This window comes from Rana temporaria, chromosome 8 (genome assembly GCF_905171775.1).
Source record: "Rana temporaria chromosome 8, aRanTem1.1, whole genome shotgun sequence".
Lineage (NCBI taxonomy): Eukaryota > Metazoa > Chordata > Amphibia > Anura > Ranidae > Rana > Rana temporaria.
In genome coordinates this window covers 145,707,280-146,194,866 of record NC_053496.1, presented here as the reverse complement: position 1 = coordinate 146,194,866, position 487,587 = coordinate 145,707,280, and the positions used below count along the sequence as shown (strand labels likewise).

At 45.8% G+C, this 487,587-nt stretch overlaps 4 protein-coding genes across 15 annotated transcripts; 2 read left to right on the top strand and 2 right to left on the bottom strand.

Moving 5' to 3' along the window:
• Positions 1-234: 234 nt before the first annotated feature.
• CDK2AP2 (cyclin dependent kinase 2 associated protein 2) lies at positions 235-12,897 on the top strand. Of its 6 annotated transcripts, none has more exons than XM_040320846.1 (4): positions 235-318; positions 12,182-12,282; positions 12,590-12,725; positions 12,806-12,897. In XM_040320846.1, exons 2-4 carry the CDS (start codon positions 12,268-12,270, stop codon positions 12,871-12,873), a joined length of 219 nt encoding a protein of 72 aa, XP_040176780.1. In that variant the 5' UTR covers positions 235-318; positions 12,182-12,267; the 3' UTR covers positions 12,874-12,897. The 6 variants fall into 6 exon arrangements, with proteins under 6 accessions (XP_040176780.1, XP_040176779.1, XP_040176778.1 ...); XM_040320845.1 differs by having other exon boundaries at positions 245-710; positions 12,130-12,282; XM_040320844.1 differs by having other exon boundaries at positions 247-710.
• A 103-nt stretch (positions 12,898-13,000) lies between these two features.
• Positions 13,001-83,362, bottom strand: LOC120909149 (aryl hydrocarbon receptor interacting protein). Its single transcript, XM_040320836.1, is given in 7 exon segments — positions 13,001-13,469; positions 28,892-29,033; positions 32,458-32,565; positions 32,567-32,635; positions 39,161-39,349; positions 76,353-76,532; positions 83,035-83,362. Coding segments are annotated over 7 exon segments (990 nt in total). The 5' UTR covers positions 83,134-83,362; the 3' UTR covers positions 13,001-13,266.
• Positions 83,363-83,499: 137 nt separating this feature from the next.
• Positions 83,500-193,320, top strand: TMEM134 (transmembrane protein 134). Of its 6 annotated transcripts, XR_005741227.1 has the most exons (9): positions 83,505-83,673; positions 160,441-160,584; positions 169,407-169,459; positions 178,091-178,180; positions 183,270-183,346; positions 183,455-183,499; positions 189,737-189,790; positions 192,604-192,729; positions 192,905-192,996. XR_005741227.1 is itself a non-coding variant. In XM_040320843.1 (8 exons), exons 2-7 carry the CDS (start codon positions 160,468-160,470, stop codon positions 189,779-189,781), a joined length of 444 nt encoding a protein of 147 aa, XP_040176777.1. In that variant the 5' UTR covers positions 83,504-83,673; positions 160,441-160,467; the 3' UTR covers positions 189,782-189,790; positions 192,905-192,926. The 6 variants fall into 6 exon arrangements, 4 of the variants coding, with proteins under 4 accessions (XP_040176777.1, XP_040176775.1, XP_040176773.1 ...); XR_005741228.1 differs by lacking the exon at positions 183,455-183,499 and having other exon boundaries at positions 83,500-83,673; XM_040320843.1 differs by lacking the exon at positions 192,604-192,729 and having other exon boundaries at positions 83,504-83,673; positions 189,720-189,790; positions 192,905-192,926.
• Positions 193,252-275,832, bottom strand: LOC120909150 (calcium-binding protein 2-like). 2 transcript variants are annotated; one of them, XM_040320837.1, is made up of 6 exons: positions 275,386-275,830; positions 262,345-262,375; positions 237,544-237,687; positions 216,103-216,212; positions 199,778-199,925; positions 193,252-193,416 (listed from the first exon to the last, which is right to left on the bottom strand). In XM_040320837.1, exons 1-6 carry the CDS (start codon positions 275,749-275,751, stop codon positions 193,388-193,390), a joined length of 828 nt encoding a protein of 275 aa, XP_040176771.1. In that variant the 5' UTR covers positions 275,752-275,830; the 3' UTR covers positions 193,252-193,387. The 2 variants fall into 2 exon arrangements, with proteins under 2 accessions (XP_040176771.1, XP_040176772.1); XM_040320838.1 differs by lacking the exon at positions 237,544-237,687 and having other exon boundaries at positions 275,386-275,832.
• Between the last annotated feature and the right edge of the window lie 211,755 nt (positions 275,833-487,587).

Here is a 487,587-nt window from a genome sequence, read left to right as displayed (position 1 = left end):
GTGAAGCTGGACACTGAAGCCATTATGGCTGAGAATGAATGTGCCAGTTTGTAGGTCATGAAGAATGAGCCAGTCTGTGAGTACCTGGCTGCAGCCCTCATTGTGGTAATGAAGACTACTCCTCATATAATCATTACAGTCTCATGCTGTGGAACACGCGCCGATGCCCGCCACTCTGTTTTTACTCGCCCACCTCTCACGATTGGGCGGGGCTACACGCTACTCTCATCTGTTTTGGGCGGAAGCTCCGGGTCTGAGCCGGTTGTGACGTCATGACGCCAGTGGTGCGTAGGGGCAGCTGGAGCCGGGTGAGCTAAGGTGAGGGGGGTTGTTAGCGGACCGGCGCCATTACCATCAGGACCGGGAGAGACCGAAGACCGGTGTGCACGCTCTGACTGGAGAAAGGGTCGGCGAAGGCGGTGGTTGAGGGCCGGGAGAGGTGTGTTGGTGGAAATCTGTCTGGGGAGGTCAGTGAAGGGGTGGAAGACAGCGGAGAGTCCGGCCATTGCTGCAACTGCAAAGCGGCGCGCGACACCCCCCGCTGACGAACAACCAATCAGTCTGGAGGAGAGGAGCGCGAGCTTCGCCTACTGTGTGACCCGCCAATCGCCATCCTCTTTATCACCGGACAGACGACATGTCGTACAAGCCAATCGCTCCGGCTCCGGCAGCGGGGAGCAGCAGCGCTCCGGGCACCCCAGTCACCCCCGGTAATTATCTGATTACATGCATCACTGTACAAGGGGGAGGTGAAGGCAGCTTTACCTAAGCCATGTACAGAGCAGTCTCTGGAGAAGGAGGATGTGTCTTGTGGGTCGGTGCTCAGGCTCGGAGAGCACAAATAGTCACAAACTGTTTTTTGATCAGCTGTAACAGACGCCAATTGTATGTAACCTGAACATATGTCAGACATCTCATGACCACCCATGGTTGTTGGTGAACTTTGTTCTGGTCATCGTCTATGATTATGTGTGACTAGCAGAAGGCTGCCCATAGATATGGGGGGGGGTTCACCTTTTTACATAAAAAAAGTAAACCTGAATACCGTACACCTACCTCCCCCTGCTGTCCAGGTATGCAGACAGTCCAGGGACCTGAAATTCTGCTCTTTGTACGCTTCTCTGTACAGGGCTTCAGTGATTGGTCAGTGCCTGTACAGAACATCACCTGATCTGTCCCAGAAGCACTGCACAGAGAAGAGGAAGAAGAGTGGGGATTTCAAATCCCTGACCCAGCTACATTGGCACTGCAGACAGCCTCGCACCCACAGATGGTAAGTATGTGGGGGCTCACAGTGTTTAACCTTTTTATTTATGTTCCCACTACAGATTTTTGTCTCTCGATTTAAGGGTTATCAATTCACCTGTACCAAAAATCACATTATGTTTACCCATATGTGTTAAGTAGTATAGTGGTGCTTAAAGTGGAGGTTCCATCTGAAAACATTTTTTCACCCAGAAATCTAAAAAAAAAAAAAATGGGAAAATAAATAAATAATTTACTTACCCTAAATAGCTGTTGCTATGCGGAAGTGCCGAATCTGCCTCTTCATCTCCGCGGCGGATTCTCTTCCTCTCCTACACTCGGTGTGAATGGGGCGCGCTGCATTCTGGGAACTGTGTGTCCCAGAAAGCAGTCGGGCCAATCACAAAGCGCTGCGCTGCTCGCGCATGCGCAGTTTGGAAACAGGCAGTGAAGCCGTACGGCTTCACTGCCTGTTTCCTTACTGTGGATGGGTGGCGATTGGAGCTGCCAGGAACGTCTCGGCAGGGGCCGACATCGGCTGTCGGCTAGGACAGGTAAGTGTCCTTATTAAAAGTCAGCAGCTCCAGTGTTAGTAGCTGCTGACTTTTCATTTTTTTTTTTTTTATGGAACCTCCCGCTTTAAACACTGCATCTCATTTTGGTGTTCTAGTTTTAAAAGTTTTACTTTTTTTTTTGCTAGAAAATTACTCTCCGCATAGACCACTTTTATGTGAAACCTGAACCGCGTGCTGAAGTGGATACCGGGGTTATGGCGGCTAGCTGCTGCCATAACGATGACCTTCCACTTCAAACAGGCCGGCGTATAACGAGGACGGCCGGCAAGCGGTTAAACTTTACCTTCCGTCCAGGGCTCCTTTATTCAGTTTAAACAATGAAGTACAAAACATGCATATATCCTCTGCAGCCAGTGAAGGCTCAATCCTGCATTATTGTAAGGACCGAACATCTGTTGGGACCAACACCCCCTAATGCCACAGTATGTAGCGCTGTCCTGTTCTTTCAAGTGCTCATGTGCAGTGTGTACACTCTCCTGTCACAGCTTCAAACTCATGGATAACAGTAGAAAGAGTACACACATGCATGTGAGATTTTCATTCATTTCCAGGTTGAGCTTTACCACTTAAGGACCAGAAGATTGCCCCCTTTAATGACCAGGCTTTTTTTGCAATATGGCACTGCGTTAATTTAACTGTCAATTGCGCAGTCCTGACCAGGGCCGAAACAACTAATCGATTATGAAAATTAATCGATTACAATTTCATAATCGATTAATCGGCCAGTAACATAATGGGGTTAAAACACTAAAATTAGCCCTTTATAGTACAAAAAAAAGCAAATCTCTACTGTAAATATTACTTTCACTGTCCCACAGTAAAAAATGAACCCCCTTACAGAAGCGATTATTTGCTCTTTTTGTGCTTATTTTGTTTTTATAACTCCCATTATGTTACTAAACATCTCAGGCCTGGGTTCACACCTGTTTTTGGTGCTTTTTGCAGAAACGCACTACAGTTCATTTACCACAGTTTCCTATGGGACACTTCACATCCATGAATTTTTTTCAGCTGCTGCATATTTGGAAAGGGCAAGGACTAACACAAAACTGTGCTATAGTTTTTGTGGTTCAATATACTTCAATGGAGAAGATGCAGAAAAGCATGTAATGTGTTTTTGCTGCAATTTGTGTTTTGTAATCTGCCCATATGTGCAGGAGGGGGGCGCCTCCTGCACATATACGTCGGCAGAATGGCATGGCTGGGCACAAGCACGGACCTGTACGTCCTCTTTAAGTGCCTAGCCGTGGGTCCACGACCCGGTTCGAAGCTCCGTGACCACGGACCCGATCGCCGCCGGAGTCCCGCGATCGGTCCTCGGAGCTGAAGAACGGGAGAGCTGTGTGTAAACACAGCTTCCCCGTTCTTCACTGTGGCGCTGTCATTGATTGTCTGTTTCCTGATATAGTGAAAGGCGATCAATGACGTTACACGTCCAGCCCCGCCCCCCCTACAGTTAAACGCATATGAGGTCACACTTAACCACTTCAGTGCCCCCTAGTGGTTAACTCCCAAACTGCAATTGTCATTTTCACAGTAAACCATGCATTTTTATAGCATTTTTTTGCTGTGAAAATGACAATGGTCTCAAAAATGTGTCAAAATTGTCCGATGTGTCCGCCATAATGTTGCTGTCACGAAAAAAATCGCTGACCGCTGCCATTAGTAGTAAAGAAATTTTTTTTTTTATAAAAATGCAATAAAACTATCCCTATTTTGTAAACGCTATAAATTTTGCGCAACCAATTGATAAACGCTTATTGCGTTTTTTTTTTTTTCCGCTCTATTTTTGTTTATAGCGCACAAAACAAAAACGGCAGAGGTGATCAAATACCACCAAAATAAAGCTCTATTTGTGGAAAAAAATAGACGCCAATTTTGTTTGGGAGCCACGTCGCACGACCGTGCAATTGTCAGTTAAAGCGATGCAGTGCCGAATCGCAAAAAGGGCCTGGTCCTTTACCTGCATTTTGGTCAGGGTCTGAAGTGGTTAAAGCAGGGCTCGACAAATCCCGGTCGCCATGGCGACTAGAAATAGGGTCCTAGCGACTTGGCTTGGAAGGGGGCGCCATCTGGTGGTGAGCCGTTGGTATTGCAAGTTATTACCACCAGATGTGTAAGCTGGCGCCATCTGGTGGTTGGTCGTTGGTATTACAAGTTAAGCATTACGAGTTAAACAGCATTTCTAATGTAATTTTTCACTATTTTCACTGCCATCTTCTTCCCTCTAATTAGAACCCCCAAACATTATATATATTTTTTATCCTAACACCTAGAGAATAAAAATGGCGATCGTTGCAAATACTTTCTGTCACGCCGTATTTGCGCAGCGGTCTTACAAGCGCACTTTTTGGGAACAAATTACACTTTTTTTAATAAAAAATAAGACAACAGTAAAGTTATCCCCATTTGTTTTAATATTAATGAAAGATAATGTTACGCCGAGTAAATGATACCCAACATGTCACGCTTCAAAATTACGTCCGCTCGTGAATGGCGACAAACTTTTACCCTTTAAAATCTCCATAGGCGTTATTTAAAAAATTCTACAGGTTGCATGTTTTGAGTTACAGAGGAGGTCTAGGGCTAGAATATTGCTCTCGCTCTACCAATCACGGCGATACCCTCACATGTGTGGTTTGAACACTGTTTATACATATGCGGCCGTCTGCTCACGTATGTGTTCGCTTCTGCGCGCAAGCTCGTCGGGGACGGGGGCGAGTTTTTTGGCTCCTAACTTTTTTAGCTGGCTCCTAGATTCCAAGCAAATTGTCAACCCCTGGGTTAAAGAGGAATTCCAGGTATTGGCTATTTTAATATATGGTTACATTAGTCCAGCTTAGACCAGTGTGACTATGTATATACCATACCTGACTGATGTCCCTGGAAACTCAATTTCTGGTTTTGCACTGAGCAGCTGCATTCTGAACAGAGGAGGTTGGTCCCCTTGGCATGGGAGCCATTCAGAGAATACAAAGTTCTCTGATTGGATAAGGTGGCGGAGTGTGATGTCACTGTCCCACAACTCCACCTCCAATTCGCAATACTTTGCATTTTATTCAGTAGTTGCAAGGCATTCTCGAAAGGCGCCTACGCTAAGGATCGACTTGTGCTTACAATACAGCAGGCCAGATGCTCGGCACGGGTTCTAGGAAGCCACTAGCGATCAACTGGAGTAGCGGCGTCTTATCGATCCAAGGGCATTGGCAAGGTATGGTGTATACACAGTTACACTGGTCCAAGCTGGACCAATGTAAATGTGTATAAAATATTCATATCTGGAATTCCTCTTTAAAGCGTTGTAAACCTTAATTTGCACTTTTACCTACAGGTAAGCCTATAACAAGGCTTACCTGTAGGTAAAAAGAATATCTCCTAAACCTGTACGGTTTAGGAGATATTCCCCTCGCAATGCGGGCGGCGCATGCGCAGGGGGGGATCCACGGCGGAAGATCCGGCAGCCGCCGGACCTTGCCGATTTTTTAAATCTCCCGCGCGCATGCGCGGGAGTGACGTCATCGCCGCTCCAGCCAATCACAGCGCTGGAGCGGCGCCGCTCCAGCCAATCACAGCGCTGGAGCGGCGATACCCGGAAGACACGCCGGAGCAAGATGACATCTCGCTCGGCGTGAACCAGGTAAGTGTTGTTTCACCTCGTTTTTTAGGCAAGTATTTCATAATCAGCTATTATGCGGTGCATACTAGCTGATTATGCATTTTGCCTTGCAGGTAAAAAAAAAAAAAAAAATTATATATGCGGTTTACAACCGCTTTAAATTTGGAATTTATTTTTTTGTAAAATATACCTTTTATAAAGGACAGCATTTTGTTTCTTTTAGTTGAGGATAGGGCAGTGAACGATTAAACCCCTGTCATGCTATTTTGTTGTCCTGCTGAGAGATGCAGTGTCATTTCTATCCTGGAGATGCTAACCAGGAAATCTGTTATCAAAATACTGTCTGCAACAAAGATGCATAAAAATCTTTAATAATCCCAAAAGCACAAGATATAAATTCACTTCTAGTGTAATAATGCATGCACCGTGAATGTTAAAACAGAGTAACCACTGTAATAGTAACAACGGTATCTGGTAGGGCTGAAAAGGCATACATGTAGTACACTTACAAACGGGTACCTGTGATAAAAAAAACACAGGCAATCTCTCCAAAAAAACTGCATTCCCGTCAAAGAGTTGTCAGGAACCACACAGTGATCTCCATTGGAGTATTTGCCCTCCCATCTTGCTCCAAAAGACGGCTCTAATATTTTGAATTTGCCATCACTTAGTGACCATAGTAACTAGGGTTGTCCCGATAGCACTTTAAGACCGAGTACAAGTACCGATACTTTTTTTAAGTACTCGTCGATACTGATACTTTTTTTTTTAATGTCATGTGACAGTTTGACAGATGGGGACTCATAGGCGGCACTTTTGGGCATTGACTGGTGGCTGGCACTGATAGGTGGCACTTGTGGGCACTGATAGGTGCAGGGTGGGCGGTGGTGCAGATGGATGCAAATGTCTTCCCTCTCCCAGCACAGACACCCACCCCCCCCCCCCCTTCCTGTACAATTGGCACACTTTAAAAACGCACTCCTCGGAACACAGACCTCAGATACAGCGTGGCTCAATCCAGTAAGAGAGCTGCGTCTCCTCCTCATGACCTTTAAGATACGTCAGAGCTGGGAAGGAGCTGCCTAGGAAAAGCTTTCCATACCCGGCTCTAGTGACAAGCGGCAGCGTGCAGGCGGGTGCCGAGAATCTGTCTGGACAGGAGCGCATTGCTGTGTCACTTCTAAATACAGAAGCCTGGCTTCCAGCCACTGACTCCTCCCGCCCTCTCCGGCCACAGACTCTACCCGCCAACCAGGTATCGGGTAAGGCATCGGGAGCATTTGTGCGAGTACAAGTACTCACGCAAATGCTCAGTATTGGTCCCGATACTAGTATCGGTACAACCCTAATAGTAACCAATACATATTAAAAGAGTATTTATTCAGTCGGGTCAGTAAAACTTGAGAACTGGTATAAGTTTTTATTTTGTCTAAAACTTTAAAAATAATTTCCTTTTACATACATTACATGTACATTATCTTACAGTAGAAAACATTGAGGCACAAAAGACGTTTTATATAAAAGAGCTGAGAAATTCTCCTAAACAGTTTCTGGCAGTGTCAGATTGCAGCAAGAATTCACTAAGTTGCATATTTTTTTTTTTTGGTTTTAAATACAGACTTAAAATGATATGCATCTTATAATGGACCTTCACTTAAAAATGAAAGTACTTCTTGGCTGTCTCCTCCTCTTGCTACAAGAATTGACACCTGATTGCTCTGACATCACCAACAGCCTGCTGGGATACGCAGTGGGAAGCTAGCTGTGAGACACCAGGAAGTCACAGCCAGCTCCTAAATCCAAGATGCCAGAGAGTGGAGGACCGCTGCAGAATTGATTGTGGGGAAGACCACGCTGGTGTCCATGGGCTGGGTAAGTATCTGTTTTATAGGATAGCAGCTGCAGACTTTTTTTTTTTTCGACCATGGTGAAGATCTTCTTTAAAGCCCCATTCCCACCTAGCGAATCAACAAGTTTTTCCCCGCAATTCCAAATCCTGCTAAAATCACAGAAAAGTGCACAGCATGCTTGGCATGACACTCCAAACGTGTGATTTTTGCCGTGATTGCTGTGCAATGTGCGTAAATCACTGCAAAACACGCAAAAAATCTCAGCTCATTGCCCAAAAAGGAGCGTGACAAACCGGCATAGGACAGCTTATTCATTTGTGCGACAAGCAGAAATGCATGTAAATCGCACCAAAAAACATTGTGCGTGGGAATGGGAGTTTGTGCTATGCGAGTATGAATAGGGCCCTAGAACACTCTGTATTTATGTGTAGCGTCATGATTTTGTGAGCATTTGCTTCTGGCCACAGTTCCAAACAATGGCAAATTTACTTGTATAGTACCAAGAGCAGATAGATACCGTAAGGACTGGTTCACACCATAACATGGTTGCAGGAAAGGTGTTTCCTGCACTGCTTAAAACGCACTGCCTTTGCGATCTGCTGCTGGTGCCAATACATTAACAGCACCCAAAACGCAGAACACAAACTTGTGCGTTTGTGGGCACCAGATCACGTGGTACCATGTTTTTCAAAATTAGAGCATGCTCTCCCTTTCGTGCATTCCGGTGTCAATTTGCAGCCCATTCAAATGAATGGGCTGCCAAATTGCACTGCAGGGGGATCGCACAGGAAAGTGGACTGTGTTCCTCTGCAATTCTGGTGTGAACCAGCCATAAGGATTGCAATCCTTAGCTAGATTTAAGTAGTGTGAAGGGATGATTCAACTGCAACTCTGGTGGGTGGGCATGGAGTGGGTACCTAGTTTTACTTGGGCAAGCCAAAGTTATCCCTCCCACTTTGCCCACACACTTTTAGGACACATCACAGGTCCCAGAAGGTGAGGGACCATTTACAAAGTGCAGTGGGAAGCCTGGTTTGAAGCTGCGAGAAGTCCACAGCCTGCTTCTCACACACTGGACACAGTGGCGCCAGGGACCCAAAGACCAGCAAAGAACCGGCCAAGGTGAGGACCCTGCTGGATCCCTGGACCGGTAAGTGTCATTTTATTAAAAGCCAGCAGCTACAGTATTTGTAGCTGCTTTAATATTTTTTTTGTGGGTACTGAATATCCTCCTCCTTCTCTTTTTTTTTTTTTTCCCTCTAAAGAGGAACTGAACTGTGGCCCAGAAAAAAGCAAGCGAGAGGGGGTCTAGTCGTCAGTATTGCTTGTGGTCTACCTGCAGCTGATCCTTACCCCATTACTAACTGGTTTTAATTGTTGGTCTATTTCAGAACTAATTAAATACAGTTTGGAATACCTATTTGTATCTGTCTGCCAAAGGATTTGTAATTATGGTCAGTCCCTCTGACACTGAAGTAACTTGGTTTAACATTTTGACCTCCTATGTCACATCTGTGTTGCCAGCTTAATGATTAAATAATAAATTTGTATGGTTGCCACTGTGCATTTAGCAGGAAGCTGACTCGGGAATATGCCATGTTCAACTGCAAAGTAGCAGACTGATAATCCTGACTAGCAGTGTTTTTGCAAGAATGGCTGGTCAAAATTACAAATTTGCTGGCAGGTAAACTGGTAAGCCTATATGTATATGACTGCATACAAAAGAAAAATACTGTGCTTGTGCAAAAAAGTCATACAAATGAAATTTAAACCATTACAGTGTAAATATTCAGCAGCACCAATAAAGTGAGAGATAATCACATTGCATAGCACGTACAAAAACAGTGTTGGGGCTAAACCTAAAATTCCGCAAAGTGTTTATGGGAAAATGGTTCAATTGTAGAAAAACACAAAAAACTACATCTGTGAAATTGCAGATGAATCCAAAAACCCTCCACCTCGTGCATATACCACCACTTCATGCAATATGGACTCTTACCAGAGAGCCTGGACCCTTTATTACAGAGGGTCAAGCGTGCTTGATGTAGTAATCTTTGCAGGGGCATCAGTTGGAAATGTGTCCTCCCAGAAGAAATTAATGAACTTTCACTGTATAATCAGACCAGGCTCCATTCACCCCACGACCAGTGTTAACCATGCAAATGAAGGAGATGCCAGATAGTGTAAAATCCCAAGAGTCATTAATAAAGGGTATTTATTGCACTTTACACATTTTCAGAAAAATGACCCCAGAAAAGATTAATACATCAAGCCTGTTTGATCCTCTGTAATAAAGGGTCCAGGCTCCTGGCGAGTCTATATTACTTGAGGTGGCAGTATATGCATGAGGTGGAGGGTCTTCTAAATTCATCTGCAATTTCATGGATTTGAGTTTTTCTACAGTTGGACCATTTTCCACCAACACTTTATGAGCAATTTTATGTTTAGCGCAACACTTTTTGTAGATAATATAGAATAATCTAGCTGTTTGCTTGGAGTTCCATTCTAAGTTTGAAGGTTGATGTTGGTGAGTTTCCTAATACTGTTGGAATTTGCTGTTAACCTAGAGCTGCAGCTATCTTTTATTTTCTGGCTGTTTGCAACTTCACTGAGAATTTACTATCGCTATGTTGTGCTGTTGACACAAGTAGTAAGATGGCTGCAGCGGACAATTAATAAAAGCAGCATCTTTGAGGTGGTTTGAAAGCAGTGTAAACGGCGTTCCCAAAAATGCCTTGCCCATTGCAGTGAATAGGTAGCGCTTCAACAGTGCCACAAAAAACGTGAATCTTTACCTTTTTGGGGAGGGGTAAAAAGCAACCCGCTAGCGGTTAAAAACACAGCTAAAACAACGCTATAAAAAAAAGTTATCCAAAAAAGTGGTGGTCTTTCCTTTAGGAAAAAGTTGTAAAAGTGGGTGGAACTCTGCCTTAGCCTAGGTTCACACTGCTGCGAATTCAAAATCGCGGTAAAATGCGCAATTTTCCCGCGATTTCCCCACGATTTCGGCCGCAATTTAATTTAAATCGCGGCCCGAAATCGCAAAAAGTAGTACAGGAAGTACTTTTTGAAATCGCAGATGCGGCGTCGCACTGATTAGGACAGTGCCATTGCCGCCGATTTGAGATGCGATTTGATATGTCAAATCGCATCTCAAATCGTTCCAAATCGTACCCAGTGTGAACCAGGGCTTAAGGAGACATTCAGTAAACATGATGAATGATCTTGACTAATATCTACACAATATAGAGCTGACGGCCTAAGTTATATGGGCTTAACAAAATCTAGACCAGGATAGTAGTAGTAGATCCTTTCAGTATCACCTTAGCCCATTCCCCTAAGGCCAACCATACACATGAAATTTGCTTGATTTCTCCCATCAACATGGACAATGTTGATGTGGGAATCCCTCCTGCCAGAAGAAGACCGTGATAATCACTAGTGGCTATAGCAGCCACTTGCAATAATCGCAAGCAAATCCGGAAGGCTAGTTGTACCAAGTTGATCGATCAACTTGGTACATTCAGCCTGCCCATTAATGGTTAGAATATTGGCCGGTTTAGCAGATTTGAACAGTGTATGGCCGGTCTAAGGTTTGACAGACTGACATTACAGCTGTGGCAGGCCTGCTAGAGAAAACAAAGGTTTGTCAATGGATCCTTAAACGTAGGTGCATCTTCAACAGGAATGGGCAGATGCAGTGAAAAGCTTCCAACTCTTCAAATGAGTACTGGTCTGTAAAAAGTTTCGGAGAAGTAAATTGTTTTGTAATCATTTGTACAGAAGAGGTTCAAGTAAGGCAGTAGGAGCTACAGGCTGCTCTTCTATTTTTGAGGTGGTGCACACTGTTATAAATCCAGTATGGTGTCTTTAAGCCTGAGAGTTGTAGCCACTGCCTGCATTTCCTTGGGAACAAAATCATCCAGTATGGACTTTTCATTAGACTAACCTCTGAAACCAGCCTCAGAGGCCTGTACATATGCAGATATGTCAGACAGATTCAGGAGGATAAGAAGTGTGGTTACAGTCTCAATAAGCATAGTTGCAATTTGGCCCTTAAACTCAAGCATGGCTGCTGAGAACTCTTCTCTAGAGATGTCAGAGGAGAGAGCCACACCTGAGAGCCAAGACACTGAGGAGTGCATTGATTCAAAAAGTGGACAATGATCAAAGTGGCTTGTGTTGGTTCTTGAAGAGACACCGCAGGCTGCCCCGCAGCTGTTAATGGATTGCGAGCTGGATAGGTCTGAGCTGCAGTGGGAATTCCTTCCTTGTGCTTGACATCCAATGTTGCACTGCTTAACAGAGACCACTTATTAAAGAACACCAGGTAAAAACCTTAAGTATTACCAAATCGGCTTCTAAAAACAGGAAAGGTTGAAAATGCGGGAGGTGACCAGGTCACTGTAGGGGGTAGCAGGGACTAAGTGAGGTTACATTTTGGATCTCTTGCAATGGACAGCAGCTACCTCATGCAAAAAGGCAGGAACAAAACAGAGTGCCCATGCGCATGAAGCAGCACTTAATTGTTCAATGTATTAACCTTGGTGATGGTTCCAACTATTGCAATAAAATGCAGTAGTTTGATGCCAGCCTACAAAAGAGATCACAGCAAGGTGTCTGCTGCTACTCAGGACCTGGAAGTGCCTGTGGCTAACACAGTACAGAGCTGAATCCAGTGCCTAAAGGTCACATTCCATACAGGCTTACTTGATTCTTAACTCATTATTAATGCTGTTAAAAGTAATCTATTTCACCTTTTTGTCACAAATCTCTTCATCCACATTTCCCGCCTGTTATGTGCATATTGTGGGCTTGCAATGTTATTATTGTGGATGGCTAGGTGTTGTGTGCAGTCATTAAGCATCTCATCCCTCATCTGATGTGGTTTGCAGTGCCAGGAGCTGCGGTTTCATCACCATCAGGAGCTGTGCCCGTCCCCTCCTTCCGACTTAACTTCAGTGACTTTGGACCCCCTTCTATGGGCTTCATACAGGTAAGAAACTTTCCCAGCTATAACTCTCCTATCTGTTTGGGATTCCTGCATACTTGGCCTGTGTAGTCTCAGAAACTTGTATTTATTGTCCACAGTAATTGCTAAAAACCAAAATACATTTGAGCAGCTGTTTAACTTGCAGCATATAAGGAGCGATACATGCAACGAGACTGTTTTGACCTCTTGTTTATTTGCGTACACAGACTTGCATGCAGTGCTATAAATATACAAAACAATACAAAATACTGGAATATTATGATCTTGTTGAGCCAAAAGGAAGTTGTCAGACTTTTTCCTTCTTATCCAGGGCGTGAAGCCAGCTGTGTCACAAGCGGTGTCTCAGGGGACCTACAGTGACCTGTTGTCTGTGATTGAGGAGATGGGCAGAGAGATCAGACCCACCTATGCTGGAAGCAAAAGTGCCATGGAGAGATTAAAAAGAGGTGGGGATTAAGAGTCATTAGCTGTAAGACTGTTTTCTCTCATTAATCTGTAGCTAAAATATTTCTTTTATACTTTCTAGGTATAATCCACGCTAGAGCTCTCGTGAGAGAGTGTCTCGCTGAAACAGAACGCAATGCTCGTACGTGACCTCATTCCAGCTCTGCACTTTCTATTTTTTTTCCTCCTCCCTTTTTTTTCTTTTTTTAATCTATAAAAAAAAAATAAAGTTGCTCTTTATTATGTTTTATATGTGATGCGAGGGTGGTTTGTCTTGCCTATACAGCGGTTGGTATGATGGACATGGTTTTTTAACATGACACAGATACTGTAATGTTGGTGTATTACAGGAAAATATATAGTTTCTTTCGGTCTGATAGTTGCACAGCGGTGTATTCAGTCATTATGCCTCAAACACTACCACTGACCTTATCTGTAACTTAGTTATAGCCAAAATTTATATATTGTGCCAGTCACCTGCCCATAACAAGTTACTGCCACATGAAATGGCACATTGACCTATGAATTTGCTGCTACTGAAAGTCATTTAAATATGCCTCGAAATCTTGCTTTGTCTTCACTTTCCTTCTCGTGTATCCGTGCCTCAAGCTGCTTCAATTCCTTTGCAACAAGGGGAGCAAGTGAAGGGTCCAGCTCAACAGCCCGTGAGAAGTCCTGCTCTGCTTCTGATGCATTCCACACTGCGGCATGGGCACGACCCCGCTTAAACAATGCCTTTACGTTATCTGAAACGGATGAAGAAAACAATGACTGTAGTAGCTTGAGGTTAGTCAGGACGTGTTGCAGACATCCCTTGCCAGAACTAGGTAATGTAGTTCTTCTCCTAAAGATTTGAGAAGCATTTCCTACCCTCCCTGCTTTTCTTAAAGTAGAACTATAGGCAAAAAATAGGATTTTTGTACTCGCCGTAAAATCTTTTCTCTGAAGTCCATTGATGGACACAGCACTTAAATCTTGACCTTCAGGAGAGGACTAGGCAAAACATGTATAAACTGCACAATACCGCCCAGGGGGTGGTCCTACTGGCTATAACCCCTCACACTGCACCAGTTCGTCAAAAAGCAGTACAAACAGAAAACGAGGGGTGGATGCCTGTGTCCGTCAATGAACTTCAGAGAAAAGGATTTTATGGTTTTACGATTTCGTTCATTGACGGACCCTGCTTCCTTATACTCTTGGACTTGTGGTTATGTTCTGTCTACTAGGAGAGGACTAGGCAGACATGTTAATGGTTGAAACAGCCCGCCCAGGGGGTGGTCCCTCTGGTCATAGCCCCTCACACTGCACTAAGCAGCCCAGTTTGTTTTCTGCCTAGTAGAGAAGGCTCTTTTGGGCCTGTGGTTCTACAGAAATGTTACTTTAATTTTGATCTTGAGATCAACTGCCAGCAAGGCGAGAGGCTGGATAATATAGATCCTTGTAGTCCCCCCCCCCACCCAGTCCAGCTATCGAGCGTGAGCAGGTCTTGGCTACGCGTTTGGTCGGCTACGACATACCCCTATTTGCTCCAGGGGTGGCCGGTGAGCGTTTTTTGCTCCCGGGCTCACATATGACCAGGCTGCTTGCTGTCTGTGTCACAGTGATCCGTGGCCAGCAGCTACTCCGTACTGCTTGGGTGTAGGTCTGTTAGGAAAGCGCCAGAAGTCCTCGCAGGGACAGGTAAGTACCTTTCCTCCTGTCTTGGCAGGATGGAACACAGCTGGGCCTTCCTGGGGGGGGGGGGGGGGGTCGATCTGGTGTTTCTAGTTCCTCCTGTGCCTTCCCTTGCATGGGTTTGCGGTGACTGACCTGTGAATTGTTTTCACTATCCTGTCTAGGGAGCTGCCCTGGGTCGTCTGTCCTTGGGGTGGGGGGGGGGTTGTTCCTCTGTGCTGGAGCCACTACATTTTCTGGCCTTCTCGTCCACCTCAGCGCCATTTTCTTGTGGCCGCACTGCCGCCATTAGAAAGCAGCTGGCGGCCATTTTCTTATAGCCGTGACGCAGGTGGCCATTTTCCAGGAAATCGCGCGCTTTGTATGAGGCAAGCCATTTTGGGGTGGTTTTTCCCAAAGACATCGGCCTCTAATGCTACAGTGTCCTTAAGAACGGCGCAGTGTACCTCTCAGACTCTCACTGTGTACTAATGGAGGGCGGACCGCAGCGCTGTGCAGCTCTCTTGGTCATGGTGGTGAGTTTCCCTGGGATACCCCTCTTGGTCAGTACAGCTAGGAGGGTGGGCCTCTCTTATTTGTGTACCTTGACTATAGTCCCTAGGGCAGTCAGCGTGAGTGGGTCAGCATGGCGTCAAAAGCTGGCCCTTCTTCCCCAGACATTCCAATGGTAACAACCAGTGCCCCTGTGGACACTTGGTCGGCGGTCCTGGAATCGTTTATTGCCAGGGTGGAAGCGGTGTGTGGGCGCAAGGGGGTAAAAATAAAATAAAATAAACCGCCGCCCACCATCTCCTGGGAATAGCTCTGACTTGGTTCTGAGGTATCAGAGGATGCCAACCTGAAACTTTTGGACAGTGAAGAAGACTCCAGGTTGGGGTCAGCGCAAGGCAAGGCACTAGTTGGAGCTCTTATCACTGCAGTGCGGGATACTCTTAAATTAGAGGATACTGCTGGTACTTCATGTTGATGGGTCAGTCTTATAAGGAGGGCCGCACTGCTAAGGTGTTTCCTTATGGACCCTTTTTGATAAGTTCATAGACAAGGAATGGGAACGCCGCAGAGGACCTTTGTGGTCCCTAAGCGCTTGGCGGTCCGTTACCCTTTTGAGGAGCCTTTAAAAAAAAAGTGGGCTTCTCCCCAACTGTGGACCCCCCTGGTGTAAAGGTTGAACAAGGCAACCATGATTCCGGTTGAAAAAACCCCTGCATTTAAGGACCCTGCTGACAGGAGGTCCGAAGCGGTGGGTCGGTCCCCGTTCTCTATCCTGGGTTCAGCATTGCGGCCTATTTTGGCTATGAGACTGGTGTCTCAGACACTTTTGGAATGGGCAAGACTATTGCACCAGAGCTGATAGGGAATCATGCTCCTCCAGGCTGCGTGGAACTGGCTGACCAGTTAGTGCATGGACTTACCGTATGTCTGCGATGCAGCTCCCTTGATCTCAAAAGCTTCAGTATCTGCGGTAGTTTGCGCCACCTTGATTTGGCTTAAAGTCTGGTTGCAGACCAGGCCTCCAAGAAAGCTCTGGCGGATGCCACTGGGTGTAAGAACACGTTCCTCGTAACGAGCCATGCGCAGATCAGGGCCCTTTTTTTCAGCAGAAGAGCGGTATTTTCATCAGTCGGTTTCCACAGGAAGGCACCCTCAGACCGACAAAGGGCCTGCTGGGGGTCAAAGTGTCCCTGTGTTTGCAAGCTCTGGACAAATCTGCGACAGCATGAAGGTTTGCCCGCCCAACTCTCAGGTGGAGGGGGGGGAATGTCCCATGATTGCCAGCCAATGGGTCTGCGAAGGTGGTTTCATCAGGGTACAAGATAGTTTCTCTCTCGTCACAAAACAGGTTCTTGCCTCAAACCTTACCCTCCTTTCCGGCTCGTCAGGACGCCCTATTTGGGGCAGTGCAGGACTTGTTAAACTGCGGGGGTAATTTTACCCGTGCCACTGAGGGAGAGGTATCTGGGTTTTCTACTCAAACCTGTTTGTGGTCCCCAAAGGGACGGGGTCCATCGGATCCTGGACCTCGAGGCTCTCAATGCCTTTGTAAGGGTTCGAAGTTCAGGATGGAATCAGTTCGCTCTGTGATCGCTGGCACTCAATCCGGGAATTTCTGGTGTCCTTGGACATCAGGGAAGCATACTTGCACGTCCCCATTTATGTCAGAGGTTCTTGCACTTTGCGGTCGGGGAAGACCACTACCAATTCGTGGCTCTTCCTTTGGTCTGGCATCTGCTCCAAGAGTTTTTACTAAGGTGCTGCTCCAATCTTGGCCCTGCTGAGACAGCAAGGAATTGCTATCGTGGGCTACTTGGACGATCTGCTTTCAAGCTTAGAATTGGATGGCGGTGAAGCTGCTGGGTGTCCTGCAGGTGGTCATCGCTGTGCTTTTGCATGCAAGTCCTGGGTCTCGTGGTAGCCTCCTTTGGAGGCAGTACGTATGCTCAATGCCACACTCAAGTCTTGCAGAAGGAGATCCTGTCAAAATGGGACAAATCTCTGTTGTTCCTGGATTGTCAAATCAGGGTAAGCCAACTAGTCAGGACTTCCCTGGTCTGGTGGCTGAGTATCCAGCTCTCCATGCTGGAAAATCCATCCCGTCCCTTCCACTGGACGGTGATCACGATGGACGCCAGCCTGACCGGTTGGGGGGGGGGGGGGAGTCTAGGGTGTTCAGTCGACACAGGAAGAATCTCGCCTGCCGATCAATGTACTGGAACTACAGGCGATCAGGCTGTGCCTCTCCACATGGTCGCAGAGCCTACAGGGGCATCCAGTCAGAAACTCCACGGGCGGTGGCGTATGTCAACCATCAAATAGGAACAAGACGCGTGGGGGCAGCTTCGAAGTCGCTTGCATCTTGAGGAGCGGCAGAGAGGAGTGTTCTGGCTCGCTTAGCCATATAAATTCTGGGCGTGGACAACTGGCAAGCGGACTATCTAAGATGCTGGACCTACACCCGGACGTTTTTCACCAACTTTGCCTAAGGTGGGGCGAGCAGACATGGATCTCCTAGCCACTCAAATCGAAAGGTGTCAAGATTTGTGGCCAGGTCCAAGGACCCTTGGGCAGAGCGCTTGGTGGCTCCATGGGGACAGTGTCGGCTGATATACTGCTTTTCCCCCACTGAAACTGCTTCCTCGTCTGCTCCACCAGAGTGGAATCGAGAGGATCCAATTGCCCCCAGATTGGCCTCTGTGTCCCTGGTACGCCGACGTGGTGAAACTGGTGGCGGATGCTCGCTGGCGACTGCCATTGCGGGAGGAATCTTTTGTCACAAGGTCCCATTCTTCATCCTGCTTTACAGTCTCTGGCTGTAAACGGCATGGCTGTTAAAGCCAGGTTCTGAGAAACCAGGCCTGTCAGTTTCGTCATTTCCACATGTTGAGAGCACAGAAATCGTCTAAGAAGATTTACCATCGCCCATGAAGGCCTACATCTCTATGCGTGAAGACATGAAGTGTAATCCTCGTACATGTTCTGTTTCTAGGATCCTGCTGTTTTCTGCAGCGTGGTGTGGATTAGAAGCTTGCCTTGGGCACCATTAGGGACAGATTTCAGCTTGGCTGTTTTCTTTGAACATCCTTTGGTGTCCCACTCACCTTGTAAGTACGTTCTCTCGTCTGCCACCATTTCCCGGTGGATCAGAGAGATCGTGATTCAGGCTTATGTCCTGAAGGGCGGGTGCCTCACTTTCCTGTCATGGCGCATTCGACCAGGGCAATTGGTGCTTCCTGAAGTTTCCGACTTTAAGCGGTCGTCTCCCAGGTGTGTAAGGTGGCGAACTTTTAAGGTTGATGCACGTGTGCTTTGGCCGCAATGTTTTTGCAGGCGGCAATTTTTAAAGTTACATCTCCGTTGAGGAGCTCTGGTGTGTTAGGTGAGTTTGGTTTTTGATTGCTGTTCCCAACCCTCGTTTTTCTGACACTGCTTGGGGACGTCACACAAGTCAAGAGTATAAGGAAGCTGTGTACATCCATGGACGAAAAAGAAGATAGGACTTTTTTGTACTCGCCATAAAATCCTTTCTCTGAAGTCCATGGACGGACCAAGCACCCACCCACCCACCCTCTTTTTTTTTTGAGTTTGATCTGCTTTTGACAAACTGAGCTGCTTAGAGCAGTGTGAGGGGTTATGACCAGAGGGACCGCCCCCCTGAGAGGGGCTGGTTCAGCTGTGGTAAGATTACATGTTTTAACCATTAACATGTTGCCTAGTAGACGGAACATAACCCACAAGTCAAGAGTATAAGGAAGCCGTGTCCGTCCATGGACTTCAGAGAAAAGCATTTTATGGCAAAAACAAAACTCATTTTTCTCTTTTGTTCATTGACAGACACGACACTTTAAATCTTGACCTTTAGGGACGTCCCCAAGCAGTGTTAAAAAAAAAAAAAAGCCTAGGAGGCACCAATTGCCCTGATCGGAATGTGCCTTTAAGGCATAAGTCTGGATCACGAATCTGTCTAATCCACAAGAAATGGTGGGCGATGAGACCGCCAGGCCCCTGCTTCAGACCAGTTACCGAGACAAACCGTAAATCCGACCTCCGGGAGACTTGCAAGACAAGGCACCAACTCAGAAAACCCTCCTGGCAGATGCAATAGCCACCACAAAGGCTACTTTCTGAGAGAGTGACAATAGTGGGGGGGGGTCTCCCTAATGTTTTCCAAAAGGGCGTTTCTAAAGTACAGAGAGCACCAGATTCAAATCCCATGGAGGCAGCGGTGGTAGAACCGGAGATGCCACATGTCGAACACCCTGCATAAACATACTCGCCAATGAATGAGCCGCCAAGGGACGCTGAAAAAAAAAAAAAAAAGACAGCCAAGGCTGAAATCTGCCCCTTAATGGTGCTTAAGGCAAGTTTCTGATCCACTCCCCACTGCAAAAAACAGCAGAACCCTGGAAAACAAATGTGGACACCACCCCATCTCACACAGAGATGTAGGCCTTCCATTTGCGATGATAAATCTTTCGAGAAGATGACTTCCGCACCCTCAGCATAGTAAAGATTACCAACTCCAAAAGACCTCGGTCCCTTAGCACCTGACTTTCAACAGCAAGGCCGTTAAAGCAAGCAACTGTAAAGCAGGATGAAGTATATAGGGCCTTGCGACAGAAGGTCCTCTCGCATCGGCAGTCGCCAAGGAACAGCCACTACCATTCATACTATGTCAGCGTACCAGGGGCACCAAGGCCAATCGAGGGGCAGTCGGAATCACGGAATCCCCTCGGTCATCCACTCTGCGAAGCAGACGAGGGAGAAGTTTTTATCAGGGGGGGGGGGGGCATAATCAGCTGATAATCCCCATGGAGCCACCAACGCATCCGCCCAGGGACCTTTGAACCTGGCCACAACCCAGTACCTTCCGCTTGAGTCGAGAAGCCAGGCGATCCACATCGGCGTGCACCCATCTCAGGCAAAGGAGTCGAAAAATCTCCGGATTGTAGCGACCATTCATTCCCCTTGGTCCAGCATCTGACGGCTTAGGTAATCTGACCTGCCAGTGTTCTTTCTACGCCTGGAATGTACATAGCCGATGGCGTCGGCACTCGCCGCTCTGCCCTCCTCAGGATGTGAGCCACCTCCAAAGCTGCAGCCGAGCTCTTGATGGTTGACATATGCCACCACGTGGCGTTGTGCGACTGGATCCTGACCGGGCAACCCTGCAGCCTCCGCAACCATGTGGAGAGGCACAGCCTGATCGCCCGAAGTTCCAGCACATTTGATCAGCAGGCAGGATTCTTCCTGCGTCCAGTGACCTTGTGCCCACTGTACGCCCCAAAACTCCCCCCCAACCGGTCAAGCTGGTGTCCATCGTGACCACCGTCCAATGTAAAGGGATGACTTCCTGGACCGAAGACCTCTGCCACCAGATTCAGGGATCCCTGACTGTCTGGTTCACCGAATTTGACAATCCAGAGACAACTAAGAATTTGTCCCATTCGGACAGGATCTCCTTTGCAAGACTCAGGTGTGGAATTGAGCATACGGTACCGCCTCAAAAGTGGCTACCATGAGACCCAGGACTCGCATGCAGAAGCGCAGCGACGACCACTTGCAGGCGCCCAACAGGTTCAGCGCAGCCCGAAGAGTCTGCAGTTTGTCCAAAGGGAGAAAAACTCATCTCTGAAGAGTCCCGAATCATGCCTAGGTACTCCAGGCGTTGAGTCGGTACAACACCGAGGTTCAGAACCCAACCGAACATCCTGAAGAGGTCTGACTTGGCAATCGTGAATCCTCCTCTAATTCTGAGGCGGAAGCTGCTCTCAGATGGTCATCCAGGTGGCCCACGATTGCGATTCCTTCTGTCTCAGCAAAGCCAGGAATCGGGGGGCGAGCACCTTGGTGAAAACCCTTGGTACCGATGTCAAGCCAAAGGGGAGGAGCGTACAAATTGGCAGTGGTCGTCCCCGACCACAAACCTCTGATGCCTGACGCATATGGGGACATGCAGAGTATGAGTCCTTGACATCCAGGGACGCCAGAATTCCAGCGTCTGGAATGCAGTGACCACAGAGCGAACTGATTCCGATGAACCTTTACACGTTTCACAAAGCTGTTGAGGGGCCTTGATGTCCAGGCTCGGCCGGATCCCTCCTTCTTGGGGACTATAAACAAATTTGAGTAGAAGCCCTGAAACCGTACCTGCAACAGCACCGGCACATCACTCCACGCAGCAGTAGGTCCTGCAATGCCGCAAACAAAGCTTCCCGACGAGCTTGAAGAAGATGAAGGCTTGGAGGGAAAAAACTTGTTTGGTGGACAAGAAAGAAACTCTATTGTAGCCTGATGAAACCACTTTTGCAGACCCACTGGTCTGAAAGCAGGGAGGTCCACCGAGCAAAACTCCCGAAGGCGACCCCCCACCCGAGAGTCGGCAAGGTGCAAACCTTTATGCCTGTCGTAGATTTGTTCGCAGGCTTGTTTGGCTTGCAAAAACCAGGACGCTTCTGTCCTCAGCGGACACTTGTCGGTCTGGGAACGCTTACCTGCCGACCCAGGTGGGAAAAAAAAAATGAAAAAACAGGGCCTTGGCCTTCGGCGTGGCTCCTTACCTTTCTTGGATTGTGGGAGCAACGTACTCTTACCCCCAGTAACATTTTTAATAATGTCATCCACAAGGCTCCAAGAGCCTCTCTCCCTGAAAGGCAAATCCGCCAGAGCCTTCTTAGATGCTTGGTCCGCAGACCATTATTTAGCCAAATCGGATGACGTAGCACCACAGCAGATACTGAGGCTCTAGAAAGGCAAGGGGCCATATCTAAAGCCGCATCGCAGACATACTTAAGCATGCACCAACTGGTCTGCCAGTTCCACGCAGGACCGGGGAGGCCTGTTTGCTTTTCCAACTCACGGTTGCAACCATTTTGCCCATTCAGTAAGCTTCTGGGACACCAGGGCCATAGCCAACACGGTCCGCAATGCTTACACCACCACCGTAAACATGGACCGTGGCAACCGCCTAGCGGCAGGGTCCTTAAAAGCAAGGGTCCCCTCCACCGGAATCGTGGTTACCTTATTTAACCTGGATACGGGGGGGGGTCCACAATTGAGGGAGATGTTCATTTTTTTCAGGAAATTCTCTTCAAAAAGGTTAACACACCACCATGTGTTTTGGGACCTACAAGGCCCGCTGCGGGCATTCCCATTCTTTGTAGATAAATTTATCAAAATAGGTCAGGTAGGGAAAACACCTTAGCCGTGCGGGCCGGCATGTGAAGACCCAAAGGGACAGACACCTCGGTAGATTCCCCCCGCCGTATCCTCCATTTTTAGGTTTTTTCCGCCCCACTGTGATAAGCGCTCCTACAAGCCTTTCTCCGCTGACCCAGACACGGAGTCATCCTCACTGTCTGGACCGCATCCTCTGAAACGTCAGAAAAGGGGCGGTTGCCAATAGCAAGGCCCGAGTCTGAATCAGAGCTTTCCCCAGAAGATGGTGGGGGGAGGGGGCGTTTTTACCTCCCTTGTGCCCGCACGCCTCTTCCACCCTGGCAACAAAAGACTCCAGGAAAGCAGACAAAGCGCCCATAGGCACCCGCAGGTACAGGGAAACCGGTTGTCACCAACAGGTATGTCTGGGGAAGAAGCGACAGCTTCTGATGCAATGCTGACCCACCACTTACCTGACACCCCTTAGGGACCGAAGGCAAGCCACTAAAAAGTCCACCCTCCTAGCTGCCACAGACTGAGGGGGGGGCCCCCCCGTAGGACTCACCACCCAGACAGGTACTGCGCTGTTTTGCCCGTCCACTCTCTCACAAGGTGCTCTGTGTGATTTGTGCCGTTCCAAAAGGAAATCCCCCAGTGCTAGAGGCAAAAAACAAGCGAGACTACTAGAAAATGGCAGCCTCAGCACACTTAAAGGGAGTTCCACCCACAATTTCACTTTTTAAATATAAATACCCCTGTATAACAAGCTTAATGTTTCTAGTAAAGTTAGTCTGTAAACTAAGGTCCGTTTTTGTTAGGTTGTTACAGCATTTAGTTTATAATCTAGAAATAGACCCGTGGCCATCTTATGTGTGGGCATCATGAAGCCAGACTGTAAGACTTCTGGATTTCAGCTTTGCATATTTCGCACCATGCTCAGTGCACAAGCAATGTAATAGGTTTTCAGTCAGGTTTGCAAGGACTACTGGGAAACATGATGCCTATCCCAGAACCCTTGCAAATAGCCTAGGCAAATAAGGAGGAGGAAGTATGAAGGACTACAAAATAAAGGTATTTACAAGCAACAAATTAATAAAAATTGTCCATCTGAACACTATGAGATTAGAGCATGCAGCACAGACAAACAAAAAAAAATGGGTGGAACTCCACTTTAAGGGCTCCGTCCAAATGGCCGCCAAACTTCCCTGAACTGAGGCTACAGGAAAATGGCCTCGGCGGTGTCCCACCAAATTGTACCTCAAACACCCCAAGGCCTGAGCGGACCCCATACACAGCACAGCCCCTGTCCGGACTCGGAGTGCCCCCCCTGTTCAGTCACACAGCGGACCCAAACATGGGGAGGAGGAAAAAGAGTGCGAGACCCCCTATTCAACCTCCCAGGGAATGCCCAGCTGCTCCATCTGCCGAGACAGCTGGAACCATACTTACCCTCCTGTGGGGGACTGCTGGACGCATTCCAGACAGACCCATAACCCGAGCAGTACAGGGTGGCTGTCGGCCCGGCACACTGACGCGGACATCAGTAGCCCGGTCACATGTGTGCCCCGGAGCATATAGCTCGCCGGCCACCCCAGGATCATAAGGGGCATGTTGTGGCTGACCAAGTGCGTAGCTAGGGCCTGTTCACGCTCGATGGCCAGGCTGGGGAGACTACCAGGATCGATATTATCCAGCCTGTCACCCAGCCCGGCTGTAAATAGATCACAGGAATAAAAAAATAGAAAAAATCTCCAGGACCAATGATCCCCACCGGGAGCCATGTCCTACTCCTACGCTAGCCGCTGGATGCAGTGTGAGGGGTTATAGGCAGTAGGATCGCCCCCTGGGCGGTACTGTGCAGTTTTTACATGCTCTGCCTAGTGCTCTCCTGGTGGTGATATAACCCTAAGGTCAAGATTTAAAGTGCTGTGTCCGTCACTGAACAAAAGAGAAATTAATTTTGTTTTTTCATTTTTGGATATTTTTTTGGTCAGTTTATTTGTTGCCATCTTTGTCCCATTGGGGAGATTTCCCTTAATTCCTGTCCCATAGCCAAAATAGTCCTGAGGGCGGGCGGCAGCGCTGTGCAGTCTCCTCCTGTGGTGGGTCCCCCCTGGACAGCGCAGCAGAGAGGGTGGGTCCAGCCTGTGGTCAGAAGTACAGCCTGTATAGAGCCCTAGGAGCTCTCGTTTTTTGAGTCAGTATCTGGGTTCTTCTTTCCAAACATGCCTGAGGGTGCAGCAGGTGTTAGCACCTAGGGATTCCCACAGACACATTATTCGTTAGTCCCTGGGCCACTTTTGTGCCAGGGTGGGGGGTGGAGTGAGGGGGTTAAAGTGCCACCGTCCCCCCGCTATCCCCTGGGGAATACTCTGTATAAGACTAGGGACCTAGCGATCCCCGTTTCCTGTATTGTATGGGCCATGGACCAGGTACCTGGACGTGCATGACAAGGCACTTGGTGGTGCGCTTCTCACGCTTTAAAGGGACTCCCTAATGTGAGTTAGGGCAGCTGGGCTTCCGCTGAGGGCATCCTGTCTTTTTGGATCACACAAATCAGACCGCTCTGTGGAGGTTTTTCCTGAGGTGCCCTTCTTTGATATATTTCATGATTGCGGAATGGGTAAAGCCGCAGAAGGCTTTTGTAGTCCCTCACCGCCTGGCGGTTCAGTACCCCTTTGAGGAAAGCCTCTGTTATAGACAAAAAAGGGGGGCTTCTCCTGTAGGGGTGGCCCCCCCGGTTCCCAGGGTGTATACCCACTCTCCCTATTGAGGGAACCCCCAACTTGTAATGGATCTAACTGATGGAGATCCGAAGACATTGATCCGTTTCATGTTTACCATGCTGCGGGGGGTCTGCCTTGCGGCCTATGTGGCCCCATATTCTGGGGTCTCAGTCACTCACTGAGTGAGCATTTTGAACCAGACTGTGGAGGAGCGTCGGCTCTCCTCTCCCGAAATTTTTAGGCTAGCTGCCCAGCTGTCCAGTGCCTTGTATAAGTCTGGGATTGCTTCACTGGATGCCGCGCCCTTCATATCTCGGGCTTCTGTTTCAGAGATGATTTATGCCGCTTCCTCTGGTTGGAATGCTGATCTGCTGACAAGGCCTCCAACATATGCCTTGGCGGTGCAAAAATACAAAGGGAACCTGGACAGCTACACTCCAAAAACTTTGCTTTTATTAAAATAGATCACAAAATGAACATGCCACAGCAAAAATTGGAACAAAAGTTAACGCGTTTCGCACTGTAGCTTCAGTGCTTAGTCATAGCTAGTACTAGCTATGACCAAGCACTGAAGCTACAGTGCAAAACGCATTAAATTTGTTCCAATTTTTGCTGTGGCATGTTCATTTTGTGATCTATTTTAATAAAAGGAACATTTTTGGAGTGCGGCTGTGTCCAAGTTCCCTTTGTATTATTGCATTGCCGGCACCCATGGTTTGGATTCAGTGAGGAGGTTCTCTGATTACAACTGAGCGGTTATCTTTCCTTTCCAATATGCCTTGGCGGATTTACCCTTCAGGGTAGGAGGCCCTTTGGGTCCTCGCTGGACGACATTATCAAGGATGTCACTGGAGGGAAGAGCTCAGTCCTCCAGGGGGAAGGATTCCTGCCGTCGGCCGGGTACTTCCTTTCCCACGCCAAAGTGTTTTTTTCGTCAGTCAGGGTACGCGGGCAAACCCTCCCAGGCCGACTAAGGCTCAGCTGGGGGACTAAAACGCCCCTGGGTGCGTAAGGCGATCATGCCAGCACCCAAACCCGCCAATGTATATAGCCTTCCTCCACCCGTCTCTGGGGTGGGAGGTCGGTTTTGCAGGTTCACAGCTTGGTGCACCTCCCTGCTCACCGACCAGTGGGTCTGCGAGGGGATCTCTTCGAAGTACTAGATAGGGTTCCTTCCTATCCACCGAACAGGTTTTTTCCCTTGTGAACGTTGGGTAGTTGCACATGGAATCCAGGTGGTAGCTCTGCTCCATTTGGGGGATTTTCCGGCGTTCCTCGGGCATCAAGGACGCATACATGCATTTCCCATTTTGTGCAAGTCAGAGTTTTCTGTGCTTTGCGATGGAGGACCACTGTCAGTTTGTGGCCCTTCCTTTTGATCGGGCGTCAGCACCAAGAGTTTTCACCAGGGAGCTTGCACTTATCCTAGCTTCGCTGGGCCTGCGATGCTTTGCCATTGTGGCTACTTAGTCAACCTTTTTCTGAGAGCAGTTTCCGGCTCAGAATTGGTGGATGTGTCTGTAGTCATTCAGACCCTCCGAGAATTTGGAAGGGTGTTAAAGTTTGGAGTCAGTCCTGGTTCCGACTCAGCATTTGGAGTACCTAGGGTTGACACGGACTCCTCGCTGGCGAAGGTTTTCTTCCCCTGAGGAAATTGCAGACTCTTCAGTCTGCAGTGAAGGCGTTGGCATCACGCAATCGGTCATCTCTCCATTTTGCATGCGAGTCCTGGGCCTGTTGGTAGCCTCCTTTGAGGCGGTGCCGTATGCCCAGCTCCACAGTTGTGCCTTCCTGAGGGAAATACTGTTCGAGTGGTACAAATCTTTGTCTCTGAATCAGACTCGGGTGCGCCACCTGGTCAGAGTCTTTTGAACTTTATACCTTTCCTCCATTGTAGTTGCTTCCTTGCTGCTCCAGAGTGGAGTTGGTACAACCCGCGACCTTCCCTTCTCCAAAGTGGGTTTTGGCCTTCGCCTGTATGAGGGCTTTTGTTCTCGACCATGCTTATGCTTGCTGGCGCATCATACAGAGGTTGCGTTTCATACTTTAGGCACGGTACGGCCCTTTCCGGGTATACTTGCCTGCTACGGCTCAGTTTCGGAGATCTGGCGCCTTCCTTTGTGTCGGTGGCAAGTCCACAAAGGGGGCCTGGCGGTCTAGTCAACCACATTTCTCGGTGATCAACAGACCGTCATTCAGGCCTATGCTCTTAGGGGGGCGGGCGCCCCATTTTCCGGTCACGGGCATTTCAACCAGGCAATGGGTGCTTCCTGGGTTTTCCGACATCATGCGTCTGTCTCACAGTGTGCGAGGCGGCGACTTGGTCGTCTATTCACACTTTTTTCCAAACTTTACAAGGTTGTTGTGAGTATATCTGCTGACGCTTTCTTTCGGGCCGCAAGGTTTTGCAGGCGGTTGTTTAACCACTTGCTTACTGGGCACATAAACCCCCTTCGTTCCCGAGGGCAAATCTCAGCGTCCGGCTCTGCGTCGCTTTAACTGACAATTGCGCGTCGTGCGACGTGGCTCCCAACAAAATTGGCGTCCTTTTTTCCCCACAAATAGAGCTTTCTTTGGTGGTATTTGATCACCTCTGCGGTTTTTATTTTCGCGCTATAAACAAAAAAAGAGCAACAATTTAAAAAAAATATATATTTTTTTACTTGTTGCTATAATAAATATCCCATATTTTTTTTTAAAAACTATTTTTTTCTCAGTTAAGGCCGATACTATTTTCGACGTATTTTTGTAAAAAAAAAAAAAAAAAAAAATCGCAAGTAAGCGACTGGTTTTGCGCAAAAGTTATAGCGCCTACATAATGGGGAACAGAATTATGATTTTTTTTATTATTTTTTTTTTACTTGTAATGGCGGCGATCTGCGATTTTTATTGGGACTGGGGATATTGCGGCGGACGTATCGGACACTTTTGACACAAATTTGGCGCCATTCACATTTATACAGCGATCAGTGCTATAAAAATGCACGAATTACTGTATAAATGTGACTGGCAGTGAAGGGGGTTAACACTAGGGGTGAGGAAGGGGTTAACTGTGTAGCCTGGGTGTGTTTATAACTGTATGGGGGGGAGGGGGGTGACTGGGGGAGGGGACCGATGCTGTGTCTCTATGTACAAGAGACACAGATCGGTCTCCTCTCTCCTGACAGGACGTGGAGCTCTGTGTTTACACACAGAGCTCCACGTCCCTGCTGTCACCCGACGATCGCGTGTACCCTGCGGACATCGCGGCCGCCAGGTTACACGCATCGGGTCTTCGGCGATGCGTCGGGACAGTTTTTACCCGCCGCGCGCCACCCAGTGGCGCGCGCGGGTAATGCACATAAAAGGCCGTGTTTAAACGGCCACTTGAGAGCCGCGCTGCGGACGTATTTCGTCTATAGCGCGGATCTCAAGTGGTTAAGGTTGCAACTCTTCTGTTGAGGAGCTATGCTTGTTTTTGGAGTGAAGTTAAATTGGTTTTACTGAGACTCTTCCCACCCCTGCTTGGGGACGTCCCACTTGTCAAGATTTAAAGGAGCTGTGTCCGTCCATGGACGAGAGAAAATAGGATTTTTGTACTCACCGTAAAATCCTTTTCTCTAAAGTCCATGGACGGACACAGCACCCTCCCCTCCTTTCTAGGTTTGTACTGCATGTTACGAACTGAGGCTGCATACTGCAGGGAGGAGGGTTATGTCTGGAGGGACCGCCCCCTGGCCAGGGCTGTTCAACTCTGTTAAAATAACATCTATTTAATTATCCAACATGTTTCTGCCTAGTCCTCTCCTGTAAACAGGGAACTGTGTCCATCAATGGACGTCCGAGAAAGGATTTTACGGGGAGTACAAAAAATTCTATTTTTTTTTACAGACTTGTACTGCTGCTTTTTTTTTTTTTTTACAAAGCTGAGACATGATTTAGTAGGGGGACAAAGTTATTCTGTGCTGGCCTGACTTTTTTGCTTCCTCTGCAATAGACCCCAAGAAGAGGATTTTACAGGGAGTACAAAAATCCTATTTTTATAGCAACAGTAGATGCACAAAGCACCACAAAATAGGTGAGCATAAGGAGACATAAATAAAGTCCCTAGAAAGGGAGAAAAAATCCATACACACCTGAATACTTGTTTAAAATGGACGAGCAATGCTCTAAAACTTGGTAATATTCTCCCTCCAGAAGCTTACACTGACAAAAATTCAGAAGCAATGGAGTGATCTTCAAATCCAGACTAATCCAGTCAGGAGATCCAGGTTGCTCCTAAACAGACACAAAATCATAATTATAATGAATTACCATATTTAAGAGAGACTGACTGCTGCCTTTGTAGTAAATAAAACAAATACATTTGATGCTTATCCATTAAAAAGGACCTGGCCTTTATAACAAATCACACTAAACAAAACAAGAGTCAGATGGGCTTTAAAGTGACACTAAACAGTATCTTTATTCTCTAAAACTAATCCATACACATCCTCTAATTAAAGCGATAGTAAACCTTAATTTTTGTTTTTTCTTAAAATAACAAACGTGATATACTTGCCTGCTTTGTTTAATAGTTTTGCACAGAGCAGCCCGATCCTCTTTTTCTGTGGTTCCCTTGTTGGCGCTCCAGGCCCTCCCTTTTCAGTAGGTACCCCCACAGAAATCTGCTTTCATGGGAGCACCTGTGCATGCTCGCTCAATTTACACAGACAACAGGACTCGTCCTGCCCCCATGTCACAGCATTTGATTGACAGAAGTGGGAGCCATTTAACCTGCCCTATGAGCAGGCGAGACAGCAGTGGAAGCCATTGCACTCAAGCACATCGCTGGATCGAATTGGACTCAGGTAAGAAAAAGCAAGGGGCCAGGGGAAGCTGCAGCACAGAAGGTTTTTCTAACCACATTTAATGCTCCATGTAATCTATTTTCATGAAATTGTCTCTCTGTAACTTGGTCCGCTGACAAAATATCTTAATTTCCCCCTCACATTTGTTTGAAACAAGCAGTGCACATTAGTTATGGTCATATCCACTGCTCTATACACACTAGGATTATCTATAGTCCATCTCAGGATCGAGCAAGAGAGGTTGGCCATACTACATACAGTGGACCCATGGAAAGCAAATGAGGAACCTGCTAACAGGAAGTCGGCAAAAAAATTAATAATCTGGAGATTTGGAGGAGGCAGACAGCAACAGAAGGTACTTTCTGAGATAAGAATACAGGCTTGAATAGATTTTCTTTTTAAACAAGTTTAATGTCACCAAGTATATGCACTTAAGGAAAAGGGAGACATAAGTAATCCAGTGTTACTGTCAATATCTCTATTTTCTTGATGCCACACCTTATTTGCCTCATACCTCTACGCGTGAGGTAATACCATTAACGTCAGATATGGCAGTAATTCTAGCACTAAACCTCCTCTGTAAATCTGATGTGGTAACCTGTAAAGGCTTTTAAAGTGTCTCCTATGGATAGCAAAATGTACATAATTTGTCGCTGTTGCGCAGGCATGTGCAATTTTTAAGTGAAATTTTTGGTATCCATTTTACTTAGCGTTACATCTTTTATGTTTTACCAAAAAATTGGGTTATGTATTGTGGTTTTTTTTGGCATTACATTTTTTTTTTAAAGTGTATATTTTCCCCAAAATTGCTGTTTCAAAACCGCAGCGAAAATAGCGTGCAACACAAAAAAAAAAAAAAAAAAATTTTTTCTCCAGGGGCCTCTGCTTTGAAAAATAATGTTTGGGGTTCTAAGTAATTATCTAGCAAAAAATACTGACAAATACATGTGAACAAAAAAAATGCCAGAAAATGCCCGTTTGAATTGTGACAGCTACCTGGGGGGTTGCTTTCATAACATGTTACACATGGGTGTAACATATTATGAAAGGTAAACTTAACCTTTAAATCTAATATAAATGACAACGCACTTTACACATACATACAGTGCATCTGGAAAGCTTCACAGCACTTCACTTTTTACACAGAGATGTTAAAGTTTGGGCTCTGGCTGGGCCACTTAAGGCGGAGGTTCACCCAAAAATCAACAGTATGCTGTTTTTTTGTTTTTGTACTTATCCTTTTATCAGCCGTTATCTGGCTCCGAGCGGGATTCCTTCCGGGTATAGGCGTTCCTAAGCCAAGCGGAGTTGATTGACGGGCTGCTAAAGTGCGTCACTCCTTCCGAAAATACCCGAAGTGACACTCGGGTGTTTAGGGCGCCTGCGCAGTCAGCTCTACACGGCAGGCGCTGTAAACACCCGAGTGTCACCTTGGGTATTTTCGGAAAGGCGTGACACGCTTTAGCAGCCCGTCAATCAAATCCGCTTGGCTTAGGAACGTCTATTCCCTGCAGAAATCCCCGCTCGGAGCCGGATAACAACCGCTGATAAAACGATAAGTAAAAAAAACAGCATACTGCAGATGTCAGCAGTATGCTGGATCTAATGGCAGAAAGTTGATTTTTGGGTGAACCTCCGCTTTAAGGAAATTCAGTTGTCATGTAGCCACTCCTTTTTTATCTTGGCTGTGTGCTTAGGGTCATTGTCCTGTTGGAAGATGAACCTTCGCCCCAATCTGAGGTCCACATCGCTGTGAAGCAGGTTTTCATCAAGGATGTCTCTGTACATTGCTGCATTCACCTTTCCCTTGATCCTGACTAGTTTCCCAGTTACTGCCACTGAAAAATATTCCCACAGCATGATGCTGCCACCACCATTTTATAATTTTTTTTTCTTCACACAAATATAGCTTTCTTTTGGTGGTATTTAATCATTTTTTTTTTGCTAAGAACAAGTTTCATAGTTTGTTATAAAATGTTGAAAACAGGTAATTTTTTTCTCCTTCATTGATGTGCGCTGATGAGGCTGCACTGATGATTACTGATGGGTGGCACTGATGATCACCGGTGGGCATTTATAGGTGGCACTGGTAAGCATTGATAGGTGGCACTGGTTGGCACAGATTAGGCAGCCGCTGACAGAAGCCAGTGATTTATTTTTTATTTTTTTGAGGGTGGGGAAGTATTACCGATCTTCTGGCCGACTGGCCGACAGCTTCTGGTTACTGGCTACCAGCTTCTGGTTACTGGCCGACAGCTGATCACGTGGTAAGGGGCCGGAAGTCTGACTCAGTGATCACAGAGCAGGGTGCAATTAGCTCATGCGCGGGAGGATGTCATGACGGCCTTCCAGCAAATTAAGGCCCACGCTGTACCCGTCATTCGGCTATAGTGTGGGTGGGAGGTGGTTAAAGCGGAGTTCCACCTAAAAATGAACTTCCGCTTAATCCACTCCTTCCCCCCTTACATGCCACATTTGGCATGCAATTTTTTTTTTGGGGGGGGGGGGTCAGAAGGAGTGGGACTTCCTGTCCCACTTCCTCCTTCTGCCGAGGGGCTGGTAAGGCGAATAGCTTAATCGCCTTAGTGCAGCCCCTCCTGTAGGCGAGCACATGCGCAGTGGGTGCCCGGCCGTGAAGCCGAAAGCTGTCACTGCCGGGTGCCCACACTAGGAATGAAGACGCCGGCCGGCGCATCGCTGGAACCGTGGAGCAGGTAAGTGTCTGTTTATTAAAAGCCAGCAGCTACACTTTTTGTAGCTGCTGACTTTTAATAAACTTAAAAAAGGCTGGAACACCCCTTTAATAAGAACATGCAGATTACAAAATAGGTGCTATGTGTGTGCAATTGTACCTTCATCTGTAAGGATTTAAGGCATGCAATAGCTTCATAATATTTGGCAGCTGCTTCAGCTGTTTTCCCCTCTTTGTACAGCTGGTTGCCTTCTTGGTGAAGGGTGGGGTACCACTTGCAGTTTTTCCTCGTCTGTCATAGCCCAAGCATCTTGCCTGTAGGTACCTGGCTCCTCGACCTGGAAGACAAAAACATTTATAGGTTACAAAACAAATAAAAAAACAAAAAGGAGTAAATTATTTTACTCATTTAGGGCTAGTTCACAGCACAAAAAATGTCCTTCAGATCTGTTCTGGATGCATGCATTTCTTCATGAGCCTTTTTTGATGCATTACAGTGCATCTTTTTATATGTTTTCGGGTGCATTCCAGATGCTTTATTTCCACTGTACTGGTTCCAGTGCATTTTTGATGTGTTTGTGCTGCATGTAGGTGCGTTCCAGTGGGTTTTTTTTATTTATTTTTTTTCCACCTCAGACTCAACCACAGCAAGAGACTTGCTCACGATTGTATTCATAATTCCGTCTCCACTTTTGGTTTTGCATCATTTGTGGTATTTCAAATGTTATTTTGTATATTTTTTTTTACATTATATTAGTTATTTTCATATTCTCTTTTAATTCAGTTAATATAAACCTTACCCAGCCTCTTCCACCCCCTACCCCTGATGGTTTGTCCCTTACTTTTTTTTTTTTTAAATCTTCTTCTTTAGCTGCTATCTACTGTGATTTTCTCCAGATATTGCTCCGTTAATTTAAAATCTTCCACGGCTTCCATCTCTTTTTATATGTATTACATTGGCCCTCATCACAGCTACATAGATGTTCCAGATTATTCTAGTTTTCCACCCTTTCGAACCATTCTTTTATGTCTGGTTTTCTGATACTTAACCAATTTTTTGGTATCAGTCCCTTTCGGCTTCGTGGACAGATAGGAACAACTACACACATATGGTGGACTGTCCCAATGATAAAGGAATATTGGCAGGAAATTCTTGAGTATATTGAAGTGATGACTGGGAAACAGGGAACCTAATACCATACAAGCTTGCCTGTTCATGAATCAAAAGAGTCAAATAGTAGCTATAAGAAAACATTAATCCCACCATTGATAAACGCCGCAAAAGGTTCAGTAGGGTTTTGATGCATTTTACTACTTTCCAGTACAGTTCTGTGCAGGAAAAATGAAGCATGTTCTACTTTTTTTTTTCCTGGAACTGTAAGTACTATTGTGAATTATGCCATTGAAAACAATGTAACCTACTTTATATGCATTTTGGATGAGGAAAAAAAAAAAAAAAGCACTGGAACACTGTGAAGCACTGTGATGTGAACTAGCCCTTACAGAGCACTGACATTTTGCTACGGTGCTTAAAAGGGCTGTAAGGTCTCATGGTTTTTCACCTTAATGCATTCTATGATATAGGATTTTTTGTGCTCACCGTAAAATCCTTTCTCTCCGTCGTCCATGGACTGACACAGCTCCTTAAATCTTGACATTTGTGTTATGTTCCTGTTCATAGGAAAGGACTAGTCAGAACATGTTAGTTATCTTAAAACATGCAACTTTAACAGGAGTTGAACAGCCCTGCCCAGGGGGCGATCCCTCCGGTCATAACACCTCACCCTGTAGCATGCAGCTCATTTCCTCAAAAAGCAGTACAGACTTAAAAAGGAGGGGTGGGTGCTGTGTCCGTCCATGGACGATAGAGAAAAGGATTTTACGGTAAGTACAACAAAAATACGATTTTCTCTTTTCGTCCATGGATGGACACAGCTCCTTAAATCTTGACATTTGGGATGTCCCCAAGCAGTGTCAGAAAAACAAGGGGTGGATACAGCAATCAAAAACCAACTTCACCCCAAACAAGCAGAGCTCCTCAACGGAGGAGTTGCAACTTTAAACAGCCGCCTGCAAAACCTTGCGGCCGAAGGAAGCATCTGAATATGCACTCACATCAACCTTGTAAAATTTGGAAAAGGTGAACAGACGATGCCTTACACACCTGTGAGACAGGCGCTTGATATCGGAAAGCCCAGGAGGCACCAATTGCCCTGGTCAAATGCACTGCAACAGGAAAGGGAGGCGCCCGCCCCTTAAGGGCAGAGGCCTGGATGACGATCTGTCTGATCCACCTGGAAATGATAGCAGACGAAACCGCCAGGCCCTTGTGTGGACCAGACACCGCCACAGTGAGTCTGACCTCCGGGAACGGAGCCATAGCAGACAGGTACACCCGTAGAGCACGTACCACGTCCAAAGTATGGAGCGCAGCCTCTTTGGGATGCAACGGTCGAGGTCACAAGGAAGGAAAAACAAAGTCCTCATTTAGGTGAAAAGCTGAAACTACCTTCGAAAAAAAAAAAAAGGAAGGTTGCGGGTGTAGCACTGCCTTATCCTTATGAAGGACCAAGTAAGGAGACTTGCAAAACAAGGCTGCCAACTCAGAAACACATCTGACAAATTTAATGGCCACTAGAAAGGCCACCTTCGAAGAAGCAACTTCAGTGGGGGAAAGGCATAAATTAGCCGATACTGACCCAACGGGGCCACCAACGCGTCTGCCCAGAGATCTCAGGACCTGGCCACGAACCTCGACACCTTGTGATTGAGTCGAAAAGCCAGGAGATCCACGTCCAGTGTGCCCCACCTCCGGCAAAGGAGTTGAAACACCTCCAGATGTCGTCCAGCATCTGGCGACATAAGTAGTCCGCCTGCCAGTTTGCTACGCCCGGAATGTAAATGGCTCGCTCCTTTCTGCCCACCGCAGGATGTGAGCGACCTCTGATGCCGCAGACAAGCTCCTTGTTCCCCCCTGATGGTTGACATAAGCCACCGCCGTGTCGCTGTCCGACTGGATCCTGATTGGACACCCTTGTAGCCACTGCAATCACTCGAAGTTCTATTACATTGATCGGCAGGAGGGATTCGTCCAGCGACCCTGGGCCGACTGGGCCCCCCAAACTCCCCCCCCCCCAACCTGTGAGGCTGGCGTCCGTTGTGATCACAGTCCAATGAAAGGGAAGGAACGACTTCCCAGACTGAAGAGCCGGGGGGTCTCAGCCAACAACTCAGGGAAGCCCTGACCAGGTGACTTATCTGAATCTGACGATCCAGAGACAACGAAGATTTGTTCCGTTTGGACAGAGGATCTCTTCTGCAGACTCAAGTGTGGAATTTGGCATACGGTACTGCCTTGAAAGAGTCCACATGAGGCCCAGAACTCGCATGCAAAAAACAGAAAGATGACCATTTGCGGGATGCTAACATTTCACCGCCGTCTGGAGTGTCTGCAACTTCTCCAAGGAAGGAAGACCTTCACCTCCAAGGATTTCAGAATTAATCCTAGGTACTCCAAACACCGAGTCAGTACCAAGACCGACTTCTGAATCCGGAGGTTCTGGCTGGCCATAGACACGTCCTCTAACGAGGTACCAAAAAGCCTCCCACCTTTGAAGGGCAAATCTGCTAGAGCTTTTTTGGATGCTTGGTCAGCGGACCAGCATTTCAGCCAAATCAGGCGGTGCAATACCACCGCCGATACAGGTGCTCTGGAGATCAAGGGAGCTGCATCCAGAGTGGCAATCGCAGACATACACAAGGCCCTGTACCAACTGGTCGGCCAACCTCATACACTCACGGGGAGCTGATGCTCCTCCATTGTCTGGCGCAAAATCTTTGCCCATTCAGTAAGCGTCTGAGACACCAAAGTTGCAGCCAAAATATGCCGCAACGCAGACCCCAGCATAGTAAACATGGAACGGTCACAGCTTCGGACCTCCTATCAGTACTGTCCTCAAAGACAGGGGTCCCCTCAACCTTGAGAGCGATTACGATATTTAGCCGACAGACCGGGCTGGTCCACGACCAGAGGAGAGGTAAATTTTTTCAAAAGCTCTCCTCAAAAGGATAACAGACCGCCATGCGCTGAGGGACCAAAAAGGACCACTGGCCGTTCCCATTCCTTATGTATGAACTTATTAAAGAAAGTAACATAAGGAAAAAACTTTCACAGAGCAGTTAGAATTGAGTGATCCAAAGGAGACAGATCCCTCTGTGGAAGTCCCAGCTGCATCCTCCAGCTTGACAGATTCCCTCACAGCATCAATTAGGGCACAAGTGCCCTGTTTTGCACTGACCCGGAAGAGGGATCCTCCTCACCAGGAAGGTCCTGGTCTAAATCCTCTGACATACCAGAACCAGGGTCCTGAGCCACAGCCAGGCCCGAATCAGAGTCAGAGCATTCCCCAGAAGATGGCGTGGAGGGGGGGCGCTTTTTACCCCCCCTTCCACCCGCATGCCGCTTCCACCCTAGCAACAAATGATTCCAGGACTGCCGACAGCGTATCCATGGGAACCCGCAGGGGCACCGGCTGCTGCCTCTGGCAATTTAGGGGAAGAAAGGTCAGATACTGACTCCATATTCACCCACTAACAGTCCTTAGGGACTAAGTGAAAAAATACTCAAGAAGTCCACCCTCCTTGCTGCACTGGCCGGGGGGGGGGGGGTTTACCCAGGGGACTCACCACCTAGAGGGAGATCGCTCAGCACCACTGCCCACCTTCCTTGTATACACAGCATGTGTGAGGAAAAAATCTGTGAGGGAAACAAACGGAGGTGAAAGAGCAGAAACCAAGTGCTAGAGGCCAAAACCCACACCAAAAATGGCCGCAGACCACAAGAAAATGGCTGCCTGCAATACCGACCTGCGCCACAGCGCGGCTACGAAGGCCTGCAGTGACTTCCCAGGAGACAGACGCCCCCCCTCACAGAAAGCCGACCCACAGCACCCCGCGGTCCCCCACAGGGACCAAAGCCCCCCCCACAGGTAACACCCCGGTCATAGCGGGCCCTAGGGCAGGAGGGGAAAGAGCGACAGAGAGCATGGAAAGGAGGACAGGAGAACCCCTTAATCCCGGGAATGCCCAGCTGTTACATCCTGCCGAGGCAGGAGGAACCGTACTTACCCGTCCTTGCGAGGACTTGCTGGCGCGTCCTTGACAGACCCACAACCGATGGTACGGAGTAGCTGTCGGTCCGGTCCACTGTGAGTGAGACAACAGCAGCCCAGTCATATGTGGACCCCAGAGCATATGCTCACCGGCCACCCCTGGAGCCATGGGGTATGTCGTGGCTGACCCAGCGCGTAGCTAAGGTCTGCTCACACTCGATGGCTGGACTGGGGGGACTAGAAGGATCTATAATACCAGCCTGTCACCCAGCCGGCAGTTGATAGAGGAATCTCAAAAATAAAATAAAAAAAAATACAAATTTATTCAGGACTCTGGGCCCAAAAGGGAGCCACGTCCTTCTCTGCTAGGCAGAAAAAAAACTGAGGCTGCATGCTGCAGGGAGAGGGGTTATGACCGGAGGGACCGGGGCTGTTCAACTCTGTTAAAGTTACATGTTTTAAGATAAAAAACATGTTCTGCCTAGTCCTCTCCTATGAACAGGAACATAACCCAAATGTCAAGATTTAAAGGGGCTGTGTCCGTCCATGGACGAAAAGATTTTTTTTTTTAAAGAACCCTTAAATTTTGCCTTTAAGCCTGGGTTCACCCTGATGCGGTTTGATGCATTTAGGAACACACAGATTTGCAGGTCATGTAAAAAGCATAGTATTCCATGGCTTCGATTCACATCTATGGATTGTGAATTTGTTGCAAGGAAAAAAGGGTCCCGTGCATGTTGACTGTGGGCGCAATGCAAATTCCTATGGTGCAGTGCAAATTTTATATTCATAGGCTTTAATTGAACATGCAGTAAACTCGCAGCACACAGTCACATCTCTGCGAATTCTCCTGAAATTTGCGGTAAAAATAGCTGTAAATTCGCACATGTCAATCTCAAAAACGCAAGGCAAATTTCCCACCTCACACAGAAAAGAAAAAAAAAAACGTTCAAATTCGCAGTACATCGCACACAGTGAACCTAGGCTCAAGCATTAAAAAAAAAATTATAACATTTTTTTTTTAGAGCTGGAATTGTGCAAATGAAATGCATATTCCCTGTGCTTTTTTTCTGCACATAATGCATGCACAGTGTTTTCCATGCAGTCAGTTTGCAATCAGTTTCTGCACCGGAAATGGACTGGAAACTGACTGCATGGTGCCACTAGAGCCATTGGAATACATGGAAAACACTGTGCATACATTTTAGTGCAGAAAAAATGCACACGAAACTGTACAGAATTGCGTCTGGTGTGAACTGGCCCTCAGAATACATTTTATTGAAATTTTCAAAATAGATATACAGAAGATGTGCTGGGTGGGATGCAGGCTCCCCTTTTAAGGGCCAGTTCACACCAGACGCAGTTCCGTTTGCATTTTTTCTGCACTAAAAATGCATGCAGTGTGTTTTCTATGTATTCCAATGACTCTAGTTTACACCATGCAGTCAGTTTCCGGTGCAGAAACTGACTGCATGGTGTTAACTAGAGCCATTGAAATACATAGAAAAAACACTGTGCATGCATTTTGTGCAGAAAAAAAAAAGCACACGGAACTGCGTCTGGTGTGAACTGGCCTTAAAAATTTTGACAAAACAGGTAGAATAATATAGAGTGTGCGTGTATATATATTATACACACACACACACACACACACACACACATACATACACACTTTCTTATTTGGTATAAGACGGTGTGATAGCTATTGTATGCAACTACTAAAAGATTTCTTGAAGGCAAGGAAACTACTACCTTTAAAAGAGTTATGACAAATATTAAGGGCTGAGGATCTTTTTGCAGTATGTCCAAATCCATGTATCCAAGAGAATGGTCATGAAGTTGTGCTATCCCTCCGCAGCAATGTCTCTGACCTTCACGAGGATCTTCTCCTGCTGCAATCCGACGCAGACTACGGGACACTTGTGGGTAATCAAGTACAAGCTGAAAGACAACCAACATTTATCACATGTATGAAAGTATTAAACCATCCTAACTCATTTGTATTTGCCACTTATTAACCACTACAGCATAAATATGTTAACGTGCACCTGCTTGGAGAAAGCTGTAAATGATTGCTGATGATTTAGGCCCAGTTCACACTTGTGCAATGCGAGAACATTGCAAATCCACTGCGGGTTCCCGCATCGCACCCGACATGCACGGCAGTTCACACTGCCATATGCAAACTGCTGGAAAGTGTCATATCTTAACGATACCCCCATTTCAGCTTGCGTATCGCAGTGCAAATTGACAGTTCGGACATGAATCGGATCGCACGTGTATGAACACACATTCGATCCGATTCTGGTCTGAAAAGAAAAAAGGGTCCTGTGCATTTTTGGACCGAATGCGTTGCGATATCAGCCATACTATATATATGGCTGGTATCGCACCGCACAGACATCGCATGTAATGTGAACAGCAGTGCACTGCGGATCACATCTGAATTGCATGCAATGTCTGGCATCACACAAGTGTGAACCGGGCCTAAAGGATTCAACATAGATCAAAAAAGTTTAAATTCTGGCATTCAATTATAGCAACCAACTTAAATGTGCCTATATAGTATTCAGTATTTGATACTTATTAGTTAGCTCCTCAGCTTATGACTTTCTAGTAGCCAAATGGCTGTGTGATATTCTTTACACACCTACCCATCTGTAAACTAATTGCTCCAATAATAAAAAAAAAAAAAATGAACAGCCCACCAAACTGACATTTAGCCTACGTTCACATTGATGTGATTTGGCATGTCAAATCGGCAGCCATTGACGGCAATAGCACCGTCAGAATTTGTGCTATGCCGACTTTGCAGCACCACACCGATTCACAAAAGTAGTTTCTGTAATTCTTTTTGTGATTTTGGCCCGTGATTTACATTGACATCTGTGCAGAAACCTGCACAGATGTCTCCAAATCGTGTCCGAAATTGGGACTGACCAATGGGAGAGAAATTGTGCGAGTTCAGCTGAACTTGCACAACTTAATTCCCGCAGCCCAGTGTGAACCTGGGCTAAATAGGAGTCAGTACACACCTGCCATCATTTTAAGTCCCTCTGATTAACCCTAAATAAAGTTCAGCTGTTCTAGTAGGTCTTTCCTGACATTATATTATTTGCATCTTACAGCAAAAGTCATTGTCCCTCAGAGAGCTTTCAAAACATCCAAGGGATCTCATTATTAAAAAGGTATCAGTCAAGGGGCGTGACCGGAAGCCAGCCTGGAAGGAAGCATCCCCTGAGAGCTCCTCTCCAGCCCCGCAGCATACAGGCAGAAAAACCGGGGGTATACGCCGACATCCATGGGCGGATCGCGGACCACCAGATCCACCAAAGCAAGGGGACCATCTCAAACCCCCGCCAGGCTCCGCTACGACCCTTAAAAATTACTTTAAGACCGCCCGACATGCCGCTGGGCGGAGGGGACAAGATGGCGCCGGACGCGGCCACCCTCAGAACGGGGACTTCTCCCCCTCGCACCTCCCCGCCTCACCATCCGGAGGCCATCCCTGACCCGACCGCGGACCTCCACTTCGTCCCCGAGCCCGGATGGCTCGCAGCTATGGGTGAGTGGATCTCAGCACCCCCACCCCCCCCGCAGCGGACCACGAGGCACAGGCCGCAGCCCTCCTCGCCTCCCCGGAGCGGGACACTCAGTGCACGGAGCCTACCCCCGCCTGCTACGCACAGCCCCGGACCCTGAGCAGCCAAAGCGGCTCCCAGCTCTCCCCCTCAACCACGTTTTGAGGACGATTTCCCGGCCCTGCAAGCCCCCACATGTTCCCCAGGCCTCCATGGATCTCCCGGAACGCAGCAGCTCCTCTGCTGGTACCAGACCAGGTTCCACCTCCCCCGCAGCCCAGGACAGATCCATCCGGCCATCCAACGGGGATCAGTTGGGGATCTCTCCCCCCTCATATGCCTCCATGGCCAGCACCAGGCTCCCTGGCACAAGAGGGCCCCCACTCCACTTGTGGATCAGGCTGAGGCCTGGTCCAACTCATGGACCCACCCCAGCAACCCCCCCTCGAGGCCAGACAGCACAGGGAACTAGCTTCCACCCGCCATCCATCCCCCACTGACCCACTACAGCCCACTTATGATGCCAGGGGACCCCCATACCACCCCCCCCACCATGGCAGTCTTACTTGCAGGCCATTCCCACGAAAGATGACTTTAAACAGCTTGTCGAGGACGTTAAGGCGACCTGCCGCGCTGAAATTCAAGTTCTCCAAACGGGCCTCAAACACTTAGCTGACAGAATGGAAATGGCAGAGGAGGAGATCCAAGAGACCAAACTGGCGGTGCATCGCACCCAGATTCAGGCATCAGACCACCGTCTCATGCTAAGAGACATGCAGCGGCATGTTGAAGACCTGGACAACAGGGGGCGCCGCAACAACATCCGCATACGCAGTCTCCCTGAAGCAGACGGGGCAGAAGACCTGCAGCTCACCCTTCAGAATTTATTTAATGAAATACTGGGTGAAACCAACAGACAAGACCATCGAGATGGACAGGGCCCATCGAGCCCTCAAGCCAAAGGGACCAGCCTCTAAACCACGGGACATCATATGCCCGTAAACTCCTACCCGCTGAAGGAAAACATAATGCGCAAAGCCCGTCCCATGCGCAACCTGGTCTTGACAACAACCCTCTACAGCTTTACCCGGATCTCTCTTGGGATCACATTGCAGAAACAACGTCTACTACAACCCTGCTCATGCACCTTACAGGACAAGGAGATTGTGTATCGATGGGGCGTCCCCTTTAGCCTTGTCCGCCAATCACACAGGGGACTTCCGCCACCCTACGCTACCCAGAGGATCTGGACGACTTCTGCAGAACTCTGGACATTCCTGTCCCCCAGTTGCCGGACTGGGACCTCGTGGCCACACCGCCCCCCCCCCCCAGTAGTCTGGCAGAGAGTCCCCCCGCCCAAACGTTCCAGAGGCCGGGACCCTGCCCGCAACTCCCCCAGGCACAAGCACACTTAAGATGGTCGCCCTGGCCACAAGAGCCGCCTTGAGCGCTGCATGAAGCCCTCCTGTTTTGTTTTGCTCTGTTTTGTTTTTCTCCTTTTTTTTTATTTTTTATTTGCTTTCACTCCATCACCTTACCCCCGGTTGCCCTAGCCTCACCCTTACGCCACACATCGGGCCTGTCCTCGGACGAGACGCCGAAGAGGCTGCCCTTCTGATCACGGACCCCCCATGGCTGATAGCCTGAGAGTTCCTTCTCCCCTAACCCCCACAGTGGAGTTTCTCCACACCACCCCCCTCGCCCCCCCCGACCCCCGTTTTTTGGACTTTCTGGTCGGGAGGTCTTTAAGGAACTGTTGGGACCTGAGGGCCCTTGGGCCACTTGGGCCCCCCATTGTTGATTGTTGATGTGTCTCCTTATGTTTCTTTTCTGCTCTTACCTTTTCTCTCTTTCCCAGATATCTCTCTCTCTCTCCTCTCCCGTGCAGGCAGGACCCGACAGCACGCCCTGGTGGCTGTCGGCTCGGCGGTCCCTCCACTCACCCTCCCAGAACCAGATGCAGCGTACCCGACTCCAGTTAAGTATGACCCACGATCTCTCCACCCACAGTATGGCTAAGTTGCTATCTTTAAATGTACACGGGCTTAACTCCAATAGGAAGCGTCATCTAGCACTAAGGGAATTCAGGCAATCAGGGGCGGAGATCATAATGGTACAGGAGTCGCACTTCTCCAGGGCGATTCCTTCACGTTCGCGTCCAGGTACTTTCCTTAATATACCAGGCCTTTAGTTCGCGGTAAACGGGGTGGGGGTCGCAATCCTGGTTAAACGGGGCACCCCTTTCACCTGCACAGACTCCTACGTTGACCCCCTGGGCCACTTTATCATCCTGAGGGGAACATGGCACTCACGAGATGTAACCCGATGTACCCTGTATGCTCCCAATGCACGTCAGCACAGATTTCTGAGCCGGGTTCTTGCTCGCCTGGCCAGATCCCCCACGACCTACTGGTGGTGGGGGGACTTTAACCTACCTCACTCGGTGACCTGGGATCGCTTGGTAGTGAATCCCCGGGCCTCTCAGACGAGGGCCCTGCGGGATTCTAAGCTCTTCCGTCAGCTGACAAGGAAGCACGCTCTATTCGACGCATGGGGGGCGCTTCACCCAGGGGATCGCCAGTTCACCTTTTATTCATCCCCCCACCACACGCACTCACGCATAGATTACTTTCTAGTCAATAATACTACGTTACGCGTTACTGACGCCGCACAGATTCTGCCCATCTCCTGGTCCGACCACTCCCCCATCACCCTGACCCTTGACCTCAACGCTCCCGCCCGCAGGCCCTATAACTGGCGTCTGGAATGACTTCCTCCTGAAGCACACACCCTCCAAAATGGAAATAGACTCCGCCTGCAGCTCTACTTTAGCGAAAATGACACGCAGGACATTTCCAACCACTACACTGTGGGCCGCCCACAAAGCGGTAATTAGGGGACGTTGTATGGCCATCCTCCTCGGCCCTCAAGAGGAATGCCGAGTCGGCTAGAAAGCAGGAGGAAGCGCAGCTCCGAGCCCTAGAAATCCGCCTACAGGCCTCCCCCTCCCTGACGCTCCTCAAACGTACTTGCCCTAGTACGGTCAACGCTCCGGGACCTCGCCCTTGGGTCGAGTTGAGAAAGCTCTAGTATGCCTCCGTCAGGTATATTATGACAAGGGTAACAAGGCACAAGCTCTTTTGGCGAGGAAACTAGCGGACCGCTCGCTCGCGTCACCCCACATCAGGTACAGGACAGTTCGGGCAATATTCTATCACACCCGCAGGGTATTGCGGATGCCTTCGCTGCATTTTACGCTGACTTGTATAACAAGCCGGAAATACCCCATGACCCCCCCCCCCCCCCCCCCGACCTGCTAGAGAGGATGACACAATTACCTGACCCGGGCGGGGCGTCCCCCGGCTACGACCGGATGACTTGGCCTCCCTTAACGTCCCCATTACAGGAGAAGAGCTGACCATGGCCATTAAGTCCCTACCCGCCCATAAATCCCCAGGCCCCGACGGGTTCCCATACGAATACTATAAGACTTTCCTCCCCACACTTCTCCCCCACATGACTAAGCTTTTTTAACGCCTTTCTACAGCAGACCCCCCATCCCGCAAGACATGCAGCGATCATTCATCACCCTCATCCCTAAACCAGACAAGGACCCTTCACTATGCGCGAGCTACAGGCCGATAGCTCTGCTGAACTCAGATCTTAAGATCTTCACGAAGGTCCTCTCCCTCCGCCTTAAATCTAGTTTTACCCTCCCTGGTCCATAAAGACCAGGTGGGCTTTGTCCCCCTCCGCCAAGCGGGGGACAACACGAGAAAGGTGATTGACCTAATTGACGTGGCGAGCAGGGAGGGCCCGGAGTCTCTGCTGCTGAGTCTGGACGCAGAAAAGGCGTTTGACCGCCTTGGCTGGCCCTTCATGCTCGCCACGTTAAGGCACATGGGATTCGGGGGACCTTTTCTTCAGGCGGTCCGACACCTCTATACCAATCCGATCTCACAGGTGAAAACACCTTTTGCCACCTCATCTACCTTCCCCGTTACTAATGGAACCCGTCAGGGGTGCCCCCTCTCCCCCCTCCTCTTCGCTCTCTGCGTCGAGCCCCTAGCAGCGACGATCCGAGGCAACCCGGACATTCGAGGTATCCCAGTAAGGGGGAGGGAATTTAAGATCTCCCTTTTTGCCGATGACATCATCCTGACATTGACACGCCCTCGCATCTCCCTGCCCAACCTACACAGGGAACTGGAATACTACGGGGCCCTCTCGGGATACAAGACTAATACGTCCAAGTCCATGGCCATGCCGATTAACATGCCCGAACCAGAGGCCCTACACTTGCAGTCTGTCTTCCCGTACCACTGGGAGCGAACCTCCCTGAAATACCTGGGAGTCCATCTGACCCCGAGCTTTGCATCCCTATACCAGACCAACTTCCCCCCCCTTTACAGTTCAATAAGGGCGCTGATCCATAAATGAAAGTCCCATCAGATATCCCTTTTGGGCCGGATAGCGGCAATAAAGATGGTTGTCCTCCCAAAACTGCTATATCTCTTCCAGACCCTCCCTATCCCGGTCCCGTGTGCTCATCTGCGTGCCCTACAAGCCGACCTCCTCCGGTACGTGTGGAATTATAAGCGCCACAGGATCCCACGTTCGGTTATGACGGCGTCACGAACTGAGGGAGGCCTGGCCTTCCCAGACCTGGTCAAAAACTACCAGGCCTCACAGCTCCGGGCAGTGGCATCATGGTTCCCCCAGAAGTCTTACAATAGATGGACGGAGGTGGAAAAGATCTGGTTGGCTCCAATACACCCCAACAATCTCCTGTGGAACGCGAATGCGGTAGTGGAGCCCGGACGTTTACTGGGCTCCATGCGGCAGCTTCAAAGTACCTGGAGGAGGCTAGCCCAAGACTGTCGACTTAAGTCCGATAGCTCCCTGCTGACCTCCTTTCCTCTATAACCCTAAATACCGACCAGTCTTACCCACCAGATGTCATGGCCCTGGGCCTCGCGTAACCTATTTCACTTTGGTCACTTAGTAGACCCCAGATCCCGCTCCCTACACTCCTTTACTGATCTCCAAACCAAACATGACATCCCACAACAAGCTTTTTTCAGCTACTTACAGATCAGGCACTATGCCCAAACAATAGCCCCCCGGCTCCTTTCCTCAAAACCAACCCCATTTGAGCGAATCATACTCGAGGGCACAGCCCGAAGGGGCCTCATATCAGATATATACCAAATCCTCAATGAATACCCCCTTACAAACCAAAGGTAAACATGCATATATGCTCCGATGGGAGAGGAAGTTGGGGGAGGTGCTCTCGGAGGACGAGTGGAGGGCGGTTTGGAGGCAGGCGGCCAAAGGTTCGATCTGCACCCTTTATAAGGAAATACGTATAAAGTGCTGTTCTTTTGGTACCTGACCCCGGACGTCCTCCACAAGATTACCCTTCCACCTCCTGACCGATGCTGGCGTTGCAACCAAGCCAAGGGCACATTGTTCCATCTCTACTGGACATTCCCCCTGATTGTCCCGTTCTGGACTCAAACACAAGAGCTCCTATCACGCCTCCTGGGGGCGCCCATACCCCTCTCCCCGAAGCTATTTTTGCTGGGCCTATCCCAACCTCGCATAGCTAAACCCTACAAGAAACTGCTGAGACACATAACCACTGCTGCGAGGTGCCTGATAGCGCTTCATTGGAAGAGACCAATCCCCCCATCCCAAGAAGCCATTTATGCTAGGGTCAAAGATGTAGAGCTTATGGAAAAAATGACGGCTAGGATCCGGGATAGGTTGGAGGACCATGACCTGGTTTGGGAGAGGTGGCATGTGGAGGAGGACCCGCCGTGAGTCGACGACAGGCCACCAATGTACATCACTTCCCCCGACATTCCTGCCTGCCCCCCCCCCCCCCTATTCCTGTCCTCTCCCCTCCTCTCCTTTTTCTTCTCGCCTCCCCTTCCTCCCTGTTTCCCTCCCCCACCCTATCCCCTCTTTATATCCCCCCTCTTCTTTGATCTTTAGTATTACACGTTACTGATAGCATAAATAAGTACGAAACCAGTGTGTAAGTCCAGATAGCTGGAATTTTGTACACCCTCTTTTCTAATGCACTTGAACTGCTGCTACGTTTTGTATTGACCTTTTATGAAAATAAAAAATTATTATTTGAAAAAAAAAAGGTATCAGTCAGGAGAAGGGTACAAAAGAGTTTCCAAGGCATTAGATATACCATGGAAGACAGTGAAGACAGTCATCAAGTGGAGAAAATATGGCACAACAATGACATCACCAAGAACTGGACATCCCTCCAAAAACGATGAAAAGACTAAAGCCCCTTTTACACTACCGCTACTTCAAAGCTACATTTTGCAAACACACATCTGAAGTCTCCCAAAAGCACATGGGAAAATGTGTTATGACTGATGAAACCAAGGTTGAACTTTTTGGCCACAATTCCAAAAGACAAGTTTGACACAAAAGCAACACTGCACATCACCAAAAGAACACCACAGTGAAGTATGGTGGTGGTACCATCATACTTTGGGGCTGTTTTTCTTCAGCTGGAACAGGGACCTTTAGTCAAGGTAGAGGGAATTATGAATAGTTCCAAATACCAGTCAATATTGGTACAAAACATTCAGGCTTCTGCTAGAAAGCTGAACATGAAGAGGAACTTTATCTTTCAGCATGACATTGACCCAAGGTATACATCCAAATCAACAAACGAATGGCTTCACCGGAAGAAAATCTAAGTTTTGGAATGACCCAGCCAGAGCCCAGACCTGAATCCCATTGAAAATCTCTGCGGTGTTCTGAAGAGGGCTGTGCACAGGAGATGCCCTTTCAATCCGTCAGATTTGGGGTGTAATTGCAAAGAAGAGTGGGCAAATATTGCCAAGTCAAGATGTGCCATGCTGAAAGACTGAGTGCTGTAATAAAATCAAAAGGTGCTTCAACAAAGTATTAGTTTAAGGGTGTGCACACTTATGCAAGCATATACATTTTATTTTACTTCCCTCCACCTCAAAGATTTCAGTTTGTTGCTCAACTGAGTTGACAAGATAATGCCAATACCCACTTTTTTCCTCCTCTCTATTTTGGGTATTTACCACATACATATGTAGCATACATAGATTATTTTCTGTTTCTCTAATATTTTTCCAATTACAATAATTCAGTTACCCATTAAAATATACTTACTAATTTTTATTTATTTATTTATTTTTATATATATATATATATATATATATATATATATATATATATATATATATATATATATATATATATATATATATATATATATATATATATATATATATATATATATATATATATATATATATATATATATATATATATATATATATATATATATATATATATATATATATATATATATATATATACACATACACACACACACACACACACACACACACACACACACACATATATATATATATGTATGTATGTATGTATGTATGTATGTATGTATGTATGTATGTATATATATCACACATATTGATATTGCATACACACCCATAGTCTAGATAGCCATCTCCCTGCCAATGAGAAAAAGCTCTTGCTTATTGCTGTCCAATTAGAATTACCACTGACCGATTGTTTCTCTGTAAAATGGTGTTCATGATTAGGGATGAGCTTCGTATTCGAGTCAAACTAATGTTCGACTCAAACATCGTATGTTCGATCGTTCGTCGAATTACGAACGTTTTGGGCCGTTCGCACCAAATTCGAGTGGCGTGTCACGGCCCAAAATTCACTGCGGCATCACAGTGCATTGCTGGCTGATGATTGGCCAAGCCAGGGTGGCTTTGGCCAATTATGGCTCAGGGGGTTTAGTACACGCCCCACACTATATAATGCTGCCTGGAAGTCGGCCTTCTGTAGTGTGTTGGTGGTTGACAGAGAGAAAGAATGTCATTTTTTGGAGTTAGATAGAGCAGGCAGGCAGGCTAGTCAGTTAGAGTTACAGTGTGAAGAGCAGAGGTCGTCAACCCCCGGTCTGCGGCCCAAAGGCGGGCCGTACCGCCTCTTTAGCCGGGCCACAACGCAAAAGGACTCTGTCCGGGCCGTACTGCCACTATATCCGGGCCACGAGGGAGACCGTCAGCAATGCAGCTGCCCGAGCAGAGAGACGACACCATCTCTCTGCGCTACGCAAAGGCGCGCTGCTGTCCCGCCCTAACATACGGGGCTGCAAAGCTACGCTACACAGAGGCACGGCCGCCAGATGAGAGGGAGAGAATGACGTCATCTCTCCGCCCACCCTCACTATGCATTCCCGCAATCTCCAACGGCTCCCCCTCACATTCCCATGCCGAGACTAAGTACAGTGGGCACTGCAGAGGGACTTGTATAGTTTTTTTTATACATTTAACCATTTTGTTATACTGGGACATTGATAATATTTTCATACTGGGACATTTAATAATATTTTTACACTGGGACATTTAGGGCCGGTTCACACTGCAGCGATGTCAGAGTTCGGATGTGTTTTGCACCGCACTGCGATCTCTGTGCGATGCGATTTTTTAGCCATACAAATTGTATGGCTGAATTCGCATCAAACTTGCACAGGACCCTTTTTTTGTCGGTAGCAGAAACGGATCGCATGAGTGTTCACACCCATTCGATCCGATTCCTGTCCGAGTTTGCAGATTGCACTGCGATATGCAAACTAATTTGGGGGTGTCGTTAACTTAACACTCCCAGCAGTTTGCATAGGGCAATGTGAACTGCTGCCGGAAAACATGCGATGCGGGAACCGCCGCAGTAGTGTGAACCGCCCCTTAATATTTTTGAGTGAGTGAAAAACTTGTAAAGCGCAACACATGCGAACTGAATCGCCTCTGGGCGCTGTTTCCATCACATGGGTAAGGAAAAACCCACTTGACCTCAGAAGAGATGGGTTTTAATCTTTCTCCTGAAGGCCAAGTGGTCTGACTCTAATCGGATGATAATTGGTAGCGCATTTTTATACTGGGACTTTTAATAAGGGCCGGTTCACACAGCTGCAATGCGAGAACCCTGCGAATCCACTTTCCTCCTACCGGGCGTTGGAAAAATATTCTTCCACAAAACCGGTCGTTCGTGCCAAAAAGGTTGGGGACCACTGTGTAGAGCGGGGATATGCAATTAGCGGACCTCCAGCTGTTGCTGAACTACGATTCCCATGAGGCATAGCAATACTCTGACAGCCACAAGCATGACACCCAGAGTCAGAGGCATGATGGGACTTGTAGTTTTGCAACAGCTGGAGGTCCGCTAATTGCATATCCCTGGTGTAGAGGATATATATGCATCCCAGGTGTTGTATATATATTTATACTTAAGGCGAGAGCCTGATCCACTCCCTGCTGTAAAAACAGCAGAACCCTGTACACCACGTATGTACGAGGGTGCCATTTCATCTCCTCACACGCAGAGATGTAGGCCTTCCACGTATGATGGTAAATCCTACGTGAGGTAGACTTCCGTGCAGGCAGCACGGTAGAGACCACCGAGCCCAATAGGCCTCGGTCCTTCAGCCCCTGGCTCTCAACAGCCACGCTGCTAAAGCCAGCGGCTGTAAAACAGGGTGGAAGATCGGACCCTGTAACAGAAGATCATCTCTCAGGGTAAGACGCTAGGGGGCGTCTGCCACCAGACGCACCAGGTCCGCGTACCAGGAGCGACGTGGCCAATCTGGGGCAATCAGGATCGATAGAATCCCATCGGCTTCCACTCTGCGCAGCAGGCGAGAAAGAAGCTTCCGAGGAGGAAAGGTGTACATTTTGGCGATAGTGACCCCAAGGAGCCACCAACGCACCTGACGCGTCCACCCACGGGCCCTTAAACCTGGCCACGAACCGTGGCACCTACCGATAGAGACGGGACGCTAGAAGGTCCACGTCCGGAGTGCCCCACTTTTTGGCACAGACCCTGAAAACACCTGCGGGTGGAGAGACCACTCTCCTTGGCCTAGTGTAGCGCGACTTAGGGAGTCTGCTTGCCATACTGTACCCCCGGAACGTACACGGCCGATAGAGCCGGAATGGACCTTTCGGCCCACCGAACGATGTGCGCGACCTCCGTCGCTGCAGCTGAACTCCGTGTGCCTCCCTGTTGATTGACGTACGCCAAGGCCGCGGCATTGTCGGACTTGATCCTGACCGGTCGGCCCTGTAGATCCAGGGACCACCTGGCAAGGCACAGCTTAAATGCTCGGAGCTCCAGAATATTGATCGGTAGGTGGGACTCCAGCACCCCTGGGCTGACTGGGTGCCCCCCCCCCCCCAACCGGAGAGGCTGGCATCCTTCGTGACCACTGTCCAGCGGCACGGCAGAAAACGACTTCCCGGCCCGAAGCACCGGAGACGCCAGTCACCACACCAGGGGAAAAATGCCCAGTTGACTCAATGCACCTGGTAATCCAGAGATGACGGAAGCTTGTCCCAACGTGACAGCAGTTCCCTCTGTAGCACCCTGGCGTGGAATTGGGCATACGGAACCGCCTCGAAAGAGGCCACCATCAGACCCAGAACCCTCATGCAGAATCGCAGAGATGACCACTTCTAGGTCGACAACTGCTGCCCAGTAGATTGCAGAGCCTGAATTTTTTTCGTTAGGAGAAAAAAAACTCCCGCCCCGGCGGAATCCAGGACTAGTCCCAGGAATTCCAGTCCCTGAGACGGAATCAACACTGACTTCTGGACAACACAGAAGCCAGCCAAACTCTTGGAGAGTCTGACACGTGAGACACGGCTCCACTAATTCAGAGCTCGAAGAAGCTCGTAGGAGAATGTCGTCCAGACATCCCACGATAACAAACCCCCGCTGTCACAGCCGGGCCAGTATCGGGACGAGCACCTCGGTGAAAACCCGTGGTGTCGACCCCAAGCCGAATGGGAGGGCCACAAAATGAAAATGGTCCTCCCTGACCGCAAAGCCCAGAATCTCTGGTGCTTTCAGCATATGGGGACATGCAGGTACGCGTTCATGACATCCAAGGACGTCAGAAAAACCCCATCCCGAAATTTTGCACTATGACAAAACAAACGAGGGCCTTGAGGCCCAGGATTTGACAGACCCCGTCCTCCTTGGGGACTACGAACAGATTGGAGTAATACTCCCGAGACCGTTCCATTGAGGGAACTGGCACAATCACTCCCCTGACCAGAAGATCCTGGGCAGCCCCTGACAGAGCCAACCGGCGAACCGGAGGAAGCCAGAGGCTGGAGGGAAAAAAATCCTGTTCGGTAGACAAGAGAGAAACTCTAACTCGTACTCCCGAGGAAACCACTTTGCAAACCCCACGGTCGGGGAGGAGAGACCTCCACTGAGCCGCGATTTCGCGAAGCCGGTCCCCACCCGAGACACGGGCAGACCTTCAGGCGGAAGCAGGTATGTCCGCAGGCTTGTTGGGCTTGCGGAACCAGGTGCGCTGCTGCCCCGCAGCGGGGGTCTTGGCACCTTGCAAACCTTCCCCCACCGCACAGGGTGGGCGAAAACAATGCTTGGGGGTAGTAAAGGAGGGTCCTTGCACGTGTCGAGGTCCCTAGCCCTTCCCAGACTGTGGGAACAGCACGCTCTTACCACTCGTGGCATCCTCAATGATGCCATTCAGGGAAGTCCCAAAAGGACCTGTTCACCCTGAAAGGCCATTCACCAAGGCCTACTTTGAGGACCAGTCCGCAGACCAGCACATCAGCCACACAAGGCGGCGCAGTACCAACAGATAGGCGGAAGCCCTGGAAAGCAAGAGCGTAACCAGGACAGACTCACGGACACATTTTAAGACCCCGAACTAATTGTTCAGCCAGGTCCTTGCAGGTCTCGGAAGCATCCAGCTCCTGCAGCAAAAACAAAACGTTGCCCATGCAGTCAGAGTCCGTGACACCAGAGCTCCGGCCAAAAACCGTCTCACAGCCGAACCCCCTACCGCGAAGATGGAGCGGGCCACAGCCTCCATTCTCCCATCAGCAGGGTCCTCAAAGGCAGGAGCCCCATCCACATGGTGGCTAGCTCACCTGGACACGGGAGGGTCCACGGACGGAGGAGAGACCCACTTACACAAGGAAAAAAATTGTCAGTGCGTGGCGGTTCGCGGGACCCACACGTCAGGTGCCCCCGCCCCATACTCAAGTACTGAGTATCACGCCTGCAAAAAAAATAGCTCCAACATTTCCAAACAGTAACCGACCCTGAAACAGAGTCGCTCTCACTGTGCGCGTGGGTTAAGCCCGCATCATCTGACATACAGTGTCAGAGATATCCCCAGAAGCAGGCCAGGGTGGGGGCGCTAATAACCCCCCCTATCCAGCCACTAGTCGCTTCAACCTGGCGAGAAAAAACCGCCACCGCTTTTGTCATAGCAGATGTGGTAGGGGGAGGGGCAGCAAGGATTAACTCAGGCTTACAAGGGAGGAGTACCTGTCCAGGCTCTACAATGCCCCCCCCCCCTGCTGTGTCACCAATCCTGCAATAGCAGAAAAAAAAAACACAGTCACCTCCCGGCCGTTTACAGAGCATGGGGGGCCCCCAGGGAAACTCACCATCCCTCCCGGTGCAGCGCGGTCTGAGAGAGCCTGTGCGTTGCCGAGAAGCCGGCTGTGCTGCGTCTGTCTCCCATACGCAGATTCGCGGTCTTTCTCCAGCACTAAAACGGCCACACGAGGCCAAACAAATCTTTAAGATGCCCGCCGAATAGCAAAAAAACAGCCTAGGACCACAAGAAAATGGCCGCCGAGCTATATAAGGCGCGACTCCGACAAAATGGCGGCCGTTGCGCATTTAAAAAGACAGTGACACAGCAAAACAGCACAGCACAAAAATCACATTCCAGCACACAAAAAGGCCCTGTAGTGAACACACACAGTCCCTGCAGTGAACACCCACAACCCCCGCTACGCACACAGGTCCAGGTGATAGGAGACCCCAGAAAAAAAAAAACCCTCACAGCCGTCACCCAAAAGGCAAGGAAGGGAGAGAGGAAAGCAGGGTAAACCCTCAGTCGACCTCCCAGGGGAAAATTCCAGCCAGACCACTTACCTGAGTAAGGGGCCACTACTTACCCGTCCTGCGACCACCGGCTGGAGGTATCCCAGACAGAACCAATGTCCGCTAAACGGCATGGCTGTCGGCCAGACACACTGTGACAAAGCCATAAAAGACCGGTCATATGTGCGCCCTAGAACCGAAGTTCCCCGGCCGCCCCTGGAGCAACGGGGCCTGTCGTGGAGGTCCCAAAGCTGAGCTAAGGGCCGGCACATGCTCGATGGCCGAACATGGGGGGACTACAAGAGTTGAGGACCCAGCTTGTCACCCAGTCGGCTGTTGATAGAAGAATCACAGGATTCAAAAATGCAGGAACAAAATAATAAAAGCGAAAAAAATTGCAAGAAAAAAACCTCCAGGACTCTAGAAGGGCCTGACCTCTCCTGACGTTAGGCAGGAAAAAACTGAGGCTATTAGAGCAGAGTGTGGGTTATACCCGGGGGGGGGGGGGATAAAAAACAATCATATAATGTACCTGCAGTTTAGTTTCGTTTTTGCTGTTGTTTGCTGGTTCTCTGATGTACACAGACAAAGAGCCAACAGAGGGCAGTGATGCTTTGTAAAACTGGATTGGTGCCGACACACAGTAATCACACCTCCTTGATTAGTCACCACAGTGAGAAATCTCCCAGTACTGTGGTGATCAGGAAACAGACAACCAGGAAGTGTCCAGAACAGAGAGGAATAACAGCAACATCAAAGCAAAAAAGAAAAATGAGGACATGAAACCCGTACTGCAGTAAGGTAAAGGAAGCCATTTATTTATTTGGCCAAATTTTCCTTTAGTGACCCTTTACCCTTTACATTAACAGAGTTGAACAGCCTCGCCCAGGGGGCGGTCCCTCCAGACATAACCCTTCTCACTGCAGCATGCAGGCTCAGTTCTTAACAATCAGTACAAACCTAAAAAGGAGGGGTGGGAGCTGTGTCCGTCCATAGACTCAGAGAAAACGATTTTACTGTGAGTACTAAAAATCCTATTTTCTCTTATCGTCCATGGACGGACACAGCTCCTTAACTACTTGCCGACCAGCCGCTGTCGTTTTACGGCGGCAGGTCGGCTCCCCTGCGCGCGAGCCCGCAGCTATACGTCGGCTCTCACGCAGGCCACTAGGGGTGCGTGCGTGCCGCTGGAGGCACGGGCCCTCACTCACCCCCCGACTCCCGTAACGCGATTGCTCGTTACAGAGCGGGAGAGAAATGCTGATCTTCTGTTCATACAATGTATGAACAGAAGATCAGTCATTTCCCCTAGTGAGGCCACCCCCCCTACAGTTAGAACACACCCAGGGAACATACGTAACCCCTTTCCCACCCCCTAGTGTTAACCCCTTCACTGCCGGTGGCATTTTTTTAGTAATCCAATGCATTTTTATAGCACTGATCGCTAAAAAATGTCAATAGACCCAAAAATGTGTCCGAAGTTTCCGCCATAATGTCGCAGTACCGAAGAAAAAAAAAAAAAAAAAAAAAAGCTGATCGCTGCCATTATTAGTAAAAAAAAAAAAAATATTAATAAAAATGCCATAAAAATACCCCCTATTTTGTAAACGCTAAACTTTTGCGCAAACCAAACGCTTATTGCAATTTTTTTTACGAAAAATTTGTAGAAGAATACGCATAGGCCTAAAACGGAGGAAAAAAAAAGTTTTTTTTATATATTTTTGGGGGATATTTATTATAGCAAAAAATATTTATTTTTTCAAAATGGTCTCTTTATTTTTGTTTATAGCGCAAAAACTAAAAACCGCAGAGGTGATCAAATACCACCAAAAGAAAGCTCTATTTGTGGGGGAAAAAAAGGACGCAAATTTTGTTTGGGAGCCACGTCGCACGAAGTGCCGAATCGCAAAAAGTGCTCTGGTCTTTGACCAGCAATATGGTCCGGGGGTTAAGTGGTTAAATCTTGACAAGTGGGATGTCCCCAAGCAGTGTCAAAAACGAGGGGTGGGAAATACATCAGTAAAACCAATTTTACTTTCACCCCAAAACAAGCAGAGCTCCTCAACGGAGGAGGTGCAACTTTAAACAGCCACCTGCAAAAACTAGCGGCCGAAAGAAGCACCAGAAGATGCACTCACAGCAACCATGTAAATTCTGGAAAAAACTTAAACGGATGACCAAATCGCCACCTCACATACCAGTGAGACCGACGCACGATGTCGAAAAAAAAAAAAAAACCCACAGGAAGCACCAATTTCCCTGGTCGAAAGTGCCGTGACCGGAAAGGGAGCCCGCCCCTTACGAGCATAGGCCTGTATGACAGCCTGCCCGATCCACCGAGAAATGTTGGTCAACGAGACCGCCAGGCCCTTTTGTGGACCAGACACCGACACAAAAGAGAGTCAGAACTCCGAAACTGAGCCGTAGCAGGCTGGTACACCCGCAAAGCGCTTACCATGCCTAAAATATGAAAGGCAACCTCCGTAGGATACGCCGGACGAGGACAGAAGTATGGAAGAACAATGTCCATATTCCGGCAAAAGGCCGAAACCACCTTCGGAAGAAGGGAAGATCGCGGGTGCACCACCACCTCATCCTTATGGAGGATCAAGCATGGCGGCTTGCAAGACAAGACCGCCAACTCAGAAACCCCTCTAACAGAGGTAAAGGCCACTAAAGGGGCCACCTTCTGAGATAGTGTCCAGAGAATCTCTCTGATGTTACCAAAAGGAAGGTTCCAGAAGAACCGAGAGCACTAGAGTCAAAACTCATGGGGGAAGAGATGGGCCAAGAGGGGAAAGTATATGAAAAACCCCCTGCACACAAAAAGGGGCCCACCAGGGAACGGGCCGCAAAAAGGCCACTAAAAAAACACATGAAATCAGCCCCCAAATGGTGCTTTAGGCAATTTTTAGATCCACTCCAAGCTGTAAAAACAGCAGGCCCCTGGGCACCGAGTACGTCCGTGGACGTCACTCCATCTCTTCGCACCAAGAGATGCAAGCCTGCCTGACGGTAGATCCTCTGGAAGAAGACTACCTTGCCCTCAGCATTGTTAAGATGACCGAGTCAGACAGAACCCGATCTCTTAAAGTCTAGCTTCCAATAGCCATGTTGAGCAAATCACTGACTGTACAACAGGATGAAACATGGGACCTCGAGACAGAGGTACCTTCCGCCCTGGCAACCACCAGGGTAGACGAACCAAGGACGCCAAGGCCAAGCTGGAGCGATTAGAATCATCGGGATCTCCTAAGCCTCCACTCTGTGGAACAGCCGAGGAAGCAACTACAATAGCGGAATGGCAAAAAATTGCCGATACAGACCCCACAGAGCCACCAGCACGACTGACGCGTCTGTACCAGATCACTAGACCTGGCCACTAGCTTTGACACCCTTGCGGTGTGGACGAGCAGCCAGGAGATCCATGCCCTGTGAGGCTCACCTGCAAAGGAGCCCAGCACAAAGACCAGACACCATGTTCCAGCATCTGGCGACTCCAGTAGCCCGCCTGCTGGTATACCTGAAGGCTGAAACCAGATCGGACGACCTTGCAACCTCCTTGACCACGAGGAGAAACATAGCCTGATCGCCTAAAATAGGACAAAGACCGCTAGACAGGGTCTACAGTACCCGGTGGTCCCAGGTGGTCACCCACCCAGGCACCAGCCAAAACCGACCCTGGGTAACTACCGAGACCAGACGAGAGCAGGCACATACAGGGAGGTGTGGCCGCAGATCCACGCAAGTGCAGCGACTCAGAGCTGATGGGACTCCCCAGGCCCACAACCCTTGAGGCTGGCATCCGTCATAAATACCGACCACTGGAAGGAAGAAACAACTTCCCGGACCGAAGAGTCGGGGATCTCTGTCACCAACTCAGAAAGACTGACTAGGTGGCGCACCGGAATCTGATGATTTCAGAGACAAATCGATTTTTAACACCTGGACAGTATTTCCCCGGGAAAACCAGAGTGTGGAACTGGGCATACAGTACCGCCTTGAAGGAGGCTACCCACAGGCCCCGGACCAGTAGGTTCCCGGAGAGAAGACCGATTTTGTGATGCTAATACCTTCACCGCAGACTGAAGAGTCCGCAATTTCTCTAGGGGAAGAAGTACCTTCGCCACTGAGGAGTCCGGATCAACCATAGATACTCCAACGCTACGTCGGAACCTAGCATGCTCAGGATTTGAACCTTGGGTCGCACACATGGAAGACAGGCTTGCTGCCACCGAGCTACACCTTCTGGCCTAAACGTTTAACACCCACCCGAATCTTCAGAGGGTCTGAATGGGAATAACACATCCACTAGGTCTGAGACAGAAGCTGCTCTCAGAAGAAAGTCGTCCAAGTAGCCAATAAGGCAAAGCCTCGCTGTCCCAACAAAGTTAGGATAAGTACGAGCTCCTAGCTGAAAACCAATGGTGCCGACGCCAGATCAAAAGGGATGGTAACAGGCTGACAGAGACCCTCTCTCATCACAAAGCACAGAAAAAACACTGACACGCGCAAAACGGGACATGCATGTATGCGTCCCTGATGTCCGAGGACGCCAGGACGTCCTCCGGATGGAGCGCAGCTACCACCGAACGAATGGTTTCCATGCACGACTACCCGACATTCACAAAGGTATTCAGGGCCTGAAGCCCATAGAAAACCCCAAACCTCTCGTCCTGCAGGAAAGGTAAAATTACCCCGCAGTTTAGCAAGTCCCACACTGCCCAAGGCAGACCGATGGGCCGGGAGAGGAAGACACGAGGAAAGAACTTTGTTCTGTGGATAGGAGGAAACCCTATCTAGTACTCCGAAGAGACCACCTTGCAGACCCACTGGTCGGAGAGCAGGGAAGTTTAACCCAATTGTGAACCTGCAAGCCGCACCTCCTACCTAGAGACAGGGAGGGAAGGCTACATACATTGGCAAGATTTGGGTGCCGGTGTGATCGGCTTACGCACCCAGGGACGGATTAGTCCCCCAGCTGGGCCTTTGACGGCCTGGGAGGGTTGCCCCCAATATACATACACACTATGGGCCAGATTCAGATAGGTTACGCGGATCTAAAGATCCACTGACCTATCTGATTTACGTTACGCCGCCGCAAGTTTTTGAGGCAAGTGCTTTATTCAGAAAGCACTTGCCTCTAAAGTTGCGGCGGCGTATCGTAAATCCCCCGGCGGAATTCAAATTCCGCGGCTAGGGGGCATCTACAATTTAAATCAGGCGCGTCCCCGCGCCGATCGAACAGCGCATGCGCCGTCCGCAAATGTTCCCAGCGTGCATTGCTCAAAATGACGTCGCAAGGACTTCATTGGTTTCGACGTTAACGTTAATTACGGCGGCGCGGGAACGACGGCCATACTTAACATAGGATACGCCGCACTTACCCCTCCTATAGCAGGGGTAACTTTCTGTCGGAAAAAGGCGAACGCAAACGACGTAAAAAAAAAGTGCCGGGCGGTCGTTCGTTTCTGAATCGGCGTAAATGCTCATTTGCATATTCGACGGGTAAAAGATACGGAAGCGCCACCTAGCGGCCGGCCTGGAATTGCAGCCTAAGATCCGACGGTGTAAGTCACTTACACCTGTCGGATCTTAGGCATATCTATGCGCAACCCGATTCTATGAATCAGGCGCATAGATACGACGGCCGGACTCAGAGATACGACGGTGTATCAGGAGATACGCCGTTGTATATTCTTTCTGAATCCGGCCCTATGTGTGTGTATTATTTATGTAGGTGTATGCACACATGCCTTGGAGGAAACCGGAGTACCCGGAGGAAACCACGCAGACACAGGGGGCGACAATGCAAGCTCCAGGCAGAATTGGCGTCAGTATCCGGATTCGAACCAATGACTCTCTTGCTGCCAAGTAATGGAGTTAACCACTACACCATTCTGAAACAGAAGTCCTGGATAACAAGGGCACAGCATTCAATGAAGCATCACAGACCTATATGAGGCCCTGGACCAGCTGGTCCGCTAGCCTAATAACTTTGGGAGAGAGTCGGGGCTCCTCCACTGTCTGGTGCAAAATGCTCACTCCGTGAGTGACCGACACCCCAGAGTAGTGGCCACAATAGGCCGCAAGTCGGACCCCAGCATGGTAAACATGGAACGGGTCAGTACTTCGGATCATCCATCAGTCAGATCCATACAAGCGGGGGTTCCTGCAATAGGGAGAGTGGTCACCTATACATGACACCCGGAGGGACAACTACCGGAGAAGAAGGCTCTCCTCAAAGGGGCACTGAACTGCCCGGCGGTGAGGGACTACAAAAGCCCTCAGCGGCTTTTCTCATTCCGCCTCTTAGAAATTATCAAAGAAGGGCACAGAAGGAAAAAACCTACACAGAGCGGTCTGATTTGTGATCCAAAAAAGACCAAGCCCTCAGCGGAAACCCAGCTGCACTATCCAGCTTAAGCCCAGGTTCACACTGGGTACGATTTGAGATGCGATTTCACTTGTGAAATCGCATCTCAAATCGGCAGCATTTGCCGGCAATGACACCGTCCTAATCGGTGCGACGCTGCATCTGCGGCGCTGCACCGATTTCAAAAAGTAGTTCCTGTACTACTTTTTGCGATTTAGGGCCGCGATTTACATAGAGATCTGTGCAGAAACCTGCACAGATGTTTCTTAAATCGCGGCCGAAATCGGAACTGCCAGCGGGAGTGAAATCGTGAGTTCAGCTGAACTCGCACGGCTTCACTCCCACAGCCCAGTGTGAACCAGGGCTAAGAGAGTCGCTTGCAGCAGTGAAATGCCTTATCCTGCTTTTTTTTTTTTTTTTAACTACCCAAGTACCTGGTCCATGGCTCCATAACAGAGCATTCCCCAGGGGATAACGGGGGAAGGGGGCACTCTTTTACCGCCCGTCCGCAGTCCACCCACCCTGGCACAAAAGTGTCCAGGACCAGCAATAAAGCCTCCCAGGTGCTAACACCTGCTGCCATCACCAACATGTTGCCATGATTAAGCACTAGCAAGAGTGTGAAACTAGTCGGCTGTCCTGGTTTATGGTTGTGGTGATTATGCATGTTCCTGCTTGAAAATAAGACAACTTTTTTGAAAAGTTATTTCAGAGTGCGGCTGTCCATCTCCTTCCTCCTATTGCTACAACATGTTGGGGAAGGATCCAGATACTGACCACCATTATGAGGAAAAAACTCCCAGGGCCCAGTTCATACCTGAACAAAAAAAAACACCACTCCTGCTACGCTGACCGGGGGGGGGGGGGGGGGTTACCCAGGGGACTCACCACACCCGAGGAGCCTGCTCAGAGCTGCTGCCCATTTCCAGCACACCGCTGAGTGTGAGGAGAAAAGCTCTGAGGTATCTGCGGTGGTGCTGTGTGAAACAAACGGCGCCGCACGCCGTAGGAACCAGCACTAGAGGCCGAGGACTCAGGCAAGATGGCTGCCGAGCGCAGCATATGGAGCCTGACGCGGCCACAAGAAAATGGCCGACCGCAATAATATGCTGCATCACAGCACGGCTACAACAAAATGGCCGCCAATGGGATTTTCAATAGGAATTGAAAATCACCCAAACAAATGGCGCCCGAATGGCGGCAAAACGCAGCAATTTAAATGGTGAAAACCTAAAAAGGCTGCACAGCACCACAAAACCTCCAGAAAAAAAGGACCACCAGCATTAAAAACACATAGGGAGGGACTGTACTTACCCGTCCATGCAACGACTTCGCTGACGCATTCCAGACAGGCGTACAACCGCAATGGAGGTAGCTGTCAGCCCGGTCCACTGCGAGTGAGGCAACACCACAGCCCAGTCATGTGCGGACCTCGGAGCAAAGCTCACTGGCCACCCCAGGAGTCATGGGGTATGTCGTGGCAGACCCAGTCTCTTTGCAAAGGTGTGCTCATGCTCGCTGGCCGGACTGAGAAGACTACAAGAATCTATAATATCCAGTCTCTCTCTCAGCCAACAGTTGACAGAAGTAAAAAAAAGACAAAAATAAAATAAAAAAACTTTTCCTCAGGGCGCTGGGCCCAAAAGGGAGCCATATGTCCTTCTCCTTTGCTAGGCAGAACAAAACTGAGGCTGCATGCTGCAGTGAGGAGGGTTATGTCTGGAGGGACCGCCCCCTGGGCGGGGCTGTTCAACTCTGTTAATGTAACATGTATTTAACTATTTAACATGTTTCTGCCTAGTCCTCTCCTGTAAACAGGGAACATAACCCACTTGTCAAGATTTAAGGAGCCGTGTCCGTCCATGGACAATAAGAGAAACCTTTTTACATTGATACATGTTCCCTGGGGCAAAACCTGGGTTCTCAAACCTGTTTTACGACAATAACTTGCATATTAGCCTTTAAAATTAGCACTTTTGAATTCGAACGTTCGAGGCCTATAGACTTCAATGGGGTTCTAAAAGTTCGCTCGAACGTTCGGTCCGTTCGAAGGTTCTGGTACGAACAGAACGGGGGGGGGGGGGGGGGGGTGTTCAGCTCATCCCTATTCATGATGTTATAATGTTTAACATGCCAATTTATTATATATGTTTTTATTAGCGTTCTTTGTGGTTTATCCATGCATCCATATTGTGCACTGTATTGTATGTATTTTTGTCTTTTATTGCATGTTCTTAGGCCAGCCACGCCATTAGCATAGTCTGTCCCCGTTTTACTGCCATCCCTGCTTTGCTTCTCAAGCTCCAGGCTGACGCAGAGTTCCTCCAGACGCCGGCTTTCACCTGATGGAGTGATACCAGCCCAGCGAGCGCCGCAGCAGCTGCTTCGATTCAGGTCGCAGAAGTGGTCACCCTGACTTAATTTGGATATTGATATGCTCGTTTTTACACACCTAAATGTGAGTGCATATACTATATGCCAATTAAAGTGTTTATCCAATGTCTACTCTTTGTCATGTTAAAACCAAAAACGTAAATGTATTTTATTGGGATTTCACCTAATAGACCAACACAAAGAAGCACATAATTGTGAAGTGAAAGGCAAACGATAAATGATTTCATTTTTTTTTAACAAATGAATACCTAAAAAGTGTGGCGTGCATTTGTATTCAGCCCCCCTTTAGAGTACTTTCACACTGGAGCAGTGCCTGTGTTAGCCCCGCTAATTTTAACCACTTCATTACCAGCCCATATTCATAGGACGTCCACAGATGGGATCGGCTGCATCGCATGAGGATCATAGAGATTACAGTCATCTCTACGACCGTCGGAGGCCCGGGCGCGACGTTATGATGTCACAGCCGGGTTCCCGGAAGTAAACAAAGTCGCGATTGCGGCCAGTAAGCACGAGATTGTGATTTATTTTTCCCGATCTCATGCTTTCCAGCCTGGAGGAGAGATGCAGGATCTTATTAACCCTGCATCTCTCCATAAAGAGGACCTGTCACACATCATTCCTTGTAATAGGAATAAAAGTTATAAAAAAAATCAAAATTAACAAACAAAATGTGAAAAAAATAATCCAAATAAAATGCGTTTGAAAAATGATTGCGCAAATCCCGTTCAAGATAAATGACCGTCATTTTAGTCCCTAGGGTGTCTGCTAATATATATATATATATATATATATATATATATATATATATATATATATATATATATATATATATATATATATATATATATATATATATATATATATATATATAATGTTTGGGGGTTCTGAGTAATTTTCTAGCAAAGGGCCTAGTTAGACTTACCGGTGACGGTATTTCTAAGAGCCTTTCAGGACAACCTTGGAGAGAGCGCAGCTCCGCCCACTTTTTAGGAAACACCTGTGTGACGGTATCGGTATGATATCCCCGTCAACGTTCCCTTCTTCCCATAACGAAAATCACCCCAATATTCCACGAGGAGGGATATCCCTGGAATCGCCCAGAAAGCCACACATGAGACCAGCTTACTGCTTGAACAACACAGACTTTAATGTTATAACACACAGCTTATATGTCATTTCCAAAACTGTTACAATGACAAATCTCCGCCCCCCTCACACTGGGGCTTCCATACAGATGAGTAGGTAGACACGACGGGGCCGATGCTGAAACACATTTTCTTTAGACAATGACATCAATGACGCTGAGCACTAGCTGTACTGAATACATCAACCAGACCGCTCGACCCCGCATATAGAGAGATAATTACCACAATGAAGCAATCAGAATAATTAACACAAGCCACTTAAACCCAGCTCTCCTTCACACAACACAATAGATCAATTAACCTTTAGAAATAGTGAGGGGACATTAGCACATCAATAACCTGGCTAGCAGGGAGCAGTAAACTGAGACATATAGGCAAATGTATCACAATGGCCCCCCTTTTGCTCCCTGCTCCGGCAAACCCGGTTGGACCTTCCCTGGTCCAGTAGGGTTGACGGGTTCAGAGCTATTAGTCAGAGGTTAACTCCGTTTGGCATGACTGACCTCCCTTGGCAACTGCTTCAGACTCAGGTATGTCACCGGGTCGTCAGATCACACGCCGGTCAGTCCCCAAGTCTTTGTGCGATCTGCAAAGTCACCAGAAGTCAGTGTGAAGACAGCGAATGGGTCTGTGCGCCGCCGTCTAGGTGTCCCGCTATGGGAGGGGGCAGGTTATGGCTCTGAAGTGACAATCCCAGGAGATTCATAAAAAGAAAAAGTTATATTTGTTGAAATGCTGTAGCACTGGTGCTCAGAGTCCGGGGGGGGGGGAGGGGAATCAGAGCCCCATAAGGTCAGCCACCCCTGCTCCCTCCGCAGCCGCCGGTTCTCCTCTTGGAGCTTCTCCAGCTCCATCTCCAGTTCATGCTGCTGTGACCTCAGGTGGTTGTTCTCCTCCTCCATGCGGCTTATGCACTCCTCCAGCTCTATGTACTCACGGATCAGCTCCTGCTTGCTCATGTCCTGCAGGCTCTCCACGTGGTCCTTCATCATCAGGAACTGGGTGGTGGTGTAAGGGGCCACCGGTGGGCCCTTGGCGAACATCTCGGCACGCATCTGGGACGCCCGCTGCGACTCCCTCTCCTCCAGTCGCTTCTTCTCCTCCCAGGTCAGCTTGTTATACGGCTTCCAGGACCTCTTCTTCTTGAAGGGTGGCCGGCGGTGCCTCTTTCTGCCCAGCTCCCTCCAGGGCCCCTCCGGCTCAGGGCTGTCGCCCATGACCAGCTGACAATGGTGTTCCCTGTTGTCCGTAATAACAGATTGTACCATGAGGGCTTCGTAAGGGGTGCCCAATGGTTCTTCCTGACCCAGCTCCTTTGGATCCCAAGCCGAGTCTACACAATGGGCTGCTGCTGGTGGGCGGTACCCAGGTTGAGACCAATTTGACCTGGTGTTGTCATCCATGGGGCAATTCTGCTTGAAGTGACCCAGCTGTTTGCACCGGAAGCAGCGTTGTTCATTGCCCTCCTGGCGATGATAGCGAGGGCTAGATGTCACCGGTCTGTTAGGAGGTTGGTATCTAGCGGCTGGTGGGTGTGAGGGCACCGTTTGTGGTGGAGGTTGTTCCTGTGGTGTGACCTGGTTCGTCTTGCGAGTATCTGCATATTCATCCGCCAACTTCGCGGCCTCTGGTAGAGTCATGGGCCTGCGATCTCTCACCCAATCTTTGACGTCCGTCTGGATGTGATTGTAAAATTGCTCCAGGAGCATTAGTTGCAAAATGTCCTCTGCGGTGGTGGCCTGGCTGCTGTTAGCCCAGTTAGAGGCCGACCGGGACAATTGGCATGCCCATTCCGCATAAGAGTCTTTCGTGGTTTTGCGTGAGTCCCTGAACTTCTGTCGGTGGGACTCTGGGGTTACTGCATAACGAGCCAGGAGCACTTCTTTAACCCGGGCGTAGCTATGAATATCCTGATCTGGCACGGTCCGGAAAGCATCAGAAGCTTTGCCTGACAGTTTGCCTGACAATATTGCAACCCAGTGTCCTCTAGCTATTCGGTGCAGGTTACATTGTCGCTCAAAATCCGCCAGGAAGTTATCAATCTCACAGTCCTTTTCATCAAAAGCTTTAAAAGCGCTAAACGGAATCTTCCTTGCGTCTGCTGTGCTGTACTCACTGTTTGGAGAATGTGCGGCTGCTTGTTGGACTGCTGCCAGTTTTAACTGTAGTTCTGCGTCCCTTATTTCTTTAGCCTCCTTCGCTAACAGGTCCATCACTTTCAGTACCACATCTGGCGTTGGGTTCGGGCCGAACCACGCTAGCTTCTCTCTCATTAGCTTGTTGGCTGGCGATTCCTCCTCCTGAATCACTGGTGTCTCCATCTCTTGTACTGCTGGCGTTGCTGCAATCCCGTCCTCCTGGTCTAGCTCCATTGATTCTGCTATGATGACCCGCTTGGTTTTGTTGCTAGCAATCCTTCCACGAACTTCCAGTAGTTCTTCCAGTGTCTGCTTGGAATCCGGGTGTGAAGGGGAATAGAAGGGAAAAATCCCACTGCTACCAACCAATTGTGACGGTATCGGTATGATATCCCCGTCAACGTTCCCTTCTTCCCATAACGAAAATCACCCCAATATTCCACGAGGAGGGATATCCCTGGAATCGCCCAGAAAGCCACACGAGACCAGCTTACTGCTTGAACAACACAGACTTTAATGTTATAACACACAGCTTATATGTCATTTCCAAAACTGTTACAATGACAAATCTCCGCCCCCCTCACACTGGGGCTTCCATACAGATGAGTAGGTAGACACGACGGGGCCGATGCTGAAACACATTTTCTTTAGACAATGACATCAATGACGCTGAGCACTAGCTGTACTGAATACATCAACCAGACCGCGCGACCCCGCATATAGAGAGATAATTACCACAATGAAGCAATCAGAATAATTAACACAAGCCACTTAAACCCAGCTCTCCTTCACACAACACAATAGATCAATTAACCTTTAGAAATAGTGAGGGGACATTAGCACATCAATAACCTGGCTAGCAGGGAGCAGTAAACTGAGACATATAGGCAAATGTATCACAACCTGATCCTTTAAGATCCCTCCTCTTCCACCATGGCCTCAGTTATTGTGGTCTCCGACAACTGGAAAACAAAGCACAGAAGAACCACAACAAACCATGATAGACATTTAAAACATACTCTTATTCAAATACCTAGGGAGGGAAAATAGCGGTTGTCCTGAAAGGCTCTTAGAAATACCGTCACCGGTAAGTCTAACTAGGCCTTTCTCATATCGCCTTTCAGGACAACCTTGGAGAGGATAACCGAGTAACTTACCCTAGGGTGGGACCACTGCTTGCAGAACCTTCCTGCCGAAGGCTTGCTCCGCAGCGGACAGCAAGTCTAGCCTGTAGTGCCGCAAAAATAGCTGGACCATGTAGCTGCCTTGCAGATCTGGTCAGGTGTAGCACCGGCTCTTTCGGCCCAGGAAACTGCCGTAGATCTTGTTGAATGGGCCGTGATTCCCGTAGGGGGCACCTCTCCTTTGGCTTGGTAACTCTCTACGATGGCTTGTTTGAGCCATCTACCCAACGTGCTTTTGGAAGCCTTTTCTCCTTTCCTTGCTCCTGAGAATATTATAAACAGGGCGTTCGACTTCCTGAATTCCTTGGTGACCAAGAGGTATTGAAGTACACATCTTCTTACGTCGAGAGTATGAAAGGTTTGTTCCCCTGCATTAGAGGGAGCTGAACAAAAAGTAGGAAGGATTATTTCCTGAGACCTGTGAAAGGTTGATGAGACCTTAGGAAGAAAGGCTGGATCTGTCTGAAGAATTATCCTATCCGGAAAAATTCTTAAATAAGGCTCTGTAACTGCCAAAGCTTGGATTTCGCTGACCCTTCTTGCGGTCGTGATGGCCACCAAAAAAATTGTTTTTAGTACTAAATTCTTTAAAGAAACATTCCCTAAGGGTTCAAACGGAGCTCCCGTGAGACCCTGTAAGACAATTGATAAATCCCAACTGGGAAAGGATTTAAAGGCTACCGGCCTACTTCGACCCAGTGCCTTAAAAAATCTTGAAACTAAATGTTCCTTAGATAAAGTTCTTTCTAAGTAAACCGAAAGAGCTGCTACTTGCGTCCTTAGGGTGCTAATTGCTAACCCTTTCTCCATACCTGCATGAAGGAATTCCACAACTGAAATGACGCTATTAACCTGGAGTTCTTTGGACGTACACCAAGAATTTAATTTTCTCCAGACCTTGAGGTAAATTGCTCTGGTTACACTTTTCCTGCTGTCTAGTAGTGTTTTTATCACTTTATCAGAGAGTCCCTTTGATCTTAAAAGGTCTTCTTCAAAAACCAGGCCGTCAACTGTAAACGTTCCACTTCCGGATGGTTCACAGGACCTTGAGACAGTAGGTCTTTCCTGAGTGGTAGCTTCCACAGTGGTTTTGTGGCTAAATTCTGAAGTGATGCAAACCACGGTCTTTTTGGCCAGTAGGGAGTGATTAAGATCAGACTGGCCCTTTCTTCCCTGAACTTTCTTAGGACTAGTGGTATTAGTGTGAAAGGGGGGAAGGCGTAGCACAGCTGGTAGTGCCACTGCTGGGCCAGGGCGTCTATGGCTGCTGCCTTGTCTTCTCTCTGAAGGGAGAAGAATCTCCGTACTTTCGCATTCTGTTGGTTGGCGAACAGATCCATCTGTGGCTGACCCCATTCCTGAGTGATTGCCATGAAAACCTCTGTGTTTAGGCTCCATTCTGCCTCCAGTATGCACCTCCTGCTCAGTAGGTCCGCTAACAGGTTTTGAGACCCTTTTAGGTGTACCGCTGACAGGGATGCTAGATTTAGCTCTGCCCAAGACAGCAGATGGTTGGCCAACTGCATAAGACCTCTGCTTCTGGTTCCCCCCTGCTTGAGGACGTACGCCACTGCTGTGGTGTTGTCCGATAGGACCTGCACATGGTAACCCTTCACTATCTGATGAAAGCCCTGGAGCCCCAGGAATATAGCTTTTAAAGCGGTAGTTCACCCTCTCGTACTTGATGTTACCATCGAGACAGGCATTGTAGCGCGAGCTACAGTATGCCTGTCCCGATTTTTTTAACCCCGTACTCACCTCGTAGTCGTCCATCGTAGATTTCGGCTCCCGCGGGGAATGGGCGTGCCTATGGAGAGGGAGGATGATTGACGGCCGGCCCTGGAACGTCACTCTTCCCGAAGACAGCCGGAGTAGGTCTCGGCTCTTCACGGCGCGTGCGCACAGGCTATGCGCACGCGTCGTGAAGACCAAGCCTATTTCGGCTATTTCCGGAGAAGCGTGACGCGCCAGAGCCGGCCGTCAATCATCCTCCGTCTCCAGAGGCACGCCCATTCCCCGGTATCTTCGATGGACGACTACAAGGTGAGTATGGGGGGAAAAAATTCGGGACAGGCATACTGTAGCTCGCGCTACAATGCCTGATTTAAAGGTAAAAGAATTTTTTTTTTTTTTTTTCCCGTCGATAGGGTGAACCCCCGCTTTAATTCTCTCCAGTTTGAAGACCTTCTGGCTTCTGGTTTGGACCAGGTGCCTTGAGCAGTCTGTCCCTCTAGATGGGCTCCCCAACCCCAGGAACTCGCGTCTGTTAGGCGCTTCTCTACCGGAAAGACCCAGGGAAGACCCTTGGTTAAATTGACGGGATTTCTCCACCACCTGAGTGCTCTTTTTACTTTTGATGTCAATCTGATACGTTTCTCTAGTGACTCCTGGTGTGACCAGGATTGAAGAATGCTCATCTGGAGAGGACGAGAGTGTAACCTCGCCCATGGAACTGCCGGGATTGAGGCTTTGAGTAGCCCTAGGACTGCCATTGCTGTCCTGACTGACACCTCTAGGTTTGTCTGGACCTGAGCTACAGCACCCAGAACCTTCTCTATCTTCTCCTGGGGTAAGAAGACTTTCTGAAGGATTGAATTTATGGTATACCCCAGAAACCTTGTCTCTTGGGAGGGTACCAGATTTGATTTCTCGCGGTTTAGTAACCAACCTAAACCTCCGAGATGAACCTGCGACACCAGAAGGTTCGTCGCAACTTGATCCCGAGAGTCCGCGAAGAACAGCAGGTCGTCCAAGTATGGGACGACCAAAATCCCTTTCAGCTTCAGTGGTTCCAAGGCCTCTGCCATGTTCTTCGTGAAGATCCTGGGGGAGGAGGAAAGCCCGAAGGGGAGGGCTCTGAATTGAAGATGCCATACCCTGGACCCCAGGTTCACTGCCACTCTGAGAAACTGCTGGGAAGCTTGGGCAATCGGGACGTGTAAATAGGCATCCCTGAGGTCCAGGGATGCCATGAAACAACCGGGGGTCAGCAATTTTGCTATGGAGTAAATGGTATCCATACGGAAATGTTTGTATCTGATCGACTTGTTTAAAACCTTCAAGTTTAGGATCAGGCGAAACTTTCCCGAGGGCTTCTTTACCAAGAAAATATGGGAATAGAAGCCATGGCCCTCCTGATGTTTTGGGACCTGAACTACAACTCCCTGACTCATCAGATCCTGAAGCAGGATCATCATTGCAGAAGCTTTTTCTTTGTCCCGGGGAAGGGCTGTGATATAGAACCTTCTCGGGGGACACTCTGAAAATTCCAGACTGTACCCTTCCGTGATGATGCTCTCCACAAAAGGGCTTACGGGCATCTGCTTCCACTGTGGGAGAAAGGCAGACAACCTTCCTCCTACCGGAAGCAGATCGTCATTTATTTTTGGTAGTCTGTTCTGAGGGGTTTTTGAAAAGGATACCTCCTCTACCTCTTTGGGACCCCCAAACTTTTATTTTCTTCCTTTTTCTTCTGGGATTGCTGAAAAGGACGAAAATTCTTTTTGGGGTTCTGACCCTTTTTAGGGGGAAAAGCCTTTTTCTTATCCGCCGTTCTGTCAAGTACCTTTTCCAGGTCTTGACCGAACAAAAGGTCCCCTGAGAAAGGTAAACCACAAAGTTTAACCTTAGAGGGTGTATCACCCGACCAGGTTTTTAACCATACCGCTCGCCTGACAGAGTTTACCAAGGCTGCTGACCTTGCAGCCATTTTAATGGACTCTGCAGATGCATCTGCCATATATTTGATGGCTTTCAAAATTAAGGGAAAGGACTCCAACAGATCCTTCCTTGGGGTGCCTGCCTCTACATGACTTTGTAATTTTTCAACCCAGCACTCCAGATTGCGGGCAACAACTGTGGCGGCCATAGCTGGCTTCAGGCTGGTTGAAGCGGAATCCCAGGCCTTCTTTAGGAGGGAATCAGCTCTCTTATCCATCGGGTCTTTTAAAACCCCCCATGTCCTCAAAAGCCAGATCTGTATGACGCGATACTTGCGAGAAAGCGGCGTGTACTTTAGGTTTTTTGTTCCATACTTCAGAATCACTTTCTTCAAATGGAAACCTTCTTTTAAGGGTCTTGGAAAAAAAAGGAGCCCGTTCAGGGTCTTTCCATTCTTTTTTGATTGTGTCCGAGAGGACTTTGTGGACCGGGAAAACCCGGTGTTTGGATTCGTCCAATCCTTGATACATTTTATCATGTATGGATAACTGGACCCTTTCTTCCTGGATATCCAGGGTAGTGTAAATTGCCTTAAGTAACTCATCAACGTCTTCTAAAGACAATTTAAATTTAGAAATTTTGCTACTATCTTCTTCCTCTTGTTCCTCCTCATCTGAATCCCTGAGGGAGGCGAGAGTACTGGTTCCTTCATCTGCCGAATCCCCATCTGTTTGCCTAGATAAGGGGACTTTCGGGCTAGGTGGTGGCTGCTGAGGTTCCCTTTGACTTGCGGAGCCTTGTGCAATCAGATCCTTAACTGAACCTAAAGAGCTTGCCAGTTCCTGAACTGAAGAAAATAGGTCCTTATACTGTTGTGAAGTTTCTTCTTCCACCAAATTTTTAATACAGGATCTGCACATGGGTTTTTGCCACAAATCCCTTAAAGGATTCCTGCAAGATGGGCATTTCCTTGGTGCATCCAAGTGTTTGGTTTTGCCTGCAGATTTTTCCTGCAATGAGATGACAAACCAAAAGTTACCATCCTTTTTTTTTTTTTTTTTAACACCCAGTGCTGCCACCACCAGAAACAAACAAGGGGCCTGGAAATAAGTGCCACTATCCCTTACGGCTATGCAGACCAAGGACATTAACTTGGTCTGGTAACCACAGGCTCCCTCAGGGAGGACGACAATAAAACACAAATAGGCCCACACAAAGTAAGAATAAAAGGCACCAGTGTACCCCTCTTACCTGGGCCTGACCGGTGCTTGCAGCGCCTGTTTCCGCTGGTGCTGTCTGTCTCTCCTCCATTGTAGAGCGCAGCGAGATAGTAGCTGGAAAGCTCCGTTTTTTATGTTTTCCCGGCGTCCCGCGTCATCATCGGGGGCCGGAAACGGAAGCGCCGGTCACCTGACCCGCCCTACAGACGCTGCGTTCCAGGCGTCGAGAACCACTGCGCCACGCCCCCACCAGGAAACAGCGTCACCGTGCGCGACGCACTCGCCGGCCGGGACCCGGAGCTGAAATGCGGAACAACGCCGACCTGCGGCGGTAACCGCTCGGCCACCAGGCCCTACCGCAGCACCCGGGCACACGCCGCCGCCTCCTGGGAAGCCGAACGCTCCACTGAGCCGGAGCGTCTGGGGACTCCTGAACGCCCCCTCCCCGTAGAGGGGGGCCGGGATGGTCACTGCACATAACAAAAAGGTAAGCCAAAACCCCTCCGCCTTGGAGAGAGCGCAGCTCCCTGGTTCCCTATGATGCTTCCACCATGGCGGAGGAAACACAATAACTGTGGCCATGGTGGAAGAGGAGGGATCTTAAAGGATCAGGTGTTTCCTAAAAAGTGGGCGGGGCTGCGCTCTCTCCAAGGTTGTCCTGAAAGGCGATATGAGAAAGAATGATGATTTGTACATGTAGGAGAGAAGTGCCAAGAATAGGTCCAGTATTGAGGTGGTTAGGAATATGAATTTATATTATATAGCAAAGGGATTGCTGCACTTATGAAATCATTTTATTTGTAGAAATTCGTCAAGAAGACATCAAGAAGACATCAAATACATAATTTGTATAGTCAGGCAGACATAGTAATAAATGTCTATTGTGGATTGCGCCCTTCCTCAGAGTGTAGGCATGATACTCTGAGGAAGGGTGCGATCCACAATAGCCCGAAAACATTTATTACAATGTCTGCCTGAGATGACAAACCAAAAGTTACCATCCTTTTTTTTTTTTTTTTTAACACCCAGTGCTGCCACCACCAGAAACAAACAAGGGGCCTGGAAATAAGTGCCACTATCCCTTACGGCTATGCAGACCAAGGACATTAACTTGGTCTGGTAACCACAGGCTCCCTCAGGGAGGACGACAATAAAACACAAATAGGCCCACACAAAGTAAGAATAAAAGGCACCAGTGTACCCCTCTTACCTGGGCCTGACCGGTGCTTGCAGCGCCTGTTTCCGCTGGTGCTGTCTGTCTCTCCTCCATTGTAGAGCGCAGCGAGATAGTAGCTGGAAAGCTCCGTTTTTTATGTTTTCCCGGCGTCCCGCGTCATCATCGGGGGCCGGAAACGGAAGCGCCGGTCACCTGACCCGCCCTACAGACGCTGCGTTCCAGGCGTCGAGAACCACTGCGCCACGCCCCCACCAGGAAACAGCGTCACCGTGCGCGACGCACTCGCCGGCCGGGACCCGGAGCTGAAATGCGGAACAACGCCGACCTGCGGCGGTAACCGCTCGGCCACCAGGCCCTACCGCAGCACCCGGGCACACGCCGCCGCCTCCTGGGAAGCCGAACGCTCCACTGAGCCGGAGCGTCTGGGGACTCCTGAACGCCCCCTCCCCGTAGAGGGGGGCCGGGATGGTCACTGCACATAACAAAAAGGTAAGCCAAAACCCCTCCGCCTTGGAGAGAGCGCAGCTCCCTGGTTCCCTATGATGCTTCCACCATGGCGGAGGAAACACAATAACTGTGGCCATGGTGGAAGAGGAGGGATCTTAAAGGATCAGGTGTTTCCTAAAAAGTGGGCGGGGCTGCGCTCTCTCCAAGGTTGTCCTGAAAGGCGATATGAGAAAGAATGATGATTTGTACATGTAGGAGAGAAGTGCCAAGAATAGGTCCAGTATTGAGGTGGTTAGGAATATGAATTTATATTATATAGCAAAGGGATTGCTGCACTTATGAAATCATTTTATTTGTAGAAATTCGTCAAGAAGACATCAAGAAGACATCAAATACATAATTTGTATAGTCAGGCAGACATAGTAATAAATGTCTATTGTGGATTGCGCCCTTCCTCAGAGTGTAGGCATGATACTCTGAGGAAGGGTGCGATCCACAATAGCCCGAAAACATTTATTACAATGTCTGCCTGAATATACAAATGATGTATTTGATGTCTTCTTGACGTATTTCTACAAATAAAATAATTTTTAAGTACAGCAATCCCTTTGCTATTTCTCTATATCCAAGCCTGTGGGAAGGCTTGATTGATAGCACTATCAGCTGGGACCGATTTGCACCTCACCCTGCAGTCTCTCTCTCATATATATTTATATATAAAAATATAAAATAACCCTGCAGGTTAATGTCATAGTTTGTTGGTATGCACCACATACTAGCACATTAAGACAGACTTACCTTTCAAACAAAACCCTCCAGTGTCATGCTGTCACCCAAACTTTCTTCTGTGTTGTCTTCATCAGTTATTGCCAATGAGAATATCTCCTAAACAGTGCATGTTTATAGATATTGTAAGTGCATGCTTAGGTATTTCCTCTATGTTGCATCACAAATGTGGGAGTGCTAATGTGATGAAAACATATCTCTTCCCTTTATTGCTCTTGTTTGTGCCTATTCCAAATCCAATTAGTAGTTTACCTACAAAATACTGGAATGAGAGACCCAGGGATTATGGGATAGTTGGTTTCTTCACAGGAAGCATCAGTTCTTAGACTACAGATAGAGATCTTGCATTAACCGGTGCAGTGCCATGCCTCAGGTTTGAACACAAACACAATATTCTGTAGCTTTTAAAGCCCAAGTTTAGGTAAAAAAAAAAAAAAGAAGAAGAAAATCAGAACAAAAAGGATGGTACTTACACTTGAGAAGTGTTTCTTGTGCTGGTGGCAGCAATGCTAGTTGAAATCTGAAGTTCTTTGCTCTCCATACCCCTGCAGCTGTAATCCTCTGGTGCTGTGCAGGTTATTACTAAGCACTGTCATAGGTAGATGTCAAGAGTGCCGACTATACCTATGCTTTTCACTCCATTAATAGAAGTACTATAGCTTCGATACAGCTTCTTGGCAAGTGCCTCTGACAGGCCAATGCATGTATTAACCCCCGCAGCACTGGAGGATTATGGCTACGGGTGTGTAGGGGGGTGAGGGTGGTTAGCAGAGGAGTTTAAACTTCAACTAAGAAAGCAAGCACCAGCACAATGGACCTGCCTCATTAAAATGTAAGGACCGTCTTTAGTGTTAATCATTTTTTATTTATTTTTTTAAGTTACCTAAAGAGAAGTTCGGAAATACAAAAAAAAAAAAAGAAGAAGTGCATCCATTCCCATTTTCAGTCACAACTGCACTGAAAGCTGAGCAATCAAACACTGCTTGATCACTCAGTTATCGATATTCAGGCTGCAGAAAGCCAGGGACTGTCAGTCACTGTTTTTTTGCTCTGCCCCTCCAGTGCTCACTGGAGTGCTGGGCTGTGGAGGGGGTGGGAGCAGCTGGCTCAGTCTCCCAGCAGCTCTCTGAAAAGCTCACCCAGCTGCTGGACCAGGCATTTTGGTGGATCCTAACTGTTGGGTTTTTCTAAGAGCCTAAACTGGCTGAGTGACGGGCTAAATACGCATCACAGTAGTGCAGGATGAACTGCACTCCTGTTATCCATAGGAGAAGTAGAGCCAAAATAGGTCTTGGCCCTTCTTATCCTTTAAGGTCACAGAGTTACAATACTCATTCTAGACATTAAAGGGGTTGTAAAGGCAGAAGGTTTTCTATCTTCACGCACTCTATGCATGAAGATAAAAAGCCTTCTGTGTGCACCAGCCCCCCCCCCCCCCCAGCACTTTCCTAAGGTTCATCTAGTTCCAGCAATGTCCATGAATGTCTCAGCTGTCCTTCCCGATTGGCTGTGAGACAGCAGCGGTGCCATTGGCTTTCGCTGCTGTCAAAGTCAGCTAGCCAATCAGAGGAGAGAGGGGGCAGGGCCGGGGCTCAGTGTCTGAATGGGCACAGGGAGCTGTGACTCAGATAGGGTGCCCCCATAGCAAGCTGCTTGCTGTGGGGGCACTAAACAGGAGGGAGGGGCCAGGATCACAGAAGAGGGACCCGCAAAGAGGAGGATTGGGGCTGCTCTGTGCAAATCCGCTGCAACAGAGCAGGCAAGTATAACATGTTTGTTATTATTATAGAAAAAAAAAAACGAACGAGACTTTACAATCACTTTAACTTATATAATTGATTTCACTCCATACCGTCATGTCACACAGGAATTCGGCAACTTCTCCTTCCCCCATGCTGCGAATGATGGTTTCCCACACAGGCAGCTTGAACTTCTTGCCTATAATCAGCTCCATTGGCTTGTCTCTGTTGGAGCTGTCATCGACCTCTGTACGCTGCTCATCACAAAGCAAGGTCTTGTAGTGGAAGGTGGCCTGTAAACACAAAACACGTGTCAGGATGTTTGCGGAGATCTCATGCATCCTTAAGATGTTACTAAACCAAGGACCCTGCATTTACTATATCTGGTATCCCACAGAACATGGAAATGCAATTAAAATATAAACTGCTAAATACCTTTTCTCATCAGCAGTATAGAACAGTCTTGTGACTTATATCAGTGTCTGGTTAAATCTTGTAGGAGGAGTTCTCCTCTGACTGTCCTATGAGGCTGCATGACTCCTGACCCTCTGTTTGGACCGTGCCGATTGACCCCGAGCTGATCACATGCACTTCCCCCCCCCCCCCCCCCAAAAAAAATTATAATCTAGCAATACACACCAAACAGAACATGTGCAGAGTACCCCTGAGTAAGGCTCTGTTCAGAAGATAGATTGGGGACAATAAAAGATGGGAAGGATCAGAGAAAACCGGATCAAACAGACTTTTTACACAATGCTGGAGGAAATAACCTCTTAGGTTCCACAGTTAGCATAACAAGCATGTTTTACTGCATATACTGACAGATTTTACTGTTGTGGGTTTCGTAACTCTATAAAAAAAAAAAAATGTAATGGCTTTCTATCTTATTTTTTAATAGCAGAGCTTCAGGCACACAGTCGAAATATGTATACTGAATACCCAATAGGAAGGGGCTGGACTGGGTGGCTACAGCTGCGCCAAAAAGGGAAATTTGTTGCGATTAATAAAATATTGCATATTCATATATTCTACATATTTTTTGCAAGCAGGTGGAACTGTATCCTCTTTTTCACGTCTTTAACCACTTGCCTACCAGTCCAATTCTGACAAATCTGTCATACATTTAAAAATCAGCATTTTTTTGCCAAACGCAATCGTTTTGAAAAACAGACACTTCAATGAATTTCAGCGCACACAAACACTATATAATATACATTTTTTTGTAAAATATAAAAGATATTATGCCAAGTAAATTGAAACCAGACAAAAAAATTAAATGCGCACACCCATGGAACAGCAACAAACTATGGTACAGTAAATTATGCATAGGTGACGCTTTAAAATCCTTCACAGGTTACCAATTGAGAGTTACACAGGAGGTCTAGAATTATTGCTCTCACTCTGATGTTTTTAGGGATACCTTACATGTGTGGTGCGATCGCTGTTTACATATGCGTGAAGGACTGTTGCATGCATTCACCTATGCACGTGAGCACAGGGAGACGAGGGTACTTTAACCGCTTAAGAACCGTGCTTACATACATTTACTGCGGCAGGACAGCCCTTACAGTGGAGGTCCACCCACTGCTGTAAAAATTTAAAGCCAGCAGCTGCACATACTGCAGCTGCCAACGTTAAATAATCGGACACTTACCTGTCCTGGAGTCCAGCGATGTCGGCACCGCAGCTGATGTGTTCATTAGCTGCCACCTCCATTGCGAGAAAGGGAATCCAGCAGTGTAGCCTTACGGCTTCACACTGAACCCTACTGTGCATGCGTAAGGCGCCACTCCTCTCTCCTACTGGCCCGGCGGCCGGGGAAGAGGGAGGGATGCACACAGTGACATCACTAACCAAGGCCGAGGCTCCGGAAGTGGGGACAGCATACAAAATTGGCGGAAGTTACACTTTTGGGTGGAACTCCGCTTTAAGCACAAAATCATGGTTCAAATCTCGGTCAGATTCTAATGAATCGGCCGAGATTACAACCGTCAATGTTACTCTTTAAAAGGTCTCCCAACTCTGGTAAGAAATCTTCAAGATATCTGGTGTGGGGGTAATGCTGACACTCAGGCTCATATGGTAACAATGTAACGGCGACGCTCAGGACTGTATGACAACAATGCAACACCGGCACTCAGGCTCGTATGACAACAATATAACAGCGACGCTCTGGCTCCTATGACAACAATGTAACAATAGCATTCAAAATTGTATCACAATGCAACACTAATACTCAGGCTTGTATGTCAACAATGAAACACCGACAATCAGGACCATATGACAACAATCTAGCACCGACACTCGGTGTTAAGCCCTGTACACACGTCCCAGAATCTCGTCAGGAAAAAAAAACAGTTTTTCTTGACAATATTCTTGGCAAGATTCTCTTGCCGGCCGAGTGTACACCGTTCTTTTGAATGGCACAAACACAGTGACGTCATCGACTACTTGTCACATTCGATGTAGGGCCGAAACAACTAATCAATTATTCGACAACTAATCGATTATGAAAATAATCTATTACAATTTTCATAATCAATTAATCGGCCAGTAACATAATGGGGTTAAAAAAACTAAAATTGGCCCTTTATAGTACAAAAAAACAAAATCGCTACTGTAAATATTACTTTCACTGTCCCACAGAGTAATGATTATTTGCTCTTTTTGTACTTATTTTAGTTTTTCTATAACCCCATTATGTTACTAAACATCTCAGGCGGGTTCACATCTCTGTTTTTTGGTGCTTTTTGCAGAAACACACTACAGTTCATTTACATGTTTTCCTATGGGACACGTTCACATCCATGATTTTTTTTCAGCTGCTGCCTATTTGGAAAGGTCAAGGACTTTTTAACGCAAAACTGTGCTATTTTGTTTTTCTTAGTTCAATATACTTCAATGGAGAAGCTGCAGAAAAGCATTTAATGCGTTTTTGCGGCAATTTGTGTTTTGTAATCTGCCCAACAACAAATTGGCCCAAAAAAATGTAAAAATGCAAATTTTTTTTTTTGTAAGACTATTATCCGAAACAATAATCGGCTAACTAATCGATTATGAAAATAATTGTTAGTTGCAGCCCTAATTCGATGCCGTCGTCGCCATCTTGCTTCACTCTACCTATGCCTTGGAAGCTACCACACATGCGTCAAAGTCATTTCGAGCATGCACGGGTTTCCATGGAGGAGAAGTAAGTATACACACGCTCAGGTTTCTCGGCAGGAAAACACTGCCGATAATCTCACGACGAGAAAATAGAGAACAGGTTCTCTATTTTTCTCTTCTAGATTCTGGGCAGTTTTCTTGACGAGAAACCTCAAAGCCTCGTACACACGCACGGTTTACGCGGCAAGAAAGCTCGGCCAGCAGTTTTTCTTGCTGGTTCTTGCCGAGAAAACCGTGCGTGTGTACGAGGCTTTAGATTGAACATGTCACCATTTTTCTAGGTAAATTTCTAAAAAGCTGCTATTGACATGAAATTGTCACCACATGTCGGTAACAACCTATTCATACATACAAAAACAAATACGTCATGAAATTAAGACCCCTTTCTGCAAAAGCAGCATTTTTGGGGCAGTGAAATGAATGGGCAGCGCTGGCAAAGTGCTTCAGCAGCGCCACAATACGGGCGCTATTAACCCTTTCTTCGGCTGCAAGTGGGGGTTAAAAGCGCCCGCAAGCGGCTGAATAGCACCGCTATAACAGCAGTAAAACTAGCGGCACTTTACCGCCAACGCCCGCACAGGGAAAAATTATTGAACACATGACGCAAGAGTGGTGCAAAAAAGGCATGGAAAGCCAAGACACCAGCGGAAATCCATCAGTAATTAGAAAGCAAATCATGCCCCATGGTCAGTGAAAATTAATATCAGCTGGTTCAGCCTCAACTGATGGCATATAAAAAGGTGTCCCATTACCAAGGTGTCACACTAGGAACATCTTGTGATATGTAAAAGCAAATAGTTCTCTCAAGACCGTCACAACCTTATTGTTACAAAACATACTGATGGCATTGTTTACAGTAAGATTTTTCTGAACTTCTGAATGTTCCAGTGAGCACTGTTGGGGCCATAATCCGGAAGTGGAAAGTATATCATTTCACCAAAAACTGGCCATGACCAGGTGCTCCATCCAAGATTTCTGATAGAGGAGTTTAAAAAATTATCAGAAGAGTTGTCCAAGACCCAAGGACCACTTGTGGAGAGCTTCAGAAAGACCTGGAATTAGCAGTTACAATTGACTCAAAGAAAACAAGAAGTAATGCACTCAACCGCCATTGGCCTGTATGCACGCTCACCACGCAAGACTCCATTGCTGAGAAAAAAATGTTGAATCTCATGCTGCACAACATTTAGACAAGCCTGTGAAATATTGGGAGACTATAGTCTGGTCAGATGAGACCAAAATTGAAGTCTTTAGATGGCATAATACACACCATGTTTGGAGGTGAAATGGTAGATCACCCCAAAAAACACCCCCATACCAACAGTGAAGTTTGGAGGTGGGAACATCATGGTGTGGGGCTGTTTTTCAGCATACGGTACTGGCAAACTTCCTATCATTGAAGGAAGGATGAATGGAAAAAACGTACCAAACATTCTTAAAGCGGGGGTTCACCCTGTTAAAAAAAAAAAAAAAGTTTTTTTTTATTAGACCATTAAATTCGGCATCGTAGCGCGAGCTACGGTATGCCGGTCTTACATTTTTTATGCCCGTACTCACTGTGCTATCGATGATTGAAGAATCCGGGGAATGGGCGTTCCTATGGTGAGAGAAGGTGATTGACGGCCGGCCCTGGCACGTCACGCTTCTCCGGAAATAGCCGAAATAGGCTTGGCTATTCACGGCGCCTGCGCATAGCCTGTGCGCAGGCGTCGTGAATAGCCGAGACCTACTCCGGCTGTCTTCGGGGAGCGTGACGTGCCAGAGCCGGCCGTCAATCATCCTCCCTCTCCATAGGCACGCCCATTCCCCGCGGGAGTCGGATTCTTCAATCATCGATACCACAGTGAGTACGGGGATTAAAAATTTAAGACCGGCATACCGTAGCTCGCGCTACGATGCCGAATTTAATGGTCTAATGATGGAAAGGAGGGTGAACTACCGCTTTAATAAAAATTTGCTGGGATCACTCTGTTATGGAAGGCTGGAAGTGAGGGGAGAACACTGTACACAGGGGTTATGTTCTGCCTATAGGGGATGATAAAGATGACGGTAGCGTTCTCCATACAGGAGGCATCTTGAAACGGTCATTACCAACAAAGGATTTGTTGTACAAAGTCGTAAATACATTTCAGTTAACGTGTTCAATACCTTTTCCGGTGTCATTCCATTTTATTACACATAACTTCATTTCTGAACAAATTTGTTTTGGTTTGCATGGGTTGTTGTTACTGACATGTGGTGAAAATTGTATGTCAATAGCGCCTTTACAAACAAAAAATGCAAAAAACGTAGCGCTGGATAATGATTAAAGGTTTAAAAACTATATATCTAGTGAAAAAAACTGAATATAAACCATGTATAGATCACCAAGGGAATGATGTGTTATCAAAAACTGAATCAATAAAAAGTCCAGAAATGTGTGAAAACTGAAAAAAGCTTGATTGATGTATACGACTAGGTAAATGATTCCTAGATCAGAAAAACCCATGCGATATTTTCACACTTGAACGTGATGCACACTTGAAGGAAACCGCCACCAATTATGCAGAGGCTTACCGGAAGTGATGAACCCTAAAAAACATACGCTCAAAGGGTCAACAAGGCTGAATGTACTCAATAGATGTATCAATGCAGGACCGGATCTTCTCAGAGCAAAAGACAGCAAATCCAGAAGAAGACGTGTAATGCTTGAAGATAATGACTCACGGACGGTCAAACCGTAAACCCGATAAGATAGAAAAGAGTGGAACAGAAGAAGCACATAGTGTAATACTGTAGGCAATAAGCGTTTAATAATAGTTGAAAACACTTACATGAAAGTGGAAGGAAAACACGTTGATCAAATGTGCGTGGCAGCAGTGGAGTCTCTCTACGCGTTTCGCAATATGTTGCTTCGTCTGGGGTATATGTGGATTAGCCTTTACAAATATATTTACCTAGAAAAATGGACTGGGTGGCAACAATGCAACACCGACAATCGGGACACTATGGCAACAATGCAACACCGACAATCGGGACACTATGGCAACACCAACAATCGGGACACTATGGCAACAATGCAACACCCGACAATCGGGACACTATGGCAACACCAACAATCGGGACACTATGGCAACAATGCAACACCCGACAATCGGGACACTATGGCAACAATGCAACACCGACAATGGGGACACTATGGCAACACCAACAATCGGGACACTATGGCAACAATGCAACACCGACAATCGGGACACTATGGCAACACCGACAATCGGGACACTATGGCAACAATGCAACACCGACAATCGGGACACTATGGCAACAATGCAACACTGACAATCGGGACTATATGACAACAATGCAACACTGCCAATCGGAACTGTATGACAGCAATGCAACGCCGACAATCAGGACTGTATGACAGCAATGCAACGCCGACAATCAGGACTGTATGACAGCAATGCAACGCCGACAATCAGGACTGTATGACAGCAACGTAACGCCGACAATCAGGACTGTATGACAGCAATGCAACGCCGACAATCAGGATTGTAGGACAACAATGTAACTCCCAAGGTAGAATTGCTTCAATCAGAGATGAACACTGGCACAGATCGGAGGACAGATGACTGTCGGTCTCTCACCCACCTTAGTGCCATCCTGATACTGTGACAGCTCGGCCTTGCTCGGGGTGACGATTCGTTTTCTGATCCCCTCTCCCAGAGCCACAACCCCCGCCATCTTCATCTGACCGACGTCACGTTTCCAGCGAGATCGGAGCAACCCCTCTGCGCATGTACAATCACCAGCGGACCCCAGCGCCTCTGCGCATGGGCAATCTCCCGATCAGCCCAAAGCGCATGTCGAGCATTGTAGTGGTCGCCGCATATGTGAGCAGCACTTATTATTAGGACCCGCACAGAAGGCCCAATAAATTAAACTTTACTAGAATATAACTATCCCTGCTGCTATTAACTGAAGCTAAACTGTCTCATGTTGTTTGCTTAAATAAAGGTGAATGAGAGCCTATTTACACCGGGCGAGGGTCACGTGAGGCGGGGTGGTGGCCGCGGACTGGAGGAGGCGTGGCAGTGAGAGGATGTGTGTCACCCGACAGGCTGAGAATTTTCTTTTGTGAAGTTGTGTCGGTGTGGGGGAGGAGTGATTTGAGGGGAGGAGATTGGAGGAAGGAAGGAAGGCGCTGGGATCACTCTGTTATGGAAGGCTGGAAGTGAGGGGAGAACACTGTACACAGGGGTTATGTTCTGCCTATAGGGGATTATACAGGTAGGTAGTCAGTACTTACCTATGATTAATGGTGGCGGTGGATGGACCTGTGTAGGCTCCAAGGGGTTGTTGTAATGTTTGTGTGCAAACAGTTATTTCCTCTGTTTGTTTATCTAACTTGATGTTTGTTGTTTAATCAGACTACTCTGATGGCATCAAATAGTTTACTATGCACAGTGATGGAGGAAGGGGAGTCCAGACATAACAGTGTACCCTGCTAGCATTGGATTGTTATATACTTCCAGGGAGGACAAGTGAAACAATGTTGCAAGTTTTCTGAACTCTATAGCGATTAGTTAACTGCTTGTTACCCAGAGCAATTTTGAAAGTGTTACATTTTACCATTTTTTTTTTTTTTTTAAAGTTTGTATTTTATTGCACACAATCGAACACCCAAAAACATGTTGCAGAATTTATTTTGGTCAAAATTCTATTTTTATTTATTCTTTTATTAGATATATTTTATAGCAGAAAGTGAATCACTGATTTTTATTTTTATTACATTTTTTCATTTATATTGCAAAAAATAAAAGCCCAGCGGTGATCAAATACCACGAAAAGAAAGCTTTATTTGTGTGAAAAAAAAATATATATTATAAATTTTGTTTGGGTACAGCATTGCACAACCGTTAAAGTAGCACAGTAGTAAGTAGCAAAAAATGCCCTGGTCATGAAGTAGGTAAAATCTTCTGGAGCTGAAGTTGTAAAAAAAAAAAAAAAAAAAAGCTTTACAATCACTTTAACTTCCCTGGCGGTATGATTCCTTCTGGTTTTAGGTGCTGGAAGCGGTACCATTATATTGCATGGAAATTTGGCGTTTTATATTTTAGGCCTGCAATTCTTAGGAATAACTCCCTTAAATCTGTCCAAACAAGAGTCTAGTAGACATCCGGGTATGATACAGTTTGAAACACAAAATCATAAATTATAATATAATAAATAATTATAACAAATAATAATGTAATTATAATAAAAATGATTCAATAATGTAATCAAATCAAAAACACTGAAATTTGCTCAGTTGATGACGAATTTCCCCACAAATCGCTATCGCTCAATTCTGCAAGTGATTCTAAAAAAAATTATTGGTCTACCATGCCATCCAACATAGTAGCGTCAGCTACAGTATGCCTTTATTTATTTTTTTTTGGCGCTGTACTTACAGTTTAATCCTTTAGTTTAGTTTCAGACTAGGCGTAGAGTAGGCGTTCCTATGAAGAGGGGAACATGATTGACGGCCGGCTATGGCACATCACGCGTTCCGAAAATAGCCGAAATAGGACTCTGATCTATACTGCGCCTGCGCAGTCAGCTCCTAGTCTGTGCGCAGGCGCGGTACAGCGCCGTGAAGAGCCGAGTCCTACTCCGGCTATTTTCGGAAAGCGTGACGCGCCATAGCCAGCCGTCAATCATGTTCCCCTCTTCATAGGAACGCCTATTCCCCGCGGGAGTCTGAAACGAAACTAAAGGATTAAACTGAAAGTACAGAGCCAAAAAAATAAATAAAGGCATACTGTAGCTGACGCTAGTATGCTGGATGGCATAGTAGATAGTTGTGTTTTAGGGTGAACCTCCGCTTAATTTATTATCGCTGTTTTCTAGGTGGTCTAAAAGCACTTTTGATGTAAAGGGACACTTTTTGGTTGCTATGGACAATCTCCAGTTTCCAGGCAGAACATTTTTATATATAAAACTGCATACAGGACACTGGGCAGACCACTAGGGACAAAGGGGGTGTGTAAATATTTGATACAGTACTGTAATCTGTAAGATTACAGCAGTGGCGGCTGGTTCTCCAAATTTTTGGGGGGACGCAAACAAACGAAAAAAAAAAAAAAATTTGCTGCCTCACTGTGCCCATCAAACGCAGCGACTGTGCCATGCCATCAAACGCAGCGAGTGTGCCATGCCATCAAACGCAGCGAGTGTGCCATGCCATCAAACGCAGCGAGTGTGCCATGCCATCAAACGCAGCGAGTGTGCCATGCCATCAAACGCAGCGAGTGTGCCATGCCATCAAACGCAGCGAGTGTGCCATGCCATCAAACGCAGCGACTGTGCCATGCCATCAAATGCAGCGACTGTGCCATGCCATCAATTGTCGCCACTGTGCCCATCAATTGCCGCCACTGTGCCCATTAATTATCGCCACTGTTCCCTGTAAAATGCTGCCACTGTGCCCTGTAAAATGCATGTCATCCACAAAGTCATTGTTTTCAATGATAGTCGTTCACATACATGCGTTGCCATTCCTCTACGAATGCGATTAAAAAAAAAAAGGGTCTGTGAGTTTACAGCGGTGCGTTGTGAATTTAGTCTCCATGGACATCAATGTAAATCGTTCTGGAATTGCATTGATGGTTCACATATGTGCGGATTCCACCACACTACTCTCCACAAAAAAACAGAAAATACACAGGACTTAACACTTATTTTTTTTTTTTTTTTTACATTATGATTCCATTGGCTAAAACATCAATTGCAGAATGTCCAATCTTCTGAAATTTGGGTAAAATTGTGGTAAATTCACACGTCACACAGGACAAAAAACCGAACAAATTCGCAGCGCAGCAGTGTGAACTGAGCCTTACTCTAAACTAGTTAACTATACATTTTTTTTTTTTTAAGCCAATCCGACCTGATCCCACGCTGAGCTGTCAGTTGCGGCCTTGCTGTGGAGGTGGGTGCAGAGGACACAGCCGACAAAGGAAGCCCCATAGTAACTCTATGGGTGACGTCACATTCCTTTAGTTTCATAGCCGTTGTCGACTGTATCTTCTGCAGAGCTTCCGCCGCTGGAGACCATACTGGATCGGTTTCAAAAAGGTATGTACAGTAAAAACTTGGATTGTGAGCATAATTCGTTCCAGAAACATGCTTGTAATCCAAAGCATTTGTATATCAAAGTGAATTTCCCCATAAGAAATAATGGAAACTCAACGACCATTTATTAATAGGTCTTTTTCAGTTTATAGTCCACATAAAAAGATTATAGCAATGTGATAGGTTGAGTAACCATAAAATGTCCATCCACAAATGGAAGCCTCCACAAGGGGATTAGAAGCAAAATCCAGCAGGAGTTAGAGTATAAAAGAAAAGAAGCGCCTCTAAGTGTAGCAATATGGTTACATTTAATGAAGGTACAACATTTGGCAACCCACATGGTTGATGATTAAAAGAGGCACATCTAAATATGCAGGCATTCGGGGTAAAGCTGTCCACACTGACCATCCCCCACACTGTTGGCACTCACCGCTGTCAATCTCCAATCGTGACCGGGAAGACTACCCCGCAGTAGAGCGATCTGAAAGTGAGGCTTGAAGACCTTGTGGAGTGCACCGTGGAAGAAAGGACGTCATCCCTTCCACCCTGTGCTCCACAAGTTCTTTAAGCCTCACTCTCAGTTTGCTCTACTACAGGGTAGTCGTCCCGGTCACGATTGTATATCAAGTCAAAATTTCAGAAAAAATCTTGCAAAACGCTCTCAAACCAAGTTTTTACTGTATACTGATTTCTTCTTTACAGGGTTAGGTTAGTGTTGGATCGTGGATGTCTAGATATTTTAGTGTTAGGGTGGACTTATCCTTTAAATTGTCAATAGGTGATGCATTGAAAGCCTTTATAGGTTACTAGTTTAGAATTAAAGTAATTTGTAAAGCTTTGTGTGTGGGTTTATTTTCCCTGTTCGTCTTTCAGGACAGCCACCGTAGAGAGACACAGGCTCCTCCCCTCTTAGGAAACACCGCCTTCCAATTAGAGATTTAAACCTCATCCTCCCTCCAGCTCCTCATTTCTTTGGTGTTTCCTCCGGCAGGGAGACACCGCTGAGGGACCAAGGGCCAAACAGCTGGGGAGGCTGAGGCTATGCATACCTGAGAGGGGAAGCAGGTCTTTCCGGATCTCAGGCCAGTAGGAAGCAGTCCGGTCAGCTAGGGAGCTGAACACAGAGGCAGGCTGCGGTTTATGCGTTCCTCTGCGTCTCTTGGGGAAAGAACACAGCTGAGGAGGTCCATTTCTCCCTTTGCCCAGGGGTGGCACTGCAGGCGGCGTGTCAGGCTCCCTGTATAGTACAGTCGGCCAGGAGCTAGACCGGACGACGGGTGATGTCAGTTCCGGTAGGGGCGGGCACTTCTGCCGGATGCGCGTATCTCGGTCCCAGGCGAGGCATTAGAAATAGGACCAGACACAGGGCTGGTGCGGCCCTTTGATTCGGTCGTACGGACGATGGTTTTGGGCGTTGTGACCACATATCCTCAGCGGAGATGTCGGAAGTAGAGACTTCACGTGCACCTCTGGAAGACAACCGCACCAGCCAGGGCCAGATTAAGAACATCATGGGCCTGGTGCTGAGGATTTTGGTGGGCCTTTTATAAATAATAAATATATAAAAAAAAAAATTGTTATGTAGCGCTACCCCCTCAGGAGCCGCTGGTTTGATTTGGGATCGGCGTAATTATGTTACCTCTATGATGTGTCTAGGGATGAGGATGATGAGAGTAGTGATGGAATGTCCAGACAACAGGGTGACATTTTCAATGCTTTTATTTGCGGCCCAACACGACCAACAATCAACTTGAGGTAGAGAGGATAGGTTGGTGAAAGGAGAGAACTTTGCAGATTCAGGCCTATGGATAGATTGAAGCAGTCCTGCTTCTAGTAGCGGCTTTTTCTTCGCCACCCCAGCCGGAGTGGGTATAGTGCCCCCCGAACAGGTCCCTCTCACAGGCCTGGCAGCCGGAGCGTCACTAGAACTTCTGGGAAGGAACAAGTCTCTGCCACAGACTTGGCTCTAGAAGGATTAGGATTTAGTGATGAGACCTCTGCCACAGGCCTAGTTCTTGAAAGTATGGATAGTAGAGCGAATCCTCCCAGTCTATAATTTGCATGAATCTCCCTCAGGTAGACTTCTTAGCTTTGTGGTCACCGACTGACAGTTTGCATCATACAACCTGTCAGTGTCCGGTCACCCAGATCCCTGATGGTTCGTCTAAGCCCTATTGGATCACCTGCCTCACCTCAGACCGACTCCCCACCGAACAGCACAACCCGCTAGGGATCTTCTTAATAAAGTTGGGGGACCCAGTAAGTCACTGGGGCCCCTTGGCAGCATCAGTTGCTCCGGGCCATGAGGGCCCAGAGTCGGGAACTCTGCGTGGCATGTGCGCCCCGGCCTGGTAGGCCATATCGCCGGGGCCCATGATGTGCGCACACCCTAAAGGTGGGTGCCGCACCTCGAACCAGGAACCCGCGAAGAACCCCAAAACATGGCGTCTGTCACAGAAATACCCTCCCCCAGCATGCCCCGCGAGGGAAAAACTCCTTTAATTGGCTGCTGGGGAAAAGCGGCTCCTCCTGGACCCCTCTGGCGCCACCTGCCATCCAGAGATAGAAATACATCTCCGGAGCACAGAATGACCCACAGGACAGTCCAGAACCGACAGAAATCCAATTTAGTAAAACAGCACGGATGAGAGCAAGGTAACTCTCATTCCCCATTAAATTTGACATAGCACCTGTACTGAAAAGTACACAGGCGCTACAGTTACAACAAATTAAATTAAAGAGAGAGAGAGGGAGGATGTGAGGGGGGTAAGGGAGGGAGGGAGGATGAGAGAGAAAGGGGGATGAGAGAGAGAGAGAGAGAGAGAGGATGCGCATGAGCATGTATAGGAATGACATCAACGTAGCCCAGCCAAGGCAAGTGACCGAAGGCACAGAGCCCAGAAGAAAAACCGGGTGAAGATGGAAGCGCCCGGGACCCACCGGATAGATCACAGATCTAAGCACTGAAGGGCTCAGTCTGACAATTTAAGTGTACCCTAATGTGCTAATATGCTGTGCATATTTGTACAATATGACATAACCTACCTCAGGGCCTCTAAAAAGTAGTAATCTTAGCGAAGTTTACTACCGCTTTATTATCACAGGAGCCTCTCATGGGGACCCCTACTGACCCGGTGGCCCTTGGGCAGTGCCTAAGTGCATAGTTGCCAACATTTCAAAAATATTTTTAAAGTTAGCACAATTTTTTTTGTATACTAAGCCAGCGGTCATCAACCCTGTCCTCAGGGCCCACCAACATGCCAGGTTTTATGTATTACCTTGGGGAGATGCAGACTAGAATACTGCAGTCACTGAGCAGCAAATGATATCACCTGTGATGTATTTCAGTTATCTTGCAAACCTGGCCTGTTAGTGGGCCCTGAGGACAGGGTTGATGACCACTGTCCTAAGTGATGTTTTAACTTTTTTTTACAGGTTACTTTTTTTAGAGTTACAGAGGAGGTCAGTTGCTAGAATTATTGCTCTCGCTCTAACGATCGTGGCGTATGTAACCTGTGTGTATCTGGCTCTGATACTAGCCAGGGCCTTCCCAGGGACTGACTAGTATCTCTCCCCAGCCTGTCCCCCACACACCCTCTCACCTGCTGACCTGTGTATGGGGGAATCACTTCTGCAGTGTTATTGTGTTCCGCCTGTATATACAATGATCAGTGTTGCTAACTATAGCTGGCAGCACTGATTGCTTTGGGAAAAGTCAAATAATAGATTGACTTGTGTAAAACCAGATAGCCCATACATAGATCGACCATGGCTGGTCTCTGCTTAATTGGCGTAATTTCAATATAGATATAGATTTCAATGTATGTACCGCTTAACCACTACGCATTTCCTAAACATCCTTCCACAAACCTTTACATTTTCTGTCCCCCGATTCCTTTATCCTCCTCACCTGTACATACTCTCCACACTTCTCTCCTGTACCTACTGCTCACTGTCATACCCTCCACACATCTCTCCTATACATAGTGCCCGCTGTCATACCCTACACACTCCTCTCTTGTACATAGTGCCCGCTGTCATACAAAACAAACAAAAGATGATTTTTACATGTAGGAGAAAAGTGTCAGAATTGACCTGGGTGGCGAGGGGTTAATTACCATAAGTAATTTACAAATATTTATTATAAGCCCTGTGATCTCATCCTCTCAGTCTGCTGCTGCAGAGTGTGTCAGCTTGTATTTAAACTGGTCGCTTTGTATGTAGCTTCTGACAGGCTGCGCAAGCAGCCCCGTATCTCTGGAACCATAAATGATAGCAGCCCCATATCTTGAACAGTTGTGGAGTGGGTCTTCAGGTACATACCCCCCAAATGTGTAGTCTGTGACCCCTAATCGCTGAGCTACAATCCTCAAAGTCGGTCTTTTTTTTGTGTTTTTTTTTTTTGGCAAATGGGCCTATCTTGAGGAAGGGGTCTGGAGCTGCAGCTCCATCAGCCCCTATGTTAATCTGGCACTGGCACCAGCCCATTCTAAGGTAAGGAACCCTAGGGGGGTGTTCCTTTACTATTCTCTGGTAGCTTCACTGGTGTAACTCCCTCCTAGTGGTCGGGGGGGATAAGGATGTGTATCTGGGACCCTGGTGCTGGTGGTCCTGGGGGGGGGGGGGGGCACTCCTGGTGGTGTTATGTTGCAATGCTGGTGGGTGCTCACTCATCCCTATTCTATGCTCTGTTCTGTATTTTTTGCACCACAGAGAAGTCAGCCCATAGTTCTAAGAAGAAATGTCCCTCCTGTAGAACTTCCTTAGGGGAACACTGGAATAAGGCTCTCTGCAAACGGTGCATAGATGGGTTAATTAAAGAGAGGGAAGCAGAGCAGGGGTCTGATTTGGCAGCTTCTATGAAAGAGCTTTCTAGCACCTTTCAGTCATTCAAAGACATCTTTACTACCTTTCAATTGCCCCAGAGCAGCCCTTCTCCAGCGCAACTGACGGTTCCATCTAGTCCAGTAGTAGTTCCCTTGGTAAGCAGAGAGAACCCAGAGGACTTTGGAGAGGATGCTGAGGAAGGGACAGACAGTGCCGCTTCTAACTCCCAAGGGGAGTCAGAGGGCGAAGGAGCAGAGGGGGAACCTTCCAGAACCTCCCGCTATAAACTCTCTCTCGAAGAGGTGGAGGATCTTCTAGGTGCAATCCACACTACTTTGGGGATACCTGAAGAGAAAAAGGCACTGTCGCTCCATGATCGGATGTACATGGGCTTAGGGGAACAGAAGAGAAGAGTATTCCCAGTCCATGAGGTCTTGATCAGTGCCATCAAAAAGGAATGGCAAGATCCAGAAAGGAAACCCTTCTTCTCAAACGTGCTGAAGCAAAGGTTTCCCTTTTCTGAGGAGTAGCTCTGGTTTGGAATAAAACTCCCAAACTGGATGCTGCCTTCTCGCAGGTGTCCAGACACACGGACCTGGCGTTTGAAGACATGGGGGTGCTTTCAGACCCCATGGACAGAAGTATGGATTCGCTTCTGAAGAAATCCTGGGATTCTTCACAAGGGAACCTAAAGCCTGCCATGGCAGCAACAGTGGTAGCTCGCAACATGGTGTAAAAATGATACTACAGCGCTAATTAAATATTTAAAAAAATGTCATTAACAAAATAACCAAATAATAAACGCAGCAATAAAGTGATGTAAGTCAAACAAATGGTGCAAAAAATTATATATAATATATTGCGCTGAATATTAACTAAGATAATGTGAAAACCCCAAAATATACGTGATTCAATATATACACAGATCCACAAACAAAGGAAAGACAATTAGTCCAGTGGATACACCAGAGTTTCTTCCGTGCACAACACCCTGTGTAATGATTGAGAGATGTTTGATCTAATCACACTATGCAGGCTTCTGTTTCATATGAAAAAGGAAATAATTGCGCTAAACCCAAATACAAACTTGTATTAAGCAAGTGTATGTGAAGACCATTGTATCTAAATGAATGATCCAATGGAATCAGGAAGTCAGGGTTTCCTACCCTGCTGATATTGATATATGTAAACCCAGTGATCAACAACATAAGCAGTGATAAACCATAACTTCAAATAATTGAATAAACAGTAACGATATTAGTGTTTAAAAAGTCCATAAAGTCCAAGACTAATTTTTAAATTAGATAGTAAGTCCATATAATGAATAAAACACCCGTGAAGATTCCAGAAATATTGCAATTTAATACACCAGACGTGAATCCTCCACCGATCATGCAGCTGCTTACCAGAAATCTGGGTCCTGCCGGACCACTATCCACATATCTCTCAACCAGAGATTTTGTAAGGCAGTAGTAACTCCTTCAATTGCACTAAACCACTCCGTGCTCAACGAGGGATATAGAAGACAACAAGACAGAGCTCCACATAGCATAAATCCGGGTAATTTATTTTTAAAAAAAACAGTAGTAAGCATATGTACATACAACTCACATTTGGGTTGAATAAACCAGCATTTGGCCTGTAACGCCGGCCGGACGTGTCCAGGAACAAAAAGAGGCCACTCGTTTGGAGGAATGAAGGGGATGGCGTCCACACGTCACTCAATCCACCCGACGCGTTTCGTGACAAGATCACTTCGTCTCCACAGATGAAGTGATCTTGTCACGAAACGCGTCGGGTGGATTGAGTGACGTGTGGACGCCATCCCCTTCATTCCTCCAAACGAGTGGCCTCTTTTTGTTCCTGGACACGTCCGGCCGGCGTTACAGGCCAAATGCTGGTTTATTCAACCCAAATGTGAGTTGTATGTACATATGCTTACTACTGTTTTTTTTAAAAATAAATTACCCGGATTTATGCTATGTGGAGCTCTGTCTTGTTGTCTTCTATATCCCTCGTTGAGCACGGAGTGGTTTAGTGCAATTGAAGGAGTTACTACTGCCTTACAAAATCTCTGGTTGAGAGATATGTGGATAGTGGTCCGGCAGGACCCAGATTTCTGGTAAGCAGCTGCATGATCGGTGGAGGATTCACGTCTGGTGTATTAAATTGCAATATTTCTGGAATCTTCACGGGTGTTTTATTCATTATATGGACTTACTATCTAATTTAAAAATTAGTCTTGGACTTTATGGACTTTTTAAACACTAATATCGTTACTGTTTATTCAATTATTTGAAGTTATGGTTTATCACTGCTTATGTTGTTGATCACTGGGTTTACATATATCAATATCAGCAGGGTAGGAAACCCTGACTTCCTGATTCCATTGGATCATTCATTTAGATACAATGGTCTTCACATACACTTGCTTAATACAAGTTTGTATTTGGGTTTAGCGCAATTATTTCCTTTTTCATTTGTTAATTTTGTTTATACACAACCTAATTGCTGCTTATTAATCCCGATCGCTCATCTTGGCGCAGTTGTTTCCAACTATTTTTCTGTTTCATATGTGCAGCACTTCCTCCACACTGATACAGCTCATAGAAGAAACAAGAGAAAAATCTTCATAGCGCAAATAGCATGAACAAATATAGGTAGAAAATTTCAGACTAGGTCTCACTCACGAATCCGCCGAGTTAAAAACAGCATTTAGGACAACCTGGCACCAATCCTTCAAATTTGGCCGCTCAGCGTCTCTGATGAACTCTCCTCATTCGGATCTGCGATCCGTCCCGCTCGTAACTCCTCCCCCACGCGTTACGTCACTAGACACGTGACTTAATCATGGGTAACTGCTTGCCAGGTCTCAGCTGATGTTATTTATAGTCAGCGAGATACACAGGCAACAACGGGATATGCAGTAATGGAGTGTTTCATCTTACATCATCGCAGGCTCATAAGGATTGGTAATATATTCATATGTATAATTTATAATTTTAATACAAGTACAATTTAAAATAGGTACAATTTAAAATTATTTAAAAACAATCATTATCATTCAACAACTGGGGATATGTCTAAACATAGCAGCCTCCAGTGGTTACAAATGGTACAACACTATAACCTCCAACCCATTATCAATTTATATGGACAACTGTGGGTATGAAACAGCCCCCACAGGTCAATAGTGGTACAACACTTGTGATTAAAATTTGTAATTTATAAAGGGGAACTCCAGCAACTTATCAATACCATATTTGCCGTACATAATAAAAATATTATATAAAATTATTATATAAAATATATATATACATAGAATATATTTAAAACATAATAGGTATGTTAAAATAAATTTAAATTTAATAAATTTAAAAAATTAAAAAATTAAAACCAGAGAGGAAATTGTCTCAAACATACACATAATTATAGAAATATAAATATGTGAAAAAAATGTTTAAAAATCAATAATCAGAGATGAAACAATTGAGATCAAATTCAATATTTAACCCATTCGGTGATAATGATCTCATTTCGTGTATCCATCTTGATTCAGTCTGACTCAATTGCCGTACCTTATGGCTCCCCCTCCAATGTGGATTATATTTGGCAATAGCCCAAAATTTGAGATCTTTGGGATTTTTTTGATGACACATGGAAAAATGCCGTGATACATTATGGTCAGGGAAGCCCTTTTCAATATTTTGAACATGCTCCCTCAGACGTTTCCACAAGGGCCTTTTGGTGCGGCCAATGTACTGAAGAGAGCATGGACATTGTAAGGCATAGACTACACCCTCAGTTCTGCATGTTATTAGATCTTTAATTTGGTATTCCGTTTGGGTAACATTAGATACAAAACTGGAGCATTTTTGTCCATTAAAATTAGTCTTTCTGCAGGCAAAACATCTTTTGCAAGGGAAGAAACCTTTTCCTTGGAAGAAAGTTAGTCTGTTGGACTTAGTAGGGGGATCCGGTACATTCTTAGCCACTAAATCCCTTAAAGTGGGTGCCCGTCTATAAATTATTCTTGGCATACTTGGCAATATACATTGTAATTGTTTGTCCGCCTGTAATATAGCCCAATGCCTTTTGAGAATGGTCTCCAGCTGTTTATGTTGGACGTTATAATTCAAAATAATTGGCACTTGATCATCCAAAACTGTTCTTTTGACCTTATCTTTTATTAGTGTTTCTCTAGGTATCTCTAGTACTTTTTGGATCTGTGTCTGTATAAAACCAGTATCATATCCTTTGTTCACGAACTTTTCGCCAATCATATTGGCTTGGTCTATAAATATTTGTGGGTCAGTACAGTTTCTACGAATCCTGACCAATTGTCCCTTCGGGATATTAATTAACCAAGGGTCATGATGGCAGCTGTCTACCGGTATGTAGCTATTTCGCTCAACCGGTTTGAAATAAGTTTTAGTGGTAATTCTTTGAGCTTCAAGTGTGATTTCTAGATCCAGAAATTGTATAGTTTTCTCATTAATCATGTGGGTGAGTATAATGTTTTTCTGGTTCATATTGAGTTTTTCAAAAAATTGGATCAAAGAACCCTCATCACCACTCCATATGAGAATACAGTCATCAATGAATCTTTTGTAGAGAACTAATTGCTCAGGTGGGTCTTCATAAATAGCAGTTTCCTCCCACTCCGCCATGAATACATTGGCAACACTTGGTGCATATTTTGCCCCCATGCCTATGCCATTCAATTGGCGATAGTATTTCTGTCTGTGCCAAAAATAATTGTGTTGTAGGCCGAATGCCAAACATCTCAACACAAACCTATTTTGTTTCGACACAAGTGACCCAAATTCATTCAATGCCCATTTTGATGCCTGAATCGCCTCTGCATGGTTAATAACCGTGTAGAGCGAAGACACATCCGCAGTGGCTAATAGATATTTCTTAGATCTATCGATCCTCACTGTATCCAGAATCTGAATCAGATGTTTCGTGTCCCTTAGATAGGCTCTTGTTTGCGGGACTAATGGCTGAATGAACTTATCAACATATTGTCCAAGTCTTGAGTTTATGGACTGAATTCCGTTAATAATGGGTCTGCCTGGGGGTCTGAGTGGGTCCTTATGAATTTTTGGTATTGTGTAGATTATAGGCACCCTGCAATTTTCTGGAACCAAATATTTTTGTTCTCTTTTATGAAGTATTCCTTTGTCCCTCCCTTTTTGGATCAAATCAATTAATTCTTCCTTATATTCACACGTAGGGTTTCCCCTAAGCTCAATATATGTATTTTGATCTTCCAGTTGACTTTCCAATTCTTCAAAATAGTATTCTTTAGATAATACCACTATAGCTCCTCCTTTATCCGCAGGTCTAATAATGACTTGTTTATTTTCCTCCAGTTCCTTAATTCCTTTGTGTATATTCTTGGGATCCGGGACTTTTTTAGTCTTTAGTTTCTCTAGGTCTCTCAGGACCATTTTGTTAAAAACTTGAACATGTTCATTATTATGGACCTGAGGATTGAATAATGACTTATTTCTTAATTGACTGTGCTGAACTCTCCCCAACAAGGTTTGATCCAATGCTCCCTTTATGGGTTGACTCATCATATATTTCTTGATATTTAATTTCCTGGTGTATTTTTGTATATCCACATATACGTCAAATTTGCTCAAATTTCTCGCAACATGGAGCATTGGCTCACACAGATTAAAGCACACATTGAGGCAGGGACACCCAAAGAAACAATTTTGGCTTCTTTTCCAACGCTACTAAATGGGGTGGCGTATCTAGCGGACGCATCTGCAGAGTCTGTACGTATGTCTGCACGTTCCGCAGCCTTGTCCAATTCGGCAAGGAGGGCCTTATGGCTCAAGACATGGCAAGGGGATAGCGCTTCTAAAGTCAAGTTGTGCGGAACCCCCCTTACAGGAGATCTGTTGTTTGGGCCAGGTTTGGAGGCTGTTCTAGACCGAACAGCTGACAAGAAAAAGGCCTTCCCCATTAAGAAAAAGTTTGGGGGGCAGATCAAAAGGAAATTTCAGTTTCGAAAGAAAGGGGAAGCCACAAAACCAGAAGGGAAGAAAACATTTTGGGGGCAGAAGGGCAAAGGTCGTGGAGGAGTGATTTTTCGTCCTCCTGAACAGCCCCAAAAGCCTCAGCGATGAAGTCAAAGTGGGAGGAAGGTTGGGGGCCTTTCTTCCACAATAGGACATGATCACCGGCAATCAGTTTGTGCTAGGGATCATAAGGTGAGTATACAAGTTGGAATTCTCAAACCCCCCCCCCCCCATTCAGACTTCTGGTCACCGAATTGCCAAAGTGCGAAGAAAGATCATCGGCTCTTCTTTCCTCCCTTCAGGAGTTGGAGGATCAATAGGTGGTTGTTCGGGTCCCAACAGAAGAGACAGGCAGGGGCTTTTACTCCCACATCTTTGTGGTCCGCAAATCCTCCGGGAAATTCAGACTTATGCTGAATTTGAAGCCCCTAAATGTCTGTCACATACAAAAGATTCCGGATGGACTCAATTTACTCTGTGAGGACACTTTTCCCTCCGAACTGTTTTATGGCATCAATGGACCTGAAGGATGCCTATCTACACATCCCCATAGCGGAGAACCATCAGAAGTTTCTCAGGCTGGCAATAAGATCCAAGGAAGGGACCTTTCGCCTACAGTTCAAAGCTTTTCCCTTTCGGGCTCTCCTCTTCCCCCTGCATCTTCACCAAAGTTATGGTGGAGGTCCTGACGTTCCTTCTTCTCAGGGGCATCTCAGTGGTGGCGTACCTGGACGACCTGTTGTTGTTTGCAGCCTCCCCGGAACAGCTATCCCAGGATCTCCAGGTAGCAAGGGATATCCTGGAGAACTTAGGATGGCTCTTGAATATGGAGAAATCCAGTCTGATGCCCTCACAAAGGGTCACCTTCCTGGGTTATGTCCTGGACTCAACCAGGCAGATGGTTTTTCTTCCAGCAGAGAAGGTCCATAAGGTGGACAGGACAATGTTGCTCCTTCAGATGAGCTCTCAGCTCTCAATAAGGAAAGTCATGTCAACCTTGGGTTTGCTGACGTCCACTCTTCCAGCAGTGCAGTGGGCAGGGATGCACTTTCGTCCCCTACAACTGTACATATTGAGTGTCTGGGACCACAACCCAGGGTCCTTGGACTCCCTAATATCGGTACCGGTTCAGGTCAAGAGGGCCCTCTGGTGGTGGAGGAAGGGAGCGAACCTGTTACAAGGTCTGGAATGGATCTTTCCAATATCCAGAACAGTAACAACGGACGCCAGTGGCACTGGGTGGGGAGCGCACCTAAAATTCCCATCTGGTACAGGGTACCTGGAAAAGAGAGGACTCAAAAAGATCCTCGAATTGGAGGGAACTGAAGGCAATAGATCTAGCCCTCAGAGCCTTTCAAAGGGAGCTTCAGGGTCAGCATGTATGGGTCCAGTCGGACAATTCCTCCGCGGTAGCCTATATCAACAAGCAGGGGGCACCAGGAGTGGATCCTTGTGGGTCCTGACAGAATCAATTCTCAAATGGGCGGAGGCCAATGTTCTGTCTTTCAGCGGTTCATCTGAAGGGGGAACAGAATCGGGTTGCGGACTTCCTCAGCAGGAAAAAGCTGAGAGAGGGCGACTGGGTGCTGAATTAAGAGTTTTCGAAAGGATCACTCGAAGGTGGAGGTAGATCTGTTCGCCTCAAGGGAAAACGCGAAGACACAGCTCTTCTCCCTGAACAGGTGGGACGAAGCTCTAGGGGTGGATGCTCTGGCTCAGACCTGGCAATTCTCCAGGTGTTATGCGTTTCCCCCCCCCCCCCTCCGGTCATGATTCCGGCAGTCTTGAGAAAGCTGCAGGGGGAGAATACAACACTTATCCTGGTTGCACCTCACTGGCCCAGAAGACCATGGTTTTCCATCCTGAAGGGCTTGTCAAGGGACCCTCCCTGGATTCTGCCAATCCGGGAAGATCTTGCTCAGGGTCCTCATTGTCCACAAGTAGAGAAGTGGAATCTGGCAGCTTGGCTTCTGAGGAGGAACTGCTAAGGGGCAAAGGCTTATCGGAAGGTTTAATAACAACTCTGTTAAGTTGCAGAAAGAATGAAAGGCACCTTCTACTTGAAGGTTTGGAAGCGCTTTAACAGCTGGTGATCGGAAAGCTCTTTCAATGTTCATAGCCCTGTGGCTGGGTCAGGTTTCAGCGTTGTGTCTTTTTAGAAAAGCAGTTAGCAACTGATCCATGGGAATCTAGGTTTTTTAAAGCCTTGAGTAGGCCGAGACCAGTTAGAGCCCCCACTTTCCCAGTATGGGATCTCTCCTTGGTCTTACAGGCCTTCACAGAAGAACCGTTTGAGCCGTTAGAAAGCTGTACATTAAAGGTGATCACACTTAAGACTGTGTTCCTAGTAGCGATCACCACAGCTAGAAGAGTAAGTGAACTCAAAGCCCTTTCTATTAGGGCACCTTTTTTTCAGGTTTTTTCAGATCGCGTAGTTTTCAAGACCGATCCGGCCTTCTTACTGAAGGTATCTTCTAATTTTCATAGAAGCCAAGAAATTACATTGCCTTTGTTTTTTGCTTGAATTCTGTGAGGGAACAGGAACGCAGCTTTCATGACTTAGACGTTAGGAGGTGTGTCCTCCAGTACTTAAGTAGCACAAGTCAGTTCAGGAAAACTGATTCCCTTTTTGTTTTAATTTCAGGGTCCAAGAAGGGGTCTAGAGCCTCTAAACGCACAATAGCCAGGTGGTTAAGATCAGCCATTGTTCAGGCCTATGCAGGCCCGGATTTACTCCCTTTGCCGCCCCAAGGCCTGGTCCTTCAATGCCGCCCCCCCCACACACACATACACACCATCACATAAGGGGGCTTCTGAGGCCCCCCCCCCATGTGATAGAATGCTCGCGCAGGGTGCACCACATCTTAAAGGGTGAACCACCGCTTTAAGATGTGACCAAAATTACGATATATGATATAATGTAATTGAATGGACTTTAAATGTTGGGTGATTATTACATTGGATATTGGCTAGTTGTAGGGGTTGGGGGAGGGGGGAGGGGGGGAAGATAGGAATGAGTTGGTACAATGATATAGTAATAATATTAATAATTCTAATAATTGGTAGGGGGAGGGCGGGGGTAGGCCACTAAGGGATAAATCACAGCACATTATGAATCACCCCTTTTTTTTTTTTCTTTTTTGGTTTGGTTGAGATTTGGGGATAAGAAATGGGAATATGTCCCTATTGGGAGATTTACCTCGAAATGGGAGGGTAGGGAGGGGCGGGGGGTGGGGGGTCTGGTAGGTGGGAGGGGGGAGATATACTATTGGGGGAGGGTGGGAGGGGGGCAATGATGTTATTGTACACTATCACAGGACACTGGACACAAGTGGGTACTAATGGGCGTAGAGGAGACCCCCCCACCTAGCTGGTAAGAGCGAGGGGGGAGGTACACGATAGATAGATAGATGAGGGGAGGGAGGAGTAGGGGATTGTGATGTTATTTGAACACGGACACTGGAAATAATTAGGTCACATGGGGGATTAGGGGGGACCCCTCTAACTGGCTAAATGTAAATGGTAAGATAGCCCTTTTTTTTTTTTTTTTTTTTTTTTTTTACACTGAGAGGAGATGGAGTCACAGGAATAGGAATAGTACTCAGAGGATGGTTAAGAAATATGGGTAATGAGAGATATGAGAGGCAGGTGGAGAGAGGAGGGGAAGGAGGAGAGGGGGAGGGGGGCGGAGGGTGATGAGAGGGGGGAAGGAGGAGAGGGGGGAGGGGAAATTAGGGGAGACGAGAGGAAAAGGAGGCGTATGATTTAATGAAGATATTGGGTCTTTTCCCCCTGAGGGGGTTTTTCTTTTTTTTTTTTTGTTTGTGGTTTGATGGGACAGAATGAATAATGCTATTAAATTGTTTATATATATATATATATATATATATATATATATATATATATATATATATATATAAATAGGTGGGCTACGGACGGAGAGTCCGCTCTGACTCAGCTGCTCTCTACCCTAACCCCTCAATAGGCCAACACTCAATTATAGGTTGGGAATTGAGTGTATAAAGCAAGAAGCTTTACTGACTTGTGCGGCCAAGTAGGGGTTGGTTGTCGAGTTATTAGGGGAATTTATTTTTTTCTAGGGTTTTTTTTTTTTTTTTTTTTTTTTTTTTTTTTTTTTGGGGGGGGGGGAGGGGTTGGTATTTTTTTTGGGGGGGGTTTCTCTCCCCCTTTTTTTTTTTTTTTCTCTCTTATTCTTCGTTTCCACTTTCTCTCCCTTCCCCTCAACGTCGGAGATGGAGGGATTAAAAATAACCTCCCTGAACGCAAAGGGACTTAATGTCCCAGAAAAACGCAGGATGTTGCTGAACGATTTGCGACATTCAGAGACAGATATTGCCTACATACAGGAGACTCACTTTAGGACGGGGGGGCTCCCACTATTGCAAAATAGGTTCTTCCCTTCGGCCTACCACGCAGGGAACCAGGAAGCAAAATCCAAGGGGGTCTCTATTTTGATTTCTAATAGGATCCCATGGACATTAGAAAATTGCTATCGAGACCCAAAAGGGAGATACCTTTTTTTAAAAGGGAAGATAGGAGAAACAAAAGTGACTTTAGCTACAGTGTATGTGCCTAATGTACATCAAGATACCTTTATGAGGAAGACTCTCAAAGAATTGATGGAGTTTTCAGAAGGCAAATTGATTTTCAGGGGGATATTAAAATCCCCCCTGAATCCAAAGATAGATACCTCAAGGGGAACTTCGTCTATCACAGAGGGGGTCAGACGGGAGGTCCTACGTAGACTGTACGAAATCCAGCTGGTGGATGCATGGAGGATGTTACATGGGGAAGAGAGGGACTACACCTTTTTCTCCAATCCCCACCAGGTGTACTCCAGGATAGATCTCTTCATGATACCTCACTATCTGATCTCCTCTGTGAAGGAGGTGTCCATTGGTAGTATTACATGGTCGGATCATGCCCCAGTTAGCCTGCGTATCTCACTATCTGGCATAGGGCTTGCACAGGAGAGAAGGTGGCGTCTAAATGAAAGCCTCTTGCAGAATAGGGAAGTGAGAGAAGATGTTGCTCGGGAAATTACAGAATATTTCCAAATGAATGCTACCCCCGGGAGTAATCTAGGGATGGTGTGGGAAGCGCACAAAGCGGTGATCAGGGGGGTCCTTATCAGACATGGATCGATTCTAAAAAGGAAGCGAGAACAGCAGGTTAAAAATTTACTAACAGAGATCCAGGAATTAGAACTACAACATAAAAAGACACATACCCCTCAAACAGGCAGAGAATTGAGCCACCTGAGAAGGCAGTTGACAGAGATCTTACGCTATAAGGCCAAAGCAATAATACAAAGGGGAAGGAAAATAAATTACGAATTTGGAGACAAGTGTAGTAAACTACTAGCTGGGAAATTGAAAGAGAAGAGTCAACAAACGTATGTCCCGCAAATCAAAGGGAAGGAGGGACAATTAAAACGTACGCCAAAGGAGATAGTGGAGGAGTTTGGGAGATATTATTCCTCTCTATATAATTTGGCACAGCTACCAGTAGCCCCACCCAAAATAGAAGAATATCTTTCAGCAATGGACTTAGCTAGGTTACCATCAATAGCTCAGGCCAGTTTAGACACCCCCATCTCGATAGAAGAAATAGAGGCAACGTTAAAAACTATGAAGGAAGGGAAAGCCCCGGGACCGGATGGCTATACGATAAGATACTATAAAGAATTTGTAACACTACTGAGAGGGCAGTTAGCAGAGTTTCTCAATGCAGTAGGCCAGATGGCTGGGTTCCCGCCGGACGCATTACTAGCTCAAATTATAGTCATTCCCAAAGATGGGAAAGATCCGGCGGAGTGCGGCAGCTATAGGCCGATTTCATTGTTAAACTCCGATTTAAAACTCTTTACGAAGTTACTAGCAAGACGGATCCAAGTATGGTTACCCAAGCTAGTCGATATGGATCAAGTCGGATTCGTACCTACACGGGAGGCAAGAGATGGTACAATAAGGGTTCTTAATCTGGTGCAGGAGGCCACTGACGGGGACATCCCTTGCGTGTTCCTAAATACTGATGCCGAGAAGGCTTTTGATAGAGTGAGCTGGAATTTCCTGTTCTCAGTACTGAGACACGTGGGCCTGGGGGAGAATATGTTAAGGTGGATAGGAAGTGTTTATACAGACCCACGGGCCTCAGTGAGAGTTAACGGGATGTTCTCTAAAACTTTCCAAATCACAAACGGAACGCGCCAGGGATGTCCCCTGTCACCGCTACTATTTGTGCTATCTTTGGAGCCCTTATTAAATAAAATACGCCAAAATCCGGATATACAGGGTATACAGATAGGGGGGAGAAGGCATAAAATAACCGCATTTGCAGATGACTTGCTGTTTACTATATCAAACCCCTCACGTATCTCTTCCCAATCTCGTCAAAGAAATCGCTAAATTCGGAGAGCTCTCCAACCTAAAAATAAACCAAGCAAAATCTGAAGCAATGAGTGTGTCAATGACACCCCAGAAACAGTCAATTATACAACAAAACTTTGGTTTTAAGTGGAAGACTGCGCTAAAATACTTGGGTACCCTGATTCCAGCAAACATAAAAGAAGTTTTTAAAATAAATTTTCCACCTCTTCTTACTTCAATAAGAATGCTACTAGAGAAATGGCAACATGGACTACATTCATGGTTCGGCAGAAATAATATAGTCAAGATGAGCATCTTGCCAAAGATTACGTATTTGTTTCAAACACTGCCGATATTGATACCATCGGCCTTCCTACGGCAAATTAGTGCCCTCCTGATGAAATTCATCTGGGCAGGGAAAAAGGCAAGAATTAAGAAAGAGGTGATGAGGTTACCCAAGTGTTTTGGGGGGATGGCAGTCCCGGATATTGCCAAATATTATCAAGCGGCACATTTGACGAGATTGATAGACTGGTGTAGAAACAGACACTATAAAAGGTGGGTTGAGGTAGAACAGCAGACCTGTCCAATAACACTAAGTAGAGCCCCTTGGTGTTATAAGTTATTGCCAAGTAAGATGAAGAAACATCCCATAATTGGCCCAACGTTGTCAATCGCAGCTAAAATATGTAAAAATCCAAAATTCTCATCGAAGTGTTCTCCCCTGTTCCCTATATTAGGGAACCCAGGCTTCATACCAGGTACAGCAGGAGCAGTTTTTAATAAATTAAAACAAAGGGGTAAAGTACAGGTATCACATTTTCTGCAAACTGGTATGTGGCCATCATTGGAGGCCCTAACAAAGAGAGGAGGGAATTATGAGTTATCCTTTTGGCAAGCATTTCAAATAAGCAACTTTTTAAGATCCCTGGGACAACCATCTAATTTTCGGCGACAACTAACAAAATTTGAACAATACTGCGACGAGGAGGAACCAATACAAAGAGTGAGCTCAAAGATGTATAGACTATTGAATTCCCCTCAGGAGGATTTTGAGTTGCCGGGACTGGGGAAATGGGAAAGAGATCTGGGGAGAAATTTCTCACAGACTCAACGTAAACACATAATTCACTTAGCACTAAACTCCTCAATATCTACGCGAATACAGGAATCCAATTATAAATTATTGTTCCAATGGTATTATACACCAGTAAGGTTACATAAATTTTTTAAAGGCTACTCAGAGTATTGTTGGAGATGTGGTGTGGAGCAGGGAACTTTGCTGCATATATTTTGGTCCTGTGCAAAAGTAAGAGATTACTGGAAGGAAGTCCAGAGAATTGTTCAAAAATTTACGGAGCACCAGATTCAGGAGGATCCAGCTTTTTTTCTGCTCCATTGCTCACAAATCCCAGTGCGAGAGTACAAAAAGATGGTGATATGTCACATGATAAATACTGCCAGAAATGGAATAACATTACAATGGAGAGACAGTAGATCACCCTCTATTGCGAGATGGCTCAATAGAGTGAGAGAGACTGGAGCTATAGAAGACCTGATCCTCTCAGCCCGGAACAAAAGGGAACAGTATGTAGAAACTTGGACAGGTTGGAATCAGTTTATGAGTACGGAAGAGGGGAAGAGATTACTGGTGGAATAGATAGGGGAGAGAAGATTCCTTTTTGGGTAGAAGTGAAAAGGGAGAGGCCGAAGGGTTGAAGTAAGGGAGGATCCGTCCGTCTCCGGCGAGGTAGGGGAGGGAGAGGAGAGGAGGGGAGGGGGTTGGCGGGGTTTTCTCTTTTTTTTTTTTTTTTTGGTTGTTGTTTTGTTGAGGATTATGTTGATTCTAGGTTTAAGGGGGGGTTAGGTGGGGTATAGGAATGGACAAGGGAACAGAGGGGAGGAAGAAGTGTGAGGTCAATACAGTGGTACTAGGAAACGGGAAAAGAAGTTACTGATAAAAGGCAGGCGGGCTTGGGAATAGAGCAAGAGGACCGGGGAGGTACTGCTTTTGGTTTATTCTTAAGTTTCTGAATCCCCACCTGTTTATTTGCTAGCCCATCATAAGTGTGTGGTGATAAGAACTATATGATTATGTATCCATTGTATAAGATATGTTAACCTTCTGTGAGCCTTACCATAAAAGAAAAAGAAAATAAAAGATTTAAATATGAAAAAAAAAAAAAAGAATGCTCGCGCAGAGCAATGGGAGGGAGGGTGTATTGCTGTTATCTCTTGCAAGGGGCAGATCTGCAAGGGGCGGGTTTATTACTGTTATATGGTGTACATCCATAATACGTGTTTAAATGCATCCCTTTTTTTTTTTTTTTTTTTCTTTGGGGGGGGGGGGGGAGGGGTTGGTATTTTTTTTGGGGGGGGTTTCTCTCCCCCTTTTTTTTTTTTTTCTCTCTTATTCTTCGTTTCCACTTTCTCTCCCTTCCCCTCAACGTCGGAGATGGAGGGATTAAAAATAACCTCCCTGAACGCAAAGGGACTTAATGTCCCAGAAAAACGCAGGATGTTGCTGAACGATTTGCGACATTCAGAGACAGATATTGCCTACATACAGGAGACTCACTTTAGGACGGGGGGGCTCCCACTATTGCAAAATAGGTTCTTCCCTTCGGCCTACCACGCAGGGAACCAGGAAGCAAAATCCAAGGGGGTCTCTATTTTGATTTCTAATAGGATCCCATGGACATTAGAAAATTGCTATCGAGACCCAAAAGGGAGATACCTTTTTTTAAAAGGGAAGATAGGAGAAACAAAAGTGACTTTAGCTACAGTGTATGTGCCTAATGTACATCAAGATACCTTTATGAGGAAGACTCTCAAAGAATTGATGGAGTTTTCAGAAGGCAAATTGATTTTGGGGGGGGATTTTAATATCCCCCTGAATCCAAAGATAGATACCTCAAGGGGAACTTCGTCTATCACAGAGGGGGTCAGACGGGAGGTCCTACGTAGACTGTACGAAATCCAGCTGGTGGATGCATGGAGGATGTTACATGGGGAAGAGAGGGACTACACCTTTTTCTCCAATCCCCACCAGGTGTACTCCAGGATAGATCTCTTCATGATACCTCACTATCTGATCTCCTCTGTGAAGGAGGTGTCCATTGGTAGTATTACATGGTCGGATCATGCCCCAGTTAGCCTGCGTATCTCACTATCTGGCATAGGGCTTGCACAGGAGAGAAGGTGGCGTCTAAATGAAAGCCTCTTGCAGAATAGGGAAGTGAGAGAAGATGTTGCTCGGGAAATTACAGAATATTTCCAAATGAATGCTACCCCCGGGAGTAATCTAGGGATGGTGTGGGAAGCGCACAAAGCGGTGATCAGGGGGGTCCTTATCAGACATGGATCGATTCTAAAAAGGAAGCGAGAACAGCAGGTTAAAAATTTACTAACAGAGATCCAGGAATTAGAACTACAACATAAAAAGACACATACCCCTCAAACAGGCAGAGAATTGAGCCACCTGAGAAGGCAGTTGACAGAGATCTTACGCTATAAGGCCAAAGCAATAATACAAAGGGGAAGGAAAATAAATTACGAATTTGGAGACAAGTGTAGTAAACTACTAGCTGGGAAATTGAAAGAGAAGAGTCAACAAACGTATGTCCCGCAAATCAAAGGGAAGGAGGGACAATTAAAACGTACGCCAAAGGAGATAGTGGAGGAGTTTGGGAGATATTATTCCTCTCTATATAATTTGGCACAGCTACCAGTAGCCCCACCCAAAATAGAAGAATATCTTTCAGCAATGGACTTAGCTAGGTTACCATCAATAGCTCAGGCCAGTTTAGACACCCCCATCTCGATAGAAGAAATAGAGGCAACGTTAAAAACTATGAAGGAAGGGAAAGCCCCGGGACCGGATGGCTATACGATAAGATACTATAAAGAATTTGTAACACTACTGAGAGGGCAGTTAGCAGAGTTTCTCAATGCAGTAGGCCAGATGGCTGGGTTCCCGCCGGACGCATTACTAGCTCAAATTATAGTCATTCCCAAAGATGGGAAAGATCCGGCGGAGTGCGGCAGCTATAGGCCGATTTCATTGTTAAACTCCGATTTAAAACTCTTTACGAAGTTACTAGCAAGACGGATCCAAGTATGGTTACCCAAGCTAGTCGATATGGATCAAGTCGGATTCGTACCTACACGGGAGGCAAGAGATGGTACAATAAGGGTTCTTAATCTGGTGCAGGAGGCCACTGACGGGGACATCCCTTGCGTGTTCCTAAATACTGATGCCGAGAAGGCTTTTGATAGAGTGAGCTGGAATTTCCTGTTCTCAGTACTGAGACACGTGGGCCTGGGGGAGAATATGTTAAGGTGGATAGGAAGTGTTTATACAGACCCACGGGCCTCAGTGAGAGTTAACGGGATGTTCTCTAAAACTTTCCAAATCACAAACGGAACGCGCCAGGGATGTCCCCTGTCACCGCTACTATTTGTGCTATCTTTGGAGCCCTTATTAAATAAAATACGCCAAAATCCGGATATACAGGGTATACAGATAGGGGGGAGAAGGCATAAAATAACCGCATTTGCAGATGACTTGCTGTTTACTATATCAAACCCCTCACGTATCTCTTCCCAATCTCGTCAAAGAAATCGCTAAATTCGGAGAGCTCTCCAACCTAAAAATAAACCAAGCAAAATCTGAAGCAATGAGTGTGTCAATGACACCCCAGAAACAGTCAATTATACAACAAAACTTTGGTTTTAAGTGGAAGACTGCGCTAAAATACTTGGGTACCCTGATTCCAGCAAACATAAAAGAAGTTTTTAAAATAAATTTTCCACCTCTTCTTACTTCAATAAGAATGCTACTAGAGAAATGGCAACATGGACTACATTCATGGTTCGGCAGAAATAATATAGTCAAGATGAGCATCTTGCCAAAGATTACGTATTTGTTTCAAACACTGCCGATATTGATACCATCGGCCTTCCTACGGCAAATTAGTGCCCTCCTGATGAAATTCATCTGGGCAGGGAAAAAGGCAAGAATTAAGAAAGAGGTGATGAGGTTACCCAAGTGTTTTGGGGGGATGGCAGTCCCGGATATTGCCAAATATTATCAAGCGGCACATTTGACGAGATTGATAGACTGGTGTAGAAACAGACACTATAAAAGGTGGGTTGAGGTAGAACAGCAGACCTGTCCAATAACACTAAGTAGAGCCCCTTGGTGTTATAAGTTATTGCCAAGTAAGATGAAGAAACATCCCATAATTGGCCCAACGTTGTCAATCGCAGCTAAAATATGTAAAAATCCAAAATTCTCATCGAAGTGTTCTCCCCTGTTCCCTATATTAGGGAACCCAGGCTTCATACCAGGTACAGCAGGAGCAGTTTTTAATAAATTAAAACAAAGGGGTAAAGTACAGGTATCACATTTTCTGCAAACTGGTATGTGGCCATCATTGGAGGCCCTAACAAAGAGAGGAGGGAATTATGAGTTATCCTTTTGGCAAGCATTTCAAATAAGCAACTTTTTAAGATCCCTGGGACAACCATCTAATTTTCGGCGACAACTAACAAAATTTGAACAATACTGCGACGAGGAGGAACCAATACAAAGAGTGAGCTCAAAGATGTATAGACTATTGAATTCCCCTCAGGAGGATTTTGAGTTGCCGGGACTGGGGAAATGGGAAAGAGATCTGGGGAGAAATTTCTCACAGACTCAACGTAAACACATAATTCACTTAGCACTAAACTCCTCAATATCTACGCGAATACAGGAATCCAATTATAAATTATTGTTCCAATGGTATTATACACCAGTAAGGTTACATAAATTTTTTAAAGGCTACTCAGAGTATTGTTGGAGATGTGGTGTGGAGCAGGGAACTTTGCTGCATATATTTTGGTCCTGTGCAAAAGTAAGAGATTACTGGAAGGAAGTCCAGAGAATTGTTCAAAAATTTACGGAGCACCAGATTCAGGAGGATCCAGCTTTTTTTCTGCTCCATTGCTCACAAATCCCAGTGCGAGAGTACAAAAAGATGGTGATATGTCACATGATAAATACTGCCAGAAATGGAATAACATTACAATGGAGAGACAGTAGATCACCCTCTATTGCGAGATGGCTCAATAGAGTGAGAGAGACTGGAGCTATAGAAGACCTGATCCTCTCAGCCCGGAACAAAAGGGAACAGTATGTAGAAACTTGGACAGGTTGGAATCAGTTTATGAGTACGGAAGAGGGGAAGAGATTACTGGTGGAATAGATAGGGGAGAGAAGATTCCTTTTTGGGTAGAAGTGAAAAGGGAGAGGCCGAAGGGTTGAAGTAAGGGAGGATCCGTCCGTCTCCGGCGAGGTAGGGGAGGGAGAGGAGAGGAGGGGAGGGGGTTGGCGGGGTTTTCTCTTTTTTTTTTTTTTTTGGTTGTTGTTTTGTTGAGGATTATGTTGATTCTAGGTTTAAGGGGGGGTTAGGTGGGGTATAGGAATGGACAAGGGAACAGAGGGGAGGAAGAAGTGTGAGGTCAATACAGTGGTACTAGGAAACGGGAAAAGAAGTTACTGATAAAAGGCAGGCGGGCTTGGGAATAGAGCAAGAGGACCGGGGAGGTACTGCTTTTGGTTTATTCTTAAGTTTCTGAATCCCCACCTGTTTATTTGCTAGCCCATCATAAGTGTGTGGTGATAAGAACTATATGATTATGTATCCATTGTATAAGATATGTTAACCTTCTGTGAACCTTACCATAAAAGAAAAAGAAAATAAAAGATTTAAATATGAAAAAAAAAAAAAAAAAAAAAAGAATGCTCGCGCAGAGCAATGGGAGGGTGTATTGCTGTTATCTCTTGCAAGGGGCAGATCTGCAAGGGGCGGGTTTATTACTGTTATATGGTGTACATCCATAATACGTGTTTAAATGCATCCCTGTAGCCATTCTGTGGTGAAGAAGTTAAGACATAAGCATAATAACAATATACTCTGACAAGTATTGAAAACGCCCATCAACATTTTTATCATCTCTGTCCATCATTTTAAAATTGGCCCTCTTCTGTAGCCATCAACCCCTTGCACGATATAACAGTAATACACCCGCCCTTTGCAGAGCCATCCGCACCATACGCCAGGGCTCAAAATTTCAAGTCCTGAGCTACTAGCCAGACCTCAAGAGTTACTCGCCACCAGTTGCCCCACATAATTCATACACTGCCCTGCGCCTAATTGCATCCGTAAACACGCCCTCATAGATTATCTCATGGAATGACACTGTTGAATGTTTTATGCAGAATCAAGTTACAAAATTAAATATTACCAACAACAACTTTAACAAAATGGGACAGGGCACTAGGGGCAGACCAGAGGGACAGGGCACTGGGGGCAGACCAGAGGGACAGGGCACTGGGGGCAGACCAGAGGGACAGGGCACTGGGGGCAGACCAGAGGGACAGGGCACTGGGGGCAGACCAGAGGGACAGGGCACTGGGGGCAGACCAGAGGGACAGGGCACTGGGGGCAGACCAGAGGGACAGGGCACTGGGGGCAGACCAGAGGGACAGGGCACTGGGGGCAGACCAGAGGGACAGGGCACTGGGGGCAGACCAGAGGGACAGGGCACTGGGGGCAGACCAGAGGGACAGGGCACTGGGGGCAGACAAGAGGGACAGGGCACTAGAACTGGGTCTCTTCCCCATTCTCTTGCTGTCTCCTCTGCAACTCCCATCCATCCTCTCTCTCTCTCCCATTCATCTCATCATCAGGAGCCTGTGTGTGCGGCTCCACGCTTGCATGTCCCCACTTACCCCTTTTATTCAGGCTGGCAGAGAGGAGAGGAGCTGCAGCACAGTGGGAGGGAGTACAATCCAGCACTGAGATCCACACAACTGCACAGCCATTGACACCATAGCACAGCGCACACTGACAGCACACAGCACACATTGAGACCAGTCTGTTCACAGTGCTCAGGCTAAACTGTTGGACACTTACATAGAGCACAAGGAGAAGAAAACTGCACAAACTAGAAGGCTGCCGCTCTCATGTCAGGGCAACTTTCAGTGAGCGCTGCACCGGAGTGGTAATTTTCGCAATCCTCCACCTCACTCATTACTTTCTGCTCTCCAGCTACATTGGTCGGGGCCCGGGGGAGGGGGGCAGGCTCAGAGAGGTCATACTGTTGGGTCCCATGGCTTAATGAGAATTGTAAGTTGAGTACCTGTGTACTGCTCTGCCTGTGCGCAGCTCACCAGACTACTTTTCCCGAGCATGCACCTTTCCTCTTCGGCCGCCAATCTCATCGGGACTCTAAGTGTAGGCATAGATTGAAGGGAGATTGGTCATGCAGCCCTGTCATCACTCGCCCCCAGCTTAAATCCACTCGCCAAATGCTAGTAGGCGAGTGGAAATTTTGAGGGCTGCCATACGCCATATAACAGTAATAAACCCGCCCCTTGCAGATCCACCCCTTGCAGGAGATAACAGTAATACACCCGCCCCTTGCTCTGCGTGAGCATAGGGAGCGTGCCGCTGCATCATGGTCATTACGCAGGCACCCTGAAACAGGTGACTCAGTTATTCATCTTCGGCTAACTTCGGAGGCTCCATTGTGGTTCGTATTGCGTAAGCGCTGTGCCTGCGCAGTACAGGGGGGTCATTATCCACCGGGGGATCTTTTTCGGCAGGATACTGGCCGGGACGACAGAATTTTTTTCACCCCCCTGTTGCCGCGGCACCACCCCTGCACCCACTGCCGCCCTGAGGCCTGGCCTTCGTGGCCTTGTCAGGAATCCGGCCCTGGTCCTATGTATCAAGGGGGGTGGAGCCGACAGAAGGTATCGGGGCACACTCCACCAGGGCAGTAGCGACTTCGCAAGCAGAGTGTGCTGGTGCTTCCCCGGAGCAGATCTGCAAAGCTGCAACGTGGTCTAGTTTCTCAACGTTCGTGAAACACTACAGACTGGACCTACTTTCAGCCAAAGATCAGGCCTTTTGGGCGCAAAGTACTGCAGGCAGTAGTCCCACCCTAGGGTAAGGTGCTTGCTTATCCTTTCTACGGTGGCTGTCCTGAAAGACGAACAGGGAAAATCAGGGTTACTTACCGGTAACATCCCTTTTCCAGGAGTCTTTCAGGACAGCACCAGTACCCACCCTTTTTTAGTGGATATCTCTGAAAACCCATCATACAAGGCCGTCAGGTAAGATGAAATATTGTTTTTTTTATGGCGTGTTCTTGTGTCTCCCTCCCCAGCTGGCCGGAGGTACTCTGGAAAAACTGAGGAGCTGGAGGGAGGATGAGGTTTAAATCTCTAATTGGAAGGCGGTGTTTCCTAAGAGGGGAGGAGCCTGTGTCTCTCTACGGTGGCTGCCCTGAAAGACTCCTGGAAAAGGGATGTTACCGGTAAGTAACCACGATTTTTATTTTATTTTGTTCAATCCCTTCAGCTCAACAAAATGTTACCCCCTTCACAACTTTCTATTTAGCACTGCACTACTTTAACTGGTAATTTAAACTTTAAAACGTGACTGCGGTAGTGTGGCGGTCAATCTGACTCTAGGGGAACTGACTAATTTCCACTGACTTTACCAGTCACATTAATACAGTGATATTATACATGGCCACATATGTGCCTAACTATGTGTAATGTGTACACAGTGTGCTGCTTTTTACTAATGATCTCCCAAGTTTCAGGGATTGTTTCCTGTGTACAGAGCTCTGTGTTGAATGTCAACACAAAGCTCTGGGCTATGAATTTACATGCATGTGTGCACCCTAAACACAGAAGTAGACCGCAACATACCAGTGCATCGATTTGCCTACAGCGGTCGCTTGCATGCAGTACATTATGGCTGGTTGGTCACGTGACCAGCCAGAAAATATCAGAGTGTAGGAAAGATTAATAGAACAGAGGAGTTGGCTGTAATTATTTCTTTACCTATACAACCACTTTAATTTCTGTCACAAGGGGTGAACAAGTTTTCTTTCCATGTCTAAGGACTATATATCCCATGGCACCTTTCTGGTTACAAGCAGTGATTCCTGTACTGACCCTGCCTCCTGAAACTCCTTTTCTTGTCACCTCTGTAGTTCAGAAGTCAGGCTCTGTGAAATGTGTACAACTTGTAGGGTTGCCACCGGTCTGGGATTCACCCGGACAGTCTGGTTTTTACATCCTCTGCCCGGGTTTCTCACTGCCTGTCACCCGGACACCAGAGCACCCCCCAAAAAAGTCTCCCAACACCCCCATAGCAACCCCATTAAAGCTTATTTCCAATCTTGCTTCCATAACATGTATCAAATGTTCACATATCTTCACATATTTGTAGTTATTTAGATAGAAACAGTCCTAATTACAAGGGACTTGTTTCTTTCTGTGGAGGGATACAGGACCTATTTGCCGATGCTTTGATTCTATTTCCGGCTACTGGAGCTCTCAGGACTGTTCACTCTGACAGTCCTACGTATTGGAGAGGAGCAGTAACTGTGTGTGTGGGCGGGCAGAGGAAGGAGCTGCACGGCTGTGAGTGAGGAAATAGGGGGACAGAGAGGGGAGGAGAAAAGCTAGCTGCCCAATACTAGACTACATATGTAAGTTTTCATCTCACAGTATGTTGTGGTTATGTCTAGTGTTTGTATTTATACCTGTTTGTGTGTATCTGAGTGTATGTATGTATCTCAGTGTGTAAATGTATGTGTGTTGTGTGCATGTATATAACTGAGCATGTGTACAGTGTATATCTAAGTGTGTGTGTGTGTGTGTGTATGTAATTGAGCATACTTATCTTTATGCATTTAAGTGTGTGTGTGTTTATGCATGTGATTAACTAAACAGATTTTATATATTAATACTTAATTTATTATCCTCCATTGATGTGAACATGTGATAATTCATACAATTAAAGCGGATGTGCCACTAAAACAATATATTAAAAGCTAGCAGCTACAAATACTGCAGCTGCTGACTTTTAATATAAGGACACTTACCTGTCCTGGAGTCCAGCGGTGATCGCAGCAGAGGATGAGCCGATCGCTCGTCACCCTGCTGCTCCCCCCTCCATCCACGGTGAGGGAACCAGGAAGTGAAGCGCTGCGGCTTCACTGCCCGGTTCCCTACGGCGCATGCGCGAGTCGCGCTGCGCCCGCCGATTGGCTCACACGCTGTGTGCTGGGAGCCGAGTGTTCCCAGCACACAACGGGCGACAGACGGGATGTGACGGAATGCCCGTCTTTCGCCCGTAGCGTGTGGCCGGAAGTGGGTGCAAATACCTGTCTTTAGACAGGTGTCTGCACCCCCCTCCCCCCTGAAAGGTGTCAAATGTGACACCGGAGGGGGGGAGGGTTCCGATCAGCGGGACTCCACTTTAGGGTGGAGGACCGCTTTAATGACTAATAATTTTCCTATACCTAAAAACATAACACTACCCGTATATACCCTACAATTATTTCATAAGTGTACATTCAATAAATTTCTATAAACACCAACTGTGCAAAAACTTTAGGGGTTAGTAAAGGATTTTTTTTTCCATTTAAAATAACAAACATGTTATACTTACCTCCGCTGTGCAGTTCGTTTTGCACAGAGTGGCCCCGAACCATATCTTCTGGGGTCCCTCGGCGGCTGTCTCTGGTCCTCCCCGCAAGTACTGACCACAGTCATGAGAGAGCTCGCATGGTGGTGAGTAATTGCGGGCGCGCTCCCGTGATACAGCGAGCGGCCATGGCCGCTCACTGTATCACTCGGCCCGCCCCTCGGCGCCGCGTGTCACTCCGTGTCATCCGCTCTAGCCAATTAGTGGCCAGGCTGAGCGGCGAAGAGGATCTCGGGACCGCGCGGGACTTTCGAGGGGTCAGGTAAGTATAACGGGGGCTAGGGGGGGGGGGGGGGGGGGGGGCGGCGGCAGCAGCATCCAATGTTTTTTCACCTTATTGCATAGATTGCATTAAGGTGAAAAAAACAACTCCTTTAAGTCCATTGATGTGACAAAATATTAAAGTTGATCAATTCTTCCATGCCTCACACCTAAAGACAGCGACGCCCCCATAATTTTGACACCCCAGATCAGAATGTAATACAGCGCTTCAGCATCTATCCATGGGACAACTGCCACACTAAGCATCACAGACAGTGCAAGCAGATCTCACACATAATCCATATAAGCACATCAAGGAGAAACAGAACTCACAATAGATAGTGAAATAACACTTTTTTTAAGCCGACTGACATAAAAGCAAACAGGCTGTCCCATCCTTCCCATCCCTCAGTCTGTTGGTGTCAATCTCACTACCCCATCCACTCCCCCAATTTCGTATTTCCGAATTTTCGTATTTCCGAATATTCGTATTTCGAAAACTGAAAAATTCGAAATTTAAAAATTTCGAAATTTCGAAAATACAAAATTTCGAAAATTTCGAAAATGGAAAAATTCGTAAATTTCCGAATTTCCGAAAATTATTTTTTTTTCGTTTCATTGTTCTTTTTCGTTTCATTCGTTTTTTTTTTTTTGTTTTTTGCTTTTTCGGAAATCCGAAAATTTCCCGAATTTACGAAAAAAGCAAAAAAACGAAAATAACAAACGAAAAAAACGATTTTTTTGGCAGTGCACATGTCTAGTCTTTTACAATCCTATTGTCTATAGTGTATAAAAAAAAAATGCTGTGCGCCAGTAAAGTGTACGGGTTTGGCTTGAAGAAAAGGTGGCAACCCTATGTACAAGCCATGTGTACATGGTTAGGTTTTTTAGTTGTCTGCTGAAAATAACAGATTCCTCCATCTACTTTCCCTGCAGGGACATTGTATTCTGGCAGGATACACTGATCAGTTGATGCAGCCACTGATTGAGGGAGGTTTTTCAACATGTCCTTGAACAGTCAAATGATCAAAATTCAGCTGATCAGTGTGTGGCCAGCTTAGTTTACAAACTTCAAGATAGTTCTGGTCAATAGGAGTAGGCTACAAATATTTATTAGAGTTGGGACGAACCGAAGGGCATGGTAAGGATTGGGGGGAGGGAACCCCATGCTGTTTTGTTTTTTTTCTATTGCCAGCAATTTTTTTTTTTCATTCAGCTGTCAGCGGGGGACCTACGTACCCACCTATGTAAGGGTTGGGAGGGGTCAAGGGTGTTCAAACCCCCACGACCCAAATGAAATGCATGGTTCCCTGCTCTGCAGCCACACATGGCACCAGTGACCGGCAGCACTGCAGTCAGTGGCACACAGAGTGTAATAACGGAGCTGCAGCAAGTGTAATATATCATTAGGCATACCTTGCACGCACATTGTGGTACACCGCCAGGCCGGTCTATAGGGCTTGGGCTGAAGGCTGACCGATCTATCGACAGGCAGCACAGTGGGGGCCACCGGTGCGTGTAGTCCTCCCCATTGCTCTCTACACCCTGTATTCCCATTGGCTTGCAGTGCCACTCCCACCTTGGGCTTGGAGAGGAGCTTTGCCTGGGCCCCGAAGCGCAGGGTGCTTGGAAAGTGCTGTGTAACGCCAGTCCCCCACATGGATGAACTTCCGCTGTCCTGTCCAAGCATGTCCCACTTTCTATTCTGGCCTAGTCTCAGAGAGTCTCAAGTATCCTCAAACTTACCACTGCTCAGACTGCTGTGCTGCTGCTGCCAAGAAAAGAAGAAAAAACGGAGGGCGCACCGACCTAGTGTGATACTGCTAAATGAATTTTATTAAAATTGTTAAAATCAATCATTATACTCACAATATGGAGTTTAAAATCAGGCCTTTAAAAGACAGTACAGCAGAAATCCAGCAACATCAGCAGAACACGATAATCGCTTGAATCTACGATCGATGTTAGGGCTGACGCGTTTCGGGGGCGTACCCCTTTCTTCAGAGCTTGGTGGTCTTGGTGGGTACGCCCCTGCTGATGTTGCTGGATTTCTGCTGTACTGTCTTTTAAAGGCCTGATTTTAAACTCCATATTGTGAGTATAATGATTGCGGTGTGCCCTCCGTTTTTTCTTCTTTTCTTAGTTTCATGAATTCCCACGATTTTGAGGAGGGCTGCAAGACTTTTGAAGATACCTTCTAATTGAACTATACCATCCCATAGCATTTTCCAAAAAGACCGGAGCGCAGGAGATTTGTCTTTGTTTGTGCTGCTGCTGCCGCCATTCTGCTGTTCATACTAGGTAATCGTGAGCCAGTGAGAGACTGGCTGTGATTCTGTGTGGCAACTGGCAAAGTTAGTGATTGATCCTGACTGGGTTAATCTTTGCATTGCTTTTGTTACTGACAGTTGACTGTGGCCAAGGCCCCATGTACACGAGACAGCCGGTGCAAACTCTGCTGAACACATGTTTTTAAAGGTTGAAACCGGTGTTTAGAAACGCCTGTTTTTTTCTGCGATTGCAGCCGCGTTTACCGCCCTAAAAACAGTATTATTTAACCATTTTGTGAGACCAGAGTGAGAAGCGGCAGCTGATAGAGCAGCAGTGTACTTGTATTTAGTGTATCACCTGTCACAAGTTGTGGATTGTCCACTTGCCACGTCACCTGTCACAAGTTGTGGATTGTCCACTTGCCACGTCACCTGTCACAAGTTGTGGATTGTCCACTTGCCACGTCACCTGCCACAAGTTGTGGATTGTCCACTTACCACGTCACCTGTCACAAGTTGTGGATTGTCCACAAGGCGATGCAAGCAATTTTTTTATTTTTTTATAATTTTTTTTAATAGTTTTTCATAATTTGCCATTATTTTTGAGATTTCTAATCTGAAAAAAAAGGTCACCTTTAATAACGCTTATAAAAACGCTTATAAACGTAAATGTGTTTTGCGACAGAAACGTGGAAAACGTTTGCGTCTGAAAAAAAACGAGGTTAAACGGCAATAAACGAGACTGTGTGCATGGACACATAGGATAACATTGAATGTGTTCAAAAAAGTGTCCAACTGCCTCTGAACACACTTTTAACAGTGTCTCGTGTGCATTGGGCCTAGGTTGAGTTTTCTATTGCTTGTGTTGCTGACAGTCAGTCCAGCCTGGCACTGGCAAGCTTGTTGTGTTTACCGGCTTACTGATTCAGCAGTTGGCACCATAACATGTCTGCCAATGTTGGAGCCAGGCTGGATTTGCTGCTGCCCTAGTTGCATGCCTTGGCTCTGTTTTACCCCTGGTTCATACATATGTGGTGCAGGAAACGCTGCGATCCCTGTGCGTTTCCCACACCGCATTGCAATCGCACTGTGTTTTTGATCTGCTGCAGGTGTCAATTCAAAGTTAACAACCCCCCAAAAGAAGGTAGCAAACCCAGTGTTTGAACCAGATTGCATGGTTGGTTTTCAAAAAAAGGTGCCTGGACTTCTTTGGTGCAATGTGGTGTGATTTGAGCCCATTCAGAATGAATGGGCTCAAATCGCACAACACAGAATCACATGTGAATTGCACAGGAATGCGGTCCAGTTCCTGTGTGGTTCACATGCAAACTATAGTGTGAAACCAGGCTTTGTGGTGCAATCTAGGCTCATTAATTTTGAATGGGCTCAAATCACACCAGCCATGCATGTAACAATTTTGGAACTGCACTGCAGCCGGTTCTCATGGTGGTTTTGTGAATGCGATTCGGTGCAGGCAAACACACTGTTTTGCAACCTTTGGTTGCGGTTGACGCCCACCGCAGATTGCAAGGGGGTTCGATTTGAATGCATGAGGTGCATGAAACGTGCTTGGATTTCAGGGCTTTACGCATTCTAGTGTTTCTCTGCGTATCTCCTAAGCAGCAGTGTGTCTTTCCTCTGCCAGTGCAGGAAGGTGTGCAGTTGCACACCTTCCCGTACCCACTCGGATATGAATCTAGTCTAAAGAAAAGTCAGTGTATTCCTGGCTGGTAATTTTTCAGTTGATTGTTTTTTTATTTATTCTGTGATTAATTGAAAATTAAGCACATGTGAACACTGAGTGTGCTGCCTTCCACAAGATGGTGCCCTTTGTACCTACCCAGTAAGATTGGTTGTTACAGTGCACCACCCTGGGCAGCCTTCATAAAAACTGGAAGAAGGAAAAAACTGAAAACAGGTTTGATTTTCTAAAGGACCTGATAGAATAGAATTAAAGGGTCACTAAAGGAAAAAAATGTTTTGCCTAAAATGAATGTCTGCAAGGTAGACAGACAGAATAGTGTAATGATTCTGTTAAAAAACAAGTAAAAACCTATTAAATTCCTTATCTATATCACCTCCAGCATTCTAGTTGCTGTTATCTCATTCACTTCCTGGTTTGCATCGCTCGTTCATGTAAGAACTACATTTCCCAGTATGCATTGTTGCACGCCCAGTAATTCAACATCACTTGAACTGGCTGAGGATATTGTACATCTGTTACCTCAAGTGTATTTGGCACTTCTTTCACATGTCCCTCTATATATAGTTTTCACCACATTGCTGTTAACCACTTAAAGGGGAGTTCCAGCCTTTTTTTAAGTTTATTAAAAGTCAGCAGCTACAAAAAGTGTAGCTGCTGGCTTTTAATTAACAGACACTTACCTGCTCCACGGCTCCAGCGCCGGCCGGGGCTCCGTTCCTCGCCTCCCCTCGCCGGCCGGCGTCTTCATTCCTAGTGTGGGCACCCGGCAGTGACAGCTTTCGGCTTCACGGCCGGGCACCCACTGCGCATGCGCGAGCGACATGGCGCCGTCCGATTGGACAGGCGCTCGCCTACAGGGAGGGGCTGCAATAAGGCGATTAAGTTAATCGCCTTACCAGCCCCTTGTGGGACAGGAAGTCCCCTTCTCCTGAAGCCGCCACTCCCCCCCCCCCCCCAAATGTGGCATGTAAGGGGGCGAGGAGTGGGTTAAGCGGAAATTCAATTTTTAGGTGGAACTCCGCTTTAAGACCCGGACCTTTAGGCAGCTAAAGAACCTGGCCAGTTTTTGCGATTCGGCACAATCGGATGCACCGGGTCTGTGTTACCTGTCACCTGATTGGCTGAAATGACAGGCGCTGTGATTGGATGCCTATCAGGCGTTCCAATCATAGCAGAGGAGGAGCAGGTGGGAGAAGATGTCTGGGAAGAAATGGACACAGCTTGCCGCCTGCCGATGTCACCCGAGACAAGGTAAGTGCCAGGCAGCGTTTGATGGGCACAGTGGCAGCGTTTGATGGGCACAATTGATGTTGTTGTTGTTTTTTGTTTTTTTTTTCAGAATTTTTTTGTTTCAATTTTTGAGCACCAGCCGCCACTGGTTCTGACCATTGCCATAGTTGGCAAGCTTGGACCAGTGCTTAATTACCACATGCATTTGTTTATTTCATTTTGTGAATCAACTTTAATGCCTTTTTTAACAAGTGTTTTTTCTTTTGTGCTAAATACTGCATACCTATACGAGCAATAGTGAATTTATCACATGTGTTAAGTGGTCACGTGACCATCATAACGCATGCGATAACCTATGTACTCTGAAGGAACGGTATACCCGTGCCGTGGCCGAGACTCCTGCTGACGCCAGTGGATGTTGGAGTGAATTGGAGTAATGCGTAAATAGCAGGTCACACTTGTTAGAAACCTATCTACAGAATATAAACTGGTTGCACATTATAATCTGGTGATGCTACAAGCAACACAATAATGCAGCCAGGACACTGCACATAAATGGATTGTTATGTTTAGGGGACTGAAGAGGAGCGCCCAAGGATTCTTCCATATACAATATAACTTTACATGCAGGAAAACCATATAAATGTGTACAATGAAAACGTATGCTTGTGTAAGATTTTTAACTGTATGAAAAGTGGCAGCCACTACAAAGCATTCTCCTAGTGACAGGCCAGGTCACAAAACCAAAGTACTCCTAATTATAGGGTGCTTTCTGAGTTTCTGTGTTCAACTTTGTTTTAAAGCAGGGCATAGTGTGCCATAAACAGGCCCAGATTTTGCATTTGATGCGAACTATATATTTAAAGTGAAAGAGGACGGATGCGCTAAGAAAATAAATCAATTGAATAATTAAATGAATAAATAAACAATAAATCGAAAAACCCTATCCAGCAAATCTAGATATAAATAATAAATAATGGTGGGATATTATACCATACAATAATATATGAAAAATAATAGTGATAATGTCCAACAGATGTGCAAGACTCCTAGTGATAGGAGATCAAACCAATATTGTGCATTAAATGGTCCAAATGACAGTGAAAGAGGTTTTGCAGGATGTGTCCATAAATCTGTGCAGACTTCCACCTCCACCAGAAAATAGAAAATAATCACTGCAAAAAAGTGCTCATGGATGGCACCTTACCACAAGATGTTGACCTCTTTAACCAAAAAGAGGTCAAATAAGGCATGGGTTAATCATAAACATCAAGTTCCATAAGACTCCATAGGAATCGATATTGGCAGATCCAGCAGTTCCAGCATCACATAAAGCAAGCCAAAAAAGAAATCGCCATAGTATAATAACGTTTATTTAAAACAATTAAAAGACAGGCAACGCCAATTGGCCCCTTACTTGAAAAGTGCCTTAATCCGGCACTGAGGCTGGTCTGCGTTCGATGATTATTAGGGAGAGAAGTCCCACGCTGCAGGATAACAACGGCGTGCGTTCCACCTCTCTACAAGCGAGGCCCAGCAGGACCGGAAGTCCGTCGGGATTTGCGTGACCAATGCGCCTCGACGTACGTTTCGAGATTGACTCGTCGTCGGGAAGCGATCCGATGCTTCCCAAAGACGAGTAAACCCTCAATAAACCTTATTTTTTTTATTCTAGTTTTTCATTTTGTTTAAATTAAAGAATAAGTTCCTCTTATCATTTTATTTTTTTCTTCAGAGTCTGTAAAGCATTGCAATGTCAGGCCCCTGTAGACTGTCAGTGCACCTCCGATATGGGCGAGCAGTTACTTTAGTCCAGTAAGATCAATGAACTACGATGATGCTCACAGCGCCCTCGCAGTTCATTGAGAACTACAAGTCGCCAGCCGCAAAGCCTGACAGTACATTCATTCACAGAACTCTGAATTGATTAAGCTGACAGCAGATGAAGGGAGAAGATCCCCAGGCTGCTGTCCCAGGGAGGAGGTGGGATTGGGGGCGGGAAAGAGTTGCAGGAGGGGAAACATGTCACATGTTCCATTCTAAAAATGAGGTGAACTTATCCTTTTTAACCACTTGGTAACCGGCCCATAGCCGAAAAACGGCTACAGGGCGCCAGGTCGCCATGGCGACTAGAAATGGCATCCTGGCGACTAGGCTTGGAAGGTGGGCAAAAAAAAAAAATGTTTTGTTTTTTTTTCTTTTGGTGAAGTCCCCAGCTCTTCCTTGTGTGAGCTGGTGCCATCTGGTGGTGGCCGTTGGTATTACAAGTTAAACAGCAATTCTAATGTCATTTTTCACTATTTTTACTGCCATCTTCTTCCCTCTAAATAGAACGCCCAAACAATATATATATTTTTTATTCTAACACCCTAGAGAATAAAATGGCGATTGTTGCAATACTTTCTGCCACGCCGTATTTGCGCAGCGGTCTTACAAGCGCACTTTTTTGGGAAAAAATTACACTTTTTTAAATTAAAAAATAAGACAACAGTAAAGTTATCCCCATTTTTTTTAATATTATGAAAGATAATGTTACGCCGAGTAAATTCATACCCAACATGTCACGCTTCAAAATTGCGTCCGCTCGTGGAATGCAGACAAACTTTTACTCTTTTAAAATCTTCATAGGCGACATTTAAAAAAATCTACAGGTTACATGTTTTTAGTTACAGAGGAGGTCTAGGGCTAGAATTATTGCTCTCGCTCTACCAATCGCGGCGATACCTCACGTGTGTGGTTTGAAAACTGTTTACATATGCGGGCGCTGCTCGCGTATGTGTTAGCTTCTGCGCGCAAGCTCGTCGGGACGGGGTGCGTTTTCTGGCTCCTAACTTTTTTAGTTGGCTCCTAGATTCCAAGCAAATTTGTCAAACCCTGCATTATATGATTGATTTTTATCTATTTTAACCGTTTTTAAAAGGAATCCGTTAACTATTATGTCTCTATACCCTGTAAACAGTAATTTCAGCAAAACATTTTTTTCCCTTTAGTGACCCTTTAACCCCTTTCACTGTAAAGAGGACCTGTCATGCCATATTGTAGAGGAAGGGAAGGGTGGGGGCAAAATAATAGTTGCTGAAGCTAGACTTGGTGGCATGCCCACCCAGTTTTTTGTGTGGACTATTTCGGTACTGATAAAGAATAATAAACAGTTAAATAAAAATGATTTATTACAGATAAAAATACAGAACAATCATACGATCAAAGATTGGACAAAATCTCTACTAGTTTCGCGGGTTTCCTGCTTCCTCAGGAGAGCCAATCTATAAGATACATAATGCATGTCATGCCATATTCCTATTTACAGGGATGTTTACATTCCTTGTAATAGGAATAAAAGTAATTAAAAAAAATGTATTTTTGGGGAAAAAACTTCAATCTAAAATAAAGTAAAATAAACAATAAAACATATATATATTTTTTTAAAGCGCCTCTGTCCCCGTGTGCTCGCATACAGAAGCGAACGCATACATAAGTCCCGCCCACATATGAAAACGGTGTTCGAACCACACATGTGAGGTAGCGCTCAAAACTTGTAACCAGTAAAAATATTTAAAGCGTCGCCTATGGGGATTTTTAAGTAGCGAAGTTTGGCACCATTCCACGAGCGTGTGCAATTTAGAAGGGTGACATGTTGGGTATCTATTTACTCGGCGTAACTTCATCTTTCACATTATGCAGAAACATTGGGCTAACTTTATTGTTTTTTTATTTATTTTAGTTTTTTTTAACCACTTAAGGACCCTCTACCGACGTCGGCAGAATGGTACGGCTGGGGACATCCACGTACATGTACGTGGCTCTTTAAGCCCAGCCATGGGGTCGCGCCGCGTGCACGCGACGCAGTCCGAAGCTCCGTGGAGCTGGAGTCCCGCGATCGGTCCCCAGAGCTGAAGAAAGGGGCGAGCTGTGTGTAAACACAGCTTCCCCGTTCTTCACTGTGGCGACGTCATCGATCGTGTGTTCCCTTTTATAGGGAATCGCAATCGATGACGTCACACCTACAGCCACACCCCCCTACAGTTGTAAACACACATGAGGTCACACATAACCCCTTGTGGTTAACTCCCAAACTGCAACTGTCATTTTTACAGTAAACAATGCATTTTAAATGCATTTTTTGCTGTGAAAATGACAATGGTTCCAAAAATGTGTCAAAATTGTCCGAAGTGTCCGCCATAATGTCGCAGTCACGAAAAAAAATCGCTGATCGCCATTAGTAGTAAAAAGAAATAAAAAATTTGCGCAAACCAATCGATAAACGCTTATTGCGATTTTCTTTTTTTTTTTTTTACCAAAAATAGGTAGAATACGTATCGGCCTAAACTGAGGAAAAAAAATGTTTTATATATTTTTGGGGGATATTTATTATAGAAAAAAATGTACGCTCTATTTTTGTTTATAGCGCAAAAAATAAAAACCGCAGAGGTGGTCAAATACCACCAAAAGAAATCTCTATTTGTGAGAAAAAAAGGACGCCAATTTTGTTTGGGAGCCACGTTGCATGACCGCGCAATTGTCAGTTAAAGCGATGCAGTGCCGAATCGCAAAAACTGGCCGGGTCCTTTAGCTGACTAAAGGTCCGGGTCTTAAGTGGTTAAAGCACATTATTTTTTCCAAAAATAAGGCATTCTGAAAATTGCTGCACAATGACCGCCATTGTATTCTCTTGGGTCTTTGCTAAAAAAAATGTAGGAGAGAAATGTCAGAATTGGCCTGGGTGCTCCAGAACGCCTGAAGATGCTCCCTGCATGTTGGGCCTCTGTATGTGACCACGCTGTGTAAAAGGCTCACACGTGGTATCACCATACTCTGGATTTATAGCAGAATGTGTTTTGGGGTGTAATTTGTGGTATGCATATGCTGTGTTTGAGAAATAACCTGCTAATATGACAATTTTGAGAAGAAAAAAAAATCCTGATTTTTGCAACGAATTGTGGGAAAAAATTACAGCTTTCAAAAAATCACCATGCCTCTTTCTAAATACCTTGGAATGTCTTCTTTCCAAAAAGGGATCATTTGGGGGGTATTTGTACTTTTCTGACACAAAGACCAAATATACACCAATTTGGGTTATTTTTACCAAACATATGTAGCAGTATAAATTTTGGCCAAAATTTATGAAGAGAAATTACAAATTTTGCTAAATTTTATAACGGATACAAAGAAAAATTCAAATTTTTTTATTTCTTTTTAACAGAATTTTCTAACTTTGTTTTTTTGCGCTAAAAAAAAAAAAAAAAACAATGGTGATTAAAATACCACCAAAAGAAAGCTCTATTTGTGTGAAATAAAAGGACAAAAATTTCATATGGGTACAGTGTTGCATAACTAATTGTCATTCAAAATGTGAGAGCATCGAAAGCTGGAAATTGGTCTGGTTGTTAAGGGGGTTTAAGTGCCCAGTTGTCAAGTGGTTAAAGAAGAGTTATGCTGGCCATACACAAACTGAATTTTATACAGTTTCTACTGAATTAGCTGGAATTTGTTCCGTGGGTAGCCCCAGTTTTTTTGTTAAAGGAACTGGGCTTAATTGTAAAACTAGCACTTACAGGTTGGCTACCCTCTATACTCTGATGCCCTAAATGTTTTTTGTTGCCAATTTTTATATTCAAAACTTCAGAGATGTAACCCAAACTAAAGGAGCAGAAACTGGTATTGCAGCCATATGTGAAAGGGGTGCCAGGCTGTGCACTGAGGGTATGTCCTATTTAGTTTTTCAGAGACTGTTACCAATATTTTTATTCTGTCATTGCGACAAGCTGCTGACATTAATATATTTCCTGAACCTAAAAAAAAACAGCAGATGTCTCATTGATGATCACCCAGTTGCTTTAACTCTGGAGATTATGAAGTGCTTCACGGCCTGTACTATCACCAGGGGTGGGCTGGGCCGGGGGGCAGGGTGGAAATCTCCCCAGGGCCACTCTGATTCCTGGGGAAAAGGCCACACTCAGGGCTGGTCGAGACACTATGTACAGCCGCGGCGGAGCAGACAGTGGGAATTTGTGTCAGCCGGGCAGGAACAGCAGTATAGCTGGATGTAGGGGCGGTAAAATCCATGCTGACAGTGATCCCGCAATGCTGGCTGCTATTGAACAACCCGCCGCACCGAGTAGATTGGAGCTGTATTGCGGGGTGATAAGCCAGATGATGAGCCGGGCGGGGATGAGGATTAAACAAGCATCGGCGGAGCAGGGGGCGGAGTCTGTGTGGGCAGCTGCGGGAGGAGCGTCCTCTCCCCCAGGCGCCAAGACTTGTACAGTGTGGAGATCAAGGATAGCTATTCCCTTCTAGCTCCGGCGCTCCACAGCCTCTGTCATCCTAGGCTGTCACAGTGACACAGTGTGAGAGCGGGGAAAGCCAGCTTGTGCAGGAGTCGGGCTGTGCTCTGTCTCCACTGTTCTCCTAACCCCTCCCATGCCGCCCTGCTTGTCTAATCCAATATTCCGCCTCCCATTTGTGCCCTCCCAGACACCAGCCACTTGCATGCCATGCACTGTACTGTGAGAGAAGTTCTGTGGGCAGCTGGGCAGCCGTTTTCGAACAATAGTTGCCACAGTCCTGGGGGAGACCAGCCTGAATGGGAAAGCATAATTGGTGAGTGAGACCCACAGAATAATTTCCCACCCTGATATATATATATATATATCACCCAACTTTAAATATTTAACATATTACTATTTTATTAAACCTTTTTAACCATACCTTGGTTGTAAGACCCCCTGACAACCCCTGATCACTCTTTTTGGGCCTGTGGTACCATTGTAGCTAACATGTCCCCAGTCGCAACCACCGCCTCGAGGACCCTAGATGACCACAGACCCACCCACTTCTCCCCTGGTGGTCCAGACTGACACCAGACCACCAAGGCAGACACCATCCCTGCAACTATGCCCCCCACAGTTTTACCGAACCACCGTCTATTTCTACAAAAACGTCAGGGGAACCCACCGCCACCCAATTACACCAACAAACCACTTACCTCCTACAATTAGGGCGGGAGGGTGGGACTTTCTCTCCTTGCTTCTTCCCCCGGACTGACGATGCCCCTCCTCCACCTTTGCCTAGCTATCCAGCCACTCCTCCCTCTTTTCTTACCTCCTCCAATCATTTAATTTCCAGGACTCTTAGCCACCCCCATAACTTTTAACCCCCTCTTATCTTAAGTTCCCTACACCCTGTCATGCTGTCCTCTGCCTCCATTACTCTACGGCTCCCAACTTGTCTGCCTGCCTGTATACCATCCTAACCTGCCTGTATACCTGTGGAACACAGCTGATGTGAGGAAGCGAGCCAGTGCCACCACTATGTCTTCAGGCCAGGTCTAGAGGTGCAGGTGCGGGCCTGCAGACCACGGCAGAAAAAATAGTGGAGAGGCACCGCAAACATCTCCCCCGCCACCTTCACCGTATACATGGGCATGACAAAGAGGGTGGTGTCAGGGGCGGAGCCATGGGGGCGACAATATTAGGTTTTGCCTAGGGCAGGAACCTCCAAACTACGGGCTCCAGCTGTTGTGGAACTTCATGAGGCATTGCAAAATTCTGACATGACCAGGAATGATGAGAATTGTAGTTCCTGAACAACTGGAGGGCCGTAGTTTGGAGACACCTGGCCTAGGGTGACAAAAATCCTTGCACCAGCCCTGAGTATAGAAAACACCAGCACCGCATGTCTCTGCGGTCAGCATACAGTGTCACCTCCCATGTACACTGTACAACTGGAGAGCGAGCAGCCGAGTAAGACTGGGCATGGCTTGTGGGGCGGAGCCAGATTGGGATATGGTTTAGGAAGCAGAGCGGAGCATGTTTCCTGGCGGGAAACAGCGGGCGCAAGTACCTGCTCATTATCAGTGCTGTAAGGTCGGAATAAGAGGCTCAGGAACGGTAAGCACCACTTTGCCAGCTCATAGGCTACACCGATGGAAACTGATAGACTGCGCAGGTAGACACTGATGAGATGACACTGATCGGCGGCACTGATGGGCACTGACAGGCTGCACTTATGAGGCCATACTGATGAGGTTGCATTGGTGGGCACTGATGAGGCTGCACTAATGAGCATTGATAAGGCAGCATTTAATTCTTGAAACCAGACGGCATAATGTCTTGGGCCAGCCCTGCATCCACTACTGTGGGTGGGTGGTTGGGTGAGCAAGCAGAGCCTGCTTTGTCTGATCTTACTGAAGTGGTCCATTTTTTTTTGGGGGGGGGGTTATTTAATCTACAATGCTATTTGGAATATGCAGCATAGATGGGGGGTTATTAATGTATTGCCACTGCTAACTGATGCATTAGTGACCGGTGGCAGTTAATTAACCCCTTTGTGCTGCAGTGGTGTCAGTGTTAACCCCTTCATGCTGCAACACAAAGTTGTTAATTAACTGCCACTGGTCACTAATGCATCAGTAACCAATGGCAATACATTAATAACCCCCCATCCATGCTGCATATTCCAAATAGCATTGTAGATTAAAGTGGTTGTAAATGTTCGTTGTGTTAGTGTTTTTTTTTTTTTTTTAATACCAAAAAAAAAAAAAGTTATACTTATCTGCTCTGTGTAATGGTTTTGCACAAAGCAGTGCAGATCCTCCTCCTTCTGGGGTCCCCCAACGACGCTCCAGGCCCCTTCTCTTCATCCTGTCGCCTTGAAATTATCACATAGGGAACTTTTTGTCCCCTATGTGATTAAAAAAAATAACTTGAGTAAAACAAATATATTTTTGGGCAAAAATAAAAAAGTTACACCCAAACACATAAACCCCCTCCAACCTCCACCCACGCCTACTCATGAAAACGTCAATTGCGGACTGAGAGCAACACAAGACCTCCTCCGTAACATTAAACCGATATCTATAAGGGGCTTTTGATGCATCGCCTATAGAAAATATAGGGTATCGAAGTTTGTCGCCATTTCACACAAAATTAAGGTTTGACATGTTGGATGTCTTCATCTTCATCTTTTATATATTGCCAACAATTTGGGTAGTTTTTATTGTGTGTGTTTGCCCAAAAATTCACTTTTTTTTTTTACCAAACTTTGGCGTTTCCTACACCTTTGCGGTAATACTGTGTGACATAAAAAATTACACAATCACCATTTTATTCTCTAGGCTGTCTGCTTTCAGAAAATATATAATGTTTGGGGGTTTTGTGTAATCTTCAGGCCTAAAATCATTTTTTAAACGTGTGCAAAAAAAACGAAACTGGCTCTGGCAATGAAAAGTTAAATTTACATGAGTGACGAAAGCGGGAGTTGGGAGGAGGCAGGGAAGCGGGAGAGTGGGGCAGAGTCACTCCACCATTATTCTCTCTGGGTTATACTTGTCCCTGGGACAAAAATTGACAGTCAGCCCCTGCCAGGGGCTCTGGAGGGACACATTGTCCTCCACCGCCCATTTGTGATCATGGAAAACCTTAGACTGTTTTCCCAGCTCCATCACTGTGCCACCACTGGCTTTATGGGCCACTTGACTGAACTTGCCCCCCAGGCCTAAGGCTGCCAGCCCTCCCCTGACATCACACATCAATGCCAGCATCCCTACTAATGTAATTAAATATCGGTTTGCTTGAGTGAACAGATTGATTGCATTGCATACATCCTTGACCTGTTTTGGGCACTTATGTTGGAATGTTAGAATGAAGGTTTTTTACCTAAATTCATTCTCTGTATTAAGGTAAAGACCCCTCTATACTTACCTGAGCCTGTTTTTGATCCAGAAATGTGCACAAGAGCAATTGCTCTCTTGCTCCTCATAGGCTCTGACAGCATTGGGAGCCATTGGCACCATTACCTCCATAGTAAGCGGCTTGCTTTGGTGGGCACTTGGCAGGAAAGGGGGGGAGGAGCCTGGAGCATCCACGAGAGACTCGCAATGACGAGCATCAGGGCTGCTGTGTGTAAAGCTATTGCAAATATGTTGTGTGTGTGGGGAAGTCTCCCTGCTGTCAGAACACAAAAGCACAGTGAAGTGATTTGTCAATCCACATACTCAAATCGAGAAAACATTTATTTATTTATTTTTTCTCTTAACCCTCTGAATAAAAAATAACTATGATCAGCTTAACAATGAACAAACTGTACGAATAGGGAAGCAACTCTATACAACCCAACTGTCTTTCTTTCCTCCTCAGTTGTCCCTCTTTTTGGTCTGATGTACAGAGATCTACCAAAAGTGAGATTCTGCTCTAAAACCTGCATTGTACCTAATTATCTTGTTTGCTGTTCTAAAATGCCAGTATAAAGGAAAAGCAGGTCCCAATTATTGAAGTTCAAAGATGATACCACTCAGCCTTATACATGACAATGATGAGACAGTTTTATAAGTTCAACATCTGGTCAGGGCCGGTGCTACCACAAGGAAAACTAGGCAGCCGCCTAGGGCGCCCGGCCACTGGTGTTCCTACTCTCTTCTCTCTGCCGCAAGCAACTTGGCATCAGCAGGCAGCCACCGCTCTGTTCACACATTGTGTCAGAGGCGCAGCGGTGGCGAGGGACTGTCTGTGTCCCGAATGAATGGAAACATGCAAACATTTGTTAATGGGCACTGGTAGGCTGCATTTGATGGGCGCTGGTGAGGCAGGCTGCATTTGATGGGCGCTGGTGAGGCAGCATTGATGGGCGCTGGTACGCTGAATTTGATGGGTGCAGCATTAAAAGGGTGGGGTGGGCAGGGAAAATGCAGTGGATAAAAATTAGGTTTTGCCTAGGGTGTCAAAAATCCTTGCACCAGCCCTGCATCTGGTCGAGTGGTGCACAGACCACAACCTGATGCTACGTGGACTTCAGGAGATCCTGGTCCCCATCCATTCCCCATCAAATTCTGCGGAGTTTATAGAACAGAGAAATTGTCATGGTCCCACAACACTTCCTATATGGTGAAGAATACAGAGCATGGGTGTCTGCATAGGCGGGTGCCCCCCTGGAGCAGAGTGTCTGCACACGCAGCCCTCAAAATTTGTGCTCACATTTGGCAAGTGCAAATTAGCCAGTGTGGAGCAGAGGCGAACTGGGCTGACATTTCTGGCTAATCACTCCTTCTGGCAGAAGCGCTGCAGCCTTCTGAGCGCACCGGAGAGGTAGAGGAGTCTGTTGCCCTGTACAAAAGGCTGCACTGCTACTGCCGGAAGCGATCAGCCAGGAGACTATCAGAAGGATTGGGCAGCCAGATGACAGCAGGCATCTCCTGAGACATGGCTTGTATATGAATAGCCGGCCACTGTCAGTCCCACCTCCTGGACCGGCATTGGACCAGTGTGCTGTCTATTAGATTGGCTGGTCTAGGAGGCCTGACTTTTTTTGACAGCGGCCCGCTTTTCATATACCAGCCGCATCTCAGCGGGAGATCCCTGCTCTGTATCACCGGCCTGCAGATTCTCCTGATTCCACCCTGATGCATTGCTGGGCACTGATGAGGCTGCACAAATGGGCTTTGGTAGGCTGTGCTGATGGTCACTGATATGCTTTATGTTAATATTGTTAAAGTTGTTAATATTTATTTTTGGAACTTAATTCTGCACAAAACCTTTAACAGTGTAATTTCATGAGATATTTTGCGAGGGTGTGTTTAGGGGTGGGGCAGGGTAGGGGTTAAAAACGGATTAGAAAGTGCTAATCGGACAATGGCAGCATGATCCTTCTATTAAGCTTTTGCATCAGGTTTGTCAAACCTTTGCATGCCTGCGCTTTATATGATGACTAAGCCCTTCCCCTTCATGACATTGTCACAAAGGGGGGGAGCATGGGTGACCTTAACATGATGCCTCCCCCTGAAAAGAGTTCTGCAGACACCCATGCAACAGAGCCTGGTCTTTCTTGGGAGACTTAAACATGCCAGACTGCCTTTAGGGCCCATTCACACCAGGTGCATTGGGACTACTTGGTCAGCTATTCCACCATATTGCGCACTAAAAAAAGGTAAAACTGGGCATTTTTTTTTTGCACGGTAACCGATATTACTTGGACCCCTTTCACACTGAAGCCTTTTTACAGCGTTTTAGCGTTAAAAATACCGCTATTAAAACGCTTTCCATGCATCTCAATGGACCCTTTCACACTGAGTCCTGCAAGCAGCATCTTTGGAGCAGCTTTTGGGCACTGAAAAAAATGCTCCGTGATCAGCGCTTCAGTCCTCTCACTGCCACACACCAGCCACTGCTGGTGTAAATAGCCCCTTTAGAGCTCTTTGTTTGTCACTGCACCGTAGAACAGGGCCGTCTTAATAGCATCATGGTCCCCTGGGCAAAGTATTGCTCTGGGGCCCCTACAATGATGACAGTGCAGGTAAACAGACATCAAGTAGGTAGGAGATAGACTGCCTCCCCTGTGTATCTATCACTCTCAGTGCCATCATGGGGCCCCCAATTTCGGGGCAGTGTGGGCTCAAGGACCAGCTGCTTTGGGGAAAGTGCAGGGGCCCCCCCATGCAGCTGGGGCCCCTGGGCAGTGCCCACGTGTGCCCTCTTATTAAGACAGCCCTGCCGTAGAATACAGTTTTCTATTTCTATTACTGTGCTACAGTGTGGTATCCTAGTGTGCAGAAGAAATCTGTCCCATGGAGTGCAAACAGCACAGTGGATTATAGATACTGGAATTCCAAACCTGGACACTGTGTATATTGGCAGATTAAAGAAAAGGGCTGGCAGCATCAGCAAATATCCAGCTCTTCCAGAATATATTAGGTTTATTCCTCTTCTGTTAAGTAAAAGATGCATACCATGTTTCCCTGAAAATAAAACCGGGTCTTGTATTCATTTTGGCTACAAAAACACACTAGGGCTTATTTTCAGGGGATGTCTTATTTATTTACAGTATGTACAATAATCTACATTTACATTTATTCAAATGCAGTCATGTCATCTTCTGGGGGGAAAAAAATCTATCTATTCTCCTGATCCTTAAAGGGGTTGTAAAGGTTCGTTTTTTATTTTCTAAATATGTTCCTTTAAGCTAGTGAATTGTTGGTTCACTTTCCTTTTCCTTCGATTTCCAATCTAAATGTTTTTTTTTCTTTGTTTTCTTTGTCTGAATTTCTCACTTCCTGTTCCTCCTCAGTAAGGTGTTCAGTAAGCTTTCCTTAATGACTTTCTCCCGCACGGATGATGGTGGAAAGCTTACTGAGGAGAAACAGGAAGTGAGAAATTCAAACAAAGAAAACACATTTTTAGAAGGGAAATCGAAGGAAAAGGTAAGTGAACCAACAATGCACTAGCTTAAAGGAACCTATATAGAAAATAAAAAACAAACCTTTACAACCCCTTTAAAGCATTATAGATAGCACAGTGCTTGTGCTGTGTCATTTTACCTCTCTCTTTTATAAAAAAAAAAAAAAACTGGAATAAAAGTATTTTTTTTTTTAAAGTTTACAGCGTTCTGAAATTCTGTAATCCCAAAACCTTTTCTTCAAGCCAAACCTGAACACTTTCGTTTTTTCTGTAGTACACGCTATAGAATTGTAAAAGACCCTGGGACACCTTTGAGTTGCGCTAAGGGAGAGCTGCGGCAGTGAACAGTGGCCAAATTGTGTTAACGGGGGGGGGGGGGGGTATTAAATAAAATAAAAAAAGCATTCATGAGCCCATAAAATATAATTTGAATAATTAAATAAATGTCACAGTTAAAACATGAACCTTAAAAGTGGATGGTGTCGGGCAGTGGACAGTTTTGGTAAGGCAGTGTACCTCCACCCAAAAACCGGAATTGGCTACTGAACCCAACCCTTCCAAACTGTTCACAAAATGGCACTGTGCATTCTACAACCCTTTTTTAAGCACCTTTTAATTACAAAAAAAAATCAAAGAAATCCATATGCACCCCACAAATGGAGAAGATATCAGATGAAGGCTACTGAGTGAGCATAGGACAATATATTAAATATGCCAGGATAGGACTGCAGGGGGAACTAGACTGAGATCTTCAATCAGCAGCCATGTTCCTGGAAAGACCAGCTTGACAAGTCGGGCACTGGAGAGCTTGTGGACTGTGAACTGCAGGAAAGCAAAGACTTATAAGGAGGAAAGGAAGGGCCCTCGACTCTGCACTTACCCAGCGATCGTGTCCCCTTAGCTCACACGGCAGGCTCTGTTTACCGCCTCTGTGTCTGTCTGTGCCGCCTGCACTCTGAACAGGTCACATGCTTGGCTTGAAGAGGGGAAGAGCCCGTGGCTGAGGTTTCTGCATTGATGCGCTTCTCCCACCTCACAGCCGCTTTGCAACGTGTCACACGGCACTGCAAAACTTACACAGTGCCAGAGACTCGGACAGTGCAGGCAGGAAAGGGAGACACCTGCACGGGAAACCCCATTACAGAGTCATAATAAGAGACTGTTCAGCCGGGTCTAAATACTGTGTCCGGGTTTCGGGCGGACTGAATCCCAGACACATGATTCAAAACCTGTACTGTTAGGGTGAATCCCTAGTTAGTCTTTGTAAAATTATGTAATTCATTCTGTAAAAAGATTATATAATGTATAGTGTGTCTCCTTGTGTAACTTGTGGAAAATACCATATTTACAGAGCCTCTGGGTGCTCAGGTGACCCGCCAGAGCTTCTTCTTCCCCCGCTCCGAATACTGCAATAGGAGGTGTCAAGATTCACGCTGATGTCGACCCCCCCCCCCCTGAGCACTGCAGAGGGAGGGGCTACTGACATCAGCTGGAAGGAGAGAAGATCTCCGGCAGTTCTTGTGAGTGCCCAGTGGCGCTGTAAAGAAGGTATTTTCCACAAAAAAGTTACACAAGGGGAGACACTTACTTACAAAATGGATTGCATGTTTTTACAAGGACTTTAACTAGAGCTTATTTTCTGGGTAGATATAGCTTATATTACAGCCATCTCTGAAAATCATGCTAGGTCCTTTTTGCACACATACTAGCACATTGACAGACTTGCCTGAAAACAAAGCCTTCCAGGGGCACGCTGTTAGGCACTTCCATCTTCACCCGATCATCCTTCTGGCTTTGCAAGCTTTGGCAGTATGAATGGCTGAGCCACAAAGGCTTCACTCCCGCTCATGTGAGCGGGAGTTACTGTTTACTGCACATTGCGCAGAAGGAACAGCGCGGGTATGCCGTTCCTTTAGCGAGCATGAGCCGGTGATGTCAGCGGCTGCATCGAAAGCAGAGGGTCTCAACCTGGAGGTTGGAACCCCCTCGTGGTTCGAATGATGATTTGCCAGGGGTCACTGAATCATGGCCTGTTCCTGAAGCCCTCACTGCTCTACCAGCCTTTTTGCGGCTGCCCAGCAGGACTATTCCTGGAGCCTGCGGCCACCCATTCAGGGGGCAGAGACTAGAGGTCGGCTGACTGGTGAGGAATGTGAAGTGGGAGGGGCTGGAGAAGACCCTATTTTCTGATTTCGGCATGGGTGTCACTGCTACGAGACACCACAAAGTGCCACTCAAAACCACCCCCCACCCGCCCCCCCACACCAAGGAGTAAGAGAAGGAATAAAAATAGAGAATACATGGAAGGGAGAGGAAAAGGGGGAGGAACAAAGTAAAAGGGAGAGCAAGAATAACAGAAAGAACAGAGATGGCTAGAAAGAGGGATGGTGGAAATAAACAGAGTGGTCCATCCTAAAATGTACCATAAGGGGGTTTTATTGCTGTACCAGTGGAAGGGACTTAGGGAGCGCTAAATGCACGTGGGTTACGGGCACAAATGACTTGTCTTGCCTTGGGTGCTGACAACCCACGCTACGAAAAGTAGCATTTTTAATAACCGCTTACCTGTAAAATCCTTTTCTTTGAGTACACCACGGGACACAGAGCCTTAATCATTACATATTTGGGTTGTATGGGTCACCAGAGGTGATTGGACACTGGCACAACCAATCAGAACAAGTTCCCTTCCATATAACCCCTCCAATACAGGAAGTATCTCAGTTTTTGTAGCAATGTAGTAAGGCTCCCGTAGAAGTGGGGACCTCTGTGTCCCATGGTGTACTCAAATAAAAGGATTTTTATAGGTAAGCTGTTATTAAAAAATACTACTTTATCATACACCACGGACACAGGGCCTTAATCATTACATATTGGGATGTCCCAAAGCAATGCTTAAAGCCCAGGTTCACCCAAATAACATTTATATCAGATCAACTTCTTTATACTTCTAACATGTACAGTCCGCAATTTTTTTTTTATTTTTTTTTTAGGCTGTACATACCTTCTAATCTATATTTGCAATCCGCTTTCCGGGTACTTCTCTCCGCGGGAGTAGGCGTTTCTATGCGGAGGAGGCATGTCATCTGGGAGGTTGCCCAGATGATTGACATTGTTTCAGAAAAAGTTCTCCCCGGATGATAAGGCCCCGCCCCCGTATTGCGTAGGCGCGTCACGAGTCACGGCTTTTCCGAAAGAAGCCGAACATGAAGAAGCTCTATACGGCGCCTGCGCAGTCAGCTCTACACGGCTCCGAGTCGGTGTGCAGGCTCCATATAGAGCGGAGTCGCAGCTCTGCATATTCGGCTTCTTTCGGAAACACCATGACTCGTGACGCGCCTATGCAATACAGAGGGCGGGGCCTTATCCGCCGGGGAGAACTTTTTCTGAAACAACGTCAATCATCTGGGTGACCTCCCAGATGACATGCCTCCTCAGCATAGAAATGCCTACTCCCGCGGAGAGAAATACCTGACAGCCGGATTGCAAATATAGATTAGAAGGTTTGTACAGCCTAAAAAAAAAATTGCGGACTGTACATGTTAGAAGTATAAAGAAGTTGGTCTGATATAAATGTTATTTGGGCAAACCTCCGCTTTAATATGAAGGGTAGGAGACACAGATCAATCAGGCCACCAACGGACAAGAAGCCTTAGAGCGCTGCCTGCAGCACACTACGCCCGAAGGCAGAATCCTCATGTCCTCTTGCATCTATTTGATATACATTGGTGAATGGACCCAAGACCAAGTTGCAGCTTTTACAGATCTGAGCCATCGAAGCCTGGTGATGCACTGCCCATGAAGCACTTATTGCCCTGGTCGAGTGCGCCTTGTTTCTTAAACCATAAGCTCGAACAATTACTTGTCAAATCCACCTAGCAATGATGGGATTTTGATGCCGGCTGGCCATTCTTGGGACCATCTGGCACAATAAATAAAACTTCTGTTTTACGTATATGAGCCGTTGCCTGCAGATAAACTTTTACTGCTCTCGCTACATCTAGAGGGTGCAATAACCTTTTCCCCCCGCTGTCCGCGGTTCAGGAAAAAGGGAAGACAAAACAATGTCTTGATTTAAATAAAACGCGGACACCACCTTTGGAAGAAAGGTAGGAGGGGGGCGTAGTACAAATTTGTCTTTGTGACAAATTAAATAAGGCTCTTTACAAAAAAGAGCTGCTAACTCCGATACTCTTCTGGCAGAAAACATAGCAATCAAAAAGGCCAATTTCCTGCTCAAAAGAATCGAAATATAAGCCATACCCCCGAAAATAAGACATAGTGATGGCGTGTCGAATCCCCGAAAATAAGACGTAGTGATGGCGTGTCGTATGCGTAGCGGCGCGGAGCGGTAAACAAGACGTGATAGGCGTACTGTACTGGTGCGGAGCTCAGGAGCTGTAAAGAAGTCGTGCAGCCCTTCTTATCTGCTCCACGGTATCTCTAAGTGACCGGAGAGGTGTCGGCAGCCCCATAAATACGGTAAGGTCGGCTCCCCCTGTCAGGTGAAAGTGAAAGTAAAAAGTCTCCTCAGTGAAGTGAGGAGAAGGACGCTCTGTACTCAGGGGAAGAAGTAAAGCTTCTCCCCAGCACTGACCAGCAACAGTCTCTCACCCCACACAAACACCAGGGGATAGTTGAATAAATGTAGATTGTTGTACCATACTGTTGTACCATACTTGCCGGTAATAAAAATAAGACATCCCCCGAAAATAAGCCATAGTGTGATTTCTTGAGGAAAAATAAATATAAGACGGTGTCTTATTTTCGGGGAAATACGGTAGGTGTAGAAAGAACTGGACCCGAGAGCCCTTATTTGTTCAAAATGTAGGTCTCGGTAGCCAGACTGTCAAATTTAGCTTCTGTAACGAAGGGTGGAACACTGGACCCTGTGAAAGCAGATCGAGACGTAGTGGAAGCACCCAAGGTCTTCCTACCACCATCTTTATGATCTCTGCGTACCAGGACCTCCTGGGCCAATTTGGGGCCGCTGTAAGTACTGGTATTCCCTCCCTCTTGATCCTGCCCAGCAATCTCTGTAAGAGAGGGATCAGGGGGAATGCATAGATCAGTGAAAACTGATTCCAAGGAATTGTCAGAGCATTGGTTTCGTAGGTCAGCGAATTGCTCATCCTGGACACAAAGTTGTCCAACTTCCTGTTGAGCCTGGAAGCTAGCAGATCTACATCCGGGGTCCCCCATCTCTGGCATGTTGCCCGAAAGACATCGGGGTGGAGAGACCACTCTCCTGGTGACAATTGCTGGCGACTTAGATTGTCCGCTTGCCAGTTTTCTACCCCTGGAATGAAGATTGCAGAAAGACAAGGAACATGTTTTTCTGCCCATGTCAAAATCCGATTCACCTCCTGAGTATCCTGACTCCGGGGGCCTCCTTGGTGATTGATATAAGCTACTGCAATAGAATTGTTGGATTAAATCCGAACAGGGTGGCCCTGTAACCTGTGTGCCCAGTTTCTGAGGGCTAAGTATACTGCCTGAATCTCCAGTATGTTGATGGACCCAGATAACCTGGGCTGAAGCTTCTTCTAATTCTGCTTCCCAGCCCAACAGGCTGGCATCTGTAGACACCACCTTCCAGGTGACTGGGAGAAAGGACCTTCCTTTCCGCAAGTTCTCGGTCTTTAACCACCAACTGAAGCTTTGGAGCACCTGTGGAGACAGGCGCATGGGTAAATCCAGAGCTTGGCTTCTCCTGTTCCAGGCAGCTAGAATACTGCCTTGCAGTAGTCTCTAATTAAACTGGGCGTAAGGAACAGCCTCGAAAGAGGCCACCATCTTCCCTAATGGCCTCATGTAAAGGCGAATCGATGGTCCCTTCTTTGCCCTGACCTTGTGGATTAATTCTCTTAGAGACTTGATCCTTGACTCTTGCAAGAATACCCTGCTTTCGGCTGTGTCTATGATCATGCTCAAATACTCTACCCTTCTTAGGGCTTGTAGAGAGGATTTCTGTAGGTTTATGATCCATCCTAAATGCTCCAGGTATCTTACTGTATTGAGCACCGCGTGATCTAATCCTGCCACTGACTGATCTATCACAAGTAGATCGTCTAGATAGGCTGTCACCGTTATGCCCTGTGCTCTCATGTTTGCCAACAGAGGGGCCAGAACTTTTGTAAATACCCGGGGTGCGGTGGCGATGTTCCACCGCGAACCTTAGGAACTTTTGGTGAGTGGGATAAATAGGCACATGTAGATAGGCGTCCTTGATGTCTAGACGCCAAATATTCCCTGCTTGTAGGGTGGCGACCACGTACCAAATGGTTTTCATTTGGAAATTGCGAATGTTCAGAAACTGGTTTAGAGCTTTTAGATCCAGAATGGGTCTGACGTCTCCATTTGGTTTTGGAACCACAAAGAGGTTTGAATAAAACCCTGCACCTTGCTCTTTTATGGGGACTTACTTGATTATCCCCCGAGATAGCAAATGATCCAATCCTCGGAAGAAGGATTTTCTCTTTACTGGATCTTTGGAGATCTTTGAACTTCGGAACTGAAAAGGTGGGGTCTCTTAAAATTCCAGCTTGTACCCTAGGGATACAGCAGAAACTACCCACTTGTCCTGGATCTCTGTCTGCCAAGCTGTTGAAAACTGCCAAAGCCGTCCCCCCCACTCGGCCAAACGGGGGTGCCCTTTATAAAGATTTGGGGCTTTGCTTGTTGGCTCTTTGCCCCCCCCCCCCCCCCCCCCGCTGCTTCTTGTTTTTCTGGGCCTGGCCTTGGTCTTTAGCCTTTAAGTCTGGCTGAGAATGCCGTTGCCACTGCCTGGAGGCAGATGTTCCGGGAACAGGGGAGAGAGAGAGAGAGCTTAAAACAAGGGCGCTTGTTTGTTTTTTTTTCTCCGGCAATAGAGTAGTCTTGCCGCTTGATATCTTTTGGATATACTTCTCCAAATGATCCCCAAAGAGGCGTTCACCATGGAAGGGGAAACTGGTCAAAAGCTTTTTGCATAGGGCTTCCGCTGACCAATACTTTAGCCAAAGAATTTTGCGTAAATGCACCAGCTAGAGCATAAGGCAAGATGCTTGTTAAATAAAATCCCTAATGGCATCTACTGCGAAACATAAGGTCTTAGGCATATTCTCCCAAAATTTGATCTCCTCCGGAGGCAGATCTTTCAGGCCCGGTTTCACGTGATCCTTTAAGACTTGACACATACCCACTGCCGCCACAGCAGGTTGGGTCACTGCGCCCGCCAGGAGAAAGAAAGACTTTAGTAAAGATTCCAACTTTTTCTCAGAAGGATCTTTAAATACCTGGGCATTGTCCACCGGACAGGTTAAGCTTTTACTTACACAAGAAATAGCCACATCCACTGAAGGCGGACTCCACTTCTTGGTAAACTTCTTCTCCATGAGATAAAGAACTTCAAACTTCATAGGAGAGAAATGCTTATCTGGTCTTTGTAAGTCAGATTCTCCAATAAAGGATGAATCGTAAAGGAACATGCAGCCTGTGGGGATTTTAATGAACCCAGGGAGGAGACGGGTGACTCGGTTAACTCTGAAGAAGGTAACTTGAATGCAGAGCGTACTGTTTCAGTATAATATTGCACCTGCAATTCAAGCACCTGGGAAGCAGAAAAAGGTTCTTCTGAAATCCCCAGATCCATCCGACTCCTCATCCTTTTTTGATGGTGCTACGTCCTCCTCATCCTCATCATGCTCAGATCTTTCTACAGCAGGGCCAGATTAAGAACATCATGGGCCTGGTGCTGAGGATTTTGGTGGGCCTTTTATAAACAATAAATAAATAAATATACAATTTTTTTGTTATAATAAATTTAACGAAAGGGAGGATGAGAGAGAGGAGATGAGAGAGAGAGAGAGAGAGAGAGAGAGAGAGAGGATGCGCTTGAGCATGCATGGGAATGACATCAACGCAGCCCAGCCAAGGCAAGTGACCGAAGGCACAGAGCCCAGAAGGAAGACCGGGTGAAGATGGAAGCGCCAGGGACCCGCCGGACTGATCACAGCGCAGCACTGGAGGGCTCAGCCTGACAATTTAAGTGTACCCTAATGTGCTAATATGCTGTGCACATTTTGGCATAACCTACCTCAGGGCCTCTAAAAAGTAGTAATGTTAGCAAAGTTTACTACCACTTTATTATCACAGTATCCCAGGAGCCTCTCATGCCCTTGGGCAGTGCCTAAGTACATAGTTGCCAACATTTCAAAAATATTTTTAAGGGACACTTTTTTTACAAGTGCTATATTTAGAGTAGCTGAGATCCCCTATGTTCCTCTATACATCACAGTAGTAATCACAAAATTAAATGAGTACTAATTGTAGTGCCCCCTTACTTTCTTTGTTTACAAAAGTTTTTTTATTGTAGAAAAATAATTCGTATACAAGCAATGTTAGCACATGTAAGTAAAAAAAACATCTCAGAAGTATATAAGAGAAGATACATAGAATGGGTAATCATATGGGTACTTTGTTGAGACAATGATTAACAAACCGGAACAATTATAGGACATAGTGATAACTATAGTAAGTACAGTACAATCAGAGAGTGACCAATATGCCCATTTAGCTTCAAAGATGTGACGGCTATCGTTAAGTGTGTGGTAGATTCTCTCAGAGAGCATCAGGAGATCCATCCTATCAAGTACCTGTGGCCACAATATAACATCAGATCTCCAATCAATTAAGTGCTATCATCCACTGTATAGAGCTACAGAGTGAATGGAAAAGCCTAGAACAAGGAAGAGGCACATCTGGGATATTGTCATAGAGAAGGCAAATCTGAGGTGTGAGAGGGAATCTATGTTTGGATGATTTTTCAAATCTGCTGGCTGCCTCTGACCATAATGGCGACAGCCGTGGACAGCTCCAGAACAGGTGGAGTAGTGTGCCCTCAGTCTGGCAACCCCTGAAGCAGTAGGGGGAGAGTAATGGGTAGAAGGTGTGAATCTTAGACGGGGTGAGGTACCATCTGGCAAATAACTTCATTGGGGTTTCTCTGAAGGAGATTGCTCTATTACTCTTCCGGAGATTCTCCGACATGGTGAGCCAGGTGTCCAGGGGGAAGGTAACATTCAGTTCGGCCTCCCACTGAAGCATAGGGTGGGATTTCTCAGAAATGGAGTGAGTATTGAGGTAATTATATAATCTAGAATTCATACCCCTGTCCCTGGAGGAGGACAGGCATATTCTCTCAAAAACGGTGACCGTGGGATTGGTGGAAAGTGAGAAGTGCTTCTGATAGAAGGACTTGATCAATAGGAATCTTTTGTGTTCAGAGGGGGGAAGGTTATGCTCCCTCTGTAGGGATTCAAAGGTTTTAAATTTCCACCTGGATTGCAGCGAACCTAAAGTGACGAGATCACATTTAATCCAGATGGAAAATGAGGGTTTATCTTGGTAAGCTGAGATAAGTCTGGGGTCACCCAGAAAGGAGGTGAGTGGGGAGATCTCTGAGGACAACAGGAAAGGATCTTTAGCGCTGAGCCAGAGTTGGTACAGATGGGCCACTATAATGTTGCGTTTAATAAGGTCACGGTATAGGACATATCTGGACCACAAAATCCCTTGAAGGTGTAGTGGGGTGATAGATGAGGTCTCAAATTTCATCCAGGGAATGTTCTTAGCTGGAGAGAACCACTGGGATAGTTGTGATAGTCTCGCAGCCAAGAAGTACTTCCAAATATTTGGGAGGCCCAAGCCACCATTAGATTGGGATCTATGTTGTAGGGCATAGCTGTATCTGGGTCTCTTGTCTGCCCATATAAATGTATTTATGAGACTTTGATTGGCTTCTAGCTTAGATTTTGAAACGTTGATTGGGAGCGTGCGAAAGTAATACAAGAGTTTAGGGAGAATGTTCATCTTTATAGCACACACTCTGCCCAGGAAAGATATATGATAGGGGGACCAGGTGTTCAAGAGTGTACTGATCCGTGTAAATAGAGAGGTGTAGTTGGCTTTAAATAAGTCTCGGTGATTAGGGGTGATATTAACCCCTAAGTATTTAATCGATGAAGTGATCCATGTGAAGGGGAAGTTAGATTGGAGTAGATTAAGGGTGTTTATGGGAATGTTAACAGGCATGGCGGAGCATTTATTCAAATTAATTTTAAGTCCTGATATCTTGTGGAATAGGTCAAGTTCTTTAAGAAGGACAGGAATGGAGGTGTGAGGGTTTGTGATGAAAACCAAGGCATCATCCGCATATAGGCTAATTTTATATTCATGGTTTTCCTTTAAGTATCCAGAAATGTCATGGTTTGATCTTTATAGCCTGTGCTAGGGGTTCTATGGCCAGAGCAAATAGGAGTGGGGATAGTGGGCATCCCTGTCTGGTACCCCTACCCAGAGAGAAAAATTCAGAGTTAATACCAGGAAGCCTAATGCGGGTTTGTGGGGAGCTATATAGTGCATTGAACCCCTGTAGGAACCTTCCCGAAATTCCAAACCTGGGCAAGATATGGTTTAGGTAGGACTAGCTGACGCTGTCGAAAGCCTTGTGTATGTCTAGGCTAAGAAGACAAGTTTGGTGTGAGTGAAGATTGGCGTCTTGGATAATATTAGTGACCAATCTAATGTTATCCGTAATCTGCCTATTGGGTATGAAGCCAGATTGGTCAATTTTGTATTAGGGGTGAGATGACTTTGGCAAGTCTATCAGCCAAGATGCGACCAAAGATCTTGAGGTCATTATTCAATACCGAAATAGGGCGGAAATTTTGAGGGAGTGAGTGGTCCTTATTGGGTTTGGGGATCAGTGACAGGTTGGCCAGAAGCATTTCTCTTGGGAAGGTGTTGCCCTCCAAGATATGGTTAAATAGATTTTTTAAGTGTGGGGCCAGGAGTGGGGCAAATTTTTTATAGTATAAAGAGGAATAACCATCGGGGCCAGGAGCTGTGGAAGTTTTCAGAGATTTAATTATTTGAGTGATTTCTTCTGTTGTGCAGTGTGCATTAAGAATGTCTAGTTGATTTGGGTTTAGGGATGGGAGATTAAGGCTCTCAAGCCATGACTCAGAGGCGGCCCCTGGTGGGATATTAGGATCTGACATGGGATTTTTATAGAAAGAATTAAATATCTCCATCACTTTCTGTGGGTGAGCCACTAAATTGCCTTTCTCATCTCTAAGCTTATATATGTGAGTGGGGTTACAATCTTGCTTTAGTTTCCTAGCGAACATTGCCGAGCGTGAATTACAATGGAGCATAAATTTAGCCTTGGAGAACCTGAGGGAGCGTTCAGCGTTGGCAGAAAGAATCAGGTCTAATGCTTTGCGTTTTGTCTTGTATTTGTCGGGTAATAATAGGATCAGTAGAATGGTGTAATTTGATGTACAAATGGTGTAATTCATTGGTGAGTCTTTTGATGTCTGCTTGTTTTTCTTTATTTTTAGCTGCTGCTATACTGATAACATGGCCCCTCAAAACCGCTTTGTGAGCAACCCATATAGTGGTGGGCAATGTATCTTCATTCACATTATCTGCAAAGTAATCTTCAATATGGGAAGAGATTGTGGACCTGTTAATTGTGTCCGTCAGGAGGGAGTCATTGAAACGCCAATTGTAAGGCGATGGGATGAGGCCTATGTAGGATGTGGAGAATGCGACAATATCATGGTCAGACCAAGGGCATGGGTAGATTTGAGCCTGAGTGGAATTGGCCAGTAGGATAGGTGTGGAGAATATATAGTCCAGTCTGGCGTAGCAGTCATGTGGGTGTGAATAGTGGGTGTAAGCCTTAATGCCTATGTTATGGGCTCTCCAGGTGTCTATCAGTTGTGATTTGTTGATAAGACGGTTGATGGGTTTGGAGAAGGATTTGGTATGAGGGGATATGTTGCTCCTGTCTAGCACTGGATGAGCAGCTAAATTAAAGTCACCACCTATCAGCATGTGTGGTGAGTGAAATTTATCTAGAGTTTCAAAGAACTTAGAAAAGAACGAGGTGTGGGTGTCATTAGGGGCATATACTGAGGCTATTGTGATGTCACGGTTGTTGATGTTACCCTTGAGTATAAGGTATCGACTATCGGGGTCTCTATATACATTTTGTATGTCAAAAACCATTGAGTTACGTATAAATATAGCAACACTCTGGTTTTATTGTCAAAAGTGGTAAAAGTAGGCCTGATTGTACGATTTGTTGAAGTATTTAGGGTGGTTGGATGAGGCAACGTGGGTTTCCTGTAGTAGGATAATGTCTGCACCCAATCTTTTATACTGTTGGAATGCCTTCTTTAGTTTTTGGGGAGAGTTGAAGGAGAGTTGAAGCCGTTTGTGTTATGTGACAGTATTTTATACCCCATTGCAACAGTTAAAGTGAGCTAACGTTAGAGTAACCATAAGTCTCAGATCAAAGTCCAGGTGGAACCTCAATTGGTGGTCGTCCACCACAAGCAGCCCAACATAAATGAGCGTGGAGAGCCACAACTCCAGCGAGGCTCCGACATAGGGTCTAATGTGTGATGTGTGTATAGCCCCAATGAAGTAGCGGCAAACAAATCCATATTGACCAAAGGTACCCAAAGTTATGAAAGTGCATAAGAGCTTGCATACAATAATAGTGTGACATATTCTAAACAGTTTAAGCAATAAGTTAAAGTAATTCACATAACTGGTTACTACCAGGAACCTTGGGACAGGTAAGTACCCATCAGACAGAACAAAAATAGAAAAAATGAGGGACCAAAAAAATAGGTCCATTTCCGGCATCAGTCTCAGGGGATGGTGGTCCAGATGAGTACCAAGGCAGGATGGGGGTCAATCCAGCAACGGCGGATGCACCCGGCCCTGTATAGAGAGCTACAATGAGAAAAAGGCAAAAATACCTGCGTTAATGCATGATAACATGGGGTTAAATGACAAAGACATATATGATATAAGTGCGTAAGAACTTTGATAAGGTTGCGGTCAGAAGGAAGCAGTGGCGAGGGAGGGTCTTTGAAAGAAAAATGTTGTTGCAGGGATAGACCAAAATAGCATGGTGTGGTAACATACCGGGGACCCAGACCCTCGCCATGGACCTATAGGTAGTATGGTCAAACATGAACTGACCTTAAAGCGTATGAAAAAAAAAAAAGGAAAAAAAAAAACCCTGAGGGCCCGAGAAAATATTCAGCAGCATGCTAGGAACACAAATGAAGTCACGTAACTGAGTGAACTAGTGGCCAAAAGGGCCAAACACAAATAAGATGGCAGTCAAGGCACAGAGGAGGCCTGTGCAGGGTCAGTAGTATGAAATCTTGAGGTGACCAGGAACAGATCATATCGGTTGGTTTTGAAATGGGTTAAACAGTCTCCTCTGATCTCTCTGGCTTCGCCTGTTAGAGGGGGTAGACCAAATTGGAGAGGGTCTAGGAGTGGCGGGGGGGCGAGCCTGGGGCTCATGTGGTAGGAGGCCTAGCTTGATCAGAAGTTCTTTCCCCTCAATCACGTTGAACACTGTGTACGTAGAGCCATTATGGGGGATTGTGAGTTTGAAGGGGAAGCCCCAGCGGTACCTTATCCTGGCAGACTGTAGCACTGAGGTGACCTCTTTCATCCTGCGCCTCCTATGCAGGGTGGCTGGGGAGATATCAGGATAAATTTGAATTCTTTTGCCCTCATAGGAGATATTAGGAGAGTTTCTGGATGCTCGCATGATGTCCTCCTTCACAAGATTGCACAGTGAGTATGGGGTTAAAAAAATACAGGCATACTGTAGCTCGTGCTACTATGCCTAATTTAATGCTAAAATGTTGGTAATGAGGGCTTGAACGAACCAATCGGGGATCTGGTGACCGGAATGCTGACAGGTACGCTTTGCTGTCATCCGGTGACCTATTCTAAAAAACTACTAGGAGGATTCGCTCCATTCATCCATCTAGCTCACTTAAAGTAATAGGCCTGTGGCAGAGGCCCTAGAGCCAGGTCTGTGAGAGAGATCTGTTCCTCCCAGCAATCCAAAGTGACACCTCGGCTGCCAGGCTTGTGAGAGGGGTCTGTCCGGGGGCACTTCACCCACTCAGAGTGGCGACGAATCACAATTTGATACTACTGAGAGCAGGACTGCTCGGTTCATATCTAGGCCTGATACCGCAAGGTTCTCCCTTTCTATTCATCACCCTTTTCTTCCCATTTGATGTTGGTGTTTGCCATGTTGGCCTGGAAATAAAGCATTGGAAAAACCCTTATTCACTGTCTGGACCTTCGCTCACTGCTTTGGTACAATATTTTTTATTAAAGTATTTTAGACAAATCGACAAATTCCCACGCAGGGGATGCGAAAACAAAGGTATACATAAAGCACATAGTAGAAAACATACTATTAAAGGAACTAATCACAAGTTACCACCGTCACCCCAGCCGGGGCCGGGGGGCAGTGCGATATGCCTGAGCCAAGAGGCCCAGGGGCCAAAGCAGATAAAAGGGAGAGGGAACGGAGTTATCCGCAAAACGGGGGAGAAAGAAAAAAAAACAAAAAAAACAAAACAAAACAAAAGAAAAAATAAAGATAAAAAAATAAAACAGCAACAAAAAAAAAATTAAAAAAAATAAAAAAAACACCCCTTGCACAATAGAGGAAAAAGGAAAGGAAGAAAAAGGTAGAACAGCGAGCAAAAGCTCGGAAACACAGAGAGAAAGAAAGAAGCCTCAGGCTGGAAAAAAGGACAAGTTAAATTTAGAGCCCCAGACTAGACAGGTGTAAACTAGGGAATGTATATGACCACCACGGGGCCCATACCTTGAGAAATTTAGCATGAGAGTCATGGAGGACGCTAGACATCTTTTCATGGATCATAAGAGTCGTCAGGGTATTCTTGACCTCTGGGAATGGAACAGAAGGTTTTTTCCAGGCCCTCGCTATTGTCCGCTTGGCAGCGATAAATAAGTATGTAGCTAACTTCTGTTGGTGAGAGAAGAGGCCTGGAATTGGGCAATGGAGTAATGCATGTCTAGCGTCCTTACGGAAGGGGACATGGAATAGGGAGGATAATAGGCCAAAGACCCTTGACCAGAATCTAACTAAACGGGGACAGGACCACCATATATGCAGCTCATCCCCTCGTTGACCACAACCCCGAAAGCACCCGTCAGTACACGCAGGGTTCGACTTGGCAATACGAGCTGGGACCCAGTACCAACGTAGAAGGACCTTATAGGCCGCCTCCAAAGTGGCAGTGTTGAAGGAGCATTTTGCTATGCTGGACCAGGCCCTACTCCAGTCTGCAAGATCAATAGGGGATAGATCACGCTCCCATTTAAGCACATAAGAAAGGGTAGTAGAAGAGCTACTGGAAGCAAGTAAAGAATAAATCGCAGAAATGGTGCCGCGAGCACCCGGGCAACGCTGACAGATGCGTTCAAAGGCAGTGATTTGATACGGGAAGGAGCCTAGGCGCCGAAGGGAGGTTATCCAGTGTCGCAACTGAATATAGCGGAAAAATTCGGTAGACGGAGCATCATGGGTCTCATGAATCGATGACCACAGGGGAAAGGCTCGGGTGCGAAGAAAGTGGTGAACCAATGAGAACCCATGAGCAGGCCACCAAGAAAAAACATGGGGTTGTTCTGAGCCAGGCGGGAACATAGGATTATTCAGGAGGGGAAGTAGAGGCAGGAATGGAGACATAAGTTTGCCCGAGTACCGAATCGAATCCCATAATTTCAGACTGTGAAGCATAAGCGGGCTAACAGAAGGAGGACGCAGTTTAGGGGGTAGCCATAACAAAGCCGAAATAGGAACCGGTGCACAATTGGGCACCTCCAGCAGAACCCAAAGGGGAACATCGGACGTTGCATGGAGCATAGTAAGTTGGGAAATTTGAGCCGCCCGATAATACTTTGCAACGTCTGGAACGCCCAGCCCGCCCTGCAATCTATGAGCATATAGGGTAGAACGAGAAACCCTAGGGTGTTTATATGCCCAGATAAAAGAGAGCAATCTGTTCTGGAGCGACCGTAAATAAAAAGCGGGGACCCGAACTGGGAGAGTCCGAAAAAAATAAAGAATCTTTGGGAGAATAGTCATCTTGACCGCGTGAATACGTCCAATCCAAGATAGAGTGGGGAACCGCCAAGATGTCATAAGAGCTGTGACAGTACGCAAAAGTGGGTAATAGTTAGCAGAGAAAAGGGAAATATAGGAGGAAGTCAGCTTGATACCCAAATAATCTAGCGAGGAATCGGCCCAACGGTAGGGAAAAAAGGATTGGAGATGCAAAACTTGGGGACTCGGAAGGGTAATATTCAAAGCAGTCGATTTATGTGGATTTATTCGAAGACCTGAGATAGTAGCGAAGCGGGCTAGAAGTGCCTGGAGATTCGGCAGGGTGGTGATAGGATTGGTGAGGGTCAAGAGGGCATCGTCCGCAAACATACTAAGTTTATATTCATCTCCTGCATAGGGGATGCCCGTGATGTTAGGATCTGTTCTAAGGGCAATAGCTAGCGGCTCGAGGGCAAGAACAAAAAGGACTGGGGATAAAGGGCATCCCTGCCTCGTTCCCCTAAAAATGGGGAAGGAGGGCGAGAGGCACCCGGCATAACGAACCGAGGCAGAAGGGGACGAATAAAGGGCCGTCAACCAAGACAATATCGAGTCTCCGAAACCCCAGCGATGCAATACATAACGCAAATAATCCCACGAAAGGGAATCAAAAGCTTTATAGATATCAAGTGAAAGAAGAAAGCCAGGAATTTTGCGCTGCTGTAACAGGGTAATTAGGTGTACAACTTTCCGGACATTGTCCCCTGCCTGGCGGCCAGGCACGAAGCCAACCTGATCCCTATGAACCAAGGAGCGCAAATATTTGTTAATACGAGAGCACAGAATTTTCCCCAGTAGTTTCACATCCTCGTTTAGTAACGAAATCGGGCGAAATGCCTGGGGTTCATGGGCCTCCTCGATGGTCTTAGGAATCATAGAGATGTGGGCGCGCAATGAATCAGGGGACGGCAGCGCACCCTGTTTCATACAATTAAAATAGGCCGCCAGGTGGGGAAGCAAGAGAGAGGAGAACTTGCGATAATATAGTCCGGTAAAGCCATCCGGCCCCGGGGCCTTCGACACACGGATGCCTTTAATGGCCTGAGCCACCTCAAACTCAGTAATGTCAGCGTTAAGAGACGCACAGGCCGCAGAAGAAAGAGGAGGAAGATGAAGATCACGGAAGAAATCGTCTGCAAGATCACTAGGGAAGGGGGAAGGTTGGCTATAAAGCGAGGCTAAAAAGTCGGCTAAAGCCGCAGAGACTTTGTTCGGATCCGAAGTGAGGTCTCCGTTGGCGGAACGAAGGCGAATAGGTTTATGGCCACGAGAAGTGGCATTGAGTTTTTTAGCAAGCATTGCACCCGGTTTATTCGCACAAGAATAAAATTTATGTTTAGTCCAACGCAGAGCTTTCTCTGCCTGGTCGGAGGCCAACAAATCCAATTCAGTGGCCAAAGTGTCCCTAATCTTCTTATTAGCCAGGGAGGGGCGGGACTTCCACTCTGCATCAGCAGAGGCCAAGAGGCCCGTAAGTTCCCGTATCCGCCCTTCCCTATTACGTTTACGAAAGGATGCTAGCTGTATACAATGGCCTCTCATGGTAACCTTATGGGCCTCCCAGAGAGAAATAGGCGAGGACACGGAGCCTACATTTTCCGTAAAAAAGGTCTGAAGATGAGTGTGAATCTCAAGAAAGGCATCTTGAGATGATAGGAGTGAATCATTCAATCGCCACTGAAAGGTAGGACGGGCCACACCTGAGAGAACAAACAGAAAAACAATAGGATCATGATCCGACCATGCGGAAGAGGGGATCGTAATCTTATGGATCTTAGAAATCAAGCGTAAAGGGATGAAAACATGGTCGATCCTACTAAAACTATCATGTGGACTTGAATAATACGTGAAGTCACGATCACGAGGATGGAGCTCCCGCCATGCATCCACCAGACCGTAGGACTGCACAAGGGATCTCATCTGCCCCTCCACAACCGGGTCATGAGAGGGGGAAGATCCAGCAGCATATTTCCTGTCCATTGAGGAATCCAAAGCCACATTCGAGTCACCCATAAGAATAAGGGACCCGGAGCTATGTTGAGAAACAACTTTAAGAAGGTGAGAAAAAAACTTATGTTGGAAACGATTGGGAGCATAGTACCCAACCAAAGTTACATCCTGACCATTCAAAGTGCCTTGAAGTAGTAAATATCTCCCGGTTGGGTCAGCTATTTCCTTGGAACATGAAAACAAGAGGTTGCGTCTAAAGGCAATTAGGACCCCCCTATGCTTTTCTGAGGCAGAAGCCAAATAAAAAGTGGGGAAATGAGAAGAAATAAATTTCGGAGCAGAAGAAGAGGAAAACCTGGTCTCTTGCAAGCACACTACATCAACACTGCTGGATTTCAGATAGTGGAATACCTTGGATCGCTTTACTGGAGAATTAAAGCCATGAATATTATGGGAATAAAACTTCAACGGAGATTGGGCCATTACGAGGAGATGACAACTAACTCACCTGATGGAGTCCAACAGCAACTTCCGAGTTCAGAAGAGACCCCGGTCAATGATCTCTGTAAATTTCCAGCCTGAGGGAATAAGAGGAGAAAAAGAAAGGAAAGAATACGAGAAGAAAGACAGAAAACAGCGCAAGGAAAAAACAAAATACAAAAAAAAAAAGGCAAAAAAAAATTAAAACGTACCGAGTACGCCACGCAAAGCGCGGACCACATCTTCAATAAGACGTGAAGGGCAGGGGGGGTTCAACCGCCGGACACATGGCCATTATAGGTCTTAAATATACACACATGTAGCAAGAAAAAAGGGGGTTATCTAGGAGGGGGAGGGGGGAGCCCCGATTGGGCGCCATAGACCAACCTGAAAACAGGGTACAGCAGGAAATTGCAAATCCAACTTTCAGCATAAAATTATCTTATAGCATAAAAGAAATAAAAAAAAATAAAAAAAAACAAAAAAAAATTCAATACGTCAAACAATCTTTAAAGATCAAAACATACAATTCGACCGGTTCCGAACCGGCCGGCTGGGGGGACCAGACTTAAAGACCGCCAGGAGATCTCCGGAAGCCAGCCACCCGGCCCAAACACCACCAGGAAGCGGGTCCCCGGGGAGCCCAGGCAGGTCAAAAAAAAAAAAAAGGGGAGGACATCAGACATAGACCATCAACCTGAAAATTGAATACAGCAAGTAAACAGAACATAAACATTAAGTGCAGCACTTTCTGGAAACATCAACGAACAAACCTGGCCTGAAGTACACAGTCAAATAAAAATAAAATAAAAAAAAAGAAACAAAAAATGAAAAAAAAAAGGGGTCCGCAGCAATCATTTAACATAAAAGTCCCATGCGGAGACCCTGAGTAGACAAATTAGGCAGCATTTGTCAAGGAATAAAAAAAAAAAAAAAAAATAAGGGGGGCGGGGGAGGGAAGGGGTGAAGGGGGAACAGGCGCCACACATCTGGGAACGGACTGAAAAGTTCAGAAATCCAGGAGCATCACATTTAAAACGGATACAGAGGTCAACCCGGAGCAGAACGTTGAGAGTCAGCTGCAGGCGAAGTGGAGGGAGGAGGACGATTCCGCCCCTTGACCTTCTCCCACGTCCGACCCGGGAGGTTACTGGAGGGTTGTGAAGAAGTGGATTTGGCTGGGCTTCGAGCGCTTACATTAGGTGGCAACAATTGGAGTGAGTCCAGGACGGACTGCGCTTCTTCCGGCGAGGTCAGAACATGGGTACGACCATTGTAAGTGAAAGAAAGCTTAAAGGGGAAGCCCCAGCGGTACCGAATTTGATGTGTCTGAAGAGCCGAGGTGAAGGGCTTCATCTGTCTCCTCTTCACAATAGTAGTCTGGGAAAGATCCGCAAAAACTTGGTAACGGTACCCTTGAAACGTAAGATCAGGACTATCCCTAGCCGCACGTAGGAGGGTCTCCTTGCTACGGTAGTAGGTAAATTTAATGATAACGTCGCGGGGTGGTCCCTCTGATTTTTTGGGGCCGAGTGCCCTATGGATGCGGTCAAACTCCAGTCTGTCAATTGGAATAGCTGGGGCAAGTTCCTGGAACAGAGCTGTCGTGGTGGAAGTGAGATCTATGACCGATTCAGGGATGCCCCGCAGGCGCAGATTACCCCTGCGGGCTCTGTTCTCAAAATCCTCCAGGCGCAAAAGGGCCAATTCCAGTTCCTTTTTTATGTCAGAAATGTCCTGCTCATGGTTCTCTAGGACAGTTGCTGCAGCGTCCATCTTATCCTCCAGGTCGTTGGTGCGGGAGCCAAGCTCCCTGATTTCTTTAGTGAGATGGGTGGCCAGCTTTGTGGTTGCTGCTGAGAGCTCTGCCTGCAGCATAGTTTTAAAACGGGAGAGGAGATCTGCATCCCGCAGGGACGGCTGCTGGATCAGGTCTGCGCTCTCAGCAGGAGACAACTCCAGGTCCTCAGCTGCAAGCTGCGAGAAGGGGTCCGGACTCGAGGCCGGGGCTTCAAACATGGCGTCGGGCGGGGAGGCCTCAAGCAATGTACGATCCGCGGCTCTCAAAGACGATGCTCGCGTGAGCATTACAACTCACTCTGTTAGATGCTCGGGGGCTGTGGGTGTCAGTGGGGCACAATTAGGAACAGGGATACCCTCTTTTAATGCTCGATCTACGGCCGATGTGTCCGGACGGCGAGGAGCGTGGCTAAGGTGCGACCGTCTCCATGCGCTGCTCACGAGCGCCCCCCGCTCACTGCTTTGATTCTACAACTGCACCCCTGGGCCACATCAAGGTAACTTAATATGCCGATCCCAATAACAAATCGGCGGCTCCTTCAGGGGTAGCGCTACATAATAATGGGCAGAACAAATATGAGGACTAAGAAGATTTCCTTTAGTTAAACTAACAAAAGTGTACCCATTCTAGAGCTGGTAACATTAAGGATATTCAGTATAATTTTAAAGAACTGTTTTTGTGAGTAAGAGGCGTAAAAGAAGAGTATGGACGGTATAAAACTGGGAAGTATGTGCAAGTGATGTAGAGGAATGTGGAGGGTCTAACAGTGGGCACTATGTACAGGAGAGGAGTGTGGAGGGTATGACGGTGGGCGGTATGTACAGGAGAGGAGTGTGGCGGGTATGACCGTGAGTGGTATGTACAGTAGAGGAGTGTGGAGGGTATGACAGTGGGCAGTATGTACAGGAGAGGAGTGTGGAGGGTATGATAGGGGCGGTATGTACAGGAGAGGAATGTGGAGAGAAAGATAGTTGGCAGTATGTCGAGTGTGAAGGGTAAGATTGGGTTACAGTATGTAAAGAAGAGGAGTGTGGAGGGCATCACAGTGGGCGGTATGTACAGGAGAGGAGTGTGGAGAGTATGACGGTGGGCACTATGTATAGGAGAGGAGTGTGGAGGGTATGACAGTGGGCACTATGTACAGGAGAGAAGTGTATGACAGCGGGTACTATGTATAGGAGATGATTGTGGAGGGTATGACAGTGAGCAGTATGTATAGGCGAGAAGTGTGGAGAGTATGTACAGGTGAGGAGGATGAAGGAATCTGGGAAGGAAAAATGTAAAGGTTTGTGGAAGGATGTTTAAGAAATGCGTAGTGGTTAAGCGGTACATACATGGATTGAAATTACGCCAATTAAGCAGAGAACAGCCATAGTCGATCTATGTATGGGCTAGCTGGTTTTACACAAGTCAATCTATTATCTGACTTGAGTACAACCAGCCTGTCAGGTTTTTCCCAAAACAATCAGTGCTGCCAGCTATAGTTGGCAACACTGATTATTGTATTCACAGGCAGAACAGAATAACACTGCAGGAGTGATTCCCCCATCCACAGGTCAGCAGGTGAGAGGGTGTGTGGGGACAGGCTGGGGAGAGATACTAATCAGTCCCTGGGAAGGCCCTGGCTAGTATCGGAGCCAGATACACACAGGTTACATACACCACGATTGTTAGAGCAAGAGTAATAATTCTAGCACTAGACCTCCTCTGTAACTCTAAACATGTAACCTGTAAAAAATAAATAAAGCATTGCTTAGGACAGTGGTCATCCACCCTGTCCTCAGGGCCCACTAACAGACCAGGTTTGCAAGATAACTGAAATACATCACAGGTGATATCATTTTCTGCTCAGTGATTGCAGTAAAAACCTGGCCTGTTAGTGGGCCCTGAGGACAGGGTTGACGACCACTGGCTTAGTATACCAAAAAAATCCTGCTAACTTTAGTGTTATATATATATATATATATATATATATATATATATATATATATATATATATATATATATATATATATATATATATATTAGTTTGAGGGTTCTGAGTAATTTTTCAGCAAAAAACAAATGATTTTTACATATAGGAGAGAAGTGTCAGAATCGGCCTGGGTGGCAAGGGGTTAATTACCATAAGTAATATATAAATAATTATTATAAGCCCTGTGATCTCATCCTCTCAGTCTGCTGCTGCAGAGTGTGTCAGCTTGTATTTACACTGGCTGCTCTGTATGTAGCTTCTGACAAGCTGCACAAGCAGCTCCCTATCTCTGGAACCATAAATGATAGGAGTCCCATATTTTGACCAGTGATGGGTTGGGTCTTCAACTACAGACCCCCCATGTGAGGTCTATGTGACCCCTGGTCGCCGAGCTACAATCCTCGGAGTCGATCTTTTTTTTTGGGGGGGGGGGGCAAATGGGCCTATCTTGAGGAAGGGGCCTGGAGCTGCATCTCCAATAGCCCCTATGTTAATCCGGCCCTGTTCTGAAGGGAGATCTGAAACAGAAGGAGCTCTTCATTTTTTGTCCTTTAGCAAGGATTTTGCGATTAACGTAGCGATTCTTCCTTCTGAATTGTTCAGGGCTACTGCCAAAGTATCCTCAGTGACATATGCAAGCCCAAGCACCATAAGAGAGGTTGCTACTCCTGATGGAGACAATGGCTCATCCTGTACAGGTGCATCATATATTACCAGAGAGGAAAGTACCAAACGGGCCTGGCTAGAGGCTCTCGTCTCAGGTGGTGATGCTTTTTTGTCTTTTTTAGTCTCTGAATTCCTCCTCTGGGAAGACATATTACTAAGCAAATAGCTAAGGTACTCTCAATGCATATACTCCTGTGCTAGTTAAGCAATATGCATACAGTATGCAACTAATAGCACAGTTTCATGCTAAGTGGGTGTCCTCTTTTGGGAGTGCTCAATAACCAACCGCATAGAGACCTTACGTGCCCGTAAGCTGCTGTGTCACAGATCAGGGGAGAGCTACAGGCTTGAGAGGCTTTATGACCACTTCCTGCCTGTCTGAGTGCCGTGGAATGATGTGCGACCTGCCCCTTCCTCTTTGCTGTGCCCCATAAAGGGCGCCTCCGACCTAGGGGAGTATGGCGGCAACCTGAGAGGAGGAAAGATCATCCTGCATCATGCTTGTGAGGGGGGACGTGGTTGCTTATCCATGGCAGAGCTCTGCAGCAGAAAGTGTGCTGTCTGAACAAGACCTGACACTGTACTGGAGCCTGGTGAGTTAAACTCGACTCTTTACTCCCTCTAGTGGCGGCAACGGAGAGGACACCACCTCAAAGGAAAAGTCTTTTAAGATGCATGTTTAGGCCTTTTTCCCTGCTTACCTTATCCCCGCCGCAGGTTTGCTGAAAATCTGAAAAAAACAATCTTCACCCATCACGGCGGGCATGTGTGCCAACGTTCAGGGATATGTGTTCCTACTTAAAGGATGCCTCTTCCCTGGGCCTTCTAAAAGACTCTGCCAGGACTTTTAGCATTTTTAAAAAGCAAAAATGCTGGACTCTGGAGCCCAGTCCTCTAAACAGAGACATTACAGGTGACGCCTTGTGCACGAGGCCCAGATACCATCCCGTTTTGGCGTAATAACTTAAGCATCTTGGATGGAAACGAAGTATAGCTCTTTTTCCCCAGGGGCATCTATGGCAGAGCTACTTGTGCTTCCTTGTGCCTAGCACATCCTAATCGCATCCAACATCTTAGACACTGGTGAAAAAACTGAGGTACCTCCGGTCTGGGAGGGGCTATATAGAGGGGAACTTGTTCTCATTGGTTGTGCCAGTGTCCAATCACCTCTGGTGACCCATACAACCCCAATATGTAATGATTAAGGCTCTGTGTCCCGTGGGGTACGATAATGAAATAATTTTACTGTTGGGGGGTCCCCACAACTTGAGAAATTTTATCAAGGGGTCACGGCACTAGAAGGTTAAGAACCACTGATCTAAAGTAAATATCTCCTAAACAGTGTATGTTTAGGAGATCTTCACTGTACCTATAGGCAAGCCTTATTCTAGGCTTGCGTATAGGCAAAGTTTACTGCCACTTTAAAGCCTAACTTTTAAGGTAAAAATAATACATGTACACATTTTTGCAGGAAAATAAAATGTGCTATTTATTTTTTCCCAAAGGAGCCTGTAAAGCAGGGATAAGCAATTAGCGGACCTCCAGCTGTTGCCAAACTACAAGTCCCATGAGGCATAGCAAGACTCTGACAGCATCAAGCATGACACCCAGAGGCAGAGGCATGATGGGACTTGTAGTTTGGCAACAGCTGGAGGTCCGCTAATTGCTTATCCCCGCTGTAAAGCATTGCCCCGCGATTGGAATGTCAGGCTTCTGCAGGCATGTCTTCCAGCTTTCTACATCCATTTGGCTATCAGTTAGAAAGCTGGAGGAAGTGTCAGTGAATTACAAGTGCGCTGATTGCCGCACTTGTAGTCCATTAGGGACTCCAAGCTGTCTGCCGCAGTGGCAGACGGGACTTGTAGTTTATTAATTCATAGCCCTCTGCACTGATTTTAAATGTGACAGCGGCTGAAAGGGAAAGGAGCCCCTGCACTCTGTCATGGGAAGTGGGTGCCTGGGAGTGTGTTACAGCATAAATACAGGTGTAACATGTTTCAAAAGTTGAACCTAACCTTTAACCCTAGGAGGAGACTGGAACAGTAGCGGCTGGTGCTCAAAATTTTTGGGGGGGCGCAAATGGAAAAAAAAATTGCAGCCTCACTGTGCCCATCAAATGCAGCCGCTGTGCCATCAATTGTCACCACTGTGCCATGCCATCAAACGCAGCCACTGTGCCATGCCATCAAATGCAGTCACTATGCCATGCCATCAAACACAGCCACTGTGTCATCAATTGTCACCACTGTGCCATGCCATCAAACACAGCCACTGTGCCATGCCATCATCAATTCGCACCACTGTGCCATGCCATCAAATGCAGCCACTGTGCCATGCCATAAAACGCAGCCACTGTGCCTATTGTCGCCACTGTGCCTATTGTCGCCACTGTGCCTATTGTCGCCACTGTGCCTATTGTCGCCACTGTGCCTATTGTCGCCACTGTGCCTATTGTCGCCACTGTGCCTATTGTCGCCACTGTGCCTATTGTCGCCACTGTGCCTATTGTCGCCACTGTGCCTATTGTCGCCACTGTGCCTATTGTCGCCACAGTGCCCATTGATGTCACTGTGCCAACCGGTCAACCTGATTAGCTGAGACGCCTGTCAGTCTTATCCAAGGAACGCACCCCCGTACGTTCCTTGGATAAGCATTCGGAAGGCTGAGGGCTGTACTCGGAAAGCCTATCGGAGCCGCTGGCTCTGATGGGCACTTCCGTACAGCCAACCATCTGCCGTTATTCAGGTGGTCGGCGCTCATGTCCGGCCATCTGAATAGACCAGCAGCGACAATAACATCGATTCATGCAATGCATTAATCAATGTTATTAGTCAGTGGTGTGTGCAGGAGCCAGAGGGGGCTGCGCTCCAGCACCCTCTATGGACGAACCGCCACTGGACTGGAGACTTTACCCTCTTCACATTTATAGGAATGAATATCTATACAGATTACGTTTAGTCTTATTGTAATTATTGACTTGCCATAAGTTGGTTTTCTTCAAAAAGTCAGCCCAGATAGTTCACCAGGCAAGCCAGTCAACTGCAAAGAATTTGACTGTATCATCTGTTGCTTCTCTTGGCTAATTCTGACCCCAATATAGTATGAGTTCTTGCACACTGGATGCTCCCTAGACTCCTGTCTCCTAGCAGCAAAAGGATGCTGGTAAATGTGTGTGTATTGTGTTTAGCAGTGTAAAGCACTTGGGTGTTCATTTTATTAGCCAGAATAATAATTTATTCTGGTCCTTGAAATAAATGAATGCTCAAGTGCTAAACACACGCTTAGAGGGGTTTACATGCATCAAGGGTTTTTCTGCCAGAACTCTCCTCTCCTGAATGCAATTCTTCCATGTTCAGGAGAGGAGCATTTACTTCCTCCTAAACTCTGGTAAAAGTCTGTGCATGGACAGATAGGCTTGTATTGAGTTGTGTTCAGGAACTTCGGCAAAAAATGCCAAAATCTCCATAAATGTGAGCTTAGAGCAGCAGTGTGCATAAGGTTTAAGGGTTTTGGATCAGAGTTAAAAAATGTGTCAAATTCATACATGGCTGATGTGGAATGTGTTGATTCTTACCAGATTTTCATTACATTATCTATTCATACTGTCTAGGCCAAACTACAGATTTCTACAAGATTGATGGGTAATTTCACTATTGATGATGCATTTGAGGTGTCGATTGAAGACACTGGACCAAGATTTGGGGCCCTGCATTTTGTCGGAGATGAGAGTCAGCAGAATCGGCATAAGTACAAGGCGAGTTCAAACATAAAATACTGTATTACAGAAGCTTGTTTTACATAAAGGTCTGTACTGAAATTCTTAAGATGACCTTACATTAAATTGAACTAGATTTTCTGTGAGATAATGCAGTTTAAATTAGAAATACAGTTTCCATAAAAGTCTGCTACAGAATTTATTATAAAAGTGCATCTGCATTTACAGTCTTCGCTTAATCCACCTGCAAAGTCCCACAAATACCTGATGGTGAATTCCACCAAATGCAGTTCCTGTGTGGCAACAATTTAGCATTTTTCTGAGTTCAGGGCAGTGTTTCCACTCTCTTGTAGACTGTGCCTGCTTATAGTAGTTCAACCAATAAAAAATGCAAATGGAAACCTCCATATACACAATCCTATACCCACAGTTGATCCAGAGTGTTGATGTGCTTGACTTATTTAAAAGTTATTTGTCATTCTATTGGATGGCAGGGGATTTTTTTTCAAGCGCAACTTTATGGTAGTATTTTGCTCTGGAGCCTGCAAAAGCTGTAAGAAGACGGCACCCATTTTTTTTTTCCCCATTACTATAATGCCATATGTGGCTCTCGTAATTGCTGTTAACACCTCTTTAACCATGCTCTTGCTAAGATTATAATCCATTAATGTAATAGAAGTTAATCAAGAAGGCATCAACATGCTTTTTTAGGTAGCACTCAAAAAACATAGCCCATCATCGGAAGAGGATGAGGTGACACCTGACTGGTGCTTTTCACAGGAGGCAGGAGACAATTTGGCTCAAAAATACAGTGCCTTGAAAAAGTATTATTTTTATTTTATTTTTTTACAAATATGTGAAAAGTGTGGTGTGCATTTGTATTCAGCCCCCTAAGTCAATACTTTGTAGAACCACGTTCCACTACAATTACAGCTGCAAGTCTCCCTTTCTCTATCGTACATCACGGGACACAGAGCTGGTTCAATAATTACTAAGTGGGTTATATAGTCTACCTTCAGATGATGGACACTGGCACTCTCAAACAGGAAGTTCCCTCCCTATATAACTCCCTCCCCTACAGGAAGTACCTCAGTTTTTTCACCAGTGTCTTAGGTGTTGGTCACGTTTGGATAGTCATGCTGTAAAAGTCCTTGGGGCCCAGGCAGGCTAGGAGCCGGATCCGTCCAAAGTGCTTCATAGCCAAAGTGGACGGTACCCGGGCCTCAGTGTGAAGAACGAGGTTTGGCCTATAATGCCTCTCTTCGGAGGGCTGGACCTTGGGTTCCAGAGCTTTTTGCCTTCTATGGACCAAATGTATTTCTGCTGCCATGGTGCTATATAGGTCCAGGGGAGTGGTGCTCCTATTCACAGGACCCCGGTCCCTGAAGGTCGTTGACAAAAACCCACGGTGAGGGGTGAAGGCTGGGCCTCTTGCTTTTTTGCAATACCCTGCGGCGTGGAAAGGTAAGCTTAGGAAGTACTTATGGAACTTGGTTCAAAGGTAAGGCTTCCTTTGTTGGGGTTGTATAAGTTTGCTTCTATGCATAAGGCATACGTGTCCACTATGTCTTTTTAGACAGGATGGTCTTTGTATCTACCCATACATTTATTCCCCTGGCCGGGTCCCAGTTCTCGGGTGGTATACTGGTAATCAGTATTTTATATTTGTGTTACCCTGCTGATGTACCTCTTATCCGTGTATCTATCGCAGCGGTTCATTCTGTCGCCACGGGACCGCTCCAGCTGCTCCTCGCCCTGAACGCTGTCCTCCCTCTGCTGTCTCCATCTTGGACGTAGCGTGCGCGCGCATGGCTCTCGATTTATACGTTTGGGAGGCGTGGCGGTTAGAGGGAGGAAGGGAATGGCGGCGTCCTCGCCCCAGCGTGGTGACGCGGTAGTTCACATAAAGGGCTGAGCTAACCCAGCAATCGGCTGGGACACAGAACGCTGGGTGGTCCACAGGTCTATTGAGCTCAGGAAACAGTGACAGGACAGACAGTGGCTCAGACGGATACAGCCGTTTTTTCTTCAGCTAGATTAGGCTGTTAAGCTAGACCCCGTACGGGACCAGGCCTGTTGGGCTACTTAACCTCTTAGTACCTGGAGCAGTATGGCACCTAAGGGGTCGGGAACTGCAAAGAATGCAAAAGCTGCTAAAAAACCTAGGGGTTCCCCATCTGGTTCAGAGGACCTTGGTAATCCCTCTGATACAGTTCTCCCCTGAGATGCCAGATATTACTGCCACAGGCGAGCCATCGGAGCCAGGTGCGGTGGCTAGCCCAACACTTCCCCCCCCCCCCGTCTGTCACTGAACAGGTGTTGGCTTCTACGCTTGGGGGGCTGGAGCAAAGGCTTACAGCCTTAATTGCGGCTTCCTTATCTGATAGGAAGCAGGATAGATCCCCCTCTCCCCGGGGCCAGTCTTTGGGCCCTATGAATTTTTCCTTAGAAGAAGAATTTTTGGGGGGTCAGCCTGATGAGGAACAGGAGGGGTCGGGCTCAGAGGAGTCAACCATTGAGGAACCTTTCTCTGCATCCCAGGCTGAAAAACTTTGGATTCAGTCTTTGACGGATATGGTTCGCTCAGCATTTAAGTTGCCTCTCCCAGAACCAGCGGTTAATGCTGTGTCCTCCTTGGGCTCCCTAAAGGCTCCACAGTCGTGGTTTTTCTTCCCAGTTCATCCTCTTCTCTCGGACTCGATTTATCACGACTGGGTTCGTCCTGACAGGATGTTTGTTCCTCCTAAGCGGTTTTCAGTTCTCTGCCCGACGCAGGAGAAGTTCACCAAGAAGTGGTCGATCACGGTTGTAGACGCAGCGGTGGCATGTGTGAATAAAACCTTGACCTGCCCTGTGGATAACATCCAGATGTTCAAAGATCCGGCCGATAAGCGATAGAGACTCTGCTGAAGGCATCTTTTACCACAGTAGGGGCTGTAGTTCAGCCTGCTACAGCAGCCATTGGGGTTTGCCAGGCCTTAAAGGACCAGGCAAAGCAGGTTCTGAAGGACCTACCTGATCAGCAGGCTCAGGATTTGGCGGATCTACCCAGAGCTTTATGCTTTGCGGTTGATGCCATGAAAGACTCCATTCAGCAGGCATCACGGCTATCATTATTTTTGGTACACATGAGACGCCTCCTGTGGTTGAAGAAGTGGTCAGCTGAAGCCCCCTGCAAAAAACTGCTAGCAGGATTTCCCTTTCACGGGGAAAGGTTATTCGCGAGGAGCTGGATAAATACATCCAGAGGATCTCTAGCGGAAAGAGTACCCTATTGCCAGTCAAAAAGAAGGTTCAGGGTCCTCCCCCCAAGCGGCCGGCAACCCCCACTTCGGGTCCTTCGGCCTTTAGGCAGTATCGACGGCAGTCCAGCCGTCCAAACATGCCCAGGAAACCTCAGGGTCAGGTGCAGGGCAACAGGAGGCCCTGGATCCGCAAGCCTGCCCCTAAGGCGTCCTTATGAAGCATTGCCCCCGCTCTCTCGGGTGGGCGGAAGGCTCCAAGGTTTTGCGCCTGCTTGGCAAAGGAAGGTATCCGACGAATGGGTCCTCTCAATCATCTCGCGGGGTTACCAGCTGGAGTTTCTGGGGTTTCCCCCTCCTCGCTTTCTGGTTTCAAATTTACCAGGGGACCCCAGAAAAAGAGGGTCTCTCTTGATGGCCCTGGATCGACTCTTGCTCCAAGGAGTGATTGTCGAGGTGCCAGCTCAGGAACAGGGACTAGGGTTCTACTCGAACCTCTTCATTGTTCCAAAGCCGAATGGCGATGTCAGGCCAATCTTAGATCGAAAGGGCCTAAACCAGTATCTAAGAGTTTGTTCATTTCAAATGGAGTCCATTCGTTCAGTAGCTGCCGCTTTACTTGCAGAAGATTTTTTAGCATCCATAGACATAAAGGATGCATACAGGTTTCTGCGATAGGCCCACGCCACTTTCAGTTCGTGGCTCTCCCCTTTGGGTTGGCCATGGCTCCTCAAGTCTTCACTAAGATTCTGGCACCCTTGTTAGCCAACCTAAGGGCCCGGGAGATTGCCATGACGATTTACTGTTAGTAGATCATTCAGCCCCAGGTTTGAGTCAGGGTGTGCGCCTCACGCTTCAGTACCTGGAGTCCTTCGGTTGGGTCATAAACAGGGACAAATCAGCCTTGGAGCCAACCAAGAGATTGGAGTATCTCGGCATGTTCCTCGATACCCACCTTCAGAGGGTGTTTTTGCCCCAAGCAAATATCTGCTCCATAAGAGAACTAATTTTATTAGTGCTAAGCAAGGAGAGACCATCGGTCCGCATCTGCATGCGACTGATGGGGAAGCTGGTGGCAACCTTCAAGGCCGTACCTTATGCGCAGTTCCATACAAGACAATTACAGGGGGCCATCTTGTCAGCCTGGAACAAAAGGTTGCAAGCATTGGATTACCCAATGGTTCTGTCCCCATCAGTTCGACGGGCTCTAGCTTGGTGGTTAGTCCCCCAGAATGTTCAGAGGGGGAAATCCTTCAGCCCAGTCTCCTGGAAAATAATTTCCACAGATGCCAGCCTGTCGGGCTGGGGGGCAGTCATGGGGGAACTTTCCCTGCAGGGGAGCTGGTCAAGAACAGAATGTTCGCTCCCCATCAACCTGTTGGAGATCCGGGCAGTTTATCTAGCCCTCAGGGCTTGGACAAGCGAGCTACAGGGATGCCCAGTCAGGGTGCAGTCTGACAATGTCACAGCGGTGGCATATATAAACCATCAGGGAGGCACCAGGAGTCGGGCTGTTTAAACGGAGGTAAACCAGGTCCTCACTTGGGCAGAAGCCCATGTTCCCTGCATCTCAGCAGTCTATATCCCGGGCATAGAAAATTGGCAAGCCGATTATCTCAGTCGGCAACAGCTTGTGCCAGGGGAATGGTGTCTCCATCCCGCAGTCTTTCAGGAGATTTGCCGAAGGTTGGGCACCCCAGATGTGGACCTTTTGGCATCAAGGTTCAACACAAGGTTGAGGAGATTTGTGTCTCGGACAAGGGATCCCTGGGTGTGCGAGACGGATGCGTTGGTATGCCCTTGGATGCAGTTCTCCCTTCTTTATGCATTCCCTCCTCTTCAGTTGTTGCCCCGGTTACTCCAGAGAATCCGGATGGAAAACAAGCCGGTAATTCTGGTGGCCCCAGCTTGGCCCCACAGGGCATGGTTTTCCCTCATTGTAAGGATGGCGGTAGGAGAACCTTGGTCGCTCCCGCTCCGGCCAGACCTACTTTCACAAGGGCCGATCTTCCACCCTTCTTTTCGGTCGCTAAATTTGACGGCCTGGCGATTGAATCCTATATCCTGAGTAAGAGGGGTCTTTCCAACCCAGTGGTCTCTACTCTAATCAATGCCAGGAAGCCGGTTTCTAGACTGATTTATTATAGGGTGTGGAAGTCTTACTTAGCCTACTGTGATGCCAGGGGTTGGCATCCGCGTAAATTTTTAATTGGCAGGGTCTTGGATTTTCTCCAGCAGGGTGTGCGGTTGAATTTGTCCGTCAGCACCATTAGGGGGCAGATCTCGGCCTTGTCCATTTTGTTTCAGAGGCCATTAGCTACCCACTCCCTTGTCAAGTCCTTTATGCAGGGGGTTTTACGCGTTAATACCCTGATCAGGCGCCCGTCATGCCCTTGGGACCTAAACCTGGTCCTTTCTGCATTACAAAGACAGCCGTTTGAACCCTTGAATCACATCCCGTTGATGTTATTAACCAGGAAGCTAGTGTTTCTGGTGGCCATGGTGTCCGCTAGAAAGGTTTCTGAGCTAGCTGCGCTTTCTTGTGAGGAACCATACTTGGTGCTTCATAAGGACAGGGTCGTGTTACGACCCCACCCATCCTTCCTTCCGAAGGTAGTGTCCGGGTTCCGCTTAAACCAGGATTTGATCCTTCCTTCCTTCTTTCCTAACCCGGTTTCCCAGATGAAAAGGTCGTTACATACCTTGGATTTGGTTAGGACTATTAGGGTCTATATCAGGGCTACTGCCCAGGTTAGAAAGACCGATGTCCTGTTTATCCTGCCAGACGGGCCCAGGAAGGGCCAGGCAGCCTCGAAGGCCACAATTTCTAGGTGGATTTGGCAGGCAATCTCTCAGGCCTACGGTCTAAAAGGGAAGGACCCCCAAGTTTCAGTGAGGGCTCATTTTACCAGGGCTGTGGGCACTTCTTGGGCAGTTCATCATCAGGTCCCCATGGCTCAGGTCTGTAAGGCGGCGACCTGGTCGTCTGTTCACACTTTCACAAAATTTTATCATTTGGATATTAGGGGACACACAGACATGGCCTTTGGGCATGCTGTACTGCAGGCTGCAGTATAGTTGTTTATGTCTGGTGGCTCCCATGTTTTTTTGCACTTGCATGTTCCCCCCCCCCCCCCCCCCTCACGTGGCATTGCTGTGGGACATCCCATTTAGTAATTATTGAACCAGCTCTGTGTCCCGTGATGTACGATAGAGAAATAGGGATTTTTATAACAGCTTACCTGTAAAATCCTTTTTTCGTAGTACATCACGGGACACAGAGCACCCGCCCCTCTTGGGGAATATTTGGAATACTTTGCTACAAAACTGAGGTACTTCCTGTAGGGGAGGGGGTTATAAAGGGAGGGAACTTCCTGTTTGAGAGTGCCAGTGTCCATCACCTGAAGGTAGACTATATAACCCACTTAGTAATTATTGAACCAGCTCTGTGTCCCGTGATGTACTACGAGAAAAGGATTTTACAGGTAAGCTGTTATAAAAATCCCTATTTTTTTTTTTTTTTATATGTAGCGCCCCCTTACTTTAAGTATGGGCAGTACGCTAAAGTTAGTGGGGAATGGGAGAGTTATTTTGCTCCCATTCACATTTTGTTAAATTGCCGGGCTGCTGTCCTTTCAAAACTGTCTTGTAGGTCAGTCTGCGTTTCAGGGGTGCGTTTCCACCTCTGGGGGGCAGTTGGCGCTAGAGGGGTTCTGGCAGAGTCACTTTTGCCCAGCAGTCAATTAGAGGAGATTTTCCCTCGCTGGGCATGCTGGGAAAGGGTATATCTGGGGCAGACGCCATTGATTCTAAGTCCTTTTCGCGGGGTCCGAGTTCCAGGTGCGGCATCCACCTTCAGGGTGCGCGCATCCATGGACCCTGCCACCATGGCCTACCTGGCCGGAGTTGCGCACCATGCGGAGCTCCATCCTGATGCGGAAAAGGGGCCCCAGCCACTTGCTGGGTCCCAACCTTTGCTGAGAGGATCCTAAGCTGAGAGCTGTGCGGTGGGGAATCGGCTCAGGGAGAACCCGGAAAGAGGTTGTCCAGGAGGCCTGAACGAACCATCGGGGATCTGGTCACCACGATAGTGACAGGTATATTGCAGCTGTCAACTGGTGGCTTTAACTGAATTTACTGGGAGGATTCGCTCAATCCAATTATTGCACCCTAAATCGCTAGGCCTGTGGCAGAGGCCCAGGCTGTTCTAAATCACTTCTCACTGCTCGGATGATGGTGGAAAGCTTACTGAGGAGAAACAGGAAGTGAGAAATTCAGACAAAGAAAAAAAACATTAAGAAGGGAAATCGAAGGAAAAGGCAAGTGAACCAACAATGCACTAGCTTAAAGGAACCTATTTAGAAAATAAAAGGCAAACCTTTACAACCCCTTTAACTGAAGCAACTTTACAGGAAGAGAAAAAAAAATCTCAGGCAAACCCCTCCCTCCTACAGAGCTGATAATTGTTTGATTGGCCACTGGAAAAGTCGCCTGTCCTGGAGGCGACTTGAAAGTCACGCTGAAGTCGTCTCGCAAAGTTGCGCTGGAAGTCATGTTGCCCTGTGTGAACCAGCACTCGGTGTGGAGTTTTTTTTTTTCGGAGTTTTTTTTTTTTTACGTAAAATCACATCATCCTGTTCGTCTTGTGTCCTGCTCTTGTATAAACAAAACCGATTTCCATCTTTTAGTGCAGGGGTGCCCAACCAGTGGCCCAGGGGCCACATGTGGCCTGCGACCTCCTGCTCTGGGATGGAATAGAATACTGTTGTTATTAAAAGTCAGTTTATTACTAAAATCACAGTGTATATCTGGGCATATCTTTTCTGCAGTGGTTACTGGGCTGCTTTCAAACTGATCTGCAGGTGCAAAGCAGTTTACCTGTGGGTTACCTGCACTGAGCCATTGACTTATGTTTATTACCTGCGAGGTTTGAGCTTTCTTAAAGTGCACCAAGCCTTCAAAATATAAATAAAAGTCTATTGCAAAGTGCAGGAAAGCCAAAGGTACACTGCGTTGCACCCGTGGTGTGAGCAAACCGCAATGCATCAGTGTGAAAGCAGCCTTGGGCCCCTTTCACACGGTTAGTCCGACAGTCCGGCCAATTGGACCTTCCATTCACCTCTAAGTAGTGGCAGACATAAACTGACTTGTTTTCTACCTCCAATATGATCCGCTAAAAAGTATCTTGGGCTGTGTCCGTGCCCGCTCTGCATATGCAGAGCAGACACGGACATGCCATCCACCCACTCCACTCATTGTAGCCCATGACCGTTTACCAATTCGCTTAAGTGGCCCTCGCTCTTTAAAAGGTTGGGCACCCCTGCTTTAGTGAGTCAACCTGACAGAATGATTTAAATGCCATGTCCGAAAAGTTAACTTGCACCTTGTAGGAGTCATACCACTCATCACCCCTCCACTGCTGAGTCATAATGCCTCCTTACTGAAAAGTGCATGTTCTCTGCATTTTTCTAATGATTAAAGCTGCAAATATGCACTAATTCTTGACCCATTTCTCACGAATTCCCTCCCTGCTTTCAACAAAAGAAACATTTTAGTTATGTTCTCTGCTGACGTATGTACTATTAACGTTTATTCATTTTTTATTTTTTTCCTTCCTAGAACTTGGAAAATGATGAAGAAACAGAACATGTTAAAATTAAAACTGTAGATAGGTAAGGCATACATGTTCGTTATATCCCTTGTGTTTTCCTTTTTACATGTATTTCTTACAAGAAAAAATAATTTGCTTGCTTGTCAATTCTACTGTCTTCGGATTGCTATTTGCAACCAGGGATGGACTGGCAATTGTGACTACAGGGAGTTTCCCGGTGGGCCGATGGCTCAGTGGGCCGGCTTCAGTGACAGCGGACCGCCGCCCCCCTCCGCTCCTCTGTCTCTCCCTTCCTGCAGCCCTCACCTCCTCTCCCTCCCCGCAGCGCTCACCTGGGGGGACAAAGAAGCAGGGGGAGGACCAGAGGAGCAGGGGGACCAACAAAAGAGCATGGGGGGAGGGGACAGACAGCTGACTCAACAACTATGGCCTGGGAGTTTCTCACTTCTGCCTAATCTTGTCCCATAAGGGGGGGGGGCACCGAACTGATTATTTTTCCCAGGTGAAATAATGTTTAGCTTCCCCACTGGTACTGCCTATAAGAGTACCAGTACCAGCCGTTCTACTCTAATAAAGTAGAACTGCTAGTGAAGGGGGAGAGAGGGATTGGGTGGCCGGGGGGGGGGGGGGTGCGGGAGTTGTCCGGTCGCCATGGGAGAGACATGTCAAAGTGGGCCAGTCTGGACTCTGGATGAAGTCCAGGGCCAAATTTTTGTCCCAGTCCAGCCCTGTTTGCTACCTGTTTGTTTTTCATCCATTTTGTAGAATTTTCAATAAGAACAATTGAAAGAGAAAGTTAGGCATTGGTTGAAATGAATCCTAGTCAAAAAGATAAGATCACTGTGACGAGATCCTTGCTCGCCCAGGTCCTGCTCTCCCGACACTCCTCTGCTACCAGTGAGTCAGCTTGCAGATTGCAGCGTCTGATGGTCCAGTCATCCAAGGTTCCGGGGTCCGAACTACAGCTATGTGCCATTCAGACCCATTAAGAACAAACACCAGGCAGGCTGTATGTAAGTTCAAGCAGGACTCTTTATTTTCAAGTACACAGCACACTTTTATACAGAATTTTGGAACATCCCACTCCCAACAACCGCTTTCCTATTGGTCAATTGTAAAGTATATCCAGTCTTCACTCAAGTCCTCCTTGACCATGCAAATGAGGACTTGAAATTGTCAACAGGGATTGGTCCAATAGCTTGGATAGAAAGACTTGTGTATTGAGACAGAAGCCCCAGGGGGTAATCAATGTACACAATAACCCGGTCTACTTAATTACTACCTCTGAGAGGTTACATTGCTTTAGACAATAGAATGCTAATTCAATACAGCTGACAGGAGGCTTCTGACCTTTAGAACAGTACAAAGGCACTTAGCATAAACACTTACATCTTCAGACGGGCTGTCTCCGACAGAAGACACCCACACCTGATAATCACAAAGGCTTTAAACAGGCTTATCACATAATGGAAATGTCTCAATATAGCTCAGTAACCACTCCATTACTCCAAGGTCCATGACAATCACTATTTAAAAGCCTTCTTTATACTCCCTGTACTGTGTACCCCCCCCAAAAAATGTGCATAAACAAATTACAGAAGTTCTCCATGTGTCCTTCTGGAATGGCCTAAATACCCCCAACCCCCCCCCCTTCCCAGATTTGTTTGAGAAAATGTGTAAACCGGTTGGTGGTCTAAATGGCACTCATTGAGATGTGCAGTGTGTCTAGAGTTGTATCAGAGTCCTAGTCTTTGATGAACCTGAAGTTACTGTATTGCACGAAAGATTCATTTCTTGGCTCAAACATGCCACTTCCTCAGTTTAAAGATGATACACAGATGTTCTATACATCCTGGTTGGTTCTTTGCTTCACCGGAGTGTGTCTGTGTGGGCACTCTCCAGTGAATAAAAGAATCGGGGGGGGGGGGGGGGGGGTACAGAACATCTGCGTATCATCTTTAAACACTTCAGCCCCGGAAGGTTTTTACCCCCTTCATTACCAGGCCATTTTTTGCAATACGGCACTGCGTTAGTTTAACCACTTTAGCCCTGGACCATTTTGCAGCTAAAGGACCAGGCCCCTTTTTGCGATTTGGCTTTAACTGACAATTGCGCAGTCGTGCAACGTGACTCCCAAACAAAATTGGCGTCCTTTTTTTCCCACAAATAGAGCTTTCTTTTGGTGGTATTTGATCACCTCTGCAGTATTTTTTGTGCTATAAACATAAATAGAGTGACAATTTAGAAAAAAAAATGCAATATTTTTTACTTTTTGCTAAAATAAAAATCCCCAAAAAATATATAAATTTTTTTTTTCCTCAGGTTAGGACGACACGTATTCTTCTTCTACATATTTTTGGTAAAAAAAAATCTCAATACGCGTTTATTGATTGGTTTACGCAAAAGTTATAGCGTTTACAAAATAGGGGATAGTTTTATGGCATTTTTATTAATTATTATTATTTTTTTTACTAGTAACGGCGGCGATCAGTGATTTTTTTTCGTGACTGCGGCATTATGTCGGACACTTGTGGCAAATTTTTGAGACCATTGTCATTTTCACAGCGATCAGTGCTATAAAAATGCACTGTTTTACTGTGAAAATGACACTGGCAGTGAAGGGGTTAACCACTAGGTGGCGCTGTAGGGGTTAAGTGTGACCTATTGAGTGTTTCTTAAAGGCGACGTACCTGTATGTGCCTTTGCCTGTCCGTGCCATTCTGCCAATGTGTATATATAAAGGGGCCGGTCCTTAAGTGGTTAAGTTACAATTGCGCATTTGTGCACCGCTGTGCCTAAATTAAATTATTGTCCTTTTTTCCCCCACAAATAGAGCTTTCTTTTGGTGGTATTTAATCACCTCTGCGTTTTTAACTTTTTTTTGCGCTATAAAACCCTATATATTTTTTCTTTAATACATAGCCAATAAAAAACAATCCCAATAAGTGTATATTGATTGGTTTACGCAAAAGCCATAGCATCTACAAATGATGGTATTTTTTATGTTTTGCGGACTAGTAATGGGGGCGATCAGCGATTTTTAGCGGGATTGCGGCAGACAAATAGGACCTAACTGACACTCTTTTGGGGACCAGTGACACTAATACAGTGATCAGTGCTAGAAATATGCACGGTTACTGTACTAATGACACTGGCAGGGAAGGGGTTAAGAACAGGGGCAATCAAAACGGTTAAGTGTCCCTAGGGGGTGCTTACTAGTTAGTGGGGGATTGCTCTGACTCTGAGAACACAGAGATCCATGTTCCTGCTTAGCAGGAACACAAGATCTCTGTTCTCCCCAGCCAAAACGGCGATCTGCCTTGTTTACATAGGCAGATTGCCGTTCTGCCTCTCTGGGGAACAATCATGGGTGGCCGACCCACTGAGTGGCTCGCCCTCTGTTTAAACAGGGCACGCCCCCAGAGGCTACTGCATGGAGCGACGTACAGGTACGTCTTTTTCACGCAGCCAGGCCGCCTTGTTGCAGTAAATGTGCGGAAGGCGGTCCAGAAGTGGTTAAATTGAGAATGTGGCAAGTATGAGTCACGAAGCACGTCTTTGGTGAAATAACGTAACTTGATGTTTGTCAAATACAATGACACCGATCCATCTCGAGACACTTCACACTGATCTCAATGGATGCCCCTGCTGTTTGAATAACAAACATTTTTTTACTTTTGCTCAAACAAGCATACAATATTATCCCTCCGATGGCCTCTTTGAGGACCTAGGTTAGGACTTGGATCCCCAGGGCATAGAGAGCAAACAACTCTGCCCTTTGTAGACAGGAGTATTTTTCACTTGTACCCTCAAAGTTGCCCCTCACCCAGTAGGGTTACTGAAACCTAGCCAAATACAAGTCACTATTATCAGTATTCTTATCTAAACTACTAAACTACTGTATTTTAGAAGCTATGTATGTGTGCAAGATGGGTCCTCTGTTCTTGGCCTAGACCTCCTCCAGGGGCTTAGCCCCTCTGGCACATACTGATTAGGGTAACCCCGGATTGTCCCGTAATGTACATATTTGTCCCCGGTCCCGGACACCTTCATTGCGGGACAATACAGTGTCCTGCAATGAAACTGACAGTCTGGGAACAGAGGCGGACCGAGCAGCCATAGCGCTGGCTCTGGCTCTGCCTCTACCTCTTCCATCTACTCCTGATCACTGGTTGCTATAGCCGCTTGGCGTCTGGCAACCAGTGACGCACTCCGCGCTAGTGCTGCTGGGGAGTCATGCTGGTTCTCTCACCTCCGCTCCAGTGACTGGCTTGCTGCTTGACTGTGGGGTGTTTCTGTTCCCACAGCTGCGAGGCATCTCTCCCTCTCACTTCCTCCCTAGAGTGACCATATTTCCAAACTACCATTCAGGGACACCCTCCCTTCCCAAAAATCAGCTTGTGCTGTAATGAATCACAGCACAGTGATTGGACACAAGAGGCGGGATTTATGATTTCTCCAATCACAAGCAGGGGGCAGGGATTGTGCTCCTCCAGGCATTCCCGGCCAGGACAAGTACTGTCAGTGAGTAAAGCGGTGATGTGGCGGCCTTTTTTGGGGGCATCAGATTGGCCCTGGGGGGTAGCTGTGTGTTTCATTTTGGGACACTATTGTCCTGGAATGAATGTGCCCGGGACAGACCTGCAAAATGTGAGACTGTCCCGGGCAATCCGGGACACGTGGTCACCCTATTCCTCCCCCCTCCTGCCCACCTCACACTAACACACAGACTTGGCTCGGATGTCACAGCAGGGGGAGGAGAATGGACACACAGCACTCAACAGGAGGACGGGACATGCTGATCTGAGGTTAGTACACAAAATATTAATGCTTGGCACTTGCAGGAGAAGGAGACACAGAGACAGGGGGGGGGGGGGGTAAGTTGTCCAAAAAAAATACTTGCAGTGATTTTGGGGATAAGAGCATGTTGTATGTGCTAGGGGGCACTTTAGGAGGGGAGATAAACTGTTTTTTATTCAACTCCCCCTTCCAGCACAATTTCTCTCCCCTCCCAAAGTGTGCCCCCCTAGCACATACAGCATGCTCTTATCCCCAAAATCACTGCCAGTATTCTTCTTTGACAACTTGCCCCCTTCCCCCTCTTCAAAGACAAGCTGTCTGCTATTGAGGGGACAATTGTACCATCTGAAAACTTTGCTAGACATTCAGGGCAATTGCTCAAGGTGCCAGTGCCCCCCCTGTCAGGCAAGTTAGTGAAGCCAAGTGTCTGACCTTTTTTCAGCAATGGTCTCCAAGACTCAGGACTGGTTCACAGCACAAATCACATAGGAACATGCTCTGCGTTCCTTTGCAATTCACATGCCTTCCAGGTGCTGTGCAATTTCAGCCCTTTTATTTGAATGGGCTGAAACCTTGTCAGTCTGCACCAAGAGCTGTGCGCTACTTTACAAAACGCACAGCAACTGGATCGCATGGTACTGCTGATCATACATTCTGGTGCAGACAAACACTGCATTTGCTACCTGCATTTGGGTAGTCATTAATCCCTTGGCACCGGCCACACACAAATATGTGGCTTCTCTGTGCCTGGGCCTTGGCACAGAGAGGTCACATATTTGAATGAATTGCGATCAGTAGCGATGTGCCGAGAGCGCACACCCTGAGCACCCCCTTCACAGTTACCGGCGTCTAAGCGAAAGCTTGCGATCGCTGCAAGCGATCAGGAGTTTTTGGATCGTGTGCCAGGAGGCAAAGTGTAAAGAGGTTAAGTTAACACCCACTACAGATCGCTATGGGAGTGCATTTTGAAATGCACACAAAACGCAAGATTCCCTCACAGCATTCTGGTATAAACAGACCCTTAGTCCGGATACACAGGATTTCATTTGTATCTCAGGAAGGTCCCACCAAAATCTTGCACACGGTCCCGCTGATTTCATATGCCCCTGCCCCAAAAGTCGGCAAAAAATATGTCAAAAATCATCTTTTGGGGGGGGGGGGGGGGGTCCCTGAATGGCAGTTTGGAAATGTGGTCACCCTAATACTGATTAGTGTAAAAGCAAGCAAACACAGAAAATACCTTTCAACCAATAATAGTACTGGCACTAGTCTCTTTAACGTGGTCACCAAAGCAGTTGGCAAAGGTTAACATAATGTATTATTACTGTTACTGTTATAAAGTTGATCCCCAAGCAAACACAAACAAGTTGCCAAATGTGATGACAGTTTGGCATATAGAATGAGTAAGAGCCGGTTCACACTCCCGCGGCACAACTTCGTCTTGAGGACGACTTCAGAGGCGACCAGCAAAACGACTTCTGTATAGAAGTCAATGCAGGTCGCCCCGAGCCTCCCCCGAAGTCGAGCAGGAACCTTTTTCTAAGTCTGAGCGACTTGCATTGAATGGCCACCTGACGATTCGCCCCAGTGTGAACAGACTCTTAGACCCCATTCACACCTTCGCGTTTTGTCGCATGTAGCGCGACGCGAACAAACGCCAGAGGGACGAAAAGCAATGAAAGTCAATGGGGATGGTTCACATCTGAACGCTGATGCGCCTGACGCGCATCGCCTGTAGTCAAAAGAAGTTCTGGACCCTTTTCTGTCGCGCAATACGCGCGATATGCGCGTATTTGAGCGTTTTTGGTTTTCCATTGAAATCAATGTAAAACGCCAGATACGCGCGTATTGCGCGACAACAAGCGTTTGCTACAGGCGTTTTGTCAATAGAACTTGTCGCCCATGCAGAAGATTTAAAAAATCTACCAACATAGCAACAAGTGATGAAAAGATGATAGTTTTTCCTATTGGCTAAAAAAAAACGTCTAAGTACAAAAACGTCGGACAACGCTGTATGCAAACGCGCATATTAGCATGAATACGCGCGAAAAAAACGCCTAAAAAAAACGCCGGAAAACGACGCTATTGCCTACGCCTAGGTGTGAATGCAGCCTAAGAGCTAAGCATAAATGACATGGAATGCCCAGCACAACAGAAACTGTAGCAGTGCCACTTAAAATGCAAATCCCATAAGGTCAATAAGGTTGCCAGTGCTGCTGGATCTCTGATTATGCTCAACCTCAGGCTCTTTAGGAGAGACTATCTCCTGATCATACAGATAGGTCTGTATGCGTGGATTCCTGCAATGCCAAGAAAGCTGGCTTTTCCCAGGCAACGTAATAAAGCGCTCCTTGAGGCTCCTCCTGCTCAGTCTATTGGGGCCTGTAGTTCAGGGAGTCATTTGTACCAACACATGGCTGCAGTCTCAGAATATACATCCCAGGATTCCAGGTGCTCTGAACTAAAATATAACTAATAGTTTTACATAATGCAGTAACTTCCACACACAGGACACTCAATGTTAGAGCGGATTTATACCTTATACTTATTGAAACCATATATACCTTTGCACACTGTTTCTGACTAGTATTTAAATGCTTCTCTGGTTTCTCTCCCTCACTCAGCTAATGAGACCCCCAGTGCTCATAAAGAGAAGCAGGGGAAGGACAAACAAGGATGCTGTGCAGGCGCCCACAGTCTTCCTTGTCAACCGATGACATTTTGTTTTTAGGACGCGGTACACAATAAAAACCTGTGGCTTTGTGGAAAAAAAGGCAAGCTTGATCTACCTGCTGGCTTGCATACCATTTTGGGCAATTTTTAGGCATTTTGCCAAAGTGACCGGAAGAAACTGGAAGTTGTAAAAGGCTGACTTGACCTGTCAGTGGTCATAAATTTATGGGCGATCAGTATGTGCATATATATGTGTGTGTGTGTGTGTGTGTATATATATATATATATATATATATATATATATATATATATATATATATATATATATATATATATATATATATATATATATATATATATATATAAATATAGTTTACTACGCAACAAGGGCTCTTATTTTTCCGATGGGCACCTCAGGTTGTTTCTTGGGTCCTCTCGGTAATACCCAGTTTGACCCCTGAGGGCTACCATCATACAAATACTAAACATATTAGACAGCACTGTGATGCAGACTAGCAGAACTTCCCTCACAATGGCCTGGCTTCACATTATGGGTCAATCCACTTAAGGTACAAGCCAGGGCCCCTCCTCCACATAAGCATTGGTAGTGCTAATTAATGTGTTCATCTTGTATGTTTTGGAATGTTCTGTATATTTGTCAGTAAGGTGTCCTCTGTTTCCTTCTAGGAGCTAGCAACAGCACAATGCAACCACCATATAATAATCTGGGGCACTGGGAAAATTTATTGGCATTTTTTTTTCCTCCAGAGTGAGCAGTGGGTGCCATTCCAAAATGCTAGTGTCCTCCTTCTCCTTCCAGATCACTGAGCTAGAACACATATTCATCTGTGAAGTCCCAACTCCTGATATGCATGCTTGTACCCGTAAAATAATGCATAGTACTAAAGACAAAGGATCCAATTATGTTTCTGTAAAAGACTGATGACAGTAAAAACCTGACATAAGCCACAAACCTTTCCCTCTATCTAAAGCAAAAAAATGTTTTGGCAGAAGTTGGGCTTTAAAGTTCGAGATCTGTAGAGAACAAAAATACTCTATACACTGCATGAAAATCCTCTCTAAACTTGGAAACCAGGGCTAAAAAAATCAGCTCAATGGTTTTAAGCCATTTTGTACATCCTTTATTGTACATCAACACCATTATGTTTTTTTTTTTTTTTTCATACTAAAGTTATAAAGTTGTCTTATTTTTTTGCAGGGGGTTGTCAACCCTTTCTTCTCACAGCTCTCAATGCTCATTCAGTACTATTAGTAACAGTACCCAGCTGTCCACCCAAGAGTGCTTCAGGTAATCACTTTACGCTCAGATTTTAAGCATCATTCTTGATACCACCTTTCAGTGTACGTATGCTATTCTGCTTTTTCAGCATCGCAAAAGCAGACTGTGAAGTTGCTTTAAAGGGGAGTTCCAGACAATATTTATGTTTATTAAAAGTCAGCAGCTACAAAAAGTGTAGCTGCTGGCTTTTAATAAACAGACACTTACCTGCTCCAGCGTTCCAGCGATGCGCCGGCCGGGGCTCCGCTCCTCTCCCCCCCTCCCCGGCCGGCGTCTTCATTGTCACTGTGGGCACCCGGCCGTGACAGCTTTCGGCTTCACGGCTGGGCACCCACTGCGAATGCGCGAGCCGGCGCGGCGCCGTCCGATTGGACAGGCGCTCGCCTACAGGGAGGGGCTGTGAAAAGGCGATTAAGCTAATCGTCTTTCCAGCCCCTCGGCGGAAGGAGGAAGTGGGACAGGAAGTCTCCTTCTCCTGAAGCCCCCACTCACCCCCAAAAAAATTACATGCCAAATGTGGCATGTAAGGGGGTGAGGAGTGGGATAAGCGGAAGTTCCATTTTTGGGTGGAACTCCGCTTTAAGTTTGTCTGTACAAAATCTAAAAAAAGTAAATGAAGAGAAGGGAAATTCAAATCAATATTTGGTGTATAATAAAAAAAAAATGTTTTTATTTCTTAGTCTTGTCTTGCCCAAAAATAAAATATGAACAATTACTGTACATTACCTTTAAAAACTCATCATTCTAGCATGGAGATGTTTCTTACTGCTTTGGGTACAAACCATATTCTACAAAGTCATATGGTGGGAAAGGAAAATATTGTCTTGTATTGTTTTAATAAAGGTTTCTGAGTTCTATAATGGATAATATCAAACTCTTCTCCCTTTTTATAATTTAAATGTCAACCAAAAATAGTTTTGGCTATTCTATAGGTAGAATTGGGTGATCAGAGTTAACTTTCCAATCTGCCTTGAAGACCCTAGCAGACTTTTCCTGCATTGTTCCCAGCTTTGTTCCTGGCTTCCTCTTGAATCTGTTGTTTCCTTCTGCTTCACTATTTCCTCCTCCTCGTCCTCGTCCTCCTCGTCCTCTTCTTTCTCCTCCTCCTCGTCCTCTTCTTTCTCCTCCTCCTCGTCCTCTTCTTTCTCCTCCTCCTCGTCCTCTTCTTTCTCCTCCCTCCTCTTCTTTCTCCTCCCTCCTCTTCTTTCTCCTCCCTCCTCTTCTTTCTTTCTCTTTCTCCCCTTTATTTTTTGTCTACAGTATGGGTGTGTGATGCATTTGCCTATATGTCTCATTCTCCCTGCTTGCCTGTGTGATTCTGTCCTCGGCTAGCTGGTTATTGACGTGCTAATACCCTCACTATTTCTAAAGGTTAATTGATCTATTGTGTTGTGTGAAGGAGATCTGTGTTTAAGTGGCTTGTGTTAATTATTCTGATTGCTCCAGTGTGGTAATTATCTCTCTATATGCAGGGTCGAGTTGTCTAGTTACTGTATTCAGTACAACTAGTACTCAGCGTCATTGATGTCATTGTCTAAAGAAAATGTGTTTTCAGACTCGGCTCCGTCGTGTCTGCCTATAATCTGTATGGAAGCCCCAGTGTGAGGGGGGCGGAGATTTGTCATTGTAACAGTTTTGGAAATGACATATAAGCTGTGTGATATAACATTAAAGTCTGTCTTGTTCTAGCAGTAAGCCTGGACTAATGTGTGGCTTAATGGGCGATCTCAGGAATATTCCTCCTCGTGGAATATTGGGGTGATGTTCTTATGGAAGAAGGGAATCTTTGACGGGGATATCATACCGATACCGTCACAATTGGTTGGTAGCAGTGGGATTTTCCCTTCTATTCCCCTTCACACCCGGATTCCAAGCAGACACTGGAAGAACTACTGGAAGTTCGTGGAAGGATTGCTAGCAACAAAACCAAGCGGGTCATCATAGCAGAATCAATGGAGATAGACCAGGAGAACGGGATTGCAGCAACGCCAGCGGTACAAGAGATGGAGACACCAGTGATTCAGGAGGAGGAATCGCCAGCCAACAAGCTAATGAGAGAGAAGCTAGCGTGGTTCGGCCCGAACCCAACGCCGGATGTGGTGCTGAAAGTGATGGACCTGTTAGCGGAGGAAAATAAACAAATAAGAGACGCAGAACTACAGAAGGCTAAAGAAATAAGAGACGCAGAACTACAGAAGGATAAACAAATGAGACGCAGAGCTACAGTTAAAACTGGCAGCAGTTCAACAAGCAGCCGCACATCCTCCAAACAGTGAGTACAGCACAGCAGACACAAGGAAGATCCCGTTTAGCGCTTTTAAAGCTTTTGATGAAAAGGACTGTGAGATTGATAACTACCTGGCGGATTTTGAGCGACAATGTAACCTGCACCGAATAGCTAGAGGAGAGTGGGTTGCAATATTGTCAGGCAAACTGTCAGGCAAAGCTTCTGATGCTTTCCGGACCGTGCCAGATCAGGATATCCATAGCTACGCCCGGGTTAAAGAAGCGCTCCTGGCTCGTTATGCAGTAACCCCAGAGTCCCACCGACAGAAGTTCAGGGACTCACGCAAAACCACGGAAGACTCTTACGCGGAATGGGCATGCCAGTTGTCCCTGTCGGCCTCTAACTGGGTTAACAGCAGCCAGGCCACCACCGCAGAGGACATTTTGCAACTAATGCTCCTGGAGCAATTTTACAATCACATCCAGACGGATGTCAAAGATTGGGTGAGAGATCGCAGGCCCATGACTCTACCAGAGGCCGCAAAGTTGGCAGATGAATATGCGGATACTCGCAAGACAAACCAGGTCACACCACGGGTACAACCTCCACGACCAACGGCGCCCTCACACCCACCAGCCGCTAGATACCAACCACCTAACAGACCGATGACATCTAGCCCTCGCTATCCACGCCAGGAGGACAATGAACAACGCTGCTTCCGGTGCAAACAGCTGGGTCACTTCAAGCAGAATTGCCCCATGAACGACAACACCAGGTCAAATTGGTCTCAACCTGGGTACCGCCCACCAGCAGCAGCCCATTGTGTAGACTCGGCTTGGGATCTCCAGGAGCTGGGTCCGGAAGAACCATTGGACACCATTTACGAAGTCCTCACGGTACAATCTGGTATTACGGACAACAGGGAACACCATTGTCAGCTGGTCATGGGCGACAGCCCTGAGCCGGAGGGGCCCTGGAGGGAGCGGGGCAGAAAGAGGCACCGCCGGCTACCCCCCAAGAAGAAGAGGTCCTGGAAGCCGTATAACAAGCTGACCTGGGAGGAGAAGAAGCGACTGGAGGAGAGGGAGTCGCAGCGGGCGTCGCAGATGCGGGCCGAGATGTTCGCCAAAGGCCCACCGGTGGCCCCTTACACCACCACCCAGTTCCTGATGATGAAGGACCACGTGGAGAGCCTGCAGGACATGAGCAAGCAGGAGCTGATCCGTGAGTACATGGAGCTGGAGGAGTGCATAAGCCGCATGGAGGAGGAGAACAACCACCTGAGGTCACAGCAGGCTGACCCCCCCAGGCTCTATGAACTGGAGATGGAGCTGGAGAAGCTCAAAGAGGAGAACTGGCGGCTGCGGAGGGAGCAGAGGGTGGCTGACCCTATGGGGCCCTGATTCCCCCCCCCCCCCGAACTCTGAGCACCGGTGCTACAACTTTTTCTTTTTATGAATCTCCTGTGACTGTCACTTCAGAGCCATAACCTGCCCCTCCCATAGCGGGACACCTAGATGGCGGCGCACAGACCCATTCGCCGTCTTCACACTGACTTCTGGTGACTTTGCAGATCGCACAAAGACTTGGGGACTGACCGGCGTGTGATCTGACGACCCGGTGGCATACCTGAGTCTGAAGCAGTTGCCAAGGGAGGTCAGTCACGCCAAACGGAGTTAACCTCGGACTAAAAGCTCTGAACCCGTCAACCCTACTGGACCAGGGAAGGTCCAACCGGGTTTGCCGTAGCAGGGAGAAAAAGGGGGGCCATTGTGATGCATTTGCCTATATGTCTCATTCTCCCTGCTTGCCTGTGTGATTCTGTCCTCGGCTAGCAGGTTATTGACGTGCTTATGTCCCCTCACTATTTCTAAAGGTTAATTGATCTATTGTGTTGTGTGAAGGAGATCTGTGTTTAAGTGGCTTGTGTTAATTATTCTGATTGCTCCAGTTTGGTAATTATCTCTCTATATGCGGGGTCGAGTTGTCTAGTTACTGTATTCAGTACAACTAGTACTCAGCGTCATTGATGTCATTGTCTAAAGAAAATGTGTTTTCAGACTCGGCTCCATCGTGTCTGCCTATAATCTGTATGGAAGCCCCAGTGTGAGGGGGGCGGAGATTTGTCATTGTAACAGTTTTGGAAATGACATATAAGCTGTGTGATATAACATTAAAGTCTGTCTTGTTCTAGCAGTAAGCCTGGACTAATGTGTGGCTTAATGGGCGATCTCAGGAATATTCCTCCTCGTGGAATATTGGGGTGATGTTCTTATGGAAGAAGGGAATCTTTGACGGGGATATCATACCGATACCGTCACAGGGTGTATACAATGTTTTTTTTACGTTGGTTTGTGTGATTTTTTTCATTTAGTTTAAGTTTTACACTTTTCAGTGAATAAACTGTAGTTGAGCTCAAATCAATTTATCAATGTAAAGTGACCCTGCCACATAGGTCACTTTTGAAAGCAAGGTGTATACCTCCTGAAAGAACAGTAAAAACACATGCATTTTCCTGTGCTCACATGAGTGGGACAATTTTTGAGTACACACGCTGTCCCATGTGAGGATGAGTGAGTCACTCACTTGCATAGAACAGAATAGGTACTTTTTATTGTCTTTATATAAACACAATGACATTTCACACAGCGTTATTTCTAACAGTTGTATAAGCATAGATAATTAACCTCCTCTCACTTAAAAACTCAAAACTCCTACCCACACAACCCTATGTTTCTATATCTGAAATTAAGTAATTTATTTGCTTTTGGTGGCTGAACTCAACCTCCATTAATTTTAAACCATGTCTTGCTTATCAACTAGACTGCAATTAGACCATAATTGTTTGTTTTTCTTTTTTCTTCTGAGCAGCTGGACAAGACATCCCCTTGTACAAAAGAACAAGAAAGTTGTTGTATCATCATTTCTTTTACTACTGTTGGGACTGGGTGAGTGCCAAATTCCATCTGTCCTTCTCAAGCATCCTTCACTCTCAGGTTAATGTATTCATTACATCTTATCATTTTTTTTTGTGTGTGTGGTTTTTTTTTTTTTAGTGTTCGTTTTTGTTGGAATAGGACTACAAGTGAGTCCGTCACCAGGTATGTACATTGCTTGGTTGTAGCTAAGCTTAGCCCCTGAATAACTAAGAGGTCTAACTCTTCTTCCTAGCTTTTAATGCATTTCTGCAAAGGGACATACGGTAGATTTGGGTCGCTCTTTTGTAACACTGTAAACTCCTGGAGAATGAGATCCTCCCTTATTTTAGACAATTCTACATGCACGTACTCCGGTAAATAAAAAACTGAAAACTGCTGATATTTGATCATGACTACTGGTATGAGCGGGCGAATTCACCTTCACCAAAAGTTTGTTGGAATATCCCTCTAAGCAAAATTTGCTTAAAAAGGAAAAGTTCTTTCTTTAAAGCAAGGGGTGTAAAGTGCTCCTAGGTTTGAGACACTGGCATTGCATGTTGCTTATACCCAAACACCTGTCGCATGTGTTGTGACTTCACAATCCTCAAAATAGAAAACCCCAATGTAAAAAGCAAAAGCAATGCTCATTGTCAACATGGCCACAGAAACATGATTCAAGGTTTCATATTTTGCTATTCTGCTAAGCCAGTTTAGATTGTTAGGATGGTTACATAGTTAATCTGGTTGAAAAACCCATCTAGTTCAACCAACACAGATAAACACACTCCATATGCACTATCCTATACCCACAGTTAATCTAGAGGAAGGCAAAAAAGACCCCCCAATAAAGCGTGATCCAAAAATTCCTTCCCAATTTTCCCAACAGGCAATCCCTGGATCAACTTTACCTATAGAATATTAGTATCTGGTTATATTATGTGCATCTAGGGAAGAATCCAAGCCTTTGTTTTAAAACAATCTACTGAGCTAGCCAGAAACAGCTCTTGAGGGTTTCTATTCTACATTTCCACGGCTCTTAAGCTTTGTACACACGATTGGATTTTCAGCAGACAAGGCCTCAGACTTTTGTGTGAAGGGCGTTGGCCAGGAATTTGTCTTGCATACAAATGGCAAAGAATTGTCGGCCAACAAGCACCAACGCAGTTATGTACTACGTGGTTTTTCAGCTCTTTAGCGCCACCCTTTGGGCACCCTCTGCTAATGTTGTGTTTGGTGAGCATCGCTTCAGAAAATGCGTGTTTGTACTTTGAACTTTTGTCCGAAAGACTTTTGTGAACACACGCTCGGAAAATTCAAAAACAGACAATTGTTCGCGGAGAATTTTAAAGTCTGCCATCCAACATTTGTTCGTGGAAGATCTGACAACAATTGTCCGATGGAGCAAACAGACGGTTGGATTTCTCTTTCGTTCATGGACAGACACGGCTCCAAATCTTGACAGTAGGGTTATGTTCCATCTTATCAGGAGAGGACTAGGCAGACAAGTTAAATGGTTAAACATGTAATACAGCAAAGCCGAACAGCACTGGCCAGGGGGTGGGCCCTCTGCTCATAAGCCCTCTGCCTAGCATAGAAGGACCTGGCTCCCTAGAGGCCCATTGGTCATGAAGAACTTTTTTATTTTTAAACTTTATTTTTTATTTTTGTTTGTTTTTTGATCCTGAGATGTACTATCAACTGCCTGCTGGGTGACAGGCTGGATAATTTAGATCCTTGTAGTCTCCCCAGTCCGGCCATCGAGCATGAACAGACCTTTAGCTACGGGCGGGGTCGACCACGGTATACCCCATTACTCCAGGGGTGGCCCGGTAAACTATATGCTCCGGGGCTCACTTATGACCAGGCTACTGCTGTCCGTTTCACGGTGGCCCATGGCTGACAGCCACTCCATACTGGTCGGCGGTGGGTCTGTCAGGAATGCTTCCAGCGGTCCCCACGAGACGGGTAAGTAAGTTCCTCTTGTCCTGGCAGAATGGAGCAGCTGGGTATTCCTGAGGCAGTCGTTTTAGGGGGTCTCTTGCCCCCCCTTTCCCTCCTTCCCATGCTTTGCTGGACCTGCTGTTTACCGGGGGTCTTTGGAGGGGGGGGGCTCCAGGTCCTGTACTGGGGGCTGTGTGGCAGTCCGCTATTGATGTGGGTGGTCTGCCATTATGGGGGCCTCTGTTCGGGGGCTCAGCATTTGCGGCCTTTCTTTTACCTCAGGGGATTCGCGCTGGCGGCGGTTTTTTGTAGCCGCACTGTATTTATTACAATGCAGCTGGCGGTCATTTTCTTGTAGCTCACGTTCTTTTTTTCATGAGGCGATCGGTGGCCATTTTGTTGTGGTTTTAACACTGGTTTTGGCCCCTAGCGCTGAAATGGCTCATTCTGAACGGCAGATCACACTGTTCTGGGTGTTAGAGCGCTGAACAGTACCCAGGTCGGGGCGGTGAGTTCCTCTGGGGTTAACTCCTCTCGGTCTGTGGCAGCAAGGAGGGTGGGCTTTTTTTCAGCACTTATCACCGTGGTGCGGGAAACCCTCAAATTGGAGAATGCAACTGGGACATCTGCTGAGGTGCGTGTCCGTTTTGGGTCCCGCAAGTCGACACGCACTGCAACGTTTTTTCCTTATGTAACTTATTTTGATAAGTTTTTTTTTTTATAGACAAGGAATGGGAACGGCCGCAGAGGACCTTTGCGGTCCCAAAACGCATGGCGGTCCGTTGCCCATTTTTTCAAAAGGCTTTCCTCAAAAGGGTATCTCCCCCGGTTGTGGACCCCCCGGTGTCTAGGTTGAACAAGTTCACCACAATTTCGGTAGAAGGGACTCCTGCATTCAAGGACCCTACTGACAGGAGGTCCGAAGCGGTGGCCCGGTCCATGTTCACTATGCTGGGGTCAGCATTGTGACCAGTATTGGCCACGGCCCTGGTGTCAGACTCTTACCGAGTGGGAAAAATTGTTGCACCGCGAGCTGGAGAAGCAACAGGCTTCCCCGGTCTGTGTGGAGTTGGTTGACCAGCTGATTCATGGCCTTGCGTACGTCTGTGATGCAGCTTTGGATATAGCTCCAGTGCTCCAGTGCTCTTCAGAGCCTGCCATGGTACTATGTCGCTGAAGCTTCTTCCTCGTCTGCTTCACAGGGTGGAGACCGAGGGGATCCCGGAGATCCTAATTGCTCCAGATTGGCCTCGGCTCCCTTAGTACGCTGACCTTGTATGCCTGGTGGCGGATGTCCCTTGGCGACTGCCAATGCGGGTGGATCTTCTGTCGCAAGGTTCTATTCTTCATCCTGCTTTACAGTCGCTGGCTTTAACGGCATGGCTGTTGAAAGTCAGGTACTGAGGGACCGGATTCTGTCTGTAATTTCCACCATACTGAGGGCACGGAAGTCTTCTTCTCGGAAGATCTATCATCGCACGTGGAAGGCCTACATCTCCATGTGTGAGGAGATGGAGTGGCGCCCACGGGCTTATTCGGTTTTCAGGATCCTGCTGTTTTTACAGCGTGGGGTGGATCAAAGTCTTGCCCTAAGCAACATAAAGGGGCCAATTTAAACCTTAGCTGTTTTCTTTCAACGACCTTTGGCGGGTCATCCACTGGTGAGAACGTTTGTGCAAGGGGTTCGACATGTGGCCCCTCCAGCTTGGCCACCACTGCCCCCGTGGGATTTGAATCTGGTGCTCTCAGCACTTCAGAAACCTACTTTTGAGAACATCAGAGATTCCCCTTTTGACACTCTCTCAGAAGGTGGTTTCTGGTGGCTATTACATCAGTCAGGAGGGTTTCTGAATTGGCGGCCTAGTGTTGCAAGTCCCCCCTACTTGATCCTCCACAAGGATAAGGCGGTGTTACACCCGCAGCCTTATTTTCTTCCTAAAGTTGTTTCGGCCTTTCATCTTAATGAGGACATCGTGTTTCTATCCCTGTGTCCTCGGCCGTCACATCCAAAAGAGGTTGCTCTACATTCCTTAGATGTTGTCCGAGCTCTGCGAGTATATCTCTCTGCTACGGCTCCATTCCAGAGGATTCACAGACTCACCATTTCTCGGCGGATCAGACAGATCGTGATTCAGGCCTATGCCTTACAGGGGCAGGTGCATCCCTTTTCTGTCACGGCACATTCGACCAGGGCAATAGGTGCTTCCTGGGCCTTCCGACATCAAGCGTCTGTCTCACAGGTGTGTAAGGCGGCGACCTGGTCGTCCGTTCACACCTTCACTCAATTTTACAAGGTTGATGTGCATGCATCTGCAGTTTGCAGGCAGCTGTTAAAGGTTGCAACTCCTCTGTTGAGGAGCACTGTTTTGTTTTTGGGTGGAAGTTGGTTTGCTTGCTGTGCCCATCCCTCATTTTTTTTTACACTGCTTGGGGACCTTCCTACTGTCAAGATTATTTGGAGCTGTGTCCGTTCATGAACGAAAGAGAAAATAGGATTTTTGTACTCACCGTAAAATCCTTTTCTCTCAAGTTCATAAATAGACACAGAACCCACCCCTCCTTTTTTTAAGTTTGTACTGCTTTTAGACAAACTGAGCTGCTGACTGCAGGGTGAGGGGTTATGACTAGAGGGCCCGCACCCTGGGCAGTGCTGTTTGGCTTTTCTGTATTTACATGTTTTTTAACCATTTAACATGTTTGCCTAGTCCTCTCCTGATAGATGGAAGATAACCCTACTGTCAAGATTATTTGGAGCTGTGTCCATCCTTGAACTTCAGAGAAAAGGATTTTACTGTGAGTACAAAAATCCTATTTTTCCACCAACAGCCTATCATCACACAATTCCCGTCGGAAAATCCGATCGTGTGTCCGAGGCTTAACTGTGAAGAAGCTCTTTAGTATTTGGAGATTAAATAATTTTTCCCCTTGTCCTCTGTGATGACCTAGGAGGGTAGCTCCATTTTCATGGGGGGAAAAAAATCAAATAACAAATATAGCGCATACAATTGCAACACAAGTCATATTGTAATTGAATGTTATTAAAAATTGCCGTTCCTTTTCAACCTGCACCTGCTGTAATTTTCTGTGGCTACCTGGAGGAGTTCCTTACACAGAATGTGTACTCCCCACTCCCCCAATTTCCTGCTTGTGTGATTTGACTCGCCAATTTTCCCAGAAGTCTGCCTAATGTACAAGTCATATTTTAGACATCCCCTGCAACAAAAAATGAAATTTTTGGTGAGATACTCCCAATAGGTATATGTCTAAAGGGATGCAGATTAAAAACAAAGCCATGCCAGATCCATTTGCTGTGTGACATGGCCCTATCAATAATGCCACGTAATCACTGTCGGAACTGACACAGTGATCAGATTACTTTGCTGATAATGCCATGTGATTATTTTGATTATCAGCAAAGTTTTGCATTTATCATGTCTGCAATGACCTGGAGACCGCATGTCTTTGTTACTCCCACTGTTGATCGACATGGATAAAGCCATATGATAACCATGCCAGTGTTGATATGACAGTCTTGTGACTTTGTTTATAAACAGAGAGGGCAAGGGTTGGCGTTGCCATTAGGATTACTGTTTAATGTAGCATCTTTTAGTACAGGACCAGGATAAATTAATTGACTCACAGGGTGCCTATAAAAGCATCCTTAAAAAAAACAAAGCCACTTGTCTTTCTCTTGGCACTGGCGAAATATGGTTGTCATAGAATTTTTAGCAAAGCGTAATATCCCAGTTTCGCTAAGCTGTAAGCAGATATATATATTGAGAGTATCTATCCCCTTTTTTTTTTTTTTTTTTTTTTTTTTTAAAAGCAGTCACCTCATAATTTTTTTCTAACTACCCAAATCTAGTCCTAATCACAGCTCAGTGTAAAGTGGCAGCCTCATCATAAAAGCAAAAGACAGGAAAGGGGTTTGTTTTTAAGTGGCAGTATCTGCTATGGTTTTACATCATCGGGCACAAAGTGCTACTAAACCCACAACAGTAAAATTGGTCTGTATGTGCAGGGCGGCGGCATGCGATTAGCACTGTCCAAACAGGATCAGAGGTTATGCAGTCTCGTAGGACAGTCAGATGTGAATGAAAACTCTGATGGAGGTCATAAGACTGCTGTATACTGCTTTACTAAAATAATTGCATTTCTGTGTACTGTGGGAGACCGGGTATAGTGAATGCAGGGTCCTGGGTTTAGTAACACTTTATATTTCTTATAATCAAGTACATGCCAAGTCAAATTCCCAGTCTAGAAAGTGCCTGAAAGGACTAGAGAGTAGGAGAATGAGTAACTCCTTTTGGATCAAAACATACCTGTGCAGCTTCCCACACAGTGGTTTGCCTGTCTTGGAATTAGCGCCACATCCTGTTATCGGGAGATGGAAGGCTTCAATGCTCTATGAAAGTTTCAGGTGTCATGTACATAAGCCAATCTGACAGGTTTCCCTTTTAAGATCTTCTTTCTTCACAGCTGTCTCCAGTGCCATCTTTTTTGTACCTGGATTTCTGCTGCTGATTCCAGGAGGTAAGAATTGTAATCTTTGGTTGCTTTATTTACGCCATGCTAGATGGATAAACTGTTTTGTTAAGATGAGTAAACAAAGTTGAACTGCATATATTGGAATATTCTTACCTCTCAAAGGGATTTGCATTTTTGTCATAAGACATACGCATTGCCATTGCTGAACAACTTTTGAGAAGGTTACTTTCCTGGCTATCATGCTTGTACATTGTTTTTGATGCTGTCCGAATCTGTGACTCGGAACAAGTATAGAGATGAGAAACTCTCACTCTTTCCTGATGCTCATTTACAGCATGATTGTTCTTGGTCTCTGGATCAAAAGTACTGCATTTTCAGGAGGCCTGCAATAGCAGCCCAGTACTTTTCATGGCAGAGTCCTTTAAAGTAACACAGCTAGGGCTGCTTCCTTACCTTTGTCTTGAGTTCAGCTTAATGAATAAAGTCTTTAATGACTTTGACACCCAAGATGCAGAGCTTATGTGGATCATATGACATGTCTGTTTCAGCTTATGTGATGTGGATCTGCAAATGTTGATCATTAAAAAGGAAATAAACCAAAAAACATTGTTTGCATCTTGAATCAAATACTTATACCAAATGTCCAAATAAGTCCTACAATTAAATGTGCTCCCTATGTGTCCCAAAAATCTAATTAAATACTTGCTCCACTCCACCATGTCAAAAAAGAACCATTCCACACTCACCATACTGAATTGACCTCTTGTGTTAAAGTCAAATATCGCTTGTTGATGTAAGGTACACTAATGGACCTTTTTTATATCGTCTCCAAAACTATACTAAAATTGCACTTGTGCCATAAAAATGAAAGTCAGTATTAGCAGAAATGAAACTGCAAATTTTGCTGGTTCCCCAGCGTGTATTTCACCAATGCACAAGTGATGTTACAAGAAGTCCCTCTTTATGCAATTTGTCATTTTACATGCAATGTTCTCTGGAGCAAGAAGTCCCAGTCATCACCTCTACCTCCACCCACTACACCCAAAAAGAATATTGGCCATCTTTACAATAAATCAGCGTTTTTAGTATTACAAAGAACTTATTTTGGTATATGTATTTTATTTGAATCAAGGTGCAAGCGCTGGTTTTTGGTTTATTTTGTTTTTAAACACATGGTTGTTCACAACAGCAGCTGTACACTTTATAATCCTTACATAGTTAGTCAGGTTGAAAAAAGACACAAGTCCACCCAGTCCAACCACAAAAAAATAAAAATAAACAAACAAACAAAATAAAAAACACAATACAATCCCATACACCCAACTCCATACCCACAGTTGATCCAGAGGAAGGCAAAAAACCCCAGCAGAGCATGATCCAATTTGCTACAGCAGGGAAAAATTCCTTCCTGATCCCCCGAGAGGCAATCGGATTTACCCTGGATCAACTTTACCTACAAATCTTAGTACTCAGTTATATTATGTACATTTAGGAAAGTATCCAATTCCAGACCTTTCTTAAAGGGGTTTTCCACCCATTTTTTAAGTTTATTAAAAGTCAGCAGCTACAAAAAGTGTAGCTGCTGGCTTTTAATAAACAGACACTTACCTGCTCCAGCGTTCCAGCGACGCGCCGGCCAGGGCTCCGCTCCTCCCCCCCCCCTCCCCGGCTGGTGTCTTCATTTCAACTGTGGGCACCCGGCCGTGACAGCTTTCGGCTTCACGGCCGGGCACCCACTGCGCATGCGCGAGCGGCGCGGCCTGGCGCTGCGCTGTCTGATTGGACAGGAGATCGCCTAGGACCTGTGACGTGTCCTAGGCGATCGCCTACAGCAGCCCCTTCCTGTAGGCGATTAAGCTTAATCGCCTACCCGGAAGGAGGACAGGAAGTCCCACTCCTCCTGAAGCCCCCACTCCCCCCAAGAAAATGACATGCCAAATGTGGCATGTAAGGGGGTGAGGAGTGGGATAAGCGGAAGTTCCAATTTTGGGTGGAACTCCGCTTTTTAAGCAATCTACTGAGCTGGCCAGAACCGCCTCTGGAGGGAGTCTGTTCCACATTTTCACAGCTCTTACTGTGAAGAAACCTTTCCATATTTGGAGATCCTTTGTTTATTTGTTTCACAATTCTTGTGAATAATCATGTTGATCATTGTTGTTGGTCCCCTACTTTGCTTTCGTAGTGGCTAGGTATCTTTAAGTGGACCTAAACTTGAATTTAAAAGTCTATAAAATTATTTGTTCACCAATGTTTTAATAATCTAGTTTGGGGAAATTATGTAATTTTTAAATGGTTATTTAAAGAGAATGTCTAGTTTTTATGAGCAGGGAAAAATACAGCTACAGCTGCAGCTTGGTTGTATACATTGCACAATGTCAGCAAAACTTAAATGCAGACTCCTACCAGCTCCTATTCTGTATATTGAACTAGGTCATGCCACTGCACTTGCAAAAAAATTACTGCTAAGTGGGAGGGCCTGCCTACTTTAAAAGAATATTCAGTCCCATTGTTGAAATAAGAAACACTGTACATCACGTGTAGTGCTGAAGATGCATGCACAGGCAGGAAAACAAGCATTTAACAGATCATAAGAACTTCCCTTTTTATACAGTATTTTTGCCATAGCTGGCTGTAGACTGAAATAGAATGGTCATTGATAAGTTACTTAAAGTGGAGTTCAACCCAAAAGTGGAACTTCTGCTTTAAGGACGCCTGACCACCTCACATGCCACATTTGGCATGTCATTTTGGGGGGGGGGGGGGCTAGCGGGTACCCAGCTTCCGCTCATGGTGCTGAGTGGAAGTTCTCCTCTCCCCCCTTCCCTTCCTGTAATCTTCTGGATGTCTACATGTCACAGGTCCCAGAAGATTGTCTGTCCATTCAGAACACGTAGTGAAGCCGTAAGCTGTCACAGCCCGGGTGCCCACACTGAAAAGGAGAAGAGTGAGGCTTCAGGTGGCCGCATCGCCGGACCGTGGGACAGGTGAGTGTCTGTCTGTTTGTTAAAAGTTAGCAGTGTAGCTGCTGACTTTTAATAAACACAGAAATGGGTGGAGCTCCACTTTAATATCTTCTGTAGCAGTTTTTTTTTTTGTATCATTCTTTTTAAACTGTTACTTTTACTTTTTTTAATATTACCTTCTCACCTAATTTTGCAGTGTACCACGTAATATTTATCTACTGTGCCGTGCGAGGGCGACATGGTTTCCAGTTCTTCTACCTCCCCTATTTTGATAAGTGAATTTCCGTCATGGATGTCTTATCGCACACTGAATGCCAAAAACACTATGGGAACCACTAAGGACTCTAAAGAATGACATGGGGGCAATCCACCAGGTGGCGATGTCTTGCTCTGGATCTTGCCTCTCTTGGGATCTCATTCACTAAGTGACTAAACTGAGAGCTGCAAGTGTTTTCCACCACTGTAGCTAATATGTCTGTGACTATATATTTTTGTTGTTGTTGTTGTTGTTGTTTTTTGTGTTTTCCGTTAAAAGATTTTGCCTTTTTAATTTAATTCTTTTTTTTATTTGTAACTGTTTAATTTAGTAAATAAGAGGTTTTATTACAAACATTGAGTGCTATTACGTGGTGAACATTCAGTGTCATTGGAAGCTTGACTTCTGTAACTTCAACCAGTGTTATCTTGATGACAGCATCATAACGAACTCTGAAAAAAGGAAACCATTGTCATTATCTGTGATATTGGGTAGGGACCTCACGTGGTTCATGCATTAGATGACAATTTATTAAAAGAGAAGTATGGGGTTTACAAAAAACGTATACTCACCTAGGTTTGATGCTTCAACCGCTGCCTTTGGACTGAGAACTGAGCAATAAAAGAATGCTGATAGCTCATTTCTCCCTTTCCGCTCTGAGCAGAGTGTGGTGGATGTCTGTCAATGGCTCTCTGCTCTTCCAGGACTCACTGGAGCACTGGGCTGTGCAAGGGGGCAGCAGACGTTGAGCCAGACTGAGTGATGTCAGCCGACAGAGGGCTTTAGCCTGCTGTCAGCTAAAAACAAGTCAGAGGAGTGCAGAACAAACTGCACTCTTGTGATCCATAGCAGTAGGGACAAAAAAGCTTTGGCCATACTTCTCCTTTATTCTGAATGTATCAGGCAAAAGCCCCATGACTATAGTACTGGCAGGAAGCCCACATCCAGTCTGAGAGGACCTATTAAACTGTTTTGTAAACTTTGTCACTCCTCCCCATGTGTTTTTTAGTGAAGGGCTATCATGATGATCTTGGTTTTGCTAACTAATCAGTCACTGACTAGGAACACATGTGCACATTGCAGGTCACTGCTTTTGCCTTTACATCTAAACTTAAAAACAAAAATGTAATGTACCAGTCCTTAAAGTGGTTGTTAAGCCACTGAGTGTTCGCGCTACAATCCCCTCTGTTATAGTAAATGCTGTGCCCTTTAAAAAAAAGACAGGAGAGCTGTGGATGTCGGAGACATATAAACTGACCAAAAACATCAGGGCTCAGCAGCTATAATAAACTGTGGTCAGTTTACAGGGGGGGCAGCAGGATCAACCAGGTATTTCAGGCGATAGAAAGGACCAAATTGCACAGCACATGCACTGTGCTGTCTAACATGCTTTATAGGAACAGGAACCAATTTGTTTATTTTTTGGGTTACAAACACTTTACCTGAGGTCGCTGCCTTCATTTTTATTTATCATTTTTTCCTTTTTCACCTGGTAATCCTGGGAATAGCATATTTGCTGTTTTTTAGGTAGCTACACTTGTATCTCCACTATATCTATAGAGGAAGTTATAGTAACCCCCCTGGCTGGCCAACAAATATTTCTGCAATAGGTAAATACAGTATGTAGGAGAGGGACACCACTATCTGTTACATTTCAAAGGTGATGGCCTGTTTACAAAACCTAGAAAAGGTCAAAGCCATTGATCAGACATTGCACCACCCTCCTCCATCAGGAGGATGTTATATCATGCCTGTACAGACTTCCTGAAGTACACAAGAAAGGTACGCAGGCTATTTTACGTACCTTGCAAGAAAAGGACATTCCTTACATGGGGATTCCCCTTCAGCCTGACTGACAGACATCAGGGGAAATCGGCTGCCCTACGCTACCCAGAAGATTTGAATTCCTTCTGTGACACCCTGGGTATCCCAATCCCCCAACTGCCTGAATAGGATCTGGTAGCCACCCCTCCTTCACCGGTGATCTGGCAAAAGGTTACGCCTACCAAACGCTCCAAGGGACAGGAGTCCTCCCGCAATTCAACCAAACACAAAACTGTCTGACTCCTCATCGGGTGCCCCCCCCGCTACCCAGTCGCATTCTCTGCACATCTCCGTTTGCCTGGCTGGGCCACATCAAGCTCTAAATCATGCCCATGAAAGATTACGTTTCATTGATTCCCCCCGAAGGCCCTTGCTTTATTTTTGTTTTTGCATCACAGGCTGCTCTGGATCGAGCCCCCGAACAGGTCGACTTTAAGGTTACAGACCCCCCCCCCCCCCATGGTTTACCACCCGATAGTTCCTTCCTGGACTTCGGGTCTCCCCAACCCAAACTTTTATGATCCCCCAGTTGGGGAGTCCAATTGGAACTGTATAGGCCCATTGACCCCTAGGTCTCTTTGTGCCTACTTGATAATGTTTGATGTGATAGCTGTTTATGTTCTTACCCTGACTTTTTTTTTCTTCTTTCTAGATTTTTCTGCTCTCTTTTTCAGCAGTCTGGCTCCCGGACCTCCTCATGTGGATGCCACGCTCCCTGACCTGGTTACATCGTCGGCTAAACCAGTTAACTTTATTTGTAGTCCACCCCCCATTGTACAATGGCTAAGATATTTTCACTAAACGTCCACGGCCTTAACTCCAACAAGAAAAGACATTTGGCGCTCAGAGTTTAGGCAGTCGGGGGCAGACATTATTATGGTGCAGGAAATGCACTTTAACAAAAAGGACTCCTTCACATTCACCTCCAGACAATTCCCCCAAGTCTATCAGGCCTTCGGCCTGCGTAAGAGGACGGGTGTCGCCATACTTTTTAAAAAGAGTACCCCCTTTACTTGTTCTACCATTTACCTTTATCCACAGGGCCACGTTTTCATTCTTTGGGGTCTCTGGCAGACGCAGGCCATTACCTTCTGTGTGCTATACGTACCGAATACATGCCAACACTGTTTCCTGGCCAGGGTCCATGCCCGCCTATCCCGGGAGTCCCATGATTTCCTAGTCATTGGGGGAGATTTCAACTTGGCCCACTCCACAACCTGTGACCGCCTTGTGGCGAGCCCCCAGGCATCACAGGCCAAAGCCCTCAGGGACTCTATTTCGCCAGCTCACCAGGAGACATGCTCTATTTGATGCCTGGTGGGCTCTCTACCCAGGTGACCGCCAATACACATTCTATTCAGCCCCCACCGCACTCACTCGCGCATAGATTATTTCTTTGTAAATAACAACACTCTGCGTATTATGGAGTCCGCACACATACTTCCCATATCTTGGTCCGACCATGCCCCTGTCACGCTCTTGTTCAACCAAGGCACCCCCCTCCGCTGACCCTACAACTGGAGGCTGAATAATTTCCTCCTGCAACACGTTCTTTCGAAAGAAGAATTAGAAGTCCACCCTACAACATTACTTTATGGAATATGACACCCCGGACATCTCCCCCTCCACACTGTGGTCTGCCCACAAGGCAGTCCTTAGAGGGCATTGTCTTGCACTCTCTTCAATTATGAAGAAGGATGCCAAGGCTGCCAAACTGTTAGCGGAAAAACAACTGAGGGCCCCTGAAACCCAGCTCCAGCAAGCAGCGTCCAATTTGCTCCTTAAATGAATTGTTCGAGTACGCATGACACTCTGGGAGCTTGCATTGGGTCAGGTCAGCACTGATCTGACTGAAACATCTTTTCTATGACAAAGGCAATAAGGCGCAATCGCTTCTGGCCAGTAAGCTGGCAGACCGGACCCTCGTCTCTACCCCACACCAGATTAAGAACAGAGGGGGTGACCTACTGACCCACCCTTAGGGCATAGCAAACACCTTTGCAGACTTTTATTCAGACCTATACAACAAAGTGGAGATCCCACACAACCCTCCATCACCCAACTTGGCTGACTGCATGACTCAATATCTTGAGCAGGCCAGACTGCCCCGACTTCGAGAGACTGATCTACAGGACCTGAATGTCCCCATCTCGGTGGAAGACCTGGCGGCGACTATAAAAGCCCTACCATCCTACATATCCCCTGACCCAGACGAGTACGGGTTGCCGTACGAGAATTATAAACCCCCCCCCCTCCTGAGTCCGCATATGACCAAATTATTCAATGCTTTTCTCCAACAGACCCCCATCCCGAGTGATATGCAGGGGTCCTTTTTGTCCCTAATCCTGAAACCGGATAAAGATCCCGCCTCTTGCACCAGTTAAAGGCCTATAGCCCTGCTAAACTCAGACCTAAAGATATTTACAAAATGATGTCGCTAACAGACAAATCAGAAGCCCTAATCCTGAGTTTAGACGCAGAAAAAGGCCTTTGACCGCCTAAGCTGGCCCTTCATGCTTGCCACACTGCGACACATGGGCTTCAGGGGACCCTTTCTGCGGGCGGTACAATACCTTTACTCATGTCCAACTTCCCAAGTTAAAACCCCCTTTGCCACGTCACCCTCCTTCCCGATAGCTTATGGTACACGCTAGGGCAGCCCGCTCTCACCCTTGCTTTTTGTCCTGTGTGTAGAGCCCCTGGCGGTGACCATTAGGGGGAATCTCGGTAAGGGGAAAGGAATTCAAAATGCTGAACTGGATAGATATGGGGCGCTTTTGAGGTATAAAACGAATGAGTCAAAGTCTACGGCCAGTTAACATCTTGGAAAACAAGGTTCACCACCTGCAGTCAAGCTTTCCCTATAAATTGGAGCTTTCTTCCCTTAAATACCTGGGGGTTCATCTTACCCCGTCTTTCGGCACCCTTTACCAAGCCAATTTTCCTCCTCTGTACCGGACAATTAGAGAGCTCCTCCAAAAGTGGAAGTTCCATCATATCTCCCTTCTGGGACAGATCACGTCTGTTTAAAATGGTCATCCTCCCTAAGCTCCTTTATTTATTTCAGACGTTGCCCGCCACCATCCCGTATGCCCATCTACGCAGACTCCAGAGCGACATGCTACATTATGTCTGGAACTATGCTCAGTCACAACGGTGTCATGCAGGGACGGGGCCTGGCATTTCCCAACTTTGTTAGGTATCATCAAGTGGCCCAGCTGTGCATGATGGTCTCATGGTTCCCCCAGAGGTTCTACTACAAATGGACAGAGATAGAAAAAAAAATGGTTAGCTCCTATACACCCAAACAGCCTCCTCTGGAATACAAATGTGGACCCAGGCCGTCTACTGGGATCAATGTCCCTGCTTCGCGGGCTATGGCGTAAGCTGTCCCGTGAAGGCGAGCTCAAGTCAGAATGTTCGTTGATAAACTCCTTCCTTTGCAACCCTAAAATACTGGATAACCTGACCCGCCAGATGTCCTGGCCCTGGGCCTCGTGGAACCCATTTCATTTCGGTCATTTATTGGACCCAAGATCCCGCAGGCTGCTAACATTCTCGGAGCTCCAAACAAAACACAAATTGCCGTGACAGGTGTTCTACAGTTACTTGCAGATCAGTTGGTAGTAATATCATAAAGTAGGCAAATTCAATGTATTCTGTATCTTGTAGGTTCCCCTGAAGCCAAGGCATCAGGTGAGAGGTGGCTATGTATTAAGCCATCTTTGATGGATTTAGATTTCCTGTATACAATTTTTAATTGCCCTCAACTGGAAGAAATCCACACCCCCATTCCAAGAGGCCCTGTATTCCAGGGTCAAGGATGTGGAACTAATGGAAAGTATGACGGACAGAATACAGGATAGGCTGGGCGATCACGATGGGGTCTGGAGGGAGTGGCATCGGCAGGAGGATTTGCCGTGAGCGGGCATGGGAGTAGACGCGGTAATCTAAAACTCTTTTCTGTCTTTTTCCTTCTCTCTCCCCTTTCTTTTCTTCTAGATTTGCAGACTACCTATGCAGAAATGTAAGTGACACTCATTTTTAAGATACTGTCTACTGTGTTCTGTTTGCTGCCACTGCCACTGGAGAAGTTGATTTTTTTGCACCGTTTTTGCCCAATGGCCCATACTCTCCCACAACTACTGCGTGTGTAATGCCAGTTATCTTTCTGCAGATGTCCTTTTTGACTCCTTTTGTATCTGTGTACTGTTACGATCTGTGAACTGCTTTATACAAATAAAAAAAAAAGTCAAAGTAAAATAAAATCCCAAATTTTGGGTTGTCCCCAGAAAAGTATTGAAGGGCAAATCTTTCAATGGGAAAACTAGTTCTGGTGACCTGGGTGTCCCTAAGAAATACCCTTAATTTGCAGGAATTTCCTCTCACTTCCTGTTTGGCTTCACATGGTTTGCCATTTTAACATCGATAATCAATGATTAGACATTTAACATCTTCTGCCATGTAAGATGATGGAATTACATGGCATATGCAGATTTATAGATCCCAAAGGATGGGACTATTTCCACTACTTTTACACCTTCCATTCCATTCGCCAACAAATATCATCTGACTTGACACATTCCATAGTGTGCGGATATAAATACTGGGGTTCTCAACTCTATTTAGAACTGAACAGATGAGGTGACTTCATAGAACATGTCCAGTTAAATGTCACTACTACTAGCTATCCTTTTCTTGACATTCAGGCTTTTGTGAAGATATAGATATGTTCTGGACTACTAAATTACCATTCAGCAGAGAGCAGGAACATCATAGGTGAGATTTACTACATGAAAATGACGGGAGAAACATGCAAATTGCAGTTAAGTGTGTAAATCTTGGTCTCTACTGTACATCCATTTCTATCAAAAACGTATGGGTTTATGTGTGCTGAATGTGTATGTCCCCTGTCCTTTTCAATTCCACTCATTATTTATTGAAAATTACAGCAGGTGTGTGGTGGTCACAGGGGTGTGGTTTGCTTACCATCAAAGTCAACTCTGCCATCTCCATTAAGGTCTACATCATGGATGATCTCCTGAACTTCACTGGGATTCAGCTGTTCTCCTAAGAAACTCTGTGCAGCATCACTGAGTTCTAGTCCACTAATATGGCCATCTCCATTCATATCAAACTGCAATAAAGAAATAACAGAAACATGGCTATGCTATATCTTTCATTATTACAGTAACACATGATTTTATAATTAGCCTTACTTCTCTAATAATTTATTATGATAGATTGAGATTTGTCTGTCATTTAAACAACGATATGTATTTAAACCCCCTTGTTGTTTTCTGCCTTTTTTGTGTGAATTTTAGTTTTTGGGTAGATTGTATATGGTCACACCATGCATTTTCCCTTTACATGTATAAGTTGGATGCCTATAGGGAGCGATCTTTGCAGTGGAGTTTCTAGCTCCACCCACCCTTTTCCACCATCATTGTAAAAGGGTTTCACTATTTATGTTAAATTACGACAAATTCAGATAGGTGTGAGAGCCAAGGACTTTGGAGGTTGAGCAAGTTTACAGATGGTGTTTGTTACAGCTCAAGAGTTTATTCAATTTAAAGTGTTTCTAAAGGATATTTTTTTCCTAAAATAAAAAACATGTTTTACTTATCTGCTTGGAGCAATGCACAGAGCAGCCCCTTCCCTCCTCTTATGGGATCCCTTGCAAGCGATCTCCGTTCTTCCGCTTCTTCGAGAGCGACTTACTTGCTATGGGGGGCACTCGTGCGAGCAGATTCCCAGGCCAAGCTGCATGAATCCATAGACACGCAGTGTGGTATTTTATTGACAAAAAAGTCAATTACCAATCGGGGTGAAAAAGAGATCACTACTAGATTTTAAAATCATCCTAACAAAGGAGACTGTTTCCATAGCACATAACGTGGTCATACAAGAAGGTAAAGGTCCAATTCTGAGTTTAACCTCTTGAGTGCAGGGTTTTTGGATCCACTGCAGCTCTATTTTCTTTAATAAAAGCTCACGATTCCTGCCCCTTCTGTTCTTTTGTATCCCATCGATCACCATGTGTGATGGACTCCGGACACCCTGACTATGTATCTATGCCAAGAAGCTGCTTCCCAAGATCTGGAACACGAAACCAGTGAATCTGGCTATAGTTACCCCAAGAACTAGGCAACACCAGTTTTGGAGTAAACCAGAATAAGAACTATTTGAACAAGAATACAGGTTTTTATAAACTTGAAAAGGAGGTCACTTACCACATTAACAATGACCCAAATATTTACCTAAAACATCACACAATGGTTTAGCTAATAGAGGATCCTGAAGAGTTTAGTCAAATTAGCCACCGGACAGAAACAATAGGTGAGTTGGAAGTCACATCTAAACAATGCTTTGATTAATCAGGATCTCACTACAGGTCAGACTGCCGTCACCAAGCGCACAACGTTCAATACACATTATCACAAGTATAAACACATAACACCTTCATGTAAAAATGAAAGGGGTAGTGGCGCTGTCTAGAATAGAGGCTGAATGTATCTAAAAGGTACAGATGTGACTTGTATGTGATCACACCAAGTGAAAAGGATACAAGTGCCTGAGTGTGATAGTATGTGGTAGCCTAATTGGCATATAGTATACACTCTGAATGTAGTACAACAGGTGTGCAAACAATTGGCTATTTGAGCCGCAAAGGTGGTCACACAATGTGTGAAATGTAAGTTAAGTGATGCAAAAAGGTTACAAACTTATATATATCAAAATAAACCGTGATCGTTAATCAACGATAAGTGGAATCCGAAAATGTGAAATCCAAAATTGTATATGTACCAGCAGAGTGGTAAATACCAATAAGTGTGTAACTCAGCAAAAAATGCAAATGAGGCTATAATCCAAAAAAAAAAAAAAAAAAAATCAATGCATAAGTCCAATGGTTAGATATAGCAACCACAATATATAGTCCACACAATGTCAAAAAATAAAGATAAAAAATGTATATATAGATAAGTGTCCGTGAACTGGTGCACCCACAAGGGTGGTGAATCACAAAATGCAGTGGTGGATTCGCACAGTGCTCCGGTGCTCCCCTCCTGGGTCCCTACTCACCAAAGACACTCACCCCTGCAGGGGTAAAGTGCAAGTAGAAAGGATCTCCAGCAGCTGCGATATCGATCTTCCTGGGTCCTATGGATGCACAGATGTCCTAGCCCGAATGGCTCTGCTTCTTTTTTATTTATTAGTTCCGGGGATCCTCCAATGAAAAAAATATTCTCATGGTGCAGTATGTTCAAAAAATGGGGGGTTTTATTTATTAACACTACCGCTGGGGCATGTGCAATACAACATACATAAAATAAACGTTTTTTTTAAAAACCAATTTCCAAAGGGTTAATGGGATGAGGACAATTGGTGGGGATAAATTATAAAAACAGAGTGATAGGCAGTCAGTATGCAAAAGCATAAGCCTCCCAGCACAGCACTACTATCCGGTAAGATCGTAAGTGTCGTCTCCAGCTGGGGAACGCCGCGCGCTCAACAGGGTAACAGCTGATCAGTCCGGACTGATCAGCTGTTACCCTGTTGAGCGCGCGGCGTTCCCCAGCTGGAGACGACACTTACGATCTTACCGGATAGTAGTGCTGTGCTGGGAGGCTTATGCTTTTGCATACTGACTGCCTATCACTCTGTTTTTATAATTTATCCCCACCAATTGTCCTCATCCCATTAACCCTTTGGAAATTGGTTTTTAAAAAAAACGTTTATTTTATGTATGTTGTATTGCACATGCCCCAGCGGTAGTGTTAATAAATAAAACCCCCCATTTTTTGAACATACTGCACCATGAGAATATTTTTTTCATTGGAGGATCCCCGGAACTAATAAATAAAAAAGAAGCAGAGCCATTCGGGCTAGGACATCTGTGCATCCATAGGACCCAGGAAGATCGATATCGCAGCTGCTGGAGATCCTTTCTACTTGCACTTTACCCCTGCAGGGGTGAGTGTCTTTGGTGAGTAGGGACCCAGGAGGGGAGCACCGGAGCACTGTGCGAATCCACCACTGCATTTTGTGATTCACCACCCTTGTGGGTGCACCAGTTCACGGACACTTATCTATATATACATTTTTTATCTTTATTTTTTGACATTGTGTGGACTATATATTGTGGTTGCTATATCTAACCATTGGACTTATGCATTGATTTTTTTTTTTTTTTTTTTTTTTTTGATTATAGCCTCATTTGCATTTTTTGCTGAGTTACACACTTATTGGTATTTACCACTCTGCTGGTACATATACAATTTTGGATTTCACATTTTCGGATTCCACTTATCGTTGATTAACGATCACGGTTTATTTTGATATATATAAGTTTGTAACCTTTTTGCATCACTTAACTTACATTTCACACATTGTGTGACCACCTTTGCGGCTCAAATAGCCAATTGTTTGCACACCTGTTGTACTACATTCAGAGTGTATACTATATGCCAATTAGGCTACCACATACTATCACACACTATCACACTCAGGCACTTGTATCCTTTTCACTTGGTGTGATCACATACAAGTCACATCTGTACCTTTTAGATACATTCAGCCTCTATTCTAGACAGCGCCACTACCCCTTTCATTTTTACATTTAGTTTTGTATCCCCTAGGGGATTATACATCAGGGGGGCTGCAGTCTTCACTATCACCGTCTTTGAGTCATTTCAATACCAATACCACCCTAGTTCATTGCTCCACCCTTACACACTCTCTCCTAAGCGCGGTACATCTCCCTTTTGTTCACATAACACCTTCAGACCATAGCAGGATACCTACTTTCAATAAACACGTTATGGCAGGGGGCCCCAGACAAGTGGCTAGGCGGCTTGCTGATGACATCAACATCTGCTAGTCTCACAGTGTGAAGCAGTCACTATTTTGTAATGAGGAAGCTAGGCCTTAAGAAGGGAATCCCCAGCCTAAAGTCCCAGAGTCTGTTTGTCTTGAGATGAGGACTTGAATCCAAAGTATCATTATGCCAAGGGTTCCCCAGGTATACACCTTCCAATGAGTAATGTTGCCTTAAATGACCCCAGCCTGCAGTCCCCTCAAAAAGCCTCTGTTCCGGGTGAGTCTATCACACCATAAATCTAAGTTGAGACACTAAATGTTTTTTTTTCTTCAAAGTGTCTGGCAAGTGGCAATTATGTCAACTCATCTCTAATGGAGTACTTATGTCGGGCAATGCGATCTTTGACTTTTTGAGTTGTCTCCCGACCTAAAGTGAGCCACAAGGACACTTGATAATATAAATTACGAATGTTGATTGGCATGTAAAATGACCTCTAATGGTGATATGTCCCTTATGTGGATGTGATAAATATTTTCCTTTAATCATAGAGTTACACTGAATACAGTATAAAAAAAAAAGGATATGAACCAGTATTACGGGGTCCTAAAAAGGTAATAGTGGGAATGGATGACACCGATCAGCTCTCACTAATATATTCCAAAGTGTTTTACCTCTTCTATATGAGGGTAAAGGAGGGGCATGGAACTCAAGAGTTGAAGGATAATTCTCTTAAGATGGACCAGTGTCTCTGTATTATTTTTTTGTATTTCTGGTGAGAAGGGTTGGAATTGTGACATGAAGGGAATCCCTTTGCCAACAGGTGAAGTATTTGTAACAGCCAAATTGTTGTGTTCCTTCTTAATTAATCCCCTGGGGTAACCTCTTTGTCAGGCTTTCCTCCATCTCATTCAAATGTAGTTCACACTCCATGGGATTACATACTATCCTTGTAACACGGGACAACAGACTTTTAAAGGATCGATTTGAAAACCCCAAAGGGGTGGAAATCTTTTGAAATGTAGTAGTTTATTATGATCAGTAGATTTTATATACTGTATAAATTGCTAATCATGTTACCATCCTAGATTCAGAGTAATGTGTCAAGGAATGAGATATCCATCTGGATATATGTGATATTAAAAATTGTAAACCAGGTAATAAATAGTTCAGATAATTATTGAACAATAGTAGGGTTCCAATGCCCCCACACACACACACACACTCTCTAACCATTGACCTTTCCATGTTGGATCCCCTCCTCACTGCCTGTTTGACTTGCTATGCTGTACAGTATATAAGTCCATCTTTTCTGGTAAGTGTGCCAACATTATCCTTTAGTTGATTGCACTTTAAAGATAACGTTTTTCGGGGGGTGATGCATGAGATCGCAGGCTTCGGTTTCAGGCACCCCAGTGGACTGGATGTCTTACAGAGCAGCTGTAGGATCAGGATCGGGATGAGCAGACGATCTTCTCTCCTGGAGAAGTGGAGATATAGAGACAAGCCTACAGCTGAGGTCGTGGTGATAAGACCCCTTGTTGGAAAAATGTTGCAGTAACAGCAGATGGATGGTATATTGCAATTTGTCTGTGTGGGAGGAGAAACAAGTATCTTAGAGGAGGAGACAGTTTGGGGAGGCAGGACGGGAACACTGTCGCTGAGTGACAGGGGACTTTCGGGCTGTGTGGCGGCTTGTGTGACTGATATGGCCCCAAATAAACCACACGTTAAAGCACAAAATGTTACTCCCTGTTCCTCCCCTACATCAACGGCTGTAAAGACAACAGGGTAGACGGTAACAAAATCCCCACAAGCAGGAGTATCAATAGAGACACAGACTATGATGGAGGGGTTAGAAATGGAGCGGGTGGTGTCTGGTAAAGATATCATGGATGCTATCAAGATAATTAGTGAGGCTCTTACAACTAAAATTGATGCCCTTGCAGTTGATGTCAGTCTAATAAGAAATTAGTTTGATAGATTACAGCAAAGGACTCTAGAAATGGAAACCTGTATTACAAAAGGTAGAAGATAAAGTAAAAACAAATAGACAATGTTAATTATTGAAAAAGCAAACTACGGCATTGCAGGACAGAGCAATTGACACAAAAAGCCGTTTGAGAAGAAATAACATCCGGATTGTGGGACTACCAGAACGGGCAGAAGGAGATAATCCAACTGATTTTTCAGAGAAATTATTGACGGATATATTGGGCCTCATAGACGGATCTCCAACGTAATAGAGAGATCACATAGGATCTCCTTTCACTCCCCAAAACCAGGGGCACCTGCCTGCACCTTTTTGATCAGTCTGCTCAACTACAGGGACTGAGATCAAATCCTATCAGCAGTTAGGATAAAGACAGATGTACAATATGAAAATGACAAATTATTATTTCTTCCTGACTACCCCCCCAGAGATACAACAGCAAAGAAGAGCCTATACAGAAGTACGAAGAAGACTTAGGGAGAAGGCGTTACAATTTAGCATTCTATATCCTAGTAAACTAAGGGTGATTGATGGGACATATACATTTTTTTTTAGGGGTGTGGGAGGTTTTATATGGAAGACTGAAATAATAAGTAATGAATGTTATAACAGCATGGGGAAAAAAATGATTTTTGTGGGTGATGGTATTATGAAATGACACATGGAGATATATTATTGTAGCAAATTGAAAATGTTGGATGAGTCACAAATACGTTGGGGGGGGGGGGGGTTGTGATTGTTTACTGGAGGATGTCTAAATAAGTAAGAAAGTGCTTAATGATGCATAATAATATATCTTTCCCCTTTTTTTAAGGAAATAAAGGAGAAGCTAGATAAATGGGGTAAAATGGCTTATAGATGGGGCGTTCCCAAGATTTATAGTCCCATTAGAGAGCCCGCCACACAATGGAAGGGGAGGGTGTTTGCTTATATCTTGTTTTTTTTTGTGGGGATTGAGTTGGGTACTGAGTATGGAATAGATACTATGGTCAGTAAAAAAGGGGATAGGAGAAGTCCCTCTCCACTCCCATCCATGAATGGATTGGGTTGTACACTAGAGAGGGGAGTGGAAAGGGATAGGGTGGGATGGGAGGTGAAGTGAGTGTAAGGAGGGAATATGTATGGGATCTTCAATGGTGTGGTTTAAGTACCCTATGGATGTTTCCTGTAAAAAACAGGGGGCATAAGATATGGTGGAGGTATCTATTCCTCCCATACTTTTGGTATAATGTCGGGTAAAAAAAAAATACAACTGCTATTCGATACTACTCGGGAATGTTTGAGGATTAAACTTGAAGTTTAAACAAGCATTAATGTTTCAATATATAAGAAAATACACCCCCCCAGCTGATTATACGTCAGGAGACACATTTAATGGGAAAAAATGTATAACGTTAAAAAAAGCTTGGATACAAAAAGTACCGTATTTATCGGCGTATAACACACACTTTTTTCCTCTGAAAACAGAGGGTAAACAGTGCCTGCGTGTTATACGCCAATATCATGTTTTACCAATAGGGGGGCGGGGATCGGGCAGTCCGCCCCAGGAGCCACCCATTGGGGGGTGTCAGGCCGGCCATTCCGCCTCCCCTGGCCCTGGAACAATGCTCCCTGCATAGTCTGAAGTTGAGAAAAAAATAAGTCACTTGCCAGCCCCTTCTACACCGCTCCTCCTGTGTGAGTGTCATTGTAAAACGAAGCTTGTAAATATCTTTATAGCTCAGTTTTTTTCTGGCTGCTCTCCTCCTCTCAGTGAAGCTTTGATTGGAGGAGGAGAGCAGTCACATGACCAACTGTGTAACATCAGAGGAGAGCAGTCATGTGACCAGGTCAGTGAAAAAAAACAGAGCTATTGAGGTTAATTGGAAGCTTTGGTTTGCAATAGGAGTGACACAGGAGGAGCAGTGTGGAAGGGGCTGACAGTGATTTTTGTTTTAACTTCACTGTAGAGAATGCTGGCAGCACTGTCCTAGGAGACTGGGGGACTCATGGGAGTGCAGTGTGGCTGTGTACTGGATGGGGAAATGTATAATTGATGGGTACTCTATAATGGAAGGGGGATGTATAATGGATGGGGGGATGTGTACTGGATGGGGGGGATGTATAATGGACGGGGGCTGTATAATGGAAGGGGGATGTATAATGGATGGGGGGGTGTATACTGGATGGGTGGGGATGTGTACGGGGGGGGGGATGTATAGTGGATAGGGAGGCTGTGTACTAGATGGGGGGATGTATAGTGGATGTGGGGGAATGTATAGTAGATGGGGGGCTGTGTACTTGATAGGGGGATGTATAGTGGATGTGAGGGAATGTATACTGGATGGGGGGGATGTATAATGGATGGGGGGGGGCTGCGTACTGGGGAGGGGGATTTTTTCCCCCTTAAACTCCCCTCTTAAAATTAGGGTGCGTGTTATATGCCGATACATACGGTATATCATGCCACCTATGCTTAGAGGTGAATCAGTTCTGGTAAATAAATCCTTTCCTGGAGATATAGAGAAGGCCTATATAGATACACAAGGGAAAATATGTTATATTGTTATATACGATTGGACAAGATGTATATTACAGTGGCAGTATACATTCCACCTCCGTTCTCTATGGGAGTTTTGACTGAGATAATGGAACAAATCATTCAATATCTTCCAGCAAAGTTACTGCTTATTGGAGATTTTAATTTGGTCTTATCTCCAGAGTTGGATAGACCAAAACCTCCTAAGCAGTATTCAGCAAATCTGTATGTATGGGTGCAGGCGATGGGGGTAAAAGATTTGGAGATGGAAGAACCCAGAAAAAAGAACCTACTCCTGTTTCTCTACCTCCTATAAAACGGCATCCAGAATAGACCTAGCCATAGGTGTGCGCACAGGGTGTGCCTGGGCACACCCTAATGTGTGTCCGGACATCTGCTGTAAAATGCTGCACGAGACTGTATAGCGAGCTGCCTGTGAGACAGCTTCCCATTGAGCAGTCAGCTAGGCATGCAAGAGCATGAAATTGTAATGTAATGTCACTGCTTGCAGAGATGAGCTGTCAAAACTCGGCACGGATGTCAGGGGTGGGCGGGACCGAACAGCTAGCCTATCTGACACAAGCCAACGGGATGGGGGGGCTAGGCGGGCCGCTCCTGGTATGTGGCTCCGCCCCCTTTCTATCAGCTATTAAACACCATACATGGAGCAGCCCAGCCCCTATCCTGTTGGCTTGTGTTTGCAAAAAAAGCCGTCCCCCCACAAACCTCCCCCCACACGTCGTCCCACGGCCACCTCCCACATAAATTCAGGCCCCGGCAGCCAGCCTGCTATAACGCGGCATTGCCTAATATTATTGGGTGACCTTGGCCGGGGGAGGGGGGCGACTGTCGCCCCCATAAGACGGCTGATTACTGGCCAGATCGGGTGCACATTAACTAAAGGAGGCAGAGCCTAATGCCCTGCCTACCCTCCTCCGCGTGGCATCAACACTGGGTTTTCTTCCCTGCCCGGAGGTCTGTAAAGAAATGAGGAGGAGAGAAAGAGGATGAGAACCCCCAGGCAGCGGCAAGCACAGCAGAAGTACTGGGATGGATGAGAAGAGAGGAGGGCGGAGTCTTAATTTCAGGGACGTGTGAGTCTGTCTATTTAGAGACACCATCGGGAGGGGGGAGCCAGTACAGATGCCCCATAATATTCACAAAGGTCCTCCCATCACAGTGTCCCCCTGTCCTCCCACCACAGTGTCCCCCTGTGACCCCCCCACTACAGTGTCCCCCTGTTCCCCCCCACCACAGTGTCCGTCCCCCCCCAGTTTCCCCCCACCACAGTGTTTCCCCCCACCACAGTGTCCCCTGCACCACAGTGTCTCCCCCACCGCAGTGTCCCCCTGCCCCCCCCACAGTGTCCCCCAGTGTCCCTCCACCACAGTGTCCCATCTGTCCCCCCACCACACTGCCCCCCCACCACAGTGCCCCTTCACCACAGTGTTTCACTGTATCCCCCCCCCCCACAGTGTCCCCCCACCACAGTGCCCCTCTACCACAGTGTTTCACTGTGTCCCCCCACCACAGTGTCCCACTGTGTCATCCCCCCCCACCACAGTGCCCCACCACAGTGTCCCAACACCAGTGCGTCCCCCACCACAGTGTCCCACTGTGTCCCCCCACCACAGAGTCCCCCCACCAGTGTGTCCCCCCCACAACAGTGTCCCCCTGTGTGTGTGTCTCCCTCCCCCACTGTGTCCCCTGTCCCTACTGCATCGCTCTCTGTCCACTGCATCCCACTCTGTCTGTCCTCATCTCACTGTGTCCCTCTCTGTCTGTCCCCAGTGTCCTTTGCGTCCCTCTCTGTCCTCATCTTACTGCATCCCTCTGTCTGTCCTCCTCTCACTGCGTCCCTCTGTCTGTCCTCATCTCAGTGCGTCCCTCTCTGTCCTCATCTCACTGTGTTCCTCTGTCCTCATCTCACTGCGTCCCTCTCCGTCTGTCCCCAGTGTCCCTCACTGTCCCTTGCATCCCTCTCTGTCCTCATTGCACTGCATCCCTCTCTGTCTGTCCCCAGCGTACCTCTCTGTCCCTGGCATCCCTCTCTGTCCTCATCGCACTTAGATGAATATATATACGCGCATGTGTGTTTGAGCTTTGGGGTGCACACCCTAATGCCATAGGCTGCGCATGCCTAATGGACCTAGCATTTGCAGATCCCGCAATGTTAACAGACATTGCGGAAGCCTCATACCTACCGAGTGGCCTCTCAGATCACTCTCCTTTACGCCTGTCGATACGTATCCTTAATCCTAAAAATGCATCACTGTGGAGATTAATCCCGCAGTGGGTGTCATACCCAGAAATATCAGAAAAAATTACATCTATAATAACAGAATATTGGGAGAGTGGATATTGTTTGGGGTGCATATAAAGCGTATTTGCGAGGACAATACATCTCAAATATTTCAGCGGTTAATAAAAAACAGAAGCTTAAAATACAGGAGCTGCAAATGCAGATAGAATATCCGAAGGAAAAATATGGTCAAGATTCTAGTGGTACTAATTTTGATCTAATGATGGCAGCACACAGTAATTTACATCTACACCTGGAGGAAATAACAAGGCTGGAATTATTTAGAAATAGACAAAGTATTTGAGCAGGGGGATAAAAGTGGGAGATTTTTGGCAAGATTAGCACAACAAGATTATCAAACTACAATTGTATCGGAAATTGAGACTTTAAAAGGACAGATGGTAAAAGAACCTGAGGAGATATTGGAGACCTTCAGAGAGTATTATAGTTTGTTATATGCCTCTTCTCTTCCCTCTGACTTCTGCCCAAGGATTATGACAGGCCTTTTGGACCGGGTAGCCCTAGGGTGGTTGTCAGACAGAGAGAGGGAGGCTTTGGTCTACCCAGGGCTTTTTTTCAGTTGGAACGTGGGGGAACGCAATTCCGTTACCTCCCAAACTGAATGTATGTAATGGAAAGAGGTTCTGGGGTGTGCTGGAGAGTCTATTGATGCTGGCTGCTGTGGAATATATTGTTGCTGGAGGGGATCTATTTTTGCGAAGGAAGGGTGTTTATTGTTGCTGGGGAGTTCTTCTGTTGCTTGTGGGGGATCTATTGTTGCTGGGGGGGGTCAGTCATTGCTAGGAGGTATGTACTGTTGAGGGAGGGGTCTTTGTTGCTGGCTGCTGCAGGGTCTTTTGATGCTGGCTACTGAAGAATCTATTGTTGCTGGAGAGGATCTATATTTGCAGGGGGTTCTATTGTTGCTCAGAGGTGGGTAGGGGGCAAAGTCAAGCGTGGCTTGGAGGGGAGGAGTTCCTGCACCTATTCTCTGAGAAAAAAAGCCCTGGGTCTACCCAATTACAAGTGAGGAGATTATGGAAATTATACATACATTTTCAGGGGAAAAGGCACCAGGCCCAGACGGAATTTCGGTGGAATTCTATAAAAAATTTAATAGCCCTATAACTTGCAGAAGTATTCACAAGTGGGTTATTGAAAGGGGCCCTTCCAGACTCAATGAGAGAGGCACATATAACTTTAATATATAAAGAAATGAAGGATCCAAAACTATGTTCCTCATATAGGCCAATAGCATTATTAAATATAGATTTTAAAATAGACAAAAATATTAACATTAAGGCCCCATGCACACGAGACACTGGTAAACTCAAGTTCAGAGGCATTTGGACATTTTTTTCAACTGCCTCTGAACACATTTAATGTTATCCTATGTGTCCATGCACACATTCACGTTTTTTTGCGTTTTAAAGCAGTTGGGTTTAGGCTCCTTATTTTAGAAGCAAAATTTGGGGTTCAGACGCAAAAGTTTTCACTTTTCAGACGCAAATTGCCGCGATTTCGTTGATAGACGTTTTTAAAGGTGACCTATTTTTTTACATTAGAAATCTCAAAAATGATGGCAAATAATGAAAAACCATAAAAAAATTTAATTGCTTGCATTGCATTGCATTGTGGACAATCCACAACTTGTGGCAGGTGACGTGGCCAGTGGACAATCCACAACTTGTGGCAGGTGACATGGCCAGGTGACGTGGCAAGTGGACAATCCACAACTTGTGGTAGGTGATGTGGCAGGTGACGTGGCCAGTGGACAATCCACAACTTGTGGCAGGTGACATGGCCAGGTGACGTGGCAAGTGGACAATCCACAACTTGTGGTAGGTGACGTGGCCAGGTCACGTGGCCAGTGGACAATCCACAACTTGTGGCAGGTAACATGGGCTAGGTGACGTGGCAAGTGTACAATCCACAACTTGTGGTAGGTGATGTGGCCAGGTGATGTGGCAGGTGACGTGGCCAGGTCACGTGGCCATTGGACAATCCACAACTTGTGGCAGGTGACATGGCCAGGTCATGTGGCAAGTGGACAATCCACAACTTGTGGCAGGTGATGTGGCCTGGTGATGTGGCAAGTGGACAATCCACAACTTGTGGCAGGTGATGTGGCAAGTGACGTGCCAGGTGCTGTGGCAAGTGAACAATCCACAACTTGTGGCAGGTGACGTGGTCAGGTGATGTGAACAGGTGATGTGGCCAGGTGACGTGGCAATTGGACAATCCACATCTTGTGGCAGGTGATGTGGCAAGTGGACAATCCACAACTTTTGGCAGGTGACATGGCCAGGTGATTTGGCAAGTGCATAATCCAAAACTTGTGGCAGGTGACGTGGCAAGTGGACAATCCACAACTTGTGGCAGGTGTCGTGGTCAAGTGACGTGGCAAGTGGACAATTCACAACTTGTGGCAGGTGATGTGGCCAGTTGACGTGGCAGGTGACGTGGCCAGGTGACGTGGCCAGTGGACAATCCACAACTTGTGGCAGGTGATGTGGCCAGGTGACGTGGCCAGGTGATGTGGCAAGTGGACAATCCACAACTTGTGGCCAGGTGACGTGGCCAGTGGACAATCCACAACTTGTGGCAGGTGATTTGGCAAGAGGATAATCCACTTGTGGCAGATGACGTGACAAGTGGACAATCCACAACTTGTGGCAGGTGACGTGGCCAGGTGATGTGGCAGGTGACGTGGCAGGTGACATGGCAAGTGGACAATCCACAACTTGTGGCAGGTGACATGGCCAGTGGACAATCCACAACTTGTGGCAGGTGGCGTGGCCAGGTGACATGGCAGATGACATGGCAAGTGGACAATACACAACTTGAGGCAGGTGACGTGGCAAGTGGACAATCCACAACTTGTGGTAGGTGACGTGGCCAGGTGATGTGGCAGGTGACGTGGCCAAGTCATGTGGACAATCCACAACTTGTGGCAGGTGACGTGGCCAGTTGACGTGGCAGGTGACGTGGCCAGTGGACAATCCACAACTTGTGGCAGGTGATGTGGCCAGGTGACGTGGCAGGTGATGTGGCCAGGTGACATGGCAAGTGGACAATCCACAACTTTCAACTGCCTCTGAACACATTTAATGTTATCCTATGTGTCCATGCACACATTCACGTTTTTTTGCGTTTTAAAGCAGTTCGGTTTAGGCTCCTTATTTTAGAAGCAAAATTTGGGGTTCAGACGCAAAAGTTTTCACTTTTCAGACGCAAATTGCCGCAATTTCGTTGATAGACGTTTTTAAAGGTGACCTATTTTTTTACATTAGAAATCTCAAAAATGATGGCAAATAATGAAAAACCATTAAAAAATGTAATTGCTTGCATTGCATTGCATTGTGGACAATCCACAACTTGTGGCAGGTGACGTGGCCAGTGGACAATCCACAACTTGTGGCAGGTGACATGGCCAGGTGACGTGGCAAGTGGACAATCCACAACTTGTGGTAGGTGACGTGGCCAGGTGATGTGGCAGGTGACGTGGCCAGTGGACAATCCACAACTTGTGGCAGGGGACATGGCCAGGTGACGTGGCAAGTGGACAATCCACAACTTGTGGTAGGTGACGTGGCCAGGTCACGTGGCCAGTGGACAATCCACAACTTGTGGCAGGTAACATGGGCTAGGTGACGTGGCAAGTGTACAATCCACAACTTGTGGTAGGTGATGTGGCAGGTGACGTGGCCAGTGGACAATCCACAACTTGTGGCAGGTAACATGGCCAGGTGACGTGGCAAGTGTACAATCCACAACTTGTGGTAGGTGACGTGGCCAGGTGATGTGGCAGATGACGTGGCCAGGTCACGTGGCCATTGGACAATCCACAACTTGTGGCAGGTGATGTGGCCTGGTGATGTGGCAAGTGGACAATCCACAACTTGTGGCAGGTGACGTGGCAAGTGACGTGCCAGGTGCTGTGGCAAGTGAACAATCCACAACTTGTGGCAGGTGACGTGGTCAGGTGATGTGAACAGGTGATGTGGCCAGGTGACGTGGCAATTGGACAATCCGCATCTTGTGGCAGGTGATGTGGCAAGTGGACAATCCACAACTTGTGGCAGGTGACATGGCCAGGTGATTTGGCAAGTGCATAATCCAAAACTTGTGGCAGGTGACGTGGCAAGTGGACAATCCACAACTTGTGGCAGGTGTCGTGGTCAAGCGACGTGGCAAGTGGACAATTCACAACTTGTGGCAGGTGATGTGGCCAGTTGACGTGGCAGGTGACGTGGCCAGGTGACGTGGCCAGTGGACAATCCACAACTTGTGGCAGGTGATGTGGCCAGGTGACGTGGCCAGGTGATGTGGCAAGTGGACAATCCACAACTTGTGGCAGGTGACGTGGCCAGGTGACATGGCAGGTGACGTGGCCAGTGGACAATCCACAACTTGTGGCAGGTGTCGTGGTCAAGTGACGTGGCAAGTGGACAATTCACAACTTGTGGCAGGTGATGTGGCCAGTTGACGTGGCAGGTGACGTGGCCAGGTGATGTGGCAAGTGGACAATCCACAACGTGTGGCAGGTGACGTGGACAATCCACAACTTGTGGCAGGTGATTTGGCAAGAGGATAATCCACTTGTGGCAGATGACGTGACAAGTGGACAATCCACAACTTGTGGCAGGTGACGTGGCCAGGTGATGTGGCAGGTGACGTGGCAGGTGACATGGCAAGTGGACAATCCACAACTTGTGGCAGGTGACATGGCCAGTGGACAATCCACAACTTGTGGCAGGTGGCGTGGCCAGGTGACATGGCAGATGACATGGCAAGTGGACAATACACAACTTGAGGCAGGTGACGTGGCAAGTGGACAATCCACAACTTGTGGTAGGTGACGTGGCCAGGTGATGTGGCAGGTGACGTGGCCAAGTCATGTGGACAATCCACAACTTGTGGCAGGTGACGTGGCCAGTTGACGTGGCAGGTGACGTGGCCAGTGGACAATCCACAACTTGTGGCAGGTGATGTGGCCAGGTGACGTGGCAGGTGATGTGGCCAGGTGACATGGCAAGTGGACAATCCACAACTTGTGGCAGGTAACGTGGCCAGGTGACATGGCAGGTGACGTGGCCAGTGGACAATCCACAGCTTGTGGAAGGTGACGTGGCCAGGTGATTTGGCAAGTGCATAATCCACTTGTGGCAGGTGACGTGGCAAGTGGACAATCCACAACTTGTGGCAGGTGTCGTGGTCAGGTGACGTAGCAAGTGGACAATCCACAACTTGTGGCAGGTGACGTGGCAGGTGACGTGGCCAGTGGACAATCCACAACTTGTGGCAGGTGATGTGGCCAGGTGACGTGGCAGGTGACGTGGCCAGGTGACATGGCAAGTGGACAATCCACAACTTGTGGCAAGTGGCATGGCCAGGTGACAATTCACAACTTGAGGCAGGTGACATGGCAAGTAACATGCTAAATACACGTACACTGCTGCTCTCTCAGCTGCTCTGGTCTCACAAAATGGCTGGAATGGTTAAATAATACTGTTTTTTGAGCTTAGGGAGGGTCTTATGATGTTTCTTAACCAAACGCTTATAAACGCAAATGCGATAAAACGCAGAAAATTTGTTTGAAAACTTGTGTTTAGATGAGTTTGCATTTGCGTCTTGTGTGCATGGGGCCTTAAGAATTGTGTTGTGTCTGCAAATAACTTACTTCTTTGAAAGCAATCTTCAGCTCTCGCACACCCACCATGTTTTCTGTTTCTGCCAGCATCTTTGGACCAATGAGCTCTACAAAATCTTCAAAGTCGACACGACCTCCCACTATAATAGAATACAGTCTGTCATAACACTTAAAGTAGACAGTTATAGTATGCATGTCTTTTGCTAGTATTAGCAAAAGACATGCATACAATCACAGCAAAACAGAAATCCACTATTTTGTAAACTGTGTGTTTACAGTTATTTCCCGCAATACTTCCCCCCTAATAACTTGTATCCACGGCACTGGTTCCTAGTAGTGTAGTAACTATGCTATCAGCACTCTTGCTACCTGACCTTGATTTAAGTGCACTTTATGTTAAAATCAATGACAACATTGTGGCACTGCTAGAGTGATTGCCAGGGAAGTCCAACAAAATGTACTATGTACTACTATATATTTATATACTATATACTACTATATATTTATATACTATATAGAAAGCTGTAGAGTAAAACAAATCTTAATGCCTAAGCCCAATTTTGCAACTTTGACATATTTTACTAAAACTGTGCATATCATCACAATTACTTTGTGCATTCAGGTGGATTATACCTTGTTGGCGGTAAATGGTAATAGATATCTCCTGATTTTTTTTTTATTATTTAAGCACAACTGGCCCGAAATAGTTAAAACAATATATATTTTTTCAATTTAACTGTATATTTCTTCCTACTACCATAACCTACCACCAAAGAACAACCCCAAATAAATTCTCCTGCTCCGGAAAATCACATCAATACCACATATGTGTATGTTAGTTGCTGTTTGTACCTGTAGTACAGCCCAGAAACAATAGTGCACATTTTGCGTTTTTTATCCTACCTAAAACACACTGACACTGATACTTATTTAAAAAAAATCCTGACCAAGAGATACTGACCTTGACCTCTGACCTTTGGACCTGACCTTGACCCCTGGGGCTGACCAAGATGAAAGCTTGGTCTGGGTATTTTTTATTTTTTTTACACACAATTTCTTTTTCAGAGAAAGATACAATATATCTGTCTCATTCATTCACAGAGACAGAAAACACGGGAGCAGGCTTTCACAGTGAGTGATCACTGGGATGGCCAATCAGAGGATATCATAGCGATCAGGTGACCCAGAATCAAACGTCCTGGGTCCCGATTAGGGATGAGCTTCGAGTTCAAGTCGAACATTGCCTGTTCGCCTGTTTGATGAACAACGAACAATTTGGGGTGTTTTCGCTGCAAATTCGAAAAGCCGCGGAACACCCTGTTAAAGTCTATGGGAGAAATCTAAAGTGCTAATTTTAAAGGCTAATATGCCCAGGGGACATGTATCAATGCAAAAATGTACCCCATTACCAATTCACATAGGGGGGGCCAGGATCTGGGGGTCCCCTTTGTTAAAGGGGTCTTCCAGATTCTGATAAGCCCCCCGCCCGCAGACTCCCACAACCACCGGGCAAGGGTTGTGGGGATGAGGCCCTTGTCCCCATCAACATGGGGACATCCTCCCTATGTTGAGGGCATGTGTTTTGGTACACTCTGTCCCCCCTCTTTTCTGCGGCCGGCCAGGTTAACGTGCTCGGATAAGGGGTGGGCTGGTGTGGATTTTTGGAGGAACTCCATGCCATTTTTTTTTAAATTCCAAATATCCATTCCAGACCTGAATGGCCTGGTAATTGAATTTGGGGGGACCCCCATGTTTTTTTTAATGAATGAATTCGCTCTGAATTGCCAGAGCCGACAATTCACTATAGCCACAAGTCAGTTTTAAATGTCTTTTTTTTTTCCAGAAATGACACTTTGTGCAGGGACAGTTCTAAGTACGGGAAACATGCGCTATTTCACATGCTAACTTTACACCCCCCCCCAGGTACGAAATTTAAAGGAATATTTCACTTTTATTGTTTCACTTTTAGCATTATTAAAATAAAATGACAACTTGCATATTAGCCTTTAAAATTAGCACTTTAGATTTCAAACGTTCGAGTCCCATAGACTTTAATAGGGTTCTAAAGTTCACACGAACGTTTGGTGTGTTCGCAAGTTCTGGTGCGAACCGAACAGGGGGGTGTTTGGCTCATCCCTACTCCCGATCTTTAGAACGTGGCACGGGGCTTTCAGTGAGACCCCGGTCTCTGTGCTGGGAAGGGAGTTACACAAATATGCGGCCCCATGGACAACAGCCCATTCCAGTGGGGCCGCATATTTGCATACCTGTCCTGAGATTTACACAGCTCTGCAACACAGCATAGTCCTGTCTAGCAAGGCAGAAGATCATTTTTCCTCTACTGCAGTTCCCTAAAGCCTTGTACACACACCAGTAGTTTTTTCGTTCAACCCAGCTGTCACGGTCTGGAGTCAGGCTCAGAGGTCAGTAGCTATAGCAGCAGAGCAGATATTCACACAGGTCACCCTGGCTGATGACACGGGTTCATCTGAGGTACAGGGTCTAATCACTAACAGGTATTCACCAGAGCTCCTGATGGTGGAGATAGGCTTTGCTGCGTGTTAGTGCCAGGTCGCGGTCCTCAGGATAGCCCCACCAGAAGGTGAGCAAGCCGGGGTCCGGAAGCAGATATAACAGGTAGGGATCAAGCAGAAGCGTAGTCGGGGAACAAGCCAAAAGTCGGTAACAAATAGTTGCAGGTTGGGATTCAGCAGAAGTATAGTCGGAGGACGAGCCAAATGTCGGTAGCGAATGGTAGCAAAGATACGGTCGGCAGCAAGAGAGACAGGAGCAAGATATTGGCTGGTGAAGGCACAATATTCTGGCAACCAGGAAGTGCATGGACATGGCTTGAATTAGGAAGTTCATGGGAGGAGCAAAGGGTTCATGGTTCAAGGCAAACAAGATTCAAGACAAGATCATTCAAGGAACTATACAAGGAACTGTCCAAGGAGCTGTCCAGCATTCCAGGTGGCTCAGCACCAGACACAGCAGAGGTCCCAGGTTCAAGCCCAGGTCCTAACAGTACTCCCCGACTCCCAGGATGTCCCCTGGACGTCTTAGGGCCAGGTTTCTGAGGAAACCTCTGGTGGAATTCCCTTGTTAATCTAGGGGCATGAACATTCTTTTCAGGCTCCCAAGATTTTTTTCTTCTGGCCCATATCCTTCCCATTGAACCAAATATTGCAATTTGTTCCTAGAGATCCTGGAGTCAAGAATTTTTCCCATCACAAATTCTTCTTCACCCTGTACCTCAACAGGTGGAGGAGGAGGATGAATTCTTCCAGAAAAAGTATTTTCATGAAACTGTTTCAGTAGCGATATATGAAAAACAGGGTGAATCTTCATATTGTCAGGAAGTTTTTGGCGAAAAGTGACCGGGTTGATTTGAGCAGAAATCTCAAAAGGTCCAATAAACTTTTGACCCAACTTAGCACATGGAACCTGAACCTTTAAATTTTTGGTAGATAACCTAAATTTGTCACCTACCTGAAAGGCGGGAATAGATCTACGGTGTCTGTCAGCAGCCTTCTTGTAATATTCCTGCTATTCCTGGATCTCATGTAATGAAGTTAGTCTGTTGGTAACCGCAGGAATTGAAGTTGAGATCGGAAGATCAGGAATAAAAACTGGATGATAACCAGTGTTTAAGAAAAATGGGCTTTGAGAAGTGGAGCTATGTTTAGAGTTATTATAAGCAAACTATGCCATAGGAAGGTAGTCCACCCAGTCATCCTGGAGATAACTCGCGAAACATCGAAGGTATTGCTCCAGAGTTTGATTGGTCCTCTCGGTCTGACCATTAGACTGCGGATGAAAAGCTGAGAACAGATTAATTGGTACACCTAAAGCTGAGCAAAAACTTCTCCAAAATTTTTAGGTAAACTGTACCCCTCTGTCAGACATCACATCATCAGGAATTCTATGAAGTTTAAAAACTTCTCTAACCATTACCTCTGCAGTATGTTCGGCAGAGGGTACCCCCTTAACTGGAATAAAATGAGCCATCTTAGTGAGACGGTCAACGACTACCAGAATGGTGGTCATCCCTTTTGAAAGAGGATGGTCTACCACAAAGTCCATAGAAATTGACCCCCATGGTCTTGATGGAACAGGCAGTGGTAGATGTAACCCAAGAGGAGAAGATGGGGGTGTCTTATTGCGAGCACAGGTTAGACATGAAGCCACATATCTCTTTGCATCTTTCTTGTACCCAGGCCACCAAAAGGAACGAGATAAGAGTTCTTCTGTCTTAGAAACCCCAAAATGACCAGCAAGTTTAGAGTCGTGTACCAACCTGAGGGCTTCTACCCGAACTGATTCAGGTACATAGAGGCAATTCGCTTGAGTCAAAAAAACATTCTTGTACTTGAGGTTAATGTCTTTAGGAGGATTATTAAGAAGTTGGTCATTCTCATAACCCTCCTTGAGGAGATTAAGAAATGTCTTTGAACTTGTGGCCCCTAGAAAGTTCTTTTAAGGCAGGATTGTACATTCAGATTTGCTTTCCTGGAGAGGCCCAGGCAACATCCGTAATATGGCATCAGCCTTACCATTCCTTGACCCATGGCGGTATGAGATAACAAAACTGAACCTGGAGAAAAAAAGAGTCCAATGTGCTTGTCTAGATGACAACCTTTTAGCAGACCTAATAAATTCTAAATTTCTATGATCAGTGAGAACGGTTACAGGCTTCTTAGCCCCTTCCAGCAGATGCCCTCACTCAGAAAATGCTTCCTTAATTGCCAGCAGCTCCTTGTTTCCAATGTCTTAATTCTTCTCGGCTGAAGACATCAGTCGAGAGAAATAAGTGCAAGGATGAAGCTGCATTTTTTCTCCAATTCGCTGAGAAAGGATAGCTCCCAAAGCAGAATTAGAAGCATCTACTTCTACAATGAAAGGTAGTTCTGGATCTGGATATACCAGTATTGGTGCAGAAGTGAAGAGAGTTTCCAGTTTACTAAAGGCAGCCTGTGCCTCAGGTGACCACAAAAAGGTTATCCCTTTCTTTGTCAGCTGTGTAATTGGAGCAATTGCCTTGGAGAAATTCCTTATAAATCTTCTGTAAAAGTTGGCAAATCCAACAAATCGCTGTATATCCTTAAAATTCATAGGGACAGGCAAATCCACCACTGCTTTGATCTTTTCAGGATCCATGCCTACCCCTTCAGATAAGATTATGTATTCCAAGAACTGGATCTGAGTTTGTTCAAACTCGCATTTCTCTAGTTTGATGTAAAGTTTATTCCGCCTTAATCTCTCGAAAACAATACAGACATGTGTAACGGGAGGGCCCGTGGAACCCAGAAGCTCTTGAAAAGTATGAGATACCCTTGTTTCAACTTCCCCGACGCCTCTTATGTCTAAAATCATCCTATGTCCACTAGAAGCATAGGATGGCTAAGAAATTATATCTTGGACTACCTGAGATGGGGCAGTAATGATTATCCACAGTATATTCCAGGATATCTTTAAAGAACTAATTACTGTTTGTTGATTCTGAACTCAACAGGTTAATTGAAAGATGTTAATGTCATCACCTCCAGCTACCTGGCTGCCTGTGTAATGTAAATTAAATCCAGACTAACTTCTAAAGATCTTCTCTTTGTGGATTGGGCTAATTGGTCAGGTGTCTGCGTCATCAGCTGTAGTTAATTAGCTCATGTAAATTAGGACATGCCCGGCAGGGTGTCTGCTAAGGGATGTATTGATGATGATGTGTATTGGGGGGCTCGTTAGGTAACCATTGTGTGATGTTGTGGGTGAATTTGGGCCATATATCCTGTGGTATCCAAAATTGTATCTAAGAGCCTGTATTTCTCATTAAAGGCATTCCCTGTTTGGAACCTCATACAGAGCGTCGTCTTATATCTCGGGAAGAATTATTATTATGGGTCTTGTTCCCCTGACTGTGGAGTGTCGGTAGCTGCCTTGTGTTTGGAAAGGGAATATCCTAAACGGCGTTAACCCCTTTCGCATTTGGGGTGCCGTTACAACATGCTTACGGTGTTCTTCCAAAGTATCAGAGAAAATGAGAATGTCATCCAAATATGCTATTACATACTGATCAAGCAAATCTCGAAAAGCATCATTAATAAAATGTTGAAAAGTTGCAGGAGCATTACAAAGCCCATAGGGCATGAACAAAGACTCAAAATGTCCATATCTGGTTCTGAAAGCAGTTTTCCATTCATCTCCGGGACAAATGCGGACAAGGTAGTATGCCACCGTAAATGTAATTTGGTAAAGCGCTTGGCGGAGCGGAATCTCTCAAACAGTTCTGGAATCAGTGGGAGTGGATAGTGATTCTTAATTGTGATCCTATTTAAATCTCTGTAGTCAATACACGGACGAAGGGTGGAGTCCTTTTTCACCACGAAGAATAAGGCTGCCCCAGCAGGAGAGGTTGAGTGTTTGATAAAACCCTTCTCTAGATTCTCATTAATCCACTCTTTGAGCACCTTCAGTTCAGGTTCTGATAAAGAATAAAGGCGCCCAAATGGTATTTCTGCCCCTGGAAGCAATTCAATGGGACAATCATAAGAGCGATGAAGATGCAACTGATCTGCGTTCAGGGGCGGACTGACAACTCATGGGGCCCCCCGGGCAATAGGAGATTATGGGGCCCCCAGGCAATAGATTATGTGGCCACACAGTATACATACACAATATACACACACAGTATACACACACACATACAGTATACACACACAATATACACACACAGTACACACACACACACACACACACACAGTATACATATACAGTATTAACACAGTATACACACACAGTATGCACACACACACACTACATTCAGTGTACACACACACACACACGATACACACACAGTATACACACATACAGTATACATACACAGTATACACACACACAATATACACACACAGTATACACACACACACAGTATACACACACAGTGTACATACACAGTGTACATACACATACACACACTGAAAAGGTAATGGAGAGGTTGGGCAGCTATAATCTTGGGATTTAAAAAAAACACAGATTTTTACATACTGTCCCTGGTTTTACTGAGGCTGGCAACCCTGATGGGGCCCCCTAGTGGCATGGGGCCCTCGGGCAGTGCCCGAGTGCCCAAATGGTCAGTCCGCCCCTGTCTGCGTTCTTTTTATCACAAACGTCCCAAAACTCAAGATATTGTGGAGGTCGCTTGTCGTATGACTTGATAGTTGCCAAAGCTGCTTGTAAATCTTGGGTTGGTGGAGGGCTTATTTGATAAGATTCTTTGCAATGTTTTTTGCAATGGTCAGATGTAAAGCTTAAAGAACGTGTCTCCCAGTTGATGGAGGGATTATGGATAGAGAACCAAGGAATGCTTAGGATAATAGGGAACTTGGGTGATGTGATCAGCTCAAAGCTGATAGTCTCCTAATGGTCAGTCTCAATTAGGAGAGGGATGGTCTTGTGGGTAACTTGTCCTGAAGACAAAGGTGAGCCATCCACAGTTTTCATACCAATAGGCGTGAGTTTATTTCTTATCTGAATGTTATTAATTTGGGCAAATTCGATGTCCATGAAGTTTCCCCCGGCCCCTGAGTCCAGCATAGCAGAGCAAGGTATTTCATTGCTTTCAACGATAAGCCTTATTGGGATGACAAAATGAGTTGATAAAGAGTTAACTTTATTTGCTTCCTGAATCAAAGGAGCGACAGACTGAGAAATTTAGTTTATTTGTTCAGATACTGTAACATCTGTTGCTGCAATTGTTCTTTTAAATTTATTGGGACAATTTATTTATTGGGACAATTGGGACAATAATGTCCAGAGTTTCCACAATAAAGACATAAGTTCTCTGAACGTCGTCTTTCTTTCTCCTGAGTAGTAATAGATCTTTTAATAGCATCCACCTGCATAGGTTCAGTAGTGTCAGAATCAGGAAAAACTCTTGGACCTTTAGGAGTAGTAGAAAAACGCATGCCACCATTACTGCCTAAGATTCCCAGTCTCTCCTTTCTCCTTTCAGTAAGTCTCTGATCAATTCGAATACATAATTTAATAAAAGCCTTGAGGTTGTCAGGACTTTCTACTCTGGCAAGCTCATCTTTTACTTGTTCCGAGAGTCCTTGACGGAACTGACTCTTTTGTGCTGCTGGATTCCAATTGTTATCTGAAATCCAACGTCGGAATTCAGTTGTGTACTCTGCAACAGAGCGTCTACCCTGTCGTAAATTGTGCAATTTTGCCTCAGCAGTAGCGCAGCGGTTAGGATCATCGTAAATTTGGTTCATCGCAGTCACAAAATAATCTAAATCATCCAGGATGACATCATCTTTTTCCACATAAGGGGAGGCCCAGGCTAAAGCTTCCTCAGTCATGACTAGTGTAGTCCAGATATGACACAATAACCTTCGACCATTGAGACCCCATGTACTCCACCCCTTAATTGTCCCCCACTTACTATATAGTAAAGAGACCACACCTTTGCTTTGGAGTAAACTGGCCACAACAGCCTATTTTATTAAAACATAAATTGCAATAAAACTCCAACTTAAATGAAACAGTAAATATCCAACATCAATGGCATACAGTAAACCCCCACTCTGTTGGTCCTTTCTGGCAGCACACCCATTCTCCACCATTTTACCATATACCAGATGAACAATGCACTGCGAGCAAACATTAAACTTTTTAGGCCTCCAGTCCGTGTAGTACGCTCGGAGACAACCCCCGCCCGCAGTGCAAACGTTACAGTATCCCAACTAACCTTTCGCTGGGATACACTTTAAGGGGCCCATATATTGATGAGCCCCCCACCCCCGTTTACACACGTTTTCTACTGCCACCATAAAGGACCAACAGAACTAACCGCCAACCCAGCTGTCGTGACGACCGTCCAACACCGTACCTGCAAAAGAAAAAACACCGGCAACAACTGGTAATGCAATAAGGGAGGGAGGGTGGGAAAAGCTGCTTCCTCGTTGCTCTCCTGACTGCAAGTGCCCGCCTGGCCCCGCCCCACCCTTTTATAGGGTAACTCCCCTGACACCAGCAGCCAATCCTGCTCCTCCTCTGAACTTGATAATACTAACTCCCCCGCCCCTCTCTACACCAATCCTGCTCTTCCTACCTCCAACCCCCTAAGCTTAACCCTTCCTGTGTCACTAGACACTCTGTCATGCCCGGCCCTCTGCTAGTCTTTGCTGTCTTTTGCTCCGGGCCTCCCTTGACTAGTGTAGTCCAGATATGACACAATAACCTTCGACCATTGAGACCCCATGTACTCCACCCCTTAATTGTCCCCCACTTACTATATAGTAAAGAGACCACACCTTTGCTTTGGAGTAAACTGGCCACAACAGCCTATTTTATTAAAACATAAATTGCAATAAAACTCCAACTTAAATGAAACAGTAAATATCCAACATCAATGGCATACAGTAAACCCCCACTCTGTTGGTCCTTTCTGGCAGCACACCCATTCTCCACCATTTTACCATATACCAGATGAACAATGCACTGCGAGCAAACATTAAACTTTTTAGGCCTCCAGTCCGTGTAGTACGCTCGGAGACAACCCCCGCCCGCAGTGCAAACGTTACAGTATCCCAACTAACCTTTCGCTGGGATACACTTTAAGGGGCCCATATATTGATGAGCCCCCCACCCCCGTTTACACACGTTTTCTACTGCCACCATAAAGGACCAACAGAACTAACCGCCACAGCCCGAAAGGATGACACCTCCACCTTTAAGGGCCCCCACCCAACCTCAACGCTCTCTGGATCCCTTCTTGAATCCCCATCGACCACAGCGCAATCCCCACATCGGTCAGGTGGACCCCGTCCCTCCTCAGATACATGCCTACATTAGTCTCCAATTCCTGGTGGCGTACCGCTAGCCCCCCAAGGCGTGCCAAAAATTTACCCACCACCCGGTTAACCCGAGTCCTGGCTCTGTTGAGCTTTGTAACTGACCGAGCCTTGCGCCACTGTGTGCGGGCGACAATTTCCGACCACACCAGCACCGTCCCCGGAAAAGCCGCTCGCAGCCGCTCAAAGTCCGCTTTGATGTCCGTAATCAGAGCCCTGATTTTCCGCACACCAAAATCATTCCCCCCCGCGTGTATAACCAGAACATCGGGGGGCCTGTCCAGTCGGGCGTACCTCTCGACCTCTGGTAGCACCCTACCCCACATCATCCCAGGTATCCCCAACCACCTCAAAACCGCTTCCTTCCTGGAAATACCCAGCTGCCTGCCTTCCGGCTTCTCATCAGCCCTTCTTGCCCCCCAGCAAACGTACGAATGTCCGAAAATCCAGACGAGGCGTGTAGTCCCTCCATCTGAAATGAAATAACAATCCACAATGCTCACCAAACAGACACCAACCCTAGCAAAAACCCCCCCCTTTACATCACTCCCTTCCCCATCAACCAACCACCAACTGAGGCCGCACGTATGACCGGAACCTCCGAGACTCCCACCTCCCGATCTTCCGCACTGCCGCCTCGTTCATCCCGCACCTGGCAGCTTCGGTAGCCGCCCCGATACGGAAGGAGTGAGACGAAAACTCAGACTTGTCCAAGCCCATTTCTTGTAAGCAACTACGAAAAACCGCCACAAATTGGAACTTTGACAAGAAAGACCCATCTTCGTGCCTAAGCAACGGCCCGCCCCCTTCCGGCCTGACCCCCAAAAATGCCTTGAGCGATGCCACCGGACATACTCTGGCCCCCGGCAGGGAAAAAAGAACCACGTCCACCCCCCTGCCACTCTGGTCGGTTTTTGATCTGCGTAATCGAATACCCACCTTATCCTCCGATATCCACACATCCTCCCTCATCAGCCCCCCAGCCCTCATGCGAGAAGGGCTAACCAATTCACTGATGCGGAACGCGCCGTAAAATGCCAGCGAGAAAGCCGCCGCGAATAACAGGCATTCATACTGCCCCGTGCACACCCCGTCCAAGGCCTCCCTGATACTTACCAAATTGGCAAAAGAGACAGGCCTCCTGGCATCCTGCACCTTACGACCTTTCCTGTAGCCCTTCACTGCCTGTCTGACCCAGAAGTCCTTGGTCCAATCCACCCCACCCATAAGTTTAAAAAAGAACGCTAAACCCGCCAACTTTTTCTCAATGGAGGACACAGACACGCCTAGCTCCATGTTCCTAGATACAAAATAAATCACCTGCAACCGCTCCTCTGGCCCCCCGCTCACGACCCCAGCTTCGGCACCCAACTCCAACCATTCCTTCCATACCTTGGCGTAGGCCGACCATGTGGCCGTGCCAACGGACCGCTTAATCCACGAGGCGGCTAATCCAGCGCCAGCTCCCAAATCCAGCCTGGGCACGGGACCCCGACAGCCTCCGCGGCCGGGGCCAGCTCTCTGAACTTGTCCCACTGAAAACGAGACAATGAATCAGCCAGCGTGTTCTCGACGCCCGGGATATGCACGGCATAAATGAAAATGTTCAGTTGCAAACACCTCAACACTAAATGCCGCATGAGCCGAATGACCGGTTGTGACGACGCGGACATGCGGTTCACTACCTGAACCACTCCCATGTTGTCACAGTTCAGCCGGAGTTTTAGGTTGCTGCAGGCCTCCCCCCAAAGCTCAATGGCTAACACCACCGGAAAAAGCTCCAGCAGCACCAGGTTCCGGAGAAAGCCTGCCTCCACCCAAGACTTCGGCCAAGGCTCTGCGCTCCACTGCCCCTTGAAGAAAGCCCCATAGCCCGTGGACCCCGCCGCGTCCGTTACCAGTTCCACGTCGAAGTTACTCACCGGACTGGACTGCCACATCGACCTGCCATTGTAGGATGACAGGAACTCATACCATACCTTCAAGTCCTCCCGATGCTCCTTAGACAGACGAATGAAATGATTGGGGGCCTTTGCCCCCGCCGTAGCCGCCGACAGCCGCCGGCAAAATATTCTGCCCATGGGAATGATCCTACAGGCAAAATTAAGTTTTCCCAGCAGTGACTGTAAAGTCCTCAGCTGCACCTTCCGCAAGCCCTGAAACTCTCTAACTTCCGCTTTCAAGGCCTCGAGCTTATCCCTGGGAAGACGGCACTCCATTACTTCCGAATCGATCACTATACCCAGAAAACTAATCTCCGTCGTGGGGCCTTCCGTCTTGTCAGCCGCCAAGGGCACGCCAAAACGTCCCGCAATGTGCTGCAACGTTGACAGTAGAGTCGCACACACACCAGAGGAAGGCGGCCCCACGCAGAGGTAGTCATCCAGATAGTGAATGATCGAGTCCAGGCCCGACACATCCCTGACCACCCATTCCAAAAAGGAACTGAATGTCTCAAACAGTGCGCAGGAAATGGAGCAGCCCATGGGTAGGCACTGGTCAACATAGTATTGGCCCTGCCAACAACATCCCAACAGCCTAAAACAGTCAGGATGCACCGGCAACAACCGGAAGGCGGATTCGATGTCCGCCTTCGCCATTAAGGCCCCACGTCCGTACCGCCGCACCCACCGTACCGCCGCATCAAACGACGTGTAGGACACCGTGCAAGCCTCCGGATCGATAAAGTCGTTGACCGAACCCCCTTTTGGGAATGACAGGTGGTGAATAAGACGGAATTTGTTCGGTTCCTTCTTAGGCACCACCCCCAACGGAGACACCACCAGCTCCGGCAAGGGCGGGGCCAAAAACGGCCCGCCCATCCGTCCTAGTGCCACTTCCTTGCCCAACTTTTCCCCCACCACCCCCGGATTAAGGAGAGCCGATTTCAAATTTCGTGCCACCGGCGGCACCACCGCCAGCGAACACGGTATCTTGAAACCGTCCCTGAACCCCGAGGACAATAGTTCTGCCGCTGCCTTGTCCGGGTACCTACTTAGGAAAGGTAGCATCCTTTCCCCCTTCACCGGAGTCGTCCCTTTTTTGAGCAGCGTCACCGGCACGCTTTCCTTTTTTGAAACACTTGGCCGCGGGGTGGGAGCCCCCACACCCTGAGCACTCGTGCTTGAATTTACATGATCCTCCGAATTTGCAGGCGTTCTCATTGAACTGCCAGCAAACTCCCCACTTCTTACCGGCCGACGGTCCTGAGGAGGATGTACCCCCGGCCCCCCCGTGAAAAGACTGCGCCGGGGCCTTAGCCGCCGACATGAGCCGCATCCAGAGGCTGATATCTTTCTGATCCCAGCGCAGAGAGGGCCTAACTGCCCGCCGTTGCCGAAACTGCTCATCGTACCTGAGCCAAGCCGACCCCCCGTACACCCGATGCGCCTCCCCAATTGAATCCATGTACCCGAACAACGCCGAGCAATGTTCTGGGTTTTTCTCGCCAATGACGCTAGCCATAATGGCGAACGCCTGGAGCCAGTTCACGAAAGTGCGCGGAATCAACCTATACCGCCTCTTCTCCTCATCCTCCTTTTTAGAATCATCCGGCTTCACCCTGTCGAGGTTGAATTTCTCCAACGGCAACAGGGAGAATATCTCTACATATTCGCTCTTATAAATTTTTTCCTTCACCTCCTGCTTTAAATGACCCCCCAGAGGACACTCGTAGCATATATAAACCTCGCCCCTTGCCGCATCCGCAATACGTACCAGATCGGAACGAGTCACCACCTCCGGGGCCCCCCCTGACTTGTCTTGTCCCGTCCCCACCTGTCCTGCCACTGGGGCCACCGGGGGAAGCTGCGAAACCGCAACCCCCCCTCCGGCCGTAGCATCACCCCCAGTCGCGCCCACAGCCGCAGGTGCCCACGGAGCCACCTGTGGCGAAGGGCCCTGTACAGCAGCCACCCGGCCCAAAAGTTCCTTGAGGCCTCCCACCAATTCCGTCAACAGGGCGTCAGCCCCAGAGGCGGCAGGCGCAACGCCCGCCACCACCGGTGCAGCCACCGCCACTGGCGGCGGAGGTGCTGGAACCCCCCCCCTCCCCACTCCCAACAATTCACACAATGCGTCAGCTAAAGAGGATACGTGTAAAGTAGTGGACTTACCAGGCCTGCCGGGAGACGCCCCCGCTGCCGTAGATTGGATTTCCACCGCTGCCTCCCTCTCTGGTTCCCCATCTTCGTCTTCCGATGGCACACCTTCTGACCTGTCCTCCCCGACTGGGATCGGTGCGGCCGACAGTCCCCCAGGAGAAGATGACCTGGAGGCCCCGGATTCCCCCCTCCGTTCCGGCCGGCCTTTTGCTGATCCTCTGCCCCGCGTTGCTGCAGCAGGCAGACCACCCGACGATGGCTCTGCGTTGACCGATGCCCCCCGCTCCGAGCCCCGCCCACCCGCGGAACCGCCGGCCCCACGTGTAGAGGGCCCCGCGGCCGTGCCAGGTGGGTCTGAGGCCTTCTTTTTCCCCTTTGCCGCTCCCGTTCCTGCCGCAGGTGGAGAAGGTGCCCCCCCCCCCGCCGCCCGCATTTGGGGAAGCGGCGCCGGTACGGCCCGTGGCCCCGCCCACCGACGGAGGTCGCCGGCGTGAGTCCTGCTCCGTCCCCCCCGTTCCGCTTCTGGTAACCCGCTTCGGCGGGGGGGCCGACCGCCCCCCCGGGGGGCTCCGGGCCCCCCTTGCAGTCCTGGATGAGGGCCCCGGGGAATAGCGGGCCGGAGGCCGCGACCTCCGCCCGCGTGGGGTCAACTCACCGCCGTCCGATCCTCCCGATCCGCCCGCCTGCTCCGCGACCCATTCAGCAGCGCGCCTCTCCAGCCAATCCGTGCCCCGATGAGCTGCCTCGGCCCGCAAGCGTGCGAGCACGAGGTCGATGGACGCCATCTTGTCTGTGTGAGAGCAGGAGGAAAAGCTGCTTCCTCGTTGCTCTCCTGACTGCAAGTGCCCGCCTGGCCCCGCCCCACCCTTTTATAGGGTAACTCCCCTGACACCAGCAGCCAATCCTGCTCCTCCTCTGAACTTGATAATACTAACTCCCCCGCCCCTCTCTACACCAATCCTGCTCTTCCTACCTCCAACCCCCTAAGCTTAACCCTTCCTGTGTCACTAGACACTCTGTCATGCCCGGCCCTCTGCTAGTCTTTGCTGTCTTTTGCTCCGGGCCTCCCTGGAGGTTAATAATAAACAGCACCTTTTTCCTGTTGGAAGTAAATGCAGCAGGTTGCATCTGAAAGTATATACGACATTGATTAAGGAACCTTCTATAATGGCGGCGGTCTCCGTTAAACTTAAGTGGTAGGGGCATTCGTGCATTAGTATCTACGGCAGCAGTATCTCAGGCATGAAAGTCACGCAATTGTTTATTCAGATCATAGATTTCCTCTTGTAGTGCTTTCACTTCAATTTGTAACTCAGAAATGTTTTCCTGGTAGTTAACACCAAACGTCTGCAACTCAGCGATTTGCACCCTGAGAGGAGCTACAGCAGCTGTTACAAGGGCCTCCATGTTTTGGGCCAGAATATTCTGTCATGGTCTGGAGTCAGGCTCAGAGGCCAGTAGCTATAGCAGCAGAGCAGATATTCACACAGGTCACCCTGGCTGATGACACGGGTTCACCTGAGGTGCGGGGTCTAAGCACTAACCGGTATTCACCAGAGCTCCTAATGGTGGAGATGGGCTTTGCTGCGTGTTAGTGCCAAGTTGCGGTCCCCAGGATAGCCCCACCAGGAGGTGAGCAGGCCGAGGTCCGGAAGCAGATATAACAGGTAGGGATCAAGCAGAAGCGTAGTCGGGGAACGAGCCAAAAGTCGGTAACAAATAGTTGCAGGTTGGGATTCAGCAGATGCGTAGTCAGGGGACAAGCCAAATGTCGGTAGCGAATAGTAGCAAAAATACGGTCGGCAACAAGAGAGATAGGAGCAAGATATTGGCTGGTGAAGGCACAATATTCTGGCCACCAGGAAGTGCATGGACATGGCTTAAATCAGGAAGTTAATGGGAGGAGCAAAGGGTTCAAGGTTCAAGGCAAACAAGATTCAAGACAAGATCATTCAAGGAACTATCCAAGGAACTGTCCAAGGAGCTGTCCAGCATTCCAGGTGGCTCAGCACCAGACACAGCAGAGGTCACAGGTTCAAGCCCAGGTCCTAACACCAGCAGGGCTGAACAAAAAAAACTGACAGCTCAGGATCTCCCCTGACAGCTCAGGATCTCCCCTGCTGTTCTATTATGTTTTGACAGTAGGGGCGGATTTGGGGGGGGGGGGGGGCAACAGGGAAATTTGTTTTAGTTGCAGAATTTGAGAGCGCCGAGAGTCTGAGTGGGCGAGTGAGAGTCAAGAGAGTGGGCGGTCAGCTGGTTGGCTCTGTGGGTGTGCGGCGGCTGGCCAATCAACAAGCCAGCGGACAGGGGAGCAGAGAGATATCATCTCCCACCACCCTGCACCCGCCTTGCATCCCTGCAGTAACTTTCGCCCTCACTGTGCAGGCAGCAGAGAGATTACATCATCTCTCTGCTGCCTGACTCTGACAAGCAAAACACCACCTTAGCAAGTGACAATCTGCAACTTGTGGCAGGTGACATGGCAAGTGACAATCTGCATCTGGTGGCAGGCAAGTGACATTCCGCAACTTGTGGCAAGTGACAATCCGCAACATGTGGCAAGTGATAATCCGCAACATGTGGCAGGTGACGTGGCAAGTGACAATCCGCAACGTGTGCCAGGTGATGTGGCAATTGACAATCCGCAACGTGTGGCAGGTGACGTGGCAAGTGACAATCTACACCTAGTGGCAGATGACAATCCGCAACGTGTGGCAGGTGACGTTGCAAGTGACAATCCGCAACGTGTGGCAAGTGACAATCCGCAACGTGTGGCAGGTGACATGGCAAGTGACAAGCTGCATCTGGTGGCTGGTGACGTGGCAAGTGACACACTCTGGGCTCCCACTGATTCTGCATTATGGAGAGAACCATTTAATTTTATATTACAATGTAATAATAGAAATAATTTGCTTCAATCATCCTGACACCATAACAACCATGGTGCCGTCATTATTGAAGGGCTAACACTAGTAATTTCCCTGATAAATTGCCCCAAAAAAAAATGCAGTGCCCCTCCTGAGACTAGACTCTGGATCTGCCCCTGTCTGACAGGGGAAGGCGCTTTGTGCCCTCTCCCCCCGCCAGAACAGCTGAGAGCACTGATCGGGAGAAGATCGGCAGACCTTTTTCAGACATGCCCCTTCGACAGAAGCCAGCCGTTTGGCCGGCTTCTGTCAGACCGACTCCAGTACACACGGGCTGAACTGATTTCTATTGAACCGCCTCTGCCTCCCAACATTTGGCCCATGTGTACTATGCTTTACAGTTCCATAACAATTACAGTTCTCCACCCTTCTTCCAGCCTGTGATTGAACATTGAAAGGAGAAGCAGTTGACTGATGAGTATGAGCAGGGCCGCCATCAGGGGGGTACAGCCCATACAAGTGTAAGGGGCATGCCTGTCCTGAGGGCCCCAAGTTGGCGCCTCCCCTTTCCTTTTTCCCTTTCCCTACAGTAGTCCAGACTCGCTGCACTGGCTTCTGACTAGTGGGGGGCGGATGTGTGTAGAAATGAGTGTTCGCCCCCTCCCTTCCCCCCTCCGTGGTTCAATCCACCTGCTCCACTCCTCTCCCTTCTTTCATGGCCACTGAGCCGCTCCGTCCCTGGACTCAGTGTGCAGTAACAGGCAGCTCGGGAGGTGTGGCTGTCCTGGAAGAGGGGGATCCCCACGCTGCTTCGTCCTTCCCTCCAGCATGACAGACATCCCCTCTTCTGCTACTCTCTCCCTACTCGTGTACTGCTGCATCTGTGAAGGGGATGTGGGGGCGGGAAGATTAAGGAGCCGACAGCCACATCGAGAGAAGCCTCTGACTGAGAGCCCCAGGGACCATTCATGTGAGAGCACTGTGATCAGATGCTTCTCTCTCTGTCCCTCTCTCGTTTTCTCTCCCTCCCCCTGCCCTCTCTCCATCCTCTCTCTCTCCGCCTTCTCTCTCTCTGCCCCATCTCTCTCTCTCCGTCCCATCTCTCTCTCTGCTCTTTCTCCCTGTCTCTCTCCCTGCTCTCTCTCCCTGCCCTCTCCACTCCCTGCTCTGTCCGTCCCATCTGTCTCTCTACCTCCCTGATCTCTCTCCTCTCTTAGCCCCTGCTCTCTCCCCCCCCCTCTCTCTCTGCCCACTCTCTCTCCCTGCTCTCTCACACCCTCTCTCTCCGCCCCTCTCTCTCTCTCTCTCTCTCTCTCTACATGCTCTGTCTCCACCCCTCTGTCTCTGCCCCCTCTGTCTCTCCCTACTCTCTCTCTCTCTCCACCCCCTCTCTCTGCCCCCTCTCTCTCTGTCCCCTCTCTGCCCCCTCTTTCTCTCCCTGCCCCCCCTCTCTCTCTGCCCCCTCTCTCCCTCTCTCTCTCTGTCACTCTCTCCCTGCTCTCTCTTTCCCTCCTCTCTCTCTCCACCCCCTCTATCCCTCTCCATCTCTCTCTCCACCCCTCTCTCTCTCTCACTCTCCTTGACCTCTCTTTCTCTTCCTCCATTTAACACTGGCAGAGGTGCTTACAATGATCATTTTCTATTTATTAAAAAAACACCTTTATCCCAAAAGGAAAAAAAATGTTTGCTGTAACTGATTATAAAGTGTGAGCTGCAGAATATGTACAATTTATTTTGTTTACCTAAATCTTCTAGTACATCTAACACCCACCACCTCTGTCATGCCTTTGGCCTACAAGGAAATACAGTAATATCTTCTAGACTTGTAATTCAAATATTGTCCACTAGATGTCACTCTTAACAAAGGACTGTTGATGGGCAGTGTTTTATGGTAATGTACATTTCCTGCTGTGTTACTGAAAACTGTTTTCACTTATCACCACTCTTTCATCTCTTTTCCACTGGACAGTCCACATGGAGTCAGCTAAGCCTGCACCACATGTTTTCTTAAGTCTTGATCCTCCTGTGACATTATCGCTGGCATGATAAAGACTGTTTATCTATATGCCTAGTATACATTTGTTTGTGTTCATATAATTCTTATATGTTCATTTATTTGTTTATCTCTAGCTTCACCATTATTAATACACTTCTTATATGGCCACCACCTGTTCATCGTAATAAAGATCCAAAGTTACAGACCGTCTGGTTATTTAGGATGCAAGGTTTAAGCTGTATGTTGAGCTGCATATACGCCAGGGGCAAACGTGTAGCGAGAACAGAACAACCTCCCTGCCCCTCAGACTGCTGTCCAAAGGTGCCTCTGTTGCTCCTTCATCCAGCGTGGGGGCACTCTAATACAATCGGTGTGTTACTAACCAGATCACCAGGGAAAAACAGAAAATAAAAAGCCTAAAAATAAAATGAATGCAGCCACCACATCTAAGTATTGGTAAGCTGTATATTGCATTCCTCCCCATTTACAGCAGATTCTGTGAGACGGCCAGTGGGTCAACCCTGGGGAATGTTGGTGGGGGTGGGGGGGGGGGGGGTTGCCCAGTAGTAAAGCTATGTAAGGGCCCCCACAGTTTCTGATGGCTGCTCTGAGTATTAATAAATACAGAGCTGCAATATTTTGTGTCTTATATCTCTGCCTGCATTCAGAACTGTGTATTTTTTTTGTTTGTTTGTCAGTACCCCTATTGGAGATTTCTATTAAAGTGGCTGTTAGTCCACTCTAACCTGTATACACTATCAGCACTGCTTCCTATTGCACTATCCCCCTCTGTGTGTGATTTATAAAAATAAATGCTGCAAATACCCAATTTCACAGCTGAGATTGCGATCACATTACCATCCAGCTCTCTCATTTCTTCCTATGAGAGATGCAGCGTTTGGGGCTGAGATTCGCATACTGATGACAGTCTGGAGGGGATGAGGTGAGAAGAGAGCTGGCTGGTCATGTGATAGCAATCTTGGCTGTAAAATTTGGTATTTGCAGCATTTATATGTATAAATTATACACAAAGGGGGACAGTGCTGATTGTGTATACAGGTTAGTGTTATGCAAGCAGCAGGAGGGGGAAGGGGCAGCACTGTCACAAGCATAGAGGGGAGATGGGAGGAGGACACAGGAGCAGGGAGGAGAGCAGATAGTATGCTGCGGATGACAGAGGCACGTAAACTGACTACGTGTCTGGTCTCAACCGCCATGTTACACCGTGGTCAGATTACAGAGGGGTGGGGAGCAGCGGCGGTCCTTCCATAGAGGGTGCTGGAGGCCGCCCCCTCTGGCTCCGCACCACCACTGAAAAAAACATACATTCATGCATTGCATGAATGTATGTTATTGTTGCTAGCTGCCGCTGGTCTATTCAGGTGGCTGGACATTGAGCGCCGACCACCTGAATAACAGCAGCTGGTTGGCTGTGCGGAAGTGCCTTTCAGAGCCAGCGGCTCCCGGATGTCTTATCCTAGGAACGTACGGGGGATGCGTTCCTTGGATAAGACTGACGGCCGTCTCAGCCAATCAGGTTCGCCGATTCTGGTTATCGGTAACCTGGCTGAAGCGTCACCAAGGCGGGAGAAGACATTGAGGGACGTGGAAGGATTTAGGTAAGTGCATTTTACAGGGCACAGCGGCGACAATGGGCACAGAGGCGACAATGGGCACAGTGGCATCAATGGGCACAGTGGTGACAACGGGCACAGTGGCAACAATTAAAGGGCACAGTGGCAACAATGGGCACAGTGGAACAATTAAAGGGCACATTGACATGCACAGTGGCAACAATCGGCACAGTGGGGACAATTGAGGGGCACAGTGGTGACAATTGGCACAGTGGCGACAATTGAGGGGCACAGTGGCTGCGTTTGATGGCATGGCACAGTGGTGACAATTGATGGCACAGTTGCTGCGTTTGATGGCATGGCACAGTGACTGCATTTGATGGTATGGCACAGTGACTGCGTTTGATGGCAGTGGTGATAATTGATGACACAGTGGCTGCGTTTGATGGCATGGCACAGTAGTGACAATTGATGGCACAGTGGCTGCGTTTGATGGCATGGCACAGTGGTGACAATTGATGCCACAGTGGCTGCGTTTGATGGCATGGCACAGTGGCTGTGTTTGATGGGCACAGTGAGGCTGCAATTTGTTTCCTTGTTCTTTTTTTTCGTTTGCACCCCCCCCAAAAATTGTGAGCACCAGCCGCCACTGGTGGGGAGAAACTGACAGGATTACCCAGGTATTTCAGGTGTTACAGCAGGCCAAATGACACAGGACAAGCACTGTGTCATTTGACATGCTTTAAAGGAGTAGGATGCTTTTTTTGGGGGGGGGGGGTTAACAAACGCTTTAATTCCTTTTCTTTATTACAGATGTCAGATTATACAGGAACTCAGACAGCAATATAAACACATTGTCCAATTGAGTGAGACCGATCTTGAACCTTTGCAGGATTTTATAGCTTTTTTTAGTTCTAACCTTTCCAGTTCCATATTAAACAAAAACAAAAAATCACCCACACCACTATGCTCAATTTAAATAATTTTTAATTCTATAACCTTCTGAAGCTTTAACAATTATTTTGATAATTGCTCTTTGTAATTGCATGTTGCAGTGTGGAAAAGTAGATTACTCACTCCTCATCTTTATGTGCTGGGAGATCTCTATTAGTTCCATCTCAGTTGGCATGTAACCCATTGTCCTCATGCATTCACCCAACTCTTTATAACCGATAAAGCCATCTTGGTCTGCATCAAACTCCAAAAAGGCAGCATATAATTCTGAGAATAGAAAAGCAGAACAAAAAGGGTGTAAAAAAAAGAAATTGTATTTATATATCAGATATACTAAAACTTCCTCAAGTTCAATACTTCTGGAAGAGTTCGATAAAGAAGAGGATAGACTACAGAATAAGGAGAGAGAGAGAGAGATGCCAGGAGGCTTGCCTCCCATACTCTATCCAGCCTGCCAGAGCAGTCATCAATGACAGGTGTTTTTTCAGAATGCATTAAGGTGAAAAAACACAAACCTTTACAACCCCTTTAAAGCTTGTAAACATGGGCCAAATATGGTCTGTTATTGCCGGTTCAACAGAAACCAGCTGATATTCAGACAGTGCTTTCAGCCAGGGCCGATCCTAGGCAGGGTGCACCCAGGCGCCTGCAGAGGTGAGGGCGCCGAAGTGGCAGAGTTCTCCCATCCCTCCTTCTCTCCTTGTTTCCATCCTGAACTGAGCATAGGTGTGTGTGTCTATCCAGAACTCATGTGTCTCTGACCATCTTCTGTACTATGTCTGCAGTCTCTGACCATCTCCTTTACTATGTCTGCAGTCTCTGACCATCTCCTGTAAAATGTCTGCAGTCTCTGATCATCTCCTGTACTGTGTTTGCAGTCTCTGACCGTCTCCTGTACTATGTCTACAGTCATTGACCATCTCCTGTATCATGTCTGTAGTATGTCTGGGGGGTCTTTCTAACACACTCTCTAACAGAAGCCCTCTGTGTCCATCAGAGAGGCCCCCCTCCAGGTCCCAATAAAGCACTCTGTTTCTCTTCCTGTATTTTGTTTATTGTTAATAGATCATGTAAGGATCCCAGGGTAATTAAGACTTTCTGGGGGAGCATCTCTGTGGTTCAGTCATTGCCATAGAAACATGTGTAAAGGGGAAGAGTTAGTAAAATGACCACGCCCATGTGGGGGCGCCAGAAAAATTTCTGCACCCAGGCACCTGTGACCCTAGGATCGGCCCTGCTTTCAGCAGCCTGTACAACAGAAGCCGGCTTAACGTCTCGCCTTCTGTCGAACCTGCATGCTGGAAAACCAGCAGCCGACCTTCTAATCAGCACTCTCAGCAAATGGCTGTCCCCCTGTCAGAACACAATAGCTTAGTCAGGAGATCGCTATACTAACACTGCATAGTTAGTACAGTAAGCTCCTTGAAAGCTCCTCATTTTTTTTTCTATTCAGCCTACTGGGTTAAATAAAAAAAAACTACCTGTGAGTACCAGGCATTACACTACAACTTACACTACAATATTTCCATTATTAGATTTTATATACAGATTTTTTTTTCTCTAGTGCAGCCTTTCTCAGTATGTTTAACCTAAATTAACCATCAAATAATTATGGAGCATATTTTTAAAGCACTGATGTGTCATTGGATTTTTGCAAAACATTTTTGACACAGTTCCCCACACATGTGTAAGGTAAAATCTACAAGCTTGGAAAATAGATAGATATATGTCTAGAAGACTTTTTTCAATGAGTAGTGATTAATGATTCATGCTCTGAATAATCTAAAGTTTAAGTGATGTACCTCAAAGATCAGTGTTTGGCCTCTTACTTTTTAATTTTGTAGCACCCTGCTCCCAATGAGTGGGTGCTATATGTTAAAATTATATTTTGTCTGAGCAATAGTTTGGTTTAGAAAGATTGTAATTAACCTCCTGTCCACCGCCCCGGTGTCAAATGATGGCAGGAGGAAGACTCTCTTGTTCTGGACGGAAGTGACATATGACGTTGCGCCTTCACAAGCCACTAGGGGGGCATGCGCGTACGCGCCGCGTCACTGGGGACCCGATGTGCGTGCCGGGCACCCCCAATTGTCCAGTAACTGAGCAGGACCTTAAGCACACAGATCCATGTCCTTTCAGGGATAGGAGACCGATGGTGTGTCCCTTGTACATAGGGACAACCATCGGTCACCTCAACCAGTCAGTCCCCTCCCACCACAGTAAGAATCACTCCCTAGGGAACACATTTACCGCCCCCTAGTGTTAACCTCTTCCCTGACAGTCATATTTATACAGTAATCAATGCATTTTTTATAGCAAGAATTGCTGTATAAATGTGAATGGTCCCAAAAATGTGTCAAAAGTGTCCAATGTGTCCGCCGCAATATCGCAGTCACAATAAAAATTGCTGATCGCCGCCATTACTAGTAAAAAAAAAAAATGCTAGAAATCTATCCCCTATTTTGTAGCTGCTATAACTTTTGCGCAAACCAATCAATATACGCTTATTGCGATTTTTTTTACCAAAAATATGTAGAAGAATACGGATATTTATTATAGCAAAAAGTAAAAAATATTGTGTTGTTTTCAAACTTGTCCCTCTTCTTTCGTTTATAGCTCAATAAATAAAAACCACAGAGGTGATCAAATACCACCAATAGAAAGCTCTATTTGTGGTGAAAAAATTATACAAATTTTATTTGGGTACAGTGTTGCATGACTGCGCAATTGTCATTCAAAATGTGACAGCGCTAAAAGCTGAAAGTTGAAAAATGGCTTAGGCAGGAAGGGGGTGAAAGTGCCCTGTAGGCAAGTGGTTAAATTGTGGTTCTGCTTCAGTTCAGCTGGGTTGCACGTTTTTCCACTTGACAGTAGGTGTCACTGTCACCATTGGTCAAGGTTGGAAATGCAACAGGTTGAATGTATTGGGTACTCCTTTTTCAGAAGTGGCTCAGAGGGCGTGGTCAAACCGCTGTGCATTCTGGGAGAGGGTACTTAAGAGGCAGACACCATTTTGTGGGGTCGGTTTTGCCTGATGCGAACCTGAGGGCCCTCCTGGCCTCAGGGATGTGTTGGCGGTTCCCACCTCAGAGCCATGTTGGCCTGAGGCTCCGTTACTGAGATGTAGGCCCAGGTCTGTGGCAGAGACTATTAAAACAGTTCTATTTTCACCAATTCTGTGGCAGAGACTAAATTTACTTTCATCAAGAGACTATCTTTTGATCGAGCTTAGCACTGGCTGCTAGGCCAGTGAGAGTGGGCCTATCCGGTGGTCACTGAGTCCAGCGTGGAGACAGTTGTTCCTAGGAGAATATTCGTGATTCGCCAGTAAGATACCTGAATCTCCCCTAACCCTCCATCCCTCTTTTCTGAAGTTTGCTTTAATATAAACCCTCTCTACATCTCAGGGGTTCTCCTTGAAGAGGTGGTTAAAGAAAGAAATGTCTGCGACAAACACTCCTGTAGAGAGGGAGAAAAGGAGACTGGGTGTTTGTCGCAGACATTTCTTTCTTTAACCTCCTCTTCAAGGAGAACCCCTGAGATGAGTTCAAGGAACAGTAAGGTAACGGCAAGCCCAAATCTAAACCAGCAGCTCCTTCGGGGGTAGTGTTACAATATATTTATAAAGAGGCAGAGAGAGAGAGATCATTTTGCCCCTGTACAAATCATTAGTAAGACTTCATCTGGAATATGCAGTTCAGTTTTGGTCACCAATTCACAAAACAGAAATTGGGGGAACTAGAGAAAGTGCAGAGAAGGGCAGCCAAACTGGTAAGAGGCATGGAGGAACTCAGCTATGAGGAAAGTTAGAGGCACTGAATTTATTCTCTATAAGAGGAGGAGATTAAGGGGGGATATGATCAACATGTATAAATACCGTACATAAGTGGCTTGTATAGTGAACTTGTTGTACAGTTATTCACTTTAAGGTCAACACAAAGGATAAACCAGATAGCAAGGATAACTTGCCACAATTTTGTGTCAGTGTCAAACTTGTTGAACAGTGCACAATTTACACATTTTCACTGGTAAGTAGAGTTGAGCGGACACCTGGATGTTCGGGTTCGGAACCGAACCCGGACTTTGAAAAAAAAGTTTGGGTTCGGGACCGAACCCGGACTTTGACCCGGACCCGAACCCCATTGAAGTCAATGGGGACCCGGACTGTTGACTACAAAAATGGCTCTAAAAAACTAAGGGAAAGGGCTGGAGGGCTGCAAATGGCAGCAAAATGTCGGGAAGAGCATGGCAAGTACTCTGAAAATAAACGTGGATAGGGAAATAACTCAAAATAACATAAAATAAAAATCATTTTGCAAAATGTCGGGAACAGCATGGCAAGTACTCTTAAAATAAATGTGGATAGGGAAATAACTCAAAATAACATAAAATAAAACATTAAAAAAATAAAAATAAAAAATAAAATCATTTTGACCTAGGAGGACGAGGTCCATATGTATTAGGAGGTTGAGGTGGATGTGGCGGTGTAGGTGGAAGCAGCGGTGGAGGAGGAGGAGGTAGCCAACACAGCAGGTTTTGGTTTTTAATATATGTATTTTTTAAATTAGGGTAACCCCCAAAAGAGTGAGAAAGATCTAGGGTTGCTACCTCATCCCTTTAAACCAGAACACAGAGTAATTACACAGGTTCTGGGGCTAATTTACTGTCGATAAGGCACCAAGTGAGTTTAATTAGCAGCAACTTAATCAGCCAGAGAACCTGTGTAATTAATATGTTTTTGCTTTTAAAGGGATGAGATGGCAACCCTAGAAAGATCAGAAAAAAAAACAATGGCTGGGTAAGGCCGGCCCGGTGTCTATTCTGCACAAGGTACGGACAAGTCCTGTGGGATCCATGCCTGGTTCATTTTAATGAACGTGAGCTTGTCCACATTGGCTCTGGACAGGCGGCTGCGCTTGTCTGTGATAACGCCCCCTGCCGTGCTAAATACATGTTCAGACAATACACTGGCCGCAGGGCAGGCCAGCACCTCCAAGGCGTAAAGGGCAAGCTCAGGCCATGTGCCCAATTTGGAGACCCAGAAGTTTAAGGGGGCATAGCCGTCATTCAGTACGTGTAGGCGTGTGCACACATACTGCTCCACCATGTTGCTGAAATGCTGCCCCCTGCTAAAACGTTCCATATCAGCTGGTGGTGCTGTTTGTTGTGGCGTGCTGACAAAGCTTTTCCACATTTCGGCCATGCTAACCCTGCCTTCTGAGGTGCTGGCGGTACCCATGCTGCATTGGCGACCTCTTCCTCCACCTCTGCCTTCTGCTTCCACTGTGCCCCCGCTGCCAGGTGGGAATTGCACCAGCAGCGCGTCTACCAGCGTGCGCTTGTACTCGCGCATCTTGCGTTCACGCTCCAGTGAGGGGGATTAAGGACGGTACATTGTCCTTTTAACGGGGATCCAGCAGCGTGGCCACCCAGTAATCAGCACCTGTCATAATGTGCGAAACACGCCGGTCGTTGCGGAGACACTGCAGCATGTGATTGCTCATGTGTGCCAGGCTGCCCAGAGTCAATGAACAGCTGTCCTCTGTGGGAGGTGTATCATCTGTGTCCTCTGTATCCCCCCAGCCACGCACCAGTAATGGCCATGAGCTGGTCTGAATGCCATCCTGCTGTGAACATGGTTCCTCCTCCTCCTCCATGTCTTCCTCCGCCTCATCCTCCACCGCGTCATCCTCCAGAACTGTGCCCTTGCTGGACAATTGTGTACCTGGCCTTTGTTGGTGCACAAACCCACCCTCGGAGCTACTTGTGAATGACTGCACTGAAAGCCTTGCAAATGATCCCGATGATTCCTCCTCCTCCTCCTCCTGTGCCACATCCTCTTCCATCATCGCCCGTAGCGTTTTTTCAAGGAGGCATAGAACTGGGATAGTCACGCTGAGAGCGGCGTCATTGGCACTGGCCATGTTGGTGGAGTACAGTTATTGGTGGTAAAGTGGTTCTGTTCCGCAGAGCGACTCACGCGTGCGTGCTGCAGCTGGAACTCCACTATCACCTGCTGCTGCTCGCACAGTCTGGCCAGCATGTGCAAGGTGGAGTTCCACCTTGTGGGCACATCACATATGAGGCGGTGAGCGGGAAGGCCGAAGTTACGCTGCAGCGCTGCCAGGCGAGCAGCAGCAGGGTGAGAACGCCGAAAGTGCGCACAGATGGCCCGCACTTTCTGCAGCAGCTGTGGCATATCGGGGTAATTTTTCAGGAAACTCTGCACCACCAAATTCAGCACATGCGCCAGGCAAGGGATGTGCGTCAAACCGGCTAGGCCCAGAGCTGCTACGAGATTTCGCCCGTTATCGCACACCACCAGACCCGGCTTAAGGCTCACTGACGCCAACCACTCATCGGTCTGTTGTTCCATCTCCCTCCACAACTCCTGCGCTGTGTGTGGTTTTTCCCCCAAACAGGAACGTTTTAAAACTGCCTGCTGGCGTTTACCCAAGGCTGTGCTGAAGTTGGTGTCGAATTTGTTACGCTGACTGGATGAGGAGGCGGTAGAGGATGAGGAAGCGGAGTAGAAGGAGTTAGGAACAGGAGGCAAACTGAAGCGCCCTGCAATCCTCGGTGGTGGAAGGACATGCGCCAAACTGCTATCCGCCTCAGGCCCAGCCGCCACTACATTTACCCAGTGCGCTGTTAGGGAGATATAACGTCCCTGACCGTGCTTACTGGTCCACGTATCCGTAGTTAGGTGGACCTTGGCACAGATGGCGTTGCGCAGTGCACACCTGATTTTGTCCCCCACTTGGTTGTGCAGGGAAGGAATGGCTCGCCTGGAAAAGTAGTGGCGGCTGGGCACGACGTACTGTGGGACAGCCAATGCCATCAGGCTTTTAAAACTGCGTCTCCACCGGACGAAATGACAGCATTTCAAAGGCCAGTAATTTTGAAATGCTGTCATTCAGGGCCAGGGATCGCAGGTGGGTAGAGGGGTATTTCCTCTTACGCTCCAGTGTTTGGGAGATGGAGAGCTGAATGCTTCCATGGGACATTGTGGAGATGTTTGGTGACCCAGGTGGTAGTGTTGCTTGCCGGTCCTCTAATTGAGGGGTGGCAGGTGGCACTGTCACTACGGAGGTGGATGAAGAGGCAGAGAGGCCCGAGACTGATGCAGAAGAGGAAGCAGGAGGAGCCAGAGACTTTTCTTGGTTTTTGAAGTGTCTACTCCACTGCAGCTCGTGCTTTGCACTTAGATGCCTGGTCATGCAGGTTGTGCTCAGGTTGAGAACATTTATGCCTCGCTTCAGGCTCTGATTGCACAACATGCTAACCACGCGTGTCTTGTCATCAGCACATTGTGTGAAGAACTGCCACGCTAGGGAACTCCTTGGACCTGGCTTTGGTGTGCTCGGTCCCTTGCTGCGTTGGGCAGTAGCAGGCGTACTGTCTAGGGGACGGACGCTCTGCTTTGGCACCCTGCTCCCTCTTCTGCTGTGCTGGTGGCTCTGTGCGACCACCGCCTCTTCCTCCGAACTACACGGGTCACCTGCATGAGGTTGATTCCATGTCGGGTCGAGGACCTCATCGTCCTGCACATCATCTTCCACCCAGTCTTCACCACTGCCCTCCTTGTCGGTCTGCACAATTGCAAAAGCACCAGCAGTTGGCAACTGTGTTTCATCATCATCCAAGACGTGCTGTGATGGTCCCCCCATGTACTCATCTTGAAATATAAGTGGTTGGGCATCGGTGCACTCAATCTCTTCCCCTTCTGGGGCTGGGCTAGGTGGATGGCCCTGGGAACACATGCTAACAGACTCATCAAAAAGAAGAAGAGACTGCTGCATGCTTTGGGGCTCAGACTGCTTGGCTGATTTGCAAGGGGGTGAGGTGAAAGACTGATGGTGGACATCGGCTGCAGGCACCAACTCTGAACTTTCAGCACAAGACTGGTTGGAAAACAATGTGAAGGAACTGAACTGAACATTCATAGAGCTGGATTAGGCCCGACCAAATACCGCTGCAGGCTCTGTCGGCTACTCGCACCTGAGAAAGGTGTTTCACTTGTGCGTGTAGCTGTCACAGATCGACCACGTCCTCTCCCTGTAACAGGAGCTCCACCAGCAGCACCACGACCGCGGCCACGTCCCTTATTTGACGTTTTCCTCATATTTCTCAAATTTAGGGTCTTGCCCTAATTTTGAGAAATTTTAAATACAAAAATAGTGTAATATGGTGAAATAGGCAGAGATTCACCTATATATTTCTCTACCTATAGCAAGAAGCAGGAACCCAGCCCTAAACAATGTACTGGTGGAGTGCTGGTGAAATGGGCAAAGATTCACCTATATATTTCTCAAATTTAGGGTCTTGCCCTAATTTTGAGAAATTTTAAATACAAAAATAGTGTAAGCTGTTGAAATAGGCAGAGATTCACCTATATATTTCTCTACCTATAGCAATAAGCAGGAAGCCAGCCCTAAACAATGTACTGCACAGACAGTATATCACAGGGGACAGGTAGAGTGCTGGTGAAATGGGCAGAGATTCACCTATATATTTCTCTACCTATACCAAGAAGCAGGTAACCCAGCCCTAAACAATTGTACTGCACAGACAGTATATGACAGGGGACAGGTAGAGTGTGCTGGTGAAATGGGCAGAGATTCACCTATATATTTCTCTACCTAGAGCAAGAAGCAGGTAACCCAGCCCTAAACAATTGTACTGCACAGACAGTATATGACAGGGGACAGGTAGAGTGTGCTGGTGAAATGGGCAGGGATTCACCTATATATTTGTCTACCTATACCAAGAAGCAGGTAACCCAGCCCTAAACAATTGTACTGCACATACAGTATTTGACAGGGGACAGGTAGAGTGTGCTGGTGAAATGGGCAGAGATTCACCTATATATTTCTCTACCTATACCAAGAAGCAGGTAACCCAGCCCTAAACAATTGTACTGCACAGACAGTATATGACAGGGGACAGGTTGAGTGTGCTGGTGAAATGGGCAGAGATTCACCTATATATTTCTCAACATATACCAAGAAGCAGTAAACCCAGCCCTAAACAATTGTACTGCACAGACAGTATATGGCAGGGGACAGGTAGAGTGTGCTGGTGAAATGGGCAGAGATTCACCTATATATTTCTCTACCTATACCAAGAAGCAGGTAACCCAGCCCTAAACAATTGTACTGCACATACAGTATTTGACAGGGGACAGGTAGAGTGTGCTGGTGAAATGGGCAGAGATTCACCTATATATTTCTCTACCTATACCAAGAAGCAGGTAACCCAGCCCTAAACAATTGTACTGCACAGACAGTATATGACAGGGGACAGGTAGAGTGTGCTGGTGAAATAGGCAGAGATTCACCTATATATTTCTCTACCTATACCAAGAAGCAGGTAACCCAGCCCTAAACAATTGTACTGCACAGACAGTATATGACAGGGGACAGGTAGAGTGTGCTGGTGAAATGGGCAGAGATTCACCTATATATTTCTCTACCTATACCAAGAAGCAGGTAACCCAGCCCTAAACAATGTACTATATGAAGCACAGAAATCAAGAGTGCTGGTTAAGATTTCTGAAGCAGCATACACCTCACTGACACTGTCCCTCAAAATCCAGGGCCTGTCCCTACCATAGCTACACCAGACTGACGAGCGGCCCATAAACCATAAGATGATAATGATGTCAAAGAAATAAATAGTGCTTGGTTAGATTTCTGAAGCAGGATCAAACCTCACTGACACTGTCCCTAAGAATCATTCAGCAGCCTGTCCCTGTCATAACTAGAGCAGAGTTCAATGAATAAATAATGCTTGTTTAGATGTATGAAGCAGGATCAAACCTCACTGACACTTTCCCTAAGAATGATTCAGCAGCCTCTCCCTGTCATAACTAGAGCGGAGTTCTATGAATAAATAATGCTTGTTTAGATGTATGAAGCAGGATAAAACCTCACTGACACTGTCCCTAAGCAGAAGAATCAGCAGCCTTTCCCTATCATAACTAAAGCAGAGTGACGATCTGTGCTGTGTGCCTCGATCTAATATAGAGGCTGGTCACATGCTGGGTCACATGCTGCACTGGCCAATCACAGCCATGCCATAAGTAGGCATGGCTGTGATCAGTTCCCAGTTACAGTTGTAAAACAAATGGCGATTGGCTGCCGTGCAGCGCGCCAAAACATACCCGAACTCCGAACCCGAACCCGGACTTTTTCCAATTATTCGGGTTCGGGAGCAAAAAAAAACCAAAGTCTGTACCGAACCCGAACTTTACAGTTCGGGTTCGCTCAACCCTACTGGTAAGTTGTACACTTGCAGAGCACTTGAAGCACAAGTTCTAGTTGACACTTTTCCAATTTGTAGCAAATTTGCGTGGCAAGTCTCTAGCAAGAGCAAAGTTGCAGTGATGAGTCTACAGCAAGAGCTCTGCAAGTCTACAGCATAAAAATTCAGCCACAATGACCGGGTGTTGGGATGACTATTGCACAACATAACTGAACCAGAACTCGCAACAGACTTGCAGAATGTTTGCAAATAAAGTTGATCTGAAGTCATGCAATGTGGACTTGCTGCAATAGTGCAACAAACCTGTGAAGCCTGGTAAGTCTAGCAATAGCTTAGCAAGTCATTTTAAAACTTGCAGCACAATTGCTTGCTATCTGGGAAGGAGGCACTCTGTGGGCTGGATTCAGGTAGCTGCGCCCCTTCTTACGGCGGCGCAGCATATCGTATTTACGCTGCGCCGCCGTAAGTTTGAGAGGCAAGTGCTGTATTCACAAATCACTTGCCTCCTAACTTACGGTGGCGTATAGTAAATGGGGCCGGTGTAAGCGCGCGTCATTCAAATGATGTTGCGGGGGGCGTGTTTTACTTAAATTAGGTTGACCCCGCGTATTTTACGTTTTTTTACGAACGGCGCATGCGCTGTTCATGAAAAAATACCAGTGCGCATGCTCGAAATTCCGACGCAAATCGTCATTGCTTTCGACGTGAACCTAAATTATGTCCAGCCCTATTTGTGAACGACTTACGCAAACAACGTAATAAATTCAAATTTCGAAGCGGGAACGACGTCCATACTTAACATTGGCTGCGCCACCTAATAGCAGGAGCAACCTTACGCCGAAAAAGCCTAACGTAAACGACGTAAATAAATTGCGCCGGTCGTATGTACGTTTGTGAATCGGCGTATCTAGGTAATTTGCATATTCTACGCCGAAAACAACAGAAGCGCCCCTAGCGGACAATGTAATATTGCACACAATTCTACGCCGCCGCATTCAAGTTACGTCGGCAGAGGAAGCCTATTTTTTTAGCGTATCTGCCTTTGAGAATCGGCGTAACGATACGCCGGCACAGATTTGAAATTACGGCGGCATATCTGGAAATACGCCGCCGTAAAAGCTTCCTGAATCTACCCCTGTATGTCTGGAGGAAAAGAGATTTAACCACCAAAAACAGTAAGAGCTGTGAAAATGTGGCATAGACTCACTTAAAAGCTGATTCTGGCAAGCTCAGTAGATTTTTTTAAAGGCCTGGATTCTTACCTAAATGCACAAACTTTACCTGGATATTAATATTTATAGGTACAGCTGATCCAGAGAATATCTGATTGCCTCATGGGGGATCAGGAAGGTATTTATTTCTCTGCTGGAGCTAATTGGATCATGTTTAATGGTTTATTGGGGGATTTTTTTTTTCTTTCCTCTGGATTAACTGTGGGTATAGGCTTGTGTATATGAAACTTTGTGTGTGTTTTTTTTCTCTGTGGGTTAAAGTGTATGGACTTGTGTCTTTTTTCAACCAAACTATGTGACTATGTAACTCTGTCATTCACCAAACATAGTTACTTAGTAGGTCAGGTTAGAAAAAGATCATCTAGTTTACCAGTCTGTAATACCCCTTCATTACCAGGCCATTTTTTTGCTCTAATAACTGACAATTACGCTGTCATGCAACACTGTACCCAAATTAATTTGATATATTTTTTTGTAGATAGAGCTTTCTTTTGGTGGTATTTAAAAACCACTGTGTGTTTTATTTTCTACAAAAACATCTGTTCCCTTATAGCGTGTAAAATACAAATGGCAAAATAGTATGAAAATCCCCAAAATGACCCTTTGTTGTAAAGTAGACACCCCGAGGTGATCTAATGTTTTGCCAAAATAATTTGGAAATGAAGAAACATGCCTGTACTGAGGCTGCTAAACATACATTTTTCGAATGATGCATCAGATACATTAATGTACAGGTCATACAAGGAGGAAGGAAGAAGTGAAGGGGTTAGTGTACTGGTCACATACAGTGGCATCATAGAGATAAAGAAACCCGGGCGGAGGGGCCACATGACTGGGGGAACACTGTGCAGTGCACTCACAGGATAGGGAAGTGAGGTCTTAGGGGTGGGGTTACCTAGCACGAGGAGGGTTTGTAAAAAGTAGTGGGTGGGCGGGGCTGGTCATTCCGGCCCTATTCATGGTAGAGGTAACACACAGACTGTTTTTTCCCTCCCTTCCTGTGGAAATGTCTGGTATGGGTATTTGTTTTTAATGTTATTTTTGTGTTTCAGGTGGACGTTGGCATTGGTCTGGGGTTCCTGAGGGTTGGGTGGTGGTTGGTATATATATATGGGATGTATATACCTGAGATGGTTGGTCATGGGATGGTTGGGGCCTGTCATGGGATGGGCAACTTCCCTATCTGGTTAGGTGGGGGCTATTGGTCAATCGTGCTGAAGAGTGAAATGAAGGAGGAAGTCATTGTCTCGTGAGCTGATTGGAGCAGGGCTAGAGGCCAGGATGCTTCCTGATGGAGTACAGCCAATTACCTAGCACTTTTTCTTTCCCTTCTCTCAGGAACCCCTCATTTACAGCAGTTTTGTATAATTGTTGTGTTTGGGTTAATTTATTCTATTTTTGGTAAATATATATATAAAGTTTTATAAAGATATATATTTTTATAAATGGTATTTTATTATTTACCTTTTGGTATTAAATAAAGGGGCCTTTAGTGGCCATTTAATACAGAAGGTGTTGCGTGGTTTATATAGGGGGTTAAGAGGTTTTGGGGTTTGTTATTGGTTTAAGTAGCAAAGACACTAGTAGTACACCAGTCAAGGGTTAAAGCGGAGTTCCACCTAGGGATTTTTTTTTTTAAAGTCAGCAGCTACAAATACTGTAGCTGCTGACTTTTAATATATGGACACTTACCTGTCCAGGGAGCCCACGATGTCGGCACCCCAGTTTACTTCGGGTTCTGCCACCGGCGCAATTACTAGTAAGGGAACTGGCAGTGAAGCCTTTCAGGTTCACAGCCGGTTCCTTACTGTGCATGCGCAAAACGCACTGCTTCTTCTAACTGGCCCGTCTACGAAGGAAGGAGGAGGGGGGCTGAACTTCCGAGGAACCGCACCATGGTGCAGTCTCCCAGAAGTGGGTACGAGTACTTGTCAAAAACAGGTACCCATTCCCCTCCTCCCTCCTGAAAGGTGCCAAATGTGGCATCAGAGGGGGGAGGAAGCAAATAAGCAGAGGTTCTACTTTTGGCTGTATTGGAAAGTGAAGGGATCAGCAATGTAATACCATGTGATTTCTGTGATACCACCCACATCAATCACATGGTACCCAGTACCTTGGATCAGCATGAGTCACTTCTGACAAGTTCTCCGACACAGGAGATAACAGCAGCTGAAATTTTTTGTCAGGGAGGAAGCTTAGAGGGAGATTAGCAGAAAGCTGATCTATTAAGAGTACAGCTCTGCATGTTCCTTTGTTCCTCTGCTTATGTGGAGTGGGGGTGTGTGATTTTCCTCCAATCAGATCTCACACAGTGTAAGCCCAGACTCCACAGCCACTGCTGGAAAAGTAAGAAAGATTTCTAACACGATCTGCACTTTCCAAAGAGTGCAGAAAGGGAAAGACAGATATATAAGTAAAACTTTTGTAGGGAGATTTGTTTCATCTCTCTGTATCATCTCAGGCTATTCACTTCACTAGGTATAGGAGAGGGTTTACAACCACTTTAAAACACATGCACCAGGAACGTACACTTGAAGTGAATGTTTGGTGAAGGTCCCCTTCCCTGCTTTATAAATATGCCTGAAGTTCTCAGGGAATCCCTGGTAAAATGAATACATCTACAGTTCATTTTGAAATGGTGTGATCAGTAAATTGTAAATATAGAAATCAAGAACCCCTTACAGTGGTGGTCAATAGAGAAGTCCTCCTTGAGTTCATGGAAAGTGGAAAGAATGCCCTGGTACAATGGTGGACAGTGGACAGAATTTCACCTACAAAGGACAGAATTCCACTAAGGCCCCGTACACACGCCCGAACATGTCCGCTGAAACTGGTCCCCGGACCAGTTTCAGCGGACATGTTCGGTCGTGTGTATGGCCTATCGGACAGGTTTCCAGCGGACATTTGTCCAGCCGACCGTTTTCCAGCGGACAAAAATTTCTTAGCATGCTAAGAAACATGTCCGCTGGAAACCTGTCCGTCGGACATGTTCGGTCGTCTGTACAGACTCACCGTACATGTCCGCTCGCCCGAAAGCCCTCGCATGCGTTGAAGTGATTCGACGCATGTGTGGAAGCATTGACCTTCCAGGGCCGCGTAATCGTCGCGGCGATGGCGCAGCCACATCACCGCGTATCTTGTCCGCGCGGATTTCTGTTTGTGTGTACGAGGCCTTACAGGTGCTCAGTAAAGCATCCCCCTTATGCCAATGATCATTGGGATAAACCCTCCCTACATTCGTAGTTAACAGAAAGAATTCCTTCCTTGCAAACCACTAAAAATATCATTGGTGATGGGTGTTAATGGTTACTCCTTGTGTGACAAGGGGAAAGACTGCAAACAGGCTGGAGATTAGGACTGAACGCAAACATTTAGAACCCTATTGACGTCAATGGGACTCGAACGTTCAAATTTAAAAGTGCTCATTTTAAAGCCTAATATGCAAGTTATTGTCTGAAAACGGGTTTGGGGACCCGGGTCTTGCCCCAGGGAACATGTATCAATGGGAAAAAAAGTTTTAAAAACGGTAGTTTTTTCTGGAGCAGCGATTTTAATGATGCTTAAAGTGAAAAAAATAAATCCTTTAAATATCGTACCTGCTGGGTGTCTATAGCAGGGGTGCCAAACCCTCTGATGTGGCCCACGACCTCCTGCTCTGGGATGGTGGGTCGGCAAGCCCAGATTGCGGGTTGCCGACCAGCCATCCCAGAGCATCAGTTTTGTGAATGAAGCCAGCGATAGCACAAGCAAGTGGCTGCGCAGCAGAGCCACATAAGCTGATGCTTCCTGTATAGCACTGGCTCCTGTCATAGGCCAAATCCCAAATGCACTTTGCCTGAAGAATTCTACGGCAAAGTGCAGCTTACCAATAGGAAAGCCACAGGTGCACTGAGGTGCACCCACGGTGCGGGTAAACTGCAGTGCATTAGTGTGAAAGCAGACTTAGTCCCCTTTCACGCAATCGGTCCAACCCTCCATTTATCTCTATGGAGCAGTGATGTAAACGGTCTTATGTCTCTTCCATTTAGACGGATTGGATCAGAGGGCCCATAGAGTAGAGTGGGCTATGTCTGTGTCCTCTTTCCATATGCATAGTGGACACAAGCCTGTAATCCACCCGCGCCGCTCATTGTGGCCCGCGACCGGTTACTAAGCCGCTTAAGTGGCCCTCACTCTTCAAAGGGTAGGACACCCCTGGTCTATTGTATGCCTGTGAAGTGAAACTTGTTTAGAACTGTTCCTGCACAAAATGAGATTATTATAAGAAAAAAGTAATTTAATTGCTTGCGGCTTTAATGTAATGTTTGGTCCCTGCAATATGGATGAAAATCACTGAGAAAAATAGCATGGGTTTCCCCGCCCCCCCTCCCCCAGGTCATTACAAGCCCCTTTGACCCTATATACTTTGAACAGCAGTATACAGGCGGTGCAAACAAGACAGGGACTGTAGGTTTGTTGTTAAGTAGAATCTGTTAGTAATTTTTAACTGGAACTTCTTTAAAGTGTAGCTTCAGCCATAAAATCTTTTTTTAAGCTTTTCTGAAAACATAGAGAAGGGTTATCACCCCTGTAACATTTGTTTTGCTGTCTGTGTGCATCTGTTCAGAAGATTGCACCTCACTTTCTGTCCCAATGACAAATGATTTTTTTTTTTGTGAAACAAGGATTGGTGATAAAGCATCAGTGGACAGGAGACACCTTTTACAGAAGAGAATGTCCCTTCCTAGGGGTAGATTTCCTCTCACTTCCTGTTGTCTCCTTCCGTTTGCAAGTAGGAGTCGTTTGTAAGTTGGATGTTTTAAAGTAGGGGCCTGCCGTATATACTCTGCATAAATTTGGGCCCTAGGTGTTGGTGTTGCCACAACACTGTAAGCCCTCACAGTAAGTCTTGGTGGGCGCTGGAACGTCCTGCTGTGAAATATTAGATCAAGAATTGTAATTACATGCCCCTGTTGAACAGGGGCAGAGAAATTGGGCCTTAGACACTGGTGCTGGTGCCACAACACTGCAACCCCTCACAGATACTCCAGTTGGAGCGCAGCAATGAGCCCGCTGCAAAGTATTGCATCAAAAATTGTAATTACACGCCCCTGTTAAACAGGGGCAGAAAAATTGGGCCTTAGGCACTGGTGCTGGTGCCACAACACTGCAACCCCTCACAGATAATCTAGTTGGAGCGCAGCAATGAGCCCGCTGCAAAGTATTGCATCAAAAATTGTAATTACACGCCCCTGTTAAACAGGGGCAGAAAAATTGGGCTTTAGGCACTGGTGCCACAACACTGCAACCCCTCACACATACTCTAGTTGGAGCGCAGCAATGAGCCCGATGCAAAGTATTGCATCAAAAATTGTAATACACGCCCCTGTTAAACAGGGGCAGAAAAATTGGGCCTTAGGCACTGGTGCCACAACACTGCAACCCCTCACAGATACTCTAGTTGGAGCGCAGGAATGAGCCCGCTGCAAAACATTGTATCAAAAATTGTAATTACACGCCCCTGTTAAACAGGGGCAGAAAAATTGGGCCTTAGGCACTGGTGGCAGTGTCCAGAACCAACAATGTTATTACAAGCTATCAGCAAGATCATTGAGGAGGAAAAGGATATTCACTCAGCATAACAGGATAGTCACTCAGCATCAGCATAGGCAGTCTTGAAGGGATCTGACATTTAAAAAAAAATGATTCAGTTACATCAGCATCAGGTGCTTGGTAGCTGGTGGTGATCCAAGCCTGATTCATTTTTATGAAGGTCAGTCGATCGACCGAGTCGGTGGAGAGGTGCACCCTGTGATGGGTTACAAAGCCTCCAGCAGCACTGAATGTGCGTTCTGAAAGAACGCTGGATGCAGGACAAGCCAGTAGCTCAATTGCGTACCGTGCAAGCTTTGGCCAGTGATCCATCCTCAAGACCCAGTAAGCCAGAGGATTTTTGGTGGGAGAGGTGTCCAAGTCTGATCTTGCCCCTAGGTATTCCTGCACCATGTAAAACAGACGCTGGCGATGGTTGCTGGAACCGGTCATACCTTGGGGCGGAACACATCGGTCAGACGGCTACCTTCTCCACCGCTCCTTCTGTGACTGACCGGAGCCTCAGCAACACGTTGTCCAGGACCAGGATTTTGTGACCTCCAAGTCTCTGGGAACGCGTTGCACAGACCTTTCTGCAAGGCCTCCCGAAGATGTTACATCTTCTGCTCCCTCTGCGCCGTCAAGATAAGGTCCGCAACCTTATTCTTGTAACGTGGATCAAGGAGAGTTGCCAGTAATGATCCCTCTCCTTGATAGCACGAATACGAGGATCCTTCCGCACTCTTTGCAGGATCAGGGAGGCCATGCAGCGTAGGTTTGCTGAGGCATTCGGATGCGAAGTCCTCTGGGTCACTGAGGACGACATGATCCGCATCCCAGCCACGTACAAGTCCATGGGTTCCTTGGGACTGTAATTGATCCCTTGAAGACTGCTGCTGATGCTGAGTGCTAGGCTCCACCTCCATGCTGACACAATCCTCCTCCTCCTCCTCTTCCTGTGTGATACGCAGGCAAGCAGGAACACTGTCTAGATAAAGTCCTTCTCTTCCCCCCTCTGTTCTGCCTCAAGGGCCCTGTCCATTTTTCCATGCAGCGTGTGCTCCAACATGTGAATAAGAGTGACAGTCTCACTGATGCATACACTGTCACTACTCACCATCCTCGTAGCCTCCTCAAATGGTGACAGGACAGTGCATGCATCCCTGATCAAGGCCCACTGGCGTGGGGAAAAAAAACAAGCTCCCCTGACCCAGTTCTGCTGCCATACCTGCGTAGCCCCTTGAACGCCTACGGAGCACCGCTGGTTCTGAGGACACATCAGCACAGGAAGAGGCCACAGAGGAAGAAAAAGAGGAGGGGGTGGAGGAGAGAGGTGTGTCACAATCAGTAGTAGCATTTTGGAGGCGTGGTGGTGGAACAACCTCCAACATTACTATACCTTGTCCTGCGTCCTTCCCAGCTGCCAGCAGAGTCACCCAATGTGCCGTGAAAGATAGGTAACGTCCCTGTCCATGCCTGCTGGACCATGAGTCAGCGGTAATATGCACCTTACCACTGACCGCCCTGTCCAGCGAGGCATGGACATTGCCTTCCACATGCCGGTAGAGAGCCGGAATCGCCTTCCTTGAGAAAAAGGTGTTTGGGAACTTGCCACTGAGGTACCGCACATTCCACAAACTCACGGAAGGGGGCAGAATCTACCAACTGAAAAGGCAGCAGTTAAAGTGCTAGCAATTTAGCTAAGCTAGCATTCAACCGCTGGGCATGTGGATGGCTGGGAGAGAACTTCTTTCGGCGCTGCAGCAGCTGGGGCAGGGAAATTTGCCTGGTACAATCTGCCATCGGTGTGCCGATAGTAGATTGCCTGCATGTACTAGGCTGTGACACACCTAATTCTACACCTTCAGTCCTATCAGTGCAGGCTTCAGAGAGGACTGAGGGTATAGTGGGGTTGGAGATCCCAGCTGATGAGGGGCAAGATGAGGTCCGCTTTGTTCTTTGGTGTGGGTCTTTGAGGTACGTTTGCCAACGAACTGCATGGCAGGTCGACATATGTCTGGTCAAGCATGTGGTGCCCAAGCGGGTGATGTTTTGGCCATGCGAGATACGCTTGAGACATATGTTGCAAATAGCAGTGGTGCGATCTGATTCACTCGTCTCAAAAAAGGTCCACACCAAAGAACGCGTAGCTCTGTGTTGTGATGCAGTCGGTGTGCTGCGCTTAAGCTGGCCCCTGAAGGGCATCCTGCCTTGTTGGAGATGTGCCTCCTCCTCCTCCTCTCTCCTATCAGGCACCCACGTAGAGTCAGTGACCTCATCATCCCCTCCCTCCTCATAACTGTAGAAAACCTGGCAGTATGCTACAGCTGGGGGAACATGACTGCCAGATTGCTGTCCTTCTTGGGCACCCCCTCTCTCTGGGCTCATGTTACTGCCTTCCTCTAGCTGTGTACCATCATCGGAGCCTTCAAAACGCTGTGCATCCTCATGCAGCATGTACCCAACACTGTGTTCAAACAGTTCGGGGGACTCCTTAGGAGGACATGGTGGGGCTAGGGAAGGAGTGACTGACGCCATTGAGCAGAGGGAAGAGGACGCCTTGGCAACTGCTTAGCCAGACAAAGTACCCTGAGCCTGGGTGAGAGAGGATGAGGAGGATGAGGACGGCTTGGTCATCCACTCTACCAAGTCTTCGGCATGTTGCGGCTCAACACGGCCAGCTGCCGAAAACAAAGACGAGCGTGTCCAACGGCCACGGGCTGATGAGGATGCACCGTGTCCACGACCAGCACTGTTGCCTCTAGACGCAGAGCCTGCTTGCCCTCGTGACTCTCTGCCTCTCCTTGTTGCCCTTCCAGACATACTAATGGCCTGCAGAGGACAAAGGCAGTACACACACCTCGTAGCTTTAGGTGCAAACTGTAGAGGACACGGGCAGTACACACCAAGTAGCTTTAGGTGCAAACTGTAGAGGACACGGGCAGTACACACCAAGTAGCTTTAGGTGCAAACTACAGAGGACACGTGCAGTACACACCAAGTAGCTTTAGGTGCAAACTACAGAGGACACATGCAGTACACACCAAGTAGTTTTAGGTGCAAACTACAGAGGACACGGGCAGTACACAACAAGTAGCTTTGGGTGCAAACTACAGAGGACACGGCCTGTACACACCAAGTAGCTTTAGGTGCAAACTACAGAGGACACGTGCAGTACACACCAAGTAGCTTTAGGTGCAAACTACAGAGGACACGTGCAGTACACACCAAGTAGCTTTAAGTGCAAACTACAGAGGACACGTGCAGTACACACCAAGTAGCTTTAAGTACAAACTACAGAGGACACGTGCAGTACACACCAAGTAGCTTTAGGTGCAAACTACAGAGGACACATGCAGTACACACCAAGTAGCTTTAGGTGCAAACTACAGAGGACACGGCCAGTACACACCAAGTAGCTTTAGGTGCAAACTGCAGAGGACACGGGCAGTACACACCAAGTAGCTTTAGGTGCAAACTACAGAGGACACGTGCAGTACACACCAAGTAGCTTTAGGTGCAAACTACAGAGGACACGTGCTGTACACACCAAGTAGCTTTAGGTGCAAACTACAGAGGACACGGGCAGTACACACCAAGTAGCGTTAGGTGCAAACTACAGAGGACACGTGCAGTACACATCAAATAGCTTTAGGTGCAAACTACAGAGGACACGTGCAGTACACACCAAGTAGCTTTAGGTGCAAACTACAGAGGACACAGGCAATACACACCAAGTAGCTTTAGGTGCAAACTACAGAGGACCTGTGCAGTACACACCAAGTAGCTTTAGGTGCAAACTACAGAGGACACGTGCAGTACACACCAAGTAGCTTTAAGTACAAACTACAGAGGACACGTGCAGTACACACCAAGTAGCTTTAGGTGCAAACTACAGAGGACACATGCAGTACACACCAAGTAGCTTTAGGTGCAAACTACAGAGGACACGGCCAGTACACACCAAGTAGCTTTAGGTGCAAACTGCAGAGGACACGGGCAGTACACACCAAGTAGCTTTAGGTGCAAACTACAGAGGACACGTGCAGTACACACCAAGTAGCTTTAGGTGCAAACTACAGAGGACACGGCCAGTACACACCAAGTAGCTTTAGGTGCAAACTACAGAGGAAACGTGCAGTACACACCAAGTAGCTTTAGGTGCAAACTACAGAGGACACGTGCAGTACACACCAAGTAGCTTTAGGTGCAAACTACAGAGGACACGTGCAGTACACACCAAGTAGCTTTAGGTGCAAACTACAGAGGACACATGCAGTACACACCAAGTAGCTTTAGGTGCAAACTACAGAGGACACGGCCAGTACACACCAAGTAGCTTTAGGTGCAAACTGCAGAGGACACGGCAGTACACACCAAGTAGCTTTAGGTGCAAACTACAGAGGACACGTGCAGTACACACCAAGTAGCTTTAGGTGCAAACTACAGAGGACACGTGCTGTACACACCAAGTAGCTTTAGGTGCAAACTACAGAGGACACGGGCAGTACACACCAAGTAGCGTTAGGTGCAAACTACAGAGGACACGTGCAGTACACATCAAATAGCTTTAGGTGCAAACTACAGAGGACACGTGCAGTACACACCAAGTAGCTTTAGGTGCAAACTACAGAGGACACAGGCAATACACACCAAGTAGCTTTAGGTGCAAACTGCAGAGGACCTGTGCAGTACACACCAAGTAGCTTTAGGTGCAAACTACAGAGGACACGTGCAGTACACACCAAGTAGCTTTAAGTACAAACTACAGAGGACACGTGCAGTACACACCAAGTAGCTTTAGGTGCAAACTACAGAGGACACATGCAGTACACACCAAGTAGCTTTAAGTGCAAACTACAGAGGACACGGCCAGTACACACCAAGTAGCTTTAGGTGCAAACTGCAGAGGACACGGGCAGTACACACCAAGTAGCTTTAGGTGCAAACTACAGAGGACACGTGCAGTACACACCAAGTAGCTTTAGGTGCAAACTACAGAGGACACGGCCAGTACACACCAAGTAGCTTTAGGTGCAAACTACAGAGGAAACGTGCAGTACACACCAAGTAGCTTTAGGTGCAAACTACAGAGGACACGTGCAGTACACACCAAGTAGCTTTAGGTGCAAACTACAGAGGACACGGGCAGTACACACGAAGTAGCTTTAGGTGCAAACTACAGAGGACATGTGCAGTACACACCAAGTAGCTTTAGGTGCAAACTACAGAGGACACGTGCTGTACACACCAAGTAGCTTTAGGTGCAAACTACAGAGGACACGGGCAGTACACACCAAGTAGCTTTAGGTGCAAACTACAGAGGACACGTGCAGTACACATCAAATAGCTTTAGGTGCAAACTACAGAGGACACGTGCAGTACACACCAAGTAGCTTTAGGTGCAAACTACAGAGGACACAGGCAATACACACCAAGTAGCTTTAGGTGCAAACTACAGAGGACCTGTGCAGTACACACCAAGTAGCTTTAGGTGCAAACTACAGAGGACACGTGCAGTACACACCAAGTAGCTTTAAGTACAAACTACAGAGGACACGTGCAGTACACACCAAGTAGCTTTAGGTGCAAACTACAGAGGACACATGCAGTACACACCAAGTAGCTTTAGGTGCAAACTACAGAGGACACATGCAGTACACCACGTGAGAATACTGCAGCTAGCACAATCAACTGCCTGCCAGTAAATTAGGAATAGCTGATCTAGCTAAACTATACAGTGTATAAATATATGTACAACACCTGGGATGCATATATATCCTCTACACACTGTAACTTTAACCTAGAAAAAATTACACTGTCTCTCCCTCTGTCTGTCTTTAACCACCACCGCAACACACTACACAAGGCCGACCTGCAGGTGGCCTCTTATAGTGTGGGGCGTGTACTAAACCCCCTAAACCATAATTGGCCAAAGCCACCCTGGCTCTCCTGCTTTTTTGCGCGCTGTGATTGGCCAAGCATGCGGGTCATAGTGCATGCTTGGCCAATCATCAGCCAGCAATGCACTGCGATGCCGCAGTGAATTATGGGCCGTGACGCGCCACTCGAATTTGGCGCGAACGGACCGTAACGTTCGTATTTTGACGAATGGTCGAAAATACGATGTTCAAGTCGAACATGGGTTCGACTTGAACACAAAGCTCATCCCTACTGGAGATCAATCAGCCATTGTTCACTGCTCAAAGAACCCCTGGCAATCTTTAAAGCACCCATGGGTTCCTCTGAAGGCTGCTCCAATGGCTATTGGTATATCACTGCTATAATTAAGCCTCCCTGATCAACAACGTTTTTTTCCAAAGAAACCCTTCATTGAGAGATTTCCATTCAGGTACAGCGAGCGTATCTGTGCGGCGGCGTAACGTATCCGATTTACGTTACGCCGCCGCAAGTTTTTCAGGCAAGTGCTTTATTCACAAAGCACTTGCCTGTAAAGTTGCGGCGGCGTATCGTAAATCACCCGGCGGAATTCAAATTTGGCGGGTAGGGGGCGTGTATCATTTAAATGATGTGCGTCCCCGCGCCGAACGAACAGCGCATGCGCCGTCCCTAAAATATCCCAGTGTGCATTGCTCCAAATGACGTCGCAAGGACGTCATTTGTTTCGACGTGAACGTAATTGACGTCCAGCCCCATTCACGGACGACTTACGCAAACGACGTAACTTTTAAAAATTTCGACGCGGGAACTTAACATTGGCTGCGCCTCATATAGAAAAGCCTAACGTAAACGTCGTAACTTTACTGCGTCGGCCGCGCGTACGTTCGGGAATTCGCATATCTAGCTAATTTGCATACTCGACAGGGAAATCGACGGAAGCGCCACCTAGCGGGCAAAAAAAAAAATTGCAGTTTAGATCCGACGGCGTAAGAGACTTACGCCTGTCGGATCTAATGGATATCTATGTGTAACTGATTCTAAGAATCAGTCGCATAGATACGACGGCCCAGATTAGGACTCACGACGGCGTGCATGGCGCTGCGCCGTCGTAAGTCCTTTGTGAATCTGGGCCTTAGTAAGCGGCACTGTAAAACAAAACTAATTGGGACAGCCTGTTTATTTAATGAACAAAATGCTTCCCCAATATACACATATAACTAATTTCTATATATAAGGAAAGTTTTTTTTTTTTTAAACTAACATTTATTGATATAATTTTTTTAATTAAGCTCATTATTTCTACACAAATAGCTAAAAAAGATTGTAAAATCTCTTTAAGAAATTGCATCAACCAACACAGTGTAGATGAGGCTGTCTAAAGGAATAAAGTAGCAAATTGGATCATGTCCTGCTGGGGTTTTTTCGTCTTCCTCTGGATCAATTGTGGGTATAGAATTGTTTATATGGGATTGTACGATATTATTATTAATAATAATATTATTATTATTATTATTATTTTTATGGTTTACCTGGATTGTCTTGTGTCTTTTGTCAAACTGACTAACTATGTAACTATGTAACTATGTAAAGTTCAAGGGGATATCGGAGGACAGTTAATTTGCACATTAGTTGGTCTCCCATTTCAAGAAAAAAAGTAAGTGCTGATTGGTTACAATTAGTATTTCAAGCAGATCACCCTTTGCCATTTGAATTAGTCCAATGTTGATAATGAGGCATGTTGATAATCTGCATTGAAAATCAGCAAAGGGATAATGGGCTTCTAGACACATGACAGATCCTATATGTGTAATACTTTAACCTTACTTTGCCTTTACTTATCTTGGATAACAGAAGTGAGCAAATACCCAAAATCACTGTAAATCCATGCTGTAACCAGGTTACATAACAACCTAATCGGCTGCTTTTGGATAAATACCAACAGTAAAAGACTCACCATCCATCTCCTCTGGAGACAAATCTCTCTCCTAGATGGGATAGAAAAGAAAATGAGAGTTAACTTTTGATATTTTGAGTAAACATCATATTTAGCAGGTTTACACCACATAACCAGACAGATCTCAGGTTTGTAAAGTGGCCATACATGGTTCAATGCCTTTTTGTTCAGCCTGCAGGCCTCCACAGTCACCAGATATTAATCCAATAGAGCACATTTGGGATGTGGTGGAATGGTAGATTCGCATCATGGATTTGCAGCCAACAAATCTGCAGCAGCTGAGTGATAATATTGTATCACTGTGGACCAAAATCTCAGAGGAATGTTTCCAACACCTTGTTGAATCTATGCCATGAGGAATTAAAGAGGAAGTAAAGCCTGATGGGTTTTACTTCCTCTTTATTTCCCTTCAAAGGTAAAGCATAATGGGCTACTATGCATAGTAGCCCATTATGTCTCACTTACCTGAATCCGAAGCCTGCAATGTCACCGCTGTCCCCTGTTGTAGGAAGCGTCCATTCTTCACCCCTCTTCCTTACGGGGTCACGAACTCCGGCTCTGTGACTGCCCGGAGTCGCGTGACGTCACTCCAGCACATGCGCGTGGGAGCCGCCAGTCACGGCATGACCTTCCTTTAGAAACGGCACGATCGCCGTTTCTAAAGTGCGCCTGCGCCGTAGACATCAGTGATTGTCTCTTTTGTAAATATCTCCTAGTCCTGCACCTACAGGTAAGCCTTAATCTAGGCTTACCTGTAGGTAAAAGTGGTTGTACAGGGTGTACAAACCACTTTAAGGCACTTCTGAAGGCAAAAGGGGGTCGACCCTGTACTAGCAAGGTGTACCTAATAAAGTGGCCTGTGAGTGTGTGTGTGTATATATTAGGGTTGTCCCGATACCACTTTTTTAGGACCGAGTACAAGTACCGATACTTTTTTTCAAGTAGTCGCCGATACCAAATACCGATACTTTTTTTAAATGTGTCCCCAAATGCAGCCATGTCCCCCCCATATGCAGCCATGTCCCCCACATATGCAGCCATGTCCCTCTAGCCATGTCCCTCACATATGCAGCCATGTCCCTCTAGCCATGTCCCTCACATATGCAGCCATGTCCCTCTAGCTATGTCCCTCACATATGCAGCCATGTCCCTCACATATGCAGCCATGTCCCTCTAGCCATGTCCCTCACATATGCAGCCATGTCCCTCTAGCCATGTCCCTCACATATGCAGCCATGTCCCTCACATATGCAGCCATGTCCCTCTAGCCATGTCCCTCACATATGCAGCCATGTCCCTCTAGCCATGTCCCTCACATATGCAGCCATGTCCCTCTAGCCATGTCCCTCACATATGCAGCAATGTCCCTCTAGCCATGTCCCTCACATATGCAGCAATGTCCCTCTAGCCATGTCCCTCACATATGCAGCCATGTCCCTCTAGCCATGTCCCTCACATATGCAGCCATGTCCCTCACATATGCAGCAATGTCCCTCTAGCCATGTCCCTCACATATGCAGCAATGTCCCTCTAGCCATGTCCCTCGATGCGGCGGGGCGATGCGGCGGCAGCGGCGGGGGGGGGAAAGTATTCTATTTAGGTATCGGGGGTATTTGCGCGAGTACGAGTACTCCCGCAAATACTCGGTATCGGTCCCGATACCGATACTGGTATCGGTATCTGGACAACCCTAGTATATATATATATATATATATATATATATACATACAGTATATATATAAATACACTGCTCAAAAAAATTAAAGGAACACTTTTGAATCCGAACTCCTGGGATATTGATCTGGTCGGTTCAGTAGCAGAGGGGGTGGGGTGTATACAGAGGGGGTTGTTAATCAGTTTCAGCTGCTTTGCTGTTAATTGAAATTAACAACAGGTGCACTAGATGGGCAACAATGAGATGACCTCCAAAACAGGTATGGTTTTTCAGGTAGAGGTGTCTTACATTTTTTTTCCTACTCGTCTTTTCTGACTGTTTTTTAGTAGTTTTGCATTTGGCTAGGGTCAGTGTCACTACTGGTAGCATGAGGCGATACTTGGACCCTATAAAGGTTGCACAGGCAGTCCAACTCCTCCAGGACGGCACATCAATACGTACTATTGCCAGAAGGTTTGCCGTGTCTCCCAGCACAGTTTTAAGAGCATGGAGGAGATTCCAGGAGACAGGCAGTTACTCTAGGAGAGCTGGAAAGAGCCATAGAAGGTCCTTAACCCATCAGCAGGACGGGTATCTGCTCCTTTGTGCAAGGAGGAACAGGATGATCACTGTCAGAGCCCTACAAAATGACCTCCAGCAGGCCACTGGTGTGAATGTCTCTGAGCAAACAATCAGAAACAGACTTCATGGGAGTGGCCTGAGGCCCCGACATCCTCTAGTGTGCTCTGTGCTCACTGCTGGACACTGTGGAGCTCGATTGGCATTTTCCATTAAACACACCAGAATTGGCAGGTCTGCCACTGGTACCCCATGCTTTTCACAGATGAGAGCAGGTATACCCTGAGCATATGTGACCGACGTGAAAGGGTCTGGAGAGGCCACGGAGAACTTTATGCTGCCTGTAACATCATTCAGCATGACCGGTTTGGTGGTGGGTCAGTGATGGTCTGGGGAGGCATGGAGGGATGCACAGACCTCTAGAGGCTACAAAATGGCACCCTGACTGCCATTAGGTATCGGGATTAAATCCTTGGACCAATTGTCAGACCCTACGTTGGTGCAGTGGGTCCAGGGTTCCTCCTGGTGCACAACAATGCCCGGCCTCATGTGGCAAGAGCATGCAGCCAGTTCCTGGAGGATGAAGAAATTGATACCATTGAATGGCCCCCATGCTCACCTGACCTAAATCCAAAAGAACACCTCTGGGACATAATGTTTTGGTCCGGTGCTGCCAGGTTGCACCTCAGTCTGTTCAGGAGCTCAGTGATGCTCTGGTCCAGATCAGGGAGGAAATACCCCAGGACACCATCCTTCATCTCATTAGGAGCATGCCCTGATGTTGTCAGTAGTGATGGATGAACATCTGATGGTACGGTTCGCGAACGCTAACCGCGAACAATCTTAAAAGTCCGCGAACCGCAAGTTTGCGGCGGGCCCCATTGACTTTAATGGCAGGCGAATATTAAAAACCTTCAGGTCATATTTTCAGCCACAAAATACTTACTGCTGTGCACAAATAGTCCCACAACATGGACACTGACCTACCAGAAGTATTAAGTGAAAAACCGGATACATAAGTAAGTGCCGGCCATTAAAAGCCCCAAAAATTAGCCGACAGGTGTTCACCTGACAGCAAACAACTTTGTATTCTGTGGCTGGAGGTACATTAAGCCATTCACCAGATACAGAAGTAAGTGTTGGCCATTACAGGCCCTAAAAATTAGACCACAGGTGTTCACCTGACAGCAAACAACCTTGTATTCTGTGGCTGGTGGTACATTAGGCATTCACCGGATACAGAAGTAAGTGTCGGCCATTACAGGCCCCAAAAATTGGCCCACGTCCACAGGCGTTCACCTGACAGCAAACAACCTTGTATTCTGTGGCTGGTTGTACATTAGGCATTGTAACAGCACTGGTGAACAGCGTGAACCACAACTGCGGTTAGCAAGGAATTCAATGCGATTCTCTATGCGACAACTCAGTATTAGGCCCCAGGCGTCACTCCTCGCAAAAGGAGTTTGGGGGATCTATACATCATCTCTGTGTCACATAAAGAAAGGCGTTGAGCTACTAAGCATGGACGCATTACAACATGCGACCAAGGCTTAGCGTTTAAAATTAGTTCAAGGTCAATATCCCAATACACCACTACATGCAGGTGATTATCAGTAAGGGACCCCAGGCTTCACGCCTAGCGACAGGAGTTTGGGGGTTCTCTACATCATATCAACCTTAGCATGTAGAGATGTATTTAGGTCACTAGGGGAGATGCTATGAAATAGCATCAACCCCTAGCATAGAAAAGTTAAAGCGAACATGTTCAACAATTAGGATGAGGCCTATAAGTATTTTATACTTCTTTCAAGCATGTAGTAAATTGTATTTGTAGTAACAAGTATTAATTGCATACGAGAGATAGTGTAGCTCAGGTACTTTGAGGATACACGTATAATACACAAGTTGTACTGGCAACTAATAGAAATGTATGAGAGGCAATATAGCTCAGGTACTTTGAGAGTACATATAGTATTAGTAGTAACAAGTATTAATTGTGTATGAGAGGCAATATAGCTCAGGTACTTTGAGAGTACATATAGTATTAGCCCATGGCCACAGGCGTTCACCTGACAGCAAACAACTTTGTATTCTGTGGCTGGTGGTACCACCAATAGGCATTCACCGGATACAGAAGTAAGTGTTGGCCATTACAAGCCCAAAAAAATTGCCCATGGCCACAGGCGTTCACCGGACAGCAAACAACTTTGTATTCTGTGGCTGGTGGTACATTAGGCATTCAACGGATACAGAAGTAAGTGTTGGCCATTTCAGGCCCCAAAAATTAGCACACGGCCAAAGGTGTTCACCGGACAGCAAACAACTTTGTAATCTGTGGTTGGTGGTACATTAGGCATTCAACGGATACAAAAGTAAGTGTCGGCCATCACAGGCCCAAAAAAGTAGCCCACGGCCAAAGGCGTTCACCGGACAACAAACAACTTTGTATTCTGTGGCTGGTGGTACATTAGGCATTCAACGGATACAGAAGTAAGTGTCGACCATTACAGGCCCCAAAAATTAGCCCACGGCCACAGGCGTTCACCGGACAGCAAACAACTTTGTATTCTGTGGCTGGTGGTACATTAGGTATTCAACGGATACAGAAGTAAGTGTCGGCCATTACAGGCCCCAAAAATTAGCCCACAGCCAAAGGCGTTCACCGGACAGCAAACAACTTTGTTTTCAGTGACTGGTGGTACATTAGGCATTCAACGGATACAGAAGTAAGTGTCGGCCATTACAGGCCCCAAAAACTAGCCCACGGCCACAGGCGTTCACCGAACAGCAAACAACTTTGTATTCTGTGGCTGGTGGTACATTAGGCATTCACCAGATACAGAAAAAAGTGTCGACCAGTACAGGCCCAAAAAATTAGCCCACAGGCGTTCACCAGAATTTGAATGAAACATGGTCTACTGGTCACATGTGTTGAATTCCTCCGAGATCCATGCTTCATTCATTTTTATAAATGTGAGGTAGTCAACACTGTTGTGAGCTAGGAGAGTGCGCTTATCGGTCACGACCCCCCCCTGCTGCGCTGAACGTCCTTTCGGACAGGACAATGGATGAGGGGCAAGCCAACAGTTCCATTGCAAATTGTGCAAGCTCTGGCCAGAGGTCAAGCCTGCCCACCCAGTGGTCCAGTAGTCCTGTCGGTTTAGGCGTTCAATGATACTGGATCTGGAAGACAGCTGTCGATGGGTCGGCTGAAAGAATGATCTCATATCATTAGCGCCTCTTCTTGCAGGCGCTGTTGGATTGGTACCCAAAACTGTTTCTCTGTGGAAATTCCTCTGCCAGCGGACGCAAAAGCAGAATGCAGCATTTCTCGAAAGCAAGGCCTGGAAGTGCTGCATTCTGATAGCCCTCTGTGATAGTGGTAGCATTTCCGCCATGTTTTGTTTGTACCGGGGATCTAAGTACGTTGCCATCCAGTACTGGTCATTGCCCTTTATGCTTTTTATATGGGGGTCCCTCTTAAAACACTGGAGCATGAAGGCCCCCATTTGCACTAAACTGAAAGCGCTGTACTGGCCTGGCTCCTGCTCATCATCCAGGATAATGTCATCCTCGTTCTCCTCCCCCCATCCACAGACAACACCAGGGATCCCAGAAAGGTTTAAAGCATGCTCTTCTTGCTCCTCCTCCTCCGCCCCGGCATCATCCTCCTCTGACTCCTCTTCAGACTCCCGTTGTTGACTTGTCTCAGGTGGAGTAGCCCCCCCTGAGAATTCATCCAGCATTGCGACTTCCTCATCTTCCTGCTCCTGCTCCTCGACGGCTTGATCAATGACACAATGCAATGCACGCTCCAGAAAGAAGACGTAAGGTACGATGTCACTGATGGCGCCCTGGCTGCGACTGACCAGTTTGGTGATCTCATCAAATGACCGCAGAAGTCTGCACAAGTCGCGCATGAGCAGCCACTGGCGCGGTGCAAAAAAAACAAGCTCCCCAGAACCTGTCCTGCCGCAGAGTTCGTACAGGTAGTCGTTAACTGCACGTTTCTGCTGGAGCAGCCTATCAAGCATATACAATGTTAAGTTCCATTGCGTCGGGCAGTCACAAATAAGACGTCTGATGGGCAGGTTGTCACGCCGCTGAATGTCAGCAAGGCGAGCCATGGCCGTGTAAGATCTTCTGAAATGGGACGAGATTTTCCTGGCCTGCCGCAAGACGTCCTGGAGCCCAGGGTATTTGGTAAGGAATCACTGCACGACCAAGTTCAGGACGTGTGCCATGCATGGCACGTGTGTAATTTTGCCCCGTTTAAGCACGCTCAGCAGAGTGGCACCGGTGTCGCACACCACTTTACTAACTGTCAAATTGAGCGGTGTTAGCCACTGATCTGCCTGTGAACGCAAAGCTGAAAGAAGTGCAGGACCAGTGTGGCTCTTGTCTTCCAGACACAACAGACGCAGCACAGCATGGCAATGTCTCACCTGGCATGTCAATGTCTTGGGCGGTGCAGCGGAAGAGACCGTAGCATCGGAAAATGAGGAGTCAGCAGAGGAGAGGGAGGATGGAGTAGGAGAAGGAGGAGAAGAAGAGGCAGGCCTGCATGCAATCCGCGGCGGTAAAACCAAATCTACATGGGTGCCACGGGTTACATGCTTGACGGTCGTCAGAAGGTTCACCTAGTGGGCAGTGAAAGATATATATATTCCCTGCCCGTGTTTGCTAGACCACGTGTCTGTGGTCAGATGTATCTTGGCACTGACACTGTGTGCCAGAGATGCATTCACTTGCCGCTGAACATGGCCATATAGCTCTGGGATGCCCTTCTGTGAAAATTTTTTCCTTCCTGGGACCTTCCGATTTGGTGTTCCAATGGCCACACATTTTCGAAAGGCCTCCGACTCCACCAGTTTATATGGCAGTAGTTGGCGGGCTATCAGTTCCGACAAGCCAGCGGTCAACCGTTGGGCAAGAGGGTTATCCGGCATCATCTTTTTTTTACGATCGAACATTTGGGCCACGGAAGCCTGCCTTTTTGCTGTAAAACGTGAGGAAGGCATGATGGAGGGTGGAGTGGAGGACAATTGTGAGCATAGAGGGCAAGGAGAAGGAGAAGAGGCTGGACAGTGAGAGCCTGGAGTGTGGCTTTGTGGGTTCTGATGGCGTTGCTCCTACTGGGCTCGGTGATGGGAGTCCAGGTGCCTTCTTAAGGTGGTCGTCCCTAGGTGAGTGTTGGGCTTACCGCGACTTATGCATTGACTGCAAAGGCTGCAGATGGCAACACTTTTGTCTGCAGCGGACACGTTAAAAAAAGCCCACACTGCGGAGCCATTGGCCGGCGTCCTGGGAGCGCCCGATGTGACCGTACATGGTTGATGGCTCGCTCCTGATACATTAGGAGTCTGGTTTGTCCCTCCTGTGCAATGTAAGTTCGGCCTGCTTCTCATCCCTATCTGTTGGTCCATCTCTCCCTCTGAACTCCCCTCCTCTTCCTCTCTTGTCGGCACCCACGTGACGTCTGTAGACATGTCATCATCGACGCCACCTTCCCCATCACTAACATGAGAGATCTCGGAGTAGGCAGCAACAGCGGGCCCCAACCTCCTTGGGCTGATCAGAGTACTGTCGTCAGACTGCTGAGTGCCGGCTGTTGCTACCTCCTCTTCCTGATCCAATGCCAAGAATGGCTGCGCATCCGAAATGTCTTCTGATGGATCGGAAAATAATTCCTGTGACTCAAGCGGAGGGTATATGGTGGAGGTGGTCTTGGTGGCGAGCCACTCAACCAAGTCTGATGCGTCCTTTAACGTAATCGAACAAACATTGTGCCACTTCCCACTTTGGCTCCGGCCTGGTGCTCCTGCCCTACCCCTACCACCCCTGAGGAAGGGCCTGCCTCTTCCTCTGCCTGTCATTTTTTAAATGACCCTGGGACAAAAGTCTCTAGAGAAGCGCAGTATATGTGGAAGAAGGTATATAACAAAATCTGTCGTTTTGGGGGGCCACTGGTTTATTTCACCAGTTATGAAACTTTTTAGGACATTTTTTTAATGTGTGTAGCAGAGGAAACGCAGCGAAAGAGGCAAAAATCCAGCAGTAACCAAATATACCGCCAGTTAAAATGCTGCACAATGCAAATCCACTATAATATGCTTTCTATATTCAAAAGCATATTATAAGTGTATATTACATCTATATACTGCAGTGCACAGCAAGTAGCACACCTATACCAGTGCTTGAAAGGACTTTTGTGGACCTGTTAGGTAGCGATTTGTGTCGCTAAACTCTGTCCCTGCTCCAAACAGCACCCTCTCCCTACACTGAAGTATATGAATGTATTAGACACCTATATACTAGAGCAAGTAGCAAACCTATACCAGTGCTTGAAAGGACTTTTGTGGACATGTTAGGTAGCGATTTGTGTCGCTAAACTCTGTCCCTGATGGAAACGCCAACCTCTCCCTAAACTGACAAAAAGTATATGAATGTATAAATGAATACAACCTGTCCCTGCTCCAAACACAGCACCCTCTCCCTATACTGACAAACAGCAGAATGTAAGATGGATGCCAGGTCTATTTATAAGGTAGGGGGTATGTCCATGTGCTGAAATGTCTCAATTGGCTGTCCTGCACCACCTGATGGATGTGTCATAGGCCAAAGTTCTTACCCATGTGTAGCGCTACCCCCGCAGGAGCCACTGATTTGTTTTGGGATCGGCATATTAAGTTATCCTGCAGTATGTCTAGGGGTCATAGCAGTGAGTCAGAACAGTGAGCGAATGTCCAGACAGTGAATAAAGTTTTTTTTTCAATGCTTTATTCTCCAGGCCAACACGGCCAACATCAACTAAATTGGGAAGGACAAGGTTGATGAAGAGAGAGAGAGAGAGAAAACCTTGCAGTATCAGGCCTGGATATTAAATGTAGCAGTCAGTACTGCTCTGTATAGTACCAATTTGTAACTTGTCGCAACTCCAAATAGAGTGGGTAAAGTGCCCCCGGACAGACCCCTCTCAAGAGCCTGGCAGCCGAGATGTCACTTAGGATTTCTGGGAGGAACAGGCCTCTCTCACAGACCTGGCTCTAGGGCCTCTGCCACAGGCCAATTACAATAACTGAGCTAGATGGATAAATGGAGCGAATCCGCCCAGTAGTTTTCTGCATTGGTTACCAGATGACAGCAAGCATACATGTCAGTACTCTGGTCACCAGATCCCCAATTGGTTTGTTCAGGCTCTGTTGGACAACCTGCCTCCGGGTCCTCCTCAAACCGACTCCCCAATCGAACGGCACCCAGCCTGGGATCTTTTCAATAGAACCGGGAACCCAGTAAGTCACTGGTGTCCCCTTGTACCTCCGGATGAGGTTCCAAGTAGTCTGCAACTTTGGCCAGGTGGGCCGCGCCGGCGGGGTCCATGGATGCGAGCACCCTGAAGGTGGATGCCGCACCTGGAACAGGGGCCCCCGCAAAGATTTTAGAACACATGACCCCTGTCACAGATATACCCCTCCCCAGCATGCCCCGCGAGGGAAAAGCTCCTCTAATTGGCTGCTGGGGAGAACTTGCTCTGCCAGAACCCCTCTGGCGCCAACTGCCGGCCAGGGATGGTATCACATCCCTGGAATACAGACTGACCCAGTGGACATTTCTGAAACGACAGAAGTCACAATTTAAACAAATTGTGAATGGGAGCAAAATAACTCTCCCATTCCCAACTAACTTTAGCGTAGTGCCCATGCTGAAAGCAAGGGGGCGCTACACATGTAACATTGTGGACCGCCAAATGTCCGACGGTTTGGCGGAACCCGAACGACCAAAGTTCGCCGCGAAACAACCGCCTGGCGAACTGGCAGGCCATCTCTAGTTGTCAGGCATGCATACAAGCACTTGGGGGCCATACAAATTACTGAGGACCATTTTGAGTTGTTGCAATGAAATTTCAGCAAAATGGACTAGCTTGCTGCATAATTTCTTCACTGATTTTCAGGGTGTCTTTGAAAATTCAGCCTTCTGTAGGTGGAGAATTCAGAGAGTAGTGGTTAATGATTCTTTCTCTGAAGGGTCTGAGCTTTTCAGTGGTGTACCCCAAGGTTCAGTGTTGGGACCCTTACTTTTTAAGGGTCCCAACAGACCCTCTTTTGACTCATCCCCCCTCCCTTCCTAGCAAACTCTCACGAGAGTGAGAGAGAATGAGCTTTTTATCACACAAGAAACTGGGCTGTACAAGGTATTTACTGGCAAAAATAAAAATGTTTTATTATCCAAAGTTAAAACAACAAGGGCAGAAGATTTAATAGATGGAAAGATTAAAAAATTACTGAAGTTCCGCTTTAAGTGTAGGACATGTTGCATAATGTTTTAGAGGGGCATTTCCTCCTCTGTCCAAACTAAAGTGAAATATATGTTATATAATGATTTAGAGTGACATTCTTTACTTTTTCCCAGCTGAAATGCAAGACATCTTAAAATCTTAAATAAACTTTAAAGCCTTTGTCCCAACTGAAGTAGTGGACATGTTTATATAATGTTTTAGAAGGACACAAGAACCATGAATAATAAAAATAATGTTTAAAATAATAACATTTGAAAATAAAAGTAAAAGTAAAACTTAAAATAAACATGATGATAAACCACACATATAAATAGACTGAAAAGGGGTAGATCCACAAAGAAAGTACGCCGGCGTATCTATTGATACGCCAGCGTAATTTCAAAATTTCTGCGTCGTATCTTTGTTTTGAATCCTCAAAACAAGATACGACGGCATCTGGGTTAGATCCGACAGGCGTACGTATTCGTACGCCTTTGGATCTTAGATGCAATTTTTCAACGTCCGCTAGGTGGCGTTCCCGTCGTAATCCGCGTTGAGTATGCAAATTAGCTATTTCCGACGATCCACGAACGTACGAGCGGTCGTCGCATTGTTTTACGTCGTTTCCGTTCGGCTTTTTCCGGCGTATAGTTAAAGCTGCTATCTGGTGGCATACTCAATGTTAAGTATGGCCGTCGTTCCCGCGTATAATTTAGAAAATTTTACGTAGTTTGCATAAGTCGTCCGTGAATGGGGCTGGACGCCATTTACGTACACGTCGAAAACAATGACGTCCTTGCGACGTCATTTGGAGCAATGCACCCTGGGAGTTTTGACGGACGGGGCATGCGCAGTTCATTCGGCGCGGGGACGCGCTTCATTTAAATGAAACACGCCCCCTACCTGCCCAATTTGAATTCCGCGCCTTTACGCCGCGAGAGATACACTACGCCGCCGTAACTTACGGCGCAAATTCTTTCAGGATACAAGGGAAAGAAAAGTAAGTTACAGTGGCGTAGCGTATCTCACATACGCTGTGCCCACGGAGATGTATGTGGATCTGCCCCAAAAGACTCTCCCCTTCTGTATATTGGAGCTAAAATTAAGTCAACTACAAGATGAGGCAACTCTAATAGAGGACCAAAACGGTTTAAAATGAATTAGAAAAAAAAAACATAAATTTACAAATACAAATTATATCAACTATAAAATAATGAGGTTAGTGGGTTACTATTAAAATGTATCTTTGATGGAACCAAGAAGGGACAAATATATCCATATATTAGGCCTGAACAACTAAGCTGCTGGACTAAAAAAACACAACTACTATTATATGCAATATAAATAACAATACTAATAAAAACTAAAAAAGTTATGAAAAAAGAAATGTAATGTCATTTTGATAAAAGCTACTAAAATAAATGGGTGCCTCAGGACTTATTTTATATGGGGAAACAACTAAAAATGATCCTTAAATTACTGTATAGAACTCCAACTCCTTGCTGAGGCTAAAGGTTAATGTATTAGGCATTAAAATCCAGCACATTTTTTGTTGACAGGGTTTTTTTTTAAACATTCTGCCTTTGAGTCACTGTTGGGGATTTGTTCAATATTCCAAACTCTCAGGCCTTCTGTAGACCTCCTGTATTTTTCTTTAAAGTGCTTGGGAACATATAAACCAGACTGCCCTCTTTTCCACTTTTTCCACTGATGCAGTCTTGACCACACCACATCTGGTGCAGCCAATATCCAGCATTGCATACATGAACAAGATGTCCCACACTGATAAATAAGCCACTGACTATGAGGTGAACCACACTGCTCAGTCAAAAGTTTTTGAATCATTACTTTGCATTTTCTTATGTCTAGTTAATGAAAATGCTGCATTATCATTCCAATTGTAACTGCAACCTTTAAAAATAACTCTTATTAAAAAAAAAAAAAACAATGATTGCTTGCATTTTGTGCATAAATAGCAAGAAAAGCTTTCTATTTTTTCAAATAAGTTTAAAACTAAAAAAAAGTGTGTTTGTGTTAGTGTCCCTTCTTGATTACACATTTATAATATTCATGCTAACTAGTCATTAGCAGAAAACGTATAGGATTATTTTGTAAGGTAAAAAACTGCATACCAAATTCGCTTACTCAAGGCAGAGATGTTTTTTTTTTTTGTGGATAACTTTACAAATGTAAAATCAAACTACCATAGTTTCTTGGGGTCCCTGTCCTGTGTATATTATCAATACTTTTTGTTCTACCTTGGAAAAAAAATGATATGTCTATATAACTGCTACACAGAATATACCCGTTGCAGCCATTAGATCCATTTCTGCCAAATGTTTTCATATGTAAAAAATGGTTTAAAATGAATTTGCCGTTATTGGCAAAAAGAGTAATTGCCCTGCAATGAAAACATGACAGCGAGTTGTTATGAAGAAGACACTTTCCTCTATAGAAGGCAATTCCAAGAATAATTTAATTGATTTTACTATAAATAGGGCCAACTGATTCTTTGTACCACATTTCCACTTACCTTGCTGAAGAGGGAATTTAGGAAGGGTGAGTAAGTCTTCGTTGTGATGCTCTGGCTATCACTGACCCTTTTGCCCTTGTGATGACCTCTTCCTGTGACATGATGCCCATTATCATGCCCTCCATGAGGGCTCTTTTTTTCATGGCCTTTGCTATTTGCATGATGTCCTTCACTGTGAGCATGGTGAGGGCTCTTTTTCTCATGGCTTCCACCTCCGCTTAGGCTCTTTTTGTCTCCTTCATGATGTGCTGTTGTTCCCTTCTTTCCCCCGTCTTCTCCCCCACCTTTGCTTCTTGCCCCAGTGTGGCCCTTGGCCACATCATGTTCTGGGGTGCTAGATGTCTTGGCTCCAGAGCTGTGAGACATAGGATGGTCTTCTGTGGACTGTCAGTGGTAGACAGTGAGGATCACAGCAGTAGAGCACACACTGGATTATCAGTAATCTAATAACATCAACTTGTTCTGAGCTACGTTAAAGAGTTTAAAGAGCTTACCGAGGGGACATGTGACCTGTATCTTGCTTTTCCTATATATAACATACAAAGATTTTAACTGAAAACTATTCATAGCCTTTCTTCTTGCATGCTCAATTGAAATAGCCAGGTTCTAGAACTATATCAGATGTAAATGATATTAATATTAACATGACAGTTTGGTGTCTATGCCTAAATTCTTTACCTTTTTTGAGAGAAGCCAAATTAAGGATATTAAACAGCTTCAGCACTGGTGGATCACCCTGACTTAAATAACTCCAGTAAGAACAAAAATCACTGGGACACATACCAATGTTGTCACTTCAGAGAGGTGAATAGATTTTGTAACACAAGAAAGGTACAGAGTATATGGGTATAACATAATAAAAATTAAGTATAAAAGCCTAGCAAATTACTACTTTAGCATTATTTACAACTCGCACTATACTCCCCAGGGCTTTTAATTTATTTTATTGTACAATATCTATGTATCATAAACCAGGCATTGGCTACAATAATGTTACTCCACGCCTTGAGGCAATTTAGTTTGCGTTTGTAGTGCTATACAAGTTACTTATCCATTCAGATATACAGTAAAGTCACAAATTACTGTACCTCTGTAATCATTAGACAAGATTCACACTAGAGCAGGCCGGCAATGCATGCATAATTGCATGCTTTCCCAACCTGCACAGAGACGCCCTGCACTTTAACATTCTTAATAGACCTTTGGACATTTTTTCATTCCTCCAGCACCATGCAGTTAGGCACATGCAAAATTGCACCACGGGTGCCCATGCATGGGGATGCATGGGCACCCGTGGTGCAATTTTGCATGCGCCTAACTGCATGGTGCTGCATCCCCATGGGGTTAGGTATGGTGCAATTTAAGAAAAAAGGGTCAGGGACTTCTTTACTGAATTTCTCATGGGTACAGCAGCCTATTCAAATGAAATGAGTGTTTGCAAACATGCCACACTATTGTGAACCAGGGCTAATACATAATTAAATGTATTATTTAACCACTTCAATACCGGACACTTTTACCCCCTTCCAGCTCAGGCCAATTTTCAGCTTTCAGCGCTGTCACACTTTGAATGACAGTTGCACGGTCATGTGACACTGTACCCATATGACATTTTTATATATTTTTTCACACAAATAGAGATTTCTTTTAGTGGTATTTAATCAATGCTGTTTTTTTTTTTTGCTAAATAAAGGAAAAAATTAAGAACATTTGGAAAAAGGCGTGAATCAAAGCCTTTCATTGAGTACAATTGTCATGTGATCTGCTATGATTGGCTACAGCAATAACATAGTACAGGCAGGCCAGGCCAGTAAAGTGATCTATCACTGGCTGTGTCTGTTGGACACGGTGGCTGACAGATCACACCAGTCATATGACGTCCCCCCAAAACAACAGAGCTCGTCATTTTACAATAGGCCGGGCAGAAAGGGGAAAAAGCCTAAAGCAAACATTATATTGCAGCTTACCAATTCTTAATTGTGATGGCTGCATGTATTTTCTATTTTAGGCTTTCTTTCTTCTATTTTCATCTGGTGATCCAGTCAGCAAGTCTGATGTTTTTGAAAAGCTCAAACTCTCAAGCAGAATGTATCAGTTTACAAACCATTTAACACTGACAGGGGTGGTTAAAAAGATCAGCTTTTATTTATTCATATAAAACCTTTATCCCCAAAGGAAAACAAACTGTTTGCTATAACTGATTATAACGTGTGAACAGGAGTTTGGCTTCAATTTCTTTAGTGTATTTAAATCTGTTAGTATTTAACACTCCCCGCCCACCTGTCTGCTATGCCTCCTGTCCTCATTCCTCCAGAGTTGTGGCTCACTAATACAGGAGTTTTTTTTAGCAAAGGGAAAGCGATAGCAACTGTGAATTAAAGTGCTGCACACAGCCCTGATCAAACTAGAAAAAATGAAAAGATACCCCTAGGGGCTTTGAATTGCAGTAATGAGTAGAAATGATTAACCACTTGGTTACTGGGCACATATACCCCCTTCCTGCCCAGGCAAAATTTCAGCTTCCGGCACAGCGTTGCTTTAACTGACAATTGCGCGGTCGTGTGACGTGGCTCCCAAACAAAATTGGCGTCCGTTTTTTTCCCACAAATAGAGCTTTCTTTTGGTGGTATTTGATTACCTCTGCGGTTTTTATTTTTGTGCTATAAACAAAAAAAGAGCGACAATTTTGAAAAAAAACAACAATATTTTTTACTTTTTGCTATAATAAATATCCAATAAAAATTTTTTTTTTTTCTTAGTTTAGGCCAATACGTATTCTTCTACCTATTTTTGGTAAAAATCGAAATAAGCGTATAGTGACTGGTTTGCGCAAAAGTTACAATGTCCCCTACAAAATAGGGGACATAATTATGATTTTTTTTTTTCTATTTATTCATTTGTTTTACTAGTAATGGCAGCGATCTGCGATTTTTATAGGGACTGCGACATTATGGTGGACGCATCGGACACTTTTGACACATTTTGGGACCATTCACATTTATACAGTGAACAGTGCTATAAATATGCACTGATTACTGTATAAATGTGACTGGCAGTGAAGGGGTTAATTCTAGGGGGCGAGGAAGATCTTAAATGTGTAACCTGGGAGTGATTCTTACTGTGGGGGGAGGGGACTGACTGGGGGAGGTGACAAGGGACTATGTACAAGGGACAGAGCATCGGTCTCCTCTCCCTGACAGGACACAGAGCTCCACGTCCCTGCTCAGTTACTGGGCAACCGCGGGTGCACGCGCATCGTGTTTCCAGTAACACGCTTTTAAAAGACGAGGGCATCATATGACGTCCTGTCAGAACAATAGAACTATCGTGCCGCCGTCAATTGACGGCAGCGGTAGTGTAGTGGTTAAAGCATAGATTGTAAAAAAGTATAACGTTTATTGAAAACATATAAAGTAGAAAAAACATCTGATGGAAATCAGGACATGAGCTCCAAAAACATCAATACAAGCTTATACAGTACATGTATAAAAACATCTAAGTTCATACAACATTGTAGATAATTACTATATACGCAAAAAACAACGCTTTTTGACCTTTGTGGCAATAGCGGTCTTCTTCAGGGAGAGAAAAGATTTGCGAGCACAGATTCTATAATGAAATATATGCACAACAAAGAAACTTGTTAAAGAGAAAACAAACAACAAAAAAGATATGTATATATATATATATATATATATATATATATATATATATATATATACACAGTGGGGATCGAAAGTTTGGGCACCCCAGGTAAAAATTTGTATTAATGTGTATAACGAAGCCAAGGAAAGATGGAAAAATCTCCAAAAGGCATCAAATTACAGATTAGACATTCTTATATGTCAAAAAAAGTTAGATTTTATTTCCATCATTTACACTTTCAAAATTACAGAAAACAAAAAAATGGTCTGCAAAAGTTTGGGCACCCTGCAGAGTTAAGATCTTGTACTGCCCTCTTTGGCAAGTATCACAGCTTGTAAACACTTTTTGTAGCCAGCTTAGAGTCTTTCAATTCTTGTTTGAGGTATCTTTGCCCATTCTTCCTTACAAAAGTCTTCCAGTTCTTTGAGATTTCTGGGCTGTCTGTCACGCACTGCTCTTTTAAGGTCTATCCATTGATTTTCAATTATGTTGAGGTCAGGAGATTGTGAAGGCCATGGCAAAACCTTCAGTTTACACCTCTTGATGTAATCCCCCGTGGATTTTGAGGTGTGTTTAGGATCATTAACCATTTGTAGAAGCCATCCTCTCTTTAGCTTCAGCTTTTTCACAGATGGCATCAAGTTACCATCCAAAATTTGCTGAAATTTTATTGAATCCATTTTTCCTTCTACTCGTGAAATGTTCCCTGTGCCACTGGCTGCAATACAACCCCAAAGCATGATTGATCCACCCCCATGCTTAACCGTTGGACAGAGGTTCTTTTCATAAAATTCTGTGCCCTTTCTTCTCCAAACGAGAAGTTATATTTTAACCTCATCGGTCCACAGAACTTGTTTCCAAATTGCATCAGGCTTGTCTATATGTTCATTTGCAAAGTTCAAACGCTGATTTTTGTGGTGAGGACGTAGAAGAGGTTTTCCATGAAGACCATATTTGTACAAGTATCTCTTTATAGTGGAATAGTGTACCACAACTCCAGTGTCTGCCAGATCTTTCTGGAGGTATCGTGCAGTCAAACGTGGGTTTTGAATTGCTTTTCTCACAATCCTGCGAGCTGTTCTGTCTGATATTTTTCTTGGTCCTCCAGATCTTGCTTTAACTTCCACTGTTCCTGATGACTGCCATTTCCTAATTACATTCCGAACAGAGGATATTGACATCTGAAAACGCTTTGCTATCTTCTTATAGCCTTCTCCAGCTTTGTGAGCGTCAACTATTTTCAGTTTCAGTTTTCTAGACAACTGCTTAGAAGAACCCATGGTGCTGATTGTTGGGGAAAGGTCAGATGAGTCTGGGCATTTAAAACCTTTGAGATTGACATCACCTGGTCTTCCCAGACGATGATTGAGAACAATCCATGACACTGGCAGGTCTCAGCTTTGCAAAGGGGGCAGTACATGCTATAAATTCTACAGGGTGCCCAAACTTTTGCAGACGCCATTTTTTTGTTTTCTGTAATTTTGAAAGTGTAAATGATGGAAATAAAATCTAATATATATATATATATATATATATATATATATATATATATATATATATATATATATATATATATATATTTTCCATGTATATGCAGTCATTGTTGGTGACAGTTGTAGAATACATACCAAGGTGGATGTCGAGAGCCGGGACCAGTGATCAGCCAATGACCCCGCAGCCAGGAGCAAAAACTCCCAAAGGTCCATGCAAGAGAGATGAGAGGTCTGATGGACGAGTGGACCAAAAGTGTGGAGCCAAAAGAAGACATCCCCAGGCCTACGAGAGGTCGCAGCCTGCAACCCCACTATAAAACGAGACCAGGGGGGGCGGGCAGGGGGGGAACAGGCCAGCCAAGAACAAAGGCACACCGCCAGATAAAGGACGAGAAGACCTAGAGAATCATTAATAAAAAAAGGGGGTAAACTGCTGGCGGTGGGGTCATTGGCTGATCACTGGTCCATTATAGAATCTATGCTCGCAAATCATTTCTTCCACTGAAGAAGAACGCTATTGCCACAAATGTCGAAACGCGTTGGTATTTTGTGTATATAGTAATTATCTACAGTGTTGTATGAACTTAGATCGGCTGATTTTATAAATGTATAAACTTTTATTGATGTTTTTGGAAGTCCTGATTTCCATCAGATGTTTTTTCTACTTTATATGTTTTCAATAAACTTTATACTTTTTTTTACAATCTATACTTTAATAATTTCTACTCGTTGCTGCAATTCAAAGCCCCTAGGGGTATCTTTTCATTTTTTTTTTACTAATACAGGAGGGGCCAGATTCAGAAAGACTTATGACGGGCTATCTGTAGATACGCCGTCGTAAGTCCGAATCCGCGCCGTCGCAACTTTAAGCGTATGCTCAAACTGAGATACGCTTAAATGTTGCTAAGATACGACCGGCGTAAGTCTCCTACGCCGTCGTATCTTAACTGCATATTTACACTGGCCGCTAGGGGCGTGTACGCTGATTTACGCCTAGAATATGTAATTCAGCTAGATACGCCTATTCGCGAACGTACGCCCGGCCGACGCAGTACAGATACGCCGTTTACGTTAGGCTTTTTCCGGCGTAAAGTTACCCCTGCTATATGAAGCGCAGCCAATGTTAAGTATGGACGTCGGGCCAGCGTCGAATTTTCCGTCAATTATGTCGTTTGCGTAAGTCGTTCGCGAATAGGGATGGACGTAATTTACGTTCACGTCAAAAGCATTGGCTTTTTGCGGGTTAATTTGGAGCATGCGCACTGGGATACTTTCACGGACGGCGCATGCGCCGTTCGGAAAAAACGTCATTTACGTGGGGTCACATCACATTTGCATAATACACGCCCACATCTTCCACATTTGAATTAGGCGGGCTTACGCCGGCCTATTTACGCTACGCCGCCGCAACTTTGCTTGGTGAATACTGCACTTGCCTGTCAAAGTTGCGGAGGCGTAACGTAAATAGGATACGTTACGCCCGCACAAAAATACGCGGTCCCTACCTGAATCTACCCCCAGGTGTGTTACTGTCGGCCAGATCACCAGGTGACAACAGGAGGAAAAAGTCAAAGAAAAGAAAACTAATGCAGCCACCACATCTAATGATTGGTAAGCTAAAATATATTACATTTTTGGTTTTGGGTTTAATACATTGGTTGCTGTCTACATTGGCCCTAGTATATGCATGTGAGTTAGAGGCATTTGCATGTGAGTTAGGGGCCTAGATTGTAAGCACCTTAAAGGCAGTAACTGATCTTACATAGTTACATAGTTGGTAAAACTGAATAAAGACAATAGTCCATCCAGTTCAACCTGTGTGTGTATGTTCCCAAATGCCTGTATATTGTGCATGTCCTAAGATGCATGTCCAAGAGTCTTTTGAAACCAGTGGTGTCGCTAGGGGGTGGCTATTGAGGCTGGAGTCCCGAATCTGGAGCCCATAGCCCTGAGTCCAGGGCCGGCCCTACCGTGAGAGCGTCGCCAGCTGCCTGACACATCGCTGTCCCGCACAGCCACGGGACTCTCGTTTGTACTCCTATGCTTCACAGCCAAAGCCAGGAGATAAGTGTAAGAGTGAGTTTCCTCCCTTTCTCCGCCTATATCATAGCGTCAGGAGGAACTTTCTCACACAAGCACCTGAGCTTGGGAGGCGGCAGGTGAGTGTAGACCATACCCAGCCTCTCTTTATACCTAGCCTCTCTGTATACCCTAGCCTCTCTGTATAGCCTAGCCTCTCTGTATACCCAGCCTCTCTGTATACACTAGCCTCTCTGTATACCCTAGCCTTTCTGTATACCCAGGTTCAATGTATACCCTAGCCCCTCTGTATACCCTAGCCTCTCTGTATACCCAGCCTCTCTGTATACACTAGCCTCTCTGTCTACGCAGCTTCTCTGTATACTCTAACCTCTCTGTATACTCTAACCTCTCTGTATATACTAGCCTCTCTGTATACACTAGCCTCTCTTCTATATATCATAGCCTGTCTTCTATATACCCACATTAGTCTCTCTCTATACCCAGCCTCTCTGTATTCCCTAGCCTGTGTGGATACCTAACCCCTCTGTATACCTAGAATCTCTGTATACACAGCCTCTATTTATACCTAGCCTCTCTGTATACACAAGCCTCTCTGTATACCCAGCCTCTTTGTATACACTAGCCTATCTGTAAACACTAGCCTCTTTGTATACCCTAGCCACTCTGTACACCCAGCCTCTCTGTATACACTAGCCTCTCTGTATACCCAGCCACTCTGTATACACTAGCCTCTCTGTATACCCAGTCTCTCTGTATACACTAGCCTCTCTGTATACACTAGCCTTTATGTATACACTAGCCTCTCTGTATACCCAGCATTTCTGTATACCCAGCATCTCTGTATACCCAGCCCCTCTGTATACCTAGTCTCTCCTTATATTATAGCCTCTGTGTATGCTCTAGCCTCTCTGTATACCTAGCCTTTCTGTATACACTAGCCTCTCTGTATACTGTAGCCTCTCTGTATACCTAGCCTCTCTGTATACCCTGGTTCAATGTATAACCAGCCTCTCTGTATACCCTAGCCTCTCTGTATACTCTAACCTATCTTTATATACTAGCCTCTCTGTATACCCAGCCTCTCTGTATACCCTAACCTCTCTGTATACACTTGCCCCTCTCTATACACTAGTATCTCTTCTATATACCCTAGCCTGTCTTCTATATACCCACACTAGCCTCTCTGTATACCCAGCCTCTCAGTATTCCCTAGCCTGTCTGTATACCCAACCTATCTTTATACCTAGCCTCTCTGTATACACTAGCCCCTCTGAATACCCAGCCTCTCTGTATACCAAGCCTCTCTGTATACCCAGCCTCTCTGTATACACTAGCCTATCTTTAAACACTAGCCTCTTTGTATACCCAAAGCCTCACTGTATACCTAGCATCTCTGTATACCCCAGCCTCTCTGTATACCCCAGCCTCCCTGTATACCTAGGCTCTCTGTATACTCAGCCTCTCTGTATACACTGGGCTCTCTATATACCCAGCCTCTAAGTATACACTAGCCTCTCTATATACCCAGCCTCTCTGTATACATTAGCCTCTCTGTATACCTAGCCTCTCTGTATACACTAGCCTTTCTGTATACCCAGACTCTGTGTATACACTAGCCTCTCTGTATACCCAGCATCTCTGTATACCAAACTCTCTGTATACCTAGTCTCTCTGTGTATTCTAGCCTCTCTGTAAGCTCTAGCCTCTGTATACACTAGCCTCTCTTTATACACAAGCCTCTCTGTATACCCTAGCCCTTCTGTATACCCAAGTTCAATGTATAACCTAGCCTCTCTGTATACCCTACCCTCTCGGTATACCCAGCCTCTCTGTATACCCTAACCACTCTGTATACACTAGCTTCTCTCTATACACTAGCCTCTCTTCTATATACCCTAGCCTGTCTTCTATATACCCACACTAGCTTCTCTGTATACCCAGCTTCTCTGTATTCTCTAGCCTGTTTGTATACCTAACCTCTCTGTATACCTAGCCTCTCTGTATACTCTAGCCTCTCTGTATACACTAGCCCAGCCCTCAAAATTTGTGCTCGCCTACTCGCATTTGGCAAGGGAATTTATGTGCAGTGAGAGTATCCCGTACGCTGCTCAGACGCACACAGTGCGGGCAGTAGAAAATCTGTATTTAAGTACAATACAGCAGAATAGACACCAGCGCCGCCTGGGACCGCTCCTCTCCACCTCCCATAGGCCAGTAGGATTTCCCACAACTGTACCTGCCGCCCTGGGACCGCCCCTCTTCACCTCCCAGTCCAATAGTATTGCCTAGAACTGCCGCCCGGGACCGCCCCTCTCCACCTCGGACCGCCCAGCACTTGCCTTGCCCAGCACTGTAGTCCAGATGCCCGGGACCGCCTCGGACCGCCCCTCTCCGCCTCTCATAGTACAGTAGAACTGTGCAGCACTGTATACCAGACACCCGGGACCGCCCCTCTCCACATCCCACACATCCGAGGAGTGCACAGTGGCTGCAGTAAAATGGTATGTTAAATTAAGACAGATGTGTGATGTTCTGGAGGCACTGTAAGATGTCCGCTGTGTGTGTGTGTGTGTGTAAACCAGGTGACAATGGTGAGTCTGGAGTGATGGGGCAAGGTGACGCTGACTTTAAAGGGGCACAGTGAACTGCATTTAAAGGGCCATGGTGATGCTGCATTTGATGGGGCACTGCGATGCTGCAATTGATGGGGCACTGCGATGCTGCATTTGATGGGGCACGGTGAAGCTGCATTTGATGAGGCACAGTGACGCTGCATTTGATGGGACACGGTGAAGCTGCATTTGATGGGACACGGTGAAGCTGCATTTGATGGTGCACGGTGACGCTGCATTTGATGGGGCACGGTGAAGCTGCATTTGATGGGGCACAGTGACACTGCATTTGATGGGGCACTGTGACGCTGCAATTCATGGGGCACGGTTATGTTGCAATTGATGGGGCACGATGACGCTGCAATTGATGGGGCATGGTGACGCTGCAATTGACGGGGCACTGCGACACTGAAATTGATGGGACACGGTGATGCTGCAATTCATGTGGCACGGTGATGCTGCATTTAATGGTACACTGTAAAGCTGTATTTGATGGTGCACGGTGACATTGCATTTGATGGGGCACGGTGACGTTGCATTTGATGGGGCACGGTGACGTTGCATTTGATGGGGCACGGTGACGTTGCATTTGATGGGGCACGGTGACGTTGCATTTGACATGGCACGGTGACGTTGCATTTGATGAGGCACGGTGACACTGCAATTGATGGGGCACTGAGATGCTGCAATTGATGGGGCACTGAGACGCTGCAATTGATGGGGCACTGCGACACTGCATTTGATGGGCACAGTGAGGCTGCACTGATGGGTACTGATATGTTTTAAGTTAATATTGTTAACGTTGTTGTAAATAATGTTTATTTTTGGAACTTATATTCTGCTTTAAACATTTAACAGTTTAATTTCATGAGATAATTTACAAGGGCGTGTTTAGGGGCGGACTTAGGGGTGGGGCAGGGGAGGAGTTGGGTGGTGCAAATAGTGGCTAGTAACTCTTAAGGCTTGGCTAGTGGCTCAGGACTTGAAATTTTGAGCCCTGCACTAGCCTATCTGTATACACTAGCCTCTTTGTATACCCAGAATCGCTGTATACCCAGTCTGTATACCCTCGCACTATAGCTTTGCCTAACATGCCATTGCAATAGGTGGAAGAAATCAAGTACTTGGGTGTCATTATTTCCCGTAACACTTCATAATTTGTCTCCCTCAACTTAACTCCAGTGCTCCAGTCTGTCAGGGTGAAATTGAAGGCGTGGAAGTCCTTATCATTATCTCTCCCAGGACGTATCAATCTATTAAACTGAAAATCCTTCTCCTATACAAAGCTACCTATTTGTCTCGGGGTTGCCGTAAAAAAATTGAGAAGGTCTGGCACTTGTGGACAGACTCAGACTATACAGCTGACGATCAGGAATCCATGGACTGAATCTATTCACCCCTGATATGGTTTAGCCTAAGATATATACGGTTTTACTCCTTTGCAGTGATTCACGCTTCATTGGATCGGCTATAGATCCAACTATGAGTAAATGTTTTCCTGATGTATCACTCTGTTGGTTAAGAGGGAGCAGGAATCTCCTTCATAATTCATTAATCCTTGAAAAAAAATATTAGAACGGCCGAGCGCAATGTATGAAATTTTGTTCTTTGTATTTGATAAGTTGTACTATTTAGCAGCTTGTGCTGTCTGTATTTGTTAGCCGGGGAATGCCCAAAGGCTATGTTCTGTACTATACAAATCATCTTCAATTAAATACATTTAAAAAAAAAATGAAAATCCTCCCTAAATTTATGTACTTGTTCTGGAATGCCCCACAGACCTCTTTTTAATGCAACTGAACCACCTATTTTCCTCCTTTCTATGAGGCTCGAAACCCCTGCCGTACAAAGTGACCACTCTCATGCATTCTACTTCCCAAAGGGGCTTTGCCCTCCCGGACTGTTACAAATATTTTTTGGCCTCTCAATTGGTTGGAGGCAGCTGTGCTTCATTCTTTGGAGGACCTTCACTGTCTCCTGTATAGACAGACAAAAACAACAGCTATGCTATAATAAAAAATCAGTATAGAGAAGCCTCTATATAAAAATGAATTGAATAAATAGATAATAAAATATGAATCAAACTGACTGAACATAAATAAATCTATCCCCAAGTGAATAAAATAGAAACCAGTGACAGGTATAATCATAAGAGGCCAATTGATGAACAGTCCGTAAGTAGTGATCAACAATTCATGAAGTTGTGATCCCCAAACAGTGGTATTAAAATCATGGGAAAGAAGGGTGTGTGAAACGATGGTTTTCCAGTGCATAAACTGTCAGCATCCAGAAATTGTGAAGAAAAGAAAAACCTCCACCATAGGTAATAGCAGACTCTTACCGACTGATAATGATCTCTAGTTAGGAGATCGCATACGCTTAAGCCCCCATTCACACCTAGGCGTTTTGTCGCCTGTAGTGTGACGCCGTAGCAGCCCCGAGACGCTGGAGGGATGAAAACACATTGCCCTCTATGGAGATGGTTCACATCTCCACGCCGAACGCCGAACGCAGTACGCCTGCCGCCTGAAAAAAAGTCCCGGACCTTTTTTTCAGGCGGCTTTTGGCGTTCGGCATAGGAGATGTGAACCATCTCCATAGAGGGGGTGAGGCTGCATTCACAATCGCGGCGTTTTGTCGCCGCAAATCGCGGTACAAAACTCTGCAATTTGTCGCCGCAATTAGTGGGAGAAAACGCCGCGATTTTGTACGCCTAGGAGTGAATGCAGCCTTAGAGGTTGATAATCCATACAGCTTTCCACCAGGGGAATCCTCCATGCAGATAGTCACATCCAGTACATATATCGATATGTCATGAAAAGAGAACTTAGAAACACTCGGGAAATTAGTATTCAGAGTGATTCTGAGTATTTTCAAACGGCTCCGAAAGGCTCCGAACCGTTCCGAGTGTCATCCCCGCACCTCTGGCCAAATGCGAGTCAGGATTTTTTTTTAAAAGTGTCTCGTCTTTCAAAATGTTTGTTAACCGCGTTACTTGTTAACCAAGGTTCCAGTGTAGTTGTATTTTAAAAGGCACTATCTATCTTTCAAAAGGTGTTTCATAGTGCTAAACCTTTCACCAAATTTCTTAATTGCCAGTATAAAGAAATAGTACATAGTGGTAAAAAAAAAAAAAAACACTTTTGGGTTTTTATTAATCTTTTTTTGTATAAATCTCCTTGAAGGGGGCATGGCAGGGGGTGTGTATCATATGCCTACATGTCTTTGATTATAGGTGTCCCTTGTTCCCATCTCAAAAAGTTGTATGAGGTATGGAATAAGGATAATGCCCAGTGTGACTTAACAACTTGCTAGATTTCTGGCAGGATCAACCCAGTATTTTTGCATTTGAACGGATATACCAAAATGCTTTTAGTAATATATTTAATAGACCAAAAGGAAAGAAATTTCTTAGCATTTACATACAATTAATCAGTTCCTTAAAGTATGTTCCCATTTTTGCAGTCATACTTGAGAAAACCCCGCTATTTGTTTGGATTAGGAAAAATCCCTGATTCGGGGTGGAATATGGGACGTTTTGACATACTAGAGGATAGGATATAACATATATACTAGATATGTATGAAGTCGGAGACCTTCGCCAAACCCACAACACTCGAGTCGAAGAACCAAGGAGATTTTTATAAAAAAGTTTATTGATACAAAATATAAAAAAATTGTCATTCAATCACAGAAAGAGTACTACTTGTGCAAGCATATGCAGAAGGACTTCATCATGAAAACCTGTGTTATGTGGTTCTACATGTTTCGCCCTATTATGGGGCTTCTTCAGGAACAAACAAACAGGTTATGATCTACATGGGATATATCAAAAAACAGATAATGATTATCTAAAATTGATAGAGAAAACCATAACTGAAGTAGTAATCAAACAATCCACAAATATAGATTTAATACATTAGTCTACAATAAATATAAAGTGCATTAGTGAATTAAATATACATCTAAATGCAAAAGGGTCTATATTATTCAGCTGATCAAGATCTGGACCATACCTTTGAAAATGGGAAACCAGGGTGTGTCCCGAGCAACACAGTGGGAGCAGTGTCCACTGAGCAGATAACCCTGCCTCATAGGGTGTATCAAGGTGCATCAAATGTTGATCACTGATGGCGGCAACATATGTACAGTCCTGATGAGAAAGGCATATAATAATAAGCCGACCCCATATGAGAATTCTCAAACATAACAAGCAAAAGAGGTAATAGAAGGTAGTAGAAGGTCATAACACATTCGATATGTATCTGAATACACACAAAAGGTGAGATGACATAATACATATGTAGTACTGTGACTACAGTAAAGGGTCCCTAAATTGTTGATATGTCCAAACTTCTAGCAGGGCAATCAACAGGGAACCTAATAATTGCTAATCCGATTGAGAAGAAAATATAATATACTTACACTCTTATAGAATGTTGATTGTATAGGTGAATACTGGGAGTCTGGCCCTTTAATATATGGGTATTAGAAAGCACAGTGCCTAGAAAGCGCAAATACAGGGGTGGTAGTTGGTCGACAAAGGGTTTACTGTATCATATCCATTTCCACTGCGCATTGGACTCATTTATACATTTTTTCTTTGATGTGGATTTTTCTCTGATGTGGGTTTTTTGCTGTGATTTGGTGAAAAAACGTTCCTACCCATTTGGACAATTTTCATGTGTGGCTATATGTATTTCCTGTTTGGATCTTTTTATAGTGTATCTCTTTTTTGGATTTTAATTAAAACTTTTTTACGCTATGAGGAGTTGCTTCCCCTTCTTCTCTCTTTTTTTCCCCCTGATCGGAACCTGTATGAGCATTATTCATTATAAGACAACATTATTGAAGATTTGTTTTGGCCACTCCTTAGGCCTGGTACACACGATAGAATCCATCCACTTGAATTTATCCGCGGATCGGTTTCAGCGGATCGGCGGATTTATCTGTTGATCCGCTGGCTTGTACACACCAGCGGATAAAAATTCCCTCGGACCAGAACGTGTTCAACGTAAACCAAGTAAGACGTCACTATAAAAGGGAAGACCAAAGTCAACGGCGCCGCCCTCGGTTCCGCTTTTGCTAGTTCCGTGTTACCGCGTGCTAGTGAAGGTTTGGTTAGAGCCGATTCGTGCTTTTCAGTCTCCGCGTTTTAACAGGTGGTATTCTCGGGTTCAGTGCGTTTGCTTGCAGGATCGTAGTTGGCTTTCGGGTACAGGCTTTCAGCACGTTTCTGCTTGGTCAGTTGCGTCCTGTCCGCTCGTATCTGTTTGTCGCGCGTTCTTTGCAGGTTGTGCTGGATTTGCGAGTGCTTTCTGTTGGAGTGTGTTCTTGACTGACCAGCCGGCTGGTTTGAAGCCATGATGGAGCAGCAGCATCGATTCTCGCGAATTGGTGCTGGTTATGGGTTTGCTTATGGACATGCTCAGCGAATCAGTTGTTTGGCCATGAACAGTGGGAGGAGGCGTTTCTGGGCCAAGAATTGGTTGCGCCAGCGTGACCAGTTTTCTCATATGCCTCTGCTTAGGGAAATCCAGGAGAATAATCCTGATGACTTTAGGAATTTTCTCCACATGACGGACCCCGTATTCAACAGTCTGCTGGATCTTCTGTCCCCCTATATCACGAGGCAGGACACTGTGATGCGCCAAGCCATCACGGCTGAGCAGAGGCTTATTGCCACGTTGCGGTACCTGGAGCCTGCAGGACCTCAAGTTCTCGACAGGCCTCTCTCCCCAGGCGCTTGGGGTCATCATACCGGAGACGTGTACTGCCATCATACATGTTCTGCAGGAGGAGTATCTTAAGGTAAGTTTCCTCATTTTAACATCACAATGTTTTGTTTTTAAATGTGTGCGAAAGTCTAATCATTTTTTCTTCCCTAATAACCATGAGATTGTAATCTGCTGTGTGTTGGATGTTCCCTTTTCTCCCCATGCATGTTGTTAACCTTTCCATGTTCATCTTTTTGGCCTACCTGCATATTTTGACCTTACCCACCATAAACCTGTCCAGCATGCTATCCTAGGCCCAAACACACCTAGCCAATTTTTTGGTGATTTTTTGGCTAATCCATTGTAGTTCTGCCCCCCCCCTCCTCCCCCCTGAAAATTGTTTCTTGCTCTATCATCAGAGGGATGTGGAGTCTGATAATTCAGTGGGCCTATATTTTTGAGCAGAAATACTCACTTCACAATGCTTGTAGGAAATGTGAATCCTGTTGTTGATGTTGCACAATGATGGTTTTTGTATTTTGTTTGCAATGTTTATCTGACAAAGTACTAATAATTTATATTTTGTTTGTCCCCACAGCTACCCTCCACACCACAGGAATGGCAGTGTGTGGCTTCCCAATTTGCCCAGCGTTGTGATTTTCCGAACTGCGGTGGAGCAATAGATGAGAAACATGTCTGCATAGTGCCCCCACCCCACTCGGGGTCCTACTATTTTAACTACAAAGGTTTTCATAGTATCGTGTTGATGGCGGTGGTGTCGGCACAGTATGAGTTTCTATATGTGGACGTGGAGAAGAACGGCCGGCTGTCTGATGGGGGAGTGTTCTCGCGGACAGAATTCTACGATCGTCTACAAACTGGTGGTCTGGCATTGCCACCAGATGAAGATAATGTGGAAGGACGTCCGTTTGTGTTCCTAGCGGACGAAGCTTTTGGGCTTGGACCTCACCTCATGCGGCCTTTTCCCCAGAGGACCCTCACCTCAGAGAGGAGGGTGTTCAATTTTCGGTTGGCCAGGGCTCAGAGGGTAGTCGAGAATGCCTTTGGGATACTCTCCAACCGGTTCCGCCTGTTCCTGACAGCGATACACTTGGCGGAATATAAATTGAACACCATTGTATTTGCCTGCTGCATTTTGCACAACTTTTTACGCAGGCACTCCCAGATGTACCTACCTGACAGCGTTTCTGAGGCAAGACTACCCTCAGATACCCTTCCTGGGCTGGACACTGGTCGTGCTGGCTTGGCCACCCAATCAGCTCGTGAGGTACGCGACAAATATGTTGAGTACTTCATGGGTCGGGGGGCCATTGCTATGCCAGATGATATGTCTTTCTAATTCGGCCCCCAAAAGAAAGAAATATTCACATAAGTAATAAATAATTTGACCATTGGACTTTATACAGTTGTTTGTCATTATTGCTTTTTCTCTTTTTATCTGTCTTCCTGCTTCTCACCAAAAATAGTGCAGTTCTAGTGCCAAATGTATGGTTCAGGTTTTAGTAAGTAAACACAATCGCACATTATTCACTCATCTCCAAACTGGGTATTCAGCATATAAAGAATAAAGCCACTCATTTTTAGGATTTTGGCAAAGCATTTTTTATTTTCAGCTTTTTCATTATCCTTTATTTTTATATATTTTTTTTTAATAAACATGTCAATATTTTTTTTTTGCAAGGCAATTTTTTGTTGGTTTTGTGTGCTTTTTCAAATACATTTTTGTTCTTATTTATTTTTTTGGTCCAAACAATGTCTTCACAAGTATTTTTGGTTCACAAACAATGTAGTACAATTGTACCATTTTTCCCAAAAAACTGATAATTTCAAAATGTAGACTTCACCAAATTTTTATTTTGTCATATTTTTTAAGAATTTTGTTTCCCAAAAATTTTCGGTGATTTTTTATCTCGTTATTTTTACTAAAAAAAAATTTACATTTTTTTTGGTAAAATATTTTAAAATTTTTTAGGATCGATTTGTTCCAAAATTTGAAAATATTTTTAATATTTTTATTTTAAAATAGAGCTAAAAATTTGTGGATATATTTGTTACCAAATATTTTTTTTTTTATTTATTTTTTTTTTTATTATTATTTTTTTTTATTTTTTTTTGTTTTTTTCTGGCTTTTTGATTGTAAGCCATTTTTTTGGGTAAAAAGGATAAAATGTAAGCAAAAGTTAAAATACAAATGTGTCACTTTTACATTCACAATAACAGTCATGGTGTGAGTTCACACCGGAACACTCCAAAATTTGAAGATGCACACATTCAGTGTAATTCGCCAAATGTCAGTTCTTCAACATAGAAACACAGACAAATGGCAACATGTGCTATCTGCCATCATGGGTGATCAATGTCTGTGTTTTGTGGGAGCAAACCCTTCCTCAAAAACTACTTGAGAATCAAGGAGGGGCTTGTACCCACAAAGCACAGATAATCAATATTCTGTGATGGCAGATAGCACATGTTGCCACACTGTGTGTGCATCTTCAAATTTTGGCGTATTGCTGAGTCAAAAATTTAAAATGGTTGGGGGATGGACGGGGGGGGGGGGGGGGTGTTCAGTCTTTGACACGGCCCATCATGTCAATGATATTTTTGTAATTTTGTTCTATAACTAGCATTCTTTGCCGCATATTGTCCAGCTCTGTGCAGCACTCCACAATGACATTTTTCACATTCTGTTCCATGAGAACCATCCGTTGCCGCATATTGTCCATTTCAGTGCTGCACTCCATAACTTGCTGGATAATTATTCCAGCACTTGCGCGCGAAAAATGCGGAACAGCATCTTCATCTCCCCTACAAAATGAATCCAAAAAAAAAAGAAATCAATTTTACCGGCCTATCTACATCTAGGGTTGCCACCTCATCCCTTTAAACCAGAACACATATTAATTACACAGGTTCTGTGGCTGATTAAGGTGGTAATTAAACTCACCTGGTGCCATATCTGCATTACATTAGCCACAGAACATGTGGAATCCATATGTGTTCGGGATTAAAGGGATGAGGTGGCAACCCTATCTACATCTGTTTTGCCCTATAAAGCTGGGGTGACACTGGTGTGCAAATTTCCTCCTCCACCACTTCTCCATCTTCAATAACTCCTCCTTCTTGAACCACTTCCCCCCTCATCCTCCACGACTCCTCCTTCTTCAACCACTTCCCCCTCATCTTCCAGCACTCCTCCTTCTTCTTCTTCCATCAATCCACCATCTTCAAATTCGCTAAAAACATCTTCATCAAATTCCTCTTCATCTTCCACAACTACTAAATTCAAAATGACTCCTTCCTCCTCTCTTCCTTCCTCCTCTCTTCCTTCCTCCTCTCTTCCTTCCTCCTCCTCCTCTACATCCTCCTCTCTTCCTTCCTCCTCTCTTCCTCCTCTCCTCCTCCTCCTCCTCCACATCCTCCTCCTCCTCCACATCCTCCTCCTCCTCCACATGACCAGATGGTAGATTCCGGGCGTGTCTGGCCCTCTCTGCCTCCTCAAAATGCTGGCATCTTCTTTCCCCTAAATAACACAAAAAAAAAGGTATACTCATTAGCACACAGATATTGTAGAGCAGAAATCGCACACATTGCTTAGAAGGAAGAGGCTTTCATTTATTATTTTTTTTGGTCTTATCCCCCCAAACCTACATTTTTGTATGACTTCTAGGCCAAGCTCTGATTCTGTCCCTTTTTAGCGAAGTGACACACATGGATGTCCCCCCCTTAAATTTTATTCTCTGAGACCATACAAATTTTAGTGTAATATTTTGAGAGAGACACAGGTGCTCTGGATTACAGATATGAAAACACCTGCTTAGTAGCACTGTTTGCATTTCCCATTCTAGGATTCGAATTTTACATAAATATATTTGTACACAATGTTTACAAACAATGTTTTTGGCCAGAGAGGCATGTCCAGGTGTGTTTTTCCTGGGCCAACATCGTATTTGGGAGAAACAATCTGATGTGAACGATGTTTCCTATTAACAGTCGTTGCCCAAGCAAATTATTTGGGAAAAACACCTTCTATTTCAACATGTGTTCAGAAGTACAACCAGGCCAAGGAGACAGATGTAGAAATGTACCTGACCAAACATTAACTAATAAAATTGTCCCCCCCCCCAAAAAAAAATAACTTACTTTTCTTGATGATTTTTTTTATCTTCTTGAACTGATGTGGCTCCCGGAGTTTCAAGTCGGACCACCGCTTCCGTAGCTGCTCTTTGGACCTGGTGACACCGAACATCCTCTTCATTCTCCTTGCCACCTTGTCCATAATTTTCCCCTTTCTGCGGTTTGGGGTCTTGTATGGGCCATATTGCCCATCATAGTCCTTCCTCCGCATTATTTCTACCAGCTCCACCATTTCGGCAAAAGCCATATTAGTGGCCTTATACCGTTTTGGCCTGGATCGGGAGGTTCCTGCCTCTGTCACTTCACTTGCGGCCTGAGAGCTTCATGCACGCTCGTGTGACATCGCCATCTTTCCTTCCCACAGAGATTAGGGGCGTGGAAAAGAGGAAATGTCCCGTCATGGGCGGGGACGAGGGCGGTGTTTCATGCATACGCGAAGTATAGATAATGAATAAGACGTGATTACGTAGGTTACGCGGACATTATTCGCTCGTTTTACAGAAGTTACATAGTTAACGCCATATTTAACATTGATTAGGGGGCATGGCAAAGGTGACGGAGGCGGCGTGTCACGCACACGCGGAGTGTATTAAAGGGAACCTACGTGATTACGTAGGTTACGCAGAGATTATTTGAACATTTGACAGAAGTTACATAGTTAACGCCATATTTTTGGAGTTAACATTGATTAGGGGGCATGGCAAAGGTGACGGATGCGGCGTGTCACGCACACACGGAGTGTATTAAAGGGAACCTACGTGATTACGTAGGTTACGCGGAGATTATTTGAACATTTGACAGAAGTTACATAGTTAACGCCATATTTTTGGAGTTAACATTGATTAGGGGGCATGGCAAAGGTGACGGAGGTGGCGTATCACGCACACGCGGAGTGTATTAAAGGGAACCTACGTGATTACGTAGGTTATGCAGAGATTATTACAGCTTGCTTAACGAGGAGCTAGAGAGACTAATAAGGTAAGAAATTACAACATGGGATCAGCAGAGGCCTATAAACTTGAGAGACATGGGATTGGGGTTTTGTCTCTTGTTTGCACCCTTTTAACGCTACTTATGTTTCTTGTGTACCAAAATGGTATTTTGTTCTCCCAATGCTTTGACACATCACTAAATCTAGATGTTGGGAATGCTCTACCTATTTTTACTTTTTGCCAGGTGTATTGTGATCATGCAAGTATTGTTATGTGTTGGTTGGACAGAGGTAATTAGGAAGTGTATTTATATGTCAGGAATGCTAAGGGGCATGCTATGTACACATGAAATAGTGCCTTGATGAATGGTCAAAATATTAATAATTGGGGATGGTTAGAGATCCCACGTATTTTGAGAAATGTAATCAAAAAGGGTCTGCATGTGAACTCATTTTTTGGAACAACAATGGGGCAGAGCTGGCCAGCATTTTAGCTGCAGGAGACACTGTGTTTGCATAGTAGCTGATAAATCTGGGGCCACATATTCTGACAATGTGAATGCTGAGCCTTTTTTAACGCTTTTTTCTTTTGGTTTTAACAGTGTTAAGTTTGAAAGATTACCAAAGCCCGAACTAAAAAAGATGGACCATATAGTAGGCAAGGAGAACATTAGCAGACTGATCGAAAAATTCAGGGAAATGCCCATACTGTGGGATTCTAAACATCCCCACTATTACAAACGGAACCGACGAACGGCAGCACTTGCCGAGATTGCTACATATATGCAGACATGGGTTCCCGGCTGCACAGGCGAGATAGTCAAGGAGAAAATGAACAACCCGTAAAAAAAAAAGAGAACTACATGACCAAAGATCAGGAGCAGCAGCAAGCGAGTCCATGGAGCCCAGTCTGTGGTACTACAAAGAGCTGGAGTTTTTGGGTGATCAAATAGAGGGCCGGCGATCAATGTCAAGCCTTCCTTCCAGCCGGCATCACAGCAGACCTTCCAGGGATCCCCACAGCCCTGATGAGTACGGTGAGGGGCTGGCTGACATGCAGCCAAATCTGCAACTCTCCACTTCTGAGGTAGAGTATTTTTCAACATATTTTGGAGCTGCTAATTCTTGTTTGTTTATTGAGTTGATATTGTAATCACAAAAAAAAAAGATGTGAAAGAAAAGTCGTGGGCATAAAAATAGGGGTCATGGATGCCAAGTGCAGGGATCAGAAGGAGAGTCTATTCAAGTTTAAAGTAAGAAAAAACAAACCAGTCTAGAGCATGAAAATGTGTGTGATTTGCTTGTGCTAAATTTAACAACATGTCCCTTTTTTTGACACAGGAAGAAGAGAGCAGCCAGGAGTTGTCAGCTCCTGATACTGAGCTCCATGTCAGCCAGGAGTAAGGGGTCAGTGGCAGCCAGGAGGAGGAGGCCAGGCCCAGCACCAGTCAGCAGGGCCCCAGGCCCAGGGTCAGCACCACCAGGCAAGCCCCTCCCCCCCAGGTCAGGCAAACAGGCCTAATGAGGCGCAGGAGGGAAGTTGAGGACGCAAGCCTCGAAATGATCCGGGAGGCTAGCGCCTTAATGAGGGCCCCCCTCAACCCCACTGAGGCATACAGCGCCTACGTGGTGCACGAAATGTCCCAAGCGGGGGAGGCCGATCAGAGGCTTGCCAAGGACCTGTTCAACCAGGTGCTTTTATGGATGCACCAGGGCTGGCTGACCAATCAGACTGAGCTGAGTGACCCGGCCCATCCTGCCCAACACCTGCAACCTCCTCCTGCTGCCACATCATCCCCACCTGCAAGGGGCCATGGACGGGTCCGTGGAAGATCTGCTGCAATGCAGGCTGCAAGGAAGGTTACTACAAGGAAGAGGACAAGATGATTCCCGGCCTTCCATTTGATCACCCAAAAACTGTTTTTTTTTTGGACTACCACAGCCTGGGCTCCATTGGCTCACTTGCTGCTGCTCCTGGTTTTTGTTTTTGTGGTTGTTCTTTTTAGTTCTCGGTATGTGCTCCTCAAGGTTTGCCATTTTCTCCTTGACTATGTTGCCTGTTCAGTCTGGAACACAAGTCTGCATGTATGTTGCTATCTGAGCAAGTGCTGTCGTTCTAGGTAATTTATTTTTGTTTATGGCCAAAATAAATGGTTTTTTGATTTACTGAAAAACCTTGTCTATTGTGTTTTAATACTGTGGTGATTATGCATGAAACATTTTAAAAAATAATATGTGTCATTTACAAAGGACACCAACTCCTTGGGGGGGGGGGGGGGGGGTGGTACATTTGGTGTACCAACTTGGCAAAACAAAAAAGGAAAAACACACGCAAAAATAAAATGGTGACATAACTTGCCAAAAAAACAACCCATAAACAAAAAATATGGCATCAAAAAACAATGGTGACATAACTTGCCAAAAAAAAAAAAATAATTAAAAATGGCATAAAAAAACAATGGTGACATAACTTGCCAAAAACAAAAAAAATTATTAAAAATGGCATCAAAAAACAATGGTGACATAACTTGCCAAAAAAACAAACAAAATAAAAAATGGCATCAAAAAACAATGGTAACATAACTTGCCAAAAAAAAACGAAAAAAAAAAAATGGCATCAAAAAACAATGGTGACATAACTTGCCAAAAAAAATAGAAAACAAAAATATGGCATCAAAAAACAATGGTGACATAACTTGCCCAAAAAATAAATAAATAAATAAATAAATAAAACATCAACATTAAATACAAATAACATTACATAAACATATACATGTGGAGGACATAAAGAAAGTTACAATATCTGGCTATATAGCATCAGCAAGAGAACGGGGTTATTCTAGCAAGAGAACGCAGAAAAAAAAAGAGGCAATAAACGACACACTAGATATTTAAAATGACGAATGTGCCATATCACAAACAAACGAGAGTTTTACCTGAACGAGTGCTCCCATCCCCTTATTTTGACAGAGCATGCGCGGGATTTTTATCCGCGGATATTGTGTACTAACCAACGGATCTGTCCGTCGGACAGATTCGCAGCGGATAGATTTGTTAGCATGTCTACAAATTTTTATCTGCTGGAAATCGGAAATATCAGCAGATAAATATCCGCTGGAACGTACACACCAGGGGATCTATCCGCTGAAACCGATCCGCTGAGATTTTTCAGCGGATGGGTCCTCTGGTGTGTATGGCCCCGTACACACCATAGAATCCATCCGCTGAAAAATCCCAGCAGATGGGTTTCAGCGGATAGATCCTATGGTGTGTACACGCCAGCGGATCTGTTTCCGCGGATATTTCTCCCCTGGGATGGATTCCAGCAGATCGAATATTCGCTGACATGCATAACAAATCCATCTGCTGGAGTCCATCCCAACGGATGGATCCGCTGGTCTGTATAGACTCACCGGATCCATCCGTCCGAAGGGATCCCCCGCATGCGTCGTAATGATTCGACGCATGCGTGGAATTCCTTATATGACAGCGTCGCGCACGTCGCCGCGTCATAATCGCGGCGACGGCGCGACACGTCATCGCCAGAGGATTTCGGCGCGGATTTCAATGCGATGGTGTGTACACTCCATCGCATGAAAATCCGCCGAAATCCTCGAGAGGATTTATCCGCGGAAACGGTCCGCTGGACCGTATTCGCGGATAAATTCTATCGTGTGTATGGGGCCTATGGGGCCTTAACCACTTCTCTACTTTGGGTGTTTTTCAGATTTGGTGTTTACAAGACTAAAACATTTTTTTTTGCTAGAAAATTACTTAAAACCCACAAACATTATATATTTATTTTTTTCTAACACCCTAGAGCAGGGATATGCAATTAGCGGACCTCCAGATGTTGCAAAACTACAAATCCCATCATGCCTCTGCCTCTGGGTGTCATGCTCGTGGCTGTCAGAGCCTTGCTATGCCTCATGGAATTTGTAGTTCTGCAACAGCTGGAGGTACGCTAATTGCATATCCCCGCCCTAGAGAATAAAATGGCGATCATTGCAATACTTTTTGTCACACCATATTTGCGCAGCGGTCCTACAAGCGCACTTTTTTTGGAAAAAAATCACTTGTTTGAATTAAAAAAATAAGACAGCAATAAATTTGGCCCAATTTTTTTATATATTGTGAAAGATAATGTTACGCCGAGTAAAATGGTACCCAACATGTCACGCTTACAAATTGCGTCCGCTCGTGGCATGGCGTCAAACTTTTACCCTTAAAAATCTCGATAGGCAACGTTTAAAAAATTCTATAGGTTGCATTTTTTGAGTTACAGAGTAGGTCTAGGGCTAGAATTATTGCTCTCGCTCTAACGATCGCGGCGATACCTCACTTGTGTCGTTTGAACACCGTTTTCATATGCGGGCGCTACTTGCGTATGCGTTCGCTTCTGCGCATGAGCTCGTCGGGACGGGGCGCTTTAAATTTTTTTTTTTTTTTCTTATTTATTTTTATTTATTTTATTATTTTTTACACTGGAAAAAAAAAAAAGAAATTATCACTTTTATTCCTATTACAAGGAATGTAAACATCCCTTGTAATAGAAAAAAGCATGACAGGTCCTCTTAAATATGAGATCTGGGGTCAAAAAGACCTCAGATCTCATATTTAGACTAAAATGCAAAAAAAAAAAAAAACATTTGGAAATGTCATTTTTTCAAATGACAAAAAAAAAATGTTTCTTTAAGAGGCTGGGCGGGACTGACGTTTTGACGTCACTTCCGCCCAGCAGAGCTATGGGGACGGGCGAAGGAGATTTTTCCTTCAGTCTCGTCCCCTGTCAGCAGACGAACGGTCCCGATCGCCTCCGCCGCTACCGACGGCTACGGTAAGCGGCGGAAGGCACGGGAGAGCAGCGGGAGGGGGGGCCCCTCCCGCCGCCGATAACGGCGATCTCGCGGCGAATCCGCCGCGGAGACCTCCGTTATCGTTAACAGAACCGCTGACACTAAAGGTTGTATAAAGACGTACGGTGGTTTAGAAGTGGTTAATGATCTTGCTTGGATTTCGTCTGGTTTGTCTGCATAAGGATACATATCAGAGACGGTGACCAGAGAGGGCAGTCGGCCCACACAAGCCTTGAGGACCCCCCACCGTACGGTGAGTTGCGGGTCTACTTCAGCTGGTAAGCGTATTCAATCTACTCTGAGGCCCCATACACACCATAGAATCTATCCGCAGATAAATCCCATCAAATGGGTTTCTGCGGATAGATCCTATGGTGTGTACACTCCGTCAGATATTTATCCGCAGATAAATCTCCCCTGGGATGGATTTCCAGCAGATGGATATTTGCTGACATGCTCAACAAATCCATCTGCTGGAATCCATCCCAACGGATGGATCCGCTCGTCTGTACAGACTTACCGGATCCATCCGCCCAAAGGGATTCCCCGCACGCGTCGTAATGATTTGACGCATGCGTGGAATTCCTTATATGACAGCGTCGCGCCCGTCGCCGCGTCATAATAGTGGCGACGGCGCGACACGTCATCGGCAGAGGATTTCAGCGCGGATTTCAATGCGATGGTGTGTACACGCCATCGCATAGAAATCTTCTGAAATCCTCGAGAGGATTTATCCGCGGATACGGTCCGCTGGACCGTATCTGCAGATAAATCCTCTCGTGTGTATGGGGCCTTACTCTTAGGCCCCATACACACGAGAGGATTTATCCGCGAATAAGGTCCAGCGGACCGTTTCCGCGGATAAATCCTTTCGAGGATTTGTGCGGATTTCCATGCGATGGAGTGTACTCACCATCGCATTGAAATACGCGCCGAAATCCTCTGGCGATGACGTGTCACGCCGTCGCCGCGATTATGACGCGGCGACGTGCGCGACGCTGTCATATAAGGAATTCCACGCATGCGTCGAATCATTACGACGCATGCGGGGGATCCCTTCGGACGGATGGATCCGGTGAGTCTATACAGACCAGCGGATCCATCCGTTGTGATGGATTCCAGCGGATAGATTTGATAGCATGTCATCAAATATTTATCTGCTGGAAATCCATCCCAGGGGATAAATATCCACGGAAACAGATCCGCTGGAGTGTACACACCATAGGATCTATCCGCTGAAACCCATTCGCTGGGATTTTTCAGCGGATGGATTCTATCGTGTGTATGGGGCCTAAGGATTTCTTTTCTGAAGATGGGCTGTTATCTGACAGAGGGGATAGCGTTTTACCATGCATCCATGAGAATAGAAACACCACTCCTGTGTGTTTGAATGGGACTATACACCTTTATTTATATGTGGAAACATTCACTTGTTTTTTCCAATTTGATCACATATTTACTTCACCAGTATTATATGTCTTTTTGATATTTTTTTTCACATTTGTATACGCTGTGGACTAGAAGTGATATTCAGGTCCACCTTGTGGGAACAATTGTTCTCTTATTGATTTATATACTTACTTCACGAATATTATATGTTTTTTTATTTGTATTCATTGTGGATCAGATGTCCATTCTGGGATCACGATTATTACACTACATAGGGACCCCCTACCCAGGTGGACCCCGTTTCTTTGGCGCTGCACTTTTGCTCGTCGGCATGTGACGCACGCACGCTGTGAGGGAGGGGCCGGACCGCGCCACGCTGGAGGCTAGGGGAGGAGGGAGGAAGGACGGAGCGAGCGGCGAGAACGGAGCAATGGTAAGCCGGCGGCGGAGACAGCGCAGCGTGGGAGGCTGCAATGCCATCATTTAAAGTGCTGTCCGCCCGTAGCCCCAGCGCTTTACCTATGCGGGATCGACCCTCCTCTCCTTCCTATTACCGCTGCTAGGAGCGGAGCCAGAGCAAGAGGCAAGGATCGGCGGTTATCCATGCACAGCCACCGGACCCACTAGACCTACCAGACCCCCCTGCCTTGAGCTCCAGAGGGACCAGGTAACCCATGCACAGTTTTTTCAGGTTGGAAGTAGCACACGCTGACGTCTCACATGCAGACCAAGGGAAGACGCGAGCAGCGGAGCGGTGAGAAAGTTCAGATTTGTAACATTTAATCAGTGTGTCTTGAGATGGATGGTAGTGATGGGTTCAATGTATTCTTCTCTCTATGAGTCCCTGACTGTCATTGGCGGACGGATGCACTGGTTATATGCGGGAGATGAACTGTTTTTCTGGGCTGCTGGTGATCTATAGTGCTGTTTGCGTTTCCTAGGCTCAATATTGCTACTGTTCTCTGCTGTAAATTTAAGGCTGACCCATGAAGGAAGACCCTCATTAACCCTTTATTGTGATAAAATAGACGAGGTCTAAGGATACTAAGCTGCTTATTAATTTTAATGTGTGGACATGTGCGTGGTGCCATCACCTGTATGTACCTCAATTGGCTCTCCCAGGTGATTTAAGCAGAAAGCCCTGAGAAGCGGCCATGTTATTGAGGTACTATTGACTGGAAGCTTGAACACGCTGTGTGGGGGTTAAAATACTGACCATAGCAGAGACCAGGGATCAGAAGGACTCTGGAGCGGGGGGCCTGTATAGAGGTTGGGAGCCCTTAAGACAGCGAGCAGGGAAGTGTCCCCTTATAGCCGGGAGAGACCCTAGGCCCTGGGGTGGATGAGCAACACCCCGGAGCCCCCCAATAAAGGTTCAGAGCAAGTCCGTGGGCACTAATCTATATTGACTTGAGTCCGAGAGGTACTGGAATCATATACCTGTTCTCATACGATAATCCCTAAGCCTTTACAAAACTGGGGAAACGTATAAGAGCTCGGAATAAAGATAATATGAGTAAGACAACAAGGGGGTCCGCCCCAAAGATCCCCAAGGATAAGGCCTCCACTAGCATGGATTAGGAAAGATAAATTACACTTGGGTGATATAATAAAAGATGGCGAAGTCAGGACCTTTGAAGAGTTGAAATCTAGTACCGATATATGGAATCTTAACAGGTGGTGGTACTCCCAGTTACAGCATTTTGTGCGACACCTACCCTGCCCTTTAAGGATGGGGGAGGAGTTGACACCATTAGAGAAATGATGTCAAACTGAGAATTCAAAGGGAACTGTCTCAAAATTATATAAATTACTTATAAAGATAGAAGCACGGGGTGAACCCCCCTTTCGTCCAGAAATGGGAAAGGGAGTTGGGTATTGGGAGAGGGATTAATACTTTTGAGAGATTAATGCAACTGACTCACTCGTCTGCCATTGATATGCGTACTTCCGAGACAAACTACAAATGTATATCGGGGTGGTATACAACACCTGACAAAATTAGCAAGTTTAGAACAGATCAGTCGACTGAGTGTTGGCGAGGATGCCCAGACAGGGGAACAATGGCCCATCTGTGGTGGACCTGCCCGAAAATTAAAAAAATTCTGGGATCTCATACTGAGCCAAATAAAAGAGATCACAGGAAAAGAGATTAAAAAGATCAATGGGTTGTCCTCTTCCATGGAACTCAAGAGGGAACTAAAAAGTACAAGCAGTCTCTGACACCTCACTTACTTAACGCTGCGAAAAGGCTTATACCAAAAAAATGGCAGGAAGCAGAATGCCCTCAGACATGGGAATGGATAGATGCAGTAGAGGAAACCCATAGGATGGAGGAGTTAAAGCAGAGGGTTACTGAGACAAACAAAGATTTTAAGGAAAAATTGAAAAAGTGTCAAGAGTATTGAAAATTGAGAGTAAGTTGTTGAAACTCCTAGAGAATAGAATGACCCAGGCCCATTTGGCCCATCCAAATAAGAACTAAGAATATGGGTAGATAGGGTTACCATGACGGCAAAACATAACAACATTAATAAAACATGGAATTATTCACAGCACATCAGAACGTCTATAGAGCCCTGAGAGCCACGGGGTGGGGAGAGGGGGGGGAGAGGGGGTGGATGGTATGTTGCTTTTGGGTTCGACTAGGTTGAATTTCGGTAAAGTTAAGGCATTGTCGAACTTCCTCTAAGAAAAAAAGCATATTACGGAAAAAAAAAAAAAAGAGAAGAAAACAAAATGCAAAATACCACAGATGATGCAAAACTGTAAATGGAGACGAAGGCAAGCATTATACTATGAGCTAGTCTCTAGCGCCCGGTTAAAGCTGAAGTGGTTAAAAAAAAAAAAAGAAGGTAAGTGCTGGTGTTGTCGAGGCTATAAAAAATTAAAAATTAACCTTGACCTGAGTGCTAGTGGAAGTATATAAAGCCGAGATCCAAAAACAAATGCGGACCTAGTCCCATAGACTCCAAGACCGCGGTAAAATATGACCAATCTACGAGGTCAAATGCCTTTTCAGGGTCAGTAGAAAAGATTAAGTAAGACAGAAATGGTTGACAGATATGTGCCCAATGAACTAACTGAATAACAGTGAATTATCCCTGGCTTCTCAAACCTCTATAAAGCCTGTCTGATGCGGATGTACTATTGACTGTATAAGATACTTCAAGCGATTTTGCGATAATTTTTGCAATGATTTTAAGGTCTGCGTTTAGCAGAGAAATAAAGCTGTAATTTTGGGGCAAAGTTTGATCCTTGCCTGCTTTCGGGAGGACCGTAATATTGGCCAGCAAGGGGGTATGGGGTTGCCTTTCGCAAACGCATTGAAGTATCGACACATCGGTCTCAGCAGCATGAGAAGGAATGTAGTGTAGTAGGCTTTTGTATAACCATCAGGTCCAGGACTCTTACCATTAGGTAATGATTAAATCAAAGCCTCTGTAGAGGTGAAAGGGGACTCTAAGTCTGCCCGTTGTTCTGTTGTCAAAGATGGGAGCCCCGCTGAGGCCAAGTAGTCACAAATATGTGTCAGTTTAGTAGCCTTCGCCGCAGGAGAGAGGGAGGCATCCATGTCATATAATTTGGCATAATAGTCACGGAGAGATTAATAAAAGACCACATTGATGAGTTCTTGCTGGAAAAAAATATTTTAAGCAACAGACAGCATGGATTCATGAAAGACAGAAGTTGTCAGACAAACCTGATTTCTTTTTTGAAGAGGTAAGTAAAACCTTGGACAGAGGGGTGGCAGTGGACGTGGTATACTTGGATTTTGCAAAAGTGTTCGATACAGTTCCGCACACACGGCTAATGTGTAAGGTAAAGTCTACAGGATTGAAAATATCAGTTTGTAAATGGATAGAAAACTGGCTAAAAGACAGAATTCAGAGAGTAGTGGTTAATGATTCTTACTCTACATGGTCTAAGGTTATCAGTGGTGTACCCCAAGGTTCAGTGCTGGGACCAGTGGCGGCTGGTGAAATTTTAGGATGGGGGGGGGGCGCAAGACCCCACCCCTCCAGGTTTGGTCCCTCCCACTTCTCATAAGCCACACATCTTATAGAATCTACCCACTCCATCCCCTGTATTCCACTTGCTTCCACTCATAGTGTCAGGAGTATACAGCTCAGCATCACAGCACAGAGTATACAGCCCCAGCATCACAAATCATGGTATATAGCGCAGCCTTACAGATCGGCGCAAACAAACTAAAAAATTACACTGTTAGTAATGAAGGACTCTAAATGGGCAGGAGATTACCAGAGACTGCGGATATACTGGACAAGATTACCAGAGACTGCGGACACATACTGCATGAGATTACCAGCGACTGCGGACATACTGCACAAGATTACCAGATACTGCGGACACATACTGCACAAGATTACCAGCAACTGCGGACATACTGCACAAGATTACCAGATACTGCGTACATACTGCATTCGATTACCAGAGACTGCGGACATACTGCACGAGATTACCAGATACTGCGGACACATACTGCACGAGATTACCAGCGACTGCAGACATACTGCACAAGATTACCAGATACTGCGGACATACTGCATTAGATTACCAGACACTGCGGACATACTGCAGGAGATTAAAGCGGAAGTAAACCCATCGATTTAACAGTTTCAAAAAGCAGTTACATTTCCGGCATGCCGGGATTGCTAACTGTCCCATTGGTTGTGCTCTCAACCAAACAGTCAAACCATCCAATGGCTGGTGTCATAACTGATCACATGTGCAGCACCATGGCAGTTGAAGATTAAATAAAGGCCAAGATGGCAGCTTCCTTGGCTGAAAATGATAGGTGGGTTCACTTACACTTTAACAGAGGCTGCGGACATACTGCATTGGGGGGGGGGGGATACGGGCGCTATTGTCACCGAACATTAAAAAAAATCTTAATAAGCGCGGGGGGGGGGGGGGGGGGTGGGGGGGCTTGCAATTGGATGCCTTTTACAGGAAACCGCTAACATTTCCTGAAGATATACTGTATTATTCTGTTTAGTAAAACAAGATAAGGTTGATGAGCGCAATCGCAATTACACCTGTTGTGTCAAATAATCATTGTGAAGCAGTGTGTGTGTGTGTGCCTTTAAATGTGTCCCAAAAAATGTTGTAAAATCTGTGGAATTCAACAACTCAATATTTGAACAGAAATAGAATTGGAAAACCAAAATGAGCTAGTACAGGTATAAATAATAGCTGTGGCCAATACAAAAAATTACAATGCAAATAAACAAATCCGGATCACTGGCTGCTGCTGAAATCCAAATACAGTATGCTCAATAAAAACACATCATATAACAGCCCTTGATGAAATAAGTAAGCCTCCAACACAGAGTCACCTGCCTGTCTCCAAACAGCAATCCTTCAGTGAAGCGAATGCAAACTCGATTCCTCTTCTGGTCTTTCCTTGCTTACTCTGTTTCATCTGTTGCTCAACCTTAACACAGAGGAACCCTGCCATTGATTGATGCCGAAACATTCAAAAAAAAAAATTAGCGGGTGGGGGTGGGGGAAGGATGGCCGCTATTTTAGCTGAACTTTATAGGGTTTGAGTGAGGCTGCCGGCTGCTATTTTCGCTATTTTCGCCGACCAAAGGTACAATAAGGGGGGGTTAGGGAGCAGGCTTCTTTACCTGTGTGTGAACACGGCTCACAGGGGTGCGTCCCGTCTGAGCTGCAGAGTGCCGACATCACTTCCTGATGTCGGCACTAGCACAGCATTGCAATATACTGGGTGCTGTGCACCCGCCCGGCCACAAGTCCATCGCGCCGGAAGCTGTGGCGCGATGGGCATAGCCACAAAGGCATTTTTTGCTGCAAATTTTTTTTAAAGACTTGGGGGGGGGGGGGGGCGGCGCCCGGGTGCCCCTTATTGACGGGCCGCCACTGGCTGGGACCCTTACTTTTTAATATCTTTATAAATGATATTGGGTCTAAGATCAAAAGTTTAATTTCTGTCTTTGCAGATGACACTAAGCTATGCAGTGGAATAGCATCATTACAAGATGTCTCTAATTTACAAGCCGACCTCAATGCTCTGTCTAATTGGGCGACTATGTGGCAGATGAGGCTTAATGTTGATAAATGTAAAATTATGCACTTGGGGACTAAGAATATGCATCATACATACTAGGGGAATCCGTAGTGGAGAAGGATCTGGGAGTTTTGGTAGATCATAAGCTCAATAATGGCATGCAATGCCAAGCTGCGGTTTCCAAAGCAAGCAAAGTCCTTTCTTGTATTAAGAGACGTATGGACTCCAGAAAGAGAGATATAATTTTTGCCCCAAATCATTAGTAAGACCTCATCTTGAATATGCAGTTGAGTTTTGGGCCCCAGTTCTCAAAAATGATATTGGGAAACTGGAGAAAGTGCAGAGAAGGCCAACCAAACTGATAAGAGGCATGGAGGAGCTCAGCTATGAGGAAAGATTAGAGGGACTGAATTTATTCACTCTTGAGAAGAGGAGATTAAAGGATCACTAAAGGATTTTTTTTTTTTTTTGCTAAATAGCTTCCTTTACCTTACTGCAGTACTGGTTTCATGTCCTCATTGTTCGTTTTTGCTTTGAAGTTGCTGTAATTCTGCTGTGATCTCCACACTTCCTGGTTGTCTGGCTCCTTATGAAAAATCTCATGGCAGCTTTTCACTGTGGTCCAAGCTGTGTGTCTAAAACTCCTCAGAACCAATCAGATTCATTTTAAAAACAAAACACTGCCCTGGATTTGTTTGTTTTTGTTCTGTGGGTCTCTTTACTTCACAGAAACATGAAACCAGTTTAAAAACGAAAGTGAAACTAGAGGCACATTATATGATTGAATCTAATCTATTTTTAATCATTTTTAAAAGGAATCAGTTAACTTTTATGTCTCTATACCCTGTAAACAGTCATTTCAGCAAAAAAAATGTTTTCCTTTAATGACCCTTTAAAGGGGGATATAATCAACATGTACAAATATATAGGGGTTATAGTGAACTTGGTGTTGAGTTATTCACTTTATGGTCAACACGAAGGACAAGGGGATACTCTTTACGTCTAGAGGAAAAGAGGTTTCACCTCCAAATACGGAAAGGTTTCTTCACAGTAAGAGCTGTGAACATGTGGAATAGACTCCATGCAGAGGTGGTTCTGGCCAGCTCAGTAGATTGCTTTAAGAAAGGCCTGGATTATTTCCTAAATGTACATAATATAACTGGGTACTAACATTTATAGGTAAAGTTGATTCAGAGAATATCCGATTGCCTCTCGGGAGATCAGGAAGGAATTTTTTTCCCCTGCTGTAGTAAATTGGATCATGCTCTGCTGGGGTTTTTCGCCTTCCTCTGGATCACTGTGGGTAAAGAAGTGGGTATATGGGAATGTATGATATTATTATTGTTATTATTTTTTTTTTTATGGTTGAACTGGATGAACTTGTGTCTTTTTTCAACCTGACTAACTATGGAACAGAGAGGCAATTTTAGATGTATGCATAGCAACATCTCCTGCAGGGGTCTGGAGCTTATGTACGTGTGCCAGGGTCTGTCTCTTGCCAACATTCCGCCACACTTCTTACGATGCTCATAATATTTATGAGATAGGTAGTGTAATTGTCTGCGGATCCGTCTAATAGGCGAGAGAAGAGCTCTCTAAGGTCGGTATGTTTTTTAAGAGCCTCAGGGTCTCTGTGACGCTCTGGCGAAATTCAGCCTGTTGAAGGGCAGTCAGCACTCTATGAAAGTCAGCTTGCTGGTCTTTCTTAAGTATGGAGCCCAGAGAAATACGTTTGCCCCTATGACAGCCTCGTGTACTTCCCACACCCTCCCTTCAGCAAAGTCATCAGTGGTATTTTCCCCCGAAATAATAAGTAAGGGTTTCAGTAACCTTAGCAACTATTGCAACATTATCTAAGAGATTTGCGTTCAATCGCCATGAACATTCCCGTGTAGCTACCCTTGGCAATAAGATGGTAGCTGTCACTGGGGCATGGTCAGAGATAGTAATTTGTTCAATAGATGAGTCCTGCAAGACCTCTAAAGCATGAAGGTCTACATACAAAAGGTTAACTCGCATGTAGACATCATGAACCCTTGAATAATAGCTAAAGTCTTTTTCGTTAGCCTGGAGTGCTCTCCAGCTGTCAACTAGCAGATGAGCCTGCATAGCTTTTCGGAAATGCTTTAAAAAGGCATGGGAGTATGTGGGCCCATTTTGTGAGGTGTCAAGAAGGGGGTACGGTGCTAACATTAAAGTCACCCCCAAAATATCAGGGTGCCCTTTTGAAATGTCGCTAGGCAGTTGAGCATGGAATCTATAAACGTTATTTGCTGAGCATTTGGGGCATAGAGCATGGCAAAGGTGAATTTCTGATCAGCTATGGTCTCTTTCAGAAAAACATACCTCCCTTGCAGGTTGGTTAGGTGTTCAATAGGTTGAAAGAGGCACTTTTTATGGATGGCTAGAGGAGACGTGCTAAATACCAATGAGTGTATAAGTGTGTGGGTAATTTGGGTACAGAATTGTGAGTAAAGTGAGTTTCCTGCAGAAATAGCACCTGGGCCCCTAACCTTTTCAACTCAAGCTATAGTTTACTTTGCTTATAAGGAGAGCAGAGACCCCTAACATTATACGATATTACCTTAAGAGAAGCCATGGTAAACGAGAGCAGCAATCATGTGTGGTGTGAGGGTGTCCGCTAAGTTGCGTCCTGGGGAAAAATAAAGCAAACAGTTCAACAGATAACAGAATATTAAACATAAAAAAACTTTTTCGGACAGGTGTAGACACGTCCAATACTTGAGTCAACTGTGAGCCCAGCATGAGAACTCCCCCTGGGAGGGAGGCATACTTAGGCTGAATCTCAGCTTCCTCGAAGAGATATACACCTATACAGGTTAGGCCTATGTGGGAAATGTGAACTAGCACAAAGGACCTATGGTAGCCCACGCTCCGCTCGCATATAATACATAAATTCCACAGGGTAGAGGTAACAAATGCTTGTTACTTTAGACCTGCTGGGGGGGGAAGGGGAGGGAGAAAAATGAGGGCAAAAACAAAGGCATCAGATAGGTAAAAGGTAGATTACCAGGACTTCCATAGTTACACTAGGTGCGAGTGAACCACAGATAAGGTCCCCAAGATTCCAATAAAATGGACACCAGTAAGCCAGAGCAGGGTCTGAAGATGCAAAGAACAAGGAGAAACAGTAGAAGCAGATACATTTCTCACAAATTAGGTCCCTGGAGAAGGGCCAGAGGAAAGTCTCTTATGCCCCGTGACCGCCTGTTGGATTGTGCAGGGAGCCAAAGTTGTGGGAGAGGTGGTATGGGTATATCCCAAGTGGAACGCCAATCTGGAAAATCAACTGTCTCCATTCCCAATGAAGAAAGGAAGCATGGGACGTCATCCATGTTTCTAAGCGTGACCTGTCGGCCATCTTTGGTAACTTGCAAACTGAAGAGAAACCCCCATTTATAGGTCAAACCTGTGGTCTGAAGTGCTGCCAGTAAAGGATAGAGAGCCTTGTATTGCATCAGGGTGCGTCATGACAAATCTTGGTAGAAGACGGGGCCCGTCCAAAGTCAAAATGCGGTTTCTTACACATCGGCTGCATAATACGATCTTTCAAGATATACCGTATTTATCGCGGTATAACGCGCTCCCGCGTATACCGTGCACCCCTAAAGTTGCCCGAATCCTGTGGAAAAAAAGTTTTTTTGTACTTACAGTTTTGGTGTCTTGCGCGGCGTCCATCAGTGGCCTCGTCGGGTCCGGCGTCCGTCTGCGGCTTCGGGTGTCCTCTTCGTCGGGTCCGGCGTCCTTCTGCGGCTTCGGGTGTCCTCTTCGTCGGGTCCGGGGTCCATCTGCGGCTTCGGGTGTCCTCTTCGTCGGGTCCGGTGTCCTTCTGCGGCGTCCTCGCGTCCTCCCCGCCGAGACTGGCCGACTATACCCGAGTGTACTGCGCTCGGTATATGTCGGCGCAGTATTCAAACTCGGCGCGGGAAAGCGGGTATCGGCGTATACCGCGCACCAACGATTTTGCCCTGATTTTCAGGGCAAAAAAGTGTGCGGTATACGCCGATAAATACGGTACTTGTAGAGTTTGCAAATTACATCTCTGGGGCTGTCTTGGTCGTCAGAGGGTGGCCGTAATGCTCTGGGATAGAAGAAGACAGTTCCAGGATTTCACGGAATATGCCACAGAGAGTGGGGATATTACCTTTAGGCACTGTAGACTCAGGTAGGCCTCGTATGTGAATGTTTGCTCATCTGCTGCGATTCTCAAAGTCATCTAGTGGACAAAGCAAGGCCTCAATTTTCTGATCCTGGGCAATGCATTGATCTTTCAATAGATCAATGGAAGGAAGGGCCTCCTCAAATTTCTGTTCTAGAGTCTCTATTCTGCCCCCTAATTGTGTGGTGTCTGCCTTAAGCTGCTCAATATCTTGTTTGAATGCTCTCTCCATCTGTCTGGCAAAACGCGCAAGGTCCTCTCTGGTGGGGAGAGACCATACAGATACATCAGACCCCAGGTCCTGGGACGCGTGCTGTATCTCCGCGCCCCAGCACCATCTTGGAATCTACCTTCTGCACCTGCTCTCCGTGAAGAACGACTCCAGCGATCCCCGTCTATCATGGCCAGTCCATTGCAGCTGTAAAGTTGAGGCATCGTGAGCGGTGTCTGGGATTGTAGAATCATTTCTGTGGCTTGATTATAGCTGCAAAGATCCAGAGCTGAGCGTCCTCACTCCTTCGTAGCCAGGCCACGCCCCCCAGTGTTACTATGTTGACACTGCATTGCTCTAGTCACAATTTCCCTGATCACCACCATACCAGTTATATGCGCTGGTGACAGTTTGTAAAAAAAATATATTGTGACAAAAAATTACAACTTTAAAAATTTGCCATGCCTCTTAATAAATACATTGGACTGTCTACTTTCCAAAAAGGGGTAATTTGGGGAATATTTGTCCTGCCATTTTCAGGCCTCAAGATATGAGATCGGATTGAGATCAGGATCAATTTTCAGATATACTGAATATACAATAGTTTTTAGACTCTATTGCCGCGTACACACAATAATTTTTCAGCATGAAAGAAAACTTTGTTTTTCAGTATGTCTAAAAAACGACGTTTTCCAAACTTCATCATTAAAACGATGTTGCCTACACACCATCGTTTAAAAAAAATTATCTAGCAAAGCGCGGTGACGTGCAACACGTACAACGGCACTTTTAAAGGGGAAGTTCCATTTGCCTTCTTTTTTCTGGGTCTTTGGCAACTCTTGACCTCAGAAAACGGGGTGGCGGAAGTTCTCTGAATTCTAGCTTGTAGCCTGAGGACACAGTGGAGATGACCCACTTGTCCTGAACTTCATTCCGCCAGGCATTTGCAAATTGTAGCAGCCTTCCCCCCACTTGGCCGAGCGGGGTCATTCTTTCATAGGGAAGTTTTGGGGTCTGCTTTATACCCCAATTCCTTTTTTGCCCTTTGCTTGGCTCTGGGCCTTTCCCCTAGTGTTATGCCGCGTACACACGATAATTTTTCAGCATGAAAAAAAACGTTGTTTTTCAGCATGTCTAAAAAACAAAGTTTTCCCAACTTCATCATTAAAACGACGTTGCCTACACACCATCGTTTTAAAAAAATGATCTAGCAAAGCGAGGTGACGTACAACACGTACGACGGCACTTTAAAGGGGAAGTTCCATTCGCCTTTGGGCTGCTTTAGCTGATTCCATGTTAGTAAAAGACGATTCGTGCTTTTTTTCTGTTACAACGTGATGAATGTGCTTACTCCATTATGAACTGGTAGTTTTTTTTTTTATTGTTTAATTATTACGGGAAAGGGACCCACACGGGCGTACATGGTACAGAGTAATAACACAAACATCCGGAAAACATCATACAAGTAAATTAGTCCGCTAGCACATAGTACAATGAACATACCGTCAGTGCCACACAACAGGATTAAGGAATGAGGCAGCAACAACCAAATAGCCTCCCCATCTGGCCAAGGTTCTCATATGTACCAGATCGAATAGGGGTCGAAAGTAAATACCCCTCTTCACTTCCTGGGAGAGACCTGTGTGCTACCCGTGGATGTTGATGACAAGCACTAGGTCCCCATGAGCCCAATCCCAATTTTTTTTTTTTTCAAATTTACACCAAGAAATCCCCCAGAGTGGGGGAAAGAAAGAAAGAAAAGGACAGGTGGGAAATAGCATAGTCCGAGAGTAGCGGAGGGGAGGGGGGGTAGGGGGGAACGTACCCATGAGCATAGAGCGTCAACACCATCTGCTGTTCCGTAGTTGCATCCTAACTCGTACAGGTCGGGCGATCTCGCCCTGGGGAGCCTGTTTGTATTCCTGCCAGGATGCCCCGTAGGGCCTGGCCCTCATCCGAATAGACAAACATGTTCCACATCTGCCACATGTTAGAGAACGCCTCCTGTCTGTTCTGTGCTGTGAGGATCAGATCCTCCATGTGTTTGATTTCCTCTACCTTTTTGAACCACAGCGCAATGGGTGGTGGTGAGGTGCTCTTCCAGAGTAGGGGGATGCATGCTTTAGCCGCATCCAGAAGATGTCTGATCACTGATTTTTTGTACAGTTTTTTCAGGGATGTCAGCTGCGTGTAGAAGAAACACTGCAGGGTCGTCTGGTATGATATATTCCGTGAATCTCTGGGCAGTGTCTCTCACCACTCGCCAAAATTGTGTTAAGCTCGGGCAGGACCAAAAGATATACACAAGAGTCCCCTTGTCTGCCCGGCAGTGCCAGCAAAGGTCCGATGTTGCCGGGAAGAATTTATTCAGCAGTGCTGGGGTTCTGTACAATCTGGATAGCAATTTGTAGTTGGTCTCCTGGGTCTTAGCGCAGATGAATGACCTATGCGTAAGGTTGAGAATACGCTGGCGCTTGGACTCACTAAAATGACAGTCCAGCTCAGCCTCCCACTTAAGTACCCCGGGGGCGTGAATTCAGACCGTGGTGTGTTTAAGAGGTTGTAAGCTAATGATAGTGTATGTGTTATTGCCCCTGAGGTATCGCATAGTTCCTCCAGGTTCGTCAGGGGTCGGTCAAGGGTGGAGGATGCAGAGAATGTAGAAAGTGCCCCAGCTGAAACATCTCCAAAAGTCCAAGCGGAACGGGCCTGACTGGTCCGAGAGATCCGCAATCGATTTCCACCGTCCTCCTGAGCTAAAGTGGGAAGCCTGGTGCATGCCTGTCTCACTCAGCCTCCGGAAGGCCCCATCGTGTAAGCCCGGGGCGAATCGGGGGTTTCCCAGTATGGGATACAGAGGGGAGTTAGGGGAGGATATAGAGGTCTGTGTGAAGAGGCAAGCGCATATACGTGACGTGTTACCGATCAGCGGGTGGCGCTTGATTTCCGCTGGCAAGTCAATGTGGCACCAAGGTGCCCTGGTGAGGGGAACTATAGATTGGCTTTGCTCCAGCCGCGTCCAGAGCTTTGTTTCCTGATGTCGGCACCAATCTATAAGCCTACCCAGGTGGACTGCCTGGTAGTAAGCTTGTATGTCCAGGAGGGCAAGATCCCCACGGTGTTTGGGAAGCACTAACAGTTTGTAAGAGAGACGGGGTCTCTTCCTAGCCCAGACGAAATCCGTTAGCGTCGCTTGTACCTGTTTGAAGTAAGATGTTGGTATGTGTACGGGCAGCGTTTGCATCAGATAAAGGAATTTCGGCAGGACTGTCATTTTTAAGATGTTGCACCGGCCCAGCCAAGAATGCAAGCCCGAGTGCCATTGGTTCAGTAACGTTTTAACCGTCTTCAGCAGGGGTGGGAAATTTAAATCAAAAACCTGTGATAGCTCCCGGGGAATGTGTGTGCCAAGGTATTTCAAGGCCGTGGGTGACCACTGCAGTCTAAAACTAGATTGTAAATGTGTGAGTTGCGGTTGCGGTATCCCTATTCCCATCGCCTCTGATTTTGAAAAGTTGATTTTCAGATTGGAGAGCTGGCCATATTTAGTAAATTCCTGCAACAAATTTGGTAGGGAGGATAAACGGTAGTTTTACCAGAACGAGCCCTCCCATCTCATAACTTGCTTCTGAGCATGCACTGGTTTTTTTCGTTGTTTTAGCCCACACACGATCATTTTTTACAACCTGAAAAACGACATAGTTTAAAACGACGTTAAAAAATGCAGCCTGTTCGAAAAAAAATGTAATTTTTCAGAACCTGAAAAATGATAATTTTAAAAGATGTTTTTTAAAACAACGTTTTTTTCAAGCTGAAAAATGATCGTGTGTACGCGGCATATAACTTTCCTACAGGCTAAAAAATATACACTAATACACTAACTTGGGTTATTTTGACCAAAGAAATGTAGCAGTATTCATTTTGGCCTAAATTTATGAAGGAAGATTATTTATTAGCAAACCTTTATAACAAAATATTTGGTCTTTTTTTTATTCATTTAGAAAAAAAACTACAGTAGTGATTAAATACCACCAAAAGAAATCTCTATCTGTGTGGGGAAAAAAAAAAAACGGATAACAATTTCATATTGGTACGGTGTTGCATGACAACAATTGTCATTCAGTGTGCGACAGCGCTAAAAGCTGAACATTTTATTGGGCAGGAAGCTATTGAAGTGGTTTAGGGACATTTATTTATTTATTTCCAGTGACATCAGTGATGTTGAGACATTTTTCCTTCCAGTGACACTGATACAAAATTTTATTTTTTTTATACAGCTTACCTGTAAAATCCTTTCCTTGGGAATACATCACGGTACACAGAGCCTTAAATACTTTTTTTTTTACAAAAATGTTATTTGGAAGTTCAAGATAACAAACATAGGAACAAATTACAACAAAACGAGAGAAAAAAATCCCCTCAAAGAAGATCAAAATTAGAACACTATGGAAAAAACAATGAATTTTATTAAGTACAAAAAATATATAGTGCAATAAAAAACATATAGAAAATGGCAAATAAACAGAGTGGTATCACAGTTAAAAAAGACAGGGGGCTAGATTCAGGTAGCTGCGCCCCTTCTTACGGCGGCACAGCGTATCGTATTTACGCTACGCCGCCGCAACTTACAGAAGCAAGTGCAGTATTTACAAAGCACTTGCTCCGTAAGTTGCGGCGGCGTAGCGTAAATGGGGCCGGCGTAAGCACGCTAAATTCAAATGTGGAAGGGGGGGCATGTTTTATGCTAATATGTGATGACCTGACATGATTGACGTGTTTTACGAACGGCGCATGTACACGGGTACATATCCCAGTGTGCATTGCTTCAAATGACGTCGCAAGGACGTCATTGGTTTCGACGTGAACGTAAATTACGTCCAGCCCTATTCGCGAACGACTTACGCAAATGACGCAAAAAATTAAAATTTCGAAGCGGGAACGACGTCCATACTTAACGTTGGCTGCGCCACCTAATAGCAGGAGCAACGTTACGCCGAAAAAGCCTCACGCAAACGACTTAAAAAACTACCGCCGTGCGCGCGTACATTTGTGAATCGGCGTAACTAGGTAATTTGCATACTCTACGCCGAAAACGACGGGAGCGCCACCTAGCGGCCAGCGTGAGAATGCACCCTAAGATACAACGGCGTAAGAGACTTATGCCAGTCGTATCTTAGGCTAATGTCGGCGTATCTTGCTTTCTGAATACAGAAAGAAGATACGCCGGCGCAGCTTTGAATTTACGCGGCGTATCTATGGATACGCCGACGTAAATCGTTGCTGAATCTAGCCCAACGTTGTCAATTAAAATCAGGGGAATCGCAGCTGCGCATCACACAAACATAACCCAATGACCAAACACACCTGGTTCAGGCACACAATTTAGTGGAGCACAGCTCAGAGTGGGAACACTTCAGACTTAAGTATACTGAAAAGTCCTGTATGTAGAAGGGGGAGGGGGGTTTCCAGTGAGCTGAATGTGCTATTTGAAAAGGGTGAATCCAGAGATAAGGGTGTTGGTTGGATGGATGCGTGGAGGTAGATCTGTCACTTTGTCAGTAGGACAAAAACTTGCTAATCACAATAGTAATTGAACTCAGATGCAGTCCATAGAAAAACATTTGTGTGATTAGCACAAGTATGCACAGGCTTCAATAGGTACATATATAGCATAAGTATGGCACTGGGCTGCAGATATGGGGGAGAGTATAAAACACATGGGTCAAGCTGGTATGTCCATAATGTAAAACATTAGGTAGAGGTGACAGAGCTCACCAGCTGGTTGATAACAGTCCTTCACCTGTGTATCCTCACAGGACACAAGCTGGGTTTTTCAATGTGCTGGGCGGCACACACACAGGAAAAGACAGCAGCACACTGCATGTATGTCATGAATATGCATCAAGTCTGTCTGCTTACCTGATCTCCATGTGTTCATTAGAGGCTGACCCTGTTCTGGTTTCCCTTTTTATCACTTCCTCTTCCTGTATGGCTCCACCCTAGTCCATCCCAGGAAGCCTATATTAACCGTTGCTCTACAGGTCTGCAGTGCTGTTCAACAGTGTTCCTATGCTTAGTTCCTGTCTGCAGTGTAGTTTGCTAGTTCCTGTTTGCAGAGTGCTACGATCATCTTCCCGTGTACCGTTTTGGCTTGTCCCCGACTTCCTTGTCTGCCTGTGCCCCTGACTATTTGCATGTCCCACGGTTATCCTTGTCTGCCTGTTGCCCTGACCTCGGCCTGTCCATCACCACTGTTTGTCCTGCTGGCTGCTTCCCCTTTCTCCCTGCGGAGTGTGACTTAAGGAATCCTGGGAACGCGACCTGGACCCAGTTGCGGCCCAGACCATCCTTACCATCAAAGGCTCTGGTGAATACAAAACTGGGTCTTAGACTCCGCGCCCTGGGTGATCTTGGGTTACGCTTCCTCCCTGCCAGCAGTAGTCGGCTATAGGGTTCACTTCCCTGTGGTGCATCCCTGACCCCTACGGGGTGCACTTGTCACCTGGTCACAGGTGACCTGACAGTTTGAACAGCCATGAACCCGGCCGACGTGCCGCTCCCTGCAGATGATCCATTACAGGGCGTTGTTCACAGACTCGAGACGCATGAAGCTAATCAGGCTCAGGTGATGCGTTTCCTTCAGGATCTGGCTTCCCTCTTTGACCAGCTTCAGACCTCGTTGGGAACCCCGAATCTACAACCCCAAGTACAACCAGCGGCAGCGGCTGCGCCCGTCGCACCAGTCGCAGAGTCGCATTCGCTGAAGCTACCACCTCCAGTCCGTTTTTCTGGAGACTCCAAGGCCTGCAGGGGGTTTCTTAGCCAGTGCACCATCCATTTTGAACTTCAGCCTCAAAACTTCTTGTCTGATCGGGCAAAGGTAGCCTATATTATTTCCCTCCTTTCCGGTGAAGCTTTAGCCTGGGCTGCCCCCATGTGGGAGAGGAATGATCCGGTAGTTTCCAGCCTGTTCAACTTCCTAAAGCTCTTTCGGAACATCTTTGAAGAGCCGGCTCGGGCCTCTTCAGCGGCCAGTGCTCTGCTACGTCTCCGCCAAGAATCTCGTTCAGTGGGTCAATATGCTCTTCAGTTCCGTATACTCTCAGCTGAATTGAGCTGGAACAATGAGGCCCTGGTTGCTACCTTTTTACATGGCCTCTCTGACCGAGTGAAGGACGAATTAGCGGGAAGAACCATCCCCGTCGGTCTGGACGATGTCATCTCCCTGTGCAACCAGATCGATATTCGTTTTCAGGAGAGGTCCATTGAGAAAAGACACCAGCACTCCCTAGGTCTTAGTCAGTCTGTGCTTCCTTCACTTCGTCCCGTGGACCATCCTCTGCCTGCTGAGGAACCTATGCAGCTGGGCCGGACCAGACTAACACCCGAAGAATGTGCTAGACGCAGAACTCTGGGCTTGTGCCTCTATTGTGGAGGCAAGGGCCATCTTCGTGACTCCTGCCCGCTTCGCCCAGGAAACGCTCAGGTCTAATACATTTAGAAGGTGGAGTATTGGACTCAGAAACATCACCTTCCCGTCTGCTCCTTCCGGTGTCCCTTCATGTAAGCACTTCTCCCCTATCGATCTCTGCATATCTGGATTCCGGGGCGGCCGGCAACTTTATGGACTGGAGAACTGCTTCTTCTATGAAGCTTACCCTTTCACCCCTCACTACGCCGCTGGTAGTCTCGGCAATTAATGGCACATTTTGTTCCCCTTCCTGGTCTTCCTTCTGCTCCTGCCTTGGTCCCCATTTTTGTTCGAGAGATTTTCCGTCTTCATGGGGTTCCTTCTCATATTGTTTCGGACAGGGGTGTTCAATTTACGTCTCGTTTTTGGAGAGCCTTTTGCAAATCCCTCAATATTGCTTTGGATTTTTCCTCTTCTTACCATCCTCAATCCAATGGGCAGACGGAGAGGGTTAATCAGGAGTTAGAGGTTTTTCTTCGTACCTTAGTCTCCGCTCATCATGACGATTGGTCCTCTCTACTTCCATGGGCGGAATTTTCCCATAACAATCATGTAAATACCAGTTCGCAGAGAACACCCTTTTTCTCAGTTTATGGAAGACATCCTCAACTTCCACTTCCCATGACCTGTTCTCTGGATATCCCAGCTTTGGCTTCAGCTCAGGAGTCCTTCAATTCCATCTGGAGTGACGTCCATGATTCCCTCCGGGCAGCTGCCGACAAATTCAAAGGCTTTGCTGACCGCCGCAGGCGTAAACCGCCTTCTCTTCAACCAGGGGACAAAGTCTGGCTCTCCACCAGAAACATCAAGCTCCGAGTTCCTTCTCTGAAGTTTGCTCCAAGATTCATTGGTCCATACACCATAACGGCTAAGCTGAATCCAGTTTGTTTCAAACTTCAGATTCCCAAAAACCTCAAAATCTCTAACTCCTTCCATGTTTCCCTTCTGAAGCCTTTAGTCCTTAATAGGTTCTCTCGTCCTCTCCCCACCACGGCACCAGTCTCTGAGGAGAATCAGGAATATGAGGTCAGTCAAGTTCTGGATTCCCGACTCTGTAGAGGCGCTCTTCAGTACCTCGTTCATTGGAAAGGCTTTGGTCCTGAGGAGAGGTCTTGGGTTCCTGCTTCAGAGGTCTTTGCACCTCGTCTATTGAAGAATTTTCATCTGAAGTTTCCCTCTAAACCCGGACCCAGGCGGGGAAGGGGGAGGCCTCGTAAGAGGGAGGGTACTGTCATGAATATGCATCAAGTCTGTCTGCTTACCTGATCTTCATGTGTTCATTAGAGGCTGACCCTGTTCTGGTTTCCCTGTTTATCACTTCCTCTTCCTGTATGGCTCCACCCTAGTCCATCCCAGGAAGCCTATATTAACCGTTGCTATACAGGTCTGCAGTGCTGTTCAACAGTGTTCCTATGCTTAGTTTCTGTCTGCAGTGTAGTTTGCTAGTTCCTGTTTGCAGAGTGTAGCAAACAGGAACCGTGTACCGTTTTGGCTTGTCCCCGACTTCCTTGTCTGCCTGTGCCCCTGACTATTTGCATGTCCCACAGTTATCCTTGTCTGCCTGTTGCCCTGACCTCGGCCTGTCCATCACCACTGTTTGTCCTGCTGGCTGCTTCCCCTTTCTCGCTGCGGAGTGGGACTTAAGGAATCCCGGGAACGTGACCTGGACCCAGTTGCGGCCAAGACTATCCTTACCATCAAAGGCTCTGGTGAATACAAAACTGGGTCTTAGACTCCGCGCCCTGGGTGATCTTGGGTTACGCTTCCTCCCTGCCAGCAGTAGTCGGCTATAGGGTTCACTTCCCTGTGGTGCATCCCTGACCCCTACGGGGTGCACTTGTCACCTGGCCACAGATGACCTGACAATGTAGAGTATGTAGAGTCATGTAGAGTATGGAAGATCCATTCTGATAACCTTATTGTCTCCATTATAGCCAGCACCTGAGGCCGGGGAAGGCTATCGGACCTCCAATTAAGGGAAATCATCCATTGGATGGAGCTGCGTAGGGAGTGAAATAATCTCATACACGGTGTTGGGACATCTGGTATGTTAGCATATAGTAGGCATATCTGAGGGGTAATCGTGATATTCTGATTAGATGAGCATTCTATTCTGGTTACAGCGTTGCGCCATATATGGTTTAAGTGTGTGCAGCTCCAAAAGATGTTAAGAACCGTGCCAAGAGCGGAGCAGCCCCTAAAACAGTTCGGGGACAAGGAAAGGTAATAGAAAAAACTTCCCATGGCGCACAAGGCGCGTCACCAGTTTTCCGTATGGCGCCTGCGCAGTCAGCTCTACACGGCGGGCGCAGGCGCCGTATAGCGCCGACTCTCAGGTCGGCTATTTACGGAAAACTGGTGACGTGCCTTATGCGCCATGGGAAGATTTTTGTTAGATAATTATTTTAGGGTGAACCTCCACTTTAAGTATTCTTTAATATCTATACTTTTCCTTAATTTTTGGGCCAAGGGTTCGATAGCTAAAGAAAACAAAAGTGGGGACAGGGGACAACCCTGCCGCGTACCTCTGCTGAGAGGGAAGAAGTCTGAGTTATATCCAGGAATCCTGATTCGAGTCTGGGGAGAATGATATAACGCATTAAAACCAATTAAGAATTTATCGGAGATGCCAAATTTAGGAAGAAGATAATTAAGGTAGGACCATTGGACACTATCAAATGCTTTATGGATGTCCAATCCAAGAAGACAGAGTTGTCAAGAGTGCAAGTTGGCGTCTTGAATGATGTTGGTCACCAACCTGACATTGTTGACAATCTGACGCCCCGGTATAAAACTAGATTGGTCAATATGTATTAAATTGGTAATAACCGCTGCTAATCTGTCAGCGAGCAATCTCCCAAAGATTTTTAAATCATTGAGGACAGAGATTGGGCGATAATTCCGTGGAAGGTGTGATTCTTAAGCGGTTTGGGGATCAAGGAGAGATTAGCCAAAAGCATCTCATCCGGGAAGTGACTACCATCAAGTATCTGGTTAAAAAGCTTAGTTAGGCTAGGGGCTAAGAGGGGAGCAAATTTTTTGTAATAGGAAGAGGAAAAACCGTCCAGGCCAAGAGCAGTGGAGGATTTAAGGGATTTGATTATATTGGTGATTTCTAATTCTGTGCATGGAGCATTTAGGGAGTCTTTCTGAAGATAACTAAGAGAGGGTAGATGAATATCATATAGCCACTGTTTTGCTATCTGATTAGGTAGAGGTCTTTGTAGAAAGAGGAAAAGACATTCAAAACATCTTTCGGGTGTGTGACTAAATTGCCTGACTGTTCTCTAAGCTTGTAGACATGGGGGGGTTTGTGTACTTGGTTGAGTTTTTTTGCGAACATCGCGGGAGAGTTGCTATGGAGCAAAAATTTTGCTTTAGAGAATCTTAAGGATTTTTCAGTGTTTGCAGAGAGAATAAGATCCAGAGCTTGCCACTTGGACTGGATTTGTTCAGTGAGCTCTTGGGACAGGGAGAGTTGTAGTTTGTTATACAAGTGATCGAGATCCCTAGTAAGAGATCTGATTTCAGAGAGCCTTTCTCTGTTTTTCCCGGCGGCCAGACTGATCAAGTGTCCACGAAGGACCGCCTTGTGAGCTACCCAGAGTGTTGTGGGGGGATGGGGGTGGGTATCTTCATTCGCGTTTTCCATAAAATAATTCTCCAAGTGGGAGCTGATAGATTGTACAGATGAAGGATCAGTTAAAATAGAGTCATTGAGATGCCAGTTATAAGGGGAGGGAGCGAGGCCAACATACGATGTTTCAAACTATGTGATATCATGATCTGACCATGGACATGGGTAAATGTGGGCCTTAGAGGAGTTTGCCAGCATGCTAAGAAACATGTCCGCTGGAAAGCTGTCCGGCGGACAAGTCCGCTGGTTAGTACACCTAACCAGCGGACAGATATCTCCCGCATGCGTTGAATGGATTCGACGCATGCGTGGAAGTATTTTACTTCCTGGTTTGGTGACGTGGCGGCGTCAACGTCACCGCCACGTCACTGCGCTGTCTGTCCGCGCGGATTTCGGTTTGATGGTGTGTACAGCCATCAGACCGAAATCTCCGAGCGGACATGTTCGATGAAAACGGTCCGGCGGACCGTTTTCATCGGACTGTCTTCTCGTCTGTACGGGGCCTTAGAGAATGCTTTAGAGGAGGGGAAGACCTTACTTCTATCTAAGGCTGGGTGAGATGCAAGATTATAGTCCCCACCCAGGATTACATGAGGAGAGTTATAACGATCAAGGACATCAAAAAATTTAATAAAAAAAGAGGATTGGGATTCATTAGGAGCATAAACCGATGCTATAGTTAGAGCACGGTTGTTTATTGAGCCTTTAATTATAATAAAGCGACTTTCATCATCCTTGTAAATGTTCTGAATGTCAAAGATGATTGAATTAAGGATAAAGATGGCAACACCACAGGATTTATTATTGAAAGTGGTGTAAAAATATTGGTTATAGGCTTTGTCAAAGTAGTTTGGGTGATTAGAGGAGGAAAATGTGATTCCTGTATAAGAATAATGTCAGCTCCTATTCTCTTGTAATGCTGAAAAGCCTTTTTCCGTTTGTGGGGAGAGTTGAACCCTTGAACATTATGCAAGATTATCTTAAGACCCATGAGTAAATAACAAAAAGAGATATATTATGGGAAAACTCAAGAAAGGTAAAGTATATAGGAAGATAAAAAAAAGTTATTATCATAAAGTGTGCAATATTCATATTGAGAGGTCCCAAAAGTTCTGGTTCTGAAAACAATATAAGATATAGTGGGACCTTGCGATGAAGAAACATGACCAAAACATTATATCCTGTGTGTAGTACCAAAGAGTAATATGGGAGGGAAGAGATCCCGTGTCCATTTTGTACCTGAGCATAGCAAGTACTTCCGTTTTCTAAAGTAAATGCAAAGTAAACCATAATTGATACTATGAACATAGAAAGATACATAGTGAAAAGTGACTTGGGGACAGGAAAAACCCTGCCACTAAAAAACAAACTGAGTACAAGAGGACTAAACAGTCCTGATCCTGCAGACCCAGCTAGAAGCAACATCCACAATAATGTGAATGCGACAACCAACCACAAAAGCAGGATGGGGGACAAACCAGCGACGACGGATGTAACAGGCATCAAAATTTGTTAGAGAAAAAAAAAAGAGGTGCATGTAGACATCAGCGAGAGAAGTACATAATGAGCTATTACTGGGAGAGATCAATCAAATGTATATGTACATTGAAGAAACCATACATGAAACATTACAATCAACATAAAACTGTCAAACAGAGGGATGGCAAACCTAGACCACCGAAAAGCATAAGATCAATTAGGCATGACAGTCCAACAAAGTAGATCCCCAAAAAGTAGGGTAAATAAAATTAAAGGGGGCTTAACAGATAAAAAAAAAGGGGGGAGGGGGGAATTTTAAGGTGAGGAAGGGGAACCCGGATGTGGAACCATATCCTGGACATCAGTTGAATGAAAAGTCAGAAAGGGGGATCTCTGGAATAGAAATCTCCTTGGGGAAAATAATCAGAGGTGAGCAGAGTTATGTCTTCCAGGTGAAACTTAGAGAGTCTCAATGTTATTATCAGATCCTGGGTCATTACCGACAATCAGGGTGCTTGATCTTGAAGTGAACGGCTCCAATGACATTGATCTCTTTGATTGCGACGGGAGGCAGGAGTGGACCAGATAGGGGAGGATCTGGGAGCAGAAGGGGGCGGTTAGGAGGATTTGGATCCAATAAGCCCAGCTTAACCAACAGTTCTTTACCTTCGATCACATTATAGACAGTGTAAGTTGAACCATTATGTGGAACTGTGAGTTTAAAGGGAAATCCCCATCTATATCTGATTCTTGCTGTTTGTAGAATATTGGTTACCTCCTTGATTCTGCGTCTCCTGTCCAGGGTGGCAGGAGAGATGTCTGGATAGATCTGCAATCTGATGCCATCTAGGAGGATGTTGGGGATATTACGTGTGGCATGCATGACCTCTTCTTTAACCAGGAAATCCTTCATGCACATAATAATATCCCTTGGGGGTTTATCAGGGGTGGGTTTTGGGCGAAGAGCTCTGTGAATCCTATCACAGGTGAAAGCTGACAGTGGTTTATCTGGTAGAAGGTTGTGAAAGATCTTAGAGACCGCAGGCATGAGATCAGTGACAGTCTCTGGGACACAACGCACTCTAATGTTGTGGCGGCAATTTCTGTTGTCCAAGTCCTCGACCTGAGCTTGCATAAATGCAAAACTGTCAGCGAGGGTTTCCATAGTCCTTTCTTAGATCATTGTGAGCCAAAGAGAGTTCATCATGCTTTGCTTCTAATATGTCAGTGCGATTGCCAATGCCAGCAATCTCCTGAGAAAGAGCTGTGGTGGATTTATGAACCTCTCTTTCTATCTTGTCAACCAGTCTCTCAAACATGGCTGTGAGGCTTGCATCTAAGTCAGCTTTAGACAGGGGTGAGGGTACTCACTGTTCTCCTGTGCAGGGATGGAAGACTGAGATTACTTCTTTGAGGCCGCGTGGGGGCTGGCGCCAGCGCCATCTTGGGACATTTTGTGCTGTTTGGCTTCAGCGCCCAGAAGAAAGTTTGTCAGGTTGTGCTGTATGCGGCGAGATCGCCTTTTTTTCTCCACTGACATGCACGGATGTTTCCCACAAGGGTGCTTGTAGTTTCTAGTCAGATTGGTGTAATCTAGCCCTGGGGATCAGGCCTGTTATGTTCTGGTCTGGCGGAGCTCTACTCACTCGCGACCATCCCACCCAGAGCCTTAATTACTTAATGGGTTATGTAATCACCACAGGTGATTGGACACTGGTAAACCCAATTAAAATGTAGTTCCTCCCCTATATAACCCCTCACAAATGGAGAGTACCTCAGTTTTGTAGCAAAGCAATAAGTGTCCCACGTTTAACTCCGAAGAGGGGTGGGAGCTCTGTGTCCCGTGATGTATTCCCAAGAAAAGGATTTTTACAGGTAAGCCGTTTAAAAAAAAAATCCTATTTTCTTGCTCATACATCACAGGACACAGAGCCTTAAAGCGGGAGTTCACCTGAAATTTTTTTTTTTTTAACATTAGATTGAGGCTCATTTTGGTATGCAGAATCGGGTGGTTTTTTTTAAATTGAAGCAGTACTTACCGTTTTAGAGAGCGATGTTCTCCGCTGCTTCGGGGTATGGTCTTCACGACTGGGCGTTCCTATTTGATTGACAGGCTTCCGACAGGCTTCCGACGGTGGCATACATCGCGTCACGAGTAGCCGAAAGAAGCCGAATGTCAGTGCGGCTCTATACGGCGCCTGCGCACCGACGTTCGGCTACTTTCGGAAAATCGTGACGCGCTGTATGCGACCGTCGGAAGCCTGTCAATCACAGGAATGCCCAGTCCCGCAGCCCATACCCGGAAGCGGCGGAGAACATCGCTCTCTAAAACGGTAAGTACTGCTTTGATTTAAAAAAAAACACCCGATTCTGCTTACCAAAATGAGCCTCAATCTAATGTTAAAAATTTAGTTTTTGGGTGAACCTCCACTTTAATTATTTAATGGGATGTTCCATAGCAATGCTGAAATTGAGGGGAGGGAGACACAGACCAGAACAAGACCGCCATCGGGCCAGAGGATCTATACTGCTGCCTACAGAACACTACACCCAAAGTCGGAATCCTCGTACTCTCTCACATCTACCTGGTAGAATTTAGTAAATGTATGTACCAAAGACCAAGTAGCAGCCTTACAGATCTGAGCCATGGAGGCCTGGTGATGCACTGCCCATGAAGCACCAACTGCTTTAGTCGAGTGCGCTTTCACCTGAAAAGGAGGAATCTTCTTTTCTAAACCACAGGCCTGAATAATGACCTGTCAAATCCAACTTGCAATAGTGGACTTTGATGCTGCCGGGCCCTTCCTTGGACCCTGTGGCAGAATAAACAGACAATCAGTCTTTCGTATCTGAGCCGTAGCTTGCAGATAAACCTTTACCGCTCTTACAACATCTAGAGAGTGTAGACTCTCTTCCTCCGCAGACTGCGGATTTGGAAAAAAAGACGGTAGGACTATATCTTGATTCAGATGAAATCCTGAAACCACTTTAGATAAGAATGTCGGGTGAGGACACAGCACCACCCTGTCATCATGCATAATCATATTCCTCAGAATGTGGGCCTCAAGAGCCAAACCGTCAAATTTAGACTTTGTAAGGCAGGATGGAATATTAGACCCTGCGATAGTAGGTTTCGAGCGTAGTGGGAGAACCCAAGGTCTTCCCTACTGCTATCCTTACGATTTCTGCTTACCAGGGTCTCCTGGGCCAAGACGGGGCAACCAAAATCACCGGCTTTCCTTCCCTCTTGACTCACTGAAGGAATCGTGGGAGAAGCGGAACTGGAGGGAACGCATAAATCAGAGAATAACAATCCCATGAGATTGTCAGGGCATCCGACCCTTGGGCACAGGGATCTCTTGTTCTTGACACAAAGTTGTCCAGCTTTGCATTGAACCTGGAATCCAACAGGTCCTCATCTGGGGTGCCCCATTTCTGACATATGATCTGAAATATGTCGGGGTGTAGAGACCATTCTCCTGGTCTCTACTCCTGGTCTCTACTCCTAGTAATCTGAACAATCTTGAAGTTTGCAAACTTACTTTGTGAAGATCACCACCCAGTTACTTCATTGGATTCTTTGATATACAATATATGCACTATGCCATGTACAGTAAGTATGCAATGCTGTGTCACACATTTCACAGAGCCTGCTTTCTGAAATACCGAGGCGCTAAATGGAGGAGTTTCAAGAGGCGGGTCAGTGCAGGAATATTGTTTACAGGCAACAAGGTACCATGGGATATGCAGTCCTTAGAAATAAAAAGTAAACAGCAAAGGAGAAGCTTCAAAGCTAGGGATGAGCTCTGTGTTCGAGTCGAACCCATGTTCGTCTTGAACATCGTATGTTCGACCGTTCGTCAAATAACGAACGTTATGGGCCATTCACGCCAACTTCGAGTGGTGTGTCAGTGACCCAGAGGACTCGGCACCGAATGCCTCAGCAAACCTTTGCTGTATGGCCTCCCTGATCCTGCAAAGCCTGCGGAAAGATCCTTGTATTCATGCTATCAAGCAGAGGGATCATTACTGGCTGGCAACCCTCCTTGATCCACGTTACAAGGGTAAGGTTGCCGACCTTATCTTGCCAGCGCAGAGGGAGCAGAAGATAAAACATCTTTGGGAGGCCTTGCAGAAAGGTCTGTGCAACGCGTTCCCAGAGACTGGGAGGTTACAAAATCCTGGTCCTGGACGACGTGTTGCTGAGGCTTCGGTCAGTCACAGAAGGAGCGGTGGAGAAGGTGGCCGTCTGACTGATGCGTTCAGACAATTTTTTAGTCTGCAGCCCCAAGGTATGACCGGTTCCAGCAACCATCGCCAGCGTCTGTTTAACATGGTGGGGGGAATACCTAGGGGCAAGATCAAACTTGGACACCTTTCCCACCAAAAATCCTCTGGCTTACTGGGTCTTGAGGATGGATCACTGACCAGAGTTTGCACAGTATGCAATTGAGCTACTGGCCTGTTCTGCATCCAGCGTTCTTTTGGAACGCACATTCAGTGCTGCTGGAGGCTTTGTAACCGATCACAGGGTGCGCCTCTCCACCGACTCGGTCGATCGACTGACCTTCATAAAAATGAATCAGGCTTGGATCACCACCAGCGACCAAGCACCTGATGCTGACTTAACTGAATATTTTTTTTGAAATGTCAGATCTCTTCAAGACTGCCTATGCTGATGCTGAGTGACTATCCTGTTATGCTGAGTGACTATCCTTTTCCTCCTTAATGATCATGCTGATAGCTTGTAAGAACATTTTTGGTTCTGGGCACCCCCACCAGTGGCCAAAGCCCAATTTTTCTGCCCCTGTTTTACAGGGGCGTGTAATTACAATTTTTGATGCAATACTTTGCAGCGGGCTCATTCCTGCGCTCCAACTAGAGTATTTGTGAGGGGTTGCAGTGTTGTGGCACCAGTGGTTAAGGCCCAATTTTTCTGCCCCTGTTTAACAGAGGCGTGTAATTAATTTTTTTGATGCAATACTTTGCAGCAGGGCTTATTACTGTGCCCCAACTAGAGTATTTGTGAGGGGTTGCAGTGTTGTGGCACCAACACCAGTGCCTAAGACCGCATTTTTCTGCCCCTGTTTAACAGGGCATGTAATTACAATTTTTGATGCATTACTGAGCAGCAGGGTCAATCCTGCACTCCAACTAGAGTATCTGTGAGGGGTTGCAGTGTTGTGGCACCAGCACCAGTGCCTAAGGCCCAATTTGTCTGACCCTGTTCAACAGGGGCAGACAAATTACAATTCTTGATCTAATATTTCACAGCAGGGCCCATTCCTGCACCCACCAAGAATAACTGTGAGGGCTTACAGGGTTGTGGCACCAGCACCACCACCAACAACAAAGGCCCAATTTTTCTGTTGAACTTTTCTCCAACTAGAGTATCTGTGACGGGTTGCAGTGTTGTGGCACCAGTGCCTAAGGCCCAATTTTTCTGCCCCTGTTTAACAGGGGCGTGTAATTACAATTTTTGATGCAATACTTTGCAGCAGGGCTCATTCCTGCACTCCAACTAGAGTATCTGTGAGGGGTTGCAGTGTTGTGGAACCAACACCAGTGCCTAAGGCCTAATTTTTCTGCCCCTGTTTAAGGGGGGCGTGTAATTACAATTTTTGATGCAATACTGAGCAGCGGGGTCATTCCTGCACTCCAACTAGAGTATCTGTGAGGGGTTGCAGTATTGTGGTACCAGCACCAGTGCCTACGGCCCAATATTTCTGCCCCTGTTTAACAGGGGCGTGTAATTAAAAATTTTGATGCAATACTTTGCAGCAGGGCTTATTACTGCACCCCAACTAGAGTATCTGTGAGGGGTTGCAGTGTTGTGGCACCAGCACCAGTGCCTAAGGCCCAATATTTCTGCCCCTGTTGAACAGGGGCAAGTAATTACAATTCTTGATATAATAGTTCACAGCAGGGCGTTCCAGCGCCCACCAAGAGTAACTGTGAGGACTTACAGTGTTGTGGCACCAGCGCCAGCACATAAGGCCCAATTTTTCTACCACTGTTCCACAATGGCATGTAATTACAATTCTTGATACAATAGTTCACAGCAGGGCGTTCCAGCGCCCACCAAGACTAACTGTGAGGGCTTACAGTGTTGTGGCAACACCAACACCTAGGGCCCAAATTTATGCAGAGTATATACGGCAGGCCCCTACTTTCAAACATCCAACTTACAAACGACTCCTACTTGCAAATGGAAGGAGACAACAGCAAGTGAGAGAAAATCTACCCCTAGGAAGGGAAATTCTCTTCTGTAAAAGGTGTCTCATGTACACTAATGCTTTATCACCAATCCTTGTTTCACAAAAAAAAAACATTTTCAAAAAAACATTTGTCATTGGGACAGAAAGTGAGATGCAATCTTCTGAACAGATGCGCACAGACAGCAAAACAAATGTTACAGTGGTGATGACCCTTCTATATGTCTTCCAAAAAGCTTAAAAATAGATGTTTTGGCTGGAACTACACTTTAAAAAATACCAGTTCAAAATTACAAACAGATTCTACTTAACAACAAACCTACAGTCCCTGTCTTGTTTGCACTGCCTGTATACTGCTGTTCAAAGTATATAGGGCCAAGGGGGCTGGTAATGACCTGGGGAGAGGGAACCCATGCTATTTTTCTCAATTATTTTCATCCATATTGCAGGGACCAGACATTACATTAAAGTCGCAAGCAGTTTTAAATTACTTTTTGCTTATAGTAATGTCATTTTGTGCAGGGACAGTTCTAAACACGGGAAACACGTGCCACTTCACAGGCATACTATAGACACTCAGCAGATACGATATTTAAAGGAATTGTTTTCTAATTTTTTTTTTCACTTTAAGCATCATTAACCACTTCAGTGGTTCTGAAATCCTGACTGGAGGTCTATTGACGTCTTGCAGGATTTCATGCCGGCGCGCGCCCGTGGGGGCGCGCAGCGTGGCGATCGGTGATGGGGGGTGTCAGTTTGACACCCTGCATCTCCGATCTCGGTAAAGAGCCTCTGGCGGAGGCTCTTTACCACGTTATCAGCCGTGTCCAATCACGGCTGATCACGATGTAAACAGGAAGAGCCGTTGATGGCTCTTCCTCACCCGCGTCTGACAGACGCGAGTACAGGAGAGCCGATCGGAGGCTCTCCTGACAGGGGGGGTTCGCGCTGATTGTTTATCAGTGCAGCCCCCCCTCGGATGCCCACACTGGACCACCAGGGAAGCCCACACTGGACCACCAGGAAAGGGGAAAAAAATAAAAAAATAAGGGGCAATAAAAAAAATTAAAAAGTCAGTAAAAACAATTAAAATAAAAAAAGGGCAGTAAAAAAAAAAGATGCCAATCAGTGCCCACAAATGGGCACTGACTGGCAACATGGATCCATCAGTGCCACCCCTCAGTGTCCATCAGTGCCACCCAACAGTGTCCATCAGTGCCACCCCTCAGTGCCCATCCATGCCCAGTGCCCACCTATCAGTGCCCATCTGTGCCACCCATAAGTACCCATCAGTGCCACCCATAAGTGCCGCCCATGAGTGCCCATCTGTGCGCCTATGAGTGCCCAGTGCCGCCTATGAGTGCCCATCAGTGCCGCCCATAAGTGCCCATCAGTGCTGCCTATGAGTGCCCATCAGTGCCGCCTATGAGTGCCCATCAGTGCCGCCTATGAGTACCCATCAGTGCTGCCTATGAGTGCCCATCAGTGCCGCATACCAGCGCCGCCTATCAGTGCCCATCAGTGCCACCTCATCGGTGCCCATCAGTACTACCTCATCGGTGTCCATCAGTGCCACCTCATCAGTGCCGCCATATCAGTGCCCGTAATTGAAAGAGAAAACTTACGTATTTACAAAAAAAATAAAACGTAATTTTTTTCAAAATGTTTAGTCTTTTTTTAGTTGTTGCGCCAAAAAAAAATCGCAGAGGTGATCAATACCACAAAAAGAAAGCTCTATTTGTGGGGAAAAAAGGACGCCAATTTTGTTTGGGTACAGTGTAGCATGACCACGCAATTGTCATTCAAAGTGCGACAGCGCTGAAAGCTGAAAATTGGCTTGGTGCGGAAGGTGCGTAAGTGCCTGGTATGGAAGTGTTAATCACTGCTCCCGAAAAAAAACTCAGTTTTTCGTTTCCAATATTTTTTTATTGAGTTTTCAAAGAAAGAAAATAGGGTGTACAAAATAAAAGGGGGGGGGGGCCAGGGGAAGAAAACCACTCGTAGTCATCATCTGGAGGACTAACATACAGATACAAATTATTGCAAGTATAAACATAACATTTGCATATCTTATGTCCTTGAGTGCTCCCTCTAGAACTATCTCTAAACAGGGATAACTTCGAACCCAGCTCGGGCTCGCCCATTTGGAGTACTATCTAGACCCGGAGGGCCAACAGACAATAACCAACTGTAGGTGATTTAGTATCGTAACAATGGGAAGTAACAATAGAGAAGCAGAGAAGAAGGAAGAAAAGAAGGAAAAAAAAGATAGAAGAAGAGGCAAGTAAAGAAAGAGAGAGAGGGAAAAAGAATGGTGCATCCCTACCTTAACCCAAAAAGAGAGGGCCCTTGCGTTGATGCGGATTGTGACGGTATCGGTATGATATCCCCGTCAACGTTCCCTTCTTCCCATAACGAAAATCACCCCAATAGTCCACGAGGAGGGATATCCCTGGAATCGCCCAGAAAGCCACACATGCCAAGCTTACTGCTGGAACCAAGACACTTTATTGACACAAAAACTCAGCTTATATGTGGTTACAGCCTGTTAGGAACGCCCCCCTCACACAGTGGGGTTTCCCATACAGATTATAGGAGACAAGTCGGAGCCGACCATGCAGACACGTTTCTTTAGATAAAGACATCAGGGGAGTTAATTAATACACTGAAGCAATCAGAATAATTAACATACTACTTCTCTAATCATTTAGCCTGATGATACAATACACATCTTTTAAGGGTAAACACAGATCTTCTTTACACAACACAATAGATCAATTAACCTTTAGAATAGTGAGGGGACATTAGCACGTCAATAACCGGTCAGAGGAATGAATCACACATGAAATTCCTTTCTACCTCTACCCATGGCTAGCAGGGAGCAGTATACTGAGACATATAGGCAAATGTATCACAATGGCCCCCCTTTTGCTCCCTGCTCCGGCAAATCCGGTTGGACCTTCCCTGGTCCAGTAGGGTTGACGGGTTCAGAGCTTTTAGTCCGAGGTTAACTCCGTTTGGCATGACTGACCTCCCTTGGCAACTGCTTCAGACTCAGGTATGTCACCGGGTCGTCAGATCACACGCCGGTCAGTCCCCAAGTCTTTGTGCGATCTGCAAAGTCACCAGAAGTCAGTGTGAAGACAGCGAATGGGTCTGTGCGCCGCCGTCTAGGTGTCCCGCTATGGGAGGGGGCAGGTTATGGCTCTGAAGTGACAATCACAGGAGATTCATAAAAAGAAAAAGTTATATTTGTTGAAATGCTGTAGCACTGGTGCTCAGAGTCCGGGGGGGGGGGGGGGGGGACTCAGAGCCCCATAAGGTCAGCCACCCTCTGCTCCCTCCGCAGCCGCCGGTTCTCCTCTTGGAGCTTCTCCAGCTCCATCTCCAGTTCATGGAGCCTGGGGGGGTCAGCCTGCTGTGACCTCAGGTGGTTGTTCTCCTCCATGCGGCTTATGCACTCCTCCAGCTCTATGTACTCACGGATCAGCTCCTGCTTGCTCATATCCTGCAGGCTCTCCACGTGGTCCTTCATCATCAGGAACTGGGTGGTGGTGTAAGGGGCCACCGGTGGGCCCTTGGCGAACATCTCGGCCCGCATCTGGGACGCCCGCTGCGACTCCCTCTCCTCCAGTCGCTTCTTCTCCTCCCAGGTCAGCTTGTTATATGGCTTCCAGGACCTCTTCTTCTTGAAGGGTGGCCGGCGGTGCCTCTTTCTGCCCAGCTCCCTCCAGGGCCCCTCCGGCTCAGGGCTGGAGCCCATGACCAGCTGACAATGGTGTTCCCTGTTGTCCGTAATAGCAGATTGTACCATGAGGGCTTCGTAAGGGGTGCCCAATGGTTCTTCCCGACCCCGCTCCTGGGGATCCCAAGCCGAGTCTACACAATGGGCTGCTGCTGGTGGGCGGTACCCAGGTTGAGACCAATTTGACCTGGTGTTGTCATTCATGGGGCAATTCTGCTTGAAGTGACCCAGCTGTTTGCACCGGAAGCAGCGTTGTTCGTTGCCCTCCTGGCGTGGATAGCGAGGGCTAGATGTCACCGGTCTGTTAGGAGGTTGGTATCTAGCGGCTGGTGGGTGTGAGGGCACCGTTTGTGGTGGAGGTTGTTCCTGTGGTGTGATCTGGTTCGTCTTGCGAGTATCCGCATATTCATCCGCCAACTTAGCGGCCTCTGGTAGAGTCATGGGCCTGCGATCTCTCACCCAATCTTTGACATCCGTCTGGATGTGATTGTAAAATTGCTCCAAGAGCATTAGTTGCAAAATGTCCTCTGCGGTGGTGGCCTGGCTGCTGTTAGCCCAGTTAGAGGCCGACCGGGACAACTGGCATGCCCATTCCGCATAAGAGTCTTTCGTGGTTTTGTGTGAGTCCCTGAACTTCTGTCGGTGGGACTCTGGGGTTACTGCATAACGAGCCAGGAGCACTTCTTTAACCCGGGCGTAGCTATGGATATCCTGATCTGGCACGGTCCGGAAAGCATCAGAAGCTTTGCCTGACAGTTTGCCTGACAATATTGCGACCCACTCTCTTCTAGCTATTCGGTGCAGGTTACATTGTCGCTCAAAATCCGCCAGGAAGTTATCAATCTCACAGTCCTTTTCATCAAAAGCTTTAAAAGCGCTAAACGGAATCTTCCTTGCGTCTGCTGTGCTGTACTCACTGTTTGGAGAAGGTGCGGCTGCTTGTTGGACTGCTGCCAGTTTTAACTGTAGTTCTGCGTTTACTAACAGGTCCATCACTTTCAGCACCACATCCGGCGTTGGGTTCGGGCCGAACCACGCTAGATTCTCTCTCATTAGCTTGTTGGCTGGCGATTCCTCCTCCTGAATCACTGGTGTCTCCATCTCTTGTACTGCTGGCGTTGCTGCAATCCCGTCCTCCTGGTCTATCTCCATTGATTCTGCTATGATGACCCGCTTGGTTTTGTTGCTAGCAATCCTTCCACGAACTTCCAGTAGTTCTTCCAGTGTCTGCTTGGAATCCGGGTGTAAAGGAGAGTAGAAGGGAAAATCCCGCTGCTGCCAACCAATTTGTGACGGTATCGGTATGATATCCCCGTCAACGTTCCCTTCTTCCCATAACGAAAATCACCCCAATAGTCCACGAGGAGGGATATCCCTGGAATCGCCCAGAAAGCCACACATGCCAAGCTTACTGCTGGAACCAAGACACTTTATTGACACAAAAACTCAGCTTATATGTGGTTACAGCCTGTTAGGAACGCCCCCCTCACACAGTGGGGTTTCCCATACAGATTATAGGAGACAAGTCGGAGCCGACCATGCAGACACGTTTCTTTAGATAAAGACATCAGGGGAGTTAATTAATACACTGAAGCAATCAGAATAATTAACATACTACTTCTCTAATCATTTAGCCTGATGATACAATACACATCTTTTAAGGGTAAACACAGATCTTCTTTACACAACACAATAGATCAATTAACCTTTAGAATAGTGAGGGGACATTAGCACGTCAATAACCGGTCAGAGGAATGAATCACACATGAAATTCCTTTCTACCTCTACCCATGGCTAGCAGGGAGCAGTATACTGAGACATATAGGCAAATGTATCACACGGATCAATGTACATTCGTGAGATAGGTGATCCAGGGATCCCACCTTGTCAAAAACCCTGACCTTATCGTTCAGAATGGCCGACATCCTCTCGTTCACCAGAATCCATGACAGTTTAGACTTCAAAAGACAAAAGGGGACAGTGGGGGTTCTCCAAGACTTAGCAATGGAGATTCTGGCTGCCACAAATATAAAAGCTATCAGTTTTCTCAAGTGCTTTGACGTTCCCTCTGCCGGACGTCCCAGCAGTGCATGCAGAGGCGACTTAACAAGATTAACTTGGGTTAAAGAATAAATGAAGTTATAAGTGCGTATCCAAAATCATCTCACCTTTGGACATGTCCACCAAATGTGGTACATGGTGCCATCCTCACTGCACCCTCTAAAGCACCGCGGGGACGCCCCCGGAACAAAAGTGGCTATTCGCGCAGGGACCATGTACCATCGCATCAACACTTTATAATTAGCCTCTATTAGAGAGGTATTAATATAGGACCTAAAAGCCCCCTGTACCAGTTTACTTCATTCCGCAATTTCCAATTCCATGCCAAGATCATGTTCCCACTTTTGCATGTAAACCATCTTTTGAGTATTGGAGGACAACAAGCCATAGATTAATGATATGTGACCGGAGTGTTTGTCAAAGGTTCTGCAAAGTTGTTCCATGGCCGTAGATGTAGAGAGGTCAGAAGTACGATTCAAAGTCTCTAAAAAATTAGCAATTTGAGCTTATCGAAAATATTCAGCATTCGGAAGGCCATACTTCTCCTGTAGAACCGATTTTGACAAAGCTCCCTTGTGACCGCATAGATCTGCTATCCTCAAAAGGCCCTTATTGATCCACCAAGAGAAGTCCTGGGGTCGGAGACCAGGGGTGAATAGGGGATTATGAAACAAGGACGCCATCGGGGTGTGTAGTGACTTAAATCTATATGTTTTTGCTAGGCGATCCCAGAGGCTCAGGGAAAATGACAGGGACAGACATAGCACAGATGGCCTATCCCGTCCCCTCTGCCACATCAGGTGACTGATCTCTCTGTCTGGGTTCAGGGAAGACTCCAACCCCATCCAGAGTGGCCTGGGTCGACCCGTATGAAATCGGATCAACTGGGCCAACTGAGCTGAGTGGTAATATTTAAGGAGGTCCGGCATACCCAAACCTCCGCCCAGTTTAGGGGTGTATAATGTTTTCCTGTTCACCCTAGGTCTCCTATGATCCCATATATAGTCAAGCAATTTGGATTGGAACCTCTTGAGGTCCATATTTACTATAGCTATGGGGAGAGTCCTAAATAAATACAACACCTTAGGTAAAATGGTCATCTTGACCGAATACAGCCTACCGAACCATGAAGGGGGTTTGTTTGACCACCTCTGAAGGTCTTCCAACAACTTGCGAAACAAAGGGGGATAGTTCTTCTTAAATAATGTAGTAAGAGTGGCTGTTAAATAAATGCCCAAGTAGGGAAGGGCTTCCTCTTGCCAACTAAAGGAGTACCTTCCACGCAAAGCTCTGACTATGTGGGGCTGTAAGGAGACGCCGAGAGCCTGAGATTTAGAGTGATTTACCCGCAGACCAGTAAACGTCGCAAAATGTCCCAGTATTACGTTCAGAGTTGGCAAAGAGGTAACCGGAGAGGAGAGGAGCAACAATATATCGTCCGCGAACAGCGCACATTTGTGCTCCCGCCCTCCACAGCGAACCCCCAGTATATCAGGATGTGTTCTAATCTTGGTTGCCAAGGGCTCCAAAGCCAAGATAAACAGCACAGGAGACAAAGGACAACCTTGTCGGGTGCCTCTGTTTATGTAGATATCTCGAGATTTGTAGCCCTTGACCAGCAAGTTAGCAGTAGGGGCGCTGTATATTGTTCGAAACGTTGTCAGGAAATTCGACCCAAACCCATATTTCTCTAGTATAAAAAAAAAAGGTAATCCCAGGACAAGGAATCGAACGCTTTTTGTAGATCTAACGAGAGCAGCAAAGCTCCCCTCTGCCCCCCACCATCCCAACCCGAATTTAACGCAGATTTAATGTCAATAATTCTTCTAGTCTGATCCGGGGCCTATCTATGGGGTACAAATCCCACCTGGTCAGGGTGGATATATTGTGCTAGAAACGAGTTCACCCGGGTAGTCAATATTTTTGTCAGTAATTTAAGATCGACATTTATCAGCGAAATCGGGCGGTAGTTTGCACAATCGCTAAGGTCCTTATTAGGCTTGGGCATGACATGTATGAATGCCCTATTCTCATGCGGCAGGAGGGGGGAACCCTTACGCAATCCATTGAAGAGGGCACATAGCCTTGGTGCTAGGATTTCAGTATATTTACGATAGTAGTGTCCAGTGAACCTATCTGGGCCTGGCGATTTAGAAGGGTTCAGGGACTTAATGGCCGCTACAATTTCTTCCGTTGTGAATTCTGCCTCCATCAACTCTACATGATCACTAGATAACTTGGGGATGGGTACATTGTTCAAAAATGCCTCTGCCTGGGTCTTGCTAAAGTCCCCCGAGGATTCATACAGTTTAGAGTAGAATGTGGAGAACTCCTGGAGAATCTTGGTGGAATTCTGGGTAACTTGGCCATTCTTCAATCTCAATTTAGGAAGAGCGGGATTAAACGGTCTAGGGGTTAGTTTTCTCGCCAACAATTTATTCGGTTTATCACCTAAAGAATAAAATCTATGGCGCGACCACCGAAGATATTTCTCCGCCTTCGTAGTAAGACTCAGATTCAGAGCCGTACGCGCGTCATCAATTTGGGTTCTAAAATCAAGGTGCGGGTTAGATTTCTGTTCTCGCATAACTCAGCGCAATTCTTCGTCCTGCTGACGAATCGTGTGTTCCCGTTCCCTCTTAACTTTAGAGGCCAGCTGGATAAGCGTTCCATGCATGGTAGCCTTATGGGCCACCCATAGCGTCACCGGAGAGGAGACCCATGAGGAATTTTCTTCGAAAAATTGTCGTATGGCCCGCTCAATTTCCTTTTTAAAAACAGGATCATTAAGCAATGACTCATTCAAACGCCACGACGGTGGGCCTGACTTGGCCCAAAGGTCAGTCAACACAATTTGGACCGAAGAGTGATCCGACCATAACATGGGGATTATCTTAGCGGACGAGACAAATGAAAGCAGGGGAGAGAACATGAACACATGATCTATGCGCGAATACGTCTTGTGAACGTGGGAATAGTACGTAAAGTCCCTATCAGTAGAATGGGCGTCTCTCCATACGTCAATCAAGTCGTAACTATGCAGAAGACGAGCCATTGCCCCGCTCTGTCTGGAGGTGTGTTTCAATATCGCTTTCCCAGGATTCGATCTATCAAGAACCCGGTCCAGAGAAGTGTCACTATCTCCACCAAGGACCACGTGGCCCGCCACATTTGGCATTATGATCTCTAGCATAGTGCGGAATAAGGCCAATTGGTCCACATTAGGAGCATAGTATGATAGAAAGGTGACCTCACTTCCATTAATTTTCCCCACTACCATGATATATCTACCCTCCTTATCCCTAATGACAGTGGTGGGCGTAAATGGGACCGTCTTGGCGAAATATATCGCTACCCCCCTTTTTTTATCAGGTCCATTAGATAAATAGACCGTAGTGTATCTTGCGTTTAAGTACCTAGGGGCCGAGGTCTTAGGCCGGGTACTCACGACCAAACATGTTCGCTGGAAAGTGTCCGACGGGCTGTTTCCGGCGTACAAGGCTGTTTTGTCTTATGGCCCGCTGGCTTGTACACACCAGCGGACCATATTTCCCAGCGGACCAGAACGCGTGCACGTAAACCACGTTTGACGTCACTATAAAGGGAAAGCCCAAAGTCAATGGCGACGCCCTTGGTTCCGCTTTTGCTAGTTACGGCTTTGCTCGTGTTAGTGAAGGTTTGGTTAGAGCTGATTCGCGCTTCTCGGTCTCCGTGCTTTAGCAGGTAGTATTTTCTGGTTCAGTGCGTGTGCTTGTGGGTACGTAGTTGGCATTCGGGTACAGGCGTGCAGTTCGTTCTGCTTTGCAGCTTCGTACTGTGCGATCGTATCTGTGTGTCGTGCGTTCTTTGCAGGTACCGCTGGATTTGATTGTGTTTTCTGTTGGAGTGTGTTCTTGACTGACCAGCCGGCCGGTTTGAAGCCATGATGGAGCAGCAGCGTAAATTTTCGCGAGTTGGTGCTGTTTATGGGATGGCTGCTGGATATGTTCATTATTCCAGTACTTTGGCCAGAAACAGGGGGCGGAGGCGTTTCTGGACCAAGAATTGGTTGCGCCAGCGTGACCAGTTCTCACATATGCCTCTGCTTAGGGAAATCCAGGAGAATAATCCTAATGACTATAGGAACTTTCTCCGCATGACGGACCCCGTATTCAACAGTCTGCTGGATCTTCTGTCCCCCTATATCACGAGGCAGGACACTGTGATGCGCCAAGCCATCACGGCCGAGCAGAGGCTTATTGCCACGTTGCGGTACCTGGCGACTGGGAGGAGCCTGCAGGACCTCAAGTTCTCGACAGGCATCTCTCCGCAGGCGCTTGGGGTCATCATACCGGACACGTGTGCTGCCATCATTAAAGTTCTGCAGGAGGAGTATATTAAGGTAAGTTTCCTCATTTTAACCTCACAATGGGCCTGATTTACTATGCTCTGTGCACTGCGCTGGTTCATGCGTTAATTAGTACTATAGAAGTCTATGGGAGAAATCAAAAGTGTTCATTTTAAAGGCTAATCTGCAAGTTTTGTCCTAAAAAGTGTTTGGGGACCTCAGTCCTGTCCCAGGGAACATGTATCAATGCTTTTTTTATTTTTTAAAACGGCCGTTTTTTCGGGAGCAGTGAAATTAATAATTCTTAAAGTGAAACAATAAAAGTGAAATATTCCTTTAAATTTTGTACCTAGGGGGGGGTGTAATGTCAGCATGTGAAATAGCGCATTTTTCCCACACTTAGAACTCCCCCTGCACAAAATGACATTCAGAAGGAAAAAAGTCATTTAAAAATTCACACGCGGCTATAATGAATTGTCGGCTCTGACAATTCTAAAGGGATTCATTCATAAAACAAACAAGAAAAATGTGTAGGGGTTCCCCCAAATTAAATTACCAGGCCCTTCAGGTCTGGAATGCATATTAAGGGGAACCCCGCCGTAAAAACCCCAAAAAAAAAGACGTGCAGTTCCCGGCAAATATCCATTCCAGGCCCTTCAGGTCTGGTGTGGCTTTTAAGGGGAACTCCACCCCAAATTGAAAAAAAAAATGGCGTGGAGTCCACCCCACTTTCTCCGCATGACGGACCCCGTATTCAACAGTCTGCTGGATCTTCTGTCCCCCTATATCACAAGGCAGGACACTGTGATGCGCCAAGCCATCACGGCCGAGCAGAGGCTTATTGCCACGTTGCGGTACCTGGCGACTGGGAGGAGCCTGCAGGACCTCAAGTTCTCGACAGGCATCTCTCCGCAGGCGCTTGGGGTCATCATACCGGACACGTGTGCTGCCATCATTAAAGTTCTGCAGGAGGAGTATATTAAGGTAAGTTTCCTCATTTTAACCTCACAATGGGCCTGATTTACTATGCTCTGTGCACTGCGCTGGTTCATGCGTTAATTAGTACTCCGGGTGGAGGCTTAATTGGGCGCATGAACCAGTGTAGCAGCCGGCGCATTGAAAGTAATATGTAAAGCCGCGCCGAACTCCCTATAGAAGTCTATGGGAGAAATCAAAAGAAAAATGTGTAGGGGTTCCCCCAAATTAAATTACCAGGCCCTTCAGGTCTGGAATGCATATTAAGGGGAACCCCGCCGTAAAAACCCCCAAAAAAAAGACGTGCAGTTCCCGGCAAATATCCATTCCAGGCCCTTCAGGTCTGGTGTGGCTTTTAAGGGGAACTCCACCCCAAATTGAAAAAAAAATGGCGTGGAGTCCCCCTAAAAATCCACACCAGACCCTTATCCGAGCACGTTGACCTGGCCGGCCGCAGAAAAGAGGGGGGACAGAGTGCGGCCCCCCCCCCTCTCCTGAACCGCACCAGGCCACATGCCCTCAACATGGGGAGGATGTCCCCATGTTGATGGGGACAAGGGCCTCATCCCCACAACCCTTGCCCGGTGGTTGTGGGGGTCTGCGGGCGGGGGGCTTATCAGAATCTGGAAGACCCCTTTAACAAAGGGGACCCCCAGATCCTGCCCCCCCCCATGTGAAATGGTAATGGGGTACATTGTACCTCTACCATTTCACCCCAAAAAAAATGTCAAAGTGTTAAAAATGACAGTAGCCGGTTTTTGACAAATCTTTTAATAAAATCTTCTTCTCTTCTTTCCTTCGGGTTTCTTCCGCTGCTTCTTTCTTGGGTCTTCTCGTCCACATCTTGCCCGACGTCTTCTTCTATCTTCTCCGTCCGTCCTTCAGCCTTCTGGTCCCGCATCTTGCCCGGTGTCTTCTCCTGTTTTCTTCTCCGTCCGTCCGCCAGCCTCCTCGTCCGCATCTTGTGTCTTCTCCAGTCTTCTTCTCGGTCCGCCAGCCTTCTCGTCCCCATCTTTTTCTTCCCCGGACTCAGCGTTTGAATTTGATTTGGCCGCCGTGTTCCCGCTCCTGGGACCCGCCCCCCTCTGACGCCACAAGTAAACTCCTTAGAAGGTCATGTGCGTCAAAGGGGGGCGGGGTCACAGAGCGTCACACAGCGGGGGAATTCAATTTCAATCGCGCCGCCCGGAGAAGAAGATGCCGCAGCTTCCAATTGAAGTTCCCGCCGTGTCACACTCATGTGACCCCGCCCCCCTCTGACGCACATATGCCACACGCGGACTTTCATATGAGTTTACTTGTGGCGTCAGAGGGGGGCGGGTCCCAGGAGCGGGAACACGGCGGCCAAATCAAATTCAAACGCTGAGTCCGGGGAAGAAAAAGATGGGGACGAGAAGGCTGGTGGACCGAGAAGAAGACCGGAGAAGACACAAGATGCGGACGAGGAGGCTGGCGGACGGACGGAGAAGAAGACGTCGGGCAAGATGCGGGACCAGAAGGCTGAAGGACGGACGGAGAAGATAGAAGAAGACGTCGGGCAAGATGTGGACGAGAAGACCCAAGAAAGAAGCAGCGGAAGAAACCCGAAGGAAAGAAGAAAAGAAGATTTTATTAAAAGATTTGTCAAAAACCGGCTACTGTCATTTTTAACACTTTGACATTTTTTTTGGGGTGAAATGGTAGAGGTACAATGTACCCGATTACCATTTCACATAGGGGGGGGGCCAGGATCTGGGGGTCCCCTTTGTTAAAGGGGTCTTCCAGATTCTGATAAGCCCCCCGCCCGCAGACCCCCACAACCACCGGGCAAGGGTTGTGGGGATGAGGCCCTTGTCCCCATCAACATGGGGACATCCTCCCCATGTTGAGGGCATGTGGCCTGGTGCGGTTCAGGAGAGGGGGGGGGGCCGCACTCTGTCCCCCCCTCTTTTCTGCGGCCGGCCAGGTCAACGTGCTCGGATAAGGGTCTGGTGTGGATTTTTAGGGGGACTCCACGCCATTTTTTTTTCAATTTGGGGTGGAGTTCCCCTTAAATTCCACACCAGACCTGAAGGGTCTGGTATGGATATTTGGGGGGACCCCACGCCATTTTTTGGGGTGGTTTTTACGGCGGGGTTCCCCTTAATATCCATTCCAGACCTGAAGGGCCTGGTAATTTAATTTGGAGGGACCCCCTTTTTTTTTTTTTTTTTTTTTTAATGAGCAATGACTGTATTCTTTATAGCCATGAGTACTTTAAACTTCCTTTTTTTTGTTTTACTTCAGAAATGACATCTTGTACAGGGACAGTTCTAAGCACGGGAAACATGCGTGTACCCCCCTCCCCCCCTGTATGAAATTTAAAGGAATATTTCACTTTTATTATTTCACTTTAACCACTTCCATACCGCGCCTATTCTGGCACTTCTCTCCTTCATGTAAAAATTATATTTTGTTCCTGGGAAATTAATCAGGACCCCCAAACATTATATATAATTTTTTAGCAGACACCCTAGGGAATAAAGTTAGCGGTCATTTTTTATTTGATTTCCAACGGTATTTGCGCAATAATTTTTCAAACGCCTTTTTTTTGGCCCAAAAAAAAAACACGGTTCATGAATTTAAAAAAAGAAAAAACAGTAAAGTTAGCACAATTTTTATGGATAATGTTAAAGATGATGTTACACCGAGTAAATAGATACCTAACTTGTCACGCTTTAATATTGTACACACTCATGGAATGGCGCCAAACTTCGGGACATAAAAATATCCATAGGCGATGCTTGTTTTTTTTTTTACAGGTGACCAGTTCAGAGTTACAGAGGAGGTCTAGGGCTAGAATTATTGCTCTCGTTCTAACGCACGCGTCAATACCTCACATGTGTGGTTTGAATGGTGTTTACATATGTGGGCGGGACTTACATGCATATTTGCTTCTGAGTGCGAGCTTCTAGGGACAGGGGCGTTATTTTTTTTTTTTTTTTTTTTTTTTTTTATCTCATATTTTTATTCTTGCACTTTTTTGACACTTTTTTTATTTTGGATCACTTTTCTTCCTATTACAAGGAATGTAAACATCCCTTGTAATAGGACTAGTGTGTGACAGGTCCTCTTTATGGAGAGAGGCGGGGTCAATAAGGCTGGAAAGCATGGTTTTGAAAAAAAAAATAAAAGTTCTCATGCTTTCAGCTGCAATCATGTTCGTTCAGCACAGTGGTGTAGTGTATAGCACTTTGACCTAGCAGCAAAAGAGTCGTTGGTTTGAATCCCGCCCGTGACAGCATCTGCATGGAGTTTGCATGTTCTCCCTGTGCCTGCGTGGGTTTCCTCCCACAATATAAAAACACGCTGTAAATCGGATTAGGTCTAAATAAGCCCTAATATGCAGTAGTATATTTAGGTTTTGTTCTGCCCTAGGCCTGACTACATATCTGCACCTCCTAATAGAAAAATGACCCACCCCTTCCTGTCAAAGCCACACCCTGTTTTTGTATGACCCGCCCAGGAATTTTCACGGGACCCACACACTAGTTCTGGGGGGGCACTGGATTCCCTTAACCACTTCCATACCAGGCACTTACGCACCTTCCCGCCCAAGCCAATTTTCAGCTTTCAACACTGTCGCACTTTGAATGGCAATTGCGTGGTCATACAACACTGTACCCAAACAAAATTGGCGTCCTTTTCCCCCCACAAATAGAGCTTTCTTTTGTTGTTATTTGATCACCTCTGCGAATTTTTTTTTGCGCAACAACTAAAAAAAGACTGCAAATTTTGAAACAAAAAAACATTTTTATTTTTTTAGGTTAATTTTTTTGTAACTAAGTTTTTCTCTTTCAATTACGGGCACTGATATGGCGGCACTGATGGGCACCGATGAGATGGCACTGATGGACATCGATGAGGTAGTACTGACGGGCACAGATGAGGTGGCATTGATTGGCGGCGCTGCTATGCGGCACTGATGGGCACTCATAGGCGGCACTGATGGGCACTCATGGGCGGCACAGATGGGCACTCATGGGCGGCACTTATAGGTGGCACTGATGGATACTTATGGGCGGCACTTATGGGTGGCACTGATGGATACTTATGGGTGGCACAGGTGGGCACTGATAGGTGGGCACTGTGCATGGATGGGCAATGTGGGGTGGCACTGATGGACACTGTGGGGTGGCACTGATTTTCCCAGGTTGCCAGTCAGTGCCCATTTGTGGGCACTGATTGGCATCTTTTTTCTTTTTTTTAAATGCTTTTTTTTTTTTTTTTCTAAAAAATTTTTTTTTTGCACACCCTGGTGGTCCAGGGTGGGCATCCCTGGTGGTCCAGTGTGGTGATCCGAGGGGGGGCTGCGCTGATAAACAATCAGCGCGAACGCCCCCCTGCCAGGAGAACCGCCGATCGGCTCTCCTATACTCGCGTCTGTCAGACGCGAGTGAGGAAGAGCCATCGATGGCTCTTCCTGTTTACATCGTGATCAGCCGTGATTGGACACGGCTGATCACGTGGTAAAGAGTCTCCGTCTCCGTGAGAGACTCTTTACCGAGATCGGAGATGCAGGGTGTCAGACTGACACCCCGCATCACCGATCGCCGCGCTGCGTGCCCCCACAGGCGCGCGCGGCATGAAATCCTGCAGGACGTCCTGTCAGGATTGTGTAACCACTTCCCAGACGTAAATCGGCCATAGGCTGGGCGGGAAGTGGTTAATTTGCATAGTTTTTCTCTCACTTCCTGTTTGGCTATGGGGCAGGAAGTGAAGGCAAATCTCCCCAATTGGACACAGATAATAAAAAATAAACTGACAGGGCCTATAACCCTCCCTCACTCTATCCAAAATTAAAGAAAATAAAACTTGTTGATTATAGTTCTTGTCAGGGGCGGACTGACCATTGAGTCACTCGGGCACTGCCCGAGGGCCCCATGCCACTAGGGGGCCCCATCCGGGTTGCCAGGCTCAGTAAAACCAGGGACAGTATGTAAAAATCTGTGTTTTTTTAGATCTGTCCCTGATATGTCCGAAAATGACATGCTTTTAATGTGAATATCCCAAGATTTTAGCTGCCCGCCTCTGCACTACCTCCTGGCGTGGTGGTCATCTGTAAGCCAGAGGGGCCCCATAATCTTCTATTGCCCAGGGGCCCCATGAGTTGTCAGTCCGCCCCTGGTTCTAGTTTAAGCACACATTTCATAGAGTTTTATTGAGAGCCCTAAGAAAATATAACCATGCCAATAGGCCAGGATACAGCGTTGCTAATATGTAGGAATGTGTGTGTTAGAGCACCCCACCCAATGTTAACTAAAAAATTATTAATTTGCAAATAAGTATTATCTGCTCATTTTTTTGGGGATGTCTGCACCCCTGATAGTGACAACATTTGTGAGGTGTCTTCACCCTTTCTAATTCATTCACTTCCTGTCACATAGCCAAACAGGAAGTGAGGGTAAAACCTTACTAATATCTTTTCTTGGGGACACAGAGATCAATCTAAATAGTTTCCCATTATGTAAATTGCACTCTAGCATTTTGCTGTGTACACCCCAAATTATTAGGGACTTTGGGGTCCATTTACTAAAGGCAAATCCACTTTGCACTACAAGTGCAAAGCAAGGAAGAAAGAAAACAACTTTGCTTCTACAGGATTGGATGTTAAAACCATCAGTGCTTCCTCTCTGATTTTCAGCAACTATGCTTGTACTGCAGAGTGGCTTTGCCTTTACTAAACCCCAAACTAAATAATCATTTGGGGCAGGGATCCTCAAACTACGGCCCTCCAGCTGTTGTAGAACTACACATCCCATGAGGCCTTGTAATGCACTGACATTCACAGACATGACTAGGCATGATGGGAATTGTAGTTCCTGAACAACTGGAGGGCCGTAGTTTGAAGACCCATGATTTGGGGTGTACACAGCAGTGCTGGAGTGCAATTTGCTTAATGGGGACACTAGTTAGATTGACCTGTGTCCCCAAGAAATGACACTGGTAGGGTTTTAACCTCACTTCCTGTTCAGCTGTGTGACAGGAAGTGAAGCCAATTTTAAGAAAAGGGACACAAAGCTCAACACAAAAATAAAAAAACACAAAGCAGGGGTTCTAACACTCACTTGGCTTCCCTCAAACACCCACAATTTGAATAGGATTGCCTTGCGCTAGATTTAAGCACAGTGCTGTAAATCAGCACGTCAAGCCTGTCCACCAATAGCAAACCCCCCCCCCCCACAGGCCATGTTTGCAGGTTTTCCTTCATCTTGCACATGTGCTTTAAAATACAGTCTGGACAGCAATTCTTGATAAGAGAAATCCACAAAACATGTCCTGTCGGGGGTACTTGAGGGCTGAGGACCACTGCAGAAAAAAGAAAATACTTACCAGTTTTGTCTTTAAAGTCATGGAGAATAAACATGGCAAACATTTCATGATTACACACCAAGAAAGAAGCTTAGACAAAAATCACACATTTGTTAGGCCCAAACCGATTTCAGCTGCAGCTGTCAACATAAGTAGCATGAAAAAGTAACAAAAGACAAACTTAACAATTTTAAAGTAATTTTTATTGGTCAACAAAACAAGGAAAGCAAAAAAAGACAAACAAACACAAACAAAAATACATTTCAAAATTCAAAATAACCATAGCTTCACACATTTTTCATAAAATAAGGCCACATAGACAAATACATCAAAGTGAACATCATTTAAAAATAAACCAAAACCATTGGCAAAATAAAACAAAACCCATGCAACAAACCACATTTGTGTTTAGCAACAGCATTTCTGCCAGCCTGCCCCTTCTGAGGGCAGCTGAGGACTGATCGATCCAAGCTTTTTATAACAGTGCTAGTAATGAAGCAATTGAAATCACATGAACAAATTGCAGTCTCTAGTTTGGGTGAGCTTGTAATTGGGCACACCTGCAATTAACCCAAACCACGCTCTATGAGCATCCAAGGAGTGTTTTTCACCTTTTAAAAAGAAAGGATATTTTTTTTCTAAGTGTTTGAGCATGCTCAGTTCATCACACATGTAGGAACCAAGCTGCAATGGAATGAGAGCTTTTTTTTTTTTTTGTTTCCCCTGATCTGATGCTTTCCAGCCTGAAGGGGAGGTGTTAAAGACAGAAGTAAACACGCACATTTAATAATCTATTTGTGGGGAAAAAAAAGGTTGCCAATTTTGTTTGGGAGCCACGTCGCACGACTGCGCAATTGTCAGTTAAAGCGACGCCGTGCCGAATCTCAAAAACTTGCCCGGTCATTGACCAGAAATATGGTCCGGGCTCAAGTGGTTAAAAATTAACAAAACACAAAAGTGAGCCCAATTTTTGGGGATAATGTGAAAGATGATGTTACACTGAGCAAATAGATACCTTACATGTCACGCTTTACTATTGGAAACACTCCTGCAATGGGGCCAAAATTAATTCCGTGAATATCCCCATAGGCGACCTTTTTCTTTTTTTTCCAGGTTACCAGTTTATAGTTACAAAGAAGGTCTAGTGGTAAAAGTATTGCTCTCGCTCTAACGCACGCGTCAATACCTCACATGTTTGGTTCGAACGATGTTTATATATGTGGGCGGGACTTGCCTAAGTCCCGCCCACATATGTAAAAATTATTTTTACTTTTTGCTATAATAAATATCCCCAAAAATATATATTCTAAAAAATAAAAAAAAACTCAGTTTAGGCCGATACGTATTCTACATCTTTTTGGTTCCAAAAAATCGCAAATAGCGTTTGATTTTGGCAAAAGTTATAGCGTCTACAAAATATTTTTTTTTTTGTTTTAACTAGTTATTGCGGCGATCAGCGATTTTTATCGGTACTGCGACATTATGGCGGACACATCGAACACTTTTTTGGAACCATTGGCATTTTTCTAGCGATCAGTGCTGTAAAAATGCATTGCTTACTCTAAAAATGCCACTGGCAGGGAAGGGGTCAACACTAGGTGCGAGGGAGGGGTTAAATATGTTCCCCGGGTGTGTTCTAACTGTAGGGGGGGGTGGGACTGACATGTGTAAATGACAGATCGCTGTTCATGAAGGGGAACTCCAGACCCCCAAAAAAATAAATAAGGTGGGTTCCCTCCAGGTGCATACCAGGCTCTTAGGCTTGGTCTGGAACATAAGGGGTTAAACCCGCGCAAAAAAAAATAGCGTGGGGTCCCCCCCAAGATCCAAACCAAGCCCTTATCCCAGGCACGCAGTCTGGTCAGACAGGAATGGGGGTGGGGACGAGCGAGCGCCCCCCTCCCTCCTGAGCCATACCAGACCACATGCCCTCAACATGGGGGAGTGTGTGCTGTGGGGGAGGGGGGCACTGCCCCCCCACCCCAAAGCACTCTTGTCCCCATGTCGATAGGGACAAGAGCCTCTTCCCGACAACCCTGGCCGTTGGTTGTCGGGGTATGCGGGCGGAGGGCTTATCAGAATCTGAGAGACCCCTTTAATAAGGTGGCCCCCAGATTCCAGCCCCTCACCCTATGTGAATGAGTATGGGGTACATTGTACCCCTACCCATTCACCTGGGGAAAAAAATTGAAAAAAATAATACACCACACACATTTAAAAATTAATTTATTAGTCAGCCAAGGGTCTTCTGCCGGGGCCCCCCACCACCACCCCATTAGGCCCCGGGCTTCGCCATCTTCTGCCGGAACCCCCTTCACCAGTGAGGCTCCTGCCTTTGGGGGAGGGTCCCGGGCTTCCACGACGGTTTCTGCGGGGGGGGTGCACTGGCACCCCACCCCCGTCTTCAGCGACGTAATTCACCGGGACCCCCTTCACCAGTGAGGCTCCTGCCTTTGGGGGAGGGTCCCGGGCTTGTAAGGTGTCTTCCGCCGGGGGGCGACACCCGCGGGCTTCTGCGATGCCTTCCGCTTCTGCCTGTCTCCTCCGCGGAGCACAGGGCTTGTCTCCGCTGTCTTCTCCCTTCTCTTCCATTCGATGTTGACACGACGAGGTCCGGCGCTGGAATGCCGTCTGAGCAGTGGGCATGGACTTATATAGGGCAATGCCACCATGTGACCTCAACCCATGTGACATCACATTCCCATCATGCCCAGGGAATGTGATGTCACATGGGTTGAGGTCACATGGTGGCATTACCCTATATAAGTCCATGCCCGCCGCTGACACGGCATGTCAGCGCGGAACCTCGTCGTGTCAACATCCAATGGAAGAGAAGGAAGAAGACAGCGGAGACAAGCCCTGTGCTCCCGGAGGAGACAGGCAGAAGAAGGAAGGGAGAAGAAAGAAGACGGAAGAAAGCCCTGGCTCCGCGGGGGAGCCAGGCAGAAGAGGGAGCAGAGAAAAGACCGGGGAGTTGGCGCACCCCCGGCAGAAGACCAGGAAGACCTGGCGGAAGGCACCGGAAAGACCGGGGGATAGGCGCCATCCCCCGGCAGAAGACCCCGAAGTCCGGATGCCCCTCCCTAATGAAAAAGAGCTTAAATGGGGTGGGGGCATCCGGCGGAAGGCTCCGGAGAGGACCGAGGGATGGCGCCCTCCCCCGGCAGAAATCACCGAAGCCCAGGGTCCCGGCGGAAGATCGGGAGAGAAAAAAACCCCCCCTTGTAAGAGAGCTAAAGAAGAAAGGGGGGGCTCCGGAGCAGATTAATAAAATATTTTATTCTGTGTGATGTGTTTTTTTTTACTTTACATTTTCCCCCAGGTGAATGGGTAGAGGTACGATGTACCCCATACTCATTCACATAGGGTGGGGGCCAGCATCTGGGGGCCCCCTTAATAAAGGGAGCTCGCAGATTCCGATTAGCCCCGCCCGCATACCCCGACAACCAATGACTCCATGAGTCATGGAGTAAAGGCTTGGTAAATCAGCCCCAGTGTCTCTTGTTTACAAAATGCTGGCCAGCTCTGCCCCATTGGTTGTAGCTAACATTGTTTTTATACATGCCGCCCCTTTGGTTCCATTGCAGGAAATAATTGAAATCTAGAACCATACCCAATTCTTACAAATGACAGCATTCATCAAGGCACTATTGCATGTGTAGATATCCTGCCCCTCAGCATTGATTACATGAAAGACACTTCCTAATGACCTATGTCCAACCAACACAGAACAATACTTGGCCTGATCTGAATACACCCTACATAAATTGGAATGAGGTAGAGCATTTTTCACATCTATATTTTGTGATGTCTACAAAAGCATTTGGCTACTAAAATCTCATTCTGGGATCCAAGAGACATAATAGCTGAATAAAACTGTGCAACCAACAGACCAAACCCCCATCCCATGGCTCTCCATTTTATAGCCCGCTGCTGATCCCATGTTTAAATTTCTTACCTTCCTCTCTCAAATTCCTCGTTTGTCACGCTCGATGAATTACCGCGTAACCTACGTAATCACGTCGTGCGCCTTTTATCCACTCCGCGTATGTATAAAACGCCGCCCTCGTCACCTTTGCCATGCCCCTAATCAATTGGAAATGTAAATATGGCGTTAACTGTGTAGGTTCTGGAATCGCGCGAATATTCTCCGCGTAACCTACGTCAACACGTTGTTTGCATTCGCGACACTCCACATATGCATGAATCCCCGCCCTCATCTCCGCCCATGACGGGACATTTCCTCGTTTCCACGCCCCTAATCTCTGTGGGAAGGAAAGATGGCGATGTCACACGAGTGGGCACGGAGCTCTCATGGCGCAAGTGAAGGGACAGAGGCAGGACCGTCCCGATCCAGGCCCAAAAGATATAAAGCCACTAATATGGCGTTCGAAGAAATGGTGGAGTTGGTTTACATCATGAGGAGGAAGGACTATGATGGTGAATTTGGGCCCTACAAAACACCTAACCGCAGAAAGTCACACATTATGGACAAGGTGGCGAGGAGAATGAGGAGAATGTTTGGTGTCACCAGGTCCAAGGAGCAACTCAGGAAGCGTTGGTCCGACTTGAAATTGAGGGAGCCACATCACATGAAGAGGATCCTAAAAATTATGCGGAAAAGTAAGTCCATATTATTTAAGGGGGGGGGTGTCTGCAAGAATGTGTTGACATGTAGTTTTTGACATCTGCCTCCTTGGCCTGCTTGTACTTTTGAACACGTGTAGATACTGTATTGTGTTTATGTCAAATAACAACCTTTACCAAATATTGTGAAATAGTAACACGCGTAATATGACATTGTTTCGCAGAAATGCGAGGTTAGTTCAGGAACAACACACCTGGACATGGCTGACTGGCCCCAAACTTTGTTTGCAAACATTGTTGAAAAGCTAAATCCCAGAAATTAAATTGAGTGAATGTGACAGGCAAACAAGATTCATTCTCAACAATGCGAATAAAGCATATGTTTTAACATCTGGAAATGCAAAGCACCTGTGTCTCAACAATCAAAGGAGATTTTTTTGGAGGGTCTACGAGAATTAATGTTTTGGGGGGACATCCATGTGTGTCACTTCATAGCAAAAAAGGGGCAGGATCAGAGCTTGGCCTAGAACTCCGCCAAAAATGTAGGATTGTTGAAAGAAGAAACAAACAAAAATCCTAACAAATGTCTCGTCTATGCAATGTGTACGATTTCTGCTATACAATATCTGTGTGCTGATGAGTATACCTTTTGTTTTTTCTTATTTCTTATAGGGGAAAGAAGACGCCAGCAATTGGAGGAGGCAGAGAGGGCCAGACACCCCCAAAATCACACACCTCCGCATGTGGAAGGAAGAGAGGAGGATGTGGAAGGAAGAGAGGAGGATGTGGAAGGAAGAGAGGAGGATGTGGAAGGAAGAGAGGAGGAAGGAAGAGAGGAGGAAGACTTAAATTTGGAGTTAGAATTCAGGGAAGATGAGGCGGAACTGGACGAAGCAGAATTGAGTGATTTTGAAGGGGTATTGATGGATAAAGAAGGAGTTCTGGAAGAAGATGGAGGAGTCGTGGAAGATGAGGGGGAGGTGGTGGAAGAAGGAGGAGTCGTGGAGGATGAGGCTGAGGTGGTGGAAGAAGGAGGAGTGATAGAAGATGGGTAAATTGTGGATGTGGAAATTAGCAGGCCATCAGGTCAGTGCCACCCCAACTTTAATAGGGCCAAAGATATGCAGATAGGCCAGAAACTCTTTACATATTTTGAATGCCAATTTGTTTGTTTTTAGGGGATGAAGATGGTGTAGCACATTTTTCACGTGCAAGTGCTTCAATAATTGTACAGCAGGTAATGGAGTGCAGCACGGAAATGGACAATATGGGGGAAAGGATGGTCGTCATGGAGCAGAATGTTCGAAATGTCATTTTGATGCTAAAAATAAATATTTGTACGTTTTGAAGTGTGTATATATATATATATATATATATATATATATATATATATATATATATATATATATATATATATATATAGAGAGAGAGAGAGAGAGACAAGCCAGCAAATTATTATGTAGATTTGCCAAAAAAAATTATAACATTGTGTTTCTATCAGTATTCTTGCTAATCACTGTAAAAAAAAAAAAAAAAAAAAATTTACACCACAAAATTCCTAAAAAATGTTGGAATCCAAAAATGCATAATTTTTTTGGAGTAAGGAATAAAATAATAAAAAAATTGGTGACATCAAAAGCTGAAAAATGAGTGGCTTCTTATGTCTCGACTCAATACCCAGTTTGTAGATGAGTGAATAATGTGCAAGTGTGGTTATTTAATAAATCTGACTAACTAAAATTGGCACTAGGGGCCAGATCCACAAAAGAGATACGCCGACTTAACTCGATTTTTCTAATTTTACACGGCGTGTATCTTTGCGCCCGATCCTCAAAACGAGAAGCGCCTGAAATTCCGGCTTTTCCGTCCTACCGAAAATAATTACACCGGCGCATTCTCGGGCGCAAATTACGCTAGGCACGCCGCTTTATTTGATAGGCAAAGATGCAAATGAGGGAGATAGGGCGATCCACAGAATTAAGTGTGTGCGCCGTAGATTACGCCCTGTGCGCACCTGTTAGTTTCCTGGTGGGAATTTACACTTTATAAAAGCAGCCCTAATTTTACACATGCCGTCTGAATGTCTGCTGAAGCAACACCATTCAGGAAGAGCTCAGCACACACACACTTTCAGGACTAAAATCTCTCTGCCAAAATGCCAGGACCATCAATGATACTAGCTGCATTAGTGTCTATAGAGGCACAAAGAAGGAGGAGGGCACAGAGGAGGAGGAGGAGGGCACAGGAGAGGGTATACCGCCCAGGCCAAGATTTGTTTGGCATGCCTGCTTCTGAAGTATTCCGCAACTACAGATTTACCCGTGAGGCCATCCTGGAATTAACAACAATACTTCAGGATGATCTTACCAGCCCAACACAACGCTCCCATGCACTGCAGCCACTCACCAAAGTACTGGCAACTTTGCATTTTCTTGCCACTGGCTCATTCCAACGCACAAGTGGAGGCATGGCTGGGATGGCACAATCCTCCATCAGCAGGTGTGTGCACCAAGTGGTCCCTGCAATCCTGCGGCGCATGGGAAATCAGTTTCAAAAACCCACCCAGAAAGACCATGACAGACTTTTATCACATTGCCAGATTTCCACGCACCATCGGGGCCATTGATTGTACCCATGTGGCACTACAACCACCCCATGATACTGAGCACATGTTCCGGAATCGTAAAGGCTGGCATTCCATCAATGTGCAAGTGATCGTAGATGCCCATGGCCTCATCTGGCACGTCTGTGCTAAATTTCCAGGATCCTGCCATGATAGTTATATTTACCGGCAGACCCAGATCTCCAGAGATTTGGACCAGAACATGTATGGAGACAGCTGGCTGATTGGTGAGTGACATGTGTGTCAGGTATGTCCCCCCCATGATGCTGACATCACAAGGGGCACATGCATGACTAATATCCTCCTGTCTTTTCCCTTACAGGTGACTCAGGATATGCCTTGGGACCTCATCTAATGACCCCATTCAGGAACCCCCAAACCCCAGGAGAGCAACGCTACAACCAGGCGCACATACGTACCCGGGGAGTGGTTGAACGGACCTTTGGGCTTATGAAGTCCCGCTTCAGATGCCTGGATAAGTCTGGGGGTACACTGCTGTATTCCCCTGACTTTGTGTGCCAAATAATTGGGGCATGTTGTATACTCCACAACTTTGCCCTCAGAAGGGGACTGCATATTGACTTATGTGATGACCTGACCCCTGACCCAGGCAATATCCCCCCAACCAACTCTACCCGGTCTGCTGAGGGCACAGCAGCCAGGAGACGCCTTGCAGAAGGCATTTTTTCCCAGTAAACGTACATGATTAATGTCACAATAAGAATGTATCTTTTCCCTGTAAATGCACATCAATAAAGTCACAATGATAATGCATGAATGCACACCACTGTGGTTCCTAGCACAGACACATCACATGCACATCGAATTGGATTAGATCCAAGTCCCCCCCCCCTTTGGGACTTGGGAGCAGTAACGCCACGCCACGGCTCCAATTATGTCACTGTGCATTCATACACCATTCAGGAACCTGGGATTGCACTTCTCCCTGGTCCTGGGGATCCCTTCTCCACCAAAACTGAGGGTGACACCCTTAATTTCTCAGGAATGCCACCCCCCCACATTCACACATCATTCACACACATAAATCAAATCATAAGTACAGAAGACCAAATTAAATAATAAAAAAAAAAAGCATAAACCAAAAAACAAAAGTATCCCAGCAAATTAATTAGCGGCGGCGATTGCTACGCCTTGGCTGGGCAGGGGCACGGGCAGGGGCACGGGCAGGGGCAGGGGCACGGCCACGGCCACGGGCACGGCCACGGCCACGCCGTCGCGGAGGATGTCCATTGGGGGGGGGGTGAGCTGGGGAAGGAGGAGCCTCCTGGGGGGGGTGAGCTGGGGAAGGAGGAGCCTCCTGGGGGGGGGTGAGCTGGGGAAGGAGGAGCCGCCCCTGCTGGCCTGCCCTTCATGGCCCCTGCAATGCGAGTGAGACAGGCAGTGAGGGCAGCCGCATTGGCCTGGCCAGACCTTGTATTGTCCTGCACAGCCTGGGTCAGGGCACTCAGCTCATGGGCCACGCGTGTTGTGGCGGTCTGTATGTCGTTCAAACATGTAATGACCGCCGTTGAGTTGGTGGCCACATCACCGAGTGCCTCCATCATTTCACCCTGGCTGTGCTCCATCTGCGTAAGTTTTTCCAGTATTTTTCCAAGAGTGCGGGTCTGCCGGGCATTGTCCTTCACCACACTGGCCGACAGACGCTCGCCCACAGCCACGGTCTCCTGGGTTGGCCCCCTGGCTGCCGCTGAGTCTTGCGGGCCTGGAGGAGGGGAGAGAGTGACCCTGGTGACTGGAGGCCTGTTGGGGGAGAAGTGGGAGGGGCTACCCCTGATGGTGGCCTGACTGGTGCCAGCCTCAGGGGTAGCCTCAGGGGAAGACTCAAAGGTCATCATATCAGTGGCCAGGAGGACTTCCCGGCCAATCTGCATATTTTCCTCCTCCTCCCCCTCATCATCCTCCTCCCACTCATCCTCCTCCCCCTCAACCTCCTCCCCCCTCAACCTTCTCATGAGTGGAGGTTTGGCCAATCCCCTCCCCTGGGGAATCCTGCCCTTCTTGGGACTCATCATCAGCCTGTCTTGGGGGTGGTGCTGCAGCCTGGCCCGATGGGCCTGCAACCTCCTGGCCTGCAACCTCCTGGCGTGTAACCTCCTGGCGTGTAACCTCCTGGCGTGTAACCTCCTGTCCTGCAACCTCCTGGCCATCTGTGGAGGACACAAAACAATCACATGTTTGAGGAACCACACACTTGGCACATCTTCCCTTCCCCCACCCACACATGCTAATCAACAGAGAATAAACAAAAAAACCTACCTGTCCTCCTAGGAACATCTGACGTATAGCCAGGCAGGCCCACCACCTGCTGTGGGTGGAAACACTGGGCCACTGCCCATTCCTCCTCCGTCAGTCTGACTGGGCAGGGTCCCCCTCCTCCAGTGCCTCCTGGCCGGGGTGGTGTTCTGGCTCTCAGGGCCATGCAGAAATCGCCCATATTTCACAATGCCCCGAGCAAGAATTTGCTTCTCTCCCAGGGTGAAATTAAGCTTCCTGCGTTTGGGGGGCATCACATACACCACCCAGCAACAACAAACACACCCGACAAACAATCTACAATACACACCCAAAAACCTGACAAAAATATATACCACAAAAAACTAAACAAAATCTAAACACACAAGGACACAGCTAATAGTAATTCAAAAACAAACACGCACCAACAAACAAACAAAAAACAAACACCAAAAAACAATCAGCAAAAACAATAACAAACAAATTAAATAAAGACACTTCTCAAAAACAAACACGCACCAACAAACAAACAAAAAACAAACACCAAAAAACAATCAGCAAAAACAATAACAAACAAATTAAATAAAGACACTTCTCAAAAACAAACAACAACTAGACTCTCCAACTCCTCAAACACTTTTCTCACAAACACAACTTACCAACACACAAACAAACAGAGCAGAAGCAAATTGCTCATGGAAGGGGAACAATGGGATATACTTTTGCAAGGGAAGTGTGTGTGTGTGTGGTGCTTTTTACACACAGGGCGATCCTCAAACTAAGTACACTTGGCCTTTTACCTATCTCACTGATTGCGCCGAGACCAGTTCTGCACATGCCCAGTGAGGTCCCGATTTGTGCGCGCATGCGCAGTACGGCCGGCGCCTCATTTGCATGGGGTCACGGCTCATTACAATGAAGCACGCCCACTTCCTTCCCACTTGCAAAAACCCCGCCTTACGTCTCTGAATTTAAGTTACGCTGGCGCAAATTTAGACGCAAATGCGCTGTGGATACGGCACTTACGACACCAACTTAGGGCAACGTAACTTAAATGACATAAGTTAGGACAAACTAAATTTGCACCGCTGGCTGAGGATCTGGCCCTAGAAGTGCAGAAGTTAGTTTGAGAACCAGGAAGACAGAAAAAAAGAGAAAAAGCAGTAATGACAAACAACTGTATAAAGTCCAATGGTCTAATTATTTATTAGTTCTGAGAATATTCCTTTCTTTTGGGGGCCGAATTAGAAAGAAATAAGATCTGGCATAGCAATGGCCCCCCCACCCATGAAGTACTCAACATATTTGTCGCGTACCTCACGAGCAGATTGGGGGGCCAAGCCAGCGTGACCAGTGTCCAGCCCAGGAATTTTATCTGAGGGTAGTCCTGCCTCAGAGCCCATGGGGGGTAGGTACGACTGGGAGTGCCTGCGTAGAAAATTGTGCAAAATGCAGCAGGCAAATACAATGGTGTTCAATTTATATTCCGCCAAGTGTATCGATGTCAGGAACAGGCGGAACCGGTTGGTGAGGATCCCAAAGGCATTCTCGACTACCCTCCGAGCCCTGGACAACCGATAATTGAACACCTTCCTCTCTAAGGTGAGGGTCCTCTGGGGAAAAGGCCGCATTAGGTGAGGTCCAAGCCCGAAAGCCTCGTCCGCAAGGAACACAAACGGAAGTCCTTCCACATTATCTTCATCTGGTGGCAATGCCAGACCACCAGTTTGGAGACGATCATAGAATTCAGTCCGTGAGAACACTCCCCCATCTGACATCCGGCCGTTCTTCCCCACGTCCACATATAGAAACTCATACTGTGCCGACACCACCGCCATCAACACAATACTATGATAACCCTTGTAGTTATAATAGAAGGACCCCGAGTGGTGTGGGGGCACAATGCGGACGTGTTTCCCATCTATTGCTCCACCGCAGTTAGGAAAATCCCACCGCTGGGCAAATTGGGAAGCCACAGACTGCCATTCCTGTGGTGTGGAGGGTAGCTGTGGGGACAAACAAAAAAAGAGATTTAGTACTTTGGCACATAAACATTGCAAACATAATCCTACAAGCATCCTTGTGCAACTTCACAGTTTTCAAATAGCATTTTAAAATTGTGAAGGGAGAATTTCGGGGCACAAATAGATAGGCCCACTTAATTAATAAGAGACTCCACAGCCCTCTGATGGGGACCAAAACACTTTTAAGGGGGGGTGGGGGGTGTTTAAACTGTTTAAAAATCAAAAATATTAAATTAAAAGAGGCAAGGTGGGGGTTGGCCCTAAGATAGCATGCTGGACAGGTTAATATTGGGTAAGGTACAAATATGAAGGTAGGCCAAAAAAAAAAATACATGGAAAGCTGATATCAACATGTATAGGGAGAAAAGGGAACGTTAGTTAAACACACAGCATATCTGGGAAATAAAATAAAAAGTTAGTTGCCCACATTATTAAAGACACATTGGGCCTGATTTACCAAGCCTTTACTCCATGACTCATGGAGTAAAAGCAGGAGTAGCAGCCGTTTGGCCATTTACTAAAGAAATACGCTGCTAGTGCAGTGTATTTCCCTAGTTACTAATGTGCTCCGTGCGCCCAGGAGAGGGTGCATTGTGCACCAGTACAGACCTGGCGCACGGCACATTAAACTGTAAATTGCGGGGGTTCGGGCGGGAGTTTATTAGGGGGGGAGGTGGGGGGATGCAGGGGAAGTGAAGTGACATGTGTTTTGAAGTGTTTGGCGGGCCGAATTGAAAGGGAAAGTGTTTTTTGAAAACAGATCCCCGTACGCTTGCACAGTGCGCCTGAACCTCGGGAGGTTCATTTGCATACTGGGCATGCGCAGAGAGAAAAGTCAGGGATTCCCGTGCGCCTTGTCAGTACGCCGTGAAAATCTTGGTAAATACCAAGCGGCGTACCCGTGAATGCGCTGCGTGACGCGGCGCACGGTCCGGAACGTGAGGGGTTAAACCCGCGCTGATTCGGCGCGGGGGTCCCCCCCAGATCCAAACCAAGCCCTCATCCCAAGCATGCAGTCTGGCCCGGACAGGAATGGGGGCGGGGACGAGCGAGCGCCCCCCCTCCTGAGCCGTACCAGACCGCATGCCCTCAACATGGGGGAGTGTGTGCTGTGGGGGAGGGGGGCACTGCCCCCCCACCCCACAGCACTCTTGCCCCCATGTCGATAGGGACAAGAGCCTCTTCCCGACAACCCTTGCCATTGGTTGTCGGGGTATGCGGGCGGGGCTAATCGGAATCTGCGAGCTCCCTTTAATAAGGGGGCCCCCAGATGCCGGCCCCCCACCCTATGTGAATGAGTATGGGGTACATCGTACCTCTACCCATTCACATGGGGGAAATGTAAAGTAAAATAAAACACCACACAGAATAAAATATTTTATTAATCTGCTCCGGAGCCCCCCCTTTCTTCTTTAGCTCTCTTAGAAGGGGGGGGTTTCTTCTCTCCCGATCTTCTGCCGGGACCCTGGGCTTCAGTGATTTCTGCCGGGGGAGGGCGCCATCCCTCGGTCCTCTCCGGAGCCTTCCGCCGGATGCCCCCACCCCATTTAAGCTCTTTTTCATTAGGGAGGGGCATCCGGACTTCGGGGTCTTCTGCCGGGGGATGGCGCCTATCCCCCGGTCTTTCCGGTGCCTTCCGCCAGGGTTCCGGTCTTCCTGGTCTTCTGCCGGGGGTGCGCCAACTCCCCGGTCTTTTCTCTGCTCCCTCTTCTGCCTGGCTCCCCCGCAGAGCCAGGGCTTTCTTCCGTCTTCTTTCTTCTCTCTTCCTTCTTCTGCCTGGCTCCTCCGGGAGCACATGGCTTGTCTCCGCTGTCTTCTTCCTTCTCTTCCATTGAATGTTGACACGACGAGGTTCCGCGCTGACATGCCGTGTGAGCGGCGGGCATGGACTTATATAGGGTAATGCCACCATGTGACCTCAACCCATGTGACATCACATTCCCTGGGCATGATGGGAATGTGATGTCACATGGGTTGAGGTCACATGGTGGCATTGCCCTATATAAGTCCATGCCCACTGCTCAGACGGCATTCCAGCGCCGGACCTCGTCGTGTCAACATCGAATGGAAGAGAAGGGAGAAGACAGCGGAGACAAGCCCTGTGCTCCACGGAGGAGACAGGCAGAAGCGGAAGGCATCGCAGAAGCCCGCGGGTGTCGTCCCCCGGCGGAAGACACCGTACAAGCCCGGGACCCTCCCCCAAAGGCAGGAGCCTCACTGGTGAAGGGGGTCCCGGTGAATTACGTCGCTGAAGACGGGGGTGGGGTGCCAGTGCACCCCCCCCCGCAGAAACCGTCGTGGAAGCCCGGGACCCTCCCCCAAAGGCAGGAGCCTCACTGGTGAAAGGGGTCCCGGTGAATTACGTCGCTGAAGACGGGGGTGGGGTGCCAGTGCACCCCCCCCCGCAGAAACCGTCGTGGAAGCCCGGGACCCTCCCCCAAAGGCAGGAGCCTCACTGGTGAAGGGGGTCCCGGTGAATTACGTCGCTGAAGACGGGGGTGGGGTGCCAGTGCACCCCCCCCGTAGAATCCGTCGTGGAAGCCCGGGACCCTCCCCCAAAGGCAGGAGCCTCACTGGTGAAGGGGGTCCCGGTGAATTACGTCGCTGAAGACGGGGGTGGGGTGCCAGTGCACCCCCCCCGCAGAAACCGTCGTAGTAGCCCGGGACCCTCCCCCAAAGGCAGGAGCCTCACTGGTGAAGGGGGTTCCGGCAGAAGATGGCGAAGCCCGGGGCCTAATGGGGTGGTGGTGGGGGGCCCCGGCAGAAGACCCCCGGCTGACTAATAAATTAATTTTTAAATGTGTGGTGTATTATTTTTTTCCATTTTTTTCCCCAGGTGAATGGGTAGGGGTACAATGTACCCCATACTCATTCACATAGGGTGGGGGGCCGGAATCTGGGGACCCCTTTATTAAAGGGGTCTCTCAGATTCTGATAAGCCCTCCGCCCGCATACCCCGACAACCAACGGCCAGGGTTGTCGGGAAGAGGCTCTTGTCCCTATCGACATGGGGACAAGAGTGCTTTGGGGTGGGGGGGCAGTGCCCCCCTCCCCCACAGCACACACTCCCCCATGTTGAGGGCATGTGGTCTGGTATGGCTCAGAAGGGGGGGGGCGCTCGCTCGTCCCCACCCCCATTCCTGTCTGACCAGACTGCGTGCCTGGGATAAGGGCTTGGTTTGGATCTTGGGGGGGACCCCACGCTATTTTTTTTTGCGCGGGTTTAACCCCTTATGTTCCAGACCAAGCCTAAGAGCCTGGTATGCACCTGGAGGGAACCCACCTTATTTTTTTTTTGGGGGTCTGGAGTTCCCCTTCATGAACAGCGATCTGTCATTTACACATGTCAGTCCCACCCCCCCCCCCTACAGTTAGAACACACCCAGGGAACATATTTAACCCCTCCCTCGCACCTAGTGTTAACCCCTTCCCTGCCAGTGGCATTTTTAGAGTAAGCAATGCATTTTTACAGCACTGATCGCTAGAAAAATGCCAATGGTTCCAAAAAAGTGTTCGATGTGTCCGCCATAATGTCGCAGTACCGATAAAAATCGCTGATCGCCCCAATAACTAGTTAAAACAAAAAAAAAATATTTTGTAGACGCTATAACTTTTGCCAAAACCAAACACTAAACGCTATTTGCGATTTTTTGGAACCAAAAAGATGTAGAATACGTATCGGCCTAAACTGAGGGGTTTTTTATTTTTTAGAATATATATTTTTGGGGATATTTATTAGAGCAAAAAGTAAAAATAATTTTTACATATGTGGGCGGGACTTACGCAAGTCCCGCCCACATATATAAACATCGTTCAAACCACACATGTGAGGTATTGACGCGTGCGTTAGAGCGAGAGCAATACTTTTACCACTAGACCTTCTTTGTAACTATAAACTGGTAACCTGGAAAAAAAAGAAAAAGGTCGCCTATGGGGATATTCACGGAATTCATTTTGGCCCCATTGCAGGAGTGTTTCCAATAGTAAAGCGTGACATGTAAGGTATCTATTTACTCAGTGTAACATCATCTTTCACATTATCCCCAAAAATTGGGCTCACTTTTGTGTTTTGTTAATTTTTAACCACTTGAGCCCGGACCATATTTCTGGTCAATGACCGGGCAAGTTTTTGTGATTCGGCACGGCGTCGCTTTAACTGACAATTGCGCAGTCGTGCGACGTGGCTCCCAAACAAAATTGGCAACCTTTTTTTCCCCACAAATAGATTATTATTTTTTTTAAATTTTCATTCTTTATTTGTCTTTTTTCTTAATCACATTTGATTATTAAACAAATCATTTATAAAAAATGTCAGGAATCAACATTATTCCTTATATATATCTTAATCTTAATGTAACACACAGCTAATATAAAAGGTATATACCCATTGCTTATCTTGTTTGTATAAAAAAGAGGGAAGGCGGCATCCCAAAAAAAAGAGAAAAAATGCTCAGATCACGTCCACCAATCAGGGGAATTATTTCTTTAGCTATAGACGGTGTGGTTAATACCTAATCTCTTCACCCTTAGTTTTATATAACTGGTCCCTCCATCCCCTCTCTTCTCTCCCCCGGTGAGGATTCAGGGCCAGCCCAATCCTAGTTTTTCCTAAGTTGGCATATATATGTCTTTATTTTAGGGTGTTGTTTTTAATTTTACTTCTCCCCAGCTATAATTCTTACCCACTAGAGGGGGGAACCGTTCTCTTCCAGCCAAGGTCTCCACATTTCCTCAAATTCCTTCAGGTTACCTCTTTTTATATAAACTGCTCTTTCTTTACAGATCGTCTCGTTTACTGCACCAATCCATTCCCTTATTGCCGGGGGTGTTATCGCCTGCCATCTTATCATTATTAATTTTCTGGCTTGGAACAAACATCTCAGTACTGCGACTGTGGTGACTTTCTTCTCCTTCCGTTCCCTCCTAACTCCCAGTACACATAGTGTGGCTTCCGCCTCTAGAGGAACCCCAAATGTCTCCCTCAAGACCCTTATCACCCCCTCCCAATATAGAAACAGCTTTGGGCAACGCCACACCATGTGTACTAGGTCTCCAGTCCCCCGGCATCTAGGACATTTGTCATCTGTTCTTCTTCCAAAGTTGAATAGGCGTTTAGGTGTATAATAAGCTCGATTTATCAGCATCAGCTGGGAGACCCTTTGTGGGGGTGAGACCGAAACCTTCGGTCCCATCTCCAAGACCCTCCGCCACTGATCCTGTGTCACCTCCCCCAGATCCTCTTCCCATTTCTCTTTTATTTTTAGGAGATGCATGCCCATATTAGCCTTTTTACCCAACTGTTTATATAATTCAGAGATAAGTCCCTTAGTTGGTCCTACCTTACCTAAATTTTGAAAAAGGGGCATTTCACACCACACTAGGGCTTGTGTCCTAAATTGGGTTTCGAGGGCATGCCCCACCTGTATGTAAGTAAAAAATGATTGTTGTGGTATCTTAAATTCCACTATTAAATCCTGGAATTTCTTATATTTATCCTCTATATACAGTTGTTTCAACCTTTTAATGCCATTTATTTCCCATACTCTGACTTTTCCTATCTGGAGGATTTCCTTCAATTTAATGTTATTCCATAGTGGGGAGTATTCAGAAAACCCGGTATATCCCATCAATTTTTTAACCTTTTTCCATATTTTAGTTATCATTTTTATTGTTGGGTTCCTATGCCTAAAGGAGTCAGCCTCTAGTGCTTCAAAAATAGTGTCATGTGAGACCCCATTCATCATTATCCTCCCGTTAAGGGTACCTCCTCCTGGAATATTACCTCCCCCCAATTGTTGCAGTTGTGCCGCTAAATAATAAATCTCGGGTTGGGGTACCGCAAGTCCTCCCTCTCCCACCGGGAGTTGTAATGTGCGAAGACGTATCCTGGCCTGTCCCCCTTTCCATATTAGCTCTCTGAAGAGAGATTCAATTTTATTGAACCATTTCTTACAAATCCACACTGGGGAATTGTGCATTATATATAGAAGTTGCGGTTGCCAGATCATCTTGATTAAACTACATCTACCCGCAACTGACAGATGGAGACTTTTCCAAATGTAGATCTTTTGTTTGAACTTAGCAAGTAGGGGGGTAAGATTTTTATTGATGTATTGATTGGGATTTTTCGTCACCAATATCCCCAAATATTTCATTGTATCTACCACTGTTAACTGTGGCAATCCCCGTATCGCCGTTTCTCCAAGTGGATCTATCGGCAGTAGCTCGGATTTCCCCCAGTTTATTTCTAACCCCGAGAAACTCCCGAACTCCTCCACCAGGCTCATTGCTTTTGTCAGTGATTGTCCCGTGTCTCCCAGGAAGAGCAGGATGTCGTCGGCATAGAGCGCGATTTTTTCTTCTCCCGTCGTTCTCTCGAATCCGGATATCTCGATGTTTGACCTTATAGCGATTGCCAAAGGTTCCATCGCTAGGGCGAAGAGCAGGGGTGACAAGGGACACCCCTGTCTCGTCCCCCTTTCAAGGACAATTTTTTTTGAGAATTCATTATTTATTTTTAACTTGGCACTAGGGCTGTCATAGAGCATTTTTATCCACCCCGAGAATATCGGGCCAAACCCAAATTTATCCAACACCCTCCATATGTACCCCCATTCTACGCTGTCGAAAGCTTTGGTCACATCCAGTGACAATACAGCTCTTGATCCCTCATTCTGTGTTGGGGTTTGTGGGTTTAGAAATGTCCTTCTGATATTCATACTGGTAGATCTATTAGCTATAAATCCCGTCTGATCAGGGTGAATTAGTTTTGAAATAACCCTGTTAAGCCTTGTTGCCAAGACTTTAGCTATTATTTTAACGTCAGAACACAAAAGGGATATGGGTCTATATGACGCGGGATCCAGAGGATCTTTCCCATCTTTTGGTATAATTATTACAGTTGCTTCCAACATTGAGGCAGGGAGTTTACCCTCTAAGGCCGCTCCATTTAAAGTTTTTATGAGCTCTGGTAACAATATATCTCCATAATATTTGTACATTTCCACCGGGAGCCCATCTGGTCCTGGCGATTTTTGATTCGCCATGCCTGCTACTGCCAACTGTATTTCCCCAAGTGTTATTGGGGTTTCTAATTCTTCCCTTTCTGATTGTGTTATCAGCGGGGTTTCTAGTCTCCCCAGGAAATCCTCCATTTCTTTCTCCCTTCCCCCCTTCTGTGTAGTATACAGTTTTTGATAGTATGCCCAGAAGGTCTGCACTATCTCTGAGGTGTCTGATGTTATCGCGCCACTTATTGATCTGATGGACCGAACCCCGGAGGGGGAAGAATTAGACTTTACCACCTGCGCCAGCATTCTTCCCACACTTTCACCATCTGCAAACGAGGCTTGTCGCAGGAAAAGTCGTCTAATCTCTACTTCCCTTGTAATTACCACCTTATATGCTTGTTGTCTTTCAAGCCATGTTTCCCTCCCCTTCGGCGTTGGGTTCCCCACATAGTCATTTTCTGCCTCTAGCACCTCTCTACGGGATTTTTCCTCCGCCTCCCTGGCCTTTTTATTAAATTTTGCCACCTGCTGAATCAAGACCCCTCGAAGGTACGCCTTCAGGGTGTCCCATAATATCCCGGTTCCCGTGGAACCTTCATTAATATCTACAAATTCCTTTAGTTTAGGCAGAACCTCTCCTGACTTCTTTATTAACTCACACCAATGTGCGTTAATTTTCCAATCTCTCTGAGTTTTTTGTCCGCCTAGATTTAGGGTCAAAACCATAGGAGAGTGATCGGACACTCCTCTTGGCAAATATATTACTTTTCCCACAATCTGCAATGCTCTTTGATTTCCCAGGGCCATATCAATCCTAGAGAGTGTGGAGTGTGTACTTGAGTAACAAGAATATTGTTGAGTCCCCGGGTTCTTCACTCTCCACAGATCTATTAACCCCACTTCTTCCATAAATTGACCCAGGCGGCTATTTTTCCTGAGGTCTGAGCTCAACGGTGCGGGAAACCTATCAACCCCCTGGTCCAATACCTCATTAAAATCTCCTACTACCAACACCGGTATCTCTTCCTTTCCCAGTATAAATTCATTTAATCTGAGCATAATATCTATTTTAAAGGGTGGAGGGACATAAATATTTGCTATTACATACATTTTACTGTCAATTATACAGTGCAGAAAAATAAAACGACCACACTCATCTATGCTGATCTGTCTGCAGGAAAATCTCACTCCATCTCTCACCAAAATACTCACTCCCCTAGAATATGTGGAGTGTACTGAGTGATACTGGGTGGGGTATTTTTTACTCTGTAATAGATAACTTGTATTCTTCATTAAATGTGTTTCCTGCAGACACATCAGCTCTGTCCCATGTTTTTCCATCGTGGCAAAGACTGCAGCTCTTTTAGTTGCTGTTCCCAGGCCCCTAACATTCCATGAACTTAAATTTAACGCTTTACTTTGCATTTAGCAGTCAAAGATATACCAAAGAAGGTCTGGGGTACCAATCCCAAAACATAATTATATAACTATTCTTTACCCTAATTTTCTTTGTTTGTGAGTAATCCTCGCCAATTTCCCCATTACCGTGACTATTAGAACTTATAATCCAGCATCCTCTAAAAAAGTATGTGTTATTCAGTGTTATTTCTATATAGGTTTTCAAACTTTAATTTCCCATAAGAAATTTGCTCCCCTTGTGCATTACTTTGCCATTTTCTCATTTTCCCATTCCTTTGTGCGTTATCATTACTTTCTGTACTCTTCTTTACTTCGTGTTTTACATATATTTTACTTATTGCAGTGCACAATTCTTTCCTGTGTGTCATGTGATTATCATCCCTTCCCCTCCCACCCTTCCTCCCCCTCCCCCTCCCTCCCCTCCCTCCCTCCTCCCCTCCTCTACACCTACCCAGGTGTTCCCCTAGGGGGTTTCCTATGACCGTTTCCCACACCATCCTAACTTCTTTTGACACACCCTCATTCACTCCCCCCCCCCTCTCCATCCTCCTCCCCTCCCTCCCTTCACCATTCACACCCCCTCTGTCTCTATTCCACTCTTGACCAATTCCTCTCCCTCGTTTAGGTGTACGCCCTTCCTCCCACCCCCCCCCCATTATTTTACAAATTGCAGATTAATCCCCTTACTCCTACCCCCCCCCCTCTTCCTTAGTTACAAATTAAGTGTCTCCTCCATCCCCTGTTGATAATTGGTCCCTTTGCCTCTCCATCCATAGTACCGCATCTTCAGGTTTATCAAAAAATAATGTCGTACCCAGCGCAACTACCCGTAGCCGCGCTGGGTATAATAAAGCGTATGAAAGTTTGGCCTTCTGCATTTTCCGTTTAATCTCCAAAAAACCCGCCCTCCTCTTCTGTAACTGGGGGGAAAAATCAGGATAAAATGAGACTTTAGAGCCTTCCAAAAAAACCTCTCCCATTTCTCTGCTCTTTCTCAATAAAGCCTCTTTGTCCCGATAATTTAAGAATTTCAGTAACATTGATCTTGGGCGCCCCCCGGTGGGGGGAGGCTTAAAAGGGACTCTATGCGCTCTTTCTATTGTAAATGCTTGTGAGAAGCTTTCTTTACCAAATAATTTTACAAACCAGTTTTCAAGAAATTCTATTGGTCTAGCCCCCTCACATCTCTCAGGTAGTCCCACCAGCCTAACATTATCCCTCCGGAGTCTATTTTCTATTTCGTCCATTTTTTCTTCGAGGATGTCCACTTGGGTCTTTATTTTCTTAACATCCTGTTTAACAGGGTGCATTTCGTCCTCTACTTGTGAGATCCTCCCCTCCGCTTCTGATATTCTTTCGTTGGTTTTCCGTAGCTCCTGTCTCACTGAGACCAGTTCCTCCTTAACACCTTTCATTTGGTCACACAGATCTCCCAACGCCTTTTTACATTCATTCACCACTAAGAATACATCTTTTATTGTGGGAGCATCTTCTGATATAGGGATTACTTTTGGGTCCATAACTGCCGCAGTGGTATTCTTATTAGCAGAAGTTTTACTTATTGCTGCTGCCGCTGTTTGACCTTGACTTCGTCTATCTGTGTTTATTTTGGCAAAAGCTTGAGGTATTGAGCCATTTTTACTTGGGGTTTGCTCTGATGAAAGGGCACATTTTTCTAGTTTGGCAGCCGCTACCCCCACCTTGTCCTTTGCTGATCTTAGTGTTTGCGGCCCGGACATTATGAAGAAAAAAAAAAGAAAAATTTCTATTTGAAGGTAAATTAAAAGTGATTTTACCACGAGTGCTCAATTGATCCTGATAAACAATTTATAGTCATATAGAAACCAGTATATGCTTTATATCCTTTATATGTATACCCGTATATCCTTTATATCCGGAAGCAGGCCAGGGAGGCTTAGAACAGACAATACCGGGGGGAGAGAAAAAAAAAAATGTATATTTCCAAACAACAAAAAAAATAAGTTTCTCTCTATCCGCTATTAGAGCTCTATCTCAGGATCAGGAGTCAACCGTCTCATATAGAGCCACCATAAGTAAGGTGGAGCCAATTAATAGCGCCGTGTCTTAAAACTAGACAGCGGATCCAAAAGCAGGGTATCACACCGGCAGTACCCCAGCAATACACCAGTGACCCTGGGCAATAAATTGTGGATAAATACAACCCTGCATCACGGGTGTAGAGTAGAGAAATCACTGTTATCCTTAGTGCAGTGTGCAATGTGCATACTCCCATTTCACTTCTTTAAGGAGTTAATTCATTGGACATACAGCAAGTCTATATACAGTAAGTCTATATATCAATGCACAGCACTGCACAGTTAGATCATTGAGGAGACTAGATCATTAGGCTTATAACCAGTCCATATATCAGTGCATAATACAGCATACCACAGGTCCGTTCAGTACAAGGCAGGGCACCATGTATCTAATCACCACTTGTCATACGAGTTTTACTCACTTTTGTGATGCTTTTGTGGTGCTTTGTAGGGTTTTTGGACGGCTTCTCAGCAGAAATTCAAAAATAATATAAATAATAAGCACAATAGTTTTTCCAGCAGCCAACATAAGCTGGAACAGTGCTCAGGTTTTCCTGCAGAGTGTTAGATAGTTATCTTCCTTTACTCAATGTTTTTTGTCCTTAACAGGGGTATGGGAGCGCAGATACATATGCAAATACATATAAAGTCTGTTACAGTGTATTCAAGTATTCCCTCTACTCCTCCCAGCCTGTATTCCTCATGCAATTTAAAAGCTTTCAGCCAAAAAGAAAAAAAAAAAAAAAAAAACACAAGGCTCAATATTCCAATGGCAATGGTATCTCAAATAGCAGAGTGTTACAATCCATTACTCACATGACCTATCTAGAAGCGAGAGGAGGGGGGGGGGGGAGTCCTCAGGTCCTGGAGTAGAAGTTTGGTGTTTACTCAATGTTTATTCAGAGCAGAGAAGCACATAGAGACGTTGGACTGTTCAGTTACTCTGTGCACACTCTGTACGCTCTGTACGTACTGCTACAACCACTGCTGCTATGACTCCCCAGATTCAGGAGTTCAAACCCAGGTCCTCCAGGCAATTCACAGCACTTCAAAGCTCTGTATCTCACTCGTATATCACTGCCATCTTCCTCTCTCCTGATAGCCGTGCAGTGCAGCGTGTCAGCTCTCCGTCTGCCTGTGTAATCCTCACGTGGGCAGACAGCTGAGGGCTGATAAGAACGGAGCTCAGGTTACAGAGACGCCGGCTTGACTCCCCTGTCAGGGATACATGGTCTACGGCAGCATGGAGAGGAGAGGAGTAGGACGCACACAAACACACACACTCTCACTCCATCCGGTCACACCCCCAGCCCCCAGATTATTAAATGTGCGTGTTTACTTCTGTCTTTAACACCTCCCCTTCAGGCTGGAAAGCATCAGATCAGGGGAAACAAAAAAAAAAAAACTCTCATTCCATTGCAGCTTGGTTCCTACATGTGTGATGAACTGAGCATGCTCAAACACTTAGAAAAAAAATATCCTTTCTTTTTAAAAGGTGAAAAACACTCCTTGGATGCTCATAGAGCGTGGTTTGGGTTAATTGCAGGTGTGCCCAATTACAAGCTCACCCAAACTAGAGACTGCAATTTGTTCATGTGATTTCAATTGCTTCATTACTAGCACTGTTATAAAAAGCTTGGATCGATCAGTCCTCAGCTGTCCTCAGAAGGGGCAGGCTGGCAGAAATGCTGTTGCTAAACACAAATGTGGTTTGTTGCATGGGTTTTGTTTTATTTTGCCAATGGTTTTGGTTTATTTTTAAATGATGTTCACTTTGATGTATTTGTCTATGTGGCCTTATTTTATGAAAAATGTGTGAAGCTATGGTTATTTTGAATTTTGAAATGTATTTTTGTTTGTGTTTGTTTGTTTGTCTTTTTTTGCTTTCCTTGTTTTGTTGACCAATAAAAATTACTTTAAAATTGTTAAGTTTGTCTTTTTCATGCTTCATATGTTGACAGCTGCAGCAGAAATCTGTTTGGGCCTAACAAATTATGTGTGATTTTTGTCTAAGCTTCTTTCCTGGTGTGTAATCATGAAATGTTTGCCATGTTTATTCTCCATGACTTTAAAGACAAAACTGGTAATTATTTTCTTTTTTCTGCAGTGGTCCTCAGCCCTCAAGTACCCCCGACAGGACATGTTTTGTGGATTTCTCTTATCAAGAATTGCTGTCCAGACTGTATTTTAAAGCACATGTGCAAGATGAAGGAAAACCTGCAAACATGGCCTGTGGGGGGGGGGGGGGTTTGCTATTGGTGGACAGGCTTGACGTGCTGATTTACAGCACTGTGCTTAAATCTAGCGCAAGGCAATCCTATTCAAATTGTGGGTGTTTGAGGGAAGCCAAGTGAGTGTTAGAACCCCTGCTTTGTGTTTTTTTATTTTTGTGTTGAGCTTTGTGTCCCTTTTCTTAAAATTGGCTTCACTTCCTGTCACACAGCTGAACAGGAAGTGAGGTTAAAACCCTACCAGTGTCATTTCTTGGGGACACAGGTCAATCTAACTAGTGTCCCCATTAAGCAAATTTCACTCCAGCACTGCTGTGTACACCCCAAATCATGGGTCTTCAAACTACGGCCCTCCAGTTGTTCAGGAACTACAATTCCCATCATGCCTAGTCATGTCTGTGAATGTCAGTGCATTACAAGGCCTCATGGGATGTGTAGTTCTACAACAGCTGGAGGGCCGTAGTTTGAGGATCCCTGCCCCAAATGATTATTTAGTTTGGGGTTTAGTAAAGGCAAAGCCACTCTGCAGTACAAGCATAGTTACTGAAAATCAGAGAGGAAGCACTGATGGTTTTAACATCCAATCCTGTAGAAGCAAAGTTGTTTTGTTTTCTTTCTTCCTTGCTTTGCACTTGTAGTGCAAAGTGGATTTGCCTTTAGTAAATGGACCCCAAAGTCCCTAATAATTTGGGGTGTACACAGCAAAATGCTAGAGTGCAATTTACATAATGGGAAACTATTTAGATTGATCTCTGTGTCCCCAAGAAAAGATATTAGTAAGGTTTTACCCTCACTTCCTGTTTGGCTATGTGACAGGAAGTGAATGAATTAGAAAGGGTGAAGACACCTCACAAATGTTGTCACTATCAGGGGTGCAGACATCCCCAAAAAAATTAGCAGATAATACTTATTTGCAAATTAATAATTTTTTAGTTAACATTGGGTGGGGTGCTCTAACACACACATTCCTACATATTAGCAACGCTGTATCCTGGCCTATTGGCATGGTTATATTTTCTTAGGGCTCTCAATAAAACTCTATGAAATTTGTGCTTAAACTAGAACCAGGGGCGGACTGACAACTCATGGGGCCCCTGGGCAATAGAAGATTATGGGGCCCCTCTGGCTTACAGATGACCACCACGCCAGGAGGTAGTGCAGAGGCGGGCAGCTAAAATCTTGGGATATTCACATTAAAAGCATGTCATTTTCGGACATATAAGGGACAGATCTAAAAAAAACACAGATTTTTACATACTGTCCCTGGTTTTACTGAGCCTGGCAACCCGGATGGGGCCCCCTAGTGGCATGGGGCCCTCGGGCAGTGCCCGAGTGACTCAATGGTCAGTCCGCCCCTGACAAGAACTATAATCAACAAGTTTTATTTTCTTTAATTTTGGATAGAGTGAGGGAGGGTTATAGGCCCTGTCAGTTTATTTTGTATTATCTGTGTCCAATTGGGGAGATTTGCCTTCACTTCCTGCCCCATAGCCAAACAGGAAGTGAGAGAAAAACTATGCAAATTAACCACTTCCCGCCCAGCCTATTACACAATCCTGACAGGACGTCCTGCAGGATTTCATGCCGCGCGCGCCTGTGGGGGCACGCAGCGCGGCGATCGGTGATGCGGGGTGTCAGTCTGACACCCTGCATCTCCGATCTCGGTAAAGAGTCTCTCACGGAGACGGAGACTCTTTACCACGTGATCAGCCGTGTCCAATCACGGCTGATCACGATGTTAACAGGAAGAGCCATCGAGTATAGGAGAGCCGATCGGCGGCTCTCCTGACAGGGGGCGTTCGCGCTGATTGTTTATCAGCGCAGCCCCCCCTCGGATCACCACACTGGACCACCAGGGATGCCCACCCTGGACCACCAGGGTGTGCAAAAAAAAAAAAATATAGAAAAAAAAAAAAAAAGCATTAAAAAAAAAGAAAAAAGATGCCAATCAGTGCCCACAAATGGGCACTGGCTGGCAACCTGGGAAAATCAGTGCCACCCCACAGTGTCCATCAGTGCCACCCCACAGTGTCCGTCAGTGCCACCCCACAGTGCCCATCCATGCACAGTGCCCACCTATCAGTGCCCACCTGTGCCACCCATAAGTATCCATCAGTGCCACCCATAAGTGCCGCCCATAAGTATCCATCAGTGCCGCCCATGAGTGCCCATCTGTGCCGCCCATGAGTGCCCATCAGTGCCGCCTATGAGTGCCCATCAGTGCCGCATAGCAGCGCCGCCAATCAATGCCACCTCATCTGTGCCCGTCAGTACTACCTCATCGATGTCCATCAGTGCCATCTCATCGGTGCCCATCAGTGCCGCCATATCAGTGCCCGTAATTGAAAGAGAAAAACTTAGTTACAAAAAAATTAACCTAAAAAAATAAAAACGTTTTTTTGTTTCAAAATTTGCAGTCTTTTTTTAGTTGTTGCGCAAAAAAAAAATTCGCAGAGGTGATCAAATAACAACAAAAGAAAGCTCTATTTGTGGGGGGAAAAGGACGCCAATTTTGTTTGGGTACAGTGTTGTATGACCACGCAATTGCCATTCAAAGTGCGACAGTGTTGAAAGCTGAAAATTGGCTTGGGCGGGAAGGTGCGTAAGTGCCTGGTATGGAAGTGGTTAAGGGAATCCAGTACCCCCCCAGAACTAGTGTGTGGGTCCCGTGAAAATTCCTGGGCGGGTCATACAAAAACAGGGTGTGGCTTTGACAGGAAGGGGTGGGTCATTTTTCTATTAGGAGGTGCAGATATGTAGTCAGGCCTAGGGCAGAACAAAACCTAAATATACTACTGCATATTAGGGCTTATTTAGACCGGATCCGATTTACAGCGTGTTTTTATATTGTGGGAGGAAACCCACGCAGGCACAGGGAGAACATGCAAACTCCATGCAGATGCTGTCACGGGCGGGATTCAAACCAACGACTCTTTTGCTGCTAGGTCAAAGTGCTATACACTACACCACTGTGCTGAACGAACATGATTGCAGCTGAAAGCATGAGAACTTTTATTTTTTTTTTCAAAACCATGCTTTCCAGCCTTATTGACCCCGCCTCTCTCCATAAAGAGGACCTGTCACACACTAGTCCTATTACAAGGGATGTTTACACTCCTTGTAATAGGAAGAAAAGTGATCCAAAATCAAAAAAAGTGTCAAAAAAGTGCAAGAATAAAAATATGAGGTAAAAAAAAAAAAAAAATAACGCCCCTGTCCCTAGAAGCTCGCACTCAGAAGCAAATATGCATGTAAGTCCCGCCCACATATGTAAACACCATTCAAACCACACATGTGAGGTATTGACGCGTGCGTTAGAGCGAGAGCAATAATTCTAGCCCTAGACCTCCTCTGTAACTCTGAACTGGTCACCTGTAAAAAAAAAAAACAAGCATCGCCTATGGATATTTTTATGTCCCGAAGTTTGGCGCCATTCCATGAGTGTGTACAATATTAAAGCGTGACAAGTTAGGTATCTATTTACTCGGTGTAACATCATCTTTAACATTATCCATAAAAATTGTGCTAACTTTACTGTTTTTTTTTTTTTTATTTTTTTTTTAATTCATGAACCGTGTTTTTTTTTTGGGCCAAAAAAAAGGCGTTTGAAAAATTATTGCGCAAATACCGTTGGAAATCAAATAAAAAATGACCGCTAACTTTATTCCCTAGGGTGTCTGCTAAAAAATTATATATAATGTTTGGGGGTCCTGATTAATTTCCCAGGAACAAAATATAATTTTTACATGAAGGAGAGTGCCAGAATAGGCGCGGTATGGAAGTGGTTAAAGTGAAATAATAAAAGTGAAATATTCCTTTAAATTTCATACAGGGGGGGAGGGGGGTACACGCATGTTTCCCGTGCTTAGAACTGTCCCTGTACAAGATGTCATTTCTGAAGTAAAACAAAAAAAAGGAAGTTTAAAGTACTCATGGCTATAAAGAATACAGTCATTGCTCATTAAAAAAAAAAAAAAAAAAAAAAAGGGGGTCCCTCCAAATTAAATTACCAGGCCCTTCAGGTCTGGAATGGATATTAAGGGGAGCCCCGCCGTAAAAACCACCCCAAAAAATGGCGTGGGGTCCCCCCAAATATCCATACCAGACCCTTCAGGTCTGGTGTGGATTTTAAGGGGAACTCCACCCCAAATTGAAAAAAAATGGCGTGGAGTCCCCCTAAAAATCCACACCAGACCCTTATCCGAGCACGTTGACCTGGCCGGCCGCAGAAAAGAGGGGGGGACAGAGTGCGGCCCCCCCCCCTCTCCTGAACCGCACCAGGCCACATGCCCTCAACATGGGGAGGATGTCCCCATGTTGATGGGGACAAGGGCCTCATCCCCACAACCCTTGCCCGGTGGTTGTGGGGGTCTGCGGGCGGGGGGCTTATCAGAATCTGGAAGACCCCTTTAACAAAGGGGACCCCCAGATCCTGCCCCCCCCCCTATGTGAAATGGTAATGGGGTACATTGTACCTCTACCATTTCACCCCAAAAAAAATGTCAAAGTGTTAAAAATGACAGTAGCCGGTTTTTGACAAATCTTTTAATAAAATCTTCTTTTCTTCTTTCCTTCGGGTTTCTTCCGCTGCTTCTTTCTTGGGTCTTCTCGTCCACATCTTGCCCGACGTCTTCTTCTATCTTCTCCGTCCGTCCTTCAGCCTTCTGGTCCCGCATCTTGCCCGACGTCTTCTTCTCCGTCCGTCCGCCAGCCTCCTCGTCCGCATCTTGTGTCTTCTCCGGTCTTCTTCTCGGTCCGCCAGCCTTCTCGTCCCCATCTTTTTCTTCCCCGGACTCAGCGTTTGAATTTGATTTGGCCGCCGTGTTCCCGCTCCTGGGACCCGCCCCCCTCTGACGCCACAAGTAAACTCATATGAAAGTCCGCGTGTGGCATATGTGCGTCAGAGGGGGGCGGGGTCACATGAGTGTGACACGGCGGGAACTTCAATTGGAAGCTGCGGCATCTTCTTCTCCGGGCGGCGCGATTGAAATTGAATTCCCCCGCTGTGTGACGCTCTGTGACCCCGCCCCCCTTTGACGCACATGACCTTCTAAGGAGTTTACTTGTGGCGTCAGAGGGGGGCGGGTTCCAGGAGCGGGAACACGGCGGCCAAATCAAATTCAAACGCTGAGTCCGGGGAAGAAAAAGATGGGGACGAGAAGGCTGGCGGACCGAGAAGAAGACCGGAGAAGACACAAGATGCGGACGAGGAGGCTGGCGGACGGACGGAGAAGAAAACAGGAGAAGACACCGGGCAAGATGCGGGACCATAAGGCTGAAGGACGGACGGAGAAGATAGAAGAAGACGTCGGGCAAGATGTGGACGAGAAGACCCAAGAAAGAAGCAGCGGAAGAAACCCGAAGGAAAGAAGAAAAGAAGATTTTATTAAAAGATTTGTCAAAAACCGGCTACTGTCATTTTTAACACTTTGACATTTTTTTGGGGTGAAATGGTAGAGGTACAATGTACCCCATTACCATTTCACATAGGGGGGGGGCCAGGGTCTGGGGGTCCCCTTTGTTAAAGGGGTCTTCCAGATTCTGATAAGCCCCCCGCCCGCAGACCCCCACAACCACCAGGCAAGGGTTGTGGGGATGAGGCCCTTGTCCCCATCAACATGGGGACATCCTCCCCATGTTGAGGGCATGTGGCCTGGTGCGGTTCAGGAGAGGGGGGGGCCGCACTCTGTCCCCCCCTCTTTTCTGCGGCCGGCCAGGTCAACGTGCTCGGATAAGGGTCTGGTGTGGATTTTTAGGGGGACTCCACGCCATTTTTTTTTCAATTTGGGGTGGAGTTCCCCTTAAAATCCACACCAGACCTGAAGGGCCTGGAATGGATATTTTCCGGGAACCGCACGTCTTTTTTTTTTTGGTTTTTACGGCGGGGTTCCCCTTAATATCCATTCCAGACCTGAAGGGCCTGGTAATTTAATTTGGGGGAACCCCTACACATTTTTTTGTTTGTTTTATGAATGAATCCCTTTAGAATTGTCAGAGCCGACAATTCATTATAGCCGCGTGTGAATTTTTAAATGACTTTTTTCCTTCTGAATGTCATGTTGTGCAGGGGCAGTTCTAAGTGCGGGAAAAATGCGCTATTTCACATGCTGACATTACACCCCCCCTAGGTACGAAATTTAAAGGAATATTTCACTTTTATTGTTTCACTTTAAGAATTATTAATTTCACTGCTCCCGAAAAAACGGCCTATTTAAAAAATAAAAAAAACATTGATACATGTTCCCTGGGGCAGGACTGAGGTCCCCAAACACTTTTTAGGACAAAACTAGCAGATTAGCCTTTAAAATGAACACTTTTGATTTCTCCCATAGACTTCTATAGGGAGTTCGGCGCAGCTTTACATATTACTTTCAATGCGCCGGCTGCTACGCTAGTTCATGCGCCCAATTAAGCCTCCACCCGGAGTACTAATTAACGCATGAACCAGCGCAGCGCACAGAGCATAGTAAATCAGGCCCACTGTGTTTGTATTTCTATATAGGTCCTACTTTTTTCGCCACATATTCTATCAATGTAAATGCTGAGCCTTTTTTAAATCGTGTTTTTGGTTTATTTTTCTTTTTGTAATCTAGACTAAAATTACACCAAAAAAAAATTGCAAATGGATCTACTGCAGACCCAAGACATTATCCAGCACTTGCTGGATAAATTCAGAGAAATGCCCATCCTGTGGGATTCCAAGCAGCCCACTTACCACAACAAGGACCTACGAGCGGCAGCACTTGAGCAGCTAGCAGCCTACATGAGAACATGGGTGCCAGAATGCAGTGCCAACATGGTGAAGGATAAACTTGCCAACCTCAGGGGCACATATAGGAGAGCGTACAAAGCTCACCAAAAGCAGCTAAGATCTGGAGCAGCAGCAAGACCACCAAAGGAACCCAAGCTATGGTATTTCAACCAGATGTCTTTTTTGCGGGATCAACTGGAGGGCAGGCCATCAATGTCAAGTCTGACTCCCAGCCTTCCCTCCACGCTACCTTCCAGCGGGACTTCCCCAGATCACAACAGCCCTGCAGAGTCGGATGAAGAGGGCCTGGCTGACAGAGAGGCAGATCTGCGCCTCTACAATGATGAGGTATAGTAGTTTCATAACTATTTATGGAATAATATTAATTATTGTTGGATTCTTGACTTGATATTGTTAAATAAAAGACAAGCTTGGAAAAAAAATTCTAAAGTCCTGGGCAAACAAATAGGTGTCAGGGATGACAACTGCAGGGGTCAGAGGGAGAGTCTGTTCAAGTTTCAATTAGCCCCAAAAAAGGACATTCAAGCATGAAAATGTGAGTGATTAGATTTAGAAATATATTACAACATGTCCCTTTTTTTTACACAGGAAGAAGAGACCAGCCAGGAGGTGGCAGATCTTCTCCTCACTGACAGCCAGGCCGAAGGGGTCAGTGGCAGCCAGGAGGAGGCCGGGCCCAGTGGCGTTCAGCAGCTCCCCAGGACAACCACCACCAGCCAGGCTCCTCCCCTCCAGATTAGGCCACCAGGCCGAAAGAAGAAATTGGGGCCAGTGGAGGAAGCCAGCCTCAAAATGATTAAGGAGGCGAGTGCCATCATGAGGGCCCCCCTCAACCCCACTGAGGCCTACAGTGCCTCCCTGGCACACGATCTGAACAAAGGGACGGAGGAGCAGAAGCAACTGGCAAAAGGGCGTGATCAACCAGGCCCTTTGGTGGATGGAGAGGGAGCTGCTGACCCCAGACTATGTAACCCGGCCCGGCCCGGCACGGCTTGCTGAACACCATACTCCTGCTGCCACATCATCCCCACCTGCAAGGGGCCAGGGAAGACCCGCTGGAAGGCAGCCTGGAAGGAAGGTTGCAAGGAAGAGGAGACGTTGATTCCCTGCCTTCCATTCAGTGGCGTCTCCAGCTTTCATATTTAGGGGGGGCACATGGGGGGACAGGGACAAAAGTAGGGGGGCCAACTATAAAATGCAATTATATATATATATATATCCTGGGGCCCTTCACTACGATCCCACTATGGGCCCTTTCATATGTTCTGCAGTGAGCTCCCTTCCTACTATACTGGGGCCCCCCAGGGTGGCAGAAAACAAGAGATATATGTCACCAGCACACCAAGAAAATATAAGGGTCCAAAGCAGTGGGAGAACTATCATTGTTGCAAAGGTTGTCTTGCCACCGGGCCCTGGTGTTCTGCCACAGTGGGGATCCCCAGCTGTCCTGGCCCTGCTATTTACAGTACAACCACATAAATATAATCAACCGTATGATCAGCAGCCATGTGGGCTCTATGCCTGTAAAGTGTGGGCTTTGATCAATAAAATCTCTGATATTTATGACTAGGATTTGACTAAGAGCATCACCTGGATTGCATCCCGATCAGCATATCAGAGAAGGGTCCACTGCTGCTAAGCAACCTGCAGGGAGCTCAACTGTCTACAACCAATAGAGATGGGCTCAAGTGTGTTTGAAATCCCACATGCCCGATCACGACAGGAAGCCGACACTCCACAGTGTTAATCAATGTATGGGCTGCCTAATGCCCCATACAGACGGTCATTTTTTGTGATGAAAAAAAAATGACGTTTGAAGTGATGAAAAAAAACGACATTTTTTAAACTTCATTTTCAAAAACGATGTAGCATACACACCATCATTTTGAAAAATGATGAACAAAGTGACGGCACTCTAAAGGGGAAGTTCTATTTGCCTTGAGGCTGCTTTTAGCTGGTTACTTGTTAGTAAAAGACGATTCACGCTTTTTTGTCTGTTACAGCGTGATGAATGTGCTTACTCCATTATGAATGGTAGTTTTACCTCCCGTCTCAAAACTTGCTTCTGGGCATGTGCGGGTTTAAAAACGTTGTTTTGCCCACACACTATCATTTTCATTGACACAAAAAATGACATTTTGAAAAACGACACAAAAAATTCGAGCATGTTCGAATTTTTTTTTTGTCATTTTTCAGAAGACATAAAATGACATTTTGCCCACACACGATAATTTTAATTGACATTTTTAAAAATGTCATTTTATTTCATCACAAAAAATGACCGTCTGTACGCGGCATAAGAGCTAAGACCAGCCATAGACAGTTTAAATCTCAGCTGGTTCAGCAGAAACTGGCTGAGATTTGAACCATTAATGAGCAGATTCTCTTATAATTATCACTAGTGGTTGCTGTATAGCCACTGGTGATAATCACTGTTTGTCGGGAGAATATAATTGCTGGGCAGGAGGGATATTCCCCTATCATCACTGTCTGTTGATGGGGGAATCATGCAAGTTTCTTTCCTGCAATCTGTGGATGCAGGAAAGAAATTTGCACCGTATATTATCTGCCTAACTGAAAGTGAAAGTAAATTGTGAATGTTTTGAAAGAACAGGAGAGGGAGAGGGAGACAGATGGGGGGGGGGAAGAGAAGGGATGGAGATAATGTAGTTCAGTGATTACAGTGTATTGCAGTCTGCAGTGCACACACTTAAACACGGTCCAGGCTAGAATATCTGGTTGTGTGAGTGCTCGCATTATGCAGTGATGGCGAGCAGAGGGAGGGGGAGGAATCCCCCGCAGAGCTGACTGGGGACGCTCTCCCTCTCGGGGAGCAAAATACAAAAATTGCAAAAAAATTTTTTTTTTTGGGGGGGGGCACATGGTGGGGCACAGCATGATGTTGGGGGGGTCAGGGCCCCCTCTGGCCCCCCCCTAGGGACGCCCCTGCTTCCATTTGATCCCCCACAAATGGCATCTTGTTTGGACTACCACAGCTTGGGTTCCTTTGGTTATGTGCTGCTGCTTCTAATTTTTGTTTGTGTGCCTCCTGAGGTTTGCTAGTTTATCCTTCACCATGTTTGAAATGCAAGTTTGCATGTATTTTGCTAGCTGTTCAAGTGCTGCCATTCTGTTTTATTTACTTTTTAAGATTTGCCAAAATAAAAGGCTTTTTGTTTAATTTAAAAACGTGCCTATTGTTTGTAATACTGTGGGGATTATTTTAGGCATCAAACATTCCAAACAAATCAAATGTTTCATATAAAAAATTCACAAAGTCATGTGGGGGGGGGGGGGTGCATTTGGTGTGCCAACATGGTAGACAATTGAAACAACCTTAAAAATAAGCAAGGAAAATATACAAACAAAAGCAAAATCTAAAAAATTAGGTAACACAAAAATCTAAATGGTGACATAACTAGAAACACATAAAAAAAGTGGCAAAGATAAACATTAAACAAAAAAATTAGAAATATATACATGTGGAGGAACCAAAAAAATATGATACGTCGGGCCTATAAAAGATTGCTAAAATCTTACTACATCCCAGGCAACAAATGTCACTTTTCAGTATGGAACAACTCAGTTGAAATAACATGAGCAAAATAACCGGTTATTTCTAGCAAGAGAAGAATGAATAAAACAACGGCATCAACTGTTGTTTATTGTGTCGTTTGCTTCAGTGTTCTATTGCTAGAATTAATCTTTGTATTGACGAATGTGCCATATCCCAAACAAACGTGAGTTTTACCTGAACGAGCGCTCCCGTGGCCTCATTTAGTCTGAGCATGCGCGGGGTTTTTGTACGTTGCTTTTGTGTACTAACCACCAAACATGTCCGTTCGGACAGGATTTCAGCAGACGGTTTTAAAACAAGTTTGGAAATAAATGTCTGCTGAAAAACGGCCCGGCGGGCAAATGTACGGTGAAATTCTGTACGCTCGTAACTACACACGACCGAACATGTCTGCTGAAACTGGCCCGCGGACCAGTTTCAGCAGACATGTTTGGTCGTGTGTACGGGGCCTTAGAGAAATGCGTCTCCTGTAGGAGCAGAACATCAACCCCCATTTTGTAATATTGTTGGAAGGCCTTCGCTCGCTTAGTGGGGGAATTAATACCCTGCACATTATGTGTTAGAATGGTATACTTAGCAAGGGGCCTATTAGCCATGACGGTTCGGTAGTCTGTACTCACGTTTCTGAAGTAACAAGGGTCCAGTCCCAGAGAGCCTCGGACGTTGTAGTTGTATTCTATCTCGGGAGGGGGATGCACCAAAAGGAAGAGAAGTTCAAGAAGAAAAAAGGAGAGTCTGGTTAAAGAAGAAAAGGCATTGGAGAAGCACAGCTGTTTTCATCACATCATAATCTATCAAAAGCCATCTAAACGATAATTGTTGCAGGAGAAAAAACGAGAGAAAAATAAACAAAAACATAAGAAATAAGAAAAAAAAAAGGGAGCAGGAAGAGGGGAGAAAAAGAGAAAAACCAATCTCCCCCTCTCCTCCTCAAGCACGCCGATAAACAGCGCGTATCTGGGGGTAGAAAAAAAAAACCCCCGTTAACCTGTGTGAAGTTGCCCCCACTCGAAGAGGAGAGGCAAGTTCACTATACGTGGCACGCGTTACCACCCCGGCCCTTCACTCTCGCCAACTAGTGAGAGCAGGCGGAATTAGCCCATTGGACTGCACATCAACGATAGGTAAAACAAATACCTATTCAAATTCCCAGTCGGGATCGGATCCTCTCTTAATATAAACAGTTTGCATGGCCATATCGCATAGTAGCAAAACGAAAAGGTAAAAAAAAAAGGCCCTACACGTGGCAGCATATAAGCAATAAAATAACAGAACTAGCATTCAAAAAACAGATACGTCAGAACCATTCGTCCCTGTAATTGTAACCCTCATTTCAGGAGGGAGTAGCCCCAAAAATCTGTAAAGGGCGTAATGAAAGAAGAAAAAAGGGTAGACACAGACTATGCCCGAACTTCAAGTGTTCAAGGGGGGCCTCCTGGCTCTGGAGCGGCCCTGCTGGGACCATAGGGGGGACACCGGCCTATCCCCTTCCCCTGGTACTTTAGTAGGAGTTAGTAGGAGTTGGTGATCAATCCCAACTCCTGGAGCAGCGCTTCTCCCGATTGGAACGAATTGAAGGAGTAGGATCTACCTTTGTGTGGGGGCCGTCAAGGCGCGGTGTACTCTATCGAGTTTCAGCTGGTGGGGAGAGATGTCCGGGATCAACTGTGTCGTCAAAGCATGTATGGTCTCTTCCAGATTCAACACTGTTTCCGGGAGACCCCGCACCCGGAAGTTGTACCTGCGAGATCTGTTCTCTAAATTTTCGATCTTTGCGTTAGCATCATCCAATTGGTCTTGTAAAGATGTAATCATCTTGGAGTTTTGATTTACACGCTTAACCGTGCCATCCATTTTGGTTTCAATGCTATCTAACCGCGCTCCAATATTTTGAAAATCAGACTTTATCCCAGAAGTTATCATTGTGCAGGCTTTCGTTAGTTCTTGTTGTAAAAGGGCCGAGAATCTGGCCAGCAGCACCGTGTCCCCAGAATATGAAGAAGCTGGGGCAGGGGCAGGGGGCATCAGGAGCTCAGAACTACCCTGACTGACCTGACAATGTCACCTCAGCGAGCTCAGCCATCTGTCTGTCCGTGGACGAGGCAGGGGAGGCAGTAAACATCAATAATGCACCGTCCGGGGAGCCAGACAAGGGGGAATGATGAGGCCTCTGATCCAAGTCGGAGCATGGGGAGGGGGTCCCATCCTGGGACTGCGAGGAAAAGGGGTCTCTGTGAACTTCAGCCTGGACTGAGACCATGTTCCTAGGGCCATGCGTGGGAGTCTCTGATCCCAGGCCTCCCCCTGCCAGCGTTTCTCTACCGCCCAGCGCCATTCCAGTCAGGGGTGCCTGATGCTGGGGAGAGCCATCCCCCCCTCTAGCTACTGAATTAGGCTGCAGCAGCCCCCAGGGCGAATGTGTCCGAGGCTGGGAACTGTTCCCGTCCATGCCTCCCCCACCTCTCCTCACCTCCTCCGCCCGATCATCCGGCTGACCCCGGGAGCCGATACGTGTCTTGTCTCCCTTGCCCGGCGCCATCTTAGGCTGAGGGGATTGCTGCTGGGCCTGCGAGGAGCGCGTCTTGTGGCTATGCTGGGAGGGACGGCGCTGGTTGTATTTGTTGCCGGCCATCCTCCGCTGCATGATCCGATCCCGACTTGTGGGGTGCTGGCTGGGGAGCGTTTCGCCCTTCTGGAGGCTGATTATAGCTGTAAGGGCTGAGGCTGTGCGGAGCTCGATCAGCACATGACCGTCCCATGTTCCCTAGGGCAAGACCCGGGTCCCCAAACCTGTTTTAGGACAATAACTTGCATATATATTAGCCTTTAAAATGAGCACTTTTGATTTTGAACGTTTGAGTCCCAAAGACTTCAATGGGGTTCTAAAGTTTGTGTGAACGTTCGGTCCGTTCGAGGGTTCGGTCCGTTCGGCTCATCCCTATTCAAAGCATACATGGAAATAAAGGAAGTTTGCACTGCCCCCTTGGAGACTGCTTAGATTTACCTGCTCATCTGGACCATCATGAGTCTGGGAACATTCCAACCCACCTGACACTCTGGGTTCAGACATCTTTGCACCACCTTAAAGTAATAAATAAAACCACTCAATGAATTTATATTCTATTAGTGTTTACTAAATAACTCAAGGAAGATTTTGTTGCACAAAGGGGGTAACAGATCATCTGAACTTCGGATAACAGTCCTCTGCAATTCTAATACAAGTTAAAGCAGAGTTCCACCCAAAAGTGGAACTTCTGCTTAATCCACTCCTCGCCCCCTTACATGCCACATTTGGCATGTAATTTTTTTTGGGGGGGAGTGGGGGCTTCAGGAGGAGTGGGACTTCCTGTCCCACTTCCTCCTTCCGCCGAGGGGCTGCTAAGGCGATATGTAATATCGCCTTTTGGCAGCCCCTCCCTGTAGGCGATCGCCTGGGACACGTGACAGGTCCCAGGCGATCGCCTGTCCAATCGGATGGCGCAGCGCCGCTCGCGCATGCGCAGTGGGTGCCCGGCCGTGAAGCCGAAAGCTGTCACGGCTGGGTGCCCACACTTAGAATGAAGACGCCGGCCGGAGAGGGGGGGAGAGGAGCGGAGCCCCGGCCGGCGCGTCGCTGGAACGTGGAGCAGGTGAGTGTATGTTTATTAAAAGCCAGCAGCTACACTTGTTGTAGCTGCTGACTTTTAATAAACATTAAAAATGACTTAAAACACCCCTTTAAGACAACCTGGAGATAACAGTATCTTGTATATAGGTATGTACAATGTAGTACCACTTGAGCACATCCTGAAAAGGATAAGCAAGAGTTAAGCATTAATTCTGGCAAGATTTCTAAAGGGGGAACCCAGGCCGGCCTATTCAACTTCTAATTCTAATGAACAAGAACAGTATGAGAGCCCTTTAACTAGTAATGACAGTAATATCCTCATTGCATGCCTGATGGTCTTCATTAGCAGCACAGAGCTCTTTAACTATATCCAATAGGGTGTAGCAACAAGGTAATGATATTTCTTGGAAGAATGTTTGATGCGACAGGTGTATATGTACAATGTTCAAATAGATGAAGAATGTGTTTCCCCAGGGTAAAGCTGTATGTCCACAGTGTCCCAGTGAAGCAGCAAACAAAGGTTTGTAAAGGTGGGCAATTGCCCTCTCACAAATGACCAGGCCGATTCAATACCTTCCAAACAGCGGTTCCTTGTAACGGTTCCACTTGTGACGATCATCCGATGAAAAACACAAATAGGTAGATTCACAAAGAGTTAGGCCGGCTTATCTACAGATAAGCCGACCTAACTCTGAATCTAAGGCCCCATACACACGAGAGGATATCCGCTGGAAACGGTCTGCCGGACCGTTTCCAGCGGATAAATCCTCTGGCGGATTTGGATCTGATGGCTGTACACACCATCAGATCGAATCCGCGCGGAATACATCCGCGGTGACGTGTCGCGCCGTCTCCACAACGATGACGCGGCGACGTGTGCGATGCTGGAAGGTAAATACTTTCACGCATGCGTCGAATCATTACAACGCATGCGAGGGAGGGGAGTGTGTACAGACGACCGGATCAGTCCGCTGGACTGGATTCCATGCTAAGAAATTTTTATCCGCTGGGAATCCGTCGGCTGGATTTTTATCCGCCGGGAAATGTCCGCTCGGACGTACACACAACCGGATCTATCTGCTGGAACTGATCCGCGGATCAATCCCAGCGGATACATCCGGTCGTCTGTACGAGGCCATAGCCGACCTATGTTTAAGTGTATTCTCTAACAGAGATACACTTAAACACAGAGGTGTATTTAGGTTTTGTGCTGCCCTAGGCCTGACTAAACTTGCGCACCCCTGCACCCCCGCACCCCCTAATATAAATATGACCCACCCCTTCCTGTCAAAACCACATCCCTTCTTCTTTAAGACCCACCCTGTCATCTTCATGGGAAGAGGACAGAGGGATGCCGTGGGTAAAGGACAGAGGGAAGCCCTGGGAGAAGGACAGAGGGTTGCCGTGGGTGACGGACAGAGGGACGCCGTGGGAATAGGACAGAGGGACGCCGTGGGAAAAGGATGCCGTGGGAAGAGGACAGAGAGGGATGTTGTGGCGGTCAATAAGGCCTAGAGAATAGCAGGCTAGGCACTTCGTAATGGCTCAGTCTTACCAGACCCAGTGAAATCGCAACAGTGATCCCTCTAGCCGGCCGCCCCCCCGCAAAGTGCCGCCCTAGGCCTGGGCCTTGACGGCCTAGGCCAGAATACAGCCCTGCTTAAACATATCTAAGATAGGACGGCTTGCGCCGTCCTATCTTAGATTGCAATGTTTTGGCTTACCGCTAGGTGGCGCTTACATTAGATTATGTAAATGAGGGGATACGACGATTCACGATGATTCACGAGCGTACGCCGGGCCTACACTGTCGCATTACGTTGTTTCCGTACGCGATAGGCCGCCTAAAGTTATTCCACCTATGAGGTGGAATAACAATGTTAAGTATGGCCGCCGTTCCTGCCGCGAGGTTCAAATTTTTTACGTCGTTTGCGCAAGTCGTCCGCGAATCGGGATTTACGTCGTTTACGTACGCGTCAAAATCAATAGGCCCGTACGGCCTATTTAGCCGCAATGCGCACTGGGAAATGTAGTCGCCCGGCGCATGTGCAGTGTAAAAAACGTCAAAAAACGTGAGGTCAAGCCTCATTTCCATACTACACGCCCCCCTCCCAGTCATTTGAATTAGGCGCGCTTACGCCCGCTCGTTTTAGGCTACGCTGCCGAAAATTTGAAGGTAAGTGGTTTGAGAATCACTACTAACCTAAATAATTTACGGCGGTGTAGCCTAAAAAGAGTAGGCTAGGCCGTCCTAATTTTAGGCGCCCCTACGTGAATCTACCCAAAAGTGCGGGTTGTTGGACTATCAGGGTGATGCTGGATAGATGCCTGACGATCAGCAAGCAGGGCCTTTCTCGGCCAGGTTGGAAAGTCTTACACAGCGTTGTAGGCTGTGACCTCACCCTGTCGGAACGCATTCCCCCTGATGATAGCAAAATTTCCTGGGATATGAAGCCCGGGTGCAGAGTCATACAAAGTAACTGCCATTCTGAGGAACTACTAATCCCACAATCCCTTTGGGTCGACTCACACATATGAGATCAGTTAGTGATACTGGGCACTAGAGGGACAATACAGTACATAGATCAGGGAAAGTTGGGAGCTATGCAAATCCCACATATGTTAACATCTAATTTCTTGACTACTTATCACATTTTTTAAAGCCTTGGAGCACCAGGACAGAGTGCAGATAGGAAATGGAAAAGTATTGTTTTTTCACAAAGCTGTAAATTAATAAGATATTTTAACACACAGTATATGTGTAGCACCCTCTAGTTAGGTAGGTGCTAGAGTGTGTTTTTTTTCCTGCTGGCTAGGCCTGTTTGTTTTCATTCTGGGCTAAGAGTGGCTCACGGCAGTGTTGCGAACCACCCTATATTCACGGACAGCCTGTAAAACGGGGCACTTTTCGCCTGCCCGTAAATGTCCATAGCAGGAGAGAAGTGCTGGGACCGTCTCAGCTCACAACTGTGCATGCACAGTTCCCGAAGATGCCTGAGCTGATCAAATCTGGCCTGGAGTCACCCAGCTACGGTGGGTGAGGCCCAGGGTGGGTCTGGCATAAGCTGTGCAGTGCAGCGCGACAACTGGTCATGGTGGTGCTTCGTCAGACAGCTGTGCATTCTTGTCACACACACCACCCAGGACAGGAGCAGAGCAGGCGGAGAGAAGCTGAAGGCAGCCCTGCCCTGGCCTGTAGATGTTGTGAGTGCTTGAGTCTTGTATGCTATTTATAAATTTTGACGTCCTGTCAGTAAATTTCACTACAGGGGGTTGGCCATGCTGGCTCAGGGTAGCAGCTGGTGACTCACGGGTAGCATCACTGTCACCTTCCTCTTCTTTCTTGAAGGTACTAGAAAGAGAGGAGGAGATAAGAGGTGGAGCTACCTGGGGTATTTTAACCACTTAAGACCCGGACCATTATGCAGGTAAAGGACCTGGCCCTGCATAAAGCACTGCGTCGCTTTAACTGACAATTGCTCGATCGTGCGATGTGGCTCCCAAACAAAATTGGCGTCCTTTTTCCCCACAAATAGAGCTTTCTTTTGGTGGTATTTGATCACCTCTGCGGTTTTAATTTTTTGCGCTATAAACAAGACAATTTTGATAAAAATTCAATATTTTTTACTTTTTGCTATAATAAATATCCCAAAAAAGATGTAGCGCTCACCCCCGTAGGAGCCGCTGAATTATCGGGTCTTCTGTCTCACCTCTGTGACACACCACAAACAATGAATCCACAGCACACCAGCACACCTTGTGAAGCTTTATAACAGATTTAATAACTGTGGGATAGAGCAAAAGCCCTTAACGTCTCCCCACTCTAATATAATACCACTAATAACAGGATGAGATAATACGTTTAGATTGAATGCAATGAACAGTAATATATATATATATATATATACACTTAGCGGTATCTACCCCACCCTAAACTACTGGCCAGTAGTACTGTCCTAGGCTAGCCAACGTTGGGGCCCTGGTGTAGGAAGTACACTTGTTGCAATGGCCAAAGGCCGCTCACCACTTCCAGTGTCTCTTTGGGAAAGGAGGATGATTGTCTGCGGAAGCGAATATCTCTCTCTCCTCAGACCGACGTCTGTGAAATGGATGCAGTCTTTTAAAGCCTCCGGCAGGACATCTCAGATCGTCTAGGGGCCGTCTGGGGAATCTGGCAATAACCTTCGTCAGCTCCACTCACTCAGTTGGGCAGGCTGGATTACTCCGGTGGCTGGATCGGCCCTGCGACCAGGCCTCAGTTCGATCGCTCAAAACACAGTCTCTCTGTTTCAGTAGACGGACATCAGTCTCTCCAAGAACTACTGCATAGAGCCTGTGTCTCAGTGGTAAACACACAGTTCTGACACAAGCCGTCTTAAATCACCCTGTGATGCAGATCTGTATTCCCTGGATCACTGTTCCAGACTCCCTCCCCTCACTACTTCCTCCTGACTCCCCTCTCTCCCGGAACTTCCTGTCTCACAGCCTCCTGGGAAATGCAGTTCTCCAGCCCCCTTTCTGTAGAAATGTATCTCTATGTCTGCTCTGTACTGCAGTCTCCAAATCTGTGCTCTCTGGCTCCACCTGCTGCAATATATATATATCTACATCCTCTTAAATGGCTGAAAATCACAACAGAGCTACATTCTCCCCCTACTTAAAGTCTTTGGGGTCCCCCCCCAAAGGGTAAACTGTATTTGTAAGTTCTACAGACAATATATACAGTATGAAAGGCACATATAAAGTTTATACTAGACCATCTGAATACCTTTACTGTGCATAGATAGATGCAGTCTATGACAACGTCTAGCAAGTGGAGGGGGCAGAGGAACACTCCACCAAGGTGTGCTGATGGTCGGGATTGGACACAAGTCCTTTGATACCTCTGTGGTTAGGGTGGACACTTTGGGTGATCTGCATACAGTAGTGATAGCTTCCTCTGTGCTGTTCCCTGGTGAGTCATAAGTGAGTCTCTGAGGAGGTCGCACCAGTCGTTTGGACCTTGATTCTAAAAACCCGGATGGGCCTTCATTTGCTGAGTCCTCTTCTACTTGCTGTGTTAACTGAGGGAATTCAGTTTCCTTTTCAACTGGCTGAACAGGGGCATCTTCTAGCAGTGAGGTTTCCGGCAAGAGACTTTCCACTAGAGAGGGTACAGAATTATCCTTGTTTGCTTGAGGCACAAATTCAGGGGCATCTGGTCTCAAATTGCTCAAATCCGGCTCAGGAATCATAATAGTTGGATGAACATCCATAGGTTCAGATGGCCACATCCAACTCGGACACACATCTTCCTCATCGCTGTCGTCCTCACTTTCTCTTGTAGAAGGTGGCTGTTGGGACCGAGTAACAGGTGCTTGACGGGAAGTGGATGGAATGGGTGAAGGAGACTCATCTCTATCTGGTACCCGCACAGCTTCATTCAGAGGTAGGAGATGATTCCGATGCCAATTCTTCAGTGGCCCGGTCTTTCCCTCTGGTCGTATCTGGTACACTGGCAGGCCAGGCAATTGTTTACAGACGATGTAGATCTGAGAACTCCATCTATCAGCTAGTTTGTGCCTGGCCGAAGCACCCAAATTTCTTAATAGAACTCGACCACCTGGCTGTAAATCCTGTACCCGAACCCTCAAGTCATAGTTCCGTTTGTTTCTTTGTTCTCTACTCCCGGATGTCAAACGGGCCTTCTCAAATGCAGAAGCCAGGTTTCTTCTCAGTCTATCCACATAACCCTGGTGAGAGGCAATAGACGTCTGGTCAAGGGAGAGGCCAAAAGCTAAATCTACTGGTAATCGGGCTTCTCTTCCAAACATGAGGCGGTACGGTGAGTATCCTGTAACATCACTTTCTGTGCTATTGTAAGCATGCACAATGGTAGAGATATACCGACTCCAGTGCTGTTTCTCCCTGATCGACAGTGTTTCCAACATATTGAGTAGAGTCTGATTGAATCTCTCCGGTTGTGCATCACCCTGGGGGTGATAGGGGGAGGTTCTTGACTTCTGAATCCCCAATAGATCCAAGAGCTGCCTGATGAGTCGACTTTCAAAGTCTCTGCCTTGATCAGAATGGATCCTCTGAGGTAGACCATAATGAACAAAGAACTTTACTAGGACTTTGGCTACAGTAGGAGCACGTTGAGCATAACGGGTAAAGTGGTCTGTCACCACTAGGATATTTCCCTGTCCACTAGTGTCAGGCTCTAAGCACAGGAAGTCAATACACACCAGGTCCATAGGCCCTTGACTCTGCAGATGGCTCATTGGAGCAGTCCTAGAAGGTAAAGTTTTCCTCTGGATACATCTTAGACAGGAATGGCAGTAGCTTTCAACTTCGGATCTCATGCAGGGCCAATAGAATCTGTCTCGGACCAGTTTAAAAGTTCTCTCTGCTCCTAAGTGACCATGGTCATCATGCAAAGCTTTCAGCACATTTTCTCTATGCTTCTCTGGGAGGAACAACTGCTGCTTTTCTTCTAAGTCATCCGAGGGGCCCCTTCGGTAAACCACCCCGTCTAGCAGTTTCAACCGTTCCCACTCTTTGTGAACCAGACGAGCCTCTTTTGGTGAATCAGTTAGTAGGAGCCCTCTTTGACCCGCTTTCATTGCTCTCAGAGTTAACCTGATCAAAGGATCTTCAGCCTGATCTACTCTCAGGTCCTTCTTCGTGAAAGTAGGCAGGCCCTCACTCCTCAGCTGTGTAGGGTTACAATACATTTTAGGGACACCGGCAGCCATGACTCCTATGGCCTCTGCTCCAATCATTCCTTTGGTTCGGCACTCCACCCCTTGGCATAGGGCTTGAACTCCATCTGGAGTCAAATGAGTCCACTCTGTTTCTGGGACCCCTGTGCTATAGGGTCTCCTGGATAAGGCATCCGCGTCTTGGTTATTGACCCCAGGGCGATATTTGAGGCTGAAGCGGAATCCTGACAGGGCAGCCAACCACCGATGCCCAGTGGCATCCAGTTTGGCCGTAGTGAGAATGTAAGTGAGTGGGTTGTTGTCAGTTCTGACCACGAAATTGGCCCCGTACAGGTAGTCTTTTAGTTTGTCCACCACTGTCCACTTCAAGGCCAGGAACTCCAACTTGTGAGTGGGGTAATTCTTCTCAGAAGGGGTGAGACCCCGACTCACATATGCCACCGGTCTCAGGAGGCCATCATATTCCTGGTATAGTACTCCTCCTAGCCCTTCCCTGCTAGCATCCACATGTAGTTCATAAGGCTTGGCAGGATCAGCGTAGGCAAGGACAGGAGCCTGTGTTAGACTTCCTTTCAATTGGAGGAAAGCTCTTTCACATTGGTCGGTCCATTCCTCCTGGATTGATTCACAAGGCTTCCTAGTTCCGTGGGCTGATGAACCCGGCTCAAAGGGCATTGATTCATCTTCTGCTCCTTCCATTCTTAGAAGCGTGTTCAGAGGCTGAGCTATCTTGGCAAACCCCTCTACGAACCTCCTATAGTATGAGCAGAATCCTAGGAAGGACCGGAGTTCAGTAATATTACGAGGTCTCGGCCATGAAGCCACAGCTTCCAACTTCTTAGGATCAGTTGATATGCCTTCTGCTGAAACAACATGTCCCAGGTACGTGACTGAAGGCAGACAGAACTGACACTTCTCTAAGGAAAGTTTCAATCCTTCTTCATGCTTCAAGACCTTTTCCAACCGCTGCTCATGTTCTTCCAGTGTTCTTCCGAAGACTATTAGGTCATCCAGATACACTAGTACCTCGATCAGGTGCATGTCTCCCACCGTCTTTCCATTAGTCGCTGGAAAGTTGCTGGGGCTCCTGTGAGGCCTTGGGGCATTCTATTAAACTCAAAGAATCCCAGTGGACAGATGAAAGCAGTCTTCTCTTTATCTTCAGGATGCATGGGTATCTGGTGATATCCACTTCGCAGGTCAAGTTCACTAAACCACTTTGCTCCGGACAGACACTGTAAGGCATCTTCTATTCGAGGAGTAGTGTATTGGTCGGGAATGGTTCTTTGGTTGAGTGTGCGGTAGTCTATGCACAAACGGATGGAACCGTTTTTCTTGCGAACTACCACGATGGGTTAGGCATAAGGACTCCTGGATTCTTGGATTATCCTGGTCCTTTTCAATTCAGCCAGCTGTTCCCTTAGGTCATCTAGATCTCCCAATGGGACTCGCCGTGACCTTTCTCGAAAGGGCTTGTCATCTTGGAGGCGAACGCGGTGCTGAGTGCTCCTAGCACACCCCACATCAAACTGATCCTTGGAGAATAAATCTTGCCACTTGAGGAGCTGAGACTGAATTCGCTTCTTCCACTCAGGCGAGATAGGGGCATCTTTAGGATAGAATCGTTCAGCTGGGATCTCTCTGTCTACTCTCTCTATCAATTCAGTGGGTGAGAGGGGTGTGGCAGTGGCCACTTGTCCAATCGGCATCCGTGCCTTCAAGGTCACTGGGGAGTCTGACACATTGCATACACTTACAGAGACTCTCCCACGGGCCCGCTGTAGAGCTCTGGTGGATATTATCTCAGGCACCAATTCCACTCCAGATCTCTTCATATTTCTGGGATCAGTTTCTAGGACCACATAGGGGCCTGGTTGTGACCAATTCAACTTGACTGAGGCCCGGAAACTAGTAATTTCTCCTGGCTGTAAGACCTTCTCTGCTCTTTCTAATCTCCAAAGCCGTCCCACTTCTGCAGGGGCCCTCTGTTCTTGAATAATCCGCTGGTAGATTGGCCGCAACATCAGGTGCATCTCCTCTGAAGTAGAACTCTCTTCCGTCACTAATGGAGTTATAAGGCGTTTCACCAAGTCAGTATTTGTTCCCACAATCATTGAACTTCGATTAGCTCCTGGTGGGCGGGGACATACAATGGCTAAGGCGTCAAAGACCCCTGGTTGTCCAACAGTTGCCGAACTGAACTCCAGCTTCACTTGTAGACACCCATCATATGGAAGCTTCTGAGTCCCAATACCCCAGATTTCGAGATCCTCTAACTCCATCAGGGGTAGATGCTTCAAATGCTTCTGGTAGAAGTCCCGGTAAATCAGTGTTACTTGAGCACCTGAATCGAGGAGAGCCTTCGTGTAAACCCCTTCTACTTGAACTGGGATAATGGGTGAAGGGTCTATCAACTGGTCAGGGAACTTCTTCGGAGTAGTAGAAGGCATAGACCCAGTCGGCTGCACTCTAGCCCTCTTCCTCGCTTGTGGTAGTTGTTTTCTTCCCCCTTCCGGGTGTTTAGATTGTGGGTGTGCCTTGCCTCCCTCTGACACAGGACCAGACGCCAGGGGAGGGGATCTTTTTGTCGTAGCAGGTGAGGCTCTGGGTAAAGACTTGGGCCTCTTATTGGTATCCTGGGAATCAGAGCAGTCTTCAGTAGTTGGGCACCCAGTTTGCTCCCTCACTGGGGCCCTCTGTAGTTTCCCGCCGGTCGATAACTTCCTCTTGAATTCGATGGGCTCGGACAGGTATTTCGGTAATGACCCACTCCTCCACAATTATAGCAGATGTTTGACGGTTTCTTGATAGGCACCACCTGAGTAGTAGATTCAGGAACTGGTTCTGAAGTGACTTTTTCAAGGGGCGACTTGACACCTGCAGACAATAGGGTTAGCATTTGCGTCAGCTGGGAAACTTGAGCCTTTAATTGCTCCACTTCTGAATTCCCATTCGACACATTGAGCGTTCGAACCTCAGCAGGAAATGAAAATCCTGAGCCCTTCTTTTTCTCCTCTAGGATAGCCTCTTCCTCCCTTACCATCTTAATGAGATCAGAGTATCGCAAAGAGGTACCCCCTTGTAAGGTCTTCAACTGGATCCAGATAGGATCGGAACTCAGAGCGCCTCTCAGGATCTGTTTCATTCTAACTTGATCCATATCCCTGGCTTCTATTCCTTTCTTTAGTACAATCTGGTATAGCATTTTGTTTAGTCGTCGAATATACTCGGAAAGCTGCTAATTTTCCCGTTGAAACATGTGTTCAAATAGGAAGATTAGATCTGTAGCTTTCTCTGTGCGCCCAAACTCATCTTGTAGCATGCGAAGATAGTCATATGCTGTACAAGTCTCCTGACTGAATTTCAAATTTCGGATGGCTTCTGCTGCAACGCCTTTCAGACTTTCAGTAATGCGTTGTTTCTTTTGAGCCTCTGGAACATCCCATTCTTCCAGTGCTTGCATAGCCTGTTCCATCCAGGTTTTATACTCTTCTTCTCCAGGAGGTATAGGCTGCACTCCAGAAAAAATTCTCAACTTCCTGTAGCCATAGTTCACAGATGGCGAGGACATTTTTCTAACGCTCTCTACCAGTTTTCCTATGTCCATGAAGAAGGAAGCTGGGGGGTAGTTAGTGGTTGGTACAGAAGAGGTAGTTACTTCCACTGTGTCTGACATGGTCTGGCTTGGTCCCTCCAGACAACTTGCTGAGGTGAGTAGAGGGAATAACCGTGCTTTAACTTCTCCGGCTAGCTGGATGCTATCACCCTGGAAGCAGGTTGGGACTCCTTTTTTCCATTCTAGTAGGGCATAGGTATGGGAGACTTTTTGATCTATTTTCGTGTCTATTACAAACACTTTCTGGTCAGGTGCTAGTGTAGTTACTGCTTGACGGATCTGTTCCTCTGTCCATTTGTCAGCAGGAATGTCCATTACTATACTCAGCCCTAATTGGCCATTTTGTTCTTTGCACCACTCTGCTGCGGTGTTTGGATCCATTGCTGGCTCGTTTGTGCGGTTATCACTTTGCGAGAGGTATCAGAAGAAATCCCGGACGAGCACCCCACGTGTAGCGCTCACCCCCGTAGGAGCCGCTGAATTATCGGGTCTTCTGTCTCACCTCTGTGACACACCACAAACAATGAATCCACAGCACACCAGCACACCTTGTGAAGCTTTATAACAGATTTAATAACTGTGGGATAGAGCAAAAGCCCTTAACGTCTCCCCACTCTAATATAATACCACTAATAACAGGATGAGATAATACGTTTAGATTGAATGCAATGAACAGTAATATATATATATACACTTAGCGGTATCTACCCCACCCTAAACTACTAGCCAACGTTGGGGCCCTGGTGTAGGAAGTACACTTGTTGCAATGGCCAAAGGCCGCTCACCACTTCCAGTGTCTCTTTGGGAAAGGAGGATGATTGTCTGCGGAAGCGAATGTCTCTCTCTCCTCAGACCGACGTCTGTGAAATGGATGCAGTCTTTTAAAGCCTCCGGCAGGACATCTCAGATCGTCTAGGGGCCGTCTGGGGAATCTGGCAATAACCTCCGTCAGCTCCACTCACTCAGTTGGGCAGGCTGGATTACTCCGGTGGCTGGATCGGCCCTGCGACCAGGCCTCATTTCGATCGCTCAAAACACAGTCTCTCTGTTTCAGTAGACGAACATCAGTCTCTCCAAGAACTACTGCATAGAGCCTGTGTCTCAGTGGCAAACACACAGTTCTGACACAAGCCGTCTTAAATCACCCTGTGATGCAGATCTGTATTCCCTGGATCACTGTTCCAGACTCCCTCTCCTCACTACTTCCTCCTGACTCCCCTCTCTCCCGGAACTTCCTGTCTCACAGCCTCCTGGGAAATGCAGTTCTCCAGCCCCCTTTCTGTAGAAATGTATCTCTATGTCTGCTCTGTACTGCAGTCTCCAAATCTGTGCTCTCTGGCTCCACCTGCTGCAATATATATATATCTACATCCTCTTAAATGGCTGAAAATCACAACAGGGCTACAAAGATATAATTTTTTTTCCCTCAGTTTAGGCCGATACGCAAAAAACTCAATAAGCGTTGATCGATTGGTTTGCGCAAAATGTATAGGCCCAGATTCACAAAGCACTTACGCCGACGTATATCAAGTTACGCCGACGTAAGTGCAAATGTGCGCTGTTGTATCTGTGCGCAAGACCCACAAACAGAGATGCTCCTAAAAATAGGCTTCACTTTGCCGACGTAACTTGCTTACGCCGGCGTAGAGTGGGCGCACATTTAGGCTGGGCGCATAGTGCCGCTCCTATTGATTAGCTATTCAAACATGCAAATGAGGGAAATACGGTGATTCAAGAACCTGCGTGCGCCCCACGCAGGCTACGAGAGGTGCGCGTAAGATGTACGTCCTGCGTAAAGTTATGCCCCATAAAGAAGGTGCAACCCAGCAGCAGACATGCAAAGGTCTGCACCAAGGAACACAAGCCGGCGCATTTTACATTGAACGTGTGTCTGGCTGGCGTAGGTTACGTTCACGGCGTACACAGTGATCCGGCGTATCTTAGGCAGTTGTTTCAACGTGGTTGTGAGCAGGCGCAGGGGGATGCGTCCACGTTACGGCGCATGCGCAGTTCGTTATAAGTACTTGTCTGGCGCTCGGCCCATCATTTGCATGGGGTCAGGCCTCATTTGCATGGGTCACGCCCACTTCCACCTACGCCGGACTTTGATACCCACGCCACGCTGGCGCAGCGTTGGGAGCACTGGCTTTCTGAATTCCATGCTTGCCTCTCTGCGCTGCGTCGGCGTAGCGTACAGGGGTTACTCTATGGCGGCATAATGTGCGCCGTGCTCTCTGTGAATCTGGGCCATAGTGTTTACAAAATAGGGGATCGTTTTATGGCATTTTTATTAATATTTTTTTTTTTACTACTAATGGCGGCTATCAGCGATTTTTTCTGTGACTGCGACATTATGGCGGACACTTTTGACACATTTTTGGGACCATTGTTATTTTCTCAGCGAAAAGTGCTATAAAAATGCACTGATTACTGTGAAAATGACAATGGCAGTGAAGGGGTTAACCACTGGGGGGCGTTAAAGGGGTTACGTGTGTCCTAGTTTGTGATTCTTACTGTAGGGGGGCATGTCTGGACGTGTGATGTCACTGATCGTCGTTCCCTATGACAGGGAACAGACGATCAGTGACAAGCCACAGAGAAGAACGGGGAAGGTTTGTTTACACTCCTCTCTCCCCGTTCTTCAGCTCTTGTGACCCGATCGCGAGACACCGGTGGCGATCGGGTCCATTGGTCCCGCTGGTGTGTTCAAGGTGCTTCATACCGGCGGCGCGTCCGACCCACGGCTGGGCACTTAAAGGGCAATGTACCTGTACGTGCTTGTGCCCAGCTGGGGAGGAGTTTTCGGGGTGGAAGAGCTGGAGTAAGAGAGTATGGAGGCTGTCGGGGCCCACTGGGAGCTCCCCAGTCTGGGGGAGGGGGGACCCTGTGACGGGGCTTGGGTGCGTCCAGGAGGAGTGACGAGATCCTGGAAGGAGAGGCACAGGAGAGAGCAAGGACTGGACAGCGGGAGAGAATGCAGAGAGAAAACCGTTGATTTTTTTCTGACTAAATGTTGGCTCAAACTTGTATTGCATACACATGGTCACAAATGTTGTCTGAAATTCTGCCTGTCGAGAACGGTGACATCCAACACTACAACGAGCATAACTGCAAAACCAAATAGTATTTTCAGAAGTAACAATATCAACCTAAGACATGTATTCCTTTTGTGAACTATTGGCTGGCTGCTATAAGATACTGCACTATGCCTTTTGTCTGATTTAAAGCGGTAATAAACCCAAAACCGAAAATTTGTTACATTGCATCTTACCAATCATTAGATGTGGGGGCTGCATTAGTTTTCTTTTGCTTTTTCACTTGGTGATCTGGTCAGTAACAACACCTCCTGTATTCGTGAGACATAACTCTGGATGAATTAGAACAGGAGGCACAGAAGACAGCTGCAGAATCTTTCTGGGGAGGAGGATAGTGTTAAATATATTAGCAGATTTAGATGCACTAACAAAATGAAACCAGACCCCAGCTCACATTTTATAAGCAGTTGCAGCAAACAGTTTTAAGCGCCATTGCCAGTGTTAAGCTGTCTGTCTCATCCATATAAACAAATGCATTCTGCTGGAGAGCTTGAGTTTGTGAAAAACAACAGACTTGCTGTCTGAGCCACCAGATGAAAATAAAAGAAATATAGGCAAAAAAGGAAACAGATGCAACCATCAAATTGGTAAGCTGCAATGTATCAAATTTTTGCTTTTTTGTTTAATATTGCTTTAAAGAGGACAATGTAACTTGTAAACCCCAAGGTGCTACAGATGATATTGTATGCATTAATATACAGATGTTTTTTTTATGTCTTAATAGTCTTTGCGTTACTGTCACTTCAGATTGTGTTACTAAATATCTCACTGCTTATATTCTGTCACCCGCCTCTGCCTCTCAAAACTTGCTCAGGCGTAGTCGTGCCTTCAAACCCACAGGAAGTATATTAAAATAAATGTTAGCAGAAGACTGAAATCATTTTCGGTGAAGATACCAACAAAGCTGGAGTAACAAGTGCTTCTCACAGTCAGTGGTCAGTACATTGTTTTGTTGATTATGCATCTGTTCTCTCTTTAGAGCTGTGCCCATGGGCCTTTTATTCAACTCTTGGGCTGGCAGAGCCCTTTTTTGTAAAATTTATTTTAAATTAATTAAAATTCACACAGTGGTAGATACAGATACAATTAAAAAGGTATCAAACTTTAGATACACAATACAGAACTAAAAGGTATATTCCACCTTTTTCAGTTGTATATAATTGAGTATAGACAGGTGAGCTGTAAAATATTTCCTATAGTTCTCTAATGGGTGAGGATTTTACATTATCCAAACTTTGGCTATTAGTGACTTACCCACGATAAGTATTGGGATAATGATGCATGGTGTACAATTTTCTATGGGGATATAGAATATAGTCTTCATTTTAAAAATATTTTTATATCTCTAATATCTCTAAAATTTATTAAAACAAATATTCACAGAAATTATTAGGTTTATGGCATATAACCGTATGAGTTTCTCGGCAGAATTCAGCCAGAAACTCGATCGGAGCTGAATTCTGCCGAGAAACCCGGCCGTGTGTACACTTTCGGTCGAGGAAGCCGACGAGTTCCTCGTCGAGACAAATAGAGAACATGTTCTCTATTTCCTCGTTGTTCAATGAGGAAAGTTGGCTCGCCGAGATCCTCGGCGGCTTCACACAGAACTCGACAAGCAAAACGATGTGTTTTGCCCGTCGAGTTCCTCGGACGTGTGTACGGGGCCTCAGTGTATGTGCCTTAGTTCAACATCTTCTTCAACATTCAGTAGTATAATCAGGACTGAATTTAGATATCTTTATGGGCGTTAGATACCAACTGTGAAGGATCATGTACTATAGTTTTTGAAATATTTTATAAGGTATAGTTGTGATAACTTAATATTTTTTTAAATGTGTTATTCTGTAACCGAATTAATGCTCACAGTTTTTTCCATATGTCTAAATTTATCTCTAATAGACATAATAGTATTATTTTGAAGTTATGCCGCATACACACGATCAGTCCATCCGATGAGAACGGACCGATGGTCCGTTTTCATCGGTTAACCGATAAAGCTGACTGATGGTCCGTCGCGCCTACACACCATCGGTTAAAAAAACGATCGTGTCAGAACGCGGTGACGTAAAACACAAGGACGTGCTGAAAAAAAAATAGGTTCAATGATTCCAAGCATGCGTCGACTTGATTCTGAGCATGCATGGATTTTGAACCGATGGTTGTGCCTACTAACGATCGGTTTTGACCTATCGGTTAGGAATCCATCGGTTAAATTTAAAGCAAATTGGCTTTTTTTTAACCAATGGTTAAATAACCTATGGGGCCCACACACGATCGGTTTTGACCAATGAAAACGGTCCATCAGACCGTTGTCCTCTGTTTAACCTATCGTGTGTACGAGGCCTTAGTTTTCGTTTTGTGTGATTTATTATGGTATCTCTTTGCACTGCTCAGAAATTAAACCAAAAGAAGGAGCACCGGACCAACACAGCGTTAATGATTCTCAAGACAGCCAACACTTTATAGTTTTTGCCATATGTCTAAATTTATGTCTAATAGACATAATAGTATTATTTTGAAGTTAGTTATCGTTTTGTGTGATTTATCATGGTATCTATTTGCACTGCTCAGAAATTAAACCAAAAGAAGGAGCACCGGACCAAAACAGCTTTAATGATTCACAAGACAGCCAACACTTTATATACCCCCCCCCCCCCCCAATCAGGGATATGCAAGAGAAATACAATTAAAAAGATGCAAAAAATATATATTAAAAAATGAATAAAAAAATAAAAATGAAGACAGCCAGCATATTATGAACATGTATTGCGTAGAAGTACCAAAATCATTTGTGAGTTGAATAAATAATGATATAATGGTCCAATAATTTATTATTATCATAAAGTATCATAATATATAAAAAATATGAGCATAAACCAACATATGCTACAATCAATGGGATTTCAGTAAAAACAAGACCACTGATAAAAACTGCTACAATTTACACTGACTGAAATGGTAAGTCATTTCATATATGAATACGAGAAGAACTATTGCATCTGGGAAATATATTTTAAAAGTTACATAAAAATCCTCTATGTAAGCAATTCTACCGGCCCCCCCAGCCTCCCGTTATACTTACCCGACCCCTCAAAAGTCCCGCGCTCGCCCCCGTCATCCTCATCGCCGTTGAGCCTGGCCGTTGATTGGCTACAGTGGATGAATTGAAAGCAGGGCAGCCATTGGCTGGCGCTGCTGTCAATCACATTCAATGACGCGGCACGCCGGGGGGCGTTTTGCCACTGAAACACACTGACTGTCTTGTGAATCATTAAAGTGGGTTTAAACTCTCACAAATACCGAGTGAAGTAAAGCCTCAGATGATACACAGAGATTAAACAAATCTCCCTACATAAGTTTTACATGTATATCTGCTGTCTTCAGCTTTATATACTTTTTAGAAAGTGCACGTCCTGTTAGAATTTTCTCTGATTCACCTGTGGGTGTGGATTCTTGCCATACACTGGGAGACAGTTGATTGGAGGAAAGGCACAAACCCCTTCTCCACCACAGGAAGAAAAAGGAAGAAACAATGAGGAGCTTTGTTGTGAATTGACCAGCTGTCTGCTAATTTATTTATAGCACCCACCCTGACACAAAATTCAGCCTGTTTTTGTTCACAGTTGTCAGCGAATGTGTCAGAAGTTATCATGCTGATAACAGAAGAATGGAGCAGAAGAGAGCCACAGCACTTAGGGCTTTGAAGAGAGATAAGAAAACTCTGCAGATATATGTGCCTAGGTCAAATTTCATTAATTGGGTTTAGATCGATTTTAGAGCTGTTTTGGACTCCTGTTCCAGGGTGAATATTGAAGGGTATCCCTGCTTGCATATGTAAGCCACCTAACCACAGCCAATTAGCTTTTTGAATGTTATCTTTCTCTTTACTATCCTGCATTGAAGCCCCAAATCCTCTTTGAACCTCTTTACACTGCTAGCAGCAAGATTAAAATAGTTCCTACAGGGATATTATAAAACAGAACAGAGTCAGGGGCTTGTTTATTCTCCTTTCTGCCCAAATGCACCCCAATGAATATATGTTGTTTTTATATGCCTGAAACGTATCATAAACTCAAACCTAACTTGCCCTCTTGCTTACCCCAACTATCACCTATCCCTGGGCCCCTCAACTATCGTCTATCACTAACACTTATCTTCACCCCAGCACTTAGCCTTACCCAACCTTTCACATTTAACCCTTAAAATTAACCCTAAACTCACCTTTAGCACTTAAAAATAACAATTTTTCTAATGCTTAACACCTAACCTATAATAACAGCTAACCCTTAACTCAACCTAACTCTTAAAGTTGACCCTTAACACTTTACCCAATCCTAACACCTTATCCTATCCCTCCCCATATCTTTTACTCTTAATTTTCAATGTAACCCTTTTTTTATAAGACTAACTGTCCCTTAACCTAGTTTTCCCTAAAACCTAAAGTATCTCCTAACTATGTGGTCAGTACTCATCTTATGGGGCTAACTCTGATTTGCTGAGCTGGCTAGGCACTCCTGTGACACAATGTTCCCCCTCAAGTCAGTGTCTGATGATAACTCTGCCAATATATACCAGCCTTGTGACAGCAATGAAAGGTGCCTAAAATGACATGTACTCTTCAATGATGGAGAAGGATTAGTGTGCTAATTCAATGTCTCCTACCTTTAAAATCTTCTGGCTCCTAAGCTAGAAATTATATTTTATTGTAAGAATAAAGGCATGGACTCATTAGAGAGAAAAATAAGAAAATATAATTTTGCCCTTATACTTACCCACTCAGTGTCACCATACCCCATTAAGGACCTTGGCCTTCTCTTTAGGCTTTGTAGGAACTGTAGATAGGTGATGTAGATGGCGGCACTCCAAAGTGGATTAAAATGAAACTTCTTTATTCAGTACATCCAGATAAAATGACAAGAAACACACAGTTCCAGGGCAGCCAGTAAATGTGTTTACTTAATAAATAAGCACTGACGTGCAAAATACATATACTGGCTGCCCCGGAACTGTGTGTGTTTCTTGTCATTTTATCTGGATGTACAGAATAAAGAAGTTTCATTTTAATCCACTTTGACGTGCAGCCATCTTTATTATCTGTCTACATTTGTCATGGCTGCAGACCGGGCTTGCATCCAGGTGATTCCAGCATATGTGGATTTAGTTGCGGTTGCTTGGAGCGGTGTATGCACTGTGGTCCTTTTCTTTGTAGGAACTGTGTGGTTTTTTTTTATTTTTTTATTGTTAACTTCAAGCTCAACCCTAAACTGGTGGGCATGTGTTTTTTGTTTAGGTCATCATCTTCTAGGCCCAGGTGGCCCTTCTAATAGCTAATAAATACACAAATATACCTTTGTGCTGCTATGCCTCCAAATCACCAATTAATAGTGTTATATTCAATACAGTAAAATGAACACAAAATTTAAATAAAGCAAGTTTAAATCAGTTACAGCAGCTGATTGCACCTAATGACAATTGCATGTGAACATACATCAAATTTGAAAACACAAAACATCTTACCAAGCACCTCCCTGTATCACAAACGTGTTCACATAAAACTTTTCTCCGCCTTTCATGCAACACAGACACCAGATATGCACTCACCTTCAATGTCAGGCCATAAATGGCTTGTGTCCCTAATTAAGTGGGAACCAGTGTTCATCAACACACTCCTTTTACCTTCTGCCGCTCCCCAGAGAGACTTCCCGCAAAGATAAGAAAATACTCCATAACGTATTACAATTTTAACCCACGCTACTAAAAATCCACTGACACTGTACTCATTATATATTGGGTAATTGTAAACTCAAGCAGTCAAACATCCAGGGTCAGTATACATACAACACAGGCTATTTCCTCAATGATGCTATGCATGATGACATCATCCAAAAGCTGCTGTACGTGATGATGTAATCAACTTTGCCAGAAAACTTCCTATGCAGGTAAGGGGGCAGGGGTACCAGTAGATAAAAAACTAATTGTGTAGCTCTGATCAAAGTTGAATAATGCGCTTGCTATGGTTTTTTATTCAGGCTTCAGAAGGTATTTTAATGGCTTACACCTATAGCAAGTCAATTATTCAACTTTGGTTGAAGCTGCACAGTTTGTTCAGGCAACCTACCTTACCTGCATAGACAGTTTTTTTTTTTTGGGAAACGGTGAACTATACATTTATACTTTCTACTTTTGTCAAGATTTTTTACCAACAATTTGCTGCATTGCTGCTCCTAGCATGCTTAACCACTTAAAGCGGGGGTTCACCCTCAAAATGAACTTTTTAGCTAAATAATAAAGGCTTGTAGCGTTGTAATTTTTTTTTTAAATGTGTACACTTACCTGTCTTCAGCTTCACTTCCGGGTCTTCTTCCTTGCAGGGAGTGGGCGTGTCGCTCCTTTTCCCCGACGAGGAGCTCTGCGCAATGTCTCCTGGGAGTGAGTGTTGATCCTTCCAGGAGACGCTCTGTGCTCGAGGCATAGATGATTGACGTGCGGGTAAAGCGCGTCACGCCTTCCGAAAATATCCGAGGGGGACTCGGCTCTTTATGGCGCTATACGGCACCTGCGCCTGCCGTGTAGAGCTGACTGCGCAGGCGCCGTAAAGTGCCGAGTCCCATCTTGCATATTTTCGGAAGGCGTGACGCGCTTTACCCGCACATCAATCATCTATGCCTCGTCTTAGGAACGCCTACTCCCCGGGGAAGCGAGAACCCGGAAGCCGGGTGAAAAGAACGAAAAAAAACGTAAGTACAGCGGAAAAAAAAAAATACAGCATACTGTTGATGTCAGCAGTATGCTGGAAGTAACGGTATATAGATGTTTTAGGGTGAACCCCCACTTTAAGGACCTTGCCTGTTTTTCAGATTTGGTGTTTACAAGATTACTTAAAACTTAAAACCCACAAACATTATATATATTTTTTTCTAACACCCTAGAGAATAAAATGGCGGTCATTGCAATACTTTTTGTCACACCGTATTTGCGCAGCGGTCTTACAAGCACACTTTTTTTGGAAAAAAATCACTTTTTTTAATTAAAAAATAAGACAACAGTAAAGTTAGCCCAATTTTTTTTATATTGTGAAAGATAATGTTACGCCGAGTAAAATGATACCCAACATGTCACGCTTCAAAATTGCGCCCGCTCGTGGAATGGCGTCAAACTTTTAACCTTAAAAATCTCCATAGGCGACGTTTAAAAAATTCTATAGGTTGCATCTTTTGAGATACAGAGGAGGTCTAGGGCTAGAATTATTGCTCACGCTCTAACGATTGCGGTGATACCTCACTTGTGTGGTTTGAAAACCGTTTTCATATGCGGGCGCTACTCACGTATGCGTTCGCTTCTGCTCGCGAGCTCGTCGGGACGGGGCGCTTTTTTTTGTTTTCTTATTTTTTTTTTTTTTTTTTTATACATTTTTACACAAAAAAAAAATGGGTCACTTTTATTCCTATTACAAGGAATGTAAACATTCCTTGTAATAGAAACAAGCATGACAGGTCCTCTTAAATATGAGATCTGGGGTCAAAAAGACCTCAGATCCCATATTTAGACTAAAATGCAAAAAAATTAAAATAAATTGTCATTTGAAAAAATGACAACAAGAAAATGTCACTTTAAGAAGCATGGGCGGAAGTGACGTTTTGACGTCACTTTCGCCCTGCTATGCTATGGAGACGGGTGGGGGCCATCTTGCCTTCACTTGTATACCAGCCGAGCAGGGGACAGCACCCGATCGCCGGTAAGCGGCGGAGGGCACGGGAGAGCGGCGGGAGGGGGCACCGAGATATCCATCTTTAAAGTACCAACATATATGTACATGAGCGGGTGGTTAAAGTGTATTTAAAGCCAATAATTTTTAGGGTAGTGAATATTTTTAACACCTCCTGGGTCCCCATGGAGAGTTTACGGTTCCCTTCCTGTTCTCAAGGCACAGCAGAAAAAGGAAATATCTCCAAACGAATTTACCTTCATCCCTCATTTGTCATTTTCTTGGAGCTGTGTCTGGATTCATATGTCTGCATAATAGGACACAAACCGAGTAGATCAGTGGTTCTCAACCTGGGGGTCGGGACCCCCTCAGGGGTCAAATTACGATTTGCCAGGGGTCACCAAATCTTGGGCATTCCCTGGAGACTGTGGCCGCCCATTCGGTTCACGACATGGCTGTGGGGCAGGCAGAGGCTAGAGGTCTGCTGACTGGTGAGAAATGTGAAGTGGGAGGGGCTGGAGGAGACCCTATCTCCTGATTTTGGCATAGGTGTCACTGCTGCGAGACACCACAGAGCTGGAGACACACTACCTGTGATTATAGTTGCCATTTAGAGTCCCCACTACAGTTCAGATCAGCAGATGATCTTGATCAAGAGCACACAAGTTGGCCAATCAGAACCCCCCCCCCCCCAGCACTGCCCCCCCCCCCCCCCCCCCAAAGGAGTAAGAGAAGGGAAAAAAAAGAGAATACATGGAAGGGAGAGGAAGAATAAGAGAAAGAACAGGAAATATGGCTAGAGAGAGGGATGGGGGGAAAAAAACAAGAAATTAAGATAGAGAGATAAAAGGGAAAGAAAGGAGAACATAGAGAGAGGGGAACATCCTAAAAGGTACCAGAAGGGGTTTTAATACTGTCCGTGGGTTAGGGGCAAATTACTTGTCTTGCCTTGGGTGCCGACAACCCACGCTACGAAAATTCTACTGTTAGGGGTCCCCACAACTTGGGAAATTTTATCAAGGGGTCACGACACTATCAAGGTTGAGAACCACTGGAGTAGATGGTAAAACGTGAGCAATAGCTTCTGGAACTGCTTCTATTGTCTCGTTTTTATTTACAACTTCACCTCTGATTAAAGGATTATTAAGGCCTGGTTTACACCTATGCAGTATGCTTTAAATTAGATTCTGCAGTGCTTTTTGCAGTGTGTTTTGCATTTGTGCACACACGTTTTTACTGTGTTTTTTTATGTGATTTGCGTTGTATTTTTTTAAAGGGAAATTATTTTGTTGTTAGGCAGATTAAAAAACGTAAAATGCATAAAAACTTCATTGCATACTATTGTGCAGCATGATTATTGAAGTCTATTGAACCAAAAACACACCATGTTGCATTTAAAAAATTCCCTAGTCCTTTCCAAAAATGCATTGATGTGAACGTGTCCCATAGGAAACCATGTTAAATTGGCTGTAGTGCACTTCTTCAAAATGCATGTAAAAATACATTTGTGTGAACCAGACCTTTATCCATTTTTTTATGGTAAGACCATTTTAAGTAAGTATAGAAAATGTCTGTTGATCGTAACAGAAATGCCAAAAATGCAGTGTCCTCTACACTAACTGTAATGCCGCATACACACGATCGGTTTGTCTGATGAAAACGGTCTGATGGACCGTTTTCATCAGACTAACCGATCGTGTGTGGGCCCCATTGTTTTTTTTCCCATCGGTTAAAAAACTAGGAACTTGTTTTAAAATAATCTGATGGTTAACTAACCGATAGAAAAAAACGATTGTCTGTGGGCACGTCCATCGGTTAAAAATCCACGCATGCTCAGAATCAAGTCAACGCATGCTTGGAAGCATTAAACTTAATTTTTCTCAGCACGTCGTTGTGTTTTACGTCACCGCGTTCTGACACGATGGTTTTTTTAACTGATGGTGTGTAGGCAAGACTGATGAAAGTCAGCTTCATCGGATATCTGATGAAAAAATCCATCAGACCGTTTTCATCAGATGAACCAATCGTGTGTACAGGGCATAAGTTAAACTGTAAACATAAAACAAACTTATCTTCTCTGTATCCTAATACCCATACCCTATGTAATAGAACAAAGGCGGAATGGTTTGAAATCCAGCCTGGATGGAAAACCATGACCCTTCCAGAGATACAGTGGGGGAATGAGCATTGCCATTCAGGGCAGAACGTGTGTTTATTTTGGGATATGATTTTATAAGTGGTAAGTAGTAAAACACTGATGACCCACCACTCTGACAGGAAGGATCCTGAAAATTAGCATTACCCCAGTATTGGTAAGATTTGCTAAGTCAATGCTTAGTTCAAAACCCCTACATGCCCTAAACCTAGCTCTGCTCTTAGGTATATCTCTTAAAGGTTGCCATTGCAAAGGGTAATAAAAATACCCCAGATTCTCTATTTTCCTTCTAAAGGCAATTCCATCATTATAACAGAAAATGGGTGCAGGGGGTATTGAGGGGAATCAGCTGGGAAGACTCACTATAGTCAACATAAAAACCCGCTTTTTTTTTCTCTAGTTTGTTGTTCTGTATGAAAAGCAGCTGTGAATATAAAGCAAACTGTACAAGTACACTTTCTTTCTCTGTTACCATATTCTAGCCCAAGGCATCATAATCAAAAAAAGCAGCAAGCATCGCACAAATAATACAATTAAACTAAAAATATTGCAAGCTGAACACAAAAAAAGGTAATCACGACCTTCAGACACACGTCCACCCAGGGGGGATTACTCTCACCATTTGTACTACTTAACATTGTCACTGAAGCAAAATCTGGAGGGAAATCCAGTTGGACTCCAGCTTTTTATTAGTTGGATCCTTAAAACCCTGCGCATTGTCAATAGGACAGGTCAGGTTTTTGTTTGCACAAGAAATAGCTGCATCTATAGCAGGTACCCCCCATTTCTTAGTGAAACTTTCCTCCATAGGATAAAGGAGGGAAAACTGCTTAGGAGGAGAAAACAGTTTATCTGAGTGAACCCAGTCATCATACATCAGTTTATCCAGCAAGGGATGAACTAGAAAGAAGCATGCAGCCTGTGGGGACTTCTGAGATCCCAAAGAGGAAACAGAGGACCTAGAAGCTTCCACAGGAGGCAATTTGTAAGTGGCATGCACCATCTCTGCATAATATTGCACATGCATTTTTAGCGACTGAGAGGTAGCAAGAGTCCTCTCATCCTCTGAGTCCTCAGACTGCACATGATCCTCATATCCAGAGAGGGATTTTTCACCCTCAGATGAGAGAGCCAGAGCAGAAGAATGGGATCTACCCCTTCTTTTTGCTATCTTTCAAGGAGGTTGCAATAATAGTAGCAATCCTTCCTTCTAAGCCATCCAAAGCAACTTTTAAAGCGTCCTCAGTGACATATACAGGAGCTGCCATAGGAGAAGCTGCAAAACCAGACAGGGGCACGTGATTATCCTGTGAGGCTGCTACCATACTGACAGAGGTGGATGGTAAACTGCAGGCAAGCTCAGAATCCTTAGCCGTATTCGGGGATCTTTTGGTGCCTCTTTTACTAGCCCATGAACCTCTTCTCGTGGACATAGTCCTTACTGCAAAGCAAAGGTACTATCCAGAAAATAAATGCAATCACTGTTGTGCTATAGTCTTACAATACACAAAATATCAGCTCACTGCACAACCTAATGCCAAGTAGGAGTCTGAGGTTTGCCCGGTTCAATCCACAGGGATGCTTACAGCTCTGTGTCCATGCCGCTTTACAGAAGGCTTCTGGCATGCTTGGGCTTATAACCCAGCCTCTTGACGCCTGCACACAGGTGTTCCACGTTTGCATACTGGCACTAGGAACAACGGCCCTCCCCTATCCATGTCTCACTAAGACCGCTAAAAGCTTGCTCCCGGCATGCGCAGACAGACCATCAAAAGAGCACTTTCTTCTTAGCACATGTTGAACGTGACCAACCACCTTAAACACTGGCGAAAAAACGGAGGTACTCTCCATTTGGGAGGGGTTATATAGGGGAGGAACTCAATTTTAATTGGGTTTGCCAGTGTCCAATCACCTGTGGTGACTACATAACCCATTAAGTAATTAAGGCTCTTTGTCCCGTGATGTATGATCAAGAAATGTAACTTGAAAGTGTTTTCTGTAAATGTTTTGCTTTTAGGGTATGTGGTTTCGAGATTAATCAGCAGGGGAAACATCTACTCTGCATTTAGCACAGTCACATATCTACACATTCTGTAGCTTTTCTCTTTTGCAAATTCAAACTAGCCGTACTTCCCCTATCAGTCTTTGGGGACCACTGATAGATAACTTTTTCCACACCTTTTAAACCTTTAATTAAATTTCACGAGTTTCTTAGTTACATAGATTGAAAAGAAAGACACTATCTAGTTCAACCAATAGAAAAAGAACAAATAGAAAACCTACATATACAGAATTTTATACCCACAACTGATACAGAGGAAGGCAAGAAAGCATGGTCCAATTTACTCCAGTACATAAATACATTACATTGTGTAGCATTGTGTAGCAGAATCTCTGACCTCTTCCAGTCTAATGAGAACCTCCAAGGCCAAAGATAGCTGATATCCTTCAATATGTGGTGGGTTGTGAGGTATGTGCAAAGGAGGTAAAAGTCATTGGGCGCCAGACACTTCTTGGATGTAAACGAGGTTTTTTTTCTTTGACAGTTCTTTATATATTTTGCAAGGAAAAGAGGGTTAGGGCCAGGACACCCTTAAGTAGTTGAAATTTCAAATGGCAGACTCAGAGACTTCGACAGGAGGAAAGCCATGCAGGGAAAGGCCCCAGCAAGGTGCCATTTTTGCACGTGCAGGATTGCTGTCTCCTATGGCAACAGTACTAAAACAGTTCCTAACTCAAAGTAACAGTTCTCTCAGCTGTACTAAAACTTCTCCTTGTAGTTCTTCAGCCCCTTGAGCTCCTGGTCTCTCACTGGATGCTCTGATTCACTGACTCTGAATACAGTGAGCTCCTCAAGGCTTTTGCAGTGGTATCTCCCTCAAGCGTCACCCACGCTTCCCTGCTGGGTCCCTAGCTTGGCACTTTAGATAGCTTCAAGCTTCACCCTTGCTGACCAGCTTGGTCCCTAGCTTGGCACACAAGGCTGCTCTGCCTGAAGTTTCCTAATTCTCAACTGTGCCGTTCAGTGCGAATACTGCTTTGGTACTTGCTTTAGTTACTCACTGTGGTCCCGGGTAAAGGCGATTGGTCCCTTAGTGGCGACAGCTTCCCTTCTACCTCTGACCACCACAGGTTCTCCGGCCAGCAGAACCATCACTTTTGGTAGGACTGCAAGTCGCAGTACCAACCCTGCGCTGCCCTCTTACTTCTGGATAGGCCCTTACACAACATGGCAGCTTGATGCCCCCTGGATAGGCGCAATCTCTGGCTTAGCAGCCTGGGGCGGACGACACACGTCCACCCAGACGGCAGTCTGGGTGGCACACAAGAATCGGGATCACCTGACCTCACCCAAATATATAGGCTCTCCCAGCAGGCCAAGGGATTCAACAAAATCCCTGCCCATTGGCTGAGATACCCCATATACCCCTAACCTGACCTTGAGTTGTCCTTCTCAATCTAATACCTCCCAGTGCCCAGCCACCTGGTGGTAGAAGAGTAAAGTGCAACCAGGCCAAACTTATGGGAGAAGTCAATGGATCCCTAGTAATTAACTACAGTAGCTACTCCTGACAAGGAATATGGCGGGGAGCTCCCTGACTAAACCCCAGGGCGCTACATCTGTATAGGCCAAACTTTTTTAAAGCTTTGGATAGAGTTGAGAAAGATTAGAACCGCTTTCAAGTTTTTCAAATTGTCTGTGCCCTTGATGGGGGGGGGGGGGGGATTACTCTCACCATTTGTACTACTTAACATTGTCACCGAAGCAAATTCTGGAGGGAAATCCAGTTGGCACTAGAACAAAAGGTGAGGATAAATCCTGTAAATAGGGCATCTGTTCTGGTGACTATCTATGGGAATTTCTTACTTTAGATCTCTGAGACTGGAAGTGAAAGTACATTTTCTCAACAAGACACAAATTTGCCCATCCCTACTCTATGCAAAACTAAAATAAAATACACCTAAAATGCTGCTAGCATTATTCCCTGCAAACCATTAATCACATTGAAAATTAAAATGCTGGTATTGGAAATAAAGTGTTATGGTGGTCTTAAAGGTGAAAAGGACTTCATTAGTGGGAATTATTCATACTCCTATGAGAAATATAGTCAGGTAGGTTATGTGACTTAAAGCTGAATTCCAGGCAAGCAAATATTATGTAAATACAAAATGCGTGTGTATTGTTAATTGTTATTGTTAAAGAAGAAGTACAGTCAAAGCTTACTTCACTTTTAATCTTGGTGTGCTTCATGTGTTTCTTTTAGATCTATGAGTTTTCTGTAATAAAGAACGGTCTCTGCTGATTTCTCTCCTTGTGCTGGGTGACCACTCTTGTCTCAACCTCCTCCTCTAGTTTTCTGCAGGCAGACTGTATTGGTGGGGCTTCCTAGATCCCTCCAACAGTTCTGTTCTCTGCACAGTGATAATGATGATGCTAACTTTGCAAGGTAATATACAGATTTGCAAAGACATTTGGTGCATGCAAAGGGGATATATACTGTATATATAAATCCACTGTGGCTATTGATAAATTTTTGTTAAAATTTTTGTGCTCAGAGTTTAGCTTTAAAGTAGAGTGACCAGACATCCCCAGTTTCAGGGGACATTCCCCAGGTTGAGGACACTGTCCCCGGACCAAGTCTGTCCCCGGTTTTGTCCCCGGATTGGATTTGAACAGGGGCTTGGGCAATTTCAAAGACAGTCAGTGCAGAATAAAAAAAAAAAATCTGAATTACACACCCCCACTCCTACTAGCTTAGGGGGGTGTATTTTTTTTCCATTATCTGTGCCCCTTTCTGATGATCATGTGCTGATCGGGGCGGAGGGAATATTTCTTCAGTTTCGGGCGCATGCCCACTAAGCTCCTCTCTCATGTTCTTCTGTCTTGTCCCAAGCCCCGGCCAGCCGCCTGCCTATCTCCTTGCCTTCCCTGGCAGAGTGATCTTCCTCCGCTGCCCACCCAGTAGTAGCCGGGGGCCTGGAGAGTAAGGCCGCGTACAAACGGTCGGTTCAAACCGATGAAAACGGACTGAAGGACCTTTTCATCGGTCCAAACCAATCGTGTGTGGGCCCCGTCGGTCAGTTATCCTTCGGTAAAAATTTTTAGAACTTGCTTTAAAATTGAACCGATGGACGCCTAACGTCAAAACCGATGGTTAGTATGCAAAAGCATCGGTTAAAAACCCGCGCATGCTCAGAATCAAGTCGACGCATGCTTGGAAGCATTGAACTTCATTTTTCTCTGAACGTCGTTGTGTATGTCCCCGAATTTCATTTAAAAAATCTGGTCACCTTACTTTAAAAAAAACAAAAAGCTTTCCTGTAAACCAGTATGAAGTACAGTAGAGCCTGCTTAAAACAGAACTTATCTATGTGTTTCACTTCTTTCACAAATCCAAAACATAAAGGATAAAGATTAAAGGACACTCAGCCCAAGTTCACACTGGGTACAATTTGCTTCGATTTGAGATGCGATTTCACATGTGAAATCGCATCTCAAATCAGTGGCATTTGCCGGCAATGACACCGTCCTAATCGGTGCGACGCCGCGGCGCTGCACCGATTTCAAAAATTAGTTCCTGTACTACTTTTTGCGATTTCAGGCCGCCATTTACATTGACATCTGTGCAGAAACCTGCACAGATGTCTCTTAAATCACGGACGAAATCGGGACTGCCAGCGGGAGTGAAGCCGTGCAAGTTCAGCTGAACTCGCACGGCTTCACTCTTGCAGCCCAGTGTGAACCAGGGCCAGGGGCGGACTGGGCCAGGGGACAGGGATGCGTTTTCCCCCTGGGCTGCTCTGATATGCTCTGCAAAGGCTGCCTTGTCGCCAGCTCAGAACCGCACATGCACAGTTTTTGAGCTGGCTGAGTTATATCCAGCACTGTGAGCAGCGATGTCTTCTCTGTCTCACAGCCGACAGTCTGTGTTACAGAGCCCAGCCCCTCCCTCCCTCCCTCCTCCACACAATTGGCTGGCAGAGGTTGCTCTCTCTTTCCCTGCCCACACTATGGCCAGCCTGTGTGCTGACTGTGAAGAAGATGTGTGGGCGGGAAGTTCAATCTGAGCAGTCGGCTCGAATGCAGTGAGTTTCCTGGGACCATACAAGTAAAGTAAGTGAGCTTCTCCACCCTCCCCCTCTCTGCAGCTAAACGGTTTTTTTGGGGGGGTTTTTTTCTAGCAGCCTGTGACAGACACTACCCAGGTGTTATGGTGTGGGCTCACACTGGTATCCTGCAGTTTGTCTTCCTGCATGTTGCCCCTATTCCCATAGAGGTTGCACATTGTTACTGCATGTTCTGAAAGTGCACAAAATGTCCTGCATGCTGCATCTTTGGTGCAATTCCAGAAAATGCAGCAAAAATGTGCAACCTGGGGCACTATGACTGTGGAAAACTGGCAGTACACCAGTGTGAGCCCAAAGACTTGTATTCACTTGCAGCAGGAACTGCCACTTCACTGAAAAGTGACAGGCAGAGGAGGTGATATCACATTTCCTCCCTGCCTGTTTTAACCCCCTAAATGCCAATTCCTCCAGGTAATGGCATGGCTCACTTTTGAATTCCACCTTATTTCCATTACTCTCAGTAGGTATTAGATGTGCTCTCACCTTATTGTTTGCACATCTAATAGCTAAAGATTTCTGGAAATAAGGTGGAGTAGAAAATGAATTTCTACACCCAAGTGGAGCATTTCTTTCACAAGATTTGAGGGTATTATTAAACCCAAAGGCTGGTTGACTTAGGCCACCATAGACAGATTGAAATTCTGCTGATTCAGCAGAAAGTTCAATCCATCTATGTGCAGAATGTGGTTGTACAGAATTCAATCTATCAATTGACTTCAGTACAACCAGCGTGTCTTTTTTTTTTGGCAATCACTGCTGGCTGCTATAGCTGCCAGCAGTGATCACTGTATTCTGATGGCTGGAAAACTTTCAACCCCACAGAGAGTGACCGCTTCGCACTGCCCCCACAGAGAGTGACCGCTTCGCACTGCCCCCACAGAGAGTAACCCCTTTGCACTGCCCCCACAGAGAGTGACCCCTTTGCACTGCCCCCACAGAGAGTGACCCCTTTGCACTGCCCCCACAGAGAGTGACCACTTTGCACTGCCCCCACAGAGAGTGACCACTTTGCACTGCCCCCACAGAGAGTGACCACTTAACACTGCGGGCAATGTGGAGCAGTCTCATTCTCTGTGCAGGCAGTGTCAAGCGGGGTCTCTCTCTCTCTCTCTCTGCAGGCAGTGTCAAGCTGTCTCTCTCTCTGTGCAGGAAGTGTCAAGCGGTCTCTCTCTCTCTGTGCAGGAAGTGTCAAGCGGTCTCTCTCTCTCTGTGCAGGAAGTGTCAAGCGGTCTCTCTCTCTCTGTGCAGGAAGTGTCAAGCGGTCTCTCTCTCTCTGTGCAGGAAGTGTCAAGCGGTCTCTCTCTCTCTGTGCAGGAAGTGTCAAGTGGTCTCTCTCTCTCTGTGTGCAGAAAGTGTCAAGCGGTCTCTCTCTCTCTGTGCAGGAAGTGTCAAGCAGTCTCTCTCTCTCTGTGCAGGAAGTGTCAAGCGGTCTCTCTCTCTGTGCAGGAAGTGTCAAGCGGTCTCCCTCTCTCTGTGCAGGAAGTGTCAAGTGGTCTCCCTCTCTCTGTGCAGGAAGTGTCAAGCGGTCTCTCTCTCTCTCTGTGCAGGAAGTGTCAAGCAGTCTCTCTCTCTCTGTGCAGGCAGTGTCAAGCAGTCTCTCTCTCTCTCTCTCTCTGTGCAGGCAGTGTCAAGCAGTCTCTCTCTCTGGGCAAGCAGTGTCAAATGGTCTCTCTCTTTCGGGGACAATATGGAGCAGTCTCCCCCTCTCTCTCTCTGTGGGGGGAATGTGGTGTAGATGGATGGTGAGCCAATTCGGTGATTCAATGGGCCACGTGACTGGACTTTCCCCCCAGGCCTAAGGCTGCCAGCCCTCCCCTGACCAGGGCTAAAGTTTTGTTTTTTAATAGATCAATTGATTGCTGTAAGCATGAGCATTTAAATATCACTTACCTCGTTTTTCCTTTTGACCTCCAAAATACAGTAATCCAGGTTTGAAAATGCCATTTCCTGTCACTCCTCTTCTTGCTTTCCACCAGCATCTGAGCCGTTTTGCATGGTGGAAAGCAGAATGTGCTCACCCCCTCCCTATGACTACAGCCCTGCATGAAGATACTCTCTTATCCCTCACAGGCATGGAGGCTAAACCTAATGGGAACTGTATTTCCCATTAGGCCGTGATGTAGCAAGAATGAATGCGCACCGCAAACCAGGAAGTCAGTGAGAATAACGATTCAGGAGTGCTGGAGGTGAATAAAACAGCTCGATTTCAACAGGTATCAAACTAGTTATAATGCAAAACATTACTTTTTACTTTATCAGCTACTCTCAGACTTTAATTTAAGAGGAAAATATTTTTATAGGCAGCTGTATGCAGTTTGAATAAATGGCTCTGTGATATTAGGCTCCATCTGTACACAATAGTTCTGTATACAAAGTTGGCCCAGGGGCAATAGAAGAATGATTAGCACGACTCTTCCCACTACCATACAATGAGAAATAAACCCTTATTTTTTCTTATTTTCTGATTAATGTTATGCCTGTGGATACATGCAAGTGCTGAACCATTTCCTCTGTCTATACCAGTGTGGCAGAGATGTGTAAATCAATAGAATGGCTAAGAAGAATCACAAATATTTTTGCATGTAGAAGTATTTTCCACTGCGTGTTTAGATTTTTGGCTGGCATTCTGCTTTTTAACAAACTGTTCAAAAGTTTAAGAGTATCTTAAGACTAGGGATGAGCCGAACACCAGCCCGTTCGGTTCAGACCAGAACCTTCGAGCGAACCGACCGTTCGCGTGAACATTTAGAACCCCATTGACGTCTATGGGACTCGAACGTTCAAATTCAAAAGTGCTCATTTTAAAGCCTAATATGCAAGTTATTGTCGTAAAACGTCTTTGAGAACCCGGGTCTTGCCCCAGGGAACATGTATCAATGGAAAAAAAAGTTTTAAAAATGGTCTTTTTGTTCTAGAGCAGTGATTTTAATGATGCTTAAAGTGAAAAAAAAATCCTTTAAATATCGTACCTGCTGGGTGTCTATAGTATGCCTGTGAAGTGGCACGTGGTTAGAACTGTCCCTGCACAAAATGAGATTATTTTAAGAAAAAAGTAATTTAAAACTGCTTGCGGCTTTAATGTAATGTCTGGTCCCTGCAATATGGATGAAAATCATTGAGAAAAATAGCACAGACACAGACAGTACACACACACCATATAGATTTAGGTGCACACTGCAGAGGACACAGGCAGTACACATACCACGTAGCTTTAGGTGCACACTGCAGAGGACACGGGCAGTACACACACCACGTAGCTTTAGGTGCACACTGCAGAGGACACAGGCAGTACACACCACGTAGCTTTAGGTGCACACTGCAGAGGACACAGGCAGTACACACCACATAGTTTTAGGTGCACACTGCAGAGGACACAGGCAGTACACACCATGTAGCTTTATGTGCACACTGCAGAGGACACAGGCAGTACACACACCACGTAGCTTTAGGTGCACACTGCAGAGGACACAGGCAGTACACGCCATGTAGCTTTAGGTGCACACTGCAGAGGACACAGGCAGTACACACCACGTAGCTTTAGGTGCACACTGCAGAGGACACAGGCAGTACACACACCACGTAGCTTTAGGTGCACACTGCAGAGGACACAGGCAGTACACGCCATGTAGCTTTAGGTGCACACTGCAGAGGACACAGGCAGTACACACCACGTAGCTTTAGGTGCACACTGCAGAGGACACAGGCAGTACACACCACATAGCTTTAGGTGCACACTGCAGAGGACACAGGCAGTACACACCACGTAGCTTTAGGTGCACACTGCAGAGGACACAGGCAGTACACACCACGTAGCTTTAGGTGCACACTGCAGAGGACACAGGCAGTACACCACGTGAGAATACTGCAGCTAACACAATCACCTGCCTGCCTGTCAGTAAATTAGGAAGAGCGGATCTAGCTAAACTATACAGTGTATAAATATATATACACAACACCTGGGATGCATATATATCCTCTACACACTGTAACTTTAACTGACTAGCCCGCCTGCCTGCTCTATCTACTGTGACAGGAAGTCAGGTAAATCTGTGGGTGTTGTCACAGACGGGAGATCCACTTCTGCCTTTTTAAACCATACACCAATTGTTATTAGGCGTCGGCTGCAGAAGCAGCCAGAAAAGGTTTAAGGGCGTTGGAAGACTTCAGCTGTTCAGAATGAGGCAATTAAGGCCTCTATAAGTAATCCAGAGGATTACCACAGATTGCTGCATCCTGAGGCTTTGTGAGTAAGGAGAAGCAGTGTACTGACAGTCTTCTGAGAAGGTGAGGAGAGGATTGATTTTACTGTGTGATAAAAATCAAAAGACTATTGTTTTTCTGCTGTATGACCAGCAGTGTCTGCCCAGCAGTAGGCTGTGCTAGACTCCATAGATAGGTTCCTGTGTGGAAGGTAACGCCCAAAGTGGCCAGGGTTTATTTTATGTTTGATTTTGTTTATGCTGTTTGGATGCTTGCACTTGTTTCCAGCAAGATGGAAGAATAAACCAAAATCTTTGTTTTCAACCGTCTTCGACTGCCTGTCTGTATAATTTTAGTATGTGGTGAACCCATCCAAGGGGTCACACACCCCGCTACCGAGCCAACCCCTTACACATGGTGGAGAATGCGGGCAATTAAAGTAAATCCAAAATGGAGGAGATACTGAAACAGCTGGCTATAGCAAATGCAAATCAACAGCAGACGAATGCAGGTTTGCAGCGGAGCATTGCAGCTCAACAACAGGCTTACGCAGCTCAACAACAGGTTCACCAAGAGAGCATTGCAGCTCAACAACAGGTTCACCAAGAGAGCATTGCAGCTCAACAACAGGCTCACCAAGAGAGCATTGCAGGCTTGCTCAGCGGGTCCACAATTGGAGTTATCAGCAGAGAAAGCCACCTCGGTCGCAGATGTATGACCTCATCCATTTGGCTAGGAAATGGCTGCAGCCAGAAACTCTGTCCAGACCAAAAATTTTGGAGCGAGTAGTCATGGACAAATTTCTTAGGTCTCTTCCTAACACCCTGCAGAAATGGGTGAACCATGGTGGTCCGGAAACCGCAGACAAACTTGTAGACCTGGTCGAAAGTTACCTAACAACAGAGAATTTGTCCTCTTCCACCGGAGACGCACAGACTTTTCACCCCAAGACCAGACCCTCCCCACCTATAGGTAAGACTGCATCAAGGGATGGGGGTGGAGAGAGGTACCAAGGAGCAACTAGAGGAATTATCGGGACTACTGCTAATATTTGGCGAGAGCGGCCTGGAAGACCCATCCCACAGGAGAGGACCAGAAGGTTGATTTGTTACCATTGCCGGGAAGAGGGACATGTAGCAGCGGTTTGCCCAGCGGGTGATGAACCCATGCAGTGTGACTTTCTGACAGAGAGACAACAGTCCCTTTTTGCACTGCAGTAAAGGGAAATGAGAAACCTTTGTATAGAATGTGCTTAGATGGTAAAAATGTTGTAGTATTGTTGGATTCAGGTAGCCTGGTCACCTTAGTAAAAAGTGATCTAGTGGTGGGAAAAACCTTACATCCGAGGAAAATGGCTGTAGTTTGTGTACATGGGGACACTCGAGAATATCCGCTGACTACGGTTTCCTTTGAAACCTCCCTCGGTAACTTGTGTCACCAGGTGGGTTTAGTTCCCAAACTGCCACATGATGCCATTGTGGGAGGGGATTTCCCCAACATTCTGGGAACTCTGGGACTGCCCAGATTCCCCAGTAGGTGGTTCTTCTGAGTCTGAACCATCTACTCCAGAAACCTATAACTGTGAGGATTCTCCTGAGTTTCCATTCTTAGTATTAGCAGGGGAAACACCAGTCCCTAGGGAGGAGCCTGCTACCTCAGAAGAGGAACAGTGGCCAATAGGGTTTGAAGACCTTGAGGTGCACAGAGAAAATGTTGTCACTGAGCAATTGAGGGACCCCACATTGCTAAGAGCCCGGGAGAATGTAGTGAAGATAGATGGGGAGTTAGTTAACCCTGACGAGAGGGTTGCCCTCCCTTACTTCATTATTGAAAGGGACCTGTTATATCGAGTGTCACAGAGGATAGAGGACACCATTGAGCAACTGGTAGTGCCTAAACCGTACCGCAAGATGGTTTTGGAACTGGCCCATGGGCACATTCTTGGGGGACATTTGGGAGCGGAAAAAACCCGGGAGAGGATCACCCAGAGGTTTTATTGGCCTGGGATCACTAAAGAAGTGGAATTGTACTGCTCTTCTTGTCCAGTGTGTCAGATTACTGCACTCATGCCACATTTCCGCAGTCTGTTGGTACCCCTGCCCATTATCGAGGTCCCTTTTGAGAGGATCGCCATGGACTTGGTTGGCCCCTTACTGAAGTCCACTAGAGGGCACCAGCACATCTTGGTAATAATGGACTATGCCACCCGGTACCCAGAAGCGATTCCTCTCCGAAACACCTCTGCTAAAACCATTGCCAAAGAGTTGTTTCAGGTTTTCAGCCGTGTGGGTCTTCCTAAGGAAGTCCTAACTGGCCAGGGCACCCGTTTATGTCTAGGGTGACCAAAGAACTTTGTAAACTCCTGAAAGTGACCCAATTACGTACATCAGTATGTCATCCTCAGACAGACGGGTTAGTGGAAAGGTTTAATAAAACCTTAAAACAAATGTTGAGGAAGGTGGTGGATAAAGACGGAAAGAATTGGGATTATCTGCTCCCTTATCTGATGTTTGCAATAAGAGAGGTTCCCCAATCGTCCACAGGATTCTCTGCCTTTGAGCTACTGTATGGGAGGCACCCTCGGGGCCTATTGGACATTGCCAGGGAAACATGGGAGAGTAAGAGTTCCCCTCATCGAAGTATGATTGAACATGTGGCCCAAATGCAAGACAGAATTGTCCAAGTGATGCCGATTGTGAAGGAACATTTAGCCCAAGCCCAATTGGCTCAACAAAGGATTTACAATCGTGGGGCCCAGGTCCGTTCCTTTGCACCTGGTGATAGGGTGTTGGTGCTGGTCCCCACGGTCGAAAGTAAATTCCTAGCCAAATGGCAGGGTCCATATGAAGTGTTGGAAAAAATGAGAGTGGTGAATTATAAAATTAGCCAACCGGGAAGACGAAAACCTGAGCAGCTCTATCACGTGAACTTGCTGAAACCATGGAAGGATAGAGTGTCCTTGGTCGCTAAGACTACCCGATTTTCTGCTCTATTTAACCTGGCTGTCCCTGAAGTTGGGATAGTGCAGACTCTATCCAAAACTCAGAAACAGGAGGTTAAAGAATTTGTGCTCCGTAATAAGGAGAAGTTTTCAGACCTGCCAGGTTGGGTCTCCGGAGTTGAACATGACATTATCACCACACAAGGGAATAAGGTCAAGTTGAAGCCTTATAGAATTCCAGAAGCCCGGCAAGAGGCAATTCGCCAGGAAGTAAAACAAATGCTTGAGCTGGGGGTGATAGAAGATTCAAATAGTGATTGGTCAAGTCCCATTGTCTTAGTGCCCAAACCAGATGGAAGTTGGCGGTTTTGTAATGACTTTCGCCGCCTGAATAAAATCACTAAGTTTGACACCTATCCTATGCCCCTGCATAGATGAACTGATTGATCGCCTAGGCACTGCCCGGTACATGACAACGTTAGACCTGACCAAGGGTTATTGGCAAATTCCTCTCTCGGAGTCGGCCAGCGAAAAAACAACATTTGTAACTCCAGACGGATCTTTCCAATATCGGAGGATGCCTTTTGGGTTACAGAATGCTCCCGCCACATTTCTACGCACCATGGATAAGACCCTTCGGCCTCATCGAGCCTATGCTGCTGCATACCTTGATGACTTTGTCATCCACAGTGAGGATTGGGAATCACACTTGCCAAAAGTTTCCATCTGGAAAGCCGGGTTTACAGCCAATCCAAAAAAATGTACCCTTGGGCTAGAAGAGGCGAAGTATCTGGGGTATACCATTGGAAGAGGTCTAATCAAGCACCAAATAAATAAAGTTGAGGCCATTCAGGATTGGCCACGTCCCACCAACAAGAGACAGGTTCGTGCATTTTTGGGGATCGCAGGCTACTATTGGCGCTTTATCCCCCATTTTGCCTCACAGGCTGTTCCCCTGACCAATTTGACCAAAGGGAAGGAGTCTGTAATGGCCAAATAGACTCCTGAAGCAGAAACAGCTTGTCAAGCTTTAAAACAGGCCTTATGTAGTCAGCCAGTTTTAAATTCGCCTGATTTTTCACTGGACTTTGTGGTTCAGACAGATGCATCAAATGTGGGCTAAGGAGCTGTACTGTCTCAGATTATCAAGGGGGAGGAACACCCTGTTATGTACCTCAGCCGAAAGTTGAAGGCCCATGAAGAGAATTATGCCACCATTGAGAAATAATTTTTGGCGGTAACATGGGCTTTGGATTCTCTCCGGTACTACCTCGTGGGTAGACAGTTTGAACTGGTGACGGATCATGCCCCATTGAAGTGGATGGCACAGAACAAAGAGACCAATAGGAGAATAAATAGGTGGTTCCTGGCCCTCCAGGAATTTATTTTTTTGGTAACGCATCGCCCCGGTGCTAAAATGGGGAATGCAGATGGGTTGTCCCGAGTGCATGCCTGCCTGGCAACCTGTGTCCCAACCCTAGGGTTGAAACAAGAGGGGGGGGGTATGTGACAGGAAGTCAGGTAAATCTGTGGGTGTTGTTACAGACGGGAGATACATTTCTGCCTTTTTAAACAATACACCAATTGTTATTAGGCTTCGGCTGCAGAAGCAGCCAGAAAAGGTTTAAGGGCGTTGGAAGACTTCAGCTGTTCAGAATGAGGCAATTAAGGCCTCTATAAGTAATCCAGAGGATTACCACAAATTGCTGCATCCTGAGACTTTGTGAGTAAGGAGAAGCAGTGTGCTGAAAGTCTTCTGAGGAGGTGAGAAGAGGATTGATTTTTCTGTGTGATAAAAATCAAAAGACTATTGTTTTTCTGCTGTATGACCAGCAGTGTCTGCCCAGCAGTAGGCTGTGCTAGACTCCATAGATAGGTTCCTGTGTGGAAGGTAGACGCCCAAAGTGGCCAGGGTTTATTTTATGTTTGATTTTGTTTATGCTGTTTGGATGCTTGCACTTGTTTCCAGCAAGATGGAAGAATAAACCAAAATCTTTGTTTTCAACCGTCTTCGACTGCCTGTCTGTATTAATTCAGTGTGTGGTGAACCCATCCAAGGGGTCACACACCCCGCTACCGAGCTAACCCCTTACACTACCTACTAAAATAAAAATGACACTCTCTCTCTCTCTCTCTCTCTCTCTGTCTTCTCTCTCTTAACCACCGCAACACACTACACAAGGCCGACCTGCAGGTGGCCTTTTATAGTGTGGGGCGTGTTCTAAACCCCCTGAGCCATAATTGGCCAAAGCCACCCTGGCTCTCTGTTTTTTGCAAGCTGTGATTGGCCAAGCATGCGGGTCATAGTGCATGCTTGGCCAATCATCAGCCAGCAATGCACTGCGATGCCGCAGTGAATTATGGGCCGTGAAACGGCAGTCGAATTTGGCGCGAACGGCCCAAAACTTTCTAAATTTAACGAACGGTCGAACATACGATGTTCAAGTCGAATGTGAGTTCGACTCGAATACGAAGCTCATCCCTACTTAAGACCAAATTTGCACCTGTTGGCTGCATTTTTAAATATGTTTCCTTTATTTTATTATTCTACAAGTAGCTCACTTCCTGTTCTAGTGCAATGATAGGTTCTGCACATGCAACAAAGCATAAGGTAGCTATCGTTTCAGTTGTTCACATGCTTTAACCACTTGACAACTGGGCACTTAAACACCCTTAATAACCAGACCAATTTTCAGCTTTCGGTGCTCTCACGTTTTGAATGACAATAACTCAGTCATACAACACTGTAACCAAATGAAATTTTTGTCCTTTTTTTCCCACAAATAGAGCTTTCTTTTGGTGGCATTTGATCACCTTTGCGTTTTTTTTTTTTTTCCGCTATTAATGAAAAAAGAACGAAAATTTTGTAAAAAAATGAATTTTTCTTCATTTCTATCATATCATTTTGTAAAAAAGTAATTTTTTCCTCATACATTTGGCCTAAAATGCATACTGCTACATATTTTTGGTAAAAAAAAAAAAAATTTGATATTATTTAGTCTGGGTGAAAGTTATAGGGTCTACAAGCTATGGTACCAATTTCTGAAAATTGAACAATTTGATCACACCTGAAGTACTGACAGCTTCTCTCATTTCTTGAGACCCTAACACGCCAATAAAGTACAAATACCCCCCAAATGACCCCTTTTTGGAAAGTAGACATTCCAAGGTAGTTAGTAAGAGTCATAGTTAGTTTTTTGAAGTTGTCATTTGTTCCCACAATTCTTTGCAAAATTAAGATTTTTTTTTTTCATACCAATATTGTCATTATAACAGGTTATGTCTCTCACATGGCATGTATATTCCACAAATGACACCCCAAAATATATTCTGCTGCTCCTCCTGAGTATGGCGATACCACATGTGTGAGACTTTTACACAGCGTGGCCACATACAGAGGCCCAACACCGAAGTAGCAACTTCAAGCATTCTAGGAGCATAAATTACACATCTAATCTCTCAACCACCTATTACACTTTTGAAGGCCCTGGAGCACCAGGACAATGGAAACGCCCACAAAGTGACCCCATTTTGGAAAGCTAACACCCCAACGTATAATCTATGAGGCATAATGAGTCTTTTGAACAGTTCATTTTTTTGCAGATGTTTTTGGAAAATGTGGAAAAAAAATGAAAACGCATTTTTTTTTACACAAAGTTGTCCATTTATAGGATATTTCCAACACATAGCATGTACATAGCAAAAATTACACCCCAAAATATATTCTGCTGCTCCTCCTGAGTATGGCGATACCACATGTGTGAGACTTTTACACAGCGTGGCCACATACAGAGGCCCAACACCGAAGTAGCAACTTCAAGCATTCTAGGAGCATAAATTACACATCTAATCTCTCAACCACCTATTACACTTTTGAAGGCCCTGGAGCACCAGGACAATGGAAACACCCACAAAGTGACCCCATTTTGGAAAGCTAACACCCCAACGTATAATCTATGAGGCATAATGAGTCTTTTGAACAGTTCATTTTTTTGCAGATGTTTTTGGAAAATGTGGAAAAAAAATGAAAACGCATTTTTTTTACACAAAGTTGTCCATTTATAGGATATTTCCAACACATAGCATGTACATAGCAAAAATTACACCCCAAAATATATTCTGCTGCTCCTCCTGAGTATGGCGATACCACATATGTGAGACTTTTACACAGCGTGGCCACATACAGAGGCCCAACACCGAAGTAGCAACTTCAAGCATTTTAGGAGCATAAATTACACATCTAATCTCTCAACCACCTATTACACTTTTGAAGGCCCTGGAGCACCAGGACAATGGAAACGCCCACAAAGTGACCCCATTTTGGAAGCTAACACCCCAACGTATAATCTATGAGGCATAATGAGTCTTTTGAACAGTTCATTTTTTTGCAGATGTTTTTGGAAAATGTGGAAAAAAAATGAAAACGCATTTTTTTTACACAAAGTTGTCCATTTATAGGATATTTCCAACACATAGCATGTACATAGCAAAAATTACACCCCAAAATATATTCTGCTGCTCCTCCTGAGTATGGCGATACCACATATGTGAGACTTTTACACAGCGTGGCCACATACAGAGGCCCAACACCGAAGTAGCAACTTCAAGCATTTTAGGAGCATAAATTACACATCTAATCTCTCAACCACCTATTACACTTTTGAAGGCCCTGGAGCACCAGGACAATGGAAACGCCCACAAAGTGACCCCATTTTGGAAAGCTAACACCCCAACGTATAATCTATGAGGCATACTGAGTCTTTTGAACAGTTCATTTTTTTCCAGATGTTTTTGGAAAATGTGGAAAAAAATAAAAACGCATTTTTTTTTTACAGAAAGTTGTCCATTTATAGGATATTTCCAACACATAGCATGTACATAGAAAAAATTACACCCCAAAATATATTCTGCTGCTCCTCCTGAGTATGGCGATACCACATGTGTGAGACTTTTACACAGCGTGGCCACATACAGAGGCCCAACATCCAAGAAGCACCATCAGGTGTTCTAGGGACATAAATTACACATCCAATTTCCTTACAATCTATCACATTTTTGAAGGGCCTTCATATTTCTAACACAGCATGTACATACCAAGAATTACACCCTAAAATACATTCTGCTGAGTAATGGGTAAAAAAAAAGAAGATTACCTGTGGTTTTAGTAGTGCAATTGTCCACAGAAGGAGAGCCCCGATCCAGGCAGCAGGCAGGGACGTGGTCACTGGTCAGCGACAGTGAATGGAATTGTCCAGGCAGCAGGCAGCAGGCAGGAATATTGTCCATAGTCAGTACAGTGCCAGCAGTGGCAAAATATTCGTCCTGGTAGGAACATGGTCTAAGTAGCGGGCCAGGAAAGAATGGGGACAGGGGTAGAGGCTTCTCCCACCCAAATCTCTTTGAAGCCTCCGGGCAACCAGACCCTAATCCGGGAATGAGAAAACTAAAAAATTCGTTTTTTCATCCAGAAAAACAATTCTGGAGCCCCTCACATATGTGAGACCCCTGTGTTCCCACTAGTATAGCAGGGTAAAAGATCAATCCAAGGGGCAGGCAAAAAACGTGGTAAAACAGTCCAGGGTCAGTTCCAGAGCAGGCAGAGGTAGGTACAGTTTAGGGTTAGGCAAAAGAGTGGTCGTATAACAAGCCAGGGTCAGTTCCAGAGAAGGCAGAGGTATGTTTAGGGTTAGGCAAAAGAGTGGTCGTATAACAGGCCATGGTCGGTTCCGGAGAAGGCAGAAGTATGTTTAGGGTGAGGCAAAAGAGTGGTCGTATAACAGGCCATGGTCGGTTCCGGAGAAGGCAGAGGTATGTACAGTTCAGTTCAGTGGCATAAGGGGTGTGGGGGGAAATTACAGGAAATGAGAATTGCGTTTACCATACGTCCCTAATAATGTAGAAACGTATGGTAACCGCGGAAACATGTTCCAATACAGAGGCCTGGTTGGGAAGGACAATCGGGACAGTAATACGTGGTGTCTTTTCGAATTCCTCTTCTGGAGCACACCCGGCACCTCTTCTGATTTCTGTTGCCTGTTTCACGGGAGGGGGTTTGCTCAGGAAAGTGACGCTCGTGCAGTCTGCTCACAGAATCAGAGCAAATATTTTCCGGTGGGTTTTCAGGGTACAAAAGGGCGGTGATGACTTCTTCTTGATAGTCCAGATATGATACGGGGTTCTCTGATGATTTTTTGTAAATTACATAGGAATTATAGAAGGCCAAACTAAAAAAATAAATGGACACTTTCTTGCACCAGTGGCGGGATTTTCTTGTGGGCAGGTAGGGTTCTATCATCTGGTCGTTGAAGTCCACTCCCCACATGAACAAATTATAGTCATAGATGCATTTTGGTTTTTGGATTGGGCCGGTTCTTTTGGGGACTTCCACGCAGGTGTCGTCGTGGATTGATGTGAGCATGTGGACGTTCCGTTTGTCCCTCCACCTGACAGCCAATATCTCCTGGTTCCTCAATGCTGCAGACTCCCCTCGTCTGAGCTTTTGATCCACCAGTTTTTGCGGGAAGCCTTTTCTATTGGGTCTTATTGTGCCACATGCTGGGGTATTCCGAAGGTAAAGACAGCGAAACAGGGGCAAGCTGGTGTAGAAATTATCCACATAAAGGTGGTATCCCTTTCCAAAGAGTGGATAGATCAGATCCCAGACCACTTTTCCGCTGACTCCCATATACTCTGGGCATTCAGGGGGATGCAGTTGGGAGTCCTTCCCTTCATACACCATGAATGAGTAGAGGTACCCTGTGGCTCTGTCGCAAAGTTTGTACATTTTGACCCCATATCGGGCCCTTTTGCTAGGGATGAACTGCTTGATGCTCAGCCTGCCTGAGAATTTGACAAGGGACTCGTCCACGGATATGTTTTGTTCAGGGGTATATAATTGGGGAAATTGTTGAGCGAAAAAATTTAGAAGTGGCCGAATTTTATATAGCTTGTCAAAAGCAGGGTCATTTCGGGGAGGGCACTGGGCGTTGTCGTTAAAGTGGAGGAACCGCATAATTATTAAATATCGGGATCTTGGCATAAGGGAGGAGATGAGTGGCATGTGGTGAATGGGTTTGGTGGACCAGTAGGAGTACAATTGTTTTTTTTTTTAAAGTGCCATAGTAAACGTTAGGCCTAAGAAAATTTTGAATTCGTCCACGGTTAGTTCTCTCCACTCAAAGGGGCGGGCATATCTGGAACCAGGGTTGCTTCTTATGTACTGTTGTGCGTAGAGATTGCACTGGGCCACAATGAAGGATAGCAAATCTTCGGTGAAAAGAAAATTAAAAAAATTAAGCATGGAAAAGTTTTCGGTGTTCACCTGGACACCTGGCTGGGCAGTGAAGGGGGGGATATTTGCTGCTCCGGAATTAGGGGGAAGCCACAGGGGGTTTTGAAGGCCATAGGGAAGGCTGGCATGGCCCCTATCCCTTTGGGGCTGAGATGACACCCTACTGGTGCCTGGGCTTTGTTGCAGTGGCACATCGCTTGAGGTGGACGGCACAGCTCTTGAGGTGGACGGCACAGCGCTTGAGGTGGACGGCACAGCGCTTGGGGTGGACGGCACAGCGATTGGGGTGGACGGCACAGCGATTGGGGTGGACGGCACAGCGCTTGGGGTGGACGGCACAGCGCTTGAGGTGGTAGGCACAGCGCTTGAGGTGGACGGCCCTGCGCGTCTGGGAGTAGGCCGCTTCTCCACGCCAGCACCCCTTCTTTTCCTGGGCACACGTTCCTCTTCAGATTCTGAATCAGACCCACTGTCTATAACGGGTTCATAGGCCGAATCAGAATCGGACAGAGACTCCTCGCTGCTCTCATCGCTCATGGCTAGTAGACGCTGTAAGGCCTGCTCACCGGTAAAGATTTTTTTTGCCATACTGGTGGCTGGTGAGGCTGTACTGCAGAGCACTGTGGTGGCACTGGTGGACACAGGTGGGCACAGGCGGCACTTATGTGCACTGTAGTGGCACGGGTGTGGCTCTGGTGGGCACAGGCGGCACTGGTGGGCACAGGCGGCACAGGTGGCTCTGGTGGGCACAGGTGGCTCTGATGGGCACCGATTAGCAGAACAGGCAGCACTGGTGGGCACAGGCAGCACTGGAGGGCACAGGCGGCACAGGTGGCACTGGTGGGCACAGGTGGCCGTGGTGGCACAGGCGGCACTGGTGGCACAGGCGGCACTGGTGGCACTGGTGACACAGGCGGCACTGGTGGGCGCAGGCGGCACTGGTGGGCGCAGACGGCACTGGTGGCCACAGGCGGCACTGGTGGGCACAGGCGGCACTGGTACGGCACTGTTGTGGCACTAGTATAGGACTGTTGTGGCACTGGTGCGGCTCTGGTGACACTGGTGCGGCTCTGGTGACACTGGTGTGGCACAGGTGGCACAGATGTGGCACTACTGGGCACAGATGTGGCACTACTGGGCACAGATGTGGCACTGTTGGGCACAGATGTGGCTCTATTGGGCACAGATGTGGCACTTTAGGCACAGATGTGGCACTATTGGGCACAGATGTGGCACTATGGGGCACTTTTTGGTAATGGTAAGGTCAGCAACACTCACAGTTTATCTCCTCTTCTCTCCCGCTGATACTATGTGAGGAGAGGAGGTAAACTTTCCCTGACCTCCTTTGTTTACATTGTGATCGCGCCGTCATTGGACGGCGCGATCACATGGTAAAAGACCGCTGTTACTGGTCAATTACCTTGATCTGTGTAGCGCCGGGTCTCATAGACCCGGCGCGCACAGAATTTTCAGTGTGCGCGCCCGAGGCGGCGCGCATTACTGCTTCTGCTGGGCGCCGTTTCAGAACGGCGACCCCCAGTTAAGCAACCACCTTGCCGCCGTTTTTGGACGGCGGCTGGTGGTTAACTGGTTAAACAATGCTGCCCAGAAATATATTTTCAGTTCAACTTTCCTTAAAGTGGGATAACAGGGAATATAACACCTGTCAGGTTTTATTGCTGTCTGTACCTCATTAGGGAGATTCACCATCTCTATTTGTCCTGCTTACGATTATCACAGAGAGTAAAAGTGATATAAATCCCAAATTTGGGCCGGCGCCATATATACGTCCATGTGCCCAGCCGTGCCATTCTGTCGACGTATATAGTCGTGCGGCGGTCCTTAAGTTAAGGTGACCAGATTTTTAAAATGAAATCCGGGGACATGTTTTTTTACTAGCAATCAGTGACTCTCTGCCCGTCGCCGCCCGTCGCCGCCCGCCTCCGCCGCCCGCCTCACAGCCTGTCAAGTCTTACTCTCCGGGCCCCAGCTATTACTGGGTGGGGAGCGGAGGAAGATCACTCTACCAGGGAAGGCAAGGAGATAGTCAGGCAGGAGGCTGGCCGGGACTTGAGCCAAGGCAGAAAAACATGTGAGCGGAGCTGAATGGGCATGTGCCCGAAATTGAAGAAATATTCCCTCCGTTATGACCAGCACATGATCATCAGAAAGGGGCACAGATAATGGGAAAAAATACACCCCCCTAAGCTAGTAGGAGCGGCAGAGCAGGGGGGGGGGTGTAATTCTGTTTTTTTATCTGCACTGACTATCTTTGAAATTGCCCCAGCCCCTGTTCAAATTCAATGCGGGGACAAAACCAGGGACAGACTTGGTCCGGGGACAGTGTCCTCAATCCGGGGACAATGTCCTCAATCTGGGGACTGTCCCCAGAAACCAGGGATGTCTGGTCACCCTACCTTAAGTGGTTAAATAGAAATAGCTTCTGTGAGATCACTGGTGAGCTGCCTATTGGTGGACCAAATTTACATGTGAATGATGAATGAATCATGTAAATGTGGGGATGTGGTGTTTTATTTAATTCACTTTGTATTTTTGTAGTCAGCATTGGGCCACAGTACCTTTTACAGTGTTTCTCCAATCAGAGTGTATTTCCTCTGCCACAAGCTGTTTGAGCTTGCTCCTGCAAGGGTTGGGAGAAACCCCTGAAGGTGTTGGCTGCTGGATGAAGAGAATACAAATGTAGAGAGGTAATAGCTGAGTGCAAAGTTATACAAAGGAACCATTCCATGCTGTCCTTACCTGGAAGTGAAGATTGAGATACCACTGGAATCTCAGTTTTCAGGAAGCCCGAGGTCTGCAGGCATCCAGCTAGCACAGTCTGTGATTTAAGTATAACCATTTAAGACTTTAAAAGATCACGAAGAGATTAAGGCCTAGTCTAATGTTGGTGATCTGGTGTGCTTGGGGATAATCCTGACCAGGCCTCACCCTTCACCCCTCACTGCCATGTGCAATAAACCTTGTTTCTATTTTAAAACCGAATAACGTGGCTTTCTGAACATCCGGATAAAAGAATCACACTTGAGCTGAATGTTTCTAGGACATTACTGTAAGTAATTGCAGCTATTTAATAGCTGAAGATCAATATTCATGCATAAACTATTGAAGATCAGTAAGTATGAAAGTAGTTGTAAAGCTTTTTTTTTTATATATATATAAAAATAACAAACATGTCTATACTTACCTGCTCTGTACAATAGTTTTGCACAGAGCAGCTCTGATCCTCTTCTTCTGTGGTCCCCCACCGGTGCTCCAGGCCCCTCCTCTTCATCAGGTGCCCAGGTAGAGCTGCTTTCCCTGGGGGCTTGCTCCCAAGTCCCGCTGCTGCATCTATTGACACAGACAGCAGGACTCGGCCACACCCCATGCTTCCATGTCTCCGGATTTGATTGACAGCACTGAGTGCCAATTGCTTCCGCTGCTATCAATCTGTCCAATGAGGAGAGAAACAGCTGCGGTCAAGCACATCGCTGGATCAGATCGGCTCATGTAAGGAAAAGGGGAAGGGAATCTGGGGGGCAGCATCAGCACAGAAGGTTTTTTACCTTAATGCATAGAATACATTAAGGTGAAAAGCCTTAAGGCTTTAGAACCATTTTAGTAACCAAAACTGCAGTGCTTATCCTCATGACACGTCACAGGAAGCACCCTCATGGCTAACAGAGGACAGAATTAGAATGAGACTTGGGAAACTTACCATTAATAAATCACCGGGACTGAATGACTTGCACCCGAGAGTACTTAGGGAACTCAGTCAAGTAATTGCCAGACCATTGTTCCTAATTTTTACTGACAGTCTACTGACTGCAATGGTATCAGTGGATTGGAGAAAAGCCAATGTAGCGCCAATATTTAAAAAAGGCCCAAAATCCATCCCTGGGAATTACAGACCAGTTAGCCTAACATCAATAGTATGCAAGCTCTCAGAGCGGATGATAAGGGACTATATACAAGATTTTAGTAATGAAAACAGTATCATTAGCAGTAATCAGCATGGATTCATGAAGAATCGTTTTTGCCAAACCCATCTATTAACCTTCTTTTTTAAATTCTTTATTTATTTCAAGCATTGCTTAACAGGACTTATAAGTTGTGGTTCAACCACTTGCATAAACTATATCATCGAATTGTTAGAGAAATGGTAAGGAGAAAAACATAAAAATAAGAACCCCACCATTCCCCCTCCCGCTTCCATCCTGATTTAGCGATACTTCTCCCTTTTTCTATCTTTCTTTCTGTCCCTTACAGTCCTTCCCTCTCCCGCCCCCTTCCCAAAAAAAAAAAAAAAGGAGGAAGGTTTTCGCTGGCTATTCCCCGTTACCCCCCACCAACCCCTCCCTATACCTCTCATATGGGGCCCACATCGATTGGTATCTCCCATCCTGATCTTTCAATGTCGATATTAGGTTTTCCATTTGTTGGATTTCTGCCACTTTTGCGAGCCATTGTGCTCTTGATGGAGGTATCTCCTGCTTCCACAAGGCTGGGATACACGCTCTTGCAGCTATGATAAGGTGTCTTAACAACGAATTTTGATATTTTTCCATTGTCATTGGGATATCTAATAGTAGAACCGCCGATGGTCTACCCGTCAAATTAAGTCCTGTAATTTTATCGATTGTTTCTATTACCATTTGCCAGAATTCTTGTATTTTTCTGCACTCCCACCAGATATGCACTAGTGTCCCTTCCGCTTCCAGACATCTCCAGCAGACTTCTGACATCTCTGGGTATGTTCGATGTAGCACCGCTGGTGTTCTGTACCATCTTGTTAATATTTTATAACCCCCCTCCTCGTATTTACTTGCTACTGATGCTTTATGCGTGAAACTCAAGATCTTATCTTTTTGTTCTTGTGTGAATATTAATTTCAGGTCTCTCTCCCATTCTTGTATGAATTTAAATTCTTGTGGTATATCTAGATTTACTAATATTGCATAGAAATAGGACAGGGAGTGTCTTGTTGACTTTCCTTCTAGGCATGTCCGCTCGAATTTAGATGGGGCCCTGACTATCGTGTAGATACCTGCCTCAGAAAGTCTAGTTCCTGCATCCCTTCTCTTTCCATCTCTCCCCTTGTCATTAGTCGATTTTCTTTTGAGAAGTGGATCACCCTATTTATACCCCTCTGTCGCAGGGCCTTAAACTTTGGATCTGTCATTCCCATTTGAAAGGCATTAGTTCCCAGGATCGGTGCGAGTGGGCTTGGATCCTCTGACAATTTTGTTTTTGCAAAAATCTTTTTAATAATTCGTATAGTCGCTCCTATCATGGGGTGTTTTTTAACTTCTGGTGTTATTTCCCTATCTGGGGTCCATGCCAGTCCTTCTAATGGTACCTCTACCGTAGCTTGTTCCATTCTTATCCACGGCTTTTTATTCCGCCCACACCAATCCACGACTTTAGCTAGATGTGCTGCTTCCTGATATTTTATCAGATCTGGGAATCCAATCCCACCTTTCCCCTTGGGTAGAGATAGAATGGTCCTACTTATCCTTGCTGGTTTCCCTGCCCATATAAATTTCAAGAATTTTGATCTTAATTCTCTTAGATAGCTTTGAGGGATTTTGATTGGTAGGGCTTGTATTATATATAAAATTTTTGGGAGCACATTCATCTTCAATATGTTTGTCCGCCCAAACCACGTAAAGGTCCCACTGTCCCATTTGTCTAGGTCTGTTTTTATACGCCTTGCCAGCGTTACATAGTTGAGCTCAAAAAGTCTATTTAAACAACCCGTTATCTTTGTGCCCAGATAATTTATATGGGAGTCTGTCCACTTAAAATCAAAATTTGTTTTAATCAGCTCCAGTACTTCCGTTTTTACTTCTATTCCTAATGCTTCTGTTTTCCCGTAGTTGACTTTAAAGTTGGACAGCTTTCCATACTCTCGTATTTCTGTCATTAGACACAGCAAGGAGATAATTGGAGATGTTATAAAAAAAATTAAATCGTCCGCGAATGCCGCAACTTTCTGTATCTCTCCTTTAACTGCTAGCCCCCTAATATTCTCATTCGCTCGAATTTTCCGTAGGAAAGGCTCCATAGTCAACACAAAGATTATGGGCGATAAAGGGCAGCCTTGTCTTGTCCCGTTTCGAATGTTAAATGGGTCAGATATCCTACCTTCTATTTTAACTTTCGCACGTGGTTCTGAGTAAAGGTTCGTAAACCAACTCAGCATTCCTTCCCTCAGTCCTATATACTGCAATGTTGCTTTCAGAAACGACCATTCCACTCGATCGAACGCTTTTTCTGCGTCGCTGGCTACTAATATCATTGACTTCTTTTGCTTTTTAGCTAGGTATATCGCATTTACCACTCGCTGTGTGTTCTCTCTTCCCTCTCTTCCTGGTATAAATCCCACTTGATCTGGATGTATCAGATCTGGAATAAATTCTATTAACCTAGTAGCAAGAATCTTAGTGAAAACTTTTAAGTCCACGTTTAGTAGTGATATAGGGCGGTAACTGGCACATTGTGAGGGGTCTTTACCTTCTTTTGGGATAACCACTATGTGTGCCATTAGTGTTTCGTTTGGTATTTTATTTCCTTCCCTTAGTGAATTAAAAGCTGATGTAAATCTTTGTGCCAATTTCTCAGAGAACAATCTATAATATGTTAGGGTAAACCCATCTGGGCCTGGTGCTTTACCCAATTTTAATATTTTTAGGGCATCCATAAATTCCCCTGTTGTGATTGGCTTGTCTAATTTCTTTGCTATATCCTATATATTTGCTATTTTTGGCATCAGAGTGTCTGTTATGTATTCCCTGGCTTTTTCTGTTTTCTCTCTTTTCTTCTCTACTGACCTTTTCTCCTCCAGCTGATATAGTTTCTCGTAGTATTTTTTGAAGCTATTTGCGATTTCTTGTGGTGTGCTGACTGTTTCATCGTTTGATGTCTTTATTTGTGCGATCTGGTTACCTTTGTGTGTTTCTCTCAAGGCGTTTGCTAAGGTTCTACCTGGTTTATTTCCAAACTCGTAAAGTGTTCTTTTCCCCATTGTTAATTTGGCTTTGGCTTTATCTATCAGTAGGAGGTTTAGTTTTTCTCGCGCTATATCTAATTCTAGTTCTATAGCTTGGGCTTGTGATTTTTTATGTACTGTTTCTAATTCTCCGATTCGTTTGAATAGTGTGTCTATCTGTTCGTTTAATAACTTTTTTCTGTGTGCTCCCATTGCAATAAGGTTGCCTCTCATTGCACATTTATGCGTTTCCCATAAACAAAAAGGGGTTGTCTCACTTGTATCATTTGTCTCAAAAAAAAAACTCTAACTCTGCTCTTATTTTTCCATCATAGTTACTATCTTTCAGTAAAGTCTCGTTTTTTTTCCAATGCCATTCTTTCTTATCTACCTCTCCCCATTTTATTGTACAGTCTGTTGGAGCATGGTCTGAAAGCGTGAAGGTTCCAATATTGGCCCCCATTAACGATGATGCTACATTCTGCGGAATAAAAACATAATCGATTCTGGTGTACGACCTATGTCTTGCTGCAAAAAACGTGTAATCCCTCTCTTGTGTGTGTATTGTTCTCCAACTATCAATCAGTTGTAGTTCTTGTAGGAGTTTTTTAGCTTTCCTTAATTTGATGTAAGACAGGTGAGAGATACCTTTCGATGTATCTTTTATAGGATCCAGTGCTACATTCAGGTCACCCCCTATCACCAAGATTCCCTCCCTATGTTGGTGGACCTTTTGTAAGCATAGTTCTAAGTAATTTATTTGGTCAGCATTTGGTAGGTATATATTTACCAACGTGGTTTTCTGTTGGTTCAGAGTCCCTTTAACTATTAACAGACGGCCCACTTCATCTTTGAACACCGCCGATTCTTCCCACTTCACCTGCTTGGATATCAAAATAGATACCCCACTTGATTTTGAGTTCTGTGATGTACTATGGTATACTATTGGGAACTTGCGATTTTTCAAGTTTGGGTTTTTTTCTCCCTTAAAATGGGTTTCCTGTATAAATGTAATCTGAGATTTTAGTCGATGTAATTCTGATAACAGTCGCACTCTTTTTTCTTTTTTTTTCTTTCTTCCAGGGGGGGGGGGGGGATGGGGGGAGCGGGGTTTCAGCCAGCAGGCGAAAAAAAAAGAAGAAAAAAAAAAACAACACACAAAAAAAAAAAAAAAAAAACATTTTTTTTTATTTATTAACCTTCTATGAAGAAGTGAGTTGCCATCTAGAAAGGAAGACCGTAGATGTGGTGTATCTGGATTTTGCAAAACCATTTGACACTAGACATGTGCAATTAAGTTTTGTTTCTAATTCGTTTTTTTACGGAAATTAGTTAATTACGAATTTTCGTATTTACAAATTTTTTATTTACGAATTTTCGTATTCCCGAAAATTTGAATTTACGAATTTTCGTATTTACGAATTTTTTTTTGTATTTCCGTTTTTCCCCGAATTTTCGTATTTACGAATTTCGGAAATTCGGATTTTCAGAAATACGAAAAATTTTCGGATTTTTCAATTTTCGAAATTCCGAATTTTCGAATTTTTCAAATTTCGAATTTTTCAAATTTCGAATTTTTCAAATTTCGAATTTTTCAAATTTCCGAATTTCGAAAATTTAAAAAATCGAAGTTCAAAAATTTAAAAATGTTTAATGTTTTTTTTAAAATTGAAAAATTCGAAAATCGAAATGTTAGAATTTTTCAAATTTCGAATTTTGGAATTTTCGAATTTTTGCATTTACGAATTTTCGTATTTACGAAATTCGAAATTGAAAAATTCGAAAATTGAAACATTTCGAATTTTTCAATTTTCGAATTTTTCAATTTTCGAAATTTAGAATTTTGAATTTTTCAATTTTCGAAATTTGGTATTTTTCAAATTTCGAATTTTTCAAATTTCGAATTTTTCAGATTTGGAATTTTTCAAATTTCGAATTTTTCACTTTTCCAATTTCGAATTTTTCAGATTTGGAATTTTTCAAATTTGGAATTTTTCACATTTGGAATTTTCGTATTTCCGAATTTCGAAAATTTAAAAAATCGAAGTTCAAAAATTGAAAAATGTTTCAAATTTCGAATTTTTCAATTTCCGAATTTCGAATTTTCGTATTTACGAATTTCGAAAATTCGAAATGGAAAAATTTGAAATTCGAAAATTGAAAAATTCGAAATTTGAAACATTTTTCAATTTTCGAAATTCGGAAATTTGAAAAATTCGAAATTTGAAAATTGAAAAATTCGAAAATCGAAATTTCGAAAATTGAAAAATTCGAAAATCGAAATTTCTAAAATTGAAAAATTCGAAAATCGAAATTTCGGAAATTGAAAAGTTCGAAATCGAAATTTCGAAAATTGAAAAATTCGAAAATCGAAATGTTAGAATTTTTCAAATTTCGAATTTTGGAATTTTCGAATTTTTGCATTTACGAATTTTCGTATTTACGAAATTCGAAATTGAAAAATTCGAAAATTGAAACATTTCGAATTTTTCAATTTTCGAATTTTTCAATTTTCGAAATTTAGAATTTTGAATTTTTCAATTTTCGAAATTTGGTATTTTTCAAATTTCGAATTTTTCAAATTTCGAATTTTTCAGATTTGGAATTTTTCAAATTTCGAATTTTTCACTTTTCCAATTTCGAATTTTTCAGATTTGGAATTTTTCAAATTTGGAATTTTTCACATTTGGAATTTTCGTATTTCCGAATTTCGAAAATTTAAAAAATCGAAGTTCAAAAATTGAAAAATGTTTCAAATTTCGAATTTTTCAATTTCCGAATTTCGAATTTTCGTATTTACGAATTTCGAAAATTCGAAATGGAAAAATTTGAAATTCGAAAATTGAAAAATTCGAAATTTGAAACGTTTTTCAATTTTCGAAATTCGGAAATTTGAAAAATTCGAAATTTGAAAATTGAAAAATTCGAAAATCGAAATTTCGAAAATTGAAAAATTCGAAAATCGAAATTTCTAAAATTAAAAAATTCGAAAATCGAAATTTCGGAAATTGAAAAGTTCGAAATCGAAATTTCGAAAATTTCGAAAATCGAAATGTTAGAATTTTTCAAATTTCGAATTTTGGAATCTTGGAATTTTCGAATTTTTGCATTTGCGAATTTTCGTATTTACGAATTTCGAAAATTCGAAATTGAAAAATTCGAAAATTGAAACATTTCGAATTTTTCAATCATCGAAATTTCGAATTTTGAATTTTTCAATTTTCGAAATTTGGTATTTCCGAATTTTCATATTTGCGAATATTTTCGTATTTCGAAATTTCGAAAATTTAAAAATAAAAAACTCGAAATTTGAAAAATTCCAAAATTCGAAATACGAAAATTCGAAATTTGAAAAATTCGAAATGTGAAAATTCGAAATTTGAAAATTGAAAAAATCGAGGTTCGAAATTCGAAAATTGAAAAATTCAAAAATCGAAATTTCGAAAATTGAAAAATTCAAAAATCGAAATTTCGAAAATTGAAAAATTTCGAATTTTTCAATTTCCGAATTTTCGTATTTCCGAATTTTCGCATTTCCGAATTTCGAAAATTCGAAATTGAAGAAAACGAAAATTGAAAATTTCAGAATTTTCGTATTTCGAAATTTCGAAAATTGAAAAATTCCAAAATACGAAACTTCGAAAATACGAAATTTCGAAATTTGAAAAATTCGAAATTCCAAAATTGAAAAATTCGAAAACTGAAAAAGTCGAAAATTCGATAATTCGAAAATTGAAAATTTCAAAAATTGAAAAAATCGAAATTCGAAAATTTCCGAAAATTCTTTTTTTTTTCGTTTCATTCGTTTTTTTCGTTTCATTCGTTTTTTTTCGTTTCATTAGTTTTTTCCTTTTTTTGCTTTTTCGGAAAAAAGCAAAAAAACTATTTTTTATTTATTTTTTCGAAATTTCAGAATTTCCGACACAATAAAAAAAACGAATGAAACAAAAACGGAAAAAACTAATTTTTCGAATTTCCCGAATTTACGAATTTACGAAAAAATTAAAAGAACGAAAATAACATAAACGAAAAAAAACGGGCAGTGCACATGTCTATTTGACACAGTTCCCCATACATGTTTACTGTACAAAATAAGGTCCGTTGGCATGGACCATAGGGTGAGTACATGGATTGAAACGTGGCTACATGGGCAAGTTCAGAGGGTGGTGATAAATGGGGAATACTCGGAATGGTCAGTGGTGGGTAGTGTGGTCCCACAGGGTTCTGTGCTGGTGCTGGGACCAATCCTAGGGGGGGGGGCATCGATAGTTTAAAAAACGATTAGATAAGCACCTGAACGACCATAACATACAGGGATATACAAGATAATACTGACATATAATTACAACACATAGGTTGGACTTGATGGACTTGTGTCTTTTTTCAACCTCACCTACTATAAATAAGTAAATAATAATAAATGTAAATAAGCTATCCTATTTATAAATCTTTACACAACTACTTTTTTGCTCTTTAGTCAATCAGACCCATGCTTTCTTATGAATTAATTGTTAACTGTATAAATCTGTTCTGTATAATTGTTTTATTATTTACTTATTTTACTTATTTTACTTATTTCAATTCTCCTAACAGGTTTAATCTGAAAATACAGACCTTCTATTATGTACTGTCAAATCAGTAATATGGTAAGATGTTTATGGTGTTGTAACTGTATTCATTTTATGACCAGAGATTATTGATCTGTAGATACCTAGACCAAATTTAGCATATTTATAACCAACGCTGTTTCCTGGCCTAGGGCAGCACTTTGTAGGGGGGCAGCAAAAGAGTCCCCGCCGGCTTGCGCTACACTGTAAGTGTAGCGCCAGTCTTATTGGGCGGACTGGGCTGAGAGGCAAACTAGTCTAGCGCCCCCATAAATCGGCCAGACTACTTCCGGTATGCGGGCTGCCGGTATTCCGCAACTGTGGGGGGGGGCTCTGCTTCTAATTTTGACTGTCCCATCATCCTGGACCACAAACCTTCCTCACTGTGCTATATGTTTTCTGCTGGTTATATCTTCTTAGTCCTCTCTCATTTCCTGCCCCATAGCCAAACAGGAAAAGAGAGGAAATCTATGCAAATTAAAGCGGAGGTTCACCCAAAAATCCACTTTTTGACATTAGCTGTAGCATACTGCTAACATCTGCAGTATGCTGGGTTTTTTTTTTTTTGTTACTTGTACTTATCGTTATATGAGCCCTTGTTTTCCGGCTCCGAGCGGGGAATCCTGCGGGGAATGGGCGTTTCTAAGCGAAGAGGAGTTGATTGACGGCTGCTAAGGCGCGTCTTGGCCTCTGTTTAATCTTCAACTGCCATGATGCTGCACATGTGATCAGTTATGACACCAGCCATTGGATGGTTTGACAGTTTGGTTGAGAGCACAACCAATGTGACAGTTAGCATTCCCGGCATGCCAGGAATGTAACTGCTTTTTCAAACTGTTAAATTGATGGGTGAACCCCCGCTTTAAGGAAATTCATTGCCCCCCCCTCCCAGGCCCTCAGAACTAGTGTTCCCACTCAAAAATGTCAGTGTGAGTCTTAAACAGCAAGGGTTGTGGCCTTGACAGGAAGGGGTGGGTCATATTTAAATTAGGGGATGCACGAGTTTAGTCAGGCCTAGGGCAGCACAAAACCTAAATACACTACAGTTTATAACGCATATTTGTAAAGCAATGAATGTGACATTCACCAGTCATTCATTTAAGGGGAGTCTTCTCGGTGGTATAAATTACAGTAAAGCCTCTTCCACACAAAGAAGTCAGCAAAGTCCGCCAGCTCAGCAGGAGATCGTTCTGTTGATCTCCGCTGAGTCGGTGGATGACAGGTCCTTCTCTGCTCACTGAGCGGGGGGCCTATCAGAGTGATTCCTATGGAGAGATTGGATGAAAACATGCAGCATGTCCATTTTCATCAGATCTCATCCAATCTGCTAACATGGATAGCGAACGTATCACCAAACGTCTAATTTTAGCGGATCATATGGCAGACTGGACATTTCCACTGACATCCGTCTCCCCATAGGAGTCAATGAATGGCCCGCTCAGATCCGCCTGAAAAACAGGCGTATCCGAGTGAGCTTGTTGTGTTAAAGGGTCTAAATGATTAACCGGCAGAAAAAAAGACCAGGTGGTCCATTAATTCTGCCCCATTTTATTTATATACATATATATTAGGTAGATTCAGGTAGAATGGAATAAAGTTACGGCGGCGTAGCTTAGCGTGTTTAGGCTACGCCGCCGTAAGTTAGCTAGGCAAGTAATGATTCTCAATGTACTTGCCTGCTAATATACGGCGGCGTAGCCTAAAGCGGGCGGGCGTAAGGGCGCCGAATTCAAATCTGTGTTGGGGGGCGTGTTTAATGGTAATAAGGCTTGACCTTAGGTTTTTGACGTTTTTTGTTACTGCGCAGGCGCCTACATTTCCCAGTGTGCATTGTGGCTAAGTACGCCGCACGGGCCTATTGATTTCGACATGGACGTAAACGACGTAAATCCCGATTCGCGGACGACTTACGCAAAAGACGTAAAAATTTCGAATTACGCGGTGGGAACGGCGGCCATACTTAACATTACTATTCCACTAGGGCCTAGCTCTAACTTTACGCAGCCTATCTCTTACGCAAACGGCGTAAAAGTACTGCGTCAGCCGGGCGTACGTTCGTGAATCGGCGTATCCCCTCATTTACATATTGTACGCCGACCGCAATGGAAGCGCCACCTAGCGGCCATCCAAAATATTGCAATCTAAGATAGGACGGCGCAAGCCGTCCTATCTTAGATATGTTTAAGCGTATCTCTGTTTGAGCATACGCTTAAACATAAGTTGGCATAGATTCTGAGTTAGGTCGACTTATCTACTGATAAGTCGGCCTAACTCTACCTGAATCTACCGATACGTGTGTATATATATATATATATATATATATATATATATATATATATATAATATACACTGCTCAACAAAACACTTTTTAATCAGAGTATAGCATAGAGCTGCACGATTTTGGCTAAAATAAAAATCACGCTTTTTTTACCCTAAGGCCCCGTACACACGATAGAATCCATCCGCAGATAAATGCCAGCAAATGGGTTTCAGCGGATAGATCCTATGGTGTGTACACGCCAGCGGATCTTTTTCCGCGGATATATCTCCCCTGGGATGGATTCCAGCAGATAATATTTGCTGACATGCAGAACATATCCATCTGCTGGAGTCCATCCCAACGGATGGATCCGCTGGACCGTATTCGCGGATAAATTCTATCGTGTGTATGGGGCCTTAGAAGATAGATCACGATTCTCTCACGATTCTTGGGGCGTAAGATCATCTTTCATATTAAAACAAAAAAAAATTGGGCTAACTTTACTGTTTCATTTTTTTATTATTATTATTCATTGAAGTGTATTTTTTCCCCAAAAAATTGCATTTGAAAGACCGCTGGGCAAATACAGTGTGACATAAAATATTGCAGCAATTGCCATTTTATTCCCTAGGGTCTCTGCTAAAATATATATAATGTTTGGGGGTTCCAAGTAATTTTCTAGCAAACAATATTGGCCCGGATTCAGAAAAGAGATACGACGGCGTATCTCCTGATACGCCGTCGTATCTCTGAGTGTGGTCGGTCGTATCTATGCGCCTGATTCAGAGAATCAGTTACGCATAGATATTCCTAAGATCCGACAGGTGTAAGTGTCTTACACCATCGTATCTTAGGCTGCAATTTCAGGCTGGCCGCTAGGTGGCGCTTCCGTATTTTTACGCGAGGAATATGCAAATTAGTATTTACGCCGATTCAGAAACAGAAACGACCGCCCGGCGCTTTTTTTTACGTCGTTTGCGTTCGGCTTTTTCCGGCGTATAGTTACCCCTGCTATATGAGGCGTAGCTAATGTTAAGTATGGCCGTCGTTCCCGCGCCGAGTTTTGAATTTTTTACGTCGTTTGCGTAAGTCGTTCGCGAATACGGCTGGACGTAATTTACGCTCACGTCGAAAGCATGACGATTTGCCGACGTCATTTGGAGCATGCGCACTGGGATTTAGTTGTGGCCGGCGCATGCACAGGTAGTTCGGCACGGGGACGCGCTTCATTTTTAATGATACACGCCCCCTACCCGCCAAATTTTGAATTCCGCCGAGTGATTTACGCTACGCCGCCTCAACTTTACAGGCAAGTGCTTTGTGAATAAACTTGCGGCGGCGTAATGACATACGTTACGCCAATATAAAGATCCGCTCTCCTACCTGAATCTGGCCCATTGATTTTAACTTAAAGGGGTTGTAAAGAATTTTTTTTTTTACCTAAATAGCTTCCTTTACCTTAGTGTAGTCCTCCTTCACTTACCTCATCCTTCCATTTTGCTTTTAAATGTCCTTATTTCTTCTGAGAAATGCTCACTTCCTATCTGTAACTCAACACCGTAATGCAAGGCTTTCTCCCTGGTATGGAGAAAGCCTCTTGAGGGGGGAGGGGGTGAGCAGGCAAGTCAGGACACTCTCTACTTTGCAGATAGAGAAAGGAGCTGTGTGTTAGTGGGTGTCCTGACACTCCTGCTCGCCCCCTTTTACTTTTGTAAAAGGTATGCTGAAGCCGACCTCTGCCTGACTGTTGTATGCGATGTTACTTTGCTTGTACTAAGTCTAAGGAGGTAGCAGGCAGCTGACTATCTGGGTAGCTGACCCCTGCATAATCTATTAAAGCTTCAACACTACCTGAAAAACTGCTGGTTTTCCTAGCAACTTATAACAGCATTGCATGCCTGTCTGCATGGATAAATATATGGACTGCCAATTGATATGAATTGAATACTTAGCTGCTAGGCTGTTGAAAACTGCTGGAAAGCTTAAAAAGGTAGACTGCTAACTAGCATACCTATTAAACCAGACAAGAGATAGCCGGTAACTAGGTCCGTGGTAAACCAGCAAGTAGTGACTGGTGATGGAATAATAAGACTGAGGTTGAGAGGAGGAAGGGAAGGAAGTAAAGGAGGCAAGATATTTGTATAGTACTCCTTCCCAAAAGACTTGCCTTACCCCGGTTTGACACATCTCCCACCACTCCGATCCGGGGTGACTTGAATACTAGATCTGGATGTTTAACCATGCACCAGGCTCATTAGAAGGCCTTGAATGGTAAATAGCCAGACTTTATATAGTGTTGCTTACGTAGCGGCTGGTCCATGTGTGCAGAACCGGAGGACCTGACAGGCATACTCAACCCTGCAATGATTTACCAGCCAAAACATCCACAAAACTACCTATTCATATCTCCCAGGCGAGAATAATGCTAGATCCAGCTGCTGGAAGATATTTTCCCTCCCCCTTATACCTGCAGGATCTGTATACCTGATGTCCTAGGAAAAGAGACAGGTTACTGGACTTCTTTGTAGATCCACCCAATCTCTAGAGCCGGGACTGAATATAGAGACAGCGTAACTTTATATGCCCCAGAAGACCGTTGGGATACCCGTTTGTTCATTTATCTATTATTATTTTTTTCTGTTGCCGTCTTTACTTGGGAGCCCTTGCCCTTACAAATAAGAAAACATAGAAAATAAAACAATAAATCTTAAAACTGGGGAAGCGCATAAGAGCGGTAATAAAAACACCATGAGTAAGTCTACAAGCAAAACCATGAAGGGCAGCGTCCCAAAAACACCTACAAATAGTGGAGCGTACGATTAAACAATACATGACCCAGGAAGCAAGTCCAAATAGCCCCGGATTGGGCAAACAGCAGCAAGATAAAATACATAAGAAAACAGAAAAAAAAGAGCACTGCAAAAAAAGTAGGGGATGCACTGGATCAATCCAGAGATGATCTAACAACAGAGAGTGAATTAAAAATAAGCAGAGAGGATGAACAAAAGGCAGACGCACAAATCCCAACAAAGGCGAAAATGACTGAGATGCTACTGAGATTGGAAAACGCAATCAAACTAGAAATCAATACACTAATGCCGCGTACACACGACCTTTTTTCATGACAAGAAAAATGCAATTTTTTCAATTGGTAATTTAAAATGATCGAGTGTAGGCTCACGTCGTTGTTTTTCTCATCGTGAAAAACAGTAGTGTAGGCTTTAACGACGGGGGAAAAAACGTGCATTCTCAGAAGCAAGTTATGAGAAGGGAAATGTGCATAATCAGCCCAAAGGGTGGTGCCATTCCAATAGAACTTCCCCTTTATAGTGCTGTCGTACGTGTTGTACGTCACCGCGCTTTGCTTGAGCATGTGTGTATGCAAGGCAGGCTTGACAAGAATAATGTCGAGAATGAAAAACGGTCCTATGTACGCGGCATAAGAACGGATCTAGGGCACCTCCTGACAAGGGTAGAGGTGACGGAAGAGAGAACAGATAAACATACCCAGGAATTAAGAAAATTAAAGGAGCAAGTCAAATTAACGCAACAAAATCAGAGGAAAATCTTATATAGTTTAGAAGATCAAGAGAACAACAATAGAAGACAAAACTTGAGAATTCGCTCGCTGCCAGAGGAAAGAAGGGAAGACCTGAGAAAAATTATGAACATAATATTCAACCCCCTGCTGGATAAAGGAACAGAGGACCCCCTCAAGACCGAGAGGGTACACAGGATTGGAAAACCAAAAAATACAGAAGCTGAGTGGCCGCGAGATATAATAGTGAGGTTCCGGTTTTACGAAGATAAAGCAGAAATCTGGGCAAAACTAAGGGGGAAATCACCCATACAATACAAAGGGACTGAGTTGCAGATTTTTTCAGACTTGGCACCGGAAACACTTGCAAGACGGCGATCCCTGAAACCACTCCTTGAGCAAATGCGGGCACAGAACATTAAGTATAACTGGGGATTCCCAACCTGTCTAATAGGTCAGAAAGAGGGGAGATCAGTTAGATCAGGGATAAGCAATTAGCGGACCTCCAGCTGTTGCCAAACTACAAGTCCCATCATGCCTCTGCCTCTGGGAGTCATGCTTGATGCTCTCAGAGTCTCGCTATGCCTCATGGGACTTGTAGTTTGGCAACATCTGGAGGTCCGCTAATTGCTTATCCCTGAGTTAGATTAAAGGGTCACTAAAGGATTTTTTTTAGCTAAATAGCTTCCTTTACCTTACTGCAGTCCTGGTTTCATGTCCTCATTGTTCGTTTTTGCTTTGATGTGGCTGTAATTCTTCTCGGTTCTGGACACTTCCTGGTTGTCTGTTTCCTGATCACCACAGTACTGGGAGATTTCTCACTGTGGTCACTAATCAAGGAGGTGTGATTACTGTTTGTAAAACGAAACTGGATTGGTGCTGAGGGGTTTTAGACAAAGCATCGCTGCCCTCTATTGGCTCTTTGTCTCTGTACATCAGAGAACCAGGAAACAACAGCAAAAACAAAACTAAACTGTAGGTACATTATATGATTGGTTTTTATCTATTTTTAATCATTTTTAAAAGGAATCAGTTAACTATTATGCCTCTATACCCTGTAAACAGTCATTTCAGCAAAAAATATTTTTTCCTTTAGTGACCCTTTAAGGTTCCCGGAAGAACTAGCAGAATTCTGCAATAAACTTGACCTACAGGTGCCAGACCTCCCAGGCTGGGTAGAAAGAGAAAATGAGATATAAAAGGAAGAGGACTACGTGTAATAGGTTGAGAATTCCTTAGAATAATCGTTATCAAGAAACTGGGTAAAGAAAAATCGCGCTAACCACACCAATTGTGATCAAAATAAATAAATATGTGAAAAGGCAGCAAAAAACGTGACAAAGCACCAGTATATCCCATTGAAAAAGTTATCGTATAACGAAACGCGTCTGGGTACGGCGTGCAGTGACGTCATCGCGTTTGTACGAGGAGGAAGGGCTCCTATCCATGCCGGCCGGCATTTCTTTTATGCTGCTATTACATTTTATGGATGTAAGTAGATTTTAATTTGTTTTAAATAAACAACGTTGGACGTATTACACCATGTGCGGCTTTCTTTTCTGCATGACATGCTGCTGAGCTCCCTGGAAAGGTCTTAGAGGTTTTTGTCTGTGCTGATTCAACCACATCCCTCCGTGGATGAGCTGTATCCCTGATTCCATCCCGTGTGTGTCCATGCTATCTGGATATCCTGCTGTGGATTGTATAATAACGCTGTTATTTACCTACCATCTGGTAAGCCTCTGTCCGTGTGGTGGTGGCTCACTATCAATATCGGTGCACCGGGTGTTGTCTGTCACAAGAACTTCATTAATTTTTGGACTTTTTATTTATTTGTGTTGTTCACAATGGACTTGAATGTTATCAACTAGATTGGCGCAACATTTTCTTTTCCAGTTATCAAGAAACTACCAGGAGGGGTGGGGTGCCTTTCCCCCACCCCTTTTTTTGCTTTGATGGGAGGGGGAGGAGGGAGGTAGCCAGGCGGCACGGTTGGAGCCACACCTCTAAAAAAGAGAACCAAGTGGCGAGGGTGGCAGATGGGACCTCTAATGGTTCTGGGGCCAGCAATGGCCCAAAAGGGTGGTGGAGGAAATACCTCTTATACCAGAGGTTGTGAATTAAAATTTAAGGAGGTCCGGTCACTATTTTTTTTTTACGCCTGAGGTCCGAATCACAAGTCTGTGCCATTAACGATTGTATGCGTCTTTCTTCCCTTTTTTGGCGCAAGCTGCACTCTCTGGTGCTTTTCTTGTGGTTTCCTCCACAAACTCTGGTCTCTGTGATTGTAAATGTCCCCAATAGTGTTTCCCCTTACATCAAGTACCCCTACCAGAGTATTTCATTACATTGGGTGTTCCCATCAGACTACCCCCATAAATCAGTTGCCACCATCAGGGTACCCCCTTATATCAGGTATTCCCATCAGGTTTCTTCATCAGACGGTTTCCCTACATCTGGTGTCTCCCATCAGTGTGCCCCCTTACAACATTACATCATTTGTCCCCTGGTGGAGTGAACTTCCTCCACTCCCCACCCAGTAGTATCTGGGCCTGGAGAGTGAGACTTGACAGGTTGTGAGGCGAGCGGAGACGGGCAGAGAGTCGCTGATTGCCGCCATTACTAGTAAAAAAAAAAGTCCCCAGATATCATTTGAAAAATCTGGTCACCTTAGTCTAGGGGCTAAATACAACATAAGTAGGGAGGCCTTGTCTGCCATCATAACAGTAATCCCGAAGGAGGGGAAAGACGGTACGCTTTGTTCCAGCTACAGGCCCATATCGCTGCTAAATGCAGACACAAAACTATATGCTAAAGTATTGGCAGGAAGGATGAAAGGCCTGATGACCACATTGGTCCATCCTGACCAGGTGGGATTCATACCAGGAAGAGAGGGGAGGGATAACGGGGTGAGAACGTTACTCCTACTCCAGATAAAAGAAAGCAGGTCCCCAGTAGGGATGAGCCGAACACCCCCCTGTTCCGTTCGCACCAGAACTTGCAAACACACCAAATGTCCGTGTGAACTTTAGAACCCCGTTAAAGTCTATGGGACTCGAACATTTGAAATCTAAAGTGCTAATTTTAAAGGCTAATATGCAAGTTATTGTCCTAAAAAGTGTTTGGGGACCTGGGTCCTGCTCCAGGGGACATGTATCAATGCAAAAAAAAGTTTTAAAAACTGATGTTTTTTCGGGAGCAGTGAATTTAATAATGCTAAAAGTGAAACAATAAAAGTGAAATATTACTTTAAATTTCGTACCTAGGGGGGTGTAAAGTTAGCATGTGAAATAGCGCATGTTTCAAGTACTTAGAACTGTCTCTGCACAAAGTGTCATTTCTGAAAGGAAAAAAATAATCTTTCAAATCCGGACTTGCGGCTATAATGAATTGTCGGCTCTGGCAATTCAGAGAGAATTCATTCATAAAAAAAAAAAATAGTGTGGGGGTCCCCCCAAATTCCATTACCAGGCCCTTCAGGTCTGAAATGAATATTAAGGGGAACCCCGCCGTCAATTTAAAAAAAAATGATGTGGGGTTCCCCCCAAATATCCATTCCAGACCCTTCAGGTCTGGTGTGGATTTTAAGGGGAACTCCACCCCAAATAAAAAAAAAAATGGCGTGGAGTTCCCCCAAAAATTCACACCAGACCCTTATCCGAGCACATTAACCTGGCCGGCCACAGAAAAGAGGGGGGGACAGAGTGCGCCCCCCCCTCTCCTGAACCGTACCAGGCCACATGCCCTCAACATGGGGAGGATGTCCCCATGTTGATGGGGACAAGGGCCTCATCCCCACAACCCTTGCCCGGTGGTTGTGGGGGTCTGCGGGCGGGGGGCTTATCAGAATCTGGAAGACCCCTTTAACAAAGGGGACCCCCAGATCCTGCCCCCCTATGTGAATTGGTAATGGGGTACATTGTATCCCTACCATTTCACGAAGGAAGTGTAAATAGTTGGAAAAACACACAAACACACCGTAGAAAAAAGTCCTTTATTAATAAAAAAAAAGGAAAAAAAATCCAGCGGTGATAATCCACTCGTTCCCGGCTTCCTGCTCCAACGTTGTCTGTATCCAGCGACGGTCGGTGATCTCCGGTCCAGCGATGAGAAGATCCATCCATCCAGAGCGCAGCCACGCTGACCTCCTCTCTCCGCTAGACACAGCCCAGCGAATGACGCGGCTGAAGCTGTGACATTTCGTATATAGGGAAGGCTATATATTCCCCCTTGCTGGGCTTCCCCAGTGACGTAGCAGAGGGTGCGTCAGAGGGTGTGGGGTCACGTGACGGGTGGCCCCGCCTCCCCTATATAAGAAATGTCACAGCTTCAGCCACGTCATTCGCTGGGCTGCGTCCAGCGAGAGAGGAGGTCGGCATGGCTGCGCTCTGGATGAATGGATCTTCTCATCGCTGGACCCGAGATCACGGACCGTCGCTGGATACAGACAACGTTGGAGCAAGAAGCCGGGACCGAAAGTGGATTACCACCGCTGGATTTTTTTCTCTTTTTTTTATTAATAAAGGTACATGTCCCCTGGGACAGGACCCAGGTCCCCAAACACTTTTTAGGACAATAAATTGCATATCAGCCTTTAAAATTAGCACTTTAGATTTCTCCCATAGACTTTAACAGGGTGTTCCGCGGCTTTTTGAATTCGCCGTGAACACCCCTGATTGTTTGTTGTTCGCCGAGTTCGACTCGAACTCGAAGCTCATCCCTAGTCCCCAGGTCTATTCCTGTCGCTAGATGCTGAAAAAGCCTTCAACAGGGTAGACTAGGGACTTATGATACAAACATTAGAAACCATGGGAATTGTCCAAGAATGATCCAGTGGATCAAAGCATTGTACCATCATCCTACCGCAAATATAAAAATAAATGGAACACCGTCCCCCCCCCCCCCCTTTCGAGATGAAAAATGGGATGAAACAGGGCTGCCCCTTATTCCCCCTTTTGTTTGTGTTGTCCCTAGATCCATTACTCGCCACAATTCAAAATAACCCTGACATAAGAAGTATTAAGTTAGGAGACGAGGAACACAAACTTGCAGCATTTGCAGACAACGTATTGTTCTATATAGGTCAACCCTAGGACAACAATGCCCATCTTATTAAAGATTTTAAAACAATACAGCGAACTATCAAATTTCAAAATAAATTTAGCGAAGTCCGAGATCTTAAACATCAATATAAGCAAACAGGAAGAATGGTGCCTGCAGAATGAATTTAAATTCCCCTGGCAGAAAGAATTAAAGTATTTAGGAATAAAATTAGCACATTCAATGAAGAAAATATATAAAATAAATTATATACCCCTGCTAGACAAAATTAAAACTGAAATAAAAAGAATAATAATATTAACACCTTAAAGATACCTAAGATCATATATAAGTTTCAGATGCTGCCCATGTCAATACCGCAACCCTACCTTAGAGTGTTAAAAACCATGGTAATGAATTTCATATGGAAAAATACAAAGCCTAGAGTCTCTTTCTTAGTATTAAAACAGGAAAAAAAAGCAAGGTGGGCTGGCTGTCCCAGACATTAAAAAATATTACAACGCGTGGTGCTGTCGCGAGTGGTTGAATGGGTTAAAGATAAAAACGAAAAAAGGTGGGTTAATATAGAAAACACATTATGTAATGCAGGAGAGACATCAGAAATATAATATGGAACCCTCCACAGTACGGGCACTAGATGAGAATACGCATGCACGGACACGGAACACACTTAAAATATGGTACGCGACGTATAAACAAATAAATGGGAAATACAATTCACCCTTAATATCACTGAAAGAAAATTATTATTTTGCACCGGGGGAAAAAGACAATGGGAGGAAATTGGATAAAAAACGACAAGGTACAACTAAGAGATATAATAAAAAAATGGGGAAATTATTTCAATTCAAGAGCTAAGCACAAAAATTACTTAATAGTGATAGACGAATGGCGGTACCTCCAGTTGAGCCATTTTGTTAAGAATTTACCTCAACCAATAAGAATAGGAGAAGATTTAACTCAGTTGGAACGGTTATGCACAGCAGATACCACAAAAAATAACATATCAAGGCTATATAAATTACTGTTAACTATGGATTAACTGGAGATCCCGCCATATATAAAAAAAAATGGGGAAGGGAATTGGGATCAGAGAGGGATAAAACCACGATAGGAAACATTTTGAAACTGAAGCCTCGGCAAGAAAGCTGCCCAGAATCTAGACGAGAAAAATAGAGAACCTGTGTTTTCCTGCCGAAAACCCGAGCGTGTGTATACTTACCTCTCCATGGAAACCTGCGCATGCTCGAAATGACTTTGATGCATGCACGGTAGCTTCCAAGGCATAGGTAGGGTGTAGCAAAATGGCGGCGACGACATCGAATGTGTCGATGACGTCACCGCGTTCGTGTCATTCAAAAGAACGGCAGTTCTTTTCAATGGCCCGTGTGTACACTCTGCCAGCTAGTGAATCTTGCCAAAAACTCTCGTCAGGAAAAACAACGTTTTTTTCCTGACGAGATTCTGGGCCGTGTGTACAGGTCTTAACCCACAGCTCCACCGTAGACACTAAAACTGTGGAAATTAACTATAAATGTCTAACAAGGTGGTATGCAACCCCCGACAAAATCAGCAAATACAAACCGGGCAAATCTGCGGAATGTTCACAAGGTTGTAAGGAAGTGGGAACGATGGCCTACCTGTGGTAGGACTGCCCTAAAATAAAAAAAATAGTGGGAAGCATAGGTGTGCGCAGCCTATGGCGATGCATACTAGCCCATTATGCTTTTAATTTGCAGGCTTTTCAGGTAGCAAAAGAGGAAGTACAATGACACAAGTGCATGCTCCTAGCTGTCAAATGGAATACGGACTAAGATTCTCACAAAATAGGATCCTGTATCTGAGAAAGTTACAGATTCCTTTTTTTTTTTTAATTGTTTATTTATATCAGAGAAGCCGATCCACAGGGACCACAGTTACAGAAAAATTGCATTAATACACATACAGATAATGACATAGAAATGCTGATTTTCCAGAGGTGTAGGGAGTTTAAGTGGAACTGGCATGTTGGTGTCCACCTTGAGGTGGGTTTTGTTCAAAACTGTGGTGTTCCCAGCTATTTATGATGTGTCTTGGTAATTCTGGAAAATGAGGGTGATAGAATTCCCTATTCCTGTGGGTTCAGCCCCTCATCTATTTTCTTTTTTATCTTGAAGAAAAGAAAAAAAAAAGAAAGAAAAAGAGAAAGGAGGATACAGAAAGGGGGGTAAAGCCCCGGAGACAAAGAGTCGAGACGAAACCCCAGTAGGGGAAATAGTGAAAGGTTGTGCAATAAGGTGGGGGAGGGAATGGGAGGTGGAAGGGGTGTGAAAAGTAGGCATATACGAACATGGATTTGGGTGAATGACTATTGGGGGCAATGTTGCCCCTAAAGTTTATCTAGATGTACCGGAAGCTAGACTCCGGGGCACCAAGGGGTGGAGGGCAGAAAGTTACAGATTTCAGCTGTGGGTTTAAAGAGGAACTTCACAAAAAGGGGTAATTCTGCTTTGCCACTTATTCCCCTCCTCCTCTATCACTTTTGGCTACATTTATTTTTTATTGGGGAACAGGTACCTTGTTGCCACAGGTACCCACTTCCACTAGGACCGCCTAGGCAATCCACATGGAAGTCCCCTCTCCCTTTGCCTGCAGCTTCCTGGAACACATCACAGGTTTCATAAGGCTGCAGGACCATTCACACAGCGCAGCTTGGCTCGCGCATGCAAAATGGGAAACCAGCTGTGAAGCCACTAGTGGTCACAACCAGCTTCCCTTAGTAAACATGCCTGGGACTTGAAGACCAGTGATAAAACCGATCTGGGTGAAGATGGAGCTAGGTCCCTGGACAGGTAAGTGTCTTTTTATTAAAAGTCAGCAGCTACAGCATTTGTAGCTGCTGACTTTTAGGCTAGGTTCACACCATTGCGAATTGGATGTGGGTTCCCTGAAATGGTGAACCAGGATGCACCGGACCCCTGCTGTGAGACGGATCCATCTTAGGCCCTGTACACACGGTCGGACCCAACCGATGAGAATGAACCGAAGTTCAGTTTCATCGGACCAAACCGACCGTGTGTATAGGCCATCGGTCTGTTTTCCTTTGGTCCAAAATTTTAAAACATGCTTCAAAACCAAACCGATGGTAAGTACAGAAAAGCATTGGTTCAAAACCCGCGCATGCTCAGAATCAAGTCGACGCATGCTTGGAAGCATTGAACGTCGTTTTATTCAGCACGTCGTGTGTTTGACGTCACCGCGTTCTGACCCGATCGGATTTTGGACTGACGGCCACTTCAGAGGTGAACCGATGACAACGGTCAGACGGATCAGTCACATCGGTTTGGTCCGACCGTGTGTACAAGGCCTTAGGTGTGAACCGAGTCTTAATGTTTTTCTTACAGTCTGCACAGCCTCTTTAAATTCCCAATTCTCCCCACAGTTGAGATGTTTATGTGATTGTTGGCAGGTTAAATTACCCACCAAATTGTAATATCTCTCTGGGATTTCAGCCCACCAGCGTCCACTAGAACTAAAATACCAGTTAATGTCTGGGCAAAAAAGTAATACAGTACATCACTACAATGCATGCATTTTTCCCCATGTCTTGTCTCTTTATTAATCCTGCAGGTACAGAAAAATACCTGCTAGTCTGTCAAAAATCACTTTAGCGGCAAACCTTCTGTAGTAACCAATGCTGCCTCTGCTGCACTAAAATCCCATAAAGTCAGCACATTCCAGTTCTCCCCTGATGATCTACAAACCAACCCCTCTCCTCATCTTGTAGCATGAGGAGGGCATTCTGTAGTCCAGCAGAAGAAAATTTAAACAGGGTTGACAACACTGCTCAGGATATCAGTGCTGCAGAGGCAGTGATGTCAGATCACTGCATAGAGTTATGGGTTTTCTTATTTTTTGGAGGATCAACAGGCATTTTTCTGTACTTGCATCAATTTAAAGAGAGAAAATATAGGAACATGTGCATAGATTGCAGAGCTGCACTGCATTTGGTATTTTATTTTGTTAAGATGCACTATTGAGATGGATCCCCTTTAAATTAAAAATTGAACTACAAATACATGGTCAATACAAGTTTCCTAATGCAAATAAAATATTTCCATTATTGCAAAAACAAGAACTAGTTACATTGCTGTCAAGAGTGAGATTACATATTGAAACCACATTTATTGTTCAGTGTTTCCTGTAACCCATATCTTAACTATATGCATGCTGTCTAAGCACTTCCCCAATGGCTTAAAATTGTGATGTCACAGCTTCAGTCTTAAGCAGGATACATGCATGAGTTTCTTTTAATATTTAATGGAGATATTTTATCATATTTTATCATATTTAGCGCTATTTTCTTTTAAAGGTACCACACATCTGCTTTCTTTTTTTAAGATGCTCAAAATTTAAATCAGAAACTAGAAGAAAATAATTCCTAATAAATTGCATTTACATTTTTCTTTTACAAATTTTCACATTCAAATGATAAAATAAAAAACAAATACATTTTATTAGGTCCCACATGGTACAATTGCATTGAAAGCAAAATTGGTTAACTGCTTTTTATTTTATTTATTCTAAAAAGATTATGAAAACCTGCACATGGTTCAATCTTTCTCTGATCCTAACTTGACAATTGGATTGTGTCTAGACACTAGAGCTGCACGATTAATCGTCAAGAATCGTTATAGCGATCTTTTTCCCGTTGCGATCTTGACATAGGGTTTCATGATCTTTGGTATGCAAATAATTTCCTCTCTGCTCTTAGCCAAAAGTCAAAGTCTGGGCAATCTGCCAATTCTGGGCAGTCTGCCAAGTTTTGAAAACATTCTTTATCAGTGGAATGTTAAGTCTAAACATTGTATCAATTTGACTTTTACATCAAAGGAATAGACTTCTGTATGTAAATTAGGAACATTTAACCACTAAAACACCAAGCCTTTTTCTGACAGCTCTTTCAAGTTAAAATTATTTTTTCTTTTGCTAGAAAATTAATTAGACCCCCCAAACATTATATATATTTTTAGTAGAGACCCTAGAGAATAAAATGGCAGTTGTTGCAATATTTTATGTCACACTGTATTTGCGCAGCGGTCTTTCAAATGGAATTTGTTGGGAAAAAATTACTTTAATTAATAAAAAAAAAAACTAGCCAGTAAAGTTAGCCCAATTTTCTTTGTATAAATGTAAAAGATTTTACGCCATGAGAATCGTGAGAGAATCGTGATCTTTATTCTAAGCAAATAAAATTGTGATTCTCATTTTGGTCAGAATCGTGCAGCTCTACTAGACACCTTTTGGACAGTAAGGGCCAGATTCACAAATGAGATACGACGGTGTTTCTCCTGATACGCCGTCGTATCTCTGTTTCTATCTATGCGACTGATTCATAGAATCAGTTACGCATAGATAGCCAGAAGATCCGACAGGTGTAATTGTTTTACACTGTCGGATCTTAGGATGCAGTACCGCGGCCGCCGCTGGGGGGAGTTCGCATCGTAAACCAGCGTCGGGTATGCAAATTAGGAGTTACGGCCGATCCACAACGGTTTTTTCGCGTTCGCTACGTCGCCGCTAGTATATTTTCCCGTCGCATAGTTACACTTTTTTTTTGGTGCCTTAACTTTAGTCAGCAAGTGTATTGCTGTCTAAAGTATGGCCGTCATTCCCGCGTCAAAATTTAAAAATCTATGCGAACACGCTGGAGCTCATCCTTATTCATAACATGGTTGTGGTTATTTTAAAGGGGCTACCAATGCATCTCAGCATGTCTCAACCAGGACCTAACCCTTTTTTGGCAGCACAGCACACCACAGTGTACAGCAGTGCAACACAAGTTCATTGCCTAATATTTTGGGGTGTTTTGAAATGAATGGCATTGCAATACACTAATACTACATGATGTGGCACTGCATGTTACCGCAATGCAAGTGTGTAAGGCCAGCTTATTTGGAGCTTTATAAACATACTTGCAACATGTTTTGTTCACATATCTTAACTAAATTAACTTGATGTACATAATCCGATCAACACATAAATAAAAAGCCATCTTCCAGGCAAATGGTTAAATATATAGTTGAAGTACATCTGCTTTACCTGCTAAAGGATTTATATTTCTACATACATCCATGGAAAAGATTGAGATTTGTGACCTGACTTTTCTGGGTTGCAGTGAAGCACTACAGTTGGGTTACCACCCTGCTTCCAGTCTGACTGGACAGTAAAGGAAAAGCAGTAGGCTGAGGAGCTCATCCCCTTGCTCTCCTACTGTCAGCACCTGTGTCTTCCTCTCCTACTCTTAAGGCTGGGTTCACACTTACTGCGGACGTGGCTCACAGCAGGGGTCCAATGCGTCCCTGTTCTCCATTTTAGGGACGAATTAGGTCGGAATTTTTGCCTGAATTCGGACCTGAAACAGAGCCAGAGATGCACAAGACCCTTGTGCAATCCGCTCCCCGGCCGCCCTGGAGATATGTGAACTGGCTCCAGTGAGAGCCGGGCACACTCTCCTGCAAATTGGATGCGATGAAAGCCGCATTCAATTCACACTAGTGTGAACCCAGCCTAAAGGCTATACAGAGGATTACAAGAGGCCAATGCCAAGTCTGACTCTAGTACTTGCACAAGTTGCATTAAAAAATATATTTATAAAGAAAAAATAATGTTTTAATGTCTGCTTTGAGGCCAGCTTTAAAATACAACTAACAGGTTCCATATGCCAGTTTAAACCTTTAACAAATCAAGTTACTATGTGATGCAAGAGCTTCATAAAAATAGACGAAAAACGTAATTTACATTCCCTAACTGACCAAACTCTCCAGTCCAGGCACTGCGTCATCACGACCAGGCACCCGCCCCTTCACAGCTCAGCGCTCCAGAGAGCGTGAAGGAGCAGAGCAGGAGAGCTGCTGATTGACAGACAGCAGATCTCTGCTCGGGGAGCTGAGAGAACCAAGCCATCGGCGATGTTCGATGACTCAGTTCTCAGTGCAGAGGCGGTGGGGGACAGATGCAGCATCCACCTAGGTAAGCATGATTATGGGAAACAAAATTCCCATACTTCTCTTTTAATAGATATTTGTGGGACTTCTCAGGTGTACTAGGACAAAACTGTAAGTGCAGATGCACTTATAATTAATTGATGCAACACATATTTTATAATGGGAGGCCATAGTTCTACTTTAGGGTTCTCAAAGCCATGTTTGTTTGTAGCATAGGCCACTTCTCTTCCTCACCTCCTGCCTACTCACTGGACAAAAAAAATCATTAGCACCACCTCTATTTAAAGTAGCAGAAATGTCATCCAGGAAGCAGTACAGGGACTGAACATTGTAGCTTAGGTGTCTAAATCAAAAGAGTGACTGAACAAAATTTAAAATTCTCGTCGGAAATAGCTAATTTGCATACTCGACGCGGATTACGACGTGAACGCCACCTAGCGGACGCCAAAAAATTGCATCTAAGATCCGGCGGCGTACGAAGACATACGCCTGTCGGATCTAACACAGATGCCGTTGTATCTTGTTTTGGGGATACCAAAACAAAGATACGACGCGCAAAATTTTAAATTACACGGCGTATCAAGAGATACGCCGCATAAATTCTTTGAGGATCTGCCCCCATGTGTTTTTTGCCTAGATTAAATTCCACTTTACTCAAAATGTTGTACTTACTGACAATATTCAACAACAACTTTAATAAAAGGAACCACTGTGCATTTGTATTGGCAAGTCAGGGACATTGTATGATGTTATGTGAGGAAAGGGATTAAATAAAATAATTTAAAATAAAATTTAGCAATTTTTAGTGGCTGAAAATGTGTTAATTACATTTACTAGTGTCTATATAATACATAGTTAGTCTGGTTGAAAAAAAAGACACAAGTCCATCCAGTTCAACCAATAGAAGGGAAACAAAAAATAAAATCCTAACAAAGCATGATTCATTCTGCTCCAGCAGGGGAAATTCCTTCCTGATTTCCCAAAAGGCAATTGGATATTCCCTGGATTGACTTTACCTGTAAATATTAGTATCCAGTTATATTATGTGTATCTAGGAAAGATTCCAGGCCTTTCTTAAAACAATTTACTGGCTGACCAATACCAGCTCTGGAATGAGTCAATGCAAAATTTTCACAGCTCTCATGCCGCGTACACACAATCAGAATTTCCGACAAGAAAAGTTTGATGGGAGCTTTTGGTCAGAAATTCAGACCGTGTGTAGGCCCCATCAGACTTTTTCTGTCCGAATTTCCGACAGCAAAAATTTGAGAGCCGGTAGTCAAATTTTCCGACGTAAAAAGTTATTGTCGGAAATTCCGATCGTATGTATGCAATTCCGGCGCGAAAAAAAAACATGCATGCTCAGAATCAATTTGACGCATGCTCGGAATCATTGAACTTCATTTTTCTTGGTTTGTTGGAGTGTTGTACCGCGTTCTTGACGGTCGGAATTTTGTGTGACCGTGTGTATGAAACACCAGTTTGAGCCAAAATTACATCTGAAAAAAATCCACGGTTTTCTTGTCGGAATTTCTGATCCTGTGTATGCGGCATTACTCTTTTCCTCCAGACGTAAAGAGTGCCCCCTTGTCCTCTGTGATAACCTTAAAGTGAATAACTCAACACCAAGTTCACTATATGGACCACTTATGCATTTATACATGTTGATCATATCCCCCCTTTAATCTCCTTTCAACTGTTTCCTATTCCCTCAGATGACTCCAGTTTTGAGATCATGGATCAGTTTGCTCCTGATGCTACCAGTTGCATTAGCTTCATCAGAGCAGGGCAGCACAACCACAGTTGTGTTACTTTTTCTGCTTTTAATTGTGATATGCATTGCCCTTGTGCTTGCCTGGAAAAAACTTGTCCACAATGAAGGTGGGGAGGCTTATCATCCATGGGAGCTGTGGCAGAGAGCACAGGAGAAGGTACAGAGTGTGAAGAACAGATGGACCCGTAAAGATGAGGAGGGGAGTATTGGAGAAGATCAAGAAGATGAAGATGAAGAGGAAGAGGCTGATCTACAGGGGGAGGAACCAGACATCACAGCTTTGTGATAGAGTTTTTAATAAGATGCAGCCAAACATGACATTGTTTATAACAGTTTTAATAAGAATCTAAAGTCTTTTTTTTAAAGGATACATTCTATTATCTTTCTTGCCTTTCTACTGAAATTCTTGCATCACCACTGATCATGAGGTCTCTGCTGGGGGGCTTGGGAAAGTGATGTTTAGGCCGACACATTGCCTTTAACCAGAGACCACATAGCCTCTTTTGGAGAAGAGTGGTATTGCAAGGATTCCAAAAGCAAACTTTTTCTAAACTCACTTTTCATTTAATTTCAATTGGGAGGGTTCAGGGTTGTATATATAAAAAAAAAAAAAAAAGATTAAGGGCAGGGTTATGAATCCAATATAAATAATTTTATAAGCATGTTATGATTCTTAAAACTTGTTTTTATATACAGTGTAGAATTTATAATTATATTTGGACATTAGATATTTACATTTGCTTCTCATGTACACATACTGTGCTTCTTGCTTGGCAGGGCCGTACAGGAACTATGGCTTGACAGTTGGTATCTGTAGGTTTTAATTTGGTGGGGTGAGCAACACAGACTGTTCTTATTTAAAGGGTACTGATTAGAATAAATATATGCCACTGTCACTTGCTTGTAAATTTGTAGACTCGGGGGCTATCATCCCAATACTTGCTACACTACTTTGTGAGTGACTAAAATGGAAAAAAGGGGTTGTTGGAGAGGAACAAGAATGGACTTTATAGGCACCAATTGTGACATTAAAATACGTTTATTGATGCAATTTCCCAATAAGGGTTATTGGACCAACATTAAAATAAATGCATATATAGAAAGCACATTAAAAACACAGAAAAATTTACACAGAAAACTGTATTAAACAACAAAGGATCAGATTAAACCAATAATGATCCAGGAAAGGCATCAAAGGGTATATGATGACTAGCAAATGTAGTGGTAGATCACAATCAAGCTCGACATGTTTCGTGGGTGACCGTTTCTTCTGGAGCTAATACATTTTCGTCCAGGGTACTGGTTAGAATCTTATAAAAACCCGTAAGGATTTAAAAATAGAAGGATAGTGGTTATTGTAATATATGTGGTGTTCGGAGCTTGTCGGTAAGTCCTGGTGGTATTACAGATGGGGGTACATCCGATAATAAGCCGGTGAAGGAATAAACACGTTGGCCCAGTAGCTTTATATGTAAGGATGGTTAAACCACCAAAAAATATATATAGGAGGGATCGTTATCCCATGAGATTTAGATAGTGTTTCTAAAATTCATATGGGCCACAAAGCGCCTTGTTGGCTGTATCATGGGTAATATCAGCAGGACCTGTTTGAAAACCGACAGCTTCGTGATCGTTGGGAGATGATATCTCCCAACGATCACGAAGCTGTCGGTTTTCAAACAGGTCCTGCTGATATTACCCATCATACATCCAACATATATTACCATAACCACTATCCTTCTATTTTCAAATCCTTACAGGTTTTTATAAGATTCTATCCAGTATCCTGGACGAAAATTTATTAGCTCCCGAAGAAGCGGTCACCCGCGAAACATGTCGAGCTTGATTGTGATCTACCACTACATATGCTAGTCATCATATACCTTTGATGCCTTTCCTGGATCATTATTGGTTTAATCTGATCCTTTGTTGTTTAATACAGTTTTCTGTGTTCATTTTTCTGTGTTTTAAATGTGCTTTCTATATATGCATTTTTTGTAATGTTGGTCCAATAACCCTTTTGGGAAATTGCATCAATAAACGTATTTTATTGTCACAATTGGTGCCTATAAAGTCCATTCTTGTTCCTCTCCAACAACCAATTTTCCAATATATGTAGGACGTGGCACTGCACTACTATAGGACACCCACAGTTCCATCCTGTGTGTGGTGTACTTTCCTTTTATTTTGTATTCTAAAATGTCAGGGGTTTGATCAGCTACATAACTGCTCCATATTAAGGACTCAATGGCTTAAAGACTACAACTTCTAAATCAAGCCAGCATTGTCACCTCCCATATTTTTTTACAAGTGTGTAAAACGGAGCCCATTTTTTACATTTTCCTGTTTATATTTTAAAACGCAGTCAACAATATTGCCAATGCATTGTGTCTAAATCTAGGCTAATGTATAAAGAAAAGTTACCTGGTTTAACCTTTTAGGATTGCTCTTAAAGGACCACCTGAGAGTACATTTAATAAAAGATATAACGTGTTTTTTAAATGCCTGATCCATTACAATGTAATTTCCTTATTAAAGGGTCATAACTCAAGAAAAAAAGCTCTTGCTAAAGAAGAACTTACAGAAAACATACCATTCAGCATTAAATATGTAATAAGTGCATGTGTCTAATAATAAGAACTATGGGCCAGATTCACAAAAGAGATACGATGGCGTATCTACTGATACGCCGTAGTATCTCTGTTTCTAACTATGCGGCTGATTCATAGAATCAGTTACGCATAGCTAGTCCTAAGATCCGACAGGTGTAAATGACTTACACTGTCGGATCTTAGGATGCAGTACCGCGGCCGCCGCTGGGGGCATTTCTCGTCGTAATCCAGCGTCGGGTATGCAAATTAGCACTTACGGAGATCCACAAAGCTTTTTCCCTTCGTTAAGTCGCCGTAAGTGTTAGTTTGCCGTCGCAAAGATAGGGTACCTTTACAAAAGTGTAAAGGTACTCTACCCTGCAAAAGTATACCCGTCGTTCCCGCGTCGGTTTTGAATTTTTTTAAAATCTTTTATTTTTCCCACCGCAACTCTTTTTTACCCGTCGCGATTCACAAAACTCAACGCAAAGCACGTCGGGAAAATAGCGTCGGGAGCATGCGCAGTACATCCGGCGTGGGAGCGCGCCCAATTTAAATGGGACTCGCCCCATTTGAATTGGCCGCCTTGCGCCGGACTGATTTAGGATACACCGCCTCAAATTTCTAGGTAAGTGCTTTGTGGATCGGGCACTAACTTGTGTAATTTGCGGCGGTGTAACTTAAATCAGAAAAGTTACGTTGCGCCCGCTGGATGTGAATCTGGCCCTTTGGGCCAGATTCACGTAGAATTGCGGCCGTGTAACGTAACCCGTTTACGTTACACCGCCGCAAGTTTTCAGTTTAAGTGCCCGATCCACAAAGCACTTACCTGGAAACTTGCGGCGGTGTATCGTAAACACGTCCGGCGCAAGCCCGCCCAATTCAAATGGGGCGGGTACCATTTAAATTAGGCGCACTCCCGCGCCGGACGTACTGCGCATGCTCCGTTCGCAATTTTCCTGACGTGCTTTGCGCGAAATTACGGCGGCGCGACGTGTTTGTGAATCGCGACGTGCGTAACATACTTACGCTGGGAAAAAAAATTCAAAAGCGACGCGGGAACGACGGGCATACTTTAACATGGTGGAGTAATTTTACACCATGTTAATAGCACCCCTAACTTTGCGACGGGAAACTAAGACTTGCGCCGACGTAACGATGGGAAAAACCTTTGTGGATCGCCGTAACTGCTAATTTGCATACCCAACGCTGGAATACGACGCAAACTCCACCCAGCGGCGGCCGAGGTACTGCATCCTAAGATCCGACGGTGTAAGTCAATTACACCTGTCGGATCTTAGGGCTATCTATGCGGAACTGATTCTATGAAGCAGCCGCATAGATAGAACAACAGATACGACGGTGTATCAGGAGATACGCCGTCGTATCTGTTCTGTGAATCTGGCCCTATGTTTTTGAACTGCAACTAGAAAACAAGGATTATTCTATGGGTTCCTGATGGGAAATGGAACACTTCAAACAAAAGCAAGTAATTACAGCTCTTCCCCCAGGAAACTTGCCTTTCTACTATACTATACTATGCCATGGCAGGTGGGCAGACCTGGGAGATGAATTTCACAGACATAAGAAACTTGGTGGTTTAATTCTTCTGCATGTGAAATATCTGTTTTGAAAGTGTAAATACCTCTGTAGCTCATAATGGAGATATGCCTGGATATGATAAAGTCATAGGCCCGGATTCAGATAAATTTTCGTATCTTATCGGCGGACGTAACGTATCTCAGATACATTACGCCGTCGTAACTTAGGGCGCAAGTTCCGTATTCAGAAAGAACTTGCGCCCTAAGTTAAGGCGGCGTAGCGTATGTGGTCTGGCGTAAGCCCGCGGAATTCAAATTATCCATGCAGTGGGCGTGTTGTATGGTAATCAAGGCTGACCCCACGTAAATGACGTTCTTGACTAACGGCGCATGCGCCGTCCGTGAACGTATCCCAGTGCGCATGCTCCAAATTAACCTGCAAAAAGCCAATGCTTTCGACGTGAACGTAAATTACGCACAGCCCTATTCGCGAACGACTTACGCAAACAACGTAATCGACGGAAAATTCAATGCTGGCCCGACGTCCATACTTAACATAGGATACGCCTCATATAGCAGGGGTAACTTTACGCCGGAAAAAGCCTTACGTAAACGACGTACGTTTCTGAATCGGCGTATCTACCTAATTTGCATATTCCTAGCGTAAATCTACGAAAGCGCCACCTAGCGGCCAGCGTAAATATGCAGCCTAAGATACGACGGTGTGAGAGACTTACGCCGGTCGAATCTTAGGGAAATCTATGCGTAACTGATTCTAAGAATCCCGCCACTTAGAGTTACGACGGCGTATCCGGAGATACGCTGTCGTAACTCGTATCTAAATCCGGGCCTTTGTCTTCTCATGGCAACAAACATAACAATAATCTCACAGTAATTTCTTAAAGGGGTTCTAAAGGTTAATTTTTTATTTTCTAAATAGGTTCCTTTAAAGCGGATGTGCCACTAAAAAAATATATTAAAAGCCAGCAGCTACAAATACTGCAGCTGCTGACTTTTAATATAAGGACACTTACCTGTCCTGGAGTCCAGCGCCGATCGCAGCAGATGACGAGCCGATCGCTCGTCACCCTGCTGCTCCCCCCTCCATCCACGGTGAGGGAACCAGGAAGTGAAGCGCTCCGGCTTCACTGCCCGGTTCCCTACGGCGCATGCGCGAGTCGCGCTGCGCCCGCCGATTGGCTCCCGCTGTGTGCTGGGAGCCGAGTGTTCCCAGCATACAACGGGGGACGGACGGGAAGCAGAGAAAAAACCCGTCTTTTGCCCGCATCGTAGGGCCGGAAGTGGGTGCAGATACCTGTCTGTAGACAGGTATCTGCACCCCCCTCCCCCCTGAAAGGTGTCAAATGTGACACCGGAGGGGGGGAGGGTGCCGATCAGCGGGACTCCACTTTAGAGTGGAGATCCGCTTTAAGCTAGTGCATTGTTGGTTCACTTACCTTTTCCTTCGATTTCCCTTCTAAATGTTTTTTTTTCTTTATCTGAATTTCTCACTTCCGGTTTCTCTTCAGTAAGCTTGCTCCCCATCAGCCGAGCCGTTCTGGCTGGGGGTTAGTCAGCCAGAACAGCTTACTGAGGATGAACAGGAAGTGAGAAATTCAGACCAAGAAAAAAAATCATTTAGAAGGGAAATCGAAGGAAAAGGTTAGTGAACCAACAATGCACTAGCTTAAAGGAACCTATTTAGAAAAAAAAAACAAAAAACCTTTACAACACCTTTAACCGCTTAACCACTTAAACCCCATATTGCTGGTCAAAGACCAGAGCACTTTTTGCGATTCGGCACTGCGTCGCTTTAACTGACAATTGCGCGGTCGTGCGATGTGGCTCCCAAACAAAACTGGCGTCCTTTTTTCCCCACAAATAGAGCTTTCTTTTGGTGGTATTTGATCACCTCTGCGGTTTTTAGTTTTTGCGTTATAAACAAAAATAGAGCGACAATTTAAAAAAATATATATATTTTTAACTTTTTGCTATAATAAATATCCCCCAAAAATATATAAAAAAACAATTTTTTCCTCAGTTTAGGCCGATACGTATTCTTCTACATATTTTTCGTAAAAAAAAAAAATCGCAGTAAGCGTTTATTGATTGGTTTGCGCAAAAGTTATAGCGTTTACAAAATAGGGGGTAGTTTTATGGCATTTTTTTTTTTTTACTAGTAATGTCAGTGATCAGCGATTTTTTTTCGGTACTGCGACATTATGGCGGACACTTCGGACACTTTTGACACATTTTTGGGACCATTGGCATTTTTATAGCGTTCAGTGCTATAAAATGCATTGGATTACTATAAAAATGCCACTGGCAGTGAAGGGGTTAACACTAGGGGGCGGGGAAGGGGTTAAGTATGTTCCCTGGGTGTGTTCCAACTGTAGGGGGGGTAGCCTCACTAGGGGAAATGACTGATCTTCTGTTCATACATTGTATGAACAGAAGATCAGCATTTCTCTCCCTGACAGGACCGGGAGCTGTGTGTTTATGAGCGATCGCGTGTGCCCGGCGGTGATCGCGCCCGCCGGGCACGCGCACGGGAGTCGGGGGCGAGCGGGGGGCGCTTAGAGAGTCGACGTAGAGCTACGGGCTCTCGCGCAGGGGAGCCGACCTGCCGCCGTAGAACTGCGGTGGCTGGTCGGCAAGCAGTTAAGGACCGCCTAATGACAATATAAGACGTACAGGTACATCCCCTTTAATGAGCCCAGCCGTGGGTCGCATGCGTGCCGCGACCGGAGCGCTCACGACCCAGTCCCGCAGGACCCGCAATCGAGTCACAGAGCTGAAGAACGGGGAACGGAAAGTGTAAACAAACCTTTCCCCGTTCTTCCTTTTTTTTTTTTTTAAGATATTTTTATTAGGTTTAAGACAAACCAACAAACAGAAAAACATACAAAAAAAAACACCAGACAACCTGGTCATAAACGTTAGGCAATACACTCAAACATAGAAAAATAAACTGACATCAGTGCAAAATATAAAGTAGGCACAGTGGTAAAAGGATCAGGTATAATACATGGATATAGCAAAAGCGGAGGTCCAGACATTAGAGATCTGTGAGGCACGGCCCATCAATGGTCAAGCAAGAGTAGTACAATCAGTGCTGGGAGAGGGTTAGCGGACTAGCCAACCTTCTACCCCAAATTTTGTGGAAGGTTTTGTTCCATTTCCGGAGTTCAAAAGTAAGTTTATACAGTGTGATAACGTCATTAATAAGTTTTAACCAGAGGGATTTCAGAGAGGTCTGTGTGCCCTTCCAGGACAGTAAAATAGCTTTTTTAACATAGAAGAAGAGTATACGGAGCAGTCTCTTGGCATGTGATGATAGGTTCCCCTTCTTCCTATTGAGAGTGTCACTGATCGTCTGTTCCCTATCATAGGGAATGACGATCAGTGACGTCACATGCCAAGCCACGCCCCCACACAGTAAGAATTACTCACTAGGGCACACCTAACTCCTTCAGCGCCCCCTACAGGTTAACCCCTTCACTGCCAGTTTCATTTTCACAGTAATCGGTGCATTTTTATAGCACTGAACGCTGTAAAAATTACAATGGTCCCAAAATGGTGTCAAAAGTGTCCGATGTGTCCGCAACAAGGTCGCAGTCACGATAAAAATCGCTGATCGCCGCCATTACTAGTAAAAAAATATTAATAAAAATGCCATAAAACTATCCCCTATTTTATTTTGTAGACGCTATAACTTTTGCGCAAACCGATCAATAAGTGCTTATTGCGTATGTAGAAGAATACGTATCGGTCTAAACTGAAGACATTTTTTATTTTTTGGGGGGATATTTATTAACCACTTAACGAACCGCCTAACGCCGATATACGTCTGCAGAATGGCACGGCTGGGCACAATCACGTACCTGTGATTGTTAAATTCCCAGCCGTGGGTCGTGGGGACGCAACAACGGCGCGCGCCCACGACCCAGTCCGAAAGCTCTGTGACCGCAGCCGGAGTCCCGCGATCGGTCACAGGAGCTGAAGAACAGGGAGAAGTGTGTGTAAACACACCTTCCCCGTTCTTCACAGTGGCGCTGTCATTGATCGTCTGTTCCCTGATATAGAGAAAGGCGATCAATGATGTCACACGTCCAGCACCGCCCCCCTACAGTTAGAAACACATATGAGGTCACACTTAACCCCTTCAGCGCACCCTAGTGGTTAACTCCCAAACTGCAATTGTCATTTTCACAGTAAACAATGCATTTTTATAGCACTTTTTGCTGTGAAAATGACAATGGTCCCAAAAATGTGTCAAAATTGTCCAATGTGTCCGCCATAATGTCGCAGTCGTGAAAAAAAACGCTGATCGCCGCCATTAGTAGTAAAAAAAAAAAAAAATTAATTAAAATGCAATACAACTATCCCTTATTTTGTAAACGCTATAAATTTTGCGCAAACCAATCGATAAATGCTTATTGCGATCTTTTTTACCAAAAATAGGTAGAGGAATACGTATTGGCCTAAACTGAGGAAAACATTTTTTTTTATATATTTTTTGGGGATATTTATTATAGCAAAAAGTAAAAAAATATAGAATTTTTTTCAAATTTGTCGCTATATTTTTGTTTATAGTGCAAAAAATAAAAAACGCAGAGGTGGTCAAATACCACCAAAAGAAAGCTCTATTTGTGGGGAAAAAAGGACGCCAATTTTGTTTGGGAGCCACGTCGTACGACCGCGCAATTGTCCGGTAAAGCGACGCAGTGCCGAATCGCAAAAAGGGGCCTGGTCCTTTACCTGCATATTGGTACGGGTCTTAAGTGGTTAAAAAGTAAAAAATATAGATTTTTTTTCAAAATTTACATTCTTTTTTTGTTTATAGCGCAATTAATAAAAACTGCAGAGGTAATCAAATACAACTAAAAAAATCTCTATTTGTGGGAAAAAAAGAACGTAAATTTTGTTTGGTAGCCATGTCTCACGACCGCGCAATTGTCAGTTAAAGCGACACAGTGCCGAATCGCAAAAAGGGGCCTGGTCCTTTAGCAACAAAATGGTCCGGGAGTTAAGTGATTAAATAGTCATATATTAGATTTTTGCTTAACAGAAGATAAAAAAATATATATTATTTACCGATTTAACCACTGGCAACCCTGGAGGAATTGGCTGCTCATTGACCAGAGTATTTTTTTTGCAATTCGGCACTGCGTTGCTTTAACTGACAATTGTACCCAAACAAAATTGACGTCCTTTTTTACCTCAAAGAGAGCTTTCTTTTGGTGGTATTTGATCACCTCTGTGGTTTTTATTTTTTGTGATATAAACAAAAAAAGAGCGACAATTTAAAAAAAAAAATATTTTGTATTTTTTACTGTAATAAACGTATCGGCTGGCTTCCCGGCCCCCTGCAGCTTAGCAACCAGCTATATACAGTGGTAAAATAAGAACCGCAAAATACATCATAAATCGCATCACAAACGCAAAACACTTGCATTTCTGGTGTGGTTCCATTGAAATAAATTAGCCGTAAATCACAGGAAAAAACTCCCTGACCCTTTCCAAAAACGCACCAGCCGCAAAACGCATAGATGTGAACTAGTACCATAGGAAGCCATGTTAAATGGACTGTAGTGCGTTTCTGCAAAATGCACAAAAAAACGCATAGGTGTGAACGTATGGCAACTGATTTAGTAGAGGGTGTTTTGAAAGGAAAAAGTGAAACCTTATACTTGAGTTCAAAGGTTTTAATAAGGAGTTGTTAAATCCCCCTGGCTACAGTGGAATGTGAAGCAGTTTCCCTATCGGGGCCTTCAGGATCGACAAAGCATCAGATTGTCGAAAGGGAGCTGTGGCCAAGAGCAGAGGGGTTGCTAGGGGGGTGCGGGGGGTGCGGCCCACTCCTCCCTACCCTACTGAGCCAGCGAGCCTCAGCCTGTCATATCTCACACTGCACTGTGTGATGATGTGACGTCACTACAGTACACTACAGTACACACAGACAAACAGTACTTTCTCTGCCCGGGCGGCGCGGCTGCACCTGTGATGCTGCCCTCCTCTCCAGACTCCAGCTGGCGCCCAGAATTGGAACAGGTGAGGGGGGGTGTCCACAGTCCTCCTCCGGCCCGAGCCCAAGGTGAGGTGGGTGGGGGGAGGGGGGTGCCATTGTCCTGCTAGTGTGCGTGTGGGAGCCTGGGAGGACTCAGTCTCAGACAGTGACTGACGCCCTGTGCAAGTATGTTAAGGGGGGGGGGGGGGGTGCAAGGTGACAGTGACACAGCTATAGATAATATATCTATCTATATATATATATAGATATATATATAGATATATATATAGATATATATATATATATATATATATATATATATATATATATATATATATATATATATATATATATATATATATATATATATATAGATAGATATAGATAGATATATTATGTAATATACAGGCCCGGATTTACTCCCTTTGCCGCCCCAAGGCCGGGTCCTTCAATGCCGCCCTCGTCTACACAGTACAGGGGGGACATTATCCGCCGGGGGACTTTGTTGGCAGGATACTGAGATGCATTGAGAAGCGGAGGGGGGGGTGGGGGACTGGGATTGGTACTGCCGAAAATGACACAGAACCTGGGGGGTGTTGCTGCCAAAAATGACAAAATTGCATTGAGAACCGGGAGGGGGGGTGCTGCTGCCGAGAACCATCTCACCTCCTCTTCCCTCTGTTTTCTCTCCTCTCACCATCCCCATGACAGGGGGAACTCCCGAGATGAAAGTGAAAGTGTCCTCTCCTCTCAGCCACAGTGCCGCCCCTGTACCCACTGCCGCCCCGAGGCCTGGCCTTGTTGGCCTTGTCTGGAATCCGGCCCTGGTAATATAGCTGGTCCAGCCGCCCCCTCCCCCCACCAGACCAGCTAACTCAGCTACTGTGCCTATTATATCTAATATAATATATCTGTTTCCAGCAGCACCCCCCTCCTCATCAGACAGACAACACTCACTATATAATTTATATTAACTGACTCAGCCACCCCCACCCTGAGCTGGTCTGATGATGATGATGGGGGGGGGTGCTGCTGGCCACAGATATATTATATTAGATATAATAGGCATAGTAGCCGAGTTAGCTGGTCTGGTGGAGGGAGGGGGCAGCTGGACCAGCTATATTACATAATATAGATGTAGCGGCCTGCTCCTGTTGGGCTGGCGCTGCTTTAAACTTAGAAGGGAGTCTGAGTGTTAGTTGACTCAGACATGTATAATGTTGGCTAAATTTGGCTTTTGTTTTAGCCGTGGCTGTGCTGAGAGTGACCACCATTGTTTGCCTGGGGTGTTGTTACCACCCCAGGCCAAGGGTGGCAGCAGCTAAGTCAGGGTGATATTGGGTGTCTCCCCTCGACAGCCAATCAGTGGGGGTTGATCCTTCCGCTGTGCATGCTGGGGAGGGGTACTTAAGGAACAGACGCCACAGGACCAGGGTCGTCGATCCCTGGTCTGTCGTCCCACCACCTTGTGGCCCTCCTGGCCGGGGGTGCATGCTCCTGCAATCCTGGCTCCGGGACCACGTTGGTCCGGGGTTGTGATCTGTTGAGTAGGCCCAGTAGTCAGACTGGGTTTACGGTTTTAAGGTAATCTTGTGCTGTCCGTCCTGGAGGGAGGAAGCCGCTTGATTAAGGACCTATCTTGGAGAGGACCAAGCAAGAAGCTGGTATCTCAGGAGAGGCCTCGAAACTTCATCGAAGAATGCACCATGTACTGAGAGGCTTGATGGTGATCGCCTATCAGACTTGAATCCTGCAGAAATTAATCTGGAGAGATCCAGGTGCTGAATCCTGTGTTAGGGAATTCTGGACCGAAAGTGTCTCCACTCAAAGGAAGGTCTATGGCAGGGACTGTACTTTTTTCCGTGCGCCATTCCGGCTGCTAGGCCGGTGAGAGGGACCTATCCGTGTGCGCAAGGCCCACTCTGGCTAGAGTGGCGACGAAAGCTGTGTTGCTGGAAGCAGGAGTGTTTCCGGATTGAAATTATGCACCTGTTATCTACCTGTTTACCCTTCCACCCCTTCAACAACTTCTTCTTTCCTTACCAAGTTCTACAAAAAAATCTTAGAAAAAGAAGTGTAAAGTGTGGACATTGACCTTTTTCAACTCTCCCACCCTGGACAGCGAAAAGATAGAGATAGCATGGCGCCCGAAAATATCCAGCAGCTACTTTGGGGGTAATGCTACATATATATAGATATATTATCTATAGCTGTGTCTAACACCTTGCACCCCCCCCCCATGAGCTGGTCTCATGGGGGGGGGGGGGGGTGACACCATGTTATACCGCACCAGGTGACACCACTGGCCAAGAGACCCATTCAACAACAGGTATCACAATTGGAAATAAAAGGGAGATCTCCTAAGGTGAATGAAAGAAACCACACTGGGAAGAAAGGCCTTGGACCTCAAAAGAACCTTGTTTTTTATTTCAGATATTTTTATTGAAATTTTTCAAGTGTACAGTTATGCAAGTACAGTAATGAAATGCAATAAACAATATATAAATGGCAAGGTACCGAAATTAAACATTGAACATGCAATAGGCGCACACCTATCATGGTGTGTGCAGTCCAGTTTGAGACAAAAGAAACAATGGTTAAATTGAACAAAGACTATACTGGTAGTAAGTCGTGTCAGTGACAAAATGCATATGCAACATCAAAAAAGAAGATGAAAAGGTGAAGGGTAGGGAAGGTAGGAGGGGAGGAGGGGGTGGGGTAGAGGGGGAAGAGAGCACCAGCAGGGGATCATAGAAGTTGACATGAAGTTATCAATTGTTGTATTTGTTTGTGTACCAAAGGGTCCATGGATTCCAGAGGTTCATTAAATTAGTGTATGTGGGTTTCCCACGAGATAGGATAGTTTCATAGGTATAATGAGTTTGTACCAAGGTGACTACTTCTGTGAGTCTAGGGGCATCTTTTGTCTTCCATTTTTTGGCGATCAAAAGTTTTGTTGCCAGGAGAACGTCGGAGGTTCGGCGGCATATCATCAATAGTCAGATTATAAATAGCTAGTTGGGGTGTCAATGCAACGAGGAGGTGAAGAACCTCTCGCAGCATCAACTCTACGTCAGTCCAGAGTTGTCATATGTGTAGGCACGACCAAAAGATATGTATGAGAGTGCCTGGAAAGCTGCATTCTCTCCAGCATGCGCTTGAGGTATGTGTACAGAATTTGGCTATCTTGTGCGGTGTCATATACCATCTCATCAGTATTTTTTGAGTAAGTTCTCATAAAGAGGAGAAGGACGTGTATTTGTATATAGATATAATTGCTAATTGCCATTGTTGATCAGAGAATTGGCCTTGTACATCCGTTTCCTAGTCGGTGAGGGGTTTGGTTTTTTGGAAGGTGTCTTGGTCTTGAAAGTTAAGTATATTACTGAGGTACCCCTAAATTTATGTTTGTCAAGGAAAAAATAGTTCCATAGATTTAGGGGTAAAGATCCTTCTAGAGAAGGGTTTGCTGCTAGGCATTGTTGTATCCTATAGTAAGTAAAGTAATCTATGGTAGGAGCTTTAAATTCCTTTTGGATATGTGAGAATGATTTGTTAGCAGCAATGGAGCAGAGTTCAGAGGTAAGGGTCATACGGTCTGTTAGCCAGTTTGGGACGGTTAAGTCCGGAGACAGCAGTTTTAGTGTCCCAAGGGGGACGGGTATGGGTTTGGTCAGAAGATTTACCCATTGGGCGTGGTGAATTGTTCTCCAAGCCTTGATGGAGGCTTGAATGGTAGGGGAGTAGAGGTGAGGTGGTGTACTCTTGGAGACCACGCCAAACAACCAATTGGATAGGTTTGGTCCCGGTGTCATAGTGTTTTCTATATCGCTCCAAAGTGTAGCGGGTTTTGAAGTGAAACGTTCTTTCATTTGTGAAAGTATAGTAGCTAGATAGTAGTCTCTAATATCAACGTGACTCATCCCACCTACAGATCTGTGTTTGATAAGTTTTGCATGACTGCATCTAGATTTTTTACCCTGCCACACAAATTGGGTTATACAAAAACAATAAAGTGGCGCTAGAAAATGATGGTATAAAAAATGTTATAACAAACTGAATCATATAACAGTGTGAACAAATGAAAAGTCCATATATAATAAATCTAAAAGCAGTGGGTCGTTGGAAGGATGCACCGCCAGTGGATAGTCTCCTATGATGGACAATTGTAAACACCACGGTGGAATAAAATTGAATAAATGTGTGAAGAGATTACCACCACCAGGAGGGGAGGCTTACCAGAGATATTGAACCCTGTTAAGCATAGGCCTAGAGGGTCAATATAGGCTGTTATGTGAGTTGGTGGAACCACATCAATCGGATTCGGATACACAGAGAAAACGATGGCTTGAACACATCACTTTAAACCAGAGCGGAGGGGGGGTGACAACGTCTTGATAGTGACTCCCAAGAGGTCAAACCGTATCCAAAGCACATAAAAGAAAACGAAGTCTCATAGTGTAATACCGTAATACTGATGAAATTTATTAACGGTTAAAAACACTTACAGTTCTGATGAAAACAAAGGGCATCAATAAAGGTGGCGCATGGCAGCAGCAGAGTCCCGACGCGTTTCGCAATAGTTTGCATCATCTGGGGTAAACTCTGCTGTTGCTACCATGCTTACAACTAATACATTTTTTTTTAAAATATATATCATAAAATATACGTTCATTCCATATCCTCAAAAACAAGAAATGGAAAAAAGTGTTTAAAGGGAAAGATGATATATATAATATGGATCCAGGAAATGACCTCTGATTGGACACACTTATAGATACATAATTACAGTCTATACACATAAATGCAATAGCTGCATATATCAACTTAACCACACATAAATACATATGGTAAATGGTTATTAAAAAATGAAAGAAAATAATATATTGGTACACAATTTAAGTTATTAATCTCAAAATGAGCCAGGAAACATGTATTATATATGACACCTAAAGTGGGCCTAGGACTTATTAATAAATGAGTTAATGTCCCATTCCACATTAAGTCCTAACAGTATATGTGTGCCAAGTTCGTAAATCCAAAAAGTCTCTAATTGTGATACCCCCTGAGTTTTTGGGGCACCCCTCCACGGGGGAACAAACTGGTCTATAACAAGAAACTGGGTACCACTGGGATTTCTGGCATGGTGTGCTTTGTAGTGTCTGGGTACCGTATGGTGGGTGTCCCCAGCTAAAATGAGAGCTATATGCTCTGCCACCCTTACTGAAAACTTACGAATAGTGCGGCCAACGTATTGTTGACCGCAAGGGCAAGTAATGAGGTACACTAAATATTGAGTAGCACACGTGCAAAACCGTTTTATCGGGTACACTTTCCCTGTAGTTGAAGAGCGGAATTCGAGACTCTTGGTTCTTCCGGAGGTATTGTATTGGCAGACTGTGCATCTTTTGAACGGATGGTAACCTACAAGCTGATGAAAAAACGTGGGACGTGTGGGGGGGGTTAATGATATTGGGAGCAATTTTGCTCTGGAGTATCGGTGCACCCCTAAATATTACTTTAGCCCTTTCGGGCAAGACTGTTCCCAAAACACGGTCGTTTTTTAGTATGTCCCAATGTTTGGATACAATAGACTTAATCTGTTTATGTTGAGTAGAAAATGACGTAAGGAGAGACCATTTAAAGTTGTCATCTTTCTCTCGCTTAGGTTTATCTTCCAAAAGAGAGTTCCGATCAGTCTCTAAAACAGTTCGAAAGTCAGATTCCACAGATATAGGGTTGTATCCCTTATCAATAAATCTTTTCCTAAGGACATCTGCTTGTATGCAAAAGGTGTCCCTGTTGGAACAGTTCCTGCGTAGCCTAAGAAATTGACTCTTAGGGATGGAATTGAGCCAGGAGGGGTGATGGCAGCTATCCGTTGGTATGAATCCATTCCGGTCAGTTTTCTTGAAAAAAGTCTTGAATTGAAAATGACTGTCTACAATGCTGACTTCCAAGTCAAGAAATTGAATGGTTTCCTGGCTGGCTTTGTATGTGAGAACTATTCCCCTATCATTGGAGTTCAGAAAGTTCATAAAGGTGTTAAGTGTTGCCATACTGCCATTCCATAGGAGGAGGATGCCGTCTATATATCTAATCCACAACGCCAATGAACTGGTGTCATTGGAATAGACGACATCCTCCTCCCACTTAGCCATGAATAAATTGGCAAGACTGGGGGCATATTTAGCTCCCATAGCAACACCGCGCTGTTGGAGATAAAATTGGTCATTGAACCAAAAATAAAACTGCGCTTGGTAGCGAACTCCAATAATTTCATTATGAAATCTGTTTGGAAGGACGCCAAACTGTGGTCTTGTTTTAAAAAATGGTGCACAGCTTCGAAGCCTCTGTCATGGGAAATGCACGTATATAGCGAGGCTACATCTGCAGTAACCATGATATAGTCTCCTGATATATCTACCGATTCAAGTTTTCGTATGGTCTCGCCTGTGTCCTTCAAATATGAAGGGGTGCGTTGAACCAATGGCTGTAGGAAATTATCGATATAACGACCGATTCTGGAAGTGACAGAGTCGATCCCACTTACAATTGGTCGACCAGGTGGGTGAAGAGGGTCTTTGTGTACCTTCGGTAGATAGTAAATCGTGGGTATCCTGGGCACTGTAGGTACCAAATAATTATTTTCCTTCAAATTTAAATGTTTTTTGTCGAAACCGCTATTAACCAAATTTTGCAACTCTGCTTTGAAACGAGATGTTGGATTAATGGGTAATTTTTGATAAGTGTTCGGTTCATTTAAGAGCTTGAGCATCTCAATTTCATAATCCGATGTATCAAGGATGACTACACCACCGCCCTTATCTGCGGGGCGGATAACAATGTCCTTATTTTGACATAAGGATTTTAGGCCAACATTAGATACCGAATGCTGATAAGTCAGTTTTTCTGGTATCTCAGCTAAGTCCTTTAGGACAAGGTCCTTAAAGATGTTGACTGCAGCAGCAGATGGAACAGATGGGTTGAATAATGAAGGGTTTGATAACCTTGAATGTACTGTACCAGAAGTTGCTGCTTTGGGTTCGTTCGTTATAGGATTGGAAATAATGTATGTCTGTATATTAATTTTCCGAACGAACTTTTGGATGTCGATGAAGGTTCCAAATTTGTCCAATCGTTTAGGAGGGGCAAATTTGAGACCCTTGTCTAAAACCGACATTTCTTCCTGAGAAAAAACTTTGGAACTTAGATTGAAAATTCCTAATCCCTTTGTGTTCTCCTTCGTTTTCCTTTTCTGGATTCTCTTCCCCCCTCTTGTCCCTCTCTTGAATCGGGACCCCTTTTGTTTGAAACTGGGTCCATACGAAAATCCCGTTCGACATAATTTTCTCGAATAGGTGGGATGAATTCACGATTGGGAGGTTCATAATGATTCCAATTGCGACTATAATAACTATCATTCCTCACCTCCCCTAAAGGAGAGAATCTATTATGGACTGGGATATGTGAGACATTATAATAGGGGGAACGGTCTCTATAGGGACCAGATCTATCTCTATATCTAGCTGGAGATGGATTATGGGATCTTTCATCATAGTTGTAATGAGTATTCCTTTGGTATGAGTTACCTCTAGAGTGGCCTCTACCTCCCTTATTCCCTCTGGATCTGCCTCTGCCTCTATGGTGATTGGAGGCATGTGGGGAAGAATATTGGGCTCTTGATGTGTGGGATTGGGTATCTCCACCTCTAGGGATTTGCATAGAGGGAGCTCTTAAAAGGCCCAATGTTCCTTGACTTGTGGAGGCACCCTCATTAGGATTAGACCTAATTTGAGACAGAGGTATCGTGGTTGGAGTGGCATCCATATCAGTCCCTGAGGTAGCTGAAATGAGTTTCTGCCAAGCAAATACAGTCCCATTTTTATAGTCTCCAGCGTCTCTGGAGTATTTTTTATGTTTTTTGGTCTTTTGATCACGATCTTCTTTTTCAAGAAAGTTCTGCAATTATTGGACATATTCCAAAGAGCTTTTATGTGTTACCAATTTCTCCTTGAGTTCTTTAATTTCTCTATCCAAGGCAGAAAGTCTGGCCTTTTTCTTGTTGATCAAAACACTCAAAAATTGAATTCCTGCGTTATTAAAATAATTAAACCAGGATTCTATTTCGAGATCTCCTTGTTGGGGTTGCACTTCCCACCTGAGGCTTCTGGGTACCATCTTATCAGAAATGTATTGATCTAAAAATACCAAATCCCATTGGAGGTGCAACTCAGATGACATGACATTTTTAAGTCTAGTAAATAAACCTCCTATTTCAGAGTCACGGTCTGTGACCGTAAATACACCATTTGTGTTTACAGTGCGAGAAGCTCTATATTCAAATATATCCATGTGTGAAAATGTGTAAACTCTGAAACGTAGATAGCTGCAAAAATAAAATCACAAAACAAGATACAAAAAAAACAAGCATAAATCTGCGCTATCTGTGTGAAAAGCTGCCACAAACAATCTAGTGAAACAAGAAAGTGATAAAATATACAAAAACAAGAAAGTGGCGCTAGAAAATGATGGTATAAAAAATGTTATAACAAACTGAATCATATAACAGTGTGAACAAATGAAAAGTCCATATATAATAAATCTAAAAGCAGTGGGTCGTTGGAAGGATGCACCGCCAGTGGATGGTCTCCTATGATGGACAATTGTAAACACCACGGTGGAATTAATTGAATAAATGTGTGAAGAGATGACCACCACCAGGAGGGGAGGCTTACCAGAGATATTGAACCCTGTTAAGCATACGCCTAGAGGGTCAGTATAGGCTGTTATGTGAGTTGGTGGAACCACATCAATCGGATTCGGATACACAGAGAAAACGATGGCTTGAACACATCACTTTAAACCAGAGCGGAGGGGGGTGACAACGTCTTGATAGTGACTCCCAAGAGGTCAAAACCGTATCCAAAGCACATAAAAGAAAACAAAGTCTCATAGTGTAATACCGTAATACTGATGAAATTTATTAACGGTTAAAAACACTTACAGTTCTGATGAAAACAAAGGGCATCAATAAAAGGTGGCGCATGGCAGCAGCAGAGTCCCGACGCGTTTCGCAATAGTTTGCATCATCTGGGGTAAACTCTGCTGTTGCTACCATGCTTAAATATAAAATATGACCCCATCAAACCATTTCCTGGGCGTGCACCCAATCCGAGATCACTTCCGGGTTGATTTGTCATGTGATATAACATATATATGGGGATTATTTGAAAGATACAAAGACTAGAAAACCAATGTATGTTAAAATTTATTATAAAATGGAAAAATATAAAAGAAATCGTTAAGGTTGTAAAACGTGGACACAAATATGTTTAATAATATGTGTGTCTAATGGTCATGTGACCTGTCATGTGAGGCTTAACCTTTCAGGCTGGCCAATAGGACAGAACCAAATCGATCTCATGTAAAATAACCCCACAAGGTATCAAAAAATTGGGTTAGAATGGATTGCAGGGAATTGAGGAATGAGTGTGAGAGAGGTATAGGCAATGTACGGAAGATATACAATAGTCTGGGCAGTATCATCATTTTAAAGGCCGCCAAGCGATCTGCCCATGAGAATTCGTGTTTAGAGAGTTTTGCAGTTTCTCGGATCAGCATTTGTTTAAGGTTAGTGTAGTTATGAGTAGAGAGACCTTTCGTTGATCTAGTAAGTGTGATACCCAGGTAAGGTATCCCAGTGTCTGCCCAGGAGTATGGATACGCATTTCTGAGGTGGTTGCTCGTGATGGCGTCTAAGCCTAAGTCCAGCATGTGGGACTTATGTTCATTCACTTTGTAATAAGATATGCTACTAAATCTTTGTAATAGTAAATGTACTGAAGCCAGGGAGGAAAGAGGGTCGGTAATCATTAGTATCACGTCATCCATGAATAAATTTATTTTGTGTTCTATAGTGCCGATTTTGAAGCCTGTTATTTTGATGTGGGTCCTGACATGTTCTGCTAGGGGTTCCATCACTAGATTGAATATGAGCGGGGACAATGGGCAGCCTTGTCGGGTGCCATTAGTGATATATAATGGTTTAGAGAGCATCTCTGAGGTGTAGACCTGTGCTGAAAGAGAAGAGTATAGTGCCAATATGGAGGATAATATAGGTCCTGAAAACCAAATTTAATGAGGGTTGCTCTCATGTATTCCCAATGGACTCTATCGAACGCCTTCTCTGCATCGAGAGAAAGAAGCAGAGAAGGCGTTCGTGTCGACCCAGCACTGTGAATAATATTAAGAATCCTGCGAGTAGCATCGATTGCTTGTCTCCCCTTTTGTGAAACCAGACTGGTCGTTGTGTATGAGAAGGGGCTCAGGTCTATCAGCCAATTGGCTATGAGCTTGGCATATATCTTGGTGTCTAGGTTGAGAAGAGAAATGGGTCGGAAGTTTTGCGCATATGTGGGTTCCTTGCCTGGCTAACGTAATAATCAGGGCGGACAGCATTTCTGGAGGGAGAGAGGAGGACGAGGCAGCATCATTGCACACATTGGATAGGAAGGGCGATATAATGTTTCCAAACTGTTTGTAGTACTCACTAGTGAGTCCATCAGGTCCTGGGGATTTATTAGAGGGTAACTTTGAGATTGTAAGCATAATTTCTTGGGAGGTAAATGGGGCATTTAACGTTTTCAGTTGGTCCTCAGTTAGATTGATCTCCTCAAGGAACGATGTTATATCATGAGGGAGGGCTGTGATACTGAGGTTTCGTCCTTCAAATTGTAAAGTGTATTATAGTAATGGCGAAAAGCATCTGCAATGGCTGAGGGATCAATCAGTTTTGATTTGAGGCGGGGTGGTAAAGGTGGGTGATTTTAGTCTTGGAGTAATGACCTTAAATTTTGGTGGCCATGGCTTTCCCTGCCTTATTACCAGTGGAGTAATGTTTATCTCTGAAATGAGTATGGGCTCTTTCAAAAGAATCCAACAGGTGGGTTCTTAGTTCTTGCCTGGGAAGGCCTAGTTTGTGTTTGTATCAGGGTCTGGGTGAGATTGATTTTGGCTTTCTAGTGTTTTGATCTCGGACGTGAGGGTGTCTAGACGCTGTGATCTCCTCCTCCTCTCTCTAGATCCCAGTTGAACAAAAATCCCTCATATGAACGCCTTATGGGCATTCCAAAGAACAGAATTATCACTAACAGATCCAGCATTAAGAGCGAAAAATTCTTCTAAGCGGTCTTTGATGTACACCGAGTAGGTTGGAGAGTGTATGATTGCGGCATTAGCTCTCCAAATCCGTGTACTAGAAGTAGACAGCGAATCACTTACAGTTATGTAACTGGAGCGTGGTCTGGCTCTGACCACGTAATGGTAGAGATCTCGGATGCTGACACATTGGGCAGGGTCTATTTCTCAACCAAAAAATAGTCAATCCGGGTGTAGGAGTTGTGACTTTGAGAGAAGTAAGAATAGTCTCTTTCGGTGGTATGGTGGCATCTCCACACATCGTACAAAACATTCTACTGAATAAAGGAGCTCATAGGTGACGGGGGTCCAACTGGATCTGGACGAAGCATCAATGGAGTTATCTGGGACTACATTAAAGGTCTCTGCAGATGATGAGGTGACCTTGCTTAACCGGTTGTGTTTCTTCATCAGTTTGAACAGGAAGCCGATTTGTTTTTTGTTGGGGGCGTAGACTGTCACGATGGTGTATCTGATATCATTCAAGGAGCAGTCCAGCACCAGGTATCTGCCATTGGGGTCAACAAGGGTATTGTGGAGTTAAAGAGAGACCGTGTTTTTGAAGGCTATCAGAACTCCATTCTTTTTGTCTGGCCCGGAAGCTTTAAAGAGATTTGTAAAGTTCTTATTGTACAGGAGGTTCTGCAGTAATTTTAAAGTGTGTCTCTTGTACACAGAGAACATCGCAGTGGGAGTCATGTGCTGTTTTCCACATAGAAGCCCTTTTGGCTGGATGGTTTAGGCTTTCACGTTCAGTGAAAGAAATTTTGGCATCTTGGAAAGTGTTGCGTGGCGTATGAAGGTAAAATAATACTTACAGTTTGAGGGTAGTACAGATGAGTCAGTAGGGAATCTTGCAATCCCGTCAGATCCTGAGGTTCACAGATGTGGAGTGTTCAAGAAGACTGTATCGCAGTGGTCTCGTGCTCTCCGGGGATCAAGGTAGGCAGGGAGGAAGATAGGAGGACAACAGTCAATGTGTCAGTAACACAAGGGTAAAAAGGGGAGCAAAGGGGAAAAAAGAAAACTATCTGCAATGAGCAGGCACTGAACCTGAGTGCATATTTAAACTTGAACAATGAATGCACTAACCTCAAGATCACTTGTAAGTAGTGAAACGGTAGCTTTTGATGAGGGATTGAGAGTTTTCTGCGGGTGTCACTGGCGGTGAGGCTTCGCATTAAGGGATAATTTTCCACTTTCTGAGTAGTTGAATGCCTTCTTCCACTGTGTGGATGCTGTGCTTCACCCCATTTTTGGATTCCAGAAGTTTGGTCAGGAACCCCTATTGGTAGGGTATCTTGTGGTTATTGAGGGGTTTGGTATGGTTTGAAGCTGACGTCTTTGTTGCCGGGTGCATTGGGAGATGTCAGCAAAAAGTTGTAGCTTTGAATAAGGTGGTGGTAAGTGGTCCATACATCTGGTTTTCGCTAGGAGCATATCTTTAGCATGAAAAAAGTGAATTCTCATAAGGGTGTCACGGGGGACCTCCGCATGGAGATGAGGAGGTTTTCGGCAAGCGGTGATGCGATCAATGATAGTCTCTACGGAAGTGAGGTCAGGCAGCAGAGTTGAAATCATTTTTCTAGCGTATGAATTCAGATCGGCTGGAACGATCGTTTCTGGTATATAACTTATTTTGGGCGCCATAACAGACACAGTAAATGACCTGGTGGATGTGCATGATCATACTAGAGATGAACAGCAGTGGGTGCAGGCCAAAATGGCGGATTTCGAGGACCGATCGAGACGTAATAAATAGACGTAATAAATCGGTAGTCCTGGGGATCTATGCTACGTGCATCATTTCCGTCCCTGCTGTTTGTTGGTTCCTGTGAGGTGGAAACGCACGCCCACGGACAGAGTGCGGTGGGAGGCGGTGGGAGCACGGCAGATCCCCAGACTACCGATTAGAGCCAGCAGCCCCAGCAAAATGTGAGTAGCCATTTGCTAAGTTTTATCTTTGCTCATCTTTTAATAAACGAAATTACGCTATGGATGTTTCCATTGATATTTCATATCCGGCCGAGAGACCTTTAAGGAGGAAGTCGCATAATATCTCCATTTCAGCCTATGTGAGCAGGCATTATCTGCATAGTGAAAGGAAAAAATTGCACTAATAACCAATCAAACAAAAAACAATTAGGTGTGAAAGCATCTGAAGCATGTGAGAAAACAAAAACACCCCAAAACAAATAAATGAATATGCGTGCTGGTGTCCTCAAACGTGAATAAATCACAATAATGTCCAAAAGAAAAAATAATAAAGAAAAAACAAACAAAACAAAGTCCACCCAAAAGTGACAAAGTCTTGATAAGATGTCTGGAACAATGGATGATGATGAAAACGGTGTGTGACATGCAGCTGAAGACCTCCAACACAACATATGCAAGTCTGCTTACCAGAATGAGTGGGTCTCTTGTTATAGGAGACCAAACAGGCATGTAATAACAAACTGCTGTGCTGAATGGGGAAGACACAGTCTAGCATAGATCATCTCCTAAACATCAGCTCCAAATGGCAAAATGGAAAAATAGAAAAGAGACAAAAAAATGCCTCGATGGTGTAAAACCTTTTATAAAATGTATTGTATAGAAAATAATATGAACAACACACTCACATAGAGGAAGGAGAAAGGCAGTACTAAGCCAATGATGGCATGATCCCTCCCGACGTGCACGCCGACGTCGCGAGCGCTGCGGGCACAGCTTCACACAGAAGGAGTGAAGACTTGGTGTCAGAGCCAATTTAGAATCCACCACTTGAGGTCTCAAGGACCAAGCCTCGCCCTGAAATCAGCCAGTGCAAATACAGCCCAGGCAAAAGAGCCAAACCAAGCCTCACTTTGAGGGTGTCAGCAACTGATGTACCAAAAAAGAAAATACCAAGACATGTTCTATATTCTGTGGTCAAAGGTGGTATTACAAGCATTGAATCCATCCAAACCAACATGTAATACAGTCATGTCTTAAGAGTGAATGGTAGCAATGCTGGAAAATACTGAATAAATAAAAGCCACACCAAGAGCGTGCTCATCAGTGGGGATAATTATAACCATGCAGTAGGAACGAACATGACATAACCATTTTTTCACCCCCCCAAAAAAAAACATTTTAAAATTACATTAAATTTAAAATTAAAAAAATATAAGAAAAATATAAAAAAATAAAAACCATGAAATGCCTGCACATATGTAAGGTTTGTGATATCAATGTATCAATATTACAAAATAAAAAACACTCATGGAACACTTAAAAAGCCTAAAAAGAGGGGCAATAAAATGACAAAAATGTCCTCAAAATCTCAAATAGTTTGACCGAACTGACACACATTAAGCATTATTAATAAACGCATTAATGTCAGTGTCTATATTGAGTCTGTACGGTGTGTAAGTCATTGAGGCGGTAAATCCAAGCCATCTCGAGCTTGGAATCTCGCGAACCAGCGATACTCCCTCTCCAATGAGGCTGATATTTGTCTATCCCAATAAAAAGCGTGTTGGAAGGGTCTTTGTTATGCACCAAATCATAGTGCCGGGACACTGAATGCTTTTCAAAGCCCTTCCTTATTCTAGCAATGTGCTCCTTCAATCTGACCTTTAGTGCCCTTTGGTCCTCCCAACATACTGAAGGCCGCAAGGGCACTGATCAGATAGACGATGCCCCTGTTGAGCAAATAATGAAAGGCTCAACCTCATGGGAGCGACCAGTCTTGGTGGACTGGAAGGAGCATATCTTTTCTGTCATGACCAGCTATTTAGTGTACATATCTGCCATCTGTTACACTTAAAATAACCAGTCAAATTCCCAAAAAAGGATCTTGATCCCTCAGGGGGTCCGAAATTATCCTGCATAAGCTCTCTTTGACACTTTTTTTGAGTAAAGGAATCAATGGCTCTGGTAAGCAGATTACTTATCCAGTCACTTTGGGTATTTATTCAAGTTTGGTGAAGAATCACTTCTCTATCAGTATATCACAGCAAGCACGGAATGGACGTTTGAGGGCAGATTCCACATACATTTAGATAGGTGCAGCATATGTGAGATACGCTACGCCGCTGTAACTTACTTTTAAATTCCTCAAATCCACAAAGAATTTGCGCCGTAAGTTACGACAGCGT

Excerpts from the sequence above, each read along its gene's own strand:
- CDK2AP2 (XM_040320844.1), top strand. The coding sequence starts at position 638 with ATGTCGTACAAGCCAATCGCTCCGGCTCCGGCAGCGGGGAGCAGCAGC. Across the intron at positions 711-12,181 it reads GGGCACCCCAGTCACCCCCG|TGCCAGGAGCTGCGGTTTCA; the intron begins GTAATTATCTGA and ends TGTGGTTTGCAG. Across the intron at positions 12,283-12,589 it reads CTTCTATGGGCTTCATACAG|GGCGTGAAGCCAGCTGTGTC; the intron begins GTAAGAAACTTT and ends CTTCTTATCCAG.
- TMEM134 (XM_040320839.1), top strand. The coding sequence starts at position 160,468 with ATGGGTAATTTCACTATTGATGATGCATTTGAGGTGTCGATTGAAGAC. Across the intron at positions 178,181-183,269 it reads TCCACCCAAGAGTGCTTCAG|CTGGACAAGACATCCCCTTG; the intron begins GTAATCACTTTA and ends TCTTCTGAGCAG. Across the intron at positions 189,791-192,904 it reads TCTGCTGCTGATTCCAGGAG|TGTACCACGTAATATTTATC; the intron begins GTAAGAATTGTA and ends CTAATTTTGCAG.
- LOC120909150 (XM_040320837.1), bottom strand. The coding sequence starts at position 275,751 with ATGTCTCACAGCTCTGGAGCCAAGACATCTAGCACCCCAGAACATGAT. Across the intron at positions 237,688-262,344 it reads GTCTCCAGAGGAGATGGATG|AATTATATGCTGCCTTTTTG; the intron begins GTGAGTCTTTTA and ends TTCTATTCTCAG. Across the intron at positions 199,926-216,102 it reads TGAAGATTGCTTTCAAAGAA|TTTGATATGAATGGAGATGG; the intron begins GTAAGTTATTTG and ends TCTTTATTGCAG.